At 41.6% G+C, this 542,730-nt stretch overlaps 2 protein-coding genes, 1 non-coding gene and 10 pseudogenes across 4 annotated transcripts; 1 reads left to right on the forward strand and 12 right to left on the reverse strand.

The window, feature by feature from the left end:
* Window positions 1–4,485: 4,485 nt before the first annotated feature.
* On the reverse strand, window positions 4,486–4,606 carry LOC114830203 (annotated as a pseudogene).
* A 105-nt stretch (window positions 4,607–4,711) lies between these two features.
* On the reverse strand, window positions 4,712–4,832 carry LOC114830204 (annotated as a pseudogene).
* A 105-nt stretch (window positions 4,833–4,937) lies between these two features.
* Window positions 4,938–5,058, reverse strand: LOC114830198 (annotated as a pseudogene).
* A 105-nt stretch (window positions 5,059–5,163) lies between these two features.
* On the reverse strand, window positions 5,164–5,284 carry LOC114830199 (annotated as a pseudogene).
* Window positions 5,285–6,057: 773 nt separating this feature from the next.
* On the reverse strand, window positions 6,058–6,178 carry LOC114830201 (annotated as a pseudogene).
* Window positions 6,179–6,498: 320 nt separating this feature from the next.
* On the reverse strand, window positions 6,499–6,617 carry LOC114830202 (annotated as a pseudogene).
* Window positions 6,618–6,720: 103 nt separating this feature from the next.
* Window positions 6,721–6,839, reverse strand: LOC114830194. The gene has a single exon (XR_003777919.1). It is a non-coding gene; the product is annotated as a 5S ribosomal RNA (ribosomal RNA).
* A 104-nt stretch (window positions 6,840–6,943) lies between these two features.
* Window positions 6,944–7,062, reverse strand: LOC114830206 (annotated as a pseudogene).
* Window positions 7,063–7,387: 325 nt separating this feature from the next.
* Window positions 7,388–7,506, reverse strand: LOC114830195 (annotated as a pseudogene).
* A 103-nt stretch (window positions 7,507–7,609) lies between these two features.
* Window positions 7,610–7,728, reverse strand: LOC114830200 (annotated as a pseudogene).
* A 315-nt stretch (window positions 7,729–8,043) lies between these two features.
* Window positions 8,044–8,162, reverse strand: LOC114830197 (annotated as a pseudogene).
* Window positions 8,163–34,628: 26,466 nt separating this feature from the next.
* On the forward strand, window positions 34,629–467,599 carry kcnd2 (potassium voltage-gated channel, Shal-related subfamily, member 2). 2 transcript variants are annotated; one of them, XM_034290161.1, is made up of 7 exons: window positions 34,629–34,994; window positions 35,939–37,139; window positions 454,921–455,083; window positions 456,286–456,375; window positions 457,514–457,609; window positions 465,730–465,971; window positions 466,539–467,599. In XM_034290161.1, the coding sequence occupies exons 2-7, from the start codon at window positions 36,028–36,030 to the stop codon at window positions 466,708–466,710; spliced, it is 1,875 nt and encodes a 624-aa protein (XP_034146052.1). In that variant the 5' UTR covers window positions 34,629–34,994; window positions 35,939–36,027; the 3' UTR covers window positions 466,711–467,599. The 2 variants fall into 2 exon arrangements, with proteins under 2 accessions (XP_034146052.1, XP_028973025.1); XM_029117192.2 differs by lacking the exon at window positions 456,286–456,375.
* On the reverse strand, window positions 261,077–262,710 carry LOC117592771. The gene is made up of 2 exons (XM_034290162.1): window positions 262,188–262,710; window positions 261,077–261,688 (listed from the first exon to the last, which is right to left on the reverse strand). Exons 1-2 carry the CDS (start codon window positions 262,364–262,366, stop codon window positions 261,139–261,141), a joined length of 729 nt encoding a protein of 242 aa, XP_034146053.1. The 5' UTR covers window positions 262,367–262,710; the 3' UTR covers window positions 261,077–261,138.
* Window positions 467,600–542,730: the final 75,131 nt, after the last annotated feature.

Raw genomic sequence — 542,730 nt, forward strand, 5'->3', positions numbered from 1 at the left:
TGAATGAATGATTGACTCCTTTTTTTCTAAATTGATTCAAGTTCAAGTTCATTTATTTATATAGCACATTTAAACAGCCGCTAGACAGACCAAAGTGCTTTACAGAACAAGCATATAAAAAATAAAAGCAGCAAAACAACCCATAAACATAAAGAGAACATCTAAACTAAGATTAACTTTAAAACAAAAGACACAAATGTAAAATAGTAAAAACAGCCCAAGAAAAATCATCAATATGCTAAAGAGAACAGGTATGTTTTAACCAAAGACTTAAAAGCAGAGAGGTTTGGAGCCGTTCTGATCTCTAGAGGGAGGGTGTTCCCCAGACGAGGCCCGGCCACCGCAAAAGCACGCTCCCCTCTACGCTTTAGTCTGACACGAGGGACTACCAGCAGCGCCTAGTCGTGGGATCTGAGACTTCTGGACGGAATGTACGGATGAATAAGTTCAGAGAGATAAACCGGAGCTATGTTGGGTAAAGATTTGTAGACAAAGAGGAGAATTTTAAAATCTATTCTCTGCCGAACTGGTAGCCAATGTAAAGATCTGAGGATAGGAGAGATATGATCATATTTGCGATAATTAAGGATAAGTCTGGCCGCAGCATTTTGGACTAACTAAAGACGGGAAATTTGAGAATCTGATATACCGCAATATAGTGAGTTGCAATAGTCCAGACGACACGTGATGAAAGCATGAACCGCCATTTCTAGAGTTATTGGAGTGAGAAAGCCTTTGATTTTAGATAGTAAACGAAGTTGGTAGAAACTGGAACTGATTGCAGATGAGATGTGTTTATCAAACTTTAAGGACTGGTCCACAAGAACACCTAAGTTCCGCACTCCGATTTAAAGAGAGATAGACTCCCCAAGTCTGGGCTTGTACACTGGGACCTCTCACTTGGGCTGAAAACAATGACCTCGGTCTTATCATCATTTAGAGAGAGGAAATTTTGAGCCAGCCATGCCTTCACCTCCTCTAAGCATAGCAGAAGAGAATTTAATGCTGCAAGATTATTTCTCTTAATTGGAATGTAAATTTGAGTGTCGTCCGCATAAAAGTGAAATGATACACAGTGTTTCCTAAAAATTGCGCCCAGCGGTAGCATGTAGAGAGAAAATAGAGAGGGAGCCAAAATTGAGCCCTGTGGAAGACCACAGCTCTGTCAGAAAGGTAAGACTGTAACCATGACAAAATTCATTTTGAACTGAATCAAAAAGGCTTAAAGCACACCTGGTATTCCCAGGCAGTCTCCCATCCAATGTTTGTAATTGTATAACACAACAAGGAATTTTATTATATCTGATCGTCAAACCAACGTATACTCACCCTGTAATGATTACAGCATCGGTATCAATTACAAGCCTGAACTGACAACAAAGCGGCCAGTGATCTCTCACTTATATTCTTCTATAAACATATAGTGGCTTTGAGGTGTCTCAGGGTTTTGTGATATATGGCCAATATACCAGAGCTAAATGCTGTATCCAGACACTCCATGATGCATCATGCTAAGAATAGCTCTTAGCTATTCTTGGTTAATGTTATATTTGGCCATTTACTACAACTCCTTGTGCATTTTTGCTTAAGTATCTACAGTATACCATTTGTCACTCACCTCAGCGTCCACCCTACTCTCACTCACATCCGTCTGATTCTCTGCCTCTTGCTGAAACTCGCTCTGCTGGATGAGACAAATAATACAGTCAGACAAACATATTTTGGTAAGAGCCCACGGGGGTAACTGTCCCCCCCTCTTTATTTCACATTTATTTCCCACAACATGTCACCAATTTTATCCCACAACACTTTCCCTGGCTGGCACTGATCATGCACAATTAAAATTGTCCTTTGTCTAATGATGATTTATGTAGATATTCCCACCAAATTATTTTGTGATAAATGTATGTAATTGTTTCATATTTTTAAAAAATTTCTATAAGTAGAGCTATATCTTTGTTTTGAATGCACAATTATGACAGCCTTAAATAATCCACTGGTCTAGAGATTATCCCAATACTTAAAAACAAAATCACATTTTCTAAAAATCTAAACATCTTTTTCCCTTCATAATTCTCATAAGAATGGCCATGACCCACATGTTCTTTTTCCTCTAAACTTTGCTTTTTTGTTTCAGCAATTAAACATGGTTCTTAGGGGCGGCTTGTTACCACATCTTACCCTATAACGTTACATTCACTCACAATGAATGTCAGTTAAGAGCTATTAATGTCAGTCTGGTGTCCTGTACCTTAGAACATTAAATTAATTTACTTCTCTGTTAAAAATGCCTAAAATCTCCAGAAACTTACTTTCTTTTTCTTTCCAAAGAAATTACGGATGTCAGCTGCTGCAGTCTTTCTCTTGTTCATTTTTGGTCACTACGGTGAAATATAACAGCAATGCAATTCCAAAGGGATGAAAATGGTGAAGTAAGAAAGAACAAATGGCAGGACTCTAAAATAACTTGCTAGATAATAACCCAATTCGGAGAACAGGAACGTGGCCCAAAACGCTAATGTTAGCTGTCAAAACTGGGTTTGGTACAGACGTACGGTACATTTGACAACAAGCCTGTCACTGACCGCTATCCCAGTTTGCTTTAAAGCCAGGCTACATGCTAGCGTGTATATACAGTAACGTTAGCTAGCTGTCGGCTAGCTTGTCAATAGTCCCTCCCATTCATACAAGCTGTATAGTATTACAGTCGAAATTCACAAATTCTACAATTCGAAATTCTAGTGAAATTCACCTAGTCGTTATCTAAGGGATTATGTCAGCCAAATATAGGATATTTACCATTCATAGATATGTGCCAAATGTCGCGCTCCTAACTCTTCTTCTGTTTGGTTTTTCCTAACTCACTGACAGTGCACGAGCTACTAAAGGTATAGGGAAAACATGACATGGATTTCAGGAGAAATAGGTTTTGTTAATGTATACGTGAACGAGTTTGCTCAGGCTAAGCTAATGCTATATGCTACTGGCCTCGCATTGCACATCAAGTTCATAGAGAGCTTTATTCAGTCCATTTTAAAATTTTATTTTGGCTGCCTCTCAAATCGGTCAAACCACATTTATTACCTAAGAAGTTCAAGTAAATGCGCTAGAAATCCGTGCTTATTCAGGTGTGCATTAGTTCATTGCATGGACGGAAAGCACTGACACCTCCAAGAATTTGCATCTGACGGTACATAAGCATAACGTTAGTCTGTTCAGTGAGAGCAACGGTACTGCAGAACAAGTGTAGCCTCTATATCTATAGACGTTTTACACGTTTTTAAATCTGGAATCACCACAGGAAAGCAACAAAATTGTAAGACATCCATGAGTGCATGTTCACAGAGGAAAACAACAGAAAAACAGCTCTGGTTGTTCTCTTGATACTCGACAACGACGGAATACAAAGGCGTGAGCGAAGGTATAATGCGTGTATTAAATTGTATGAAATAATCCAGAAAAAAAAGCAAGAACACGGCCGATGTGTCCAGTTCAGCAGCTGGAATTAGCTGAGGAAGAAACGTGACGGCTGGCTATGCTAACAGCTGACAAACAGCAAGTGAGAGCGAGTGAGAGACCAACAGCAGCGGCAATCCACCTGTCAGTCAACGGAGTATTAATCAACTAAACAGATGAGTTATAAAAAAATTCACCTGTATAGACCAAAACAACATACTGACACCAGGTTGTAAACACGTTTGACTAATGAACATTTAGGCCAGTGTCTCCGTCTAGCAACCACACCTTTTGTGCCACGGGTTCGGCAGCTGATGGGAGACAGACAGTGCCATTTCTCACATTAGACTGCTCTGTATTTTGCACCATGCATGTTACTTTTGTGATGTTTTGTTAAGAAAAATCCAGAAACTTAAATGAAGTGTTTTGCCACTTTTGCACTTGTAATGTATTTTGAGTGCAAAAAGCACCTTCTTTTTTTATAAAATGATTGTTAATTTGTTATACATGTTTATTAAAAACAAATTTTGTTCAACCCTAACCTTTGTCATTGATGAAAATTCAGATTTGGACCTTTGAATGTAGAATTTGAGAACCCCTGATGTATACTGTAAGGCAAGTCGAATGGATTTGGGAAATGGACCGGCCGGGAATTTATATTTTCGGAGCTGGAAGGAAAGACGAATTTGCAATCACATTGATATTGCCCGCATAATCATACAGTATGATCAAATATTGGGGGAGACAAATTGTCCTTCTTTGAATATTGGGGGGGACATGTCCCACTGTACCCCCATAGAATTACGCCTATGGTGTGGACATCTCATAAATAAATGATTGACTCCATTTTTCTAAAATGATTAATTGAACTGGGATCCGAGATCAGACGAAATCGGGCGTGCTGAGGGAGGTGTGGCCGAAAGCCTATTGGGCGGTTGAATTCGGGCCTTTTATAGAGTGTGTGGACATCTCCTAAATGAATGATTGACACCTTTATTTCTAAATTGATTCATTGAACTGAATCAAAAAGGCTTACTGCACACCTGGTATTCCCAGGCAGTCTCCGATCCAAGTACTAACCGGGCCCGACCCTGCTTAGCTTCCCAGATCAGACGAGTTTGGGGGTGCTGAGGGAGGTGTGGCCGCAAGCCTATTGGCTGGTTCAATTTGGGCCTTTTATAGAGTGTGTGGACATCTCCTGAATGAACGATTGACTCCTTTATTTCTACATTGATTCTTTGAACTGAATCAAAAAGGCTTACAGCACACATGGTATTCCCTGGCAGTCTCCCATCCAAGTACAAACCAGGCCCGACCCTGCTTAGCTTCCGAGATGAGGCAAGATCGGGCGTGCTGAAGGAGGTGTGGCCGTAAGCCTATTGGCCGGTTGAATTCGGGCCTTTTATAGAGTGTGTGGACATCTCCTGAATGAATGATTGACTCCTTTTCATCTGAAGTGAATCATTGAACTGAATCAAAAAAGCTTACAGCACACATGAGATTCCCATGCGGTCTCCCTTCCAAGTACTAACCAGGCCCGACCCTGCTTAGCTTCCGAGATCAGACCAGATCGGGCGTGCTGAGGGAGGTGTGGCTGTAAGCCTATTGGCCGGTTGAATTCGGGCCTTTTATAGAGTGTATGGACATCTCCTGAATGAATGATTGACTCCTTTTTATCTGAAATGATTCATTGAACTGAATCAAAAAGGCTTACAGCACACCTGGTATTCCCAGGCGGTCTCCCATCTAAGTACAAACCAGACCCGACCCTGCTTAGCTTCCGAGATCAGACGAGATAGGGCGTGCTGAGTGAGGTGTGGCCGTAAGCCTATTGTCCAGTTGAATTTGGGCCTTTTATAGAGTGTGTGGACATCTCCTGAATGAATGAGTGACTCCTTTTTTTAAAAATGTATTCAATGAACTGAATCATAATGGCTAACAGCACACCTGGTATTCCCAGGCAGTCTCATATCCAAGTACTTACCAGGCCCGACCCTGCGTAGCTTCCGAGATCAGACGAGTTTGGGCGTGCTAAGGGAGTTGTTGCCGTAAGCCTATTGGCCGGTTGAATTCGGGCCTTTTATAGAGTGTGTGGACATCTCCTGAATGAATGATTGACTCCTTTTTATCTGAATTGAATCATTGAACTGAATCAAAAAGGCTTACAGCACACCTGAGATTCCCAGGCGGTCTCCAATCCAAGTACTAACCAGGAGAGAACCTGCTTAGCTTCCGAGATCAGACGAGATCGAGCGTGCTGAGGGAGTTGTAGCCGTAAGCCTATTGTCCGGTTGAATTCGGGCCTTGTATTGAGTGTGTGGACATCTCCTGAATGAATGATTGACTCCTTCTTTTCTGAATTGATTAATTGAACTGAATCAAAAAGGCTTTCAGCACACCTGAGATTCCCAGGCGGTCTCCCATCCAAGTACTAACCAGGCCAGACCCTGCTTAGCTTCAAAGATCAGGCGTGCTGAGGGAGGTGTGGCCAAAAGCCAATTGTCCAGTGTAATTCGGGCCTTTTATAGAGTGTGTGGACATCTCCTGAATGAATGATTGACTCCTTTTTTTCTAAATTGATTCAATGAACCTAATCATAATGGCTTACAGCACACCTGGTATTCCCGGGCGGTCTCCCATCCAATTACTAACCAGGCCCGACCCTGCTTAGTGTCCGAGATCAGACGAGATCGGGCGTGCTGAGGGAGTTGTGGCCGTAAGCCTATTGGCCGGTTAAATCCGGGCCAATTATAGAGTGTGTGGACATCTCCTGAATGAATGATTGACTTCTTTAATTTGAAATTGATTCATTGAACTGAATCAAAAAGGCTTACAGCAAACCTGGAATTCCCAGGCGGTCTCCCATCCAAGTACTAACCGGGCCCAACCCGGCTTAGCTCCCGAGATCAGGCGTGCTGAGGGAGTTGTGGCCGTAAGCCTATTGGCCGTTTGAATTAGGGCCTTTTATAGAGTGTGTGGACATCTCCTAAAAGAATGCTTGACAGGACTTTTTTTCAAAATTTTATTGACCTCAATCAAAAAGGCTTACAGCACCTGGTATTCCCAGGCAGTCTCCCATCCAAGTACTAACCGGGCCCGACCCTGCTTAGCTTACGAGATCAGACAACATCAGTCGTGCTGAGGGAGGTGTGGCCGTAAGCCCTTTGGCAGGTTGAATTCGGGCCTTTTATAGAGTGTGTGGACATCTCCTAAAAGAATTATTGACCAGATTTTTTTTTTAAATTAATCGACCTCAGTCAAAAAGGCTTACGGCACCTGGTATTCCCAGGCGGTCTCCCATCCAAGTACTAACCAGGCCCGAGCCTGCTTAGCTTCCGAGATCAGACGAGATCGGGCGTGCTCAGGGACGTGTGGCCGTAAGCCTATTGACAGTTTGAATTTGGGCCTTTTATAGAGTGTGTGGACATCTCCTAAAAGAATGATTGACAGGATTTTTTTTCAAAATTTTATTGACCTCAATCAAAAAGGCTTACATCACCTGGTATTCCCAGGCGGTCTCCCATCCAAGTACTAACCGGGCCCAACCCGGCTTAGCGTCAAAGTTGAGATGAGATTGGTCATGCTGAGGGAGGAGTGGCCGTAAGCCTATTGGCCGGTTGAATTCGGGCCTATTATAGAGTGTGTGGACATCTCCTAAAAGAATGATTGACCAGATATTTTTCAAAAATTAATCGATCTCAGTCAAAAAGGCTTACAGAGCCTGGTATTCCCAGGCGGTCTCCCATGCAAGTACTAACCGGGCCCGACCCTGCTTAGCTTCCGAGATCAGACAAGATCAGGCGTGCCGAGGGATGTGTGGTCTTAACCCTATTTTCTGGTTGAATTCAGGCCTTTTATAGAGTGTGTGGACAACTCCTAAAAGAATGATTGACCGGATTTTTTTCAAAAATGTATTGACCTCAATCAAAAAGGGTTACAGCACCTGGTATTCCCAGGCGGTCTCCCATCCAAGTACTAACCTGGCTCCACCCTGCATAGCTTCCGAGATCAGACGAGATCGGGCGTGCTCAGGGAGGTGTGGCCGTAAGCCTATTCACAGTTTGAATTTGGGCCTTTTATAGAGTGTGTGGACATCTCCTAAAAGAATGATTGACCAGATTTTTTTCAAAAATTAATTGACCACAATCAAAAAGGGTTACAGCACCTGGTATTCCCAGGCAGTCTCCCATCCAAGTACTAAACAGGCCCGACCCGGCTTAGCTTCCGAGATCAGATGTGATCAGGGGTGCTGAGAGAGGTGTGGCCGTAAGCCTATTGGCTGGTTGAATTCGAGCCTTTCATAGAGTGTGTGGACATCTCCAAAAAGAATGATTGACAGGATTGTTTTCAAAATTTTATTGACCTCAGTCAAAAAGGCTTGCAGCACCAGGCGGTCTCCCATCCAAGTACTAACCGAGCCCGACCCTACTTAACTTCCGAGATCAGACGAGATCAGGCATGCTGAGGGAGGTGTGGCCGTAAGCCGACTGGCTCGTTGAATTCGGGCCTTTTATAGATTGTGTGGACATCTCCTAAAAGAATGATTGACAGAATTTTTTTCAACATTTTATTGACCTCAATCAAAAAGGCTTACAGAACCTGGTATTCCCAGGCGGTCTCCCATGCAAGTACTAACCGGGCCCGACCCTGCTTAGCTTCCGAGATCAGACAAGATCAGGCGTGCTGAGGGAGGTGTGGCCGTAAGCCTATTGGCCGGTTGAATTTGGGCCTTTTATAGAGTGTGTGGACATCTCCTAAAAGAATGATTGACAGAATTTTTTTCAAAAATTAATTGACGTCAATCAAGAAGGTTTACAGCACCTGGTATTCCCAGGCGGTCTCCCATCCAAGTATTAACCTGGCCCGACCCTGCTTAGCGTCAATGTTGGGACGAGATTGGGCATGCTGAGGGAGGAGTGGTCGTAAGCCTATTGGCCGGTTGAATTCGGGCCTTTTATAGTGTGTGGACATGATGGACAGGAATCTTTTCAAAATGTAATTGACCTCAATCAAAAAGGCTTGCAGCACCTGGTAATCCCAGGCGGTCTCACATCCAAGTACTAACCAGGCCTGACCCTGCTTAGCTTCCCAGATCAGATGAGATTGGGCATGCTGAGGGAGGTGTGGCCATGCTTTCCTGATTTACAAGCAAACAAACCAAGATTCTGCGTGACATCGCCACCTAGTGCTAAGAAGTGTAATAGCTTTCTTCACAACTAGGCCGCAAAAGGCTGCACAACTATAAATGCTGAGCACGTCTGCGTACACACTGCGTACACACATGACATTAATAACACAGACCAGCAGAAGCATAAATCAGGCTTCAGGCTGGGGTCTGAGAACTATGCAAGCAACCTACATTGCTGTATCCCTGGTATCACCCCTTGTTCTTGAACAACAACCCACATGCTGTGCAAACTCTCTTGACTATGAACTGAGCTGCAGAAGTTACAGCTGCACGCTGGAACAAATGGTCCACAGTCTTAGAGCCGCCTAATATCAGTATACAACGTGGTACACTTTCTAATCCTGCCACCTTGATGCTTCCACCTGATTCCACATTGCTTTAACACAACTGTTGTGAGTTGGTTTTGGACCAGCTCTGTGATGAATTCACAAAGTCCACCCCCTTGTGAATCCTGAACTTGTTTTATATACTGATTGTTCCAGCATTGTGGAGGGGGGAGAGAGAAAGCGGGATGGGCAGTTACTACATCAAGTGATGTAGTGGCATCTGGAGTTTTACCAGCAGGAACATCAGCACAAGCTCTCCTGTTACCTGTTCAAGTTGCAATCATTAAAAAAAAGCACATGGCAAGATTTTCACAGAAGAGAACAAAGGCAATGATCTGGCTGATAGAGCTGCACAGACTGCTGCCAATATCAACCAGACTCATTAGAAGATATACAATAGACACTCTGCAACACATTAAAGATATGCAGAACAATGCACCAAAAGATGCAAGAAGTTTGGGATTGGATGTCTGCAGGATGCAAACCTTAGGTGGGTAGCACCAAACGCACTCCTCCCATACCTGATAATACAGATTCACTCTTTGGGACATGTTGGCATTGACAAAATAATATCCCGTCACGTGGGAAAATGGTGGAACCCTAGTGTGCGGAAGGAAGCGGAAACTATCGTGGAAAACTGAAACATTTGTATGGGAAAAAATACAAAGGGAAAGGTGAAAGTGTAGACACGTCGGGCACCTGCCCTGCCAGGACCCTTCAGACACTTAAAGCTTGACTATGTCACTCTTCCTAAGAGTAAAGGATTTGAAGATGTGTTGGTAATTGTTGACCGTTTCTCACGATGGGTGGAGGCTTATCCTACCAAGAAAGGGACAGCACAACACACAGCGAAAGTACTCATTTGTGAAATAATTCCCAGATGGGGATTACCGGAACAAGAGGAACTCACTTTACTGGGAAAGTGTGTCAGGAGGTAGCTAGCCTCCTGGGCATAGACTGGCGACTACATTGCGCTTATCATCCCCAATCAAGTGGTCATGTGGAACGCCAAAACCAGGCTGTGAAGAGCAGAATAGCAAAAATGCTTCAAGAAGGGATAGCGTGGCCTGATGTGCTGCCTACCATCTTATGCAGTATAAGAGCTACACAGAACAGGACTACAGGGTTAAGTCCGTTTGAGGTTGTCACAGGCAGGCCTATGTCACTACCAGGCATGCTAGACCTGAAAAAAGCAGATATACACATCATGTGCGATACTGCTTAATTATTGTATGCAGCTCTCAGAAGCAGTTGGGAAATGACCCCCGAGGGGGGACATGATGTAGTGCCAGGACAATGGGTAATGATAAAGAAACACCTTACAGAGACATTAGAAGCAAAGTGGGAAGGCCCTTACCAAGTTTTACTTTCACTAGATCAGCAGTGAAGGCATAGAGTAAATCAACTTGATGAAGAGCAGAGCCTTGAGACTACAGAACCAGTCACAATAGGCAACCGGGGGCCTATTTCAGGGTGAAGATGCATAGAAAGGAATCAGAATTTATATGCAACCACTGCAATCGTCATTTAGCAAAATTGAGGTTGAGTATCTACCTTTAACATAGAAACCCCTATACTTTCACTTTCTTTCTTTGGTCTTGTTGCAGGTTATGCGGATTGTCTACCTGACTCTACAACAACACGAACTGTATCCTGGACTTTTTGATTCTACAAAGATAAAGTGACATACGGAATCAGCATCAAGACCAACCTAATTGACCAACGGACAGAAAGAAGAATTCTTCATTATTGTTATGTGGCAATTAGAACCATTGTGATTGTTATTTGTGTTGGACTTAATACCAATTAGGAAAAAGTTAGCCACTAGGATAATAGATACACTATTGAGACATATCGATCACTATGTTCATGGTAATTGTTATGATATTTAATGAGGAGACACAAGACCTTGTAGGTTTCCGCCATGTCATTTTTTATCTGCCTTCGACCACGCCCCGTGACCCCAACATTACATTTAGCAGGGTGGCAATAGGTGACTTGTTTATTACATATGACAGTAATTGTTTCTGTGTATTTTCTGGTGGTACAGTGTAGTGGTGTTCTAATCCCAAACATAGATGAACATATACACGAAGATGGTCATCATGGTATCAATACATTTTTGGCCCTCTCCCTATAATTTCCCAGGACGATGAACCTGTGCATCGTCCTAAGTTTGTTACCTACAGTGGATATAAAAAGTCTACACACCCCTGATAAAATGCCAGTTTCTTATGATGTAAAAGAATGAGACAAAGATAAATTATGTCACTTTTCCCACCTTTAATGTGACCTATACAAATCAATTGAAAAACGAACTGAAATCTTTGAGGGAGAAAAATGTAAAGTAAAAAACTCACAATAAACTAATATTAAACTAATATTTTGTTTAAGCACCTTTAGATTTTATTACAGCACTCAGTCTTTTTGGGTAGGAGTCAATTAGCATGGCACATCTAGATGTGGCAATATTTGCCCACTCTTCTTTGCAACAGCGCTCCAAATCTGTCAGATTGCGAGGACATCTCCTGTGCACAGCCCTCTTCAGATCACCCCACAGATGTTCAATTGGATTCAGGTCTGGGCTTTGGCTGGGCCATTCCAAAATGTTTATCTTCTGGTGAAGCCATTCTTTTGTGAATTTGGATGTGTGCTTTGGGTTTAAGGGTGTGCACACTTATGCAACCAGGTTATTATAAGATTTTTATTTAGAATTTTTCCCCCTCGAAGATTTCAGTTTGTTTTACAATTTAATTGATCACATTATAGGTCACATTATAGGTCACAACAGTGGAAAAAGCTCTGAGATGATTTATCTTTGTCTCATTCTTTTACATCACAAAAACCTGGCATTTTAACAAGGGTTTATAGACTTTTTATATCAACTGTAGATAGCTAGTTAGTTCTAGCAAATAAGATATTTCCATAGTCAGATATAATTATGTAATACATACATAAGATTAGTTCAAAAAGCATATTGCTGCTATTTGTAGTCATGTGCTAATCAGCTAAATTGCATAAACTTTAATAAAAATAAATGAACACTTATCATCAGCTAATAAGGCTTTCAACAAGGCTTGAGGGAGAATGAAGTACATTATATACTGTATTGACTAAACCAACTATCCCCTAAAATGTGTAGACAGAGCATGACTTATTATCATTTTAATATATCGTAGCATTGAATTTAAACCATCTAAGTTGGCAGTGTGGGTAAAATTTATTGTAGAAAAACATTAATATTTAACTAAAATAATCTCACCCCCAGATTTTAGTTTGTACCTATCCAACTAAGTTTTTGGCACAGAAACTGGACACTCATCTTTTCCCTTTTGATAACAATTGTCTGAGTTGCATTCTGATCATTGCATCTGTTAAGCATTTTACCTCTGTAATCATCCTTACACATATTTATTTTATTTATTTATAAACTACCTGAAGTGGTAAACTCCTAACTTATATGCAGTGTGAGCCATCTCCTACCAAAGGGGCACAAGGACCCAGGGGCGGCCGAGCAAAACAACACCCTGCCCTGGGTAAGAGGGGAAATGGGTGCCACTCGTCAGGGAAAGACTGAAAAGCAGAAGAGCAGACAACCAGTCAACAAAAGAAAAGGAGGCACGATGAATGTATGCCCGTCAAGGTGCAAGAAAGTGCATGTTTTTTCTGTTTAGCTAATAGGGTCCTTTTTTTGTTTGTTGTGTTCGGAAGTGAGCCGGAAAGCTATTATTTGGTTGATGAATCAGGCTACGGGCCCTTGTATCAAATAAAGCCGTTCCATTTGTACCAAATTACTTCAGCCCTGCAATGATTCACTCTCTAGCCCCTCCACTAAACTTGCCAACTCTTTTTTGCAGTTTAAAGATAAAATAACAACAATAAGCTCCTCACTATGTAACAAATCTACCACAGCCTGTCAATGACCTTCTCCTCTTTGCTGATGCCGGTTCCCTCAACATCCTGATTCTCCTTGACCTGAGTGATTCCTTTTATACCGTTAACCACCAGATTCTGCTCACCAGGCTGGAGGGGCTGGGTGTTGAGGGAACTGCCCTCTCTTGGCAGAACTACTATCTAACTAACCAAACCCATTTAATTTCACTCAAAGGCCTAAACTCTGACTTACCCATAGTCACTCAAGGTGTTCCCCAGGGCTCAGTACTTGGCCCCCTACTCTTCATCATCTACATCCTTCCCCTTGCTCAGATCCTCTGTCACTTCAACCTTAATTTCCACTGCTATGCTGATGATACACAAATATATCTAGCCACCAAATCTCTCACCAAACCATCTCTGACCCATTTTGAATCCTGCCTGACTGCAATAAAAGCATGGATGAAGGAAAACTTGGATGAAGATAACAGCAACAAAACAGAACTCCTACTCATTGGAACCAAATCCACTCTCACCAAAACTGGCATTTTCAATCTCAGCATCGATGACATTGTTGTTTCTCCATCACCCCACGCACATAACCATGGTGTCATTCTAGACTCTACACTCTCCTTTGATCAGCACATGAAACAGACTGTAAAATCTTCATTCTTCCATCTCCGCAACATTGCCAAACTCAGATCTTCCCACTCCCGTCCTGCTGCTGAAACCCTAATACTTGCATTCATAACCTCCTGTCTTGACTACTGCAAACTACTGCAAAACTGCAGCCAGACTTCTCACTCACACCAAGTCCCGGCAGCATATCACCCCTATCGTCTGTGAGTTACACTGGCTTCCTATCTCCCAACAAATTGACAACCAGATCCTTCTTCTTCCATATCAACCAACACACTCAGTCCGTTCCTAATCCCCAAGTCAAAGCTCAAAGGCTTTGGTGACAGGGCATTTTCAAGGGTTGCTCCTAGGCTCTGGAACTCTCTCCCCAAAAGCATCCGTGACTCTGAGACTATCCCCATCTTTCAGCAACACCTCAAGACTCATCTGTTCAAGATCGCCTACCCCTAGCCATGCCCAATTTCATTCTCTCAATCCTCTTTGTTTTCTCACGGAATGTTTTGTTTGAGTTTTTGGTTTGTTTGTTTCTGTTCCTGTTCATATTTTACAGCATCTTTGGGTCCCTGAAAAGCGCTATATAAATATAATGGATTATTATTGTCAGCGATTGCGGTGTTGCGGGAGTAACGAACCAGACAGACAGACAGGCAGAAGGTAGTCGGTGATGATCTCTTTAATTAAACAAACACATAGCACAACAAAACAATGAAAGAAAAGGGCTGACTTCAGCATCAAAAATGAATGTAAGCAACAGTATAAGGAACTTACAATTAACAGCAACACAACACGACATCAAGCACGACAACAACAATGATCCACGATGAGGGGGCAGAGGGGAAACATTTAAACATACTAATGAGCAGATAGGGACCTGGTGTGAACGATGATTAAAGACATGTGACACAAAACATGTCAGGGATGTGTTCATATGTGATGGGAACTGAGGGTGTATGGTGGCGCTGCTGCTTACCATACCATGACAATTATTATTATTAAGGGGGGATAAACAAGAGACTATAATGGAATCAGCAGTACTAAAGGAGCTGGCCGCGTGCACAATAGCGCAGAAGGAGAGCATTGACTTGCTAAGGGAAGAGATGACCCGAAGGAACCAAACACAGGGTGACCGCCACACAGGCGCAGGAAAACACATACCTCGGCTCACTGATGCAGATGACATCGAGGCATATCTCCTGGCATTCTAATGCACCGTGGCACGCAAACAGTGGCCCGTGGGTAGCTGGGTGGGTCTCTTATCACCCATGCTCACCGGTTGAGCGCAGGCAGCAAACTTTGACCTCGATCCAGGGGAAGCCGCTACTTACAAATGTCTAAAGACTGAGATATTGCTGAGAGGCAGGTTGAATAACAGAGAGAAGGCCAAGCAGTTCCACGCCTGGACCTTCCACCCAGACGTACGCGCTTATACACCTCACCAAGGGATGGCTGCAGCCGGAGGAGGGGGTAGCTCACCTGGAAGAGACGTTGGTCATGGATCGGTGCCTCAGAGCCTTTCCCAGAGAGATGCAGCAGGTGGTGGAACAGAACAACCTGAAGTCAGCCAACCAGATGGTGCAACTAATCGAGATTGTTCCAGGCCACCAAAGAGCTCGGGCGGTCCATTCGGGCAGAGAGAGCCGTGCCCTCTCCAGCTCACGGGGGCGGAACCTACAGGAAGTCCTTACTCCAAGACCAGAGTGGAGGGCACGACACACTCCCCAGGAGGCGGGAGGAGGACCCTGGACGAAGGACCAGTGAGTTGTTTCTGCTGCCGGGAAGTAGGGCATATCGCCCGTTACTGTCTTGCATCCATGGGGACACCCGTGCGTATCCCACAGTCTGCCTCACCATACTGGTGCTCATCGGTCGGGACTGTGTGCTGAGTGGGCTCCTAGGCGCAGATCCAAGAAGGCCTTGGATCGATGAGGACTTGCCAACCAGCCTACAGCAAAGCCAAGGAAAGGCCCGGATCACCTGGTCGAGCATAGAAGAAGAACGGGAGGGTTCAGACGGGAACACCCTGAGATGAGTCCTAGGGGAGACGACTGATGAGGACACCTTCCTAGGCTTCCCAACGGACAGCCAGGGCTCAAGTGAGATGCACCCTGGTCCCAGACCGGACACCTGAGACTTCCAGTTGCCGGCTGAGCTCATGGGGCAGTTTTGTAGAGCCCAAGTGACCTGAAGAAGACCTGGGAAGCCCAACCTTGCCCACACCGGTCTGTAATTGAACAGGTCACTCTAATGAGGGACCAGGTGGCAAGAATGTGTCCCTTTGTACATCACTGCCTAGAAAAGACCCATTTGGCACAACAGAGTTCTTATAACTGCACAGTGCAGCCCAGGGAGTTTGCTGTAGGCAAGAAAGTGCTTATTCTGATCCCCACAACTGGGCATAGATTCCTGGCACAGTGGGTGGGGCCTTATGAAGTGGTGAAACCCGACCCCGAAGGCTCACAATAGATCATGTCTGTTATACATGTTTGGCCCAAACCCAAATATTAATAAAGCCCTACACAAAACAGAAAACTTCAAGATACTGAAAACGAAATGTCTATTGCTGAATAACCGAATACGTCCTCCCACACACTTCTCCTTGAAGAGTACGGTAGAGAGGACAGTGAGGTATTAGGAGACCATATAGTCACTCTTTTCTCCTCAATTGTCAGTCAAGAGGAAATGTGAAAGCCAATGTTTCTGTCTCTCTCTCTCCCCTTACCCTCCCAGGGGCTGAAAAGCAACAGAATATATCAATGACCATGTATATCACCATGTATATAGTATGTTATGGCTTTTAATGCTGTTTATTTATGTGTTACAAACACAACATACTGTGCAAATTGCATGATCAATTATAACATTGTTTATGAAATCTCACAAGCAATTTGAGAACCAAAGAAGCTGATTCTCGCCTCGCCGCCATGAATACATGAAAATGGACTAAGCATTACTTTAGAATCACTGTAAAGACATTACTCTACAGAATTATTGTATTTTTCAATACAAGATATGAAAACCCTTTTAGGTTATCTAGTCAAATGGCGTACCCCCTAACCCTAACCTTCTCCATCTTATTCTTATACTTTTTTTAAACGTATAGAATACCTACATCAAATGCGTAGGTTACCAACCCTCTTGGTTGGGCCCATGGTGGTTCAGCAGTGGAATCCCAATGGCGTACAACCTAACTAATATATGTTGGCACTGTGGAATCTGAGTATTGATAATTCCCATATGAATGTACGTTTCATTGAAGGTGCATGTGTCTAGATGATGAGAACAACAGAAACCTCTCTGTTTAGATTATCTCTCTGTAACAGACACCTCTCTGTTCATCTCTCTGTAGGAATGTTTACGATGGCCATATGGCATGGGGGGTTGACTTCTAAAGACATGGTCTTAGTTAGAAATGCCCTTAATGTATAGGCTAGCTGGTAACCAACATTACAGTGAGAAGGTAATGGAACGTTCACCGAATGACATCTGTGCTGCAATTTTCCAATAAACGTGAACAAACTTCTCCCTCGATTTGATACGGGTTCTACATTATTTGACCACTATACGAAACCGCCAATTTCTAACAGCACAAAGGCATCAGTGTTGCTGAAATGTTCATGTAGAAATGTAGAAATAGCTACAAGATAAATGATAGATTTGCCCATTGATTGCTGTAAAGCATACAACTTAATGAAATGCTGAAGTTAAAGATCACCACTACATCAATGAGAATATAATTACTGCACTAATTAACCAATGTTTGTTTACCTACATTAAAGTCAACACAACTTCCACGTTTGGTTTGCGTTGAGTACACGTTATACTGCCAACCAAGCATTGCCAATATATTCAACGTATGTTGGAGAACGCTGCAACTTACACTTAGTCAGGCCAACTGGGGCAAAACCGCAACTACATACAATGCCAAAATACAGCCAATATTGGGCCAACAAACCATTGCCACAATAGAACTGATTAATGAAATGCTAACGTTAAAGATCACCATTAAAGCAATGAGAATAAAATGACTGTAAAAATGCAATACATTTTTGTTGATACTTTAAGTCAACACAACTTACTCGGTAGGCTTTTTATTTGGTACACATGAACTACAACGCGGCGAAATCCACTGTTTTACCAACAATGGCAAAAGAGTGGATTTACAACCGTGACTCTTACAATCAATGTCAACTTACAGCCAATGTTGGGCCAACACATCATTGCTACTTGGATATATGTTGAATGCACTTCCCTATCTGGAAAAGACAATAGCAGGCCGGCTGGGCAGCGTTTATCTGACAATGTCATTATGGGTCTGATGGAACCTTTCTTGGGGAAAGGAAGAAATGTAACCACAGACAATTTCTTCACCTCCCTGCCAATGGCAAGCAAACCTTTGTCAAACCAAACCACAATTGTTGGTACAATGAGTAAAAACAGATGGGGGATGCCACCCGGTACATGGGCACACTCTGAAAAATATTAAACAATAGTTCTGAAGGCTGGGAACGCAAAACCTATGATTTACCAAGCAAAAGCAACGAAAGATCTATGCATTTTGAGCACAATGCATCAGACAGTTTGTATCAACAGATGTATTTTACAACGTCTTAGACCTGAATGGCATCAATGCACATACTTTGTACAAACAGTGCATGAAAACAACTAGCAGCAGAAGGCGGTTCATTATTGTGTTGGCTAAGGAGCTGTGTATGGATCAAATAATGGGCAAGGCTGCTGGTCGAGCGACTTTTGACTCCTTCCCCATCAACGAAAAAGAGACGTTGTCAAGTTGGTGCGGGGAACAAAACTAATGATATCTGCCAAACATGTATGCAACTTGTTTGTGGTAAATGCACTCAAATGGCCATTACATTATGCATTGCATGTGGGCATTGATAATGAAACATGCAGACCACTTATGTCTTTCATTCATGTGATGCACACATGGGGCTTATTATATTGTGGTTATGCAAAAAGAGAAATGTAGCCTAATGAGAAATAAATTATTCTCATTGACATTGGTCCATAGAATTTTGGGGTTGAGACTGTTTACCAGTTTTACTTGAAACGCACCAAAAGTGGCATCGTAATCAGTAGGATGATGGGGGTTGGCAGTACAATCCGATTGTGTCCCTAATATGTGGCTCAATTGCCTCTTTACATTGTCTTTAATGACTATTAGTTTGCTTATATGAAACTTGAAGCATGCAATTTTTCCAGTATATCTGAGTTGTTGAAAAAGTGTTTGATTGTGTGGAATCTGTGTAATAATGTGAGATTCTAAACGTATTGTAAACGTATGTTTAAGTGAGAGTTAAAAGCACTTAGATAATGAGAATAATAGGAACATTTGTGTTTAGATTCTCTATTTCAGTTGGTCACGGTCTGATAGCCTCTGGAATGTGAAATGTTTACACGCACTTCAATGTATACATCGATCAGCCATAACATTATGACCACTGACAGGTGAAGTAAATAACACTGATAATCTCAATATCATGGCACCTGTCAGTGGGTGGGATATATTAGGCAGCAAGGGAACATTCTGTCCTCAAAGTTAGTGCAAAAATGCGCAAGCTTAAGGTTCTGAACAACTTTGATAAGGGCCAAATTGTGATGGTTAGACAACTGGGTCAGAACATCTCCAAAACTGCAGCCCTTGTGGGGTGTTTCCAGTCTGGAGTGGTCAGTACCTATCAAAAGTGGTCCAAGGAAGGAAAAGCAGTGAACTGGCGACAAGGTCATGGGTGGCTAAGGTTCAGTGATGTATGTGGGGAGTGAAGGCTGGCCTGTGCGATCCAACAGATGAGCTACTGTTAGTCAAATTGCTGAAAAAGTTAATTCTGGTATTGATAGAAAGGTGTCAGAACACACAGTACATCGCAGTTTGTTGTGTATGGGGCTGCATAACCGAAGACCAGTCAGGGTGCCCATGCTGACCCCTGTAAGTGCCTGCAATGGCCACATGAACATCAGAACTGGACCACAGAGCAATGAAAGAAGGTGGCCTGTTCTGATGAATCACGTTTTCTTTTAAATCACGTGGATGGCCAGGTGCGTGTGTCACTTACCTGGAGAACACATGGCACCAGGATGCACTATGGGAAGAAGGCAAGCCGGCGGAGGCTGTGTGGTGCTTTGGGCAATGTTCTGCTGGGAAATCTTGGGTCCTGCTACTTACTGGGAAATCTTGGGTCCTGCTGTTACTTTGACACGTACAACCAACCTGAGCATTGCTGCAGACCATGAAAAACATAGACTGACACCAAAAGTCTACATACCCTTATTTCTTAATACTGCGTATTGCCCACTTTAGCATCAATGACAGCGCACAGTCTTTTGTAACAGTTGATGAGGCCCCAAATTCTTGCAGGTGGTATAGCTGCCCATTTGTCTTGGCAAAATGCCTCCAGGTAATGCTAAGTCTTTGGTCGTCTTGCATGAACCGCAGGTTTAAGATCTCCCCAGAGTGGCTTGATGATTTTAAGGTCAGGAGACTGTGATGGCCACTCCAGAACCTTCACCTTTTTCTGCCATAACCACTGGAGGGTCAACTTGACCTAGTGTTTAGCGTCCTTGTCGTGCTGGAAAGTCCAAGAGCGTCCCAAGCTTTTGTGGAAATTAATGCAAATTGTCTGCCTGTATTTTCTGATTACATGCTGCATTCATCTTGCCATCAATCTTCACAAGATTCCCAGTGCCTTTAGAGCTCACACCCCCCCAAAACATCAGTGAGCCACCACCATGCTTCACAGTGGGGATGGAATTCTGTTCACTATAGGCCTTGTTGACCCCTCTCCAAACATAGCGCTTATGGTTGTGACCATGAAGTTCTGTTACTCCAAATTACATTGATGCTTGTCAAGGTGTTGTCAGGCATATTGTAACCAGGCTTTTTTGTGCATTGAAGCAGTAAAGGCTTCTTTCTGGCAACTTGACCATGCAGCTTATTTTTGTTCAAGTATTGTTGTATTGTGCTCTTTGAAACAACCACACCATCTTTTTCCAGAGCCGCCTGTATTTCTCCAGAGTTTACCTGTGGGTTTTTCTTTGTATCCCAAACAATTCTTCTGGCAGTTTTTGCTGAAATCTTTCGTGGTATACCTGACCTTGGCTTGGTATCAAGTAATCCCTGAATTTTCCACTTCTTAATAAGTGATTGAACAGTACTGACTGGCATTTGCAAGGCTTTGGATATCTTTCTATATCTTTTTCATCTTTATAAAGTTCCATTACCTTGTTACACAGGTCTTTTGACACTTATCTGCTCCCCATGGCTCATTATCTAGCCTGCTCAGTGCATCCACGTGAGAGCTAACAAATTCCCAGACACTAATTGCAATTTAAAAAGCCACAGGTGTGGGAAATTCACCTTTAATTGCCATTTTCCCCTGTGTGTGTCACCTTGTGTGTCTGTAACAAGGCCAAACATTCAAGGGCATGTAAACTTTTGATCAAGGCCATTTGGGTTATGTCTGTTATCATTATGATTTAAAAAGGAGCCAAACAACTATGTGATAATAAATGGCTTCATATGATCACTATCTTTAAATAAAAGATGAATAAAAAGTTTGTTTGCATGATCAGTCATATTTCCAAAATGTCACAATTTCTGCTAGGGTACGCAAACTTATGAGCACAACTGTATCTGGCAGAAATATGGTCAAAATAGCTTTAAATTAGCTTTTTCAGTGGTTATTTTAACATAACAAATACGCGTTGATAAAGCATGCATATTCCTAAGTTTATCAAGTGCTGGAAAAAAAAGTTTAAAGTACCTCTTAGGGTCAAATTGACCCCTTCCAGCGCTTCTACTGTTAGTAAGAAACAGTATTATTAGTCAAAATAATAATCCAAATAAAGTACAGTCATTCATTTCGATTAAAGTAATGTGTAAAACCATTGTTGGATTACTTTGTAACAGAATTAGATAATGGGAAAACAAATGGGAGATGGTTGATGCTCAGAATCAAGATTAGTCTGAAGTTACATATCAGAAAACACATTTTGTGTGATGGAATAGACACATCTTCAAAACCTATGGAGTAGCTCAGCAGATTCCTAGTATTGAACCTTACTAAAAATATTTCAGAGTGGCAATCTTGTCCCTGACATCCTTGGACAGCTCTTTGGTCTTGGCTATGGTGGAGAGTTTGGAATGCTTCTGTGGACTGGTGTTTTTTAAACAGGTAACAAGCTGAGATTAGGAGCACTCCTTTTAAGAGTGAACTCAGCACGTTACCTGTATAAAAGAGACCTGGGAGCCAGACATTTTTCTGATTGAGAGGGGATCAAATACTTATTTCACTCATTAAAATGCAAATCAATTTATAACATTTGTGACATGCATTTTTCTGGATTTTTTTTGTTGTTTTTCTGTCTCTCACTGTTCAAATAAGCATACCATTAAAATTATAAACTGATCATTTCTTTGTCAGTGGGCAAACATACAAAATCAGCCGGGTATCAAATACTTTTTCCTCTCACTGTATAAAAAAAAGTTGGCACTCATTCAAGAATTTGACAGGTGGAAAGACAGCAGGTTAAAGGCATGACTTGTCTATTCTTCATATTGACAGTGGTATATTTACCTAGGCTACAAGAAGGAGCTGTGGAGAATTGGAGGCATATTGGTGATTGTTGTCTACACTCATTTGAAGAACAACATATCTTCCAATGTAAAATAAAAATGTTGAGTTCTATTTTTAATGGTCAAGGGTACAAGAACATAGTGAGTGAGCCATATAAATAATTTTGGCATGCTCAAAATTTGGCACTCAACATTTGAAACTATGGCACCTATATCTCTCAGCTAATCTTAAGGAAAGGTTTTATTTGATTTTGGGTTTACATGGAAGTATTTTCTTCTACACATTGCACATTTCATAATCTTTATGGGATCATTTGACCATGAATGATTAATTAGAGTCATGTGGAAATACAAATTGCCAAGTCCTTGCATGAACACTGAGGCAAAGAACAAAAGTGATATTTATCAACGATGAAAGTGTGAATGGTCACGTGATGTTTACAAATTCTAACTTTTTCTATGCGCATGCCAATTCGTAAGGACAAATTTAGGTTAATTTCTATACAATGTTAATGAATGAAATCCCAGAACAAATAGTCTAACCGAAAACACTTAATTTGAATAATCTAATAATTATTCTGTTTCTATTTCAGTATTTCCTTTAGACACTAGAAACAAAACAAAAAAACGTTTTATGTGTTGTTTGAGCTATCATGTCATATAATAAGAAAAATGTATTGCCAAACGGTCCAGGTGCTAATGGATAATTCCTTATTCGATTAAAAAATTCATGTAGAAAGCGACCAAAACTGTTTGGTTTATAGCGGTTATGTCCCAAAATCCAATATCAAATAGTTTCTCGTTTATCCTGTCGAAACGAAACATTTATTGGCAGAAAACAAGTTTTTCTGGACATGTTTCATTGTATAAATTTCCGATTTTAACGGAGATGTCACCAAATTGATGCATTTCCATATTCTCGTTAGTCGTTTTATTCCAAAAACGGAATAAAGAGAAAACAAAACGATTTTCACTCATCTATATTTTCTAATACCATTAAGCGGTTTAATGGTTCCTTTCTGCAAAGAGGGTGGGGTTAAATGTGAAATGCCTGTCATTGGCCAATTTTAAAGCTAAAACTTAGGTCTACTTCCTTTCAAGATAAGAGTTGGATCTCATTTATAGTTTTAATCTACAATCTTGTAACTAATCAATACAAACATTGAATTATTAATAAATTAATAACAAATAGAAATGTCTTATCCAATACATTGATCTCTATATTATTTAATTTATGTTGGTGTAAATGTCTTATGTCAATTCTTTCTAAATAGGTGAAATGTAGCAATGCTGGTGTTGTCATTCTATTGTATGTGCTCAGGAAAGGAGGTTAGTATACTTTTTCTGTCAAGGACAGCATTCAACAACAGTGTTGAAATAAAGTATGTTGAGAGTTTTAATGAATAATACCAATATATTACTTTCTAGGCCTATTTTCACACACACTCAGACATTCAGACACACACAAACATGTTAAATGAACTATCTAAATGGGACACCTAAATAGATTTCCCCCAAAAAAGCCTACTTGTAGTAATCCTACTACTAACCCTAAACCTTACCACATTGGTTCCCTAACCTTTTCAGTCATATTAGACAATAAAAAAGAAATAAAACAATTGGCCTCATAATATAAACACCATATTAGTCATGATCACTTGGTGACCAATGATAGGAAACACCAACTCGAAGTGTCACAGAATGTAATGAGTGTCTCCCCTCAAAGTCTGGCTCCTTTATAGGTTTCTTCCTAGATTCCAACCATACTAGGGAGTTTTACTGTGCATTAACCATGTTGTTTGCTCTTGGGGTTTAGGCCGGGTATCGGTAACCAGGTTAAATCTGGGACAGTTAAAACAAGCCCAGTGTACAACAATAGATTTATCCCAAAAAAATCCTTCCATTTCAACAGTAATCTGACATGACTGATTTAAGAATTTCAAGAGAGGACTGCATGCAATATTAGTGATCCATGTGTGTCCATAGCAGACACCTTTTCAGAATCACCATGCACCAGGAGACTGCGAACTATAATTACAGTGCTCAGTATCTAATAAATCTCATTTTATGAAGATTCAAGAGACCTGTGGCAAGACATCACAGGAACAGAATATATTTGGCATGTTGACAGACAACAAATGAATGTCAATTTTGCTGTAGTTTTTTTGTTTTACTTTTCTTTCTCAGCTATGTAAGTTCCATCTTTATTGGGAATACAACCCTCATTTCTTTCAATTGCAAAAAAAATACACGAGCAATCAGTCAGAACTAAGCAGGTAAGGGTTGGGGTAATGGTATGTGAAGGTAATATCATTGCATGCTACAAAGCAACTGCAGTACAGAGCAGAAGCAAATCAAATTATCCCTTTTGCTCACAGATTCAATAGGGCTTAATAGGTAGAGTAGTCCTTTATAGGAAAATATGTTTAATTTGGTTTTACTGAGAGGGGAGGATACTACACACACCCCTGCAGTAAAGCATTAGGATATGACCTCAATTGGCAGCATGGATATTAAGTAACCAGTAGGATTTATTTGCATTGATATTGGTTGCTATTAAATCACTTTTATTCAAGTACAGCTGGTAAGACTAAGTAAAGAAAGAGACAATCATCAGAACTTAAATATGTTAAGGCATTACACTTCTACTATTAATTGTAACAGATGGTGTAGTGGTGGAGAGGAGGAACCAGGCGAAGGCAGAGTGGCAGTCGATGTTGGTTTTTAATGAGAAAACAAAAACACAGAGCACACAAACAAAAAATGAAACAATAACACTCACCACTGACAAGACGCACAGGGAAACAATTACCGACCAGTGAGGGGAGCAGAGGAGAAACATTTAAACACATACCAATGACTTAATCAGGACCTGGTGTGAGCGACAATTGGAGACAAGACAAATGAAGGAGTCCGGGGTGAGTTCATGTACATTTTTATGTCCCAGTTTTGATCAAGTCGTGATTTTGTCTACAGTGTTAAGGACAAAAGTTACAATTCAGTTTAGAGGAAGAAATACTGTTAAGTGAGCTGTCTTGATATGCTTGCATAGAAAGTGCACACTAAGATGCAAACCAAATTAGAGAAAGGTTACAAAATAAAGGAAACCCTTTGTAAATGAGTGGAGGAAACTAACAAATGCAGATGCTTACATAGATATATTTTCCTGGCATGGTTTGGGTCCATGTGTCACCTTAGAGCAAATCTTTAATGAAACATTAATATCCTCATGGGAGGGTTCCTCTTCCAGGATTACAATGCCCCCATTCACAGGGCACAAGGGTTATCTGAATGGTTTGATGAGTGATGAAAATGAAATGTAAAAATAGACATTTAGGAAAATGATGTGAAACACCCCCTCCATGAACTGCCACCTTAACGTGGTGGAGGGGTTTGAGTAACCGAGTGACCCTAGGAGCTATGTTGTCTGGGGCTATATGCCCCTGGTAGGGTCTCCCAAGGCAAACAGGTCTTAGGCGACGGGTCAGACTAAGAGCGGTTCAAAACCCCCTTAATGATGCGTAAGATTTTGAGTTCCGTGACATCGCCCGGTATGGCGCAGCCGGGGCCCCACCCTGGAGCCAGGCCCGGGGTTGGGGCTCGTATGCGAGCGCCCGGCCGGGCTCAGCCCGAACGAGCGACATGGGGCCGCCTTCCCGTGGGCTCACCACCCACAGGAGGGACCATAAGGGGCCGGTGCGAAGAGGATCGGGCGGCAGTCGAAGGCAAGGGCCTAGACAACCCGATCTCTGGACACGGAAACTGGCTCTAGAGACGTGGAATGTCACCTCGCTGGTGGGGAAGGAGCCTGAGATCGTGCGTGAGGTTGAGAGGTTCCGGTTAGAGGTAGTCGGGATCACCTCTACGCACGGCTTGGGCTCTGGAACCAACACTCCTTGAGAGGGGATGGACTCTTCACCACTCTGGAGTTGCCCATGGTGAGAGGCGGCAGGCTGGTGTGGGTTTGTTTATAGCTCCCCAGCTCTGCCGCCATGTGTTGGAGTTTACCCCGGTGAACGAGAGGGTTGTTTCCCCTGCGCCTACGGGTCGGGGATAGGTCTCTCACTGTTGTTTGTGCCTACAGGCCGAACGGCAGTGCAGAGTACCCGACCTTCTTGGAGTCTCTGGGAGGGGTGCTGGAAAGTGCTCCGACTAGGGACTCTATCGTTCTACTGGGAGACTTCAACGCCCACGTGGGCAACGACAGTGACACCTGGAGGGGCATGATTGGGAGGAACGGCCCCCCTGATCTGAACCCGAGTGGTGTTCAGTTATTGGACTTCTGTGCTAGTCACAGTTTGTCCATAACGAACACCATGTTCATGCATAAGGGTGTCCATCAGTGCACGTGGCACCAGGACACCCTAGGCCGCAGGTCGATGATCGACTTTGTTGTCGTCTCATCTGACCTGCGGCTGTATGTCTTGGACACTCGGGTGAAGAGAGGGGCAGAGCTGTCAACTGATCACCACCTGGTGGTGAGTTGAATCCAATGGCGGGGGAGGAAGCTGGACAGACTCGGCAGGCCCAAGCGTCCTGTAAGGGTCTGCTGGGAACGTCTGGCCGAGTCTCCTGTCAGAGAGATCTTTAACTCCCACCTCCAGCAGAGCTTCGACTGGATCCCGAGGGAGGCTGGAGATATTGAGTCCGAGTGGACCATGTTCTCCACCACCATTGTCGACGCGGCCGCTCGGAGCTGTGGCCGTAAGGTCTCCGGTGCCTGTCGAGGCGGCAATCCCCGAACCCGGTGGTGGACACCGGAAGTAAGGGATGCCGTCAAGCTGAAGAAGGAGTCCTATCAGGCCTGGTTGGCTTGTGGGACTCCTGAGGCAGCTGACGGGTACCGACAGGCCAAGCGGGCTGCAGCCCGGGTGGTTGTGGAGGCAAAAACTCGGGCCTGGGAGGAGTTCGGTGAGTCCATGGAGAAGGATTATCTTCTGGCCTCGAAGAGATTCTGGCAAACCATCCGGCGCCTCAGGAGAGGGAAACAGTGCCCTACCAACGCTGTTTACAGTAGAGGTGGGCAGCTGTTGACCTCAACTGAGGATGTCGTCGGGCGGTGGAAAGAGTACTTCGAGGATCTCCTCAATCCCGCTGTCACGTCTTCCATTGAGGAAGCAGAGGATGAGGGCTCAGAGGTGGACTCGTCCATCACCCGGGCTGAAGTCACAGAGGTGGTCAAGAAACTCCTCGGTGGCAAGGCACCGGGGGTGGATGAGATCCGCCCTGAGTACCTCAAGTCTCTGGATGTTGTGGGGCTGTCTTGGTTGACACGCCTGTGCAACATCGCGTGGCGGTCGGGGACAGTGCCTCTGGGATGGCAGACCGGGGTGGTGGTCCCTCTTTTTAAGAAGGGGGACCGGAGGGTGTGTTCCAGCTATAGGGGGATCACACTTCTCAGCCTCCCCGGGAAAGTATATGCCAGGGTTCTGGAGAGGAGAATACGGCCGATAGTAGAACCTCGGATTCAGGAGGAACAGTGTGGTTTTCGTCCGGGCCGTGGAACACTGGACCAGCTCTATACCCTCTACAGGGTGTTGGAGGGTTCATGGGAGTTTGCCCAACCAATCCACATGTGTTTTGTGGATTTGGAGAAGGCATTCGACTGTGTCCCTCGCGCCATCTTGTGGAGAGTGCTTCGGGAATATGGGGTCCTGGGTCCTTTGCTAAGGGCTGTCAGGTCCCTGTACAACCGAAGCAGGACCTTGGTCCGGATTGCCGGCAGTAAGTCAGACTTGTTCCCAGTGCATGTTGGACTCCGGCAGGGCTGCCCTTTGTCGCCGGTTCTGTTCGTAATTTTTATGGACAGAATTTCTAGGCGCAGCCAGGGGCCGGAGGGTGTCAGGTTTGGGGACCACACTATTTCGTCTCTGCTCTTTGCAGATGATGTCGTGTTGGCCCCTTCTAACCAGGACCTTCAGCATGCACTGGGACGGTTTGCAGTCGAGTGTGAAGCGGTGGGGATGAAGATCAGTACCTCCAAATCCGAGGCCATGGTCCTCAGTCGGAAAAGGGTGGCTTGCCCACTTCAGGTTGGTGGAGAGTGCCTGCCTCAAGTGGAGGAGTTTAAGTATCTAGGGGTCTTGTTCACGAGTGAGGGAAGGATGGAACGGGAGATTGACAGACGGATTGGTGCAGCTTCTGCAGTAATGCAGTCGATGTATCGGTCTGTCGTAGTGAAGAAAGAGCTGAGCCGTAAGGCGAAGCTCTTGATTTACCGGTCAATCTACGTTCCTACTCTCAACTATGGTCATGAGCTTTGGGTCATGACCGAAAGGACAAGATCCCGGATACAGGCGGCCGAAATGAGCTTTCTCCGCAGGGTGGCTGGGCGATCCCTTAGGGTGAGAAGCTCAGTCACCCGGGAGGAGCTCAGAGTACAGCCACTGCTCCTCCACATCGAGAGGGATCAGCTGAGGTGGCTTGGGCATCTGTTTCGGATGCCTCCGGAACGCCTTCCTGGGAAGGTGTTCCGGTCCCGTCCCACCGGGAGGAGACCCCGGGGAAGACCTAGGACACGCTGGAGGGACTATGTCTCCCGGCTGGCCTGGGAACGCCTCGGTGTCCCCCCGGAAGAGCTAGAGGAAGTGTCTGGGGAGAGGGAAGTCTGGGCATCCCTGCTTAGACTGCTGCCCCCGCGACCCGGCCCCGGATAAGTGGAAGATGATGGATGGATGGATGTGAAAAACAAGATCTCATCCCAAATGAACACCTATGGGAGATTTTAGATTAATGTATCCCACAGCATTCTCCACCAACATTTTCAAAACACCAACTGAGAGATGTTAGAAACTTGTAAAACCTATGCAAAGCGCATTGAAGATGTTCCGGTGGCTTGTGGTTGCCAACACCTGAGACACTTCGAGTTGGTGTTTCATTCATATATTATTGGTCACCTGCCTGTATAATAATATACTTGTCATGACTAATATGGTGTTTATATTATGAGGCCAAATGTTTTATTACTTTTTGATTGTCTAATATGACTGAAAAGGTTAGGGAACCAATGTGGTAAGGTTTAGGGTTAGTAGTAGGATTGTAGCCTTGTTTGGGGAAATGTATTTAGGTGTTAGTTAATTTAACATGTTTGTGTGTGTCTGTATGTCTGAGTGTGTCTGTGTGAAAGTAGGCCTAGAAAATAATATATTGGTCTTATTCATTTAAATCTCTCAACACACTTTATTTCAACACTGTTGTTAAATGCTGTCCTTGACAGAAAAAGTATACTATCCTCCTTTCTTGAGCACATACAATAGAATGACAACACCAGCATTGCTACATTTCACCTATTCAGAAATAATTGACATAAGACAAAAAATATAGGTTACACTGATAGGATTACATTTTAGTGCTAAACATTTACACCGACATAAATAATAATTATAAAGAGATCAATGTATTGGATAAGAGATTTCTATTTTTATTAATTTATTAATAATTCAATGTTTGTATTGATTAGTTACAAGATTGTAGATTAAAACTATAAATGAGATCCAACTCTCATCTTGAAAGGAAGTAGATCTAGGTTTTAGCTTTAAAATTGGCCAATGACAGGCATTTCATATCCAACCCCAGCCTCTTTGCAGAAAGGAAACATTAAACCGCTTAATGGTATTAGAAAAAAGTTGATATAATGAAAATCGATTTTTTTCTCGTTATTCTGTTTTTGGAATAAAATGCATCAGGTTGGAACAGCTCCGTTGAAATCGAAAATTTAAACAAGAAAAGATGTCCAGAAAAACTTGTTTTCTGCAAATTCGTTTCGACCGGATAAACAAGAAACAATTTGATATTTGATTTTGGTACATAACCGCTAGAAACCAAACAGTTTTGGTCTACATAAAAACATAAATCGAATAAACGAATTATCCATTAGCATGCGGGCAGGGGTTGGACCAGAAAGAATAATGGAAAACATAAGATTGAGTAATTTCATTATTCTGTTTCTGGTAATTCAATATTTTCTTTTGATAGTAGAAATACAAAACCAAACTCTGTGTAATTTGATTTCAAATCAAATGAATGACAAACATTCCTTATTTCATTGTTTAACTTCTCATCAAATAGTATAATTGGCAAAAAAATTACACAGTCTGTCCAGTTTGTTCGATATTGTAAATCAAATATCAAAGAAAAAAACTATTTTGTTATTCTGAACAACTCCAAGGTAAACTGGCTCATTATTATGTTATAATGAATGGTTACAATTGACTGGCCTGTCAGGCATTATATTTTCCAGGGCTAAATACAGAAGCAGTTTGAATTGAGCTTGAGTTCGTTTCACAACACACATGCCCTTTCGTTGCAGTGCCCTCTGATGTCTCTCTCTCCTGAAAACTGTCTCCATCTAGTGGAGTGGCTGTGCTCAGAAGCTAGACAAAAGCAGGCAACCACCACAATTACTAAAATAAAAGTTGACGTCACAGCGTACTATATTGCTTTTATGTAAAAGTATAAGTTCAGAATTGAGTCAAAGGGGTCATTGGATAACTATCAATGCATGCTGCCATCAGTGCTGACCGCCTGTAACGGTGTCAATACCACAACCTTTTCAGAAACATATTTGGTTAATGCTGACACCAGCGTGCATAACGGCCAGCGAGGTGCCAAGGAGAAGAGGTTCCATCATCTGTTGCTATCATCGTTAACCAATGTCTTTAGCACGTGACAAGCCCCAGACGAAAGCGCAAGAAATGACCAATAGGTTTTAGCGTTCTGTCAGCAGCAGGATGTTATGCTTGCAGCACTAACTCAGATTTATTTTTACAAAATAAAAGCCACCATTGATATGCATGGCAATGTAGATAATTCCTTATAAAGATTTAAGATAAAGCATTTAATAATGATTAGAAACACACATATAACACACACACACACACACACACATATATATATACAGAGATGGGTAAAGATACATCAAAGTGTATTTTAAAATAAAATACCAAATACTTAATTTTAAATGTATCAAAATAAAATGCAAAATACAGGAGACACACCATGTATCAAAATACATGTGGGACATCCCACAAATCTGAAGGCGGAGGGGACTGCAAATGTATTTCTGTATTTAAAAAATACAGAGAGCAAAAGGGAGCATGAAATCACTTCACAAATCTTCCATCTATCAGCCTGTTTGATCTATCCCTTCACTAGTACACTGACTCAGTTGATTAAGTAGAACATTTTTCATAGCAACATGCGATAAATCTGACATGCAACCGGTTAAAAGATCGAATATTCACACATCCCTGTGATCACCCAGATGGTTAGTTTTAAAGTAACCAAGAGTAAACGTTTTAACTAACAGTTTGCTAATGACTAAATTGTATCCTACTGGTACCGCCTCATGCTACCAGTAGTGACAAGGACACTAGAAAAACACCAAACTAGACAAGAATCAGCCAAGAAGGATAAGGGGAGAGCAGAGAACAGATTGATATCCCTGAGGTTTAATTTACTTGGTGTTATACTGTGATGATTATGTGTTCCCTTAATTTTTTTGAGCAATGTTTAATAATAAATTGTTTCAGGCAGTGATGCAATGGTATGCAAAATCATTATACTACTAAACAGCTACTTCAATTAGGCAGGGCCGGTGCCAGGATGACATGACTGAGGGTGCCTTTTGTATAAATTGAGGGGGCATGTCTAATCACTGTGGAACCCCCCCAAGATGAAAAATATAGAAATGTACACTGAACAAATTTATAAACGCAAAGCTTTTGTTTTTGCCCCCATTTATCATGAGCTGAACTCAAAGATCTAAAACTTTCTCTATGTACACAAAAGGCCTATTTCTCTCAAATATTGTTCAGAAATGTGTCTAAATCTGTGTTAGTGAGCACTTCCCCTTTGCCAAGATAATCCATCCACCTCACAGGTGTGGCATATTAAGATGATGATTAGACAGCATCATTATTGCACAGGTGTGCCTTAGGCTGGCCACAATAAAAGGCCACTCTAAAATGTGCAGTTCCATCACACAGCACAATGTCACGGATGTTGCAAGTTTTGAGGGAGTGTGCAATTGGCAAGCTGACTGCAGGAATGTCCACCAGAGCTGTTGCCTGTGAATTGAATGTTCATTTCTCTACTATATGCAAAGGCATTTCAGAGAATTTGGCAGTACATCCAACCATTTTATGATGTCATCATGTACACTATTCACAAAGTATTTTACGGTATTTTTAAAATACAAAATACAAAACACTTAAGTATTTTGATACAAAATACAATGCCATTTTCAGCAACCCTTTCAAATACAAATTACAAAATACTATTTTGTATTTGAAATACGTATTTGAAATACATGTATCATAAATACTGCCCATCCCTGTATATATACATATATGTACAGTGGGGAGAACAAGTATTTGATACACTGCCGATTTTGCAGGTTTTCCCACTTACCAAGCATGTTGAAGTCTGTCATTTTTATCATAGGTACTCTACAACTGTGAGTGACGGAACCTAAAACAAAAATCCAGAAAATCCCATTGTATGATTTAATTTCATTGCATGACAAGTATCTGATACATCAAAAAAGCAGAACTTAATATTTGGTACAGAAACCTTGGTTTGCAATTACAGAGATCATACCTTTCCTGTAGTTCTTCACCAGGTTTGCACACACTGCAGCAGGGATTTTGGCCCACTCCTCCATAAAGACCTTCTCCAGATAAAAAAAACCATCCATGCTGTTTTGAGTGAGATATGGATTTCTGAATGTCCTCTGTCTTCAGTCTCTGGGTGAGCTGTTAGAAAACTCCTCGGACTGTGACGTCACAGTCCGAAAAATGTGAAAAAAAATTGTCCCTGCTACAGTTGTCAAAAAATTGTCGGTTTGTGCTAACAACTTTGAGACCGGCTGTTTCTCCAACTTTGGTCAGTACAAGGCAGGATTAGCCAAGAAACTTTTGCTAAAAGAGTGTGCAATTCCAACTTTGTGTGGAATACCTGCAGACGAGGGAGATATACAATTAGCTGTCTTTATTTTGCAATTCTACACGAACTAACCAAGAAGTGTTTTGGCAGACTAACATTTTAGCTAGCTAGTGTTTTGCCACATAGTACAAGGTAACGCTAACCGCTAGCAAATTACGTTAGACCGTTACTACTACGCTCTCCCCACTACCATGGTAACAGTTAGAGTGGGCGTGGGCAAAGGAGCAGCAGCTAATGAATATGCAATGAGCAGCAGAAAACAAAACTTTGAAAGGGTCTGAAACAGAGGGTAATAGAGGAAGGTAAGAATCTTTTCCTACAAGCTATTTCCAGCAAACAACTTCAGAAACATGTTTTATGGAACTTATAGACCTATTTTAACTTGTTGAAAAGCAGTCATAATATGGGCGCTTTAAAGAAATACTAACAGGTCTGTGAGAGCCGTATTTCTTACTAGTTGGTAGGTGATCAAACACTCATATCATGCAATAAAATGCAAATTAATTATTTAAAAATCACACAATGGGATTTTCTGGATTTTTGTTTTAGATTCCGTCTCTCACAGTTGAGGTGTACCTATGATAAAAATTACAGACCTCTACATGCTTTGTAAGTAGGAAAACCTGCAAAATCGGCAGTGTATCAGATACTTGTTCTCCCCACTGTATATATATTTACATCCATTAAAATAATGTAACACAGTATTGGAACAGACAAACATACAATGTACACCCCGGATGGTTAACTATATTGCCTTATAACAAAAAAACTAGACGTTGTAAAGTGGAACACAGCATTTGAAAATTACTCACTAGGGTATAAAGAATCCATATAAAGCGTCATTTCATGGGGGAAAATAGAGGGTATAGCTAGTAGGACTTTCTTAGCCACCTACTCCATTGGCTCCAGTTCAACATTGTAAGCCAAATATGGCAATGCAAATTGCCTTATAACAAAAAACTAGCTGTTGTGAGGTGGAACATGGCTTTTGAGAATTATTCACAAGACTCTGAATACCTGAATACCCGAAATTGGCCTATGTAAATTGTCTTATAACAAAACGTCTAGTTTAAGAAAGTGTTGAAAGAAATGCTGCTGGCTATACCCTGTATTACATTTTTTTGGACACTCTATATACATTCTATAAATGAGTATTTAATGAATGCCATGTTCCACCTCATGTCTAGTTTTTTTGTAATAAGGCTTTTTGCGTAGGACAAATTTGGGTATAGAGTCTTGTACATTACTGTTTAAATTATTTAATTTGAAATCTATATCATTCTTCTATTATTTACTCTATTTTGAAACTTTACCATCTTTAGAACGAATTATAAGCTATGCAATATATTGACATTGGCGCTTTTATTCTGAAGGATTCCTTATTACAACGCGACTATGATGTACTCGTTAGTGCTGCTGGTAGAATACTAGTGATGAGGCGAGTCTTCAACTTCAACACTCATTTGTTGATTGAATTACAATATTCCGAAATTGAAATATCTTCGCTATTTTTCCATTGTTCATTACCATTTTCCAGTTTCATGCGCTGGTGACATCGACGCACAGCGGGATCTCGTGAACACTGGTGTATCTGTGTGTCACTGGTTTTCAGTCCACATGCACTTGAACTGCGAACACAGAGCACAGTTCTTGTGGTGGTCTGGTATCTCTAGAATTAGGTAGAGGTTCACAGTAGCGATTTTTTAGATGAGCTTGACATATAGAAGGAATTCGAAATCTAATCTCCTGAAGATTCGTTCGGTCAGAGCTTGAGCATGTACTATTAACACTTTTCCTGGATTTCAAGCACGGAATTAACCCCATTTGAACTTGTTGCTGAGTCGTTTCCATCCTATTGCCAACGGATAATTTTCTCCGGGTACTTCTATGGAGTGCCTGTGTTTAATTTGATATGATTGTTTTGTATGATACACATAACTGAAGGCTTTCTTTTCCTAACCGGTAGTTTTACTCAAAGGTGAGTAAGCTGCATTATTGGCTGTTTGTTGAATGTGCGTTAGATGTTAACTTTAAAACAGACTTGCAAATGTATGTATTGCTGCTCAGTGTTGGTTCCGTGGAGTCGGCAGAAAAATCGACTGAGGTTACTCTCTCATGCTTTACATTCACACTCGATGGGCACGGAAATGTGCAATGCATTAAGATGATGTGAATACATTTACATATAACCTTAATTAAGTTTCAGAAACCAACCGAATTTATACCATGGCCAATTTACTCATAACAGTATACCAGGCCTACTCTTAGATCCTCCATTTTTTCACATTCATTAGTTGAGTGGTTCTTGGAGGAATATTTTGTTGTTTAATGTGGCAACAAATTCCTAGAAAAACCTGGGACTGGTGCATGGTTTAAAGGGGGGCGTGGCTTTAAGATGTATATTTTTGTGCCACACATTAGGGTACATTTCTTTTCAAGATCATCTGTTCTCTTGTATTATCATAATATATGTACACAACACTATCTTTGTTGTAGTTTGAGGGAAACCAATTGTTTCAGTTTCAGTTCAGAGCTTATGCAGATCTTGAAGTTGTTGTAATTACCACAATATGTAAACAGCAATGTAAAATTTTAAGAAAAGGTAAAATCCAAAAATATCCAAAATATGATTTAATTTGTAGTGTATGAAATGAACACAATTAACAGTAATGGCAATTGCACAAATGGATGACCAAAATTAAATAACTAAAAGCATGCCTCCAATAAGCCACACCTTGATTTTAACAGATTTTCACTTTCAAATGAAACATTTCCTACCATAAAACAATGTTTTGAACGTTTACACAGGGTTTCCTTGAATAACCTTTTCAGAAGCGTTCCGCAAATAACCTTATTTGAAAGCTGCTATGCATCTTTATTGCCAAGTGAATAATGCATGGATTTTGTTACCTGTCTCTGTAGATGTCCTCTTGCCACGCTGCGGTTCTGTGATCACCAATCGGAGCGTTGAAAGCTCTTTAGCTGGACCAGGTCGCCTACAGTTGGTCACCATGGCAGCGGGTGTGGCAGCATGGTTACCCTTTGCAAGGGCAGCTGCTATAGGATGGATGCCGGTAGCCAGTGCACCCATGCCGACACTGCCAGCAGACAATCGGCAGAAGCAGGAAGGCCTCATTGCAATCAATGTCAGCGGTCATAAGTTCCAGACATGGCGGAATACTTTGGAGCGGTACCCAGACACTTTACTGGGTAGCACAGAGAGGGAATTCTTTTACCACGAAGAGACTAACGAATACTTTTTTGACCGCGACCCCGATATTTTCAGACATATTCTGAACTTCTATCGTACTGGAAAGCTTCACTACCCGCGCCAGGAGTGCATTTCGGCCTATGACGAGGAGCTAGCCTTCTTTGGAATCATACCAGAGATCATAGGGGATTGCTGCTATGAAGAGTATAAGGACCGAAGGCGGGAGAACCAGGAGAGGATCCAGGATGATGAGGACAGCGAGAACCAGAATGAAATGGTCCCCCCTGATATGACGTTCCGAGAGACCATGTGGCGGGCATTTGAGAACCCCCACACGAGTACTATGGCCCTGGTGTTCTATTACGTCACTGGCTTCTTCATTGCAGTTTCTGTGATGGCCAATGTAGTGGAGACAGTCCCATGTGGAACTTTGCCAAACCGGGTCAAAGAGGTGTCATGCGGGGAGCGTTATGCCCTTGCCTTTTTCTGTCTGGACACCGCCTGCGTCATGATCTTCACTGTGGAATACTTGCTGCGTCTTATGGCCGCCCCCAGCCGCTGGAACTTTATCAAGAGTGTAATGAGTGTAATCGACGTTGTCGCCATCATGCCTTATTACATCGGCTTAGTTATGACGGATAATGAGGACGTGAGCGGGGCATTTGTCACCCTGAGGGTGTTCCGCGTTTTCAGGATTTTCAAATTCTCCCGCCACTCTGCAGGGCTGCGCATCCTGGGCTACACGCTGAAGAGCTGTGCATCTGAGCTAGGCTTCCTCCTCTTCTCCCTTACCATGGCCATCATCATCTTTGCAACGGTCATGTTCTATGCTGAGAAGGGCTCCACAGCCAGCAAGTTCACCAGCATCCCAGCTGCCTTCTGGTACACCATCGTCACCATGACAACTCTTGGGTAAGTGAATATTCTGGTGACCTTGCAGTCCGGATGTGGAACGCATGCTTAGAAAGGTGTATTATAGGCCCTACACCCGCAGAATTGTTTTACTATTTCCCAGCTGCAATTCAATAGAAGGTTGGGTAAATAGGCCAAAAACCACCATTTATGTTAAGCATGCTCAAGTGAAAGGTTTGGGTAATCTAAAGCTGTCCAATTCAAAGGTCTCAGACACATTTACCAAATGTATTCATGATGTCTTTTCACAACCACTGCAGCACTTCCTAGTTTGACATTTAGATTTACACCTATTTCCAAGACAGTGGAATAAAGAGAGCTAAACATAGAACACATGGGATGAGCCGTTGGGGGAGATCAATGATGAGATTCAAAGCAGATAACACTGGATTAAATCTCTCTTCTCTCCCTCCTCTTTTTCTCATGGTTTCTGTCTCTTCCCCATCCCCTGTCAACCCCCCACACAAACCCTAACACACAGTGATCTTTTATTTTCTTGTTTCTCCTCAGTTATTTAGCTTTCTCTTTATTCAATTTAATCAGATGTTAAGCTTGAAATGTGGCCACAGCTGTGGAGCAGCAGTGTAAACAGTGCATGAGGCATCTTATGGCATTGTGTTGATGTGTTTTTATTAACATGAGCACTGGGGCTATTGTTTATTGATCCCTCTGAAAGTTTTTCCAACCTGGTGTAGTAGCAGCCTACAGTGTGTTCTCCATGGTTCTGAAACAGAGCCGCAAGTATTGTGGTGCGCTCTCTGTGGTCCTGAAACATAGCTCAAGGCAATGCGTTACAGAGCACTCTCCGTGGTGTGGAAACAAAGCATCACAGCTCTGTCTCAGTAATGCATGCTTTATTTGGAGTTGCCATTACCCAGCCAATTCATATGTTAATAATAAAATTGAGCACTAAACCCTCTGTATGATGTGTTCACCACAGTACCTTTCAAAGTCCACACTACTTATGAACCCAGATGTGGAGTTGGAGTGTCATAGTGACATGATGGATTTCATAAAGCTCAATGTTTCAATCATCATTATCAATAGTTATAAGCGATATATTTATAAATTTTTTATCCTAGCAGTTTGTGTACATCAATTTCTGCATTGAATTTGACCGGTATGCGTATTGGAAAAAAAGGCAAAAAGACATTGATCTCCAACTGCATTTGTACAGAGAAAGAGTGTGTGAGAGAAATGCTGAGCAAAAGATTGCCACAATTCATTGTGTGCAATTTGTGTAGGAGCCTATCTCTACTATCAGATTGGGTGATATCAATACGAAAATGCAATGCAATTACTGGCTCATATTCACAACTATGCTTATTGCTTGCACAGTTGGAGAGGACCCGATTCGAATACATGGTTACTGGGGTCAGCTGCTGTAACCACTGGACCACACTAGCCCCAACCATCCAGCCTTATGTAAACCATATTACCCATTGACATTGACCCCCTCCAGACACAAACAAAACTACAAAACTGTACATATCCAAAACAGTACTCCACTTTTGTTCTGTATGTTCATATTAAACAATGTAGTGAGCCTGAACTCATTGTTTTGTTAGTGTGTCAATCAGCGCATTACTGTGTGTTGCGTTTCTGGTTACAGTGCTATTGTGTTTCTGTCAGTGTGGTTGTGTTTTTGGGGAGGCAGTGTCAACCTATTTGTGTTGGCTGTGTCCTCGACTTGACAGGTGGTGACAGCACCATTGAGACCACAAACATTAAGGCACAAGTTACTGAATTCATAATATTACCTAGACAACAAATTGTTAACATCCTTATATAGTGACTGGCTGCATGTTTACACAGTTTGATATCTTAAATAGAAAACAAAGTGTAATGTTCAGTCTGACCATTACCAAAATATTCTGCTCTCATGTCGCATAGTATCCCTCCAATTCTCACGTGGGTTTGGGTGTGTGTTTGGGTGTGTGTGTGTGTGGGCGGGTGGGCGGGCTGGTGAGCGAGGATGGTTTTGCTAGATTGAGCAAGGCCATAACTCTTAAGCAGGTGTAGACTACCATTATTTAATGTCTCATTACCTTGTAAGGAGACCAGAATAACAAGTGCTAGAGATACAGTTAGGTCTGGAAATAATTGGTTACTGACAGAAGTTTTGTCATTTTGGCTGTTTACCAAAATATATTCAGGTTACAGTTAAATGATGAATAAGGGTTTAAAGTGCTCAATTTGAGGGATTTCACATCCAAATTGGAGGAAAGTTTTAGGAATTACAGCTTTTTACTATCTCTTTCGCAGGACCAAAAGTAATTGGACAGTTGACTCAAGGGCTATTTCATGGACAGGTATGGGTGTTATTTCTTCATCAATTAAGCAAGGTCTGGAGTTGATTCCAAGTGTGGCATTCGCATTTGGCAGCTGTTGCTGTGAACCCACAACATTTGGTCAGAAGAGCTCTCAATGCAAGTGAAACAGGCCATCCTTAGGCTGCAAAAAAAAAGAGATAGCAGGAACATTATGAGTGGCCAAATCAACAGAAAAAAAGAACACACTGGTGAGCTCTACAACACAAAAAGGCCTGGACATCCATGGAAGACAACAGTGGTAGATGATTGCAGGATCCTTTCCACAGTAAAGAAAAACCCTTTCAAAACATCCTGTCAAGTGAAGAACACTCTCAAAGAGGTAGGCATATCATTATCCAAGTCTACCATGAAGAGCAGACTTCATGAGAGCAAACACAGAGGATTCACTATAAGGTGCAGACCATTCATAAGCCTCAAGAATAGAAAGGCCAGATTAGATTTAGCCAAAAAACATATAGAAAGGCCCACACAGTTGTGGAACAGCATTATTTGGACAGATGAAACTAAGATCAACCTGTACCAGAATGATGGAAATAAAAAAGTATGAAGAAGGCTTATGAATCATCTTTAAAATCATAATCTGTAAAACACAGTGGAGATAGTGTGATGGAATGGGCATGCATGGCTTCCAATGACACTAGGTCACTTGTTTATTGTTGATTTGACAGAAGCAGCTGGATGAATTTTGAAGTGTATGGGGATATATTCTCTGCTCAGATTCAGACAAATTCAGCAAAGTTGATTGGACAGCGCTTTACTTTACAAATGGACAGTGACCAAAAACATACTGTGAATGCAACCCAGGAGTTTTTTTTTAAGGCAAAGAAGTGGAACCCGAGTTTGATATCAGGTGATTGATCGAGTTTGCACTTCACTTGCTGAAGACAAAAATTAAGGGAGAAAGACCCACGAAAAAACAACAACTGAAGACCGTTGCATTAAAGGCCTGGCAAAGCATCTCAGAGGAAACCCAGAGTTTGGTGATGTCCATGCATTCCAGACTTCAAGCAGTCATTGCATGCAAAGGACTCCCAACGAAGTATTAAAAATTTACATTTTATTTATGAGTGTGTTAATTTGTCCATTTACATTTGAGCCCCTGAAATAAGGCGACTGTGTATGAAAATTATTGCAATTCCTAAACGTTTCATATGATATTTTTGTTCAACCCCTTGAATTAAAGCTAAAAGGCTTCACTTCAATTGCATCTCTGTTGTTTAATTTCAAATCCATTGTGGTGGCGTACAGAGAGAAAATTATGTAAATTGTATCAGTGTCCAAATATTGATGCTGAGAAAGGGGAAAAGGGGAGACAGAACAAGAGAAGAACATTTTGAGAAAGATAAGAAGGCATAGCAGAGAGACATTTTCTATTCGTGTTGAGTCTGCAACACTTCACTTTGCTCAGTACACTCATGTAACTGGCTGTACCGAATTCATGAATATTTGTAATTTTTGTAGCCCCCTGTCCAATTCCCTGCTGCTCACCTGTATCACCATGCATTACTTCTGGATCCAGTAGTGCAGTGTTGAAGTGTTCATACTGAATTCGGCATACTGCACTGCTCAGATCCAGACACTGATCTGTTTAGCATGGTCAAGACCCTCCCAGAGGATTAGTTATCCCAAGAGTTACTAAAAGAGATGGGGTGTGTGTGTGTGTGTGTGTGTCAGTCAGACTCAAGGGGAGTCTGGTAAATCATTTGTATCAGTGTCAGAGATTAACCTCGTAGTATTGCATTTTCTTGCCTTGGAACCCATTGGTCCTGCTAATTGACTCATTGAAATCATTGGAGTTTAAATTGGCTTATTCACTGACAAACAGCATCAATTAATGAAACAGCTGTGAGTATTGGGAACACTGAGAATGGGTGAGTAGAGAATGGGTGAGTGAGGGGAGAGATGCCGATGGAGTGAACGAGAGATGACTACTAAATGATGGGCAATGACAGAGCGATGGGGACAGTCAATTAATTGAGACAGTCTTACTGTAAGCAGGGGCTCAGTGTTGAGATTCTGACCAGTGCATTCTCATGTTATGTTCATTTCATGACAAGCCAATAGGCCCTACACATGGATTTGTTTCTTTAATGACCAACCATATGTTGCATGCTGAGGGTGATCCAAACTTGGTATTCTGCAGGTTGGCTATGCCAGGTTGGCTATGCCAGGTTGCCGTTCAAAGCCATAGGCAAGGTTATAACTCCTTCTAATAGGCTCTCAATAGTCACATAATGTCAGGTTTCAGGCATTAACCATGACACTAGTTAGTATGCCTGGAGCCTAGTAGGCGACCCCTGCCTTAGGGAAAGATAACTGATCCGAGACCTCTATGTCCGAACCCGGGCTGCACATTCACTTTTTTGCACATAGTTCTGGTGATGGCACATTACAGGGGTTGATCGTTTTGTAGTACAGGCCACAAAATTGTAGCTCAAGTATAAAATGTCTGTAACCATCACTAAAAACAACCACAAGTAGTGCAGTTCATCACTTAAACTGGTATGTAACTGGCAAAGGGCATGAATGTTGCATGCAGGGCACATAAAATCCAAACCTTATGTAAGAAATAAGGTATTCAGCCGTTTGCATAGTGTTGAAATAATGATTGTGTTCCCTGCATGCAACAAGGATTGTCGTCATGGGAGAGAGTAATTCAAATATTTATTGCAGCATTCAATAGTCTCTTGTTTCTTGATGTTACTGACTCGATCTTACAAACTCCGGTCGTACCTCTACTTTATTGCAATCCAGAATACACAACACTACTCTTAGCCCATTGGCTAATTACTGTTGCGCTTTGACAGAACGTGACTTCCTGTGTACAGATAAATGGATGTTTTGTTGTGAACTAACAAGCATACATTCATACAATTCCAAACTTAAGGCGAAATGTTTTCAGACAAACATTTTCTTTATTTGCCCATAATAGTATATTGCAGGGACATAACAACTGCATACAAAAAGTCAAAACAATATGCTTAAAATTAATATCATTATACATACAATATTATTATTAAATTAAGAGAGTGTGTAAATCACTAATAAGAGGACAAAAACAAACAAACATGGGAAGCGGTGTGTGTGCGCGTGCGTGCGTACGCGTGCGTGTGCACGTGTGCGTGTGTGCGCGTGCGTGTGTGCACGCACGTCACAGATGTCTGCTTGTCACTTTTTCATATTTGGCCTCCTGTCCCTCTTAGCAAAGGACAACCATTTCACTGCTACCTGGCAAAGTTTGGCTTTGGGTCGCTACTATTGCTGGCTGACACATTATTAACAATTTGCACCTTTATATGCTACTGGTAGAAGGTATGGAATTTGGTGCAGACAGTTGGAGGCCAAAACATACAGATGGGGTCACATAGAAATGTACTTGTTTTCGAAAGCAACTCAAAATGTTTGTCCATTAAAATAAGATCAAAAAGATCAGTTAATGTTCTAAATTACTATTGTAGCTGGATTTTCTATGGAATATGTCCATATGCGTACAGAGGCCCATTATCAGCAACCATCAGTCATGTGTTCCAGTGGCATGTTGTGTTTGCTAATCCAAGGTAATGATTTTAAAAGGCTAATTGATGATTAGAAAACCCTTTTGCTATTATGTTAGTACAGCTGAAAACTGTTGTGCAGATTAAAGAAACAATAAAACAAGATGAATTAAGACTAGTTGAGTCTAAATCTGGAGAGTCAGCAGTTGTGTTCGATTACAGGCTGAGATTGGCCAGAAACAAATAACTTTTTTCTGAAACCTGTCAGTTTAGGCTATTCCATGCAAGAAACTGCAGATCTCATACAACGCTGTGTACCACCCCCTCACAGAAAAGCACAAACTGGTTCTAACCAGAATAGAAAGAGTGGGAGGCCCCAGTGCCTGAGCAACTGAGCAAGAGTACAAATACATTAGTGTCTAGTTTAAGAAACAGGTGCCTCACAGGTCCTCAAATGGCCGCTTCATTAAATAGTCAGAGGAAGATTGGAAAAATATTATGGATAGACAAATCTAAGTGTGAGGTGTTCAGTTTACAAAGAAGAGCATTCTTGAGACGCAGACCAAATGAAAGATGCTGGAGAGTTTGTGATGCCATCTGTCAAGCATGGTTGAGGCAATGTGATGGTTTGGGCGTGCTTTGGTGGTGGTTAGGTGGGAGATTTGTACAGGGTAAAAGAGATCTTGAAGAAGGAAGGCTCTCACTCTATTTTGCAATGCCGTGCCATACCCTGTGGATGGCACATGATTGGAGACAATTTCCTTTTGCAACACAACAATGACCCTACTGCATCCAAAGATCTAAATACAAAAGCTGAGGCATACATGTATAGTATATCACCATAATCTAGTAGGAATATAAATGTTTCTTGCACCATATTTCCAATGCTGACGTGACAGACATGATGTGACATATATAAAATGAACACATTTTAACCTTTAGCCTTTTCACCCCCTCACTAACATTCCAAGATATTTGTAAAAAGCAACACAGGTGCGCAACAGCTTATTCAAGAGAGGGAAGCGTAGCACTATGTACTATGTTGTCAGCATAAGAACGACCTAGACTTTTAAGGGTTTTAATGGACTCAGAATGCACTGATGTGAAAACCAAACTCAGAACAGAATGCACTGATGTGAAAACCAATTAATCCCTATTTTTATTTGAAAATAGTACAAAAAAAAACATATCAAATGTTGAAACTGAGAAAGTGTATTGTTTTTGGAAATTTTGAATTTAGAATTTTATGCCAGCAACAAATATCCTTATTAAAGGATTTCAGTTGCTCAACAGTTCGGGGTGTCCTTTGTTGTATTTGTTGTTGTTTTGTAATGCGGAAAATGTTTTGAATGGGTGACAGGCCAGTTTAGCACCTGTGAGTTTTAACTTGCATTTGTGGATAAAGCGACAAACTCTGTTTACAGAAGTGTTCCAGATTTACTTTCTGAAGGTCATCAGTCTATTCCTGTTCTGAGAAATGAAGGCTATTCCATGCAAGAAATTGCCAAGAAACTGAAGATCTTGTACAAACATATGTAGTACGCCCTTCCCAGAACAGTGCAGGCTGGTTCTAACCAGAATAGAAAGGGGAGTGGAAGGCCCCAGTGCACGACTGAGGAAGAGGACAAATAAGTGTCTAAGAAACAGGCGCCTCACAGGCAGGGTCTGAAATTAACACCCACCCAAGCGCCAAATGCAGCTAGATTTTACATGGCTATCCGCCATTCTTGTGGGTAAATGTTTGTACCCAATGTTTTCCTCTTATTGTAATCAGAGCAGTGGTTAGTGGCACTGCTAAGTTGAGATGCGCCACAACCGAAAAACAGAATTTCTTTATAACATATGATTTTTTTTACTAAGCTTTGCGCATTTTCCATCACGTGCACATTACTATCGTACAAGCATCAGAGCAGACAACGTCCTGCACCCAACATTTGGAGTATCAAGCTAGCAAATGAGGTCAGAGAAAAGTAACTTGCTGTGTGTGTGCATGCACACGCTTGTGTTATACTGTCAGTAAGTGGCTGTGACATTGATATAAAGAAGGTTGCCATTGTGAGCGACAACCCAAGGTAAAAAGCAAGCTATCTGACTGTCACAACTCAATAGCTACAATGGATTTGCGTCATGTAGGTAACATTAGAGATTTGGCAGCAACATTTTAGATTGATTCAACTTTATTGTCATTGAACAGTACATCTACAGTACAATGAAAAGCAGTTAGCATCTAACCAGAAGTGCAAGGCAAATGCAGTACAAATGGCAATACTACATGTGCAATTGTGGCAAATAGAGGAGGGCAGAATATGTACAAGTATTAAGTATAGTGTATGTTACATGTGGAGTAATAGTTGTATGGGTACAGGTGGCAATTCTAGATGTACAGTCGAGGCAAATTGAAGGAGTAAGGTAGCATGTGCAACCAGGATGCAGCAATGAGGTCCCCGAGGTTGCCATGCGTATATAACATCTGTAAAAATGCAAGCATGATGGCGGTACTAAATGTGCAAAGAGGCAAGTTGAATGTGCAAGGTACATGTGCAACTGAAATGCAGGGATAGCAGCAGTGAGGTTCCCGAGGTAGACACGTACCTATAACTACTGAAAACTTAAATGATCAAACTTTGCGAGGCAGTGTCAGAGTAGTACAAAGGGAGTAGTGCAACCAGGTCCCTGGGAGGTATGGTTAATGATGGGTCGTAGAGTTCTCGGGGTCACAGAGTTAAGTAGGGTTACAGTAGATGGGTAGAAACTGTACCTGATCCTGCTGGTGCGGGAACGAAGAGACCTGTTGCTGGGCCTTCCGGTCAGCTACGGAGCAACCACTAAACCACACTGTGGCGCAGTTTGTCAGAATGCTCTCGATTGTGTTCACAAGGATCTTTGAGGACAGGCAGGCTTTCATCAGCCTCCTCAAAAGGTACAGGCTCTGCTGCACCTTATTGACTGGGCTGAGTTGAGGGTCCTTGGGGACACGCTGAAATTTGAAGCTGGACACAAACTTCACCTCAGTGCCATTGATGAGAATGGGGGCGTGACTGCAGCCTTTGGACTTCCTGTAATCCACAATGAGCTCCTTGGTTTTCTTTGCGTTGAGGGCCAGTTTGTTGTCAGCGCACCATGCTGCCAGGCGCTTTACCTCCTCCCTGTAGGTGGGTTCACCCTGCTCTGTGCAGACAACACATCTGCGGTGGACAGTCTGAGGGGAGGGTCATCTGGAGGGAGTTCAGCTTTAATGGCTGACTCTTTGTTGTCCCTGTCGAAGCATGCGTGGAACCTGTTAAACCTGTTAGTGCAGGAGTCGTTGATGGCTGTGGAGGTAGGGTTCATTAGCCTGTAGTCTGTGATGGCTTGGATGCCTTGCCACTTGTGTTGGGGTTTGGAGTGCTTTTCAATCTGCAGTTTGTGATGATTTTTAGCCATCTTGATGCCCCTTTTTTAGGTTGGCCCTGGATGAGTTGTAGGCCCCCCACATTGTCGAATCTGAAAGCAGCGTTGTGTGCCTTTAGCAGTTGTCGGACAATAAAACCCAAGATGTATGTAATGAATAAAAACATTTGTATTATCACATAGAAAAAGGAAATTTTGTGAGAATTGGAGGTTTGGCGATAAAGGAGTTTCAAGAGATGCTGAGGCAGATTTCTCCCGGGGGTTCTAGTGGGGCTAACAAGTTGATTTCAGTGCCAGTATATAGGCCCAGACTCTTAGTTTAAGCACATATCTTGTTGTCTATAGGTGACATGAATAAGCTATCAAAAAACCAAGAGGAGATTTTAGAAGACTACATTGTCATTTTCGCATTGTATTATCATGTGTATTAATAACTTGATATCAATATAAAAAAATAATAAAATCACTGTTATCGTCAATACCGGTATATTGTGACACCCCTAGTGTAAATCCTGTATTTGGTTATGTCAAAATACATTTTTGTAAAATATAGTTTAGTTGTTGAAGCAGAAATTCAGTATCATATTTTGGGTTTTATAGCTTGTGCTTGGTTTTATAGTTTGACCAGGGGGTAAGGGAAAATCCTGGCTTATTTCGATAAGTCTGGCTAATTTAAGTTAGAGTTCCGTTCCATTATTGTGGCTTATAGGAGTCAGCATGCTCAGTAACCAAAGTAACTTATACCTCTGAACTAGCCTGCTCCCTCGCAGGCTGTCAGGCTTAATTTAGCTGTGTTTCAAAGAATGTCCAATGGGCGGAAACAGAATCCCAAAAGACATTTCCGTGTATTTTCTCGCTTGCATCACTTTTGTCCTGTCCGTGTTCAGAAACATAAGTTCATATTTTGTATGTCATTGTGACCAAGCATGAATTGACTTGTTTAATTTAGTTCCAAAGAACATATCAATAGAAATAAACAAGTTAAGAAAAGCATGTCTTACCACTTTCACTGTCTTCAAAAGCCAATAGTAAATTGACATAGGCCTAGACAATGTCTGAATCTCAAATCACATACTACGCACTACAAGTACAGTACGTACTTCGCGGATGATGGTGAAGTACGTACTGTTTATTATATAGTAAGCTAGTATGCCAGTATTAGGACTGATTGGGACCTACATTGTCATAATATTGTCTCAACATTACATTTTGTCACGCAACATTACATTTTGTCACGCAAAGTTTGAGTATTTTGCTCGACACCATTATGCAATGTGTTAAACTGACCAACATTTCTTATGAAGTTTACTTCCACCACAAATTGCATCTATGAACTGTATGGCTTTTGCCACTGGCCGTTTTAAAAGCTTATAAGCCAGTAATACTAGTACCTTAGTACTTGTAATAGTCATAAGAATTGAGCAATTGCTAACGAGACTAGCCTAACTTTGCACTGCCAAAGCTATTTCATTTCAGGGCACAAGAATGTTGGAAATTGATGCAATAACTATTAATATAGGTGACGATAACTGAATTTTTAATCAAGTGAAAAGACGAGAGAATCGTGGAAACCCCTCCTCTTTCACTGCACAAGTAGTTGTGGTCTATATTACCCCAAAAAGCGTGCATGGGTGCATACTTAAAAAATCCACCAGAAATAGTAGACCATCCGGGAACTTTTGGCATACTATTTTTAGCAGACAATTGTTTGAGACATACTAATCTTCTCAAATACTATTCTGGCATACTATATACTATGCAAGTATGCGATTTGAGACCAGCCAGTTACAATCAACTATGACATGTCCATTCCTCAACAACCCTCTGGATGAAGGTGCTCAGATTCTATACAGAGCATTTACACCACCAGTCCCTAGGGTCTTCAGAGACAGAAGTTCTCCACTGGGCTTCCCTGATGAGTGTCAATGGGAGAGGTACAGGTTCAGTAGGCCGAGCAAAGTTTACCCATGCAGTCTGCTGGAACCACACTTAAGGAAGCACACTCAACGTAGCCAAGCCTTGACCACTGTTCAATCTGTCTACATAGCTCTGCATTTATTTGCATGTGGGACATTCTTGTACAGTGTTGGTGATGCGGAAGGTCTTGCGAAGGCCACTGCATGCCGGGAAACAAGGGTATGTCATGCTCTAAAGCAATACCTGAATGTTTTCATCACTTTCCCTGGTCATCTTGTAACACAAAGAGTCAACACTTTGGATTTAAACCCTGTTACCCTTGTTCACAGAAATGTCAATTTCAATGTGTGCCTCACACAAAGTATTAACTGTACTGTACAGAGATAATGTTTCACTTTAACTTATTAGCACAGATCAATGATAAGAAATCTGGTATTTCCTTTCTTAACCAAGTATGTCATAGCACTAACATGTAGCTGCAGAAGGCATATGCAAAACCAGATTTGAAACCTCTCACAAGGTCAGACCCAAAGTAAAAAATATTATTCTGGAATGTGAACAATGTTGAGATGACGTTCTCTGTGTTAAAAGCAAATCAAAACATATAGTCATTATAGGACTGGAGAAAGACGATTGTCATCCTCAACTGAAATGTCAGTTGATTGTGAGTGACTTTTCAAACTCAAAGAAATTAAGATTTTACAATGCTGTTCATTGTGCACTGGAGAGGCAAAAGCAAGACAACCCCCAAAAAGGGAATGGTTTTGCATTTGTTGGCCACAGATGCGGCCACAGTTGCGCTCCCCTTATCCTACCTGACTGATTCTTCTCTAGTTTTGTGTTTTGCTAGTGTCCTTGTCATTACTGGTAGCATGAGGCGGTACCTGCAGCCATTCAGATTGCACGGGTAGTCCAGCTCCTCCAGGATGGCACATCCATACGTGCCGTCTCAAGAAGGTTTGCTGTCTCCCAGTGCAGTCTCAAGAGCATGGAGGAGATACTAGGAGATGGGCCATTACATGAGAAGAGCTGGACAGGGCCGTAGAAGGGCATCAACCCAGCAGCAGGGCCGGTATCTGAGCAGTCCTGCTGTTGGATTGATGCTCAGCAAGGAGGAACAGGAGGAGCACTGCCAGAGCCCTACAAAATTACCTCCAGTGGGATACTGGTTTGCATGTTTCTGACTAAAACCTTACGTTGGTGCAGTGGGCCCTTGGTTCCTCCGGTTGCAAGACAATGCCCAGCCTCGTGGTCAGAGTGTTTAGGGATTTCCTGGATGAAAAAGGCATTGATACCATTGATTGCCCTCACATTCCCCAGACCTGAATCCAATTGAGAATCTCTGGGACGTTATTTATGGGGACATCCAATGCCGCAAAGTTTTGTTTACTTAGATTTTTTGCTGTCCCTGTCCTTGTCCACCTGTTCATACTTCTGACCTAGTCTAAAATCATATAGACTCTAGATTTAGCCCAGAGAAATGTATTTATTATTCCAATTGGACTCTTAATATCTCACCCGGCACAGCCAGAAGAGGACTGGTCACCCCTCTGAGCCTGGGTCCTCTCTAGGTTTCTTCCTAAAATTCGACCTTCTTAGGGAGTTATTCCTAGCCACTGAAATTCAACACTACTGTTGTTTGCTCCTTGGGGTTTAAGGCCGGGTGTCTCTCTAAAGCACTTTGTGACAACTGAGGTTGTAAAAAGGGCTTTATAAATACATTTGATTGATTGATTGATATGTCTATGTTATACTAAATAGTGGTGGACAGCCGTTCAAGCAATTAAAAATGTTGGATGACTTAAGGTCTCCACCCTCACAACAATCTGTCTCAAAACCATACATGACAACATTAAGGCTATGGAGAGGAAAATATTTAGCTTTCACTTCATGTTTGTTTATCTCAAAACTGAATATGCTTGTGTAGGTAAAATTACCACAGATGAGACCAGACTGAACACTCAAATTTTAACCCTCAGTAATATGCTACCCTGATGTAATGGGAGAGGTTGTTTGGGGCCATCCTAGGGGTCTGCCCCCCTTCCTGAAGCTCTGAGTTCCACCCATTCATGGTAAGCCATTAAAAAGGCCAAATGTTCGTTTATGGTCCTCAGACTATCCTATCAATTTAGCCGACATCCTTTGTTAACTGAAGATTTTGATATAGTGTCCAACCCATCTAATATTTTTGCAGTTTGTATCATTATCTATACAACAACTCAACATTAGGGTGGAAATTAAGAAACTCTTAAGAATGGCAATCCAGACAGAAAAAAGATGTATGACATCACTAAAATTAAGGTACAATAAATAATCCAAAGGAAACTCAATGTAGGCCTTAAACACTGTTACATCAATACCCTATTTGTTCACTAGTCAATGTACCATTCCAGAATTTAAATTCCATGAACGAGTATCAGGCGTTGGTTTTAAAAACACAAGTATTATCCCAGTTATCGTTGGTAAATACATATAAGAGAAACTATATAATTTAACCAAACTCAATTTAGCATTTAAAATTGGACGTCTAGTTTAACGGGTTTATTTAAACGGGGAATAAACAGGTGTTGGCTATTTTGCCCTCTTCTGCAGGCTATGACTATATTGGCCGCAAATCCAATCTTCATGGAAAGCAGCGTGTTATCTTAATACTAAAGACTTTCGCTATGGTCTGCATCCCACTCCATACAAGGAGAGAGAAAACACAATTTTAACCCCTCATTACGAAACCACGAGACCAAATTTTACCAAATCAGAGAATCATCATTATACCAATATCCAAGCTATCCCTCTAATAAAATGTAGGACAATATTGTCTTAAACACCTAAGTTAGCAGGCTAACACTCCCACATGTGCCAGCCATCAGCACAACACTAGAAGGCAAATTCAATTTCGCAATTTCCGCACAAAGGCAAAAGCCGAAAGAGTAGGCCTCCCCAAAGAACCACAACAACGACGCAATGAATGCGTTCACCAAAATGTACACCAAACGAGACAAAACATTGCGATTTCAAAACTTTCAAGGTAACAACATGACCACAACCAGACATATTCACAATTCAACATCCAAAACCATTATATACAGCAGCACGCTATACTCCATCATGCAGTCCAACTGCTTATAATCCAGCACTAATCGCAACGCAATAGGTTAGCTGCACGGGAATGGGTGTCAGGACACGGAACAAAAACAACATATTTCTAACTACAGTCGCTATAACTAAAATACACCAAAAATAACTTCTAGTTATCATACTTTCTCAAATCCATCTATCAACTTCCACAAAACCATCAAATCTGACATTCAAAGCAAAAAAATCTACAACACAGATCAATATACTCCACACAACTTTCCCAAAGCTTCAATCACTCCACACTTTCTATATACCGTATCCTACGTCTTCCAAACAACTTCACATTACTCCGTCGGCAACTTCCATACGTTACCACGTCCATCTGCCCAGCAGGCCACGCATTTGTCACCGAATGAAAACGGCAGTCGCCGGAAAACCTAATAACACTCAAAGAAACATTTGTTCACATGTCCAAACACCATAAACGACAGACATAATCTTTGCCGGCCAGCGTAAACACGAGAGACCGGCAAAGATTTACTGTCGCACCTACCCATAATTAAACCCAGCAAACCCCAAGCATGGCGAAAACGCGAGATCCAGAGCGAACACAATGGTGAGGTTGTCAAACCTCCACCAGGCACCCTGGTACCTCGATCAACGTGCCTAGCATGCGTTGATAAGCTCGTCAGCCCTTTCGCGAGATATACCTTACACTAGTGTTTAACACAGTGGTCCAACCACCGTACTGTTAACAGTTTTTCCTTAAGCGCTGACTGTAATGTGCACGTACTTCCTGAGGACGAAATTTAAGGCCGGGTATACCTGTACTGATCAGGCATGAGTCACAGCTCCAGTCAGGCACTCTTTCTCAGCCCGTCAAAGGATAAGCCTCTTCTGGGGGATAGATTGTTCTCTGGGCGTGCACGGTTAACCTGTTTGGAAAAGGACTCGAACCGAGCAGGATTAGGATCCCAGACGAGCACCCCAAATTGGGACGGTAATTTTATCGATCAGAACTCTTTTTGAAGGAAGTACAGAGACGAAATTCTTTTGGCACAATTTAACAGTTTTATTAATTTATTTGCAAATAAGAGAGACGCGTCAAACGCTTACCAACATAAGCATCCGAGGAGTCTCTGACTCCAAACATGCACAATCCGTATTTATTACATAGAAAAAGGGGTGTGGTCAGATGCTGCCATCTGTTTACCCAAAGGGCGGGCTGTCCCCCCACCTTATCCTTCCTGCCATAATGTTTACTGTTGTGTTTACCTAAACTTCACACAAAGGACAGCTCTCCTTCCTCGCATAAGTTACTTCTTCAATTCTAAGAGTTCTTACAGCATCTGGACAGACAATAGATGCCCCCTATGCAAATTCCAGCTCCCCCTCTCTCACACTCCTCTACCTATCTAAACAATGGGACCTTTAATCAGTAAGAATGCGTCAGGCTTCAGAAACTTCCCCAACACGCTCCACTCATAGAGCTGGAGTTATGAAAGTAACTATTGTAATTTATCAACAAGGTAGTATTGTGCTTAAAAATAGAATTTCCCATGTTAAATTACACTTTTACTGCTATTTTATTTAGAACATGCAGTGTCTGATTTTGAAGAGCATACTATACTACTAGGCGGACTCCCACATTGTTTGTAGCCTAACGAACTCTGTTGTCAGAAACAAAGGTGTTCACAGTCGGCCATATAAAAACACAAGTCTTTGCCCTATTGTACATATGGGCCGTGTCAACTATGCATTTGAAAGATAAAACTCAGCTACTGAAATCTCTCCTCCCATTCATTTTCACATGACCGTGACCATGGGAATGTGTGGGATACCTGGGAGCACAAAGCTGACGTTAGAGGCACTCTATCATTTCCAAATCTAAGACATATTTTAATCGTCTACATTGGGTGACATAAAATCAGAAAAGGCGCTTCTGTTTCACCTGTACCGCTGTGAAAGGTTCCTACCATACAATCTTTTCTACAACATAAAGTAACCATTGTGGTGTCTGGATTTCCTGAGCTGTAAAATGTGCCCATGTTCAATTACAGTGACACAACCATAAAAAAAAGTGGTTTGGGTATAGGTGTTTGAGGCAATTGATGTGCCTGGCGGGTTTTATGAAGACAATCAATGCACATTTATCTACACAGACTGCTATCTAACAGAAACACTACACTTGCTACTACTATACTGTAGCTAATTTCTCCACGTATAAAACTATTTAAATTATTATTAATTTGGTTTCTTTTCATTAACAAAATTACATCTTCAATCAATCACTCAATCTGTCAAATGTATTTATAAAGCCCTTTTTACATCAGCAGTTGTCACAAAGTGCTTTTACAAAACTTGAACCCCAAGGAGCAAGCAACATCAGTGTTGATGCACAGTGGCTAGGAAAAACTCCCTAAAAGGGGCTGAAACCAAGAGAGGAACCAGACTGAGGGGTGGCCATTCCTCTTCTGACTGTGAACATTTTAAGAGTACAAATTGTAGTGATTAATAAATGCATGTGAGAAACATGACCAGATGGACAATGACAGGGACAATCTGGGAGGGAGGAAGGGTCAGCGGAGTGGCAGCTGGAATCATCAGGCATCAGGTATAATGCGGAGGACTTTGGGACAGTTACGAGTCTTTCCAGCCTGGTACTCCTGAGGTATGGTCCAAGATCTCATGTCCTCCTAAATTTACATTTTGAGAGCACATTCCTTATATTAACAAAGGTTTACAATGGAGAAGGAGAACTGACCCTACTCCTCCGGCACAATAATATAGCAGCGTAAAACCTTGGGGCTGAGACAGGGGGGTCCAGTGACACTGTGGTCCTATCCGAGGGTCCAACAGGCAGGAAATCAATCCACCCACACTTTCAAGCATCAACCAAAGGGACGCCAACCAACCGCAACCACCCTGAAAGAGGGAAGAGTATCACCCAGAGTTCACTCCTATTGCATTTGAAAAAAACAGAGAAACAACAGTAAGCCAGTGACTCTGCTCACAAATTACATTGGAAAGAGGACATCCCTGTGGTGATAGAGCCCGTCTGACTAGACTGCAAGGGTGGACAGTATCCAAGCCTTTGCATTCACCTTCAGACCCCTATGCCAGACTACAATTAATCATAGACCAAGCTAAAGAGATGAGTCTGTAGTAGACACTTGAAAGTTTGCACAAAGTCTACATCTCAAACCATAATCGGGAGATCATTGCACAATAGTGGAACTCTATGGAAAAAAGCCCTAACTCCGGCTGTTTGTTTAGAAATACTAGGTATAATTAGAAGGCCTGCATCTTGTGATCTTAGGTTATGTGTAGATATGTATGGCTGGACCAACTCAGTGAGGTAAGTAGGAGCAATTCTATGTAATGCTTTATAGGTTAATAATTAAACCTTAAAATCAGCCCTAGCCTTAACAGGCAGCCTGTGTAGAGAGGCAAATACTGGAGTACATTTTTTGTTCTAGTGCAGATGCTAGCAGCCGTGTTTAGCACTAATTGAATTTATTTATTAACTTATCAGGGTAACCAGAGAGAACAGCATTGCGGGTAATCTTATTTTGAAGTAACAAATGCATGGATTTGTTTTTCTGCGTCAGTTTTTGATAAAACATTTCGGATTAAAAAAATAAAACAGTTCTCCCGTCATTCACTTCCTAATATCTGAAACAAATGCTTCCAAAGTACCTCATTTAGGGTCTTCTCCATGTTTCATAGAAATATACAACTGTTTGTCATCAGCATAATATGAATAAAACAACAATTATTTTTGGAAGGGCCGAAAAGTGACCAGCGAACAGCAAAAAGCCAAAATGCTAATTGAACCATAACCTACTAATCTATGTACTTTATGTTGTCTATGGAGTGGCCTTAACTGGTAAGGTCAACATTAGCTGCAAAGCAAAGCTACAATTGCAAACTTGTGAGTAAATTGTTTATGTGCCATGTTTGAATTGAATTGCACTGTCTGGTAGAGTTGTTTGCTAAATGAGTTAGCTAACACAAACTGTAGCTTTCTAGCTCCAGTGACATATAAACTAATTACCATGCCAGTTAGCTAGCTAATGTTTCAGTAAGTATACGTTTAGGATTGGCTGTAAGTTTGTTAGCTAGTTAGCCAAATAGAACTTGTTCTTTCCTTTAAAAATCTGTTAATCTTGTGACAAATAGTCAAAGCACTATCTAATCCAACAACCTGGCATGGAAAATGTGATATGCAATTTTTTACTTTAAATGGACTACTGCTTGGCAGAGTCATGACCAACAATAACTACATATTTACAATCACTCAACTGACCACAGGAAACAAGAGGCTCACACACAAATAACATCTATCAACACTGACTTGAGGCTCAAAATACTTGGCCAGCGGGGACAAAGGGGGATTGTGGGTATTCCTCGCACCCATGGGAGAATAAACTAAGCTCCGCCACTGCGTACATCATCAAGTCAATGTTATCAACATAAATGAATCTTTCTAATGAGAAGTTATTTTAGCTTAATTGACAACGACTCAGTTCATGCTCATGCATGAACAGGTCAGTTCAGTTCTAGTATTGAAGGGGTAAACAATATTCATCCTTGAACCTAGGGGTACTCAACTATGAGGTCCGGAAACTGCTGGTTTTCTGTTGTACCTAATCATTAATTTTTCCCACCTGGGGGGTATTCCGTCAACACCGCTAATGAAATCTGCGCTTTATTGAAAAAGCCTGGCTTGAATCAACGGCAACTTAAGGCTCAAGCCCTTCCATTAACACAATCTAGCTGTGTCTTGTCAACGTTAACTCAAACCAGGCTTGAACAAGATTGCATTGTGCACGCGCACAGAGTTGATAAGGAGCCCAGAACAAGCAATAATCAAAATGAAGATAATATGAGGCAAAAACAAACCAAAAAAGAAGCAAAAACTAGAGCGGTGATCTTCTCAACCGCGGAATAAACCCTGCTGAATGGACTTCATGAAGAATTTAAAAGTCATCACCACAAAGGGCAATACTTCCGCAGTTGACAAGGCAAGCGAGATAGCCTTGCAAAAAAATTGCTGCAAAGATTAAATGCGTAAGTCATTTTAGCCTACTTATTGTTTAATTAAAAAAAAATGAAAATTCAGATCACTTGATAAGACTGGTTATATTATCAGGCTAGATGCTAGATTATATCAGATTTATGATCAATCAAAATTATTTAGGCTAATGTATGCGAACTGACATAACTACAATGCATTTACTGTTAATTAGCCTAATTCGGTGAGGTTTGAAGCCTTTCTGACGCAGTAACCTTTGGCCTATATTAATTGTAGGTGTTTACATCTCAACAGGGGCCAATTGAATAGCCAAAAAATTATTTGGCAACAACTTCGAAATTAGATATCAGGCAACTTCCATCATAGATCTTCTGACAGCATAGAGGGTGACCAATGATGTGGCACACATTGCTTGAAAGAGCATTCATTTTAAATTGCTCAGCATGACTAAGAAGAGTTGATGCTGTGGTGTCTTTCAAAAGGTAAATTACAGTCCCGAATTATCTCAACATTGCTCACATGCCAGAATAATATTTTTTACTTTTTGTCTGATATTGTGTGAGGTTTCAAAAATGGTATTGAATTGGCCTCCTGCAGCTACATGTTAGTCCTATGACATACTTGGTTAGGAAAGGAAATACCAGATTTTACCATTTATTTTAACTGTCACATACCTATAACTGAATAAAATGCCTCCTTGATTGTTTGTGTTACAAGATGACAGGGGAAATTGATGAAAATATTCAGGTACTGCTTTAGAGCATGACATACCCCTATTTCCTGTCATGCAGTTGCCTTCGCAAGATCTCTGCATCACCAACACTGGACAAGAACGTCCCACATGAAAAGAAACGCAGAGCTATGCAGACAGACTGAACAGAGGTCAAGGCTTGCCTATGTTGAGTGTGGTTCCAGCAGACTGCATAGGTAAACTTTGCTGGGCCTACTGAACATGTACCTCTCCCACAGATACTCATCAGGGGAGCCCAGGAGAGAACTTCTGTCTCTGAAAACTCTAGGGGCTGGTGGTGTAAACGCTTTGTGTACAATCTGAGCACCTTCATCCACAGGGTTGTTGAGGAACAGACATGCCATAATTTGGTTGCAACTCGCTGGTCTTATATAGGCACTGCTTGTATAGGCTGGATCTCAAATGCATGCTTACATACTATATAGTATGCCAGAATAGTATGCGATAAGATTAGTATGTCTCAAACCATTGTCTGCTGAAAAAAGTATGCCAAAAGTTCCTGGGTGGTCTACTATTTCTGGTGGATTTTCGAAGTATGCATGCTTTTTAGGGTAATATAGACCACAATTATTTACGCAGTGGAAGAGGAGGGGTTTCCATGATTCTCTCGTCTTTTCACTTGAGGAAAAAGTCAGGTATTGTCACTTATATTGATAGTTATTGCATCAATGTCCAAAATGTTTGTGCCCTAAAATGAAATAGCTTTGGCAGTGTGAAGTTCATCTTTAGTCTCGCAACCAATTGTTCATAGATGCTATTTGTGGTGGAAGTAAACTCAAGAAATGTTAGTAAGTGTAACACAATGATTAATGGTGTATAGTTAAATATTCTAACTTGGCATGATGTTAATGCGTGACAAAATGTTATGTTAAGACAATATTATTAGAAGGTAGGTCTCAATCAGTCCCAATGCTTGCATACCAGCCTACAGTGGGGAGAACATATATTTGATTCACTGCCGATTTTGCTGGTTTGTCTACTTACAAAGCATGTTGAGGTCTGTAATTTTTATCATAGAAAATTCACATTGTATGATTTTAAAATAATTAATTTGCATAATCAAGTATTCGACACGTATTCATATAGCCAAATCTTTCGGGTGCTGTCTCGTTAAGAATTGCAGCACTAAAATCTTCTGTTTGCCACGTTTCAGTGAGAAAATCTAGGTTGTAGGATATTATAATGTAATTTACCAAGAATGATTTCTTGGCAAAAGATCTGATATTAAGTAAAGCCAGCTTAATAGATATAGTAGGGGTTCTTTGACTAGTAGGTTGACGTGTTACAGTTAACAGATTAGACAAGTTTACTATATGGGTTGCATGCTCACGGTTCCTTCTATTTCTAATCAATACAGGAATAGAGATACTGGGTCCTAGCTTGTACTCAAAACAGTCGGCATTGCTATTTTCACAATATTCTGTGCTCTGTGGAAATAAAGGACAAGGTTTTTGACGATGTGGCAGTTGTCTAAACTTTATCTGTGATTCTATTCTAGACTTATTTTAACTTCCTTTCGTGACGTTTAGATTTTTACATGTAGTGCTTTCCTTTAGATTTACTTACTGTTTTTTAACACACAATGGAGGAGAATAAATGGATTTGGTGGTGGATTTACTGGCAAAGCCTTTTTCCAGAAAAGCTGGAAATTGTGAGGAACCAACCCCCCACCTAGCAGCCCTGTCCCAGTCAGGGGAAGGACTTGTGTTGCACTTTCAATCAATCAACTACGAAAAGTAAATCTGACTTACAGCATTGAAGGAACATTGTTTTGAGTACATTCTTGTGTCTTTGGTGCCCATAATATCATTGATTTGGCCTTTGTGATTTCTATTTGTGTTGCAGCGTCATGTCATACTGCATAATGGTACTGTATATCCTTGATAGTTTCATTCACCATGTGTTCATGTTTCTGTAATTAGTGTTTTGTAAACCTCATGTTAACCTTTTCACGCGTGAGTTTCAAATATTCCTTACCGACTCCCCAGTGTGAGTTTTTTTTGCACATGACTTCAGTACTCTCCAGCATTTGAACTCACGCCAGCATTTGAACAGTCACCTTGCTAGGTAAGGAACACTACATGCATTGCATTGCAAGCTTCTCTCGTTGACTCGAATTCTAAGAGCTGCAAAAGTTGGTTGATTTATAACTGAAGCTAGCTAGAAAACGTCAGCTAACCGCTAGCAAACGTCAGCTGCCCAGTGACCAGTTATTCAGTGCAGTGAAAATGAATAAACTATATAAAATCCATACAACGGGTAACGTAACTTCTAGAAAGTTTTTGCAATGGTTATGATCGGTAGTAGTCGCTAATATAATTCGTTTTTGTGTACTTGTGTTGGCTGTCTGTTGGTACGTAAGTAACACTTCCTGTCCCAATTTGAATGCTTTCTACCTGGTTAATATCATAGTGTGGTCTTGAAACAATAACAATCAGGAAATAAAGTTATAAACACTGTTTGAGCTAAATGTGAGTAAATAATAGCGCGGTTTTACCAGCCATTGTTACGTTACTTGTAGCTAGGCATGCTAATGGTGCGTTCTAAACATGACGTTCTAATCACACCAGTGTGATCGTACGCTTCAGGGACCACTCTAGCCTGATCACACTGGTGTGATCGTACGCGTCAAACGGTTAAATCACATTATTCCACTGTCACTGTGAATATGGGGTAGTTACGTGGAATGACAATATCCTATAGCCCAAATGTCATGGTGAGGTTATTTGAATTATATAGCAATTATTATGCCCTTATATAGCCCTAGGCAGCCATGCATGCTAAAATTATTAGCTTTCTGTCCATTGTGCTTAAGTTACTAATCATTATGGGTAAGTAGGATAAACGTGCCTGTCCAACACATTTGTTTTGGTTACAGGGCTGTGTCTACTCGACACGTAAACAGGTTAATAAGTACTGTAACCAGCTAATAGTTTGTTTTAACCAGCAAGGTAGTAGATCAATGTAGCAGCCTTTTAGATGTAAAAAAAAGTTGGTCAGGGTCTAATGAGGGTGAGAAGCTCAGCCATCCGTGAGGAACTCGGAGTAGAGCCGCTGCTCCTTTGCGTCGAAAGGAGCCAGTTGAGGTGGTTCGGGCATCTGGTAAGGATGCCCCCAGAACGTCTCCCTAGGGAGGTGTTCCAGGCACGTCCAGCTGGGAGGAGACCTCGAGGTAGGCCCAGGACTAGGTGGAGAGATTATATTTCAACACTGGCCTGGGAACGCCTCGGGATCCCCCAGTCAGAGCTGGCAAATGTGGCTCGGGAAAGGGAAGTTTGGGGTCCCCTGCTGGAGCTGCTGCCCCCGCAACCCGATACCGGATGAAGATGAGAGAGGGTCTAATGACTTTCAAGAGGGTATAATATTTTTGTCATTTAAATTAGGCTATATGGGCTTAGAAAATAGACTGACATGCCAAAATAGGATAGGGGGTGTACCAATTTCTGGTTCGATTTCGAACTGCGAAATTTAAAAGGAGTTCGTGATTCTGTGACTGCACGTCATTAATTGTGGCCAGCTGTTACCACCTCCACCATATCCGTGCAACTGATCGTGTACGATTCATGTTGGCAATAAATGAATTGCACTCACAAAACTGTTAAAACAACTATACCGCTCTATACTGGTAGGCATACTATTTATTTAACTTAGGTAGTAAGAATAAAACTCTACATTAGAGATTTATCAGCAACAATAAGACCTCCAGTTTTCATATTTTACCTTCAAAATAAGTCTGCAGTGAAACATTATATACATTTGTCAGCAACAATAAGACATCCAAATTTCAAATGTTGCCAAAATATCTGCGTCTGCGGTGTGTCTATAGTTTGTATTTTATAGGCTACACTTTCAAATGCATAACTATGTGGGGGAAATTGTAAATGAAACAAAATTACTATTTCAATAATGCATTACATAAGTTAAACAATATTATAAGGTGGAGCGCACTGAGAAATGGTTAGAGCTTAAGTTAATGTATGGAACATTATCTAAAAAATCTTATTTTGATGTTATTGTTGTTAATTTGCTTGTGCTCATTAGCTTTGGAGAGGGATTGTGCAATACACCCAACCACACTAGATTTTCCTTTCTCGCACTGTAATGTACAAGAAATAATTTTTGCCGAAAAACTATTGAGTACTGCTGTGATTGTATTGTATGAAATACTCAGGAGAGTTTGTAAAATTACAAATGTGAAATCATGGGGCACTGTGCTACATCTAGCAAAACTACATTTTCTAGTCCCTCTTAACCCCTAATGCAACACTCTATACTGTACATGGAATTCATAATTGCCTTATTAGTTAGTAGCTAGTGGCTTTTATTAGGAGTCTGGTAGGTGATTCATGAATAGTTTTAGATTAATTGAGAGTGAGCATCACAAAGAAATAGATATGTGGAAAGAACTCTCACTGAAGCTTTCCCGAGCCAGCTACATTTCATTGTTGTAAGTGTTCTATTTTTGCGAGTTTTTCAAGTTAATTCACATGGTGTATATTTTTGTTATTTTTACTTTGTATTTAAATAACTGTTTTAATAAAAAGCTGTTGTTGTTTTTTTACAAAACACATGGTCTTAACATTAGTGTAGTCAGCACTGAAAAAAGGTAGATAATCGAAAAAGGTAGATAATCGAAAGTCAATATATTTTTACAGTAAGAGTAGGGAGGGTATTTTCCAAATACATGAAAATCTGGAAAGTATTGGTTTTGTAGTTGCCGCCTGTAATAGTCTTTTGATAGTCAACATTTAAGAATTCTAAGATAAATAGTTTGCTCAATCATTGATGTTAATTCACATTCTTAAATAAACATGCCTTTGAAAATTATAATGATTCTGTTCTGACCCCATCATTATCTTTCAACAAGCAAAAGTTGAATTCATTAATATGCTCTACATTGGGAAAGACTAAACTTCCATTCCGTTATATTTACCATAAAATTAGGCTACAGTTATTACATTCTGAAAAATGTCCTAGTTACATTGTTTGGTGCACTGCTGGTGCATTGATGGATTCATTCAATAGAGCATTCATTCAATAGATTTTTCTGTTCACTGCAGGGTTTATGTTAGTTGGATAAATGCTGGCTTTTCACCAGTATCAGGTTTACGATATCCTCATTGTTATTCCCGTGTGTGTCGCATGGGAGGTGGCGTCACAGCAGTTTTCCATTGATGTCACTATGGGCGGGTACAAGGTACTATCTGCAGTAGAAAACAAACTGAGGCGAGGCGTGTAGAGCAGAGTCGAGCAGGTTCTAAGCATGGAAAAGCTCCCAAAGTGTGAGGTGAGAAGAGTTGAGCCGGTACCATGTAGTGGAAAAGTGCTGTAGATTAACTGATGCTCTGGCTGTTTGGTGATGCTGCAGAGGAGAATGTGTATGCTAATAGGGCTGATTCTTATGCTAATGATGAGAAACAGCGTTCAGATCTGGCTGATACTGTTGGTCTGAAAGGCCTGGCAGTTCTAGTGTTAATCACCCTTTTTTCTCCCCCTAAACACATTAAGTTCCAAGCAAAAAATACCTAGCACAAAAATAACTATATTGCAAACAATATTACCCTCAGTCTCCTCATCCTTTTGCAATTTATATGTACTGTACTGATAGTGTAAACGTGTACATCAACACCACTGATTCCAATTATGTTATTATGCCCACCACCCATTATATACAATGGTGCTCATCTTCCATGTCCTCATCAGAACGCTTATATTCAGAAAGATGGATTCAATAATTACCAGATCAAATCGTACTATACACTCAAATGTCACACACCAGTCGCATTGCAGTGGGCGGTGTGGAACAGAGAAAGAGAGCAGATCTTGGTTGAACAAGGCAAACAGCAGGTTAAGATGTTGCTGTTGTTCCCACTGAATTCTCTGACTGGCTGTGTTTGGAAGTCAGAGCCAGGCAATCAAAATACTAACAAACTGGCTATGTTGCATAGTGAGTCATGTGAGTCACGAGGGCTGTACTGTTTTGTCATTCAGTACAGAGTTTGGATTCCTATCCCCTAGGGAAATAGCTGATTCTCTTCAACATTCAGAATGCAATTATGTAGAGATGTACAATCCAACAAGGAAATTTCTGAGCTCCAAAGGAACGCGAATCGATCAGAGATAAGTGAGTGCTCCCTCTGATGCATATTTGAAATTGAGATGGCGGCTACAATTGTTGTTACAGACATTGCTTTCCTTTCATTGGAGCCATGCGGTTTGCAAATCATTCCCAGACAACAGTTTCAAGTCTTTTGAGTTTTCCTAAGCCTACTAACTTTCTTTCTGCATCTAGATGAGTTATTGTGTTAACAGAAACGGCACTTTGCCTTTTGGGATTCAGTCTTTTCCTCCCTTTTTCACTCTCAGTTTCCGGGTAGCCTACACATGCCATTCATGCTGCATGGGTTAGGAGCGAACACACAGATTCTGAGGCAACAAAAAACACACACAGGCTTACGCACTCTCTTGTGCAGCGTGGCTTAGTGATTTAAATCTTTAGTGAAGCCACCTAGAGATCCACAGAAGTGGAAAAGATGGCTTCTTATTTTGCCAGAGAAAGAAAGAACAGAAGAGAAGAGAATGAGAAAAACTTAATGAAGACAAAATGGTAATAATTGTGTCCAGAAATGTATATATATATAAATTTAGTTGGACATTGATAGTTTTTATTTTGTAGAGAAATTTATAGTATTTACGAAGTGTTTATTTGAAGTATATGCACCAAAGAGCTCTATTGTGGTAGATGAGCAGGGAATACACTCTTTTACTGAAGAATGCTGCCAATCTGCTGCACTCCCGGGTTGTACCTGTCCCTGTCCATCTGGTCATGCTTCTGACCTGGATTAGGTTTTATAGACTCTGGACACAGGCCACATGCATTTATTTAATATTACTGCATGTACTCTTAAAATGTTCACCCGCCACAGCCAGGAGAAGACTGGTTACCTCCCCGAGCCTGGTTCCTCTCTAGGTTTCTTCCAAAATGTTGGCCCCTTTTATGGAGTTTTCCTAGCCGCTGTGAGTAGTTAGTGTAGGGTATATTGTGTCAGAATGGTGATTTATGGCCCTGGGGGGCGGGACTTCCATATTGATGTGACAGGTGGGCGGGACATCCGGTTTGCAAGGGTGGGACTTCCGTTATGACGTATGTTAGGGTGGGACTTCCGGTGTGACGTATGTTAGGGTGGGACTTCCTGTATGACGTATGTTAGGGTGGGACTTCCGGTATGACGTATGTTAGGGTGGGACTTCAGGAGTGACGTATGCATGTCCGGTGACTTTGTGATTTATGATTACATTGATGTGTCAGTGTTTGATGTTTTACAACGCCTGATGAGCAAACCAGACTAGTGTTATAACAGGTGGGCTATGTTTGATGATTAACAAATGGGGTTTAGGGTTCCGGAATGTTAAATTCCCAGGCAGTAAATAAGTGTTGTGTCAGCGGTATGGTGCTTGGTGTTAGGGTCAGGGCCAGGGTTCCAATGCCTTGTGGTACAGATGTAAACTTCCATGTTTTTGCAATGTGGTTGTAACATGGTGTTTTTCCACAAACACAGAGTTACATGTGAGAGACGAGTTTTTCTGTAAGATATAAAGAAGGGGATGGGACGGGACTTAGTTCGGATAGTTTTCAGCCCAATATTCATTTTAACAAGAGATGGGCTTCAAGGTTATATCTGCCCAGTAGTAATGGTCCCTAAATAACCACTAAGACAAACTGTAGTATATGCAGGTTGGAAACCATACCGTATCTCACGGTTTGAAGTCCAACACAGAATTACAGCAAATTAACATCGCATGAGCAATGGTTTTATTTTGAAGGAGCATCCATGGCCCAGGGCCAACCACACATTTCGCAAAGGTAGATTGTGTCGTGGTTGGGGTTTTTTAAAATATTGTTATAAATAAAAACAAGTGTATGTATGAGCAATGTTGAGTTTTGTAATAAAAATTGTTAAGTCAGCATTAACTTCTAAGTTGCATTATATGGCAAAACGTTACAAAGTTACCAGCAAGGTCGCGTATAAATTTGCATGAACAACGGGGAATCGTTGACAGGTAAGGATAGGTTATTTCAGGTAATTAAAACATTCGTAAAGGCGTCTTTTGAAATTGTACAACAGAGATCAACGCAAGATTGTTTTCTACACATTGGTAGAAATGTTTAATAATAGGCAAACGTTTGGTTAAAAAAAATACTATAGTATTTGTGTTAGTATGGGGTTATGCTGTCACTTTCCGGGTGAAGATGTGCTGTATTCTCTTAATGAACAACTCGTGAAATCTGATTTTGTATTGCTGCATTATGGTCCTGTGTTTGTTAAATGTTGAACTGAATAATATCGATATGGTGACAATAGCAAGCGTTTATAAGTAAGCAGATGAGTTTATCGTTAATATTAATAATTATATGACGTGTGTCACGGCTGAGCCGCGAAAATTAACGAGAACGGCTGTTCTACCAGACGTGATATAGCTATATATTTGGTTGCCAAGTGGCAAGAACTAAATAGTTAAGTTTTATCCTGAATTTGTATCATTGCAGCATGTATAGTTCTAACACAATTTGAATCTAACGTGAAGAACGATGACATGTAACCAATGACAAAGTTAAGAGGCGTGACTTGCTGGAGGAGCCCCGGCTGCGATGTGAAGACAGTAATTTAACCCCGCAGCATCCGCAAAAGACAGCTGGTGTTTCAAGCGGGGTGTATATCGTTTCTGTTGTAAGTACAAGTTATTTTATTTGAAGTAATTTATTTGAATTGTGATGCAACTTTTTAAGAATTTGTAAATCAATTTTACGATTGCGCAATCCATTCATTTTAGCTGTCTTTCATATTGCCTGTTTAAATCTCCGGTTTAGGTTGAGTGGATTTGAACACCGACCGTGTTTGGTAAACACATTTTTGGACCTCCAAATCTTGGTAAGTAGACTTTTGACATTATTGTTAATCAGCTTTAATTACCTGTATACGCTTGTTAATCCTATTTGTATTTAGTTCAAGTGACCGGCATCTGCGCCAGTTGGACTGGGTGGTCAGACTGTGATCTTACACAACCTGAGCAGATACTTTGTGTAAGTTTAATTATTTACAGACATTTTTAGTCTTGTTCTAAAGTGTTATTAACAATTATGACTATGCATACTGACCCTTGGTACAACATTCTATATTCCAACAGATTGAGGACAGCCGGGTGATGATACAATTACATTACCACGATGGGGTCAGTTACGGACACCCTTCCATGTGGCTGCACAGCGTGAGGGGATTTTTGTTTTCTTTCAGGCTTGAAAGCTGAAGGTAATACAGCCAACTCTTCAAAACTGCGCTGTATGTAAATGTATGTTTGAGTTAGAATATTTAAATCTGAAAAGTGGATTGTTATTTACACGTTAAACCAGAGAAATGGCGAAAGATAATGCTAACGACAGTCCAGACACGGAACAGCCAACAACCTTTACAAATAATCAATCGACCATACCCCAAAATACAAATGAACCAACCGCTACTTTGTTACACAGCGATGCGCACAATAATCCTCAGATACAAGGCTTGTTAACCGAGCTTAGTAGCCCCCATTTTCACACGATCTAGTTGACACTCCTTCAAGCTCTCTGATGCAAACTCAGTGCAGTGATGGCGATGTTAGAGTTATACAGCGTAATGCGTTTGACAATGTTGAATTACGACAGTTTATAAATCTACAAAATACTGGTGAAGTGGTGATTTTGGTACATTCTACACAAGTATTATGGCAGGCTTGGATACTTTGATTGTTAGAGCCTCAGACTTTGTAACAAGGGCCCGGTGATCGTCTGCAGATTGAGTTGATTGGTGAATCTCTGATAGATCCGTACATGTGACCATGAGAGCGGATGAATATAATGAACGCACGTTTGGTAATTTACTTGAAAGTGTTATGCAGAGTAATACGGAGCTTATGATTGATGAATCACTAGAACTGGTGGTACAAATTGTCCAAAAACCGTGAGGGTGGTGCCCACGACGTTAAAGCTCAAACATTGTTGATAGATCAGATTATCAATAAAAAAAGAAGAACATTTATATGTGGCTGTGAATAATGATTCTACGTGTTTTTCTGTTTGTTTGATGGGTATGTTGAACCCGCAGTACACATATCCCGAGGCCCTGGTTAGTGGTCGTGAGCTACATAAGGGGGCTGGTTTAGCGTTAGATGAATGTGTGTCATTCACAGATATTGTTCGGTTTGAAGAAATGACAGGGTGTAAAATTGTTGTCTTTCACCGAACACGGGATGGTCACTTTACCAAGTTTCAAAACAGCAAGGAAACCCACCCTAGAACTGTCTTTATGTACTTACATGATAACCATTTCTACGGTATCATGAATCTGAAGGGTTTTCTGGGTGTGTCTTATGTTTGTGACTGGTGCTATACCGGTTTCAACACACGTGGTGATCATGGTTGTAAACATAGCTGTAGTGTCTGTCTTCATAAAGATTGTCATACCCAACTCCGTAACACAAAGCAGTGCCCTGACTGTAAAAGGATATGTTATTCAGATTTTTGTTATAGCCAGCATAAACGTTTGAAGCACCATAAAAGTGTGGATCGTTGGGTTAGCAGGTGTGACCAGAAGAAATACTGTGTCGATTGTGGTCGCTATTACAATGTCAGTATTACCAACTATAAAGCACACTGGTGCATTGCTAACATGTGCCCCAATTGTAATGTGGATCTGGCTTTTGAAATGAATCATCAGTGTTTTATAAAACCCTCCAAGCCCGAGGACCCCAGTGAGCGCTATATATTTTATGATTTTGAGACTATTGCCAATCCGGTGAATGGTGTACACACTGCAAATTTTGTGTGTGCAATAAGCTTTGATAACATGATGTGGTGTTCAGCCGGAGATGGTTGTGTCACTGCTTTTTTTCAAAAGTTTAGGCAACCGAAATATAATGATTACACATTTATAGCACACAACTCTAAAGGTTTCGATGGTTACATCTTGATGCAGTACCTTGCTAACAATGGTATTGGCACGACACTTATTGCTAATGGTAACAAGCTCATGATTTTTACAGACAGCACATTCAATCAGAGATACATTGATAGTCATTGCTTTCTACCTATGAAGCTGTCAGCCTTGCCACGTGCTATGGGTTTTAAGGATTCGAAAAAAGGCTACTTTCCTTACAAATTTAACATCAAGGAGAATGAGAACTATGTTGGCCCCCATCCGGAACCGCATTACTATGGCGTGAATACCATGATGGCTAAAGAAAAAGATGAGTTTTTGCAATGGTATGCACTTGTTTCCGCAGACCCCTTTGTCATGCAGGATGAAATAAAGGCTTACTGCGTGAATGATGTGGTCATCTTGAGAGAGGGTTGTATGCGCTACAGACTCGAGTTCCTGGAGTGTGGTGGTGTTGACCCATTCCGGTCAATTACGATTGCTTCGGCTTGCATGAAAGTCTTTTGCAACAGATTCCTCACCAAGGACACCATTGCATTGGTCCCCTCAGACAACTACAACCGTTGTCAGAAGACATTCTCAAACAGCTCAATACAGTGGCTTGAATATGTGGCCTCCGATAAGAATATATCAATACAGCACGCCCTGAATAGGGGTGAAGTGAAAATCGGTCCCTACTACGTTGATGGTTATGCTGAACGGGATGGTTTTAGCACGGTCTATGAATTTCTAGGTTGTTTCTGGCACGGTCACCCAAAGTGTCATTGTTCAAACAGCATCAATCCAATGACAAAGATTCAGTATGGGTTGATGCACCAGCAATGGTTGACAAAGCTAGAGGCTTTGAAAGAACAACACAACGTACATGTTCAATACATATGGGAGTGTGAGTGGAACCGGCTTAAAAACACATCCGCAGATGTCAAAGCTTTCTTGAAGACCTTTGGTTCTCCAGAGCGCCTTGACCCTCGGGATGCTCTTAATGGTGGTCGTACTAATGCGATTCATCTGAAGTTTACGGCTCGAGAAGGGGAGACTATTCAGTATAACGATGTCTGTAGTCTTTACCCATTCTGCAACAAGACAAAGACTTATCCGATTGGGCATCCAGACATAATCTTTCGAGATTTCAAACCCCTAGACACTTACTTTGGTATTGTTAAGGCTACAGTGTGTCCACCGAAAGGCCTTTATCACCCCGTTTTACCACACAGGGTTGGCGGTAAGCTGTTCTTTCCATTGTGTAGATTATGTGCAGAGTCTGAAAACCAGGTAACTGATTGTTCACATACTGATTCAGAAAGATCTTTAACCGGTACCTGGGTTTCTATTGAGCTGGTTAAAGCTGTTGAGAAAGGTTATCGCATTGTGGAAATATTTGAAATCTGGGATTTCACCAGGACATCAGATGATCTTTTTGCAGATTACATGAGAACATTCCTGAAGCACAAGCAGGAAGCTAGTGGCTTCCCACCATCTGTGGTTGACGATGAGGCTAAAGACCGGTATATCCGTGAATATCATGAAAAGGAGGGTGTGCAGCTTGACAAGGAAAACATTGTTGTAAACAGTGCTAGGCGATCTTTAGCTAAATTGGCAATGAATAGTCTTTGGGGTAAGATGGGTGAGCGGACTAACCTTATGAACACAATGTTAATTACAGATCCGGAGGAGTTTAGCCACTACCTTTTTTCCAGTGAAATAGATGTTGGTTATTTCTCGTTCATCTCAGACACTGTTGCGATGGTACAGTGGCGTTACACAAAACAGACACCAATCAAACCACGTAACGGCAACATATTTATTGCCGCGTTCACAACAGCTTATGCTAGACTCGAGTTGTATTCACTCTTGGAAAAGTTGGATAGACGTGTACTCTACACAGACACTGATTCCGTGATCTTTGTCACACGCCATGGGGATTGGGTCCCCCCACTGGGCCCGTTCTTGGGTGACTTGACCGATGAGTTACCGGATGGTGACCGCATAGCTCAATTTGTTAGTGGTGGGCCAAAGACATATGGTTACAAAACCGTTAAAGGTCTGACCTGTCTCAAAGCAAAAGGCATTACGCTCAACAGCTACAACACAACCATTGTTAATTTGGAGACGCTGACACGACTGGTTCATAACTTTGTACTGGGTGAGGGTGATGATGATCATATCCTTGCTAATGCAGACACAATTGCTAGAGATAAAAGAACATTCACGTTGAAAAACCGAGTAGTGTCTAAGTGTTTCAGAGTTGTGTACAACAAGCGTGTACTGCTCCCTGATTACAGCACAAGGCCTTATGGGTACTAAACCACAGTCTAGGATGGATAGCGGTTTTGACCCGCGACTACAACACCCGTTCAGCTGTGTCATTAGTGGCCCCAGTAACTCTGGTAAAACATATTTTGTGAAGATGTTGTTGGATAATGCAGAGGTTGTATTCTCCAAAGAAATTCAAAATATCGTCTGGGTTTATTCATGTTGGCAACCGCTGTATGACGAACTGTTGAAAGTAAGGGAGATACATTTCATAGAAGGTCTACCAACATCGCTGTGTGATGACAATCTGCTACCGATTCAGAAAAACAACCTTTTAATTATTGACGATTTAATGAAAAGTGCATCAGAGAGTTTGGAGATGGAGCGAGTTTTCACACAATATTCACACCACCGTAACCTGAGTGCAATTTACCTCGTCCAAAACATGTTTGTTAAATGCAAATCTAGTAGAACTATTAACTTGAACACAAACTACCTCATCTTGTTTAAAAACCCCCGCGACAATCAGCAGATTAGTATTTTAGGCAGACAGATATACCCCGGTCTTTCTCAATTCTTCATGGAGAGTTTTAAAGATGCAACACATCCGCCTTTTGGTTATTTACTTATTGACTTTAAAGCTACAACACCAGAAGACTACCGTCTGAGAACAGGGGATTTTTCAGGGGATTGGCCTGTCGTGTACGTTCCTAAGAAAGTTTGATCATGTCTAAACGCATTCGTAGAAATTTACCACTTTTGAAAATGATATTTAAGGCACCGGCAAGTCAACGAAAAGTTATTTTAGAATCAGCATCCACCGACCTCATTCTATCACTCTGTGAAATAGCGCTTAATCTAAGGCGCGGTAATATACCCTTAACCGAGTCGCAGCTCCGAAAAGTAAAGAGACAAAAAGCCAAAATTATATACATGTCTAGAAAGAACACTTCAGTTGCACGGAAAAGAAAAACCATCAACCAATCTGGAGGTTTTCTACTGCCGTTACTAAGCGTTGCAGTTCCATTCTTAACCAGTCTAATTGCATCGAGACAGGGTTAAACAACATGGAGCATGCTCAGAAAATTTTTCTGGTGCCACAACATCAGTTGGTAAAACTGCGAGAATCCAAAACGACTAGCACCGATGTAAGACAATCTGTTGAGAATGATTTGGACTCATCGATTCGCAATATACTGTTGAAGCCTGATATGGATTTACATGAGAAAGCTAAAAGATACTCTGCCATTTTACAAAGATTTTTGACTGTTGTGCGCCAGGGTGAGCTTGATACAAACACCCTGACTTTAAGTCTACCCGGGTCTGAGACCGGGTCTGCTGTAGTAAACGTGACTGAGAATAAGCAAACTGTTGACCGAAATGTTGACCTTGTTGATGAAATTTTGGATAATGTGCCTGTGAGGCGTAGAAAGAATGTTGAATATATTCTTAATAGAATGCAGGTCTAAAGATTTGACTTCATGGAATTCAAATGGTGAATTTGTTTTCAAAGGAGAGATAATCAAGGGCTCGCACCTATTGGATCTTGTTAAAAGCGTGACAGCTACCAATAAAATTGCTGACGATAGAAAACCGTTGGGGTGGGGTGTGTTTTTAGAGGCCATGGCATGTCTCAACATGCCTTTTACAACTATTCCAAATGCGCATGTAAGACGTAAAATCAATTTGTATAAACAAAAGTCTGGTGACACAATGGATGATTTAGCCACACCACCAGCAACTGGTTTTCAAACAACCAAAGCTTTCTTTGAACCTCATACCACGGACCCCGCAAAATGGCTTCCATTTTAATGTTTTTATTTGATTTGTGATACATTGTATGTTTGTTTTATCTTGAATAAATGTTGTATGAAAAATAATATGTAAACATTGATGTGGTTTTACAAATGTTTTTATTTTTTAATAATAAAGTTGACATACACGTGATTGGCTTTTCTATTTCTTCAACAACCATGGCACAAATTAAACGTTTCACAAGATTGAGCATGTTGTATGCAATTAAACATTTGCTTATCACGCTTACTCTGGTACATCTTAGCTACAAACTTTGAGACTAGGGCATCATTTTCTCGTAAATCATCAGCATAAAAAGACATAAAATCTTTATAACTCAGACCTTTTGTCATTAGAAAGAGAAAGAACAAAGAATGCTGTCCACACGTGGTTGAAACCAGGTCCTGTACTTGTTTTGAACTGTATTCCACATTCTCACAGGTTTTCAGAAAGGCCTTGATTGACTTGGGAAAATATGTAAAATCCGGGGGGTTTCCAAAACTGTCATAAAACCTTCTAATGCCATCATCCGTTATGTAAATAGCCAGCCAGTGCTCCCCAGGTTGATTACTTGGGTGTTTATTAACAATCATCATTGATGCAACATCTCGGACAGGCACCCTAGGTAGTTGGTCACTTGCCAGCACACCATAGAAATGGGTCCTAGATGAAAATTGGTTCACCACACTGGTCAACTCTGCAGTATTCATTTCCACACAGTTCTCCTAATAGTAGTCAACCATGACTTGTCGCCGGTTTGACACTTCGATAATGGAGTCAAAGATTGAATAAACAACTAAATTAATTGTGTGGGGTAGTGGTTGTCTAAACCTCATCTCAAGTCGTACATTCCCTGACTTGATCAAGGATATGTGCTGACCACATTCCTCGTCTGGCGCGCAGTTGAATGCATAAAGGGCATTGCCGTGTAAGAAGTCCGACCTGTCAATAGCCAAGGCTTGGTCCTTTAGGTGTTTTCCTGAAGCTAAGGCCAATTGGTAAAATTCACGCACTGCTGACCCTGTTGTGTAATTTGGTTGGAATGGTTTGCTAGGAAATTGCTGACCATCCACATACATAGCCATAAACTCCAAATTATAATGTTTGAAATTAAATGGATTCTTTGTGTAACTTCCGGTAAAACTGTCATTGTCCCCCAATCCGATTACAATACATTTTGGCAGAGGTCCTAAAAATAGGTTTTCCTGGTTACAAACACGACCCCCAGCCGGTAAACTAAATGTCTTCATACACACTCTTTCAATTGGGTACTTGGCATTGGTTGAGAGTAGCGCTTGAGCGTGTCCAAGTTTCACGGCTGGCGAAACAGACACTTTCTTGACAAATAGTGATGCTGATAGTATATGCAAACGATAACGCACATCCCCGACCCCCATAAGGCAGAACTCATCTTTACTGCGCACCATCCTAACCTTTATGTCAACGCCATTTAACATAAGTTTCTCTTGAAAGAAGATATCGCTATGAACAGGGCCGATCATTTCAAATGTTGTGCTATCCGCCGAATAGGCGGCCCTTTTCGTAAGTCCATCGTTCTCGCCTGCAGGGTCCGTAACATCCATGTGACCTGCGGCATCCTTGTAAAACAACCCAGCTGAAAACTGTGTCTTTAATGTATCACATCCATAATTCAGAATGCTCTCTATAACGGCTCTGTAGGGGTATGTGTTGCTACTCTGGCTAATTAAACGATCACCCAAGGAGACGTCCACTTGTGAAAATAGGGTGGCTATTGGATAGTTGATAACCCCAACACGTGCTCCGGCATCAATATTAGTTCCATCCGGTTTAGTGACTTTTACACGTAGGTACAGCAAAGTATTGTTTAGATCAACGTAGTCTTCGCCATTCCCGGCAATAAAGAACTCCAGAGGGGCTCCGTCTGATATTGCTGATAGGGTCGGTATTTCAATGTATGTATTTTTCTCAATAGATGTCTGTGTGAATGGAACTGTGAATAAATCCAACTCTGTCTTCATACATTCGCCAGACATACGGTGTAGGAGTGCCATCTTTCTAAAATATATTCTTAATCAGATTTGTCGTGTTCCCTTTGAGCGTCCTCCGGGGTGTATGTCCTCTTTTAACCTTGGCTCTTGTTTTTGTCTCATTCTTGCGTTTTTTACTCTTGGGTAGGCTCCGCCTACCAGGTGGTCTCTTTCTAACACCTCGAGACATAACCATTAATCCAGAACCATCCTGCTGTTTTGTCTGTCGTGACATAACACTGTTGACAACATCGCCGACTATATTCCTAGCCGCACTCTTCAGATGTGGTTTTGCTATGGAGAACCCGCGCTTCAACAAAGGTATTGCCATCCGGAAAAGCCCTCGGAAAAGGCCCCCTAGACCGGCCCCATACATTGCTGAGCTACCATGATACCCTGGTAAACCGTTACCGGCCTGTGTTGTGTAGTATTCAACATACCTTTGAGGATCATCATAGAGCTTCTGCTGCTGCATCTTAAACTCTAAATGATTGTTTGACGGGTCTGAAGTGTAATTTTGCAATCACCTTCCCCACTACAAATGAAACCAGCTGGTTTTGATCAGATTTTACTTCAATACAGATCTCATCAAATTCTCTCTTACTAAGAGGTACGTAGTGTGGCTTGTCGTACGTCACTGTGACAACTTCATTCTTTCTCCCTGTAATATGTACAGTTCGCAGCAGTGGGACATGACTGTCACCAACACATTGATAATCAATTATATCTGTGTAGATGTATAGGGTGTTAAACCCCGCCAGAATATCTGTGGGGTATGTTCCGTACCATGTGGCGGACCACCGCTCGCCTGGTTTTAACCCCAATATCTGTTCCAGTTTTGCACTAAATTTCAAACTAAACTGGGGCTCACCTTTTAGAAACACTCTATTTTTAAATTAATCGTACCCCACCGATAAACCATGTGTTTTTATATGACTGTTGAGCTCTATCACTAGTTTTAATATGCTGCTGTAATAACCGGTGTCGAGTGCATATTTCCAAGTTTTGTCGTTTTTCAAGTCATGTAGTTCAAATGCGTTTTCGCCCCGTGTAAAAGTATTCCACGTATGCGGGTATTGGAACTCTATCAAAGATACTTCCCAATCGCCTTTCAAATCTATACCTTTGGCAAATTTAGTGGTATAGCACGAACTTGTGTTGCTTGGATAGACATGTCTCGATGAGTTACTGGGCAGCGTTATGTAGAAGCCACCGTCACCCATGCTGATCGCAGTCAATGTAAATGACGTGATCCTGTAAACCCTGTAGTTTTATCCAGTTTCTAGGTCAACCACTTGTTCCGATGGTATCCAGCTGTTGAATTTCTCAGGCCAACCAAGCCACTTCACAAGACACATTTTCCTCCCTTTCTGTACTTTCTCATTCAAAACTGCTTCCACTTTAAAAGTTTTATCCTTGGCCACGATTATTTTCAGCAATTCCTGTTCATAAAAGGTCCCAACTATCACATCACCATCGTAATCTTTTATTCTATATACAGGAGGTACCCGAGGAATGCATTCTGTTATTGTAAAATATTCATCTGTGTACCCTTTTTCATAGCCTTTTGTAAACGCACCTCTCAGCTTTGAGAGTCTCACAGTATCCCCAACCTGGAACTTGTAGCTTTGATTACCATTTCTCGTTAATGTTGTGCCATACAGGTTCTTGAGAACTAATCTAACATTTTCTTCACAAACGTCAGCAGGCTTCATCTTAATAGACCGATGGTAGCTATGGTTGTACCCACGAACTAAATCTTGAATAACCTCAACATAGCTGTGAGTGTTGGCTGCTGTCAGATACCTCCACATTCGTGATTTAATTGTTTTATTAAATCTCTCAACGATACTCGCTTTGACATAATTTCCTGTAGCAAAATGTTTTATGTTGTACTTCTTCATCAACATTTCAAAATGTGAATTAAAAAACTCCTTCCCCTTGTCCGTTTGGACTTTTTGTGGTGTTCTTCCTTCTTTTAATATGTCTTCAAATGCTCGCTTTACCTCTATAGCGCTTTTATTTCTCAGCACGCGAATCCATGCGTATTTGCTTATGCATGTTAACATAAATTTCATGTTATCGTTTTCCACTCTGTAAGCACTCATGTCAACCAAATCCAGCTGAAATTGTGAATTTATATCATGAACAATAACTCTATTTCTTTTAAAATGTATAGCTACAGGCCTGTGTAGCGTGTATGTATCCTGGGCAAGCAGCCAGTCATCGGCCTCACCATTTTTGAGGTTCTCCCCGGTTTTTTCCAAGTATGCTCTTTTCAAACCCTCTCTACCCACATAAGCACCAGGGTTTGCCGGGTCATAGTAAATGCTTTTCATAACCTGTTCAGACATCGTAGAGTGTTCGAGCAATAATGAGAATTAATACATGTTTAACAATGTTTTATTTGAGTTTTCGAAATTACACAACCAATATATTCAGAAAAGTTACACAAACATTCAGATTTCTCATAGTCTTTCTTTATATACATGTGAACATGAGAACTGAAGCTACCCCGGCCTTAGACTACAGACTCTTTGCTTTCATCAAACCATGACCCCGCTGCGTCGCATACAACATCCTCATTAAATTTATCCATGTACTCATCCCTGTTCTCACTCAGTCTCTGTGTGATGTTCGGCTCCAACTTGAGCTCATGCAGAAAGTTCTCAGCGGCCTCGTGAACATCAGTCATCGGTGTGTGAAAACCTGATGCGTTCAAAGCCTTGACCAACACATGTTTCAGGCGCGGTGTTAAAACTGTCGCCACAATGTCATCATAATGGGCCTCAAAAAAATACTCAGGCGGTTCGAGACATGAATGTCTTGTCTGGCTCGGGTGGTCCACTTCGCATCCGATGCATGCTTTGTGTAGAATAGCCCCAACAACGTTTTCCAGAATCATACCCATTGTTGCTTTGATGATCTTTAAAATTTTTGGTGCAAGTTGTTTGTCCATTTTGTGATAACTCTTGTTAGCATTTGAAAGGTATGACAGGTTAAGAGGACCTAGTTGATCACCAACCCTGTCAATCCAATGGTAGTTTCTTGTTGGGTATGCCGGTGGAATCGAGCTGTCTGGGTCGGGTGTTCCGTAGAAGGCTTCAGCGTTGTCATCCCAGGCGTCACACAGCCAGTCCTCAGCCTTGGGTTCTTCAATCACCGCTTGGTTGTAATCTTGAGACATGTTTCGTAAATTCTTCCGACTGCTTGAATGTCACCGGCGGTCTGTCGGTTTTTATGCTGTGCTGATGAAGGTGTTGGCCTAAGGCGGGGCTTCGGGGTCTTAGGTCAGTCGATCAGTCCGCAGTCACAAACTAACGCCGATATTTTCCGGAAATAACTCCAATCTGACAGAGTCATACTCTTTCAGCCCCTCGACAACTTTAAACAGTACATCTACTGTATTATGTGGGCCTTGTTTTGGCCCCAAAATAAAACACTTTTCGAAAGGTGGCCCATAAACTGTCATTAAAAACCATTTGATCAGTCACACCAGCCTTAAACACTTGGCCTTCGGGTAATTCATAAAATGCAACCTCCGGTTGCTCTGGGTTGAAGATGTATCCCCCGATCCGACCATCGTCCAATTTCCACTCCTGTGCCACCATATCCGGGTGTAATTGATGGATTCGGGTTAAACTCTGCATCGGTTTCTTCGGGGCTGGCATGTTGATTGCATCTCTGCGGTCCATTTGCAATTTCTTGCCAAATCGCTGAGCTGCGTTTAAGCTGTTAGCTTTCACCGGTGTTTCACCCAAAACATTGATAGCAGCACAATCCTCCATGTCATGTAATGTGTAGGTAAGTTCGCTCAGGCAAGACTGAATGACCAACCCCGATGTCAGCGTGGTTTAAATACACATACCACGCCAGTCAACCCATAAAACATGAAAGGTTAACAAACACCGTTTGTATGCCAGCTGTTGCAACACTTGTCAGAAGATAAAACACCAGGGTTTTATATTTGTCGAACACCATTTGCTGTACACCAAACAACTTACCGCTGACACAACACTTATTTACTGCCTGGGAATTTAACATTCCGGAACCCTAAACCCCATTTGTTAATCATCAAACATAGCCCACCTGTTATAACACTAGTCTGGTTTGCTCATCAGGCGTTGTAAAACATCAAACACTGACACATCAATGTAATCATAAATCACAAAGTCAACGGACATGCATACGTCACTCCTGAAGTCCCACCCTAACATACGTCATACCGGAAGTCCCACCCTAACATACGTCATACAGGAAGTCCCACCCTAACATACGTCACACCGGAAGTCCCACCCTAACATACGTCATAACGGAAGTCCCACCCTACAAACCGGATGTCCCGCCCACCTGTCACATCAATATGGAAGTCCCGCCCCCTAGGGCCATAAATCACCATTCTGACACAATATACCCTACACTAACTACTGCTGTGCTTCAACAATTGTTGCTTACACTTTGGGGTTTCAAGCTGGGTGTTCTGTAAAAGCAACTGCTGATGTAAAAAGGGCTTTATACATACAGTATTTGATCAAATAAGTATTTGATACACTGCCGATTTTGCAGGTTTTCCTACTTACAAAGCATTTATAGGTCTGTCATTTTTATCATAGGTACACTTCAACTGTGAGAGACGGAATCCGGAATCCAGAAAATCACATTGTATGGTTTTTAAATAATTAATTAGCATTTTATTGCATGACATAAGTATTTGATCACCTACCAACCAGTAAGAATTCCGGCTCTCACAGACATGTTAGTTGTTCTTTAAGAAGCCCTGCTGTTCGCCACTCATTACCTGTATTAACTGCACCTGTTTGAACTCGTTACCTGTATAAAAGACACCTGTCCACACACTCAATCAAACAGACTCCAACCTCTCCACAATGGCCAAGACCAGAGAGCTGTGTAAGGACATCAGGGATAAAACTGTAGACCTGCACAAGACTGGGATGGGCTACAGGACAATAGGCAAGCAGCTTGGTGAGAAGGCAACAACTATTAGAAAATGGAAGAAGTTCAAGATGACGGTCAATCTCCCTCGGTCTGGGGCTCCATGCAAGATCTCACCTCATGGGGCATCAATGATCATGAGGAAGGTGAGGGATCAGCCCAGAACTACACGGCAGGACCTGGTCAATGACCTGAAGAGAGCTGGGACCACAGTCTCAAGGAAAACCATTAGTAACACACTACGCCTTCATGGATTAAAATACTTCAGTGCACACAATGTCCCCCTGCTCAAGCCAGCGCATGTCCAGGCCCGTCTGAAGTTTGCCAATGACCCTCTGGATGATCCAGAGGAGGAATTGGAGAAGGTCATGTGGTCTGATGAGACAAAAATAGAGCTTTTTGGTCTGAACTCGACTCGCCGTGTTTGATGGAAGAAGAAGGATGAGTTACAACTCCAAGAACACCATCCCAACCGTGAAGCATGGAGTTGGAAACCTCTTTGGGGAAACATTCTTTGGGGATGCTTTTCTGCAAAGGGGACAGGATGACTGCGCCGTATTGAGGGGAGGTTGGATGGGGCCATGTATCGCGAGATCTTGGCCAACAACCACCTTCCCTCAGTAAGAGCATTGAAAATGGGTCGTCCAGCAACGACCCGAAACACACAGCCAGGGCAACTAAGGAGTAAGAAGCATCTCAAGGTCCTGGAGTGGCCTAGCCAGTCTCCAGACTTGAACCCAATAGAAAATCTCTAAATGCAAACATGTTTCTGTACCAAATATTAAGTTCTGCTTTTCTGATGTATCAAATTCTTATGTCATGCAATAAAATGCAAATTAATTACTTAAAAATCATACAATGTGATTTTCTGGGTTTTTGTTTTAGATTCCGTCACTCACAGTTGAAGTGTACCTACATGCTTTGTAAGTGGGAATACCTGCAAAATCGGCAGTGTATCAAATACTTGTTCTCCCCACTGTATTTGCCATGAATTTACAAAGGAACATTTTTAATTCATGTTTATAATATTATAAATTATAATATAATTTCTGGTGATGAATTTCAAAGTAGTGAAATTTCCTGCAATGGAAGAAATATTGAGAAAACAGATTTAAAATTGCTTTTACACGTTTATTTTCCATATTCAAGTCATGGTGCAGCACAAACAAATCATTCAAACAATTGTCAACTTCAATAATAGTTCTCACACCATTAAAACACAAGCAGATTATTATTCACTAATGATCTAAAACATTGTTCTCAAAAACTACCCAGAATTAAGATCTGTCAGAAAATGTGTCACATGTAAATACTTGCAAGAATAATTCTGTTGCAAACTTCCCGTCCATTTTAATGTTTCCAAATTAACCTCCCTGTGTCCGCATAGGAGGACACTATGTTTTAGACTCCCTGCACTGTGTAATTCATTCTGCTTAACTTAAACCTATTGTCCTTATTAGTGGAAGGTTGTCTGCGCCATGCTTAGATATTATACTTATCAGGTCCTACTAATCCCAAATAGCTAGGAGAAATAAAGAATGCATACATTATCAAAGCTCAGGTCATAGGAGGTTAAGGAGCCTCAGGAGCCTCAGTGTCACCTACTGTAGGCCCTTATTCTATGATTCCCTTTAGATTTCTCACAGCCGTAACAGCTTCAGAGACTAAGAAAGTCAGGTTGCAGTCTCATTAATCACAATCAGTCATTCAGGATTGAATTTGAATATAAATGGCATTCAATTAAATGTTCCCCTACAGTGAAAGTTACAGAACATTTTCCATCCATGGTCGATGTCCGCGATATCGCGGACAGTGCTCATTTGCATAAATATTTCGAAAAATAGATTCGCCATAATCGTCCGATTCCAATGGTATATTATTTGTAGCCACTTTCCTGAAGCGTTCCGTGTATAATTGGGGTTTTCCGTGTATAATATGGGTTGTATAGTTGTATAGTTTGGGTTGCTATGAGAACCTTTCACCAGGCAACGACATTGCCTATGCATCTTAGAAAGGCTCATTTGTACACGACTATGAATATTACAAGCGTGTACATCACTATATATGATGTTTTGAACCATAATACATCGTTTGTATTATATATAAGTCCAAACGTAACTAGCAATCTAGTGCTGCCATCTGCTGGCCGTTTTGAGTCATTACATGCAAAAAATGGGTTTTTACATTCAATCTTATTTATTTCATAATGTTTTATTTCTAGGTAGAAGAACCAAATTTTTTGGGGGTGCCTATATTTTTTACCTTCTATTATATAATTATTTGTCCTAGGGGGACATCCTTGACCAGCATCCTTGAGCGGCACCAGTGGATTAGATGGTTACTCGTAAATCAGTAAATCTGTATAACCTTTAGTGTCTCTGTTGATTATCCAGACATTGTGTCTCCTCAGGAGTTGAGAAGGATAAGGTGGGGGGACAGCCCGCCCTTTGGGTAAATGTTACACAAGACAGATGGGCAACAACTTACCACACCCCTTTTTGTATGTGATACTGTTGAATGAGCTATATTGAGTTAGAGACTCGGATGATTATGTTTGTAAGTGTTTGACGCGTCTCTCATATTTGCAAATATTAATAAAACTGTTAGAATGTGCCAAGAGTATTTCGTCTCTGTACTTCCTTCTTAAAGAGTTCTGATCGATTCTGCATCAAGTTTTATTTCTAGAAAACCAAGTTACATTATCAAAATTGGGTATTCTAATTTAATTTCTGTCCTAGTAGGCAGTCATTGGAATGTTAATGGTTAACAGAGGTTTCTTTGAGGTGAATGATGGAAAAAAAAGGTTTGTTCACTATTGTCTGGCCTGGGTTGTTTCTCAAGATAACAACAATGTGTCCCTTATTGATAAGGTGACCATTCTTCAAGAACAGGGTCTGTTATCCTTAGGTTAGTAAACCACCCCCCACTCCAGGGAGATTTCAGAGTCTTTTATGTGCTAGAATTATAGGAAACTTGGAGACATTCACACTTTCATCTTGTAGAGAAATTAGGCTAAATAACCGTTATGTTAGCTGACCTTCAAGATGGTGTGGAATGTTTTGATTTGCAATAAGGTATTTGATCATTTATGTGAAACAATGGTGGATTTGATTGTAGTTCCGATACAACACAATCAGATGTAAATTATATAGGTGAACTGAGAATTGTTCATGGGCTACTCTTTGAGAGTGATACTTCAATGCAAGAAAACTATCTTAACTGATGAGTAATTGATACAGTAATGAGAAATTAGACAGGTACAGGACACTTGAAAGCGATTCGGCAATAGAGGACTTGTTGGATCCCAGAGTGAGACTTGGCTTTAAGGACAACTGTGAGATGGGTAAGACGGATCTCATACACACACACACACACACACACAGAATGTCCTACAGCTACAAGTGGAGTCTACTCAGAATCGTCAGGACTAGAATTAGTCCAGCTCACAGGAACCCAGCAGCACATCTACAGTGATGCTGGGTTCCTGTGAGCTAGACTAATTCTAGTCCTGACGATTCTGCCATGAGATAGAGAAGGCTACCTCCTACCGAGAGGATGGAGGCAAAGGAAAAACCAGCTGCACAACATCATGCCACGCTGATTGGGTCCATACCAGGTACATATCATCTGCTGTCCAGGTAGCTGAGAGAGGAGCCTGGGGTCGACGACACGCTACAGGAGGTGTTTAAAGGTAAGGCACAGTGAATTGAAGTCACTGAGGGAAAAGTTAATTTTCTGGTACTAGTAACCAGTCACTTTTTAACTGGCCTGCAGCTATAGAGCCTTTAGCTACTATTGGTCATCTTGGCATTCACAAAGAAGAACACACAGATTCTCCTGACCTGGCTGATAAAGCAGCTAGAATGAAGACAACAAGAGCTGTGTCTACATTTGAGAAAGAAGGACAACACCTTGGAATATACATCTGACTTTTACGTTCTGTTACACTGGCCTGCCAAGAAAGGGTTCGTAACTGACTGTCTGTCGTTTGGAGGAGCTGAACATTTGTGATGACTTTGGAAGTACATCTAATTTGCATGAGAGAACTTTGTAACAGTGACTAATTGAAGAATGTATTCAGTGATAGGTGGTAACACACTCACGTGTCGATGCTACATACCCAATACTGTCAATATATGTGTCACCTGAATTCATTTCCTTCAACCAATGATTTTAACATAAAAGGTTGTGCTGTACTATGTTGTAATTCTGTATAATTAAAGTGTGTGATCTTGGAGTTAATATGAAGGTAAAGGTCTAGAAGCATGTAAAGGAGGATCCAGACATTTCAGATTTGTTTTGTTCTCTAATCAGTAAGGGTAATGATATTGACTGGGTCATGTTGTTTAAGAGTACTGGTTTGTTGCATTCTACATCCTAATGAGTAAACTGTTTAAGGATTGATACCAAGGTTTGACATGGTATCAAGAGGATGGATTGTTGTGGAAATTTCGAAACCTGATGCATTCTTACTGTTTAAAGGACTGAGTCCCATTGTTTGGATGTGAGAATGAACGAGTTACTAGTTAAAGATGCCGAGAGGGATCTGGTATTTGTCCTAGGGGGACATCCTTGACCAGCATCCTTGAGCGGCACCAGTGGATTAGATGGTTACTTGTAAATCTGTATAACCCTTTAGTGTCTCTGTTGGTTATCCAGACATTGTGTCTCCTCAGTGGTTGAGAAGGATAAGGTGGGGGGACAGCCCGCCCTTTGGGTAAATGTTACACAAGACAGATGGGCAACAACTTACCACACCCCTTTTTGTATGTGATATATACTGTTGAATGAGCTATATTGAGTTAGAGACTTGGATGATTATGTTTGTAAGTGTTTGACGCGTCTCTCATATTTGCAAATATTAATAAAACTGTGCCAAGAGTATTTCGTCTCTGTACTTCCTTCTTAAAGAGTTCTGATCGATAAAATTACCATCACAATGGGCTCAGGAATACTTCCAGAAAACATTGTCGGTGAACACAATCCACCATGCCATTCGCCGTTGCCGGCTAAAACTCTATAGATCAAAAATGAAGCTGTATCTGAACAGGATCCAGAAGCGCAGGCGTTTTCTCTGGGCCAAGGATCATTTAAAATGGACTGTGGCAAAGTGGAAAAGTGTTCTGTGGTCAGACAAATCAAAATTTGAAGTTCATTTTGGAAAACTAGGACGCCATGTCATCCGGACTAAAGAGGACAAGGACAACCCAAGGTGTTATCAGCGCTCAGTTCAGAAGCCTCCATCTCTGATGGTATGGGGTTGCATGAGTGCGTGTGGCATGGGCAGCCTACACATCTGGAAAGGCACCATCAAAGCTGACAGTTATATCCAAGTTCTAGAACAACATATGCTCCCATCCAGACGTCGTCTCTTTCAGGGAAGACCTAGCATTTTCCAACATGACAATGCCAGACCACGTACTGCATCAATTACAATGTCATGGCTGCATAGAAGAAGGATCCGGGTACTGAAATGGCCAGCCTGCAGTCCAGATCTTTCACCCATAGAAAACATTTGGTGCATCATGAAGAGGAAGGTGCGACAAAGAAGACCTAAGACAGTTGAGCAACTAGAAGCCTGTATTAGACAAGAATGGGACAACATTCCTATTCATGAACTTGAGCAACTTGTCTCCTCAGTCCCCAGATGTTTGCAGTCTGTTATAAAAAGAAGAGGGGATGCCACACAGTGGTAAACATGGCCTTGTCCCAACTTCTTTGAGATGTGTTGATGCCATGAAATTTAAAATCAACTTATTTTTCCCTTAAAGTGATAAATGTTCTCAGTTTAAACATTTGATATGTCACCTATGTTATATTCTATATAAAATATTGAAATTTGAAACTTTTTATTGCATTCTGTTTTTATTCACAATTGCACAGTGTCCCAACCTTTTTGGGATCTGGGTTTTTAATCATATCCTAAGTTTGTATGAACTGTTACCACATAATTAAACTTAGTGCAGCTTTAGCATTTCAGTAAACTATGTGCGCTAAAGTTTGCAGTCTATTCCCTTGTTGAATGCACAGATTACTTTAGCAGAGCTACACTGGCCTCAAAAGATTTGGTTTTTGACCATTGCCCCTGCTTTCTGGGACAAATCACATATGCAAAAAAGAATACATTTGCTTTTGTTTTGTATGGTTAGATGACAAAGCAGAAGAGTTGTGCATTATGGTTCTGATGCAGACGAGGTACAGCTTTTTATTCCACCCGTCTATCCTCAATCCAAACTGCTTCAATCAACCCCTTACTTCACCTAGATTCTCCTCCAATTTATTTTCATCGGTATACTGATGAGCCAAAACATTGACCACTCAGAGGTGAAGCGAGTAACAAATAAGGGCACATGTCTGAGTAGATTAAATGGTAAGCAAACACTCAGTTCTCATTGTCAACATGTTGGATGCAAGAGAAATGGGCAGGAGTAAAGACCTGACAAGGGCCAAATTGTTATGGCCAGACGACCAGGTCACAGAATCTCTGAAACGACAAGGCTTGTGGGGTGCTCCTGGTCTGCAGTGGTGAGTTCCGGCAGTTGTCCAAGGAGGGACAAACCACAAACCAGCGAAAGGGGGTTGGTCACAAGGGCAATAAAGGCTATCCCATCTGGTCCAAATCAACAGTCACAGAAAATTGTAATGATTGATATTGGAGGAATGTGTCACAACATACAGTGCATTGCACCCTCCTGCATAGATGGAGTACCCATGCTAATCCCATGCCCACCGTTGAAAGTGCCTACAATGGGCATACAAGTGTCAGAACTGGACCTTGAAGCGGTTGTCTGGTCCGATGAGTTCCGGTTTCTTTTACGTCACCTGTGCGGCCGTGTATGTGTGCACCGTTTACCTGGGGACGTGATGGCACCAGGATGTACTGTGGAAAGAAGACAAGCTAGTATAGGGAGTGTGATGCTCTGGGGCAACATTCTGTTGGGAAACCCTGGGTCCGGGACTTCATATCAACTTTAATTTGACACATGCCATTTACCTAAACATCATTCTAGACCTGGTATGCTGTAATAGAAAATGTAGCTGCAAATGTGTACTCATTCAAATAAACCTTAGTATACTACTAAAAAGGAATCATTCTCTGTCCAACAACTCACACATTCAAATTCTAAACAGTCAACATGTTTAAGGAAATTACAAACAAGTATTCATTTACACCTGGATGTCAAATATAAACCACATAGTTTATGATAGGTCAAGGGTCCCCAAATCTGATCTTGGTAGAGCAACTTACTGTTCAGGTTCATTCTAGCAGTAACTCACTCAGCTAATAATTTTCTTGAATTCTGATTTGCTGATTTGTTGATTGATGGACAGGAACAAAGTCCTCCAGAATTACTCTTTAGGACTAGAGTTTGAGAACAGTGTTTGGCGTATGTGATAACTTACAAAATTGTACTTCAGTGTACAAGTGATGTGGAAAATCCATAGATAGACCTTAAACCTTTATAGGAGCATGATGTGAAGAGTAGAAACTCACTAAACTCATGCATGCATCTTTGCTCCACAAGCATGCATCTTTGCTCCACATCAATGCAAACATCTCTGGACAACCTGAGAAAGCACATTTATAACACTGTGTTAGGCATTTATCTAAAAAGTGAAAGTACGCATTACAAGTGAAAATTTACCCAAACCCGAAAAGCTGATGATATCCACACTAATCTTCCAAAAAATAAAAATAACTAGTGGTCCTGTGTAGCTGAACTAAATAGCATGACTCTTGCAACACTAGAGTTGTGCCCAAGGTTCCCTTCCCATGGGGTAACAGTACAATTTTCCTTTATATATACTTTATATATATACTACTGTAAATCAGTCATAATCAGAATATCTGCAGAATGACTAAACTGTTAAAAGTATGTTATCAGGTTATTTTATATGTAATTTCTTTTTGGAGAAGTATATGATAAAGATTTTTTTATTTGGCCATAACGTCCACTTACCTGAATGTTTAGTCGATCAAACCCTGGGAACCCAGTTGTACCCGCATCCTTTAGAAAGCCTTCGAAGTAGCAGAGAGCATTATTCTCACTGTCAACAATGAAGATTTAAAGAAAATTCTAAAACACTGTTTAACAGGGTTGTGGTGAATTGCTTCTTAAGTCAACTTCCTGAATGGAACTGGAAGTGAGCATAACCTTAATGTTAACAATGAAATACAAGCATGGTAAATGTTGAAGAAATATACAGTAGCTAACCACGGTTTGCTGCACCCATTTAGATGTTTCCAGATCTCCATTAGCTTGTTTGGATGGGGCAGTTTGGGATGGCCATATGGAAAGAGTAGCAGTTAACAAAGAATTTCTTCAGTAACCCAATACAACTTAAGATAATCAAGCAGCATTTTTCAGATAATATAAGATTTGTGCTTACCTAGGATGAGTTATTTTATAATCAAAATCAAGTCACAAAGACAGGTGGTGGACCTGATACTAGATCATTACTGAGACACTGTGGGCCCATAAGAGCATACTGTGTTAGCTGTGTTGTGGCCTCTGTAGGTATGCGTCTGTCAGGAAAGCACAGACCAGCTCTCAACCATATATTTTCCCTCATTGGCTGTGCGGTATAGCTGAGGAGGGTATTAAACTGGATCTGGAAATCAACAAAAGCACTAGTGAAACGTAATGTTACAGGTGTCCTGTGGCCAAGAAAATAATTTGTACAATTTTGATGGCATATTTTGCATAATGTCAGGGAAACTACTAAAGGTGAATAGATCACGCTAAATTAAACGTTAGCAAGTTACATTACTAATTACCTAAGGCTAACTTGAAAATTAATCATGTAGATTGTACATTACAGTTTGGTACACTTGGCTGTGAATCCCAATATGCTCATAACATGTCATCTTTAGCAATCAGTTAATTCACTTTTAGTTTTAAGCCTGGGTGTGTCACATTTTCTGTTGCAGATGCAAGTTGCAGATAACATTACCGCAATCTAAACAAGGTATTTTGTTGATCACTTCACCATAAACATGAAGCAATGTCATAAATCAAATTGTTTCAATAAATTATTTGTTATTATCTGCATATTTGGAAACCATATTTTACCAAACTAGCTACCTTTAGCTAACAAACAAAGCTAGCGCTACAAGCTAACATTAGTTAGTTAGCTAACTAGTGCTGTTAACGTAATGTCGTTGTACCATTTCAGTTGAAAAAAAAGCAAATTATGAAATGCTCAGTGTTAAGAATTTTACGTGTATCAGAATTTCTGAAGAAGGACGAGGCTCCGGTCCAAATGGAAATTTAGCACAAAGATTTATTAATATGAATTGATAAGTCAAAATACATGAAATACACTGCAGCGGTCAAATATTTGCTCAACCCTCGAGCTTCCACAAAATATTCGCCCCGAATCAAGATCGAACATTGGTTTTGATACTCCCGCCGCAGGGGCGGTTACTTTTCACTCTCGTGAGTAAAACCCATCCTTATTGGCTCTTCGTTGGCATGGTGACATGTTGGACGAATCTCTTTGTTTTCGCTGTCCAATGAAGAAGGGCATGCTCGGTCATAGATCAACAGGTTCTTTGCATACAGGTGTGAAATCTTAACCAGGTTACAGTAATTTACATTCTATTGTCCTAACATAGACTAGAACATCTGGGGGCTGGAGACAGAAGGTCTCTTTGTGCTGTATAGGGGCAGTTTCATTTGTATGTTAATTGTGGGGTTTCAATCCTGTCTCTCTATCTGAGCCAGGTGTAAAGTCTGAGTCTGTGTGGCTGAGTGTAATGTATGGAGTTCTAAACTTTTTATGGTTATTGTATTCAATCATATTTCCCTAACCTGGCTGCAGCATACAAGTTAATAAAACAAAAACATAAGAATACATGGTTATTAAATCAGCATTATTTAAACTTCATTTATCTCAACATCAGTCAAATGCTTTGGTCAGGTTTTTAAAAGATTCCACTTTAAAGGGTTTTAAAAGAGTCCATTAGACAAAGGGTTGCTGTACTGTAGTTTTCAAAAATGCTGCGCTTTTCTGTGTACCAGTCTTCCGAAATGATGGGGAGGACATAAACTTTCAACGGTAGCCAACTTCAGCACTTACGGGTACTTTAGAACAAGAAATCAGGCACGCCTAGTTCAGCCGGGCACGCAATAGAACGTGTTGATCATGGCTGCCCTCTCAAGAATAGAAACTGTGTTGCCCACGTGAATAGCAGTGTCGTTAACCACTACGCCACCGAACTGAAAACTTGTTGGGTATTAGTATAGCCTCTTGACTTTATATAATTTTCACTCATTAACCTCACACTAAATTTGAATATTTGGTTAGACACCATTAACTAGTGTTAAACTGAGTACAATGTCTTATTAAGTTTACCTCCACTAGTTGGCTTCTGGTTCGTGACCAAGATGGCTGCGTAACCTCAAAGCTCCCGACGATTTTCCTAAAAACAACCCTAAAACTTTTGAGATTTGACAATAAGTGAAATTTTACGAAATATGGAGGCTAGGGTTGCTACAAGGAGGAAAAAAACGAAGGGCACAGCACCTGTTACTGGGGATTTACAACAGGACAGCCGAATCTGCTCTCCGGCCCACAAGGCCGAGAGGCAAGAAATGGAGGAGGTTAGCTTGGAAAAGGTACTAGCCGAACTGAGAGATTTTAGATGCGACAACAAACAACAACTTTCGGAGATACAACAAGACTTGCACAAGACAAATGGTAGGCTGGATGAAGCTGATGATCGAAATGAGGAGGTGGAAACACCCATGCAGGCGGCTTCTTCGTTACTTACACAACTTTAACAACGCCAGGACAATTTGGAGGCTAAACTTATTGACCAAGAGGGTCGCGCACGCCGAGAAAACATAAGGATTTACGGTATTCCCGAGGGGGCTGAAGAAAATAATATCGAAGGTTTCATAGATAAACTGCTTCTGGATTGCCTGGATTTCCCACAGGACACGCAGATCAAGATTGAAAGAGCCCACAGAGCCCTTGGTCCTAAGCCTGCTAACGTGCGATCAAAGCCTCGCTCCATCATTGTCAAGTTTGCGAGTTACAAAGTCAGAGAAAAAGTTATACGTAGAGCCTGGCAGAAGGGACCAGTGCAATACAAAGATGACCGCTTTTATGTGGACCACGATTACCCACCAGCTATTATCAAGAAACGTGCGGAGTAAAATCAGGCAAAGAAGGTGTTGAAGGAGAGGAAAATTAAGTTCCAAACTCCCTACCCTGCAAGACGTCTTCAATGGAGATGAGACCTGCCTGTACCAGACAGCGGCGGAGGCTACGTCAGACATGGCATCACAGTGGCTCCCAGTCAAAGTTATCTGTCCCTCGGTCAGCTCGTACCAGCGGGACATAGGACGGCTTTCATCTTGGCAGATGGCTGGAGACCAGGATGCAGTTACACCAAGAGGCAAACGCTCCCAGGAGGATGATGAACCTCGGCAGCGGTTTAAAGAAAAGCTGCAGAAATTCAGACATCTACCCCCTACTACAGATAAGTGATTCCCAACAGAACGCATTTAGACTGCTGCTTGTTCGAATAAGTCGATAGAAGTTGTCCTTTTAGTTTTAGCTGTGCCTTGGTTCTACTCCTAACTAATTGTAAACTAAAATGTCGGGGCATACGAACATTTTGAAGACTGGCTAAAATCGTAATGCAGTCAATACAGTGGGCCACACGCTACGTGATGAGCGGGTTTTCCCCTGAAACGTGCTCTAACATCTCAAGCCCCTTAAAGGTTCAGTTCATTGGGACCTCTGATCTGGAAGCAAACCTTGTGCTAAGAAATGATAATTTTGATATTTCATCATATTTTAGTTTTGTTCATGTTTTACTTGTTCGTGTTACAGGTGTGCATTACTTTTATTTGTTTTTGTATGGATACGTCTTCAGTTAAAAACATAGGAAACCATGGCTGACAAACATACTCTAAAATTTGCATAATTTAATGTGAATGGGGTTCTTAACCCCATTAAGAGAAATAAAATATTGTCTAAAATGAGAAAGGAAAAAGTACAAATTGCTATGTTACAAGAAACGCATCTTAATTCACTGGAACACGAAAAATAAAAAATAATGGGTTTTTCAAAAATATTACTCATCCTATAAATCAGGTCATAGACGGGGTGTGGCTACTCTAATATCACAAAGAGTGCCATTTGAACATCTATCTGAAACTACAGACAAAGAAGGGAGATTCTCACTGATAACTTGTAGAATAGATGGAGTCCAAATAACACTGTTGAATGTATACGCTCCCCCAGACAGTGACATTTCAGTTTATAGAAAACTATTTGATTTAATGGCACAATCAACTGGTATACCTATTAGTGGTGGGGATTGGAATATTTGACTTAACTTTAGACTTGACTCCTCAAGACAGATTCCCCAAACGTCTTTGCAGAAGAAAATTAAGATCCTCATGTCAGAATATGGTATTGTGGACATTTGGAGGGATTTACACCCAACAAACCGAGATTATACCCATGCGCATACAGTATACTCTAGAATTGATTATTTTTTCATTTTTAAGAGGGATCGCCATAGGGTATGTAACTGCGAGATTGGAAACATTGACCTTTCTGACCATGCTCCTCTATTGCTAAACGTAGAAATAAATTATGATTTCAAAAACACAGTGGAGGTTGAATACAAGTGTACTGAACGATCTACAATTTTCCAAATTAATCAAATCTGACATAAAAACATTCCTAAAAGAAAACCTTAATGGTGAGGTGAGCCCAGAAATCGTCTGGGACACATTGAAAGCGGTTATGAGGGGCCAAATTATATAATTTTGTGTCCAGAAAAAAGAGCTAGGCAAGTTAGATTATCAGAGTTAAATAGGGAATTAAAAGAGCTAGAGGGAAAACATAAGAGAGAATTAAAACCGGAGCTTAATATTAAGATTAAAATATTGAGAAATAATATTAATGCACTATATTTACAAGAAATACGAAAGAAGATGATCTATACCAAACAAAAATACTATGAATCTGGTGCTAAGTTTGCTAAACTCTTAGCGAGCAAATTACAAAAGCAAACAGACAACACAATATGTAAAATAAGAGACCCAAATTCTAGAGATGCGTTTATAAACAAAATGAAATTAAACAGGCCTTTCAGAATTACTATAAACAATTATACACACAACCAAAGTTAAAAGATGGAAAACAAATCAAGGGTTTCCTTGAACAACTTAATTTACCTGTTTTGTCGGATAATCAAAATCAAAGGCTAGTGGCTAATATCACAGAAAGAGAACTATTCTATGCCATATCAAGGCTTAAAACAAACAAATCTCCGAGTCCAGATGGATTTACGTCCGAATGGTATAAAAAACTTAAAATGGAGCTATCCACCATTCCTCCTTCAAATATTTAATCAGGCTCTAAAAGAGGGTAAGATGCCACCATCATGGAAACAGGCCACTGTGTCTGTAATTCACAAAGAGGCAAAGGACCGGCTTAATTGTAGTTCTTACTGACCTATTTCTGTTCTTAATATTAATTACAAGCTTTTCACATCAATCCTTTCGAAGAGAATTGAAGAGATACTTCCACAACTCATTTCTACTGATCAGACAGGATTTATCCCGCAAAGACAAACTCATTATAATATAAGACGTACATTACACATACTAAACCATATTGAAAAACACCAAACACAAGCTGCAGTGATTAGCCTTGAAGCCGAAAAAGCTTTCGACTCCGTAAGCTGGGCTTTTCTGTTAAGAGTACTGGAGAGATTTGGTTTTCACTCAGATTTTGTTAAAGTGGTCAGGGCACTATACACGAAACCAACTGCACAGATAAAAATAAATGATAATTTATCAAATACAATTGAACTAGAACGCGGGACAAGACAAGGGTGCGGACTCTCCCCTTTACTCTTCGCCCTTTATATAGAACTGCTAGCTCAATTAATAAGGCAAACATTTCGGATGATGTGCACAAGCTGGCTCTATACGCCGATGATGTGTTATTGTACATAAGTGAACCAAACACATCACTTCCCAAAGTATTTCAGACTCTAAGTAGCTTTGGTGAGTACGCTGGTTATAAACACTACTGTTGTTTGCTCCTTGGGGTTTAAGGCCGGGTGTCTCTGTAAAGCACTTTGTGACAACTGCTGTTGTAAAAAGGGTTTATAAATAAATTTGATAGATTGATAAACTAAATGTAAACAACACAGATATTGACATTTAATTATGATCCTCCAAAAACAATAAGCGATGAATTCAATCTTAAATGGGATCGGACCGTATTAAAATACCTAGGTATCTTAATCCCCAAAGATATAACTGTTATAGCTGAGTGTAACTATGATGATCTTGTGAATAAAATAAAACTTGATATAAAGAGATGGACCATCACCCCCTTTATGAGTCTAATACAAAGAATCGAATCTGTAAAAATGGACCTATTACCGAGATTTCTAGACAAAATTATTTCTAGATTTATATGGTTAGGGAAAAAAACCGAGGATCAGATTTAAAACGCTGCAGCTCTCCAAAGAAAACGGGGGTATGGCTGTACCACATCTTAGAAATAATTTCTAATCTGCACAAATGAAACCCCTGATGAATCTATGTAATACAAACTACCGTGCTAGATGGAAAGACATTGAAGTACTTCTTATGTCAGAACCACCTTTAATGTCAATACTGGGGAATAAAGGCTTAGAAAGGACTCTAGATAAGATTAAAAACCCTTGTTTGAAATCACAATTAAAAATCTGGACTGCGGCTAAACATCAATATAAATTACACGGTAATCTGAAGATTTAAAAATGGTGTGCTTACGACCCTGATTTTAAACCCAATCAAACAGATGTTGGATTCCAGAACTGGATATCTCAGGGTATAACAACACATTTCTCATTAATAGATAAAGGTAAAGTGAAAGATTTCCAAACACTTAAAACTAGTTATAATCTGGAGAAACAGGACTTTTACAGATATCTACAAATACGCCATTATCTCAATCAAGAAGTTATTAGATCCCTGGATGTGCAGGAACCAGTGCTTCAGGAAATATTGATGGCATACCAGACAAAAGTTAAAAAAGGTATTGTTTCACGGCTGTTTAAGGGATTTATGAATAAACAAACAAATTCAACATTATATGTGAAAACAAAATGGGAAAGGGAAAGTATATGAAAATAACTGATAAGGAGTGGAATGGTTGCTACATATCACAGTGGAAATGTACAAACTCATATTCATGGAGGGAATTTGGTTGGAAATGCTTGATCAGGTTTTTCATTACTTCAAAACAGAACATTTCTGGTTCCGGAGAGGAGACTAGATGCTGGAGGCAGTGTGGAAGTGAAGATGCCAACCATTGGCATATATTCTGGGATTGTCCAGTAATAAAACTATTGGATAGAGATACACAAAGATATCAAATATTCTTAACATGAAAATACCCTTCAAGTTTAACACACTTTTTTTGGGTAACACAGACTTTTTACCTAGATTATGCAAAGTATCTGTTCAGAATTTTAATTATTGCCTGTAAGAAAACTGTTACCAGACACTGGCTCCTCCCTGATCCCCCTACTCTGGAAAGATGGATAGAATGTGTTAATGAAATCTACCAGATGGAAAGACTAAAATTTTCACTCCGTTTGCAGATGAATACATTTGTAGTTTTATGGTTACAATGGGTATCCTATGTTAATCAAACACTACATGCAGGAATGTTGTCTTGATTGTTACAGTGGTAATCAAGAGTTACTTCTATTGTACTGTTTTTTCATTATATTGTTTATTAACAATATAATTGTTTGTTGTATTTCACTTCTATACGTATTAGATATTTGTCATAGTAATGCACCCTTGGTTTTGTGTTCTAATGTGTTTGTTATATTTACAAAAATCAGCATGTTGGGAATGGAGAATTGTGGTCTTGATCACAGACTAGAACTGTGACCATGTGGTAAATGTAAATCTGGCTATTGTATTGCTCCCAATGTTTCAAAAATAAAGAATAAAAAAGTTGAAAACACTTGACAGAAAAATTTCAAGTGTTTATGGAACCATATTTTTTAGATGAATAAACTGATAAGCATTACATGGACTGTTTGGTAACATTGTTGACATGACTAACTTAGCTGATGGTACGTATATTAATAAGATTAATAAAGTGTTACACAGGCCCATATGTTTGTCTAGCAACTGCTGAAATGTGTAATGCCGTGGCGTAGTGGTTAAAGACGGTGCCTCTCATTTGGAACACCTAAGTTTAAATCTTTTGAAAGCAATGACATTTATTAATTATTTCTGGTAGATTCCACAATTCTCTTGATGAAAAAGTTAGTTATCGTCGCCTTTATTGATAGTTATTGTATAAATGTAATTAAAGAATGAAAGAAAAAAGTATGTTGTTTTGCCATGAAAGAAAAAAATACGGTCTTATGCCTGCATTGCCTGTATCCGAAAATACTTTTCCATTGATTTTCCGTCCATAACACCTTACTACAATATCGGCACCATGCTCCTCTGTAAGGGCAGGGGTAATGTTTTAGGCCTAGTCAGGCCTGAAGTTCCATTTCCTCATAGCCCTTGTTAACCACACTACCGTTTATCACAGAATCGTCACACATGTTGCCGTTCATAACTGGGGCCACCACAGCAATGTTACCTGCTGACATGGAGTTCTGATAGTAATCGATACACGCCCATCCAGCCCCTGCTCTGACTGACCATTCACAGTCTGGGTTTCCATATGGGCAGTTCAGGGGTCCTCCTTTAGCATTGCAGGGGTGTCCATACTTGTCCTTGTACTGTCCGGGGTGACCCTGTAGTGGAATCACGTCCAGGTCACTAGCAGCAGAGTCCATTGCCCTTAAAGGCATTTGAGATATAACAGTCTTGGTCAAAAACGCTCTAAGGAGAGGGATCACACAGCACGCCACCACTGCCAACACAGCAAATTCTATCCTTATCACGATCCCTACTTTAGTTAAGGTAGTGCGCCACTAACCTAATGACATTTCCAGCCACTCCCATGTGTGAGCATCTGAGCCTGCATTATCTTTCACTTCTTCCTCAACTGCTTGAGTTTGATCATAGCCTGACTAAAGGAACCATCTGGGGCAGTGTTGTTCGGAATGAAGGTGCAACACTGCTCCCCAAACATCACACAAACGCCACCTTTTCCTGCAAAGATCCAGTCTAACGCCTGCCTATTTTGCCATGTCATCTTACTTGTAGCTTGTAATTGTTCTCCCAGGGCTGTCAGGGCTGTATCCGTATAATTGATGAATCGCTGTTGATTATAGTATATGTAATTGATCCACTCTGCATTCTTAGCTGGTGCTAACCATAGGATTATAGACTCAAACCCTGCACTAATTTCACTCCTTGCTTTGAACTCAGTGGGAATCCCACTTGGTTGTCCGATTGCATCAATGGTGACCTGCGGATCTGGTACATAAGACCTTTTGCTTCGTGACCTCACCCGTTTCCCCTCAAGGTGCTGTATTGCATTCGTTTGTAACTGGACATGAGGTATTATGGTCAAATCCTGGGCCACCCTAACTCTAGCGCATGTGCCTGACCAACCACGTGGCAACACTGAGCGCAACAGCCTTCCTCCACACATCCTAAATATGTCTGCAATGGCCTGGTCTTGCTCCAAATAAATGCTTTGGGTTCCCTCCCTATTGGAGCTAAGTAAAGCCTTTACCTGTTTGAACTATGGATACCTCTCCCTTATCCAAAGCTATAGTCGTTCTGCATTTTGGAAAATGTCCAACATCAACAGTTCCTTGTACTTGAAAACATTAATGTCTACCCAGTATCCTCAAGCCTGGTGTTGGAAGGGTAACTTCTGCTTTTTCTAAACGTATCCTTACATTTAGTGCCTCACACTCCGCCGTTTTAGAGAAACTATATTTCCTCATTTCTGCTTGAATTCGCAAGCTTCCTAACCAGACCAGACAAGTTACAAAACATGGAGCATGGTAGCGATCATCATCAATTCCTTCACGCCATAGACTGAACTTTTCATCTAGACACTCTTCCCATCCATTCCTCCATGCCCTGCTCGTGAACACACTAAACAATTGTCTACCTCATGTTGATTGGCTGTATACTGAGTCCATTTGTACCAATCATATTTTTCAGCTGCTTCCACATGATCTCCTTTTACCTCTCCTGCTGATTCTATAGTTGTCTTCGTGTGAGGTGTCGTCATTTCCGTGACTGTGGTCAAGGCTTGTGCTACTGGTTCTAGACTCTCATCTTTCTTCATGGGTGTCAACAGAGGTGGCTGTGCTTTTGTAGGTATTTGGGTCATCATTCGCTGCTCTTTTTTCAGAGCCTGTGTTATCATGGTTGCTAGTTCTGTGCTTCCCGAGCCTGTATTACTGTGCCTCCAATCTATCCGTTGTAACTTACTTCCATTCTTATAGTCCGTAATGACTAGCTCAAGAAACAGTCCTTCTTCTCTACCGTCGTACTCAACCACTATTTTCCACGTTTCTCCTGTCTCTGTGACCCTGATCTGGCAGGTACCTCCTGACCAGATAGCTTGCCCATATTGAGCGTCATCTGTCCAACTGCACATGTTGTTTTCACTCTGAGACCGTACTCTGATGGACCTTTGTACCTCGTATCTAGTTTTCCTCAGAATTATCACATCTATTGCCTCAAGTGTATCTTTGGGGTTTGTAGATCTTTTTCTTCGCTTAGCCTTGCTCCCTTGGTCCCAGGGTATGTAAGTATCTAATTCTTTACTATCTATGTTTCTATCCCATAGTCGTCCCCATGTTTCTCCCTTGATTTCCACGGTACCCCTCTCTCTTACTGTTGTTGAGGGACCTTTTACCTAAAAAAAACTCTCTAGCTTGTGTTTTATTATAGGTCCTATTCCGATTCTACATTTCATTTGTCTACACAGCACCTGATATTCCCCATTTTGCACCAGTCTCCTTCCGGGTGGGCCGCACACTCCTGTCTCACTGCGAGCCTTTACCTCTAATCGACGTTTTCCTCCTTCTATAATTCCTAACCAGAATGTTTGGTTTCAATCCCCAAGATTGTCTGTGCTAATAAAAACAGTTACCCTATATCTCCTAGTGATTAAACAATATGGCATTATCCCTGCTAATAGTGCCGCTGTGCATTGTGATGGTAATTCCATGTATCGACACTCGGATTAAGGGACACAGAAACAAAGTTCTCTTTGTACATTATTTTATTAATTTTTATGCACAGAGACTATTATGAGAGACGCGTCAACCGCTTACACAAACATAATCGTCTGAGGAGCCTCTAACTAATATAGCTCATTCAACCGTATATATCACATAGGAAAAAGGGGTGTGGTAAGATGCTGCCATCTGTCTCATGTCAATCAAACACCTTTTCCTTTGTTCTATCACACAAGTCAAATGCTATCTTCCCCCACCTTATCCTTCCTGCCATAATGTTTACTGTAGTGTTTACCCAAAGGGGCCAACAGACCTTACTCCCCCTGTTGTATCTTCTCCTATCCTGTCCTAAAACCCATTGATCTGCATCTGGACAGACAATAGATGCCCCCTATGCAAATACCAGATCCCACACATTCCTCTACCTATCTTAACAGTGGGACTCAGTCCTTTACTCAGTGAGAATACATTGTATAAAGAAATTTCCACAACAATCCATCCTCTTGATACCATGTCAAACCTTGGTATCAAACCTTAAACAGTTCACTCATTAGGATGTAGACTGCAACAAAACAGTACTCTTTAACAACATGACCCAGTCAATATTATTACCCTTAGTGATTAGAGAACTTAGCAAATCTGAAATGTCTGGATCCTCCTTTACATTCTTCTAGATCATTACCTTCCGTATAAACACCAAGATCACACATTGTCATCATACAGAATCATAACATAGTACAGCAAAACTTTTTGTTAAAATCATCATAAACACCTATCACTGAATGCATCCTTCAATTCATCACTGTTACAAAGTTCTCTCATGCCAATTACTCGATTCACTGAAAAGTCCTCTCCATGGTTCCAATTAGATGTACTTCCAAAGTCATCACAAATGATCTGCTCCTTCAAACGTCAGACAGTCAGTTATGAACCATTTCTTTGACAGGCCGATGTAACAGAACGAAAAAGTCAGATGTGTATTCCAAGGTGTTGTCCTTCACAGCTCAAATGCAGACACAGCTCTTGTTGTCTCCATTCTAGCTGCTTTATCAGCCAGGCCAGGAGAATCTGTGTGTTCTCCCTTGTGAACTCCAAGATGACCAGTTTTAGCCAAAGGTTCTAGAGCTAAAGGCCATGTAGAAAGTGACTGGTTACGAGCACCCGAAAATTCACTTTTCCCTCAGTGACTTCAATTCACTGTGTCTAACCTTCAAACACTGCAATCCTCGTGTAGCGTGTCGTCGATCCCAGGTTCCTCTCTCAGCTACCTGGACAGCAGATGAGATGTACCTGGTATGGACCCAATCAGCGTGGCATGATGTTGTGCAGTAGATCTTTCCTACGCCTCCATCCTCTCGGTCGGAGGTTGCCTTCTCCATCACATTGCAGAATCATCAGGACTCGAGTCAGTCCAGCTCACAGGAACTCAGCATCCTGTAGACGTGGGCACCTAGACGTGCAGCTTTCCAGAGTAGTAGGACAGTCTGTCTGTGAGATCCATCTCATCTCAGCCACCTCACAGTTGTCCTTTTAAGCCAAGCTCAGTCTCTCTCAGGGCTCCAACAAGTCCTCTCTTGTTGAATCGCTTTCAAGTGTTCTGTATCTGAATGTGTGAATTATCCTTGAGAAGGTTATTTACAACTGCACAGTACATCATCACATCAGTCCATTACGTTAGATGGTTGCATCTCGCTGATACATTCAAACCACACACTATCAAACACTCAAACCCTATATTTCCAATATCTCTCTACTTCTTTTCTCCAAATAGAGTAGAACAGTTGAAATCAATAACAGTATCGTTAAAACATTAACATCTCTGGTGCTTCTGTTCTGCTAGTGTAGCAAAATAACAATTCCACTCTTTTCTATAGTTGGTGTAACAACCAACACAAAGAACAGAAGAACACAATTTCACATTTCTCATTACTGTTCAGAAACTCATCAGTTAATATAGTTTGCTTGCATTGAAGTACCACTCTCTAAGAGCAGTTCATGAACAATTCTCAGTTCACCTATATAATTTACATCTGATTGTGTTGTATCGGAACTACAATCAAATTCACCATTGTTTCACATAAAGGATCAAATACCTTATTTCAAATCAAACATTTCACACCATCTTGAAGGTCAGCTAACATAACTGTTATTTAGCCTAATTTCTCTACAAGATGAAACTCAGTGTGAATGTCTCCAAGTCTCTTCTTATTATCCTAGCACATCAAACACACTCTGAAATCCTGTCATAAATCATGACCCCCGCTTTTTACTCCTTTATCACCACAGGGCTCTCCCTGGAGTGGGGGGTGGTCTACTGACCTAAGAACAGACCCTGGTCTTGAAGAAGGGTCACCTTATCAATAAGGGACACTGTTGTTATCTTGAGAAACAACCCAGGCATTGACAATAGTAAAATAACCTTTTTTTCTCTTCATTCACCTCAAAGAAACCTCTGTTAACCTTTAACTTTCCAATGATTGCCTACTAGGACAGAACTTAAATTAGAATTAGAATACCCAATTTTGATAATGTCTGTTTCTCTTCTAAAGAGTCCAAACAAGTTAAAATCCATCTCAAACTGTTTTTTGTGTCAGTGAGTGGAGTGCTACAGTGGGTCTGTACCTCTCTTTATGCAATTTAGACTATGTAAGACCTCTCAACTTTTTCCCAGAAATATAACTTGATGCAGAATTATTTTCTCATTATCAATTAAAACATGGCAATATTTGGTAAACATATAAGAAATAACAACATGTGCTCCCTGCACGTTTTTACCCACTTATTCCATAGTGCATAAGATTAATATGATTACTTCTAATCAAATATTAAACTAACTGAAAAGTAACACACCCATCAAATTAGTTATTGCTTAGCTAAACCATTTCAAAATGGTAAGATGTATTCCACTCAACCATAACCATGTTAGATTTCACATAAAACATACATTTCAAAAACCCAATTTGACAAACTAGATTATTCACGTAACTTCTTTAAGTACCTATTTAATTTGCTTTGAACTCTAAGTTCAACTCTTTTTCCACTATAGATAATCATTTCATACAATCCCCCCTTGCTTTCACGACAGCCAACGGAAAATGACTCCAAGTGAAAGCAGAACCATTACAGGACAGACATGAAAAAAAATCAATAGTTGGGAGGAATCTAACATTCAGTCAGTAAAACGTCGCAAACTGAATATGCAACTAAGACAAACGTTAAAATAATAAAAACACCCACAAATAAAAAGAAATATCCATAAAGGAAATAAAAAACAACTGTACCACACAGTCGCTCGTGTGAAGTAAGCATATTGAAACAACTCCCAGACTAGCATATCAAAATCAGCATTTCCACAGGCAATGGCCAAACTAAGTTGAGACCAACAAACATCATGAATCAATTTACCTCCTAAAGTCTAGGGAATTCACTTAATTTTAGATGTAAGTCTATGTCATTCAAAACAGTGGCGGTCAGCCAAAATCGCTACTTTCACACATATCTCATGCAAAGAAATCGAATTTGTACTAGCAATTAACAATGTTGGATGACTCAAGGTCTCCACCCTTACTACAATTTGATTCGAAATCATAAATGTAAACATTAAAGCAACCAAAAGGAAAACTAATTCAGCTTTCACATAATGTTTTATCATCCCAAAACTGAACATGCTTGTGTTGGTAAAATTACCACGGGTGAGAACAGGCTGAACACTCAAATTTATTCCCTTAGTAATATGCTACCTTGATATAATGTTAAGGGTGGCGGAAGCCATCCCAGTAGACCTGCCCACCGTTCCTGAAGCTCTGAGCTCCACACATATATGGTGAGCCATTTAACAAGGCCAAAAGTTTGTTTATGGTCCCCAGACCATACTATCAATTTAGCCTACATCGTTCGTTAACTGAAGATTCAGATGCGGTGTCCAACCCATCCTATAGTTTCGCATTTCATTAAAAAATACATCTGCTTATCAATATCTACACAACAAGTCTACAGAAAACAGACATATGACTTCACTAAAATCAAGGAACAATCAGTGAGCGAACCCCAAGATACCCCAGGCTAGAACTCTAAACGCAGACACATCAATCAACCCCATGTATCAGTTTACCAGGCTAGAATTTATAAAGCCAGTAACGGGCATCAGGCATAGGCCCTAAAACACAAGAATTAACCCAGGTATCATTGGAAATACAAATAAGAGAAACCACATTATTTAACCAAACTCAATTTAGCATTTAAAAAATAGGTCATCTAATTTGTGGGGAGTAAACTTGCTTTGGCTGTGTAACCCTCTTCATAGGCCATGACTATATTGGATTCATATGCGGCCCTCATGGAGCACAGCGTGTCTCCTTAACGTTCAAGTCTATCACCAGGTGGATTCTTCATTCTACCACTTATACAATATATAAGGAGAGCGAAAACACAATACGATAACCTTTTGTAAGACAACCATGAGACTATTTTACCAGATTAGAAAATCACTGTACCAAATTCTAATTCATCACTAGGTTTCAGATTGCCCACTCGTGCTAGCGAACAGCTCAGCACACAACAGTCGGCTACCACATGGTGAGCCTTCCTTAAGGCCTACCTACATCGTCGTCAGACCCCCCTTGAGGCCTTACGGTTTTAAACATTATCATCAACGCAATAAATACGTTTGACTCAAAATTACATACGTACACTTGACAAAGCACAACTAAACAGATTATTTCTTGAATACCTATTAAAACATGGTCAAGCATGACAGAACAAACCAGGCTATTTCGAATGCCTATTAAAACATGCTATAATAACATTCAAGTGCTTCTCAAACTACATGTAATATTCAATTAAATAAGCTTGGCTATTACCGAGGAAGGTGATCAGGTTTCCTTGATAAGTTCCAGCTTCATTTAATGGTTAGGCACGATACATTTTAGGAAATAAGAAAATCAATGATTATGAAAGCACACCTCAGTTTCTAGTATCGTCCATGATTCCAGAGACCCCATCTTGAGACTACTGTCGTTCCCATAGTGTACCAAATTAGAGAAGCAGCATTATACCAATTACCAATCTATCCCATTTATTAAATTGAAGACAGTACTTTCGCATACACCCCAGTGGACACCAAACAAAGCAAAACCTTGCGATTTCAAAACTTCCAAGGTAACAACAACCTTGAACAAATACACATATCCCACCAAGGAACATACAATGCAGCCAATCGGAACCCCTGTGCACAGGGATTTCCAAAATGGACAAATGCATTTACTAGATGATGACCACAAACAGATAATGACAAATGCCTGTGACCGTGAACCACATACAGAACAAAGACAATTGGCGCGCGCATACACAACGTCAGTAGCATAACTACAGATCCAAACCATAAGCTGACCAACAATTGCGGCAATTTACAGGAGCAATCCCTACTCCCTTACAGGCATTGAAAATATGAGATCCAATCTCAATTGCATATTTAAGTCCAACCTAAATTGCAGATGTTCAAGCAGTCCAACCGCTTATAATCCAGCACTAATCGCAACGCAATAGGTTAGCTGCATAGGAATGGTTGTCAGGCCTAACTACAGTCGCTATTAACCAAAACACTACACTTCAACATCCAAAACCATTATATTCAGGAGCACTCTATACTCCATCACGCAGTCCAACTGCTGCACGGGAATGGGTGTCAGGACACTGAACAAAAACGACATGTTTCTAACTACAGCCGCCCTGACTGCAATACTCCAAAAAAAACTTCTAGTCACCATACTTTCTCAAATCCATCTATCAACTTCCACAAGACCATCAAATCTGACTTACAAAAACAACCACATTGTTTACTAAAGCATATGAAAACTGTATTAAGGAACAATCTCACCGGTTGATGCTCCCTCTGGTCCCCTGTCTGACCGTCCGCACCCCTCCCTCAGGCGGTCCAGCGTTCCTGCGTGTTCCCGTTGGATCGCTCATGGCGAGGCCAAAGAGAAACCGAAACTGTCTCAATTCTTGCGGGAACAATACATCTGTACAGCCGTTGTCTTGATTCGCACAGGCATTTTCCCAAATCCAATGTCCAGTCGAATGTCTAGCGGTAGCTTCATAAATTTAAACGTAGCGGTTAGCAAAGTTTCTTCCTCAACCCCAGGTCTGTAGTCTTCTTTGGTCTCAGCCGCAAACACCGGAGATTACGGGTGTGTACACCTGGTGTGTACAACTCCCCACTTATGGAACTTTTCTTGACTCAAACAACGAAAAGGGCCATAGAGCATAGCCTCCAGCGGGGTTGGCTACGATTGCAGGGAAACGTCGGGACTACGCAAACCTCCAAGGAGGCCTAGCGGGGGGGTGACGGGCGATCAGAGGGGACAGAGCCATCGAACCTGAGCAAAAAAAAAACTACAACACAGATCACTATACTCCACACAAACTTTCCCAAAGCTTTCCATCACTCCACACTGTCTACACAATGTAGCCATGCCTTCCAAACTACTTCACATACGTTACCACGTCCATCCACCTCCAAGCAGCCCGACAGGCCGCGCATCCATCACCGAACGAAAAAGCCAGTCGCGAAAAACCTAATAACACTCAAAGAACATTTGTTCACATGTCTAAACACCAGAAACAAAAACACCGTCGCCGAAAACTCACCACAACGCTTACCCAACATCAAAAGCAGCAAAAAACAAACGCAGCGAAACAAACACTATTCTATTAACAAATCCCATAACCATCCAAACCTAATGTGCCCTAACACAAATACCAGCGCCCTAACGCTGTCATCTCAATCAACGTGCCCTAACATCGTCGATAGACCCGTCGGCCCGTAAGTGAGATGTTCAAGGCCCTAACCTTGTCTGCAGAATTGAAATGTGCCCTAACACATACACTTGCGCCCTAACGCAAAAAGGAGCCCTAACCCCAAGTATACACGCGCCCTAACGCAAAAAGGAGCCCTAACCCCAAGTATACACGCGCCCTAACGCAAAAAGAAAGTGTCCTTACCTCCCGAGTTTGAAATTTAAGTCCGGGTACCTGTACTGCGGAATCCCAAAAAGTAGGAGACCACAGGATCAGTAACCGAGGACGAGCCCCCAAATTGTGATGGTAATTCCATGTATTGACACTCGGAGTAAGGGACACAGAAACAAAGTTCTCTTTGTACATTATTTTATTAATTTTTATGCACAGAGACTATTATGAGAGACATAATCGTCTGAGGAGCCTCTAACTAATATAGCTCATTCAACCGTATATATCACATAGGAAAAAGGGGTGTGGTAAGATGCTGCCATCTGTTTCATGTCAATCAAACACCTTTTCCTTTGTTCTATCACACAAGTCAAATGCTATCTTCCCCCACCTTATCCTTCCTGCCATAATGTTTACTGTAGTGTTTACCCAAAGGGGCCAACAGACCTTACTCCCCCTGTTGTATCTTCTCCTATCCTGTCCTAAAACCCATTGATCTGCATCTGGACAGACAATAGATGCCCCCTATTTCAAATACCAGATCCCACACATTCCTCTACCTATCTTAACAGTGGGACTCAGTCCTTTACTCAGTGAGAATACATTGTATAAAGAAATTTCCACAACAGCATACCTCATTCCTTCTGTCCAAGTCAACGTCTGAGTCATTTATCTTGGATAAAAGTTCAGTCACATTACTCCCAGTCCAAGTCTGCAAGGTTGATGGTTGCAAACTCTTGTTCAGGGATGGGGGCGTCTGATTCTCCTTGTGCACCTTCTGCAGGTGCCTCTCCTGTGTTTCGCGGGCCGCTGGGTTCCAAGGTGTCAGAAGCTGCTCCATCACCTTCTGCCACATCTCTCCTTGGGCTAATAGGATCGGCCATAGCACGCAACCGAGCAACAGCTGACAGACCACCATCATACCCCATGCCCACACCCGACGTGCCTTCTCCCGGGGACTCTGCTCCATCAGGCGGTGGTGTCCCCTCGGTGTCCCTGGTCTCCCTCAACCCCTGCTGGTTCAGGTTCACTTGAATCATTTGCATCATCTGCTTCTTCTTCCTCCTGTGGCCTTTGTCCTGCTCCTCGTGGAACTGTGGAATTGTTTTGTGCACATACTTCACATTCTGCCAGGGCCACGTCTACTGTCGCCTGCATATATGGTGACCAAAATCCTTGCTCCTTAATCTTCCTCATTACTTCACCTCGTGCACAATGGTCGAAACCATGTGCGTTCATGATCAGGATGCGTAATAGGGTAGCTGGTGCCACTAAATGTCCCGTGTGGGCCCTCCAGAGGCCTGCCTCATCTCTGGTTGCTCCCCGCTTAAGCCATACATTGCGCTCATAAACACTAGCTCTTTCCTGCATCCTGATAATATCATCCATCCCAGGGGCCGCCTCTACTAGTATGGCAGGTGCCATTATCGCACTGTGACACTTTGATGCTAATTTAGCTGCTTTGTCTGCTGCGTTATTTCCTTGAATGATATAATAATTTCCCTTCTTATGTGCCTGACACTTAACAATGGCTACTTTTAAAGGGAGTAGTAGAGACGTCATCAAATCCTGAATATGATTATGATGCAGGATGGGTGTTCCATCTGTTTTCCTGAAACCTCTTTGTTTCCATACAGCTCTGAACAGATGACAAACACCATGTGCATAAGCCGAGTTAGTGTAGATTTTAACTACTTAATCTCGTCCTTCCTTACAAGCGGCTGCCAGAGCTTTCAGCTCCGCTAGTTGAGCGGAGCATGGCTGTGGACATGCTTGACTAACTATGGTCCGAAACTGGCCCTTACTATCCTTACTGCGAATCCTGTATGATTTCCTTCATAATCCTGATAACATGATCCATCCACAAATAATTCTTCCTCAGCCCCTGGAATTGGGGTTGAGAGGAGCTCTGGCCTCAGCGAATGTCAAGGACGCGGCTACACAATCATGGGGCTCTCCCTCATAGCCCAGGGGGACTCTCTCTGCTGGGTTAACTGTCGTACATCACTTGATAACTATATCTGGATATGTCAACAGAGGTAAGTAGTCCAACAACCTCGAATTCGTCAAAATTAACATTCCCTGTTCTATAATTTTTTCCACCTTGTGATGGGTGTGGATAATTACTGGGTAATGGGTATTAGCAACATACAATAAAAACAGCTTGTTGTGGGCAGATGCAGACTGCATATCTTGTTTTATTGTTTCGAAAGCTGCTAATGCATCGCTGTTCCAATTCAATCGGGCGCTCAACTGTTGCTGTCCAGCATTTTTCATAATTTCTCGTAAGGGTGCCACCTTCATCACGTAATCCTCTATCCAGTCTGAGCTGAATCCTGTCATCCCTAAAAAGGTCATCATCTGCCCTACTGTCTGTGGCAGCGGGGCTTTGCTTACCCCCTTCTAGCTGGGCCGGGCTTATAGTTTTGGATTGATAAGCCACCGTCCTACCCAGGTATTCAACCTCAGTCTGGCAGTATTGTAACTTTTTTGTGTCCCCCGTCTGCTCATTTCTGCAGTATTTTTATGGAATCTATATGACACTGCTCCAACGAAGGAGCACATATTAACAGATCATCTACATACTGGATTAATGTTCCTTCTAAGACGAGCTCCTCCAAATCCGCCTTCAATACCTGGTTGACTTAGTGTGGGGTGTGTTTGAACCCCTGAGGTAGGCGCGTATATCTATACTGTTTCCCACCATATGTAAAATCAAACCGGTGTCTACACTCTTCTGCTAGAGGGAAACTGAAAAAGGTGCCACATAAATCTATTACTGTGAAGTATTTGGCATCAGTTGGGATATTTGTCAGCAGTGTGTGTGGGTTTCGTACCTCTGCTTGGCAGTCCTGCACAATCTCATTTATTGGCCGTAAATCGTGAAAGTCTCCACTTCTTCTTATCTGCTTTTAAGACTGGGAACAGGGAAGTGTTACAGTTGCTAGCTGTCTCTTCCAACACCTCGGCTTCCACCAGGCCCTCGATGGTTGGCTTAATGCCTGCTTCTGCTTCTGGCTTCATGTAATACTGTCTTTTCCACACAGGCTTAATGCCGGATTTTACCTGTATATATACAGGGTTTGCAGATTCTACCAGCCCAACATCTGTGTCATGTTGTGACCATACCTTCTCCGGAATCACCTGTTCCATTTCTTTTCTTAGCTTCCCCTCCTTATCAATAATTTCCCCTACTTGTATTTGTTGGCCTGTAGTGATTTCCACTTCCTGTGGCTCCCCAATCATTTCTGCAAAACAGAGAACCTTGATTAAATCCCTTTCGGGAGAGCAAAAGATTAGCGGGTTATCTGTCTTTTCCCACTGTTCCTGCTTAGCTCATTTCATCATGGGGCCCAGATCTTTAGCTTTGAAACCCTTATTTGTCAGCAAGGTGATGACCCAGGCACTTCAAACCATCTACAGATTAAATCTGATCCCTGTGAATCACATGCTTCCATTGCTGCCCCTTGTTTACCTATTACAAAATATTGAGATGTGATAGGAGCTGGTTTCCCATTTGCATGTATCAGCCATAAATGTTCTAGAAATATATCTTGATTTGGGTCATATCTCAATGTACAGTGGTAGTCCATTGAGGGTCTCCTGACTTCCAGCATTTGTGCTTCAATGTATTTCCCCATTTGGAAGCGACCTTGCTAACTTCTTCTATGTCCCCTATCCAGTAGACATTTGCTAATGTCTATCATTATTCCATCCGGCGAGCACTGTATCTGTAATCCTAATTGACACAACGCGTCTCTTCCCAGTAAATTTACAGGGGTATGTGCTGAGTCCAAAATGGGAAGTTTTTAGAGCGTCTGCTCGTAGTTAGGTGTACTGGAGCAGTCATGGGTATCAGCTGCATTTGTCCCGAGAATCCTACCGTCTTAGCATATTTTGGGGAGGTGTGAGGCATAATTTGGACTTACACTAGTGTAAGTGGCTCCAGTATCTACCATCATTGGTGTGCCTCTGTTATTTACTTGAACCTGCAGCATTGGTTCCTTATCAGTTTGTACTGTTATTGATGTAAACTGACCCTTCGCTTCAGGATTATCTGGGCACCCTCAGTTTCTTTGATGTGCCCTGCCTGGTTACATCCCCAACACACACCCACTGGACCCCTTGGTCCTCTAACTTGGTATCTCGGCCCACCACCACGTCCTCTACCCTGCCCTGGGGGCTGAGTAAACACATTTACTACTGGTGAGGTGGGTGACCGTGGGGCCTGCGGCTGTTGTGGTGGTTGTTGACCTCCCTGGAGGACAGGTGCCATGGTGCCCTCCTTGGTGCCCGTTGCAGTGGTCACCGGGGCTTGAGTCTTTTTCTTTTTTGTCTTTTTCTTATTTTATTTTATTTCTTTCTCCTGACTTCTCATCTTTGTTTATCATGCTCCTGGCTCTGGCTATACTGGCCAACTGACCCTTTCCTTCTTCTAGGAACAGTTTAATCACCTCCCTCTCCTTGCTTCGCTTTCGTTTCCGTTATTCTGTTACGTCAGTACTTTTATAATTGTTTACGATGGTGTCTATCTCTTCGCATAACGACACATCAAATGTCCCTTCTTTCGGCCACTTTGTCGCCATCTTTCTGGTCCTTTTCTCTAGGGCCTCAGAAATGGTTTTAATCTCTTCTCCACACAGGGCAAACCTCTTCATTAAAATCTCAACCGGTGTCCCCGCCATCTTGCTTTCTACCTCTGTGTTCTAGATTAAAATGCCAGATATCCCTTCCTTTTGCTATTTCTTGGGATGCCTGCCACTTAACTTGGCCTGTTCTCTCCTCTGGGACAACTGCCCAGTGCCTTCCTTATCTGTCTGATTGTTTTCAGTCCGGTCTAACAATTCTACTGCTCATCAACAACCGCAATAAGACAAACTGAAGCAATTATTGTTGACCGCAACTCCATTTATTTAACTTTATGCAACATCACAATACACAAATCCAATGTTACACTTTATTCATCTTCTTTTAAAACCATATGCACTCTCTTGGTCTTTGCATCTGCCTAAGGGGTTCATCCATGTCTGGATGACTGGACCACACACGCCTACCTCGGTAGCACTTCCCGATCCTGCAAATCTGCAGGATTTGCAGGATCACCTGGATCCTCATATTTTTGTACATACACCTCTTCCTTGTATACTTTAGTCATAAACAGGGTGATCAAAACATCCTCCCTCCATGTTTGGTACGTTCTCTGCACCCATCAGTCTTGAAGCCTCCTCCTTTCTAACAACTTTTTATATGACTATGGCCTAATCATGTATTTTCCCTAGAGTTAGCTAAAACCACACTTCTTCTAATGGCCTCTGCCGTTGTCTAATTTTGGGTATGTCTAGTTCAGGGTCACTAGACCAGATTCTTCCACCTGCTACTTCTATCCACGTTATCTGCTTGTCTATTGTGCGTGTGGACTGTAGCCTAATCAATACATTGCCAGTGTCTGGATCATGGCAGACAGCCTCCTCCTTCTTAAATATTGTCACAGAGATAGTAGTTGCGGTGATGTTGTCTCTCAGGGGGTATACATTTACCATAACTGGCAGACAAATTCTTTGTTTTTCTGGTAGCGTTTCAAACCGTATTCTTGTGCCCATGTGGATCGGCAAACCAAATTATCTTCAATGGCTGCTCCAGCTGTCTAGTTATATGGGCGTCCAAACTTGGATAGCTGGACCATATTCTGATTTCTCCTACCTCTATCCCATCTACATCTACTCTTGTCGTCCAGGCTGTCTTGTATCTTTGTAGTTGTTTTGCTGTAGATATACTCCTAACTACGTTCTCTCTTTCCCTTAGTATGGTTAGGGAGAATGTAGTGACTGTAATATTGCTATCACTTCTCCTATACTTCTGTGTAACTATATTCCTGTATAGCCGCAGGCCGCAGCCTGTCTTTTTTCTCAACAAGTGTTGTTTGTGAAATATTTCCCATCTACACAACTACTAATTCAATACTGCATCAGTTTTTCTCTTGTTCACATAAGGATCACTAAACCAAAATATTTCACAAGGTTGCTCTAACTGTCTGCCCATAGGCCCATTCAATTCTGGATGACTTGACCAGATCCTTATCTGACCAATCTCTGTCCAAGTTACTTTTTGTGTAAACGTCCACGCAGTCGGGTATTTTACTAGTTCTCTCCCGTCACTCATGTTTCGAATAATATTTTTTCTTTCTCTTAGTATGGTTACTTCAAACGTTACGACAGTGATGTTGCCTATATGGACCGCGTACCTTTTTGGGGCTAAATGTCCATATATCCTCAGTATATCTTTCTTGTCGTGCATTGTTATTTTTTCATGTTTCCTAACAACCAATCCACTCATTCCCCTCACATTCACTCAGCCATATCAATCAAATCAATCAAATGTATTTATAAAGCCCTTTTTACAACAGCAGAGACACCCGGCCTTAAACTCCAAGGAGCAAACAACAGTAGTGTTGAATTTCAGTGGCTAGGAAAAACTCCCTAAGAAGGTCGAATTTAGGAAGAAACCTAGAGAGGACCCAGGCTCAGAGGGGTGACCAGTCCTCTTCTGGCTGTGCCGGGTGAGATATTAAGAGTCCAATTGGAATAATAAATACATTTCTCTTGGCTAAATCCAGAGTCTATTTGATTTTAGACTAGGTCAGAAGTATGACCAGGTGAACAAGGACAGGGACAGCAATGGGCCCCCCAAACCAGGTAATCTGCAGGTGTGGACCAGGACCTCATCTCCTCCTAAAATTTAAAACTGGAGGAGACTGAAAAAAAAGTTAGTGCATTCCTCATATCCCCCAGCACAATAATATAGCAGCGTAACACCTTGGAACTGAGACGGGGGGGTCCGGTGACACTGTGGCCCTACCCGACAGGGCCCAACAGGCAGGAAATCAATCCACCCACATTGCCAGGCATCAACCAAAGGGACACCCACCAACCGCAACCCCCCTGAATGAGGGCCGAGTATTGCTATCAGCGCACAGCCCAATTGCACAAGTGCGCAACAGAGAGTCAACAACAAGCCAGTGACTCTTCCTCCGAAAAGCATTGGAGGGAGGGCATCCCAGTGGCGACGAGAGCCCACCTGGCAAGACAGCAAGGGTGGACTGTATCAAGCCTACTGGTCACCTTCACGCCCCCAGGCCAGGCTACACCTAATTATAAACCGTGCTGGAGAGATGAGTTTTTAGTAGACACTTGAAAGTTTGCACTGAGTTTGCATTTCTAACCTTAATTGGCACATCATTCCACAGGAGTGGCGCTCTATGAGAAAAGGCCCTGCCGCCAGCTGTTTCTTTAGAAATTCTAGGTACAATTAAAAGGCCTGCGTCTTGCGATCTAAGGTTACGTGTAGGTATGTATGGCTGGATCATTTCAGCAAGGTAAGTAGGAGCAAGTCCATGTATTTATTTATAGGTTAAGGTTTTTTGTTCTAGTTAGGATTCTAGCAGCCGTGTGCAGCACTAATTGAAGTTTATTTATTAATTTGTCTGGATAACCAGAGATAAGAGCATTGCAGTAATCTAATCTAGAAGTAACGAAAGCATGGATACATTTTTCTGCATCAGTTTTTGATAGAAAGTTTCTAATTTTTGCAATGTTTCGAAGATGAAAATAAGCAACTCTTGAGACATATTTTATATGTTCTTCAAAGGAGAGGTCAGGGTCAAGGGTAACGCCAAGGTTTTTTACAGTTTTTTGGGATACGACCATGCAGCCGTCGAGGTTCACAGTGAGATCTGCTAACAACGCTCTTTGTTTTTTGGGTCCTAAAAGGAGCATTTCTGTTTTATTTGAGTTTAAGAGCAAGAAATTCTCTGTCATCCACTTCCTAATATCTGAAACGCATGCTTCCAAAATAGCTAATTTAGGGGCTTCTCCATGCTTCATTGAAATATATAACTGTGTGTCATCAGCATAACAGTGAAAGTTAATATTGTGATTTCGGATTACATTGCCCAGAGGGAGCATGTATAGTGAGAAAAGTAATGGGCCCAGAACCGAGCCTTGAGGAACTCCAAAGCATACCTTTGACTTGTCAGAGGATATGCCATCCACACTAACGAACTGATATCTTTCAGATAAATAAGATTTAAACCAGGCTAGAACATGTCCACGTAGCCCAATATTGGTTTCCAGTCTCTCTAAGAGAAGGGAGTGATCAATAGTGTCAAAAGCAGCACTAAGATCAAGAAGCAACAGGACGGATGCGGAACCTTTGTCTGAGGCCATTAGAAGGTCATTTGTTACCTTCACGAGTGCAGTCTCAGTACTATGATGGGATCTAAAACCAGACTGGAATATTTCATAAATGTTTTTTGTCTTTAGGAAGGCATTCAGTTGTTGGGAAACACATTTTTCTAAGATTTTTGAGATGAACGGGAGGTTCGATATTGGCCTATAATTGTTTAATATGTCGGGATCTAGATTTCCGCAATTTTTAGTGAGTTTGGTACGCATCCGGAGGAAAGGGAGCAATTTATTATGTTCAGCATTGGCTGACCTAGCACAGGAAATAACTCCTTAAGTAATTTTGTAGGAATCGGGTCTAGCTGAGAGTTTGTGGGTTTAGAACTCATTACAAATTTTGTAAATGTGTCGAGCGATACGGTATCAAAAAACTCAAGTGTCCCCATTGACACCTGATCAGGGAGGCTCCGGAAATTTTCCGGACAACCGAGATTTTTAGGACCATACCTATTTAGGGATTCAGTTATTTGTTTTCTAATGGTGACGATCTTTTCATCAAAGTAGTTCATGTATTCATTACAACTAAAGTGAAGACCCACTTCACATGCTAAGCTTTGCTTTTTTGTTAACTTTGCAACTGTATCAAAGAGAAATTTTGGATTGTTTTTGTTCGCCTCAATCAGGTTGGAGAAATAAGCTGATCGAGCAGACGTGAGTGATTTTCGGTATTGTACTGTACTGTCTATCCAGGCTAGTCTAAATACTTCCAACTTGGTGGAGCGCCACTTTCGCTCCAATTTTCTGGAGGCTTGCTTAAGTGCTCTAGTATTGTCGGTGTACCAAGGAGCAAGTTTCTTGTTGCGTATTTCTTTAGTTTTTAGTGGTGCAACTATGTCTAATGTATTTCGCAGTATTGAGTTTAGATCCTCGATTTGATCGTTTACAGATTTATTTACTCTGTCATTTATGAGCGAACTAGTAAGAATATCAAGGAATTTATTTGTAATCCGAGAATTTATAGTACGGCTTTTGAAACTCTTGTTTGGGGGGCAAGTGAATTTCTTGTTTTAACGGTAAATGTAATAAGACAGTGATCCGATAATCCAGGATTTTGGGGGTAAATTATTAGATCTACAATATCTATTTCTCGTGACAGGACTAAATCTAAGGTATGATTGTGGCAATGTGTTGGACCTGAGACATGTTGGATGAAACCCATTGAGTCGATTATGGCTTGAAAGGCTTTTTGAAGAGGATCATAGGGGTTTTCCATATGGATATTGAAATCGCCAAAAATTAGAATACTATCTGCCATGACTACAAGGTTAGACAAGAATTCTGGAAACTCATTGAGGAACAATGTGTATGGCCCGGGGGGCCTATAAATAGTAGCTATGTAAAATGATTTATCGGCCTGGTTAACTTTCATGAGTAAAACTTCGAAAGAATGAAACTCTGTGATATGTTTGAGAGTAAGTTTATATTTACTGTCATAAATATTAGCGACACCCCCTCCTTTTCGGGATGCACGAGGGATATGATCACTAGTATAGCCAGGAGGAGAGGCCTCATTTAAGGCAGTGAATTCATTAGGCTTTAGCCACGTTTCACATAAACCAATAGCATCTAGTTTATGATCAGAGATTAATTCATTTACCGCAACTGCCTTTGGAGCAAGAGATCTAATATTTAGGAGTCCCATTTTGAGACACTTATTTTTATTTTTGACCGAGGTGGAGGAAGGCTTTATCTTAATAAGGTTGTTTTTGTTAGCACTACCTTGTTTAACTTTTCTCAGCCTGGAACGAGTCACAGTGGCAATAGGTAAAGCTGTACTAACTACTCTGGCTATGCTATTGACAGACTCCACTATGCTAGCAGGCTGGCTAACAGCCTGCAGCCTGACCTGCACCCTATCTCATGTTAAAGCTATAGGAGTGAGACTCCTGTCAATGTTCCTAGACAAAAGAAGAGCACCACTCCAGCTAGGATGGAGTCCGTCGCTCCTCAGCAGATCAGGCCTGGCCCTATTTCTGGGAGAGTCCCAAAAAGAAGGCCAGTTATCTACAAACTCTACCTCCTGCGACGGGCAGAACTCCGTTTTCAGCCAGCGATTGAGTTGCGCAAGTCTGCTGTAGAGCTCGTCACCACCCTAGCTGGGAGGGGGCCAGAGACAATTACTCGATGCCGACACATCTTTCTAGCTAATTTACACGCTGATGCTATGTTCTGCTTCGTAACCTCTGACTGTTTCATCCTAACATCGTTGGTGCCAACGTGGATAACAATATCTCTGTACTCTCTATACTTGCCAGTCTTAGACTTCGCTAGCACCAACCCCAGATTTGCGGCTACGTCGGTGGCTCTGCCCCCCGGTAAACAATGTACGATCGCCGGCTGATTCTTTAGTCTAATACTGCGTGTGATGGAATCGCCAATGACTAAAGTTTTCAGTTTTTCAAGTCCACCGGTAGAACATGCCTGCCGACCATTCCCCTCCGAAGACGGCTCGGGCCTTGACTCCGACTCCAGTGGGGAAAACCTGTTCAAAGTCTCAGTTGGTTTTAGCAACGATTCAGGTTTAACTGGTCGACGGCATTTCTTCCCAGTGACCAAGAGAAAGTTATTGCCCGGCTGCAGGAGCTGTGCCGGGGGGCTAAAAAAACTATTGTTTCTACCTGGTGGCACTGACGCAGATTTTTCTATTTCTACACTAGCATAATCCTTGCCTGGCATTTGCGTCAGAAGCCGAGCCTCTAACTCTGCTATCTTTAACTTAAGACGAACATTCTCCTCCGTGTTGTTGCTACAACAATTACAGTGAAAAGGCATTGTAATGATACTTAGCCTCGGGTGTTCAGGGGTGAGTAGTTCTGTTAATTATGTCCAAAAAGAGTCCCGGTATAGTATCATCAACTGAGGTACGAGCAGGTAGGAAAAGCTGACCATGCTGAAACCTGTTTTTCCTCCTCTGCAATACATCACTATGTGTTAAAACACTTGTGTTCCAGAATCTACTAAGATTGGTTAAAACATGAAAACCTGACGTACTCACCATGCACTCAGTTCATTGGTTAGAAAACGCTATGCCGTGCCGATCGGAGTCCCTATGGGTATATCCGCTTGTAACCTCTGAGAAACGTAAAAACCGCAGACTGTGATTTACAAATAAAATGTATTTTGTCACAGTTCCTGAGAAATATTAGTAACAAAACTCTGAGTGTCGGTATTTCACGTTGGCAAGTGTTATTAAAGAGTAGCAAGATTCCAAATATCAAGTTAGTTATACTATGCTTTTTTTTTATACAACTACAAAAGTAATTCCAAGATTGCAAATCTTTTTTACCTTCATATAAAAATGGATGTACACCCATTTTAGATGTGGCCTTATTTTATTTATTTCATAAGATAAATTAGTCATAACTTCCAATCAAATATTAAACAAACATTCTCAAAACATGTTTTTTCTTTCTACATGTTTATAAACAAACGTGTCACTTGCAGCGCCGCGTCCCCTGTTTGATGTTTCTCTTTGCTGCTTTTTCCAGGTTGTCCAACGAACAATGTTTCTCCCTTTGTGTCCAGTATCGGCCTGCATCTGAGAAGTCATGTGTGGTGTTTTAGCAATTATAATATGCTTTATAATCCTTAATTCAATGTTTGAGTTTGCAGTCAGGCTATTTCTTACCTTCAAAATCTGTCCAGCTCCATTCTTCATCAATACATTTTAGACAAATCTGATTTACAACTAATCCTAGCACACCAGTGTTGTGTCGACTGTTCTACCTTAGATATGAAAGACAAAACATTCCTTTTTCAGTACAGTATTGGAGCCATCTATCACAGATGATGTACATATTCAACCAATGCAATAAATGTGAATCATTTTGTCATGCCCCTTCTAAATATGTCTATAGATAAATGGTAATTAACACTCAAGTTTAACTCAACAACAAGGTGTTAACCAATTCATTGTAGTGTTATTCCCGCCAAATTGTTCCACCCACAATCCAGACAACCTAAGAATAATCTTGTTTAATATATTTGCATGATGAATGTTACATTTCACGCAGCCACCACACACTTATTGGTTTATTTCTTTTTACTATAATTGTTTTTTAGAAAGTAATATAAAGTCACATTCACCTTTCAGGCCTATACTTTTCATCCTCGCCAGCAGTATTGTGTAGGTCCCCCGACCGCACGCTATGAAAATGGGGTAAATCCTGGCAATTAGCAATTAAAAATTATAATAAAATTACAAACCGCACAAATCTAACATAGTAGTAGGTACAGTAGTTAAACATTCAACTTACAGATAATATATTTTGCTCGAGAAGACCAGGCCTCGGGCCTTCCGTGGAGCAAGCTGTTAGAAATACTGTCAATAGTCTGGTTGATTTGCTAGGTATGTATGTGTATAAATATTTCTATATAACATTTTACTAGGGTTACTCTAATTAAAATGTGCTTAATATTGCTTTCTGTATGTAACAACGGTACCCAGCAAGCTAGATCGCTGAAACACAAAACAACTTGTTACCGGGCCTACAGCTAGCTAATGCACAGGCAGTAAGCAAGCTCTTAGTCGAATCTTACCTTGATTTGTAGTAACATAATTATTTGGACTGCCTTGAACTGTAGTCGCATTTTCAGTAGAAACAAGTAGAGTAGAAATTGCTGGAATGCATTCTCGATGCTTTACTGAAATTTTTAACAACCGCCAGTAAAACACAATTGCGAAGTAACATTTTCTTGTGAGTTCAAAAAGGAAGCGGGTTGTAGTGTAGTGAACTCCAATCCTCTTAATTAAACTGGTCATTGAAAATTGTCACACCCTCACTCTTGCTTTTTTAATTGGGTTATTTAGTTTGCCATCACTACGCCCTACTATTTCCATTAATTTGATTGGCCATCGAAATATATAGTGCCTAGACCATCACCGTCCTGTTTTGAGCCATAGTCTGAAAACAATGTGTGAACTCCGCTCTTTTATTTAACACCTTCGTAATTTGCTACAACAGACTTTAGTCCAGTCAAATGACGGACTTGAGTCAAGTTGCTATAATGTCAAAGCGCAAGGCAGATGATCGCCAACATAGAAACTGGCCAATGCAGCAGTGTGCACAAAGTGCAAAGATATTGGTCGACACAAGCTAAGACAAAAGCAGAGAGGAGATCAATAGAGACTGAAAAGAGTGAGAATAACAAACTGACCAGTGTTTCATTTACAATTACTTCTGATATTATTTGCTTTTCCCGTAAAAAGCAGTTTGTCATGTCAAATGAAGATGGAGAGGATCTGCATAGGGTTTTCACATTATTATATCCATTGAGAAACCAAACTTTTGCACACCTTTAGACCAGTGAGTTGTAGACGACCAGTGATCGATTCAAGTAAACAAAAGAACTCCCGCACCCAGTCTGCGTAACTAGCAATAAGAATTTAATAACATTTCGGTACCAACTTTAGGTTGCCTGCTGAGTGTAAACAGTTGAAACCTTGGTGCCAAAACGTTATTAAATACTTATTGCAATGTTATGCAGGCTGGGTGCGGGAGTTATTTTGTTTAGATTATTATATCCAAACAAGGATCTTGCAATTGTTCAGCTGACATTGTTCCTTGAACTTTGCAATATAACATCAAACATCTTTTGAATCTGAATCCTCAACCAAACTTTTTATAAAAGCTTTTATTCAATGACTCCTTTGTTATTTCATTTTTCCTTTGTTGCCATGGTTAACAGCCACACACGTGTAAAAAATATAAATATTATTTTGGAACAATGTGTGTTAAAATGGATACAATTATTTGATTTAAATTATATACAAGTATACAACATTTTAAAATAACTGGCTTATTTCACTCAATTAACTATTTCTATACTACTTTTTTTCCAAAAGTACATCAACTTCAGGTTGTCTGCTGAGTGTAAACTGTTAAAATTAGAATGAGGACAAAAGACAAGTGTTAAGAACTAATTTGCATGTGCAAAGTTTGAGGAGTTTCCAGAAATGTCAAGAGCTGACTTCTTACGACTGGTTAAAATAATTTTATTTCACGACTTCTCTGTACTGGCCTTTTACCTGTCACCATTACAAAGATCTTTACTTGTATGAGGACAGTCCGAAAAAGGCCTTTTCATGAAGTGCTGTAATTTGAGCTTATTCACACTAAAATTGGAGAAAGGGTTTAGGAATTACAGCTGTTTAGTATGTATCCCCTTTTTTTTCAAAGGACCAAAGGTAATTGGACAATTAACTCAAAAGCTGTTTCATGGACAGGAGTGGGCTATTTCTTTGCTATTTCTTCATCAATTACACAGGTAAACGGACTGGAGTTCATTCCAGGTGAGGCATTTGTATTTGGATGCTGTTGCTGTGAACCCACAACATTCAGTCAAAGGAGATCTCAATGCAAGTGGTCATTCTTAAGGCCATCCTTAAGCTGAAAAAAATTAATTAAAATCCATCAGAGACATAGAAGGAACATAAGGAGTGGCCAAATCAACGGTTTGGTACATTCTGAGAAAAAAAGAACACACTGGTGAGCTCTGCAATACATAAAGGCCTGGCCCATTTATGGAAGACAACAGTGGTGGATGATCGTAGGATCCTTTCCATGGTAAAGAAAAACCCCTTCACAACATAAAGCCAAGTGAAGAACACTCTCCAGGAGGTAGGCATTTCCTTTTCCAAGTCTACCATGAAGAGAAGAATTCATGAGAGCAAATACATAGGGCTCACCACAAGGTACAAACCATTCATTAGCCTTAAGAATAAATAGGCTAGATTAGACTTTGCCAAAAAACATCTAAAAAAGCCAGCCCTGTTCTGGAACAGCATTCTTGGGACAGATGAAACTAAGATCAACCTGTACCAGAATGATGGGAAGAAATAGGTATGAAGAAGGCTTGGAACGGCTCATATGATGCATACCACATCATCTGTAAACACGGTGGAGGCAGTGTGATGGCATGGGCATCCATGGCATCCAATGGCACTGAGTCACTAGTATTTATTGATGATTTGACAGAAGTAGCCAGATGAATTCTGAAGTGTATAGGGATATATTGTCTGCTCAGATTCAGCCAAATTCAGCAAAGTTGATTGGACAGCGCTTCACTTTACAGATGGACAATGACCCAAAACATACTGCGATTGCAACCAAAATAGTGGAATATTCTGCAATGACCAAGTCAATCACCTGTATATCAGTATAATCATCCCTGGATCATGAATAATTAATACATCAATGTAAGGTACTCAAGTGTAAATGCATGGGTAAATCAAATATAATAATCAAGTAACACAAAGGGCCCTAATGGCTCTATTATTTTTATACAAATTTCTGAAGCCTGCGGCACCAATATTTAAAAGGGAATGGATTGAAGGTTGCGAAACAATGGTGGCGCCCAGGAATTAGCATAAGGGGATGGCCAGGAATGTTATGCAAGATATCACTGTATAAATATGTGTGTTCCGGGTTGGCAAGAGAGTTGTTCCTGCAGGTCAACTCTGGTTTTATGATTGCTCATTAAAAGTCTCATTTGAATCCACAAACTCCTGAGGTATTCCATCTTTTTGAGTTGTTGCATCCTTTTTGGCGAGAAGACACATTTTTCCATGACACTTTGCATCTGGGTTTGTGTCTGTGATTGCACCAAAAGTATTTTTTATGGTAGAGCTCTTATCAGAAATATTGATCCAGTATTAGTTGGCCTGGTATATGTTCATTTTGGCCTGTTATTAAATACAATAAATATCAGGAAATCATTAATATGGTATAATGATTTTCTCCTTTTGTAATCAGAGTGGTGCTCTGCTGCTGCTATATTGTGATGCGGCACCATAGAAAACCAGAATAAGTTTATGAAATGTGTTTTATTTGTACCATGCAATACACAGTTTAGCATTGAGCGTAGCAACAACGTCCTGCCCCCGATGGTCAGAGTATTAAGCTAGCGAGTGAGGTCAGAGGAACGTGACTGGCTGTGTCTTTGCATGCACAGGTTTATGATGAACTGTCAGTAAGTGGCTGTCACATTGATATAAAGAAGATAGCCATCGTCTGAGCGATAAACAAAGGTAAGACGCTACCTAGCTAGCTAATTTTACAACTCGATAGCTACAATTGCCTACAACAGATTGGTGTCATAGAGGCAACATTAGCGATTCTGCAGCAACAATAAGACCTCTGGTTTTTGTATTTTGTCTTCAAAATAAAAAGTCTGTGGTGAAAAGTTATACATTTGGCAGCAACAATAGCCCTGCATGCCCAGTGCAGCGTTTGTCTTCCTAATTTATACCAGCCACAACCAGGTATATGTATTTATTATTTGTGGGACTCAACTACAAAAAATTTATTACGTATCAACACGATGCTAAGTCAATGATTTGTCAATGTTCACATAGCAATTTACTTAGTTCAAGTTATGCATGTATAACTCACCCATGATCCCAATGATCTCTGAAACATTCTGGCATGCATCCATTTTTAGAATTATATCTCTGTATTAAGCCAGAGAAGCATCATAAATAATGAGGAAATCAGACACCGCAAGAATACGTTTCTCGTCCATTTTTTGAGCTAGTAAGCCAGTTTTAAGCTAGCGAGTAGAAAAGAGAAGGGACTTCAACATTTACCCTGCCGTTGGTAGTTGCCGAAATCTGTCTCTGCCCGCTTGCTGGAAATAAGCATAAAGTTGAACATGTCTCCTCTCTCAACTGTTGCTGCTGCTGTGAGATTTTATCTCTGAGAGTTAAAATCAATTTCTACTTATGTGTAGCTTTGCCCACTGTCACCGTGATTTGCTGGCTCTCGTTGGAAATTAAAGAGCAATGTGCAGGTTGGACACCCCTATACAGCATAGTGTATATTAATGATAAACAACTAGATTTTCAAAAGAATATATAACCGCCATAAACAATATTTTGAGATACATTTGTGATAAAATAACTTCCGCATCTATCTATCACTGACCGGAAGTGACGTAATGTGAGGGAAGTGACGTAACACGAGGGAGTCTGGTCAAGTTCATGCTCAAATTACAATGGATGTGGATAAACAAACCGAGCTCTCCAACTTCGGCGAGCTTGCCTATGATGGCCCACAGGCCTATAATTATGAGCCTCCTAGGCGAGATAGAGGTCTGGGGGAGATTAGGGGGGAGAGCTCGTTAATAAAATGCGGGGGAAACGGGGGTGTTTGGGCTAGCTAGCTGCCAACAGCTCATAGCTAGCTTAATAAAATGCGGGGGAAACGGGGGTGTTGGGTTAGCTGCCTGCCAACAGCTCATAGCTATAACATTGTGCAAACTGCATTGATGTCAAGGCAGACAATTGCGAAAACCTGTTCTAAAGCTCAGTCTCTCCCTCTCTCTCTTACTGAAGCCCTGATGCTAGGAACTTGCAGTCAGCGCATTTTTAATCCAGATGAGGAAATGGTTTCAGACCCAATTTTATCTACTCCTGTCATCAAATCAACAGCTACCAAATGTTTACTAATGCAGTAGCCAAGCTAACATGTAGCTATGTTACTAGTTAGATGGTGGATTGCCCAATACATACACGCTCAAATCAGTTCTTTATTCTGAAATTATTAGACTAAAACATTACGAAATCAGCCAAATTAAGAGTTAAAATAATTAAAAGTAAGACTTACTCTGCTAAGAGCTCTTTTTCGGTGCATGGAATTTCTGCAAGTGCTAGCACTTGGTCCTCCAGTCCTGCCCGCGCCAGTTTCAGGTGAAAGCTTTGATGGTGGTGGACTTGATTCCATCGAGTGCACCGAGGGAACAGCATCGGTAATCAGCCTCACATGGTCCTTACTCCGAAATCCCATCCGACACTCCAACAAATCTCCAGGTCTATAACTCGACCGTGTGTGTGGTGACAGACAGTGAAGTCTGCTCTCTTCACCTGCACAAAATGCACCCAAAAACGAAAGACCTTGCTTTTCCTAGAAGGAAAATTATGTACACGATTTCTAGACAAGCTGGAATTTGTGTAACTAGCACAAACACAATAATTTATCATTATGACTTGACTTTTCTAAAACTTTCTATATATTTGCCTCTGCCTACGTCATATGACACGTTGCTAGCTTAAAATGGGCACTCTTCCATCTGCCTCAGGGTTTGGATAACATAGCAATTTCTACTTATGGGTTTTTAAATGACCTCTTCAGCCTCATAGATATGGGTCAGAAGGGGCCTGCTAGCCTACTGGTAGGCTCAGAATGCTGTTATCATCCATTCGCATGGTTAATTTAGTATTTAGATAATTTAGTATTGACAAAATCATCACAGTTTAAAGGCTCTCATTTTAATGGTCTTACCTGTAGACTTACCCTAACCTTAACCCATTTTAATTCAGCGATCTGAATTTGTCTGGGATTGGATCTATTTAAGTTGTCCTTCTCGTGTTTTTATCCGTGAATAACCATGCGAATGGATGATAACAGTCTTCTGAGCCTACCGGTAGGCGTAGCAGACCCCTTCTGACCCATATCTATGAGGTTGATAACCACTGATAACGCCCATTCAATCCAATGATAACATTCAAACCGGGTGCCCGTTTTGGTGTGTGACTTTCTTGTATGCTTATGATGAATCACATGCACAACATTTGAACTAAACCAGTAATTGACTGCCCAAAGAATCCTTTATTCCTGACCTTACTCATGACATATTAGACAGACCAGAGCTCTGTCAGCTGTGTAGGCTGTATTTAGGCTCCATGGTCTGATGGTTTAGGCAAACTTATCTCCGCCTTTCCCATTTTGTCTCCTCCTTGTTTCCCATCCTTGAATTTTAGGCAAAATAAATATATATATTTTGGCTGCATCTGACTATAGTTTTTGCTTATGGAGGATGGAGAGGTCCATGTTTGTTTGTTTTTAAAGTGCTGAAAGATTATTATACAGTTACAGTGAGGGGATGGGACGCTAAGCAGGCCAGGATCTACTGTATGAGGGGCCAAGCCAGGCATTGCCCCCCCCCCCCCCCAGATAGAATCTGTTCCCCCCTGGTTTTGTCCCTATTGAAACACTACAAATGATATATGAATTAGATATGCCCCCCGTTAATAAAAAATTATCTCTGTCATTTCATTGTGGCCTGATGCTATGGTATTAAGACAGTTCTACCATGGAACACAATTCATTTATTCATCCTGTCCTGTGATGTTACTTACTGTTTCACTGCACTGCCCTATACACTACTGTCATAAAGTCCTTGATATGCTAGCGCAGTCATGCATCTCAGAGAGAGGGATTCATTTGAAAACAATCTTTTGTCAGAATGTCAGTTGGCTTTGAAGAATGCTTTGAGAATTTGAGGAACACATGATTAGAAATGTCTAAAACGATGTCAAAATGTCAGGGAGATTCCCTTCTGCCATACCATACCATACCATCTTCTTCCGCTTATCCGGGGCCGGGTCGCGGGGGCAGCAGTCTAAGCAGGGATGCCCAGACTTCCCTCTCCCCACACACTTCCTCTAGCTCTTCCGGGGGGACACCGAGGCGTTCCCAAGCCAGCCGGGAGACATAGTCCCTCCAGCGTGTCCTAGGTCTTCCCCGGGGTCTACTCCCGGTGGGACGGGACTGGAACACCTTCCCAGGAAGGCGTTCCGGAGGCATCCGAAAAAGATGCCCAAGCCACCTCAGCTGACCCCTCTCGATGTGGAGGAGCAGCGGCTCTACTCTGAGCTCCTCCCGGTGACCGAGCTTCTCACCCTATCTCTAAGGGATCGCCCGGCCACCCTGCGGAGAAAGCTTATTTCGGCCGCCTGTATCCGGGATCTTGTCCTTTCGGTCATGACCCAAAGCTCATGACCATAGGTGAGAGTAGGAACGTAGATTGACTGGTAAATCAAGAGCTTCGCCTTGCGGCTCAGCTCTTTCTTCACCACGACAGACCGATACATCGACTGCATTACTGCAGAAGCTGCACCGATCCGTCTGTCAATCTCCCGTTCCATCCTTCCCTCACTCGTGAACAAGACCCCTAGATACTTAAACTCCTCCACTTGAGGCAGGCACTCTCCACCAACCTGAAGTGGGCAAGCCACCCTTTTCCGACTGAGGACCATGGCCTCGGATTTGGAGGTACTGATTTTCATTCCCACCGCTTCACACTCGGCTGCAAACTGTCCCAGCGCATGCTGAAGGTCCTGGTTAGAAGGGGCCAACACGACAACATCATCTGCAAAGAGCAGAGACGAAATAGTGTGGTCCCCAAACCTGACACCCTCCGGCCCCTGGCTGCGCCTAGAAATTCTGTCCATAAAAATTACGAACAGAACCGGTGACAAAGGGCAGCCCTGCCGGAGTCCAACATGCACTGGGAACAAGTCTGACTTACTGCCGGCAATGCGGACCAAGTTCCTGCTTCGGTTGTACAGGGACCTGACAGCCCTTAGCAAAGGACCCAGGACCCCATATTCCCCAAGCACCCTCCACAAGATGCTGCGAGGGACACAGTCGAATGCCTTCTCCAAATCCACAAAACACATGTGGATTGGTTGGGCAAACTCCCATGAACCCTCCAACACCCCGTAGAGGGTATAGAGCTGGTCCAGTGTTCCACGGCCCGGACGAAAACCACACTGTTCCTCCTGAATCCGAGGTTCTACTATCGGCCGTATTCTCCTCTCCAGAACCCTGGCATAGACTTTCCCGGGGAGGCTGAGAAGTGTGATCCCCCTATAGTTGGAACACACCCTCCGGTCCCCCTTCTTAAAAAGAGGGACCACCACCCCGGTCTGCCATCCCAGAGGCACTGTCCTCGACCGCCACGCGATGTTGCACAGGCGTGTCAACCAAGACAGCCCCACAACATCCAGAGACTTGAGGTACTCAGGGCGGATCTCATCCACCCCCGGTGCCTTGCCACCGAGGAGTTTCTTGACCACCTCAGTGACTTCAGCCCGGGTGATGAACGAGTCCACCTCTGAGCCCTCATCCTCTGCTTCCTCAATGGAAGAAGTGACAGCGGGATTGAGGAGATCCTCGAAGTACTCCTTCCACCGCCCGACGACATCCTCAGTTCCCTTCTGCCCTGTTCAACTAATCCAATAAACGTAGAGGAGGAGGTAATTTGAAGTGGGCCTTGTCCAAATCATAAAACACATCACATGATCACTCATTTCGGCTTGGAGGGTGTTCTGACAGGCATGCACACCCACAGACTCTAACTTTTTGATGCTCTTGTTGAGAGGAAGCAGTGGGTTTTTCCTTAAGATAAGTTGTTCTGACAGGTTCTGCTGCTTTACTCTGCTGTTTAATCCCTGTTTGGCCCATGAGAGAATGGATATGCTGGCAAGATAATGTGCCTGTTGGTGGCATGTGTTTTGGTGTTGGGCAGATTCAGTTCAATCAATCAATCAAATGTATTTATAAGGCCCTTTTTACAACCGCAGTTGTCACAAAGTGCTTTACAGAGACACCCGGCCTTAAACCCCAAGGAGCAAACAACAGTAGTGTTGAATTTCAGTGGCTAGGAAAAACTCCCTCAGAAGGTCGAATTTTAGGAAGAAACCTAGAGAGGACCCAGGCTCAGAGGGGTGACCAGTCCTCTTCTGGCTGTGCCGGGTGAGATATTAAGAGTCAAATTGGAATAATTAATACATTTATCTGGGATAAATCCGGAGGCTATTTAAAATTACAGGGTCAGAAGTATGACTAGGTCAGAAGTATGACCAGATGGACAAGGACAGGTACAGCAACGGGCCCCCCAAACCAGGTAATCCACAGGTGTGGACCAGGACCTCATCTCCTCCTAAAATTTAAAACTGGAGAAGACTGAGAAAAGTTAGTAGTACATCCCTCATATCCCCCAGCACAATAATATAGCAGCATAACACCTTGGAACTGAGATGGGGGGGTCCGGTGACACTGTGGCCCTACCCGGGGGAGGCCCCGGACAGGGCCCAACAGGCAGGAAATCAATCCAACCACATTGCCAGGCATCAACCAAAGGGACACCCACCAACCGCAACCCCCCTGAATGAGGGCTTAGTATTGTATTCAGTTCTACCTGAATGTATGTGAATCACTTGTATAATTATTGATTTGTAGTGTTCACCATGACATCTTTATTTAATCAAAAAGCTTTATTTATCTGACATAACAGGTTTATAGTTACCAATTCCTTTTAGAAACAATTGTTTGTGTAGTAGAAAAACGAAATAAAAAAGCTATTAGTGCAGGTGCAAAAATTAGTGAACCCCTAGTTATATTAGTTAAATAGGGGATGAGATGGGTAAATAATTGGGTACCATATTAGCCAATCATTTTATGATTGTCTTCTGTGATTGTTTAATTTTGAGAGCTCTGGTTTACTGCCTGTCACACCATATTTCTCTCTTGCTCTCTCTCTTTTTCTCTCTTCCTGTCTCTGTTGTACTCTCTCATGTGACAAATTCAACTGTGATCAACTTCCTTTATTGCTGTGGTTTACCATGGTGCACTGCCCAGTTCCACTACGCAATTCTGTTGAGTTTGGCTTTTTCACTTTTTTTTTTGCACGTCTGATTTTAGGCAGATAATCAATACAATGCCGTTGTGCTACTGATTTAGTGATGATTACTGCGGAACACAAATGTCCACATGTAGCACACACAAACACACACACACGCATGTCCATCTGAGGCATTAGGCAAATGCACACACTACCAAGAAACACCCAAGCATGCACACAACAAGGTTCATAGAAGATAGACCAGCAGTGCTGTTAAGAAGAGTGTAAATTACAATAATTATATGATAAATGCCCTTATTCAGTGAATTATCTAATGAGCCATTATGATATTAGGGCCGGAATGCAAATTTTGCTAGAAGAGTTTGTTTGACTCCCTATCTTTCAGTAGGTTCCGCTCCCTGAGAACTCTGGTTCCTTGCTTATCAAACTCTGTGAGTTTTGATGAAAGTTGCTTGATGAAGCGCAATTGTATTCTTGAATTATAGTTGTGCTATTGCAGCAATACTGAATGCCACTTTCAATCCTCCTTTCTCCTGCTCTACCCCTTCTCTCTCTCTATCGTCTCCCTTACTCGCTGTATCATGTCTGCCTTTTTGTCTCCTCTGGGAAGTTTAGCCTTTCCCATTCCATCTCTCCCTCTCCTGCTCCACTCCTCCCCATGTTCACCTTTATGAAGACTCAGCCAAAACCGACTCAAAACAATTTAGCTGAATCCTCGCTACGCCTTTTAGATACAAGAAATGAAATAATAGCCAGGCTGCCAAGGATCATTGATCCGGAGCTTGCTGTGAATATCAATGACGTGCCATTACACTGAGATAAATAAGCTGCTCAACGACTACAGACTTAGCCCTCTACACACACACACACACACACACACACACACGTTATTCTACTAACAGAAATACACATTCCCTCTGTATCTGATTCTCTTTTTCTGGGCACACACATTTTCTCTACTCGACATACTCATTCTCCCACTCTCTCTCTCACTCACTCTCTCACTCTCAGCAAATATTTGATTATATCTTTTCATGTGACAACACTGAAGAATTTACACTTTGCTACAATGTAAAGTAGTGAGTGTACTGCTTGTATAACAGTGTAAATTTGCTGTCCCCTCAAAATAACACAACACGCAGCCATTAATGTCTAAACCGCTGGCAACAAAAGTGAGTACACCCCAGGAGTGGCACAAAGTCACCCAACAGCAATTTGACAGACTGGTGGAGATCATGCCAAGCATGAAGGTTGTGATAAAAATCAGGGTTATTCCACCAAATATTGATTTCTGAACTGTTCCTAAGTTACAACATTGGTATTTTGTTGTTGAAAAATGTATATGAATTTGTTTTCTTTGCATTATTTGAGGTTTGAAAACAATGCATCAGCTGTGCTTGGCTGGGGCTCCAAAGAAAATGTGTACTGTTGGGGGTACTTGAGGACCGTAATTGGGAACCACTGGACTAGGGAGGCATATCCTTGGAGGGTCGCACAGACCTCCAGGTGCTAGTCAATGGTACCCTCACTGCTGTTAGGTACGGGGATGAAATCCTGAGACCCATTGTCAGACCTTATGCTGGTGCAGTGGGCCCTGGGTTCCTCCTGTTGCAAGACAATGCCCGGCCTCATGTGGCCAGAGTGTGTAGGCAGTTCCTGGATGATGAAGGCATTGATGCCATTGACTGGCCCTCACATTCTCCAGCCCTGAATCCAATTGAGAACCTCTGGGGCATCATGTATCGGTGCATCTGACGCCAGCAAGTAGCACCACAGACTGTCCAGGAGCTCACTGATGACCTGATCCAGGTCCATCTGCCGTCTCATCAGGAGCATGCCCAGATATTGTCGAGAGTGCATACAGGCACGTGGGGGCCATACACTCTACTGAGTCACATTATGAATTGCCGTGATGAAATTCAGGCAAGTTGGAACAGCAATTTATTTCAATTGTTTACTTTGATTTTGGGTGTGTGTTTGAATTCAGCCCTCAATTGGTTAGTGATTTTGGTTTCAATTGCCCTGTGTTATGACATTTTGTTCTCAATGAACTACACAATGTACAGTAAAGATTTTGATCTTTATTGTATTTCCTTCATTGAGATCCGATGTGTGATTTAGATTTTTTTTTTTATTATATATATTTACACACACATGCATGCACATAGACACACTGTTTGATCAAAGAGCATTGGGCTGAAAAGCTTTCAAACAGATCTCTTTGAGGAGACAGGAGAATTGCTTTTTCTGGGCATTCTCAGTCTCTTCCCTTTCTCTTTGACTTCCTACTTTGTACTCATTGGGCCATAAAACAATGTGTCAGCAAAATAAAGTAAAATCAGAACAATTCGATTAGCATTTTGATGCAAGATCATACACCCTACTCACTTCATTCGCAGCAGAACTTCTTCGGCCAACCATAGATATGGCGGCACTGATCATTGATCAGATATGCATGACTCAGCCTTGTCAGCACAGTTCAAGATATACTCCGCCAATCTACTTCTTTCTAGTTCTACAGCCTGGTCAGAACCACGTCCCAGTTTGCTGGCGGTGTAGAAGCTGGTCGATAAACCTGTCTAGACGTGTGTGATATAGGGAGAGGAGAGCAGCTATTATGACTGTGTGAGCAGGCCCCTGCCGGGTGGGCAGTGGGTATTCGGTTCCCCAGTAAATCAAGGGCTGTAAATAATTGGTTCTGCCTGGAACCTTTTTTCGAATAGGGGAACATTAAGGTGATCAAAAGCCAAACACTGTGCCGTCAGGGACTTCCAAATGTTAGCTAACAGTCTGTTTTCCCGAAACCATAATCTTTCATCCACGTGAGAGGGTGTTTATCCACTATATTTTCTTGCCCTCATTCCCCCTTTGTCACTTTATCCCTTTTTCATTTCACACTGTCAATCTCCCCATCTGTCTTTATACATGAACCTCTCCCTTCTCCACATTTTACACCTCCATATTCTGGCTTTCTCCTTTTCCCTCTCTCTGTCTATCTCTTTTCTTTCTCTCTTGCTCTTGTTCTCCCTCTTGCTTTCTCATTTTATTGTTCTATCTCTCTTGTTCTCCCTTTAGTGACCAAGTGAATGGTAATCAAGTTCCTTTTTTGCTGTGGTTTACTATGGTAAATGTGCACTGCCCAGCTCCACTAATGATTGTTGTTATAAGTTTATTTTATTTTTTGCTTGCAAGTCTGATTTTAGGGAGATAATAAGTATGATGTCCTTAATTCTGATCTAGTGATTACTGAGGAACACTAATGCATTCATAGGTCTGTTTGCTAACACACACAAATAGTCTATCTGACCATATACCTGTGATGTTTAATGCATCACTTTCTTGTCCATTACCTAAACCTTGTATGCCAGTTCGCTACACACTTAATCACTTCATTGCTAGGCAATTTTCTGATGTCTTCATAGCTTCTCCATTTACTAGCCTTACAGTGACAACCTCCTCTCTGGTTACAGAAGAGCTAGTTCCTCGGTTTAATACCACCGTTACAGATATTCTTGGTTTTAAACTAATCGGTTAACCGGTTTCAAACAGCTAATGAGGCTTGGCGGTCGGTCAAGAACATTTTTAGTTTTTGCCATAATGGAAGGGGGCCAGACTATGTACAAATGAATGACGTTGACAAAACAAATGAAGCAATAAGCTACTGGTTATAAAACATGTACGTAGGATGCACATTTTACAATCAAAGGGAGTAAATTTGTATTGTCGCCAATGGTGACCTTGGCAGAAATTTCACTCGCAAATAAATATATTAGTCGCAGTTTGGAGCCCTGCTATGAGAAAAAGAAAAGCTGCAAGTGTCCTATGAAATACTGAGAGATTGCCTAGCATCCTACCAATGTCTTGTCAAAGCATCTAAAGAAAAGCATGTTTCTGATATTATAGCTAAAAATGCACACAGCCCAAATTCCTTGTTTAGTGCAATAAACACTGCACTAAAGAAGGTTAATGTACTCCCTGATGTTACTTTTGAAATTACGTTACCATTTTTTTGTTTCTTTATCAACAAGGTCGAAATTATTAGATCTCATATCTCACCTACTTATCATGACCCTTCTGATTTGGTCCTTTGCCCTGCTTCTCTCAATTGCTTTAAGCCTGTGGCCCTCTCAACATTGATGGATATAGTATCACACATGAACCCTACCTTTTCCCCTACAGATATAGTTCCCTCATGTCTTTTGAAAGAGGTGTTAGATACTGTTGGTCCAAGCCTTTTGTCTGTAATAAATAGCTCCCTTATAACTGGCACTATTCCATCCAGTTTTAAACATACTGTGGTGCAGCCTCTTATTAAAATACCCAATTTAGACCCTGCAGATTGTAACAATTTTAGGCCCATTTCTAAATTGTGATTCATGTCCAAAATACAGGAAAAGGTTGTTCTTTCTCAGCTCTTCTTTTTAAAGTGAAAATAATGTGTTTGACATATTTCATTCAGGTTTCAGAGTACACCATAGCACAGAAATAGCACTTCTTAAGGTACTGAATGATTTGTTGCAGTTCGGTGATTCTGGAAATTGCGCTATTTTACTCTTGCTTGACCTTAGTGTTGCTTTCGATACGGTTGATCATGTCATCCTCGTGGATCGCCTGCAGCAAGAGGTTAGTATCCAGAGTGTTACAGAATATAACCTTTTCTGTTAATATCTAAATATTTCCTCCTCTTCGGCAGTGAGCACATTTGGGGTACCTCCCAGGTTCGATCTTGGGGCCAGTTTTATTCTCTTTGTATATGCTCCCTTTGGGATCCATTCTCCGTAAACATAATAAATCATATCATACCAACTCCTTGAAGACCCTTTTTGTCTGCCTCAAAGATATTAAGTGCTGGATGACTCAAAAAACCTTCTCCAACTTAATGAGAATAAGATGGAAGCTATACTATTTGGCACCCCCAAATCAACTGAGGAACTATCTATACAAATGTTGGGCCCTTGTCCACAAATGTGCACCCACTTGCAAAAATATTTGGTGTTATCTTTGTTTCAGCCTTAAAATTTGACAAACAAATTAATTATGTTGTCAAAGGTAGCTTTTTTCAGCTGAGGACTATTGCAAAATTAAAATCCTCCCTCTCCTTTAAGGACTTGGAGATTGTTATACATATACAATTCTTTGTACATTGGAATTTGTCACATCATTATCACACTTGCAGCTTGTTCTGATTGCGGCTGCTAGATTGTTGACTGGTATCAGGAAGAGGGACCATATCTCCGCTATTGGCGTCTCTTCACTGGTTACCAGTCAAATAAAGAATCGATTTTAAATGATCCATTGTATATTTCAGATCTCCTTACGCTGTATCACTCATCCAGGCTCCTTAGATGATCAAATCAGTTCCTTTTAGCCCTTCCGCAGTCTCGGTTGAAAACAAATGGTGATCCTGCCCTTTTGGTTGTGGCCCCTAGACTGTGGAATGAACTGCCCATTATTATCAGGTTATCCCCCACCACAGAGGCACTTAAGTCTTGTCTTAAAACATTGTATTCCTTGGCGTTTGAGTCAGTTTAGGGATGTTTGTGCTTAACAATTTTTTTGTTTATTTATTGTTTTAGGTTTTGATATTATAATTTTTTTGAATACATAACTTGGTTTAGCACTTTGTTCAGCTTTGATTGTTTTTAAATGTGCTTTATAAATAAATTGACTTGACGTTGAATCGGATACTGTTTTGTGTGATCTTCCTTTTTGAATGCAAAATATAGCATGGAAGACACTAAGTTTACAGGTCAGAATCAAAGGCCTTGAACACCGTAATTGCAAGTTCAAGCACATTTAGAGTCAGGGTTCATTGTCCTATGCTTGTTGCTTTGTACCTTAGCTTCTTGGTTTGTACCTTAGCTTCCCTACTCTTTCTTTTGGCACACAGCCAATGCATCATACACTAAACACTGTAAACTGATCTGTATTTGGATGAACAGATCTAGTGGCCTGTTGTAGGAGCCAAGTAAATTTGTCTATGATAATTAACTTGGTTCCTACCACAGGCCACAATAACACTAATGTTAATTATGTATGTTTGCATAATTGTTTGAATTACAATTGGTTTGTCATTTTATGTTATAAATACACATTTACCAACTTTTTTACAGCAGAAATGGGGTTAATATCTCTGAGTGAGATAGCGCTGTCGTGCATATTAGTGTCTCATTTGGCTGGGTTTTTTGTTTTGGCTTCAGGTTATTTGTCAGCTGTGAGGGCATATGGTTTTCTTACCATGCTGTACAATTTTGTTTATTCATCAAATTATAAGAAAACTTATATAATTTTCTAAAACAAGGATATTAGCCTTTACATATAGTGGTCACTTTCGTTAATCCACAACTATTTATTAGAGAAACAATGCACATACTACTACTACTACTACTACTACTACTACTACTACTACTACTACTACTACTACTACATATACAATACTACTAATAACAACATTAACACTATAATATTATCATATAATATTACCTATGGCAAGGAATGCAGTAACAATCCCACCGCAGAAGGAAACAGAACCAGACCAAGTGGAGGCTGTGATGGAGGGTGGGTTTAGCAACCACATGCTAAAACAACCAGCAGAGCAGCAGGCAGAGTGGGGTACCCTGACCAACTTAAATTGACCTCCATATTAGATTAGAAAATCTTGAGACTTTGGTAGGAGCGATCCTGACGTCAGCTGTATACATCGCTGAGCGGTTGCCCACATCGTGCCTTGGCTGAACTAGCTGCACTCATTTATAATTGGGTATAGGGTTAAAATAAGTGTTAGGCGATCAAGAGCTAGGGCTTAGGGTTATGGTTCGGTTTGGTGGGTTGAAGGTTAGGGGGGAAAAGGATTTTAAATGGATGTTATGTTTAGTGTTTCTACAACTAATGTATAATGTGTTTGTGTGTGCATGTCGGTGGCCGATAATATAAATGCTCTGTAATGGGTTTAAGACTGCACAGGAGATCAGTGCAGAATGATTCATTTGATTATCAAGATCTCATCGCCTCATGCTATGGAAATCCACAAGAAAAAGAAGAATGAGAAGAGATGAAGGGAGGGAGGGAATGATGGAGGAAAGCGAGGAACGCTGGTGTTAAACTCTTTCTTTCTCCAGAATGATTAGATTAAAGTGTAGGATGGAATGGGGGATTTGAGCTCTCTCCGGGGGGATCAAATGAAATAGCTTTCTTCAATCATTATGGTGCAGTTGTGAAGCCATATTTTGACAGGAGGGAGAGGACTGGGTGAGGAGGTGGTTTTAAGGGCACTATCCCAAAGCGCGCACCCTTATCCATTGCATCACCCTGTTCTCCTACTGTATACCTCACTCATACCCTTCATTTCTCTATCCCTAGCTCTTTTCCTTCTTTCCATTTAATTTTCGTTTTGTTGTCTCTATCCCCCTTTACACTTTGACAAACCACATACTCCTTTGTTTGTCCTTTCTGTTCCCAATGCCTGTGTCTTATTGATAGCCTGCATGTGTTTTTATGTTTGTGTTTGTTGTGTGATTGCTCCTGAACACAGATTAAAGTATGTTATCAGACACCATTCCAGATATGTCTTTGCCTGGCTGCTAGCAGATTTGCTATCATTCTCACAAACTCACAAAGAATGACAAATTGGTTAAAAAATGCAGGGAGAGTAGGTCAAGGCCAGAATGGCTTTTCTATCATCTTTGCACAGTGCTTTTTGGTCTTGTCAGTGTGAGAAAGACTTAAATACTGCATGTTACAGTGTACCTTCAATGTGCATGAAATATTAAAGAATTATAGAGAATATATTGAGATTGTTTTTCAGGGGGAAATTTTAGGATACATATATACATACAGCTCTGGAAAAAATCATTTAACCCTTATGTTCCTCTGTCACGGTCGTGGGGTGGAAAGGACAGAGGCGCAGACTGAAGGTCAGAAGGGTAATCCATGTTTTAATCAAACAAAAGAAAGAAGGACTCCAACAAAACAAAAAGGCAGCAACCAGTGACGTGGGTATTCCTTACACAGGACAAACAAAACCAAAATGAACCACGCCTTGGGGCCTACAAACTAAACTTAAATAGGGTCCCCAATTGGAGGCAATGACTAACACCTGCCTCCAATTGGGGAAACCAAAAAAAGGAGTAGAGGTGGCTAAAGGCCACCTCCTGTCCTGTCCTGGCTATGCCCCGAGCCCAGCGCAGAGATGGCTAGGGGCACAGCCAGGACGTGACAGTACCCCCCCCCAAAGGTGCGGGCTCCCGACCGCAAGACCGGGACGACCACACCCGGACCGGCGGAGGCTCAGTGCCCGGAGCCGCCGGCACAGGCCGGGGAGGCGGAGCTGCAGGGACAGGCCAGGGAGGCAGAGGGTCAGGAGACGGGAGAGCCGGCGGAGGGACAGGAGCCGGCAGGAGAGCCGGCGGCGGGTCGACAGCCGGCGGAGGAGCAGGAGCCGGCAGAGGGTCGAGAGCCGGCGGAGGAGCAGGAGCCGGGGGAGGCGGCGGAGGGTCCGGAGCCGGCGGAAGAGCCGGCGGAGGAGCAGGAGATGGGGAAACCGGCGGAGGGTCAGGAGCCGGCGGAAGAGCCGGCGGAGGAGTAGGAGCCGGCGGAGCCGGCGGGGGAATAGGAGCCGGCGGAGGAGCAGGAGCCGGGGAAGCCGGCGGAAGAGCCGGCGGAGGAGTAGGAGTCGGGGGAGCCGGCGGAGGAATAGGAGACGGGGGAGCCGGCGGAGGGTCAGGAGCCTGCGGAAGAGCCGGCGGAGGAGTAGGTGCCGGCGGAGGAGCAGGAGCCGGTGGAGGAGCAAGAGCTGGGGGAGCCGGCGGAGGGTCCGGAGCCGGCGGAAGGGCCGGCGGTGGGTCCGGAGCCGGCGGAAGAGCCGGCGGAGGGTCCGGAGCCGGCGGAAGAGCCGGCGGAGGAGTAGGAGCCGGGGGAGCTGGCGGAGGAATAGGAGCAGGCAGAGGAATAGGAGACGGGGGAGCCGGCGGGGGAATAGGAGCCGGTGGAGGAGCAGGAGTCGGGGGAGCCGGCGGAGGGTCCGGAGCCGGCGGGAGAGCCGGCGGAGGAGTAGGAGCCGGGGGAGCCGGCGGAGGAATAGGAGACAGGGGAGCCGGTGGAGGAACAGGAGCCGGCAGAGGAATAGGAGACGGGGGAGCCGGCGGAGGAATAGGAGCCGGCGGCAGGTCGGCAGCCGGCAGAGGAGCAGGAGACGGGGGAGCCGGCGGAGGAATAGGAGCCGGCGGCAGGTCGGCAGCCGGCGGAGGAGCAGGAGCCGGGGGAGCCGGCGGAGGGTTGACGGCCGGCGGGGGAGCAGGAGCCGGCGGAGGAGCAGGAGACGGGGTAGCCGGCGGGGGAATAGGAGCCGGTGGAGGAGCAGGAGCCGGGGGAGCCGGCGGGGGAATAGGAGCCGGTGGAGGAGCAGGAGCCGGGGGAGCCGGCGGAGGGTCAGAACCCTGTGGGAGAGCCGGCGAAGGAGCCGGAGACGGGGAAGCCGGCGGAGGGTCAGGGAGAGCCGGCGGAGGGACAGGGAGAGCTGGGACAGGCGAGGGCGCCGCTGAGGCCGGGACAGGCGAGGGCGCCGCTGAGGCCGGGACAGGCGAGGGCGCCGCTGAGGCCGGGACAGGCGAGGGCGCCGTGGGACGATGCGGGGGCTCCTGGGCAGGTGAAGGCGCTGCGGGACAAGGCGGCCAGTCAACCGCGGGCTCGGGCGGCGGCGGCCAGTCATCCGCGGCCTCGGGCGGCCAGTCAACCGCTGGCTCGGGCGGCGGCAACCAGTCATCCACGGCCCCGGGCGGCGGCGGACAGTCATCCGCTGGCTCGGGCGGCGGCGGCCAGTCATCCGCGGGCCCGGGCGGCGGCCAGTCCACGGCGGGTCCTGGCGGCGACGAAAACAGGGCAGCGGGAGGATCTGGCGGCTGAGGCCACTGGGCAGCGGGAGGAGCTGGCGGCTGAGGCCACTGGGCAGTGGGTGGAGCTGGCGGCTGAGGCCACTGGGCAGCGGGTGGAGCTGGCGGCGGCTCCCAGGCAGCGGGGAGCGCTAGCTGCGGCTCCCAGGCAGCGGGGGACGCTGGCTGCGGCTCCCAAGCAGCGGGGGGCGCTGGCTGCGGCTCCCAAGCAGCGGGGGACGCTGGCTGCGGCTCCCAAGCAGCGGGGGGCGCTGGCTGCGTCTCCCAAGCAGCGGGCGGCGCTGGCTGCGGCTCCCAGGCAGCGGGGGGCGCTGGCGGCGCTAGCTGCGGCTCCCAGGCAGCGGGGAGCGCTAGCTGCGGCTCCCAGGCAGCGGGGGACGCTGGCTGCGGCTCCCAAGCAGCGGGGGGCGCTGGCTGCGGCTCCCAAGCAGCGGGGGGCACTGGCTGCGGCTCCCAAGCAGCAGGGGGCGCTGGCTGCGGCTCCCAGGCAGCGGGGAGCGCTGGCTGCGGCTCCCAGGCAGCGGGGAGCGCTAGCTGCGGCTCCCAGGCAGCGGGGGACGCTGGCTGCGGCTCCCAAGCAGCGGGGGGCGCTGGCTGCGGCTCCCAAGCAGCAGGGGGTGCTGGCGGCGCTGGCTGCGGCTCCCAGGCAGCGGGAGGCGCTGGCGGCGCCGCCAGCACCCCCTGCTGCTTGGGAGCCGCAGCCAGCGTCCCCCGCTGCCTGGGAGCCGCAGCTAGCGCAGGCAGCGGGGGGCGCTGGCGGCGCTGGCTGCGGCTCCAAGGCAGCGGGGGGCGCTGGCTGCAGCTCCCAGGCAGCAGGGGGCGCTGGCGGCGCTGGCTGCGGCTCCCAGGCAGCGGGGGACGCTGGCTGCGGCTCCCAAGCAGCGGGGGGCACTGGCTGCGGCTCCCAAGCAGCAGGGGGCGCTGGCTGCGGCTCCCAGGCAGCGGGGAGCGCTAGCTGCGGCTCCCAGGCAGCGGGGAGCGCTAGCTGCGGCTCCCAGGCAGCGGGGGACGCTGGCTGCGGCTCCCAAGCAGCGGGGGGCGCTGGCTGCGGCTCCCAAGCAGCAGGGGGTGCTGGCGGCGCTGGCTGCGGCTCCCAGGCAGCGGGAGGCGCTAGCGGCGCCGCCAGCACCCCCTGCTGCTTGGGAGCCGCAGCCAGCGCCCCCCGCTGCTTGGGAGCCGCAGCCAGCGTCCCCCGCTGCCTGGGAGCCGCAGCTAGCGCTCCCCGCTGCCTGGGAGCCGCAGCCAGCGCCCCCTGCTGCTTGGGAGCCGCAGCCAGTGCCCCCCGCTGCTTCCTCCTCTGGCCTCCCCTTCTACGGCCCGTCCTCTCCGTCCTCTGCATCTCCTGTAGGAGCTCCTTGACGACCCCCTCCTCCTGCCGGCTGAGGGGCTTGACATCACCCCACTGGTCCACGCCCCATAGCACCCCCCCAAAAAAGTCTTGGGGCGACCTCCGGGTTTGCGCCTCCGGGGGGTCTTCCTCCACTCTCCCATACACCACATCCTCGTCGTCCGGGGAGAGGGAGTCAGCCCCCCAATCGCCTCTCCAGGCATACTCCCCTCTCAACGGGTGTACCGGAGGGGCGTAGCCGGAATAAGCGCAGAGACGCCGAGCTTCCTCCTCCGGCGTCTCTGGCTTCTCCCCCAACCACAGGGAGTTGTCCCTGTGGCCATGGCGGGTCTTCCTCGTGCGTCTGCGGTTCCTTTTTTGGTGGTTCATTCTGTCACGGTCGTGGGGTGGAAAGGACAGAGGCGCAGACTGAAGGTCAGAAGGGTAATCCATGTTTTAATCAAACAAAAGAAAGAAGGACTCCAACAAAACAAAAAGGCAGCAACCAGTGACGTGGGTATTCCTTACACAGGACAAACAAAACCAAAATGAACCACGCCTTGGGGCCTACAAACTAAACTTAAATAGGGTCCCCAATTGGAGGCAATGACTAACACCTGCCTCCAATTGGGGAAACCAAAAAAAGGAGTAGAGGTGGCTAAAGGCCACCTCCTGTCCTGTCCTGGCTATGCCCCGAGCCCAGCGCAGAGATGGCTAGGGGCACAGCCAGGACGTGACATCCTCACTCAATACCTTCCTTTCTAACTTTTTTGGAAAGGAAAGAAAAAGGTGCAGTGGTCTCTTAATTTTTTCCAGAGCTGTATATATATATATATATATATATATATATATATATATATATATATATATATATATATATATATATATACACACTCACCTAAAGGATTATTAGGAACACCTGTTAAATTTCTCATTAATGCATTAACAATTCAACCAATCACATGGCAGTTGCTTCAATGCATTTAGGGGTGTGTTCCTGTTCAAGACAATCTCCTGATCTCCAAACTGAATGTCAGAATGGGAAAGAAAGGTGATTTAAGCAATTTTGAGCGTGGCATGGTTGTTGTTGCCAGATGGGCCGGTCTGAGTATTTCAATCTGCTCAGTTACTGGGATTTTCACGCACAACCATTTCTAGGGTTTACAAAGAATGGTGTGAAAAGGGAAAAACATCCAGTGTGCGGCAGTCGAATGGGCGAAAATGCCTTGTTGATGGTAGAGGTCAGAGGAGAATGGGCCGACTGATTCAAGCTGATAGAAGAGCAACTTTGACTGAAATAACCACTCGTTACAACCGAGGTATGCAGTGTGATGGCAATTTCTAAAATTCCAAAGTTCTATGAAAATGGTAGGTAAGACAGGAGAAATCAATTGCGCAATAAACGGTTTTAATCTTGCTTGCAAGGAGAAAGTATACAAGTTACAAAGTAACAGTGGATAGTCTCTAAATAAAAACATCATTTCGACAGTATTTATTACATAGGAAAAGGGGTTTGGTAAGATGCTGCCATCTGTTTCATGTCAATCAAACTCCTTTCCCTTTGTTCTATCACACAAGTCAAATGCTATCTTCCCCCACCTTATCCTTCCTGCCATAATGTTTACTGTAGTGTTTACCCAAAGGGGCAAACTGACCTTACTCCCCCTGTTGTATATCTTCTCCTATCTTGTCCTAAAACCCATTGATCTGCATCTGGACAGACAATAGATGCCCCCTATGCAAATACCAGATCCCACACATTCCTATACCTATCTTAACAGTGGGACTCAGTCCTTTATACAATGTATAAAGACATTTCCACAACAGCAGCAAAGCATTTGTGAAGCCACAACACGCACAACCATGAGGCCAATGGGCTACACCAGCAGAAGACCCCACCGGGTACCACTCATCTCCACTACAAATAGGAAAAAGAGGCTACAATTTGCATGAGCTCACCAAAATGGGACAGTTGAAGACTGGAAGAATGTTGCCTGGTCTGATGAGTCTCGATTTCTGTTGAGACATTCAGATGGTAGAGTCAGAATTTGGCGTAAACAGAATGAGAATATGGATCCATCATTCCTTGTTACCACTGTGCAGGCTGGTGTTGGTGGTGTAATGGTGTGGGGGATATTTTCTTGGCACAGAGGCACTGTCCCCGACCGCCACTCAATGCTGCAGAGGCGTGTCAACCAAGACAGCCCCACAACATCCAGAGAATTGAGGTACTCAGGGCGGATCTCATCCACCCCCGGTGCCTTGCCACTGAGGAGTTTCTTGACCACCTCTGTGACTTCATTCTGGGTGACGGACGAGTCCACCTCTGAGCCCTCAGCCTCTGCTTCCTCAAGGGGAGACGTGACGGCGGGATTGAGGAGATCCTTGAAGTACCCCTTCCACCGCCCGACAACATCCCCAGTTGAGGTCAACAACTGCCCACCTCCACTGTAAACAGCGTTGGTAGGGCACGGACAGTTTGCCAGAATCTCTTTGAGGCCAGCCGATAGTCCATCTCCATGGCCTCACCGAACTCCTCCCAGGCCCAACCACCCGGGCAGCAGTCCGCTTGGCCTGCCGGTACCCGTCGGCTGCCTCAGGAGTCCCACAAGCCAACCAGGCCTGATAGGACTCTTTCTTCAGCTTGATAGCATCCCTTACTTCCGGTGTCCACCACCGGGTTCGAGGATTGCCGCCTCGACAAGCACCGGAGACCTTTCGGCCACAGCTCCGAGCGGCCGCTTCGACAATGGAGGTGGAGAACATGGTCCACTCGGACTCAATATCTCAAGCCTCCCTCGGATCCAGTCGAAGCTCTGCTGGAGGTGGGAGTTAAAGATCTCTCTGACAGGAGACTCGGCCAGACGTTCCCAGCAGACCCTTACAGTATGCTTGGGTCTGCCGAGTCTGTCCAGCTTCCTCCCCCGCCATCGGATCCAACTCACCACCAGGTGATGATCAGCTCTTTACCCGAGTGTCCAAGACATACAGCCGCAGGTCAGATGAAACGACAACAAAGTCGATCATCGACCTACGGCCTAGGGTGTCCTGGTGCCACGTGCACTGATGGACACCCTTATGCTTGAACATGGTGTTCGTTATGGACAAACTGTGACTAGCACAGAAGTCCAATAACTGAACACCGCTCGGGTTCAGATCAGGGGGGCCGTTCCTCCCAATCACGCCCCTCCAGGTGTCACTGTCGTTGCCCACGTGGGCGTTGAAGTCCCCCAGTAGAACGATAGAGTCCCCAGTCGGAGCACTTTCCAGCACCCCTCCCAGAGACTCCAAGAAGGTTGGGTACTCTGCACTGCCGTTCGGCCCGTAGGCACAAACAACAGTGAGAGACCTATCCCCGACCCGTAGGCGCAGGGAAACGACCCTCTCATTCACCGGGGTAAACTCCAACACATGGCGGCAGAGCTGGGGACAAGTCACACATGGTCAAGTCCAAGCAAGTCTCAAGTCTTAACCATCAAGTCTCGAGTCAAGTCTCAAGTCACAGTTCAGATAAATCAAGCAAGTCAAGTCAAGGGTTCACCCTAAGCAAGTCAAGTCGAGTCCTTAAAAGTTTCAAGTCAAGTCACAGTACTAAAGAGATGAACACACACACACACTGTCCTCTGTTTCTGAAGTGCACTCGGTGCGAACCTCGATTTCAAAATCAAATATTTTTCTCTTCCGCGGTACAATTTTTTGGGGGGACGAAGCGGAGGGATCTTGAATCAGCCTGAAGGGGTTGTATTCGCTATAACAACCACCTCGCTATACCTTATCCCGCTTATTACATGGCTACCTACCAAATAAATCAATAATTTGACACAAAATATTAGAATCCTGCTGCGTCCATAGCAACGCGCTGTTTTTCATGGCAACGGTCTGTTATCAAGAAATAACACGCATTCTGCACTGGAATTCAGCCAATCCATGTTATAAGGGCTAATAATAACAACCTTATAAACTAATTATTGTGATTGAAAAACTGCCTAATATGTAATTACGCTGTAATTATTCTTGTCTGTATGAGTAAAAAAAAACAACTCTTCGAAATGTTTAGGTGCTAGTAATCACATCGGCGCCTCCATGTTAGCCTTTCATGCAGTAAAGTTAACTGTTATGGTGTAAGCACAATGCTTTTAAGTTTCCACACGCTGTCCACAAACACTTGAAAATGCGCACATTTAATACAGACATTATAGCCTACGTGTAATAATATACATGCCCGCTCATTTTAAGATGCCCATCAACATTAAAATTCAGGCTATGCCACTGTTATAGTCAAATTCCCTTACATCTATTTACCAGACGTATTCAGTAATGATAATGGTTGTCACATTTCTAACAAGAAAAAATAAAAAACATAAAATGCAACCAAGGCCAAATTCTGACAAACAAAAGATTAATTCATTACATTAGTAACTTAATCGTTATAGATCTTAGTGAAACTGAATATAAAGAGATTACTTTCTTACCTTTCCTTGTGGTTCTTAAAATGAGGAATGAAATTTGACGCTGTTGCATATTTTGCATCTGGCAAATCTTTTTTTATTCACACGGTCCAGTTTAAAGTCCTTGTATCCAAATGATACTATTTGTGGAGCTCGACTAACGTTACTTTCTGCCATGTTTGGCGCGGTTTGAATTGTGCAGCGTTAAAGGCACATACGCTGATTAGTAGTGCTGATGTCACAACATATATAATTATTTTATTGCTGTTTGTTTATTATAAGTTCAAGTCATTGTCGAGTCTTCCACTTCAAGTCAAGTCAAGTCTCAAGCAACTTGTTCTCAAGTCAAAGTCAAGTCAAGTCATTTTCATACTTTAATCAAGCAAGTCACAAGTCCTGAAAATTGTGACTCGAGTCAGACTCGAGTCAAGTCATGTGACTCGAGTCCCCCACCTCTGCTATAAGCAAACCCACACCAGCCCGCCGCCTCTCACCATGGGCAACTCCAGAGTGGTGAAGAGTCCATCCTCTCTCAAGGAGTGTGGTTTCAGAGCCCAAGCCGTGCGTAGAGGTGATCCCGACTATCTCTAGTCGGAACCTCTCAACCTCACGCACAATCTCAGGCTCCTTTCACGCCAGCGAGGTGACGTTCCACGTCCCTAGAACTAGTTTCCGTGTCCAGGGATCGGGTTGTCGAGGCCCCCGCCTTCGACTGCCGCCCGATCCTCTACGCACCGATCCCTTATGGTCCCTCCTGCAGGTGGTGAGCCCACGTCGCTCCTTCGGGCTGCGCCATACCCGGCGACGTCACGGTCCTCTAAATGTTTTCCATCATAAAGGGTTTTTGAACCGCTCTTAGTCTGACCCGTCACCCAGGACCTGTTTGCCTTGGGAGACCCTACCAGGGGCATATAGCCCCAGACAACATAGCTCCTAGGGTCACTCGGGTACTCAAACCTCTCCACCACGTTTAGGTGGCAGTTCATGGAGGAGTTGTATTAAAGTTGTATTAAAAACCAGCCTTTTCTCCACTGTTAACCATGAGAGCTGACAGTGCATACTTATAGTGTTTGTTCTAATGGGAAAATGTAATACTAACCTGGCAGCTCTGTTTTGGGTCATTTGTAATTTTCTTAATTGACCTTTATAATTCAAATGACATAATATTAAAGATTTAGCCACCCGCTCCACAGTGTGTGTAGGGACATAAGAAAGACATTTCCTCACCATAGAGATACCACTACCCAACTTCTTCACTATAATATCAATATGTTCTACCCATGACAGCTTACGTACCTGTTCTATAGGTACCCCAGACAAGTTCAAACTCATCTTTGGTATTAATTACAATTTATGACTCGATCCCAAGATAATTGATTTGGTTTTTGATACATTCAGCACCAACTTATTTTGTTTTATTCAATCAGAAACCATATTTAACTCAGCTGATAAAACATAATCCAGTTCACTCACAGTTTTTGCAGCATAATACAATGTGGAATCATCAGCATACATGTGTATAGTTGCTTTACACAAAACAGATGGTAAATCATTTGTGAAAATGGGGTATAAAAGTGGTCCCAGGCAGCTCTCTTGCGGGACCCCACAGTCCAAGACCTTATAGTGAGACCAACTGCCAGTGTAATAAACCCGTTGCGTCCTACATGTGAGGTAACTCTTAATAAATTTGATGGCAGTTGGACTAAATCCATAGCATTCTAGTTTACCTATGAGTAGATTGTGATCTATGACATCAAATGCTGCACTAAAATTGAGTAATACAGCACCAGTCGACTTTAAATTATCCATTTCCTTGAGCCAGTCATCTGTCATTACTGTAAGGGCAGAACAAGTTGAATGGTTATGTCTCTAAGCATGTTGGAAATCTGTATTCAAACCATTAGATTCAAAGTATTCCTTTACTTGTGAGTGAACTATTCTCTCCATCAGCTTACCAAGAACTGGGAGAATAGTAATAGGTCTACTGTTCTTCCCAGTAAGTGCTAGTCTACCATCTTTAGGTAATGGAATAATTTTACCTTCTTTCCAAATAGTGGGAAAACCCCCTTTCATTAAGCATACATTTAATATTTGGCATAATGGACCGCAAACATAGTCACCTGCCAGGCTAAGTACTTTACTATCCAGCAGGTCAGTCTCTGTCTCTCAGCAGGCCAGCTGTGGTCGGGCAGCTTTCTTACTTCCGGCTCCTCTACACTATTAAACTTGAAAATGCAACTCTTATGTAACGTCACATCATTTTTTATGAGCTTTAGGTAATTAGAATCTGTATTGTCCATATTCTGCCTTAGTGCATGGACCTTATTTATATAGAAATCATTAAAATAATTCGCTATATCAGATGGCTTGGTCAAAAACGGGCCTTCTGACTCCACAAAGGAAGCCCCTCCAGATGTCCACCTCCCCATTATTTCATTAAGGGTTTTCCAGAGCTCTTTACTATCTTGCTTTACAGCATTTATTCTCTTCATGTAATATTCTTTCTTCATTGATCTATTCCGTTTAATAACCTGATTTTTCAGTTGACGGTACATGAATCTGTCCTCCATCAATCCAGTCTTTACTAATATAGATTTGGCTTTGTCTCTTTCCTTCATGCGACTCTTTATACTCTCATTCAGCCATGGGGCTGTTCTCTCTTTTACAATACAGTTCCTCATAGGGGCATGCCTATCAACAATCTTCATAAATCTTTCCATAAAGATATTTAAGGCGGCCTCAGGCTCCTCAGCAGCATACACATCAGTCCAATCAATACAACCAACGTCTGCCAAAAAACTCTCCGGAATACATTTCTTAAACATCCTTTTATTTACATTTTAGAATTTTTGTTTTTCTGGTAATTGCTATGATATTATGGTCACTAAAACCCACAAATCGAGAAACTGGGTTAGTGCAGCATTCAGGAATATTTGTATAAATATGGTCTTTACAAGTGGCAGAAATATGTCCAGCACTGTTAGTAAAGACTCTGGTTGGTTGAGAGATCATCTGAGACAGATTACAAGCAGCGATCAATGAAACTCTCTTTTGTTTCATTGGACATTGATTCGCAAACCAGTCGATGTTCATATCCCCAAGTAAAAAAATATCACCATTCACATCTGTAACTCTGTCAATTAACACACACAAATCATTTAGGTATTGCACATCAGTCCCAGGAGGTCTATAGCAACAAACGATTAGCACCGGCTTTAAGTGAGGAAGATGCACTTTAACCCATAACGATTCTAAACCATCTGAGATAAACTCAGAGCACAATGTTGCCGGAAAGTTATCTCTGATATATAATGCTATGCCACCCCCATGTTTATTCCTGTCCCTTCTAAAAATATTATAGCCATCAATGGAAACCTCTGTATAAAGAACAGTAGCATCCAGATGAGTCTCCGATACTGCCAAGATATGAATGTAATGTATTTTCTGTAATCAGATATTTAAGTTCAAATACCTTATTTCTGATACTGCAGACATTCAAATGGGCCATAACAAGACCCTTTGAAACAGAAAGGAGATTCTTATCATCAATAGGGCTACTATCCATGATCATTTTTTTTTAATTTAAAATCAGTTCAGTCTATATGAGCTCAAGTTAAGGAAACCATAGAACTAATCTCTCGCTCCAGCTCTTGGCTCCAACTCCTGGCTGTTGGTGCCTTTCCTATCCTTATACTTTTGGGCTGGGGGATGGACAATAAGCTTGTCATATCGGATATAGGCTATGTCACCTCGTTCTCTGGCAGCTTTCATGGCTTTTACGCTTTTGCCTGACGGCTACAGTGTAGTCCTCATTCACATAGATGTTGATGCCTTTCAGATCCTTAGTCTTTCCCAGAACAGCCATTTTATCTTTGTATCTGAGGAATTTGATCATGATTGGCCTAGGTCTCTTTCCAGAATATTTCCGGATGGATTGCCAGTCCTATGTGCACGTTCAATCACCATCTGACTACTGTCCAGGTGAAGTTTCTCATTTATCACATACCTGACTTTGTCCTCGGTCTCCTTCCAGCTTTCATTCTGGGCCTCAGGAATGCCATCTACAACAAGGTTCTTGTTTGACCCTCCAAGTAATTTGCTTTCTCAGTCATGTCTGCCAATTGCCCCTGCATTATTTTGGTTTCAGCACAAGCAATTGTTCTTTCTGACTCAGTTTTATCATTTTCTTTATTAGATCATCAATGTCCTCCTGGGAGAATTGCAAGCTGCTTCTCAGCTCCTGTGTCTCCTTGATTAATTTGTCCATCCGAGTGTTCACATTGTTCACAATTAATTCCACAACAGTCTTAAAGTTACTTTCTTGCTGCTGTAGAAGTTGCATGAACAGATACCTTTGTTGACTCATTAGATCCTTTATCTGTGAAAGCGACACCAACTCCTCTCCATTACTTTGGTTGCTGCTTTGGTCCTTCTTGGGTGGCATGGTGTGCTGAGATTCTCTACCAGAAAATCCTCAGGCTTCAGCTGACCAAGTAGGCCAAGATAGTATCCAACAAAAATGTCAAAGTATGAATACCATCCACTATTTTTCATTAGGTATCTTATAAAATATAGAGTCTGTCTGAATCTGAGTAGATATAGAAAAATAAAAATATTCTTAAGTTAAAATAAAACACTTATGTATATATGAGTGCCACACCATCATCCAACCTGCGAGTCAATACAATCAATACAATCATTCTACATCCAGCTGACAACTCATACATGTCCTACATTTTGAAAATGGCATTTTGTGCCCCCCCCCCCTCTCTATTATAAGAGAGGCTCAAACTCTGTGCTTCAGAAAGGTGAGGAGGCAAGATGGTAAGCTATTGCCTAATTCGAAATTCATAATTCATACTGCATTTAAGACCACACGCAGAGTTGGGGAATAACAGATTACAAAATAACAGTAACTGTAATCTGTCATGTTACCAGGTAAAATATTGTAATTGGATTACTTCAATTGAAAAAAATAGGTGTGTGAAATAATTATGACACGTTGCATGTTTGATTTTTTAAATGTATTGTTTTAAAATCATTTGAGTTCTAACCTAAATAACAGTTGTGTGTGATCATCATGTGCGCAATATATACGATAATATTAGCCAACCCATATTTAACGTTATTATTTAGTAATCTGCTATTGACCCATCTTTCTTAGAACAATGATAGGGGATAGGCCAACCTGGTGTTTTATCTTTTTCAGATAGGAATTGTTTAGAAGATTAGGCAACTATTTCTTTGATGTAGCTGTAACACATCAGTGCCTCTATACAGGTGGGCCATGTTATTCTTCTTGCTGTAGATCTCAGAAAAATGTATTCATTGTTTATCATTGGGTGCTGATGACATTGACTTGAAGCTATGTTTTTTGAAACCAGCGAAAAAGTTAGGTGTGGTTAGGCTAATTTTATATATTAATGATAGTTGCTGCAAAAATATACAGTTTTCCTAATATTGGATGTGTATGCTACCACAATGGATTTGAAACAATCGATATGCAACTGAAGTGCAGACTTTCAGCTTTAATTCAAGGGGTTGAACAAAAATATTGTATGAAACATTTAGGAGTTGCAGACATTTTTAAACACAGTCCCCTTATTTCAGGGGCTCAAATGTAATTGGACAAATTAACAATCATAAATAAAATGTAAATTTGTAATACCTTGTTGAGATTCCTTTGCAGGCAATGACTGCTTGAATTCTGGAATGCATGAACCATAGGCGGAAATCCCGGGGTGGACACGACCCCTCCCATCCTGGGGAAAACTATGATTTGTCCCCCCCATTATATAGCTGTAAACATAACTATGTAATTTCATTAATATTAATAAGATGCAATGAAAGCAATAATAGTGCGTTTTTAAGTTAAATTAAATGGTGACACCCCACCCTTTTCCCCCACAATGGTTTGATCCACTGCCCCCCCCCAGCCCTCAGCAGTGGCACATGGTGCAGGTAGGTGGCACATATTGGTGGGAATATGGCAGTTTGTCATTGGTGGTTGATTTTCAATAAGTAGTTCAAACAAAGGATATGTTAGACATTTCTCTACCACTCAATACAATAAAACACATTTCTAACAATCACCAACCTTAATTTTCTCTGCGTTGAATTACAGGTCACTCTTTATGTTAGCTAGCGGTTAGCTGATGTTTGCTAGCAAGCTACAGTAACCTCAACCAGCTTTTGCAGCTGTTTGAATTTGAGTAAATGAGAGAAGCTTGCATTGCGGTGTATATAGTATTCCTTAGCTGGCAAGGTGAGTGTGTTCTTGTCTACCGTCTGAAAGGTACTCAATGCACATAGCTAACATGAGGGTAAACCATTAAGTTTGTTTTATCATGGTAGGGTTCACACACAATAGCTGAATTTGCAGAGCTACAGTAACAAGCAAACTGATTGTGAAAACTAAAGCAGTATTTACAGTTTTCTTGAATTTTGTTATTTAATCAGATTTTTGCCTCTGGCATGGGCATCAAATGCTGGATTTCCTCCTTTGTGATGCTTTGCCAGGCCTTTACTGCAGCTGTCTTCAGTTGTTTGTTCGTGGGTCTTTCTGCCTTACGTTTTGTCTTCAGCAAGTGAAATGCATGCTCGATCGGGTTGAGATCAAGTGATTGACTCGGCAATTGCAAAATATTACACTTCTTTGCCTCAAAAACCCCTGGGTTGCATTCACAGTATGTTTTGGGTCATTGCGCATCTGTGAAAGTGAAAGCACTTTCTATTACATTTTGCTAAATTTGTCTGAATCTAAGCAGACATATGCCTATACACTTCGGAATTCATCCGGCTGCATCTGTCTTCTGTCACATCATCAATAAATACTAGTGACCCAGTGCCATTGGAATCTGTGCATGTCCATGCCATCACACTGCCTCCACCATGTTTACCAGTTGATGTGGTATGCTTTAGATCATGAGCTGTTCCAAGCCTTCTACAAACTTTTTTCTTCCTGATTTTGGTTTCATCTGTCCAAAGAATGCTGTCCCAGAACTGGGCTGGCTTTTTTAGATGTTTTTTGGCATAATAAAGTCTAATCTGGCTTTACTATTCTTGAGGCTTATGAATGATTGGCACTTTATGGTGAACCCTCTGTATTTGCCCTTGTGAAGTCTTCTCTTTATGGTAGACTTGGATAATGATATGCCTACCTCCTGGAAAGTGTTCTTCACTAGGCTGGATGTTGTGAAGGGGTTTTTCTTTACCATGGAAAGGATCCTACGATCATCCACCACTGTTGTCTTCCTTGGACATCCAGGCCTTTTTGCGTTGCAGAACTCATCAGTGTCTCATTTTTTTCTCAGAATGTACCAAACTGTTGATTTGGCCACTCCTAATGTTCCTGCTATCTCTCTGATGGATATCTTTCTTTTTTGCAGCCTAAGGATGGCTTGTTTCACTTGCGTTGAGAGTTCCTTTTGGCTGCATGTTGTAGGTTCACAGCAACAGCTTCCAAATGCGAATACCACACCTGGAATCATCTCCAGTCTGTTTACCTGCATAATTGTTGAAGAAATAGCAAATAAATAGCCCACTCCTGTCCAAAAGTTATTATACAAAGTGATCACAAACCGCTTGAGAATATCTTCAAGAAGCCGTTTCACCAAGCACCGCTGAGACTGCAGAGTATGCTGCTCAGGCTTCAATGATACAGTCTTAAGGTCAGGTACAGTGGATATAAAAGGTCTACACACCCCTGTTAAAATGCCAGGTTCTTGTGATGTAAAAGAATGAGACAAAGATTAAATCATGTCAGAACTTTTTCCACCTTTAATGTGACCTATAAAGTGAACAATTCAATTGTAAAACATACTGAAGAAGGTTTTCACATGCTAGCATGACATCCACATGCTGGCCAAACATACCCTGAATGCTGTTAGGTATCGGGATGAAATCTCACTGATGCCCTGATCTCACTGATGCCCTGATCCAGGTCTGGGAGAACATCCCCCAAGACACCATCCACTGTCTCATCAGAAGCATGCCCAGAAATTGTGGTGAGTGCATACAGGCAGGTGGGGGCCATACACCCTACTAAGTCACATTATGAGTTGCTGTGATGAAATTCACACAAGTTGGAACAGCCTGTGTTTTCAATTGTTTACTTTGATTTTTAGTGTGAGTTTTTCAGCCCTCAGTCGGTTGATGATTTTGCTTTCCATTTACAGTTTTGTAAATTGTTCTCAATGAATTACACAATGTATTGTAAAGATATTAATCTTTAATATATTTTGTTCATCGTGACCTGATGTGTTCCCTTAATTTTTCTGAGCAGTATAGTTGATCTCTTGAAAAGTTAGCTACGTTATACTTCCCTACTGCATTAGACATTTCTGCCTAATGTGAATCTTAGAGACATTGCCATCAGGTTCTGAAGCCATCAATGTAGATAAAGCTGTTCATGTCATATTCTGTACTACATTTTAGCAGGATCAGATGAGATGGTGACCGTCACAAGGTCGTTATCACAGCAGTATCAGACAGCCAGAGAGATAAGGTCAACTGTGGCAGTAAGGTGATTTGTTGCTGCATAGTAGTAGTCTATATTTATTAGCCGAACCAGAAGGATGTTGAGTAAACCACTGTAGTCATGCCAGAGGGTTGGTGGAGCTTGGGAGGTGAGGCTGTGAAATTAAAGTACAGTACAGGCAAAATGTACATGTAGAACACCTATAAACCATGCGCACATTGAAATACAGAGGTCCGTGTAGTAGCTCTTCACTAACAGCACACATCACAGATAATATCTTAACTAAGTAATATTAAATGAAATGGCTGAATATAGTATTTCATGTTTATTTTAGAAGAATCAAAGAGATGTTGTGTCCACCAGTGCACATACACCATGTGGCCAAAAGTATGTGGACCCTCTACCATCACATCTATATGAGCTTGTTGGACATCTCATTCCAAAAAAATTGGCATTTGCAAAAAATATTTGTCCCCCTCACATTTGAAATCAAACCTACACCCTTGTTTTTGAGGTCCAGAACAAACAGAACCATATGGCCTACCTGTACGCAGTGAAGGTGTCAGCATCAAATGGAAATCATGACTAGTGCTTGTCAACACACCTTTCCTCCTCAAATAGTGTGATACATTCCATAAAATGATTTGCCTTGAAAGCAGTGCCATGTTACAGCTATTTGTAGGCAAATAGTAGCCTACTCCCCTAAGCAAGTCCTATCTGATATTGGAATAAGATACAATACTAGGTATAGGCTTTTCTAGTTTTGAGAAATATGCATCAGTAATAGATTACATCAGTAATGTTTACATAGGCATACTCTGTTTTTACCAGCCAAATCATGAGTGCTTCAGTCACTAATCTCATTTATCTGGTTTTCTGCGGCCACCTTTGCAAACATACTGATCAAGCACTACTATAACTTTTGGGTGTGAATAACAACGTTTTAAGACAATAAAATAACAAAATTAAACATTCAACAAGTCATAACTACACTCACCTAAAGGATTATTAGGAACATCATACTAATACTGTGTTTGACCCCCTTTCGCCTTCAGAACTGCCTTAATTCTACGTGGCATTGATTCAACAAGGTGCTGAAAGCATTCTTTAGAAATGTTAGCCCATGGTCTCCATCAAAAACCTTGATGGAGATTTTTGGGATGCACATCCAGGGCACGAAGCTCCCGTTCCACCACATCCCAAAGATGCTCTATTGGGTTGAGATCTGGTGACTGTGGGGGCCATTTCAGTACAGTGAACTCATTGTCATGTTCAAGAAACCAATTTGAAATTATTCGAGCTTTGTGACATGGTGCATTATCCTGCTGGAAGTAGCCATCAGAGGATGGGTACATGGTGGTCATAAAGGGATGGACATGGTCAGAAACAATGCTCAGCCTGCACAGTGGTAACAAGGCATGATGGATCCATGTTCTCATTCTGTTTACGCCAAATTCTGACTCTACCATCTGAATGTCTCAACAGAAATCGAGACTCATCAGACCAGGCAACATTTTTCCAGTCTTCAGCTGTCCAATTTTGGTGAGCTTGTGCAAATTGTAGCCTCTTTTTCCTATTTGTAGTGGAGATGAGTGGTACCCGGTGGGGTCTTCTGCTGTTGTAGCCCATCCGCCTCAAGGTTGTGCGAGTTGTGGCTTCACAAATGCTTTGCTGCATATCTCGGTTGTAACGAGTGGTTATTTCAGTCAAAGTTGCTCTTTTATCAGCTTGAATCAGTCGGCCCATTCTCCTCTGACCTCTAGCATCAAACAAGGCATTTTCGCACACAGGACTGCCGCATACTGGATGTTTTTCCCTTTTCACACCATTCTTTGTAAACCCTAGAAATTTGAAATTTGTGGTTGGTTGATGAGATAATTGCATTAATGAGAAATTGAACAGGTGTTCCTAATAATCCTTTAGGTGAGTGTATTTAGCACACATTCTTTTTTAAGAATATCAGCCGTTTACAGCCACAATTGTCATTTACAACATGAATAGTTACACTGTATTTCTGATCAATTTGATGTAATTTTAATGGACAAAAAATTGCTTTTCTTTCAAAAACAAGGACATTTCTAAGTGATCGCAAACCATTGAACAACAGGGTGTTTTAAGTTATGGCCTGGGACAGAGGAAGGAGAATTAATGCTACTGTTATAAACCAAGTGATTGCCCTGACGGTAAATCATACCCTTTGCAGAAATTACACAAATGATTACTTGTTGTTGTCGGTAATGAACCCAGCACTGAAGAGCTTTCAGATTGTATCCTACCCCGACAGGTGTTCAAGTGTATTAATCTAAGTGTTGGCCTTTTGTCTCATCTCATGGAATGGATGAGTGGCAGCAGAAAGCTCTAAGTGGAGAGAAAACAACAATCCACTATTTCATATCAATCAGTTAACTCCCAGACCACACACCAGATTTGTATTGCTCTTTTGTGTCTGTATTCCGAGGACAAACCCATTAGATCATATTGATCATAATTGGGTCCAATGGATTTCCTCTCCCATGTTTTCTGCTGGCTTGTGTGTTCTCCATCAGGACTTACTGACAAATGTGTAAAGCATGTGCATCCATGCTTCTGGCTGACTGGCTGCTGAAGGAGAGGGGCATGTGAAAGGGAAATGGTGCGACCCTGGCCTTTGATGACTGGAGTAATGTGCCACAAAAAATATAAAGTGTGGCTGCCAGCTTTATATGAGACTCAGCATTTTCTCCACCCTAAATTGTCTTTTTTTCTTTTCCATTTTTCTTTTTCTGCTTCTTGACTTTCCCCCATCAATGCATTTTGTGTGTGTGATAAATAACAAAAAGAGCTTGCCCTGGGTCCTCTTACTGTGGGTGGGTTTGTGGGCGTCATCTGATTGGAATGTGGAGGTGGCATTGAGGAACGGGTTTATCAATGGCGTCCCTCTGCAAATACCATCAAACATCACTTTGTTCATGTATGTAAGTCATGTTGAATAGGTTACCAGCAGTTCTCATCAGGGGGGCCTAGGACCCCAAGGGGGCCTCAGAGAGCTGCTGGGCCGCTGTTGGATATTCACATTTGTTCTTGTGAATCTCCAATGTTGCTTTGGCCTTCTGCTGGGGATCCCTTTTCTGCTGAAAGGTGAATTTCCTCCCACACTAAAGCTCTTTAGTGGACTAAATCAGGTTTGTTTGAAGAATTTTTCTACATCTCTTCTTTCTTCAATTTGAATGACCCTATTGATGAACAGTGTTGGGGTTAATGTGTTACAAAGTAATGTGTTGCAGTAGTCAGACTACTTTTTAAAACTAGGACTGCCAATTGATAATTGGAGTTTGAGTTTTTAATTAATATAAAACTGCCGTTTTGAAAGCTACACCCTCCTCCTTCCATGACTTTTATAGAAATAGGCATATGCGGAAAACAATTTCTGGTTTTACTATTCATAGGTATGTGTTTAAATAAATTAACTGTTTTGTTTTATTCTTTAGACTACTGACAACATTACGCACAAATTCCAAATAAAAATACAGCTTTCATGCATCTTGGCATGCTCTCCACCTGTCTGTCACATTGCTGTTGTGTGACTTTATGCCACTCCTGGCACAAAAATGTAAGTAGCTTTGCTTTGTTTGATGACTTGTGACCATCCTTCTTCCAGAGGTTTTCAATGTTGTTCAGGTCTGGAGATGGGGCTGGCCCATGACAGGGTCTTGATCTTGTGGTCCTCCATCCACACCTTGATTGACCTGGCTGTGTGGTATAGAGCATTGTCTTGCTGGAAAAAACAATTCTCATATTTGGGGAATGTTGTCAGAGCAGAAGGAAGCATGTGTTCTTCCAGGATAACCTTGTACTTGGCTTGATTCATGCATCCTTCACAAAGACAAATCTGCCCAATTCCAGCCTTGCTGAAGCATCGCCAGATCATCACCGATCCTTCACCAAATTTCACAGTGTGTGCGAGACACTGTGACTTGAAGGCCTCTCCAGATCTCTGTCTAACCATGAAACAACCAGGTGTTGGGCAAAGCAGAAAATTTTACGCGTCAGAGATGATGACCTTACTCCATTCCTCTACAGCTCAATCCTTATGGTCTTTTGGAAACTTCAGCCTGGCTCTTCTTTGCTTCTAATGCTTCTAATTGATGAAGGGCTTTTTTCTAGCTATGCACGACTTCAGCCCGCTGATTAGGTTCAGGTTATCACCTAATCAGTAACTCATTAAGTAAAATTAGGTGTGCCTGTGTTGGAATTGAATAGACACTAGAATGGAATGGTTGCCATAATGTGAATCCCTTATGGGATTCACATTCAACTGTAGGTCATAACAGAATGGCTCAATCATATAACAAAACATGGCAACAAAGAAAAACATGACCCCTTTTCAAAAGTCTGCATACCCTTTGTTCTTAATAATGTGTATTTCCCCCTTTAGCATCAATGACAGCATGCAGTCTTTTGTAATAGTTGTCTTTGAGGCCCCAAATTATTGCAGGTGTTATAGCTGCCCATTCAAAATGCCTCCAGGTCATGCAAGGTCTTTGGTCGTCCTGCATGAGATCTTCACGTTTGAGATCTTCCCAGAGTGGCTTGATGATATTAAGGTTAGGAGACTGTGATGGCCACTCCAGAACCTTTGCCTTTTTCTGCTGTAACCACTGGAGGGTCAACTTGGCCTTGTGCTTAGGCTTGTTGTCATTCTTAAAAGTCCAAGAGCGTTCCTTTTGCAGCTTTCATGCAGAATAATTCAATTTGTCTGCCATTATTTTCTGATAACATTCATCATGCATTCATCTTGCCATACATTTTCACAAGATTCCCCGTGCCTTTAGAGCCCACACACCCCCAAAACATCAGTGAGCCACCACTTTAATTCTTTGGGTTGTTTTCTTGTTGAAAGACTCCATTTAAGCCCAGCTTTAGATTATTGACTGATTGCCTGATGTTCTGCTTCTTTGAGGGTTTGTGCAGTGGACCTGATCCAGAGCAGATCTCATAGTTATGTCATGTTGTGACACAATGGCATGTGGTTAATATGTTGCTTATCCGACTCTCAAGTCAATACATTTAATTCTGTGTGCCGGACCTTTTTGTAGTTATCTTGACGCAACGTGGAATTTGTCCGTATACGGTGGGGAGAACAAGTATTTGATACACTGTCAATTTTGCAGGTTTTCCCACTTACAAAGCATGTAGAAGTCTGTAATTTTTATCATAGGTACTCTTCAACTGTGAGTGACGGAATCAAAAACAAAAATCCAGAAAATCACATTGTATGATTTGTTAGTAATTCATTTGCATTTTATTGCATGACATAAGTATTTGATATATCAGAAAAGCAGAACTTAATATTTGGTACAGAAACCTTTGTTTGCAATTACAGAGATCATACGTTTCCTGTAGTTCTTGACCAGGTTTTCACACACTTGGCCAGGTTTTCACATACAGACCATCTCCAGATCCTTCAGGTTTCAGAGCTGTCGCTGGGCAATATGGACTTTTAGCTCCCTCCAAAGATTTTCTATTGGGTTCAGGTCTGGAGACTGGCTAGGCCACTCCAGGACCTTGTGATGCTTCTTATGCTCCTTAGTTGCCCTGGCTGTGTGTTTCAGGTCGTTGTCATGCTGGAAGACCCAGCCACGACCCATCTTCAATGCTCTTACTGAGGGAAGGAGGTTGTTGGCCAAGATCTTGCGATACATGGCCCCATCCATCCTCCCCTCAATACAGTGCAGTCATCCTGTCCCCTTTGCAGAAAAGCATCCCCAAAGAATGATGTTTCCACCTCCATGCTTCACGTTGGGATGGTGTTCTTGGGGTTGTACTTCTTCTTCCTCCAAACATGGCGAGTGGAGTTTAGACCAAAAAGCTCTGTTTTTGTCTCATCAGACCACATTACCTTCTCCCATTCCTCCTCTGGATCATCCAGATGGTCACTGGCAAACTTCATATGGGCCTGGACATGCGCTGGCTTCAGCAAGGGGACCTTGCGTGCGCTGCAGGATTTTAATCCATGATGGCGTAGTGTGTTTCTAATGGTTTTCTTTGAGACTGTGGTCCCAGCTCTCTTCAGGTCTTTGACCAGGTCCTGTCGTGTAGTTCTGGGCTGATCCCTCACCTTCCTCATGATCACTGATGCCCCACGAGGTGAGATGTTGCATGGAGCCCCGGACCAAGGAAGATTGACCGTCATTTTGAACTTCTTCCATTTTCTAATAACTGCGCCAAAAGTTGTTGCCTTCTCACCAAGCTGCTTGCCTATTGTCCTGTAGCCCATCCCAGCTTTGTGCAGGTCTACAATTTTATCCCTGATGTCCTTACACAACTCTCTGGTCTTGGCCGATGTGGAGAGGTTGGAGTCTGTTTGAGTGTGTGGACAGGTGTCTTTTATGCAGGTAAGAGTTCAAACAGGTGCAGTTAATACAGGTAATGAGTGGAGAACAGGAGGGCTTCTTAAAGAAAAACTAACAGGTTTGTGAGAGCTGGAATTCTTACTGGTGATCAAATACTTATGTCATGCAATAAAATGCAAATTTAATATTTAAAAATCATACTATGTGATTTTCTGGATTTTTGTTTTAGATTGAGGTGTACCTATGATAAAAATTACAGACCTCTACATGCTTTGTAAGTAGAAAAACCTTCAAAATCGGCAGTGTATCAAATACCCACTGTATCTGATGCCCAATTCAGTACATTTAATTCAATTTGCCGGACCTTTTCGTAGTTATTCAGACTAAACTAGGAATTTGTCCACTTGATTATATAGGCTAACAACGTTGTGTAACACATTTATTTATTATTATTTATTCACATTTATTAAAAAGCACAATATTTCTTTGTCATTCTAGTTTGTTTGTCGTACTAGTGAGGATGAATGATTTAGAAAAGAGGTGTCATACCGGTTCCACGGACGGTCGAGTGTCTGCAGGTTTTCACTCTCACCTTGTACTTGATTGATTAACTAGGTCACTAACTGGTTAGCTTCTACCCTCACCTTGTTGTTTAGGTCCGAACTAAATACCAATTGTTTTGAAAAAAAATAAACCTGCATACACTCCGCCCTGTTAGAAATCAGCCGTTTCATATAGTGGTTGAAATAATGAGACCCGGTTGTCAAGGGAGAGAGTAATTCAATTATTTATTGCAGCATTAGATTGTCTTGTTCATGAGGTTACGGACCTGGTCTTCCTTACACAACCTCAATCGCATCTCACTCAATCTCTTTTCACTGTAATGTTGGTTACAAGCTGATATATACATTGAAGGGCATGTTTTTCTAGCAAAGATCATGTTTCCAAGACAGTAACCCCCATGCCAAATGGTCGATGTCAACCTTCCTGTGAAGAGAGGTTTCTGTTGTTCTCATTATCTAGGCATATTCACTTCCAATGAAACATACATTCATATTGTAATTATTAATGCTCAGATTCCACAGCCCTCTGTGGAACCGGTTTGACACCCTGATTTAGAACACGGTTGAGGTACGCTGCTATAGTAACCTTAATCATTTTTCAAACACGTGTCACGCAAACAAGAGGGTGAATTTGTTTTTGTCAGGGTCGAGTGAAAATGTGTAAAAAGGTGGGGTCAGTGGTCTCGCTCAGTGGTATCACTCCCCCTCCCGGTCCATGCTAGCGGCGTAAAAAATCGGTTGACTTATGTATTCACGTATTTCCGCAAAGATAGTATGCACTTGTGTGTATATGGGACGCAGTTCTTAAGAGATTGTGCTGGAAAATAGGATCAAGTCACAGTTTTGCAAGTCATAACCAAGTCTCAAGGCTTAACCTTCAAGTTTCGAGGCAAGTCTCAAGAAATAATGGTCACATCTCAAGGTCCTCAGCTCAGATAGAGTCAAGTCACTAGTCCCTAATATTTGGTTTTAAGTCTTCAAGTCAGTGCTTCCGAAAAGTTGTTTTACGATGGAGATCATTTTTATGTTGTCAATATTCTTTATATATTTAGGTAAAAAAAATAAACCGATCATCCATAACATTATGACATGGTGAAGTGAATTACACTGATAATCTCATTATCATGCCCCTGTCAGTGGACATTCTGTCCTCAAAGTTGATGTGTTAGAAGCAGGAAAAATGGGCAAGTGTAAGGATCTGAGCGACTTTGACAAGAGGCAAATTGTGATGGCTAGATGTCTGGGTCAGAGCATCTCCAAAACTGCAGCCCTTGTGGGGTGTTCCCGGTCTGCAGTGGTCAGTACCTATCAAAAGTGGTCCAAGGAAGGGAAAGCGGTGAACCGACGACAGGGTCATGGACAGCCAAGGCTCACTGGTGCACAATGAGGAGCGAAGGCTGGCCCATGTGGTCCGATCCCACAGTCGAGTTACTGTAGCTCAAATTGCTGAAAAAGTAAATGCTGGTACTGATAGAAAGATGTCAGAACACACAGTGAATCGCAGTTTGTTACATATGGGGCTGCGTAGCCACAGACAAGTTAAGCTGCTCATACTGACCCCTGTACTGCCGAAAGCGACTACAATGGGCATGTGAGCATCAGAACTGGATCACAAAGCAATGGAAGAAGGTGGCCTGGTCTGATGAATCACGTATTCTTTTACATCACGTGGATGGCTGTGTGCGTGTTTGTCGCTTACCTGGACAACACACGGCACCAGGATGCACTATGGGAAGAATGCAAACCTGCGGAGGCTGTGTGATGCTTTGGGCAATGTTCGGCTGGGAAACGTTGGTTCCTGCGATTCGTGTGGATGTTAATTTGACATGTCCCACCTACCTGAGCGTTGTCCCTATCATGGTGACGGTATTCCCTGATGGCATTGGCCTGTTTCAAGTTTCAAGTTCAAGGTGTTGACTTGGCCTCCAAATTCCCCAGATCTCAATCCAATCGAGCATCTGTGGGATGTGCTGAACAAGCATGTCCGATCCATGGAGGCCCCATCTCACAACTTACAGGACTTAAAGGATCTGTGCTAACATCTTGGTGTCAGATACCACAGCACACCTTCAGAGGTCTATTGGAGTCCATGCCTTGACAGGTCAGGGCTGTTTTAGTGGCAAAAGGGGGACCTACACAATATTAGGCAGATGGTCATAATGTTGTGGCTGATCAGTGTAATTTAATGTTTTAATAATAACTTTGTCACATCTCCCTCTGGAGCAGCTCCCCCCTTTGGCAGCTCTAGTGTTCGACATCACCAGTCTTACTAGCTGCCATTGCCCCCTTGTCATTATCCAACCCCAGACTGTTGTTGTCTTATCAATCAAACCTGTTCCCTATCCCATCGTTAGTAATTGTATATCTTTTCCCTCTGCTACCCTTGTCTTTGTGCATCATTATCTTATGTTGCATGTTTGTTGTATGCAAGAGTTCTGACCGGCAGTTTGCTGTTATGCCAGACTCTGCCTGTTTGCATTTTGTGTATAGTACTGCATTTTACAGTGACTGTTTATTGCTGTGGACATTTGGGAACAAGAGTAATAAAACTCAAGTCTTTGTTGAACTGCTGCGAATGGCTCCTTCTCCACTTACACGCGCTAAAAATGTGAAGCCTATATGATGATGCTAAAAAACTAAACAAAATTGCTGTCCACTTTGAAAAAAAAATTCTCGGGGAAGACATTGAAAGCTTGTAAATTTGAGAATTTCACCAGAAATATTTAGCTAAAGAAATCAGATGCCATGGAAATCTCATTGGTAATGTGAATGAATGAACATACAGTATAACCCTCCGTGAATCAGACTTGATAAATTTATCGGTTCGTCACCTCCACACCCAACCAATGGATAAATGGTAAGAACGTGGAAAACTAGTTCTCTGACCGTCGGGCAGCGTGAGCTGTGTGGATTCAGTGTTCTTCTTAATGTTTAAGCATGCACAGCAACCTGAGATGTAGCAAGGGAGGTCTGCTAATCTCCAGATTTTGTTTGTCTTCTCTGTATGGTGTATTTTGCATTGACTTGTATGGTTAACACCAAACTGACCTGATTTTATTTATAAGTCCTGTACAAATTCTTTCCTATAGATCTCTCCTATGATTGGTTAATTTGTTATCCAATTATTTACCCAGCAGTTTATACTTCGCTACTTTACTAAGCATTGTTAATTGCAGGTCACTTATTTTTGTATCTGCACTAATTTATTTTTATTTAGTTTTTGTGCTTGTGGTCGCTGTTAAGGCAAACAATGTAGTCCCTTGTCATTGATGACAAACCTGTCTTTCTTCACTAATGGATCCCTTACAGGTGTGTCGTTGTGACCAGTCGTGATATGTGAAATGTCTATGTGTACCTTTATTCTTGTGTGCCCTTGAGGGAGAGTGTGGGTGAATCGTTGCAGGTGTGTGCCAGGGACTGTGTGTGTATGTCTTTGGGGCTGTGTGTTCTGCAGTAGAACTGGCCGAGAGGTATTTAATTTGTTCTGAGCCAGTCCAGTTTTGATTAACTCTGACATTCTACCTATATTAGGCTGTGGCCTCAAATACAGACCTTGCCAGACCTAACCAGACACAGCCAGACTTGATCAGACTTGATTGCTGTTTGCTGGATGTGATTATTTTAAGGGGCTCAGTCCCAATACTTTGGCTTTATGGTATGGAGGACGATTTCTGAGTGATGTTAAAAAACAAAACATACAGATGCCATTATTTTGCAACTGAGTATGTTTACCTGAATCGCAGGTTCTGCATGTGCATCTTAATGTATTATACATCAGGTAGCCACCAGGGCGAGCACAGTATGTGTCAGGTGTATCCTCCCAGACTTTTGTTCCTGTCCACAGGGACAACAATCCCAGGCTACAGCTGCTGGTGTAGATGGATAGATGGATGGGGAGGGGGAGTGGTGATAGAGCTATCCCTGGAGATGTAGAATCAACCCTGGGGGAAGCTAAGCCACCTCTGAAGGCATACTGTGGTTCTCCCCCTGGGCTTTTTCTCTCTAGGATCTTCCTGATCAGCAATTATTAAAAACTACTCACCCCATCCCTCTGCTTCCCACTTCGCTCTTTTTTCTTGCCATTACTCATGCAACTAGGACATGCGCAGACATACACCAAAACTGATTTTATATCAGTGTGGGGATACCAACAATGGTTCCCAGAATCCTATTTTCCCTAACCTCAAAAAACTTTAAATTAATCCTAACAACAAGCTCCACTATCCCTAATCCAATCCCGAACACCAAAAGCACCTTTCATCCTAAGCATCTTTAAGAAAATATTTTTTTTCCGGATCTGCTGGCAATAAAATGTCACAAAATGTAAAAATGTCCTTGTATTACTAATTTCTTCAGGATCTTTGGGCTTCAAAAATAGTATGGACACATAAATACTGAAACTCTTACTGATTGTACATAGTTTCCGTGGCCATTTCTGTGACAGTGCGTCACAGTGAGCACAAAATGAGGAAGTCAAAAAAGAAATAAAACAAGAAACACAAATTACAGCAATAAACCTTTTGTTGAAGTTTAATCAATCAATCAAATGTATTTATAAAGCCCTTTTTACAACCGCAGTTGTCACAAAGTGCTTTACAGAGACTCCCGGCCTTAAACCCCAAGGAGCAAACAACAGTAGTGTTGAATTTCAGTGGCTAGGAAAAACTCCCTAAGAAGGTCGATTTTTAGGAAGAAACCTAGAGAGGACCCAGGCTCAGAGGGGTGACCAGTCCTCTTCTGGCTGTACCGGGTGAGATATTAAGAGTCCGATTGGAATAATAAATACATTTCTCTGGGCTAAATCCAGAGTCTATTTGATTTTAGACTAGGTCAGAAGTATGACCAGGTGGACAAGGACAGGGACAGCAATGGGCCCCCCAAACCAGGTAATCCGCAGGTGTGGACCAGGACCTCATCTCCTCCTAAAATTTAAAACTGAAGGGGGGTGAGAAAAGTTAGTAGTGCATTCCTCATATCCCCCAGCACAATAATATAGCAGCGTAATAGCACACTCGCACTAGGCATAACATATATAAACAAGAATCCACAAACAGAACAGGGTGAGGGTAACATAAATAGGGTGTGCAATTAGGTGAATGGACGTCTGGTGTGTGTGTGTGTGTGTTGATGCCATGGTTCTCTTGACAGCGGTTAGTACAACGACAAGTTCGAGTGCCGGGGAGGGAGGGGCTCTGCCTTTGCAGGCAGAGCAGGTGTTACAATTTCTTAATGCGTGTTTGTGCTCCTACACTCATGTTTCTAATCTCTCTTCTGTCGATGCTTATAAAGAGCCCTAGTAGTCAGTGAGAGATGTAATGGATCAAAACCTTGCTAAGTTCTTTAAGGTCCACTTGGGGAGAAATAATCCAATCTTTTTTTTATTTTTTATTTTTTTATACCATCTTTACATCCTCCATTCCAATTACCAAATCATCAGGACGTATCTGTTAATGTCCTACTCTCTCTCTTAACCACTCTTTTTGTTTGAAATGTACCCCACTAGTCCATCCAGTAGAGAGATATTGAAATGTTTTTGAGGAAATGTTTTTTCTTGTACCTCTTATGCCAATCTTTTCAGACGATTTTCTAAACCATATTCCCCTTGTTGGAATAATAGAGTATCTAAAACCTATACACTTCACTCTCTCTATTACTACTATACATACTGTATAATCAGATCCTATCATTGGTAGAATGATAGCGGGAGCTCAATTGCTACATCTCGTAAATTCACCCCATTTAAGCTGCAAAGTTGACGTCACATTACATTTATACATTACAACAGTTGTCTGTATCAGTCAGGTGTGTAATTGAACATTGGGGTGAATGATGGGAGTTTTAAAGGGCAAACCTAAGCATAAAGTTAACTCCTAAAAATTATCTTTCAGTGGTATTAAAGATTTCACTCCCACTGGGGGAATGATTTTCTAGTCTATTCAAATCTGTCTGTGAAAGGGAGAGGAGATGAGAGGTTTAACAATCAATGATGCAGTTTTTAATGTGGCCTTATACCTCTGCTTTTCTCTCTTCCTCTTTCTGTGTAAATGTATGTCTTCTCCTTTCTCCCTTTTTTACTCTCCCTCCCTCCATTCCTTAATTATTTCTCTCTTTAAGGTGATTATTAAAGGAGAGAGCTGCAGATCTGAGTCTTCGATTCAATATATGTGTGATAGAAAGCAGACAGGATGGAGAGTGACGTACAGACACACATGCTACTGTCCTCCCACTATTCTGCAGCAGAAAATATAGATGTTGTGTATGGGTCTCTGGAGGCAGAGCAACTCTTCCTGTTCTGTAATGAGGGGTCTGTACCAGGGCTGCGAAAGGGCATGCGTGCGTGTGCGCGCGCATGAATGCATTCATTGGTTGTTCATGCAGTTGGTATATTTGTAGACATATCCACTTAGGAATTTCAATGTTTTATCCCCTCAGGCTAAAATCTTGCCACACATTTAAGATCTATGATGCACTGAAATCATCATAATCATCATCATAACCATCATTATTATTGTGTACTGATAGTGCTCAGTCTCCTCAGTAGACAATCAAAAAGTTAATTCCTTGGCTAATTTGTTCTATAAAGTAGCCTTATTTGTAATATTAAGACACCATAGGCTAATCCCCTTTAAACAAAGATGTCTTTTAAAAATGCAGCGACAGAAATATGAGGTTCTTCTACTTTCAAAGTCACTTTATCTTTCTACAAATGTCAACAAGCCGTAAATGCGATCTCTTTGTCTCTTTTATCTAAGGGATAAAAAGAGATCTCTACTTATGTTAAAACAAGATCTGAAGCACAAGTCTGCAAGAAAGCTTTTGAGTGTATTCCCACGTGCACAAACGCATGCATGAACACTTACAAATTGTCTCCCTCCTTCATTCATTCCTTATTTACAAACTTGCATGTTCAGTCATACTCAAACACATACACACACACTCAACTCTGGCCATAATCACTGTTAATCTTTATCTTTTATCAGTGCATAATGCACATTGGGGCCTCAGGTCTTCAGTGTTGCCACAGCAACTCACGTTACCTGCTAATCTGGCCGTGTGATAAAAGAGACAAAGCCAGGGAGGGAGGGCAAGAGAGTGAGCCACAGTGTAAAGAGAGAGAAACAGTGATGATGAGAGAGAGAGAGAAAATAGAGGGAGACAAAGAAATAGAAAAAGAATAACCCTGACTCATTTCTTCAATGAGTTTGATAAAAAGTGTGGGATGAATAGATAGCTAGACAGAGCTTTGTTATGAGGAGATACCCTCTCTATTTCATTCTCTTCATTCATTGTTCTGTCAAAGGGACAGGGCCATTGAGATCGGAACTGTTTACAATAGGAAAGTGATACTTTGAAAGACTTGAGTCAGACTACATTTCATGTGTCATGACTATTTAATGAATGTTTGAATACACAGGGTATAATGGAAGAGAAAATAATACCCAGTTAGAATATGTACTGTTATTATTGTAGGTTTATCCAACAATATAGATTTTTTTCTAAAATGCTTAAATTGACCATATTTTCAAGCGCATACAAATTAAGTGGCGACAGAGGAATTGGTAAAAAGTTGTATTTGATGAAGTGTTGATAATGACGGATCAGCTGCATTAACTTTGTTTTGCAGGCCAGGATGGTCATAGTTCCATGAGTGAGTGCATGCCTACTCGTGAATATACTGTGCAGTAGTAACCAGTTCTTTTCTTTAATTCAGGTCCATTGACATTTAATTTAACATGACCTACTCATGTTTGCACCAGTACCAATCAGGTGTTTTTTCAGAACATAATCTATGCTCAACTTTACTACTTTGTGTGATATGGAGCTTAGAACTGCAGCAAACATCCATGACTACACGTATATGACTACATGTTGAAGTTCCTGCCTGTACACATGTAAGTGGTCTCTTAGCTTGCTCATTACACTCTGACCACCCTCAGGTGTGTACCAGATGTGCCTGGTGAAATGTATACCATTTACTTCTTGCTGTTCTGTATAGACCTAGTGGTTATTCTATAAGTAGTTTGTTTGCAGTTGTAATGTTGCTCACTGCCTGTTGCATGCTTTCCTTACCCTTGCTTTTCTTGTGAGGATTGGGGAGGAATACGTTTTCTTAAACCTAATCCTGTATGTGTTTTTGTCTGTGTAAGAATATGTACGCACATTCACAGAAACAATGCATTCTTATCCCTATTCATAAAATACAGTACATAGAGTGTAATATTTGTCATGGAGTGTATACAGGTATATGTTGTGAATATATTTAAACTTGAACCATATTCCTCTATGATACCTTGGATTATAGTGCTGTCTGTGGTATCTCTCCCATTGCTATTTTTTGTGCTATCGTTCTGCTCTGGTTGTGCTTGTTCTCAGTAAACTGTTAAAAGGCAGTATATCATTCTCATCCTGGGGACAGATTTATTCCAAATAAATGATGATATTAGTCTATTCAAGTGCTTAAATGTTGACTGTGGGCATGACCACCGGGATCATTTGATCAAAAAGATATAGATATTTGGGAAAAATAATCATCTTCACCATATTTATGCAGCCTGCATAAATAAGTGGCGGCCATTTCATGAAATCCTTTTTGTCACAGTTCCATCAATATGTCAATGTTATATTTGACCAGGTCTCTAGGTAAGTGAGTGACTTGGATTCCCAAGTATATAAATTTGGTGTTCTCCAGTTTAAAAGGAATGTGGGAATAGTCCAAGTTAGCAGCTACCTGGTTTAAAGGGAATAGCATGCTCTTGGAATGAATTTGTTGCCAGAGAACTTTCTAAATGTATCCAACACGCTCAACAGATTGGGGATGAATTCAGTCAGGCTGGAAATATACAATAACAAGTCATCTGCATACAAAGATGTCTTATGGGTTTTGTCACATCTATCGATGCCGCTGATATTCTCCTGAGCCCTAATTGCTATGTCGAGAGGTTCAATGGAGAAATCAAACAAGTAAGGAGAAAGATTGCAACCCTGCCTGCAACCTCTATGTAAATAGTATTATACTCCGTTGTTTGTGCGCATTGATGCTGTTGAGGAGGAAAACTGTATTTTAACCCCAGGCCATTCAACTCGATGCATTTTCTGCATCTAAATATATAATTACCTCCGGCGTGTCTTTAGAGTGTGACAAGTAAAGCACATTGAGTAGGCGGCGCATATTGTAAAATGAATGCCTGCCTGGTATGAAGCCAGTTTGATCGGTATTCACAACTGTTCGAATGACTGATTGAAGATGAGTAGTCAGGATTTTGGTAAGGATTTATAATCACAATTTAATAAGCTTATTGGTCTGTAGGAACTACGTTGTTGGGGATACTTGCCCTTTTTATGCAGAACTGAAATTGTTGCCTGGTTCATAGTTTGAGGCAATTTTTGATGAGTAAGGATACCCTGGTATACTAAACTGAGTATCAGTGCCAGTTTAGAAGAGAATTCTTTATATAATTATATTGGGATGCCATCTGGTCCCAGTGCCTTATTACTTTGCATTGATCAAATTGCTTGTGTCACTTGAGCTGTAGAAATTGCCCTGTCCAACTTAGATTTGTCCACATGCAAGATTTTTGGAATAGTTATTTAATCTAGAAAAATATGCATGTATGAGGAATCCATTGGAGAGTCTGAGCTATATAAATTAATATAACATTTTTAAACTGCAAATTAAATGCCTGTGGATTGATGGTTGTCACACCAGGTGTTGCACAAATCTCAGGGATGACGCAGTGTGATGGCAATTCCATCGATCAGAACTCTTAAAAGAACAGAGACAAAATTCTCTTGGCACAATTTAACCATTTATGAATTATTTGCAAATAAGAGAGACGCGTCAAACGCTTACAAACATAATTGTCCGAGAAGTCTATGAAGTAGATACATGAATAGTCCGTATTTATTTCAGTTAAAAGGGGTGTGGTAAGACGCTGCCCAGCTGTCCTATGTCAATAAAACACATTCCCTTTGTTCTGTTACTACCTAGTCTTCACACAAGGGGCAAGCTGTCCTCCTCCCACATGGGTAACCTATTGAACTCTATAGAGCTCTTACAGCATCTGGACAGACGATAGATGCCCTGATGAGTTATACAGATGCGCAGATAAAGAGTAACCATTTCATCTGCCGATACCAGTCAATGATGCCCCCTAGGCAAATATCAGATCCCCCCACATTCCTTTTCTAATTTGAACAAGGGTACTCAGTCCTTTATCAGTGAGAATACATTGGTTAGAGAAATTTCCACAACACGCAGCTAGCAGGAGACTTTCTTATCTGGTGTAATAAAAGCTTGCCACTTTTCCCCATGTTCGTAGAATGTTTGTCTTGATATAAATAATAAATGTTCTGTGTGTCCAATGGAAAGATTGTCAAATTGTGTTTGTACTAAAAGCCTTTCCTTGTACAGGTAAGATGATGGGGATCTAGCATATGTTCGGTCTCTGTCTGCCAGCTGTTGAGAGAGTTCTGTGAAATGTTTCCCGCTTTACAGCAGATCTGGAAGGGCTGCTGTAAAGCGTGAAAAGATATGGGGATCATCCCAATTTGGTCCATATATATTAGCCAGTGCCAAACGCGTGCCCAGCATACTGCCTGTCACTATCTCATACCTTCCATTAGTATCCGAGCAAGTTGATGTTGGGATAAATGGAAAAACCTTTATAATGAGAATGGCTGTCCCCCTGGATCTGTCTTCATATATGGAACAGAATATTTGGTCAGTCCAAGCTTTTTTGAGCTTTGCTCGGTCATTGGTCCGAAGGTGGGCCTCCTGAAGAAAAATTATATCGGAAGACCAAGGATTTTAGATGTGCAAAGATCCGGTTGTGTTTGACTGGTTTATGCATTTCCTTAATATTCCAGCTCATAACCCTAATGTGGCCCAAATTACTCTTCTCAGCCATATTCACCAGTTGTCAGAAGGTACAACCAAGTTGGTCCCTGTAACACATAAAAATAACAACAAGATTTTAATTGGGAGGGGATAAACAAGACTCCAGAACCTCTGCTGATCTACCAATATAATGGAGATCGCTTTTATCCCCTCTACTGTAGTTCTACACAGCTTTTCAACATGTAACCTTCCAGAAAGCCCCAACCAGGGCAAGCAGTATAACTATATATATACACTCCCCCCAAAAAAAGTATCCATATGTTTGTGTGTGTATATGTGTGTGTATATATATACACTCACCTAAAGGATTATTAGGAACACCTGTTCAGTTTCTCATTAATGCAATTATCTAATCAACCAATCACATGGCAGTTGCTTCAATGCATTTAGGGGTGTGGTCCTGGTCAAGACAATCTCCTGAACTCCAAACTGAATGTCAGAATGGGAAAGAAAGGTGATTTAAGCAATTTTGAGCGTGGCATGATTGTTGGTGCCAGATGGGCCGGTCTGAGTATTTCACAATCTGCTCAGTTACTGGGATTTTCACACACAACCATTTCTAGGGTTTACAAAGAATGGTGTGAATAGGGAAAAACATCCAGTATGCGGCAGTCCTGTGGGCGAAAATGCCTTGTTTGATGCTAGAGGTCAGAGGAGAATGGGCCGACTGATTCAAGCTGATAGAAGAGCAACTTTGACTGAAATAACCACTTGTTACAACCGAGGTATGCAGCAAAGCATTTGTGAAGCCACAACAAGCACAACCTTGAGGCGGATGGGCTACAACAGCAGAAGACCCCACCGGGTACCACTCATCTCCACTACAAATAGGAAAAAGAGGCTACAATTTGCACAAGCTCACCAAAATTGGACAGTTGAAGACTGGAAGAATGTTGCCTGGTCTGATGAGTCTCGATTTCGGTTGAGACATTCAGATGGTAGAGTCAGAATTTGGTGTGAACAGAATGAGAACATGGATCCATCATGCCTTGTTACCACTGTGCAGGCTGGTGGTGGTGGTGTAATGGTGTGGGGGATGTTTTCTTGGCACACTTTAGGCCCCTTAGTGCCAATTGGGCATTGTTTAAATGCCACGGCCTACATGAGCATTGTTTCTGACCATATCCATCCCTTTTTGACCACCATGTACCCATCCTCTGATGGTTACTTCCAGCAGGATAATGCACCATGTCACAAAGCTCGAATCATTTCAAACTGGTTTCTTGAACATGACAATGAGTTCACTGTACTGAAATGGCCCCCACAGTCACCAGATCTCAACCCAATAGAGCATCTTTGGGATGTGGTGGAACGGGAGCTTCGTGCCCTGGATGTGCATCCCACAAATCTCCATCAACTGCAAGATGCTATCCTATCAATATGGGCAAACATTTCTAAAGAATGCTTTCAGCACCTTAGCCCCTTAGTGCCAATTGGGCATCGTTTAAATGCCACGGCCTACCTGAGCATTGTTTCTGACCATATCCATCCCTTTTTGACCACCATGTACCCATCCTCTGATGGCTACTTCCAGCAGGATAATGCACCATGTCACAAAGCTCGAATCATTTCAAACTGGTTTCTTGAACATGACAATGAGTTCACTGTACTGAAATGGCCCCCACAGTCACCAGATCTCAACCCAATAGAGCATCTTTGGGATGTGGTGGAACGGGAGCTTCGTGCCCTGGATGTGCATCCCACAAATCTCCATCAACTGCAAGATGCTATCCTATCAATATGGGCAAACATTTCTAAAGAATGCTTTCAGCACCTTGTTGAATCAATGCCACGTAGAATTTAGGCAGTTCTAAACACAGTATTAGTATGGTGTTCCTAATAATCCTTTAGGTGAGTGTACATCACATGTCTGCTATGGACCGTATTAGCCAATGTGCCTTTCTCATCTGCAAAAATGTATCCTAGCCCAGTGGTCAAAGAGGCTGCGAGAGCATCTAACAAGTCTAGCCCTACTGAACTTCCTTTGTGTGACAACATTGCTTGGAATGCTAGCTTCAGTAATTAGACTCTGTAACCCAGGTAGCCCACCTATAATCGAAAAGGCCTGGCAGTATACTGACAGTCTAAGTATTATCCCCTCTGTACCTGGTCCTCTGACAAGGTGACAGCTATATTTTAGATAGCTCATTTACAAGAAAGTGATCACACAGGTCCACATAAAAATCACCACACATGACTGGTATTGAAGCATTCATTTTTGAACCAGAGTAGGCTACTACTCTAAACCAAATTGAAATACAGTGGTCGCTGTATATACTACTGTATATATATTTTCCTGACCGGTGATACACGTTTAACTACAAATTGAAGAATGTATTTACTAATCGCATTTGGACCACAACAGTTTAAGACCAAAGTGGCAAATAAGTTCTTTATATTGCTTTTTGCTAAACTAACAGTGGCTCTGGGAATGTACTGCTTATTTTGGGTAAATTAAAACGCAACATTTGAGATCTGTGCCTGGAATTCTGTTAAAAGTATAAAACTACTCCTTTCACATATGGCTAACTAGGTACTATTGTTAAAACTGCAATTGATATGAGTCATGCTTTTTGAAAACAATGCCTGTCGGAATTACATTTTGAGATTTTTGATTTAATGTATAAACAAGTTAACGTCCATCATTTTGATTTAATGTATTAACAAGTTAACGTCCATCACAAAACAACCAGATTTAGAGGAAAGTTGAGAAAGCATAAATTCTTAGCTATTTCTACTGATACAGCAACTGCGTGTTTGTTTGTGATTTTGCTAACTGTAGCAAAATATCTCCTCTTCCTCTCCAGCGCTCCACCTTACCGGTGTACTAACCACCAGCAGGAGAGTGACGGCAGCAGCGCACTCTAGTTTCCAATCACTGTTTAGTTGTGTTTATATTCTGTTGCTCACCCACCGCACCTCACGGAATATACCCCACGGATTACACCTCACGGATTACCCACCGCACCACACAGATAAATGTCTTAAAGGAATGTTAAAAATGTTGTCTCCACAATTCCACAGCAACTGTGGCCTTAGTAATCTAAACTGGCCAGAAATGTAAAAGAAATTACAAAAAATCTAACCATGGCTATTATCACAGCTTCCATGATACTTTGCATATACGGGGCACCATCTAAACTATGGCGGTGCAACTTAATACCCAGAGTAAACAAAACAGTAGCAGGAAACACAAGTGAAATTCTAAACAAATTCAGAATACACTTAACAATCCTAGGTCTGTAACATTATTACATAAAATGATACTGATGTAAAACATTAGCTAGCAGATCCAAAATACTTGCTGTCTGTTGTCACCTGCTGTCTTGATGTTGGATCACACTTGATCACAGTCATACAACACAAGTCACAATAGTTTGCTGGCAGTCAGTTAATGTTTGCGTTAGCATAGCAAAGAGATTATGTACATGCAAGCATCCAAAGCTTTTTGTTTTTGCTAGTTAAAGGAAGGGTTTCCACAATTTTTTTTATGATTCCACTTTTCTGTCAAATTATTACAGTTTTAAGTTGGTTAGATTTTTTAAAGGAAGCCTCTCTCCAGGCTATAATGGAAGTGAAACGGGGCAACCAATATAGCGTTCGGAAATATATGATACATTCATGTTTCCAAAATGGGAAGGCCAGGTTATATTGATATAGTTCTTCTGATATATGTTCTCCTGAAAAAACTGTTCCAAAACTAGCACCACAATTCTCAATAGTCCTGGATTATGCTAGATAATCAGAAAAAAGGCCCCAGGTTCAAAAATAACAAACTTCCTTTAACTTGTGCATCTGCATCATTATGAATAATACTGGCAGTTATTTGGGGACACATTATTAAACTGTCATCATGAACCTAAATCACAACCATGAGTCTGTCTGCAAGCTGGGACTATGGATCTATAAAATGGGGCACAATAATGTGCTGAATAAACTGTTCATTAGTGTCTTTTTCCTATGGAATATTAATATCAGTACTCCATGCACTTGTGTCACAAAATTAGTGATTGTATATTGAGAGCCATGGTCGCAAGTCTGATGCTCAAATCTGTAATTGTTTTGCTAGCTTGTACATTTGGGTATGTGCTTGCAAGCTTGTCTTCGCAAGTTTGTATATTTATTTTGTGCTTGCAAGCAATATTTGACAAGCTTTTACAATGAAGTTTGAACACAATTTACAAACTCGCAATTCTGTAACCAAACATTTGTATACATTCAACTCGAACATCAAGCATATTTTTTTTCGGATTTATACAAAACATTGCCAAGAAATGAAAGATTTCGTACAACGCTGTGTACTACTCCCTTCACAGAACAGTGCAAACTGGTTCTAACCAGAATAGAAAGAGGTGTGGGAGGCCCCGGTGCACAACTGAGCAAGAGGACAAATGCTTTAGAGAGTCTAGTTTGAAAAACAGATGCCTCACAGGTCCACAACCGGCAGCTTTATTAAACAGTGTCCACAAAACACCAGTTTCAATTTCAACAGTGAAGAGACGACTTTGGGATGCTGGCCTTCTAGGCAGAGTTCTTCCTTTGTCAGGTGCCTGTTTTCTCAGCCCATCTTAATCTTTTTATTGGCCAGTCTGAGATATAGCTTTTTCTTTGCAACTCTGCCTAGAAGGCCCACATCACTTAATTATTCTACTACTCATGCTTGAACCCTTATGCGGTTGATAAACTGGTTTTGAATAGCTTGCAGAAACTTTCAGAATCCGTTTGACAGTTATTAAATATTGAAAGTGTGTGCTGTTGTAGAGTTAATCTACTAGCCTATGTCCAGTCCTCATTGCTGTCAAAATGGCTACACCTTTGGGGGCGCTAGAGAGTGGGAACATGTAGAGACTTTTTTATGTATAAAAGATTTATTTAAAAATACCCCTACTCAATTTGTTTACTCGCAAAAGATCCTAAAACTATTAAATTATAATATAACCGTGATATAACCTATTTCGCAAGTTATTAAGGTGAAATGGGTAAGACAAACAAACAAACAAGCGAAGGACGAGATCTCTGCCTCCTCGGTCCCAACAGAAATTCCTGGCGAAGACATCACAGCCTTAGCCAGTCTGATGGCTGGTATATGGAGCAGTGAAAACTCAATCTTGACACAAATTGAGAAAAAACACTGCCGACTTAAACGCCAAAATGTACTCCTTGAGAGAGGATCTAGTGAAACAGGTGACTCGCTTAACCGCCTTAGAGGACAGCCTGAATAAGTATTCAGATAAAACAACAATGGTGGAAAGTGAGGTCAGTTTCCTGAAGTCAGAAGTGGCAAAGCTTACCGCGAAGATAGATGACTTAGAAGGTCAACAGCAGTGGTGTAATGCTCATATCATTGGTATAGAGGAAGGCTATGCGAGCCAAGGGGCCCAGTGGCCTGTTGAAGCGGTTGAACCTGGTGAAGGAGCTATTGGGCCTGGACGTGGCATCAACTCTCGACCGAGCACACCACGGCTTACGGCCAGTGTCGAAGAAGGGAGAGCCCTCCAGAGTCATTGTGTGTGCTAATGTGATGTTCCACTACTTTCAAAAGAGAGAAGAGGTCCTCCGAAGAGTGACACGCGTGGCACAATTGACCCTGAACGACCAGAGAGTCCATATTTTCCCAGATTATACGGTGCCGATGGCGAAGCTTAGAGACCAAGTGACTCCTGCGGGGTCGTGAAGAAATAAAGTTTGCCACCCTGTATCCTGCAGTGCTTCTGATCATGTCCCCAAATGGTCAGGAGAAAAGGTTTGAAGATCCAAGCGGTAAACTTTATTTAAAAAAACCTGTCATGACGGTGAAACAGATGCTGGTTGCTAACCAGTCAACTCATACGTACCCATATCATGTGCATTTGTAGCACCTATACATATTATGTTTGTTCTTTATGTTGGGTTACCCACTACACACAATATTGTTTATTAAAGGGCATTTACTATTTAGGGGTTTCTAGATATTTTTTTACTACTTGATATAACTTGTGTGTGTATGTATGCCTTCCGGACGACATATATCAATCTAACATTGTTTTAAAATGTAATCAATCGATTGTATCGATACTAGGAAATAACCCATTGGATTTAAGCACGTCAGACTTTATAGGAATGTTTTTTCTCAGCACTTTTAATGATAAAGGCGATAAACGTTACCAGATTCAGTCTGCCTATCCGTGACGTCATCGCCCCGGGCCAGCAGCAGCGCAAAGACAACAAAACATAGCATGGCAGATGGCAGAGGAGAAGCCGACGAGCGAGAAATTATCAAGCCACCATTAAGGTCCAGTGTGTGGAAAGTGTTGGTTGCACTTCATTTTTGATATTAATACTGTATTTGTATTATTTCTATGTTGAAAAACAACAGCAAAAGTAGAAGGTAAACCTACTGTTAATTCAACCTGAAGATATGTTGGTTGCACTTTATTTTTGATAGTAATATAGTAGTATTTTTATGTTGAAAAACAAAAGCACAAGTAGCAGGTAAACCTACTGTTGAAATGTTGGTTGCACTTACTGTACTTTTATTGAAAATGTATTGAATATTGAAAATGAAAGCAGAACATTTTAACTTCCTGTTAATTCAACCTAAAGTGTTGGTTGGACTTTATTCAAATAAAATGTGAATGCATTTGCCATTAATTGTTGTTTACTTGTTTGTTTATATGCATAATTAATTGATACCTGATTCCCTTACAAGAAACAACAGGAATCTAGGAAACTTCACCTACACTGTCCAGTATCCAGGTATTTATTTCAGTCAAACGGGTTGAATTTTTGGCTGAAAAGATACTGAATCGATTTCAAGTCACTGAATTGTTTCGGATCGTATCGTTCTAAATGAAACATTATCGGTCTTGAATCGTATCGACAACCATGAATCATGATACAAATCGAATCGTGGTTAAAATAAATCGTTATACCCCTAATATATATATATATATATACACAGTATATACACTCACCAAAAGGATAATTAGGAACACCTTACTAATACTGTGTTTGCTACCATGCTACCATGTTTATGCTGTCTGTCGTATTCGGTGCATAGCTGCTATAGTATTTATTATTCTTCAGTGGTGTGCTACTCAGAGATGAGTGTGGTGTATGCATTTTGGCTATGCTGTAGTGTACAATACAACTACTTTTATGTTGTCTTTGGGTGTTTGTGTTCATGTATGCTGTATATTTCATTTTGCCACATTATTTGTGTGTTTGCTGTATGGAACCTCTACGGCTGGTTCGTATTGATTCGTGTTAATGTGTTGTGTAGTTCAGTAATATGTTGTGTTGTTGTGTTGAAGGGACAATTCCCCTCAAGGGCTCCTCACCCTTTCCTTTCAAATTCCACCTATTCTCCCATTGCTTCTCTTTCTCCTTTTCCCTTCACTCCTACCCAGCCACCCCACCCATTCCCAAGTATGCTTACTGCAAGTGTATTAATGTTTGTCTATGTCCGTTTGTTTCTCTGTGTGTGTGTGTGTGTGTGCGTGTTTTTGTGTGCATGCATTTGTGTGAACCAGATAAGTAAGATAATTCAAGTGAGCCCCCTGACATCCCTGCATATGAAAAGTGCTTACACTGATGCAATCCTCACTGCAGGTGCAGATGAATACAATCGCAAAGACAATGCTGTTTCCCTCTTTCTATCCATTTCTCATGCTATCTTTCTCTTGCTCTACCCCTCTCTATAATACTCACTTGTGTCTCCATACAAAGCTGTTTTGTCTCTCTTTCAGTATGTTCTCCCCTCCTACCTCTTTCTCTCGCTTTCTCTTAATTTCTCCCCACCGTTATTTGGGGAGCTTCTGAAAAATATAGCATTTTACAAAAATCTGAGGCTTTGCAGCTCCCAACTGAGTTGGTTTCAATCCCATTCAGAGACAGATAAACACTCACACACAGACACACAAACACATGGTTTCACTCACCGCTGGCGGGGTGTAACAATCAGTCCCTGCACATGTGTGCAAGCTTCCACTGCCAAAAGACATACAATATACTGTATACTAACAAAACACACACACACTTGCCAATTTCAGATTTAAACACACCTATTGGAGCTAAGCCTCCAGGACACCAACACATTGATGAGAATGTGAATGTAAATGTGTACTGAATACTGTATATACATAATGTCTATAATGCACCTAATAAGTTCATTTGTGTGTTTGCATGTATTAAAAAGCCCAGAATTCAATTGCCATCTTGTCTTTGATGCATTACATACACTCACCTAAAGGATTATTAGGAACACCTGTTCAATTTCTCATTAATGCAATTATCTAATCAACCAATCACATGGCAGTTGCTTCAGTGCATTTAGGGGTGTGGTCCTGGTCAAGACAATCTCCTGAACTCCAAACTGAATGTCAGAATGGGAAAGAAAGGTGATTTAAGCAATTTTGAGCGTGGCATGGTTGTTGGGGCCAGACGGGCCGGTCTGAGTATTTCACAATCTGCTCAGTTACTGGGATTTTCACGCACAACCATTTCTAGGGTTTACAAAGAATGGTGTGAAAAGGGAAAAACATCCAGTATGCGGCAGTCCTGTGTGCGAAAATGCCTTGTTGATGCTAGAGGTCAGAGGAGAATGGGCCGACTGATTCAAGCTGATAGAAGAGCAACTTTGACTGAAATAACCACTTGTTACAACCGAGGTATGCAGCAAAGCATTTGTGAAGCCACAACAAGCACAACCTTGAGGCGGATGGGCTACAACAGCAGAAGACCCCACCGGGTACCACTCATCTCCACTACAAATAGGACAAAAGAGGCTACAATTTGCCCGAGCTCACCAAAATTGGACAGTTGAAGACTGGAAGAATGTTGCCTGGTCTGATGAGTCTCGATTTCGGTTGAGACATTCAGATGGTAGAGTCAGAATTTGGCGTGAACAGAATGAGAACATGGATCCATCATGCCTTGTTACCACTGTGCAGGCTGGTGGTGATGGTGGTGTAACGGTGTGGGGGATGTTTTCTTGGCACACTTTAGGCCCCTTAGTGCCAATTGGGCATCGTTTAAATGCCACGGCCTACCTGAGCATTGTTTCTGACCGTGTCCATCCCTTTATGACCACCATGTACCCATCCTCTGATGGCTACTTCCAGCAGGATAATGCACCATGTCACAAAGCTCGAATCATTTCACATTGGTTTCTTGAACATGACAATGAGTTCACTGTACTGAAATGGCCCCCACAGTCACCAGATCTTAACCCAATAGAGCATCTTTGGGATGTGGTGGAACGGGAGCTTCGTGCCCTGGATGTGCATCCCACAAATCTCCATCAACTGCAAGATGCTATCCTATCAATATGGGCAAACATTTCTAAAGAATGCTTTCAGCACCTTGTTGAATCAATGCCACGTAGAATTAAGGCAGTTCTGAAGGCGAAAGGGGGTCAAACACAGTATTAGTATGGTGTTCCTAATAATCCTTTAGGTGAGTGTAGTTATAGCTTATGTGGAACCATCAGACTGTAAAATTAGTGTAAAACTGTTTATTTATGGTGAAAGGTAAACCTATGGTGTCTGAACAGTTGAGCCTCTGTGCTGTTAACCATTTTTCGTTTTGTAGATATTTGTGTTTTTTTTTTTGTTTTAATCTTAATTATGACTTGTTTGATCATGGGTTTGTCCTGTGTGTTTGATGATGGTGCATAGTCTAGGGTTGAGGTTGTCATCTCGCTATTTGGATTGTTTTGATCTATTTCTTGGTTGCTTCGAGGAGCTCCAGACACAGTGATGATTACATCACATAATTACCTCAACGCCTCAGCAGGCTGTTTCCCGTCAGAGTGTTCCAATGGCTGGGGCCATGTGATGCTTGTTTCCTGTCATGACTCATTTCCATTATATCGCCTGGACAACCTAGGGGGGGGGGGGTAAAGTTCTGGAGCGTGCCATGTAGTCTGCCAGGGGGAAAAAACTAGAGATAACGCACCGATAAAAATCAACATAACCTTACCTTTTTCTCTTGCTTAACCCCCATGTATAGAGCCAAATGGCATATTCAGTGAATTGTCCACACCAGGGAACTGTTTTTCAGCGACTTTGAGTCAACAGTGAGATTAAGTGATGCAATCATGAGTGAATGTCCGAAATGGTTGTTTCCTCTCATATCCTCTGAGTCTGCCTTTGCCTGTTTCTCTAAGTTAACCTTGTGCTAGAGACACTATCAGCACTGATGGGATCCAAGCTGTATGCTGAACGACACACATTCATTGGGTGCCGGAGTGTGCTATATTTGGAATAGGGTGTCATTGAGGACAAGGGGTACCTCTACTTTCCTGTCCTTTAGTGTTAATTAGGATGTCAGGATCAGTAAAGGCATGCGCTGCTGGCCAGACATAGCCTGTCCTCAGCATATCCTCAGCATATCCTTTATTTGATTACATACCACAACAAGAGAGGAGGAGCATGTGGAGCAGGAGGAGAGAGAGGTGGGAGGGATTGTTAAGTGGGAATGAGAGAAGTTATTTTCTGATGGATTGAAAAACAGTGAAGGCACAGGTAAGGGAAAGGGGATATTTGTCAGTTTGCACACACACACACACACACACACAATGTCCAGAAGAGATTTGGTTTCTACATTAAACCCGACCCAACTGAATTGTAGAGATGCAGTCAGCTGCCACAATGAGCGCCCAGGGGGCAATTGTGGTTAATTGCATTGCTTGTGGACAGATTTCTTCAACTTTCTGGCTCAGGAACTTGATCCAGCAACCTTACTGGTTACTGGTCAGACATTCTAACTGCTAGTCCACCTAGCTGTGGAAAGAAGGTTGTTAAGAAAAAAGGTACAAGAGAATTATATTAGCGGATAGTAGGAGGTAAAAGCCTTAGCCTTAGTTTAGTTAGGAAACTAAAGGAGAATGGAAGGATGGAGGGATTATGTGCACCGATCAGCCATAACATTCTGACCACCTGCCTAATATTGTGTAAGTCCTCCCTTTCCCGCTAAAGCAACCCTGACCTGTCGAGGCATGGACTCTACTATGTGTGCTGTGGTATCTGGCCCCAAGACGTTAGCAACAGATCTTTAAAATGCTTTAAGTTGTGAGGTTGGGCCTGCATGGATCGGACTTGTTTTCCAGCACATCCCACAGATTACTCGATTGGATTGAGATCTTTGGAATTTGGAGGCAACACCTTGAACTCGTTGTTGTGTTCCTCATACCATTCCTGAACCATTTTTGCTTTGTGGCGGGGCGCATTATCCTGCTGAAAGAGGCCAAAGCCATCAGGGAATACAGTGGCCATTAAATCAATCAAATACAATTTATAAAGCCCTTTTTATATCAGCATTTGTCACAAAGTGCTTTTACAAAACACCCAGCCTAAAATCCCAAGGAGCAAGCAACAATATGTTGAAGCACAGTGGCTAGGAAACATTTTGGAAGAAACCTAGAGAGGAAACAGGGTCAGTGGGTGGGGGGGTGGGGGGGGGGTTGTTATCAGACTGGCAGCTGGAATTGTCAGGTCGTCTTGATCTACAACACAGCCAGGAAGACTTTGGACAGTGGCAGCAATGAGTCTTTAGAGCCTGGTACTCGGGAGGTGTGGGACAAGACCTCATGTCCTCCTAAGTTTGAGAGTGCATTCCTTAGGTTTACAAGATTTTACAATGGAGAAGGAGAGCTGACCCTATTCCCCCCGGCACAATTATATAGCAGCATAAAACCTTGGGCCTGAGACAGGGGGTCCAGTGACACTGTGGCCCTATCCAGGGAGGCCCCAGACAGGGCCCAACAGGCAGGAAATCAATCCACCCACATTGCCAGGCATCAACCAAAAGGACACTCACCAACTGCAACCATCCTGATTGAGGGCCGAGTATTGCCAGCGGAGTACAGCCCAATTGCACAAGTGCGCAACAGAGAGACAACAAAAAGCCAGTGACTCTTCCCCTGAAAGGCATTTGAGGGAGGGCATCCCTGTGGCGACGAGAGCCCACCTGGCAAGACAGCAAGGGTGGACAGTATCAAGCCTACTGGTCACCTTCACGGCCCCAGGCCAGGCTACACCTAATTATATACCGTGCTGTAGAGATGAGTTTTTAGTAGACACTTGAAAGAGTTTGCATTTCTAACCTTAATTGGCAGATCATTCCACAGTAGTGGAGCTCTATGAGAAAAGGCCCTGCCTCCGGCTGTTTGTTTAGAAATTCTAGGTACAATTAAAAGGCCTGCATCTTGCGATCGTGGGTTACATGTAGGTATGTATGGCTGGATCATTTCAGCAAGGTAAGTAGGAGCAAGTCCATGTATTGATTTATAAGTTAACAGTAAAACCTTGAAATCAGCCCTAACCCTAACAGGCAGCCAGTGTAAGGACGCTGGGACTGGAGTAATGTGTTAAATTTTTTTTGTTCTAGTAAGATTCTAGCAGCCGTGTGCAGCACTAATTGAAGTTTATTTATTGATTTGTCAGGGTAGCCGGAAAGAAGAGCATTGCAGTAATCTAGTCTAGAAGTAACGAAAGCATGGATACATTTTTCTGCATCAGTTTTTGATAGACAGTTTCGGATTTTTGCAATGTTTCGAAGATGAAAATAAGCAGCTCTTGAGACATATTTTATATGTTCTGCAAAGGAGAGGTCAGGGTCAAGGGTAAACGCCAAGGTTTTTTACAGTTTTTTGGGATACGACCATGTAGCCGTCGAGGTTCACAGTGAGATCTGCTAATAACGCTCTTTGTTTCTTGGGTCCTAAAACGAGCATTTCTGTTTTTCTTGAGTTTAAGAGCAAGAAGTTCTCTGTCATCCACTTCCTAATATCTGAAACGCATGCTTCCAAAGTAGCTAATTTTGGGGCTTCTCCATGCTTCATTGAAATATATAACTGTGTGTCATCAGCGTAACAGTGAATGTTTACATTGTGATTTCGGATTACATCGCCCAGAGGGAGCATATATAGTGAGAACAATAATGGGCCCAGAACCGAGCCTTGAGGAACACCAAAGCATACCTTTGACTTGTCAGAGGATATGCCATCCACACTAACAAACTGATATCTTTCAGATAAATATGATTTAAACCAGGCTAGAACATGTCCACGTAGCCCAATATGGGTTTCCAGTCTCTCTAAGAGAAGGGAGTGATCAATAGTGTCAAAAGCAGCACTAAGATCAAGAAGCAGCAGGACGGATGCGGAACCTTTGTCTGAGGCCATTAGAAGGTCATTTGTTACCTTCAAGAGTGCAGTATCAGTACTGTAATGGGATCTGAAACTGGACTGGAGCATTTCATAAATGTTATTTGTCTTCAGGAAGGCATTCAGTTGTTGGGAAACGATTCTTCTCAAAGATTTTTGAGATGAACGGGAGGTTCGATATTGGCCTATAATTGTTTAATATGTCGGGATCCAGATTAGATTTTTTTTAGAAGAGGCTTAATTTCCACAGTTTTTAGTGAGTTTGGTACACATTCGGAGGAAAGGGAGCAATTTATTATGTTCAGCATTGGCTGACTTGGCACAGGAAATAGCTCCTTAAGTAACTTTGTTGGAATCGGGTCTAGCTGACAGTTTGTGGGTTTAGAACTCATTACAAATTTAGTGAATGTGTAAAGCGATACGGTATCAAAAAATTCAAGTGTCCCCATTGACACCTGGTAAAGGAGGTTCAGGAAATTTTTAGGACAACTAAGATTTTGAGGACCATAACTATTTAAGGAGGAATCAGTTATTTTTTTTCTAATGATGATGATCTTTTCATCAAAGTAGTTCATGTATTCATTACAAGACCCACTTCACTTGTTGAGCTATGCTTTTTTGTTAACTTTGCAACGGTATCAAAGAGACATTTTGGATTGTTTTTGTTCACCTCAATCAGGTTGGAGAAATAAGCTGATCGAGCAGATGTGAGTGATTTTCAGTATTGTAGTGTACTGTCTATCCAGGCTAGTTTGAATACTTCCAACTTGGTGGAGCGCCACTATCGCTCCAATTTTCTGGAGGCTTGCTTAAGTGCTCTAGTATTGTCTGTGTACCAGGGAGCAAGTTTCTTGTTGCGTATTTCTTTAGTTTTTTGTGGTGCAACTGTGTCTAATGTATTTCGCAGTGTTGAGTTTAGATCCTCGATTTGATCGTTTACAGATTTATTTACTCTGTCGTTAATGAACGAACTTGTAAGAATATCTAGGAATCTATTTGTAGTCCGTGAATTTATAGTACGGCTTTTCTTGTTTTAACGGTAAAGTGGATTTCTTGTTTTAACGGTAAATGTAATAAGACAGTGATCCGATAATCCAGGACTAAATCTAAGGTGTGATTGTGGCAATGTGTTGGACCTGAGACATGTCGGATAAAACCCATTGAGTCAATTATGGCTTCAAAGGATTTTTGAAGAGGATCATTGGACTTTTCCATATGAATATTGAAATCCCCAAAAATTAGAATACTATCTGCCATGACTACAAGGTTAGACAATAATTCTGGAAACTCATTGAGGAACATTGTGTATGGCCCGGGGGGCCTATAAATAGTAGCTATGTAAAACGATTTATCGGCCTGGTTAACTATCATGAGTAAAACTTCAAAAGAATGAATATCAGTGATATATGTTGGAGAGTAAATTTATATATACTGTCATAAGTATTAGCAACACCCCCTCCTTTTCGGGATGCACGAGTGATATGATCACTAGTATAGCCAGGAGGAGAGGGCTCATTTAAGGCAATGATTTCATCAGGCTTTAGCCACGTTTCACATAAACCAATAACATCTAGTTTATGATCAGAGATTAATTAATTTACTGCAACTGCCTTTGGAGCAAGGGATCTAACATTTAAGGAGTCCCATTTTGAGATGCGAGGTGATACAGTCATTTTTGTTTTTATTTGTGAATGAGGTGGAGGAAGGCTTTATCTTAATAAGGTTATTTTTGTTTGCACTACCTTGGTTAACATTTTTCTCCACCTGGAACGAGTCACAGTGGCAATAGGTAAAGCTGTACTACTAACTAACTAACTCTGGCTATGCTGTCGACAGACTCTACTATGCTAGCAGGCTGGCTAACAGCCTGCGGCCTGACCTGCACCCTATGTCATGTTGAGGCTATAGGAGTGAGACTCCTGTCAATGTTCCTAGATAAAAGAAGAGCACCACTCCAGCTAGGATGGAGTCTGTCGCTCCTCAGTAGATCAGGCCGGGCCCTATTTCTGAGAGAGTCCCAAAAAGAAAGCCAGTTATCTACAAACTCTACCTCCTGCGACGGGCAGAACTCAGTTTTCAGCCAGCGATTGAGTTGCGCAAGTCTGCTGTAGAACTCATCACTACCCCTAGCTGGGAGGGGGCCATAGACAATCACTCGATGCCAACACATCTTTCTAGCTAGTTTACACACTGATGCTATGTTCTGCTTCGTAACCTCTGACTGTTTCATCCTAAGGGAGTTGGTGCCAACGTGAATATCAATATCTCTGTACTCTCTATACTTGCCAGTTTTAGACTTCGCTAGCACCAGCCCCCAATTTGCGGCTATGTCGGTGGCTCTGCCCCCCGGTAAACAGTGTACGATCGCCGGCTGATTCTTTAGTCTAATACTGCGGGTAATGGAATCGCCGTTTTTAGTTTTTCAATGCCACTGGTAGAACATGCCTGCCGATCATTCCCCTCCGAAGACGGCTCGGGCATTGACTGCGACTCCAGTGAGGAAAACCAGTTGAAAGTCTCAGTTGGATTTAGCAACGATTCAGGTTTAACTGGTCGACGGCATTTCTTCCCAGTGACCAAGAGAAAGTTCTTGCCCGGCTGCAGGAGCTGTGCCGGGGGGCTAACAAGACTATTGTTTCTTCCTGGTGGCACTGATGCAGTTTTTTCTATTTCTACACTAACATAATCCTTGCCTGACATTTGTGTCAGAAGCCAAGCCTCTAACACTTCTATCTTTAACTGAAGACGATAGTTGTTCACCGTGTTGTTGCTACAACAATTACAGTGTTAAGCATTTTAATGATACTTAGCGTTGGGTGTTCAGGGGTAAGTAGTTCCGTTAATTATGTCCAAAAAGAGTCCCGGTGTAGTAAAGTTGGGTAAGAGGTCAACAGATAAAAAATATTGTGTTGGTAAAACTTTTAAAATAGAATTTTGACCAATTAGTTTATATAGAGTAAATTCGAAAAAGATTGGCAGGTAGCCAGGTAGGTACAGCATATCAACAATCCCACAATGCAATGCAACAATGATCAAGTGACCAGTTTTACTGTGAAATACTTATGTCATGCAATAAAATGCTAATTAATTATTTAAAAATCATACAAGGTGATTTTCTGGATTTTTGTGTGAGATTCCGTCTCTCACAGTTGAGGTGTACCTATGATAAAAATTACAGACCTCTACTACTCTTCACCACTCTGGAGTTGCCCATGGTGAGAGGCGGCGGGCTGGTGTGGGTTTGCTTATAGCTCCCCAGCTCTGCCGCCATGTGTTGGAGTTTACCCTGGTGAACGAGAGGGTCGTTTCCCTGTGCCTACGGGTCGGGGATAGGTCTCTCACTGTTGTTTGTGCCTACGGGCCGAACGGCAGTGCAGAGTACCCAACCTTCTTGGAGTCTCTGGGAGGGGTGCTGCAAAGTTCTCCGACTGGGGACTCTATCGTTCTACTGGGGGACTTCAACGCCCACGTGGGCAACGACAGTGACACCTGGAGGGGTGATTGGGAGGAACGGCCCCCCTGATCTGAACCTGAGCGGTGTTCAGTTATTGGACTTCTGTGCTAATCACAGTTTGTCCATAACGAACACCATGTTCAAGCATAAGGGTGTCCATCAGTGCATGTGGCACCAGGACACCCTAGGCCGCAGGTCGATGATCGTCTTTGTTGTCGTTTCATCTGACCTGCGGCCGTATGTCTTGGACACTCGGGTGAAGAGAGGGGCGGAGCTGTCAACTGATCACCACCTGGTGGTGAGTTGGATCCGATGACGGGGGAGGAAGCTGGACAGACTCGGCAGGCCCAAGCGTACTGTAAGGGTCTGCTGGGAACGTCTGGCCAAGTCTCCTGTCAGAGAGATTTTTAACTCCCACCTCTGGCAGACCTTCGACTGGATCCCGAGGGAGGCTGGAGATATTGAGTCCGAGTGGACCATGTTCTCCACCGCCATTGTCGAAGCGGCCACTCGGAGCTGTGGCCGTAAGGTCTCCGGTGCCTGTCGAGGCGGCAATCCCCGAACCCGGTGGTGGACACTGGAAGTAAGGGATGCTGTCAAGCTGAAGAAGGAGTCCTATCAGGCCTGGTTGGCTTGTGGGACTCCAGAGGTGGTCAAGAAACTCCTCGGTGGCAAGGCACCGGGGGTGGATGAGTTCCGCCCTGAGTACCTCAAGTCTCTGGATGTTGTGGGGCTGTCTTGGCTGACACGCTTGTGCAACATCGCGTGGCAGTCGGGGACAGTGCCTCTGGGATGGCAGACCGGGGTGGTGGTCCCTCTTTTTAAGAAGGGGGACCGGAGGGTGTGTTCCAACTACAGGGGGACCACACTTCTCAGCCTCCTCGGGAAAGTCTATGCCAGGGTTCTGGAGAGGAGAATACGGCCGATAGTAGAACCTCGGATTCAGGAGGAACAGTGTGGTTTTCGTCCAGGCCGTGGAACACTGGACCAGCTCTATACCCTCTACAGGGTGATGGAGGGTTCATGGGAGTTTGCCCAACCAGTCCACATGTGTTTTGTGGATTTGGAGAAGGCATTCGACTGTGTCCCTCGCAGCATCCAGTGGAGGGTGCTTCGGGAATATGGGGTCCTTGGGCCTTTGCTAAGGGCTGTCAGGTCCCTGTACGACTGAAGCAGGAGCTTGGTCCGCATTGCCGGCAGTAAGTCAGACTTGTTCCCTTTGCATGTTGGACTCCGGCAGGGCTGCCCTTTGTCGCCGGTTCTGTTCGTAATTTTTATGGACAGAATTTCTAGGCGCAGCCAGGGGCCGGAGGGTGTCAGGTTTGGGGACCACACGATTTCGTCTCTGCTCTTTGCGGATGATGTTGTCGTGTTGGCCCCTTCAAGCCAGGACCTTCAGCATGCACTGGGACGGTTTGCAGCCGAGTGTGAAGTGGTGGGGATGAAAATCAGTTCCTCCAAATCCGAGGCCATGGTCCTCAGTCGGAAAAGGGTGGCTTGCCCACTTCAAGTTGGTGGAGAGTGCCTGCCTCAAGTGGAGGAGTTTAAGTATCTAGGGGTCCTGTTCACGAGTGAGGGGAGGATGGAACGGGAGATTGACAGACAGATCGGTGCAGCTTCTGCAGTAATGCAGTCGATGTATCGGTCTGTCGTGGTGAAGAAAGAGCTGAACCGCAAGGCGAAGCGCTCGATTTACCGGTCAATCTACATTCCTACTCTCACCTATGGTCATGAGCTTTGGGTCATGACCGAATGGACAAGATCCCGGATACAGGCGGCCGAAATGAGCTTTCTCCGCAGGGTGACTGGGCGATCCCTTAGAGATAGGGTGAGAAGCTCGGTCACCCGGGAGGAGCTCAGAGTAGAGCCACTGCTCCTCCACATCGAGAGGGGTCAGCTGAGGTGGCTTGGGCATCTGTTTCGGATGCCTCCGGAACGCCTTCCTGGGAAGGTGTTCCGGTCCCGTCCCACCGGGAGGAGACCCCGGGGAAGACCTAGGACACGCTGGAGGGACTATGTCTCCCGGCTGGCCTGGGAACGCCTCTGTGTCCCCCCGGAAGAGCTGGAGGAAGTGTCTGGGGAGAGGGAAGTCTGGGCATCCCTGCTTAGACTGCTGCTTATCAATATAAGTCAAGTGAAAAGTCGAGAGAATTGTGGAAACCCCTACTCTTTATTTGCGCAATGGGTTGTGATGTACTGTATATTACCCCAAAAAGCATGCAAGGATGCGTACTTCGAAAAACCACCAGAATCAACATTAATTAAAATTTTAGAATGTGTTCAAATGTTGCCCTTTAAAATCAGTGCATTATGTTAAAGAATGATGCCTAATTTCCACTGATGCCAAACACTGGTGTTTTACTCTAAAGTCCAGAAATGTTTCTGTTTCCATTGACACAGGCCAGTGCCAGTCAGCCATTAGGCCATAGCCAAGTGGCCCAGCTCTCACTTGGTGCCAAGCCCCGGACTTAGGGTGGGGTTTGCAGGTTGACACCGCTGCATGTTGTGCTCTTCGAATAGCGATGTATAGCCTATCATGTGCTGACTCTTTAGGCTTCTCATAATGGTTTTCATCCAATTTAACAAAACAGATCCCTGATAAAATAAAGAAAATAAAGCGACAGTACAGGGAAGTGAACACAACGGAAAGAGTTTCAATGACCGAAGATGGTATGATGCCAGTGATTAAAAAGAAAAATGGAGCCTCGGGACCGAGATGTAGCCTGCAGAACCTATAACAACACAAAATTACCTAAAAACTATGGAGTTATATGTGTCTCAATATTCATTAATATATATAGAAAATCTGTGCGTACATTCATCACAACTCACAAATAAAAATCAGATTTGTAAATGTGAAAAAATATTTTGTAAATAAAAACATTATCTGTAAATATGTAAACATGTTTCACAAATATAATTAACATTTGTGAAAATGTATAAAACATATTTTTGCAAATAAAACAAATCTGTAAGATATTTACAACTGTTGCTTAACATTTACAAGTGTTGACTTACATTTACAAATCTTAATTTTATTGACGGATCAGAATTTTATATTTACATTTCCTTCTGTTGTGCGTGATTCAGAGGGCTTGCTTGGTAGAACTTCGGACTGGATCCTGGTAGATTGAAGTCTATAGGTAGCTAGGACAGGTTTTTCCTGAAATGTGAATATAATGTTTATTTGTATAACAATATTTTCAGCAAATGACTGCATCACCAATGGGTAATACAACACTGAGTGTGTTTTCGACTTCAGGCAACTAACTTAAGCACAGTTCGTTATGTCAGCCTACATCTAGCCAGCTAGTAGGCGACTGCTGACCCACCGCGCAACTGACAGGATAACAGTATGTTGTTGACTTGCACAGGTGCATTCTTTTAATTTAGTAAGAGTCTTGCACATTGTGCTAACTTTAGTTGTTATAAAAGGAAAATTGCATGTGTTAGTCCTCAGAATGTGTGTAAGTACAGAGTGATTGTACACCAACATCATGCTTCACCTACATCTTTTATTGGTTAGAAGTGTATGTACTTTTTATTTGGCAAGTATTGGTCACCACTTGTCAACCTTTCATCACACATCCAATCAGAGAATTATATCTACTGCACAACACTCAGTGCACTTCTGTCTTTCACAGGTTATTTGAGAAGGGTTCCCAAGATGCTTTAAGTTTAAAACAAACTGGGATATTGGATATTTTTATCAGGAGTAAACCTTAATATAACGTGTTTGTATTTCTGTTTGTTTCCCTCCTACTGTAAAGTGTCAATATCACCTCACAATGTCCTTCAATGTCCCACACACTAAACTTCAAGGAAATAGGTGAACACTCTTCAGTTCCTTTGCAGTATTTTTAGAATGACATTCCCTAATATTCAACGTGTTACATTTACTAAATGCATGAACTATACTGTAGCGATCTTTGCCAACTTCTACACTACCTGAATCTTAGTGTTCTTACCATTGATTTGATATGGTTACTTAATTGCACAAAAAATATCCACCAATCATGTGACATTACCCTGCTTCTCTGTCCTTCTTTTTTCAGCAACATTTTTTAACAACCATCCTCTTTGCCACCACTACCAAATGACGGCCCGTCATTGAACTCCTAAAATAATCTGTCTCCAAGTCATCAGGAACTAAATATTATAATTATATTTTTTTGTTATGAACCATGTCTTTGTTTGACACCACGTTGTCAGTATGATTGTACAAAATATTATGTATTTATTAAATCCCCATGAATTCAAATTAGTAATTACATACTGGAGTATCCTTGTATTAGAAAATAAAATTGTGCTTTGAGAATGCCTGAGCAATTACGGTCAATGAGCAATTACAGTTCAAAAGGTTTATTTTTCATTTGCAATAACAAGTAACGGCAATGAAATGCTTGGTTTTCCTTCTCCCGACAGTGCAGTTAAAAGTTAAAAAGCAACAGTAATTATAATTTAGAAAAATAAGATAACACAATCAATCAGTTTGCATACCCTTGGAGAATTGGTAATATATGTACCATTTGTAAAGAAAACATGAGTGAGCAGGCAAAACAAGTCTTTTATTTCTTATGGGATTCATATTCAACTGTAGGTTATAACTGAATGGCACAATCATAAAACAAAACATGTCAATAAAGAAAAAAATGAAATGACCCCTGTTCAAAAGTCTGCATACCCTTAGTTCTTAATACTGTGTATTGCCCCATTTAGCATCAATGATAGCATGCAGTCATTTGTAATAGTTGTCTATGAGGCCCCAAATTCTTACAGGCGGTATAGCTGCACATTCGTCTGGGTAAAATGCTACCATGTCATGCAAAGTTTTTAGTCGTCTTGCATGAACTGCACGTTTGAGATCTCCCCAGAGTGGCTCGATGATATTGAGGTCACGAGACTTTAAAAAGCCATAGGTGTGGGAAATTACCCTTTAATTGTCATTTAAACCTGTGTGTGTCACGTTTTATGTCTGTAACAAGGCCAAACATTCAAGGGTATGTCTTCTGATCAGGGCCATTTGGGTGATTTCTGTTATCATTATGATTTAAAAAGGAGCCAAACAACTATGTGATAATAAATGGCTTCATATTATCACTATCCTTAAATAAAAATCAGTTGTGGAATTTTGGCATTGATTTAGAACATGCATTTTCTGTCAGGATATGCAAACTTATGAGCACAATTGTATATCTACACTAAAAATAGCTAGATGTACAAGACTCATATTGAATGAACCAAATGCAGCTGTGCAAGTGAACTACATATCACGTTGTGGGATTAGATTAGGGTGCCATCTTCAATGTGGAATAATAAGGGACACCTTGCCAGTGGCCCAAAACCCGGGGGACACAAATGAAGCAGGTTCTGGGGGTCCTCCCCAATGAGAGTGTCAGATGGTTCATCCCTTCATTCTGGTGAATTTCTATGCACCAATTTGAATGCATAGAAAGTCCTCTGCTACTGCTAACAGAGTAAAGAAGAGTAAAGAACAGTTGCATCAATTAAATTAGGGATTAAAACATCAGATCATAGACATGGACAAGATGTTTGGTCTTTCAAAATAAACTATTTGGAGGATTTGGAAGAAGCAAGAACCCACCCTCCATGAAGGATGATGTAACCTAGTTGTGTCTGTTGCTGCTCCCATGGTCTGGAATTGTTTCCCATCCCATATTAAGTCCCGTTTCACCATTGACTATTTTAAATCAAATTTAAATACACATTTTTTTCTCTTGGTTTTAGTTCAGTTTGACATAGTCCCTTGGTTTTAGTCGAGTCCACTCTTTACTTATTTTTAACATCCTTTTACTGTGTTTTTATCTGTTGTTGGTTTTATTCAATTTATCTTAACTTCTTATTGATTTGATTTTACATAATTTTAGTTGTCTTAAGTGTTTTCCATTTTAGTCTTGCCCTGTATGTATTATATGTACTATTGTATTCTATTGTATGGTTGCCTTTTATGTATTATTCCCTTTATCATGTATACAGACCCGGTGACACAGGGGCATTGCCTCCCTGCAAGAATTCTTTGCCCCCAAAAATAGTTTGGGTAATGCTTCCCAATACTGTACTTCACTAATAACTGTTGGGAATGTAGGCTAGCTCTCTTGCCTTCATCTGCTGTTGGGAATGTAGGCTAGCTCTTTTGCCTTCATCTGCAAATGCGATTGGATCAAAGAATGTGTAATTACTGCAGTTACTAAAGCTTTCAAATTTGATTGACAGCTCTGTATATTGCTAGTATATAGCCTCAGCAAGCCATGCATGCAAAGACTATTTGCTTTCCGTCTGTCGTGCTTTAGATACTATTCTATGTTGATAAGTAGGACAAATGTGCACGTCCATGGCAATCAAAAGCCCGTCCAAAATGTTTCTCCTAGCGCCTGCACGTATACCAGTTTTGAGGCAGATGTGTATCCATCTGCCTCGACTGTAAAGGACTTTGTGTCAACTACTGCTGTTTATAAATGTGCTATATAAATAAAAGTTACTTTACTTTCCACCAAGTGGGATATTGGTAAAAATTTTCTCACACAGCTCGTATGCGCAGAGGGTTGTATTTTCTGCTTACAGAACTGTAAACTTATCTGGTACGTCTTGAGTCTCCGTAACCAAGGCAACTATGAAGTTCATTGACAGACAATTCGCTTGTCATTTTGATTAAATACTTCAGATTTTTCAATACGGGATGATCCCGTATTATACGGGATGAGTGGCAACCCTAGGTTAGATACCTCCATTTCTTTAGTAGCCTTCTAGCTGGCTAGCTAGCCAACCAGATTTAGGGTGACTTAACTGTGCTTAAGTTAGTTGCCTGAATGTCAAAAACACGATCAGCGTTGTATTACCCATTGGTGATGCAGTCAAATATTGTTACACAAATAAATGTTATACTCACATTTCAGGAAAGACATGTCCTAGCTACTTATAGACTCCAATCTACTAGGCTCCAGTCCGGATATTCTATTACTCCCACCAAGCGAGCCCTCCGAATGAAACCACGCACACAAGATCTTGTCGACCGAACAAAAATGTGTCTCAAAAATGTATAAATATAAAATTCAGATACGTAAATAAAATAAAGATTTGTAAATGTAAGTCAACACTTGTAAATGTTAAGCAACAGTTGTCAATATTTTACAGATTAGTGTTTTATTTTTGAAATATGTTTTTACGTATTCACAAATGTTATTTATATTTACATATTTGCAGATAATGTTTTTACAAAATATTTTTTCACATTTACAAATCCTATTTTTATTTGTGAGTTGTGATGAATATACGCACAGATTTTCTATATATATTTACAAATATTGAGACATCTCCATACTAAACCATTCAATGATTTATGAACTAAAAGCACCACTTTAAAATCTATTCTGTAACTGACTGAAAGCCAGTGCAAAGATTTAAGAACTGGAGTGTGCTGTTCTCTTGGTGTCATGGTGTGGTGAGCAGCAGCGCCACCGTGCCATATATTCTCAAGTTCCCATATCACACGAACACATCCCGGACTGTCATATGTCTCCAATCTTGCACACCAGGTCCCAATTGACATCAATTGTATGTGTTTAAATGTTTCCCCTCTGCTCCCCACATTGTGGGTCATTGTTGCTGTTATGCCTGTTCGTGTGTCGAGTGTTGTTGATGTACTGTTTGAATGTTAGCTGTTAAGACGCGTTGTCGTGCACTTTATTTTCATTCAGTAGATTAGTTATCGTTTTCCGTTCGTGTTTGGTTTGTTTGTTGTTTATTAAAACTCACGAACGCGATATCTGCGCCTGGTTCCTTGCAAACACTACACCACAAGAACATCGTTACACTTGGTCCTGGTTAACATTCTAGCAGCAGCATTTGGAATGAGCTGCAGCTGTTTTACAGTTTTTTTGGGAGTCCAGAGACCATTACAGTAGTCAACCCTACTTGAGATAAAAGCATGGATGAGCTTCTCTTTTTGGGACACCAAGCCCTTGATGCTGGCTGTATTTTTAAGATGATAGAATGCTATTTTGGTAACCACTTTGATATGACTGTTAATTGTGAGGTCTGATCACCAAGTTAACATACTTGGTCCCTGGTTTTTAGGGCCTGAGAATCCATATCTTTACTAATACTAGTTATTTTATTTGTTGCCAAACAAAATAATCTCTCATCTTGGTTTAATTGTAGATTAAAATCAAGGTATTTATGTGCTCTATGCAGTGACACAGTGAGTCTATTGAGCTGTTGTCATACAGTTCGAGAGCCATATACAGCTCCGTAAAATATTAAGAGACCAGAAAAGTTGAAAAGGAAAGTTTTGAGTGAGGAACAGAAGCATTCAATTTGCAGTGGTCTCTGAATTTTAAACCTTCTGTTCCTCTACTCAAAAACTTCCTTTTCAACTTTTTTGGAAAGGAAAGAAAAAAGTTCAATGGTCTCTTAATCTTTTCCGGAGATGTATATTTGAGTATCATCTGCATAGCTATGGTGGTTAATGTTGTTGTTCTGTAGAATTTGGCCCCGAGGTAGCATATAGTAATTGAACAGAAGCGGTCCGAGAACTGATCCCTGGGGAACTCTGCATGTCATAGCCACACTATCAGATTCATGAATACCAATGGTGACAAAGTAACTCCGGCCATCTAGATAAGATCTGAACCAATTAAGGACTGTCCCGGAGACTCCTACCCAATTTTCCAGCCTATCTAGAAGTGTTCTATGATCTACAGTGTCAAATGCTGGACAGATCTAATTGAACCAGAACTGCTATTTTATCCTAATCAGTATTCAGCCATATATAATTAAAAAAATTTATCAGGGCAGTTTCAGTACTGTGGTGAGGTCAGAAGCCTGACTGAAATTTGTCTAAGAGACCGCTTGAGTTTCTGAGTTAGTTGTTCCATATAGATGCATTTTAATAGAGGCTTAATTGCAGCTGTTTTTAGAGACATTGGGAAAATGCCTGATTGCAGAGAGCTATTAACTATTTGCTGTAGATTAACTGTTAACTTTTAAAAATAAAAAGTCTGATGGCAGTGTGTCGAGACAACATGTGGAAGCTTTAAGATGTCGAACTGTTTGTTCTAGGGATTTTTGATCAATAGTGTTAAATTGCGACAATAATAATGTCTTGATGGTCGTAGTGACGGTACAGTGTCATTGTTAGACTGTGTAGTTCTGATGGTGCGTTTAATACTTAAATATTTTTCATTAACGAAACGCGCAAATTCGTTACATTTCACCGTGGGCATGAGTTCTGATGATATATGTTTTAGGGGGTTTGTAAGCTTGTCGACCATGGAAAATAGAGTGTGGGTATACTCAAGTTCAAACAAACTGAGCATGGCGTTATTGTTTATTTTATTTTCCTACCAGAAAAATACTGCCTTTTATTCTTCGTAACCGGAAAACCCAAACACGTTGATTGTTTATTCCTCCCTCCCCACCTGAGCCCCTCCTTAAGTCCTTGGTACCAGATGTATAGTCAAAACCGGAAGGTCTTTAGCCAACCTTAGCATAAATCACCGGTGTAGCCCTGGTACTGGGGTAAAGCACCAGTGGAAATATTGTGTTGTATTGTAAACTATGGACATTGCTTGACTTGGAATTAAATAATTACAAGTTGTCACAGTCCTTACATATCAGTCCATAACTTACCACAGTAACTGGCAGCTTTTATATGTAGCACATATACATCTAAATAGAAGATTGCTGGTCCCATACAGTTGTTTTACCATCTTATATTGTTCTCTTGATTAAGGTACAAGTACAACACCTTCAGGTGGGGGACTGTAACCATTAGCTTTCCTGATGGATGGTTAGCCACAACCAAATATTTTGTCTCTATTAAATGATTCCCAAATTCAAACATATTCATAAAATAGGCTACTTGAATAGGAATTGGTATAAAGTAATCAAGGTTGCTAGGGATGTTTCTCTACAAACATTAATCAGGGGAGATCTGTAATTTATGTAAGTATGCAAGTTGTTTGTTACTTCCACCATTAGAATATGCTTCGGTGGAAACGCGACTGGCAACCACATTAGGCTAATGCTTAGCTTAGATAAGTAAAAACACAATGATAACTTACCAATTTACAAGAAAAGTGTTAGCAGGTGGATTCACGCAACACAACATAGGACAGTTGGTGAAGGGGGTCCGACTTAAGGGAGACATGGCTGGCCTTTTTGTCAGAGGGGTTTTTGGAGGAAGATTGAGTTGCGGGATGCAAGGAGAGATATTTCCAAGCATCCATTGAACTAACAGATGTTTAGCTTACTAACACGTTGTTAATCATTCATAAACTAGAGCCAGGTTAACACTAGAGTTGAGCATTCACGACACAAATTTCTAATCTCCAATGATATATAAAAAATAAATATTTTAAATTTTGCAATGCAAAATGTATGTAGAATGTATGCTGAATATATGTCGCATAAATTTTACTTAATTCTGAATACATTTCAGGTATGAAAATGTATTTCACCTTTTATTCTGAAATGTATTTAAAAATGTATAAATACATATAACTATATTTAATATACATTTCAGCTATTATTCCGAAATGTATTTGAAAATGTATAAATACATTTCAGTTTTGTCCAAATGTATTTCACCGTAAACAATTGTAATGTATTATAGAAAAGACAACATTTATTTTGAAGCCCATATTAAAATGCATTTTCAAGGTCCTGTGAAAGTAAAATGATGAAATGTAATTACCGACGTATTGATTATATCACATTTAGGTGTTGAAACACATTTTATAGATGTGTACATTACCAAAATAATTTTCATCTTAGTCACAAATATAGTCTAACATACTTGTAAACTTGTTAATACCACTACTTGCCTCCCTTATCAACTTAATCCTGTTTGGTGTAGTGGTTAGTGCTCCTGCCTGTGGAACATAAGATTGCAGGTTTGAAAAACCACCTTGCTGATTATCTAATATATTTTTTAAATGCATTTATACAAATATATTTAAGCGGCCAATTTCAAACATTTTTACATATATTTACCAAATGTTTTCAGGAATATATTTTCCAAATGTGTTCGGAAATATATTTTCCAAATGTATTAAAAAATATATTTCAAATACATTTATTTTCCGTAAGCACAAGTAAGTACAACATTACTAAAACAGTAAGTACAAGGAAGTTGCCCACTGCAATCCTGACAGCTAATGTCTGGTGAAGTCAAGCATTAACTATGAATGGCTCTGAGGCTCATAAATGTAAAATGCATTAATGGCGATAACATTCTTTTACAGACGTTAGTCTCAGTATTTTAAATGAATTGCAAGCGTTAACGCTTTAACTCTGACAGCCATAATGTAAAGTTAAATGATACATTACATTAAATTTGGTCACATCTTGCTTCAATGCCTTTTCCGCTTTTGCTTTTCTCATTTTTCTCCATCTCTTAACATATTACTAGTCACGTTATCAGTCACGTCAGTCAGTCACATCAGTCAGTCTGTCTCTGCGATGTAAACTTGTAATTACGTCAGATCTAACCCTAACCCTGTCTGATGGACAAATCTGGGTGTGGCAGATTCCACGAGAATGCAGCCTACCGGAATGCATATTGCCTAGTGGAAAGTTTGGTGAAGGAGGGATAATTGTCTGGGGCTGTGTTTCAAGGTTTGTGCCTTAGTTCTATTGAAGAGTAATCTTAATGCTATGTACAGTAGGACAGAAAGACATTATAGACCAGGGGTGTCCAAACCATTCCACGGAGGGCCATGTGTCTGCAGGTTTTTGGTTTTTCCTATAAATTGGTTCCCAGTTCACACCTAAACAACCAGGTGAGGGTAGAAACTAACCAATTAGTAACCTAATTAGTCAATCAAGTACAAGGAGAGAGCGAAAACCTGCAGACACATGGCCCTCCGTGGAATAGTTTGGACACCCCTGTTATAGACAATTGGTTGCATGCAACTTTGTGGCATCAGTTTGGGGAAGACCTTTTCCTGTTCCAGCAAGTGGGGTCCAAAAATACATGATTCGATGTGGTTGGTGTGGAGGAACCTGAGTGGCCTGCACAGAGCTTTGATATTAACCACACTGAGCATCTTCATGAATTGGAATGACGATTGCAAGCCAGGCCTTCTCGACTAACATCAGTGCCTGACCTCACAATGCTCATTTGGCTAAATTGGCACAAATTCCAACATAGACACTCCAAAATCTTGTGGAAAGCATTCTCAGAAGAGTGGTGGCTGTAATAGCTGTAAAAAGGGGGGCGAACTACAATTTAATTTCCATAGTTTTGGAATGGGATGTCCAACATGCTCATATAGGTGTGATGGTCATGTGTTCACATACATTTGGCCATATATTGTATGGTGTTGTACCCTGAAGCAAGACACTTTACCCTAAGTTATTCTATAAGTCTCTATGTAAATTAGTATCTGCTATTTGACAAAAATGAAAAAAAATGCTATTAATTTATTTAAGTTGGTCACAAAATATATACATAACCAGTCTGTATTTTAAATGTTTCACCTCTTTGCTTCAGAAAAAATGTATTTCAGTTGGAACAATCCACCCTGTCTAACTATTCAGAATGTAAGAATCACCAGAGAGGAAGAGGTGAAGGAAATTTGTGCATGTTGGAATCAGTGCTCAGCAGACAAGTTGAAAAGGAGATACAAACATTTGGGGTTTTCTGTTGCAGTGTTCAACCATTTCAAGTCAATAACAATGACATAGCATTCCAACATCACTTTACAGGCATCATCGCAGCTCAAATGATGGAGGACCACACGGTCTATTATTATTTTAGTATTTTTATTTTAGTATAATTAAAGACAACTTCCTTCATAGATCTCATAGCTAATCGATTAGACATCATGAAACATCTGTCTGTATGTCTCTATTTCTCTCTCTATCCTGATTAGCCCTTTTCTCTCAAATTAAGAGGTCAAGTCTAATATGGCTGTGGTGGTCTGGTGCACATGTTCCGCTGCAGCATCGTTTTTAAATCTGTGCGACAGCTCTTTCATCAAAGACTCCCACCTCTGTCTTTCCCCTTTGTCTCTGGATGAGTGAATGGTGCCACAGTGAAATGATACACTTTAAAAAGTTATAACAGCAGCAAAAGCAGCAGTAAGAATAGTAGATATAAAAACAACAGTAAGAATAATCCATATTACAATAACAATAATAATGGTAGATGTAAGAACAGTTTATATAATTAAAAAAATATATAGACAATGTACCATATATACAAAATACAATACGTATCTCTATTAAGCCTCTTCCCCACTCTTTCTCTCTTTCTCTCTCTCTCTCTCTCTCTCTCTCTCTCTCTCTCTCTCACTTTCATAAGCGGTTGTAAGTATTTTATTATCTATGTTTAGACCCTGGCTTTGGCTGTTGGCCAGGTATCTATTTCTTTATCCAAAGTTAGCTCCAGTGGCCCCTGAGAAAGAGACTGTGGACATTTTTGTGCTTCTGTCCCAACTGCCTGAGGGGAAAAGGGTCAGATCTGTGACTCAGCACTTTTATCTGCTTATCAGTGAACTCAGCTGCAGACATAACAGCCGCACACTACTCATCATTGTCCGGAGGCTGCCATTTTCCCCTGGTTCTATTTATTGAAGATTGTTAAAGATGAACTCTTCAGACAAGGTCTCATTTTTATTTCAGCCCTGTAGTCGTAGAGGCACAGCTCTTTATGTGAAAACGGTGGGTCTCTGCGTGTGTTTGTGTGCGTATGCTTGCATGTGTGTGTACTGATGTTGAGGGATTGTGAGTGGAATTGAGAGTTTTCACTGTGGCTGACTTGGCAAGATGCCTGCGCTCTTGCCTTTTTTGAGTTTTTGACGTTGTCTGCTTCTTTGGGAGGGATGGTCCTTGTAGAGGAGTGGAATTTAAAATGCTTGCCACTCTGCTCACATAGGGCCATGTCAACAAAAATTTAATTGTCACAAAAGGGATGGCTGGAAGAATTGAGGAACTGTCTCTATTTCCATGAGTACTAACTCTTGGCATTTACCTCTGTTTATATTAGTTTACAATGCCTCTTTTTCTGTCTGCACATTACATTTGTGTAAACTCTCAACCCCACTCTCTCTCTCTCTCTCTCTTGCTGTCTGTCTTATTTTGCACCTCTTCTCTAAACAAAATGTTCAACAGGCAAATACATTAAGTAGGCAGTCCCATGCCCTTTCATCTATCACAGTCAGTGGTTACATTAAAATTGCATTAACCACTGTGATGAGAGATCTACTGCCTGTGTTTTTAATAGCTAGGGAGGTACACTCACCTAAAGGATTATTAGGATCACCTGTTCAATTTCTCATTAATGCAATTAACTAATCAACCAATCACATCGCAGTTGCTTCAATGCATTTAGGGGTGTGGTCCTGGTCAAGACCATCTCCGGAACTCCCAACTGAATGTCAGAATGGGAAAGAAAGGTGATTTAAGCAATTTTGAGCGTGGCATGGTTGTTGGTGCCAGACGGGCCGGTCTGAGTATTTCACAATCTGCTCAGTTACTGGGATTTTCACGCACAACCATTCAGTTTGGAGTTCAGGAGATTGTCTTGACCAGGACCACACCCCTAAATGCATTGAAGCAACTGCCATGTGATTGCTTGATTAGTTAATTGCATTAATGAGAAATTGAACAGGTGTTCCTAATAATCCTTTAGGTGAGTGTATAGGCTCCACAATTCACAGCCTCCTTGGCACTATGCAGATGTTCACGCAAAGCTATCTCCTGAAGCAGGATGTCGTGTGTCTCGTGAGAACCATTCCGATAGCTCCAATGTTGCCAATTTAGCTAAGTTCTTAGCACGCCGCGACTTTCTTACACCTGGGCTCACCAACTTCGGTGAAAAGCCAGAGAGCTACTGGGCTTGGAAGTCAAAGTTCTCCAATGCTGTGGAAGGGCTTGACCTAAAGTCCAGTGAGGAGCTAGACCTTTTAATCAAGTGGCTTGGGCCAGAATCTGCCGAACATGCAATAGGAATGAGGTCTGTCCATGTTAATCACCTCACTACAGCTCTCAGTATTGTATGGGAATGACTAGAAGAGTGCTATGGGCCTGCGTAAGCTATGGAGACAGCACTCTTTACCAAGCTTGAACACATCCCGAGGATCTCCAACAAAGACCCTTAATGTCTGAGAGAACTAAGTGACCTCCTCCTCGAGTTAGAGGCTGCCAAAGCTGAAGGTTACGTACCTAGATTTTCCTATTTGGACATTGCAATTGGCAATTCTCGAAAAACTTCCCCTTCAGTCTACAAGAAAAGTGGATGTCACGGGGTACACAATACAAACACAATAATGACGTCAGCTTCCCACCCTTCAAATTTTTCTCATGTTTAATACAACCCGAAGTAAAGATGTGAAACAACCTGAGCTTCATTGTTTCAATTTCCAACGCAGTATCACCCAAGAGGAAAGCTGGAGACAAATTCTCAACAAGAATGACGAGAGCTCCTACAGCAGTGTACAAAACTGAAGTGGACAGTGTCATCCAGAGGGATGAATAAAAAAATATGGATGATCCTAAAAAACAAACAATTTCCCATCCACAAAAAAGCACACCCCTTTGAAGGTGTTGAGGCTTCAGGGAGACATCATTAGAAGAGAGGAAAACCATCCTTAGAGAGAACTCAATATGCCTTTGGTGTGTCTCCTCAACAGCACACCAGGCGAAGAACTGTAAAAATGTAATTTGGTGTTCTGAGTGCAAAAGCGAAAAGCATATCTCAGCTCTACATGCTGGTCCCGCTCCCTGGTCTCAGAAAAACACTAAGCTCCCTCACACAGCACGGTGGGGAGGGGAATGATTCACCTCTGACTCCAGTTGACACTTCCAGAGGTTTGTGGAGACAGCTTTCCTGGATTTGTCTGGTGAACATGAGTAGTTAGTGTAGGGTATATTGTGTCAGAATGGTGATTTATGGCCCTAGGGGGCAGGACTTCCATATTGATGTGACAGGTGGGCGGGACATCCGGTTTGTAGGGTGGGACTTCCGGTATGACGTATGTTAGGGTGGGACTTCCTGTATGACGTATGTTAGGGGGGGACTTCCGGTATGACGTATGTTAGGGTGGGACTTCAGGAGTGACGTATGCATGTCCGGTGACTTTGTGATTTATGATTACATTGATGTGTCAGTGTTTGATGTTTTACAACGCCTGATGAGCAAACCAGACTAGTGTTATAACAGGTGGGCTATGTTTGATGATTAACAAATGGGGCTTAGGGTTCCGGAATGTTAAATTCCCAGGCAGTAAAATAAGTGTTGTGTCAGCGGTATGGTGTTTGGTGTTAAACAAAAGGGGGCCAGGGTTCCAATGCCTTGTGGTACAGATGTAAACTTCCATGTTTTGCAATGTGGTGTTTTTCCACAAACACAGAGTTACACGTGAGGGACATGTTTTTCTGTAAGATATAAAGAAGGGGATGGGGCGGGACTTACGAGTTCAGATAGTTTTCAGCCCAATATTCATTTTAACAAGAGATGGGCTTCAAGGTTATATCTGCCCAGTAGTAATGGTCCCAAAATAACCACTAATACAAACCGTAGTATATGCAGGTTAGAAATCATCCCGTGTCTCACCGTTTGTAATCCAACACAGCATTACAGCATGTTAACATCGCATGAGCAATGCTTTTATTTTGAAGGAGCATCCATGGCCCTCGGCCAACCACACATTTCGCAAAGGTAGATTGTGTAGCGGTTGTTTTTTTTTTTTAAATATTGTTATAAATAAAAACAAGTGTATGTATGAGCAATGTTGAGTTTTGTAATAAAAATGGTTAAGTCAGCATTAACTTCTAAGTTGCATTATATGGCAAAACGTTACAAAGTTACCAGCAAGGTCGCGTATAAATTTGCATGAACAACGGGGGATCGTTGACAGGTTAGGATAGGTAATTAAAACATTCGTAGAGGCGTCTTTTGAAATTGTACAACAGAGATCAACGCAAGATTGTTTTCTACACATTGGTAGAAATGTTTAATAATAGGCAAACGTTGGTTAAAAAAAAAATACTATAGTATTTGTGTTAGTATGGGGTTATGCTGTCACTTCCGGGTGAAGATGTGCTGCATTCTCTTAATGAACAACTCGTGAAATCTGATTTTGTATTGCTGCATTATGGTCCTGTGTTTGTTAAATGTTGAACTGAATAATATCGATATGGTGACAATAGCAAGCGTTTATATGTAAGCAGATGAGTTTATCGTTAATATATACAATTATATGACGTGTGTCACGGCTGAGCCGCGAAAATTAACGAGAACGGCTGTTCTACCAGACGTTATATAGCAATATATTTGGTTGCCAAGTGGCTACAAAAATCAGAACTAAATAGTTAAGTTTTATCCTGAATTTGTATCATTGCAGCATGTATAGTTCTAACACAATTTGAATCTAACGTGAAGAACGATGACATGTAACCAATGACAAATTTAAGAGGCGTGACTTGCTGGAGGAGCCCCGGCTGCGATGTGAAGACAGTAATTAAACCCCGCAGCATCCGCAAAAGACAGCAGGGGTTTCAAGCGTGGAGTATATCGTTTCTGTTGTAAGTACAAGTTATTTTATTTGAAGTAATTTATTTGAATTGTGATGCAACTTTTTAAGAATTTGTAAATCAATTTTACGATTGCGCAATCCATTCATTTTAGCTGTCTTTCATATTGCCTGTTTAAATCTCCGGTTTAGGTTGAGCGGATTTGAACACTGACCGTGTTTGGTAAACACATTTTTGGACCTCCAAATCTTGGTAAGTAGACTTTTGACATTATTGTTAATCAGCTTTAATTACCTGTATACGCTTGTTAATCCTATTTGTATTTAGTTCAAGTGACCGGCATCAGTTGGACTGGGTGGTCAGACTGTGATCTTACACAACCTGAGCAGATACTTTGTGTAAGTTTAATTATTTACAGACATTTTTAGTCTTGTTCTAAAGTGTTATTAACAATTATGACTATGCATACTGAACCTTGGTACAACATATTCCAACAGATTGAGGACAGCCGGGTGATGATACAAAGTACATTACCACAATGGGGTCAGTTACGGACACCCTTCCTTGTGGCTGCACAGCGTGAGGGGATTTTTGTTTTCTTTCAGGCTTGAAAGCTGAAGGTAATACAGTCAACTCTTCAAAACTGCGCTGTATGTAAATGTATGTTTGAGTTAGAATATTTAAATCTGAAAAGTGGATTGTTATTTACACGTTAAACCAGAGAAATGGCGAAAGATAATGCTAACGACAGTCCAGACACGGAACAGCCAACAACCTTTACAAATAATTAATCGACCATACCCCAAAATACAAATGAACCAACTGCTACTTTGTTACACAGCGATGCGCACAATAATCCTCAGATACAAGGCTTGTTAACTGAGCTTAGTAGCCCCCATTTTTCACACGATCTAGTTGACACTCCTTCAAGCTCTCTGATGCAAACTCAGTGCAGTGATGGCGATGTTAGAGTTATACAGCGTAATGCGTTTGACAATGTTGAATTACGACAGTTTATAAATTTACAAAATACTGGTGAAGTTGGTGATTTTGGCACATTCTACACAAGTATTATGGCAGGCTTGGATACTTTGATTGTTAGAGCCTCAGACTTTGTACAAGGGCCCGGTGATCGTCTGCAGATTGAGTTGATTGGTGAATCTCTGATAGATCCCGTACATGTGACCATGAGAGCGGATGAATATAATGAACGCACGTTTGGTAATTTACTTGAAAGTGTTATGCAGAGTAATACGGAGCTTATGATTGATGAATCACTAGAACTGGTGGTACAAATTGTCAAAAACCGTGAGGGTGGTGCCCCACGACGTAAAGCTCAAACATTGTTGATAGATCAGATTATCAATAAAAAAAGAAGACATTTATATGTGGCTGTGAATAATGATTCTACGTGTTTTTCTGTTTGTTTGATGGGTATGTTGAACCCGCAGTACACATATCCCGAGGCCCTGGTTAGTGGTCGTGAGCTACATAAGGGGGCTGGTTTAGCGTTAGATGAATGTGTGTCATTCACAGATATTGTTCGGTTTGAAGAAATGACAGGGTGTAAAATTGTTGTCTTTCACCGAACACGGGATGGTCACTTTACCAAGTTTCAAAACAGCAAGGAAACCCACCCTAGAACTGTCTTTATGTACTTACACGATAACCATTTCTACGGTATCATGAATCTGAAGGGTTTTCTGGGTGTGTCTTATGTTTGTGACTGGTGCTATACCGGTTTCAACACACGTGGTGATCATGGTTGTAAACATAGCTGTAGTGTCTGTCTTCATGAAGATTGTCATACCCAACCCCGTAACACAAAGCAGTGCCCTGACTGTAAAAGGATATGTTATTCAGATTTTTGTTATAGCCAGCATAAACGTTTGAAGCACCACAAAAGTGTGGATCGTTGGGTTAGCAGGTGTGACCAGAAGAAATACTGTGTCGATTGTGGTCGCTATTACAATGTCAGTATTACCAACTATAAAGCACACCGGTGCATTGCTAACATGTGCCCCAATTGTAATGTGGATCTGGCTTTTGAAATGAATCATCAGTGTTTTATAAAACCCTCCAAGCCCGAGGACCCCAGTGAGCGCTACATATTTTATGATTTTGAGACTATTGCCAATCCGGTGAATGGTGTACACACTGCAAATTTTGTGTGTGCAATAAGCTTTGATAACAAGACGTGGTGTTCAGCCGGAGATGGTTGTGTCACTGCTTTTTTTCAAAAGTTTAGGCAGCCGAAATATAATGACTACACATTTATAGCACACAACTCTAAAGGTTTCGATGGTTACATCTTGATGCAGTACCTTGCTAACAATGGTATTGGCACGACACTTATTGCTAATGGTAGCAAGCTCATGATTTTTACAGACAGCACATTCAATCAGAGATACATTGATAGTCATTGCTTTCTACCTATGAAGCTGTCAGCCTTGCCACGTGCTATGGGTTTTAAGGATTCGAAAAAAGGCTACTTTCCTTACAAATTTAACATCAAGGAGAATGAGAACTATGTTGGCCCCCATCCGGAACCGCATTACTATGGCGTGAATACCATGATGGCTAAAGAAAAAGATGAGTTTTTGCAATGGTATGCACTTGTTTCCGCAGACCCCTTTGTCATGCAGGATGAAAAAAGGCTTACTGCGTGAATGATGTGGTCATCTTGAGAGAGGGTTGTATGCGCTACAGACTAGAGTTCCTGGAGTGTGGTGGTGTTGACCCATTCCGGTCAATTACGATTGCTTCGGCTTGCATGAAAGTCTTTTGCAACAGATTCCTCACCAAGGACACCATTGCATTGGTCCCCTCAGACAACTACAACCGTTGTCAGAAGACATTCTCAAACAGCTCAATACAGTGGCTTGAATATGTGGCCTCCGATAAGAATATATCAATACAGCACGCCCTGAACAGGGGTGAAGTGAAAATCGGTCCCTACTACGTTGATGGTTATGCTGAACGTGATGGTTTTAGCACGGTCTATGAATTTCTAGGTTGTTTCTGGCACGGTCACCCAAAGTGTCATTGTTCAACCAGCATCAATCCAATGACAAAGATTCAGTATGGGTTGATGCACCAGCAATGGTTGACAAAGCTAGAGGCTTTGAAAGAACAACACAACGTACATGTTCAATACATATGGGAGTGTGAGTGGAACCGGCTTAAAAACACATCCGCAGATGTCAAAGCTTTCTTGAAGACCTTTGGTTCTCCAGAGCGCCTTGACCCTCGGGATGCTCTTTTTGGTGGTCGTACTAATGCGATTCATCTGAAGTTTACGGCTCGAGAAGGGGAGACTATTCAGTATAACGATGTCTGTAGTCTTTACCCATTCTGCAACAAGACAAAGACTTATCCGATTGGGCATCCAGACATAATCTTTCGAGATTTCAAACCCCTAGACACTTACTTTGGTATTGTTAAGGCTACAGTGTGTCCACCGAAAGGCCTTTATCACCCCGTTTTACCACACAGGGTTGGCGGTAAGCTGTTCTTTCCATTGTGTAGATTATGTGCAGAGTCTGAAAACCAGGTAACTGATTGTTCACATACTGATTCAGAAAGATCTTTAACCGGTACCTGGGTTTCTATTGAGCTGGTTAAAGCTGTTGAGAAAGGTTATCGCATTGTGGAAATATTTGAAATCTGGGATTTCACCAGGACATCAGATGATCTTTTTGCAGATTACATGAGAACATTCCTGAAGCACAAGCAGGAAGCTAGTGGCTTCCCACCATCTGTGGTTGACGATGAGGCTAAAGACCGGTATATCCGTGAATATCATGAAAAGGAGGGTGTGCAGCTTGACAAGGAAAACATTGTTGTAAACAGTGCTAGGCGATCTTTAGCTAAATTGGCAATGAATAGTCTTTGGGGTAAGATGGGTGAGCGGACTAACCTTATGAACACAATGTTAATTACAGATCCGGAGGAGTTTAGCCACTACCTTTTTTCCAGTGAAATAGATGTTGGTTATTTCTCGTTCATCTCAGACACTGTTGCGATGGTACAGTGGCGTTACACAAAACAGACACCAATCAAACCACGTAACGGCAACATATTTATTGCCGCGTTCACAACAGCTTATGCTAGACTCGAGTTGTATTCACTCTTGGAAAAGTTGGATAGACGTGTACTCTACACAGACACTGATTCCGTGATCTTTGTCACACGCCATGGGGATTGGGTCCCCCCACTGGGCCCGTTCTTGGGTGACTTGACCGATGAGTTACCGGATGGTGACCGCATAGCTCAATTTGTTAGTGGTGGGCCAAAGACATATGGTTACAAAACCGTTAAAGGTCTGACCTGTCTCAAAGCAAAAGGCATTACGCTCAACAGCTACAACACAACCATTGTTAATTTGGAGACGCTGACACGACTGGTTGACAACTTTGTACGGGGTGAGGGCGGTGATGATGATCATGTCCTTGCTAATGCAGACACAATTGCTAGAGATAAAAGAACATTCACGTTGAAAAACCGAGTAGTGTCTAAGCGTTTCAGAGTTGTGTACAACAAGCGTGTACTGCTCCCTGATTACAGCACAAGGCCTTATGGGTACTAAACCACAGTCTAGGATGGATAGCGGTTTTGACCCGCGACTACAACACCCGTTCAGCTGTGTCATTAGTGGCCCCAGTAACTCTGGTAAAACATATTTTGTGAAGATGTTGTTGGATAATGCAGAGGTTGTATTCTCCAAAGAAATTCAAAATATCGTCTGGGTTCATTCATGTTGGCAACCGCTGTATGACGAACTGTTGAAAGTAAGGGAGATTACTTTTATAGAAGGTCTACCAACATCGCTGTGTGATGACAATCTGCTACCGATTCAGAAAAACAACCTTTTAATTATTGACGATTTAATGAAAAGTGCATCAGAGAGTTTGGAGATGGAGCGAGTTTTCACACAATATTCACACCACCGTAACCTGAGTGCAATTTACCTCGTCCAAAACATGTTTGTTAAAGGCAAATCTAGTAGAACTATTAACTTGAACACAAACTACCTCATCTTGTTTAAAAACCCCCGCGACAATCAGCAGATTAGTATTTTAGGCAGACAGATATACCCCGGTCTTTCTCAATTCTTCATGGAGAGTTTTAAAGATGCAACACATCCGCCTTTTGGTTATTTACTTATTGACTTTAAAGCTACAACACCAGAAGACTACCGTCTGAGAACAGGGTTATTTTCAGGGGATTGGCCTGTCGTGTACGTTCCTAAGAAAGTTTGATCATGTCTAAACGCATTCGTAGAAATTTACCACTTTTGAAAATGATATTTAAGGCACCGGCAAGTCAACGAAAAGTTATTTTAGAATCAGCATCCACCGACCTCATTCTATCACTCTGTGAAATAGCGCTTAATCTAAGGCGCGGTAATATACCCTTAACCGAGTCGCAGCTCCGAAAAGTAAAGAGACAAAAAGCCAAAATTATATACATGTCTAGAAAGAACACTTCAGTTGCACGGAAAAGAAAAACCATCAACCAATCTGGAGGTTTTCTACTGCCGTTACTAAGCGTTGCAGTTCCATTCTTAACCAGTCTAATTGCATCGAGACAGGGTTAAACAACATGGAGCATGCTCAGAAAATGTTTCTGGTGCCACAACATCAGTTGGTAAAACTGCGAGAATCCAAAACGACTAGCACCGATGTAAGACAATCTGTTGAGAATGATTTGGACTCATCGATTCGCAATATACTGTTGAAGCCTGATATGGATTTACATGAGAAAGCTAAAAGATACTCTGCCATTTTACAAAGATTTTTGACTGTTGTGCGCCAGGGTGAGCTTGATACAAACACCCTGACTTTAAGTCTACCCGGGTCTGAGACCGGGTCTGCTGTAGTAAACGTGACTGAGAATAAGCAAACTGTTGACCGAAATGTTGACCTTGTTGATGAAATTTTGGATAATGTGCCTGTGAGGCGTAGAAAGAATGTTGAATATATTCTTAATAGAATGCACAGGTCTAAAGATTTGACTTCATGGAATTCAAATGGTGAATTTGTTTTCAAAGGAGAGATAATCAAGGGCTCGCACCTATTGGATCTTGTTAAAAGCGTGACAGCTACCAATAAAATTGCTGACGATAGAAAACCGTTGGGGTGGGGTGTGTTTTTAGAGGCCATGGCATGTCTCAACATGCCTTTTACAACTATTCCAAATGCGCATGTAAGACGTAAAATCAATTTGTATAAACAAAAGTCTGGTGACACAATGGATGATTTAGCCACACCACCAGCAACTGGTTTTCAAACAACCAAAGCTTTCTTTGAACCTCATACCACGGACCCCGCAAAATGGCTTCCATTTTAATGTTTTTATTTTATTTGTGATACATTGTATGTTTGTTTTATCTTGAATAAATGTTGTATGAAAAATAATATGTAAACATTGATGTGGTTTTACAAATGTTTTTATTTTTTAATAATAAAGTTGACATACACGTGATTGGCTTTTCTATTTCTTCAACAACCATGGCACAAATTAAACGTTTCACAAGATTGAGCATGTTGTATGCAATTAAACATTTGCTTATCACGCTTACTCTGGTACATCTTAGCTACAAACTTTGAGACTAGGGCATCATTTTCTCGTAAATCATCAGCATAAAAAGACATAAAATCTTTATAACTCAGACCTTTTGTCATTAGAAAGAGAAAGAACAAACAATGCTGTCCACACATGGTTGAAACCAGGTCCTGTACTTGTTTTGAACTGTATTCCACATTCTCACAGGTTTTCAGAAAGGCCTTGATTGACTTGGGAAAATATGTAAAATCCGGGGGGTTTCCAAAACTGTCATAAAACCTTCCAATGCCATCATCCGTTATGTAAATAGCCAGCCAATGCTCCCCAGGTTGATTGCTTGGGTGTGTATTAACAATCATCATTGATGCAACATCTCGGACAGGCACCCTAGGTAGTTGGTCACTTGCCAGCACACCATAGAAATGGGTCCTAGATGAAAATTGGTTCACCACACTGGTCAACTCTGCGGTATTCATTTCCACACCGTTCTCCTAATAGTGGTCAACCATGACTTGTCGCCGGTTTGACACTTCGATAATGGAGTCAAAGATTGAATAAACAACTAAATTAATTGTGTGGGGTAGTGGTTGTCTAAACCTCATCTCAAGTCGTACATTCCCTGACTTGATCAAGGATATGTGCTGACCACATTCCTCGTCTGGCGCGCAGTTGAATGCATAAAGGGCATAGCCGTGTAAGAAGTCCGACCTGTCAATAGCCAAGGCTTGGTCCTTTAGGTGTTTTCCTGAAGCTAAGGCCAATTGGTAAAATTCACGCACAGCTGACCCTGTTGTGTAATTTGGTTGGAATGGTTTGCTAGGAAATTGCTGACCATCTACATACATAGTCATAAACTCCAAATTATAATGTTTGAAATTAAATGGATTCTTTGTGTAACTTCCGGTAAAACTGTCATTGTCCACCAATCCGATTACAATACATTTTGGCAGAGGTCCTAAAAATAGGTTTTCCTGATTACAAACACGACCCCCAGCCGGTAAACTAAATGTCTTCATACACACTCTTTCAATTGGGTACTTGGCATTGGTTGAGAGTAGCGCTTGAGCGTGTCCAAGTTTCACGGATGGCGAAACAGACACTTTCTTGACAAATAGTGATGCTGATAGTATATGCAAACGATAACGCACATCCCCGACCCCCATAAGGCAGAACTCATCTTTACTGCGCACCATCCTAACCTTTATGTCAACGCCATTTAACATAAGTTTCTCTTGAAAGAAGATATCGCTATGAACAGGGCCGATCATTTCAAATGTTGTGCTATCCGCCGAATAGGCGGCCCTTTTCGTAAGTCCATCGTTCTCGCCTGCAGGGTCCGTAACATCCATGTGACCTGCGGCATCCTTGTAAAACAACCCAGCTGAAAACTGTGTCTTTAATGTATCACATCCATAATTCAGAATGCTCTCTATAACGGCTCTGTAGGGGTATGTGTTGCTACTCTGGCTAATTAAACGATCACCCAAGGAGACGTCCACTTGTGAAAATAGGGTGGCTATTGGATAGTTGATAACCCCAACACGTGCTCCGGCATCAATATTAGTTCCATCCGGTTTAGTGACTTTTACACGTAGGTACAGCAAAGTATTGTTTAGATCAACGTAGTCTTCGCCATTCCCGGCAATAAAGAACTCCAGAGGGGCTGCGTCTGATATTGCTGATAGGGTCGGTATTTCAATGTATGTATTTTTCTCAATAGATGTCTGTGTGAATGGAACTGTGAATAAATCCAACTCTGTCTTCATACATTCGCCAGACATACGGTGTAGGAGTGCCATCTTTCTAAAATATATTCTTAATCAGATTTGTCGTGTTCCCTTTGAGCGTCCTCCGGGGTGTATGTCCTCTTTTAACCTTGGCTCTTGTTTTTGTCTCCTTCTTGCGTTTTTTACTCTTGGGTAGGCTCCGCCTACCAGGTGGTCTCTTTCTAACACCTCGAGACATAACCATTAATCCAGAACCATCCTGCTGTTTTGTTTGTCGTGACATAACACTGTTGACAACATCGCCGACTATATTCCTAGCCGCACTCTTCAGATGTGGTTTTGCTATGGAGAACCCGCGCTTCAACAAAGGTATTGCCATCCGGAAAAGCCCTCGGAAAAGGCCCCCTAGACCGGCCCCATACATTGCTGAGCTACCATGATACCCTGGTAAACCGTTACCGGCCTGTGTTGTGTAGTATTCAACATACCTTTGAGGATCATCATAGAGCTTCTGCGGCTGCATCTTAAACTCTAAAAGATTGTTTGATGGGTCTGAAGTGTAATTTTGCAATCACCTTCCCCACTACAAATGAAACCAGCTGGTTTTGATCAGATTTGACTTCAATACAGATCTCATCAAATTGTCTCTTACTAAGAGGTACGTAGTGTGGCTTGTCGTACGTCACTGTGACAACTTCGTTCTTTCTCCCTGTAATATGTACAGTTCGCAGCAGTGGGACATGACTGTCACCAACGCATTGATAATCAATTATATCTATGTAGATGTATAGGGTGTTAAACCCCGCCAGAATATCTGTGGGTTATGTTCCGTACCATGTGGCGGGCCACCGTTCGCCTGGTTTTAACCCCAATATCTGTTCCAGTTTTGCGCTAAATTTCAAACTAAACTGTGGTTCACCTTTTAGAAACACTCTATTTTTAAATTCATCGTACCCCACCGATAAACCATGTGTTTTTATATGACTGTTGAGCTCTATCACTAGTTTTAATATGCTGCTGTAATAACCGGTGTCGAGTGCATATTTCCAAGTTTTGTCGTTTTTCAAGTCATGTAGTTCAAATGCGTTTTCGCCCCGTGTAAAAGTATTCCACGTATGCGGGTATTGGAACTCTATCAAAGATACTTCCCAATCGCCTTTCAAATCTATACCTTTGGCAAATTTAGTGGTATAGCACGAACTTGTGTTGCTTGGATAGACATGTCTCGATGAGTTACTGGGCAGCGTTATGTAGAAGCCACCGTCACCCATGCTGATCGCAGTCAATGTAAATGACGTGATCCTGTAAATCCTGGAGTTTTATCCAGTTTCTAGGTCAACCACTTGTTCCGATGGTATCCAGCTGTTGAATTTCTCAGGCCAACCTAGCCACTTCACAAGACACATTTTCCTCCCTTTCTGTACTTTCTCATTCAAAACTGCTTCCACTTTAAAAGTTTTATCCTTGGCCACGATTATTTTCAGCAATTCCTGTTCATAAAAAGTCCCAACTATCACATCACCATCGTAATCTTTTATTCTATATACAGGAGGTACCCGAGGAATGCATTCTGTTATTGTAAAATATTCATCTGTGTACCCTTTTTCATAGCCTTTTGTAAACGCACCTCTCAGCTTTGAGAGTCTCACTGTATCCCCAACCTGGAACTTGTAGCTTTGATTACCATTTCTCGTTAATGTTGTGCCATACAGGTTCTTGAGAACTAATCTAACATTTTCTTCACAAACGTCAGCAGGCTTCATCTTAATAGACCGATGGTAGCTATGGTTGTACCCACGAACTAAATCTTAAATAACCTCAACATAGCTGTGGGTGTTGGCTGCTGTCAGATACCTCCACATTCGTGATTTAATTGTTTTATTAAACCTCTCAACGATACTCGCTTTGACATCATTTCCTGTAGCAAAATGTTTTATGTTGTACTTCTTCATCAACATTTCAAAATGTGAATTAAAAAACTCCTTCCCCTTGTCCGTTTGGACTTTTTGTGGTGTTCTTCCTTCTTTTAATATGTCTTCAAATGCTCGCTTTACCTCTATAGCGCTTTTATTTCTCAGCACGCGAATCCATGCGTATTTGCTTAATACATCTATGCATGTTAACATAAATTTCATGTTATTGTTTTCCACGCTGTAAGCACTCATGTCAACCAAATCCAGCTGAAATTGTGAATTTATATCATGAACAATAACTCTATTTCTTTTAAAATGTATAGCTACAGGCCTGTGTAGCGTGTATGCATCCTGGGCGAGCAGCCAGTCATCGGCCTCACCATTTTTGAGGATCTCCCCGGTTTTTTCCAAGTATGCTCTTTTCAAACCCTCTCTACCCACATAAGCACCAGGGTTTGCCGGGTCATAGTAAATACTTTTCATAACCTGTTCAGACATCGTAGAGTGTTCGAGCAATAATGAGAATTAATACATGTTTAACAATGTTTTATTTGAGTTTTCGAAATTACACAATCAATATATTCAGAAAAGTTACACAAACATTCAGATTTCTCATAGTCTTTGTTTATATACATGTTAACATGAGAACTGAAGCAACCCTGGGCTTAGACAACAGACTCTTTGCTTTCATCACACCATGACCCCGCTGCGTCGCAGACAACATCCTCATTAAATTTATCCATGTACTCATCCCTGTTCTCACTCAGTCTCTGTGTGATGTTCGGCTCCAACTTGAGCTCGTGCAGAAAGTTCTCAGCGGCCTCGTGAACATCAGTCATCGGTGTGTGAAAACCAGATGCGTTCAAAGCCTTGACTAACACATGTTTCAGACGCGGTGTTAAAACTGTCGCCACAATGTCATCATAATGGGCCTCAAAAAAATACTCAGGCGGTTCGAGACATGAATGTCTTGTCTGGCTCGGGTGGTCCACTTCGCATCCGATGCATGCTTTGTGTAGAATAGCCCCAACAACGTTTTCCAGAATCATACCCATTGTTGCTTTGATGATCTTTAAAATTTTTGGTGCAAGTTGTTTGTCCATTTTGTGATAACTCTTGTTAGCATTTGAAAGGTATGACAGGTTAAGAGGACCTAGTTGATCACCAACCCTGTCAATCCAATGGTAGTTTCTTGTTGGGTATGCCGGTGGAATCGAGCTGTCTGGGTCAGGGGTTCCGTAGAAGGCTTCAGCGTTGTCATCCCAGGCGTCACACAGCCAGTCCTCAGCCTTGGGTTCTTCAATCACCGCTTGGTTGTAATCTTGAGACATGTTTCGTAAAATCTTCCGACTGCTTGAATGTCACCGGCGGTCTGTCGGTTTTTATGCTGTGCTGATGAAGGTGTTGGCTTAAGGCGGGGCTTCGGGGGTCTTAGGTCGATCGATCAGTCCGCAGTCACAAACTAACCCGCTGATATTTTACGGAAATAACTCCAATCTGACAGAGTCATACTCTTTCAGCCCCTCGACAACTTTAAACAGTACATCTACTGTATTATGTGGGCCTTGTTTTGGCCCCAAATAAAACACTTTTCGAAAGGTGGCCCATAAACTGGCATTAAAAACCATTTGATCAGTCACACCAGCCTTAAACACTTGGCCTTCGGGTAATTCATAAAATGCAACCTCCGGTTGCTCTGGGTTGAAGATGTATCCCCCGATCCGACCATCGTCCAATTTCCACTCCTGTGCCACCATATCCGGGTGTAATTGATGGATTCGGGTTAAACTCTGCATCGGTTTCTTCGGGGCTGGCATGTTGATTGCATCTCTGCGGTCCATTAGCAATTTCTTACCAAATCGCTGAGCTGCGTTTAAGCTGTTAGCTTTCACCGGTGTTTCACCCAAAACATTGATAGCAGCACAATCCTCCATGTTTTGTAATGTGTAGGTAAGTTCGCTCAGGCAAGACTGAATGACCAACCCCGATGTCAGCGTGGTTTAAATACACATACCACGCCAGTCAACCCATATAACATGAAAGGTTAGCAAACACCATTTGTATGCCAGCTGTTGCAACACTTGTCAGAAGATAAAACACCAGGGTTTTATATTTGACGAACACCATTTGCTGTACACCAAACACCTCACCGCTGACACAACACTTATTTACTGCCTGGGAATTTAACATTCCGGAACCCTAAGCCCCATTTGTTAATCATCAAACATAGCCCACCTGTTATAACACTAGTCTGGTTTGCTCATCAGACGTTGTAAAACATCAAACACTGACACATCAATGTAATCATAAATCACAAAGTCACCGGACATGCATACGTCACTCCTGAAGTCCCACCCTAACATACGTCATACCGGAAGTCCCACCCTAACATACGTCATACAGGAAGTCCCACCCTAACATACGTCATACCGGAAGTCCCACCCTAACATACGTCATAACGGAAGTCCCACCCATGCAAACCGGATGTCCCGCCCACCTGTCACATCAATATGGAAGTCCCGCCCCCTAGGGCCATAAATCACCATTCTGACACAATATACCCTACACTAACTACTAACATGTTCCAAGATCTGTCTGGTGAACATCTACCCAGAAGGCCACCCAGAGCTGAAGAGGAAAACCTATGCCATTTTGGACAACCAGAGTAACAGGTCTTTGGCCAGACCTGTCTTCTTTAAGATGTTCAATTTAGATACGATGTCTCACCCTACACCCTGAAGACAGGTGTGCAAGTACCTCAGAAGCTGTTGGTCGGAGAGTGAGAGAAGACCTGTCTACCTCTCCCTATGCTAAATGTTATGAGCTTCCCGACAACAGATCAGAAATCCCTACACCAGAAGCAGAAAGGTACCATGCCCATCTAAAGTTTTTAGCCACCAAGATACCCCCTCTGGACCCTCAAGCCGAGATCCTGCTGCTTCTTGGGAGGGGATGATGATAAACCAGCTCCCTCAATGGATGATCTTGCCTTCCTGATGGAGAGAGAGTTCCATCAAGATACATCTAACAGCTGGGTAGCCCCTCTCCATAGCCCACGGAGACTCCTGCCCAACAACCACAACTAGGCCAGGAATCGACTTATCTCACTCACACGCACATTCAACAAACAACCAGAGATGAAGGAACATCTCATCAGGTTCATGTGCAAGATTTTTGAGAATGAGCACGCTGAAACTGCTCCACCCCTACAAGCAAAGGAAGAGTGTTGGTATCTTCCAATCTTTGGAGTATATCATCCTCAAAAGCCAAGGCAAATAAGGGTTGTATTCGACTCCAGCGCTCAGCAGCATGGCGTCTCTCTAAACGATGTCCTGATTACTGGTCCCAACAGCCAGTGGCTGTGACAGCAGACATACAGCAGATGTTCCATTGCTTCATGGTCCGCAAGGACCATCAGAACTACTTGCGATTCCTATGGTACCACAACAACGACTTGAATGAAGTGGTGGAGTATAGGATGCAGGTCCACGTCTTCGGCAATAGCCCATCCCCAGCTGTAGCAATGTATGCACTCAAAAGAGCCACCTTAGAGGGCAAGAAAGAATATGGAGCAGAGGCACGGCACTTCGTTGAGAGAAACTTTTATGTTGATGATTGCCTCGTATCCATCCACACAGAAAAGGAAGCCATTATTCTTCTCCAGAGCACTCAAGAGATGTTGTCTCTTTCCAATTTATGTCTGCACAAGATTGCCTCTAACAAATCAGAGGTAATGCATGCTAATTCCCCTAGATGACCTGGCTAAAGGACTGAAGGACCAAGATTTGAATGTCAACTTTCCTCCTGTGCAGAGAAGACTCGGAATGAGCTGGGACATCGCAGAATTCCTTCACATTCCAGGTTTCTTCAGTAGAGAAACCATACAGAATACATCTCCACATCTCTTAGTCAAGCACACACAAAAAAGATGTGCGTCTTCTGTGAGGCATCCACAGGCGCCATAGCAGCAGTAGCTTACCTGAAGACAACAGATACCAGTGGGTATCTTCAGTAAGGCCAAGCTCGCTCCATGTCCTGAAATCACATATCCAAGACTTGAAGTAAGACTTGAAGCTGTGGAAGTAGCAGAAGTAATCATTGATGAAATTGACACTCAACTAGATGCGGTCACATTCTACTCTGATAGTAAAGAGGTCCTTAGCTACATTCATAACTCCAAACGATTCTGTGTATGTAAACAACAGGGTGCAACGTATGAGAATGTCCCTACTGACCAGAAACCTGCTGATCTTGCATCAAGATCAGTCCCAGCAGGAAAATTGACTCACTGCACATGGTTAACTGGACCACCTTTCCTGATCAGGTCAGCAGAGCTAGAAACATCTGACACTGTCTTTCAACTGGTTGACAATGGATCTGACATTGATCTGCTCTGAAGTTGCTTGCCACGCCAGTGACATCTCCAACCGTGAGTTAGACCCTAAGAGCTTTGAGAGGTTCTCATCCTGGAAAGTACTGACAAATACAACAGCAAGGCTTGTGCATGTTACGCAATCCTTCAAGCAAGGCAACATCTGTAAGGGGTGGCACATCTGCAACAAACCCTGCTCCATCGAAGACCTAGATCAGGCAAAAACCATGATTATTCGTAGTCTGCAATACAATGACTTTCAAGAGTAATTGGACTGCATCAGAGTAAATAAAGCCATTCCCAAGCAGTCAACTTTTCAATCTTTGGCCCTACATTTATGATGCAGGCCTACTGAGAGTTGGAAGACGCCTGTCCCAAGCAAACTTAAGTATGCGTCACCACCATGAGCAAGTCCACCATCAGGGCCAACACTTTACTGAGGGTGATTTAACATTAGAACCGCCAAATGTTTATGCCAATTGGCATTTGAGTTTGTAATTAAAATAAAACTGCCATTTTGAAAGGTATACCCTCCTCCTTCAATTACTTTTCCTAAATAGGTGTAAATTACATTGTTCGGTTGTCGGAATTCTAAAATGTTGAATAGAAAACTGTTGAGAGACTATTTACCTGTTTTTTTTAACCCTGTTTTCTGACTTAATCCGCCAACAGCCACCGCCACTTTGCGTTTGTACCCAGGCGCTAATCACCCCTCATTGAATGCATGACATCAGTGGATAAATGCGCGATACTCCCAGATGAACTCAATTAGGCTATTATTGAAACATATTACAAACGATGTAGGCTACATATCACACGGGTTACTGTTTTTCAATAGGATATTCAGTTTATTGTGTAGGCTAATTCATCAAATGTAAATCGAAAATGTAAATCTACATTATTTACGTAGGGAAAGAGAAACTAAATCGCACACACCTATTCATTTCAGACCTCGTCTTTTTCTAATATGTATGTCACCTATAGAACAATCTTATATGCCAATAATCTAGGAGTCTAGAGCTATGCATTGGCATTGAAATGAACTCGATAGCCCCACTACAATTTCCTGGAGAGACTTGCAAATACGCGCTGTTCACAGCCAATTCATTTTGGACCTCGTCCTTTTTTATGTATTCTTTTTTGACTTTTTTTTTTCATATGATGAGACCTTCAATACAGAAACATTCTTGTATTTTTGGAATTAATTAACCATTTAAAACAAACAAATTCTGTAATTCATTTTTTTTTTACCTCTATATAGAATAGGTTGATAATGACCAAGTGGATGAACTGATGCTCTGGCTGGATGTTGATGGTGCAGAGGAGAATGGCTATGCTAATAAGGACAATTCGTATGCTAATGACGCCAAATGGCGTTCGGCTCTGGCAGTTATAGGGGGTAAAAAAGGAATGGCGGTTGTAGTTTTAAGAGCAGCTGGTCTATGGATCATTGGTGGAAAATGACGAGTCAGCATCATAGTCAGTCAATGCATCAACTGCCGAAGACTTTGTGGAAGGATTCAAACCCAAAATATGTCCGACTTCGCTGCAAATCGCCTGAGCACTGACCCTCCCTTTTCCTTCGTTGGCTTGGATGCGTTTGGGCAGTGGATGATTAAAAAATGCAGCACCAGAGTTGGGCTAGCAAGCAGTAAGTGCTGGGCTGCTCTTTTCACACAAGGGCTATTCACATTGAAGTCATCAAGTCGATGGATTCCATAAACGCCCTGTGACAGTTCTTCTCTATCTTGATGGAACAAAGAAGCCTTTCAGAGTGTCAGGAAGGTTCAAGAGTACCTCAGCGACAAGGAATGTACTTGGGTCTTTAATCCTCCACATTCATCTCACATGGGCGGCAGCTTGGAGAGGATGATCGGAGTCACAATTCACACATTCTGGATTCTATGTTGCTGTTAACCCACAAAATCCTGAGCACATTCATGCCAGAGGTTTCAGCCGTCGCAAATGCCCGTCCAGTGGTTGCCGTGCCCACAGATCCAGATGCTCCACTGATTTTGACACCAGCGACACTTTTTACCCAAGACTCCTGCTCTTCCAAAGGGAGTTCAATGAGAAAGATCTCATCAGATGGCAGTGGAAGCTGGTTCAAAGCCTCGCTGACAACTTTTGGCACCACTGGAGGAAAGAGTATCTTCCATCTCTACAGAGCTGTGGGAGTAAGAGGTAGCACTGTTCTTAAGAGGAGGGTCCCGTAAGACCTTTCTGCGGCCTGTCTCGGAAATTGTCCTCCACTCTCCAAAGACTGATAAGTAATATTTAGTTCATACCTGCATTGTGTTAATGGTGGCATCCTTACTGATACCAGACGGAGAGTGTTCTGAACCCAGGAGTTATGTCATAGTTACTAGTAAATGCCATGTCTGACCACTAGATGGCAGTGTCAGACCTCTTCGTAACATTTTATAATAGAAGAACATCATTTCTTGCTATTGGGGTAGTGTCGAGACACACTGGGATGCAGTAAAAACACCTAAATTCATCTTCATTGTTTTCATTTGTAGAAGCATTGTCTGTAAGTAAATCAAAAAATTACAAACATACTTTTCAATTAATTTGATTATTTGTGAAGACTATTGATAGATAAATCCATGTATTTGGTGTTAACATGCTAGCAGTTAGAGTATCTGTTTTATGTACTTGCCTTCTTTGGGGTACTAATTTCCAGTGGTAGTAGTGGTAGTTTAGTATCTGGTTTAATTAGTATTATGTATGTGGATACACTGTTTAGATTCAATGAGAACTATGTCTGTTATTCGGCAAACTTATGTCTGTTTATTTATTCATTTCAGTTTTACTCAATTTCTAACTGCAGTACACACGAAGTGGTGATAATAAATCATTCTCTAATACTACAGTCATTGGAAGGAGTTTATCTATCTGCTGAGCCAAGAAGGAGACTCTTTTGCGAGGGCAGAATAAATAGTATGTCATCAACCACAGCTATGGAAGAGCAGGTTATCCTATTCACCTCTCTTCCTTGACATACTATCACATACTGAAAAGAGACAGAAAAGAAGGCACATGCTCACATTAAATATTCCACATTGGATGCTGGCCTTTGGTCATCAGTTAATGGTGCAAGAGGAAGGGATCCCTCTGCTATCTCCCTGGTCTGTGTGTGGCCTATCTCCTCTTCTCTGAAAAATGATTTGCTATCAAACGGTGTCATGTGCTACTCAGGGGGCCTGTGTTGGCCTGTGAAGGGCTCAGTCAGATCCTAGTCTTGCTCTGATTGTGGTAATTAAATCATATATGTTGTATATAGTTCCCTGAAAACACACATGCATGAATAAATTAACACAAATACCCACATTTAACAAGTTATTTATAAATCAGTGTGTATATGTATGTTTGTGTTAAGGGACATATGTAGGTCCCTAAACACACACATACACCCATACATGAATGGACACACAACACACAGGGGTGACAGATAAGTGATTTATTATACAGTGGGGAGAACACGTATTTGATACACTGCTGATTTTGCAGGTTTTCCTACTTACAAAGCATGTAGAGGTCTGTATATTTCTATCATAGGTACAATTCAATTGTGAGAGACGGAATCTAAAACAAAAATCCAGAAAATCTTTTTTTTTTTTTTTTACTATTAATTTGCATTTTATTGCATGACACAAGTATTTGATCACCTACCAACCAGTGAGAATTCCAGCTCTCACAGGCCTGTTCGTTTTTCTTTAAGAAGCCCTCCTGTTCTCCACTCATTAACTGCACCTGTTTGCTAGAAATCGGCGGTTTCGTATAGTGGTCAAACCTGTATCAAATCGAGGGAGAAGTTCGCTCAAGTTTATTGGAAAATTACAGCACAGATGTCATTCGGTGAACATTCCATTATCTTCTCACTGTAATGTTGGTTACCAGCTAGCCTATACATTAAGGGCGTTTCTAACTAAGTCCATGTTTTTAGAAGTCAACCCTCATGCCATATGGCCATCGTAAACATTCCTGTCATTTGAGCACAACCTACAGAGAGATAATCTAAACAGAAAGGTTTATGTTGTTCTCATTATCTAGGCACATTCACTTCCAATGAAGAATACATTCATATTGTAATTGTTAATTCTCAGATTCCACACCTGTATAAAAGACACCTGTCCACACACTCAATCAAACAGACTCCAACCTCTCCACAATGGCCAAGACCAGAGAGCTGTGTAAGGACATCAGGGATAAAATTTTAGACCTGCACAAGGCTGGGGTGGGCTACAGGACAATAGGCAAGCAGCTTGGTGAGTAGGCAACAACTGTTGGCGCAATTATTAGAAAATGGAAAAAGTTCAAGATGACGGTCAATCTCCCTCGGTCCGGGGATCCATGCAACATCTCACCTCGTGGGGCATCAATGATCATGAGGAAGGTGAGGGATCAGCCCAGAACTACATGGTAGGACCTGGTCAATGACCTGAAGAGAGCTAGGACCACAGTCTCAAAGAAAACCATTAGAAACACACTATGCCGTCATGGATTAAAGTCCTTCAGTGCACGCAAGGTCCCCTTGCTCAAGCCAGCGCATGTCCAGGCCCATATGAAGTTTGCCAATGACCATCTGGATGATCCAGAGGAGGAATGGGAGAAGGTCATGTGGTCTGATGAGACAAAAATAGAGCTTTTTGGTCTAAACTCCACTTGCCGTGTTTGGAGGAAGAAGAAGGATGAGTACAACCCCAAGACAGGACGACTGCGCCGTATTGAGGAAAGGATGGATGGGGCCATGTATCGCAAGATCTTGGCCAACAACCTCCTTCCCTCAGTAAGAGCATTGAAGATGGGTCGTGGCTGGGTCTTCCAGCATGACAACGACCCGAAACACACAGCCAGGGCAACTAAGGAGTGGCTCCGTAAGAAGCATCTCAAGGTCCTGGAGTGGAAAATCTTTGCAGGGAGCTAAAAGTCTGTATTGCCCAGCGACAGCCCCGAAACCTGAAGGATCTGGAGAAGGTCTGTATGGAGGAGTGGGCCAAAATCCCTGCTGCAGTGTGTGCAAACCTGGTCAAGAACTCCTGGAAACATACTTCGGTCATACTTCTGACCTAGTCTAAAATCAAATAGACTCTGGATTTAGCCCAGAGAAATGTATTTATTATTCCAATTGGACTCTTAATATCTCACCCGGCACAGCCAGAAGAGGACTGGTCACCCCTCTGAGCCTGGGTCCTCTCTAGGATTCTTCCTAAAATTCGACCTTCTTAGGGAGTTTATCCTAGCCAATGAAATTAAACACTACTGTTGTTTGCTCCTTGGGGTTTAAGGCCGGGTGTCTCTGTAAAGCACTTTGTGACAACTGCTGTTGTAAAAAGGGCTTTATAAATAAATTTGATTGATTGATTGATATGATCTCTGTAATTGCAAACAAAGGTTTCTGTACCAAATATTAAGTTCTGCTTTTCTGATGTATCAAATACTTATGTCATGCAGTAAAAAGCAAATTAATTACTTAGCCATAATGCAAGCCTCTGCTGTGCTGCTCTCTGAAAAATAGGGACAGCACAGAATGGGAGGGGTGAGGAAAGAGAGAGTCAGAAGGTGTGAGGGGAGAGAGTGGGTGAGAGAATGGAGGAAAGGAGAAAGGGGTAACAATCAGAGAATGAAAGCTAGTGAGAAGTAGGTTTCCACTAGATTCTGTAACCCCAAAATAAGATTTCACAGCCACAAACATTGAAAAACATTGCTTTTCGGTTAATGTTTAAGGTTTAGGTTAGGGATTTTAGGCATGAAGTTATATCTGTGGTTAGGATTAAAGCCTGGGTTAGGTGTAAAATAATGATTGTAGAAATGAATGTAGAAATAACTGGGAATTATTATAACTGTTTCATGCTGATGCTGCTTCTGCAGAAGAGTTAGCCTAGTTATGCGCCTGTGGATTTCTCACCCACCATTCACACTCTGGATTTGTGGGTATTTCGGTTTGGGTTTCTCACTGCAGTAATGAATGGGGTTGTGTGTGTGGAGGACTCAATTGGAGCACATAAATAGAGACAGAAATAGCTTCACATTATTCAAATGTAGGTGTCCCGCGTGCAAAAGGTCCATCTACTTCAGTGTCACCAAGTAATGACAAATGAGATCACAGCTCTCCAGGTCTCCTTCAGCCTAGGAGACCCCACAATTCTAGATTTGTATCACCATTTCCTTTAATGTACTAGTGCCAATGACAATCTATGATTTAATAATCTCCCTCACACCAGGTTGGCAGGTTTTGTCACAATTGAGTGTCTGACCTTATCAACAATGATGCAACATATTTCTGGGAATTTTCTTTATTTTGATTACTTTTCATCCCTGGCATTGATGCTGCACTATACGAGACAAGTCTGAGTTACTAAAGAGAGAATCAGAACCAATAACACTGCGCCAAGTCAGGTTAATGACTTGGAGTAAGGTAATGGCATTGTCTTATTTTTGTTAAAGAGTAATGTGCATTATCAAAATATAACTGTAGATTTGGGAGGATATTTTGTTAATGTAATGGTTATTATGAGGTTTCTGTTTGATGTACAGCCATGTTTGGCTAAAGGAGGTCAACTAAATTTTTTCATTATAGATCTCTGGAGGATTCCCCTGACCACCCAAACATGAATGTGTGCATTTTTGTATTTAACTTTTAATAAAAGTCTCTGCTAGAATTCATACTGAATATGCTGATTATTTTAAATATGACTAACTCACTGCAGTCAGAGCCAGTATTATATTCTTCCCAGGTGTCTGATAAAAGCCCAGAAAGAGTTTGTTATATTTCCTGACAGGACCTGTTGCCATAGTGATGGGAAAGTAGCATTTGGAAGTAGGAAGTGGCAGTGATCAAAGAATGTGAGCTGTTCACCTAATCATATCTCTCTCTAACTTTCTCTCTGTCTTTTTCTCACTCTCTCTAATTTTTTTCTCTTTCAATCCCCCCGCTCTCTCTTTCTTTGCTATGATAGCCCCTAAACCTATCTGGTTATATACTGCTCAAAAAAATTAAGACATCGGGTCTTGATGAACGAAGTATATTAAAGATCATAATCTTTACTCTGCATTGTGTAATTCGTTAAAAAAGCAAATTACGCAACAACGGTCAATGAAAACCAAAATCACCAACCGATTGAAGGCTGGTTTCAAACTCACACTGAAAATCTAAGTAAACAATTGAAATCACAGGCTGTTCCAACTTGCGTTAATTTCATCACGGCAATTCATAATGTGACTCTGTAGTGTGTATGGCCCCCAGGTGCCTGTATGTACCCCTGACAAGATCTGGGCATGCTCCTGATGAGACGGCGGATGGTTTTCTTGGGGGATCTCCTCCCACACCTGGGGCATCATTTATCAAGCCTGCGTAGTGTGATGGCAATTTCATCGATCAGAACTCTTAAAGGAGGAAGTACAGTGACAAAATTCTCTTGGCATAATTAAGTTTATTTGCAAATAGAGAGACGCGTCAAATGCTTACAGAATAATCGTCCGAGGAGTCTAACTTAATACATGAACAGTCATCAGTACTTATAGTGGAAAAAGGGGTGTGGTAAGATGCTGCCCATCTGTCTAATGTCAATAAAACAAATTCCCCTTGTTCCATCACATATCCTAGGTTTCACCCAAGGGGCAAGCTATTCTCCCCCACATGAGTAACCTTCTCAACTCTTGAGGAGGACTCACAGTGTCTGGACAAACAACAGATAGACACTGATGGGTTATACAGATTTACCAATTTACGAGTAACCCTCTAATTCACTGGTGCCGGTCAAGGATGTCCCCCTAAACAAGTACCAGATCCCTCTTTACCACATTCCTTTTCTGATACAAACATGGGGACTATATACATGTATAGGACCAAGTATACATCAGTTCAAGAATTTCCACAACAATCCATCCTCTTGATACCAAATCAACCCTTGGTATCAATCCTTAAACAGTTCACTCATTAGAACTTAGACTGCAACAAAAGAGTACTCTGTAACAACATGACCCTGTTGATATCATTACCCTTATATTCAGAGAACGGAACCAATCTGAATTGTCTGGATCCTCATTTACATGCTTCTAGACCATTACCTTTGTATTAACTCCAAGACCACACATTTTCATTATACAGAATTATAACATAGCACAGCAAAACCTTTTTATGTTAAAATCATTGGTCAAAGGAAGTAATTTCGGGTGACACATGTATGGGGGACTGTATGGGGTATGTAGCATCGACACGTGGGTGTGTAAACACCTATCACTGAATACATCCTTCAATTTGTTACTGGTACAAAGTCCTCTCATGGTTCCAATTAGATGTACTTCCAAAGTCATCACAAATGTTCTGCTCCTCCGACAGTCAGTTATGAACCATTTCTTGGCAGGCCATTGTAACAGAACGTGAAATTCAGATGTATATTCCAAGGGGTTGTCCTTCATAGCTCAAATGCAGGTTATCGTGACACAGCTCTAGTTGTCTCCATTCTAGCTGCTTCATACAGTCACATCAATCTACCCCATTTGTCAGTTTACCAGGTTAGAATTTAAATGCCAGTAACGAGCATCAGGCGTAGGTCTGAAAACACCAGCATTATCCCAGTTATCATTGTAAATACCAACAAAGTGAAACTACATTATTTAACCAAACCCAATTCAACATTATAAAATAGTATGTCTAATTTAACAGGCTTTGGCTATTCGGAAATAAACAGGCTTTGGCTAATGTTACCTTTTGTTGCAGGTTATGACTATATTGGATGCGTATCCAGTCTACATGGGAAACAGCGTGTGTACTTAACGTTAAAGACTATCGCCATGTGGTTCTTCATTCTACTCCATACAAGGAGAGAGAAACAATATTTTAACCCATTATAATGAAAACACAAGATAATTTTTTACCAAATTAGAGAAGCATCATTGTACCAATTTCCAATCTATCTCTCTAATTAAATTTAGGACATTATTCTTACTCCTAAGTTATCAGGCGAATACCTCCACGTGTGCCAGCCACCAGCACAACACTAGAAGGCAAATTTAAATTTCGCGGATTCGGCACTAAGGTAAAGGCCGAAAGAGTGGGCCCCGCCAAAGAATCACAAAAACGATGCAACGAATGCGTTCACCCAAGTGTACACCCAACAAAGCAAAACCCGACGAAGGCAAAACTTCCAGGTTAACAACAATTTCAATCAAATATACAAATATTACACAAATATACACAATGCAGCCAATCAGATCCCTTGTGCACTGGGAATACCAAAATGGACAAATGCATTTACTAGGTGTCGACCACAACTAGATATTGACAAATGCCCGGGACTCGGGCCACAGTCTCATACAGAAAAAGCACAATCGGCACCTGCGCGCGCATGTACAACTTCATTAACTCCACTATTCGCCAACCACAAGCTGACCAAAAACATTGGTTTTACAGGAGCAATCCTTACTCCATCCCACATTATCGTAAATTGGTGGACATAGAGCTTGACAAAATCTGCGAGGTCCTCCGAGCACAGCATTTGGTTATACCCCACCACATACAGTGGGGAGAACAAGTACAAACCTGATTCCAAAACATTTGGGACACTGTACAATTGTGAATAAAAACAGAATGCAAAGTTTCAAATTTCAATATTTTATTCAGAATACAACATAGATGAAATATCAAATGTTTAAACTAAGAAAATGTATCACTTCAAGGGAAAAATAAGTTGATTTAAAATGTCATGGCATCAACACATCTCAAAGGCCATGTTTACCACTGTATGCCATCCCCTTTTTATTACAGACTGCAAACGTCTGGGGACTGAGGAGACAAGTTGCTCAAGTTTATGAATAGGAATTTTGTCCCATTCTTGTCTAATACAGGCTTCTAGTTGCTCAACTGTCTTAGGTCTTCTTTGTCGCACCTTCCTCTTTTTGATGCGCCAAATGTTTTCTATGGGTGAAAGATCTGGACTGCAGGCTGGCCATTTCTGTACCCGGATCCTTCTTCTATGCAGCCATGACATTGTAATTGATGCAGTATGTGGTCTGGCATTGTCATGTTGGAAAATGCAAGGTCTTCCTTGAAAGAGACGACGTCTGGATGGATATGTTGTTCTAGAACTTGGATATAACTGTCAGCATTGATGGTGCCTTTCCAGATGTGTAGGCTGCCCAGGCTACGCACTCATGCAACCCCATACCATCAGAGATGCAGGCTTCTGAACTGAGCGCTGATAACACCTTGGGTTGTCCTTGTCCTCTTTAGTCCGGATGACATGGCGTCCCAGTTTTCCAAAATGAACTTCAAATTCTGATTTGTCTGACCACAGAACACTTTTCCACTTTGTCACAGTCCATTTTAAATGATCCTTGGCCCAGAGATCCTGTTTAGATACGGCTTATTTTTTGACCTATAGAGTTTTAGCCAGCAAAGGCGAATGGCACGGTGGATTGTGTTCACCAACAATGTTTTCTGAAAGTATTCATGAGCCCATGTTGTGATTTCCATTGCAGTATCATTCCTGTATGTGATGCAGTGCCGTCTGAGGGCCCGAAGATCACGGGCATCCAGTATGGCTTTCCGGCCTTGACCCTTACGCACAGAGATTGTTCCAGATTCTCTGAATTTTTGGATGATATTATGCACTGCAGATGATGATAACTTCAAACTCTTTGCAATTTTTCTCTGAGAAACTCCTTTCTGATATTGCTCCACTATTTTTCGCCGCAGCATTGGGGGAATTGGTGATCCTCTGCCCATCTTGACTTCTGAGAGACATTGCCACACTGAGAGGCTCTTTTTATACCCAATCATGTTGCCAATTGACATAATAAGTTGCAAATTGGTCCTCCAGCTGGTCCTTATCTGTACATTAAACTTTTCCGGCCTCTTATTGCTACCTGTCCCAACTTTTTTGGAATGTGTAGCTCTCATGAAATCCAAAATGAGCCAATATTTGGCATGACATTACAAGATGTCTCACTTTCAACATTCAATATGTTATCTATAATCTATTGTCAATTAAATATAAGTTTATGAGTTTTGTAAATTATTCCATTCCTTTTTTACTCCCGAGGGAGGCTGGAGATATTGAGTCCGAGTGGACCATGTTCTCCACCGCCATTGTCGAAGCGGCTGCTCAGAGCTGTGGCCGTAAGGTCTCCGGTGCCTGTCGCGGCGGCAATCCCCGAACCCGTTGGTGGACACCGGAAGTAAGGGATGCCGTCAAGCCGAAGAAGGAGTCCTATCAGGCCTGGCTTGTGGGACTTCGGAGGCAGCTCACGGGTACCGGCAGGCCAAGCGGACTGCAGCCCGGGTGGTTGTGGAGGCAAAAACTCGGGCCTGGGAGGAGTTCGGTGAGGCCATGGAAAAGGACTATTGGCTGGCCTTGAAGAGATTCTGGCAAACCGTCCGACGCCTCAGGAGAGGGAAACAGTGCCCTACCAACACTGTTTACAGTAGAGGTGGCCAGCTGTTGACCTCAACTGGGGATGTCGTCGGGCGGTGGAAGGAGTACTTCAAGGATCTCCTCAATCCCGCCATCATGTCTTCCATTGAGGAAGCAGAGGATGAGGGCTCAGAGGTGGACTCGTCCATCACCCGGGCTGAAGTCACAGAGGTAGTCAAGAAACTCCTCGGTGGCAAGGCACCAGGGGTGGATGAGATCCGGCCTGTGTACCTCAAGTCTCTGGATGTTGTGGGGCTGTCTTGGTTGACACGCCTGTGCAACATCGCGTGGCGGTCGGGGACAGTGCCTCTGGGATGGCAGACCGGGGTGGTGGTCCCTCTTTTTAAGGAGGGTGTGTTCCAACTACAGGGGGATCACACTTCTCAGCCTCCCCGGGAAAGTCTATGCCAGGGTACTGGAGAGGAGAATACGGTCGATAGTAGAACTTCGAATTCAGGAGGAACAGTGTGGTTTTCGTCCGGGCCGTGGAACACTGGACCAGCTCTATACCCTCTACGGGGTGCTGGAGGGTTCATGGGAGTTTGCTCAACCAATCCACATGTGTTTTGTGGATTTGGAGAAGGCATTCGACTGTGTCCCTCACGGCTTCCTGTGGAGGGTGCTTCTGGAATATGGGGTCCTGGGGCCTTTACTAAGGGCTGTCAGGTCCCTGTATGACCGAAGCAGGAGCTTGGTCCGCATTGCCAGTAGTAAGTCAGACTTGTTCCCAGTGCATGTTGGACTCCGGCAGGGCTGCCCTTTGTCGCTGGTTCTGTTCGTAATTTTTATGGACAGAATTTCTAGGCACAGCCAGGGGCCGGATGCTGTCAGGTTTGGGGACCACACAATTTCGTCTCTGCTCTTTGCGGATGATGTTATCGGGTTGGCCCCTTCAAACCAGGACCTTCAGCATGCACTGGGACAGTTTGCAGCAGAGTGTGAAGCGGTGGGAATGAAAATCAGTACCTTCAAATCCGAGGCCATGGTCCTCAGTCGGAAAAGGGTGGCTTGCCCACTTCAGGTTGGTGGAGAGTGCCTGCCTCAAGTGGAGGAGTTTAAGTATCTAAGGGTCTTGTTCACGAGTGAGGGAAGGATGGAACGGGAGATTGACAGACGGATCGGTGCAGCTTCTGCAGTAATGCAGTCGATGTATCGGTCTATCGTGGTGAAGAAAGAACTGAGCTGCAAGACAAAGCTCTTGATTTACCGGTCAATCTACGTTCCTACTCTCACCTATGGTCATGAGCTTTGGGTCATGACCGAAAGGACAAGATCCCGGATAAAGGCGGCCGAAATGAGCTTTCTCCGCAGGGTGGCTGGGCAATCCCTTACAGATAGGGTGAAAAGCTCAGTCACCCGGGAGGAGCTCAGAGTAGAGCCGCTGCTCCTCCACATCGAGAGGGGTCAGCTGAGGTGGCTTGGGCATCTGTTCTGGATGCCTCCTGAACGCCTTCCCGGGAAGGTGTTCCGAGCCCGTCCCACTGGGAGGGGACCCTGGGGAAGACCTAGGACACGCTGGAGGGACTATGTCTCCCGGCTGGCCTGGGAACGCCTCGGTCCCCCCCCGGGAGAGCTGGAGGAAGTGTCTAGGGAGAGGGAAGTCTGGGCATCTCTGCTTAGACTGCTGCCCCCGCGACCCGGCTCCGGATAAGTGGAAGAAGATGGATGGATGGAAAATTATGATGTACACCGAGACAGGGGTTGTGTTGTTCCAATTGAAAAAACGCAACTGTCGATTTATTGATGTATCTGATGATTTATCTGATGATCCTCGAAGGTATGTTGAATACTACACAACACAGGCCGGTAACGGTTTACCAGGGTATCATGGTACCTTAGCAATGTATGGGTCTGGTCTAGGGGGCCTTTTCCGAGGGCTTTTCCGGATGGCAATACCTTTGTTGAAGCGTGGGTTCTCCATAGCAAAACCACATCTGAAGAGCATTCACACAGTAAGCCTTTATTTCATCCTGCATGACAAAGGGGTCTGCGGAAACAGTTGCGTACCATTGCAAAAACTCATCTTTTTCTTTAGCCATCATGGTATATACACCATAGTAATGCGGTTCCGGATGGGGTCCAACATAGTTCTCATTCTCCTTGATGTTAAACTTGTATGGAAAGTAGCCTTTTTTCGAATCCTTAAAACCCATAGCACGTGGCAAGGCTGACAGCTTCATAGGTAGAAAGCAATGACTATCAATGTATCTCTGATTGAATGTGCTGTCTGTAAAAATCATGAGCTTGCTACCATTAGCAATAAGTGTCGTGCCAATACCATTGTTAGTAAGGTACTGCATCAAGATGTAACCATCAAAACCTTTAGAGTTGTGTGCTATAAATGTGTAGTCATTATATTTCGGTTGCCTAAACTTTTGAAAAAAAGCAGTGACACAACCATCTCTGGCTGAACACCACGTCTTGTTTTCAAAGCTTATTGCACACACAAAATTTGCAGTGTGTACACCATTCACCGAATTGGCAATAGTCTCAAAATCATAAAATATGTAGCGCTCACTGGGGTCCTCGGGCTTGGAGGGTTTTATAAAACACTGATGATTCATTTCAACCGCCAGATCCACATTACAATTGTGACATATGTTAGCCATGCACCTGTGCACTTTATAGTTGGTAATACTAACATTGTAATAACGGCCGCAATCGACACAGTATTTCTTCTGGTCACACCTGCTAACCCAACGATCCACACTTTTGTGGTGCTTCAAACATTTATGCTGGCTATAACAAAAATCTGAATAACATATCCGTTTACAGTCAGGGCACTGCTTTGTGTTACGGGTGTGGGTATGACAATCTTCATGAAGACAGACACTACAGCTATGTTTACAACCATGATCACCACGGGTGTTGCAACCGGTATAGCACCAGTCACATACATAAGACACAACCAGAAAACCCTTCAGATTCATGATGCCATAGAAATGGTTATCGTGTAAGTACATAAAGACAGTTCTAGGGTGGGTTTCCTCGTTGTTTTGAAACTTGGTAAAGTGACCATCCGTGTTCGGTGAAAGACAACAATTTTACACCCTGTCATTTCTTCAAACCGAACAATATCTGTGAATGCCACACAATCAGCTAATGCTAAACCAGCGCCCTTATGTAACTCACGACCACTAACCAGGGCCTCAGGATATGTGTACTGCGGGTTCAACATACCCATCAAACAAACAGAAAAACACATAGAATCATTATTCACGGCCACATATAAATGTCTTCTTTTTTTATTGATAATCTGATCTATCAACAATGTTTGAGCTTTACGTCGCGGGGCACCACCCTCACTGTTTTTGACAATTTGTACCACCAGTTCTAGTGATTCATCAATCATAATCTCGGCATTACTCTGCATAACACTTTCAAGTAAATTACCAAACGTGCGTTCATTATATTCATCCGCTCTCATGGTCACATGTACGGGGTCTATCAGAGATTCACCAATCAACTCAATCTGCAGACGATCACCAGGCCTGTGTACAAAGTCTGAAGCTCTAACAAGTATCCAAGCCTGCCATAATACTTGCGTAGAATGTGCCAAAATCACCAACTTCACCAGTATTTTGTAAATTTATCAACTGTCGTAATTCAACATTGTCAAACGCATTACGTTGTATAACTCTAACATCGCCATCACTGCACTGAGTTTACATCAGAGAGCTCGAAGGAGAGTCAACTACATCGTGTGAAAAATGGGGGCTACTAAGCTCGGTTAACAAGCCTTGTATCTGAGGATTTTTGTGCGCATCGCTGTGTAACAAAGTAATGGTTGGTTCATTTGTATTTTGGGGTGTGGTCGATTGATTATGTGTAGAGGTTGTTGGCTGTTCCGTGTCTGGTCTGTTGTTAGCATTATCTTTCGCCATTTCTCTGGTTTAACATGTAAATAACAATCCACTTTTCAGATTTAAATATTCTAAATCAAACATACATTTACATACAGCGCAGTTTTGAAGAGTTGGCTGTATTACCTTCAGCTTTCAAGCCTGAAAGAAAACAAAACAAAAATCCCCTCACGCTGTGCAGCCACAAGGAAGGGTGTCCGTAACTGACCCCATTGTGGTAATGTACTTTGTATCATCACCCGGCTGTCCTCAATCTGTTGGAATATAGAATGTTGTACCAAGGGTCAGTATGCATATTCATAATTGTTAATAACACTTTAGAACAAGACTAAAAATGTCTGTAAATAATTAAACTTACACAAAGTATCTGCTCAGGTTGTGTAAGATCACAGTCTGACCGCCCAGTCCAACTGACACAGATGCTGTTCACTTGGTCTAAATGCAAATAGGATTAACAAGCGTACACAGGTAATTATACTGATTAAACAATAATGTCAAAAGTCTACTTACCAAGATTTGAAGGCCCAAAAATGTGTTTACCAAACACGGCGGGTGTTTAATTCCGCTCAACCTAAACCGGAGATTTAAACAGGCAATATGAAAGACAGCTAACAATGCATGGATTGCGCAATCGTAAAATTGATTTACACATTCTAAAAAAGTTCAAATGTCTCGTTTGTTAGCATCTGTAATTGCAGCACAATTCAAATAAATTACTTCAAATAAAATAACTTGTACAACAGAAACGATATACTCCGCGCTTGAAACAACAGCTGACTTCTGTGGATGCTGCGGGTTTAATTACTGTCTTTACATCGCAGCCAGGGCACCTCCAGCAAGTCACGCCTCTTAACTTTGTCATTGGTTACATGTCATTGTTCTTCACGTTAGATTCAAATTGTGTTAGAACTATACATGCTGCAATGATAAAAATTCTGGATTAAACTTAACTATTTAGTTCTGATTATTGTAGCCGTTTGGCAGCCAAATATATTGATACATCCTGTCTGGTAGAACCGCAGTTCTCGTTAATTTTCGCGGCTCAGCCGTGACATCACGTCATGTATTTGTATATATTAACGATAAACTCATCTGCTTACATATAAACGCTTGCTATTGTCAACATATCGCCATTAATCAGTTCAACATTTAACAAACACAGGACCATAATACAGCAATAAAAAATCAGATTTCACGAGTTGGTCATTAAGAGAATGCAGCACATCTTCACCCGGAAGTGACAGCATAAGCCCATACTACCACAAATACTACAGTATTTTTTTTTAACCAACGTTGCCAATTATTAAACATTTCTACCAATGTGTGGAAAACAATCTTGTGTTGATCTCTGTTGTACAATTTCAAAAGACACCTTTACGAATGTTTTAATTACCTGAAATAACATATCCTTACCCGTCAACGATTCGCCGTTGTTCATGCAAATTTATACGCTACCTTGCTGGTAACTTTGTAACGTTTTGCCCTATAATGCAACTTAGAAGTTAATGCTGACTTAAACAACCATTTTTATTACAAAACTCACCATTGCTCATACATACACTTGTTTTTATTTATAACAATATTTTAAAACCCAAACCGCGACACAAACCACCATTGCGTAATGTGTGGTTAGCCCGGGCCATGGATACTCCTTCAAAATAATAGCATTGCTCATGCGATGTTAGTTTGCTGTAATGCTGTGTTGGACTACAAACTGTGAGACACGGGATGGTTTCTAACCTGCATATACTACAGTTTGTATTAGTGGTTATTTAGGGACCATTACTACAGGGCAGATATCACCTTGAAGCCCATCTCGTGTTAAAATGAAAGTTGGGCTGAAACTATCCAAAATCATAAGTCCCTACCCACCCCTTTCTTTATATCTTACAGAAAAACATGTCTCTCACGTGTAACTTACAGAAAAACACCATGTTACAACCACATTGTAAAACATGGAAGTTTACATCTGTACCACATGGCATTGGAACCCTGGCACCCTTTTGTTTAACACCAAACAACTTACCGCTGACACAACACTGGGAATTTAACATTCCGGAACTCTAGGCCTCATTTGTTAATCATCAAACATAACCCACCTGTTATAACACTAGTCTGGTTTGCTCATCAGGCGTTGTAAAACATCAAACACTGACACATCAATGTAATCATAAATCACCGGACATGCATACGTCACTCCTGAAGTTCTGCCCTAACACACGTCATACAGGAAGCCAATTCTGGCAAATGCCAATTGAGCTGCACAGTGCTGGGCTGTGAGCACAGGTCCCACTAGAGGCCGTCGGGCCCTCATGCCACCCTCATGGAATCTGTTTCTTACAGTTTGGTCAGAAATATGCATACCAGTAGCACGCTGGAGGTCATTTTGTAGGGTTTTGGCAGTACTCCTTGCACAAAGAAGCTGCTGCTGCTGCTGGGTTGATGCCCTTCTACAGCCCTGCCCAGCTCTCCTCGTGTAACAGCCCATCTCCTGGCATCTCCTCCATGCTCTTGAGACTGTACTGGGAGACACAGCAAACGGCACATTCATATGTGACGGCACATATGAATGTGCCATCCTGGAGGAGCTGGACTACCTGTGCAAGCTGAATGGGCTGCAGGTACCTCCTCATGCTACCAGTAGTGACAAGGACACTAGCAATACATAAAACTGGAGAAAAATCAGTCATGAGGCTATACTGACTGACACCCATCAAATATAGAGGTCTGTGGTGTAGTGGTTCGTGACATAGCCTTTCACGTGGGTCACCTGGGTTCTAATCTTGGGGATACTTTCTATTGCGGTCTAGCTAAACTAGGCTAAACTAGGCAGTGTATTATAGAAATCGAAATGTATACACTACTCTCTATTTCCACCACTTCTCTCATCAAGATGCGAATGGTAAAATCATTGGGCATAAGTTGAGAATAAGCAGGCAGTAGCATCATTAGCACCATACAGTAATCCCTTCGAACAAGCCATAAAACAAAATTTCAAATAAGCCTCTTGACCAATCAGCATTTGAATATGACTATCTTGACTTTTATGTGTATATTATTTTTTACACGTAGGGATTACATTATCATTTGTAATGCATATGTCACATTGATTCATTGGTACATGTAATGCTGGACAGGCAGCCTTGCCTTGTGGCTAGAAGGAAGGGTTTAAACTCCCATTCACTTTCTCAAGGTAGCTAGGACTGATGGCCAGAATTATTTTGTTAAAAAGCTGGCTGATGGCTGCATACAAGGTTCTCTCCTAACAGACTTATAGCTAATGATTCAAAATCAAGTTTTAAACAGGGAAAGCTGGCCAGAAAAAATGTGGCTGATGATGGATGGAAACAAGTTTTTCTTTAAACCCGAAGTGACTTCCTATAATCAATAGGTATGGTGGTCAAACTCTTATTAGCCAGGCAGCATGAAATAGACCGCAAACGCAGACTGAGAGGGGACCTATTTCTCACCAACTGATAATCTCCTCTCCGGTAGACATTCAGGCACTTGAGAAGTTGAAGAGCACAAAATGTAATACACTGTTATTAAAACATGTATTTGATAGTATGGCATATGTTCCTACACTAATGAGGATTGGAGGTCACTGCCCTCTTGACCCCAAAGCTTAGATTTTCTGAGGAAATGGATCTGTGGATGTAAGATAAGTAAAACATATCCATACCCATCTCTATTACTCATTAATTTGTTTGCTCTTTTATTCAGTCTCTGACTTTTCTCTTCCTATCTCGGTCTTTCAGATGTTTTTATTTTTTGCTTTTTCATTCTCTGCCATGTGTAAATTAAACCTCTTCCCACCATTAAGAACATTTTACATGGTCTGCATGCTTTGAAATTGTATTCTTGTGACACGGCTGTCAAGCCAAAAACCTTCCCTCTTTCTACTTCACTCCGATGTGAATTTCTGTGTGCTTGTTTTTCTTCGCTTGAATACTGTGTGCCATCATGCCACTCAGACACACACCACTTGCATTTACCGCATGAGAAGGCAACCTTAGTGGTCAAACACAAGTCCAAGAATCTGTGCACACGTCCCACACATCTTTTGATAAGAGACCACTCGTGTGCGTGGAGATGCATAAACATAGTCAACTCAGGAACTATTGGCACCCTTCATGATACTGAGCAAAATTGAATTGAAAAACGTGTACTAATACAACTTATATTCTGGGCACAAACATGAGGGGGAGCCATATTCTTTTATTTCAAAACGATTTCTTAAAATAAATATTGTACTGAATAGTACAGTTTTCTTCTGCAAAACATACACTGTTCATGAGCTTGGGGTCACATAGAAATGTGTATATTTTCCATAAAAGCATACACTTACCGTTCAAACATTTGGGGTCACTTTGAAATGTCCTCACAGTGAGGGGAAAAAAGTATTTGATCCCCTGCTGATTTTGTACGTTTGACAAAAGAAAATGATCAACACTGACAAAGAAATTATCAATCTATAATTTTAATGGTAGGTTTATTTGAACAGTGCGAGGCAGAATTACAACAAAGAAATCCCTTAGTACTTTGTGGCAAAACCCTTGTTGGCAATCAAAGAGGTCAGACGTTTCTTGTAGTTGGCCAGTTAATTTGCAATAAAATGCTAATTAATTATAAAGAAAATTGAAGTGTACCTATGATAAAAATGACAGACCTCTACATGCTTTGTAAGTAGGAAAACCTGCTAAATCGGCAGTGTATCAAATACTTGTTCTCCCCACTGTATATATACAGCTCTGGACAAAATAGAGACCACTGCACCTTTTTCTTACTTTTCCAAAAAAGTCAAGAGGGAAGGTTTTGAGTGAGGAACAGAAGGGTTAAAATTAAGAGACCACTGCAAATTGAACGCTTCTGTTCCTCACTTAAAACTTTCCTTTTCAACTATTTTGAAATGGCTTTTCCAAAAAGGTGCAGTGGTCTCTTAATTGTTTCCAGAGCTGTATATATATATACTTACATATTTCATTTTTGGGCCATATTTCATGTGTTCATGCCACTACTCTAGTTCAGCCTCACTGATGTAGAAGGAAAGGCTGGTAAAAAAAGACAAATCCTCCTATTTCTAATGACACCAGTATCCTCTGTGGCTGTCTTATTAGACAAAGACTTGAAAACTGGGTGATATTTGTGGCCGTGCATAGATTTTATGTTTTACCTTTGACTGCAGTATTTCCACATGAGGATTGTGTGTTTTTATTACCTTGGTGCAGGTCAATTTCTTTATCCGTTCATTTGTAGTGCTTGACCCTTTTCATATACTATCATCCCCAGGAAGAAGATTTCACCTTTCATAGAATTTGATGTATTCTTATTATTCCTGTTACAAAGGGACAGATCTAAATGAATGATTCACCTTTCGTGGGTGGAATATGAAATAGATAATCCTTCTACAGTTTATTATGCACAATCTTTGCATTACCTAAACCAGTTCACAGTTCCTTTGCAGTAGTCTTCCCAGCAATAACTCAATTTGCTGTAAAGAATAATAGTAAATTGTTATGTTTTTCCTAAAGAGTTTTCCTAAACTATAAAAAAAATATTGTGATGATATTCCAATTGATTATCCATTGGAGTGGTACTTATATTGGTAATCAATGGAGGGTACGTAGGATCTATACAATTAATTAAGCTACAAGTGGGACAAGTGTTCTCACATGGTCAAGTGATGGAACACTCGTACCTAAGAACCAATCAGCCATCTCCGTCCTGTTTGCCACCAGTTAATTACTTAGTCAGCAGACCAAGCACGGCTGGTGGATCGCAGATTAGTCAATAATTGTTGATTTCTTACTCCAGTTTCCAAACACACTCTCTCTCTTTCTTTTTGAACCTCTTGTCTCTGTAAATAAAAGTAATATATCCTTTATTGGGAAAAAAGAAACTTCTCATTTCCCCATTGTGTCTTTCTGACTGCTGAATGCGTTTTATTATGGGTCCAACATGTATCAAACTTTGGGCAAGTAGCCCACTTCTTGCAGTCTGTGCTTGTCTTCTCGTCTACTCTTGGCATCAGTGTTATTTATCTGATCGTGGCCCATCTAATCACATTCCTAGACACTTCTTCCCAGAGGCGCGAAGAGGCTGGTGGACCAAGGTGTCAAACTTGGCCTAAGAAAGAAAATCGACAGTAGAAACTCTTGGCACAAAGCATAATGGGCTTGATTTAACAAGCAGTCATCTCGCTCAGCTTTCGTCTAACCCTCCCCCTTATGTGTCTTCCATATGGGTACTGCCTCCATTTAGAGACTCACAGACGTGTATTCCTGGCAACCAGATTCAGGTTTCTTTGGCTCTGGCCAAATGGTACACCATACCCGTGGTTGTAAGTTTCTTCTCTGTAATGATGATAGATCTGAGTACCTTCCTTACAATTTTTTAATGCAAACGCAGAACCAAAACCGATTTATTTTCAGGCCTAAGCCAGAAAATGCTTTGAGAAAAGTTGTGTTTCTAAATGTGTCATTTGCTGTGACTAATTGGAGGTGGCAGATATATGCAGTGGTTAGAGAATAGTTCATATCCCTGAGCCAACAAGCTGAAGGATCTGTTGTTGTTGTTGTAGCCATAATTGCTCCTTTAAGTTACTCTGCATAGGAGTTTCTGCTAAATTACTTACATGTAAATGTTAGAGTAATTGTTGATGATTTAACATCCCTTCTGACTGCACCACAATCAACTAATGATCTAAGATCGAAGAACAGTATGTAGCAATCATAAAGCAGGGGTAGAATTTCTAGATGTCAGGCAACAGTCAAGTGATCATCTTTTTATCTAATGACATAGACTTAACAAAGTCACATAGACTTTGTTAAGTCTATGTGGTTGGTGGGTGTCCCTTTGGTTGATGCCTGGCAATGTGGGTGGATTGATTTCCTGCCTGTTAGGTCCTGTCCGGGGCCTCCCCCGGGTAGGGCCACAGTGTCACCGGACTCCCCCGTCTCAGTTCCAAGGTGTTTGGCTGCTATACTATTGTGCTGGGGGATATGAGGAATGCACTTTCTAACTTTTCTCAGTCTCCTCCAGTTTTAAACTTTTGGAGGACATGAGGTCCTGGTCCACACCTGCGGAGTACCTGGTTTGGGGGGCCCATTGCTGTCCCTGTCCTTGTCCACCTGGTCATACTTTTGACCAAGTCTAAAATCAAATAGACACTGGATTTTGCCCAGAGAAATGTATTAATAATTCCAATTGGACTCTTAATATCTCACCCAGCACAGCCAGAAGAGGACTGGTCACCCCTCTGAGCCTGGGTCCTTTCTAGGTTTCTTCCTAAAATCTTAGGGAGTTTTTCCTAGCCACTGAAATTCAACACTACTGTTGTTTGCTCCTTGGGGTTTAAGGCCGGGTGTCTCTGTAAAGCACTTTTGACAACTGCTGTTGTAAAAAGGGCTTTATAAATAAATTTGATTGACTTTACAAAGTCCCATGGAACTGTTATATTGTCACACTTAGAATTTTTGATATCCTTAGTTAATATGTACTGTGTGCAATAGCCTGGGGATTAGGTTATTGCTCATCTACTGTGGTCTGATATCATCTAGTCTAGTTTAGGCTGGTTGTAATTCTTTTGGGATTTGCCCTAATAGATTTTCCCAGACTATCTATCCATCTCTTCTCTATGGTAACGGTAAGTAGTTAGTGTTTACCCTGAGAAGAATACAGTTCATGAGCCTTTAATCTGGCTCATTAATTTGTTGATTCTATCAGAGATCTGTGTTTTCCTCTCACAATGGACATTGGCTTGGTGGGATGGGAATGGGCCATTCTCTCCCAGCCTCTGTATCAGTCAAATAGTACCAGCTGACGAGCTAGCTCCACAACACCTGCACTGCGTCATTTAAAACAGGCACCAAGAAACCAGAGTCCAACAGACAGGCTCATACACACACTGCTGTCGGTGATGTTAAACTATGTTTTTCATCTGTGGCAGTGCAGTCTGTTTACTCACTGTCTCAGGGAATGTGCTCAGGGTGTTGTTTCTGGCTTTTGGTGTTTATCTTCCTGTGTATAAGGCTTTGGTGTAAAAACACAGAAGTAGAAACTGAGGCAGAGTTAGAGCTAGGTGGATCCTTGTAGACTCACTACTGTGATTGAAAATGTTGGGAGGGTGAATGAAGGTGGGTTGTTCTCTATATCTGCCTCTCTCTCTGTTTCTCATGGCTGAACTCTTTGTTCAAGAGCCTGAAAATGTTGCTTAAATATTAATACAGCCCTCGACAGAAGGGCTTTTGTTTGGCAATGTCATCGCACTCTGCAATTGTTTGAAAGCAAAAGTGGGGGGTGGGAGGAAGGGAAAGCGACTTAGTTTCTGTTTCCTTCATTATGTTTACCTTCCTGTGTCAGTATGTCAGTCACAGAGCAGCCTTGAGGCATCACTGACAGAAACCCACAGGTGCCCTCCATGCAAGAATAAACACTTTTTCCAAAGGACATCACTGACAGAAACCACAGGTGCCAAATATAGATACTTCTTTCAACGGTTTGGGGAAAGGAGACTCTCCAGTGGATAAAGAATTTTCTCTAAATTTCTACTTTCTGCTTAGTACCTCCACTGTGGAATTAGGAGACATTGAGACACGACCTTGTAACTGGAATTCTGAACTCTCTTCCCTTGCCTGCTGGGGCTATGCCAGCTAAGCTCCGTTTTCTTCTGTCTCTACCTAGTGCCCAGTCAAACCCGGTACCCAGTGTCTCTCACACACAGGCATGCTGGTGCTGTGGACCTAAATATGTGTAAAGCAGAGGTTGTTATAATGTGTTTTGGCACTCAAATGTGAAAACAAGACATCCGGTAACTGTTTTAGACACACATACAAACACACATACCCTGCTCAGGATAGTGCAATGGCCCTAAATCAGAAAGATGTGGAATATATTTCTTACACAGACATTTTACATAATTTATTCGTAAATTCACAAATATATTATAATTTAAAAAGGATCCAAATATCTTAAAGCTCCCTGTATGGCTGCTCAACGATACAATCTGCACCTCCTTTTTCAAACATCTAGGCTGCCTACAACAGCTGAAACAGACCAGTATGGTTGAGTTATTTGAGAAACGTAAAGGAATCTAGGGACTCTGCTGGACTAGATTCAAGAAGCTAGTTCCACCATTGAGGCACCAGAAACCAAAAAAACATTGACTGGGCTGAGCGGCCCCTCTGTAGTGGTGGGATAGCCAAGACACAATGTGGCAAAGCGAAGAGCTTTGGTAGTAAAGAGCTCTGTAGACAAGCACCATGATTATGTACTAGATACAAATTTGTTATATTAGAAGCCAGTGGAGTGTGTGGAGGAGTGGGTTGATATGGGAAGACTTGGTAAGGTTGAAATACAAGTGGGCTGTGAGGTTAATTTGCATGGGAATTGATGGCACTAACAGGGAGCCATACCAACAGTTTGTGGCAGTAGTCCAGTTGTGACTACTGCCACAAAGTTTCTGAATTATGTTTCTGGATTATGTTGTGTCATATTTGAAGTAAGATTGTACTCTACAAATATTGTACAACACAAATATGTAGGAGAGAGTCACCTCCTTGGTGTTTGTGAGGAACACCATGTTGTTGTCTTGTTCTTGGCACTCTGGGAGGGGGACTTCATGGAGTTGTCAACCTTGATCAAGAGGTTTTGGAGCGTACTCACCTTCTGCTGGAGGCAGATCACCTCCGTCGTTTTCTGCCAGAGATGTCGGCCAGGCAGGCAGAAACGCCGGTTGCCATCCTGGAAGGGCATAACGAGGAGAGTAGATGAGTTTCATTCACATTGCAAAATGCAACCCTGTTTCCAAAAAAGTTGTGACGCTGTGTAAAATGCAAATAAAAACAGAATGCAATGATGTGCAAATCATTTATCCCTACATTTAATTGAAAATACATGCCGATTGTGAATTCGATGCTAACAAAAAGTTGGGACAGGGGCATATTTACCACTGCGTTGCATCATTTGGGAACTGAGGAACTGAGGCCTTCCCTGATAAAAGACATTGTCTGGATAGGAGCACATGTATATATTAATGGTGCCTTCACAAATGTGCAAGTCACCCATGCCATGTGCACTAATGCATCCCCATACCATAATGCTGGCGTTTGAACTGGCGTTTGAAGCCAAAGATAATTTCAAATTTTGATTCGTCACACCACAGGACAGTTTTCCACTGAACCTCAGTCCATCTTAAATGAGCTCAGGCCCAGAGAAGGTGGCAATTCTGGATCTTGTTGATATATATGACAGAATTTGGGGGTCCTATCGCAAAATTTTGCTGGACTGCAGAGCCGACCAAGTAGAGTGAATGTTTCTTACTGAGTGAGTGAGTGACTGATTGACTGACTGACTGACTCACTACCCCTTGTTAAATAGTGCAGTGGTTAGAGTTGTGGACTTCCATGTAGGGGGACCAGTGTTTATGCATTATGATTTGTTCAGGATAGACAAAAACTTTGCTAGCTGCTACATTCGGATTTGTTCAGAATAGACAAAAACGTTGCTGGCTATACCTTCAGTAGCTACGTTATAGTAAGCCTAAAATAAAACTGTTTACAGTTATACGGTGATTATTTAACACAATGCTTAATGGTGTCTAGCTAAGTATTATTATGCTAAATATTAATTAATATTATTCATATTATTATGCATCAGATTATGCATCTACATTATAGTAAGCCTAAAATAAAACTGTTTACAGCTATATTGCGTCTATTACTGGCGGATTTTCAAAGTATGCATCAGTGCAGGATTTTTGGGTTAGTCCACAAAAACCCCTTTGTGCAGTAAAAGACCAGAAAGCCCTGTGGGCTTGTGGGAATATCCCTGACCTTCAAAATTTTGACCCATGTTCGATTCCCCTCTCAGATGTTCTAGTTTTTGTATCTCAAAATATTTATCCACTCTGTACTTTTTAGCCGTTGCACAACAGTATATACCGATCAGCCATAACATTATGACAACTGACAGGTGAAGTGAATAACATTGATAATCTCGTTATCATGACACCTGTCAGTGAGTGGGATATATTAGGCAGCAATGAACATTCTGTCCTCAAAGTTGATGTGTTAGAAGCAGGAAAAAAGGGCAAGCGTAAGGATCTGAACGACTTTAACAAGGGCCAAATTGTGATGGTTAGATGACTGGGTCAGTGCATCTCCAAAACTGCAGCCCTTGAGGGGTGTTCCCAGTCTGCAGTAGTCAGTACCTATCAAAAGTGGTCCAAGGAAAGAAAAATTATGAACCGGTGACAGAGTCATGGGTGGCCAAGGTTCATTGATGCACGTGGGGAGGGAAGCCTGGCCCGTGTGGTCCGATCCAACAGATGAGCAACTGCTGCTCAAATTGTTGAAAAGGTCTGTCAGGGTGCCCATGCTGACCCCTGTGACCACTTCCAAAAGTGCCTACAATGGGCACGTGAACATCAGAAATGGACCACGGAGCAATGAAAGAAGGTGGCCTGGTCTGATCAATCACATTTTCTCACGTTGCTTACCTGGAGAACACAAGGCACCAGGATGCACTATGGGAAGAAGGCAAGCCGACGGAGGCAATGTTCTGCTGGGAAACCTTGGGTCCTGCCATTCATGTGGACGTTACTTTGACACGTACCACCTACCTGAGCATTTTTGCAGACCATGTGCACACTTTCATGGCAACAGTATTCCCTGACAGGCTTGGCCTCTTTCAGCAGGATAATGCACCCTGCCATAAAGCAAAAATGGTTCAGGAATGGTTTGAAGAACACAACAACGAGTTCAAGGTGTTTAACTTAGCCTCCTAAATTTACTTAGATCTCAATCCAATCGAGCATCTGTGGGATGTGCTGTACAAACAGGTCCGATCCATGGAAAACCCACTTCACAACTTACAGGATTTAAAGGATCTGCTGCTAACGTCTTGGTGCCAGATACCACAGCACACCTTCAGAGGTCTAGTGGAGTTCATTCCTTGATGTGTCAGGGCTGTTTGACGACGAAATATTAGGCAGGTGATCATAATGTTATGGCTGGTTGGTATATATCCACTCAGTAATACCATGAATCTCATATATTTAATTGTATTACGGGACCCTTTTTTATTGTTATTGTTTTCTAAAGAAACTAACCAGCCATGGAGTGACTGGAGTCATTGTTTTCGTTATAGGTAGGCTGTATTGCTATTAGTTAGCAAGAATACACTTTAGTTCCATAAATAAACGTTCTGCTGTCCATGTTATTTCAGCAAAAATTTAATGACTGAGGTAAATGTTGCAATCTGTCATGGTAATTCCATTGATAAGAACCTTTTAATGGAAGTACAGAAACAACATTCTCTTGGCACAATTAGCAGTTTATTTGCAAATAGAGAGAAACGTCAAAGATTACAGAATATACCGTGAGGCTTCTCTGAAGTAACACAGAACAAGAATCAGTACTTATACAGTGAAAAGGGTGGTGGTAAGATACTGCACAGCTGTCTTATGTCAACAACACAAGAATTTTACCCAAAGGGCAGGCTGTCCCCCTAACTTATCTCAGGGAACTAAGAACTGTGATGGTAATTCCATGTATCGACACTCGGAGTAAGGGACACAGAAACAAAGTTCTCTTTGTACATTATTTTATTAATTATTATGCACAGAGACTACACTCAAAAAAAAAATTCATTGGATGAACATGATTTAATCATGCCACCTATATTCCATCTAAACAAACCAAGTTAAGTCAACTAACCTTCATCATGTTATTTGAACACAGCATACATGTGTTGGTTAAACATAATAGTAGTATTTGCATTCAACTAATTTGCATCTTGTTGAATTTATATGTTTGTTTTTAGTTTATTTAGTTAAATCAATTTGAGTTTATTCTACATTTGTCAAATATTTCAGTAGAACAAAATCCCACCTTGACAAATATAGTAATGTCAGTGTTGTTGAATGAACTAATGTCAATCTTGTTGGTTTAATTAGTGTGGTTTTTATTACTAGGACAATAATGTATCGTATGCATACAAAATGACAACATGCAAATCCATTTTACATTTTTATTAATGCAACATTTGGCTTTATAAAACATTTTGCCTGCATTGCACACAGCAAGAGGGCCACACTTATCAAAACTTTTAGTGACAGGGTGAGAAACACACACAGAATTAACAAGTTCTTCGACAACTGCCTGACCAATTTTGAGGTTGTCTTTTACAAATGTCAGCAATTGCACACTTTGTGACAGGTACACTAGCTGAACTTAAAAAAATTTAACTCCTCCAATAACTAATCTAATCCTTTTGCTGGAATCTGAAATATATGTTCTAATTTTAACAATATTGCTGCTATTTTCCGCTCAATTACTTCTCACAGATTTTCAACAGGTTCACTATCACTTTCTGTCAATGTCTCAGCCTCAACTTCATCAAATGATACATCAGTAGTACAGCCAGCCCCCACACTATCAGAGGCTTCTGATACTTGGACGCGGTTCACAACGTTAACTACACTGGTTTTAAAATCTTTTAGTGTGTGTGGATGATGCAGCCTCTTTTTGTGTGTGTAAAATGTACTGTAAATATTTGTCTGTAAAGAACATCCAAGAAATACACAACCAACTGTCTCACAACTATGTAGATGTGTCCCACTATGAACAAAAAAAAATCTCTTTCAGTAGAGAGGTCACTACATTCACATACCTCACATTTAAATGTTACTGAATTAAAAGCAGTCTGTGTTGTTGCGATACCATACCATACCATACCATCTTCTTCCGCTTATCCGGGGCCGGGTCGCGGGGGCAGTAGTCTAAGCAGGGATGCCCAGACTTCCCTCTCCCCAGACACTTCCTCCAGCTCTTCCGGGGGGACACCGAGGCGTTCCCAGGCCAGCCGGGAGACATAGTCCCTCCAGCGTGTCCTAGGTCTTCCCCGGGGTCTCCTCCCGGTGGGACGGGACCGGAACACCTTCCCAGGAAGGCGTTCCGGAGGCATCCGAAACAGATGCCCAAGCCACCTCAGCTGACCCCTCTTGATGTGGAGGAGCAGTGGCTCTACTCTGAGCTCCTCCCGGGTGACCGAGCTTCTCACCCTATCTCTAAGGGATCGCCCAGTCACCCTGCGGAGAAAGCTCATTTCGGCCGCCTGTATCCGGGATCTTGTCCTTTCGGTCATGACCCAAAGCTCATGACCATAGGTGAGAGTAGGAACGTAGATTGACCGGTAAATCGAGAGCTTCGCCTTGCGGCTCAGCTCTTTCTTCACCACGACAAACCGATACATCAACCGCATTACTGCAGAAGCTGCACAGATCCGTCTGTCAATCTCCCGTTCCTTCCTTCCCTCACTCGTGAACAGGACCCCTAGATACTTAAACTCCTCCACTTGAGGCAGGCACTCTCCACCAACCTGAAGTGGGCAAGCCACCCTTTTCCGACTGAGGGACCATGGCCTCGGATTTGGAGGTACTGATTTTCATCCCCACCGCTTCACACTCGGCTGCAAACCGTCCCAAGTGCATGCTGAAGGTCCTGGCTTGAAGGGGCCAACACGACAACATCATCCGCAAAGAGCAGAGACGAAATCGTGTGGTCCCAAACCTGACACCCTCCGGCCCCTGGCTGTGCCTAGAAATTCTGTCCATAAAAATTACGAACAGAACCGGTGACAAAGGGCAGCCCTGCCGGAGTCCAACATGCACAGGGAACAAGTCTGACTTACTGCCGGCAATGCGGACCAAGCTCCTGCTTCGGTCGTACAGGGACCTGACAGCCCTTAGCAAGGGACCCAGGACCCCATATTCCCGAAGCACTCTCCACAGGATGCCGCGAGGGACACAGTCGAATGCCTTCTCCAAATCCACAAAACACATGTGGATTGGTTGGGCAAACTCCCATGAACCCTCCGTCACCCTGTAGAGGGTATAGAGCTGGTCTAGTGTTCCACGGCCTGGACGAAAACCACACTGTTCCTCCTGAATCCGAGGTTCTACTATCGGCCGTATTCTCCTCTCCAGAACCCTGGCATAGACTTTCCCGGGGAGGCTGAGAAGTGTGATCCCCCTATAGTTGGAACACACCTCCGGTCCCCCTTCTTAAAAAGAGGGACCACCACCCTGGTCTGCCATCCCAGAGGCACTGTCCCCGACCGCCACGCGATGTTGCACAGGCGTGTCAGCCAAGACAGACCCACAACATCCAGAGACTTCTCATCCACCCCCGGTGCCTTGCCACCGAGGAGTTTCTTAACCACCTCTGTGACTTCAGCCCGGGTGATGGACGAGTCCACCTCTGAGCCCTCCTCCTCTGCTTCCTCAATGGAAGACGTGACGGCGGGATTGAGGAGATCCTCGAAGTACTCCTTCCACCGCCCGACGACATACCCAGTTGAGGTCAACAGCTGCCCACCTCTACTGTAAACAGCGTTGGTAGGGCACTGTTTCCCTCTCCTGAGGCGCCGGATGGTTTGCCAGAATCTCTTCGAGGCCAGCCGATAGTCCTTCTCCATGGCCTCACCGAACTCCTCCCAGGCCCGAGTTTTTGCCTCCACAACCACCCGGGCTGCAGTCCGCTTGGCCTGTCAGTACCCGTCAGCTGCCTCAGGAGTCCCACAAGCCAACCAGGCCTGATAGGACTCCTTCTTCAGCTTGACGGCATCCCTTACTTCCGGTGTCCACCACCGGGTTCGGGGATTGCCGCCTCGACAGGCACCGGAGACCTTACGGCCACAGCTCAGAGCGGCCGCTTCGACAATGGCGGTGGAGAACATGGTCCACTCGGACTCAATATCTCCAGCCTCCCTCGGGATCCAGTCGAAGCTCTGCCGGAGGTGGGAGTTAAAGATCTCTCTGACAGGAGACTCTGCCAGACGTTCCCAGCAGACCCTTACAGTACGCTTGGGCCTGCCGAGTCTGTCCAGCCTCCTCCCCCGCCATCGGATCCAACTCACAACCAGGTGGTGATCAGTTGACAGCTCCGCCCCTCTCTTCACCCGAGTGTCCAAGACATACGGCCGCAGGTCAGATGAAACGACAACAAAGTCGATCATCGACCTGCGGCCAAGGGTGTCCTGGTGCCACGTGCACTGATGGACACCCTTATGCTTGAACATGGAGTTCGTTATGGACAAACTGTGACTAGCACAGAAGTCCAAGAACTGAACACCGCTCAGGTTCAGATCAGGGGGGCCGTTCCTCCCAATCACGCCCCTCCAGGTGTCACTGTCGTTGCCCACGTGGGCGTTGAAGTCCCCCAGTAGAACGATAGAGTCCCCAGTCGGAGCACTTTCCAGCACCCCTCCCAGAGACTCCAAGAAGGTCGGGTACTCTGCACTGCCGTTCGGCCCGTAGGCACAAACAACAGTGAGAGACCTATCCCCAACCCGTAGGCGCAGGGAAACGACCCTCTCGTTCACCGGGGTAAACTCCAACACATGGCGGCAGAGCTGGGGAGCTATAAGCAAACCCACACCAGCCCGCCGCCTCTCACCATGGGCAACTCCAGAGTGGTGAAGAGTCCATCCGCTCTCAAGGAGTGTGGTTCCGGAGCCCAAGCCGTGCGTAGAGGTGATCCCGACTACCTCTAGTCGGAACCTCTCAACCTCACGCACGATCTCAGGCTCCTTCCCTGCCAGCAAGGTGAAGTTCCACGTCCCTAGAGCTAGTTTCCGTGTCCAGGGATCGGGTTGTCTAGGCCCCCGCCTTCGACTGCCGCCCGATCCTCTCTGCACCGGCCTCTTATGGTCCATCCTGTGGGTGGTGAGCCCACGGGAGGGCGGCCCCATGTCGCTCGTTCGGGCTGGGCCCGGCCGGGCCCCATGGGGAAAGGCCCGGCCACCAGGCGCTCGCAAACTAGCCCCAACCCCGGGCCTGGCTCCAGGGTGGGCCCCAGCCCCGTCACTGAAAGAAAAAGAACAAAAGATTAGCAAATGATTTTTTGAAGTGCTATATTTCTCCAAATACAAAATAGCCAACTACAGTTCAGCACTTGACTGTAACACATCTTCCAAGTTATAATCAGGAGTAGTATTTTTTTCCATTGAAATGGCAAAGGACTTAATTTTAAACTGATGATGATGAGTTGGTATTAACAGCAAAACGCGAACGTCGAACAGACAAAACTGGAGGAAATCGGCTAACAAGGAGGCTATATATAAGACCAAATATCTTATAAAGACTCACGCCCAATAGAATGAAAGTGATTTCAGTTTGCATAAATAATTTAAACACCGCACTTCAGCTAAATCACTAATCCTCTAAAGTTGATGTGTGTATATATGGCACCAGATAAACAAACTATTTGATAAAACAATATAAACATTTTAACTTACCATGTATTTTATGAGGTACACGTCTCAGAGCATGGGGAAACAACATAATTGAAAAATAAATACATTTCAGATTAATTTTTGGTGGAGAGTGCCTGCCTCAAGTGGAGGAGTTTAAGTATCTAGGGGTCTTGTTCACGAGTGAGGGAAGGATGGAACGGGAGATTGACAGACGGATCGGTGCAGCTTCTGCAGTAATGCAGTCGATGTATCGGTCTGTCGTGGTGAAGAAAGAGCTGAGCCGCAAGGCGAAGCTCTCGATTTACCAGTCAATCTACGTTCCTACTCTCACCTATGGTCATGAGCTTTGGGTCATGACCGAAAGGACAAGATCCCGGATACAGGCGGCCGAAATGAGCTTTCTCCGCAGGGTGGCCGGGCGATCCCTTAGAGATAGGGTGAGAAGCTCGGTCACCCGGGAGGAGCTCAGAGTAGAGCCGCTGCTCCTCCACATCGAGAGGGGTCAGCTGAGGTGGCTTGGGCATCTTTTTCGGATGCCTCCGGAACGCCTTCCTGGGAAGGTGTTCCGGTCCCGTCCCACCGGGAGGAGACCCCGGGGAAGACCTAGGACACGCTGGAGGGACTATGTCTCCCGGCTGGCCTGGGAACGCCTCGGTGTCCCCCCGGAAGAGCTAGAGGAAGTGTCTGGGGAGAGGGAAGTCTGGGCATCCCTGCTTAGACTGCTGCCCCCGCGACCCGGCCCCGGATAAGCGGAAGAAGATGGTATGGTATGGTATTAATTTTTGGTGACAAAATGATAAACACTTAAAATGTTAAAAACGTAAGCAATATTTAAGTTGCAAATAGGCATTTCAGTATCTGTAGTTACACATAACAGACGTTACACATAACAGACGCTACTCAACTAAATGCAGAGCATATATCAACCCAAATAGAGATAATGAAATTAATCATTTTATGAATAGCCACATTAATTGCACGACTGACCAGTGAAAATGTAATACCAAGGAAACAATCATACTTATGATCTAGTCTTCGGTTAAAGGCAGAAAAACCACAGATAATTAATTTTGAGGCTACAGATTTATCTTTAACTTTCTTCTTATTACCTTGCCAGAGATGCTGCGACAGACCTGTTTACACTCCAGTTTTAATCTACAAACTTGGTTGTACGTTTTATTTATTTATCGCCATTTCTTTTTACATTCAGCAAAAAAAAGCTATTACAAGAAATAATGTACCCGGAGTGTAAATTATTGAAACCTAGCAAGGCGCAGTTGAGCTAACGTCGACGTTAGCTAACTGAGAAATGACAAAAACACAAATGATATTGTAACGTTAGCTAAGCGAAGAGAAAGAAATTGCACTGAGAAACTTTTCACAAGGGCCAATGCCTATTATCACTCACCAAGTTAAATTAAATAAATTCATGTTTAAATATGTGTCTTACTTACACTTGAATGGAGGATGGGGAAACTATGCAGCTGTTGTCATCCTTGTCCGCTAATGTCCTGACTCCTTAACGTCGGCGTCATGTCCCCGCTTCCCATTCATTTCTATGGGAGCAGCCGTGCAATGCATTCTGGTAGCATCACGAGAAGCGGGAAGTCCAGTCGCCCGCTCATTCTCATGTAGTTGAATCAGATGAATCCAACAAATATTGCGCAAATGAGTTGCGGTCGGCTCGGCGCCTCTCAAAATCTGACGAAAATCTTTCAAACTGACCTTTGTCGATCTCAAATGAAGACAGATTCAGCAACTGTATGGCCTATTTCTCGCTTAAAATTTTTTCAGGAACACGATTCAGTGAACTATTTTCGTAAAATACGATATCGTATACTCCGAACGAGCCGCCATTATGATTTTGAAATTCGGGAGAGTAGCAGGACCCACGTGACGCGTTCATCCAATCAGCTGCCGGTCAAGGGCGTAGGACACGCGTTCGTTGTTTGGATTAATCCAGTTCTTATTGCATTGATCTGTATGATAATAATCCATCAGAATTTTCTTTAAATCAAGTTTTACTGACAAGAATGAATCATTTAATGAAGGTAAACACTGTTGATTCATGTAATTTAAGCAAGATATTAATTTGCTAATCAAACACATGCCCAAGTTGATTTTTTGAGTGTATTATGAGAGACGCGTCAACCGCTTACACAAACATAATCGTCTGAGGAGCCTCTAACTAATGTAGCTCATTTAACCGTATATATCACATAGGAAAAAGGGGTGTGGTAAGATGCTGCCATCTGTCTAAACACCTTTCCCTTTGTTCTATCACACAAGTCAAATGCTATCTTCCCCCACCTTATCCTTCCTGCCATAATGTTTACTGTAGTGTTTACCCAAAGGGCCAACTGACCTTACTGCCCCCTGTTGTATCTTCTCCTATCTTGTCCTAAAACCCATTGATCTGCATCTGGACAGACAATAGATGCCCCCTATGCAAATACCAGATCCCACACATTCCTGTACCTATCTTAACAGTGGGACTCAGTCCTTTACTCAGTTAGAATACATTGTATATAGAACTTTCCACAACAGAACGCACACCATCTGGACAAAGAACAGATACACTGATGGTTTAAACAGATTGACGGAGGACCCAATGATCTACTGATACCATTTAATGACGATCACAAACAGAAACCAGATCCTTCTCTCCCACATTGTTTTTCTTATCTAAACATGTGGACTCTTACTATTACAAGTGACTCCTTTATACATTTAAAGAATTAAGAACACATCAGTTCATGATATTCCATAACAATTCCCACTGTTTAAATAGTGTAAGGGTCCTTTTCTGGTTTACATTTTATAAAGGTCCAGATTCAGAGCTTTGTATTGGTATATAATACAATAATGTTGGATAATGTTATGGGAAAGAAATGGTGCTTTAAAAGTTGACATTCTTCTCTACCTATTTCTGAGAAGAAAGGCTTCAAAAATATTCACACTTGCCAGAGAACTGGTCTTTGTTTACACCCATTCAACTTAGTCCTTAACCTCACCCAGTCATGTAATAATTCAAATGGGGACACTCTGGCCTTGTGCTAAACTGGTCTGGTTGGTCCCAAATAAACACATTCTATATCAAACCAGATAAAATAAAATGACAGTTTTTTTCACATGCACTAGATGACTTACTCACTTCAGCAAATCATCAGGCAAAGCTAGCTACCCAACAAACAAGCTAGAAAGCAGGAAATGTTAGCTAGCTGGTAAGTTAACGTTGTTATCTAACTAGTTAACATTAACAATAACGTCAGTAGCTATAGCTAGATAACTAGGAATACAAACGACTTTGACAACTTTCTGAAAAGGAATTATCTGCAGCTAGTTAGCATACGTTACACTTACCTGTATACATGTAGGTATGTTTTGCGGCATACAGAATATCCTCTGATTAAATACAAAGTCCTTGGTCATTTGCGTTTGGTCTGTTGACTTTGTTTACCATGCTGTGTGTTTTCGCTACAGTTCACATTCAAGGTGTTCAATAATCCAAGAATCTGTCCGAGGCCTCCGCCGGATAGGGCCACAGTTTGGACCCCCTGTCTCAGGCCCAAGGGCTCATGGCTGCGGTTGCATTTGAGTTGATCATGGTGGATGACCTTGACCTTAGCTCTGGGGCCCTTTTGGATCCGGTAGACAAGATTGTCTAAATGTCCCATAACAAAGTAGGGTCCTTCGTAGGAGAGGAGGAACTTTTTGACTTTGTTTTTGACATGACGGGTTCCTTTGATGAGATACCACACCGCATCGCCGACTTTGTACTGTGTGTGGCAAGCATTTTTGTCATATTGTCTTTTTGCATGCGTGACTGACTCACCGAGGGCCTCTCGGGTGATGTTGTGAGCCAGTTCCAACCGCTCACGCATTTGTTGCACATACTCGGGGACGGAAGGTGCATGGTCTGAGTCCGGGGGCAAACCAGCCACAAGGTCCACTGGCTCACTTATTTCACGGCCGAACATCATGAAGTTGGGGGTGAAACCAGTAGCGCTGTGCTTGGTTGCTCTGTAGGCCATCACTGCATATGGGATCATCAGGTCCCAATCCCAGTGACAGTGTTCTGCAGTAGAGGCCAGGATCTTTTGGAGTGTGGCATTGAAACGTTCAACTTGGCCGTCGGACTGCGGTCTGAATGGTGTAGTGTGGGTTTTGTCGATGCCAAACAACCGGCACATTTCTTGGAATATCTCTGATTGAAAGTTGCGTCCTTGGTCCCTGTGCAGAGAGTGAGGCATTCCAAAGCGACATACCCATTCAGTTGCTACAACGTTTGCTACTGTCACAGCCTTTTTGTCAGGGATTGCGTATGCTTCAGTCCATTTTGTGAAATACTCCTGTATTACGAGTATATAACTGTTTTTACTGTCTGGATTAATAAAAGGACAGGGCATGGGAAGCGTACTCCATTAGCAATTGCGTTAGTGCAACTTTCATCACACAGGAATGGGTTATAATGTTCGCATTTTCTCTCAGCCTTGCATTCATAAGCTGTCACAGTACCATGACTGTTGTCCTCAACATTGGTTAGCGACATGAATGGGTTTGAGTAATTGGTTTCGCATCCGTAAACATCGGAGGGATAGCGAGCAGCCGCCATGTTGTATTAGCTTAGACACACCGCTATTACAGTTGTATTACAGTCACTCGGCTTTGTTTATTTATTGTGGGTGGATTGATTTCCTGCCTGTTGGGCCCTGTCCGGGGCCTCCCCCGGGTAGGGCTACAGTGTCACCGGACCCCCCCGTCTCAGTTCCAAGGTGTTACGCTGCTATATTATTGTGCTGGGGGATATGAGGGATGTACTACTAACTTTTCTCAGTCTCCTCCAGTTTTAAATTTTAGGAGGAGATGAGGTCCTGGTCCACACCTGCGGATTACCTGGTTTGGGGGGCCCGTTGTTGTCCCTGTCCTTGTCCACCTGGTCATACTTCTGACCTAGTCTAAAATCAAATAGACTCTGGATTTAGCTCAAAGAAATGTATTTATTATTCCAATTGGACTCTTAATATCTCACCCGGCACAGCCAGAAGAGGAATGGTCACCCCTCTGAGCCAGGTTCCTCTCTAGGTTTCTTCCTATATTTCGGCCTTCTTAGGGAGTTTGTCCTAGCCACTGAAATTCAACACTATTGTTGCTTGCTCCTTGGGTTTACAGGCAGGGTGTTTTGTAAAAGTACTTAGTAACAACTGATGTAAAAAGGGCTTTATAAATACATTTGTTTGATTGATTGATTCAAGAAGGCATTTCTGCAAAAAAAGGAAATGTTCCAGAACGTGTTTTTATTCTTACAAACATCTCTCCTGCAAAGTAGTGACATGCGACATCACCCCCATTCCTGAATTCTGTCACATATGGTTTCTTCTTTGCCTGGTAGAGTTTTAACTAGCATTTGTTGACAAATTGTGTTTACAGGTTTTTGGAAGTGTTCCTGAGCCCATGCAGTGATTTCCACTACAGAATCATGTCTGTTTTTAATGCAGTGCCGCCTGAGAGCCTGACGATCACAGCCATTATTGGTTTTCAGCCTTATCCATTGTATAGTCTGCAGAGATTTATCCAGATTCTCTGAATCTTTTAATGATATTATGGCAGCACTTTATTTGGCAGGATGGAGGTAACGAGATAATAACTACGTTATTTCCAGGAAACAGAAACAGATAGTAAACAAGTGGGTAACAACATGGTAACTACACATCCTGTGAACATTTTTAGAGCTTTAATAGGAAGTTGAATATGGCGGAAATACAAGATATTGGAGCTTGATGTTCCAAGAGGCAATTTTGTTTAGCATACTGCCAGTCACATTGTGAGAGGGGTTTGGTGACTTCAGCTCCAAGAATCACAAAGATATTGCTATTTGAAAAGCTCAAGTTTGACGCCCCCCCAATGACAAATCTTGCCCAAACTTTTACTGGTGGTTGGGGGCCTATGAGACTTTTTATTCATCAAGTTTAACTGATAGCTTGAATTTGATTGCCCCCTGGCGGTCACATGGTTTGGAATGCCGACTCCCTATTTGTTGCAGTACAAGAACCTATGCACTCATGCAACTCACCAAGTTTGGTTGAAATATCTGTTTGCGTTTAGGAGTAATGAGGCTTTTTGGTATAGTGCCCCCATATGGCCGATTAGTGCCGAACAAGGCAGGTCCCCTCTGGTTCTCCTTCTTAACATTCGTAGCAAGTTTGGTGCCAATTGGACAAACGGAGGCTGAGATGAAACCTCACGTATAGAATGGCGGCTTTGCCACCATTTCTGATTGGCTGCAATGGGCAAACAATTTTAAAAAATAAAAAAATAATAAAAAATAAAAAATCCACCAAGTATCTTTTGTTACGCTACGCCTGTTGATCATCTCTGCCAAGTTTCGGGAAGATTGGACAAACTTTGCGACCTGTGATTTTTTTTTTAGGTTTTTCACAAAATAACAGCTTTGCTGCTTGGACCCGTAATAATAAAAAAAATACAAAATTACAATAGGGTTCCCACAGCTTCGCTGCTTGGATCCTTAATAATAATAAAAAATTATAATAATTACAATAGCGTTCCCGCAGCTTCTCTGCTTGGACCCTTAACAACAACTAGAAAAGGTGTGGGCCTATCCTATAAGCATAACTAACCACCAAGTTGGAGAGAAACAACTTTTATAGATAAAAGATGAAGTCAACAAGAGGAAACTTCTATAATAAGCGACAAAAGGATTACCGTACCAATATTTGAGCTTGGCATTATATCGCAACTCGTCATTTAGATCGCTATGGGAAATAGTATTTAGTGTTGAAATCCAAAATACTTCACGTCTTCTTAAAAGAAGATCTAAATCCCCACCTCTCTTTGGCAAGGTAACTTGCTCAATTCCATAAAAACAAAGGGTCATGTTTTACGTCATTGAAATTAATCGCAACAGGATAGTTGCAATAATTTCTACGAATCGTACTCTTGTGTTCGCAAATACGCAGTTTCAGATTCCTAGATGTTTATCCAATATATACCAAACCACATGGGCAACTTATCATATATATAACATGTATATATAGAGACACAAATAACGAAACTAGTAATAGGATACTTTATTCCGGAATGCGGATGATTGAAATGTGTCAATTTAAAAGTGTTACAATGTGCACAATTGCCATAACAATTCCTTTTTCAGTACAGTATTGGAGCCATCTATTTTAGATGATGTACATATTCAACCAATGTAGTAAAGCAATAAATGTGAAAATCTTTTTTTGCCATAGCCCTTCTACACTTAACAAATAAATATGTCTATATAGATAAATGGCAATTAACAAGTTAGAAACCAAGTTAAACTCAATACCAAGTGTTAACCAATTTATATAACTAGGTACACTGTATATTGTATAGTGTTATTCCCGCCAAATTATTCATTACTCTAAAGTCCACAATCGAGACAACCCGAGACTAATCTTGTTTAATATATTTGCATGATAAATGTTCTATTTCCCGCAGCCATGTATTATTGTTTTTTAAGTAATATAAATTCACATTCACCTTTCATGCTGCCTATACTTTTCATCCTCGGCATCAGTATTGTGTAGGTCCTCGACAGCACGCTATGAAAATGGGGTAAATCTTGGCAATTTGCAAATGATAAATATTCTAATAAAATTACAATCCACACAAATCTGATATTGTTACTGTAGTTAAACGTTCCAACTTACAGATAATATATTTGCTCGACGAAGACCAGGCCCCCGGGCATACCGTCGAGCAAGCTAGAATAAATACAGTCAATTGTCTGGTTATGTTGCCATCACTACGCCCTCCTACTTCCATTAATTTGATTGGCCATCGAAACATATTGTCTTGGATGAGAACATCCATATTCAGCGTAGAAAACGTTCTGTCGGAAAACAGTTTGTCATCTCCTCTATTTTATTAATTGAATGCCTTAAACGTAATTTGCTCTAACGGACTTCAGTCAAGTCAAATGACAGACTTGAGTCAAGTCAAGTAGCTAAAATGTCAAAGCGCAAGGCAGATAATCGCCAACACAGGACTTGGCCAATGCAGCAGTGTGCACAAAGTGCAAGGAAGTTTGTGGACACAAGCTAAGACAAAAGCAGAGAGGAAATCAATAGAGACTGAAAAGAGTGAGAATAACCAACTGACCAGTGTTTCATTTGCAGTTACTTCTGATAATATTTGCCTTCGCCCTAAAAAGTTGTTTGTCATATCAAATAAAGATGAAGATGAAGAGGATCTGTATAGGTTTTCACATTATTATATCCAAAAAAGGATCTTTCCATTGTTCAGCCGACACTGTTTCTTGAACTTTGCAATATAACATCACACTTCCTGTAAATCTGAATCCTCAACCAGCCTTTTTTATAAAGCCTTTATTCAATGACTCCTTTATTTTTCCTTTGTTGTCATTGTATTGCCTAATTTTTATGGTTTACAAGTGTGTGGCTGTTTACCATTCACTTTAAATAAAAGTTGAATTAAATTTTGATTTGATATTGGATCTTTATATTGGATATATATGATAGTCAATATATGAATGTAGTGTACTAAATATATTGCAGTGTGTTAAAATGGATGCAATTATTGGATTTAAAACATTCTAAAATAACTGTCCATTTTCACTCAATTAACTATTTCTATACTATTTTGTGTCTGAAAGAACAACACTTTAGTTATACTGCTTTTTAACTTTAGGTTGCCTGCTGAGTGTAAACTGTTGAAATTAGAAAGAGATCAAAAGACAAGTGTTAAGAGCTAATTTGAATGTGCAAAGATCGTGGAGTTTCCAGAAATGTCTTACAACTGGTTAAAATCTGTTTTATAACGTGACTTCTCATTATAAAATATTTTTACTTGTATTGACACTGAAACAGGCCTTTTCATGCAGTGATGATCTTTTATCTGGAGGTATCGCCCATTAGGAGTGATTAGCGCCTGCCTGGCCAGCACGTTTGGTCTACTTTGAGATGTGTTTAAGATATGTGTGCTTCTTCCATAATTAAAAACCAATGGAAAATACAGTTGCCAGATTTTTATATTGTTCTGTTAGCAATTTGTTTAGTTTAATTAACCTGTTATCTTAGGTGCAAATAAAGTCAATTTCCGCCTAAAATGATGTACCCAAATCTAAATGCTTGTAGCTCATGACCTGAGTATAGTAGAAACATTTATTTGGTACCATTTGAAAGGAGACACTCTGTAGTTTGCAGGAATTATAAATTAATGCAGGAAAGTATAACACAATAGATTTGGCAGAAGATAAAACAAACCAAAAACATACGTTTTTTGTTTTTTTAATTTTTATCATCATGTTTGAAATGCAGTGGGAAGGCCATGCATTGAGATAGGAGGCTGGAGACACTTCAAGTAGTGTCCCTTAGAAGGCAGGAGACTGTAGGTAAAGTTTTAGGCAGCTACATTGAATGACCATAGAGCTGCAGAATATTCTGTAAGAGGACTCCCAAGTGTCCTTCCCGAGTGTCCCCAAATCTACCCAAGTGGCCAAATTGGATAAATGATTAAATTCCAAGCATATGACAACAGAGATTATTCAAAAATACAAGTGTAATAACAAATAAGGTTTACACACTCCCAGAAATGTCATACATGGTGGATCATTGGTTTCTCTTCATAAAGGTACTGACAGGAGGCCCAACGAGAACGCTGATCCAATGCCCCCCAAAATAAGTGAACGATTTACAATAAGGGCTAAGTTAGAAGCCAACACTGATCTAATGTCAAAAGTGCAAACAGCAAACCACAGCAAACAAAAAGTGAAAAAAAAACTTTGTACACATTGAGGGTCCAGATCACCCAAGTCAACCCTCTACATAATGTTATGCTGCTGATGCCAAGTACCATAAAAGTATCTTTCTGTTGTAAAGCACAGGGTGACACCACAAGTTGTGCAGGTAATAGGTGACTTTTTATGGCACAGGGTACAACGGCGCCTTCCAACTGTACCCTTTTGGCATTGAGGCACATTCAGGTCTGCAACCAGATACTTTGGTATGTGCGCACCACTGGAGGCAGGTCCTGGGGCAGGAGTGCTAGAGGAGGCAGGAATGCTAGAGGAGCACAATCCCCATGTAAATGACCAGTGATATGTAGGAGTACATGTCATTGATGGAAATGGTCTTCCATGCCTCTTTTTTTCCAGCTTGCTTTTTAGTCCCATACTTGTTGGTGTTCGACACCAGCGTCGCAAGAACAAAGGTAGTAATAAACAGCTGGAACAGATGGAGGGGGCTGTATGTCCCAGTCATGTCCAGCTGAGGTCCAGGCTGCCTTTTAGGCCTGAATGTGGGTGGACGTGGCTCCACATCCTCCTCCAGTACTGTGTGCCAACGGTCCTCTCCCTCAGTGGGGGTGTCAGCTGGTGCACTGGCCCGTCTTTGTCTCTGGGCTGGTCTCTTCACACCTCTGGATGGCCGGACGGGGGTAGGTGTGGATGACATCGGACCTGGAGTGATTTTGGAGACAAAAGGTGTGCTTGTTGTAGACCCAGAAACAATGGCAGATGTAGATGCTCCTGAAGTAGTGAGGGCAGGACTGCTTGATTGTGGTTGTCTCTTTGCAGCCGGCTCCCAGAAATCATCCGAGTCTGAGTCGCTTCCACTGTTAAAAAAAATAAAATTTAGATTTGACTAGAATTACATATGGGGACAAATACTACAATTATATATTGGGACAACAACATGTTATAGCCATATAACAAATGTGTGTGTGTGTGTATATATATATATATATATATATATATATATATTCTAATTTAAACTTTATTTCAACAAGGCATGCAGACTGAGACTAAGATCTCTTTTACAACTGGGCCCAAAACAGGACGGAAAAAACCCCAGACAAAACAAGACGCTCACATATAGCACAGGACAAAGAACAGTTCTTTCAATCTGTATTTATATAACTTTTTATATGAAAGTTTAGCTGAAATATATATTTGTGTATGTGTTTATTTGTACTGTAATTGTATATTTGTAATATATACATATTACTACACTTACTACCCAAATAAAAATATTTTTCAGGTGTACACAAGCATATACACGTACACACATACATATGAACATACATATAAAGAACAATAATTTATTTTACTCACCAATCTAAAACGGGATCCTTTCCTTCCAAGAACAATTCTTCCTCGCCAGAATCAAAACTTTGTTCACTAAGAGAGTCCTTGTCTAGCTCTCGGTCACTCTCTCGCTGAATCTCCTCAAAAATCTCCTCCAAGTATGTGTACTTGGTCTTGGATTTTGCTTTCCCACTTTTAGGAGCCATGTTCAAATTCGAAATGTTTAAAATTATCGAAATAACAAGAAGAAGTAACTACTAAGTACTAGCAACAATGTGCGTAACGAAAATACTAGCGCGCTCTGATGCTCTCTCAATTCGAAATGATGCAGGGGTGTCTGGTTGAGCACACCTCTAGATTCCAGCCCATTCTTCCCACAGTGCACATTCCCACATCACAAGAAAGGCCAGCTCATTGGCTATCTAGCTAGCTATGTTTCAAATTAATTGGTCGTCATTGGAGGAAGATATTGTCCTTCAAGTTTGTCTTGGTCCATCTTATTGGTGCGTAACGTGAGGCGCGCTACTAGGGTTTACTGAGGTATTGCGCAGCCAATAAGAAAACTCAATCGGTTTATGAAGCAATACATGTTTTGATTATTCTTTTGAACAAGTTTTATTTAACAGAAATTACAGACTGGACAAATAGGTTATCCAGTAAAAATCACTTAATTTTGTCCCTTGGTTGACAACTGTTCTAAATTCTGTTTAACATTATTTAAAGAAATTACTTAAACATGCACAACCATTTCTAGGGTTTATGGTGTGAAAAGGGAAAAACATCCAGTATGCGGCAGTCCTGTGGGCGAAAATGCCTTGTTGATGCTAGAGGTCAGAGGAGAATGGGCCGACTGATTCAAGCTGATAGAAGAGCAACTTTGACTGAAATAATCACTCGTTACAACCTAAGTATGCAGCAAAGCATTTGTGAAGCCACAACACACACAACCTTGAGGCGGATGGGCTACAACAGCAGAAGAACCCACCGGGTACCACTCATCTCCACTACAAATAGGAAAAAGAGGCTACAATTTGCATGAGCTCACCAAAATTGGACAGTTGAAGACTGGAAGAATGTTGCCTGGTCTCAAATTCTGTTGAGACATTCAGATGGTAGAGTCAGAATTTGGCGTAAACAGAATGAAAACATGGATCCATCATGCCTTGTTACCACTGTGCAGGCTGGTGGTGGTGGTGTAATGGTGTGGGGGATGTTTTCTTGGCACACTTTAGGCCCCTTAGTGCCAATTGGGCATTGTTTCTGACCATGTCCATCCTTTTATGACCACCATGTACCCATCTTCTGATGGCTACTTCCAGCAGGATAATGCACCATGTCACAAAGCTCGAATCATTTCACATTGGTTTCTTGAACATGACAATGAGTTCACTGTACTGAAATGGCCCCCACAGTCACCAGATCTCAACCCAATAGAGCATCTTTGGGATGTGGTGGAAACGGGAGCTTCGTGCCCTGGATGTGCATCCCACAAATCTCCATCAACTGCAAGATGCTATCCTATCAATATGGGCCAACATTTCTAAAGAATGCTTTCAGCACCTTGTTGAATCAATGCCACGTAGAATTAAGGCAGTTCTGAAGGCGAAAGGGGGTCAAACACAGTATTAGTATGGTGTTCCTAATAATCCTTTAGGTGAGTGTATATGAGCTGCACTAAAAGCAGCACAATTGAGGGAGAGAAAAGCATTGAAATGCCATTAATAGATTTATGGGAATGAACTTTGTAAAATACATATAAGCGTTAAAGATAACATTTTCTGAATTTTCTAATTCTGACAATCTTTAGGCCAGCGGATAAGGCCTTGCTGGCCCTAACGGCCCACCACTGCTCAAATGGTTTAAGGAAACCGATTGCCTTGAACCATTTGAGTATGCTACGTCCTTAGTTTATGAGTATAGGCAACTGGCTCTATTATAATTACCTTTATTTAAATAAATTAAGTTAAAATATGTACAGTAGATAAGTGGAGCTGACTCAACCATATTGATGCAAAATACTTGAATCAATGTGTAAATGTCACTCATATGTAATGTGTTTAAATACTCAAACCCTTTCTGGAAATAACTTATTCTTAAGTTAAATGTTAGTAATAATTTTTGTTGTACCAACTCAATACCAAAAAACTGCAAGTCAAATGGTTTAAAGAAACCGATTGCCTTGATACGCTGAAGTTGCAGTAACACAAGATTAACATAAGAAAACTCAATCGGTTTATGAAGCAATACATGTTTTGATTATTCTTTTGAACAAGTTTTATTTAACAGAAATTACAGACTGGACAAATAGGTTATCCAGTAAAAATCACTTAATTTTGTCCCTTGGTTGACAACTGTTCTAAATTCTGTTTAACATTATTTAAAGAAATTACTTAAACATTGTTCTAACAATCTTTTAGTGTGCTAAAAAAAAATGTATCACTAATCACAACATCTGTGAAAAGGATATACTGTAAAATCTTAATTCGTAAACAGTGGAGATTCTACATTAATGTGCTAATGCAGCTCCGGAAAAAATTAAGAGACCTCTGCAAAATTATCAGTTCCTCTAGTTTTACTATTCATAGGTATGTGTTTCAGTAAAATTAACAGTTTTATTCTATAAACTACTGACAACATTACTCCCAAATTCCCCCCAAAAATATTGTCATTTAGAGTATTTATTTGTAAAAACTGGCCAAAATAACCAAAAAAGAAGAAAACACATTTTCAACTACAAAATACTAATGTTTTAACTTACGAAGAGTTCAGAAATAAATATTTGGTGTAATAACCCAGATTTTTATTCACAGCTTTCATCTTTCTTGGCATGCTCTCCACCAGTCTGTCACATTGCCGTTGGGCGACTATATGCCACTCCTGGCACAAAAATTCAAGTAGCTCGGCTTTGTTTGATGGCTTGTGACCATCCATCTTCCTCTTGATCAAATTCCAGAGGTTTTCAATGGGGTTCAGGTCTGGAGATTGGGCTGGCCATGACAGGGTCTTGATCTGGTGGTCCTCCATCCACACCTTGCCTGACCTGGCTGTGTGGCATGGAGCATTGTCTTGCTGGATTTATTTATTTTCAGAGTTGGGGAACATTGTCAGAGCAGAAGTGAGAAGGCTTTCTTCCAGGATAACCTTGTACTTGGCTTGATTCATGGATCCTTCACAAAGACAAATCTGCTCCATTCCAGCCTTGCTGAAGCATCCCAAGATCATCACCGATCCTCCACCAAATTTCACAGTGGGTGCGAGACACTGGCTTGTAGGCCTCTCCAGGTCTTCGTCAAACAATTAGACAACCAGGTGTTGGGCAAAGCTGACTTCAGCGCTGCCCCTAGGAGCCTGTTTCAAACCGTCCTCGCCGTGCACTTCACCATAGCTGCTGTTTGCCATTCCTTTTTGTTGGTCACTTGATGTCATCCTATGGTTGTTGAGTAAAATTTGAATGAGTTGGCGGTCATCTCGCTCAGTGAACATTCGTTTTAGCCCTCTGCCAGTCTGTAGCTTTGTTGTACGCGATGTCTGTTGCTTGACCTTGTACTTATGAATCGCCATCTTTGAAATTTTCAGGATGGAAGCAACCTGACGCTCTCTGTAACCCTCTGCCAGTAAATCCAGAATTGAACCCTTCTTTTCCTCACTCAAAGCTTTTCTTTTCAACTCTTTTGTCATGCTGAATAGTTATATTTTTGTTCAAATTACGTAGCTCCTTTAATATAGCCCCTTTAAAATGTCCAAATAAACAGTCAAAAAATAAGAATGTCAGTTTGGTTGAGAATTTTGGTTTGAGCTTCTTTCCATCATCAAGGTTTAGCAGCACCACCTGAATTAAACAAGGAAGTTTCTCAACTTCTTGGGGTAGCTAAAATGGAGGGCATACACTAGTCCAAACAGCACTACCAGAGGATCCAACAGACATAAAAACATGTTCCTTGAGGATGATCGATACGTAAAGTGGTTTGAAGGGCACCACTACAGACAGGTCATCTTCATCAACCACTGCTACCAGTGCCACGGGACTCTCTTAAAAATTGTGGAGCTCATCCTAATATAAACAAAATAAAGCCATTTGTAATGTGCTAAGAGAATTTTCCAATGTAGTCAAAGACGCAAACGTACAAAGATGCATTGTCCTGTTTGACATCCTTCTCCATTTTTTCAGTTTTGTCCTGTAGTTGCCTGTTTTGAATGCCAGGCAGTTGAATGCTAGAAAGTTTGTTTTCCCATGTAAATTGCTTACTGACAAATGTAAATTGTCAGTAAGCAGAAAGGAATGTTCTACTTAATCTAAAACCTACCAAATTATGACCAATTAAAAAAAGCTCACTGTAACAAAACCTGAAAGACACAGAATCGATCACATCAGTTCCATTATTACCCCTTTCTGGGAGAACAGTGCAGGCCATCTGTCCCTGAAGTCCTTAATGCTGGGTTCTTGGTTTACCACCTCCTGTCATCTGTAGGCAAACGTGTGAGCCATTTTGTCTGTGATGTCAGTAGTTAATGTAGGGTATAATGTGTAAGAATGGTGATTTATGATAGCAGGTTGATGTAACAGGTTGATGTAACAGGTGGGCGGGACATCCTGTTTGTAGGGTGGGACTTCTGGTATGATGTATGTTAGGGTGGGACTTCCTGTATGAAGTGTGTACGGGCGGGAATTCAGGAGTGACTTATGCATGTCCGGTGACTTTGTGATTACATTAATGTGTCAGTGTTTGATGTTTTACAACGCCTGAACAAACTAGTGTTATAACAGGAGGGTTATGTTTGATGATTAACAAATGGGGCTTAGGGTTCCGGAATGTTAAATTCACAGGCAATAAACAAGTGTTGTGTCAGCGGTAAGCTGTTTGATGTTCAACAAATGGTGTTCGTCAGATCTAAAACCCCCAGTGTTTAAACTTCAGACAAGTGGTGCAACAGATGGCCTACAACTGGTGGTTGTTAACCTTTCATGATATTTAAATCACGCAGACATCGGTGATGGTCATTCAGTCTTGCCTGAGCAAACTTACCTACACAATACAAAACATGGAGGATTGTGCGGCGATCAATGTTTTGGGTGAAACAACGGTGAAAGCTAACATCTTAAACATAGCTCAGCGATTTGGTAAGAAATTACAGATGGACCGCAGAGACACAATCAACATGCCAGCCCCGAAGGAACCGATGCAGAGTTTAACCTGAATCCATCAACTACACCAGGATATGTTGGCACAGGAATGATTATATGATGGTTGGATCGGTGGATACATTTACAACCCAGAGCATTTTATGAATTACCAGAAGGCCATGTGTTTAAGGCTGGTGTGACCGATCAAATGGTTTTTAATGCCGGGTTATGGGCCACCTTTCGAAAAGTGTTTTATTTGGGGCCAAAACAAGGCCCACATAATACAGTAGATGTACTGTTTAAAGTTATCGAGGGGTTAAAAAATATGACTCTGTTAGATTGGAGCTATTTCCGGAAAATGTCAGCGGGGTAGATTGTGACTGCGGGCGGATCGACTGATGTAAGACCCTGAAGCCCCGCCTTAAGCTAACAAAGACCTCAACACAGCATAAAAACAGACAGACTGCCTGAGACTATCAAGCAGTCGGGAAGAATTTACGAAACATGTCTCAAGAATACAACCATGCGGTGATTGAAGAACCCAAGGCCGAGGACTGGCTGTGTGACACCTGGGATGACAACGCTGAAGCCTTCTACCGAACCCCTGACCCAGACAGCTCAATTCCACCAGCATACCCTGCAAGAAACTACCACTGGATTGATCGGATTGGTGATCAGCTAGGTCCTCTTAATCTGCCATACATTTCAAATGCTAACAAGAGTTATCACAAAATGGACAAACACCTTGTACCAAAAGTTTTAAAGATCATCAAAGCAACAATGGGTATGATTCTGGAAAACGGTGTTGGGTCTATTCTACACAAAGCATGCATCGAATGTGAAGTGGAACAACCGAGCCAGACATGACATTCATGTCTCGAACCAACTGAGTATTTTTTTGAGGCCCATTATGATGACATTGTGGCGACAGTTTTAACACTGCGACTGAAACATGTGTTGGTCAAGGCTTTGCATCGGGTTTTTGCGCACCTATGACTGGTGTTCACAAGGCCGCTGAGAACTTTCTGCAGGAGCTCAAGTTGGAGCCGAACATCACACAGAGACTGAGTGAGAACAGGGATGAATACATGTTGTATGCGACGCAGCGGCGTCATGGTGTGATGAAAGCATAGAGTCGGTTATCTAAGGCCAGGGTAGCTTCAGTTCTCATGTTAACATGTATATAAACAAAGACTATGAGAAATCTGAATGTTTGTGTAACTTTTCTGAATATCTTGGTTGTGTAATTCCGAAAACACAAATAAAATTATGTTAAACATGTATTAATTCTCATTATTGCTCGAACACTCTACGATGTCTGAACAGGTTATGAAAAGTATTTACTACGACCTGGCAAACCCTGGTACTTATGTGGGTAGAGAGGGTTTGAAAAGAGTATACTTGGAAAAAACCGGGGAGATCCTAAAGAATGGTGAGGCCGATGACTAGCTGCTCGCCCAGGATGCATACACGCTACACAGGCCTGTAGCTATACATTTTAAAAGAAATAGAGTTATTGTTCATGATATAAATTCACAATTTCAGCTGGATTTGGTTGACATGAGTGCTTACAGTGTGGAAAACGATAACATGAAATTTATGTTAACATGCATAGATGTATTAAACAAATACGCATGGATTCGCGTGCTGAGAAATAAAAGTGCTATCGAGGTAAAGCGAGCATTTGAAGGCATTAAAAGAAGGAAGAACACAGCAAAAAGTTCAAACGGACAAGGGGAAGGAGTTTTTTAATTCACATTTTGAAATGTTAATGAAGAAGTACAACATAAAACATTTTGCTACAGGAAATGATGTCAAAGCGAGTATCGTTGAGAGATTTAATAAAACACAGCTGCCAACACTCATCGCAATGTTGAAGTTATTCCGGATTTAGTTCACGGATACAACCCTAGCTACCATCGGTCTATTAAGATGAAGCCTGCTGACGTTTGTGAAGAAAATGTTAGATTAGTTCTCAAGAACCTGTGTGGTACAACATTAACGATAAATGGTAATCAAAACTACAAGTTCCAGGTTGGGGATACTGTGAGACTCTCATAGCTGAGAGGTGCGTTTACAAAAGGCTATGAAAAAGGGTACACAAATGAATATTTTACAATAACACAATGTATTCCTCAATGTATATAGAATAAAATATTATGATGGTGATGTGATAGTTGGGACCTTTTATGAACAGGAATTGCTGAAAATAATCGTGGCTAAGGATAAAACTTTTAAAGTGGAAGCAGTTTTGAACGAGAAAGTACAGAAAGGGAAGAAAATATGTCTTATGAAATGGCTTGGTTGGCTTGAGAAATTCAACAGCTGGATACCATCGGAACAAGTGGTTGACCTTGAAACTGGATAAAACTCCAGGATTTTCAGGATCACGTCATTTACATTGACTGCGATCAGCATGGGTGACGGTCGTTTCTACATAACGCTGCCCAGTAACTCATCGAGACATGTCTATCCAAGCAAGTTTGTGCTATACCACAAAATGTGCCAAAGGTATAGATTTGTAAGGTGACTGGGAAGTATCTTTGATAGAATTCCAATACCCGCATACGTGGAAGACTTTTACATGGGGTGAAAACGCATTTGAACTACATGACTTGAATAACGACAAAACTTGGAAATATGAACTTAACACCGGTTATTACAGCAGCATAGTAAAACTAGTGACCAACAGATCAACAGTTATATAAAATCACATGGTGTATGGGCGGGGTACAATGAATTTAAAAATAGAATGTTTCTAAAAGGTGAGCCCCAGTTTAGTTTGAAATTTAGTGCAAAACTGGAACAGATATTGGGCTTAAAACCAAGCGTGCAGTGGTATGCCCCATGGTACGGGACTTTCCCCACAGATATTCTGTCTGGGTTTAACACCCTATACATCTACACAGATATAATTGATTATCAACGTGTTGGTGACAGTCATGTCCCACTGCTGCAAACTGTACATATCCCTGGGAACTTGATAAGTTGTCACAGTGACTTACGACAAGCCACACTACGTACCTCTTAGTAAGAGCCAGTTTGATGAGATCTGTATTGAAGCAAAATCTGATCAAAACCAGCTGGTTTCATTTGTAGTGGGTAAGGTGATTGCAAAATTACACTTCAGACCCATCAAACTTTCCTTTAGAATTTTAGATGCAGCCTCAGAAACTCTACGATGATCCTCAAAGGTATGTTGAATACTATTCAACACAGGCCGGTAACGGTTTACCGGGGTATCATGGTAGCGCTGCAATGTATGGGGCTGGTGTAGGGGGCCTTTTCCGGATGGCAATACCTTTGTTGAAACGAGGGTTCTCAAAAGCAAAACCACATCTGAAGAATGCGGCTAGGAATATAGTTGGCGATGTTGTCAACAGTGTTATGTCACGACAAACAAAACAGCAGGATGGTTCTGGATTGATGGTTATGACTCTGGGTTTTAGAAAGAGACCACCAGGTAGGAGGAGCCTAACCAAGAGTAAAAAACGCAAGAATGAGACAAAAACAAGAGCCGCGGTTAAAAGAGGACATACACCCCGGAGGACACTCAAAGGGAACACGGCAAAGCTGCTTAAGAATATATTTTAGAAAGATGGCACTCCTACACCGTATGTCTGGTGAATGTAAGAAAACAGAGTTGGATTTATTCACAGTTCCATTCACACAGACATCTATCCAGAAAAATACTTACGTTGAAATACCGACCCTATCAGCAATATCAGACGCAGCCTCTCTGGAGTTCTTTATTGCCGGGAATGACGAAGACTACGTTGATCTAAACAATACTTTGTTGTACCTACGTGTAAAAGTCACTTAACGTGTAAAAGTCACTTAACCGGATGGAACTAACATTGATGCCAGAGCACGTGTTGGGGTTATCAACTACCCTATTTTCACAAGTGGATGTCTCCTTGGGTGATCGTTTAATTAGTCAGAGTAGCAACACATACCCCTACAGAGCCGTTATAGACAGCATTCTGAATTATGGATGTGATACATTAAAGACACAGTTTTCAGCTGGTTTGTCTTACAAGGATGCCGCAGGTCACATGGATGTTACGGACCCTGCAGGCGAGAACGATGGACTTACAAAAAGGGCTGCCTATTCAGCGGATAGTACAACATTTGAAATGATTGGCCCTGTTCATAGCGATATCTTCTTTCAAGAGAAACTTATGTTAAACGGCATTGACATAAAGGTTAGGATGGTGTGCGGTAAAGATGAGTTCTGCCTTATGGGGGTCGAGGATGTGCGTTATCGTTTGAATATATTATCAGTGTCACTATTTGTCAAGAAAGTGTCTGTTTCGCCAGCCGTGAAAATTAGACACGCTCAAGCCTTACTCTCAACCAATGCCAAGTACCCAATTGAAAGAGTGTGTATATAGACAGTTAGTTTACCGGCTGGGGGTCGCGTTTGCAACCAGGAAAACCTATTTTTAGGACCTCTACCAAAATGTATTGTAATCGGATTGGTGGACAATGACAGTTTTACAGGAAGTTACACTTTTTTTTCCCTCATTTAATTTCAAACATTATAATTTGGAGTTTATGGCTATGTATGTAGATGGTCAGCAATTTCCTAGCAAACCATTCCAACCAAATTATACAACAGGGTCAGCAGTGCGTGAATTTTACCAATTGGCCTTAGGTCAAAGAAAGCTTTGGTTGGTTGAAAACCAGTTGGTGGGTGTATGGCTAAATCATCCATTGTGTCACCAGAAGTTGCGTCTTACAAGCGCATTTGGAATAGTTGTAAAAGGCATGTTGAGACATGCCATGGCCTCTAAAAACACCCCCCACCCCAACGGTCTTCTATCATCAGCAATTTTATTGGTTGCTGTCACACTTTTAACAAGATCCAACATGGTGGTCAGCAATTTCCTAGCAAACCATTCCCACCAAATTATACAACAGGGTCAGCAGTGCGTGAATTTTACCAATTGGCCTTAGCTTCAGGAAAACACCTAAAGGACCAAGCCTTGGCTATTGACAGGTCGGACTTCTTACACGTCTATGCCCTTTATGCATTCAACTGCGCACCCGATGAGGAGTGTGGTCAGCACCTATCCTTGATCAAGTCAGGGAATGTATGACTTGAGATGAGGTTCAGACAACCACTATCCCACACAATTAATTTAGATGTTTATTCATTCTTTGACTCCATTATCGAAGTGTCAAACCGGCGACAAGTCATGGTTGACTACTATTAGGAAAACAGTGTGGAAATGAATACCGCAGAGTTGACTAGTGTGGTGAACCAATTTTCATCTAGGACCCATTTCTATGGGTTGTTGGCAAGCGACCAACTACCTAGAGGGCCAGTCCGAGATGTTGCATCGATGATGATTGTTAATACACACCCAAGCAATCAACCCGGGGAGCACTGGCTGGCTATTTACATAACAGACGATGGTATTGGAAGGTTTTATGACAGTTTTGGAAACCCCCCGGATTTTACATATTTTCCCAATTTTCCCAAGCCTTTCTAAAAAAATATGAGAATGTGGAATACAGTTCAAAACAAGTATAGGACATGGTTTCAACCCTGTGTGAGCAACATTGTGTGTTCTTTCTCTATCTAATGACAAAAGGTCTGAGTTATAAAGATGGTATGTCTTTTTATGTTGATGATTTATGAGAAAATGATGTCCTAGTCACAAAGTTTGTAGCTAAAACGTACCAGAGTAAGCTTGATAAGCAAATGTTTAATTGCATACAACATGATCAATTTTGTGAAATGTATAATTTGTGCCATGGTTGTTGAAGAAATAGAAATGCAAATCACGTGTTTGTCAACTTTGTTATTCAAAAATAAAACCATTTGTAAAACCACATCAATGTTTACATAGTATTTTTCATACAACATTTATTCAAGGTAAAACATATACTTTGACAATGGATCACAAATGATAAAAAAGCATGAAATAAAAACACATTAAAAAGGATGCCATTTTGTGGGGTCCTGGGTAGGGGGTTCAAAGAAAGCTTTGGTTGGTTGAAAACCAGTTGGTGGGTGTATGGCTAAATCATCCATTGTGTCACCAGAAGTTTGTTTATACAAATAAATGTTACGTCTTACAAGCGCATTTGGAATAGTTGTAAAAGGCATGTTGAGACATGCCATGGCCTCTAAAAACACCCCCCACCCCAACGGTCTTCTATCATCAGCAATTTTATTGGTTGTTGTCACACTTTTAACAAGATCCAACATGTGGGAACCCCTGATTATCTCTCCTTTGAAAACAAATTCATCATTTGAATTCCATGAAGTCAAATCTTTGGACCGGTGCATTCTATTAAGAATATATTCAACATTCTTTCTACGCCTCGCAGGCACATTATCCAAAATTTCATCAACAAGGTCAACATTTCGGTCAACAGTTTGCTTAGTCTCAGCCACATTTAATACATCAGACCCAGTCTCAGACCCAGGTAGACTTAAAGTCAGTGAGTTTGTATCAAGCTCCCCCTGTCGCACAACAGTCAAAAATCTTTGTAAAATGGCAGAGTATCTTTTAGCTTTCTCATGTAAATCCATATCAGGCTTCAACAGTATATTGCGAATCGATGAGTCCAAATCATTTTCAACAGATTGTCTTACATCGGTGCAAGTCGTTTTGGATTCCCGCAGTTTTTCTAACTGATGTTGTGGCACCAGAAACATTTTCTGCGCATGATCCATGTTGTTTAACTGTGTCTCGATGCAATTAGACCGGTTAGGAAGGGAACGGCAACGCTTAGTAACGGCAGTAGAAAACCTCCAGATTGGTTGATGGTTTTTCTTTTCCTTGCGACTGATGTGTTCTTTCTAGATATGTATATAATTTTGTTCTTTTGTCTTTTTACTTTTCGGAGCTGCGATTCTGTTGAGGGTATATTTCCAGGCCTTAGATTAAGCGCTATTTCACAGAGTGATAGAATGAGGTCGGTGGATGCTGATTCTAAAATAACTTTTCGTTGACTTGCCGGTGCCTTAAATATCATCTTCAAAAGTGGTAGATTTCTACGAATGCGTTTAGACATGATCAAACTTTCTTAGGAACATATCCCCTGAAAACAGCCCTGTTCTCAGACGGTAGTCTTCTGGTGTTGTAGCTTTAAAGTCAATAAGTAAATAACCAAAAGGCGGATGTGCTGCATCTTTAAAACTCTCCATGAAGAATCGAGAAAGACCGGGGTATATCTGTCTGCCTAAAATGCTAATCTGCTGATTGTCGCGGTGGTTTTTAAACAAGATGAGGTAGTGTGTGTTCAAGTTAATAGTTCTACTAGATTTGCCTTTAACAAACAAGTTTTGGACAAGGTAAATTGCACTCAGGTTACGGTGGTGTGAATATTGTGTGAAAACTCTCTCCATCTCCAAACTCTCTGATGCACTTTTCATTAAATCGTCAATAATTAAAAGGTAGTTTTTCTGAATCGGTAGCAGATTGTCATCACACAGTGATGTTGGTAGACCTTCTATAAAATGTATCTCCCTTACTTTCAACAGTTTGTCATACAGCGGTATTTTGAATTTCTTTGGAGAATACAACCTCTGCATTATCCAACAACATCTTCACAAAATATGTTTTACCAGAGTTACTGGGGCCACTAATGACACAGCTGAACGGGTGTTGTAGTCGCGGGTCAAAACCGCTATCCATCCTAGACTGTGGTTTAGTACCCATAAGGCCTTGTGCTGTAATCAGGGAGCAGTACCCGCTTGTTGTACACAACTCTGAAACGCTTAGACACTACTCGGTTTTTCAACGTGAATGTTCTTTTATCTCTAGCAATTGTGTCTGCATTAGCAAGGACATGATCATCATAACTGCCCTCACCTCGTTCAAAGTTATCAACCAGTTGTGTCAGCGTCTCCAAATTAACAAGGGTTGTGTTGTAGCTGTTGAGCGTAATGCCTTTTGCTTTGAGACAGGTCAGAACTTTTATGGTTTTGTAACCGTATGTCTTTGGCCCACCACTAACAAATTAAGCTATGCTGTCACCATCCGGTAACTCATCGGTCAAGTCACCCAAGAATGACCCAATCCCCAAGGCGTGTGACAAAGATCACAGAATCAGTGTCTGTGTAGAGTACACGTCTATCCAACTTTTCCAAGAGTGAATACAACTCGAGTCTAGCATAAGCGGTTGTGAACGCGGCAATACAAATTTTGCCGTTACGTGGTTTGATTGGTGTCTGTTTTGTGTAATGCCACTGTACCATCGCAACAGTGTCCGAGATGAACGAGAAATAACCAACATATATTTCACTGGAAAAAAGGTAGTGGCTAATCTCCTCCGGATCTGTAATAAACATTGTGTTCATAAGGTTAGTCCGCTCACCCATCTTACCCCAAAGACTATTCATTGCCAATTTAGCTAAAGATCACCTAGCACTGTTTACAACAATGTTTTCCTTGTCAAGCTGCACACCCTCCTTTTCATGATATGATCATCAACCACAGATGGCGGGAAGCCACTAGCTTCCTGCTTGTGCTTCAGGAATGTTCTCATGTAATCTGCAAAAAGATCATCTGATTTCCTAGTGAAATCCCAGACTTCAAATATTTCCACAATGCGATATCCTTTCTCAACAGCCTTAACCAGCTCAATAGAAACCCAGGTACCGGTTAAATATCTTTCTGAATCAGTGTGTGAACAATCAGTTACCTGGTTTTCAGACTCTGCACATAATCTACACAAGGGAAAGAACAGTTTACCGCCGACCTTGTTCGGTGGACACACCGTAGCATTAACAATACCAAAGTAGGTGTCTAGTGGTTTGAAATCTCGACAGACTATGTCTGGATGCCCAATTGGATAAGTCTTTGTCTTGTTGCAGAATGTGTAAAGACTACAGTCATCGTTATACTGAATAGTCTCCCCTTCTCGAGCCGTAAACTTCAGATGAATCGCATTAGTACGACTGCCAAACAGAGCATCCTGAGGGTCAGGGCGCTCTGGAGCATCAAAGGTCTTCAAGAAAGCTTTGACATCTGCGGATGTGTTTTTAAGCTGATTCCACTCACACTCCCATATGTATTGAACATGTACGTTGTGTTGTTCTTTCAATGCCTCTAGCTTTGTTAACCATTGCTGGTGCATCAACCCGTACTGAATCTTTGTCACTGGATTGATGCTTGTTGAACAATGACACTTTGGGTGACCGTGCCAGAAACAACATAGAAATTCATAGACCGTGCTGAACCCATCGCGTTCTGCATATCCATCAACGCAGTAGGCACCGATTTTCACTTCACCCTTCTCATCGGAGGCCACATATTCAAGCCACTGGATTGAGCTGTTTGAGAATGTCTTCTGACAACGGTTGTAGTTGTCTGAGGGGACCAATGCAATGGTGTCCTTGGTGAGGAATCGGTTGCAAAAGACTTTCATGCAAGCCGAAGCAATCGTAATTGACCGGAATGGGTCGACACCACCACACTCCAGGAACTCGAGTCTGTAGCGCATACAACCCTTTCTCAAGATGACCACATCATTCACGCAGTAAGCCTTTATTTCATCCTGCATGACAAAGGGGTCTGCGGAAACAGTTGCATACCATTGCAAAAACACATCTTTTTCTTAGGCATCATGGTATTCACACCATAGTAATGCGGTTCCGGATGGGGACCAGCATAGTTCTCATTCTCCTTGATGTTAAACTTGTAAGGACAGTAGCCTTTTTTCGAATCCTTAAAACCCATAGCACGTGGCAAGGCCGACAGCTTCATAGGTAGGAAGCAATGACTATCAATGTATCTCTGATTGAATGTGCTGTCTGTAAAAATCATGAGCTTGCTACCATTAGCAATAAGTGTTGTGCCAATACCATTGTTAGCAAGGTATTGCATCAAGATGTAACCATCGAAACCTTTAGAGTTGTGTGCTATAAATGTGTAGTCATTATATTTCGGTTGCCTAAACTTTTGGAAAAAAGCAGCGACAACCATCTCCGGCTGAACACCACATCTCGTTATCAAAGCTTATCGCGCACACAAAATTTGCAGTGTGTACACCATTCACCGGATTGGCAATTGTCTCGAAATCATAAAATATGTAGCGCTCACTGGGGTCCTCGGGCTTGGAGGGTTTTATAAAACACTGATGATTCATTTCAAACGTCAGATCTACGTTACAATTGGGGCACATGTTAACCATGCACCTGTGTGCTTTATAGTTGGTAATACCAACATTGTAATAATGGCCGCAATCGACACAATATTTATTCTGGTCACACCTGCTAACCCAACGATCCACACTTTTGTGGTGCGTCAAGCGTTTATGCTGGCTATAACAAAAATCTGAATAACATATCCGTTTACAGTCAGGGCACTGCTTTGTGTTACGGAGTTGTGTATGACAATCTTCATGAAGACATACACTACAGCTATGTTTACAACCATGATCATCATGGGTGTTGAAACCGGTATAGCACCAGTCACAGACATAAGACACACCCAGAAAACCCTTCAGATTCATAATGCCATAGAAGTGGTTATCGTGTAAGTACATAAAGACGGTTCTAGGGTGGGTGTCCTCGCTGTTTTGAAACTTGGTAAAGTGACCATCCCGGGTTCAGTGAAAGACAACAATTTTACACCCTGTCATTTCTTCAAACCGAACAATATCTGTGAATGCCACACAATCATCTAAAGCTAAACCAGCGCCCGTATGTAACTCACGACCACTAACCAGGGCCTCAGGATATGTGTACTGCGGGTTCAACATACCCATCAAACAAACAGAAAAACATGTGGAATCATTATTCACAGCCACATATAAATGCCTTCTTTTTTTATTGATAATTTGCTCAATCAACAGTGTTTGAGCTTTACGTCGCGGGGCACCACCCCTCACGGTTTTGACAATTTGTACCACCAGTTCTAGTGATTCATCAATCATAATCTCGGCATACTCTGCATAATACTTTCAAATAAATTACCAAACGTGTGTTCATTATATTCATCCACTCTCATGGTCACATGGTATGGGGTCTATCAGAGATTCACCAATCATTTCAATCTGCAGACAATCACCAGGCCTGTGTACAAAGTCTGAAGCTCTAACAATCAAAGTATCCAAGCCTGCCATAATATTTGCGTAGAATGTGCCAAAATCACCAAATTCACCAGTATTTTGTACATTTATCAACTGTCGTAATTCAACATTGTCAAACGCATTACGTTGTATAACTCTAACATCGGCATCTATGCATTGAGTTTGCATCAGAGATCTCAAAGGAGAGTCACCTAGATCGTGTGAAAAATGGGGGCTACTAAGCTCGGTAAACAAGCCTTGTATTTGAGGATTATTGTGTGCATTGCTGTGTAATAAAGTAATGTTGGGTTCATTTGTATTTTGGGGTGTGATCGATTGATTATGTGTAGAGGTTGTTGGCTGTTCTGTATCTTTCACCATTTCTCTAGCTTAACGTGTAAACAACGATACACTATTCAGGTTAAAATATTCTAACTCAAACACACATTTACATACAGCGCAGTTTTTGATGGGTTGACGGTATTACCTTCAGCTTTCAAGCATGAAACAAAACAATGAAACAAAAATCCCCTCATGCTGTGCAGCCACAAGGTAGGTTGTCCGTACACTGTATCATCACCAGGCTGTCTTCAATCTGTTGGAATAAAGAAGGTTGTACCAAGGTTCAGCTGAATGCATAGTCAATTGTTAATAACACTTTCGAACAACCCTAAACATTTCTGTAAATATCACACAAATACACAAAAAGTATCTGCTCAGGTTTTGTATGATCACAACCGCCCAGTCCAACTGACACAGATGCTGTTCACTTGGTCTAAATACAAATAGGATTAACAAGCGTATACAGGTAATTATACTGATTAAACAATAATGTCAAAAGTCTACTTACCAAGATTTGAAGGCCCACAAATGTGTTTACCAAACACGGCGGGTGTTTAATTCGCTCAAACCTAAACTGGAGATTTAAAACAGGCAATCGTAAAATTGATTTACACATTTAAAAAAAGTTCAAATGTCAGCGTTTGTAATTGCAGCACAATTCAAATAAATTACTTCAAATAAAATAACTTGTACAACAGTAACGATATACTCCGCGCTTGAAACAACAGCTGACTTCTGTGGATGCTGCGGGTTTAATTACGGTCTTTACATCGCAGCCAGGGCACCTCCAGCAAGTCACGCCTCTTAACTTTGTCATTGGTTACATGTCATCGTTCTTCACGTTAGATTCAAATTGTGTTAGAACTATACAGGCTGCAATGATAAAAATTCTGAAATAAACCTAACTATTTAGTTCTGATTATTGTTGCCGTTTGACAACCAAATATATTGATACATCCTGTCTGGTAGAACCGCCATTCTCGTTAGTTTTCGTGGCTCAGCCGTGACATCACGTCATATAATTGTATATATTAACGATAAACTAATCTGCTTATATATAAACGCTGGCGACTGTCACCATATCGCCATTAATCTGTTCAACATTTAACAAACACAAGACCGTAAAACAGCAATCAAAAATCTGATTTCAAGAGTTGGTCATTAGGAGAATGCAGATACTACAGTATTTGTTTTTGTAACCAACGTTGCCTATTATTAAACATTTCTAAAATTTTTATTACACACATACACATGTGCCTAAATCCATGTTTTTATTAATAACAATATTTTAAAACCCAAACCGCGACACAATCCACCTTTGCATAATGTCTGGTTGGCCCTGGCCATGACTCTTCCTTCAAAATAATAGCATTGCTCATGCGATGTTAGTTTGTTGTAGTGCTGTGTTGGACTACAAACCGTGAAATACGGGATGATTTCCAACCTGCATATACTACAGTTTGTAATAGTGGTTATTAAGGGATCATTACTACAGGGCAGATATCATCTTAAGGCCCATCTCTTGTTTAAATGAAAAATGGGCTGAAACTATCCAAAATCATAAGTCCCTACTCCCCTTCTTTATATCTTACACAAAAAGCGTGTCTCTCACGTGTAACTCTGTGCTTGTGGAAAAATACCATGTTACACCCACATTGTAAAACATGGAAGTTTACATCAGGGGACCATGGCACCCTTTTGTTGAAACACCAAACAACTTACCGCTGACACAACACTTATTTATTGCCTGGGAATTTAACATTCCGGAACCCTAAGCCCCATTTGTTAATCATCAAACATAACCCTCCTGTTATAACACTAGTCTGTTTTACTCATCATGCGTTGTAAAACATCAAACACTGACACATCAATGGAATCATAAATTACAAATTCACCGGACATGCGTACGTCACTCCTGAAGTCCCGCCCGTACACACATCATACAGGAAGTCCCACCCTTACATGCATCATACAGGAAGTCCCACCCTACAAACCGGATGTCCCGCCCACCTGTCACATCAATATGGAAGCTCCACCCTCCAGGGCCATAAATTACCATTCTGACACATTATACCCTACATTAACTACTTATGTCCCTTAAGTTTGCTCAGAATCAACTTTTTGTGGCTCACATGGTACTCAGAATTCCCCTTTTCTAGCTGCAGCTCTGTGTCATATGAAAATCTAGGAATTGGAATGTTCTCTGGTCACTGTTGTGTTCAAGATGACACAGACTCAGGAGATAATCGGATTATATTGTCATTTGATGCCAATTACACACAGTCCTCAGATTCAGGTGAAAGAAAATTAGATTATGGTGTTTTAGTGGCACTGATCAAAAGCGGATTTGTTTGCTGGTGGATCACCTTGATTGTCCCCAAATCCTGAAGTTCAATGGTAGAATTTAGATTGAAGTCATTGCCAAAATCTTGGTCCATGTATTGCACTCTGAGGTTGCCCTTTAACCCAAAGGTAGTCTTGATCTTGCTGAAAAGGTAATCTAGTGACTCTGTTATGCCATTTGGAAGAGTCAGCTTTTCAATGTTGCTCTCCCCCAAAATCACCTTTAGTCTTGTAGGTGTTGAAGTAGCCAAGTAGTCTGAGAAAATATGTATGGTCCCAATTGCAGAGCGTGCAATGGTAGATTTATTATACAAATCCAGAGGCAGGCAAAATACTTGGTCAGGCAAACAGGCAGTGGTAGGTACACAGGTAATCCAGAACAGCACAAGGCAACAGTACAAAAGGAGCGAGCTAAAGGCAGATTGTTCAACTGGTCCATACATGGAAAAACATAGGCAAAAGCACCGTAGGACTAGGCAAACTCAAATACACCAAAAGGCAGGCTAGGATCAGATGGGAAGAATACATTCTCAGTATTAAAACAGGCTTGGTATGATGTATGCCACAAACAATACCTCACACAGAAAGGAGGATCAATTGGAGCCAGGTGTACGCAATACCTTCCCTTGATAAATGCCGCGGCTGAAAACGATCGTCATTAGAATAACACGCCCCTATATATTCAAGTCTCCGCTTCCCCCACGCCCTCATTTTGCGCCATGGACACACGGAAGATGGCAAAAAAGAGAAACTTCTCTGACGTGGAGATTGAGACGATCACCAGGGAGGTAGAAAGAAAGAAAATTGTTTCATTTGGCAGTTTAAAAAGCGGAATAAAAGATGATGATGTGATGTGGAGTACCATTCATTCACATTAATAATTGCATGACAATTTGTAATATTCGTCTTATTATTTAATGATATTTATTATTAATGACGTTTATTGTTATTTAGAAGAAGAATGTTGTTATTATTATTATTTCTATTGTTTAAAAGATGAGGAATGTCATTTTTATTATTTTGTCAGTCTGAATTATATTTTGGTAATTTAAAGCCTTTTATTACTGAACCCAGTCCATGCGCAACTGCCGGGCCTAACGCTGAAACGTCATGTAAAGCGCACAGGCTCGCATCTGAAGGAATACATATAAGTCAAATGCTTTGGTAAAGTCACACAAATGAAACCTTGAAGTCCATGTTGCACAAAAATAAACACTGAAGTTTGTAATTATGTTGTTGTTTTTTTTACAGTAGGTCATAATATATCATATCTTTTAGTTTGTCAGTGCGTTAGGATTTTTTTTTCTCTGCATTTCCGCACTAACTCAAAACATGCGTACACCACCTCCTGAGCTGGCGTAGGATTTGAGAGTGCCGTACGCCAACATCCATATTGATAAATCTCAAAGTCACCGTGGTTTTGGGTGTACGCCAGGTGTGAGCTGGAAATTTGGTGTACGCACTTTTGATAAATGAGGGCCAATAGCTGGGCAATTTGTTTTCCTCAAGGGTTGCTAAATGATCTGCAGAGTGTTTTTGGTTCTCAAAGTAAAGACTCCACTTCTTTAGTCTGTAACTCTGATCCTTCTGCAGTGCAAAATCTACAAATCTATGACCCTGAGAAATGTTCAGACCCTGAGAAATTCCCACTCTGTTCCAAAATTACAAGATCCTTAATTATAGGTTCTAAAACTTTCTCATAGCCATAGCACTTCAGATAATTTATTTTGATTAAAGCAGCCAAATACATGGAGGACTAAGCAGAGTTACAGTCTGGTGGCAAATTACCCAGAATCAAATACAAACCACAAATGTTAGGAAAGGCAAAATCATCAATGTATAATATCAATGAAATACTTTTCTGCTGAGACAATGGTCCATTTTCATTGAAGGCCGCACCATCAAAGAAAGAATGGTATGTGTGCACACAGGTTTTCTGTGGCTGTTTATCTACAGTATTCAGATTACCAGCCTGATCCAAGAATTTGCAGCAAATACTTTAAAATTGAAATATATATTGGAATTACTATTACTTGTAGTCTACACTTTGTAGGAAATCTTTCTCTTTTTTTTGCAATTTCAAGCATTAGATAGCCTTCATTTGTAAAAACAATGATTGACTGATGAGTTTCTAGAGAAAGGCATCTATGTTTTTCCATTTCTTACCTAATATCGACATTAAGACATGCCAATCTATGCTGTGGCAACTCAAAAACAAAATCAAAGACATTGTTAAGCTTAATTTAACAAACCAAATAGCTTTCAGCTGTATTTGATAAAATGGTAAGTGATATTCGAGTACTAAATAAAAAAGTAAGCATATTTACTTAGGATAAGGTGTTGGAGTGATGGCTGCTGGAAATGGGGCCTGTCAAGATTTTTCAAATAGTGATGTCGCTCTTTTTTGCATCAGTAATGTCCTGAACTTACTTTGTGATTAGTTGAATGCCACTTATGTGAATAAAAGTGCCAATTTCCTTTCAAAACAGCAAAATCTGTACATTATTCCAAACATTTGGCTACCAATGTATATAAAACTATTTAACAGGGTAGCAAAAAAATATGTTTCCTATATTAAATCAAATCAAATAAATGTTAGGACATCTCACTTAAAACAGTATTGTGACTAAAGATCACAGTGCAAATAATCAAGTTCTAAGTGAAAATTTGCCCGCACGGCAAAGTAACAAGAGAAAATAAATAGTAAAATGTGAATAAAACCTTTACGCAATACTAACCTAACAGCGATGCACCAATAGAAAGGCTAAAAACAAATAAAACATTTTAAGTAATGGACAACGCAATAACTACACCCTAATAAAGATATTATAAATTAAAGACTATATAAAGTAAAGTGGACAGTCTGGTAGCAGCAATTGAGACTTGAGTATATATACACTCACCTAAAGGATTATTAGGAACACCATACTAATACTGTGTTTGACCCACTTTCGCCTTCAGAACTGCCGTAATTGTACGTGGCATTGATTCAACAAGGTGCTGAAAGCATTCTTTAGAAATGTTGGCCCATATTGATAGGATAGCATCTTGCAGTTGATGGAGATTTGTGGGATGCACATCCAGGGCACGAAGCTCCCGTTCCATCACATCCCAAAGATGCTCTATTAGGTTGAGATCTGGTGACTGTGGGGGCCATTGTCAATGTGAACTCATTGTCATGTTCAAGAAACCAATTTGAAATGATTTCGAGCTTTGTGACATGGTGCATTATCCTGCTGGAAGTAGCCATCAGAGGATGGGTACATGGTGGTCATAAAGGGATGGACATGGTCAGAAACAATGCTCAGGTAGGCCGTGGCATTTAAACGATGCCCAATTGGCACTAAGGGGCCTAAAGTGTGCCAAGAAAACATCCCCCCACACCATTACACCACCAGCCTGCACAGTGGTAACAAGGCATGATGGATCCATGTTCTCATTCTGTTTACGCCAAATTCTGACTCTACCATCTGAATGTCTCAACAGAAATCAAGACTCATCAGACCAGGCAACATTCTTCCAGTCTTCAACTGTCCAATTTTGGTGAGCTTGTGCAAATTGTAGCCCCTTTTTCCTATTTGTAGTGGAGATGAGTGGTACCCGGTGAGTTCTTCTGCTGTTGTAGCCCATCCGCCTCAAGGTTGTACGTGTTGTGGCTTCACAAATGCTTTCCTGCATACCTCGGTTGTAACGAGCAACTTTCAGTCAAAGTTGCTCTTTTATCCGCTTGAATCAGTCGGCCCATTCTCCTCTGACCTCTAGCATCAAAAAGCCATTTTCGCCCACAGGACTGCCGCATACTGGATGTTTTTCCCTTTTCACACCATAAACCCTAGAAATGGTTGTGAGTGAAAATCCCAGTAACTGAGCAGATTGTGAAATACTCAGACCGGCCCGTCTGGCACCAACAACCATGCCATGCTCAAAATTGCTTAGATCACCTTTCTTTCCCATTCTGACATTCAGTTTGGAGTTCAGGAGATTGTCTTGACCAGGACCACACGCCTAAATGCATTGAAGCAACTGCCATGTGATTGGTTGATTAGATAATTGCATTATTGAACAGGAATTGAACAGGTGTTCCTAATAATCCTTTAGGTGAGTGTGTGTGTGTGTGTGTGTACCTCTGCAGAATGTGAACAAATGAAAATAAATAAATCACAGTTCTAGTGAAATTGTAGTGACATAACTGTCTGTATTTTACGTTGGTAAGTGTTATTAATGAGTAGCATGATTTCAAATATCAAGTTGGTTTGAAGTATGCACATTTATTATTATATAAATATTTTTGCAAAAGTTTGCAACATTTTTACAAATAAATAACTTGTGTTGCTGTTTTACCTTCATATGAAAAGGATACACACATTTTAGATGTTGCCTTATTTATTTTGTTAGAAAATTTGTCATCACTTCCAATCAAATATAAAACAAAGGTTCTCAAAACAAGTTTATTTATTTCTACACATTTATAAACAAACCTGTCACTGGTGGCACCGTCTCCGCTGTTTGATGTCCCTCTTTGCTGCTCTGTCCAGATTGTCCAACAAACAATGTTTCTCACTTGGTGTCCAGTATCAGTTGCAGCTGCATCTGAAAAGTAATGTGTGGTGTTTTAGTAATTATAATACAGCTCCGGAAAAAATTAAGAAACCACTGCACCTTTTTCTTTCCTTTCCAAAAAAGAAAGTTTTGAGTGAGGAACACTAGAGTTCACTTAGCAGTGGTCTCTTAATTTTAACCGTTCTGTTCCTCACTCAAACCTTCCTTTTCTACTTTTTTGGAAAGAGAAGAAAAAGTTGCAGTGGTCTCCGGAGCTGTATATTTCAGTGTGTTAAAATGTATGCAATTATTGGTTTCAAAATTATATTATATACAGCACATAGTATACAATATTTTAAAATAACTGGGAACATTTTCACTCATTGAACTATTTCTATATTACTTTTTTGTCCAAAAGTAAAACACTTTAAGTTCAACAGTTGCCTACTGAGGCTGAGATAATAATGATAGTTTGGAGCAGGAAAATTGCTGATAGCTGATTAATCGGCCGATACCCCCCCCCCCCCACAATATCAGAAATTATCTTTGACTTTATAAGAAACAGGATAACTGTTGAACTGAACATCTAAGTAAAAGTAAATACCTAAATATGCAAATAAATCTGGAACTGAACATCAAACTGACTGATTCTACTATGCAAAATAACACTGGGTGGTAGCTATATCAGATTTTAAGTTAGCATTTTTGTTCACTGCCAATACGGCTGTTAAAATTCCAGAAATCCGGCCCTATAGGACAGTTACCGGTGTTATGGTAATTTTGTACTACGGTACATTTGAGAAATGTCTGTCTTTCCATTTGGCTGATATGTAGATCTTTACTTTGATTGTGACACACATGTCTTTATAATATCAGAGGATTAACAGGTATTTGGGACATGTCCTCCTGCCTAGAGGAAGGGTGTCAGTCTTTTGTTCCTCAGGAATGTGGTCCTTAGGGGGAGTAAGGTCAGTTGGCCCCTTTGGGTAAACACTACAGTAAACATTTTGGCAGGAAGGATAAGATGGGAGAAGATAGCATTTGACTTGTGTGATAGAACAAAGGGAATGTGTTTGATTGACATGGGACAGATGGCAGCATCTTACCACACCCCTTTTTCCTATGTGATATATACGGTTGAATTAGCTATATTGAGTTAGAGACTCCTCAGACAATTATGTGTGTGTAACCGGTTGACGCGTCTCTCATAATAGTCTCTGTGCATAATAATTAATAAAACGGTTATAATGTACAAAGAGAACTTTGTCTCTGTGTCCCTTACTCCGAGTGTCGATACATGGAATTACCATCACAATTTGGGGGCTCGTCCTCGTTACAGATCCTGTGGTCTCCTACTTTTTGGGATTCCTCAGTACAGGTACCCGGACTTAAATTTCGAACTCGGGAAGTAAGGGCTCCTTTTTGCGTTATGGCGCGTGTATACTTGGGGTAGGGCTCCTTTTTGCGTTAAGGCGCGAGTATACTTGGGGTTAGGGCTCCTTTTTGCGTTAGGGCGCGTGTATACTAGGGGTTAGGGCTCCTTTTTGCATTAGGGCGCAAGTATGTGTTAGGACACATTTTAAATCTGAAGTTGAGGTTGGACCTTATCGATTAAAATCTGCAGTGAGAGGTTGGACCTTTCAAAATCTGTAGCAAAAGCTGGGCTTTTTGTGAGATTGGATCTCTTTCGATCTACAGTAGGGTTGGACCCTTTTAAATTAGAAACGTGGGCCGTGACAGGACCAACTACAACGATAAATAAATAAATGAATTAATTAGTTACCTGAGGTTTGTGGTGTTTGGAATATGTGAACAATGTTTTTTTGGAGTGTTATTAGGTTTTCCGGCGACTGGCGTTTTCGTTCCGTGATGGATGCGCAGCCTGTCGGGCTTCTTGGAGGTAGTTGGATGTGGTAACGTATGGAAGTTGCAGGAGTCGTGATGTGAAGTTGTTTGGAAGGCGTATGCCATGGTATGTAGGACGTGGTGACTGATGGAAGCTTTGGGAAAGTTGTGTGGTGTGTATTGGTCTGTGTTGTAGCCCTTTTCGTTCAGGTTGTCCCCTCTGATCGCCCGCCACCCCCCCGCTAGGCCTCCTTGGAGGTTTGCGTAGTCCCAACGTTTCCCTGCAATCGTAGCCAACCCCGCTGGAGGCTAAGCTCTATGGCCCTTTTCGTTGTTCGGGTCAAGAAAAGTTCCATAAGTGGGGAGTTGTACACACCAGGTGTACACATCCGTAATCTCCGGTGTTTACGGCGACTGAGACCAAAGAAGATTACAGACCCGGGGTTGAGAGACGGGTGCACGGGAACACGCAGGAACGCTGAACCGCCTAGGGGAGGGGTGCGGACGGACCAGAGGAGCATCAACCGGTGAGATTGTTCCTTAATACAGTTTTCATATGCTTTAGTAAACAATGTGGTTGTTTTTTGTAAGTCAGATTTGATGGTTTTGTGGAAGTTGATAGATGGATTTGAGAAAGTATGGTGGATAGGAGTTATATTTTGGAGTATTGCAGTCATGGCGGCTGTAGTTAGTGTACTGTCGTTTTGTTCCATGTCCTGACTACCATTCCCCATCCAGCTAACTTCTTGCGGGGTGATTCGTGCAGGATTTTACATAGCTCTCTTTTGGAGGAATTGGTTTCTTTGCAACTGTCTGTGTGGACTGCGAGAAGGGTGTCTCGTTTGTTTTTCAACTACAGGGGAATTGTAGTTGTGCTTTCATAATCATTGATTTTCTTAAATGTTTATTTCCTAAAATGTAAATTAAATTAAATGAAGCTGGAACTTATCAAGGAAACCTGATCACCTTCCTCGGTAATAGCCAAGCTTATTTAATTGAATATTACATGTAGTTTGAGAAGCACTTGAATATTATATAGCATGTTTTAATTGGCATTCGAAATAGCCTGGTTTGTTCTGTCATGCTTGACCATGTTTTAATAGGTATTCAAGAAATAACCTGTTTTGTTGTGCTTTGTCATGTGTACGTTTGTAATTTTGAGTCAAACGTATTTATTGCGTTGATGATAATGTTTAAAACCGTAAGGCCTCAAGGGGGGTCTCATGACGATGTAGGTAGGCCTTAAGGAAGGCCCACCACGTGGTAGCCGACTGTTGTGTGCTGAGCTGTTTGCTAGCACAAGTGGGTAGTCTGAAACCTAGTGATGAATTAGAATTTGGTACAGTGATTTTCTAATCTCGTAAAATAGTCTCATGGTTGTCTTACAAAAGGTTAACGTATTGTGTTTTCGCTCTCCTTATATATTGTATAAGTGGTAGAATGAAGAATCCAAGAACGTTACGGAGACACGCTGTGCTCCATGAGGGCCGCATATGAATCCAATATAGTCATGGCCTATGAAGAGGGTTACACAGCCAAAGCAAGTTTACTCCCCACAAATTAGATGACCTATTTTTTAAATGCTAAATTGAGTTTGGTTAAATAATGTGGTTTCTCTTATTTGTATTTCCAATGATACCTGGGTTAATTCTTGTGTTTTCGGGCCTATGACTGATGCCCGTCTTCAGTTAACGAACAATGTAGGCTAAATTGATAGTATAGTCTGAAGACCATAAACAAACATTTGGCCTTGTTAAATGGCTCACCATATATGGGTGGAGCTCAGAGTAGCAACCTTTCCCATTACATCAAGGTAGCATATTACTAAGCGTTGAATTCAAGTGTTCAGCCTGTTCTCACCCATGGTAATTTTACCAACACAAGCATATTCAGTTTTGGGTTAATCAGACATTAAGTGAAAGCTAAATAAGTTTTCCTCTCACTGGCTTTAATGTTTACATTTATGATTTCAAATCAAATTGTAGTAAGACTTGGAGACCTTAAGTCATCCAACATTGTTAATTGCTAGAACAAATTCGATGTCTTTGCATGAGATGTTCGTGGAAGTAGCGATTTTGGCTGACTGGCACTATTTTGAGTGACTTAGACATCTAAAATTGAGTAAATTCCATAGACTTTAGGAGGTAAATTGAGTCATGATGTTTGTTGGTCTCAACTTAGTTTGGCCATTGCCTGTGGAAATGCTAATTTTGATATGCTAATTTGGGAGATGTTTCAATATGCTTCCTTCACACGAGCGACCTTGTGTGTGGTACAGTTTTTTATTTCCTTTGAGGATGTTTTTCTTATTTTCGGTTGTTTTGGTTGGATATTCAGTTTGCGATGTTTACTGGATGTATGTTAGATTCCTCCTAACTATCGATTTTCTTTTTAATTTCGGTTCTGTAATGGTTCTGCTTTCACTTTGAGTCATTTTCCGTTGACTGTCGTGAAAGCAGGGGGGGATTGTATGAAATGATTATCTATGGTGCAAAAGAGTTGAACTTAGAATTCAAATGAAAAAGAGTTGAACTTAGAGTTCAAAGCAATTAAATAGGTACTTAAAGAAGTTACGTGAATAATCTAGTTTGTCTAATTGGGTTTTTGAAAAGTACGTTTTATGCAAAATCTAACATGGTTATGGTTGAGTAGAATACATCTTAGCATTTTGAAATGGTTTAGCTAAGAAAATAACTAATTTGATGGGAGTGTAACTGTTTAGTTTGGTTAATATTTGATTAGAAGTAATCATATTAATCTCATGCATTATGGAATAAGTGGGTAAAAACATGCAGGGAGCACATTTTGTTATTCCTTACATGTTTACTAAATTTTGCCATGTTTTAATTGATATTGAGAAAATTTATATTTCTGGAAAACCAAGTTGAGAAGTCTTACATAGTCTAAAATTGCATAAAGAGAGGTACAGACCCACTGTACCACTCCACTCACTGACAGAAAAAAACAGTTTGAGATACGTTTTAACTTGTTTGGACTCCTTAGAAGAGAAACAGACATTATCAAAATTGGGTATTCTAATTTAATTTCTGTCCTAGTAAGCAATCATTGGAAAGTTAATGGTTAACAGAGGTTTCTTTGAGGTGAATGAAGAGAAAAAAGGTTGTTTTACTATTGTCAATGCCTGGGTTGTTTCTCAAGATAACAACAGTGTCCCTTATTGATAAGGTGACCCTTCTTCAAGACCAGGGTCTGTTCTTAGGTCAGTAGACCACCCCCCACTCCAGGGAGAGCCCTGAGGTGATAAAGGCGTAAAAGGGTCATGATTTATGACAGGATTTCAGAGTGTCTTTGATGTGCTAGGATAATAAGAAGAGACTTGGAGACATTCACACTGAGTTTCATCTTGTAGAGAAATTAGGCTAAATAACAGTTATGTTAGCTGACCTTCAAGATGGTGTGAAATGTTTGATTTGAAATAAGGTATTTGATCCTTTATGTGAAACAATGGTGAATTTGATTGTAGTTCTGATACAACACAATCAGATGTAAATTATATAGGTGAACTGAGATTTCATGAACTACTATAAGAGAATGGTACTTCAATGTAAGTAAACTGATGAGTTTTTGGAACAGTAATGAGATATGTGAAATTGTGTTCTTCTGTTCTTTGTGTTGGTTGTTACACCAACTATAGAAAAGAGTGGAACTGTTATTTTGCTACACTAACAGAACAGAAGCACCAGAGATGCTAATGTTTTAACGATACTGTTATTGATTTCAACTGTTCGAGAGGATGGAGGCGTAGGAAAGATCTACTGCACAACGTCATGCTACGCTGATTGGGTCCATACCAGGTACATCTCATCTGCTGTCCAGGTAGCTGAGAGAGGAACCTGTGGTCGACGACACGCTACAGGAGGATTTCAGTGTTTAAAAGGTTAGACACAGTGAATTGAAGTCACTGAGGGAAAAGTTAATTTTCTGGTGCTAGTAACCAGTCACTTTCTACCTGGCCTTTAGCTCTAGAACCTTTAGCTAAAACTGGTCATCTTGGAGTTCACAAGGGAGAACACACAGATTCTCCTGGCCTGGCTGATAAAGAAGCTGTGAAGGACAACACCTTGGAATATACATCTGACTTTTACGTTCTGTTACACTGACCTGTCAAAGAAATGGTTCATAACTGACTGTCTGACGTTTGGAGGAGCAGAACATTTGTGATGACTTTGGAAGTACATCTAATTGGAACCATGGAGAGGACTTTTCAGTGAATCGAGTGATTGGCATGAGAGAACTTTGTAACAGTGATAAATTGAAGGATGCATTCAGTGATCGGTGTTTATGATGATTTTAACATAAAAGTTTTGCTGTACTATGTTATGGATTTGTATGATGACAATGTGTGATCTTGGATTTTGTACGGAAGGTAATGATCTAGAAGAATGTAAATGGGGATTCTGACATTTCAGATTTGTTCCGTTCTCTAATCATCAAGAGTAATGATATTGACTGGGTCATGTTGTTAAAGAGTACTGTTTTGTTGCAGTCTACATCCTAATGAGTGAACTGTTTGAGGTTTGATACCAAGGTTTGACATGGTATCAAGAGGATGGAGTGTTATGGTAATTTTGTACTACGGTACATTTGAGAAATGTCTGTCTTTCCATTTGGCTGATATGTAGATCTTTACTTTGATTGTGACACACGTCTTTATAATATCAGAGGATTAACAGGTATTTGGGCCATGTCCTCCTGCCTAGAAGAAGGGTGTCAGTCTTTTGTTCCTCAGGAATGTGGTCCTTGGGGGGAGTAAGGTCAGTTGGCCCCTTTGGGTAAACACTACAGTAAACATTATGGCAGGAAGTATAAGGTGGGGGAAGATAGCATTTGACTTGTGTGATAGAACAAAGGGAATGTGTTTGATTGACATGGGAAAGATGGCAGCATCTTACCACACCACTTTTTCCTATGTGATATATACGGTTGAATTAGCTATATTGAGTTAGAGACTCCTCAGACGATTATGTGTGTGTAAGCGGTTGACGCATCTCTCATAATAGTCTCTGTGCATAATAATTAATAAAACGGTTATAATGTACAAAGAGAACTTTGTCTCTGTGTCCCTTACTCCGAGTGTCGATACATGGAATAACCATCACACCGGACACGTTTTAAATAGCCATATAATAGCTTACATTTAAACAGCAATAAAACACAAAAGCTATGATCCAACAAATATTTTTTCAGCAGAAAGAACTCTTCACAATTTTTGTGAAATGTTCATATATGCTACAACTAGGTCTGTCGCAAATATTACATAATTGCCTGATTGCAATAATTTGAGCCAGATCACAATTATTTAATAGACAACTATTTTTTTGCACAATATATGGATTACATAATCCTGTTTCCAATTTGAATAAGGGATTTTGAAGCTAATGTTAGAAATGTCTCAACAAATACCATGCGAATTACGTCAGTTTCCATAGGATGTCTAGGCCATGGGTGCAGAAGAGCATTTGACAGATCTGCGTAAAGTTATAGGCACAGATTATTTACTGAAACTAATTTGCTTATACATTTCAAAGTTAAAAACCTAGTTTAGAATTATTTTGCAATGTAGGCTAATTTCTCAAAATTATTATTTAATAGGAAACTAATTTTAGTCGCTTGTTTGTCAGATCAGCTCTGATCGACAAAAGAAAAAAACAATCAAGCGTGTGTAAAATATTTTGATTAATATTGTTGAATTTTGTCATTTCCAACCAAATTTCCTAATTAGATACTTTACATTAAAATGTATGGATATAAATACATGTTGTCCCATTGCATATTAAACATGTATGCTGGAGTTGCTCCTGGAGTGTGCAGCTTTCGATTCTCGTGCCACGCTTAGTCACATGACAAAACACTCTTACTCTGTCTTACTGAAACAGCTGAAATTCACTGTTTTCTTGGCATCAGATTGTATAGGTCACATAACATTCGGTTATTTAGTATGCTATTAATCAATATATTTGGCATATTTCCCACCAAACATTTGGCCATTGATATTTTCATCTGCCGGACAACTATATGAAGTGATACCGGCAAAAAGCCATTTGCTGGCTAACGTAAACTCTGAGCTATGCACTGTCAAAACTATCGGGGTGCCACCCTAAAACATTTCTTGCCACCCCACTCGCCACCCCATTTGTCAGGAGTGTCTGCTATAATATATTCATATTTAATTGTATTGTAATAACATTTTTTACTACTTTATTTGTTAATCTCTATGGTAATCCATTCCAATATCTTTGATTCCCCCTTTCCCGTAAAATGGTTGAGTCCCAGAGTCCGCCTGCTCCTGTCACTGAGCTGCTTCCCCTCCCTTCCTGTGAAAACACTGGGCGTCGGTCCATTATACTCTTAGTAAGCAACGGAGCTTGCTGGCATCAAATTTAAAGTAGGCACATATTTTTCAAAAAATAGTAAAGTTTCTCAGTTGCAACATTTGATATGTCGTCTTTGTACTATTTTCTATTGAATGTAGGGTTTGAATGATTAGTACATCATTGCATTCTGTTTTCATTTACATTTTTACACAGCGTCAAAATGTTTTTGAAACAATCAACTCCAAAGGTATTTGGAAAGTGGCAAATGTCCTGTTTCTCCGTCTCCGTATTCCAGCGCTTTGTATTAGCAGTTATAGAATGACCCTAAAATGTAATTATGTACAAAACATGCAGTTGTTTTTATGCTGTTGAGCTGATATGGATAACAATATCCTCAAATTATAATTGACAGTCTGCTTTTTATTCCTCCATTGTTTTTAAAAGAATGTAACCGGTGTCAAGTGCTGAAACACAGATACAAAACATTGTTATCCAAATACTCTTGGAGTACCTCTTCTTTCACAGTTCTGTACTATGTCCTGATGACCTGGGTATACCACCTGACGCTTGGCCTTCGTGGAACCTCCTCTAGGCACCTTTCTCCTGTCATGGCCGTTTTCACCTCCTGGTCCAATGAAACCATTGTACACATAGCAAAAACAGTTTTGGTGGAGTAAAGAGTAAAATGGCAATGGTCGTGAGTGACCCTAATTGAAGTTGATATGATAGTTTATCCACACTATTGGTTTTACATACAGGGTATTTTGTCAATGGAAGAGAGAAGCTGTATCCGTTCTCCCTCTTGTCATTCACAAAATTCAATATTTTGGCTAAGCGTAATCTTTCTCTTTTTTAACTTTGAGAAAACTCAATTTCTCTCTACAAATGTTAAAAAAGGTTGTCAGTGCTACATAAGGTAAGCCCATTTAAAACAAATAAAAAAGTATGATTGCATTATGGGACACCTTAAAAGTATTTAGAAAATCTGATCCAGTTGTAAAACCTCTGATTCAGGAAACTGCTTCATGTTCTGACCAACCCATTTATTGTGATTAATCTAGGATCAATGAAAGTTAACCCTAACTACATTTCTTGTCTTTATAAAAAAGCTTGCGGCACCACATGATCTCAAAACAGGCAAAGACACAATGACCCGTGAGGTGATGGTGAAAATGAGGAACCTATAAATACATCATGATATCTAAATCAAAACAGGTGTGAGGGTGATATGGTGCTCTCCTGCCATCTGCTCCAGCCGGCGGTTAGTACACCGACGAGGTGGAGCGCCGGAGAGGGAGATAGCACACAACTCCACGTGGAACAGCCGTCTCCTGACGACGCCTCCTGCCGACGACCCGGTTGACCCCGAGGGCTGATCCGGATGGCCTCACAAACCGGGGACCTAGCTTGCAACAACCATGTTTTGTCCCCCGGACAGAACTCAGGATTGGCGCTCCGCCGCTGAACTGCCTGCTCTTTCTGCCTAGGTCACCAACCGGCTCCGCTCTCTCTGGGGCTCCGCTCTCTCTAGGTCTTGTCCGGGGGGGAATGTTGGCGGTGCGGGGACCCGTCTCTCCGCCTGTTGAATGTCTGTGTCCATGTCCCAGGAAACAGGACCCACAATGCAGGAGGAGGGCAGGATGTGCATGTCCCTAAGCAGTTATGCTCCCTGGTCAGGTAGGGGAGAGCGTGCACCCGCCCTGACGCTCTTCATACCCGGTTGATACATCAGGGTGAACAGGAAGCGCTCAAAGAACAGGGTCCATATGTCCTGGCGGGAGTTGAGGCGCTGCACAGCCGTGACGTGTTCTAGGTTCCGGTGGTCCGTTAGGACTATGAACGGCTCCCGTGCCCCACCCCGAGAGGACCGTGAAGGGCTTGAGCGGGTCCGCATGGTGCAGCAGGGGTGGTGAATCTACCCTTTAGGTCATGGAAGGCCTTCTCTGCCTCCAGGGTCCAGTGGAGGTGCTATGGTTGGCCTTTCAGCAATGGCGTGAATGGTGCGTCGATGGTGCTGATGCTGAATCCCCAGATGAACGGGCGGTAGAACTTGGCAAACCCGATGAAGTTCTGCAGTTCCTTCACGGTCTTCGGGACTGGCCATGACCTCACTATCTCCACCTTCAGCTCCTCCATGCGGTATCCCAGGAAGGAGACGGTGGATTGGTGAAAGGAGCACCACTCGCCCTTGACGTATAGCTGGTGGTCGAGTAGATGTTGTAGAACAGCACGGGCATGGGCAACATGCTCTTGGTATGTTGGGGAGTACACCAGGATGTCATCGCCCACAAATCTCCCACACATATCCTGGAACACCTCGTTGAGGAAGGACTGGAACTCCTCTGGTGCGTTGGCCAGCCTGTATGGCTTGACCAGGTATTCGTAGTGGCCCTACACCGTGCTGAAGGCTGTCTTCCACTCTTTTCCCTCCCGGATCTGAACCAGGTTGTAGGCACTCCGGAATTTGGTGAAGAAGCGTGCCCCCCTCAGCTGCTCGCTGGCTGATGGAACAAGAGGCATTGGGTACCTGTATTTGATGGTGATGTTGTTGAGCCCCCGGTAATCAATACAGGGCCGAAGCCCCCCATCCTTCTTCTTAACATTACATGCTTTCATGTGCAACATAATCTCGCCGAACGCTGTTACCAATCTGACGATCTGTTTCTCCAGGTGCTGGTGAAAACGAGGAACCTAAAAAGACATCATGATAACTAATTAAAAACAGGTGTGAGGGTGTGATGGTGTGACGAGGACTTGTGAGGGGACTCGCGAGGGAGACTCTCTTCCGGCGTGGTGTGCGTCGTCACCGGCCTCCTAGTCACGCCGCCCCTCCTTCAACGGCACTGTCATGTCTTGTTATTGCACACACCTGGTGTCCATTCCCTCGTTAGGTAACCAATATTAATTCGTAACAACTGACAACTTTCACTCTCGTGAGAGTAATGACAATAAATGAATAAATGTCTAAAGATGATAACTATGGATAACACTGCTCTCTAACTATGCGATCGGCTGGTACATCTAAATCATCTGGGATATCATTTGAATCTGGTCCTGTGTCATCCTCCGTAACTTCATCAATATCACTTCCTTCACTTGAGTCAGCCATGACAGATCGCTAGCATGGTGTTTAAAAATGTCGACCAAAACCATAAACTTTCCGTATGTGTAGGCTTATTTCTACCAATTACAAAGCATTTTACTAGTCACAAGTTCAAAGAAAATCCCTAAGCATCTCACTCCAACAAATTTTCAGCCAATCACAGTGCATATAATTGGCCATGTGCCTTGAAAAAGACGATACTGCTCAAAATGACACAGACGCATTTGCCGGGCTTAATGGTGACTACGCACAGATGCATGATCCGGTCTTAAAGGTAAAAACACATAGATGTGCCCAACATGCATTATCATAACACTGCCAGTGGCAGTTGTTATCGCCAATACCCATCTCTTCTAAAACACTCGTAACTGAATTACACAGGGCTTCTCCGGTGGTCTCAGTATAGACTATGTGTGAGGTAACAGAAGACACCAATAGAGGCTCAAAACTTGGTTTAGAAAAAATTAAGGTGGGAAGAAATTGTCATTGTAAGAAGAAGCGAATGTAGAAAAAATTTGTTTGAACGAAGAAATGTTAAGATCCGACGCAAAAATCAATTTAATGATTTTAGCATACACTTTTTCCACGCTTGAATTTTTTTTTCATACGATTGAATTTAGTTTTTTCATACTGTGAAGTATTTCAGTTACGTTTTTCTTTTATTAGAGTCAATACATTTGAGCTCAATTTGGCTCCATAGTACTCGGGAGGTATGTGTCAAGACCCGATGTCCTCCTACAGGCAGGAAGTCAATCCACCCACATTGCCAAGCATCAACCAAAGAGACATCAACCAACCGCAACCACCCTAAAATGAGGGCTGAATTTTGCCAGCAGAGTTCACCCTAATTGCACAATGGGCGCAACGGCCAGTGACTCCTCCTCCGGAGTTTTAAAAGAATAGGTGTGCGAAATAATTATAACATGTTGTATGTTTGAGTTTATTATTTAATGTTATCAAAACATAGTTATTTGAATCAAAATATGAATTGCCCGCCTCAGTTGTGTGTGTGATCATCATGTGCGCAAAGTTTTTCAAGTTTGAAGGTTTATTTGTCAAATGCACTGAAAAACACAGCCAGGATGAGTTGCACCGAATAACTTTTACAGGAATTGTTTAATAGATTAGGCAACTATTTGTTACATAACTGTATCATGGCGCTGCCTTCAAAATAAAACATTATATGGAATTTACCAAGACATTTGAGTTGTGTTGGGAAGCAATCTGCCAAAAGATGATCAATCAATCAAATGTATTTATAAAGCCCTTTTTACAACAGCAGTTGTCACAAAATGCTTTTACAGAAACACCCGGCCTTAAACCCCAAGGAGCAAACAACAGTAGTGTTGAATTTCAGTGGCTAGGAAAAACTCCCTAAGAAGGCCGAATTTTAGGAAGAAACCTAGAGAGGACCCAGGCTCAGAGGGGTGACCAGTCCTCTTCTGGCTGTGCCGGGTGAGATATTAAGAGTCCAATTGGAATAATAAATAAATTTATCTGGGATAAATCCAGAGTCTATTTAAAATTAGACTAAGTCAGAAGTATGTCCAGATGGACAAGGACAGGGACAGCAACGGGCCCCCCAAACCAGGTACTCTGCAGGTGTGGACCAGGACCTCATGTCCTCCTAAAGTTTAAAAAGGGAGGAGAATTCAGAAAATGCATTCCACATATCAACAACGATTTATAGTGGAGAAGGTAAACTTAGTGGGGAAGGAGAACTGACCCAATCCCAGCACAATAGTATAGCAGTGTAAGACCTTGGAACTGAGACGGGGGGGTCCGGCGACACTCGGGGGAGGCAGGAAAATCAATCCACCCACATTGCCAGGCATCAACCAAAGGGACACCCACCCACCGCAACCACCCTGAATGAGGGCCGAGTATTCCCAGCAGAGTACAGCTCAATTGCACAAGTGTGCAACAGAGAGACAACAACAAGCCAGTGTCTCTTCCCCCAAAAGGCATTGGAGGGAGGGCATCCCAGTGGCGACTAGAGCCCACCTGGCAAGACAGCAAGGGTGGACAGTATCAAGCCTACTGGTCACCTTCACGCCCTTGGGCCAGGCTACACCTAATTATAAACCGTGCTGTAGAGATGAGTTTTTAGTAGACACTTGAAAGTTTGTGCTGAGTTTGCATTTCTAACCTTAATTGGCAGATCATTCCACAGTAGTGGAGCTCTATGAGAAAAGGCCCTGCCTCTGGCTGTTTGTTTAGAAATTCTAGGTACAATTAAAAGGCCTGCATCTTGCGATCGTAGGTTACGTGTAGGTATGTATGGCTGGATCATTTCAGCAAGGTAAATAGGAGCAAGTCCATGTATTGATTTATAGGTTAACAATAAAACCTTAAAATCAGCCCTAACCCTAACAGTGTAAGGACGTTCAATTTTTTTTGTTCTAGTTAGGATTCTAGCAGCTGTGTGCAGCACTAATTGAAGTTTATTTATTGATTTGTCAGGGTAACCGGAGAGAAGAGCATTGCAGTAATCTAGTCTAGAAGTAACGAAAGCATGGATAAATTTTTCTGCATTAGTTTTTGATTGACATGTTTCAAAGATGAAAATAAGCAACCCTTGAGACACATTTTATATGTTCTTCAAAGGAGAGGTCAGGGTCGAGGGTACGCCAAGGTTCTGTGGGGAAATCTAAAATATACATTGATAGAATAATATAATTGTTATAATATAATTGTGAGTTAAAAGCTAGACCCCCCCCCCCCATGTAATAGTTTTTGGTAATTTCAGTTATTTCATTAATAATGGTCATTGAATTATTCAGTACATGCATGTACATTTGTAGTATACAGCTATGTGATGGGTGTCCAGTTGGTGGCAGTAAGCCAGAGGAAAACCCCCCGGAGAATAACCTATAGAGGAAATAAGAGTTAGTTCAGTTTTTCTTGAGTTTAAATGCAAGAAGTTCTCCATCATCCACTTTTTAATATGAGAAACTAATGCTTCCAAAGTATCTAATTTTGGGGCTTCTCCATGTTTCATCGAAATATACAACTGTGTGTCATCAGCATAACAATGAAAATGTACTTTGTGTTTCCGGGTGGCATCACCCAGAGGCAGCGTATATAGAGAAAACAATAATGGGCCCAACACTGAGCCTTGAGGAACCCTAAAACATGCCTTTGATTTATCAGAGGACATGCCATCCACACATACGAACTGATATCTTTCAGGTAAATAAGATTTAAACCAGGCTAGAACCTGTCCACGTAATTATTCCAGTCTCTCTGAAGGGAGTGATCAATAGTGTGAAAGGCAGCATTAAGATCAAGAAGCAACAGAACAGATGTGGAACCTTTGTCTGAAGCCATTAGAAGGTCATTTGTGCATGAGTGCAGTGTCAGTGCTATGATGGGGTCTAAAACCGGACAGGAGCATTTAATAAATGTTATTTGTCTTCAGGAAGGCATTCAGTTGGGAAATCTATTTTTCTAAGATTTTTGAGTGGAACCGGTTGTTCGATATTGGCCTATAACTATTTTATATATCTGGATCCAGATTAGATTTTTTTCAGAAGAGGCGCTATTTCCCCTTTTGTTTTTGAATTTGGTACACATCTGGAGGATAGGGTGCAATTAATTGCGTTCAACAGTGGCTGACCTGTTAGGAAGTAGCTCCTTAAGTAGTGTCCGCATTGACACCAGGTCAGAGATGTTCAGTGCATTCTCAGGACAACTGAGATTTTGATGACTATATATATTTAAGGAGTCAGTTATTTGTTTTCTAATGGTGATTATCCTTTCATCAAGAAAAGTTAATGTATTCATTACTGCTGAAGACCCAATTCACTTGTTGAGCATTGCTTTTTTGTTAACTTTGCAACTGTATTAAAGAGAAATTCTGGTTGTTTTTGTTCCCCTCAATCAGGTTGGAGAAATAAGCTGATCGAGCAGATGTGAGTGATTTTCGGTATTGTACTGTACTGTCTATCCAGTCTGGTCTAAATACTTCCAACTTGGTGTAGCACCACTGCTAAAATCATCGAGAGCCATGCTGACACCTTCATTAACTTTGTGTGTCACATTTGGTGCCTCAGGTGAAGCAACACCATCAATGGTTGTACGTTGACTGTTCAACTCACCAAAAACACCTAGCTCTTTGTATGCTCCCTCAGTGACATTAGAATTACAGTTGAAGTCAGATGTTTACATACACTTCAGTTGAAGTCATTAAAACACATTTTTCAACCACATCCACAGATTTCATGTTAACAAACTATAGTTTTGGCAAGTTGGTTAGGATCTACTCTGTGCACGACACAAGTAATTTTTACAACAATTATTTACAGACAGATTAGTTCACTTTCTATTCACTATATCACAATTCCAGTGGGTCGGAAGTTAACTGTTGACTAAGTTGACTGTGCCATTAAACAGCTTGGAAAATTCCAGAAAATATCATGGCTTTAGAAGCTTATGATAGGCTAATTTACATAATTTGAGTCAATTGGAGGTATACCTGTGGATGTATTTCAGGGCCTTCCTTCAAACTCAGTGCCTCTTTGCTTGAAATCATCGGAAAATCAAAAGAAACCAGCCAAGACTTCAATAGTACGCAAGTATAAACACCCATGGGACCAAGCAGCCATCATACCACCCAGGAAGGAGATACATTCTGTTTCTTAGAGATACGTACTTTGCTGTGAAAAGTGGTAATCAATCCCAGAACCACAGCAAAGGACTTTGTGAAGATGCTAGAGGAAACGGGTACAACTGCATATGGGGACAAAGATTATACTTTTTGGAGAAATGTCCTCTGGTCTGATGACACGTAAATTGAACTGTTTGGCCAAAATGACCATTGTTATGTTTGGAGGAAAACGTAGTCAGCTTGCAAGCCAAAGAACACCATCCCAACTGTGAAGCACGAGGTGCTTTGTTGTAGGAAGGACCGGTGCATTCACAAAATAGATGGCATCATGAGGAAGGAGGATACATTGAAGCAACATCGGAAGAGATCAGTCAGGAAGTTAAAACTTGGTTGCAAATGGGTCTTACAAATGACATTAACCCCAAGCATACTTCCAAATTTGTGCCAAAATGGCTTAAGTCAAGGTATTGGAGTGGCCATCACAAAGCCCTGTCCTTTTGTGGGCAGAACTAAAAAAGCATGTGCGAGCATGGAGGTCTACAAACTTGATTCAGTTACAGCAGTTCTGTCATGATGAATGGGTCACAATTCACCCAACTTATTGTGGGAAGCTTGTGGAAGGCTACCTGAAATGTTTGACCCAAGTTAAACAATTAAAAGTCAATGCTACCAAATGCTTATTGTGTGTATGTCAACATCTGACATACTGTGAATGTGATGACAGTTGAATGACAGTTGCTCTGCATGCTGGCTAACAATGTTAGAGCCAGTTAGTGAAAAGTCTCTGGTAACTATTTAATGTTTAGGTAAGTGGCACAGATTTAAAGAACTGCTCTCAAATGTCCTACCCTCACCTGACATTTTGCTTGCTAAGTGAACATCACAGTACAGAATCAGCCAGTTTTCATTATTCTTACCAATCAACAGCGACATAACTTTATGTCAAGTGATAAACAAGCAAATAAATAAAAAAAATCATACCATACCATACCATCTTCTTCCGCTTATCCGGGGGCCGGGTCGCGGGGGCAGCAGTCTAAGCAGGGATGCCCAGACTTCCCTCTCCCCAGACACTTCCTCCAGCTCTTCCGGGGGGACACCGAGGCGTTCCCAGGCCAGCCGGGAGACATAGTCCCTCCAGCGTGTCCTAGGTCTTCCCCGGGGTCTCCTCCCGGTGGGACGGGACCGGAACACCTTCCCAGGAAGGCGTTCCGGAGGCATCCGAAACAGATGCCCAAGCCACCTCAGCTGACCCCTCTCGATGTGGAGGAGCAGCGGCTCTACTCTGAGCTCCTCCTGGGTGACCGAGCTTCTCACCCTAAGGGATCGCCCAGCCACCCTGCGGAGAAAGCTCATTTCAGCCGCCTGTATCCGGGATCTTGTCCTTTCGGTCATGACCCAAAGCTCATGACCATAGGTGAGAGTAGGAACGTAGATTGACCGGTAAATCGAGAGCTTCGCCTTGCGGCTCAGCTCTTTCTTCACCACGACAGACCAATACATCAACCGCATTACTGCAGAAGCTGCACCGATCCGTCTGTCAATCTCCCGTTCCTTCCTTCCCTCACTCGTGAACAAGACCCCTAGATACTTAAACTCCTCCACTTGAGGCAGGCACTCTCCACCAACCTGAAGTGGGCAAGCCACCCTTTTTCCGACTGAGGACCATGGCCTCGGATTTGGAGGTACTGATTTTCATCCCCACCGCTTCACACTCGGCTGCAAACCGTCCAAGTGCATGCTGAAGGTCCTGGCTTGAAGGGGCCAACCCGACAACATCATCCGCAAAGAGCAGAGACGAAATCGTGTGGTCCCCAAACCTGACACCCTCCGGCCCCTGGCTGTGCCTAGAAATTCTGTCCATAAAAATTACGAACAGAACCGGTGACAAAGGGCAGCCCTGCCGGAGTCCAACATGCACAGGGAACAAGTCTGACTTACTGCCGGCAATGCGGACCAAGCTCCTGCTTCGGTCGTACAGGGACATGACAGCCCTTAGCAAGGGACCCAGGACCCCATATTCCCGAAGCACCCTCCACAGGATGCCGTGAGGGACACAGTCGAATGCCTTCTCCAAATCCACAAAACACATGTGGATTGGTTGGGCAAACTCCCATGAACCCTCCATCACCCTGTAGAGGGTATAGAGCTGGTCCAGTGTTCCACGGCCTGGACGAAAACCACACTGTTCCTCCTGAATCCGAGGTTCTACTATCGGCCGTATTCTCCTCTCCAGAACCCTGGCATAGACTTTCCCGGGGAGGCTGAGAAGTGTGATCCCCCTATAGTTGGAACACACCCTCCGGTCCCCCTTCTTAAAAAGAGGGACCACCACCCCGGTCTGCCATCCCAGAGGCACTGTCCCCAACTGCCACGCGATGTTGCACAGGCGTGTCAGCCAAGACAGCCCACAACATCCAGAGACTTGAGGTACTCAGGGCGGATCTCATCCACCCCCGGTGCCTTGCCACCGAGGAATTTCTTAACCACCTCTGTGACTTCAGCCCGGGTGATGGACGAGTCCACCTCTGAGCCCTCAACCTCTGCTTCCTCAATGGAAGTACTCATTCCACCGCCCGACGACATCCCCAGTTGAGGTCAACAGCTGCCCACCTCTACTGTAAACAGCATTGGTAGGGCACTGTTTCCCTCTCCTGAGGCGCCGGATGGTTTGCCAGAATCTCTTCGAGGCCAGCCGATAGTCCTTCTCCATGGCCTCACCGAACTCCTCCCAGGCCCGAGTTTTTGCCTCCACAACCACCTGGGCTGCAGTCCGCTTGGCCTGTCGGTACCCGTCAGCTGCCTCAGGAGTCCCACAAGCCAACCAGGCCTGATAGGACTCCTTCTTCAGCTTGACGGCATCCCTTACTTCCGGTGTCCACCACCGGGTTCGGGGATTGCCGCCTCGACAGGCACTGGAGACCTTACGGCCACAGCTCCGAGCGGCCGCTTCGACAATGGCGGTGGAGAACATGGTCCACTCGGACTCAATATCTCCAGCCTCCCTCGGGATCCAGTCGAAGCTCTGCCGGAGGTGGGAGTTAAAGATCTCTCTGACAGGAGACTTTGCCAGACGTTCCCAGCAGACCCTTACAGTACGCTTGGGCCTGCCGAGTCTGTCCAGCTTCCTCCCCCGCCATCGGATCCAACTCACAACCAGGTGGTGATCAGTTGACAGCTCCGCCCCTCTCTTCACCCGAGTGTCCAAGACATACGGCCGCAGGTCAGATGAAACGACAACAAAGTCGATCATCGACCTGCGGCCTAGGGTGTCCTGGTGCCACGTGCACTGATGGACACCCTTATGCTTGAACATGGTGTTCGTTATGGACAAACTGTGACTAGCACAGAAGTCCAAGAACTGAACACCGCTCGGGTTCAGATCAGGGGGGCCGTTCCTCCCAATCACGCCCCTCCAGGTGTCACTGTCGTTGCCCACGTGGGCTTTGAAGTCCCCCAGTAGAACAATAGAGTCCCCAGTTGGAGCACTTTCCAGCACCCCTCCCAGAGACTCCAAGAAGGTCGGGTACTCTGTAATGCCGTTCGGCCCGTAGGCACAAACAACAGTGAGAGACCTATCCCCAACCCGTAGGCGCAGGGAAACGACCCTCTCGTTCACCGGGGAAAAACTCCAACACATGGCGGCAGAGCTGGGGAGCTATAAGCAAACCCACACCAGCCCGCCGCCTCTCACCATGGGCAACTCCAGAGTGGTGAAGAGTCCATCCTCTCTCAAGGAGTGTGGTTCCGGAGCCCAAGCCGTGCGTAGAGGTGATCCCGACTACCTCTAGTCGGAATCTCTCAACCTCACGCACGATCTCAGGCTCCTTCCCCGCCAGCGAGGTGACGTTCCACGTCCCTAGAGCTAGTTTCTGTGTCCAGGGATCGGGTGGTCTAGGCCCCCGCCTTCGACTGCTGCCCGATCCTCTCTGCACCGGCCCCTTATGGTCCCTCCTGTGGGTGGTGAGCCCACGGGAGGGCGGCCCCATGTCACTCGTTCGGGCTGGGCCCCATGGGGCCCGGCCACCAGGCGCTCGCGAACGAGCCCCAACCCCGGGCCTGGCTCCAGGGTGGGGCCCCGGCTGCGCCATGCCGGGCGACGTCACAGGACACAAATAATTTTTCATCATTAAGGGGTTTTTGAACCGCTCTTAGTCTGACCCGTCGCCTAGGACCTGTTTGCCTTGGGAGACCCTACCAGGGGCATATAGCCCCAGACAACATAGCTCCTAGGGTCACTCGGGTACTCAAACCCCTCCACCACGTTAAGGTGGCAGTTCAAGGAGGGGAATAAATAAATAAAAAAAATCATTGAATATTATATGTAAATGTATATTTATTTCCCAATGAGTGGCCCCCTTGAGCTTCTGGGTCACTGGGCTTCAGGCCAAGAAAGCCTATGCATTAAAGCGCCAGTGACTGCAGTAATAGGAAGCTGATCACTACCATGCTGAGTTAATTCTTAAATGTATCTGACCTTGCTTAGAAGTAAATATGGTTAAAAATATTGATAATATGACTATGAATGTTGCAAATTACAATGTAGTACCGCTTGTTAAGACTGTCTGGTCAATTTAATAAGCAATCTGCTCTTTCCAAAAGTACTTTGTCACTCTTGGTGGGCCAAGAAACCAGCTAACCCTTCTCCTATTCCTGTAACCAGCCTGGCGCGTTGGCGCCATGTGCCCTGGTAAAAAGAGTTTGTGACAAAGAATGCTAATCTAATATGTAGTTTTACAATTACCTCTTATTCTTAAATGTTATTCAACTCTTTTGAATGTGGTATATCAGTGCAGGGGTGTACATTACCAATAATAACGTAGAATTGTGTTATTTTTATTTTTACACAAAACATGTGTCCTTGTAATAGAGAGCATAAGTTCATATATAATATATTTTCCCAGTTTATATTGCCAGACATTTTTCAGGACATTCAGACATACTGAACAAATAGCAAAAATAACCAGGCATGCAGTTAATTGGTAATTTTGTTAAGCAGCATGACATTTCAACATAAAACAAACATAGCATTTAAACGAACACAAACATGAACCATAAATGTAATATTGGTCAGCTGATTCTATTTTCACTGGTTTTGTACTAAATGTTTTTTATTCCTATGATTCTGTGACCAAACCATACAGTTGTGTTTGTTATTCTTCTCTCTTTTTTAATTTTTAATTTTAATCATGAACAGGTTTTAGGTTTCAAACCTTTCCTCCAATGGATTGATTGTAAGAAGAACATCAATGTCACCCTTTAGTTCTCCTATGAGTGTGAGCTCAATGAACCACACTGTTGTGATCCCTGTGGGCAGGTAACCTTGGAGTTCTCGGGAATGATCAGTGAATGGAGTTAGCCATCCCATCCTTGTCGCCAATAATTGTAGGGGAAATTCTAATGAAAAAAGGTAGAAAGACTGGTATTTCTTAAAACAATTAAAGCTTTATTAAAGATTTGCAAACCTGGAGTTTTACAACACTCTCTGTAGAGTCAGGTCAAGAGCTCCCCATTCAAGGTTTAGCTCAGGGTTTAGTACAGCCCCTCCCATGCATGGTTAGACTACATGTCTCATCAGCAGTTCTGCGAAGATCGGCACAACAAGATGTCTACAGCCCTTGAGAAGTTAGTCAGATGTACTTATCTGCTCTAGGCACATCCTGTTCAATGAGAATACCAGATACACACACACACACACACACACATACACATACACATGTTAGTTTGGAACGTTAGTGTACATATACTGTATATATTTATTTGTTTTTGAACACCACTCAATTTGCAGGTGTTGGACTCCCCTCCACACACCTTGATGAAAATACTCTAAACCATTTGCCTCTTAAAAACTCTAGGGCCTAAACAATTTAGATATCCTTATGCAGTACAATGCCTTCATACTACCCAACTTAAAAAAGTACCTTATTTTCTACTGTGCAGCCAAACAGAAAGACAAACATTTCAGTCTGTGAAAGGGCGTTATGTAAGCCTTTTAATGCACTATGAATATGTAGACAGTCAGTGAATAGAGTTAAATGCACGCGCGCACTCACACACAGGGAGCTCTTGTGGGCTATCTGAATAGCAAAGAGGGGAGATGAATGGGGCTGTGTATCAGCTAGCCACAGACTGTGGAGCTGTATGGAGCATCAAGGAAAGGAAAGATTGAGGGAGTGAAGGATAGTGTCAAAGGAGAGGGAGAGGTTGGAGAAGGTTGTGGATGTCAAAGCCTGTGTAGTCATCTGGACCATGGAGGAGAAGTGGGGGGGTTGGAACAAGGCCCAGATTCGGGGCTTGGTTCCTGGCTGTTGCGTACTGCTTGGGGTGCAAGGATGAGGGTGGGTGTGAGATGCTTCAGGGTGGCAAAGACAGCCATATTGCATATTGCTCATTATCCATCTGTCTGGTGGGTGAGTGGGTGGGTAAACAGCTCTAGCTTCAGACCACAGAGACAGTTCAGATCTGTAGCCTACCGTTCTCTTAGACCAGTAGTCATACTGTACACAGGCCTCAGTGAGAATCTGACACAGGGCCAGATCTGTTGAGTATTTGTAATCATATTGGTATCTCTGTGTGTGTCTGTATGTGAGTGTCTCTCTCCAGGGTAATCTCATAATTTACACAGCTGTATCAGAAGTTCATGAAGGACCTCAAAAGTCAAGTGACCTAAAGAATCATAGGGGATTGGATCTGGCAAGATACAGAGCAAGTGGTAGCGTTCTACTCAACTCAGCTACAGTTGCTGACGAATAAAGAGCATGGTGGTAATGTTTGTTCAGCAGTGTTTGTTTGTAAAAGCACTTTATGACAACTGTTCATGTAAGAAGGGCTTTATAAAATCAATTACTTTGTTGTAAAACTATCCAAAACCATAATCTTACAGATGCATTGTGGTACAAATTGTGTACTACGTCATGTACAGAATGTGTTGATCCTGTGCAACATGTAATCTAAATACCTTGCTTTCAAATTGAGTTAGTAGAATCACTTTTATAGGGATTCTACTTACAGATTATGCAAATATGAACAACATCTTACACAACAAACCCAAAACTTAAAGGGATAGTTTGCCCAAAATGCATACTATCCTTCTGAAAGGATATTCCAGAAAATACATAGTCATTTTTTCAAACAATGCATTATTCAGCTATGTCCAAGTTTGTAATTAGAGTTATTAGCATTGTCCAAATTCATGAATGGAAACTGTTGATACCTTTATCGCAAAGCTGCATTGCAAGCAGAAAAGTACTCCAAAACAATTCTAACTACATTCAGTAATCTGTCTCGGTAGCATCGATTTTTTAAACTGTACACTGACGAAAAAGCTGGTGGAATTTACTGAATTAAATCTGGCCCTAGCAAACTATTTCCTATAGCTACCATGTACAGCTTCTATTCTTCGGCAGTGCAAGCAATGTGAATATAGGTTGCTTTGCCTAAGCTGGCCCATTTTCATCGGTGGACATCAGAATAATATTTGTAATTGTAGAAAATGCTGTGGTCATAAGAAAGGTACAATGGATGCGGAAGAGGAGACTTGAGGTTTCACTCATTGCTATATCTGTAAGGTCTGTTCACAGTTCCATCTCTCAACCCAGATCGACAGTTTTAGGGACAAGAGAGTGGACCAAGTGTGACCGAAGTGATTAGGTGTGTTATTTTATTTATTTATCTTTTCGGTTTCATTGAGATCAAATCTATTGTTGCTGCAGAATAAAATATTTTAAGAGTTGATTTGGTGTGGAGCTTGAAAAAATTGCTTGTCTGATCGTTTTGGCAACTCTGTGCAAATAATATAGTAATTGTTAACCTAAATATTGGTATGAGCTTTAAATAATTTTAGTTTGGATGTTCTAATTGCTGAGTTCCTTATATTTCTAACGTAATTAAAACACTAACAAAATCTTGTCAAATGTGGTAAATGGGTAAGGTACACAGCAGATATAAGCCAATCAGCATAGCCAAAAGTTTATAATACTTCATATACTGTCTAACACTCTTTGCTTTGCCCACAAGTCTCTTATGAATCTCCTAAATCTTTTAATTACTGCACTTCCATGACCACACTTGATTAACCTAGACCCATGGGCCCATTGTATTGAGTGCAGAGGGAAAGCTTTAAAGTTGAGGATTTGGTGAGATGTTGGGAGGGAGATTTTGTGATTTCTATTTGCATTGTAGAAGAGCCATCCTATTAGTTGTGTAGAGAATATGTGGAATATACCCATCTCTTCAGCCTGGTTAACTGTCTGTATTATAGCAAACTTAACCCAGCATTGAACACAAATCAACATTGTCTCTCTTATGGTAACAGTTGAAGGACAGAAAATATTGTCAGTTCACACAACAAGGTCTCACCAAGATTTGGCTTACGCATTATGTGCAAAGGGCTTGCATAACAAGTGAAGAGGAGCAAATTGGTTCACCTGCCTTCTCCAGGAACAGCAGATTCTTTATTTTGTTATGGCTTTGGAATACAATCAATCAATCAAATGTATTTTATACACCTTTTTACATCGGCAGGGTTGATGCACATTGAGGCTTGAGGGGTGGTCAGTCCCCTTCTGGCTGTGCTGGTTGAACATTTTAATAGTAGAAATTGTGATACTTAATAAATGCATGTGGGCTGTGTCCAGAGTCTATAAAACATAATCCAAATCAGAAGCATGACCAGATGGACAAGGACAATTGGTGGGGGGGAGGGGTCTACAACAACACAGACAATCCCTCAAGCTCACTAGGGCTATAACCCATGCAGTCCTCACTTGCCCAGCCCAAATTAGCCAGAAAATGCAATTACCATGTATGACATGATGTGAGGAGTTAGGGATAGAAAGGGGAGGAAAGGAGTGCGGAAATGCTATCAAATGAAATTAGGATGCTTTTGTTGCTAATGTGCATCCAGGGCATATCTATCCTGGGTAGAATTGAGTAGTTTTTGAGGTCATTGATGTACCTGAAGACTGCAGAGCTAAACAATACTTGAGCTGAAGGGATCATGCCTCTCAGTGACAACACATATTTTCCACATGCTTGAGGTGCATGCAAAAGTTGTTAGCTAGCCAATATACACATTTCTTATTTAGCGGCCATTGTTACTAAATCCACATTAGTCATATTTGAATGTGAGCGATGGTGTATAGATTTATAATAATAGCCAACCACTAATCATACAGAAACTCATTACCTTGCCAAGGAAGTTACATTGACTGCACAGCATAGGACTGAGGTGACAGGGCAAAGAAAGAGGGATGGGGACTCAAAGAGAGAACTGGAGGTAAGAGGCAAGGAGAAAAATAAAATTGGGATAGAGAAGCGGTGGAAGGATGAGAAAGGGAAATGAATGGATGGAACGAGAGAGGTCCTTCATGACTCCAAGGGAATGAAACATGCAGTATAGATCATTGCTGATCTACCCTCCCATCCTGGTCCCCCACTGTTCCAAAAAAGATCCTCCTACAGGCTAAGGGCAGGTGTACAATACGCGTCAATCACGACTACTATCTTAAAAGTTTTTCCCCATGCTATGGCCCCAAGCAACTTGAGAGCTGTCCCACAGAGACTAATAAGAATATCCTAGCCACTTCAAGCTACCCCAAACCTTATACTGTAGCTGTACTAAAAACTCTTATTTCTCCAAATATACCCAATTGATACTCTTAATGTGCACATATATGTTTACAACACTAACATTATTGGCCTTATTCACCGCGCCTCCATCTTGAAATCCAAAACGAGGCTAGGGGGTACACTCTAAACCGGAAGTTAATTGACAGAGCGCAGCAGCGGGCGTCTGTCATCATGGCGATACCTGTGTGGACATCAAATCTTTCATGTCTTCCTGAAATAACAATGGACTATGTTGAAAAAATGGGCCAATAAGGACTGCATGATTCCCCGGGCTGTTTTTCTGAATGGATACAGCAACTGGATTGAGGGATATTTGCACGACGTGGAAGGTAATCCACCGACGATCACTGATTTTTTTCTGAAATCAACATTAGTTAACGTTACTTTTAAAGTTAGCTTGTTAGCTAAATAAAACAACAGGACGTGACAACATTACAAGCTGATGATAAGCATTGTTAAGATATATTAACCACACCAGACTGACTGTTATTTTGAGTGTTAACAATAAATTATTTTACCGACAGTCAAGAGGAGCGAGACAGTCAGTTTGAGAGCTAAGTCTTTTCGCTCAATGCGAAAAAACGAGGCACCTTACAACATTCAGGTATCATGACTGTGGATAAACTGCTCAGTTTGAGGAGTGGTGCCACTGCTAGAACAAATACGCTTGCTAAACGTTCAAATGTTCATCTTGATCGTTCATATCAACAGTTCATCTTGATCGTTCATATCAACAGTTCATTTTTCCCTGCTAGACTAAAAATAACATGTTATGTGCAGTTGATGTGATCTTTAGCTAAAAGTGTATTGGAACCATCAGTCAAAATAGCTTGTTTCCAATGTATCACTACAAAGCAAGGCAGGGTGCTACTGTTGGTTATTAAAATGATTAAATATTAAGTATAAGTTAATTTGTTTACAGGCATGGGTTGCTCAGTTCACATAGCGATGTTACGTAGGGTTGGGGAAGGTACTATTCAGGTCTCACAGGTAACACAGATGCTAAAAACGAATCAGTAACGTTGTCTACTGGGATGCACAAACCCAGTAAAATGGATGTTACTGTTTATACGTAGTTGTGTGCTTAACATGGTCTAGATTAGCAATGGTTATTATCATAAACAGGCACAGATCACGTCTTGTTTTGCTGTAAGACACGGCTACCCACGGCAGGACGTTAGCTGACCAGGCTGGTAAAAAGAGCAACTTGCTTAACGTTACCCCCGAATCAGCCCTTCGCATGTTATAACTTAAAAAGGACCGGTGCGTGGCTAATCAAGTCATGTCTATTTAGCCGGAAGGTTTAGCTAGCTATCTCTATGACAGTTAACGTAAATATGGCTAACGTTAGCATCGTAAACTAATGTTAATATCCTTGAAAAGGCGACCGGGATCTCTTCATATTTTATGAATCCATTCACGGCAAAGTACAGGATCTTTGGGGAAAAGATGGAAGGTTTGACCTGTATAGGATTTCTTTCTCTTTGAAGACGTACATTTGGGAACACAACAATGCGGCGGCATTGTAGGTAACGTTATGACAGAAGTCTACAGATGGGCGGGCCAACGTTACTTCCGTACCCCACAGCCTCGTTTTGGTTTAAAGGAAGTGCCGTAGGGGAATAAGGCGAATATCCCATTATATTTTTTGCTTTCCACCTGTTGTATGAAATTGTATATCAACTAGATTTTGTACAGTCTTTCCATGTTGTCTACCACTAGCAGTGCCAAAACACCTTATAGAATTCTGTGTAAATGGACATAGAAAATAAAGATTACTTGATTCTGAAGAGAGACAGGCGAGAGGGAATATGAGAGAAGGAAAGCTAAGGAGAGAACTATAGAGGAAAGGAAAGGAAAAAGAAGCTGAGGACAGGAAACAATAGGGGAACAGTTCCCAGGGGAAGAGGGTAAAAAAAACTCTGCTCCTTTGTAATGTGGACACTGACCTTTCACACGTCAGCGGAAATGTCAGCACATTTTAACGGACTGCCCCACAAACCAATAACTGCACATGTGTGTTAACACACACACACATTCTAAAACACTGGTTATTCATGAGTATTGACTCAGAACACACACACATTCTCCATCCCCTATCAAAGCTGTCTGATTTATTCCCAGTGTCAATGGTACAGCAGAAAATAATTAATGCTCACTGTTAAATAATGTATGATGGGTTATTGTTTCACGGCTCTGACAATACGGATCCATGCCGTGATCCATCCTGCATGTTCACACAAATACACACACACACACACACACAAGTTTGTACAGCTAATTGGCTAATTTGGGCTGGAAAATAGAAATTGCATGCTCCCTTGCACTAATCCTAAACCTAACCCTTACCCTAACCCTAACCTTAACCTAGCCCTAAACCTAACCTCAACCAACAACGTCTGGATTAAAGAAACCCCAATTCAAACGTTTAAATAAATTGTAAGTTTGACTCTAGACCTAAACCCTGAGCCACAAAAGGTCCCCATGAGTCAACATTTTTCTGGTTTTACTATACTCATTGGGACATTTGATCCCCATGAATTTAGTTAGACCTAAAAAACACACACACACACATGCACACAATCTCACTCATTCTCCTTCTCATACACACACATGGTTTGTTTGTTTGCTTGACTCCTATGAGAGAACCACAGCCTGTCCTTCAGGTGCATAATTCAGAAGGTCAGTGGTACATATACTGTACAAGCAAAAGACTAACAACTAGTCAGGAGGAAGAGCGCAATAAACTGAATCATATCCTACGGCTTCAAGTTGTTTGTCAATGTTTGAAGTCAAGCCTGTGGGATGTCTGTTTTCATGACCCTTCAAATAGTCCATTGTGATTTTGAGGAGTCATTATGGACTAACAATAGCACACTATTGCTGACCCACTTTAATCTAGTGGAATCATAATTGGGCCAAACATGAAGCTATGCAATTGGAAAATACATTCTCTATTTAGAGTTATGATTGTAAGTTGCTACTACAAAATGGTTGAAACGTTGTTTCCGTTACTTCTACCTGCCTTTCACATCTTGTAATGTATAGAAGACACCTAGAGATGGAATGCAGAAAGGGATAAAGAGTGACAAAGAAAGAATGACAGAGACAGGGAAGGAGAGCGAGAGAGGGAAATAGTGATGGAGAGTGGTAGAATGAGAGAGCGGGAGTGAGGAAGAATGAGGATGTGAGAGAGGGGACAGGAGAGGGTAGTCGTCTGTGAAAGTCTCTGATCTTTGATTTGTGTGTTCATGTGCTCATGCATACATGTGTGTAACAGGTGTTGTCGAGGTGCGTGTGTTGGAATAAGGGAGCCAAATGCAGGGAGGTAGTTTCAATGCTGTTTCTTTTCTCATTATTTGAAACAATGGCATGCGTAAAACAAGAGCGCACAGGCGCAAAATAAATGTGGAAACAGCTTACAATCAGTAACACCAAACATAGAACAATACCACACAAAGACGCCCAGAAACAAGGGAACTAATATAGGCAACCTAATGAGGGAATGGACACCAGGTGCGTGCAATTACAATACATGACAGTGCCGGGGGGGAGGGTGGGCGTCTTCCACGCGCGTGGGGGGATGATGAGGATGAGAACCAGGTGCGCTAAACAAGACACAGGTGAAATGCATAATGAGATGGACGGTGGTATCAGAAGGCCGGTGACGTCGAACGCTGGAGCCCGTCTGCTGCAGGGGGAGGTGAAGCAGCAGAGGGCGCAGTTGTCACAACTAGGGAATCATTTCCTATAAAGTTCCAGATTTAATTTGTTTATACAATCAGTTTAAATTATCAAATTATTTTACAATTTTACATGAAATATGTTTCCCCAACTCCTTTCCTTCCTCATCTCGTTCAGTTTAACCCTAGACTGCCTAAACTATGAGTGACAGAATTAAACAAACACTAAATTGAAAAGTGAAAGGTATCAAATAAACTTAAAAAGAGTAACTATATTACTGTGGGTGAATCAGAAAAAGCTGACTAATGGAGACATTATTCCAACACCTAAGACAAATGTTTTGGCATTTAGGGCAACATTTACAATTGGGGTCAGGGTTACATTAGGATTAGGTTATTTAATAATGTGTGCTGTTGGGAGCAGGGCTATCGCTGACACAGAAAAGGTGGATGTGATGTAAGGATTGTCGGGGTCCCATTGCAGTGTGGGTTTCTGTATGTCAGTAGTAATTGTCATTTGAATAAATATTTTAAACCAAAATAATTGAGTTGCTCATGAATCTAAAATTCACTCTCTCTAAATATAATATTTACAGAAAGTAAATATTTTCCTCCACCCCTTTCTAATAAATGGTCTGCTCCAACTTCACGTTCCCACCAAGTCTTTTCACCATCAAATACAAGGATTTGCAACGTGATCTCAGGGGACTACGTAGACTATTTTACATTAATCCATGGCACCCGTATGATATGTTACGTTAGGTTACATTACAATGCGCTACCAAAACGTATAATACATTATGAATTGGCTAAAACGTAACATATCTTATGAACACTTTTACAACGTATAATATGTTTTACGAACGCTATTAAAACGTATAATATGACACGAACGCCAGACAAACGATTCATATTTTATGAATGTATCCTTCATTACGGATTTGCACCAAACAAACAAGCTGTGTTTTGAACCGGCAACATTTAGGTTTGAAGGCAGGTACCCTACCCACTGCTACAAACAGGATTCATGGATATCAGAGGATGAGTAATGGCCTTGCTACAATATGTAATAAATGCACAGTTAGGTTAACGTTAGGTATCACAGCCCTGGGGTAATGTTCAGGGTTAAGGTTAGATGGGGTAAGGTTATACAACGAAAAGGGTTATGTTAAGGTTTGGTTAGATATCACAGCACTGGGGTTTTGGATTAGGGTTAGATAGATCACTTATAACACATTGATATTGTAACACCACTACGCACCCCCTTTTACAGCTACTTCCTGCTTGGAGCAGTGGGTAGAGCAGGAGTGGAAGGACCCAGGTTCGAAACCCAGCCTACTACTTTTTTTTTTTCTGGATAATTACTCTAACATTACTTTACCTAACGTAATATATCTTACGAATTTGGCTGTCAAATATTTACGTAATATAGTCTGCCTAGTCCCATGAGACTAGGTTGGGATCTGAGAGTTGAGCAGCAACAGTACAGCAGCTATCATTATGTAGTGGCAGGTACGCATGTTAGCCTGTGCTACTAATGTTTGCTGTAACTCATAGTTAGTTTCATGACATTGCCCGTGCTGAATACCAACAACAAATCATAAGATGATACATCCATTATAACATGTTCTATTAAGCTCAGTTGGTTGTTATGTAGTTATTTGAAACATTGATTTATGAAATTACGAAACAGGGGGCCTACGCTTTATATATTGTCTATGTATTTTTCTTCATAATTTTCATTTGACTGATTTCCATACTGTATATGAACTGAAAATCTTTGAAATTTTTGTGGATGAAAAAGCTTGGTACATGTTTTAAATAACAGAGAGAGCTCTGAAACATACTAGCAAGCAAAAATCATAACACAGATCATGGCAGACAATAAAATGCACCGTTCTGATCTTGTTCTAGTATGAATGTAGTCTATACATGGAGGACGGGGCACAGGCATATATTTTATCACAGGGCCCAGGATTCTTGGCAACGGCCTTGGTTGGAGGTACTCAAGGAAAGGAGTTGGGAACCACTGCTCTAGACAATCTCTCTCAGTCTATCAAATAATTTAAACCTTCTTTCTGAGAGGGACACAGCTCTATTAATTATTTATTTGTGTGTGTGTGTGTGTGTGTAAGTGTAGTGGTGTGAGTTATCATATTGGTTTGGATTAACGTGTCAGTGGAAGGTTAATTGCTTGGTTATGTAGATGAGGCAGTAATAAGCCTTTGGTAATGACGACCATTGGAACACACAGATAGGAACAGTGTTTGATTATCACCAACATTATCTGTAAATCAAGACGTTGCCATAAACAGTGTTCTGTTATCAGCTAAAATTTTGCGTACAGCTGTGAGAACAGAATAATCACAATACATAGCCCAAAGCGTGAGTATACATGAGTTTACAATGACTGCACCGTTCTATCCAAACAGCCGTTATCATCTGATTCTTAACAAATACAAGTATTTGTGTACACTACATATGGTAAGTATAAATACACAATCTGGTCGCCTTTCTATACAGTTATTACACAAAACAGCAGGTTTCGTTTGATGATACAGTTCACATGAAAACAAATATCGAGCATGGCTTTGATATGCTGAAGCTTTGATGTTGTATTATGAACAATCAATAACGCTAGTCATTCTCAAGTTGGTTCAGTCTTTGTAGTGGGTAAATTCCAATGACAAGGGCATGTGTATGTGTCAGTGTGTGTATGTGCCCCTGTGTTTGTGTGTGTGCATTTGCATCTGTGTGAGTGCATGTGTGTGTGCAAACAGGTTCCATATGTGAAGGTAATAGAAGGTGATTTGTCCTCTGATCAGTTCATCCCATAGGGAGAGGCTAACGTGCATACATTAATTAAACTAACAAGTCTATCAGCAGATGGACAGAGAGCATAAGGAAGGTGCATAAAGAGAGAGTGTGTGAGACTGTAAAAGAGAAAGTGTCAAAGCAGGAGAAGGGTATTGATTTAGGAGAGGAGAAAAAGAGAGAATATTAAAGTGGTAGGGTGGACTGAATGTACAAATGGTATTATTAAATACAGAAATCTAATGTACGTCAAACACATGGCATTCTCAGATCTTTAAATTGACATAAGTTACTAATCCATACTCCAGTGTCTGCTTTTAAAGGCTTACAGTAAGTAACTATCATTAGTTAATACTTCACTGGACAATGAGTTGAATCGACATTGTAGATTATTTCAACCATCATTTCAACAAAAAAATAGTAAATGGCATGACTTGTATTCAATGTTGAAAACTGATGGGATTTCTGAAGAGTCATCAGGGAAATCAAAACTAGGCGTTGATATGATGTCAGTGGCCCAGGGCTTCCTGTCATAAGGTGATATAAGACCTGTAGCAAACTTTCCGTTGCCTTGTACAGGTCTGTGACTCGGTATTTAGAAATCATACCGAGGAAACAACTTTTAACCTTTTTTAATGTATTCCAACAAATACACCTAGACACAGACTACACTATTTTCAGAAGTACATACATACATCTTCTTCCGCTTCATCCAGGGCCGGGTCGCGGGGGCAGCAGTCTAAGCAGAGATGCCCAGACTTCCCTCTCCCCAGACACTTCCTCCAGCTCTTCCGGGGGGAGACCGAGGCGTTCCCAGGCCAGCCGGGAGACATAGTCCCTCCAGCGTGTCCTAGGTCTTCCCCGGGGTCTCCTCCCGGTGGGACGGGACCGGAACACCTTCCCAGGAAGGCGTTCCGGAGGCATCCGAAACAGATGCCCAAGCCACCTCAGCTGACCCCTCTCGATGTGGAGGAGCAGCGGCTCTACTCTGAGCTCCTCCCGGGTGACCAAGCTTCTCATCCTATATCTAAAGGATCGCCCAGCCACCCTGCGGAGAAAGCTCATTTCGGCCGCCTGTATCCGGGATCCTGTCCTTTCGATCATGACCCAAAGCTCATGACCATAGGTGAGAGTAGGAACATAGATTGACCGGTAAATCGAGAGCTTCGCCTTGCGGTTCAGCTCTTTCTTCACCACGACAGACCAATACATCGACCGCATTACTGCAGAAGCTGCACCGATCCGTCTGTCAATCTCCCGTTCCATCCTTCCCTCACTCGTGAACAAGACCCCTAGATACTTAAACTCCTCCACTTGAGGCAGGCACTCTCCACCATTTTCAGAAGTAGTCCTCTAATATTAAAGTGATTCATCCACATACACACAAACACAGGTGTGTTTCTGTGAGTGAACAACACTCAATAATGCAACATGTTCTTTCTCACATTGCACCCAGTGAGATCATCTACTGAATGACTCACACCCTCCCTCACTTATCCTAATGTGAGAAAGACCAACAGAGGCAAAGGAAAGCAGTTCACTTCTATCAAAATCTGTCCACAAGGGGACACCACAATAAGCTGTGCATTCCCGTCTTAAATTAGAGACAAAACTGTTGTGTCATTATAGAGTATCTCTGGAATCATGCTTATTTAGCGCTTGGGCGTCTAAAGCCTGCCAACCATCAACAGTCCTGCTAATCAAGCTAATAAAATTGACAGGTATCGTAGCAGGTCAGGTTATCTAGGCAGGAAGTTACCTTGTTATTCCCAAGGTGTCAGTTAAAGTCAGCCTGATGTGTTCTCTCTTAAATTGTCGATTATGTGTTTCAAAGCTAATGGTTTATAATGATCAGCATCAAGCATATGCGGGATGCTTCCTCTGTCACACTCTCTGTCGTCTCAGATATGCTGTATATAGGCAGTCATTGTGAATAGCTTACTCTCTGTCATATGATAGCAGAGCACAGCTGTGACTGTGCAATGGAAATGAGATTGAAAAGTAGATTGTGTTTCTGTGTATGTGTGTTTCTGTATTGTTAAAACAATGACAGACCAGGTTTCGTTCCAGTTCCTCTCTTTCCCTCTCCTCTGTCCCTCTCTTTCCCTATTCTTTCTGGTCCTCTTTCCCTCTTCCTCTCTGTCTATCCATCCTTCTTTCTCTAAGCCCTTCTTACTGTGTGTCAAACAACAACCTTGCCCCCCGTTCTCATGTTTGAAGAAAGTCTAAAAATGTTTGCTCTCGCCTCATCCTACTTCAGTTACCAGGGCAACCAACACACTTCCTCACCTGATGCAGTGTTCCAGCTCGCAATAAGCTTAAAGGACTATAACACCCTTTTTTGTTTCCTAGAACATACTCAGCCAATTCCTCAGTCTCCTTTAACGAGACGAATAGCTAGACTGAATAGTAGCTAAGAAGGGGTATTTGTATCCCCGTTTGAAGCTTTGAGCACTGAAACATGTAAAACCTTGTTAGGCCCGACGCATCTCTAACGGTGCTGTCAGCTAACCGAACGAGCGAGGCCTTTCATCTGGAATGTAAAACATAATTCCTTTACTTCTATCCACCCCCAGCTCTCTCGATTGAAAAGCTGTTTGATGCTTCTACGTCAATTATACATCAGATGGAGCTATACAATATAAAAAACGGATGGAAAAAACACTGGGCTGGGATGCCAGTTCTTAAAGACTGCATCATGCTCCAAACGCGTAGAGTAGAAACGTCCACAAAAAAACTGACCATTAAAACGTGTGCAAATCGCATACAGTACAAGGCACAAGGTGCACACACACACACAGCAGATATATTCTTCCTCCTTTCTAGGACTTGTGACTTTGATGCCAGTCAGTTCTGTATTTCATGAATAGGAATGAGCTTTCAGTTCTGATGTGTGCACAATGTCCTGAGGCTCCTTCCCCTGGAGATAACAAGAGAGTGTGAAGCGACATTGTCTTTGTGAAGCTCTGGGCTTTGGTGACTGGAGTTTTGTGGTGTGTATGTGCTGATGTGTGTTTGTGTGAGACCTAGGGCAGTTCCTACATTTTCTGAGGTGCTAAGGCCCTGTGGTGAGCTCTGCTCCCTGATGACATCCCCTCTGATACAATGAAGTACAAAATCACAATGTCAAATACAGACAAGCATACAGGCAGATGGGCCAAACTTAATTAAGTAGACAGGTCAAGAGACAGACTTTCAAATACACCAAAGTAGATAGGCAAGCAAACTGTCCTCAATTACAGATAAATTGATACATGCTGTACTAGGTATAGGGAGACAGACATGGGAAAAATGAAAATACACAAACTGAAAGACAAGACAGATATGCAGTGTCTACAGTACGTACCGTAAGCTGTTTCATTCCCTTAGCAGTGAGTTACAAATCAAATCTGTATTTACTTGTATTTCCTTGTTTCCTAATTTAGAAGTGTGAACAAATGCAATGTTTTTCCCCCCTTGACTGGGCACGTGCCCTGGAGGCTACACTGTAGTCATTTTACTAAAGAGATTCCCTGTAAACTTGCTGTGGTGCGACTGAGAATTTTGCCCCCACACAACAGCACACAGGTGGGTAGGAGTGTACGCAAGGCTGTTAAACAGCTACTGGAAAGTGGATTGAAGGAGTAAAGTGTCGGTAGAGGGGTTTTTCCAGACCCAACACAGTCTCTCACTTGTCCTGAGCCTACTGAGCACACGTGGGCAGTCAAAACCTCTCTCTATAACACACGCTCATCCAATGCAAGCTCATAAAAAGTAGATGTTCAGTATATTCCTCCATCTTTTCATTTCCCAGAATACTGCAATTATCATTGATAGACTGCTCATAACCCACTCAGTATCATCATATTTACAGGAATCATCTCTCTCCTTTCAGATATGGTTTGTTAAGCACTAGCTACTCATTAGTGAGTCTAAAACAGCACATTACTCACATATTTCACTCAGTTGTCATTGTGAGACCACTCATGAACACTGAGTTATTAAATACATGCACACAGACAAATACATTTGCGTTACTATTTTTCTGGCATGAAAATATTCAAATTCAAACCAAATCGCAGTCTTAACCCTTACTCTAATGCTAACCCTAACACCTATTATGACTTAAACCGTAAAATAGCTAAGTCTTATCCGTAAAATAGCATGGGGACCCAAAACAGTTTCTCTCCCAGAGTTTTAGTATTTTCCTCTCAGTTGCATGCAGCTCATTTAGCTTTTTCAGCAAGGGACAGTGCATTCACTGTCACATCTCAGGAGCACTGTGTAGCGATGGGAGCTGCAATCATTAACTGTGTCTTTGGTTGATGCTCAGAGAGGCTGAAGTGTATCAGTCTCTGGAGGAGCTGAAATGTATAGCCTGCAGTTAGAGGAGATTTTGAGGGTTGGTCGGAGACACATACACACACTCAATGTATGACATCCTAGCATTGTGACAAACGTAATGGCAGCCTCATTTACCATGACAACTGTGCCAAAATCCAATGTTTAAAACTAATTTACAACTTTGATCTCCAACTCATGGACTAGCCCAAGGTTCATGCGGAGGGCACCAATTGGCCAGCATCACCTGGGTTTAAGGGGATTGTCTTACCTTGTCACACTCCAGCAAATCTTTCCAGCTGGCTTGGGTGCCTTTGAGCTCAATCAAGGTAGAGGACTGTATAATTCTATCCCTCCAGCATGCAAAGACTCAAACTAGACTTTGTGGATTAGAAAACAGTGTGATAGGAACTAGAACGGCATTGGATGTGCTTTGGAGGATTGTCCCAAGTCCACTAGCATTTGGAGGGATGAGGTAGGGACTTAATCACAAATCGGAAATCAAGAAACTGGGGAGAAAAACAGGGTCAACGAAAAAACAAGATGCCAGAACTTTGATCTACAACTTTTAATATGATGGTATTAGTTTATCTTTTGCCATTGCATCAAAATAAATATGCCATCATCCACAAATGTATACAAATCCATATGTTACAAAAAAAACTCTTCACGCAAGCTTGCTTCAGCTGTCACGTTCAGCAATGTTTATATTATTATTATTAATTGCGATGTCATTACTGTTCTAGCTGGGTCCCTCTGGTTACGTTAGTGTAATGAACGAGCTCTGTGCATTGCTGCTGGATTACGGGGGCTGTGTACCCATGCGTAGATGTGGTTCGAGGATGGGGGTTTTGGGGTTTCTCCTGCTGTGATTTTCTGTAAAGGAAGCCCGTCTGGGCTCCCTGACTCATTTGTAGTAGTGGAGGAGAAGAGGAGGCGCGAGGCAGCTTGATCACCCCCTGAAGTGAGATGAGCAGCAGGCCCATTTTTATTGCAGATTGTTTGGCTGGGCTTATGGCTACTTCCTTAATGAAACACTGTTATTGCTCTTTTCCATCTACATAAACTATTTTTCTTCATTTCTTTTTCTCTTTAACATGTAGTAGCTCTTTTTATGTAGTAGCTCTTTTTCCACTCCAAGTCAACATGGTCTCTCTCCCTCCTTCCATTCCTGCTCCTATTACTCACATACACAGTTTCTCTGTTATTCTATGCTCGCATGCGTGTGAAATCAGGTTCCATGGGAATGCAAGGAGAGCCAGGAGTGGTGCTTATGAGGGTATAAATACGATGATTCAAAGTTGACCCCTGGGTGAGTAAAGCTCAGTTAGATGACTGGCCGCACCTAACTGTACTTCAGCACAGCCATACAATGGTAGACTTGTTTCTGGTTCCTTTTCTATAAATCACAGAAATATAGGCCATTTCACCATCAAGTGGAGCATGCTATCTCACAGAATAGCTGTATCTGCTACACCATTGGTCATTGGAGTGGTCAAGTAATATGATCAGTATTGTTATTGTGGAAATGCAAAGCTTTGCATATACACTCACCTAAAGGATTATTAGGAACACCTGTTCAATTTCTCATTAATGCAATTATCTAATCAACCAATCACATGGCAGTTGCTTCAATGCATTTAGGGGTGTGGTCCTGGTCCAGACAATCTTCTGAACTCCAAACTGAATGTCAGAATGGGAAAGAAAGGTGATTTAAGCAATTTTGAGCGTGGCATGATTGTTGGTGCCAGATGGGCCGGTCTGAGTATTTCACAATCTGCTCAGCAAAGCATTTGTGAAGCCACAACAAGCACAACCTTGAGGGGGATGGGCTACAACAGCAAAAGACCCCACCGGGTACCACTCATCTCCACAACAAATAGGAAAAGAGGCTACAATTTGCACAAGCTCACCAAAATTGGACAGTTGAAGACTGGAAGAATGTTGCCTGGTCTGATGAGTCTCGATTTCCGTTGAGACATTCAGATGGTAGAGTCAGAATTTGGCGTAAACAGAATGAGAACATGGATCCATCATGCCTTGTTACCACTGTGCAGGCTGGTGGTGGTGGTGTAATGGTGTGGGGGATGTTTGCTTGGCACAATTTAGGCCACTTAGTGCCAATTGGGCATCGTCTAAATGCCACGGCCTACCTGAGCATTGTTTCTGACAATGTCCATCCCTTTATGACCACCATGTACCCATCCTCTGATGGCTACTTCCAGCAGGATAACGCACCATGTCACAAAGCTCGAATAATTTCAAATTGGTTTCTTGAACATGACAATGAGTTCACTGTACTGAAATGGCCCCCACAGTCACCAGATCTCAACCCAATAGAGCATCTTTGGGATGTGGCGGAACGGGAGCTTCGTGCCCTGGATGTGCATCCCACAAATCTCCGTCAACTGCAAGATGCTATCCTATCAATATGGGCCAACATTTCTAAAGAATGCTTTCAGCACCTTGTTGAATCAATGCCATGTACAATTAAGGCAGTTCTGAAGGCGAAAGGGGGTCAAACACAGTATTAGTATGGTGTTCCTAATAATCCTTTAGGTGAGTGTATATGCATGGACTGGGGAATATGAACTGTGTGAAATGCTCCTTTCGATGCTCATGCATGTACAATTTTTCCCTGTCATCTTAAGTCATAGATAAAGATTATAAAAGAGCAAGAAACGGCGCTGAACAATTCGTACAATACATCCTGCACATAAGCTTTTATAGAGGGACTGGTTTGCGAAACTGCACATTTCTTTCACAACAGATGTGTACTGTATGCCTTGTTTAGTCCACGATTGACTGCACAAGTCGAGAGTTGACTGCAAGTTTGGAGTCATCCTGTACATGTCTGACTAAATGAGACCAATCAGTGAATTACATATTTCCCAAACAATTGTAACTTGTTTTTAATTATTAGATTTTTTTTATCTAAAAACCTAAAACTGCCTTTAACATTGTGTATTCACAAACGTGTGTGCAGTGAACAGCAAAGCATTTTGACAGAGACATTTTATGTTGTTTTGGCTCCCTATTCCCTATTCCAATGATACAATGAATATTTGTTTGTGCAGACTGAGATTTCATTTTTAGGGTTTACAAATTGTTTAGGGGACTTTCTTGGTCTACCTTGTCGATTGCCAATTGCTAAGCTCACCAGTGTTTTCTGTATCTTTCTTTTCGTCGTAATATACCAAACAGTTGTCTCTGGCACATATAATGCTTTAGTTATGCCTCTGGTTGATTTATTTATGTGCAGCATTTCTTACAACTCGCTTCTTTGGTTGTCATATTTCATAAAGAAATAGCAACAGACTCCTAATGCTAATGCAATGCCTAGAATCAAGACTATGCTGTCACAGTTCTCTTGTGCATGCACTTACAAAGCAAACAAACACAGCTGTGATGTTAACTATTCAAGTTGGTATGCCCTAAAATGGTGGGACTATGTACAAAACATGCTATGTACAAAATGATTAATCTAATATGCATGCACATACCCTGCAGGAACGCTTTAAAGCTGACAGATTGACCGCCATGCAGAAATACAGTGCCAAAAAAACAACAATTATTGTATGACTGTCCAAATACCTTGGGAGTTCATTTTGTTAAATCAAAATGTTTATTTTATATGTATCTTGAAGGAATCTTTATGCTTCATTTGATGAAGTGGATGATAAAGGGAAGATTTTGCTGAACTATTTGGTGGGCGGAATCAAACCGATGCTGCAGCTGTCTACTGTGTGTGTACCAGCGGCAGCCGCCCAGACTGCTGGACTCAGCCGCCCAGACCCCTAGATCTTATACTTGACTCTGTTTATCTACAATATATATCTCTCCCATCTGCAGCCTTCCACTCAGTTTCTCCTCCCTCACCCTCTGAAGCTTCAGATATCGACATGTGAACAGACAAATAGGTAATCCAAGGCCATAAACGGGAGATGCTCTGATACCCATGCTTCAGAAAGATGAAAAAACCTTACAGCACATCAAAGATAATCTCCCCAGCCCGCTAATAGTGGAAAGTTTGATTGGATGATCTGTCAAGAGTGCCGATAAGCCTGGTGAATCGGGTCGGGACGTTACAGGGAGCAAGAGATGAGTAGAAGAGTTCCACTAAGCAGACAGATGTTAATCCGGTGCCGTTGAAAGCATTGTCATCTTTAAATCCTTCGCTTTTCCTATCTCTCCATCCCTCTTTTCTGCTCACCGAGGGCTAATTCCTACAAAATGGTGACTGGGTCAAGGTATGAGGATTTGTGAGAGTGTGTTAGTGAATAATTGAGAGTAGACTTGACAGTGGTTTTAGTGTGTTTTCTGATGTAGCAAATATGCCTGATATTTCTTTTGGGGGGATCAGAGCTGATTGTTCAAGTGGGCTACCGATTTCTCCACTATGTGGACCTTTGCCGATGAAATCGTTCACTACAAGCTCCTTTTATCACCCCAAACAGCCTTGTAGTTCCGGTGTTTAGGAGTCTCAATCAGACTCACAAGAGGACAGTGTGTGGCCTCCAGAGTCCAGGCCTCTTTAAAACCAAGGCAAAGCAAGTAGTGAGGTACAGCTCTGTGTCAGTGTCCTGGGCAGTCTGGCGGTATGAATGAATGATGCATTTTGTGTACAAATAACTCTCTACATATTCAGATCCTTTTTATTGTGTTAATCTTTTTAAATGTACTGTGATAAAAAAAAAAAAGATGTGGCCGTTGGTTAAGTGTTTGTATCATTGCTGTCTGATGTAAACCTGTTGTCTCCAAAATTTTTGTCTCCAAAAATTAAATATTTTGAATGTATTTTCTTAGACTTCTCTACATGTAGCAATAATGATTTGTGAAATCAAAATGGGTATTAAGTCAGGTTTAACTTTTGAGTTTAAGGTTGAGTTTAAATATGCAGCAAACTCGCTGAAAGCTGTTGTGGAAATTTCTTATACAATGTATTCTGACTGTATAAAGGAGTGAGTCCCACTGTTAAGATAGGTACAGGAATGTGTGGGACCTGGTATTTGCATTGGGGGCATCTATTGTCTGTCCAGATGGAGATCAATGGGTTTTAGGACAGGATAGGAGAAGATACAACAGGGGGCAGTAAGGTCAGTTGGCCCCTTTGGGTAAACATTATGGCAGGAAGGATAAGGTGGGGGAAGATAGCATTTGACGTTTGTGATAGAACAAAGGGAAAGCTGTTTGATCGACATGAAACAGATGGCAGCATCTTACCACACCCCTTTTTCCTATGTAATAAATACTGTCGAAATGATGTTTTTATTTAGAAACTATCCACCGTTACTTTGTAACCTGTATACTTTCTCCTTGCAAGCAAGATTAAAACCGTTTATTGCGTAATTGATTTCTCTTGTCTTACCTACCATTTTCATAGAACTTTGGATTTTAGAAATTGCCATCACAAAGCTTAAGATACATTATTTCAGGTGAACAACATGTTTGTGTGTATTTTCAAACTGTACAGCGAGCATTAACGTGATATTGTTTTGTACACATTGAACTGCAATAATGTTTGTTAGTTCTACACATTGAACTGTAATGTTTGTTAATTTCTGTTTAGCTATTTTTTATTTATTCAAGTCAAACAGAGCGATAATTTGACTATCATTGGTGTTAAAAAAATTATTAAATTATTACATGAAAACCTTAACCACAATGTATAGAAAAATGTATTGGTTTATTATGAAAAATAATGCTATTAAACATTTGCATTCAAAGTATAACTTTTTAATGTATACTGTATAAATAGTGCATATAAATGAAACAATTCAAAACAAATACAATCTTAACATATTATTACAATATTGCACCAAATCAAAGAAAAATAAATAACAATTTGCAAAACTGCAGCATCCCACTTAAAATATTTAACCTTTTCTCTTTCTTCTTTATTGCTATGTTATAACCAGCAGCACCCAGCAAGGCTGACCATATTTTGGTTTTATGAGAGATTTGCGTTCTGAAATGTAAGCTGCGGTGCACACTTAATCATTTAAGATTTTTCTTCAACAGCTCCTGCAGAAATCTATTAAATGTATAAATTTTGGACCTAGTAACCGTTCAAACTCCACTGTAAACACACACTAAGTGACTTTACTATGTTGTGAGTGGATGAATGCCTCTCAAACCAGTGGGGATTTCTTTGAGACTGCAAGGGAAGCTCGGCTTCCCCTATAATGTCAAAAAAAATAATGGTCAAATATGTACTATTGTGTAAACATTTTATTGACTAAAAATCGGTTAAAACACGTTCATCTCTAAAACTAGTTAGTTCAGAATCAGCTACAGGTCGGCTGACACGATTTTCTTCTCATACAATCCCGCAGCGTCACAGTGCATTTCCCTGTTGAAGCCGAGCGTCCATTGACTTCAATGGGGCTGCTTAGAACAGTTTTTTTCAGTGCTCCGAAAGTAGACGGTGATTGGATAAATGCTGCGATTATGTCCCGCCCACAGACGCTCAGCGTCTCTGGGGGTGAATGAGGATTGGGCTGGCCCGGACTCCGGGCTTCTGAGTGATGATTGGAGGATCTAAAGATCTGTCAAACTGCATCTCCTTTTAACTGACAGCGGTCTGTACTATAAGAAGTCACTGAAGCTATTTCGCGCTCAGTCCCATCAGGGATTTCTGAAGTCTATTCGAAAGACAAACTGCTGCAATATTTCTTGATATTTGTTTGGCGAAATTGCTAGCAGATTTGCATCATACATTTCACACAATTATAGGCTACACCACAATCCTTCAGTTTTACAAAGTAATTTTTTATTTTTTTTAGATAGTTCGTTCGTTCATTCATTCATTCATATACAGTAGTAGGCTAGGGTAGCGTCGTACACTACACACAATGGCAGGCAGTGCTAATATTATCGACCTGATTTTAGCGAAGCCATTAATAAACAGAGTAAAATTATATTTGTAAAAAAAAAATATATATTGTTCTGTTACAAAATTAAATGTTATTGTCTGGGGTCCAAAAGACCCCAAAGACCCCGAGTGTCACTACAAATGAAGACCATCAGAGGGTTATAATGTAGGCCGAAAATGAGCTTCCCCTCTTTGAAAGACCACCAGCCGCCACTGTCCCAAACCGGCCAAATGACAAAGTGGGAAAATCACAACACGGGGTGATTTGAACTCCTCGGCTAGCGTTAGTGCAGAAACGGGTGCTACTGCTAACAACATGGACGCGCTGGCAAATAGAGTTACTGCTGTGCAAGCCTCTATCAACTCGTTTCGGGAGGACAACTGGGCGTCTATTGCCTCTCTACATTCGATCATGAGTGTGTATGGCCAACTAATTACTGATGTGGAGGATGGGCTGAAAGAGTTTGACAAGAGACTGAGCAGCCCTATGGCCCGTTGCAGGTGTACGTGGGCGTCTGACCAGACCTTCTCGCTCATCTGGAACCAGCGTGTTACTGCAGGAACGTCACTGTTGGTGGTATGCCACGGGAACAGTGGAGTTTGTTAACCTAGCACACACTGAAATGGTGTAAGACCTGTCGAGGAGTCCATTAGTGAATTCTGCGTGTACCCAGGGCAGAAACTGGCACCACCGGTGCAGTTGATCACTACAGTAGCTGCGCAGGAAACTCCCCAACTCTTGATTCATCTGTTCAACTTGTCCGTTGGATTGCGGGTGATAACCTGAGGTAAGGCTTACCGTCACTCATAACCTTTCCATGAAGGCTCTCCAGAATTGCGAAATGAATTGCAGTCCCCGGTCACTCACCACGTCCTCCGGTATGCCGTTGTGTCGGAACACGTTCCCGAACATTGCCTCTGCTGTCTGCTGGGCCGTTGGCAAGCCTGGCATGGGTATAAACCGACAAGCTTTGGAAAACCTATCCACCACAACCATCACAGTGGTATTACCTTCAGACTTCGGGAGGTCAGTGACAAATTCCACGGTGACGTGGGACCAGGGACGTTGTGGGACAGGTAGCAGTTCCAGGGTGCCAGCAGGCAGGTCTCGAGGAATCTTGGGCTGTGCACAAACAGAACATGCCAGGACGAAATATTCTGTACCGAGTCCGTCTAAATCTGTGCAAACAATCCAGTCGTTCATAGATATACATAAACTTATAGACCCATGGAGATTTAAACATCCCACCAAGAGGGCATATTCGTATTACTCTAAAGTCATTTTCCAGGATAGATTTTTTTTTGGTTGACCCCTATTTGCTTAATGTTATTACAGATTGTACATATAATCCAATCATTATTTCTGATCACGCCCCGGTTAGTACTAAGGTAACTCCTCCGACTCCGACTTGACACACTCCTGCTGGCTGATTCAGACTTTGTGAAGTTTATTACAGAACAAATAGATTTCTTTCTGCTGGTAAATACGACTGATGGTGTCTCAGCCTCAACCCTCTGGGAGACACTTAAAGCGTATCTCAGGGGACAGATTATTTCTCACTCTGCTTATATTAGGAAAATGAAGAATAAGAATATTGAGGAGCTATCTTCAGAAATTAAGGCTCTGGAGGACTCATTTAAATGGAGGGCTGCTACTCCTCCATCGCACCACCACTGGATTAGGGACATTATGCCGAATGTTAAACTGGAAAAAATCTGATAAAAGAACCTTGACGGTTCCATCAACAGATTCTACAAAACCTGGGACCCTCTGATAACTTATGCGCACAATTTACCTGGTCTGGTTTTCAACTTCGTCAAGTGCAGCGGTTTCTGATAGCACGTGATTATATTCCATTCTGTGGAACTTTCTATCCATTGATGAACATAGGGTGTCCATCAACGCTTTCTTTTTTCGTTCTTTTAATTAGGTAATTCTATTAATAAAATGTTTGATTATTCATACTTAAATTGTTTATATTTTTTCAGCTAACTAGTATAGCTTTATACGTATTACAATTTTAATCATTGTAACCGGTATAGTTCTAACATGATAGGCGGTGACGTGTAACCAATGACAAGTTAAGAGGCATAAACCTTTGGATGCATAACGGTTGTGTTGTCCTTATTAAATCCATGGCTGCCACAGTAGATATCTGCTGTTCAGTGTTACCAACGCAGCTTCAAAAACATGCCCAAAAAAACATGCCCTTAGTGCTCCTGTCCCCTCGTTTTCCATCTCTCCATAACACACTACAACAGTATAACAGTTATTTTGGCTCATCATTGACTCATCATCACTGCTGTACTACAATATTAAGTGTCTACAATATTCAATACTTCTACCTTACTGTTCATACTCCCTATCCTACTTTAAAAAAAATTGCATTTACATTATGTATATTATTGCCATACTTGCCATAGGCCTATCTATAATTTCAATACCACCACCAATATTGCAACTAGTTTACAGTACTCTTTCTAAACTGCTGCTAGTGTAGTGTTATTTATATTATTGCTTTCTCTTCTTGCTATATTTTTGCTGTGTATGTATTTTTCTTCTTAATTTTCACTACATAGTCACCATTCATTAGCTTATTACACGCATACGTATTTATAATATTCAATAATTTGACTTAAAAAAAAGCCCAAAGTCGGATATTATAAGCAGACAACACTGATGCTGTTTCCAGTGCGGAGTTGGTCATTTGCATAGTAAATACAAGTTATTTTATTTGAAAGAATTGCTTTGAATTGTGTTGCAATTACAAATGCAAAAAAATGACACATTTGAACTTTTTAAGATTGTTTAAAACAATTACTGTGTGATTGTGATTTTACACAACATCCTGAACAGATTTTTGTGTAAGTCTAAACATTTACAGACATTTTCAGCATAGTGATAAAATCTTATTAAAATTACAACAATCCGCATACAGCTGAATCTTAGTTCTCTATATATCAACCAACAGTGTGGACCCAGAGATGTTGGAGACTACTACAACACCACAATGGCTTCAGTTACAGAAATCCCAGCTTGTGGCTGTATAGCATCAGTTTTTATTTCCATTGTTGCCCCATTACACAATACTTGAAAACTGAAGGTAATACATGTTTTACAGTCAACTGTTCAAAATGGTGATGTGTGTAAATGTATGTTTGAGTTAATATTTATTTTTTTAACTTGTAAGTGGATAGTTATTTACACGTTAAGAGGGAGAAATGGCGGGAGATAGTGCTAACATACCAGACACTGAACAACCATGAACATCTACATATATCCAACAGAACACAACTTAAGGCTCAAACACTATTGCTAAATCAGATTATCACAAAAAAAATGAATTTAAAGTGGTGGTGAATAATGATTCTACATGTTTTCCAGTTTGTTTGATGGGTATGTAAAACCCACAGTAAACATATGATAATAATAATACATTTTATTTTGGGGACGCCTTTCAAACCACTCTTACATAAGGACATCTTACAAAAAAATTTGCCTATTTAAGTGTGTTAGCCAACAGTGCAAGTTAAAAGTTAAAAAGTCTAAAATCGGGACAAATAAAACAAACACACAGGGTAAAGATAGGAAAGGCTAAAGGTTGTAGGCAGTATGGAATAGATGTGTTTTGAGGAGTGCTGTGAATGAGGTGACTGTGTCGGCCTGTCGTAATTTGATGTTGTGCATTCCAGAGTCTGGGTGGAGAGCAGCTAAAAGCACGGCCTCCCATGGTCAAGAGGCGGAATGGGGGTGTGACAAGGAGACCAGAAGAGGAGGGGCATAGGGAGCGGGAGGGACATAGCGTGTTAGGAGGTCAGAGAGGTCGTAGGTGCCAGGTTGTGGAGGGTTTTGAATGTGATCTGATATTGCACAGGGAGCCAATGAAGTTGCATAAGAGTTGGTGTGATATGTTTGAATTATCTTGTGTAGGTGAGGATTCTTGCTGCAGAGTTCTGGACCAATTGTAGTGTGTTGATGAGTTTGGTGGGGAGACCGGTAAGAAGTGTGTTGCAGTAATCAAAACGGGAAGAGACAAAAGCATGAATGAGAGCTTCGGTGCTGGAATGTGAGAGTGAGGGGTGGAGTCTTGAGATATTGTGAAGGTGAAAAAAAGCTGTCTGGGTGATGGTTTTTAGGTGGGATTCGAAGGAGAGGGTGTTGCCCAGGGTAACATCAAGGCTTTTTACTTTCAAAGTCTGGGGGACTGGAGAGCCGTTGATGGTAATGCTCAGTTTTTCTATTTGGAGAGTTGGATTTGGAGCTGATAAGAATGACCTCTGTCTTGTTGCTGATGAGTTTAAGGAGGTTTGTGTTCATCCACCTCAGGATATCTTGAAGGCAGTTGATGAGCGAGATGGGAGGGAGGAGGCGGGTTTGATGGAGAGGTAGAGCTGGGTGTCATCAGCATAGCAGTGAAAGTTAATGTTGTGGTGTCACATGATCTTCCCCAGGGGTAGTTGTTATATAATGAAGAGGAGTGGTCTGAGCACTGACCCCTGGGGGACACCTTGAGTGACAGCTGCACACTGTGATCTATGATTGTTGATATGGACATACTGATGACGGTCAGGGATGTAGGAGGACAACCAGGAGAGAACAACACCCGTGACATCAACACCTGCCAGACTTTCCAGAATGAGTGAATGGGAAATGGTCTCAATCGCTGCACTCAGGTCAAGGAGGACAAGGATGGATAATACGCTAGAGTCAGCTGCGCAGCGGAGGTCGTTGGTGATTTTGACAAGGGCTGTTTCAATGCTGTGTTTAAAGCAGAAACCAAATTGAAATGGTTCATGGAGGTCATTGGAATTTAGATGGTTTTGTAGTTGAGTTGGCCACCACCGTCTCCAAGGTTTTGGAAAGAAAGGGCAGGTTGGAGATGAGTCGGTAGTTGTTCTTTTTTCAAGATCAGCAGCAATCTTCAGAGAGTACGGTACAATACCAGTGGTGAGAGAGGAGTTGATTAGGTGAGTGAGTAGGGATGAGAATGAAGGGAGGCATGCTTTAACAAGAGTGGTGGGCATAGCATCAAGTTGGCAGGTGGATGATTTTGAATTGCAGACAAGTTCTATAATGGAGTTTTCACTGGCTGGTATGAAGTCAGAGAGGCAGGTGGTATAGACCGGTCCTTCTGAGATTTACATCCTAGACAGGTTGTCTGAGGGGATTCTGGTTGTAAGTAGATGTTGATGGATGCTGAGGATTTTAGTGTTGAAGAATGTGAGGAACTTGTTGGATTGTTTGGGGGAGGGGTCAGCAGGGAGGTTGACAGGGGGCTGAAGGAGACAGTTGACTGTGGAGAAGAGGACTTGGTCTGGATTTTTTTCCAGAGTTGATGAGTAGAAGGCTGTTTTAGCAGCTGAGAGGAGATTTTTTTATTTGATAAGGAGATCTCTGTATGCTTGGGAGTGGATTTCAATACGAGTTATTTTTTACAGGCGTTCGAGTTGCCGTCCAGTGGCTTTTAACTGATGTAGCTCAGGGGTGTACCAGGGAGCAGTGTGAGTGAAGGACACTGAGCAGTTTTTGAAGGGAGGTAACAAGGGTGGTGGTCAGGCAGACATTGTAATGGGTGGTGTGTTCAGAGGGGTACTTGGAGACATGACTAGGGTATGTTTCAATCATGGTTTGGAGATCGGTAGGGTTTATGTTCTTTACATTTCTAAATGTGAAGTAATGGATTACACATTGCATGGAATGGGGAATGAAGATGTCGAACAGAACATGTTTGTGGTCAGAAATTGGGAGATGGCCATTGGAGGGACAGACACCAGTGGACCAAAGTAAATCTAATATGTGACCTTTGTTATGAGTGGGGAAAGTGACATTCTGTGTTCGAGAACGACAAGTAGGGACATAAAATCTGCAGCAAGATTACAGCTGGCTATTTTGTCAAGATGAATATTAAAGTTGCCTACAAGTCATACAATGGGGATAACAAGTATTTGATACACTGCTGATTTTGCAGGTTTTCCCACTTACAAAGCATCTAGAAGTCTATATTTTTTTTATCATAGGTACTCTTCAACTGTGAGTGACGGAATCTAAAACAAAAATCCAGAAAATCACATTGTATGATTTTTAAGTAATTAATTAGCATTTTTTTGAATGACATAAGTATTTGATACATCAGAAAAGCAGAACAAATATATTTGCTCCAGATCCTTCAGGTTTCAGGGCTGTCGCTGGGCAATACGGACTTTCAGCTCCCTCCAAAGATTTTCTGTTGGATTCAGGTCTGGAGACTGGCTAGGCCACTCCAGGACTTTGAAATGCTTCTTAAGGAGCCACTCCTTAGTTGCCCTGGCAGTAAGAGCCATCTTCAATGCTCTTACTGAGGGAAGGAAGTTGTTGGCCAAGATCTCGCGATACATGGCCCCATCCATCCTCCCCTCAATACGGTGCAGTCGTCCTGTCCCCTTTGCAGAAAAGCATCCCCAAAGAATTATGTTTCCACCTCCATGCTTCACGATTAGGATGGTGTTTTTGGGGTTGTACTCACCCTTCTTCTTCCTCCAAACATGACGAGTGGAGTTTAGACCAAAAAGCTCTATTTTTGTCTCATCAGACAACATGACCTTCTCCCATTCCTCCTCTGGATGATCCAGATGGTCATTGGCAAACTTCAGATGGGCCTGGACATGCGCTGTCTTGAGCAGGAGGAACTTGCGTGTCCTGCAGGATTTTAATCCATGATGGCGTAGTGTGTTACTAATGTTTTTCTTTGAGACTGTGGTCCCAGTTCTCTTCAGGTCATTGACCAGGTCCTGCCGTGTAGTTCTGGGCTGATCCCTCACCTTCCTCATGATCATTGATGGCCCACAAGATCTTGCATGGAGCCCCAGACTGAGAGAGATTGACCGTCATCTTGAACTTTTTCCATTTTCTAATAATTGCGCCAACAGTTGTTGCCTTCTGACCAAGCTGCTTGCCTATTGTCCTGTAGCCCATCCCAGCCTTGTGCAGGTCTACAATGTTATCCCTGATGTCCTTACACAGCTCTCTGGTCTTGGCCATTGTGGAGAGGTTGGAGTCTGTTTGATTGAGTGTGTGCACACAGCAACGGTGACATTAAACAATGACTGACAAGAAACACTAGGGCAGGTGGAACTTAAATAGGGGTTACAATGGGTTAACGAGATATGTGAAACCAATCACAATGACAAGAATACAGTAAAACTAGAACTAAAACATACAGAACATAGAACTGCAACGACTGGCATGACACAATCTGTGATCGGTGCGGCTCAAGCCGCAAGACAGGAATGTGGGGGAGAGTGGGACACCAAGGCAGAGGTTGTGTTTTAGATGAGCGCAACTTCAAAAACTCTGCATTATTCAAGACAGTTGCATTATACCATCATCAGCATTACGTAAGTAAAACTTAAGGTGAGCAATGTCTTCTGCAACATTCAACATAGGTACTTTGTGCGAATGTTATGGTTTACAAGTAGCTATTGTTACACTGGAGAAAGAAAATGAGATGTTTAGGTAAAAAATACACTGGAGTAAACCCTGATTTGAAATGTGGCCTTTGTCATTCCTGTAGCTCGCTTTCTCTGGTCTTTCTATCTGATACAGGCCATATTGTTAATAGGCAGTTCAATGTCGGCTCTGGCTATTAACCTGGGATCCAAATAAATGAGATTTTTCTTCATTTTCATTTTAACTATGCTTTCTCTTCTAATCATGGTCCTAGCTAAGCCCTTTTATGGAGTACATTGCACAAAGATACATGTACACACAAGCATCATTCAATAGCTTGCTCAAGAAAAAGCACAGTTTTGATAATGAGACTAACTGCAACCTATAACTGTATGTCGATTTGGAAAAAAGCAACTGTTCAAACATTAAAGCAAGTTATACTCTTCACATTTAAGGAAGCCACAGAGGGTTGATCTGACAGATCAAGGTTTAGGATAAATTCAAATGTATATAAAAAAGGACATTCACCAATTTCTATGTGAGATTATTTTTCAAGAAAACTGTAACAACCATCACCATTTCAATGTAAATCAAAGGTTCCTAGAGGAATATAAAATAATGTTTTTATTTCAAAACATTTATAAACAAACCTTGCTCTGCCTGCCATCTATGCATTTTGATGTCCCACTGTTGATCTGTCCAGGTTGTCCAAAATACAATGTTTCTCCCTTTCTGTGTAGCTTCATCTAAAAAGGCAGTGTGGTGTTGTAGCAACTATTATATGCTATATAATTCTTAATTAAATGTTACTTCTGAAAGATAAAACATCACGTTTTAAAGTAGTGTTGCAGAATCACAGATGATGTTCAACAAATATGGTAAAGCAATAGATGTTAACACAGTTAACAAGTATTAACCAATTTGTTAAAATCAGCAACAAGGTGTTAAACAATCGATATTACTAGATACCGTGCTTATAGTAGTGTTACCAATTTAATCCTACCCCAATGTGCACAAAAAACACCTATTTGTTTTTCCTATTGGAAAATTTATTTTTAAGTAAAAAATATTCACCCCTTACCTTTCATGCAGCTTATACTTTTACAGTAAGCCAGCATATTATTACATAGGTCCCCGACCGCGCACTATGTAAACAGGGTAAACGGCAATTATGAAATTATCAAAATTCTATTCAAATTACAAACCAAACAAATGTAAAATAAGTACTGGTCTGTAGATACATGTTTGGATTTATAGATAGTGTATTTATTTCACAGAGATTTGTTTTCTGTGCGTTGTGAACCAGCTGGTATTTTCTGCGGATTCAGCAGCAGTGAATGTTGCATCATGAAGACACATGACCTCGGGAGATGCTTGGTACACCCCTCAAAGAGACTCCTGCCGGTAGGCAAGCGGTTCCTACAAGCTCATTTTGTAAGACATATAATAGAAAGTATGGTCAACAGTCTCGTAAATTTGCAAGCTGTTTATATATGTTTTACTAGGATTATTTATCTAGCTACATTGCGCATAATATTTTGGCTGGGTTATTAACTAGGCTACATGATATAGCTGGCTAGCTAGTTAGCTGCTACATGAGATGGCTCGCTAGCTAACGTACCGGTTTCTAATAATGAATCTTAGTCCTAACTCAATTTGGAATGGTGGAATTGCTTGAACTGCTTTGAATAGTTTCTGCATTTTCTGTAAAAATGTCCATGGCTTGAAATAGTTGGCTTGTGTCGATTGACGATGCCATACTGAAAGGTTATATTTTGTTAAAATGAACGTAGCTAAAACAAATATATAGCTTAATAAATTGGTGAATTTTGGTCTTGAGTTTAAAAAGATGCGGGTGGGTGCACATAATGGCGGTCACAGCAGTATTGTTAGTTTACCAATGTACAAGATTTTTCTGCACATTATTCACCATTTAACTTGAAAAGACGTTCCTAGTTTAGTTTGCTAAAAAAGATTTAGCCAAACTGCTGTCACACCCAGTCATTTAGACTATAAAGAAGTTCTAAACTATAACATTTTCCTAGCCACTGAAATTCAACACTACTGTTGTTTGCTCCTTGGGGTTTAAGGCCGGATGTTTCTGTATAAGCACTTTGTGACAGCTGCTGTTGTAAAAAGGGCTTTATAAATAAATTTGATTGATTGATTAATTCAGGGAGAAAATCTGAGTTTTCCTTTAGCTGTCTGCGGGGACCGCATCATGTGAACCCCCCGCGAAAAATTCACCAAGTTATTAGGCTATGTATTTGTTTTACCTGTGTTCATTTTAACAAAATATAACCTTTCAGTACGACATCATCAATCTGCTCATGCTAGCCTACATCATGAACGTGTTAACAACTGGATTTAAAAGAGAAGATGTTAAAATGAAGTTATGACAATCATGAAGGTTAAAAATGTAAGTAAGATGGCTGAATTGGAGCAAAAGGCGAACGAGGTCAAGAGATACTAGAAAATGGAACCTGAGGCTTCTTGGAGTTCCGGAACAGGTGCGTGAAGACAGCAAATGCAAAATGATTGAGATCTGTAAGGCTGTTATTCCCAAAGCCCACAGAAAATGTTATTAAGACGTAGATGTCGTTCATCATTTGGGAAAGCTTAAAGATGGTCGAGGACAACAATTTTCCTGTTCACCAACTGATTTACGTAAGACCTCTGGAGGCGAGCTAAAGACATTGACTACCTCATTAACCTCTTCATCACTAGGCGCCTGGCTAAAGTGCCTGCCACAAAAATGCATGCCCAAATTGAGTAGAGTATATCTCAAAAATGACAAGGGCTATAAACATAACCTTGGTATTAAATGAAAGGTAACAAATGTGAGATGTATCTTCAAGTGTAATCATTAATGTGGGTATTACTGTGTCAGAGTAGATGAAGCTAGAATACAGGATAAATTGGGAGGTTTTGATTCCGCCTGAAAGTAACTTCAGGTTGTATACGGAATGCTTTATTGCCCCTAAACAGTATGGGACCATAGCCCAATAGCTGGTGAGTACATATGTGAAGTTTGATGCCAATAAAGTAAAGTAAACCAAAGTTGTAGGGGCTTTAGTTGAAGTATGTTTTTGGCGGATTACCAAATGGAGACATTTGGGTAAATTCTGGCATCATCAGTGCCATTTGACTTTTATTTGGTACCAGACAGCAAAAGTAATTTAATGTCAGTAACATATCACTATGTGTACATTCCATCAAAATACAGCTGTTTTGACATTGCTTCAAATGTTGTCCCACACATCTATACATGTTCCCATTCAAATAAACCATACAATGGGAAAGTTTGACTCCAAACTGAGCAGATTTATTATGAACTCTAAACAACAAATTTAAAAACAAAGGTTCCACACATCCCCAAACTATAAACAATTTTGTGGTTCCTTTGGTGGGTTGTCACACAAAAAATAGACCCGTTTCACCCTAAAACCTGCTGTCGTGCCAATCCTTGAAACAGATATGCTTTGAAGTAAGTCACAAAGGGACTTGGCACTTCCTGCAGTATACAGAGGTTTTAACCAACATCTAGACATCTACAGTTCTTCCTGTCTTTTCTGGCATCATCGCCATAGTATTCTGGCATGCAGGATATTGGTGGTGGTCGTGGTGGAGAATGAGAATGTTTAGCAAAGCTCATCATTTCTGTGAGTAGATTTTCCCAGAACTTGTTCTGTGTGTACGGCTTAGTGGGGTTGTTTTTATGGAGTTATTTGTGAAGAAGGAAACTATTTACAACGGCAATAAATAAATAAAAAAAGTCTTATACAATTTTATTGTCTTGTGGTGAACACTGTAGTATCCAATCAATGCGTCGGATAAATCCACTCCACCATGCTCCTTTTGTAGTCAGCTACTGCATCAGGGATGGGCACAGTCTTTGTCTACCATGCACCACCCTCTTTTACCTTCCTTTTGACAGTTTGTCCACTAAATGCTTCATGTACAGTAGAGCACATGGTTACCTCACGTGTATCCATCCATTTTTGGTTACGTTCAAATATATGTTCTAAAACAATTTGGGTTGAAAACAGAGAGCTATCTTGCATAAACGGAACTAAAACAATGTTGGTAATTGCCATTATTGACCAGTGACCAGTGGTGTTGTTTTCATCACAATGGGAACTGACCCCTATGCCTTCCCATCATTCCTACATTGTAGAGGTCATGTTTCCATGTGTAATGACATAGTAGAAGCGCAATTTGTGATTGGGCATCAAGGAATCGACCACTAAAAAAGGAAGACTTGGATTCTCCGGCGCATAATGGTGACCGGTTTTGGTGCAAATCCCCCTTTTTTCTCACGCAGGCTGTGATAGCCATAGGAACAAAAACTGTGTACCAATCTCTTGGTTAGAATGACTAGATATTAGCTAAAGTCAGCCGTACAATTCTAGTGATTACTTTTCTAGATATTTATAGAAATGTTGCCTACACTATGCGCTCCGGTTGGTGACCATTTTTAGTGGAGTCTACTTTTGGCTGTGGTACCAATCGCTTCATTATAATATTTTTAGCTCATTTTTGTTCAAGTATTGTCGTATTGTGCTCATTGAAACAACCACACTGTCTTTTTCCAGAGCAGCCTGTATTTTGCCTGAATTTACCTGTGGATTTTTCTTTGTATCCCGCACAATTCTTGTGGCAGTTTTGGCTGAAATCATTCTTTGTGTACCTGACCATGGCTTGGTATCAATAGAGCCCTGAATTTTCCACTTCTTAATAAGTGATTAAACAGTACTAACTGGCATTTGCAAGGCTTTGGATACATTTGTATATCCTTTTCCTTCTCCTTTATAAAGTTCCATTACCTTGTTACACAGGTCTTTTGACACTCCTTTTTTGCTCCCCATTTCTGCGTCCACGTGAGAACTAACAAATTAATTGATTATTTATACACAGACACTAATTGCAATTTAAAAAGCCACATGTGTGAGAAATTCACCTTCAATTGCCATTTCCCCCTGTGTATATCACCTTGTGTGTCTGTAACAAGGCCAAACATTCAAGGGTGTGTAAACTTTTGACCAAGGCCATTTGGGTGATTTCTGTTATCATTATGATTTAAAAAGGAGCCAAACAACTATGTGATAATAAATGGCTTCATATGATCCCTATCCTTAAATAAAATACACTTTTTTTACATGATCTTTCACATTTTCAATAACAATGTCAAAATTTCACAAATTCTGCCAGTGTATGCAAACTTATGAGCACAACTATAAAAGGAATCAATGTCAAGGTTTGACTTTTCATCATGCTAGAATACATTAGAACACAGTTCTTGGACAAGTGAATTGGAATAAGGTTGTGCTGGTTTCTAGTAAATATTGTGTAACTAATAAGATCAAAGAAGATAAAACAGAAGTAAAGAGATTTAAACTTGCAATTGATAACAACTGTATTTTTTGTGGATATAACCCAGAAACAACTGAACATTTGGTTTGGGAATGTTCTCATTTCAGAAAATGTTGGAGTGATCTTGAAAACTTTATCTTAAGGGAAACAAATATAAATATTTGTTTAAAATAATCTGAAGTTATGCTCTATTTTAATTCACATAATATAAACCCAACTTACATTTTATTGTAAACCTGTTTATCTTTCATACATTAAATTAAATGATTAGAGAAAAAGAAAATCTTAAATTTATTTCAAATGGAAATGAAATACTACGTTGAATCAGTAATTGTGAGAATAAGAAAGCAGTAAAACTTTTAAAAAGACGCTGAATAGTAGATCCAATCCTATTCATTTCATTGGTCATTGACAATCGTCATGCCCTCACTCCAGGTTTTCTTTATCGGATAGGGTTATAGCTCCCCAGCTCTGTCGCCATGTGTTGGAGTTTACCCCGGTGAACGAGAGGGTCGTTTCCCTGCGCCTACGGGTCGGGGATAGGTCTCTCACTGTTGTTTGTGCCTACGGGCCGAACGGCAGTGCAGAGTATCCGACCTTCTTGGAGTCTCTGGGAGGGGTGCTGGAAAGTGCTCCGACTGGGGCTCTATCGTTCTACTGGGGGACTTCAACGCCCACGTGGGCAATGACAGTGACACCTGGAGGGGCGTGATTGGGAGGAACGGCCCCCCAGATCTGAACCCGAGCGGTGTTCAGTTATTGGACTTCTGTGCTAGTCACTGTTTGTCCATAACGAACACCATGTTCAAGCATAAGGGTGTCCATCAGTGCACGTGGCACCAGGACACCCTAGGCCACAGGTCGATGATCGACTTTGTTGTCGTTTCATCTGACCTGCGGCCGTATGTCTTGGACACTCGGGTGAAGAGAGGGGCGGAGCTGTCAACTGGTCACCACCTGGTGGTGAGTTGGATCCGATGGCGGGGGAGGAAGCTGGACAGACTTGGCAGACCCAAGTGTACTGTAAGGGTCTGCTGGGAATGTCTGGCCGAGACTCCTGTCAAAGAGATCTTTAACTCCCACCTCCGGCAGAGCTTCGACTGGATCCCGAGGGAGGCTGGAGATATTGAGTCCGAGTGGACCATGTTCTCCACCGCCATTGTCGAAGGGGCCGCTCGGAGCTGTGGCCGTAAGGTCTCCGGTGCCTGTCGAGGTGGCAATCCCTGAACCCGGTGGTGGACACTGAAAGTAAGGGATGCCGTCAAGCTGAAGAAGGAGTCCTATCAGGCCTGGTTGGCTTGTGGGACTCCTGAGGCAGCTGACCGGCAGGCCAAGCGGGCTGCAGCCCGGGTGGTTGTGGGAGGAGTTCGGTGAGGCCATGGAGAAGGACTATCGGCTGGCCTCGAAGAGATTCTGGCAAACCGTCCGGCGCCTCAGGAGAGGGAAACAGTGCCCTACCAACGCTGTTTACAGTAGAGGTGGGTAGCTGTTGACCTCAACTGGGGATGTTGTCGGGCGGTGGAAGGAGTACTTTGAGGATCTCCTCAATCCCGCCGTCACGTCTTCCATTGAGGAAGCAGAGGATGAGGGCTCAGAGGTGGACTCGTCCATCACCCGGGCTGAAGTCACTGAGGTGGTCAAGAAACTCCTCGGTGGCAAGGCACCGGGGGTGGATGAGATCCGCCCTGAGTACCTCAAGTCTCTGGATGTTGTGGGGCTGTCTTGGTTGACACGCCTGTGCAACATTGCGTGGCGGTCTGGGACAGTGCCTCTGGGATGGCAGACCGGGGTGGTGGTCCCTCTTTTTAAGAGGTGTTCCTACTACAGGGGGATCACACTTCTCAGCCTCCCCGGGAAAGTCTATGCCAGGGTACTGGAAAGGAGAATACGGCCGATAGTAGAAACTCGGATTCAGGAGGAACAGTGTGGTTTTCCTCCGGGCCGTGGAACAGCAGGGCTACCCTTTGTCGCCGGTTTTGTTCGTAATTTTTATGGACAGAATTTCTAGGCACAGCCAGGGGCCGGAGGGTGTCAGGTTTGGGGACCACACAATTTTGTCTCTGCTCTTTGCGGATGATGTTGTCGTGTTGGCCCCTTCAAACCAGGTTCCTTCAGCATGCACTGGGACGGTTTGCTGCCGAGTGTGAAGCGGTGGGGATGAGAATTAGTACCTCAAAATCCGAGGCCATGGTCCTCAGTCAGAAAAGGGTGGCTTGCCCACTTCAGGTTGGTGGAGAGTGCCTGCCTCAAGTGGAGGAGTTTTAGTATCTAGGGGTCTTGTTCACGAGTGAGGGAAGGATGGAACGGGAGATTGACAGACGGATCGGTGCAGCTTCTGCAGTAATGCGGTCGATGTATCGGTCTGTCGTGGTGAAGAAAGAGCTGAGCCGCAAGGCGAAGCTCTCGATTTACCGGTCAATCTACGTTCCTACTCTCACCTATGGTCATGAGCTTTGGGTCATGACCGAAAGGACAAGATCCTGGATACAGGCGGCCGAAATGAGCTTTCTCCGCAGGGTGGCTGGGCAATCCCTTAGAGATAGGGTGAGAAGCTCGGTCACCCGGGAGGAGCTCAGAGTGGAGCCGTTGCTCCTCCACATCGAGAGGGGTCAGCTGAGGTGGCTTGGGCATCTGTTTCAGATGCCTCCGGAACGCCTTCCCGGGAAGGTGTTCTGGTCCCGTCCCACTGAGAGGAGACCCCGGGGAAGACCTAGGACACGCTGGAAGGACTATGTCTCCCGGCTGGCCTGGGAACGCCTCGGTGTCCCCCCGGAAGAGCTGGAGGAAGTGTCTGGGGAGAGGGAAGTCTGGGCATCTCTGCTTAGACTGCTGCCCCCGCGACCCGGCCCCGGATGAAGCGGAAGAAGATTTATGTATGTATGTATGGATAGGGTTATGCTCATGATTAGACTATTTAAATTGATATAGTCCTCCAAAAACAAACAACAACAATAATAGTCTTAACTTTATAATCTATGATTCTTTCTTTTTACTTTCTTTTTTTAAAGGAACTCAAAGAAAAATATGCCTACAAAAATATTGTTTGCCCAAGTAAAAAAACTAGTATGCTTAAGGTGTATTCTTTTAGAACCATATTTGTTTTACTTTAAATACTATTTTAAAACATTGTGGTTATCTAAATATAGTTAGGTCCTGAAATAATTGGACACTGACAAGTTTTGTTATTTTGGCTGTTTACCTAAATGTATTCAAGTTACAGTTAAAAAATATAAATTGATTTTATCGAGTTTCTCAGCTTTAATGTGAGGGTATTCACATCCAAATTGGAGGAAATGTTTTGGAATTACAGCTCTTTAATATTTAGCCCCCTCTTTTTCAAAGGGAACAAAGTAATTGGACAATTGACTCAAAAGCTGTTTCATGGACAGGTGTGGGCTATTCCTTTGTTATTTCTTCATCAATTAAGGTCTGGAGTTGACTCCAGGTGTAGCATTGTGTGCAAGCTGTTGCTATGAACCCACAACATGCGATCAAAGGAGCTCTCGATGCAAATGAAACAGGCCATCCTTTGGCTGCCAAACAAAAATCCATCAAAGAGATAGCAGGAACATCAGGAGTTGCCAAATCAACAGTTTGGTACATTCTGCGAAAAAAATAATGCACTGGTGAGCTCTGCAACACGAAAATGCCAGGATGCCCATGGAAGTCAACAGTGGTGGATGATCTTAGGATCCTATCTATGCTAAACAAAAAACCCTTCACAACATCCAGCCAAGTGAAGAACACTCTCCAGGAGGTAGGCATATCATTATGCAAGTTTACCATAAAGAGAAGACTTCAAAAGAGCAAATACAGAGGGTACACCACAAGGTGCAAACCATTCATATGCCTCAAGAATAGTAAGGCCAGATTTTGCCAAAAAAAAGTCTAAAAAAGCCAGCCCAGTTCTGGAACAGTACTCTTTGGTCAGATGAAACTAAGTTCAACTTAGTTGAATGATGGAAACAGAATGATGGGAAGAAAAAAGTATGGAGAAGGCTTAGAATGGCTCATGATCCAAAGCATACCAAATTATCTGTAAAACACGGTAGAGGCAGTGTGATGGCATTGGCATACATGGCTTCCAATGGAACTGGGTCGCTAGTGTTTACTGATGATGTGACAGAAGACAGAAGCAGCCGGATGAATTCTGATGTGTATAGGGATATATTATCTGCTCAGATTCAGCCAAATTCAGCAAAATTGATTGGACGGCGCTTCACTGGTGGACAATGACCCAATCATACTGCGAAAGCAACCCAGGCGTTTTGTAAGGCAAAGAACTGGAAAATTCTGCAATGACCGAGTTAATCACCTGATCTCAACCCGGTCGAGCATGCATTTCACTTGCTGAAGACAAAACATAAGGCAGAAAGACCCACGAACAAACAACAACTGAAGCCCGCTGCAGCAAAGGCCCAGCAATGCATCACAATGGAGGAAACACAGCGTTTGGTGGTCCATGCATTCCAGACTTCAAGCAGTCATTGCCTGCAAAGGATTCTCGACAAAGTATTAAAAATTTACATTTTATTTATGATAGTGTCCAATTAGTGTCAAATATTTGTCCAATTACATTTGAGTCCCTGAAATAAGGGGACTGTGTATAAAAATGGTTGCAATTCCTTAATGTTATATACAATATTTTTGTTCAACCCCTTGAATTAAAGTTGAAAGTCTGCACTTCAATTCGATCTCGGTCTGCACTTCATTTCAAATCCATTGTTGTGACATACAGAGCCAAAATTATTTAAATTGCATCAGTGTCTAAATATTTCCTGACTTAACTGTATGTATCTGTGTTAAAGTGGAAACACGTATTTCATAATTAAGTATGAAACATGATTGAAAATTTGATTTTAGTTCGGCTAAACTTGCCTGCGAAGTGTAACTGTTGAAATTGAAGTGTTAAGAAGTCAATATCCAGGAATTTCCAGAAAATCCAGATGATTGGTTAACACTAGAACCGCCAGGCCTTTCAGACCCCCAGTATCAGCCAGAGATTATGTCGTTTCTTGTCATTAGCATATGAATCGGCCCCTATTAGCATACACATTCTCTGCCAGAGCATCAGTTCAAGTACTGGGTCATTGTCAAACTGTATAGAATAGCATAAAAAATTATGAATTACAGAATTGGTTAATGAATTTGAAAAAATTAATGTTTGTAATGAAGGCTGTATCATATGAAAATAACGACTAAAAAAATAATACATAGAACTATTATTTCTAAGAACACAGGCTATATTAAGCCCTACAAATGTACAACATTAAAATTACACAACACTTAAATTATTTAAAATAAATCCATTACAATTTAGTTTAAATTTTGATGATGTACAAGGTAAAATAAGAGACATTATTGACCAGTTTGTGACAATCAAAGGATATTCATAGCCGAACATAGGCCTAAAGCACTTTTTGTTGGATGAATACGATACATTTGATAAATAAATAAATAAAGGAAAGGATGATTTACAGTTGCCTACTGTCATGGTGGCTCACGTGATCACGTCAGCCTCCAGCTGCTAGCACCGCATTCACGGAACACCCTGGACCCTCCACTATTACACACACCTGTTCCTCATCACATCACCCTGGACTTCCCATCATTACGCACACCAGATCCTCATTACCACAGCCTATAACTGCCCTTCACAGCCTTCTCTTCAAGTAAAAACATTGCAGTGTATTATTCAATTAATTTTATTTGTATATTTGATTCGCAGAGTAAAAGGATGATCAAAGACTGATTCACGGTAACCTACATGAATAACGCATCTCGCTCAAACTTCTAACCCACAGTCAGCACACAGCTACAGCTGTTTATGTGAGCAAGACCGTCAAACAACATGGTTGCACTGCACACAGTCCTCTTTGGTCTTGTTCCGTGTGCAATTGCCGACTCGACACCATGTCTTCTTGTCGGGTGTGAAATGTTTAGGCTTGGGAAAAGGATGAGTGGGACGTGCTGCCTCCTTGGCGGCTTGCTTCTTGGCTTTCTTGGCTTTCATGTAGTTTTCACAAAGCTCACATGCCAGATCCATTATGAAATGTCTTCTGTAGATTGTTTTGTTGAGACCTTGCTTGTACAGCAAGTTTGCGTTGATAGCAGCCATGTCTAAAATGTTGTAGAACACAACAGGCCAGCAACGAGTACCTCCTTTCAAGGGTATCGATGCCAACCTATTGCACAAAAAAAAGATTACGATTAAATAGAAAAATTAGACCAATAATAAAATAACAGGATATAATTTAGTGCAAGATACATATAGACTAAAGCTATTTGGCAGACGCCTTTGAGTGATTGTCATTTTTTTCTTGGGTCTGCTGCTGATGGCTACGGTTGGATGCATGGTGAAGAGAAGGTAAACACTCTTGTTCTTCCTACATCTGTACACTATAAGCGTAGCATTCCCATTCTCCATCAGTTGTGGAGTAGAGCTCCGCTTGTGTGTTGTTTTGCGTGCAGGGTGGCAGCTCCTGTCTCTGTTTGTTCATGGATCCCAGAAGGCTGGTTTTCTTCGCCATCAATTTCTCTGGCAGGGAAAGTGATGTAAAAAAGTTGCTCACTTAAAAAAAAAAAACACTTGCTCCATGTGGTTTGAATGATGACTTTTCTTTGCATGTCATGCTTTAGGATAAATTCTGTAATTTTTCCTGTGATGGTTTAACTTACAATGCATTTAACTATATGATGATAAACATAGTCACTGATGAAGTTATGAAACTCTGATTTGTTGCTTTATGGATTCATTGAGTCATTAATAGATTGTATACATATTAACTCATTAATATTACTATTGCAATTATACAATTATGATGTCATGATTGAGTAAGATTGTTGCCATGTGCTGTTATTTCTGAATATATTTATTTGCCCTAAGTTTTCATACTTGCAAGCAGAGACAATCAATCAATCCATCAAATGTATTTATAAAGCCCTTTTTACAACAGCAGTTGTCACAAAGTGCTTTACAGAGACACCCGGCCTTAAACCCCAAGGAGCAAACAACAGTAGTGTTGGATTTCAGTGTCTAGGAAAAACTCCCTAAGAAGGACGAATTTTAGGAAGAAACCTAGAGAGGACCCAGGCTCAGAGGGGTGACCAGTCCTCTTCTGGCTGTGTCAGATATTAAGAGTCCAATTAGAATAATAAATACATTTCTCTGGGCTAAATCCAGAGTCTATTTGATTCTAGACTAGGTCAAAAGTATGACCAGGTGGACAGGGACAGCAACGGGCCCCCCAAACCAGGTACTCCGCAGGTGTGGACCAGGACCTCATCTCCTCCTAAAATTTAAAACTGGAGGAGGCTGAGAAAAGTTAGAAAGGGCATTCCTCATATCCCCCAGCACCATAATATAACAGCGTAACACCTTGTAACTGAGACGGGGGTGTCCGGCGACACCCGGGGGAGGCTCCGGACAGGGCCCAACAGGCAGGAAATCAATCCACCCACATTGCCAGGCATCAACCAAAGGGACACCCACCAACGTCAACCCCCCTGAAAGAGGGCAGAGTATTGCCAGCAGTGTACAGCCCAATTGCACAAGTGCGCAACAGAGAGGCAACAACAAGCCAGTGACTCTTCCCCCGAAAGGCATTGTGTGAGAGTATCTTTTTTACACTTGTGGTCACATTTCTGCCTTTGCCTGTGAACGGCTCTATCAAAACCACAGTCTCTGAAAGTCACTCACCCTCTGGCCTGGTTTAATCCTTCTCAAGATATGGATAGCCATTGAGCATGTACTTCAATTGCTATAGTCAAAGAGAGATAATAGAATGTGTATTTTGTTTCTCTCTCCTAATAATAACAGTAACGTTTAAACGTGTACGTTTTTTGAATTGGTAATCTGCAATTGGTAAAAATGTCAGTTTTTTGATGAATTAGCCAACACAAGAAGCTGAATCTTCAATTGAAAAATGGTAATATATGATACATACACTCACCTAAAGGATTATTAGGAACACCTGTTCAATTTCTCATTAATGCAATTATCTAATCAACCAATCACATGGCAGTTGCTTCAATGCATTTAGGGGTGTGGTCCTGGTCAAGACAATCTCCTGAACTCCAAACTGAATGTCAGAATGGGAAAGAAAAGTGATTTAAGCAATTTTGAGCGTGGCATGGTTGTTGGTGCCAGACGGGCCTGTCTGAGTATTTCACAATCTGCTCAGTTACTGGAATTTTCACGCACAAACATTTCTAGGGTTTACAAAGAATGGTGTGAAAAGGGAAAAACATCCAGTATGCGGCAGTCCTGTGGGCGAAATTGCCTTGTTGATGCTAGAGGTCAGAGGAGAATGGGCCGACTGATTCAAGCTGATAGAAGAGCAACTTTGACTGAAATAACCACTCGTTACAACCGAGGTATGCAGCAAAGCATTTGTGAAGCCACAACATGCACAACCTTGAGGCGGATGGGCTACAACAGCAGAAGACCCCACCGGGTACCACTCATCTCCACTACAAATAGGAAAAAGAGGCTACAATTTGCACAAGCTCACCAGAATTGGACAGTTGAAGACTGGAAGAATGTTGCCTGGTCTGATGAGTCTCGATTTCTGTTGAGACATTCAGATGGTAGAGTCAGAATTTGGCGTAAACAGAATGAGAACATGGATCCATCATGCCTTGTTACCACTGTGCAGGCTGGTGGTGGTGGTGTAATGGTGTGGGGGATGTTTTCTTGGCACACTTTAGGCCCATTAGTGCCAATTGGGCATCGTTTAAATGCCACGGCCTACCTGAGCATTGTTTCTGACCATGTCCATCCCTTTATGACCACCATGTACCCATCCTCTGATGGCTACTTCCAGCAGGATAACGCACCATGTCACAAAGCTCGAATCATTTCAAATTGGTTTCTTGAACATGACAATGAGTTCACTGTACTGAAATGGCCCCCACAGTCACCAGATCTCAACCCAATAGAGCATCTTCAGGATGTGGTGGAACGGGAGCTTCGTGCCCTGGATGTGCATCCTACAAATCTCCATCAACTGCAAGATGCTATCCTATCAATATGGGCCAACATTTATAAAGAATGCTTTCAGCACCTTGTTGAATCAATGCCACGTACAATTAAGGCAGTTCTGAAGCCGAAAGGGTTCAAACACAGTATTAGTATGGTGTTCCTAAAAATCCTCTAGGTGAGTGTATCTGTCTGAAAAAAGGTTATTTACTCTGATATATGGGTCATTGGATACAAAGTTTATTATTATTATTTTAAACACTGTTCGTTGCTGCACTTAGTTGACATGCAGACTCTGCTTGCATGTGACTAAATGATGAGCGAGGAACAGCCAAAAAAGACTGAAATGGAGAATTTGGTTGCAAAAAGAAATGCATCATCAATTACATGGAAATATTTCAGTTACAGACAGGATTATGTTGACCAAAAACAGGTATTTTGTCGAGAGTGCCTTGCAATTTTTACCACAACCCGACCAATTTGTTTGATCATTTAAGGCGGCATCACAAATCTTCATATGATGAGTGCAAAGCATCGCAATGCCATCTAAAGCTAAAATCTATTTAGGATGCATTTGCCATTATTACATCATATGAGAAAGGTTCCAAACAGCAGAGAGAAATCACAGATTCAATAACATTTCACTTCGCCAAAGACATGGTACCAATTAACACTGTTACCAAATAGGGTTATAAAAACATTATCCGGTCGCTTGACAAGCGGTATGTAATGCCATCACGCAACAATTTTTCTCATGTTACAATCCCAGAGCTGTACAAGAAATGCAAGGCACAAGTTTAAAAAGAGCTGTCACAAGTGGAATATTATACAGCAACAATGGACTTGTGGTCCAGTCGGACAATGGAGCCCTACATAAGTCTGACCGTACACTTTATTAATGAGGACTTCCAGCTGAAAAGTCTGAAAAGACAATTTTCATGAGTTTCATACATTTTAATTGTTGAGGTTGGGGCTGGGGAAGAATGAAGGATACATCCTGTCAGGTTGAAAGCCAAAGCTCTTTCTGAAAACATCCTGTATTTTTTCATATTGCAATATATATTGCAGAACAACTAAACATTGCAAGGTCAGTTATTTCCCATATTGTGCAACCCTACTGGTCACCCTATTTAGTAATTTCTTTTAAAAAGTTGTAAGTTCCGCAATGGTGCAGGCTTAGGGTTGTTGACTCCCAATATTACTTGTTATGGTGCGAGATCGAATCCAGATTATGTTTAATGTTTGAGTGCAAACAATGCTGTTTATTGTATTGTATAATAATTAGTTTTATTTTGTGTATCTTATGACACTCTTGCCTTTATAATACAAAACATTAGAACGGATGCAGAGTTGGAAAATGCTCGCTGGAAATGCAAGAAGGACACGGGATACGAACTGGGCATTACAATTTCCCTATGGAAAGAGCATGCCTAACCACAGCGCTACAAAGTCATGTTGGATGATGTGTAAAATATGTCTATATGATCATTCAACATTGGATATTCATTCTTGACCAACAGGTGACACCACTGTGCAGTGAGTTTCAAAATCGTGAGAAATAAAACCGATTTTCGAACCATTTTGATGAAAGCCTCAAACACTTCAGAAAGCCTCAGTTGCCCATCACTAGGTAAAGGTACAGACGGGGCGAGGGCTAAAGACACAGTCGGTGAGATGTCCAAGGCAAGGGTCATAGTCAAGTCCAAAAGTAGCTGTAACGGTAGTTAATGGCACAAACAGACAATCTGTCACGAGGTCTGGTGGAGAAATGCTGGCTTAAGTACTGTGGCTGGAATGAGAGAACTAGTGATAATCAGTATATTTCTCGGGGGAAGGAGATCTGCTAGAGTGGGTGCCTGTGTGAGTGTCTTGTGCTGGGGAGAGAGGTGATCACCTGAGGGACACATGGATCTTACACATTCATCTATCATGCATTCAGTGAATGATGATTAGCGCCTGAGTGACATTAGCAGCTGCCTGGGTACCAACGCTATGTGCCATTGGCTTATTGACCAATTAAGTCGGAAAATGGGACAAAAACAGGTAAATAGTCTCTTAATAGTTTTCTGTTTGTCAGTTTAGAATTCAGACAACGGAACAATGTAATATACGCCTATTTTGGAAAATTCATGGAATGATGAGCGTGGAGCTTTCAAAATGGCTATTTTATTTTTAATTACCAACTCGAACACCAATTTCCGTAGGCATTTGGTGGTCCTAGTGTTAAAATATTTTTATATTGCGACTTCTCTGTACTGACCTTTCACTTCTCATCATTACACAGATTTTTACTTGTATGAACACACACTGAAATAGGCCTTTTCATGCTGTGAATGAGACTGCGATAATCACAGTTTTGGCTCCATTTAGACTCCATTTAGCAGATAGTGATGGTGACGGGGCACAGTCATAAAGAAAGAGACAAAGGAAGTGAGTAAGGAAGCCACATCACTCCATCCATCCTATTTTCTGTGTTTCTTCCTGTTACAACAGATACGTGAAACAGGATGAATAGGAGCTTACTAAACTATTATAGAGCTGTTACACACACACACAATGAACCATCTCCTCCACTCTTGTGCAGTAGATAGCGTAGCCAGACATCGTTAATGGGTGGGCCAGCGGAAATGTGGCTGGGCCAAAGTTAAAGCACTCAAATCATCATAGAACTATAATTAAAAGCATTCTCTGTGACTACCCTAACATAAAATATGTCCACTTAATCATGCCTAACCTTGCACAGCAAAACCATTTAACATCTGATTTTGCATTATTCACCAAACTGGCTTGACATTCCAATCTGCCCAACTACTTTCTGGAAACCTTTCTAGGACGTAACAAAATATTTTAATAATGATTATCTATGGGGTCTCCCAAGTCACACGGCAGTCTAACTCACAGCCTCACAGCGACAGAAGCATGCAGGAGTTGACTTATTGCAGTGGTATTCAAATATGGGCCTAGAAGCCAGTTCCTCTAAATTTGTATCACAATCCCCCAATCAGGGACATATTAGACCTGGGACACCAGGTGGGTGCAATTCATGATGAGGTAGAACAGAAGGCTAAGGCCCTGATTAGAGGGTTGCAATGGAAAAATGGAATGGAACTTGCTTTGAGCGACAGTTTTGAATGCCAGTGTTTTTAGTATGAGACTGAATGCAAACCAAATAAATGTGATCAATTATAAATGATATAGTCTATAACACAAAAATGGGTCTGAATACTTTCTGAAGGCACTATTTTTAGGTAGAAGCACAATAAAATAGCTTGTAGTAAACATTTATTATTCAAAAAATATTCTCTGTTTTTGTCATATTTACAAGATCATGTGGCTTTGTTCAAATTAAAACAGCAATTTCTCCATTGTTCACACCTTGTTTCAACTTGGTGTACTTTTGGTGAACCATATACAGTAGAACGTAGGGTGCCATCTGGAAAACTCCCAGCTACAGCTCCGGAAAAAATTAAGAGACCACACCACCTTATTCTTTCCTTTCCCAAAAAGTCAAAAAGGAAGGTTTTGAGTGAAGAACAGAAGGGTTAAAATTGAGAGACAACTGCAAATTGAACGCTTCTGTTCCTCACTCAAACTGTTATTTGCAACCAATGGGTGTGGACTTCAGCCAATCAAAATCATATCTCCAGATGTCGATCACATGACATCCAATGATCAATTCCTCCGGTAGCTATATAGAATATAAGTCAGAGAGCAATCAACACATGATTGGTTAACTGGGAATATAAAGCATAGTGAGAAAAATTGTTTGGAATACAAATGCAACGCAAGAGAAAACGTGCATTCTGGTACGTTCTTTAATGTTCTTCTTGACGAGGTAGAGGCCCCAGCACTCATCCATCAAATAATATTAGCAGTACGATGCGAGGTTTCAGACACTTTTTGTTAATTAGCCTACTTCTTGTTTTACGTACGTTTTTCTTTGTCCTCAGTTGACCAATTGCATTCAGTTACATTTACATCCAGGCACGCACTTATCCAATTTGTCTAAATACATGTGTCTAATTCAAAACTGTTTTGATAAATGTTATTCGTTCTATTGTCTTGATATTAACTGTTTGCGACCACTCCTCTCATGTTGAGGGAGGCACTATTTCACAAAAACAGTGAAGTGCCTGTTAAGATCGTTTAAGATGGACTAACGAGTAGACCAGAGCACTTGTTAATTATTGAGCGGTGTTATGTGCCACTTAAGTAACGATGCTACAGGAAATGCACTGATAAAATAACAAGGCTCTTGCGTGCATCTTACGATCATCTTTGTGCTTTGGAAAACTGGGCCCAGAAATTCGGGGCCTAAACCATTCAGTGATTTAAAAATGAAAAGCACCACTTTAAAATATATTCTGTAACTGAATGGAAGCCAGTGCAAAGATTTAAGAACCCGAGCTCTGTTCTCTTGGTCCTGGTTAACAGTGCAGCAGGAGCATTCTGAATGAGCTGCAGCTGTTTTACAGTCTTTTTGGGGAGTCCAGTTAAGAGGCCATTACAGTAGTCAAACCTACTAGAGATAAAAGCATGTATGAGCTTCTCTTGGACTTTTTGGGACACCAAGCCCTTGATTCTGGCTATATTTTTAAGATGTTAGAATGCTGTTTTGGTGACCGCTTTGATATGACTGTTAAATATGAGGTCTGAGTAAATCAGAACACCAAGATTACGCACTTGGTCCCTGGTTTTAAGGGCCAGAGAATCCAGCTCTTTCCTAATACTAGTTATTTTATTTTTGTTGCCAAACACAATAATCTCTGTTTAATCTTGGTTTAATTGTAGACAATTTTGGTTCATTCAGGTATTTAAGTGCTTTATACAGTGAATGAGTCTGTTGAGCTGTTGTCATACGGTTTGAGAGCCATATATATTTGATTATCATTGGCATATCTATGGTAGTTAATGTTTTTGTTCTGTAGAATTTGGTCCAGATGTATCATATAGAGATTGAACAGAAGCGGTCCGAGAATACGTTTTCTGTAGAATACTTTTTTTTTAAAGTATTCTTCATTAAATTCTCACTTCAAATGTACATGGCACTGTAGATGTTAGCAGTACAGTTCTGGATTCTTGCTATGTATCGTCAACGTTTATGAAAATACAGTTAATCACAATTAAAAAGATGTATGCAATAAAATTAGGAAGTGTAAGACTTAACTTATTAATTCTGGCAGCCCTAATTATGACACAATTACTTTTTTCCGAATTCTGGGACTATTCTCACACTTTAGCTTTCATTAACAACTTAATAATATGAAGACACATCTGTCTATGTGTGTACATGCGCATGTGCGTATGTGTTTGAGCAGGTTTTACCAGCAGCCTGAATCTCTTGTGTTTAATTAACTGCCTAACCTCCCTTAGGATCTTTTCATCCTTAGACAGAGCTCCCTATTTCACTGCAGTCAACACACAAAAGTACACTCACACGCACCTATACACACACTCAAACTCTATCATTAACCTGTGATATTTGCTGAAGGGGTATTTAGAAATGTTTCTCTCTAACTGTTCATTAGATCTTGATTAGACAATATTCCGTAGCCAGAAGGAAAATGTAGGCAGTTTAGGTATCGAAATTGGAAGGAATATGGGAGAGAAAGGGAGATGAACATGTCTTTGGAAAGTAAAAGTGTCCTAATTTTTTTTAAATGAATGACATGGCAATCAAGTTGAATGAAGATAGGGGTGCAGGTGGTGAAAATGGATGAAAAGGTGTGAATCTCTTTCATCCTATACTCGATATATAGCTCTGGAAAAAATTGGTCCTGGTTAACAGTGCAAAGAAACATTTCTTTCCTTTCATAAAAAGTTGAAAAGGAAGGTTTTGAGGAACAGAAGGGTTAAAATCAAGACACCACTGCAAATTGAACTCTTGTTCCTCACTCAAAACTTTCCTTTTCACATTTTTTGGAAAGGAAAGAAAAAGGTGCAGTGGTCTCTTAATTTATTCTGGGGCTGTATGTAAGTAGAAATTAACTCTTTGAGAAAGGGGGCATTACACAAACACACACATTTCATGATATTAAACTCACTCAACCTTCACACACCCCATTATAACCAACCCCCACATCACATAATTATATTGGAACTCTCTGCCCTGACACAAATACACACACTGTGATGGCAACACATACAACCCACTCACATACAAGCACACATTTTAACTCTTCACGTTTTCCGTCAGTGCACTCCATATTTCTATAGTCCAGTGATTTGGTTAATTACAACCAATTAGAATGTCCAGGAACAAGTGGAGTATACCATTTTTACTGTGGGTGAGTTACTAATAACCCCTGCATTACAAGAGCGATACATTATAAGAGCAGTATATTGGGAACTTTGCAGTTCCCCCTCCCATGTCAAGGCCAAAGGGTCCGATACTGTTTCCCAATAAACTATGTTTGGAGGTTAAAGAAAAAAAAGAAAAAAAAAGAAAAGGAAAATAAAATGGAACATGCTTCTTTTTTACTTCTAGAAGAAACGCACCGGACCCATTCCTCCTGTTCCTCTATAAAAGATAAATGAAACAGAGAAGCAAAGTTGTGGTTAAGATTTTACGAACACACTAGATTTACATGCTCGCGCACACACACACATTTCTATAATTTTTAAACCTGAACCATAATTCTTTGAGACGTTATAACCTTTTCCCCCTTTCCTCTCTGGGCTGATAGCATTTTGATGAGGCTAATACAAATTAATGAGCATGTTGAATGGTTTTATATCAGATGATCACCCTATCTGAGAGGAATTTAGACCTTTTCTCTCTTTCTTTAGACCTTTTCTCTCTTTTCAGCAAACACACAGACACACACACCCTGATGTTCCTTAAAGCATGGTTTTCAATCTGTTTAATAAAAGAAAATCTAAAAAAGCATATTCATTTTGGGATGAAACTGAGTTGAATATGTGTGTGTATATGTGTGTTTTTGATACGCCGCTCCTAGGTTCATTATGCTCTGATGTAATCCTGGCTTATATTTAGTTGTATGCCCGTGTGGGGGAGGGTGAATAGAAATGAAGGCATCTTCAATCTCTTGGTGAATAGGACAAGGTCTCCCACTCTAATTACATGGTTCACCAGAGAGACCGAGAGAAGTAGAAAGAGAGAGAAAAGAGAGGGAAATGGAGAGAGAGAAAAAAAACATTCAATGAATGTACATGGTGTTAGCATTATCAAACCTTCAGTGCGCTATGAAATGAGTACATACATAAATGAGGCATGTGGTGAAATAGAGTACAAAAGAGAGATGAATAACAAAGGGATAGAGAAAGGGTTAAGAGTCTGAGTGAGCAGATAGTGGAGAGAAAGAGGTGAGGCATCACCTAAAGAAAGAGCATTGAGTGAGAGAGAAGGAGGGGAGAGAGTGTGAATGAGAGATTGAGAGATAGACAGAGAGCGGGTGAGGAAGAGTGAGAGAGTGACTGACTGGAAGACAGAGAGCATGAGTAAGTCAGGGAGAGTGAGCGCAAATTTGTGAGTGAGTGATTGAAAGATAGATAGAGACTCTGGGACACATAAGCCACTATTTCAGAGGGGAGCAATAGACACACAAGGCAACCTGTCATTGAACAATGCTGCCGCCTCGCTCCTCTCCTCCTCTCACACGCTCTTCTCTCTTTATTCCCTTCTTGTTTTTCTTTTCATCCTCTGATATCCTATGAACTGTGGTTCCACTGAGCTACCATAATCCCAGAGAAACAGATTGGATGGCCAGGACTCAGATTACATCAAATCAATCCCCCTTCTCAAACTGATTTGTTATCAGGTATGAATTAGCAACCCAAAGGGAAGGAACAGCTCAGACTGGAACGGAGATAAATTGCTTCAGAGTTGTTTTAATTGTCTTGTCTTATTAGTTGGAGGTAGATAATTGAAGAGTGCTTGTATGTTGTCTTACCATGAGGTTTGTTTTTATTAATATTGACACTGACCTCTGTGACCTTTTGATCCTTGACATCAGATAGAGCATTTTTGCTTATTGGACATGTGGAATACCTGCCCATGGTAAAAAAAGAAATATATTATCAACTTATGTTCATAGATTTATATCCATTATAATTTGATACTTTTTGATCAGCAAGGAACAATAAATATACTTCCAAGGAAAACCAGAGAAACTGCAGTCTAGAAATAATTTTTAAGCTGTGAAAGAAACCCATTTTTGATGATGCGTGACACGGTGTATTGTCCTGCTGGAAGTATCCATTTGAAAATGGGTAGATTGTGGCCATTAAATGTCAATGACAATGCTTAAGTATCCTGTGGCATTCAAATAATGCATTTTGGTATTATGCGGCCTAATGTGTGCAAAGAAAAACTCTTTCCCCATATTATTAAACCAACACAAGATTATACCATTGACACAAGAAAGGATAGACTCATACGCTTTGCAACAAATTCTCCACCAAAATCTACAAAAGCCATTATCAGTGCAATACCAATATATTTAAATGTAAATATTGAAAATATGTACAAAATATGCTTAACTAGCTATACAGATGAATACAAATACTGTAGGTAATTTGTTACCAAAAACTCCATTGACTATGTTGTTGGATCCACAGGTGATGAATCTGTTAAATAGTATATTCCTTGTTCATAATATATGATCTGAAAATATAATAAAATGTTTACACATGCTGCACAGTGGAGGCAGGGGAAGAACACACAGATCATCCAGGTATGCCTTAGGGTATTTTGACAAGTCATAGGGATGCATACACACTAACTCATCCCTGTGGCTGTTTTAAACCTGAACCATTATGATTTCAGACGTTACATCCCTGCAGCAAATCAGAATGTACAGTTTGTAATATATGCCACTGTTGCTGAAAATGTCGTTGATGTTCAATTGATGTGGTATAACAAACTATAAAAATGCCCTTAGTCAACAAAATGCCCTTATGTTTTAGTCTCTTTTTAGTCCAATCACAGTTATTGCCTCATTAACTTACAGTAGCCTAAATATATCACCATATCAAGTAAGGTTAATGGGACATATCATTATGTTTCGCTTACATTGTTGATATAGCCTACAGTTAGGCCTGTTGTTTAAAATTGTATGCGCAGCGCTGTGCATATAATGGAAGCATGAAATGTACGAAATGTAAAAACCCAGTGGAAAAGGTGTATTGCACATGTATTAATGTTTGTGCAGTTTAATCCACATGTATGGAAATATCAGTTTGAAATGTATGAACAAGGGGAGAACAGAAGATTCAAAAATGTTTCGATAGTTAACAAATTGGGGTATACCCACATTTCCAGGCACCACACCACGGTCTTTGCCTGCGCGTATATATTGGGATGATGCGCTTTCAGAGGTCTTTTGATCACATCTGTGCATCTTGAAAAGAAACATTGAGAACCTCTCATTCCAAAAACCTCCTTTACAACTATGGGAGTTAAGAGCAAGAAATGATCTGTCATCCACTTCCTAATATCTGAAACGCATGCTTCCAAAATAGCTAGTTTAGGGGCTTCTCCATGCTTCATTGAAATATATAACTGTGTGTCATCAGCACAACAGTGAAAGTTAATATTGTGATTTCGGATTACATCGCCCAGAGGGAGCATATATAGTGAGAACAATAATGGGCCCAGAACCGAGCCTTGAGGAACTCCAATTCATACCTTTGACTTGTCAGAGGATATGCCATCCACACTAACAAACTGATATCTTTCAGATAAATACAATTTAAACCAGGCTAGAACATGTCCACGTAGCCCAATATGGGTTTCCAGTCTCTCTAAGAGAAGGGAGTGATCAATAGTGTCAAAAGCAGCACTAAGATCAAGAAGCAACAGGACGGATGCGGAACCTTTGTCTGAGGCCATTAGAAGGTCATTTGTTACCTTCACGAGTGCAGTCTCAGTACTATGATGGGATCTAAAACCGGACTGGAGTATTTCATAAATGTTTTTTGTCTTTAGGAAGGCATTCAGTTGTTGGGAAACAAATTTTTCTAAGATTTTTGAGAGGAACGGGAGATTCGATATTGGCCTATTATTGTTTAATATGTCGGGATCTAGATTAGATTTTTTAGAAGAGGCTTAATTTCCGCAATTTTTTGTGAGTTTGGTACGCATCCGGAGGAAAGGGAGCAATTTATTATGTTCAGCATTGGCTGACCTAGCACAGGAAATAGCTCCTTAAGTAATTTTGTTGGAATCGGGTCTAGCTGAGAGTTTGTGGGTTTAGAACTCATTGCAAATTTTGTAAATGTGTCGAGCGATACGGTATCAAAAAATTCAAGTGTCCCCATTGACACCTGGTCAGGGAGGTTCAGGACATTTTTTGGACAACTGAGATTTTGAGGACCTTAACTTTTTAAGGAGTCAGTTATTTGTTTTCTAATGGTGACGATCTTTTCATCAAAGTAGTTCATGTATTCATTACAACTTAAGTGAAGACCCACTTCACTTGCTAAGCTTTGCTTTTTTAACTTTGCAACTGTATCAAAGAGAAATTTTGGATTGTTTTTGTTCGCCTCAATCAGGTTGGAGAAATAAGCTGATCGAGCAGACGTGAGTGATTTTCGGTATTGTAGTGTACTGTCTATCCAGGCTAGTCTAAATACTTCCAACTTGGTGGAGCGCCACTTTCGCTCCAATTTTCTGGAGGCTTGCTTAAGTGCTCTAGTATTGTCTGTGTACCAGGGAGCAAGTTTCTTGTTGCGTATTTCTTTAGTTTTTAGTGGTGCAACTGTGTCTAATGTATTTCGCAGTATTGAGTTTAGTTCCTCGATTTGATCGTTTACAGATTTATTTACTCTGTCGTTAATGAGCGAACTTGTAAGAATATCAAGGAATTTATTTGTAGTCCGAGAATTTATAGGACGGCTTTTGAAACTCATTGTTTGGGGGGCAAGTGGATTTCTTGTTTTAACGGTAAATGTAATAAGCCAGTGATCCGATAATCCAGGATTTTGGGGGTAAATTATTAGATCTACAATATCTATTTCTCGCGACAGGACTAAATCTAAGGTATGATTGTGGCAATGTGTTGGACCTGAGACATGTTGGATGAAACCCATTGAGTCAATTATGGCTTCAAAGGCTTTTTGAAGAGGATCATTGGAGTTTTCCTCAGAATATTGAAATCGCCAAAAATTAGAATACTATCTGCTTGTTTTTGTTAGCACTACCTTGTTTAACTTTTCTCAGCCTGGAACGAGTCACAGTGGCAATAGGTAAAGCTGTACTAACTACTCTGGCTATGCTATTGACAGACTCCACTATGCTAGCAGGCTGGCTAACAGCCTGCAGCCTGACCTGCACCCTATCTCATGTTAAAGCTATAGGAGTGAGACTCCTGTCAATGTTCCTAGATAAAAGAAGAGCACCACTCCAGCTAGGATGGAGTCCGTCGCTCCTCAGCAGATCAGGCCTAGCCCTATTTCTGGGAGAGTCCCAAAAAGGCCAGTTATCTACAAACTCCACCTCCTGCGACGGGCAGAACTCCATTTTCAGCCAGCGATTGAGTTACGCAAGTCTGCTGTAGAGCTCGTCACCACCCCTAGCTGGGAGGGGGCCAAAGACAATTACTCGATGACGACACATCTTTCTAGCTAGTTTACACGCTGATGCTATGTTCTGATTCTTTAGTCTAATACTGCGTGTAATGGTAATCGCCGATGACTAAGGTTTTTAGTTTTTCAAGGCCACCGGTGGAACATGCCTGAAGATCATTCCCCTCCGAAGACGGCTCGGGCCTTGACTCCGACTCCAGTGGGGAAAACCTGTTCAAAGTCTCAGTTGGATTTAGCAACGATTCAGGTTTAAACAGCATTTCTTCCCAGTGACCAAGAGAAAGTTATTGCCCAGCTGCAGGAGCTGTGCCACTGAAAGCAGTGGTGAAACCATTGGAAAGGAATTTTACACCAGTTTGTCAAACAAAATGTGGGCCTATGTGACTGTGAATGAGTCCTCCCCTGAATTCCTAGTTTATTCAGTTTGAAATCCTATTGCTTTTGCAGTAGGTCTATATTAAACAATCTGAAACATCTAAAAAAAATCAAAAAATCAGTGCATTATGACTATTTTACTTCTAGTATCGTTTTTATTTTTTACAGATCTCCAATCTAGGCAACCCCTTTGTGAACAGGAACCTGACACCATTCGGCCTTCCTGCAGTAGGCATGTCTCTTTACGTGCCCCTAGGTCCCGTCCAACTGCACGTGTCATCTCCGATGCGGTCTTGGATAACCAGGAGCGGATTGCACAAAGACTCTGTAAAATTGCTCCTACTCTGGCCACAATATCAGAAACACTCAAAGACATAAACACACATTGAAAAATATGAAGAATGCACACTGAAACCTGTGTCATTTCATGTGTTTAATTTGTGGTATTTATAGGACAAAACAAATAAAAAAAGTATTCCACACAATGGGTCAGGACACACATCCTGGTGTGGTGGCTGAAGTGGAAGTGGAACACCACGTTTCATAGTGATTTTGTGTAACACACAACAGGCCATGATTATTCTGCAAATCTAAAAACAGTGTAAAGATGATCAAATGCTAGAAAAAATTTATAAAAATGAATTGTTAGAATTAGATTATTCTACAACATATCTCCATTTTTAAAACCTGAATAAAACAAGTAGTCTTACTCACCATCTCTGGCTTGTAAAGCAGCTTACCACCTGCTGTGTCCAAACACATCCAGCGTCCCTTCAGAATACCGATGGTTCACTCAATGGTGGAGCAGGTGCGTGCGTGCATCTGGTTATAAGAGGCCTCTATGTGCGTCTGAGGGTTTGTTAGTGGCGTCATTAGTCATGGCGCAAGGGTATAACCCTGATCTCCATTAATTAAGTAATTAATGAAAAAACCCACTTTTTGGAATTTGAAATTACTCAACGATGCTTACCAATGAGCCATGCATCTCCAGCATTTCCTTGTTCCAAGCGCATTACCACAGAACTGTTCTGCAAAATATAAGAGTCATGTGCACTTCCTGGGAAGCGGGAGACCACATTCAAGAAATGGTTGCCGGAGTCGCAGATGACTTGTACATTGATTGAGTGATATTGCTTGCGGTTGAGGTATGGGAATGGGTCTGGTGAGGGTGCCTTAAAGTGCAGTCTATTGCCCCGATTACGTTGTGCAGGCCCACAATAGAGTAGAACCCTCTCTTGACTGGCAGCTGTTGTTGCACTGTGAAAATATATTGTGTGGCCAGTTGATTTATTCCATCCACAACTTGTGGGAGAGCGCGACTGATGGATAGTTGTGTTATGCCCACCCGGTCTGCTAACTCCTGCCGAAATTTCCCAGTGGCTAAAAATCCCAAGGTGGATTGTATCTGCACGAGGTGGTACGGGATTGGACTGTTGGGTATGGCGTCGCAACGGTGGTTCCAAAGTATCACACACCTCAATTAAAATGTGTCTTGGAAGCCTAAACTGTCCGATGAAGTACTTGTCAGTCTCTGCTAATAAATCAACGTGATCCTCAAAGATGTGATCCCTTCTCAGAGCATGCTCGGCAATGTCGTCAAGCAGCAATAGATGTGCCATTTTGATAGCATGCCTGATGTGCAAAACAGGTGCATTTTGGCCCTATAAATAGCATGATCAATCACCACATAATGTAGGATTTAATCAGCTTAATTGCAGTGTTAGTATTTCTTTGCATACTATGATTTTTTTTTCTACAAATGATCAGAAATACATTACAGTAAAGTACTATCATTGTAAACAACTGTAGATTGTAAATAAAATGCATTAATCAGCATACTGTCATCACTCAAATGTGCATAAGAGTGCTCTTGAGTGAGTGCGTAGATTCTGTTCTTAGCTAAGAACAAATCCAAGATAAGAAAACATTAGTGAATTTCAGAATCTTTGTGAACTGTGCGTAAGTGGGGTTTAAGAACACATTACTTTGTAAGAACGGTTGGTGAATGAGGCCCACTGAGAGCATTAGAGAAATTGACATGTACATTCTTTGTTTATCACATCCTACTCTTCTGGCCCATCCTAAATCTTCCTCTTGTTGTCTTTCTCCTCCTCTTTGGTTCCATAGTTAGTGGTTTCTTTTGAGATTGCGTTATACTGCCATTTCCCCCCTTCTGCATCTGGCTACAGTATAACTAAGAGTTTGGATTAAGTACCAGACGGTGGCTTAATGAAAAAATACAAACTCTGACATTTGAACGCTGTGGCTCTCTCCTCTAAGCAGTGCTACTGTCTCTGTCAGATTCACTGATCCCTCAAGATCACCAGCTGATCCCTAGTAACCTCCAGATGAACTCCTAGAATTTATGGTGACCCTGGATTTCCTCAAGATGAATTTGTGATAATCTTTTCTGCTGTTTTATAATCATGCCTGGAAAACATTGAGAAAATGTGTGTTAAAGGGGTGATTTTTTTTTTTTAAACAATACTGCATTGTATTGCTGGTTTATTACTTGTGTTGCGCACCAATACGCAGATTTTGTCAGACCAGCAGTTCTAGAGCTTCAGGAAATGAGGCAAATACTGCCTTTCCACACATTGGCAGTTGTTGATGACAGAACCTTAACTGAATAATTAATTGCAAACTTTTTCTGTTAATGTTGATATAATTGCTGATTAAAAACCATGTATGTGATAAACCATACACTTTGTCAAGAACAAACATAGCCTTATGCAAGGTAAATCATCATTAGTGTGATTGGACTTCACACTTGCTTCATAAGATATACAGTTACAGGAGCTGTAAAACTGAGTTACAGGTTTTCTAAAACAGTATGCTCCAGTCACTATGAAATAAATAAATGACGTAGAAAGGGAAACTACACTTAAGGAGTCTTCTTGAAATGTAGCATCCAATGGAAATCATATCACTGGCAGCCAGAGCTCCACTTAAACATTTATTTAAAAAAATAGACCTCCAATGAAGGGTGATGGGCATTGAAGGTGTAACATATCAACACTACAATATGGCTAACAGTTCTTTGAATTCCTCAAGAGCCAATGTAAAGTGGGGAGAACAAGTATTTGATACACTGCCAATTTTGCAGGTTTTCCCACTTACAAAGCATGTAGAAGTCTGTACTTTTTATCATAGGTACCAGAGCATGTGAGCAGAGTTGAGCGGGAGCGAGCGGGGAGCGGGAGCAGGCGGATTTTGGACAGAGCGCAGAGCGGCATTTTTAAAAGGACGGAGCAAGCGTCTTATTTCCCGCTCCGCACAAACGCGAGTCTAAGCATGCTCAGTCGGGCCTGACCCAGAATCCATCTGTCTTGCAAAGTCATCAACACACAGTACAACAGACAGTAGACATAATGGAGTTCAAAAAGTACTTTAAAAAAGAAAAGTCATACAGGAGTAGTATTAAAATAAAACGAACTAACAATGATAATGTGGTACAAGAAAACAAACAAATGTGGAAAACAAATGTGGAAGATTCATTTTGGAATCTGAAAAGACAAATCTCTCGAAAACACGAAAGTGTGCTACGTGAACACGCTGGGAAGACAGCAAAAGGTTAGCAAATTGAATACTTAACTTGTAAATATAGTGTAATATTCAAACAAATTTGTTTTGTCATTCAAGTAGGCCTAATGATTCGTTTTATTTAATTTGTGTCATCGGTGAATTTGTATTTAATAGAGTGAGAGGAGGAGTAGCAGAAACAAAAGAAAACGGTTGAGGAATTCAAAAGTTTCTTCACTGTGCGCAAAGGCCCAACAATAACAAAGGAGAGAAAAAAAAGAGAGCTGGATGTAGCATTTTTACAAAAGGTTGTGGTCTGAGCTAAAAGTGAAATGTACATGTAGATTTTTTTCCTTTTTTGGTGCGAGCGGGGGGGCGATTTGAGTGGAGCGCGAAGCAAATGCATTGAGCGCTGAGCAATAATGAGCGGAGTGGCCTGATCTGGCTTTGAGCGGGGGAGCGGAGGGGTGAACAGTTCCATGAGCGATGAGCTGAGATTCTCCAGACCTTCTCCAGATCCTTTAGGTTTCGGGGCTGTCGCTGGGCAATACAGACTTTCAGCTCCCTCCAAAGACTTTCTATTGGGTTCAGGTCTGGAGACTGGCTAGGCCACTCCAGGACCTTGAGATGCTTCTTACGGAGCCACTCCTTAGTTGCCCTGGCTGTGTGTTTCGGGTCGTTGTCATGCTGGAAGACACAGCCACGACCAATCTTCAATGCTCTTACTGAGGGAAGGAGGTTGTTGGCCATGATCTCGCGATACATGGCCCCATCCATCCTCCCCTCAACACGGTGCAGTCGTCCAGTCTCCTTTACAAAAAAGCATCCCCAAAGAATTATGTTTCCACCTCCATGCTTCACGGTTGGTTTGGTGTTCTTGGGGTTATATTCATCCTTCTTACATACACACATACATACATCTTCTTCCGCTTCATCCGGGGGCTGGGTCGCGGGGGCAGCAGTCTAAGCAGACATGCCCAGACTTCCCTCTCCCCAGACACTTCCTCCAGCTCTTCCGGGGGGACACCGAGGCGTTCCCAGGCCCGTCGTGAGACATAGTCCCTCCAGCGTATCCTAGGTGTTCTCCGGGGTCTCCTCCCGGTGGGACGGGAGGCGTTCCGGAGGCATCCGAAACAGATGCCCAAGCCACCTCAGGCTGACCCCTCTCGATGTGGAGGAGGCAGCGGCTCTACTCTGAGTTACTCCCGGGGTGACCGAGCTTCTCACCCTATCACTAAGGGATCGCCCAGCCAACCCTGCGGAGAAAAGCTCCATTTCGGTCGCCTGTATCCGGGATCTTGTCCTTTCGGTCATGACCATAGGTGAGAGTAGGAACGTAGATTGACCGGTAAAACGAGAGCTTTGCCTTGCGGCTCAACTCTTTCTTCCACCCACGACAGACCGATTACATCTGACTGCATTACTGCAGAAACTGCACTGATCCGTCTTGTCAATCTCCCGTTCCATCCTTCCCTCCCTTGTGAACAAGACCCCTAGACACTTAAACTCCTCCACTTGAGGCAGGGCACTCTCCACCAACCTGAAGTGGGCAAGCCACCCTTTTCCGACTGAGGCTCGTATTTGGAGGTACTGATTCTCATCCCCACCTCTTACACACTCTGCTGCAAACCGTCCCAGTGCATGCTGGGGCCAACAAGACAACATCATCCGCAAAGAGCACAGAAACGAAATTGTGGTGGTCCCCCAAACCTGACACCCTCCGGCCCCTTGCTGCACCTAGAAATTCTGTCCATAAAAAATTACTAAGGGCAAGCCCTGCCGGAGTCCAACATGCACTGGGAACAAGTCTGACTTACTGCCGGCAAAGCTCCTGCTTCGGTCGTACAGGGACCTGACAGCCCTTAGCAAAGGACCGAGGACCCCATATTCCCGAAGCACCCTCCACAGGATGCCGCGAGGGACACAGTCGAATGCCTTCTCCAAATCCACAAAACACATGTGGACTGGTTGGGCAAACTCCCATGAACCCTCTAGCACCCCGTAGAGGGTATAGAGCTGGTCCAGTGTTCCACAGCCTGGACGAAAACCACACTGTTCCTCCTGAATCCGAGGTTCTACTATCGGCCGTATTCTCCTCTCCAGAACCCTGGCATAGACTTTCCCGGGGAGGCTGAGAAGTGTGATCCCCCTGTAGTTGGAACACACCCTCCGGTCCCCCTTCTTAAAAAGAGGGACCACCACCCCGGTCTGCCATCCCAGAGGCACTGTCCCAGATGTTGCACAGGCGTGTCAACCAAGACAGCCCCACAACATCCAGAGACTTGAGGTACTCCGGGCGGATCTCATCCACCCCTGGTGTCTTGCCACCGAGGAGTTTCTTGACTACCTCTGTGACTTCAGCCCAGGTGATGGACGAGTCCACCTCTGAGCTCTCATCCTCTGCTTCCTCAATGGAAGACGTGACGGCGGGATTGAGGAGATCCTCAAAGTACTCCTTCCACCGCCCTACGACATCCCCAGTTGAGGTCAACAGCTGCCCACCTCTACTGTAAACAGTGTTGGTAGGGCACTGTTTCCCTCTCCTGAGGCGCCGGACGGTTTGCCAGGATCTCTTTGAGGCCAGCCGATAGTCCTTCTCCATGGCCTCACCGAACTCCTCCCAGGCCCGAGTTTTTGCCTCCACAACCACCCGGGCTGCAGTCCGCTTGGCCTGCTGGTACCTGTCAGCTGCCTCAGGAGTCCCACAAGACAACCAGGCCTGATAGGACTCCTTCTTCAGCTTGACGGCATCCCTTACTTCCGGTGTCCACCACCGGGTTCGGGGATTGCCGCCTCGACAGGCACCGGAGACCTTACGGCCACAGCTCCGAGCGGCCGCTTCGACAATGGCGGTGGAGAACATCTCCAGCCTCAATATCTCCAGTCTCCCTCGGGATCCAGTCGAAGCTCTGCCGGAGGTGGGAGTTAAAGATCTCTCTGACAGGAGACTCGGCCAGACGTTCCCAGCAGACCCTTACAGTACACTTGGGTCTGCCGAGTCTGTCCAGCTTCCTCCCCCGCCATCGGATCCAACTCACCACCAGGTGGTGATCAGTTGACAACTCCGCCCCTCTCTTCACCCGAGTGTCCAAGACATACGGCCGCAGGTCAGATGAAACGACAACAAAGTCGATCATCGACCTACGGCCTAGGGTGTCCTGGTGCCACGTGCCCTTATGCTTGAACATGGTGTTCGTTATGGACAAACTGTGACTAGCATAGAAGACCAATAACTGAACACAGCTCGGGTTCAGATCAGGGGGGCCGTTCCTCCCATTCACGCCCCTCCAGGTGTCACTGTCCCCCAGTAGAACGATAGAGTCCCCAGTCTGAGCACTTTCCAGCACCCCTCCCAGAGACTCCAAGAAGGTCGGGTACTCTGCACTGCAGTTCATCCTTCTTCTTCCTCCAAACACGGCATGTGGAGTTTAGACCAAAAAGCTCTATTTTTGTCAAAGGTCCTGCTGTGTAGTTCTGGGCTGATCCCTCACCTTCCTCATGATCATTGATGCCCCACCAGGTGAGATCTTGCATGGAGCCCCAGACCGAGGGAGATTGACCGTCATCTTGAACGTTGTTGCCTTCTGACCAAGCTGCTTGCCTATTGTCCAGTAGCCCATCCCAGCCTTGTGCAGGTCTACAATTTTATCCCTGATGTCCTTACACAGCTCTCTGGTCTTGGCCATTGTGGAGAGGTTGGAGACTTTTTGATTGTGTGGACAGGTGTCTTTTATACAGGTAACGAGTTCAAACAGGTGCAGTTAATACAGGTAATGAGTGGAGAACAGGAAGGCATCTTAAAGAAAAACTAACAGGTCTGTGAGAGCCGCAATTCTTACTGGTTGGTAGGTGATCAAATACTTATGAAATGCAAATTAATTATTTAAAAATCATACAATGTGTTTTTGATTCCGTCTCTCACAGTTGAAGTGTACCTATGATAAACATTACAGTCCTCTACATGCATTGTAAGTAGGAAAACCTTCAAAATTATTAGTGTATCAAATACTTGTTCTCCCCACTGTATATAGCTCTGGAAATAATTGAGACCACTGCAAAATTATAAGTTTCTCTGGTTTTACTATTAATATGTATGTGTTTCAATAAAATTCAAAATAACAAAAAAAAAGATGCATTGTTTTCATACCTCAAATAATGCAAAGAAAACAATATTCATTTTTCAAAACAAAATTCAAACAATATTCATTTTTCTAAAACAAAATACTCATGTTTTAACTTAGGAAGAGTTCAAAAATCAATATTTGGTGGAATAACCCAGATTTTTTACATTGCTGTTGGGTGACTTTATGTCACTCCTAGCACCCAAATTCAAGTAGCTCAGCTTTGTTTGATGGCTTGTGACTATCAATCTTCCTCTTGATCAAATTCCAGAGGTTTTCAATGGGGTTCAGGTATGGAGTTTAGGCTGGCCATGACAGGGTCTTGATCTGGTGGTCCACCTTGATTGACCTGGCTATGAGGCTATCCTTCACAAAGACAAATCTGCCCGATTCCAGCCTTGCTGCAGTATCCCCAGATCATCACCCATCCTCCACCAAATTTCACAGTGGGTGCAAGACACTGTTGCTTGTAGGCCTCTCCAGGTCTCTGTCTAACCATCAGATTCTACGTGGCATTGATTCAACAAGGTGCTGAAAGCATTCTTTATAAATGTTGGCCCATATTGATAGGATAGCATCTTGCAGTTGATGGAGATTTGTGGGATGCACATCCAGGGCACGAAGCTCCCGTTCCACCACATCCCAAAAGGTTGAGATCTGGTGACTGTGGGGGGCCATTTTCAGTACAGTGAACTCATTGTCATGTTCAAGAAACCAATTTGAAATGATTCAAGCTTTGTGACATGGTGCAATTATCCTGCTGGAAGTAGCCATCAGAGGATGGTTACATGGTGGTCATAAAGGGTATGGACATGGTCAGAAACAATGCTCAGGTAGGCCGTGGCATTTAAACAATGCCCAATTGGCACTAAGGGGCCTAAAGTGTGCCAAGAAAACATCCCCACACCATTACACCACCACCACCAGCCTGCACAGTGGTAACAAGGCATGATGGATCCATGTTCTCATTCTGTTTATGCCAAATTCTGACTCTACCATCTGAATGTCTCAACAGAAATCGAGACTCATCAGACCAGGCAACATTCTTCCAGTCTTCAACTGTCCAATTTTGGTGAGCTTGTGCAAATTGTAGCCTCTTTTTCCTATTTGTAGTGGAGATGAGTGGTACCTGGTGGGGTCTTCTGCTGTTGTAGCCCATCCGCCTCAAGGATGTGCATGTTGTGGCTTCACAAATGCTTTGCTGCATACCTCGGTTGTAACGAGTAATTATTTAAGTCAGAGTTGCTCTTCTATCAGTTTGAATCAGTCGGCCTATTCTCCAATGACCTCTAGCATCAACAAGGCATTTTCGCCCACAGGACTGCCGCATACTGGATGTTTTTCCCTTTTCACACCATTCTTTGTAAACCCTAGAAATGTTTGTGCGTGAAAATCCCAGTAAGTGGGCAGATTGTGAAATACTCAGACCAGCCCGTCTTGCCACCAACAACCATGCCACGCTCAAAATTGCTTAAATCACCTTTCTTTCCCATTCTGACATTCAGTTTGGAGTCAGAAGATTGTCTTGACCAGGACCACACCCCTAAATGCATTGAAGCAACTGCCATGTGATTGGTTGATTAGATAATTGCATTAACCCATGGTAGCCTATGGGGCTTTCGGACGGATTTCACTACTGGGACATTTTGGGTCCTAGATTCATTTCTGTAACAGATACAACCTATTATGATGTATCCTTGTAATAGCAACCCCTCTGGCTACAATAAAAACTACACTAAAAACAGACTTCTGGGTCACTATTTATAAAAACTCATCTGTTTGAAAGGCAAAAAAATTATTTTCGGAAAACATTTCTGCCATTCAGCATCAAGATTATTTTTTTAAAGCATTATGAGATTTTGTGTCAATGGTATTTCCTCATACTTTCATGCCTTTACTATCAAATTACACTGTAATTGGGTTGAAAATAATGAAATAATTATATAATAGAAGGTAAAAAATATAGGCACCCCCCAAAAATTTGGTTTCTTCAACCTAGAAATGAAACACTATAAAATGAAAGATCCAAAACCTATCTAACGGTTTTTTAGGTGTAATGGAACACAAAACGGCCAGATGGCAGCACTAGATCGCTAGTTACGTTTGGACTTATATATTTTATAAACTTAGAAAATTACCAACTTCTTCCCAAAAACTCAAGAACATTCCCCATACTATTTTGACTAAATATTTTTTTTTTTTATCTTATATATAATACAAACGATGTATTATGGTTCAAAAACATTCATATATAGTGATGTACACGCTTGTAATATTTATTCTGATGTACAAATGAGCCTTTCTAAGATGAATAGGCAATGTCGTTGCCTGGTGAAAAGTCTCTCATAGCAACCCAAACTATACAACTATACAACCCATATTATACACGGAAAACCCCAATTATACACGGAACGCTTCAGGAAAGTGGCTACAAATAATATACCATTGGAATCGGACGATTATGGCGAATCTATTTATCGAAATATTTATGCAAATGAGCACTGTCCGCGGTATCGCGGATGTCGACTATGGTGAACAGGTGTTCCTAATAATCCTTTAGATGAGTGTATATATATATTATTTATATATATATATATATATTATATACAGTATACACCCCTCACATTTTTGCATATATTTGATTATATCTTTTCATGTGACAACACTGAAGAATTCACAGTTTGCTACAATGTAAAGTAGTGAGTGTACAGCTTTTGTAACAGTGTACATTTGCTGTCCCCTCAAAATAACTCAAAACACAGCCATTAATGTTGAAACCGCTGGCAACAAAAGTGAGTACACACCTAAGTGAAAATGTCCAAATTGGGCCCAATTAGCCATTTTCCCTCCCCGGTGTCATGTGACTCGTGTTACAAGGTCTCAGGTGTGAATGGGGAGCAGGTGTGTTAAATTTTGGTGTTATCGCTCTCACACTCCCTCATACTGGTCACTGGAAGTTCATCATTGGCACCTCATGGCAAAGAACTCTCTGAGGATCTGAAAAAAGAATTGTTTCTCTACATAAAGATGGCCTAGGGTATAAGAAGATTGCCAAGACCCTGAAACTGAATGCCAACATACCAACAAAAAACTTCAATAAAATAGGAAGGTTCTTTTAATCAAATTGGAAAGGTTGGAGACACAAAGTTTTTTTTAATCTGCAAACGATTAGTAGTGACAATCAAAAAGTTACAGCTTACCTTATTATTCGTTCGCTTGCTAGACATTTGCTTCGCTTGCTAGACATTTGATTTCGAATAAATATTATAGCATGTTAATTTATCTTTGCTTATGTGGCAAATAAATGAACATGATAGGAAACGTTTTCATGAACCTCATATGCCATTTGCTTAAAACATTTACAACATTAAAGAATAAAATCCATCCATCATCTTCTAGCAGTCTAAGCAGGGATTCCCAGACTTCCCTCTCCCCAGACACTTCCTCCAGCCCTTCCGGGGGGACACCGAGGTGTTCCCAGGCCAGCTGGGAGACATAGTCCCTCCAGCGTGTCCTAGGTCTTCTCCGGGGTCTCCTCCCGGTGGGACGGGACCGGAACACCTTCCCAGGAAGGCGTTCCGGAGGCATCCGAAAAATGATGCCCAAGCCACCTCAGCTGACCCCTCTCGATGTGGAGGAGCAGCGGCTCTACTCTGAGCTCCTTCCCGGGTGACCGAGCTTCTCACTATCTCTAAGGGATCGCCCAGCCACCCTGCGGAGAGAGCTCATTTCGGCCGCCTGTATCCGGGATCTTGTCCTTTCGGTAAAGAATAAAATAGGAATGTTATTTCTATTGGTCACAACTAGTGAGCAATGCTTTCTCTTTTTATAATTGAAGAAGTTCAACTTAAGCACTTAAACAGGATTACCTGATTATAAGATTTATTTTTGCAACTTTTATTTGTTGTAATGTTGCCTGGATTTAGTATTTATGGCACAATCCTGTTTTGTATTACATACAATGTTTTACTATTTGAGCAAAATATCATGGCACACTTGATGCGTCCTCACCTTATGCCAACGTGCTACTATTCAGCCAATTGCTCACAGTTCTGACTTAATGCTTTGGTGTTCAAAGGTTGCCTGCTTTATGGTTTCAAAAAACAATTAATGAACAATTATAGGCCCATCAATGGACGGAATCAAAGAACGATGTCTGTAGCAACCATTACATGACTTTGGCCTGATTAGATATTCTAATGATTATCTCGTTTGAATGACTTAGTATCTCATTTTGAATGACAAAAAAATGATGTAGTACTATGTCTTTCAAATAAGATACTAAGAAAAGAAAAAATGTGTAAAAAATTACGTAATAATATTGTTAATCAAATATATATTTTTATCTATATATATTTTTTCTCTCCACTAACTCTATGCTATTTCTGCTCTGGTCTACACCTTATGCTGCTGCAACACTCATTCTGTCTCACTTCTCCAGACCATCTCTGGAAATGATCTCTCATTCCTATTTCCCTCATCCTAATTTTATGCGTGGCTAGCTGGAAATCTACTCTTGGATGCCGGCCCACCACCTCAAGTTGAACCTTGACAAGACTGAGCTAATCTTCTGCCGGAAGGCCTGTCCTGTCCACTTTAGGACATGTCCATCATGGTTGACAACTACACAATGTCCCCCACTGGCAGGTTTCCAAGTAATTTCCGAATGTACTTGGAGAGACATCTCTCCCAGGGATATCTGCAATTGTCTAGCGCCGGTTCTGTAATTCGGGAGGTTGTTGCAGGTCTGTACTCTGTATAGCGTTGATGGCTGGCTGCTGTAGGCAGAGGGCTGTCAACGGGAGAGACAAGGAGAATCACCATTATATATGGAAGCATGTTCTCTCTTCAACATTCCTGCCTGGGAAACAGCAGGCGGTGACGGGGGGAAAGGATATGGGGAAGAAGTGTTGCTAGAAGGATGAGGTGTTGGCAGAGGATGCATGCATTGGTGCAACTGACAACTGGTATCACTAAAGCTACAGTTTCAGCCGATACAGATAACAAACAAAAGCTTTTCTAAACATATTTTGGGGATGCATTTTAGAGAGAATATGAATTTTAATGCAGTACAAAAAAGGTTTTATGTACTGAAAATGGGTAAATGTATTTAGAACACATGCACCTTTGGAAATACAAGATTTGTAAATTGTTTGAGTGAGAACTTACTGTGCGAGTCTGCATGTAAGTACTTGCGTGTGAATACATGTTTGTGTGTGTCTGGGTTCATGCCTGTGTTTTTGTGTGTATGAATGTGTGTGTGTAGGTGTATGTTTGCATGCAGTGTTAAATGTAGTAAATGTGCTTTATGTTAATTGGATTAAAGCTTATTAATGGTCTTAACACTCTTGGGAGATGATTTGGCCCGGTATGTGTACAGAGATACATTTTAATATGCCTGAGAGTATCGGAAGGTGCACTGGTTAGTCAACTGCTCCACTGCGAGCACGCACAAGATGTGTTGTTTGAATTGATGCAGGGTAATGCAAAGAATGAAGGACCTCTCTTATCTGGCCCTTTTCACTGTCAATCTTACTGTCTTCAATGCTGTCATAAACACACACACACACACACACACACAGAAAATAGACCACTGGAAGAATCATAATGGTAGCTGTCCATACTGACAGATGAAGTGGATGTGGGAAATAGAGGAAGGACAGGGAGAGAGAAGGTGGAATATGAATATATTTAAAATGAAATAAAGAGGGAGTAAGAATGATTGTAATTTAATTGTGTTGTGTAGTTTCAGAATTCTCAGATTGTCCTGCTCTTTTGTTGCCAACATAGCTCTGTTTGAATTCAATTTAATTGATTTGATTGATTAGTAGTCAGAGTGAGTGAAGAAAAAGAGAGTGACACAGAGAGAGAGAGAGAGAGAGAAAGAGAGAATGTCGTGTCCTGGCTATTAAATGTTGTATCTCCCTCACTTGGAGCACAGACACCTGTTTGTCTTTATTACCTTTGGTCGTCATCACTGTCCTTTTTTAAGTTCCTCCTTCCCTAGTTTTTGTTGTCGGTCATTGTTTGGTTTTCATACCGCTGTGACGTTGTCTGTTTTTGTCTAGTTTTTTGTTATTGTTACCTTTTAGTTATTTCTTTCAAGTACTCAGTTCTGCCTGCGCTTGTGCCCTGCCTCCTATTTCAACACTCCAGAGATCCACACGCTGTTATGCTACAGTTGCTGTCTGATGACTTATGTCAGTGAGTGTTCGCTCTTTTTGTAAACAGCAGGCTGCAGATAAAATAGTGTTACAGTCAATCAGCATAACACCACCCACTCATTATTGAATAAGTCAGCCATAAACATAGGCCCACAGGTGAAGCATACACACTTGTCTCCTTGATAGCATAGACTTAAAACTAGAGAGACAAAAACACATACACACAGATCAGTGGTGTCCCCATCTCCTGGTTAAGCCAGAGGAGCGGAGCCAGAGCATGTTTTCAATTACAGCTCCTTCCATCTTTCCACTCTGTATGCTGAGACTCAATTAAGACTGTGACATGTCTGGCAATGCCCTGTAACGTCAAGTCAGATTATGAGAGAGAAATCCCCCTTTACTGCAGCCACACGACTATTCTCCACTCATCTGCTCTACTCAAAATTGAATGTGTGTGGGGAAAGGCACATAACAGTCATGCTTACAAGTCAAAGTAGGAGAAAAGCGAGGAACATGGTGATCGCCAAACTACCCAGCAGGGGTTCAACTAACAGTACTACTAAGTGTGCATGCATGTCCTTGGGTGTGTTTGTTTTCAGAAAATGTGTTAGTTTTCCAAAATACTAATGTTAGCTTCACATGGTTAGTGTTAAATCAGGCATCCTGCCTCCATCCGTCAGCCAGACAATGAGAAGAGTAGCTATAAATAGCTTATTGAATGAGAAGTCAGACTCAAGGATTAACCTCTTTTTAACTACATATCCATTAACCCAGATATTCAGTTACAGACGTATTGCTGCTGATCTCTGCTCCTGACATTCTGATAATTTTCCTTGCTACACCTTTTTGTTAGCTCCCCCTCAAGTAGTTGAGGTGATACTGAAAGAGATGGTGAGAGCAAGGAGTGGAGACAGAGAGAGAATAAGAAGCAAAGAGAGAGACAAAGAGGAAACAGGGTAGAGAGGGGGAGAGAGAAGAGGACTGGAGTTGAATTGGTCTTGGACCTCCTGGTACAAGGTCAATCAGTATTTGCAGAGGGAATCTGTTCCACTTCAAAGCAAGCAGCTCAATGCTGCATAACCCCACACTCAGTGTCCCCTGGCCCATATACTCACACATTTGGACTCACATTTATATTTGATGCCAGGGCTCTCGATGTCAGGCTGGGGAGCAGATGAACTTTCCAGATCAGTGCGCCATTAGCCCATGGCCAGGGAAGAGGCATTGTATCTACCCATAATGTGGCATCAGAATGCCTTGGAGACAAACACACACACACCCTCTATCCTATGCATCATTGATTCTTAGTTGGGCTCTTCACACTACACAGTTCATTGATGCTAACCACACACATCTGCTATGCACCAGCTCCAATATGAACTGATCCAGAAGCAGGTGTGACCTCGTCGTCATTGCCAGGCAACATGTGAAGCATAAAAATACAACTGATCCAGGGACAGTGTGTTTTAGTCAGCATCTGTGATCTTTCCCCTTAGTCAACTATTTGCATTGTGTTGAAATGCTATTACAATACAGAGCATTATCACTTGTAGGGTGCTTGTGTGCTAGTAACGAAGTGTATTTCATATTTGTTTGCAATGTTTGTGTATTTAAGCTTACTAAGTGAAGTTCTGTTGTGTTATTACCACAGACTCACAAATAGAGCAACATTCAGAATATAGCAATTTATTCTTTTTACAAAGAATTGTGTTTGCAAGTGGATCCTTTATGCAATCGAGAATCACGTGTGTTTGTGTGTGAATGTTGGCACTTGTACTGTTATAGTTGTTCAGTGGAGATCAGCTTTGGCACCCGTTCAAAAGATTAGGAAGCTAAAAGGCCTTTGGTGGCAAGCCAATCATCCACAGCATTCTAGCCAACTAAACATAGGATAATCCTAACACAGATACACCAACACACAAATAGGTATGCTTGTACAGCATGTGTTTTCAGATCTTTTCAGTAAGAAGAGACCATTTTGTAATCTGAACCCTTTCCTTATCCCTGCTCCCTTGATGTGTGTTCTAGGGGAAAACTGGCAATTGATATAATGACACTTTCTCTGATTTGAAGCCCAGAGTGCTTGACTGACTCCAGGACTGGACTTCCCAAAGTTCCAAAACAAATATATCAAGAATCCTATTACATTCATGAAATCCTAACCGCATATTTTTAATGGAGAGATGTGTCAGTTTGACACTTTTGAACTATGCGCCATACTCCATTCCATCCTCATCCTACAACTCAATCTGGACCATTTGGAAAAAAGCATAATGATATCACGGATTGTAGAAAGAGAAGGATTGAAACGATATGGTCATCATTGTTCATTTAATTACGCCCTCAACTATTTGCAACCAGGCTCTCAAATATGGAAAGCCAATACCCAAGTGAGAACTTAAAAGTAATTTCAGGTACTTTGAATGGGATAAAAACATAGGAAGCTATGCTCAGTCATAGGCACGTGAAAAGAGAATTGTTTTTAACCTGGATTTAATACGTAAAAGCAAGGTTCCTCGCTGACCTGATTAAACCTTGAAGGTGTTCAGTGTTGTGTTTGTTTGTCTTTGCTTCTGTGTGTGTGTGTGTGTGTGTGTGTGTGTGTGAGTGTGTGAGTGTGCAGATTTGTATGTGAATACAATGCAGACCAGCTTCTGAGGATTGCTCCTCTTAAGTCTTTTTTGTTACATAGGGGAACCATTTTTGCCACCATGTAGCTTGTGCCTAGACAGGAAGATATTAGCTTGCCAGATACACATACTACATTTCAATCCTAACAAAAAAAGACATTGGCACTCCTTTCTTGTCTGCTTCCCCTTTCTTCTTATTTAATCACTGTTTTCTGCTTCTCAGCAGTCTAGTAGTTCTTGCAGTTTCAGACCATATTTCAGACCAGTATTGTTTGACCAAATACTTAGCAAATACCACTTTGTACACCCTTTAAAGTTACAGTTTAGTACTTCATCAGAGGCTTCTACTAAGAATTAATTGGATGCTCTCCAGGGGAACTCACAAGAGCCACAGTGCCCTCCATAGGTATTGGGACAGTAAAGTCTAATTTATTTTTTGCTGTACACTTAAATAAAAATATAAACATATAAATAAATATGAATATGAAACAAAACTACAGAATATCACGTTTCATTTATAGTAATTTCAACACATACACTGATCAGCCATAACATTATGACCCCTGACAGGTGAAGTGAATAACACGGACAATCTCGTTATCATGACAACCTGTCAGTGGGGTGGGATATATTAGGTAGCAATGTGAACATTCTGTCCCTCAAAGTTGATGTGTTAGAAGCAGAAAAAATGGGCAAGCGTAAGGATCTGAGCAAATTTGACAAGGGCCAAATTGTGATGGCTAGACGACTGGGGGGGTGTTCCTGGTCTGCAGTGGTCAGTACCTATCAAAAGTGGTCCAAGGAAGGAAAAGCAGTGTACTGGCGACAGGGTCATGGGTGGCCAAGGCTCAGTAGATGCATGTGGGGAGCGAAGGCTGGCCCGTGTGGTCCGATCCCACAGACGAGCTACTATAGCTCATATTGCTGAAAATGTTAATGCTGGTATTAATAGAAAGGTGTCAGAACACAGAGTGCATTGCAGTTTGTTGCGTATGAGGCTGCATAGCTGCAGACCAGTCAGGGTTCCCATGCTGACCCCTGTCCACTGCTGAAAGCATCTGAACTGGACTATGGAGCAATGGAAGAAGGTGGCCTGGTCTGAAGAAAAATGTTTCCTTTTAAATCACGTGGATGGCCAATTGCATGTGCGTCGCTTACCTGGAGAACACATGGCACCAGGATGCACTATGGGAAGAAGACAAGCCAGCGGAAGCAGCGTGATGCTTTGGGCTGCTGGGAAAACGTGGGTCCTGCCATTCATGTGGATGTTACTTTGGCACGTACCACCTACATTGTTGCATTGTTGCAGACCATATGCACCCTTTCATTGTATTCCCTTTCAACAATAATTCCTGATGGCATTGGCCTCTTTCAGTAGGATAATGCGCCCTGCCACAAAGCAAAAATGGTTCAGGAATGTTTTGAGGAACACAACAAGGAGTTCAAGGTGTTGACTTGGCATCCCAATTCCCCAGATCTCAATCCAATCGAGCATCTGTGGGATGTGCTGGACAAACAAGTCCAATACATCGAGGCCCCACCTCGCAACTTACAGGACTTAGAGGATCTGCTGCTAACGTCTTGGTGCCAGATACCACAGCACACCTTCAGAGGTCTAGTGGAGACCATGCCTCAATGGATCAGAGCTGTTTTGCCGGCAAAAGGGGGAGCAGCACAATATTAGGCAGGTGGTCATAATGTTATGACTGATCGGTGTTTTACCAACAAAGAATAATATTGAGTTACATCCTCTCATTTCGTACAAGCATAAGAGTTGGAACAGTTCAACCTAAAGCTAATGTAAAAGTAGAAACTCTTGCATACAAATCCCTTGCATACAATAACAGCCAGTGAGTCTGCGACCCATTGACCAAACTCTTGGTATTGCCACGCATTTACTGTAGCCATTTTTAGCAGTTCTAGTTTTTAGGAGTTTCTAATACATTTTCAGTCAGATTTAAATTAGGAGATTTAGCCAGCCTACTTTCCCCCCTGATAAACACCCTGGTTGAGATGATAGTGTGTTTTGGGGTATTTTCCTGTTCATCATCATATGCTGTGGATCATCTGCAAGTTCCCTTTTTTCTCCATACTTTTGCCTTCTGAAGGATTTTTTGTTTCTTTATTGTATTTATTACATATTCTTTAAACCTTCATTTGTAGTACATCCAGTCACAAATCTTTCTCCTATGTATCTTATATGTGCCTTATATAAATACCATTTGTTGCTGCTCTGTTCTATTTACACGCATTACTTTCTGTTTCTATTGTCCTAGTCCAAATGTAATGCATAGTTGTTTAGGGCTTGGTAAATGCTGTAAACAGACATTACCCAGGAAGGCATAGATTAGAATGTGTCCCACTGATAACATAGTGGTTGTAAAACATACCCCAAATCCACATGTTGGGTTATAACAGCTGATAGTTACTCTCTTCTGAATTTCTCTCTCTGCATGCACCTTTAGCTGTTGCAACCTCAAAATGTTGTCTTTGATACTTGTAGTGCAACTGTACACTCTCTTTACCTGCACTACCGGCCAAAAGTTTTAGAACACCTTAATCTTTCATGTTTTTATTGAAATTCCCAGTTTAACCCCTGACCGACTAGGCAACTGTATCCAGCAAAAGAGCCCCAAAACCATCATTCTTCCTCCACCATGTTTGACAGTTGATGTCACAAACTGAGGAATCATCATTTTGCATACTCAGTAGTGAGCAAAAACCCTGCGGGATGAACCTAAGGTTTTGATTCATCTGTCCAAATGACCTTCCAGTCCTCAGTATTCCACTGGCAGTGCTTCATGGCCCAGAGAAGCCTCTTTTTCTTATTTTGCCATCATAGCAATCTCTTTCTTACTGCCACTCGACCTGTCAAATCTGCTGCTTGAAGTCTGCTCTTTGCAGTTGAAATTGAGACTTGCTTACTTCAACCAGTGTGAGGCCATGCTTAAAGCTGTTGCCCTGTGAGCCACAGCTTCTTCCGATTCAGTTGTGGCTTTGGGTCTGCCAGAGTCAGAATTTCCTCCAGTTTCCAAGGCCTTTTGATGGTGTAGGCATTCTTTGAAATTTCTCTGGAGGTAAGACATACACTTTTAAGGATTATAATGGTCAGTCTTCCATTGTTAATCATCAATTGTTGCTTTAATATACTACTTCCTGCAGAACAATACTGTCCCAATAATGCTTAAAAGGGTGTAGAAACACAGTCTGTTCTAACATTGCTTTTATACAGTCAAAGGGTTTGTAAGTAATCAACAGACGTTAGGACACCTGTAGGAATTGTTAACATTACTGTTCAAGGCTTTATTTCCTTCCAATGCCACAGAACAGCTGTAAGTTGTAAACCCATTTTTTGTTTATAACTCTGAAATGTACATGATTTTTCAGTTTTTGGCAACCTCATTTAAATGTTTTTACCTTTGGCCATTTACCATAACCTTTGTATCATTTCAGATTATTCACCGGGCTTGAACTAATAAAATTTGAAGAAACTGGAAACATGGGGGTGTTTTAAAACATTTGACCACAAGTGTAGTAAATTAATCTGTCACCCTAATTCGTTGAGTCTTTGGAAATATACTTAAAGTTGAGTTATGCCACTTCTCACCAATTTGATTGGTGAACCAAGGTTCACTTTCATATTATCTGTCCACAATACTCTGTTCTTAAACTGGATCAGCTGATGTTTTTGGTTTGTATCTTGCAATGTAGCGTTTGTAATTTTGCTGCTGAAGTCTTCTGCGAACAGTAGATTGTGACACTTTCACCTCAGCAATGTGGAGGTTGATGGTGATTTCACTGACAGTTTTTTTAATTGTTTTCTCAGATCGGGTTATTTTTCTGTCATCAACCTTCTGTTATTTTCCTTGGCCAACCTGGTCGTTGCTGATTGCTGAAGACATCAGTGGTGTCTTTCTTTTCCAGGAAATTGCAAATATTTGTTTGGACTATGCCTAACTTTTGTGCTATGGTTCCAACCGATTTCCCCTTTTTCTTTTTGCATTCAAATCTGATGTTTTTTTTTTTAATAAAACGTTGGATAATGCCCACTGACATCAACAGGATAGAAATGAGACTACACATTCATTGCTGTTTTATGTGTGAACAATCAATGCAACAGGAAATATCTGATCAATTAGAACCACAAAAACACTCAACATAAAATGGGGGGATGGAACTCTGACAGTGCTGTTATTCTTAGTATGTGAAACATCTATGTGTTGAAATGGACAGAAATAAAAGGTGACTTTTGCCTCATATTAATCTTTTCATCACTTTACTGTCCCAATACTTATGGAGGGCACGGTATCAGGTGCCTTGATCAAGAGTACAACGGACTTGTTGGCGAAGTGTAAGACTAGCAACCATTAATTTACTTGCCCAATGCTCTGACCACAATACTTGCCATCCTTATTCTTTGTTTTTGACCATAGGTGAGGGTAGGAATGAAAATTGACCGGTATATCGAGAGCTTTGCATTCCGGCTCAGCTCTCTTTTCATCACAATGGTGCGGTAAAGCGAATGCAATACCGCCCCCGCTGCTCAGATTCTCCGGCCAATCTCCCGCTCCATTGTCCCCTCACTTGCGAACAAGACCCAGAGAAACTTGGGGTAACGCCTCATTCCCTACCCGGAGGAGGCACTCCGTCGGTTTCCTGCTGAGAACCATGGCCTCAGATTTAGAGGTGCTAATCCTCATCCCAAACGCTTCGCACTCGGCTGCGAACCGGTCCAGTGAGTGCTGAAGGCTACAGACCAATGATGCCATCAGCGATGAGATCCCCAGCCCACCGAACTGCAACCCCTCCCCACCCCGACTACGCCTCGATATCCTGTCCATAAAAGTTACAAACAGGATTGGTGACAAAGCGCAGCCCCTGGCGGAGGCCAACCCCCACCTGGAACGAGTCCGACTTACTACCGAGAACCCGAACACAGCTCTCACTTTGGACATACAGGGATTGGATAGCCCTCAGAAGGGACCTCCTCACCCCATACTCCCGCAGCACCTCCCACAGTACCTCCCGGGGGACCCGGTCATACGCCTTCTCCAGATCCACAAAACACATGTAGACTGGATGGGCATATTCCCAGGCCCCCTCAAGGATCCTTGCAAGAGTAAAGAGCTGGTCGGTTGTTCCGCGACCAGGACGGAATCCGCATTGTTCCTCTTCAATCTGAAGTTTGACTATCTGCCGAACCCTCCTTTCCAGTACCTTTGAGTAGACTTTCCCAAGGAGGCTGAGAAGTGGGATACCCCTGAAATTGACACACACCCTCTGGTCCCCCTTTTTGAACAGGGGAACCACCACTCCGGTCCGCCACTCCTTAGGCACTTTCCCAGACTCCCACGCAATGTTGAAGAGGTGTGTCATCCAAGACATCCCCTCCACACCCAAAGCTTTCAACATTTCTGGACGGATCTCGTCAATCCCCGGAGCTTTGCCACTGTGGAGTTGTTTGACTACCTCAGTGACTTCTGCCATGGAGATTGACGATGCTTCCCCATCAGCCTGCTGCTCTGCCTCCAATATAGAGGGCGTGTTAGTGGGATTTAGGAGTTCCTAAAAGTGTTCTTTCCATCGCCCAATTACCTCCTCAGTTGAGGTCAACAGTGTCCCATCCTTACTGTACAGAGCTTGGATAGTTCCGCCTCTTTCACAGCAGAGGTCGCAGCCCTTCGGGTCTGTCGGTACACTGCAACCGTCTCTGGAGTCCTCCGGGATTACATATCCCGGAAGGCCTCCTTCTTCAGTCGGATGGATTCCCTGACCACCGGTGTCCACCAAGGTGTTCGAGGGTAACCGCCCCTTGATGCACCTAAGACCTTTAGACCACAGCTCCCCGCTGCAGCTTTGGCAATGGAGGCTTTGAACATCGACCACTCAGGTTCAATGCTCCCAACCTCCACAGGGATGCCAGAAAAGCTCTGCCGGAGGTGTGAGTTGAAGATATTTCGGACGGGGGCCTCCTCCAGACGTTCCCAGTTTACCTGCACTACCCGTTTGGGTTTTCCCGGTCTGTCCAGAGTCTTCCCCCACCCCCTGATCCAACTCACCACCAGATGGTGATCGGTTGACAGCTCCGCCCCTCTCTTTACCTGAGTGCCCCAAACATGCGGTCTCAGATCCGATGACACGATCACAAAATCAATCATAGACCTTCGGCCTAGGGTGCTCTGGTACCACGTACACTTATGAGCATCCTTATGTTGGAACATGGTGTTCATTATAGATAATCCATGACTAGCACAGAACTCTAACAACAAACGACCACACAATTTCAGATCAGGGAGGCTGTTCCTCCCTATCACACCTCTCCAGGTGCCTCCATCATTGCCCACTTGTGCGTTGAAGTCCCCCAGCAGAATTATGGAGTCCCCTACTGGAGCAACAGTCAGAGATCCCCCCCCACAACCCATAGGCGTAGGGAGGCGACCCTCTCATTCATTGGGGTAAACTCCAACATAGCGGCACTCAGCCGGGGGCTTGTGAGTGTCCCTACCCCCGCTCAGTGCCTCACACCCTGGGCAACTCCAGAGAAGAATAAAGTCCATCCCCTATCCAGGAGTATGGTTCCAGAACCAAGACTGTGTGTGGATGTAAGCCCCACCAGATCTAACTGATAGCGCTTCACCTCCCTCACAAGTTCCGGCTCCTTCCCCCACAGAGAGGTGACGTTCCACGTCCCCAGAGCCAGCCCCTGCCACCCGGGTCTGGTCCGTCAAGGCCCCTGGCCTTCACTGCCACCCATATGGCAGCGCACCTGACCCCAGCGGTTCCTCCCATGAGTGGTGGGCCCATAGGATGGAGAGGGGGGTTGATTTAATTTGTTAAGAAAGACTGCTTTTTATAGGCCCATAGGCCTATTTATAGGCTAAGTGAGTAGGTGTGTATGCCTAGGCCTATTTAGAGTGCTGAGATGTTACAATGTTGTAGGACCTATTTTATTTCTTTGTTCCAACTTCCAAGTGGCCTATAGCCTAGGTTAGTCATGAATAAATTATGTTAAAAATGTATGAATGACTCATTCTTGGCAAAAGAGCACATTTTAATGTCAGGATGTAAACGGGTTCAGGCTTTTAAAAATCTGTCAATCAAAATGTACTTTTCTGATTCTGAGTCTCATTATGAGTTGTTTACTTAGATTTTTGGTGTGAGTTTGAATCCAGCCCTCAATCGGTTGTAGAATTTGGTTTGCATTAACTGTTGTTACATAATTTTGTTCTCAACAAATTGCACAATGTACAGTAAAGATTTTGATCTCTAATATATTTCCTTCATCAAGATGTGTGATTTAAGTGTTCCCTTAATTGTATTGAGCAGTGTATTTCAATAACACAATTTTTGTGAGATTATGATCAAAGTTGCTGAATTACCAATTAATAATATTAAAATAATATTTTAAAGTAATCATTTAACTGATGGTCATCCCTTAAAGTCAGGCCTCTATCTAGGTTCCTTCCTAGGTTTTACCCTACAAGGGAATTTACTCTACCCTAGAGGTTCATCAACTCTTGTTGTTCTTTGGTCTACGGGGTTTCTGGGATTGATATCTGTAGTAGCCCTTTGTGACAACAGCTGATGCAAAAGGGGCTTTATGAAATACATTTGATTGATTCATTGACTTGAAATCTTTGTGTACCTATTATTGCGAACCATAATTCATATGTTTTTGAAATGTCTATGCTACTAAGTCATGGGCACATTTTTTTCTTGAAACCATTCGCAAAACCAGGGAGCATGCTCTGTTATTCCTTTTGTGTGAAAGCCCCCAAACGAGCCTAGTTAACAGCACTAGTTTAGATTAAAACTTGCAATCTGTGTTAGAATTGTTAGAATTTGGGGTTGCTTTTAAGGTTAGGCATAAAAGTTAGATTAGTGAGATTAAGGGTAGGATTACGTTATGGTAAGGTTTTGGATTAGGGTTAGGTTCTGGGTCAGGGGACAAAGAATATGGATTTCTGGATTTCAGTAAAACAAACATGTGTGTGTGTGTTTATGTGTGTTCATGCATTTATTTGGGCATGCTTGCATGCTAAATGGGTCTACTGTGAGTCTCCTGTGTATATACGCTCTCAGCATGTGTATATTGAGAGTCTGTCAGACTGTCTTTAAAGGAGTCAGATAATGCCAACAGACACCCTGGGCACTAAGTAATGTGCCACCCTGGGGACAGAACCCAATTCACACACCTACTTTGGCCTACTTAAACAATGTTATCCATTAGCAGTGAATACTGTGTAATACACTTTCCATAATACCCAAACTTTCAACCCTAACCTTATAACTAAGCAGGAAATGTGATATTTGTGGCCAGAAGTACTTACCTCCCAAAATGTTCTTCATTTAAAATTGTAACATCTAAACAAGTCCCTACTTCACAGATGTTAACCAGCAGAAGAAAATAATATCATACATATACCCACACATTCCAGAAAAACACACTGCCATCTAGTGATGATAATGGTGTTGCAGGGGAGAGTTTGGGGATGAGTTTGGTGATGCATATAACTCCCTAAGGAGGGTATACATGGGCCGGAAGTGTTTTGGACATTACTACGTTTTTCCTCCTCTCCTTATGGTCTCACTGGGGCCTCATGTGCACACTACTGCTCGCTTTGGTCAATATCATCAATTGATCTGCACACACACACACTCATGCATGCCAGCTGGCATCCCTCTTCTGGGCATTCGGCAGGCCAGAGGGAAGCCAGGACAGACACAATATAGCTAACAGTAACTGACCTGACGGAAAATAATTAGCTGAGGAAAGTCAGCCAACCTTAGGACCCTTTGCCACAGACAGGCTTAGAGCGCTTGCACCAAATACTCCATATTTCACTGTTCAGGCACTATCCCAAACTAGTCATGTACTTCAATTAGTGATTTCAATGGTGGGATCATACGCCAATAACATGTTGTTCCTGCATCCATATACATTATCTTCAGCCATCTGCCATCAGCTGCCCCATTGATCAAGGACATCGGACCTAGCTAAAAAACCTACTGTTGATTGATGTCATTCTATATATTGATAGATGGCTTCTGTGGTTCAAATTGAATTCAGAATTCCTTGAGGTGACCCAGTGTGAGCTACCTGATGAAGAAGATGGCAGACGTCAGAGCAGACAAATGACAACTGTGAAACAATGACAATAGGTTGATCCGCAGAGGTCAGTTAAGGACGTAGTGGAGCTGTAGTGTCAACACGTTGATTTACTGGGAGGACATTATTAGGATAGCCCTTTTTTGGGGTGTCAGGGTGTTGGGAGAGATAAAACTATGAAACGAAAACACTGAGATGCCATGTAAGTCTAGGGGGAATAGATAAGAATGTGTGGAGCAGCAGTGTAGCACCATTGTTCTACAGCAAGACATTATTAGGAATGTGTTTTGGGGTGTCGTTGTGTTGGGAGAGGGTCTTCACTGGCAGCTTGTTCTTTGTTTTACTTCCTATACCTAACAAGCGCTGTGTCTTTATCTTGTATTTCTCTCTGTCTGTCACTCTTTGTAAGGGGGCAGGTGGACTAGCGATTAAGATATCTGATGAGGAGCCCCTGAATGATGCAGTGATAAGGTTAGCTATGTCATTGCGACACCAGGGTTAAAATTATAATTGCTAAGGGGTCCTGCCAAGCATGATAGATTTAGCCAGCACCAACCGAGTTTGGGTAGTTTGTAATCAAAAATGGTTGCTTTGACAAGTTGTGCTCTAGCTACAGGCCGGAGAGTGAAGGCCGGAGAGTATGTTCATTCCAGTGTGTAAGGTTTCCGGTATAGACTAAACACTGGGTTTCCGGTATAGACTGGAATAATAATATTATAAGAAAATAATAATACTAATCTGATTTTTTGAACATGGCAGTGAACCCTAAATGTTCAATGAAGCAGCTTTAAAAAAAAGGGTTTGCTTAACACAGAAGCCATATCTCTGGTTGGACCTTGTATGCAAACTGACAAATATCCCTTTTTCTAGGGATCTTGTTCTGTTTTGTTTCTCTTTTTCTCTCCCTCATTTCCAATAAGCTTTCCAATAAGAGCCCTTAGGTTAGCAGGTTGTTCACACAGGCAGTGCATCAGTAACATCCAGCAGACTTTCCTTTATCCCTATTGACACAGAGCTGTTCCTGATGATAAAGTAATAGCCCATGTCCACATAAGATTCAACTAACACACTACCGCTCCTGGCAGAGATACTGCGCGGTGGCCATTTTGGTTCAGGTTTCACAGTTTCTCGACCTGGGTAGAGTTGTCAGTGGGTTTTCCATTGATTGAATGAAAGATGAAGTGGTCAGCGCTGGCAGTACTCATGACTCTGTAAATTGGCACTGATGGTTAGAAAAGCACAGAGCTTTAGACAAAGAGAGATGGATAGGTGAGTTAGCCACTGTCAATACATCCATGTGGCCAACCCAACGCAAGTTCGTCGGCATTGTTAAAGATGGATCGGATCAAAGTAATGGTGCAGTTATCTTGTAATGAAATGGATCTTGGTCTGTAAATAAAACAGACCAAGTTATTACATGTAAGTATCAGTCAGCTAATTACTCTGTAAGTGAATAGATTTTTTAGTCCATTTATGAATGGGTCTGTAAATTGGGTCTGTGAGTGTTTTACCAGACGCTCTTATCTAGAGGAACTTAAAGTGCATACATTTTAGTTTAGTAGTAAGTGCACACTAATCAATGAATTATTTATCCTCAATGCTGGAAAGAAGACCATACATAATAAAAATAAAACTTAAAAAGTTGAGGTGCCAGGTGTGTCGGTTGCTCCGTGTGGCGCTGAGTGCTCTGCGGCACTCCACCTTGCCGGTGTACTAACTGCCAACTGGAGACAGTGGCAAACGCACCCCTCACACACGCCTGTTTCTTGCTAGTCATTATGTTGTCTATTTGAGTTCCTTGTTTTCACACGCACCTGACGGGCTATTATGTCTGTTTTGTTTGAGACTGTGTGGTGCGTTGTCTGAATTAAAAGACAAGCTAATCTGTCACTTCCCCATGTTGGTGGTTTTAGTTTTTTGCCTCTCCTTTTAAGCACTCACTACCCTCGCTCCTCATACCAGGAAAGAGAAGTGCTTTGACTACATGGACTGAGAACTGCCCCGAAGTGGGGCTGATCAAAAAGCCTGGGTAGGCATGTAGGGTCTGAGCATTGCCTGAATTTAGGGAGAAGTTCCACTTGTTGCTCCATAGGCAAGAACCATAGCCTTGAAGTGAATTTGACATAGGAAAACTGGGGAAGGTTGAACACAAGACGGGCCACTGCATTCTGAATGTGTTGCAGTTATTTGTTTGCACACACTGGAACTTCAGACGGCCCTAGACATGCGTTGGCTTGAGCAGGGGGACCTTGCGTGCGCTGCAGGATTTTAATCCATTTTGGCGTAGTGTGTTACTAATGGCTATCTTTGAGACTGTGGTCCCAGTTCTCTTCAAGTCATTGACCAGGTCCTGCCATGTAGTTCTGGGCTGATCCCTCACCTTCCAAATGATCATTGATGCTCCACAAGGTGAGATCTTGCATGGAGCCCCAGACCGAGGGAGATTGACCGTCATCTTGAACTTCTTCCATTTTCTAATAATTGCGCCAACAGTTGTTAGTAGTTAGTGTAGGGTATATTATGTCAGAATGGTGATTTATGGCCCTGGGGGGGCGGGACTTCCATATTGATGTGACAGGTGGGCGGGACATCCGGTTTGTAGGGTGGGACTTCCGTTATGACGTATGTTAGGGTGGGACTTCCGGTATGATGTATGTTAGGGTGGGACTTCCGGTATGACGTATGTTAGGGTGGGACTTCAGGAGTGACGTATGCATGTCCAGTGACTTTGTGATTTATGATTACATTCATGTGTCAGTGTTTGATGTTTTACAACGCCTGATGAGCAAACCAGACTAGTGTTATAACAGGTGGGTTATGTTTGATGATTAACAAATGGGGTTTAGGGTTCCGGAATGTTAAATTCCCAGGCAGTAAATAAGTGTTGTGTCAGCGGTAAGGTGTTTGGTGTACAGCAAATGGTGTTCGACAAATATAAAACCCTGGTGTTTTATCTTCTGACAAGTGGTGCAACAGCTGGCATACAAACGGTGGTTGTTGACCTTTCATGTTTTATGGGTTGACTGGCGTGGTATGTGTATTTAAACCACGCTGACATCGGTGATGGTCAGTCAGTCTTGCCTGAGCGAACTTACCTACACATTACAAAACATGGAGGATTGTGTAGCTATCAATGTTTTGGGTGAAACACCAGTGAAAGCTAACATCTTAAACGCAGCTCAGCGATTTGGTAAGAAATTGCAAATGGACCGCAGAGATGCAATCAACATGCCAGCCCCGAAGAAACCGATGCAGAGTTTAACCCGAATCCATCAATTACACCCGGATATGGTGGCACAGGAGTGGAAATTGGACGATGGTCGGATCGGGGGATACATCTTCAACCCAGAACAACCGGAGGTTGCATTTTATGAATTACCCAAAGGCCAAGTGTTTAAGGCTGGTGTGACTGATCAAATGGTTTTTAATGCCAGTTTATGGGTCACCTTTCGAAAAGTGTTTTATTTGGGGCCAAAACAAGGCCCACATAATACAGTAGATGTACTGTTTAAAGTTGTCGAGGGGCTGAAAGAGTATGACTCTGTCAGATTGGAGTTATTTCCGGAAAATATCAGCGGGTTAGTTTGTGACTGCGGGCTGATCGACTGACCTAAGACACCGAAGCCCCGTCTTAAGCCAACACCTTCATCAGTACAGCATAAAAACCGACAGACCGCCGGTGACATTCAAGCAGTCGGAAGAATTTACGAAACATGTCTCAAGATTACAACCAAGCGGTGATTGAAGAACCCAAGGCTGAGGACTGGCTGTGTGACGCCTGGGATGACAACGCTGAAGCCTTCTACGGAACCCCTGACCCAGACAGCTCGATTCCACCGGCATACCCTGCAAGAAACTACCACTGGATTGACAGGGTTGGTGATCAACTAGGTCCTCTAAACCTGTCATACCTTTCAAATGCTAACAAGAGTTATCACAAAATGGACAAACAACTTGCACCAAAAATTTTAAAGATCATCAAAGCAACAATGGGTATGATTCTGGAAAACGTTGTTGGGGCTATTCTACACAAAGCATGCATCGGATGCGAAGTGGACCACCCGAGCCAGACAGGACATTCATGTCTCGAACTGCCTGAGTATTTTTTTGAGGCCCATTATGATGACATTGTGGCGACAGTTTTAACACCGCAACTGAAACATGTGTTGGTCAAGGCTTTGAACGCATCTGGTTTTCACACACCGATGACTGATGTTCATGAGGCCGCTGAGAACTTTCTGCACAAGCTCAAGTTGGAGCCGAACATCACACAGAGACTGAGTGAGAACAGGGATGAGTACATGGACAAATTTAATGAGGATGTTGTATGCGACGCAGCGGGGTCATGGTGTGATGAAAGCAAAGAGTCTGTTGTCTAAGGCCAGGGTAGCTTCAGTTCTCATGTTAACATGTATATAAACAAAGACTATGAGAAATCTGAATGTTTGTGTAACTTTTCTGAATATATTGGTTGTGTAATTTCGAAAACTCAAATAAAACATTGTTAAACATGTATTAATTCTCATTATTGCTCGAACACTCTACAATGTCTGAACAGGTTATGAAAAGTATTTACTATGACCCGGAAAACCCTGGTGCTTATGTGGGTAGAGAGGGTTTGAAAAGAGCATACTTGGAAAAAACCGGGGAGATCCTCAAAAATGGTGAGGCCGATGACTGGCTGCTCGCCCAGGATACATACACGCTACACAGGCCTGTAGCTATACATTTTAAAAGAAATAGAGTTATTGTTCATGATATAAATTCACAATTTCAGCTGGATTTGGTTGACATGAGTGCTTACAGTGTGGAAAACGATAACATGAAATTTATGTTAACATGCATAGATGTATTAAGCAAATACGCATGGATTCGCGTGCTGAGAAATAAAAGCGCTATAGAGGTAAAGCGAGCATTTGAAGACATATTAAAAGAAGGAAGAACACCACATTTTGAAATGTTGATGAAGAAGTACAACATAAAACATTTTGCTACAGGAAATGATGTCAAAGCGAGTATCGTTGAGAGGTTTAATAAAACAATTAAATCACGAATGTGGAGGTATCTGACAGCAGCCAACACTCACCGCTATGTTGAGGTTATTCAAGATTTAGTTTGTGGGTACAACCATAGCTACCATCAGTCTATTAAGATGAAGCCTGCTGACGTTTGTGAAGAAAAATGTTAGATTAGTTCTCAAGAACCTGTATGGCACAACATTAATGAGAAATGGTAATCAAAGCTGCAAGTTCCAGGTTGGGGATACTGTGAGACTCTCAAAGCTGAGAGGTGCGTTTACAAAAGGCTATGAAAAAGGGTACACAGATGAATATTTTACAATAACAGACTGCATTCCTCGGGTACCTCCTGTATATAGAATACAAGATTACGATGGTGATGTGATAGTTGGGACCTTTTATGAACAGGAATTGCTGAAAATAATCGTGGCTAAGGATAAAACTTTTAAAGTGGAAGCAGTTTTGAATGAGAAAGTACAGAAAGGGAGGAAAATGTGTCTTGTGAAGTGGCTTGGTTGGCCTGAGAAATTCAACAGCTGGATACCATCGGAACAAGTGGTTTACCTAGAAACTGGATAAAACTCCAGGATTTACAGGATCACGTCATTTACACTGACTGCGATCAGCATGGGTGACGGTGGCTTCTACATAACGCTGCCCAGTAACTCATCGAGACATGTCTATCCAAGCAACACGAGTTCGTGCTATACCACTAAATTTGCCAAAGGTATAGATTTGAAAGGCGATTGGGAAGTATCTTTGATAGAGTTCCAATACCCGCATACGTGGAAAACTTTTACACGGGGCGAAAACGCATTTGAACTACTTGACTTGAAAAACGACAAAACTTGGAAATATGAACTCGACACCAGTTATTACACCAGCATATTAAAACTAGTGATAGAGCTCAACAGTCATATAAAAACACATGGTTTATCAGTGGGGTACGATGAATTTAAAAATAGAGTGTTTCTAAAAGGTGAGCCCCAGTTTAGTTTGAAATGTAGCGCAAAACTGGAACAGATATTGGGGTTAAAACCAGGCGAGCGGTGGTCCGCCACATGGTACGGAACATACCCCACAGATATTCTGGCGGGGTTTAACCCCCTATACATCTACACAGATATAATTGATTATCAATGTGTTGGTGACAGTCATGTACCACTGCTGCGAACTGTACATATTACAGGGAGAAAGAACGAAGTTGTCACAGTGACGTACGACAAGCCACACTACGTACCTCTTAGTAAGAGACAATTTGATGAGATCTGTATTGAAGTAAAATCTGATCAAAACCAGCTGGTTTCATTTGTAGTGGGTAAGGTAATTGCAAAATTACACTTTAGACCCGTCAAACAATCTTTTAGAGTTTAAGATGCAGCCGCAGAAGCTCTATGATGATCCTCGAAGGTATGTTGAATACTACACAACACAGGCCGGTAACGGTTTACCAGGGTATCATGGTAGCTCAGCAATGTATGGGGCCGGTCTAGGGGGCCTTTTCCGAGGGCTTTTCCGGATGGCAATACCTTTGTTGAAGCGCGGGTTCTCCATAGCAAAACCACATCTGAAGAGTGCGGCTAGGAATATAGTCGGCGATGCTGTCAACAGTGTTATGTCACGACAAACAAAACAGCAGGATGGTTCTGGATTGATGGTTATGTCTCGAGGTGTTAGAAAGAGACCACCTGGTAGGCGGAGCCTACCCAAGAGTAAAAAACGCAAGAATGAGACAAAAACAAGAGCCAAGGTTAAAAGAGGACACTCAAAGGGAACACGACAAATCTGATTAAGAATATATTTTAGAGAGATGGCACTCCTACACCGTATGTCTGGTGAATGTATGAAGACAGAGTTGGATTTATTCACAGTTCCATTTACACAGACATCTATTGAGAAAAATACATACATTGAAATACCGACCCTATCAGCAATATCAGACGCAGCCCCTCTGGAGTTCTTTATTGCCGGGAATGGCGAAGACTACGTTGATCTAAACAATACTTTGCTGTACCTACGTGTAAAAATCACTAAACCGGACGGAACTAATATTGATGCCGGAGCACGTGTTGGGGTTATCAACTATCCGATAGCCACCCTATTTTCACAAGTGGATGTCTCCTTGGGTGATCGTTTAATTAGCCAGAGTAGCAACACATACCCCTACAGAGCCGTTATAGAGAGCATTCTGAATTATGGATGTGATACATTAAAGACACAGTTTTCAGCTGGGTTGTTTTACAAGGATGCCGCAGGTCACATGGATGTTACGGACCCTGCAGGCGAGAACGATGGACTTACGAAAAGGGCAGCCTATTCGGCGGATAGCACAACATTTGAAATGATCGGCCCTGTTCATAGCGATATCTTCTTTCAAGAGAAACTTATGTTAAACGGCGTTGACATAAAGGTTAGGATGGTGTGCGGTAAAGATGAGTTCTGCCTTATGGGGGTCGGGGATGTGCGTTATCGTTTGCATATACTATCAGCATCACTATTTGTCAAGAAAGTGTCTGTATCGCCATCCGTGAAACTTGGACACGCTCAAACGCTACTCTCAACCAATGCCAAGTACCCAATTGAAAGAGTGTGTATGAAGACATTTAGTTTACCGGCTGGGGGTCGTGTTTGTAACCAGGAAAACCTATTTTTAGGACCTCTGCCAAAATGTATTGTAATCGGATTGGTGGACAATGACAGTTTTACCAGAAGTTACACAAATAATCCATTTAATTTCAAACATTATAATTTGGAGTTTATGGCTATGTATGTAGATGGTCAGCAATTTCCTAGCAAACCATTCCAACCAAATTACACAACAGGGTCAGCAGTGCGTGAATTTTACCAATTGGCCTTAGCTTCAGGAAAACACCTAAAGGACCAAGCCTTGGCTATTGACAGGTCGGACTTCTTACACGGCTATGCCCTTTATGCATTCAACTGCGCACCCGATGAGGAGTGTGGTCAGTACCTATCCTTGATCAAGTTAGGGAATGTACGACTTGAGATGAGGTTCAGACAACCACTACCCCACACAATTAATTTAGTTGTTTATTCAATCTTTGACTCCATTATCGAAGTGTCAAACCGGCGACAAGTCATGGTTGACTACTATTAGGAGAACTGTGTGGAAATGAATACCGCAGAGTTGACCAGTGTGGTGAACCAATTTTCATCTAGGACCCATTTCTATGGTGTGCTGGCAAGTGACCAACTACCTAGGGTGCCTGTCCGAGATGTTGCATCAATGATGATTGTTAATACACACCCAAGCAATCAACCTGGGGAGCATTGGCTGGCTATTTACATAACGGATGATGGCATTGGAAGGTTTTATGACAGTTTTGGAAACCCCCCAGATTTGACATATTTTCCCAAGTCAATCAAGGCCTTTCTGAAAACCTGTGAGAATGTGGAATACAGTTCAAAACAAGTACTGGACCTGGTTTCAACCACGTGTGGACAGCATTGTTTGTTCTTTCTCTTTCTAATGACAAAAGGTCTGAGTTATAAAGATTCTATGTCTTTTTATGCTGATGATTTACGAGAAAAGTATGCCCTAGTCTCAAAGTTTGTAGCTAAGATGTCCCAGAGTAAGTGTGATAAGCAAATGTTTAATTGCATACAACATGCTCAATCTTGTGAAACGTTTAATTTGTGCCATGGTTGTTGAAGAAATAGTAAAGCCAATCACGTGTATGTCAACTTTATTATTCAAAAATAAAAACATTTGTAAAACCACATCAATGTTTACATATTATTTTTCATACAACATTTATACAAGATAAAACAAACATACAATTTATCACAAATAAAATAAAAACACATTAAAATGGAAGCCATTTTGCGGGGTCCGTGGTATGAGTTTCAAAGAAAGCTTTGGTTGTTTGAAAACCAGTTGCTGGTGGTGTGGCTAAATCATCCATTGTGTCACCAGACTTTTGTTTATACAAATTGATTTTACGTCTTACATGCGCATTTGGAATAGTTGTAAAAGGCATGTTGAGACATACCATGGCCTCTAAAAACACACCCCACCCCAACGGTCTTCTATCGTCAGCAATTTTATTGGTAGCTGTCACACTTTTAACAAGATCCAATAGGTGCGAGCCCTTCATTATCTCTCCTTTGAAAACGAATTCACCATTTGAATTCCATGAAGTCAAATCTTTAGACCTGTGCATTCTATTAAGAATATATTCAACATTCTTTCTATGCCTCGCAGGCACATTATCCAAAATGTCATCAACAAGGTCAACATTTTGGTCAACAGTTTGCTTATTCTCAGTCACGTTTACTACATCAGACCCTGTCTCAGACCCGGGTAGACTTAAAGTCAGTGTGTTTGTATCAAGCTCACCCTGGCGCACAACAGTCAAAAATCTTTGTAAAATGGCAGAGTATCTTTTAGCTTTCTCATGTAAATCCATGTCAGGCTTCAACAGTATATTGCGAATCGATGAGTCCAAATCATTTTCAACAGACTGTCTTACATCGGTGCTAGTCGTTTTGGATTCCCGCAGTTTTTCTAACTGATGTTGTGGCACCAGAAACATTTTCTGAGCATGCTCCATGTTGTTTAACCCTGTCTCGATGCAATTAGACTGGTTAAGAATGGAACTGCAACGCTTAGTAACGGCAGTAGAAAACCTCCAGATTGGTTGATGGTGTTCTTTCTAGACATGTATATAATTTTGGCTTTTTGTCTCTTTACTTTTCGGAGCTGCGACTCGGTTAAGGGTATATTACCGCGCCTTAGATTAAGCACTATTTCTCAGAGTGATAGAATTAGGTCGGTGGATGCTGATTCTAAAATAACTTTTCGTTGACTTGCTGGTGCCTTAAATATCATCTTCAAAAGTGGTAAATTTCTACGAATGCGTTTAGACATGATCAAACTTTCTTAGGAACGTACACGACAGGCCAATCCCCTGAAAATAACCCTGTTCTCAGACGGTAGTCTTCTGGTGTTGTAGCTTTAAAGTCAATAAGTAAATAACCAAAAGGCGGATGTGTTGCATCTTTAAAACTCTCCATGAAGAATCGAGAAAGACCGGGGTATATCTGTCTGCCTAAAATACTAATCTGCTGATTGTCGCGGAGGTTTTTAAACAAGATGAGGTAGTTTGTGTTCAAGTTAATAGTTCTACTATATTTGCCTTTAACAAACATGTTTTGGATGAGGTAAATTGCACTCAGGTTACGGTGGTGTGAATATTGTGTGAAAACTCTCTCCATCTCCAAACTCTCTGATGCACTTTTCATTAAATCGTCAATAATTAAAAGGTCGTTTTTCTGAATCGGTAGCAGATTGTCATCACACAGTGATGTTGGTAGACCTTCTATAAAATGTATCTCCCTTACTTTCAACAGTTTGTCATACAGCGGTTGCCAACATGAATAAACCCAGACGATATTTTGAATTTCTTTGGAGAATACAACCTCTGCATTATCCAACAACATCTTCACAAAATATGTTTTACCAGAGTTACTGGGGCCACTAATGACACAGCTGAACGGGTGTTGTAGTCGCGGGTCAAAACCGCTATCCATCCTAGACTGGTTTAGTACCCATAAGGCCTTGTGCTGTAATCAGGGAGCAGTACCCGCTTGTTGTACACAACTCTGAAACGCTTAGACACTACTCGGTTTTTCAACGTGAATGTTCTTTTATCTCTAGCAATTGTGTCTGCATTAGCAAGGACATGATCATCATCACCGCCCTCACCCCGTACAAAGTTGTCAACCAGTCGTGTCAGCGTCTCCAAATTAACAATGGTTGTGTTGTAGCTGTTGAGCGTAATGCTTTTGCTTTGAGACAGGTCAGACCTTTAACGGTTTTGTAACCATATGTCTTTGGCCCACCACTAACAAATTGAGCTATGCTGTCACCATCCGGTAACTCATCGGTCAAGTCACCCAAGAACGGGCCCAGTGGGGGGACCCAATCCCCATGGCGTGTGACAAAGATCACAGAATCAGTGTCTGTGTAGAGTACACGTCTATCCAACTTCTCCAAGAGTGAATACAACTCGAGTCTAGCATAAGCGGTTGTGAACGCGGCAATAAAAATGTTGCCGTTACGTGGTTTGATTGGTGTCTGTTTTGTGTAACGCCACTGTACCATCGCAACAGTGTCTGAGATGAACGAGAAATAACCAACATCTATTTCACTGGAAAAAAGGTAGTGGCTAAACTCCTCCGGATCTGTAATTAACATTGTGTTCATAAGGTTAGTCCGCTCACCCATCTTACCCCAAAGACTATTCATTGCCAATTTAGCTAAAGATCGCCTAGCACTGTTTACAACAATGTTCTCCTTGTCAAGCTGCACACCCTCCTTTTCATGATATGATCATCAACCACAGATGGCGGGAAGCCACTAGCTTCCTGCTTGTGCTTCAGGAATGTTCTCATGTAATCTGCAAAAAGATCATCTGATGTCCTGGTGAAATCCCAGACTTCAAATATTTCCACAATGCGATAACCTTTCTCAACAGCCTTAACCAGTTTAATAGAAACCCAGGTACCGGTTAAATATCTTTCTGAATCAGTATGTGAACAATTAGTTACCTGGTTTTCAGACTCTGCACATAATCTACACAATGGAAAGAACAGCTTACCGCCAACCCTGTGTGGTAAAACGGGGTGATAAAGGCCTTTCGGTGGACACACTGTAGCCTTAACAATACCAAAATAGTTGTCTAGTGGTTTGAAATCTCAAAAGATTATGTCTGGATGCCCAATCGGATAAGTCTTTGTCTTGTTGCAGAATGTGTAAAGACTACAGACATCGTTATACTGAATAGTCTCCCCTTCTCGAGCTGCAAACTTCAGATGAATCGCATTAGTACGACCACCAAAAAGAGCATCCCGAGGGTCAAGGCGCTCTGGAGCACCAAAGGTCTTCAAGAAAGCTTTGATATCTGCGGATGTGTTTTTAAGCCGGTTCCACTCACACTCCCATATGTATTGAACATGTATGTTGTGTTGTTCTTTCAAAGCCTCTAGCTTTGTCAACCATTGCTGGTGCATCAACCCATACTGAATCTTTGTCATTGGATTGATGCTTGTTGAACAATGACACTTTGGGTGACCGTGCCAGAAACAACATAGAAATTCATAGGCCGTGCTAAAACCATCGCGTTCAACATATCCATCAACGTAGTAGTCACCGATTTTCACTTCACCCCTGTTCAGGGCGTGCTGTATTGATATATTCTCATCGGAGGCCACATATTCAAGCCACTGGATTGAGCTGTTTGAGAATGTCTTCTGACAACGGTTGTAGTTGTCTGAGGGGACCAATGCAATGGTGTCCTTGGTGAGGAATCTTTTGCAAAAGACTTTCATGCAAGCCGAAGCAATCGTAATTGACCGGAATGGGTCAACACCACCACACTCCAGGAAACTCGAGTCTGTAGCGCATACAACCCTCTCTCAAGATGACCACATCATTCACGCAGTAAGCCTTTATTTCATCCTGCATGACAAAGGGGTCTGCGGAAACAGTTGCATACCATTGCAAAAACTAATCTTTTTCTTTAGCCATCATGGTATTCACACCATAGTAATGCGGTTCCGGATGGGGGCCAAAATAGTTCTCATTCTCCTTGATGTTAAATTTGTAAGGAAAGTAGCCTTTTTTCGAATTCTTAAAACCCATAGCACGTGGCAAGGCTGACAGCTTCATAGGTAGAAAGCAATGACTATCAATGTATCTCTGATTGAATGTGCTGTCTGTAAAAATCATGAGCTTGCTACCATTAGCAATAAGTGTTGTGCCAATACCATTGTTAGCAAGGTACTGCATCAAGATGTTACCATCGAAACCTTTAGAGTTGTGTGCTATAAATGTGTAGTCATTATATTTCGGATGCCTAAACTGAAAAAAAGCAGTGACACAACCATCTCCGGCTGAACACCACGTCTTGTTATCAAAGCTTATTGCACACACAAAATTTGCAGTGTGTACACCATTCACCGGATTGGCAATAGTCTCAAAATCATAAAATATGTAGCGCTCACTGGGATCCTCGGGCTTGGCTGGTTTTATAAAACACTGATGATTCATTTCAACCGGCAGATCCACGTTACAATTGGGGCACATGTTAGCAATGCACCTGTGTGCTTTATAGTTGGCAATACTGACATTGTAATAGCGACCACAGTCGACACAGTATTTGTTCTGGTCACACCTGCTAACCCAACAACCAGCACTTTTGTAGTGCTTCAAGCGTTTATGCTGGCTATAACAAAAATCAGAATAACATACCCGTTTACAGTCAGGGCACTGCTTTGTGTTACGGGGTTGGGTATGACAATCTTCATGAAGACAGACACTACAGCTATGTTTACAACCATGATCACCACGTGTGTTGAAACCGGTATAGCACCAGTCACAAACATAAGACACACCCAGAAAACCCTTCAGATTCATGATACCGTAGAAATGGTTATCGTGTAAGTACATAAAGACAGTTCTAGGGTGGGTTTCCTCGCTGTTTTGAAACTTGGTAAAGTGACCATCCCGTGTTCGGTGAAAGACAACAATTTTACACCCTGTCATTTCTTCAAACCGAACAATATCTGTGAATGACACACATTCATCTAACGCTAAACCAGCCCCCTTATGTAGCTCACGACCACTAACCAGGGCCTCAGAATATGTGCACTGCGGGTTCAACATACCCATCAAACAAACAGAAAAACACGTAGAATCATTATTCACAGCCACATATAAATGTCTTCTTTTTTTATTGATAATCTGATCTATCAACAATGTTTGAGCTTTACGTCGCGGGGCACCACCCTCACGGTTTTTGACAATTTGTACCACCAGTTCTAGTGATTCATCAATCATAATCTTGGCATTACTCTGCATAACACTTTCAAGTAAATTATGAAACGTGCGTTCATTATATTCATCCGCTCTCATGGTCACATGTACGGGGTCTATCAGAGATTCACCAATCAACTCAATCTGCAGACGATCACCAGGCCCGTGTACAAAGTCTGAGGCTCTAAAAATCAAAGTATCCAAGCCTGCCATAATACTTGCGTAGAATGTGCCAAAATCACCAACTTCACCAGTATTTTGTAAATTTATCAACTGTCATAATTCAACATTGTCAAATGCATTACGCTGTATAACTCTAACATCGCCATCACTGCACTGAGTTTGCATCAGAGAGCTCGAAGGAGTGTCAACTAGATCGTGTGAAAAATGGGGGCTACTAAGCTCGGTTAACAAGCCTTGTATCTGAGGATTATTGTGCGCATCGCTGTGTAACAAAGTAGCGGTTGGTTTATTTGTATTTTGGGGTGTGGTCGATTGATTATGTGTAGAGGTTGTTGGCTGTTCCGTGTCTGGTCTGTTGTTAGCATTATCTTTCGCCATTTCTCTGGTTTAACGTGTAAATAACAATCCACTTTTCAGATTTAAATATTCTAACTCAAACATACATTCACATACAGCGCAGTTTTGAAGAGTTGGCTGTATTACCTTCAGCTTTCAAGCATGAAAGAAAACAAAAATCCCCTCACGCTGTGCTGCCACAAGGAAGGGTGTCCGTAACTGACCCCATTGTGGTAATGTACTTTGTATCATCACCCCGGCTGTCCTCAATCTGTTGGAATATAGAATGTTGTACCAAGGGTCAGTATGCATAGTCATAATTGTTAATAACACTTTAGAACAAGACTAAAAATGTCTGTAAATAATTAAACTTACACAAAGTATCTGCTCAGGTTGTGTAAGATCACAGTCTGACCGCCCAGTCCAACTGACGCAGATGCCGGTCACTTGAACTAAATACAAATAGGATTAACAAGTGTATACAGGTTATTAAAGCTGATTAACAATAATGTCAAAAGTCTACTTACCAAGATTTGGAGGTCCAAAAATGTGTTTACCAAACACGGTCAGTGTTTCCACTCAACCTAAACCGGAGATTTAAACAGGCAATATAAAAGACAGCTAAAAATGAATGGGTTGCGCAATCGTAAAATTGATTTACAAATTCTTAAAAAGTTGCATCACAATTCAAATAAATTACTTCAAATAAAAGAACTTGTACTTACAACAGAAACGATATAAACAACAGCTGACTTTTGTGGATGCTGCGGGGTTTAATTTTGGTCTTCACATCGCAGCCGTGGCGCCTCCACCAAGTCACGCCTCTTAACTTTGTCATTGGTTACATGTCATCGTTCTTCACGTTAGATTCAAATTGTGTTAGAACTATACATGCTGCAATGATACAAATTCAGGATAAAACTTAACTATTTAGTTCTGATTTTTGTAGCCATTTGGCAACCAATTATATTGCTATATCCTGTCTGGTAGAACAGCCGTTCTCGTTAATTTTTGCGGCTCAGCCGTGACATCACGTCATAGAATTGTATATATTTACGATAAACTCATCTGCTTACATATAAACGCTTGCTATTGTCACCATATCGCCATTAATCAGTTCAACATTTAACAAACACAGGACCATAATACAGCAATACAAAATCAGATTTCACGAGTTGGTCATTAAGAGAATGCAGCATCTTCACCCCGGAAGTGACAGCATAAGCCCATACTAACACAAATACTATAGTATTTTTTTAACCAACGTTGCCTATTATTAAACATTTCTACCAATGTGTGGAAAACAATCTTGCGTTGATCTCTGTTGTACAATTTCAAAAGACGGCTTTACGAATGTTTTAATTACCTGAAATAACCTATCCATACCTGTCAACGATTCGCCGTTGTTCATGCAAATTTATACGCGACCTTGCTGGTAACTTTGTAACGTTTTGCCATATAATGCAACTTAGAAGTTAATGCTGACTTAACCATTTTTATTACAAAACTCAACATTGCTCATACATACACTTTTTTTTATTTATAACAATATTTTAAAAACCGCAACCGCTACACAATCCACCTTTGCGAAATGTGTGGTTGGCCCTGGGCCATGGATGCTCCTTCAAAATAATAGCATTGCTCATGCGATGTTAGCTTGCTGTAATGCTGTGTTGGACTACAAACCGTGAGACAAGGGATGGTTTCTAACCTGCATATACTACAGTTTGTATTAGTGGTTATTTAGGGACCATTACTACTGGGCAGATATAACCTTGAAGCCCATCTCTTTTTAAAATGAATGTTGGGCTGAAAACTATCCAAAATCGTAAGTCCCTCCCCAATCCCCTTCTTAATATCTTACAGAAAAACATGTCTCTCACGTGTAACTCTGTGCTTGTGGAAAAACACCATGTTACAACCACATTGTAAAACATGGAAGTTTACATCTGTACCACAAGGCATTGGAACCCTGGCCCCCTTTTATTTAACACCAAACACCTTACCGCTGACACAACACTTATTTACTGCCTGGGAATTTAACATTCCGGAACCCTAAGCCCCATTTGTTAATCATCAAACATAACCCACCTGTTATAACACTAGTTTGGTTTGCTCATCAGGCGTTGTAAAACATCAAACACTGACACATCAATGTAATCATAAATCACAAAGTCACCGGAGATGCATACGTCACTCCTGAAGTCCCACCCTAACATACGTCTTACCGGAAGTCCCACCCTAACATACGTCAGTCCGGAAGTCCCACCCTAACATACGTCATAACGGAAGTCCCACCCTACAAACCGGATGTCCCGCCCACCTGTCACATCAATATGGAAGTCCCGCCCCCCCAGGGCCATAAATCACCATTCTGACACAATATACCCTACACTAACTACTGTTGTTGCCTTCTCACCAAGCTGCTTGCCTATTGTCCTGTAGCCCATCCCAGCCTTGTGCAGGTCTACAATTTTATCCCTGATGTCCTTACACAGCTCTCTGGTCTTGGCCATTGTGGAAAGGTTGGAGTCGGTTTGATTGAGTGTGTGGACAGGTGTCTTTTATACAGGTAACGAGTTCAAACAGGCACAGTTAATAAAGGTAATGAGTGGAGAACAGAAGGGCTTCTTAAAGAAAAACTAACAGGTCTTACTGGTTGGTAGGTGATCAAATACTTATGTCATGCAATAAAATGCAAATTAATTATTTAAAAATCATACAATGTGATTTTCTGATTTTTTTTTTTAGATTCTGTCTCTCACAGTTGAAGTGTGCCTATTATAAAAATTATTTATAGACCTCTACATGCTTTGTAAGTAAGAAAACCTGCAAAATCAGCAGTGTATCAAATACTTGTTCTCCCCACTGTATATAAAGCAAGGTAATGCCCCAAAAACAAATCTGCACTTCCAAAAAACGATGTACATGTTTTCACCATTGTATGCCAAACCCAAGTACACCCACTGAAAAGGGTTTGTTTCATACAGAAAACTGTCTGTTCTCTGCAAATGAGGGGAAAGGAGGATGAAAGGAAAGGAAGATGAGAGGGAGAAAGGTTGAGAGGAAAGGAGGATGAAGGGTCCCATGCCGATTAAAAAGGGGAGGGAAAGAGAGAAGAGAGGAAAGAGGATGCCTTTAGGGGATATAACCTGATTCCTTTTTTGCCTGAAGTAGTTCTATCTCTTAGATAGCAGGCAGGTTCTCTCTAGGTTTCCTCTCAGTTTGATGTATGTTTCCTGGTGGTTTCAACTCTATCCCTCTAAAGTTGAAGGTCTTTTCAAAGACTCATCTGCTTTACATAAGCAGGTGAGACTTTCAGTCTCTACAGCCTGTCCTGATTTGAAGAATGTGTGTGTGTGTGTGTGTGTGTGTGTGTGTTTACAGTATGACTGTCTGTACTTGTAGGCCTGTCAACCCCAACTCCACTCTGTGAGTAACTACATGTATAGAATGAGGTTTTGCTTGATAAAAAAACTTCCGACTTTAGGAACTAGGAAGGAACATGACAAATTGACATGTATGGCACTTTTAATTTAAAAGGTATTCAATTATCTTTTCCATACTGGACTAAACTTTCATGACATACACCATTACAAAATGTAAATAGTAGAAAGGAAATGCATAGATTTTCATTCTTTATCAGGGTTGATAGCTTAGTCCTCTGTCAGGCGGTACTGTCATTGTCAGAGATTAATCTTTTTAGATCAACCCCCCTACACACACACCGATTTGTGCACATTATTTTTCATTCTCTCTCCCTCCATCCAAGTAGATGAGGCTGTTAAGAGCTGTGCTGGTTCTTTTAATTCAAGTGTGGGTTGGTAATTAAGCTATGGTAAGATGGAGGGCTAGTATTATATAGAAGATACGGAATACGAGGTGAATGGTGAGCTTTACACTTATTCTGAGGAGGGAGGCAGGGAAGGAGGGAGAGTTCTTATTCGTGGCCACAAGGTTGTTCTTCAGAAGCAAGGGAGTAGTTCAGCAAATGAGACAAGAAAAAGAGTAAGAGGAGGTGTAGTGAGTGCAGCTCTATCCATCTGATAAGAGTGGCAGTTCGTGGTACACATGTATCCAGCCATCCTATAAATAATGTCCCCAGTGTCAGATCTCTTACCACTGATCCCAGATCAGTTCAATTCCAGACAGACTGGGAGGGAGAATACAGTTGTGCTCATAAGTTTGCATACCCTGGCAGAAATTGTGAAATTCTGGCAGTGGTTTTGAAAATGTGACTGATCATGCAAAAAAATGTATTTTATTTAAAGGTAGTGATCATATGAAGCCATTTATTACTACATTGTTGTTTGGCTCCTATTTAAAACCTAATGATAACAGAAATCACCCAAATGGCCCTGATCAAAAGATTACATACCCTTGAATGTTTGGCCTTGTTAAAGACACACAAGGTGACACACATAAGTGAAAATGGCAATTAAGGGTGAATTTCCCACACCTGTGGCTTTTTAAATTGCAATTAGTGTCCGTGTATAAATAGTAAATGAGTTTGTTAGCTCTCACGTGGATGCACTGACCAGGTTAGATACTGAGCCATGGGGAGCAGAAAAGATGCGTATGAAGGTAATGGAACTTTATAAAGATGGAAAAGGATAGAAAAAGATATTCAAGGCCTTGCAAATGCCAGTCAGTAATGTTCAATCACAAGAAGTGGAAAATTCAGGGATCTCTTGATACCAAGCCATGGTCAGGTAGACCAAGAAAGATTTCAGCCAAAACTGCCAGAAGAATTGTTTGGGATACAAAGAAAAACCCACAGGTAAACTCAGGAGAAATACAGGCTGTACACAGTATTATATTATATACCATTACAAAACTCTGAACCTTTACAAAAAAAAAGCTGAACAAAAATGTTGCGAAAATACCCTTTTCAGGAATTCTGTCACAAATGAGCTGCATGGTTGAGTTGCCAGAAAGAAGCCTTTACTGCGCCAATTCTACAAAAAAGCCAGGTTACAATATGCCCAACAACATCTTGAAACGCCTCAGTCTGGCACACTCTAATTTGGAGTGGCGAGACCAAAATATAGCTTTATGCTCCCAACCATAAGCACTGTGTTTGGAGAGGAGTCAACAAGGCCTATAGTGAACAGAATACCATCCCCACTGTTATGTTTTCGGTGTGTGTGAGCTCTAAAGGCATAGAGAATCTTGTGAAAATGAATGGCAAGATGAATGCAGCATGTTATCAGAAAATACTGGCAGACAATTTGCATTCTTCTGCACGAAAGCTGCGCATGGGATGCTCTTGGACTTTCCAACATGACAATGGCCCTAAGCACAAGGCCAAGTTGACCCTCCACTGGTTACAGCAGAAAAATGATAAGGTTCTGGAGTGGCCATCACAGTCTCCTGACTTTATCATTGAGCCACTCTTGGGAGATCTCAAACGTGCGGTTCATGCAAGACGACCAAAGACATTTTGCCTAGACGAATGGGCATCTATATCACCTGCAAGAATTCAGGGCCTCATAGGCAAATATTACCAAAGACTGCACGCTGTCATTGATGCTAAAGGGGGCAATACACAATATTAAGAACTAAGGGTATGCAGACTTTTGAACAGGGGTCAGTTCATTTTTTTCTCTGTTCTTTGTTTATTTTATGATTGTGCCATTCTGTTATGACCTACAATTGATTGTGAATCCCATAAGAAATAAGACGTGTTTTTCCTGCTCACTGATGTTTTCTTTACAAATGGTTCACATATTACCAATTCTCCAAGGGTATGCACACTTTTGAGCACAACTGTACAAAGATAGAGCGCACATATTGCCTCTTACTATTTTGCGCTCTTAGTTGTAGTTCATTTGGTTTTCATGGGTACGTGTTATTTGCTAGTCTAGCACCTTGTTTAATATGTCACACGAGACAGATTGATCTCTCTGGCCTCCCACTTTAGTATAAATTGTTGTGGAGTGTTTTCCCCCTGAACACCATCTCCGCCATGCATTACTATGGCACCAAAGCTCCATGTTTACAAACCATGTTTTTTTCAAATTTGACAAAAGATATCATGTTATTATCTCAATCTCTTCTCACACCCTTTCTTTCTCCCTGCATCTCTCCCATCTCTCTAACACTTTCATCCATCTGCCCCACATCTCCCCTTCCTCCTTTTCTACAGATTTTGTTCAGATTTAATGTAAATGCCTGTGGTAAACTTAAAATTCGCAGCTCGAAGCGCCTCAATGTCTAAATGAATGGAAGTGTATTAGTTAAAAAGTCAGACTGCTGCTTTGCTATTATCATTTAATGGGAGCCTTCAGTGGCTTTCATTAGGCCCGGGCCACAGATTTGGAGTGGCAAGCTTTTCAATCAGCATCGCCATTATCACACATTAGATCAGGATATCAAAGGGGAAAACTGAACTGAAGCCCTGCCAATTATTAACTGACTGAGAGACATGACGAGGAATACAGAACAGCACAAACGGAACATGAAAACGATGATATTTAGAGGAATGAGAGTAGACTGATTCTGGATGTGCGGTGGAGTAGACGCTGCTGATATTGGACAGGGGTTATTGGGTTTGTGTGTGTGGCGTGTTTTTGGATTTACCTTTCAGAGTGAAAGTAGGCCATATTGTTCAGTGTGTGTGTTTCTCTGTCTATCTCATTCCCTCGTTCCTTCCCTCCCTCTCTCCCTACTGTTCCTGGGGGAGAAGCTGGTAAAAGTGGAGCCTAGAAAGAGTCTGGCTCACAGACAGCCTCTGGACACAGATGGAAATGAGAAGAATTGATGAAAAGGGAAAAGGGAGTGGTGGGCAAAAGCAGGACACTCTTCCGACCCGTATTTTAGAATATATGATTCTGGCCTGGAGTCTCTGTCACTCCCTCTCTCTCTCTCTCTCTCTCTCACACACACACATACACACACATTCACAAATGGGTTGAATCACCTGAGGTCCCAGCAGTAGACAGACCATAAAGATGCCTGCTGTTCCAATGCTGCTCCACAGGTTTACCACCTGATCCGTTAAGTATTACAAACAAACACAAGGCAGGTACCCACACTCACCTACATTTAGTCATTCAGAGAAATGGACAGTAAGTTGATTACAGCAGACACCAGCCAGTGTTAATTAGACAGTAATTCAGCAATTGGTTCTCAGTGCAGGATGGAATGATGAGAGACAAAGACAGAGAGAGAGCAGGGACATCAATAGAAAATCATAGATTGGGGGGCTAAGCCTCGTTTTGGGGGGTCTGGGTATACTCCCCAAAAAAACATTTTCATCATGTATTTTTAGAGAACAGGTTAGTTTTGGTCACGGTTGGCTAAAGTATACCGGTCTCATAGTTTGTGTTAGACACCGATCTAATATGACTTACATTCTATCAAAATAATGAAATTAAAGTCCACTCTGTCTTCATCTATCCAACACCAAAAAAAGTGACAAAAACGGCTGTACTATGTAGCCAAAATCAACTATTCTGTTAGAACATGTATATTCTGTTTCTAAGCAAAATTTCTCTGAATCATTTCAAAAACAGATTTATTCTTTAGCCCATTCATCTCGGAATTAAGTTATAAAAATTTTTATCATCATTAAAAAATAAACATTTAACAAACGGATCTCCCTTCCTCTGAACAGAATATGTTGCAATACGTTATGTTGCAACTTCAAACCCAAACAAACGAGTCTGTTAAACACCCACAGTTTTACAACTGGGTTTGTGGTGTTTATTAGTGACATACAAATGTTAGCTTGCATATCATTAATGGGAAATTAATATTTTCACTGGTTCGTTAGTGTTGTCGCCCAAAAAAAATACAACCCCCTATTTTCGGCCACCGTCCACAATTATTGGCCACCTTACTATTTTGTTGAATTACATTATAATACATTTTATTTGTATTACAAATGACAGACCTTAGTCTTCTCTGAAGTGTCCACTAAAAAGTTGTAGCTAGCTTTCTAAAAAGTTGTAGCTAGCTTTCTTGCCTTCCAGTAAAGAAAAAAAGACTGACCACTTTGATAGTACATGACATGTAGTCTGTCACGCAAGTCGAATTTCACGAACTGCAACTTGTCTACACAATTTCCATTTTTACGATCTCAATTTTTAGTTTTTACCTCCATACATTTCAATGGCAGTGGGCTAGCTGAAAGGTTATATTGATTATCAAAACCATTGCTTTCATCACATTTAGGTGTTGAAACACATTTTATAGATGTGTACATTACCAAAATACATTTCATCTTAGTCACAAATATAGTCTAACATACTAAAGTAAACTTGTTAATATCACTACTTGCCTCAGTTATCGACTTAATCCTGTTTGGTGTAGTGGTTAGTGCTCCTGCCTGTGGAACATAAGGTTGCAGGTTTGAAAAACCGCCATGCTGATTATAATTTCTTTTTTTTAAATGCATTTTTTACAACTATATTTAAGCCGCCAATTTCAAACATTTTGACATATATTTACCAAAAGTATTCAGGAATATATTTTCCAAATGTGTTCGGAAATATATTTTCCAAATGTATACAAAAATATATTTAAAATACTTTTATTTTCCGTATGGGGCTTTGGTTCTTTTTTTAAATTTACCGTCTGTTTCTATCTGTCCCTCCCTCTCTCTCCTCTCTCTTAGTTTTATTATTTCACGCATCGAATTGGTTTGTGTGTTGCTCAGCTTCTTGTTTGGTAGTCCCAACTGAAATCTGCTAGCAGTTCAGAACCAATGAAACCTGAAGGCTCCACAGGTCTATATTCACAGCGTGTGCGTGCGCAAGCACATTCGCAGGTGTGTGTTTGTGAATGCGTGAGCCATTCACAATTGTATGTGCGTGAGTTTATACGCTTCATACTGTGTGTGCTCATTGTAAATTGGCTATGCGTCTTATTTAAATTTCCATCTGTGCTGCCACACCTTTGAGATGATGGGGGAATGGATTGTCAGCAGGATCAGGGGCAAATTATGGGGAGAACAGAGAGAGCGGGAAATAGAAAGAGACAGGGAGACCGCTGTGGCGTTGAGACGTACTATATGAAGCATTTATAATATGCTAATGAGGATCTGGTTTGTCCCTTTCCATATGGTCAGTATGGGGGAGGGTTCCTGGTTAAAATACTGACACTCAAAATGTATCCTTGTATGCTGACATTGGTTTTATGTTGAAAAATATTTGTAAGGAAAAATAATAAAATAGGTTGCTTGAATAAGGAGGTTGAATTATATGCAACCCCCACGTATTAATGTTTGGTAAAACCAACTGTAAAAACAGCTTTAATTTTTTTGGTAAATATGTATTATTGCCAGAATAATTTTGCCTCATTCTCCTTGGCAGATTTGCTCCGGGTTGTTCAAGTAAGTTAGCAGTTGATGCTAGTGGACTACCATTTCGTTAGTTTATATGACTTCTTGCTTGGGATAATCGTTTTGCTCAAAGGTGAATTTCTTCCCAAGCAAGATCCCTTGCAGTATTTCCCTGTATTTTTCTCCATAAAATTATTTGTTAAATTTCAACAAGATGACCAGTTCCTCATTAATGGACTGATCACCACAGCATATCCCCACTGCCACCACCATAATTTGCTCTAGGGATGGTTTGTCTTGAGGCACGGGCAGTGTTAGGTTTGCAGCACACTTTGAGTTTTGGTCAAAAGACTCTCTTTGACCAAAAAGCCAGGTTTGTGCAGAGCTCCTGATATAATTGAACCGTGCTCCATTACTCCATTGCCAGCCACTGAAGACTGATGCTTCTTCAAAGAGATTTTTGACCTCTCTCAGGCTTCTTCCTCAAGTCCCTTTCTCATCATCATCATTATCATCATCAAATGTATTTATAAATCCTTTTACAACAGCAGTTGTCACAAAGTTATTTTACAAAACACCCAGCCTGAAACCCCAAGGAGCAAACAACAACAGTGTTGAATTTCAGTGGCTAGGAAAAACTCCCTAAGAACGCCAAAATATAGGAAGAAACCTAGTGAAGAACCAGGGTCAGAGGGGTGACCAGTCCTCTTCTGGCTGTGAGACCTTGGGGCTGAGACAGGGCGGTCCAGTGACACTGGCCCTATCCAGGGAAGACAGTCAAAGCACCCACATTGCCAAGCATCAACCAAAGGGACACAGACCAACCCCAACCACCCTGAAATGAGGGCCGTGTATTGCCAGCATAGTTCAACCCAATTGCACGATGGCCCAGGCTACACCTAATCATAGACCATGAGAGATGAGCCTTTAGTAGACATTTCAAAGTTTGCACTGAGTTTGCATTTCTAACCTTAATTGGCAGATCATTCCACAATAGTGGAGCTCTATGAGAAAAGGCCTTGCCTCTGGCTGTTTGTTTAGAGATTCTAGGTACAATAAAAAGGCCTGCATCTTGTGATCGTGTAGGTATATATGGCTGGATCATTTCAGTGAGTTAAGTAGGAGCAAGTCCATGTATTGCTTTATAAGTTACCAATAAAACCTTAATATCAGCCCTAACCCTAACAGGCAGCCAGTGTAAAGAGGCTATTACTGGAGTAATGTGTTCAAATTTTATAGTTCTAGTTTGGATTGTAGCAGCCGTGTTCTGCACTAATTGAAGTTTATTTATTGATTTATCAGGGTAACCAGACAGAAGAGCATTACACTAATCTAGAAGTGACAAAAGCATGGATACATATAAAAACTTGCCAAGTTCCGAAGATGGACAAAGCAGCTCTTGAAATATGTTTTATATGTTCAGCAAAGGAGAGATCAGCGTGAAAGGTAACGCCGAGGTTTTGTTTTTTGGGATATGACCACACAACCATCAAGGTTCACTGTAAGGTCTGCCAACAAAACTCTTTGTTTCTAAAACAAGCATTTCTGTTTTTTTGTTGTTCAGAAGCATCCACTTCTTAATATCTGAAATTCATGCTTCCAAAGTAGCAAATTTTGGGGCTTCTCCATGCTTCATCGAAATATACAACTGTGTGTCATCAGCATTACAGTGAAAATTGACATTGTGATTCCGGATGACATCACATATAGTGAGAACAATAATGGACCCAAAACCGAGCCTTGAGGAACACCAGAACATACCTTTGATTTGTCAGAGGACATGCCATCCACACATACGAACTGATATCTTTCAAATAAGATTTAAAGGCTAAAATGTCGACGTAGCCCAATGTGGGTTTCCAGTCTCTCTAAGAGAAGGGAGTGATCAATAGTCTCAAAGGCAGCACTAAGATCAAGAAGCAACAGGACGGAGGTGGAACCTTTGTCTGAGGCCATCAGACTCCTTCACGAGTGCAGTCTCAGTGCTATGAAGGAGTCTGAAACCGGACTGGAGCATTTCATAAGTCTTCAGGAAGGCATTCAGTTGTTGGGAAATGCATTTTTCTAAGATGTTTTTGAGTAACAGGAGGTTCGATATTGGCCCTATAATTGTTTAATACATTGGGGAGAACCAGTATTTGACACACTGCCAATTTTGCAGGTTTTCCTACTTACAAAGCATGTAGAGGTCTGTAATTTCTATCACAAATACACTTCAACTGTGAGAGACGGAATCTAAAACAAAAAATCCAAAAATCACATTGTATGATTTTTAAATAATTAATTTGCATTTTATTGCATGACATAAGTATTTGATCACCTACCAACCAGTAGGAATTCCGGCTCTCACAGACCTTTTAGTTTTTCATTAAGAAGCCCTCCTGTTCTCCACTCATTACCTGTATTAACTGCACCTGTTTGAACTCGTTACCTGTATAAAAGACAACTGTCCACACACTCAATCAAACAGACTCCAACCTTTCCACAATGGCCAAGACCAGAGAGCTCTGTAAGGACATCAGGGATAAAATTGTAGACCTGCACAAGGCTGGGATGGGCTACAGGACAATGGGCAAGCAGCTTGGTGAGAAGGCAACAACTGTTGGCGCAATTATTAGGAAATGGAAGAAGTTCAAGATGACGGTCAATTTCCCTCTGTCTGGGACTCCAAGCAAGATCTCACCTCGTGGGCCATCAATAATCATGAGGAAGGTGAGGGATCAGCCCAGAACTACATGGCAGGACCTGGTCAATGACCTGAAGAGAACTGGGACCACAGTCTCAAAGAAAGCCATTAGTAACACACTACGCCAACATGGATTAAAATCCTGCAGCGCACTGTATGTTTAAAGTGTTCAAACCTGAGGGAGGAGTCCAGGATGACGCCTAGGTTGCGTGCATGGGGAGAAGGAGAGACAACGTTGTCGTCGACGGTGAGAGTGAAGGTGCCAGTTTTGGTGAGTGTGGATTTAGTCTCTATGAGTAGTAGTTTCAATTTATCACTGTTGAGCTTGAGGAAGTTTTGCTGCAACCATGTTTTTATTGTTGACAGGATTCAATGAGGCCCAAAGGTGGGTTGGTGCGAGATTTGGTGCTAAGGTATATTTCAATCTCGTCAGCATAGCAGTGAAAGTCAAGTTTGAAGTGACGGAGGATCTCACCAATGGAGAGAATGTAGATGATAAAAAGCAAGGGCCCAATAAAAGAGTCCTGGGAACACCCTGTGGGACTGTAGCGGAATCAGAAGTATGGCCATTGAGGGAGATGTACTGGGTACAGTTGGTGAGGTATGAGTGTAACCATGTGAGTGAAGTTCCCTCAACACCCAGAGCCTCGAGCATGGTGAGGGGGATGTGATGACAAACTGTCAAACTCAGCCTCCGGTCAAAGAGGATTAGGATGTTGATGGCGCCAGCAACCATCAACTGTTATTTAGGCGGTGACATTGCAGTTGGGAGACAACAGTCCTTTCGAGGAAGGTGAGGTTCGAGATTTGAATTCATGAAAATTGGTGGGGTCCAGACCAGGTTTCTCTTATATACAGCAATTTTGTAATTTGAGGGGACACTGTATGGTATTTGACAGATGGCAGGAAGGCAAGCCTTGATGAGAGTCACAGGACGGGGATCCAGGGAGCAGGTAGTTGTTTTTTTGTTTGGTGGGGATCCATGTAGTTGAGGGAGACTGAATAGTGTTGAACTGGATCTTCAGGCATATCGGAGGCATGGTTCAGGGGAAGGACAGAGCAGATAAGATAGTTTCATGGTATCGACAGCTTTTATATTGTGAAAAGAAATTAGTTGTTTCTTAGTATTGTTGAATATGTTCGAGGAAAAGGAGAAATTCAGGATCTTGTGGTCAGACAGCGAAAACAGTTAAGGGGAGATGTGGGTGATGTTGAGGCCAACAGAGCAGACAAGGTCAAGAATGTGGCCCTTGATGTGGGTGGGGAAATTAACATGTTGGGTGATATTAAAGCAGTACAGGACAGATAAAGAAACTGATTTAGGTTTGGAGTTCGGAGAGTCAATGTGGATATTCATGTCACTAAGCAGCAGAAGGAGGGGGGAAAGACAAACTGCAATGGTGAGTAGTTCAGCTAGCTCAGAGAGAAATTATTCATTAGTTTTAGAAGTTAAGAAGTAACAGTAATTATAATATATAAGAAGATAACACAAACTATCAATAATAACAATATACAAAAAATATGCATCAACAATAATAACTGTACAACTGTACAACCGTAGTGCAATGTAAAACTGACAGGTGTGCATGATATGATTGGTAGATGAGCATGATATAAAGTGACAGGTGTGCATGGGACTATGGATGGAAGGGAGGAGGGGCTCCTGAATTGAGCATCCTTACGGCCTGAGGAAAGAAGCTGTCCCGTAGCCTGTTAGTTTTGGACAGAATCCTTCTGCCTCACGGCAGCTTGGTTAACAGTCCATGATCCATTTGCTCTACCTCCTACACCTCTCTGTGTAGAGATCCTACAGGGATGGCAGGTCAGACCTTGTGATGCGCTATGCTGTTTTAATCACCCTCTGAAGTGCTTTACAATCAAGAGCGGTGCAGCTGCCATACCAGGCCGTAACACAGGATAGTCTCGATAGTGCATCTGTAGAAGTTAGTGAGTATCTTAGAATCCATACCAAATCTACTTAATCGGCGCAGGAATAAGAGTTTCCTGGCCTCCTTTACCAAGATGTTAGAGTGATGAGGCCAGGTCAAGTAATCGCTGATGTTGACACCAAGGAACCGGATGTTGTGAACTCAGACCCATTGATGTGGGCGTGGTCTCCCCGCTGCTGCTTCCTGTGTTAAACAATCATCTCCTTCGTTTTGCTGATACTGAGCTGGAGGTTGTTTTCCTGACACCTCAAAGTCAGTGACCTTACTTCGTCTGTATAGGCTGATTCGTCATTGTCAGAGATCAGGCCTATGATGGTGGTATCGTCTGCAAACTTAACAATGGTGTTGGAGACGTGGGTTGCCAGGCATTCGTGGGTGAAGAGAGAGTACAGGAGCGGGCTTAGCACACAGCCCTGGGGGGAACCTGTTCTGAGAGTCAGTGAGGAGGAGGTGGTGTTGCCCATCCGCACCATCTGAGGTCTGCCCGTCAGGAAGTTCAGGATCCATCTGCACATAGAGGGGTCAAGACCCAGATCCCTAAGCTTCACCGCTAGCTGGTGGGGCACAGTGGTGTTGAAGGCTGAGCTGTAGTCAATGAACAGCATTCTCACATATGTTCTCACATGTGTTCCTCTTGTCCAGATTAGAGAGTGTGGAGTGGAGGGTCAGAGCAATGGCATCCTCTGAAGATATGTCATGTCTATAGGCAAACTGCAGCGGGTCAAATGTTACAGGCATGGAGTCTGTGATGTGATGTTTAACTAGACGCTCAAAGCACTTCATGGTGATTGGTGTGAGTGCTAGGGCAGTAGTCATTCATGCAGAGGACTTTTAGCTTTTTTATCACAGGAACAATTATGGACTTTTTGAAGCTGGTGGGGACCACTGACTGACGTAGCGATAGGTTGAAGATATCAGTAAAGACATCAGCCAGTTGGTCTGCACAGACCTTAAGAACATGGCCTGAGATGTTGTCTGGTCCAGGAGCCTTGCTAGTTAATCCTTTTTATGGCTTTGCAACGTCTGCCCTGGTCATTTGTAAAGGGCAGCCGTCCTGTTCCATTTGAGTGTCCATGCCAGGGATGATGTTCTCAAAGTGAGAATAGAAAGAGTTCAGTTCCTCTGGGAGAGAAGCCGGCATTTCCCCCACACAATAGTCTTTATAGCCAGTGATGGTCCTCAGACCACTCCACATGTTCCTGGTATTGGAGCCCTGGTAGAGAGATTCTACTTTGACTCTGTATTGGCTTGTTGCTGTTTTTATTGCCTTCCTGAGGTCTTACTGGGATTTCTTATAATCGTCCTTGCTGGCAGAGTTGAATGCTGCAGTCCGAGCCTTTAGCATGGCACGTATACCACTGTTGAACCACGGTTTTTGATTGGGAAATTATTTTGTAGTTGTACGTGGTACAACGTCGTCAATACATTTGATAATAAAACCGGTCACGGTCTCTGTGTATTCATTGATATTGCCTCCAGATGCCTCTCGGAATATTTCCCAGTTGGTAGTGAGGAAACAGTCACGTAAGTCTGTGTCCGATTCGTCCGTCCATCTTTGAATGGACCTCGTCACTGGCTTCTCTTGTTTTAGCCTCTGCCTGTAAGCAGGGAGCAACAGTGGTCTGATTTGCCGAAAGCAGGACGGGGGAGGGCCTTATATCCATAATGAAATGGAGAGTAGACATTGTCAAGAGTGTTTTTCCAGAGTGTCGGGAAGTTGATGTGTTTTTTTAACTTTTTTAACTTTTTTAAAATATTTTTCTCATCAAATATCAGTGCTATTGGTCATACTTCCACCGTCTGTCTGTGGGTTTTACAAGTATTTAACCAATGAAAAGTATTAAAAAGTGTCATGGTCTCTCTTCAGGAAGTAGGAGTCGGATGCAGGGAGTCGCTTGCTTGTATTTATTTCGCAGATAAGCAAGCGTAAGGAACTGCCAAGTAGGCAATACATAAACAAGAAAACGTGCTGTAGAGCATGGTTTAACCATATTCCACAATGACGTGTAAACAAATAGAGAAATTCTGACATAAATTAAGACGGAACAGTGCCAACAAACAATAACCCACAACCCCTACCTAACCAACAGACATATGTATACCTGAACTAATGATCTTAACACAGAACTGGTGCGCCTGGTGATTACTGAAGGAGGCTTCAGAAAGCCGGTGACGCCGTCTGCCGGAGCCTAGGTGCACCAGCAGGGGGAGCCACAGGAGAGGGAGTCGTGACAGGACCCCCCCGACGGCGTAGACCCCCCGACAGCGTAGACCAGTCCATCGTCGGTCTCCAATGGCGGAGGGGGCATCTCCCGCACCCTGGGTTCATGGAGAGGGCCTTCCACCACCAGCCTGAGGAGAGACACATGGAAAGAAGGGTGAATACGCATGTTAGATGGTAGTTGCAATATGTAAGTCACCTCGTTTACTCTCCTCAGGACTTTATATGGCCCCACAAACCACGGACCCAGCTTCCGGCAGGGCAGGCAGAGGAGCAGATTCTGGGTTGAGAGGCACCTACCTGTGTCAGCTGTCAGCCTGGCACTTGTGGCAGCTTGTGGGCTGCTTTCCACATCTCTGCATCCCGTAACCACTGATCCACCGCTGGGGCCTCGGTCTTGCTTAGGCGCCGTGGTGCCAGGGTTGACTGGTACCCCAACACATATTGAAATGGGGTTTAGGATCATGGAGAAGTGGCACATTAAATTCTGGGCATATTCTGCCCAGGGCGAAAACATGCCCACTCCCCTGGCCAGCCCTCAGAAGGAACAGAAGGAACGCAGGAACCTTCCCACATCCTGATTTACTTGCTCCACCTGCCCATTGGCCTCAGGATGGCAGCCGGAGGTGGGACTCACCATGACCCACAGCCCCTTTATAAATGCTTTCCAGATGCGAGATGCCACAGTACCGGAAGACATGAGTAAAGAGGGCCTCCGCGGTCTGCAGGGCCGTAGGAATACCGGGGGGAGGTAGGAAGTGGCAAGCCTTTGAGAATCGGTCGACAACGACAAAGATTGCAGTATTGTCCCCAGAGGGAGGGGACAGGAGGAGACATAAACCTTCACGTCTTTGGCTAAGGTTGGCCACCAGAACCTGCCCTCCAGGCAGCTGATCATGTGGCTATTACCAGGATGACAAGAGGAGGGGGTGGTGTGAGCCCAGCACGGAAGTCTGTCCCGGACGGAGACTGGTATGTACTGGCGATCAGCAGGACACAGCGCAGGTGCAGGCTGCACTGAAAGTGGTCGATGAGCGCGCGCTCGTTCCATCCAGACGCAGAGGCCAGGGTGTGGAACTCCAACGCAAACTCCCTCAGCGTCCAGGTTCCCTGCCAAAGGTGGAACAGGCGTTCACCCGCGTTCCTGCCCTCCGGTGGGAGAACCGGTGTGTGAACGCCTCATAGTCCTCAACAATGGAGCTGCTGTCTCTCCTGACGGAGTTAGCCCGTTCCAGAGCCCAACCGGAGAGGCAGGAAATTAGGGCTGACACTTTCTTGGTAGACTTTCTTGGAGTGACGAACAGCCCTATGTGGTCCTCCGGGGGGGTAGGTCAGACAGCGAGGTGGTAGTGCTTGGGGCTGGCTCTTCGCTGTGCTGGGTCTGGTCGAGGCAGCTGACGACATGTAAGACCCGGTCCATCGAATTTCCGAGTCTCTTCAGCATTTCCCAGTGTTCCTTGATGTGTTTGATTATGCCGGAGAGCTCGGGTCTACCTGCTGATTCCATTCTTAAGCTGTGTTATTCTGTCACATTCTTCAGGCTTTGGGTTTTGTTTTATTTCGTATGTTCTTTAGGGGTTGGTTATTTTTCCATAGTTTCTGACATTCTAAGTTTTGTATTCTATGCTAGTTTTGGTTGAATTTGATCCAGCTGTTCCTCGTTTAGAGCAGCTGTTTATTCAGTGGCCGTTCCCTGTGAGGTATTGGTTTACATTCACCAACGTACTGAGCCTTCGTTAGAGGTTTCCTACAAAAGCACCATGGTACCTAGATTTTCCCATGTTAAATACTTTAGCCTGTTTGTTCTTGACGTTGCCTTTCCTGAATTTTTTACTATGTCTCCTGCCTAGCCCTTGCTGCAACGTTGTATTTGTTTTCTAAATAAATCTGTCAATGCTCCGCATTTGGAACCTTCTCCCCGACTCATCATAATAATATGGTGAAACATGTAATCAAACAAGTGTACACTACTATACCTGTGAGTAGGCTATTGCGTTTGAAGGCTAAATAAAGAACTGGTTGTTTGAATAAGTAGGCATGCAGCATTTTCTTCACTCAAGAAACACTAAGCCTTAAAGGCAAATGTTTTATCCAGATCTGTGATGTAGGAGCAAAGAGTGCAGCCAAACCACGGAAAGTTGGAGCAGGGTGGACATGTCCACTTATTAAAATTATTTAAGACTCTTATTCTTTTATTTATTCTTTTTTCAGAAAGTCGCTTGGAAACGTTGTTTGTTGCACCTTGTATTTTATTAGATGTTTTTGTTGTTACCAAAATACACATGCTTGTTTGGGCTTGTGTATTGTTTTGACCATGAGGCACACGAAAACAGAGACCTTTTAATTAAATTAAAGCTGTAACGTCCCCATCTACTTTCTAGCCCTGTTGTCTGAGCTACTACTGGCTACTAATAGCTGTGATTGTTTCCCTTCCCCAAATTAGTTCAGTGGCTTGAAGTGCGTTCAATTAACTTTTGGTTGCAAACAACAGCAAATACATCCATTAGCTTTGTATTCGCCATCAATGTGTTCACAAACATAATGGAAATAGTGCCTAAAGTGAAAGGTGGGATATAAATGTAATTCCACCTTTCAGAGAAATATTTTTGTATGTTTGCAAAATCTGAAGATTTTGAACGTAACTTCAACATTATTCAAGCAGCCGGCTCTCTCAAACTTAACCTTAGCCTACAAAGGCGTTGTTTTTTGTAAAACAAAATGTATTGGGCTTTGTCTGCAGCTCCAAGTTTCTTATTTAGGCTTATTTTGACAGTACCGGCTGCTTGTTTCTCTTGTGACTTCTGGCAACAGTTTAGTGCAGTTCAGTCTAGCATTTGTTGTCTAGTCATAGAAAATACTGTCTTCAATAGCGTTTTCATAGCACTTAATCTTATATAACAAGAGATTTTGGCGAAATGTATGCAATTACAGGAAAACTGAAAACACCCATTGCTACAACCCAAAAAACTGACTTTTTTTTTAATAGCGCACGTCGCAGTCGGGCCGCCGGTGGGCCGCCGGTGGGCCGCTTTCATGAAGATGCTTTCTAACAATACCCTGATCAGTGGCTCACCAGCGGCCCGACGGCGGCTAGCCACTTTTATGCACTAAACCCAGCAGGATGCCTCACGCCCCAATATTAGGTTTTATTTATAATAATCCTTTATAATAATTTTGGTCATGTTACAAATGACAATGAATGGAATTAAATCTAAACAATTCATTTCAAATTGTGCAAGATGCATACAAAAAAACATGCATTATACAGCAAGCATACAAAATAAACATGTGCAAATGAATTGAAATAAAACATTTACAAAATCAAATAGTGCAAGAAAACGTGTCCAGCAAAATTACAGAATTTTTATGTGACATTACAAAATAAACATAATACAATACAAAATAAAAAAGGGCTAGAATGGCAGTAATATAAGTATGACCTGCAGCAATCGATAGTTATTGAATATCATAGATACATCAGTGCAATAAGCTTATGAATGGTGGCATAACACTACAACTACAGTCAGAATTAAGAACATTCACACAGAGCTATAAATATATTAAGAGGATAATGCAATCATATATATAACACTGTACATAGCAGCAGTTAACCTGGTTGACCTGGTTCTGGACAGCCTCGTCAGTGGCATCCCGGTTGGAAAGATCCTTCCTTTTGGCTCCTGTAATACAGTAATCAGTTATTGTACTTAAATGATCTAACATGATTAAGAGAATTCCATGACATTCAAGACAAATGAAATGTTTCATGAAGACAACATGCTAGCGCAATTATAGTCGTTTTTACCTGATTTTAGAGCCAGCTGTGCCCTCAGCTCGACCTTCTCTTCAGTCAGCCGCTTGATCTTCTCCAAATGTTCTGAAAGTAAAGACAGTTAATTATTCAGTCCTAAATATCTGGTTATTTTACAAGCAGAACTCAAATCGCAGTGTCCGCCAAAATGTTCATTCTTACCTTCATGTGCAGAGCTAAAACTTCCCCCTACCTCTGCCCACTTGCAAATAAATTGACAAATAAAATTGAAAGCAACATGCTTTAATAGCAAGTTAAGCAATGTAGCAATCGTCTACATGGTGGCATGGAGTACCTCTCTGGTGCCTTGGAGTACTGTGCTTGCTGCATCCTAAAAGAAAACATAAAGGTTGGTGAATAGGTAAATATGGTGAAACCAAGTAAACATTACAGCAATTATGAGATCAAACTGTAATTCACATACCTCCAGGGCTGCAATCCACAGGGTGTTGTGGTGTGGATGTGCGTTCTTGGGGTGATAGGGGCCCTGTCTTCAGGTGGTGAACAAGTTCTGGCAAACTTGTCGTGGCTGAAGGTGTGGTGGCCAGTAGCAAAGTCTTCCTTTGAGCCACAAGCATGGAACTACTGCCACACAGTCATCCTCCTCCGGGAACATCACTACAGAAAACGTCATCACCTGAAAGCAATGTTTAGAAAAGAGGTTTAAAAAAAACGGCAGCATAAGACACACACAAGCTAGCTAAGAACAATGTGGATACACAAAGACACCTCAGTAATGATGTGGATTATGATGTGGATAACGTTACACAAAGAAACACAATTTAAGTAAGCACATATTATAACATTCTAAACATGATATAGACAAGTTAGCTAACTATGTTACCATACCTGTTCAACTGTTGATATGCGAAGAAGTACAAAACATCCGAACTTGAGGATAAACGAAGAAACAAAAAATAGTTTACTGTAGGTATTTAATCTCAGGTCATCGCTGTTTTTTTCAAGCTCAGTTTCTATAACTTGTTTTCCTGCCAAGGGTTTAGAACTTGCATTCAGCTACCAGTAACTTGACTAAAGAATTTGAATGTTAATAGAATATTGCAAACAGTCCTTGTTTAATACAAGCCAGTCATTACGTTCTTACTCAGTAACCTAACAACACTTAACACTGGTAATTTGTTATAGAACAGAACTCACCATAGCTATGTAGGTGACTCAGCGTTCAACAATTTTTAGTCTGTTGTCCAAAAAATCCATGATCTTCGTTTGTTTCGGGAGTTCATCAAATTGTAGTAAAACAATGTCATAATCCACATGTTGTATTGTCCAATTCAGAGCATATAGCTTATACCTAACACACTTTGAACAAGAGTTGCCAAAATAACCAAGTCACTAAAATGAATGATCCCACTAGTTTTCACGGTACTACAGCGTGGGATTCCAAATCGCCATTATCTTGCCTTACACATGTGCAATTCACATTTGCTATAGCGCCATCTACAGACATGGCGGTGTTTAAACACAGTAAAGAACTGTCCCCCATGAAGCATTATAGTCGAGTCTATAGGTGAGTAGTTGAGCCGGTACCATGCAGTAGAAAATGGCCATCAGTTCGGGAAAATATTATGGTAAGCAATGGCGAGAGACAGCTGTTTCTATTTGTTTGCTGTACATGTCTACACAAAGGTCCTTGACACAAGCAATAGTGAAAGTCTATTTTATTTATAAACTACCAATGTTGACCAAAATTCTGTACACTAAGATTTAACAATATAAAAATAAATTGAAAAATCAGTACAAGAATAAAAGGGGTACAATAGCATCTCTGCTGGAAGAAAATGGCAACACAAGCAAATACAGCAGACCACAGCTAGTGGAAAGCTGCCTGAGATGCAAATTAGCGTATGCAAATTGTAACACCATATGAGCTTGATTTTGGTAAAATATTTTATAATACAATGACACATGACAAGTATCTGACCATATATAAAGACACAATACCAACTTTGGATGTGCTGTGTTCAATTATTTAAAAAATATATATTCTTTCCATTTCCTGAAAAGTGCAATTTTAAATATACAAAGTTTACGTTCTTACTCAGTAACCTAACAACACTTAACACTGGTAATTTGTTATAGAACAGAACTCACCATAGCTATGTAGGTGACTCAGCGTTCAACAATTTTTAGTCTGTTGTCCAAAAAATCCATGATCTTCGTTTGTTTCGGGAGTTCATCAAATTGTAGTAAAACAATGTCATAATCCACATGTTGTATTGTCCAATTCAGAGCATATAGCTTATACCTAACACACTTTGAACAAGAGTTGCCAAAATAACCAAGTCACTAAAATGAATGATCCCACTAGTTTTCACGGTACTACAGCGTGGGATTCCAAATCGCCATTATCTTGCCTTACACATGTGCAATTCACATTTGCTATAGCGCCATCTACAGACATGGCGGTGTTTAAACACAGTAAAGAACTGTCCCCCATGAAGCATTATAGTCGAGTCTATAGGTGAGTAGTTGAGCCGGTACCATGCAGTAGAAAATGGCCATCAGTTCGGGAAAATATTATGGTAAGCAATGGCGAGAGACAGCTGTTTCTATTTGTTTGCTGTACATGTCTACACAAAGGTCCTTGACACAAGCAATAGTGAAAGTCTATTTTATTTATAAACTACCAATGTTGACCAAAATTCTGTACACTAAGATTTAACAATATAAAAATAAATTGAAAAATCAGTACAAGAATAAAAGGGGTACAATAGCATCTCTGCTGGAAGAAAATGGCAACACAAGCAAATACAGCAGACCACAGCTAGTGGAAAGCTGCCTGAGATGCAAATTAGCGTATGCAAATTGTAACACCATATGAGCTTGATTTTGGTAAAATATTTTATAATACAATGACACATGACAAGTATCTGACCATATATAAAGACACAATACCAACTTTGGATGTGCTGTGTTCAATTATTTAAAAAATATATATTCTTTCCATTTCCTGAAAAGTGCAATTTTAAATATACAAAGTTTCCGCCCGACAGCGGATATGTATTTAATATATGTATTTGCATTAAAAAGAAAACATGAAAATTAGGCGTGAGGTTGCTACGGAGCTCCCCTGGGGTCAGCTGAGAAAACAAAACTAAACCGTGGGCACAGAATAAAAATCCATTCCCTCGGTTTTATAATCTGTTCGCACAGATTCATAATCCGTGCCCTCAATTTTAGAAACTGTTCGCACGGTTTTCCAATCAATGCGCACAGTTTTGTAATCTGTGCACAAGAATTTGTAAACATGCCCACGTAATCCATGCCCTCAGTTTTCTAATCTTTGCGCACGGTTTTGCAATCTGCTCAACTAATTGGATACTCAAAGTTGCCTTTACCATGTTGGAATCTTCATAACTGGGCAAGTGCATTCTCATGAACATGTTTGTATATATGGTAGGAAAATAGGAGACCAGACTAAAGAGCCCTATAAGAATCAGCAGCAGTTGAAAATATGTTATTGTTAGGCGGCTACACAGCTCCGTGATATGTTGCTGTATCGGCGGGAGTTGGTAGTTCAGTTTATCCGATATAGGGTTACTTTAAACTGGGTACAGGGCCCCGCAAGCTGCTGGTCATTTCGGTGGACATTATAGTTATGTTAAGGCAACAAAACCCCCATCAACCCAGACCTCTTCCCTAGCTGTAACAACAGCCATTACTTTGGTGCTCACAGAACGCCAGCCTAGCTAACTGTAAGGTTTTGGAGTGAATGAAAAGCTCAATAAATGCAACGTAGGTTAAGAAAGCAATAAAATGAACAATGCAATACACAATATAGCATTACATCTAGCCTTAAATCTATATAAATATGACTTACTTGTCGGATGCAGAGACTGCTGAAAGTAGGCTACCCCATGCCGTCTTCTTCTCTGGAATGTTACGCATTTACCTGGGCACGTTTACAAACCGAGGGCACGGATTACGTGGGCACGTTTACAAATTTGTGCGCACAGGTTGGAACGTTTTGAATGAGTAACGGAACAGGCACAGGAATCTAAGCATGAGGAAGCCAGACAACCTGGACAGGCGGTTCGAATGTTATCATTGGATTGAATGGCCGTTATCAGTGGTTATCAGCCTCATAGATATGGGTCAGAAGGGGCCTGCTAGCCTACTGGTAGGCTCAGCGAATGGATGATAACAGCCTTCTGAGCCTACCAGTAGGTGTAGCAGGCCCCTTCTGACCCATATCTATGAGGTTGATAACCACTGATAACGCCCATTCAATCAAATGATAACATTCGAACCGGGTGACCTGGACCGACAACTGTCTTCAAAATATATGAGAAGAGCAGGGAGAACGGGTTTAGGTTGAAACTCAGACAAATCTACAACTGTGATGAGTCTGGGTTTTGCAATGACCAGAAAAGGCTGGTTCCCTGGAGCACAAAACGTGTACTAGCAGGCCCTGGGGACCAGGGAACACATAACTGTACTGGCCCGTCTGAACGCAGCTGGGGAGGATGTCCCCACCGTTCATCCCTGGTGGGCACTACACACTGTATTCCGCTACCTGTACCAGTGGTGCAAGCAGAACCGCTGGAAAATGTGTGGCGAGCTGGCATTTGCCCCAGTACTTTTCAAAGTGGTGTGGCACACTGTTTTACCTGCAGAAAACTAGTTACTTTTTATAAAAAGGACTTTTCGTTCAAAAGTACTACTGTTTTATACACTAATGGTTAAAACATTTTTTAATCTATGTTATGTAAACTACAGTTGCTGCAGTGTTTTTTCAAATATATTTAGAAATGTATTTTTGTAAAAAAAAACAAAAGGATTTTCAAATAAAGATGTTGCTGACTTTTGCGGCCAGTACACTAAGCAAGATCCACCTGTAAGATCCCCACACAAGCAGATACTTGAGGTGACATGGGTGTGCTGTGATGTCTGTGGAAAGTGGACTTACATGAGGTTAACTCTCAGACAACGGCATTGGAGACACATTTTTTTTATCAATTCTTTATTTAAGAGAGGTCACATTGAGATTTTTCTTATTCTTATTTTCAAACAAACCATGGCAAAGAATGCAACCAAATGTAATTTCAGATGAGAAGTGGGAAAGCTCTCGTTTCTCAGTCTGTTTAGCACATAAAAGCAGTTTGGAACTTTCTTTTTTTTTGTGTGGTCTAGTGTGTGTTTCAAACCCTGTAATGGACGTGTGTCTATTGTGGGCCTTGCTGGATACTGGCCAGGGGGCAGAGTGTGTGTGTGTGTTTGCAGAAAGATGGATGGGTCGCCTGGCAGGACCAATCTGTTTCTTGACAAGTTTAAAAATAGACAGATGAATGAAAGTCTCATCTCAGGTGGCCTTTATCAGTTTTTTATCATTTTCTTTTTGCTATTCTTTTTACTGCCAAGCAGTCAATCACCTCCCAGGGTTGTTTTCATTCAGTATCGACATGGTAGAAAAGGCCAGTCCTTGCTGAGAAAGAATTGAACAAGCTATACTGAAGCTAGCCATGGTGTTGAAAATGAACAGCTTCCATGATCTGACCATGAACAGCTTCCAAGTCATCAGGTGTGTTGGAGCGGCTTTATTTTGGTTGGTGTAAACGGACTCCATAAGAACTCCATAGACTGAATGTGACATGGACGTCTGTGAACCAACTGTGTCTCTTTCATCACTTTGTCAGCATGAACCATAAAGGATTTATATTTACTCTTTCACTCTCAATCTTTCTCTCCTCTCTAAATCTGTTTCTACCCTATCAAGTGACAGCAGATGGTACTTTTTTTTCTTTACAAAGGTGAAAAATACAATTTAATACTGTCTAATGTCTGTCTCTGTATTAATTTGGCCTGGAGTGATTCTCCGCATACTCATTTAACAGGTTCAGTCAGAGGAGTTCAATGGACTTGACCAAAACAAAGGCCATGGAAACATGTGAGAAAGATTACAAATCTCCTACATTGCCACCCATCCAACAAAATATAGGCTAGTGTCTTTTTGTATGGCTGTCAACTCCAAAATACAGTATCTTATGTTATTGTCACCAATAAATTACATTACAGAAACAAAATATTTGTGACTACCACCATCAGTATGTGTATGCTACCAGCTTATGCGAAAAAGTGGTTGCTTTTAGCGATCTCCTCTTCTAAAACCTGAAAGGGCACATTCAATATGTTATGCAGTAAAAATATAAATTTGTCAAAATTGGACATGTGGGCATGTGATAATAAATGAATTACAATATAGTGGGGTAAAAATTACTTTGTTAAATCAGTGTTTTTGACTGTACCAATGACACCGTCCCTTTTCTATTCTCCATGGCCTGGTTTCCAATTACCTCTTTACTGCAGACAAAATGGAAGGAGGGATGCGTTACTTTCCCCCTGGTACTACAGTGTAACCCTGTATAAACTGTTGTGCAGGAAACTTGGACTGACATTGGTACAGAGAGAATGAGAGTGAGATGGAGGAATGGATTAATGCGTGGATGAATAGGTGCATTTTGTTTGTTCCATTCATCCATCCATGCGCCCCTTGGGCCTAACCATGCAGTCCCACTTGATTTCATAACAGATGGAAGACCACTGTTAGCTTGCAGTCTGTTGTGCAGTTATATGTGGTCTTGTCCCACCCATTCTGTTCAGTGTTGTTGCCTCTGTAAACCCCATTAAAGGGACTGCCTCTCACTGAGAACTGTCACCATATGCCTCTCATTATGTACACAGCCCTGTAAAATCCTCCCTAACTCATTACTGTCGTAAAGTCTTGGAACAGTCATTATCACGTCTCGCTAGTGAAACACTCTTCCGTCCTTTCACATTGACTTACACCCACACATGTGTACACATACTTGACGCACAAGCATGGACTGTGCACACACATTAGCATGCTTGCTTACACATTCTGACAGACACACACACATGCTTATTCAAACACCCAGACACAACATGCATATACACTCACCTAAAGGATTATTAGGAACACCATACTAATACTGTGTTTGACCCCCTTTCGCCTTCAGAACTGCCTTAATTCTACGTGGCATTGATTCAACAAGGTGCTGAAAAAATTCTTTAGAAATGTTGGCCCATATTGATAGGATAGCACCTTGCAGTTGATGGAGATTTGTGGGATGCACATCCAGGGCATGAAGCTCCCGTTCCACCACATCCCAAAGATGCTCTATTGAGTTGAGATCTGGTGACTGTGGGGGCCATTTCAGTACAGTGAACTCATTGTCATGTTCAAGAAACCAATTTGAAATGATTCGAGCTTTGTGACATGGTGCATTATCCTGATGGAAGTAGCCATTAGAGGATGGACATGGTCAGAAACAATGCTCAGGTAAGCCGTGGCATTTAAACGATGCCCAATTGGCACTAAGGGGCCTAAAGTATGCCAAGAAAACTTCCCCCACACCATTACACCACCACCACCAGCCTGCACAGTGGTAACAAGGCATGATGGATCCATGTTCTCATTCTGTTTACGCCAAATTCTGACTCTACCATCTGAATGTCTCAACAGAAATCGAGACTCATCAGACCAGGCAACATTCTTCCAGTCTTCAACTGTCCAATTTTGGTGAGCTCGTGCAAATTGTAGCCTCTTTTCCTATTTGTTGTGGAGATGAGTGGTACCCGGTGGGGTCTTCTGCTGTTGTAGCCCATCCGCCTCAAGGTTGTGCATGTTGTGGCTTCACAAATGCTTTGCTGCATACCTCGGTTGTAACAAGTGGTTATTTCAGTCAAAGTTGCTCTTCTATCAGCTTGAATCAGTCTGCCCATTCTCCTCTGACCTCTAGCATCAACAAGGTATTTTCGCCCACAGGACTGCCGCATTCTAGATGTTTTTCCCTTTTCACACCATTCTTTGTAAATCCTAGAAATGGTTGTGCGTGAAAATCCCAGTAACTGAGCAGATTGTGAAATATTCAGACCGGCCCGTCTGGCACCAACAACCATGCCACGCTCAAAATTGCTTAAATCACCTTTCTTTCCCATTCTGACATTCAGTTTGGAGTTCAGGAGATTGTCTTGACCAGGACCACACCCCTAAATGCATTGAAGCAACTGCCATGTGATTGGTTGATTAGATAATTGCATTCATGAGAAATTGAACAGGTGTTCCTAATAATCCTTTAGGTGAGTGTATATGCATGCTCTCACATTTTATGCACTGGTTAAAATCATTCATAATGAATGTTAATTTTCTCATTAAAAGGAAGTATGTTATATATGTTCATAGTAATGACTGGTGTTCGTATGGATCTCTGGAGGGGAGAGGGAGTGCTGGGTTTTCCCAATGGCTCTGAATGAGGGAGGCATGGAAAGAGAGAGAGCAATAGAGGAAAAGAGCTGCAGGAGAGAGTGCGGGAAGTAGAATAAGAGGGAGAGAGCTGGGAGCGAGAGGGTAGAAAGAGGGGAGCCAAATCAAGTGATAATATGCGTAACATGGGCTCCAATAATGGAACGTTAAACATGGCACAATGGTGTGTATTAGCGTCCTAAGGGTTTCACCCACATACACGTGCAAGTACAAGAGCGCATACACAGATATACACTTTGACGCACATTGACATTTGAAAAGCTTTGTTTATCCACAAATCAAATTTACATTCAAATAGGATTCAAACCTTACAAAGGTTGTTTATGTGCATTGACACTCACACACAAACACACATACCTGTCACAGGTGTTTAGATGCTTTAATGTCCTCCTTGCTATGCTTTGACCCTGGCAGGTTGCTCAGTGTGCAGATGGGTGATATGGTGATGGCCTGAATATGAATCTGGGGATTTCATTGACATGCTCTGATTACCTGAGACTCAGGAGATCAGATACGGGAGAGCAGACGGCGATGTGTGTGTATGTGTGTGTGTTTGAATTTATACACATCCTACTGCCAGCTTGTTCAGCTAAGCAGGGTTGGTTCTAGTTGGTCCCTGGATGAAAGACCAGATGCTGCTGGAAATGTTGGTGGATGGTCAGTAGTAACTTTTCCCTTTTTGCCAGACCGCGTTGACAGACAGATATAGACAGAATGGCTGGCTGACCCTTGTTAAATAGCGTAGTGGATAGAGACTTGGACCTGCAACCAATAGGTTCTGTGTTTGAATCTCGTCACATTCAAAGCAAAGGATTGGCATCAGGATTTGTTCCAGATAGACAAAAACTTTGCTGGTTACAACCTTCAGTAACTGCATTATTGTAAGCCTAAAATAAAACTGTTCACAGTTATGTTGCAACTATTTCTGGTGGATTTTCGAGGTACACATCAGTGCATGCTTTTTGGGGGTAATATAGGCTAGATAAAAACCCCTTGGGCAGTAAAAGGTTAGGGGTTTCCATGATTTCTCTTTTCACTTGACAAAAAAGTCAGTTATCGTCACCTATATTGATAGTTATTGTATCAATGTCATTCAGGAATGAAAGGAAAACTAATGTTTTTGTGCCATGAAATAGCTCTGGCTATGATAATTCAAGTAGTAAGCCTATTACTGTCTAATAAGGTGTTAAAACTGTCAGTGGCAAAAGCCATACATTTCATTGATTCTATTTGTGGTTGAGGTAAACTTAATAAGAAATGCTAGTCAGTTTAACACAATGCTTAATGGTGTCTAGCGAATAATTCAAACTGGGCGTGATGTTAATGCGTGACAAAATATTTAATGTTGAGATGCTATACCGACACTGGGCAGATGTATAGCACTGTGATATCGTGGTTAAAGACACAGCCACTCACGTGGGAGATCTGGGTTTGAATCCAGTGAGGGCAACAACGTTTATCACTTTTAATTGCGGGCTGATTTCCTTTTCTGATTTCCAAGTCACTAGAGCAGTGAATGGGACATTGCCCTTTACCTGTGGTAACGTAATTTGGATGGGGCAATAAACAGGTGTCCTGACTCTCTGTGGTCACTAAATATCCCATGGCACATATCATCATCATGGCCACCAAATTTAATAATGCATGTAAATTGCTTTTTTATTACCAAAATGTAAATTTCATGTAAATGTGTGTGCGTGCGTGTGTAAACTCACATTTCTAGTTCATGTCAAACTTATGGCCAGGGAGGACCATAATCCTATAATGCAGTCATAATCATAGTAATGTAAGCCTAATGATGATTATCAGGCCTATGTGGAGTTCTCAACAGTACACAAACCCATAAAGAGAAACATATTAAGCAAAATAAAACCACTTTGGGCCATGCTGCACAAACTGAAAGAAGCAGCTAGTAATGGTGATAATGATTATTATTGTTGTAATATTATAGGTCTCTGAACACGGGACTGAAAAATACAGAGCCGATGCATAACAGTTACCTCTCAGATGACGCCCTATTCCCATCTATGGGACTCATTTAGGATCCTTTGTCGGTCTGCTATGCAAATTCAATTATAATGGAAAAACAGAAAAGCAGATTGCCTATGTGTTTGTATTATTATCTGCGGTAAAAATTGTCTGCCTGTATGTATGTATGCATGCACCTGTCTACACATGAGCAGATACATTCAACATTACAGAAACCTTACTTATAACTTATTCAGTCCCTGAATGACACACCTTGCACAATCCCAAACACTCACTGCTGTTGTTTTAAAAAAATTAAATGTCAATCATCAGTCATTTTATTCCAAATTAACTTACAGCCATTCAAATTAACTTTCAGTGCATTCATTTCACACATGGTCAGAACCGGGAATCAAACTTACTATCCAAGCATTTTGTCTTGGATAGCCATGCAAGTCTTTCTTGATAGTGGTGTCTGAAAGGCGCTGTCCACAGTGCTTATGCTGTGCTGTTCATCTATATGGTGCTGAAACAGTATTCATTATTACAGCAGCTGTTACTACCGGTGTCATATAACAGCCATGCTAGTGCGAAACAGAAAGTAGAGGTGTCTGCTAAATTCCATCTATGGTAGTGACACGACCCAGTGCTGTCCGTGAAGCTGAAACCGCATTGATTACTTCAGCAAAAGCTATTACTAACTGTCCCTACTTTCACAGCATAATACCCCCTTGCCAGAGTAGAATACAAAATACTACAAAGTGTCCGCTCTCAAGCATCCGTGGAACCAGCACCTTCGATATTAATTCCAAATAACAACATAACGAGATACACATGGACATTCTCAATCTGATTGCTTTTTGTGGGATAATACACAGCGATTTACAGTTTTTACAGCATTGTCGACTGACTAGGTAATGTCTCTGTATTATGACTCCCTCTGGCTTGGCGAACACTGACTAGGCCTAATGTCATCTCCGTATATTATGGCGACATTGCTCGATTAGTCCTGAATATAAAGACACTGCACTACTAGAAATACTATGTCTCATTTAGCAGCAAATGAAGGGGAATTTAAATTTGTGGTGTATGTACATTTTTGCACCTCCTTGGCAGGGTATGTTCAAGCATTTGACTGTGAGAGATGAGGCATATTCTGGCTAACTGAGAAGATACTAAGAGTTATTGTAGGACTTCAGAGATCTCAATCCAACATCTATTCTTGCTCTTGTCTGTTCATGTAAAGGAACTTTCCATCATCTATGATTAATGTGGAGAGTGGACAGTTAATGCATTATAAATTATTAATTTCTAGCCCTGTCTTGGGTTCAGGGGTGAAAGTACTTTAAGATGGGTTTTTGATTGTTTTCAATTGAGGTTTGGCTTCCACATTCAACATTAACTGCATTTGTCATGGACAGAAAGACAGATTGTATACCTTGTTTGTTCAGGGACTACATCCAGCATACTTTGGTCAGATGCTCTAACCACTAGGCCACCTGGCTTTCCATGGGTGCGTGTATTCTCTTTGAGAGAGCAAGTAGTATAATACAGTAGTGAAAGTGATCCTGACACAGATTCAGGTCGTTACCTACACCACATTACCAATGCACCTGTCTCCTAGCTTCCTTCTCCTTGTCTTGTCAGTGGCCTCATTTTTCTTTTTACTCATCAATATGTTATCAGATAGATCATTTAGGATCATGCTTTAATAATGTTTCATGTCATTTTGGCCAGCTACTAGGATAACCACTGACTGAGATACATTGTGAAATAAATCTTTCTTAATAGATTGAGTATCTTTGTTTTATGCTAACTGCCTGTCAAAATGACCCTCTCCTTTGTATTTCAGTAAGTTTATCAACCACTTTTTGTAAAATTTCAAGATAAAGCAAAAGGAGAATGGCTGACAGAGAGAGAAAAACAAAACAGTGTATCTAAGTGTAATTACTTAGTTGCAAGGGTCACTTTTCCAGGCTTGAACTCTTACTGAGTGATCCGGCTTTTAATAGGGTGCACATCATTACAGCTATCATCGTTAGTGAGCTATCATCATTAAAGCCATTCAATGTCCCCCCCCCCCAATATAGTTTCATCATACACTTCAACACCACTCACATTAACTGGCTGTAAAATCTTTACAGTATGACAATCAGTGTAAAAAGATGGAGCTAAAAAGTATGGGTTAGCCAAGGTCCTGCACTGGTGAAATTCATTGTAATAACAGTAGCTCTGCATAAAACAGTGGATTATTTTTCTCTTTCACACAAAACATAAGAGAATAACATGCATTCACTGTTGCATTCACTGTTCACTGTTTATGGGTATATGGGTAACTTCAGTTATTTCAAATGACTACAATAAAATAAAAATCTAATTTAAAATATTAAAATATACATTTATATTTTACATGTATTTAATGACAAATTGTTTATTTATATAGCCATGTTTAATCCAAGTAGATTTTATAATTTTGAAATTACATTTTAAAATGTCCTTAATTTTATTGTGTTCTTCAAAGATATAATCAATTTAATTAGAGGGAACATTGTATCTTCTAACTCTGGCTCATACCAAAAATTGTAAGCCCACTCTGGCTCATACCCAAGTAATATCTGCTCCATTTTCTTAGTGACTTTATATGAAACTGTTTTTCTTTAAGAAGACCTCCTTCCGGGCTACAGGACAATAGGCAAGCAGCTTGGTGAGAAGGCAACAACTGTTGGCTAATTATTAGAAAATGGAAGAAGTTTAAGATGACGGTCAATCTCCCTCGGTCTGGGGCTCCATGCAAGATCTCACCTCGTGGGGCATCAAGAATCATGAGGAAGGTGAGGGATTAGCTCAGAACTACACGGCAGGATCTGGTCAATGACCTGAAGAGAGCTGGGACCACAGTCTCAAAGAAAAACATTAGTAACACACTACACCTTCATGGATTAAAATCCTTCAGCGCACGCAAGGTCCCCCTGCTCAAGCCAGCGCATGTCCAGGCCCATCTGAAGTTTGCCAATGACCATCTGGATGATCCATAAGAGGAATGGGAGAAGGTCATGTGGTCTGATGAGACAAAAATAGAGCTTTTTGGTCTAAACAAACAGCTTTTTTTCCTCCAAACACCACTCGCAGTGTTTGGAGGAAGAAGAATGAGGAGTACAACCCCAAGAACACCATCCCAACGTGAAGCATGGAGATGGAAACATCATTCTTTGGGGATGCTTTTCTGCAAAGGGGACAGGACGACTGCACCGTATTGAGGGGAGGATGGATGGGGCCATATATCGCAAGATCTTGGCCAACAACCTCCTTCCCTCATGAAGAGCATTGAAGATGGGTCGTGGCTAGGTCTTCCAGCATGAAAACAACCTGAAACACACAGCCAGGGCAACTAAGGAGTGGCTCCGTAAGAAGCATCTCAAAGTCCTGGAGTGGCCTAGCCAGTTTTCAGACCTGAACCCAATAGAAAATCTTTGGAGGGAGCTGAAAGTCTGTATTGCCCAGCGACAGCCCTGAAACCTGAAGGATCTGGAGAAGGTCTGTATGGAGGAGTGGGCCAAAATCCCTGCTGCAGTGTGGGCAAACCTGGTCAAGAACTACAGGAAACGTATGATCTCTGTAATTGCAAACAAAGGTTTCTGTAGCAAATATTAAGTTCTGCTTTTCTGATATATCAAATACTTTTGTCATGCAATAAAATGCAAATTAATTATTTAAAAATCATACATACGTATTTTCTGGGTTTTTGTTTTAGATTCCGTCACTCACAGTTGAAGAGTACCTATGATAACAATGACAGACTTCTACATGCTTTGTAAGTGGAAAAACCTGAAAAATCAACACTGTATCAAATACTTGTTCTCCCCACTGTATCTTTCCAAAAACAGAATTTCTCAGTTTCAACATTTGATATGTTATATTTGTACTATTTTCAGTTAAATATAGGGATAAATGATTTGCATATCTTTGCATTCTGAATGAATCAATTAGACAAAAGAATTGGGATAATTCAACTGCTTACCTTAATGTAGACAAAAACAAAATAATGAACTTTCTCCAGGAGGTAGGCCTAGATGAGTCATTTATGTCATGCACACTCCTTATCTCTTTCTCAAAACCCATCGGATTCAAAAGCCAGAAGTTCCTCCTCTTTGACCTTGTCTTCCAATGAGATTTCAGAAGGTTTGGAGAGAAGATGTAAGCAGTACACAAAAACAGAAAATGCCACCATGAAAGACAGAAGGTGAGAGATGTCAAGGGAACGTGTCTCGATATAACAGCTCAAAGCATAGTGAGAAGATGTCCAGGGCAGGTCCACTAGGAGAATAGTTAGTCTGCATATTCTATATTGCCTTAGGGGACAGTTGGTGTGTCCAGACACATACTTACGGTAGGCTGCTTTAGGCTGCCATGTTCTGTCCAGCTTTGGTGTGATTGTATTGCCATATGTGTACCAATGTTATTGCCCTGAAGGTGCTATAACACTGTTCTCTGAAGGAGGGAACAAGGTAAAACTCAAGGAGTACCTCATTCCCTGAAGTTGTCATGAAAGGGCAGTTATGAATGTGGGCATTCAGAGGGAATGGGGCACCATGGGAGCTGTGGCTTCCAGGTTAACACAAACCCTTAATGCCATTGTACAGTGGGATTTAAGTTGTAATGAGGTTTGTGTCAAACTGGGGGCAGCACTCTCCAACAAACATTTAGCAAAAAGGAATATGTTTACTCATGACATTTACTGTTTGTGCGGTTTCATGTGTGCGTCTGTGTGTGCAGGTGCTCATTAGTCCCTCTTCAAATGTCATTCACTGTAAACCGCCTTTCACACACTCACACACTTTACCTTCATACGCTCTGAGTCATATGCATTGTGGCAGTGCACTTCACTCGAGTGTGTGTGTGGGCTTGCATTCACCTCTCTGTGTTTTCTTGTGTATTTACCTCATTAAAACGCCACCACGCCACTTATCTACCTCTTGTCACTTTTCTCTCCCCTCCTTCAAGCCTCCATTTGCTGTCCTTTCTCAGTCAGCAAACAGCTTCTATTGGTAGAAAACAGAAAAGGGCCTGACCTCTCTGGCGCGATGAGTGGATCCGAGACTGATCTGTCAATCCTGTGCTGCGCTGGTGGAACTGTCTGTTTGTTTGACCACCCTGTCCATCACAGGGATGTCGTTAAAACCTCTCACGGGTCGCCAGGTTAACTGTCAACATCATAGTTAATTTCTGTGGATAGTGCAGAGATGCGGAACGGAGAGAGGGAAGATTAAAACCAACACACCATTGGTGTAGTGTGGTGATACTGGGCCGTCGTACAATCCTGTCGTACAATAACCTACCAGTTGATGTCTGACTGTGATAACAGCATAAAAAAATAAAAAAAAGTATTACCACCTGCACCCCCGTCAGTTACGACAGTGTAACACACAGAACCCCATACAAACACTTTCAGACTCATTCTCTCCCTCACACAACAATACACAAAATCATATTCCCATATGCAGAATGTGTGGATGTGGACCTGATTCCTTTTTTGAGCTTAGAGCAAAGAAGCATAGAAGCAGGGAGCGGGGCCACATTGTAAGCAGGTAATTAAGCATTAGTCATTTATTATGTACAATCTGGGTTATCACGGTGTGGACAGTAGCCTTTGTCTGGCTGCAACAATGACTGCTCCTGAAGTGTTCTGGAGTGCTTGAGATCTTCATAAAGAAAATGTTCTATTGGTCTTTGATAAAGAACACATTATTTGGTAAGGATAAGGATGAATCCTAAAGTGCATGGTCAGATACCAGAAAACAGGGATGCTAACCTGCAGACACATGAGGAAAAAAGAGATGAACGGGTGACAGAAGGAGGAGGAGTCATACTGCAGTCATTTTTCTTTGTTGAAGGAAACATTGACACTTTGAAATGTGGTAACATTCTGGGGGAAAATGCATTGCGGGTCTCGTTTCCTAACATTTCAATGCTTGCCACTTCCTGTCATTGCCAATGTCAACATTTAATATTCAGCTGGATATACAGCTTTTAATATGCAGCAGCAAATGCAGTTGCGATTTGGTAGTAGGGAATAACAAATATTTTCTCTTGACAACATGTGGAGCCTTGAAAATATTGTGGAGTCTTGGTTTTGGGACAGAAGATTGAGAACTTGAGCCACTGCCTGTGAAAAGATCCCCATGCATTTCTATTTCTTTGGTAATTTAATTCACCTCTTCACCAAATTTCAGACATGGAACCGATATAAACTATAGACACGAGTACACCCAAACAATCGCTTCAACTGTATGAGCTCCGTTTCAGCAATTCTGTCTCTATCTCTCTCGCCCTAAACTTTCCTCTCTCCTATTTCTCAGTCTTTTTCTTTCCTTTTTTTCCTCTCTCTCACAATCATCTCCCCCTGTTCATGGTTAATTACAGCAGTATAATGTGAGAAATTGACTCCTGTATGTGTGTGTGTAATTACAGTAGAGTCTTTCATGTGTCATGTAGTCCTGTAGCTCATCTTAGTAATTCAATTAGAGCCCCAAGGAGATACCCTCCCCCACTTGTATTACAATTTACAAGTTTTAAAAGGGGAACCTAACCCAATTTCAGCCTTTAACCAATCCATTAATATTTAATGAATGCAGAGAAGTTGAGGTAAAAGGAATATGTCTACATTTGTGGGGTGGGAAAAAAGTGTTTAAAGTGTTACAGTTATATGCCCCATTTTTATGTGGCTCAAATGCCTTTTTATAAAAAATATATGTTGACTTAGGTTATAGGAATTGCTTAAGATTTGCCCCATGCAGTGGAGGATACATACTATATCACTTTCAAAGAGAGCAAAACATTTATTTCGAGATGGAGGCTTGCCACAACATTTCCTCATTTAAAATGTTATCTCTTAATGATCTGTCACTCAGGCTTAGCTCAAGGCATAACAACAAAAAAGGGCTTAGGCAATTAAATAGCCCATGGACACACCAAGTACTTTTCTTAACAATGCCTAATAGACAGACAAAAAACAATGGATGAAGTGACCATAAAAAATAACCTTAACACCTCCTACTTACTATTCAAATTTACGTTTGGACTGGAATTGTTTTTCCTGCAATGAGTGAGTGATTGATTCTGAGCCAAGCATGTCTGTCTGTCTTGGGAATTAAGAAGGAAGAGAGAGGTGCTAGTCCTAATCTAACCGTGGCTGGATGTTTAACCAATATCCCACCCTTTCTGTATGTAAAGGTTAAAAAAAAAATCTCTTCACACTGTGTGGATGAGTGAGAGATACATGCTGGCAACTGAGTTTAGGCTTTTCAAAAAAAAATCTCAAAAACTGATAATTACTAAAATGTGTCTACTAACATTCATGTCCTTCCAGGTTGTTTGTTTTGAGGAAAATATTTAAATTAGAAAATTCTAAAAACGACATTGAAACATACAATACTGTAAGTAATTTAGCCAGACTAAGTAACTTGCTTGTCTCTATAATTTCCATTCCCACAGCCAAAATTGCTGTCACCTGTTTGTAGAGTGAGCCTTTAGGTGGTACCGCCAGACATATTGTTACGGTTTAGCCTTTACAGCCTTATGCTGTGCTGGTATTTTCATGTTTCCCGGTTCACATGAAGACATCCCGGATTTGTTAATTGTGTCTTTGTCATTTATTACTCATACCTGATTCCCCTTGTTCCATTATGTGTCTGTATAAATGTGTCCTCTGTTTGTCCTGTGTTGTCGTTCGTTGTTGAATGTCCTGGTGAGTCATGTTTCTTTCGCTGTTATATGTCAGCATGTTACTTTGTATCAGTTTCTATATTGGATTCTGTGTTGATCTCATTAAAATTCGAACGCAAGTAAGCCTGCGCCTGGTTCATCCCCTCAACCTCACTGTGACACATACCTAGAAGGAATTTAGAGAAGATTGCAGCACCTTCGAAATGTGCCTCTATGTTATAAATATCAAAGGTAGATTTGAAATTTTAGCAAATAGAAAAAGGAACCAGGCAAGTTTGGCCGACCTGCGATCAGAAGGAATTAATGTTGTTGCCCTCACTGTATTCTAACCGGGTTCTCCTATGTGACAGACTGTGTCTTTAACCACTACACCACAAAAATATACGTGTGTAGAGTGTTCTGCATTGTTAAACCAATTAGTCGAAACTCCACAGTTCTCAAAAAGAGTTCCCTACATTAGCTAACATCCAAACCAATAACAGGTATAACAGGTATGATACACTACATTTAATCGGCCCCTACAAATTACTGTAGGGACCGATTGGGACATACTACCTTGTCATAAAAATGCGTCTCAACATTAGATAATTTTGTCACGCATTTAACATCTTGCTAAGTTTGAATATTTAGCAAGACACCATTAACCATTGGGTTAAACTGTTTCTTATTAAGTTTACTTCCACCACAAATAGCATCCATGACTTCTATGGCTTTTGCCACTGGCCGTTTTAACAGCTTATTAGCCAGTAATAGGCCTACGTGTATCTACATGAATTAAGCAATTGTTAGCAAGACTGAAGATGAACTTTGCACTACCAAAGCTATTTAATTTTATGGCACAACAAAGTTAGTTTTTCTTTCATTTGTGAATGTCATTGATACAACAACTATCCATATAGGTGACAATAACTGAGTATTTCATCAAGTGAAAAGGCGAGAGAATACTGGATTCCCACAAAAAAAAATCTGCGAAAAGAGTTGTGATCTATGTTACCCTAGAAAGCATACAGAGATGCCTGTATGCTTTCGAATATCCACCGAAAATTGTTGCAATATAACCGTAAACAGTTTTATTTTTGGCTTACTATAACAAAGCTGCTTAAGGTTGTAGCCAGTGAAGTTTTTGTCTGTTCTTAACATATCCTAATGCATAATTATTTTTGTTTGTGGCGAGGTTCGAATACCAGTCGGCTGCATTGCAGTCTGTGTCTCTAACCAATACGCTATTTAACAAGGGGTAGTCAATCAGTCACTTACTCACTCACTCACTCACTCAGACATTCGCTCTTCTTGGATGGCTCCGCTTACGCAGTCCAGCAAAAACAATGTGTGTATAGAGTGGAGAATGTGTGTATGTTATGTGTAGAGATACGGGACATAGTGTTTGTGGGGGATAAGTGTGGTTTCTGGGATGAAAATAGGAGAATGTGTGTAATATTATGTGGAGATATAAGAGAGTGTGACATTGCATTAATAACCTTGCGTTAGCCACATAGGGGGGTAATTCTCTGAGACGGGTGCCATTTGGGTCATTTTGTTTATACCTCAAATAATTGTATCACTACATCTGATAGTGGACTAGTTAAACCTTAAAATATATTTTCCCACCTCAGTCATGAAATCCCTTTCATTAATAGGCATTTCTTTCTCACTAAAAGTCGCTTTGAGTTCAACCCTGTCACAGACAACTTGGACCCTGAGTGAATATGATTTGAACAAATATTATAAATTCTTGTAGATCCTTAATAATAAGATGTCCCTTGTTTAAAATCAGTTATTCTAAGTATGATTTTTATTTTAAATTACTCACCATTTGACTGCCAAAGCAGGTCATGAGAACTTTATCTGACATCGGCCTTCATATTTTATCAGAAATATGCATTAACATAAGGATTTGATTAGGCTTTCATATTTATTTCTGATCATCCTGTAAATTGTACACACACTTCAACATACATTAACCTCATATTTCTTCTTATCATAAAAATATTTATAAAAACAGATCAAATAACAGGGTTGAACTCAGCATGACAGGGTTGAAAATTATAATAGGGTTGCGTTGACAATCCATTTTTCAATATGGTATGATTTATTTACCTGTGAAATTAATGATATAACATGCAATAAAATGTTAATAGAATTTTGTTAACAGTTGACAGAGGGCAAAAATCAGATTTTTCAACTGTCATATGGAAAAACATGAAACAATCAAAACGTACTTAACATTAAATTAAAAACATCAAGCATAAATTAATCAGAAATATCAAAGGAATGGATCTGTCCATATGGTCGGCAGTTAAAAAATACCTTATAAAATGCTACTTTGAAGAAAACTAACTTGCTGGAATCTCATTTGAATTAAAACTAGTATTCAGCAGGCTACATAACATTTAACTAAAAAAACGTGACACAATAAAATGCTAATTAATTACTTAAAAATCATACAATGTGATTTTCTGGATTTTTGTTTTAGATTCCGTCACTCACAGTTGAAGAGTACCTATGATAAAAATTACAGACTTCTACATGCTTTGTAAGTGGGAAAACCTGCAAAATCGGCAGTGTATCAAATACTTGTTCTCCCCACTGTAGCTGCTGGGCTTTTTTGCTTTGATGGATATATTGTGCTGAAGCAGGTTGGTTCTTGGCTACCACCTACATAAACAACCCCTGTATGAAGTGTTTCCAATATCCAAAGTGCACTGCTTGGATCTCAGAACTCTACTTGCAGGTAAAGTGTTCTGAACAATCTATGTATATTAAGCACTCATCAGTGGCCATGCTCTTCCTCAGCTAACGGTAGTAGGCATACTGCTGCCTAATATTAAAGAAATCTTCTTGAACTTGCTGAGGATTGTGTGGAAGTTTTCTCTCCTTTTTGAGTTCATGTTTGAGTTTTGTTATTTCTTTGTACAGTTTGTGTCTTTCTCTTTGGGATTATTTCTTGCCCTCCAAATGTTGCCTAAAACAAAACCAGGCAATAAATAACCACCAAAACTGCAAACAATTTATAAGAATCTCACATGGACAAACACCTATACACCTACATATACAGTATGCTGTATGTACACTTAATCACACCCTAATAAAATGGCTTGTTATACTTCCAAATTTATCTGAAGTAACTTCTAACAAGCGACTTTTAGGAGCCAGATCTGGGTTGTTCTGCATATTGATAATCAAGACTTTGTGGAGGGGTGTTGATATTCCTCAAAGCATCCCTTAACTTCTGTCTTTTTTTAGCATTTCTCCAACTCTTGCGCTTATTACATTTTGCTCTATCACTCAGATCCCTGATGTTTTTCTTTTTCCCTGCCTCAGTGTCCCTATTTTTCCCTCCACTCTGGGTCTGTATTCCTTCTTGCCCTGTACTCTCTTTGCCTCTCTGCTGCTGTTTTTGCCATTGTGATGTCTGGAAATGTTTTAACATGAAATAGCATTAAGTATTATTTCAGACAGTTCAAATCAAAGTCTACAATTAATTAATTTACTAAGAGGTGTCAAATATTCAACCCTGTCACAATGATTCAACCCTGTTGCAATAAAAAATGTGACAGGGTTGACGTTTTTGGCAAAATGTAGCCATAGCTCCTAATTTAGCAGCAAAAATGTTGTATTAATAGCAATTTTTATTTGTTTAATATTCAATGAAAATGTAATGATAGTATCTGAGGACATGCAAATGTGTATGTTTCTACTAATTAGACAACACATTTTTTTTAAATAGAATAAAAAATATTGTATTTTATTTTGCATTATAAAACAAAGACACCTGGTTTTATTAATTGATGACTTTAAAATGCATTTCGTGGTTTCCTTTAATGAAAATCTTAGAACTAAGTCTGGGGGACTTAAAGGGCACCCGATTCAGAGAACCACCCAGGGTAATGGCGCATTCCATTTGTACTCACAGAGGTCAGACTAGCCCTGCTAGCCCCACTAGCCCTGCTAGCCCCACTAGCCCTGACTTTGTAATCCAAGATGGCAGCACCCTATGCCATTTAGCAGACTAGTGTTAAATTATATAGGAAAATTATGTTTATAGTTACTTTACAATATTCTTCCGTCCAGCTTACAGATTAGGTTACCGGTTGCGGAATTGCTATTTGAAAAGTGGTCAAAGCAATTTTCTACAGAGTGAAAAACATTGTATATGTTTTTCCGAAAGGGCAAGCACAACAAAGGCTTTAATGGGGGCGTCCATTTTGTTTTCCAACTTGGACACTGAAACACGATCAACTTGGGTTAACTCGGGTGTGATGTCATTCCCAGTTAAATCGATTAAAACAATTGCAAGCAATGAGTGTCTCAGTTACCTAATTTAGTGATGAACATCTCCCAAAAATGTTATGTCTCTGACTTATTTGCCAGATGTTTGGTGAATTTTTTAGAATCAGTGAGGTTTATAGCATCACCATGAGAGCTAGTTGTTCGTACTTTTCAGGGTTAAGGCCTGTCGGAGTTTATCTATAAAGCAAGTAGCATCTTTCTTGGATAATGCTTTTAGGATTTATAACCTTATAAATATTGTTCCACTTCTATGTCAAATTCAACTGCAGATTGCGGCCAACATTTGAGTTATCAACTGTCTTTATAGACTTTTAAAGATAATGCTCCACAGATCCTTCACATCAAACAGCATGCCAATCCGTTCAACGGTCTTGGAGATACCATTTAAGATGTCAAAAGAACACAAAACATTGGTGAGGTTTATATCACCACCATAAGGTTATTCTGTACCTGACTTTTGCTGTCCAATCGTGGCAGATATGTTAATGCGCATGATTCGTTTCGTAGCTATTCAGATATTCCAGTAGTTCCCAAACCTCTCCTGGTTTGGGAACAGGAAAGGATTTGTTAATTAGTTAATAAGTTGATTCAGGTGTGCTAGCTCTGGGATACATCTAATAGATGGAATGGCTGGGGGCGCCCCAGGAGAGGTTTGGGAACTTCTGAGATATTCCCATGGGGATTTATGGCCTTATATAGTCATAGAGCCGCCTACCTCAATTTCAGGTTTAACCACGAAGTCACAGAGCTGACCATTTGCTTGGTGTCAGTATAGCATATTGATATTAAATAATGTTGTCATGCATTAACATTATTAACCATTGTGTTAAACTGAGTAACATTTCTTATTAAGTTCACCTCCACCACAAATAGTATCTATGAACTGTATGGCTTTTGCCACTGGATGTTTTAAAAGCTTATTAGCCAGTAATATGTCGTTAGACGCCATTACGCATTGTGTCAAACTTAGTAATGTTTCCTAATAATTTTACCTCCACCACAAATAGCATCTATTAACTGTTCTCAACAGGCGTACCGCAGCCGAGACACCAAAGCACTTTATGCCACAAACTGTGTGAAGTGTTGAACTTTTCTTTTTTAGTTATAGGCATATTATGTATGTGCAGAAAGCATAGAATCTCATTATTCTAACTTCAGTATACAATTTATACAATTTAACGTAGCTATTACGGTGACTAACTCCTATGCAAGTGTTTGAGTATAGTCAACATCCACACCAGGCACCAGGGTCCCTGGTTTCGGATCTGATGGTCTCTCATCTCTCATCTTCATCTGCTTATCCGTATCGGGTCGTGGGGGCAGCAGCTCCAACAGGGGACCCCAAACTTCCCCTTCCCGAGCCACATTTGCCAGCTCTGACAGGAGGATCCCGAGGCGTTCCCAGGCCGGTGTCGAAATATAATCTCTCCACCTGTTCCTGGGCCTCCCTAGGGAGACGTCCTGGGGGCATCCTTACCAGATGCCCGAACCACATCAACTGGCTCCTTTCGACGCAAAGGAGCAGCGGCTCTACTCCGAGTTCTCTACCCTTCTGAGAAAACCCATTTCAGCCGCTTGTACTCGCGATCTTGTTCTTTCGGTCATGACCCAGCCTTCATGACCATAGGTGAGGGTAGGAAGGAAAATTGACCGGTATGTCGAGAGCTTTGCCTTCCGGCTCAGCTCTCTTTTCGTCACAACGGTGCAGTAAAGCAAATGCAATACTGCCCCTGCTGTTCCGATTCTCCGGCCAATCTCCCGCTCCATTGTCCCCTCACTCGCGAACAAGACCCCGAGATACTTGAACTAGTAACACCTCATTCCCTACCCGGAGAAGGCACTCCATCGGTTTCCCGCTGAGACCTCAGATTTAGAGGTGCTAATCCTCATCCCAACCTCTTCGCACTCGGCTGCGAACCGGTCCAGTGAGTGCTGAAGGTCACAGACAGTTGATGCCATCAGGACCACATCATCCGCAAAAAGCAGCGGTGAGATCCCCAGGACACCGAACTGCAACCCCTCCCCACCCTGACTACACCTCGATATCCTGTCCATAAAAGTTACAAACAGGATTGGTGACAAAGCGCAGCCCTGGCGGAGGCCAACCCCCACCTGGAACGAGTCTGACTTACTACAGAGAACCCGAACACAGCTCTCACTTTGGACGTACAGGGATTGGATAGCCCTCAAAAGGGACCTCCTGACCCCATACTCCCGCAGCACCTCCCACAGTATCTCCCGGGGGACCCGGTCATAAGCCTTCTCCAGATCCACAAAACACATGTAGACAGGATGGGCATATTCCCAGGCCCCCTCCAGGATCCTTGCAAGAGTAAAGAGCTGGTCTGAATCCGCATTGTTCCTCTTCAATCTGAGGTTCGACTATCTGCTGAACCCTCCTTTCCAGTACCTTTGAGTAGACTTTCCCAGGGAGGCTGAGAAGTGTGATACCCCTGTAATTGGCACACACCCTCTGGTCCCCCTTTTTGAACAGGGGAACCACCACCCCGGTCCGCCACTCCTTAGGCACTTTCCCCGACTTCCACGCAATGTTGAAGAGGCGTGTCATCCAAGACATCCCCTCCACACCCAAAGCTTTCAACATTTCGGGAAGGATCTCATCAATCCCCGGAGCTTTGCCACTGTGGAGTTGTTTGACTACCTCAGTGACTTCTGCCATGGAGATTGACGATGCTTCCTCATCAGCCTCCAGCTCTGCCTCCACTAAAGAGGGTGTGTTAGTGGGATTTAGGAGTTCCTTGAAGTGTTCCTTCCATCGCCCAATTACCTTTCTGGTTTTCCAGAAACACCTTGGTGCTGACCGAAAGTCCTTCTCCATGGCTTCCCCAAACTCCTCCCACACCTGCTGTTTTGCCTTTTTCACAGCAGAGGTCGCAGCCCTTCGGGTCTGTTGGTACACTGCAACCATCTCCTGAGTACTCCGGGATAACTTATCCCGGAAGGCCTCCTTCTTCAGTCGGCCGGCTTCCCTGACCACCGGTGTCCACCAGGGTGTTCGAGGGTTACCGCCCCTTGATGCACCTTAGACATTTAGACCACAAGTTCCACAGAGAGGTGGGGGAAGGAGCCGGATGAACTTGAAAATTCATAATGTGTGCAATTTGGCACAAAGTGGCCAATCTGGAAAGGACAATTTGGCCTTGCTTTAAAAATGACTAAGTAGATCACTGAATTTATATCAAATGGCCATGAAACTTTACCCAGATCCTGCTGACATCTATTGAATCAAGTGGAAAGTTCCTCCAGGTTCATAATCCATGTTTGGGCTTCCCCACTGCAATTCAAACATGAGCAGAAGTTTTTTTTTTTACAAAAAATGCATGTTTTTTGTTTGTTTTATCCTCTACCAAATCTGTTGTGTTGTACTTTCCTGCATTAATTTATAATTCCTACTACAGAGTGTTTCCTTTCAAATGTTTCTACTATATTCAGGTCATGAGCTACAAACATTTAGATTTGGGTACACCCTTTTAGGCGGAAATTGATTTTTTTTGCCTTATCCATGAGAGGTTAACTGTATGGCTTTTGGCCACTTGCCGTTTTAACAGGTTATTAGCCATTCGTGAATGACATTGATACAATAACTACTGTATCAATATACTGTAGGTGACGATAACAGACTTTTACGTCAAGTGAAAAGACGAGAGCATCGTGTAGCCAGCGAAGTGTTTGACTATCCTGAAGAATTCCTAAGACCACCACAAATAGTCGCAATATAACAGTAAACTAGTGATGGTCGTTCTTCTAGCAGCAGGATATTATACTAGCAGCGCAAACTCAGATTTTCTTTCATTGAACTATATAAAGCGATATAGTTAACAATCTACTCTGTCAATCTAGTCTGTTTTTTTATGTTTAATGTCCATTCCACTGTTGTTCTTTCCTATTCTTTTTTTACATGCTAGATTGTTAACTATATGGCCTTTTTAAATGTCAATGATGGCTTTTATTGTGATAATGAAAATCTGAGTGCTGCCAGCATGATATCCTACTGCTAAAATAATGCTAATGAAGCCTTGTTTGGCAATCACTACTGTAAACAGTTTCATTTTAGGCTTCCCGTAGCTACAGATGGTTGTAGCCAGCAAAGTTTTTGTCTATTCAGAACAAATCCGGTTCAAAACCCCTTAATGATGAGAAAAATGTTGAGGTCTGTGACGTTGCCCGGTATGGCTCAGCCGGGGCCCCACCCTTGAGCCAGGCCCTGGGTTGGGGCTCGTACGTGAGCGCCTGGTGGCCGGGCCTTTCCCCATAGGGCCCGGCCGGACTCAGCCCAAAGGAGCGACGTGGGGCCATAAGGGGCCGGTGCGGAGAAGATCGGGCGGCAGTCGAAGGCGGGGGCCTAGACAACCCGACCCCTGGACACGGAAACTAGCTCTAGGGACGTGGAACGTCACCTCGCTGGGGGAAGGAACCTGAGATCGTGCGTGAGGTTGAGAGGTTCCGACTAGAGGTAGTCAACTCTACGCACGGCTTGGGCTCTGGAACCACACTCCTTGAGAGAGGATGGACTCTTCACCACTCTGGAGTTGCCCATGGTGAAAGGTGGCGGGCTGGTGTGGGTTTGCTTATAGCCCCCCAGCTCTGCCGCCATGTGTTGGAGTTTACCCCGGTGAACGAGACCTTCTTGGTGTCTCTGGGAGGGGTGCTGGAAAGTGCTCCGACTGGGGACTCTATCGTTCTACTGGGGGACTTCAACGCCCACGTGGGCAACGACAGTGACACCTGGAGGGTTGTGATTGGGAGGAACGGCCCCCCTGCCTGAACCCAAGCGGTGGTGATCCCGGGGAAGACCTAGGACACGCTGGAGGGACTATGTCTCCCGGCTGGCCTGGGAACGCCTCGGTGTCCCCCCCAGAAGAGCTGGAGGAAGTGTCTAGGGAGAGGGAAGTCTGGGCATCTCTGCTTAGACTGCTGCCCCCGCGACCTCTGCCCCGGATAAGCGGAAGATGATGATGATGATAATGAGAACAAATCCTCTTTTACCATTGGCCATCCTCTTTTACAACAACTAATTAGCCATTTGTGAATGACATTGAGTATCTATCAATATCGGTGACGATAACTGACTTTTTTGTCAAGACGAGATAATCGTGTAGTGTTTGTTTATCCTGAACAAATCCTAATATCCACAAGATATAAAATCCACAAGATATAAAAGTTTTATTTTAGGCTTTCTATTACGTAGCTACATAAGGTTACAGCTAGCAAAGTTTTTGTCTGCCCTGAACCTCAAGCATAATGTGTTATGGCTGTTAATTGAGTCAAACATGGGACCTGCGGTTCCGTAGCCTGCGTCTCTACCCACTACGCTATTTAACAAGGGTCAGTCGGTCAGTCAACTAAGTACAGTAAGTAAAGTAAGTAAATTAAGTAAGTAAGAGACGTTCACTCTTCTAGGCCGGTCTGGCAAAAAGATTTCTTCAATCACTTCAAGCCAAAAACAGTGGGGAGAACAAGTATTTGATACACTGCCAATTTTGCAGGTTTTCTTACTTACTAATCTGTAATTTTTATCATAGGTACACTTCAACTGTGAGAGAAAAAAATCTAAAAAATCACATTGTATGATTTTTAAATAATTAATTTGCATTTTATTGCATGACTTAAGTATTTGATCACCTACCAACCAGTAAGTTTTTTTTTAAGAAGCCGTCATGTTCTTCACTCATTACCTGTATTAACTGCACCTGTTTGAACTCGTTACCTGTATAAAAGACAACTGTCCACACACTCAATCAAACTGACTCCAACCTCTCCACAATGGCCAAGACCAGAGTGCTGTGTAAGGACATCAGGGATATAGTTGTAGACCTGCACAAATCTAGGATGGGCTAACGGACAATAGGCAAACAGCTTGATGAGAAGGCAACAACTGTTGGCGCAATTATGAGAAAAGTTCAAGAAGACGGTCAATCTCCCTCGGTCTGGGGCTCCATGCAAGATCTCACCTCGTGGGGCATCAATGATCATGAGGAAGGTGAGGGATCAGCCCAGAACTACACGGCAGGACCTGGTCAATGACCTGAAGAGAGCTGGGACCACAGTCTCAAAGAAAACCATCAGTAACACACTATGCCGTCATGGATTAAAATCCTGCAGCGCACGCAAGGTCCCCCCTGCTCAAGCCAGTGCATGTCCAGGCCCGTCTATAGTTGCCAATGACCATCTGGATGATCCAGAGGAGGAATGGGAGAAGGTCATCTGGTCTGATTTGACAAAAATAGAGCTTTTTGGTCTAAACTCCACTCGCCGTGTTTGGAGGAAGAAGAAGGATGAATACAACCCCAAGAACACCATCCCAACCATGAAGCATGTAGGTGGAAACATCATTCTTTGGGGATGCTTTTCTGCAAATGGGAAAATCTTTGGAGGGAGCTGAAAGTCTGTATTACCCAGCGACAGCCCCGAAAGCTGAATGATCTGGAGAAGGTCTGTATGGAGGAGTGGGCCAAAATCCCTGCAGCAGTGTGTGCAAACCTGGTCAAAAACTACAGGAAACGTATGATCTCTGTAATTGCAAACAAAGGTTTCTGTAGCAAATATTAAGTTCTGCTTTTCTGATATATCAAATACTTATGTCATGCAATAAAATGTAAATCATACAATGTGATTTTCTGGATTCTTGTTTTAGATTCCGTCACTCACAGTTGAAGTGTACCTATGATAAGAATTACAGACTTCTACATGCTTTGTAAGTGGGAAAACCTGCAAAATCAGCAGTTTATCAAATACTTGTTCTCCCCACTGTATGTGTAAAACCACACACACTTGAAGATTGATTGGTCCATGTTTTTATTTGTACTTTGCATTGATAAATTACCTTGATCTATAGAAAACAAATGTCTTGTCATGTAAAGATTGGACATAAGGTTCTATAGGAGTAGCTTTTGAAGAATTTTCACATATTGAAATTGGCAGAAAATCATTCAAGGCAGAGCTAATGAGTTCCAATGTCAAATATGTTCCTTGTGAGGAAATGGACCCATCCAGAATTGTTTTGATCAACGGTGTCTCATTAATATGCTGATAAGTACAAAACCACAGCCACTTGAAGGTTTGTTGGTCAGTAGTGGCCAAATTTTTTGACATGATAGTGTGGCTTTTGCATCTATATCTTAGTATGTGAAGATCGGACATTTGGTGCTAGCCACCATTGTTGTGTCTCTGTATCAAATGGAGTGATTGGCGTGAGCTTGTGAACTTGTTTGGTTCAACATCGCCCCCTTCTGGTCAATTGGAAAATGCTTGCACAACGTATATCCTGTCAAGAGTCTGAACATGTTTACTTAAATTATAATACAATTAACCATATTCTGGTAATACGCTTCAATTTACAAAACCATGCCCACTTGAAGGTTTATTAATTAATAGCGACCACCTTTTTTCACATCTTTTACAGACCTTGGTGGGTGTGGTGGGGTTTCGAAGTTGGCCACTTTAGAGGTTTATTACAGCACCACCATGAGTTCGATTTGCATACAATTGCATCAGAAGTTGTGGCTCTTGGGCCTGTATTAGCATGCAAAGATGGGCCTTTTTGGGTCATTTTATCTCACAGGAATTTGCAAAAGGGATGTAAAATGCCGGAAGAATAATAATAATAATTCAAGCTGCAAGCAGCATTGTGTGTGTTTCTGCATTCAGCTACTATTGGCCTTATTTCACCCCTTTTTGAGAGATACATGTGCGCTATCTATTCATAGATTATCGAAATAAAGCATGAATTATGTTTCTTGTCCAATGGTGCCCCCATTTGGCCAATTTGAGCCATTGTTCATACATTAGCTTGTTCATCACCCTTATTATGTGTGCCAAATGTAAATCACACTAAGTTATACAGATAAAGAATCTGGCTATTATGGCGCCGCCTTGTGGTCAAACTGAATTGACTTTCATATGTTACATCATGTTGTGGACATATTTATCAAATGATACATCAAGTGATTGTATCATATCATCAACTGTGTCTGATTTAGAGCTCCAGAATTTTTTTTGCAACTTTTTCTGTCCTTTCCAAAAAAGTTGAAGGTTTTGAGTGAGGAACAGAAGTGTTAACATTAACAGACCAATGCAAATTGAATGCTTCTGTTCCTCACTCAAAACCTTCCTTTCTGACTTTTTTGGAAAGGAAAGAAAAAGGTGCAGTGTTTTTCACATATTCAAGATGGCCGAAAATCTATCAAGGCAGAGATAATGGGTCCCAATAGCAAATATGTTCCTTGTGAGGAAATGGACTTATCCACCATTTTATTTGTCTCTATGTCAAACGTGTGAGTTTGCGAATTTGTTTGGTTCAACACCATCAAAATGAGCCTATTTTGACTCAATTTGGAGCATGTTGGGGGGCTGAGTGATGTCATCACCAATAATACAATGTCTAATATATAAAATACTGAAGCAGCACAAACACATTTTTTAACGGCACAAACTGGCACAAACGAAACACAAACGAGACAATTTTGATAGATTTTTGGATGATGTTGGGGGCTGAGTGACCTCAGCATGATCTACAGTATTTCATTTAATATATATGAAATGATAGCAGCACAAACAAACATTTTAATGGCACAAAATAGAGCACAAACATTTGAGCCTATTTTGCTGATGTTTTGTGTTGGATGGGCGGCCATCTTCAAGCAGGTCCTATATGAGGGTGGTATCTGGATGCACAATGAATATGAAGTGCATAGGTTATTGTTCCAATAAAGAATTGCACACATGCACATTTTGCATACATATATTGTAGAGTAATCAGCCATTTTGTCTGCCATTTTGGAATCAGCCATTTTGTCCACCATCTCTTATTCCTGAAAGGATTTTAGGGAGGCATGTATAAGATACCTGTATGCCAAAGGACAAGTCAATTGGATTTACGGTTCATGAGAACAACATTTTTGTAGTTTTGGACAAATTGTACAGAAAAATACATCATGGGTTCTTGAGGCTTTTTGTTCATCATGAGAAATGAGGCAGATACAAAAAACATCTGCACTGTAGGTCAAACGATGTGGAAGTTACATCATTTTAAAATTAGCTAATTGAATCTTGTACTATAGCGCTCCTGGTGGAGCATTCAGGTCTAATTATAAAACAAATTATTATAACAGAGTTCCAGCAACTTTGTTGCTTGGCCCCCTAATTAAAAATCATTATTTCTAACCTTGTCAATGACTACATTTCCTATTAATTTTTGCTATATTTCCTATTTAAACTCATTTAATGTATATTTTCAGGGATAACAATAACATTTCTAAGTGACCCAAAACTTTAGAACGTGTATAGGTGTTTGTGTCAGTATGATTGTGTCAGTGTGTTTGCAAATGTTAGCTGGCATGTTTGAGTGAAGGCCAAGGTGTAGGAGAAAAAACCCCTAGGCAGACATCTAGGGGGTGAAGAGGAGGCAAAAGGAGAGAGATAAAGAAACAATTGAGCTCTAAATTTGCCAGACTTCAGATGCTTTAGAGACTGTTTGTTTGGGACTTGTGTTACACTGTCATTAAGCTTGCTGCAAAGAACATTCCAGCCCATCCGATAGAAAAACTCTGGCACTTTGTGTGTTCACTGTGGAGTCCCAGTGGCTATCAATGGGAATTTTTAGAATAGGAGTTGGGTTACTGTATGAATAGGGGTGAAAGCGGAAAGAGTAGGTGGGAATGAACATGGAGGTGACCAATAATAAGACATTTGATAAGAGGGGGTTGGAGGGAGGAGGGGAATCAGAGAATGGTGTTGGAGAATAGAAACTAGGCCAAGTGACCATTATCAAGAGACATGGCCTAAAGTGCCTCTGAGTTTGTGTGTGGTTCTGGAGTCTGGAATTAACTGGTTTCTTCCTTTGCAGATGTTTTTTGCTTTGAACTCTCATAAATGTATTAACTGTGTGTAATGAATTTTAACCCAGCACTACAGCAAATATAAAAATGTGATAAAGAAGTCAATCATAACATTGAAGAGCGATCTTCCATCATTAATAATGTACAGACCAGAGGGATGCATCTATGGCTCTCCAGTGCCATCAAGTGGTTATAAATGGAATCTGTCTTTACTCATCTACTGTATGCCTTCTAAAGATGGCTTTGACAAGACAATAATGGTCTACTACAGGTGTCGGTAATAGGCGGAATAGAATGTTTGCTCAACTGTTTTGCTGCTGCCTTCTGCTGTATACGTTCTATTCTTTCCTATGAATTAAATAACTCTATCTTTCAAGCTCCTGTCATCACTTTGGATATGCATTATTTGAAGTCTTAATCGCTCTTTCATTATCTCTTTTTCTGTACAGATATGGAGATATGGTTCCTAAGACCATTGTAGGAAAGATTGTTGGTTCGGTCTGTTCTCTGAGTGGTGTCTTGGTCATCGCGCTGCCGGTGCCCGTCATAGTTTCCAACTTCAGCCGCATCTATCACCAGAGCCAGCGAGCTGAGAAAAGACGCGCCCAAAAGGTACCCAACAATGTCCCACCTTCACCGACCCCATGAAAACCTTGGCCATGGGGGCATTATTGCTATTAACCCTGACCTGTGAGAGTCCAACAGATCTATGTGGTTACATAGATCCCTCTATAAGCAGTTTTAAGGGGAGGTCTGAAAACTCAGTTTTGTACATTAGTCATTTAAGTGTCTGTTTGTGTTATTTTACCATATAAGGATGTCCAGGATCACCCCTGACACCCACATTAATATTTAGAGAAGAGCTGTTTCTATGATTAGGGAAGTTACACCACATACCCCACATTTGCACTCACATCATGTAACATAATAATTCATAGTTTTATTCCCTACTCTTAGATGAGAATGCTGAATCAATATATATAAAACTTCCAATTAGAGAAAAACAGAGAGAGAGCAAGCTAGGGTAAAAGAAAAAGAGAGAAAAAGACATAGGGAGAGAGGGCAGAACGAGGGACAGGGACAGTGGGAAAAAGAAAGAGAGACTGAGTGAGATTGGAAAGATAGAGCGAAATAGTTATTTTGAGAATGAGAGAGAAGAGGGAAATATAAAGACAATGTGCAAGAATGAGAATGAGAAAAAGATAGAGATGATGTTCAGGGAGTACGAGCAGGAAGATAACTCTATCCCCTGTTGAGCAGCGAGTAGCTCCCTCCCAACAGCAGCCTGTTTTACTATTTGAGGGGAATAACTGAATGAACTGTTGTGGCCCTTAGGGAGGTCTGACTGGATATGTGGATGTTAGAATGAGAAATGAGAGATATACAGCCTGTGTGTGCGTGCTCACACGAGCATCAGAGTTCGTACGTATTCTTGGGACATACAGTAAGTGTGCTACTGTCGCTGTGCTGTTGCAATCATGTGCCTGTGTATGCATTTTTCTTTAGATAGTGGATACCATGTTGTTCTATTTACATTCACCATATGAAGACTCTACAAACCCAGAGTGGACTATTCAATGGTTTATATCTAGCCACTATTAAATAGGGTCTAGTTATTATAATTGGAGACTTTCTGGCTTTTATGGGGTGAGTCTATATTCATTGAAGAGCAATGGGTCTCTGCTATTTGTTGACGCAATAGTAGTCATATCACTCTATGATTATTACGCTCACCACACACATACATAGACACACGCATATACAAACACATTCAGTGACAGGCTAAATGCATGTGTGGTTTTGTTCACAAACAGAAAACCAAACTTGGTAGAATTGCCGCACGGAAGAGCAGAGGGACTAGCGCTTATTTGCAGTACAAACGCAATCAACTGCTGAGTGAGGAGGTAACCGTGGAGACAAGACCGTCGCTGGGTGTTCCTTTGATTTGATTTGTTCCTTTTTTTTGGCTATGAGATGACAGGGTTGGTGCATGCCAATACCCCACCGGCGAGATTGGGACAAGGGGATGCCCACCCTTCCCACTCTCATTCAGAGCTGTGGCTTCTTTCATTGTGTCTCGCCTATCTATAAATTCTCACCGCTCCATGGCTGTGGCATCAACTCATCCGACTCACCATCAACTCATCACCTCCGCTCTCATTCTTATTCTCTCTGATCCCCCTCTCTACTCCCCAAGACTGCACTGAGGATCTAGTGCTACCTTCTGGAACTAGGGACAACCTAGCTGACTGGAGAAATAGGTCTTTCTTTGACCACCCTTCTCCATCTGTACTTCTTTTTCCTCCTCTTCCTTCTGATTTTCTCTTGTCATCCTATTTTTTCTACTTGTTCTTCATGTGTTTGTGTTTTGGCACAGATATTACATATTACATCAGAATGCATCACAGATCACCATCACATGGAGGAATGCGATGCATGTCATCAATTAGTGCCCAACGCTACATGCAGGGGCGGAGTCAAAGTGACGTAGTGAAGCTCATTCCCACTTCCTGTGTCCCACTCATGTTTTTAATTGCACATTTCCAGAAAAAATACATTTATAGAAAGTCCCCGTGGTCCATTCCCCTGCGTCACTTTGAATCCGGCCTGGTGTGGAAAGGCTCTGGTGGCTTTCGTTGGTCAAATAAGGCTTGACTCAACACATACCAACAGGACAACAGAAATGCAGGCATAAGCAAAATATAAAGACACTTAGACCTACCAATATACACATCAACTTCAGACTTCTTTTGTTGAAATGGTTTTTTTTTGTTGTTGAAGGGCTGAGTTTGAACCATTGACTGATTCGTCACAAACCAAAGGAGTTTGCTGAGCATATAAGGGCAGGTCAATGGAGAGGGACAGGTGTTAATGTTCGAATTACGCTCTTGTGCCATAGCAGAGGGTTGCAGAAAGGCTCGAGAGCATTAGCCCCTTCCCTCGATGTCTGCTGCTCTGGCCTTTATTACTTGGTCTCATGTCTGCTCTTATGCTTGAAGTCTGTGTTAAACTTGCCAACTTTCTTCATCTTGTGCCCAAAAGGCGTCAAAGGCGGCAGGCCAAGCGCTGGTGTGCAAGGCCAATCCCATGTTTGATACACACCACAATCATCTGCTGCATTGTCTGGAGAAGACCACGGTAAGAAAAATGCTTTAACAATTACTTTAAAAGGGAATTGGGGACATTCATGACTGTCATCCATATTTGTTGTTGAAGGAAAGAAATGCTTTAATGTAGCATGATATCCATATAAACAATTTATTTGATTTCTAGCCATACTCCTGTTATGGATCCCACTTCACATTTACATTTTGGGCATTTAGCAGACGCTCTTATCCCAATCAGCTTGAAGCTAGTGAATTCATCTTAAAATAGAAATAGTAAGTATAGTTTACACAGTGAAGTAGCTATCAGAAATTAATACTGGAAAGCACTTTTTATTTATATATCTTTCTGTATGTAATGTATATACTGCATATATTTATATATATATATATATATACACACAGCTCCGGAAAAAATTAAGAGAAAAGGAAGGTCAAAAAGGAAGGTTTTGAGTGAGGAACAGAACAGGGTTAAAATTAAGAACGCTTAAATTGAACGCTTCTGTTCCTCACTCAGGAACAGAAAAGGTGCAGTGGTCTGTATGTACCATTTGTAAAGAAAACATGAGTGAGCAGGTGAAACACGTCTTTTATTTCTTGTGGGATTCACATTCAACTGTAAGGTCATAACAAAATAAAAAAAACAAAAATCATTAAACAAAACATGGAAACAAAGAAAGAAATGAACTGACCCTTATTCAAAAGTCTGCATACCCTTAGTTCTTAATGTGTATTGCCCCCTTTAGCAACAATGACAGCTTGCAGTCTTTTGTAATAGTTTCTATGACGTCCCGAATTCTTGCAGGTGATATAGCTGCCCCTTTGTCTTGGCAAAAAAGCTCCAGGTCATGCAAAGTCTTTGGTCATCTGGCATGAACTGCACATTTGAGATCTCCCCAGAATTGCTCGATAATATTAAGGTCAGGAGACTGTGACTGTCCACCCTTGCTGTCTTGCCAGGTGGGCTCTCATCGCTCCTGGGATGCCCTCCCTCCAATGTCATTCAGGGGCAGAATCATAGGCTGCGCACAGTTTGCACTGAGTTTGCATTTCAAACCTTAATTGGCAAATAATTCCACAGTAGTGGAGCTCTATGAGAAAAGGCCCTGTCTCCGGCTGTATGTTTAGAGATTGTAGGTACAATTAAAAGGCCTGCATCTTGCGATCGTGGTTACGTGCAGGTATGTATGGCTGGATCATTTCAGCGAGGTAAGTAGGAGCAAGTACATGTATTGATTTATAGGTTAACAAGAAAACCTTAAAATTGCATTGGTGGGTGTCCCTTTGGTTGATGCTTGGCATTGTGGGTGGATTGATTTCCTGCCAGTGGGGCCCTGTCCGGGGCCTGCTTGTAGGGTCAGTTCTCCTTCTCCACTATAAATCCTTCTAGATCTAAGGAATGCATTTTCTAAATTTTCTGCCCAGTTTTAAACTTAGGAGAACATGAGGTCTTGGCCCACACCTCCGGAGTACCAGGCTTGAAAGACTCATTGCTATCCCTGTCCAAAGTCCTCATGGTTGTGTTGCAGATCAAGACGATACCTGATGATTTCAGATGCCACTCTGCTGACCCCCCCCACCCCCCCCCCCCCCCCCCCCCCCTCAGCCCACATGCATTTATTAATTATTACAACTTGTGCTCTTGATATGTTCACCCGGCACAGCCAGAAGAGGTCTGGTCCACTGAAATTCAACACTATTGATGATGAAAGATTAGCTACATTTTCTAAGAACATCCAGCATAACATAGTAATTTATACTCTTAATGTTCATCCAGAAGAGGACTGGTCACCCCTCTGAGCCTGGTTCCTCTCTAGGTTTCTTCCTAGATGTCTGCCTTCTTAGTTTTTTTTTTCCTAGCCACTGAAATTCAACACTGTTGATATAAAAAGAGCTTTATAAATACATTTGATTGACTAATGGTAATTGTTGATTGAGCATGTTTACAAACAGTATGGTGTCAGATTATTAGATATTAAATTATGACGTAGGTCATAGATTCTCATTTGCACTAATTGTCTTACCTGTCCACTCAGTAGCATTTGAAGGGGTTTACCTTCATCCCTTATACTACACATCTACAGCTGTGCTCATAAATTTGCATAACCTTGCAGAAATTGTGAAATTTTGGCATTGATTTTGAAAATATGACTGATCATGAAAAAAAATTATAATAATTTAAGGATAGTGATCATACTAAGCCATTTATTATAATATAGTTGTTTGGCTCCTTCTTAAATCATAATGATAACAGAAATAATCCAAATGGCCCCAATCAAAAGTTTACATGAATGTACGGCCTTGTTACAGACACACAAGGTGACACATACAGGTGAAAATGGCAATTAAATCAGTGTCTGTGTATAAATAATCAATGAGTTTGTTACTGTAGCCAGGGGGAGCAGAAAAGGACTGTCAAAAGACCTGAGTAACAAGGTAATGGAACTTTATAAAGATGAAAAAGGATATAAGAAGATATCCAAACCTTGCAAATGACAATCAGTACTGTTCAATCACTTATTAAGATGTGGAAAATTCGTGGGGATCTTTTTATACCAAGCCAAGGTCAGGTAGACCAATAAAGATTTCAGCCAAAACTGCCAGAATAATGGTTGGGATACAAAGAAAAACCCACAGGAGAAATACAGGCTGCTCATGTTTCAAGTAGCACAATTTGACGATACTTGAACCAAAATGCGCAACAAAAAAGCTAATAAACTAAATGCTTGACAACACCTTGACACGCCTCAAAGCTTCTAGCACAATGTAATTTGGATTGACGAGACCAAAGTAGAGCTTTATGGTCACAACCATAAGCTCTATGTTTGGAGAGGGGTCAACAAGGCCTATAGTGAACAGAATACCATCCCCACTATGAAGCATGGTGGTGGCTCACTGATGTTTTGGGGGAGTGTGAGCTCTAAAGGCACAGGGAATCTTGTGAAAATTGATGGCAAGATGAATGCAGCATATTATCAGAAAGTACTGGCAGACAATTTGCATTCTTCTACATGAAAGCTGCGCATGGGACGCTCTTGGACTTTTCAGCACAACAATGACCCCTAAGCACAAGGGCAAGTTGACCCTCCAGTTGTCACAGCAAAAAAGGTGAAGGTTCTGGAGTGGCTATTCTGGTCACCTTCACACCCCTGGACTACACTTAATCATAGACCATGCTAAAGAGATGAGTCTGTAGTAGAAACTTGAAAGTTCGCACTGAGTCTGCATTTCTAACTTTAATTGGCAAATCATTCCACAGTAGTGGAGCTCTATGAGAGAAGGTGCTGCCTCTGGCTGTTTGTTTAGAAATTCTAGGTACAATTAGAAGGCATGCATCTTGCGATCTAAGGTTACGTGTCCATGTATTGAGTTATAGGTTAACAATAAAACCTTCAAATCAGCCCTAACCCTAACAGGCAGACAGTGTAAAGAGACTTTTTTTGATAGAAAGTTTCTGATCTTTGCAATAATCTGAAGACGAAAATAAGCCACTCTTAAGATATATTTTAAGTTTCTCAAAGGAGAGATCAGGGTTGAGGGAACGCAGAGGTTTTTTAGGATACGACCATGTAGCCACCGAAGTTCACAGTGAGATCTGCGAACAAAGCTCTTTGTTTATTTGATCCTAAAATGAGGATTTCGTTCTTTAATAAGATTTAAACCAGGCTAGAACATGTCCACGTAGCCCAATATGGGTTTCCAGTCTCTCTTAGAGAAGGGAGTGATCAATAAAGTCAAAGGCAGCACTAAGATCAAGAAGCAACAGGACATATGCGGAACCTTTGTTTGAGGCCATTAGAAGGTCATTTGTTTGTAAACTCAGTGCTATGATGGGGTCTGAAACCGGACTGGAGCATTTCATAAATGTTATTTGTCTTCAGGAAGGCATTCAGTTGTTGGGAAAGACATTTTTCTAAGATTTTTTGAGAGGAACAGGAGGTTCAATATTGGCCAATAATTGTTTAATATGTCTGGATTCAGATTAGATTTTTTTAAAGGCTTAATTTCCGCTATATTTAGTGAGTTTGGTACACATCCGGAGGATAGGGAGCAATTTATTATGTTCAACATTGGCTGACCTAGCACCGGAAATAGCTCCTTAAGTAATTTTGTTGGAATTGGGTCTAGTTGACAGTTTGTGGGTTTAGAAATCATTACTACTTTAATGAACGTATCTAGCGATACAGGATCAAAAAATTCAAGTGTGCCCATTGACACCAGTTCAGGGAAGTTCAGTACATTCTCAGGACAACTGAGATTTTGGGGACTATAACTATTTAAGGAGGAGTAAGTTATTTGTTTTCTAATGGTGATCTTTTAATCAAAGAAGTTAATGTATTCATTATAGCTAAAGTGAAGACCCACTTCAGTGGGATATGGTTGCAAATGTATCAAATATCAAAGATATATTTTTGATTGTTTTTCTTCACCTCAATCTGTTTGGATAAATAAGCTGTTCGAGCTAACTGTCTATCCAGGCTACTCTGAATACTTCCAGCTTGGTGGAGTGCCACTTTTGCTCCAATTTTCTGGAGGCTTGCTTGAGTGCTCTAGTATTATCTGTCTACCAGGGAGTACGTTTCTTGTTGTGTATTTTTTTTGTTTTTAATGGTGCAACCGTATCTAAAGTATTTCGCAGTGTTGAGTTTAGATCCTCGATTAGATCGTTTGCAGATTTATTTACTCTGTCACCGATGAGTGAGCTTGGAAGAATAACAAGAAATCTATTTGTAGTCCGACAATTTATTGTACGGCTTTTGAAAGTCATTGTCTGTGGAGCAAGTTGCTATCTTGTTTTAACGGTAAATGTAATAAGACAGTGATCCGATATTCCAGGATTATGGGGAAAAGTATTAGATCTACAATATCTATTTCTCGTGACAGGACTAAATCTAAGGTATGATTGTGGCAGTGCGTTGGACCCGAGACATTTTGGACAAAACCCATTCAATATTGGCTTCATGGCTTTTTGAAGAGGATCATTGGACTTTTCCATAGGATTATTGAAATCACCAAAAATGTGTATACTATCTGCCATGACTACAAGGTTAGACAATAATTCTGGAAACTCATTGAGGAACATTGTGTATGGACCGGGGGGCCTGTAAATAGTAGCTATGATTTATCAGCCTGGTCAACTTTTATTAATAAAACTTCAGAAGAATGAAAACCAAGGATGTGTTTAAGATTAAATGTATATTTACTGTCATAAATATTAGCAACACTCCCTCCTTTTTGGGATGTATTGGGGATATGATCACTAGTACAGCGAGGGAAAAAATTATTTTATCCCTTGCTGATATACGTTTGCCCACTGACAAAGAACTGACTAGTCTATAATTTTAATGGTAGGTTTATTTGAACAGTGAGAGACAGAATAACAACAAGAAAATCCAGAAAAACACATTTTATGAATTGATTTGCATTTTAATGAGTGAAATAAGTATTCGCCCCCGCTGCAAAACATGACTTTAGTACTTGGTGGCAAAACCCTTGTTGGCAATCACAGAGGTCAGACATTTCTTGTAGTTGGCCACCAGGTTTGCACATATCTCAGGAGGGATTTTTTCCCACTCTTCTTTGGAGATCTTCTCCAAGTCATTAAGTTTTTGAGGCTAACAGTTGGCAACTCGAACCTTCAGCTCCCTCCACACATTTTCTATGGGATTAAGCTATGGAGACGGGCTAGGCCACTGCAGGACCTTAATGTGTTTCTTCTTGAGCCACTCCTTTGTTGCCTTGGCCGTGTGTTTTGGGTCCTTGTCATGCTCAAATACCAATCCACGACCCATTTTCAATTTTCAATGGTATCATCTGACAACAACCATTTCACCCAGTTCTCCTCTGAATCATTCAGATGTTCATTGGCAAACTTCAGACAGGCCTGTACATGTGCTTTCTTGAGCAGGGGGACCTTGCGGGTTTCAGTCCTTCACGGCATAGTGTGTTACCAATTGTTTTCTTTGTGACTACGGTCCCAGCTGCCTTGAGATCATTGACAAGATCCTCCCGTGTAGTTCTGGGCTGATTCCTCACCGTTCTCATGATCATTCCAACTCCATGAGGTGAGATCTTGCATGGAGCCCCAGACCGAGAGAAATTGACAGTTCTTTTGTTATCTTCCATTTGCGAATAATCACACCAACTGTTGTCACCTTCTCACCACGCTGCTTGGCTGGTCCCATTCCAGCCTTGTGTAGGTCTACAATCTTGTCCCTGACATCCTTGGACAGCTCTTTAGTTTTGGCCATGGTGGAGAGTTTGGAATCTGATTGATTGCTTCTGTGGACAGGTGTCTTTTATACTGGTAACAAGCTGAGATTAGCACTTCCTTTAAGAGTGTGCTCCTAATCTCAACTCGTTACCTGTATAAAAGACAGCTGGGAGCCAGACATCTTTCTGATTGAGGGGGGATCAAATACTTATTTCACTCATTAAAATGCAAATCAATGTATAACGTTTTTGACAAGCATTGTTCTGGATTTTGTTGTTATTCTGTCTCTCACTGTTCAAATAAACCTACCATTAAAATTATAGACCGATCATTTCTTTGTCAGTGGGCAAAATCAGCAGGGGATCAAATAATATTTTCCTGCACTGTATAGCCAGGAGGAGTGGCCTCATTTAGGGCAGTCAAATCATCAGTCTTTAGCCATTTTTCACACAAGCAAATAACATCTAGTTTATGATCAGTCACTAATTTATTTACTGCACCTGCCTTTTTGAGCAAGGGATCTAACATTTAGGAGTCCCATTTTGAGTTGTGAGGTAATACAATAATTTTTATTTGTGACCGAGGTGGAGGAAGGCTAATGTTAGCACAACCTTGTTTAACTTTTCTCAGCCTGGAATGAGTCACAGTCACAATAGGCCAAACTATACTAACTACTCTTACTATGCTATCGACAGACTCCACTATGCTAGCAGGCTGGCTAACAGCCGGCGGCCTGTCCTTCACCCGATCTCATGGTGAGGCTATAGGAGTGGGACTCCTGTCAATGTTCCTAGATAACAGAAGAGCACTACTCCAGCTAGGATGGAGTCCGTCACTCCTCAGCAGATCAGGCGTGGCCCTATTTCTGGGAGAGTCCCAAAAAGAGAGCCAGTTATCTACAAACTCTACCTCCTGCGACGAGTTGCGCAAGTCTGCTGTAGAGCTCGTCACTACCCCTAACTGGGAGGAGGCCAGAGACAATTACTCAATACCAATACATCTTTCTAGCTAATTTACACGCTAAAGCTATATTCTGCTTCGTAACCTCTGACTGTTTCATCCTAAGGTCGTTGGTGCCAACGTGAATAACAATATCTCTGTACTCTCGATACTTGCCAGTTTTAGACTTCGCTAGCACCATCCCAGATTTGTGGCTACATTGGTGGCCCCCTGGTAAACAGTGTACGATCACTGATTCTTTTGTCTATACTGCGGGTAATGGAATCGCAGATGACTAAAGTTTTCAGTTTTTTAAGGCCACCGATAGAAAATGCCATGATGGCTTGGGCCTTGACTCCGACTCTGGTTGGGAAAACCTGTGGAAAATCTCTGTTGGCTCTAGCAGCGACACAGGTTTAACTGGTTGAAGGCATTTCTTCCCAGTGACCAAGAGAAAGTTCTTGCCTGGCTGCAGGAGCAGTGCCAGGGGGCTAACAACACTATGGTTTCTTCCTGGTGGCACAAAAGTTTTTTCCATTTCTACACAAACATAATCCTGGCCTGACATTTGCGTCTCAAGCCGTGCCTCAAACTCTGCTATTTTTACCTGAAGACGATAGTTCTCCTCCATGTTGAAATAACAACAACTACAATGATATGGCATAATAATGTTACTTAATTTCTTCAGTGTTGTCACATGAAAAGTATATGAAAAAAAATATGTTTATGATTTCTATTTCATTCAAGATTTTTGCTTTTCTTAACATCCAACACTCAACAAATTAGAAAATTTGTGGCCAGACAAGCCCTGCTACCAAATGTAAGTTCAAGCTGATAAACAGTAATTACATTTTACTCATAGCCTTTTTTGCTCTACTGAGAGGTCCAATAATTCTGGAGGGAATTTTACACTGTATATAGAAAATAAATACCCATGTCCTCAAAAGTAAAATGGGTGGCCTGTCCACCTCCCTGTCCCTATCTCTCTTTGTCTCTCTAAGAACCATGAGTTTGTGGATGAGCAGGCATTTGAGACCAGCTTGCTGGAGGTTTCCATGGTGAAGCAGGCATCCTGCTCATCCTCCATGTCCTCTAGCTCCTCCAACCAAGGCCTGTCGTGCTGCTCGCGACGCAACAAGAGGAAGAACTTCAATGTGCCCAATTGCAACATGACTGGAGGGCACAGGAACAGCATTCAGGAGCTAAGCACCATCCACATCAGAGAGAGGCACATTGCTAACAGGTACCTACAATATACAAAAACACACTTCGCAATCAGAAAGTGATCCACAACATGTGCACGCATATATATAATCAGAAGGGGCCGATCAACAACAGGTACATTGTACACACACACACACACACACACATACAAAACCTACTTTATACATTTTCTTAGACCACATATAAACACAAATCTCCATTCATAGTTGTTGCCATGGCAGCAGGGCTGAAACGACACACACGCACACAGCAAACAATGTACTGTACATGTGCCAGTCTCTTCCCATCATGAGTCAGTGTGTTGGTATGCAGGCTGTCCAGCTGTGGCTTGGTGTTCGTTTGTGTGTGGTCCAACTGGCCTGGGAACCCTGGCATTGGAATGTGTTAATAAATACTCTTTAACACACATTAACTTCTCTCTGTCCTATTCCTCCACTGCACCATCTTTTTGTCTGACTTATTTTCTTACTTCCTGTATTTTGTACTTTTCACACTTTCTCTTCATTTTCTTCTTTCACTCTCTAGTATCCACTTTTCTCCAACATCCATTCTGTAACTACCTCTGTTATTCTCTGTCTGCCACCAGTCGCTCCAACCTGAATGCTAAATTCGAGGAGACAGTGCCTCTAAACTGCGAGCATCCCTACATCACAGCAGCAGTCATCACACTGCCCACGCCACCAGTGACCACACCTGAGGAGGATGCCTCCTTCCTGGACTACTCACAGGCCAACATCGTCAGGGTGTCCGCCCTCTAGAGCCCTCTGCTATGCCACCCCCACAGCACGGGCACCAGCATCGTCACCATGGAAAACAAAGGACAGAAGAGATACAGAGATGGGAGGCCCTTTATTACTTTAATCAGAGACAGGGTTTGCTGGGGGTTTAGGAGGAGGGTAGGTGTGGTAGTGGGCAGTTTAGAGGGTAGCTGGACCCTTTTTGTTTTTCCTATAAGTAGCTACTACACATTTACACTTGTGGAATAACTTTGCACTGTGTAGCTGCGCCTCAAAGTTCCCCCTCTACTTTTTAAGTGGGGAAAGACTGTGTTGCTGTGGTGTTTAGTGTCAGGCAATGAATGCAAAAATTCTAAACTTTCATCATTACACTTTTTTATATTGTGTGTTTTAAAAATCGCTGTCTATTAAGTGAAATAGGGTGGAATGGAATTTGTTTGTATTGTTTGTTAAGACGTTTGACGAGAATATATTTTGTATCTACCATGTTCTGCAATGTGATGAGCAGGAAAGAAAAGAAAAATACATTTTTAATGTATTTTTCATCAAGAAATAGTGTAGGTGGGTGTGTGACCTCAAAGCTCTCAACTGTTTGTGTATCTGTGAGGTTGACATGAGCAATAAGGGTCCTTAGCTGCATTGTGTGTGCTATATCAATTTTCTGGCATATCTCACCTACCCTTTCTCCCAGAGCTGAAAAATAGGACTATTTATCTCCTGTAAGAAATCACACACTCATGCTGTCATCTATAACCGAATGGCCATTGTGAATAGTGAACACCTTTGCTGCCATTGGAAAACCCTCCTCCTCTCTACCAGAGTTGACTACTTGATTTGTTCTGGTTTAACATACACTGAACAAAATAATAAACGCAACACTTTTGTTTTTCCCCCATTTATCATGAGCTGCACTCAAATATCTAAGACTTTCTCTATGTACACAAAAGGCCTATTTTAGAGTGGCCTTTTATTGTGGCCAGCCTAAGGCATACCTGTGCAATAATCATGCTGTCTAATCAGCATCTTGATATGCCACACCTGTGAGGTGGTGGATTATCTTGACAAAAGAGACGTACTCACTAACACAGATTTAGACAGAATTGTGAACAATATTTGAGAGAAATAGGCCTTTTGTGTACATAGAGAAAATCTTAGATCTTTGTGTTCAGCCCATGATAAATGGGGGCAAAAGCAAAAGTGTTACGTTTATAATTTTGTTCAGTGTAGGTAGCAGCACCCATATGATGCCTGATCTTGAAATGGTTTATTGTTAGTTTCATAGTGTTTAATGAGATTTCTGTTGATACATCAGTGAGTTTGTATGAACTGATGTTGTGTTTAGTCTAGTTTATTTTGCAGCATTGCAATTCTAAAGCAGATTGAAAGAGGGGAATTGAGGAGGTCTTACAGTGAGGGAAGAAAGTATATGATCAGTCTATAATTTTATTTGAACAGTGAGAGACAGAATGTTCTGTCTCTCACTGTTCAATTAAACCTTCCATTAAAATTATAGACAGATAATTTCTATGTTAGTGGGAAAACATACAAAATCAGCAGGGGATCAAATACTTTTTCCCCTCACTGTATATGAACACACATATATTTGAGTCTATTCCATTTTTATACAAAATAGATTTTCTTCTGAATATGGGGATAAACTGTGATTCTACTTTTATTTTGAAGGTCGTTGTTAATTTAAGTGCATGTTGGTTTGCTACAGTGTGAAGAGTTTTTTTCCTGATTTGTACCACACAATACTCTAAACTACCAAATTTGGGATTGGTATGTAACATTTTATGTACAAAGACAGCTCTTTGTATCAGTCAACTTGACATGATAAACTGATGGTGTGTATTTAGCTCATGTGGTTTGCTGTACTATGATGCTATTTCGTCTTGAAGGATAGTGCTCATCTATCTTATCATCCATTCCAAATCAGCACAACAACATCAATGAAAATGCATTCAAAACACTTTTATATCCAGCGAGCAGAATTAAAGATATTCAATCTTTCAGCTGTGAGCTCTGGGACATTTTGTGTTGTTTTTCTGATGACAATTGATTTACTTTCAATGTTGATGTTTTCCAAGATGTCTGATGACGGTGGACTGAATGTGACTTGCTGCAGAAACATTTGTTCCAACCCCTACTCCACCCCTGCCTCTTTCCAACTGCCCCGGCTTTAAATCTGTCCACATCCCCATTACTGCTTGACTATGATGTGACATAATCAACATATGCAAGTTTTTTTTTTAAAGATATGTATCCAAGGGAGAGAGTGTGGGGAAGGGGGTCAATACATAAATACATATTTTTTGAAATATCAAACAATTTTGGTAATTATGCTAAAATACTTTTTTTGGTTAATGTAAAAAGAAAAAAAAAACATTTCTACTGTTGCTAGTGCTCATGTGCAGTAAATTGTTCTTTGGTGTAGTCAAAATTATCCTGGTTTAGTTGATTTTAAAACAAATTTTCTCCAAAAGTACTTGTGTCTTATTTTCGTTAGCCTTCTGATCTACTGCATTTTAGGATGCAGCTTTAATAACAAGCTTAAAAACCTTGATAAAAATGCATGCATTTTGCCGGAGAACATTGGGTTTAGTGTTTCACAAGGACAGGAATTGTTTTTGTATGTGGGTCCTAAATGTATGGTATTCCCAAAATAATGTAGTGCTCTATTTTTCAACTGCACCCGTGGGGCTCTGTTCAAAAGTAGAGGAGTAAAGAGTGGGCTGGCATTTGGCAAACATCCTCCATTTTTCAGTTTTTATCTGGCTGTAAAAGTGAAAATCTTTTCTGAGTGAAAGGGAGATTCTACTTAGGTTTTGTACATGAGATTATGTAAAGTGAAGAAATTGAAAGGACGATTATATGACAAGTACTTTTCATTTGTTACAGCCTGAGTTCTTGTCAAAAATACTGTCTATGAATTATTAAAAATATATTTAAAAGAAATGCAATTCAGTTGTTGATCCGGTGCAATGTCTATGAGTAAACAGAATAAATCATTGTCCTTTTAAAGTCCTGACACAAAAATGGTTCTCTTCTTTTGTAAATAGATGTTTTCAAGTTCAATGTACAGTCTGTTTGTAAACTGCATTGCTGCTTATACACAATATTTTGTATTAACAACACATTTTAGCGCTATTTATGTTATGAATGAAGACATTGTCATTGTCATCCAATCTCAGCCCTTCAAAATAAATATTCAGCAGGTAATTTCTATCCTAATGGGATTGAAACAGTAAATTCTCCATGACTTCTCTGTACTTCAAAACTATATTGAGACACTCTAGTACCCTAAAACTGATTTTGGGACCTCAACGCCAGTTCCAATCTGTTTTTAAGACCTGGTACAACAAATGTAAATTATTGTTGAAAAAGGTAGAAGAGAAATTTAAATTATTAAAAAGGTAGAAGAGAAAACCAGCAGGCCCTGGACTTCATGGGTTGAGTTGAATAACTATACAGTGTTGTCTTTCCAGTACTGAACATCTGCAAGCCGGATATCATCTAGACATAGAGGGAGCAGGACCTAAGTCTGGTGTGTCTATATTATGTGCTAGACATAAAGAATGAAGAGGCTTATCATACTGTACACCACACTTTCATTCTATCTCTTTTCTCTCTCCCCTCTCTCTCACATCTTCCGCAAGAATGAATAAGTGAATAGACATAGGAGGCGGAGAGAAGGCAAGAGACAGCGACCAGCTAGAAAACAATATGTCTTTGGTAACCCGCTGTGACAGCAAGGCTACCCGCCTTCCCCTATTTCATAAATCCTATCCTTCATATTGTCAAGCAGTGAACAAAGCGGGGAAAGCGTGGAGGAGAAAGAGGGAGGGGGAGAAGACAGCAGGGATTTAAGACTGTCGACTCTACCATCCATCCTCGTCTTCTAAACCGACTTGCTCTTATCCCGTCATTCTTTTTTTAAGTATTTTTTTGGGGTATTTTATTATCTGTTCTGACAGGATAGTTGGAAGGAGAGGCTAGACAGATAGGTATGCAAAGAGAGACAGAGAGGAAGGGCACAGACAGTCGGCTGAGCCAGGTGGCATTTTGGTCAATATATTTTAACTCAACATCAGAAAGTTTAAGTAACCAATATCGGTTCAGACTTCTATACTGCTATGCTGGTCACTGATGCCTTCACAAAAGGTGTATTTCCAAACCATTCATATACATTTACAAATGTACATATGTTGCATTCATTTACAAATTCAAAACCCTTTTGTACAGAGCGTCCCCAAAATCAAAGTGTTTTTTGGTATGGGTTCTTAGTGTCCCGGAAGGAATTAGAACATGTCAGAACATGTACATTGTGCAAAATTAGAATGCAGCATGAAAAGTATGACCCATTGTATTAATTAAATACCGGCCCTGCCTATAATTATGACTTACTATTAGTATATGCCATCGCTTCCGAGTCCCGGACACCGAACGTCTGAGCGGGATGCACACACGCGCCGCTGGGGGGGAGGACCAATGTTAGTATCTGTTTCTCTCGCTTCGTACACATTCCGCGGGGGCCCTAGGGTGGGTCGTGCACGCTGCCAATTTGCTCCTGTCTGTGACACCAGAAGGCGAGGGCAACGGTGGTGTCTGAGAGACCCTAAGGCAGACCCTAAGTTCCCCTCTGCCCTCTCCCGAAGGCAGAGGTGAACGCCAGCGGGGACGACCCTCCTCTTGTGTCAGAGCGACCCAAAGGCAATGCAAGCGGCGATCCTCCTCTCATGTCTGAGAGACCCGAAGGCAGAGGGGAACACCAGCGGGACCCTCCTCTCGTGTCTGAGAGACCCGGAGGCAATGCGAGCGGGGACCCTCCTCTCGTGTAGGAGAGAACGTAAGGCAGAGGTGAACACCAGCGGGGACCCTCCTGTCGTGTCTGAGAGACCCGAAGGCAGAGGTGAACGCCAGTGGGGACCCTCCTCTCGTGTCTGAGAAACCCGAAGGCAATGCGAGCGGCGATCCTCCTCTCGTGTCTGAGAGATCCTCAGGCAGAGGGCAACCCTCCTCTCGTGTCAGAGAGACCCTAAGGCAGAGGGGAACACCAGCGGGGACCCTCCTCTCGTGTCTGAGAGACCCTAAGGCAGAGGGCAACCCTCCTCTCCTGTCAGAGAGACCTTAAGGCAGAGGTGAACACCAGTGGGGACCCTCCTCTTGTGTCTGAGAGACCCGAAGGCAGAGGTGAACGCCAGTGGGGACCCTCCTCTCGTGTCTGAGAGACCCTAAGGCAGAGGGCAACCCTCCTCTTGTGTCAGAGAGACCCTAAGGCAGAGGGGAACACCAGCGGGGACCCTCCTCTCGTGTCTGAGAGACCCGAAGGCAATGCGAGCGGTGATCCTCTTCTTGTGTCAGAGAGACCCTAAGGCAGAGGTGAACACCAGTGGGGACCCTCCTCTCATGTCAGAGAGACCCTAAGGCAGAGGTGAACACCAGTGGAGACCCTCCTCTCGTGTCTGAGAGACCCGAAGGCAGAGGTGAACGCCAGCGGGGACCCTCCTCTCGTGTCTGAGAGACCCAAAGGCAATGCGAGCGGCGATCCTCCTCTCGTGTCTGAGAGACCCAAAGGCAATGCGAGCGGCGATCCTCCTCTCGTGTCTGAGAGACCCTAAGGCAGAGGGGAACCCCAGCGGGGACCCTCCTCTCATGTCTGGGAGACCCTAAGGCAGAGGGGAACCCTCCTCTCGTGTCAGAGAGACCCAGAGGCAATGCGAGCGGCAATCCTCCTCTCGTGTCTGAGAGACCCTAAGGCAGAGGGGAACGCCAGCGGGGACGACCCTCCTCTCGTGTCAGAGAAACCAGAAGGCAACGCGAGCGGCGTTCCTCTTCTTGTGTCTGAGAGACCCGAAGGCAGAGGGGAACACCAGCGGGGACCCTCCTCTCGTGTCAGAGAGACCCCGGGGCGAGGGGAGCGCGCGCAGGCTACCGGTGGGTCGCTACGTACCCAAGGGCCCGAGCAGGTGGAAGTTCGACGGCAGGTCTTTCTGACCCCCGGGGCTACACTAGGGCCCGGGCAGTCTGTCCGCGGGTCGGGCGGACCCTGGGGCGACACAAGGGTTAAAAATATATTCAACATTCTTTCTACGCCTCGCAGGCACATTATCCAAAATTTCATCAACAAGGTCAACATTTCGGTCAACAGTTTGCTTAGTCTCAGTCACGTTTAATACATCAGACCCAGTCTCAGACCTGGGTAGACTTAAAGTCAGTGTGTTTGTATCAAGCTCCCACTGTCGCACAACAGTCAAAAATCTTTGTAAAATGGCAGAGTATCTTTTGGCTTTCTCATGTAAATCCATATCAGGCTTCAACAGTATATTGCGAATCGATGAGTCCAAATCATTTTCAACAGATTGTCTTACATCAGTGCTAGTTGTTTTGGATTCTCGCAGTTTTTCTAACTGATGTTGTGGCACCAGAAACATTTTCTGAACATGCTCCATGTTGTTTAAACCTGTCTTGATGCAATTAGACTGGTTAAGAAGGGAACTGCAACGTTTAGTAACGGCAGAAAACCTCCAGATTGGTTGATGGTTTTTCTTTTCCTTGCGACTGAAGTGTTCTTTCTAGTGTATTTAATTTTGTATATAATTTTGTCTTTTTGTCTCTTTACTTTTCGAGCTGCGATCCTGTTAAGGCTATATTTCCGCGCCTTAGATTAAGCGTTATTTCACAAAGTGATAGAATGAGGTCGGTGGATGCTGATTCTAAAATAACTTTTCATTGACTTGCCGGTGCCTTAAATATCATCTTCAAAAGTGGTACATTTCTACTAATGTGTTAGACATGATCAAACATTCTTAGGAACGTACACGACAGGCCAATCCCCTGAAAATAACCCTGTTCTCAGACAGTAGTCTTCTGGTGTTGTAGCTTTAAAGTTAATAAGTAAATAACCAAAAGGCGGATGTGTTGCATCTTTAAAACTCTCCATGAAGAATCGAGAAAGACCGGGGTATATCTGTCTGCTTAAAATGCTAATCTGCTGATTGTCGCGGGGGTTTTTAAACAAAATGAGGTAGTTTGTGTTCAAGTTAATAGTTCTACTAGATTTGCATTTAACAAACATGTTTTGGACAAGGTAAATTGCACTCAGGTTACGGTGGTGTGAATATTGTGTGAAAACTCTCTCCATCTCCAAACTCTCTGATGCACTTTTCATTAAATCGTCAATATTAAAACGTTGTTTTTCTGAATTGGTAGCAGATTGTCATCACACAGCGATGTTGGTAGACCTTCTATAAAAGTAATCTCCCTTACCTTCAGCATTTCGTCATACAGCGTTTGCCAACATGAATGAACCCAGACGATATTTAGAATTTCTTTGGAGAAAACAACATCAGCATTATCCAGCAACATCTTCACAAAATATGTTTTACCAGAGTTACTGGGGCCACTAATGACACAGCTGAACGGGTGTTGTAGTCGTGGGTCAAAACCGCTATCTATCCTAGACTGTGGTTTAGTACCTGTAAGGCCTTGTGCTGTAATCAGGGAAGTCTTTGTTTTGTTGTAGAATGGGTAAAGACTACAGACATCGTTATACTGAATAGTCTCCCCTTCTCGAGCCGTAAACTTCAGATGAATCGCATTAGTACGACCGCCAAAAAGAGCATCCCGAGGGTCAAGGCGCTCTGGAGCATCAAAGGTTTTCAAGAAAGCTTTGACATCTGCATATGTGTTTTTAAGCTGATTCCACTTGCACTCCCATATGTATTGAACATGTATGTTGTGTTGTTCTTTCAAAGCCTCTAGCTTTGACAACCAATGCTGGTGCCTCAACCCGTACCGAATCTTTGTCACTGGATTGATGCTTGTTGAACAATGACACTTTGGGAGGGTGACTGTGCCAGAAACAACATAGAAATTCATAGACCGTGCTCAACCCATCGTGTTCTGCATATCCATCCACGCAGTAGGCACTGATTTTCACTTCACCCTTGTTCAGGGCGTGCTGTATTGATATATTCTCATCGGAGGCCACATATTCAAACCACTGGATTGAGCTGTTTGAGAATGTCTTCTGACAACGGTTGTAGTTGTCTGAGGGGACCAATGCAATGGTGTCCTTGGTGAGGAATCTTTTGCAAAAGACTTTCATGCAAGCCAAAGCAATCGTAATTGACCGGAATGGGTCAACACCACCACACTCCAGGAACTCGAGTCTGTAGCGCATACAACCCTCTCTCAAGATGACCACATCATTCACGCAGTAAGCCTTTATTTCATCCTGCATGACAAAGGGGTCTGTGGAAACAGTTGCATACCATTGCAAAAACTAATATTTTTCTTTAGCCATCATAGTATTCACACCATAGTAATGCGGTTCCGGATGGGGGCCAACATAGTTCTTATTCTCCTTGATGTTAAACTTGTAAGGAAAGTAGCCTTTTTCGAATCCTTAAAACCCATAGCACGTGGCAAGGCCGACAGCTTCATAGGTAGGAAGCAATGACTATCAATGTATCTCTGATTGAATGTGCTGTCTGTAAAAATCATGAGCTTGCTACCATTAGCAATAAGTGTCTTGCCAATACCATTGTTAGCAAGGTACTGCATCAAGATGTAACCATCAAAACCTTTAGAGTTGTGTGCTATAAATGTGTAGTCATTATATTTTGGTTGCCTAAACTTTTGGAAAAAAGCAGCAACACAACCATCTCCGGCTGAACACCACGTCTCGTTATCAAAGCTTATTGCGCACACAAAATTTGCAGTGTGTACACCATACACCGGATTGGCAATTGTCTCGAAATCATAAAATATGTAGCGCTCACTGGGGTCCTCGGGCTTGGAGGGTTTTATAAAACACTGATGATTCATTTCAACCGTCAGATCCACATTACAATTGGGGCACATGTTAGCTATAGCACCAGTCATAGACATAAGACACACCCAGAAAACCCTACAGATTCATGATGCCATAGAAGTGGTTATCGTGTAAGTATATAAGGACGGTTCTAGGGTGGGTGTCCTTGCTGTTTTGAAACTTGGTAAAGTGACCATTGTGAGGGAATTTTCTATAAACTGCATATATAATCACACGTTTTATGAATATATCAATATGCCTGCATAATCACACGTTTTAGGGAATATATTAACGAGTGATCCAAAAACACTATGAGTTCTTAGATGATGCAGCCCACGCACAAACACACAGACAGAAAGGCCTCAGAAAACATATGGCCTTGAGATTGGGGCAGTTGGTCTTGATGCTCCATAGGGGTTTACCAGTAACAGTGCAACTCAGCAGAACAGCATCCTGTGTCCAGATATTCATGGCCCTGAAATGTATGGCTTTTTGAGTTCAATGAAAGTGTGACCCCAACATGAACCATGAGATCTTCAAGTTAAGTTAAGGACACTCAGGAAGTGATGAGGGGCAAGAGGTAAACTCCACCCTAAGGGGAACTTCCAAAGAAGGATGGTCAGATGGCGTGATGGTTGGTCAGATGGTGTGATATTTGAAGATTTGGTATAAAGATACAGGGGCAAGAGATAAACCCCGCCTTAAAGGGGACTTCCAAAGGTGATGATCATATGGCGTGATGTTTGAAGATTTTGTATAAAAGCCATGGTCCTGTACTTAGAATTTGGGTGTATCTGCTGTTGAAGTCTAACACTTCCCCGAGTTGGTTTGTTGGAAAGGAGAATAAAACACCAGGAGTCAGGTCAATTACTGTATCGTATATACATTTATTACAGAAGCTTCTGGAGACAAGTGTCGCCGCACATTGTCTAAGGATCAACAGTCAAAACATCATTTTTATACTTCTACTACGCCCAAAAAGATAGAGGCGTTAACTTACAAAGCAAGTGTGTCCTTGGCCCAATCCCAGTTCTATTCCTTATAGGATAACTGCAAGTACCCCCCTTGCCCCCCTTGTGGTGTCTCTGTTGTCTGTCTGACTATGTGTGTGCGCCTCTAACCTGTGTCCTGTTTCTCAAAAGACAGACATACTAAATCTTTCTGAAGTTTTTTTTGTTTTAGTCATTGTGGACTTGGTTTTCCACGACACCATCCCGTGTTCAGTGAAACACAACAATTTTACACCCTGTCATTTCTTCAAACCGAACAATATCTGTGAATGCCATACAATTATCTAAAGCAGAGGTCTCAAACCGGTTCCACGGAGGGTCATGTGTCTGCAGGTTTTTGGGTTTTCCTTTAAATTGGTTCCCAGTTAAGACCTAAACAACCAGGTGGGGGTAGAAACGAACCATTTAGTGACCAAATTAGTCAATTAAGTACAAGGTGAGAGCGAAAACCTCAACAGTGTTGGAGCTTTACGTCGCAGGGCACCACCCTCACGGTTTTTGACAATTTGTACCACCAGTTCTAGTGATTCATCAATCATAATCTCGGCATTACTCTGCATAACACTTTCAAGTAAATTACCAAACGTGTGTTCATTATATTCATCCGCTCTCATGGTCACATGTACGGGGTCTATCAGAGATTCACCACTCAACTCAATCTGCAGACGATCACCAGGCCCGTGTACAAAGTCTGAAGCTCTAACAGTCAAAGTATCCAAGCCTGCCATAATACTTGCGTATAATGTGCCAAAATCACCAACTTCACCAGTATTTTGTAAATGTATCAACTGTCGTAATTCAACATTGTCAAATGCATTACGTTGTATAAATTTAACATCGCCATCACTGCATTGAGTTTGCATCAGAGAGCTCGAAGGAGGGTCAACTAGATCGTGTGAAAAATTGGGGCTACTAAGCTTGGGTTAACAAGCCTTGTATTTGAGGATTATTGTGTGCATCGCTGTTTAACAAAGTAATGTTTGGTTCATTTGTATTTTGGGGTGTGATCGATTGATTATGTGTAGAGGGTGTTGGCTGTTCCATGTCTGGTCTGTTGTTAGCATTATCTTTCGCCATTTCTCTAGCTGAACTTGTCAACAACGATACACTATTCAGGTTAAAATATTCTAACTCAAACACATACAGCGCAGTGTTTGATGGGTTGACGGTATTACTTTCAGCTTTCAAGCATGAAAGAAAACAATGAAACAAAAATCCCCTCATGCTGTGCAGCCACATGGTAGGGTGTCCGTACTCTGTATCATTACCGGCTGTCCTCAATCTGTTGGAGTAAAGAATGTTGTACCAAGGTTCAGCTGTATGCATAGTCAGAATTGTTAATAACACTTTAGAACAAGCCTAAACATTTCTGTAAATATTACACAAATACAAAAAAATATCTGTTTAGGTTGTGTAAGATCACAACCGCCCAGTCCAACTGAAACAGATGCCGTTCACTTGGTCAAAATACAAATAGGATTAACAAGCTTATACAGGTAATTAAAGCTGATTAACAATAATGTCAAAAGTCTACTTACCAAGATTTGAAGGCCCAAAAATTTGTTTACTAAACACGGCTGGTGTTTAACCTTTTCACGCGTGAGTTTCAAATATTCCTTACCGACCCCCCAGCGTGAGTTTTTTTGCACGTGACTTCGGTACTCTGCAGCATTTGAACTCACGCCAGCCTTTGAACAGTCACCTTGCTAGGTAAGGAACACTACATGCATTGCATTGCAAGCTTCTCTCGTTGACTCGAATTCTAAGAGCTACAAAAGTTGGTTGATTTATTACTGTAGCTAGCTAGAAAACGTCAGCTAACCGCTAGCAAACGTCAGCTGCCCGCTAGCTAACAAATCGTGACCAGTTATTCAATGCAGTGAAAATGAATAAACTATATAAAATGCATACAACGGGGAACGTAACTTCTAGAAAGTTTTTGCAATGGTTTTGATCGGTAGTAGTCGCTAATATAATTCGTTTTTGTGCATTAGTGTTGGCTGTCTGTTGGTACGTAACTAACACTTCTTGTCCCGATTTGAATGCTTTCTACCTGGTTAATATCATAGTATGGTCTTGAAACAATTACAATCAGGAAATAAAGTTATAAACACTGTTTGAGCTAAATGTGCGTAAATAATAGCGCGGTTTTACCAGCCATTGTTACGTTACTTGTAGCTAGGTATGCTAATGGTGCGTTCTAAACATGACGTTCTAATCACACCGGTGTGATCGTACGCTCCAGGGACCACTCTAGATTGATCACACTGGTGTGATCGTACGCGCCAAAGGGTTAATTCCGCTCAACCTAAACTGGAGATTTAAACAGGCAATATGAAAGACAGCTAAATATGCATGGATTACGCAATCGTAAAATTGATTTACACATTCTTAAAATGTTCAAATGTCTCGTTTGTTAGCGTTTGTAATTGCAGCACAATTCAAATAAATTACTTCAAATAAAATAACTTGTACTTACAACAGAAACGATATACTCTGCGCTAGAAACAACAGCTGACTTCTGTGGATGCTGCAGGTTTAATTACTGTCTTTATATCACAGCCGGCGCCTCCAGCAAGTCACGCCTCTTAACTTTGTCATTGGTTACATGTCATTGTTCTTCACGTTAGATAAAAACTGTGTTAGAACTATACAGGCTGCAATGATTAAAATTCAGGATAAAATGTAACTATTTAGTTCTGTTGATTGTTGACAACCAAATGTCAGCCTTGACATCGCGTCATATAATTTTATATATGAACGATAAACTAATCTGCTTATATATAAACGCTGGCGATTGTCACCATATCGGCATTCATCTGTTCAACATTTAACAAAGACCGTAATACAGCAATCAAAAATCAGATTTCAATAGTTGGTCATTGCGAGAATGCAGATACTACAGTATATATATATTTTTAACCAACGTTGCCTATTATTAAACATTTCTACCAATGTGTGGAAAACAATCTCGCGTTGATCCCCGTTGTACAATTTCAAAAGACGCCTTTACGAATGTTTTAATTACCTGAAATAACATATCCTGACCTGTCAACGATTTGCCATTGTTCATGCATATTTATACGCTACCTGGTGGGTAACTTTGTAACGTTTTGACGTATAATGCAACTTAAAAGTTAATGCTTACTTAAAACAACAATTTTTATTACAAAACTCAGCATTGCTCATACATACACATGTGCCTAAATCCATGTTTTTATTTATTACAATATTTTAAAACCCAAACTGCGACACAATCCACCTGTGTAATGTGTGGTTTGCCCTAAATAATAGCATTGCTTATGTGATGTTAGTTAGCTGTGGTGCTGTGTTGGACTACAAACTGTGAAACATGGGATGATTTTCAACCTGCATATAATACAGTTTGTAATAGTGGTTATTAAGGGACCATTACTACAGGGCAGATATTTCTTAAGGCCCATCTCTTGTTAAAATGAAAAGTGGGCTGAAACTCTCCAAATCGTAAGTCCCTTCTTTATATCTTACACAAAAAGAATGTCTCTCATGTGTAACTCTGTGCTTGTGGAAAAACACCATGTTACATGCACATTGTAAAACATGAAGTTAACATCTATTGTACCACATGGCAGTGGAACCCTGGCACCCTTTTGTTGAACACCAAACAACTTACCACTGACACAACACTTATTTATTGCCCGGGATTTAAGGCCCATTTGTTAATTAACATTCTGGAACCTTAAGGCCCATTTGTTAATTATCAAACATAACCCTCCTGTTATAACACTAGTCTGTTTTGCTCATCAGACGTTGTAAAACATCAAACACGGACACATCAATGAAATCATAAATCACAAAGTCACCGGACATGCATACGTCACTCCAGAAGTCATGCATACCTCACTCCCGGACATGCATACGTCACTCCGTACACACGTCATACAGGAAGTCCCACCCTAACATACGTCATACAGGAAGTCCCACCCTACAAACCGGATGTCCCGCCCATTCTGACACATTATACCCTACATTAACTACTGATAATTGTTAATGATTTAATATATGATCAAGAAAAGTTTAAATCGACTGATACTAGTATTGATACTAGTATAGTATTGATAGGAAGTCCAGAGTCCAGTTGCAGAGAGAGGGGCTGATCTCTAGGTCATGGAGTTTGTTGACCAGCCTAGAGGGGATGACCGTGTTGAATGCTGAGCTAATGTCTATGAACAGCATTCTCCCATAGGTGTTGGTTTTGACTTAAGGTGGGCCAGAACAGGTGCGACAGGTCGAAGGTCATTCAGGCTAGACGCAGGTGACTGCTGTGGAATCTGAGCATTAACAATTACAATATGAATGTACATTTCAGTGGAAGTGAATGTGCCTAGATAATGAGAACAACAGAAACCTTTCTGTTTAGATTATCTCTCTGTAGGTTGTGCTCTAATGACAGGAATGTTTACAATGGCCATATGGCAGGGGGGGTTGACTTCTAAAAACATGGTCTTTGCTACTCAGAAACACCTTCAATGTATATATCAGCTTGTAACCAACATTACAGTGAGAAGATAATGGAACGTTCACCGTATGACATCTGTGCTGCAATTTTCCAATAAACGTGAGCAAACTTCTCCCTCGATTTGATACGGGTTCTACATTATTTGACCACTATACGAAACTGCTTATTTCTAACACTTTGGTGCTGTGAGCCGTATGGTTGGAGATTTAGATTCTACAAAAAAACAGAGAGATAATTTTGTTGTCCTGAGACAACAAAAAACAGTTTTTTTGTTGTCCCTTGCGCACCCACAAGGGAGTCTGTCTTTGTTCTTGTTTCTTGCGAACTGCTGAATGGTTGGTGAGTGTTCAGTCTGGTCTCATCTGTGGTAATTTTACCTACACAAGCATATTCAGTTTTGAGATAAACAAACATGAAGTGAAAGCTAAATATTTTCCTCTCATTAGCTTTAATGTTGAAATTTATGATTTTGAAACCAACTGAAGTGAGGGTAGAGACCTAAAGTCATCCCCCATTGTTGATGATAAAAGTTGTGATTTAGGGTTTGGCTGACCGCCACTATTTGGAATAAATATGAATCTAAGTTTGTGAATTCCCTAAAATGTAGGAGGTTAATCAAGACACTGTGTTTTTCATGAGGTAGTTTGGCCGTTGCCTGTAAAAATGCTATATTTGTATGCTGTAGCTATGCTAATACAATTGCCCTGGTAAACCACTGTATATGGGCTGGGGTTTTTCACTCCTACAATTCAATTGCGCAGCTTATCCCCTGGGGGCCAAACAATTTAGTTAGGCATGTGCCAAGAAACTACAGGATATTCTAAATGCATGATAGCCAATTTCAAAGACCTGTTTGATGGTATTGTGGTAAAGTCAAATTTGAGAGCTGTTTAACTATGTTGTAAAATTTGTTAATGGGTTATATGGTTTATAATTCCTTCGCACAAGCGACCGTGTTGCACATTGATGTCTTTGATGGTGTTAGTGAATGTTAATGTTTTTTTTTAACTTGTTCACTTTGTTTTGATGAATATACAGGATGCAACTCCTTATCGAATGGATTATAGATCCATCCCTACTACCAATTCTCTATTTTTAATGTCTGTCCTGAAAAGATGGCCAGTGTGGGTTCAGGATGGCGCCTCCTGTAGCCGTATTTGTCCTTGTTCTGCATTCACTCATCACACTTTCCGTTGATTTAATAAAGTGAAGGCAGGGGGGATGTATGATATGATAATTGATTGTGATTGGAAAGAGTTGAGCTTAGGGCTCAAGGCAAATCAAATTGGTATTTATAAGGAGTTATGTAAAAAATTTAGTTTTTCCTGTTTGCATAGTTATAACGGAGCATTGGCATCTGTTATGTTTTTTTTTTCCATTTACAGGATGTTTTTAATTGGTTTATTTGGAGATTGTTTTGTTTGATGTAAGGTCTAACATTTTAATGGTTGAATAGAATAGATCTAACCATTTCTGATTTGGCTAAGCAAAGTCAAGTCTGACAATCTTATTCCACTGCTGGTTGCTATTGGGCAATAATATAGCACAAGGAACCAAACATCAACCAAGCCAGTTCTGGATGGAAAAGGAACTTTGACATAGCCAGGGGCCGGAGGGTGTCAGGTTTGGGGACCACACGATTTCGTCTCTGCTCTTTGCGGATGATGTTGTCGTGTTGGCCCCTAAAAACCAGGACCTTCAGCATGCACTGGGACAGTTTGCAGCAGAGTGTGAAGCGGTTGGGATGAAAATCAGTACCTCCAAATCCGAGGCCATGGTCCTCAGTCGGAAAAGGGTGGCTTGCCCTCTTCAGGTTGGTGGAGAGTTCCTGCCTCAAGTGGAGGAGTTTAAGTATCTAGGGGTCTTGTTCACGAGTGAGGGAAGGATGGAACAAGAGATTGACAGACGGATCGGTGCAGATTCTGCAGTAATGCGGTCGATGTATTGGTCTGTCTTGGTGAAGAAAGAGCTGAGCCGCAAGGCGAAGCTCTCGATTTACCGGTCAATCTACGTCCTTACTTTCACCTATGGTCATGAGCTTTGGTCATGACCGAAAGGACAAGATCCCGGATACAGGCGGCTGAAATGAGCTTTCTCCGCAGGGTGGCTGGGCGATCCCTTAGAGAGGTTAAGAAGCTTGGTCACCCGGGAGGAGCTCAGAGTAGAGCCGCTGCTCTTCCACATCGAGAGGGGTCAGCTGAGGTGGCTTGGGCATCTGTTCCGGATGCCTCCTGGACGCCTTCCCGGGAAGGTGTTCCGGGCCCGTCCCACCGGGAGGAGACCCCGGGGAAGACCTAGGACATGCTGGAGGGACTATGTCTCTCGGCTGGCCTGGGAACGCCTCGGTGTCCCCCCGGAAGGGCTAGAGGAAGTGTCTAGGGAGAGGGAAGTCTGGGCATCTCTGCTTAGACTGCTGCCCCTGCGACCCGGCCCTGGATAAGCGGAAGAAGATGGATGGATGGATGGACATTTTATGAAAACTTGTCTGAATAGGGTGTATGCTTCACTCCTATGATGGAACTTCTGAGATCCACAAGTTTTCAGGACTGATCTATTGTCTTCATTGTTGGTTGTTGACGGAACAATACCCCGTGGATGAAAGTCCGATAGACTGTTGAACCACACTAATCGTTGTTTTGTAGTTAAACTTTCAACAGATCAGGACATCACAACCCCTTTTCTGATGATACATCACATCACTGACTGGACACAGACAACTGAGTGTGCGAGTACCAGCAACATGTTCAAGAAGGACTTCTACAACCACATTGGTTGAATCTGTTTCGAATCTTCCTGATCACTCACATGGCAGAACAATGCCAGGGTCAGATCACTTGGCTTCGCACTCCATTTCTAGATGAATCGTCGACAGCGAGATGAGGAAAATCCAGAAGGACTCCACATACTACAGGTCAGAGTACCACGGGCTAGTTGACTGGAAAGGTCACATGGTCCCAACACAGTGGAAGACACTGTTGTGGTGTTTATTTTGAATTAGTGAAGTGTTGGAAACTCACTGTTCCATTACACACCTACACTGACTTGTTAGAACAATCAGGCAATTTGCTGGGTCAACATCACACTGACTGCAATAACTGATTTTGGAACTTTCATCACTGATACAAGACAAAGAAAACTGAAGACAAGAACTAAAGGACACTTAATTGGAAACTAACTTCTTTCCTTACAATCTAAGATTTTCCCAAATGAACTGATATGGTGATTTCATATATATGAAGGTTTTTTTCTCAGGTGGGAAACTCTGTACAATGACAATCCCAATATTAGACTTTGGCGTATTTTGTTATGATGCTTAATGATCTACATTATGATGGCTATCATGGTATGTTTGGACAGTGAATTGTTCCCTATTATAGGTTGTCCCTGTCAAAGGTAGATGTTTTCCCTATTTTAAAGGTAGAATCTTTCACAGGTACAACAGGATATGCATAAGTCTTTTGTATGATATTGTCGCATGGATCATGATACGGACAAGGGGGGTTTTGATTGTTCAATGGACTTTGGGGGAAATGTTTTAATCATGGTTTCATGTTTTTCGTCTGATTTTCTGCTGAACACTGTTAACACTGACAGTAGCCTATTGTTGTCAATATGTTTCTCGACCCTTATAATCTGAAGTGGGGGCGGGATTGATGACTGTCATACATTGAGTTATGTGTCAGAGTCTGGTGTGTCAATTGTTCTTGTTTATATTCATTTTCATTTGATGAACAATAGAACCTGATTGGTCAGATACTTCTATTGTTGTTTCATCTTAGTCATTTGTAACATAAGTGTATGGGCCTTTTCTTTTCATTAGGAATTTAATTGTACTTGTAATATTTTATCAAACATGTAATGTTTTTCTTTAAATGTTTGATAGGGGGAGTGTGGAATCTAAGCATTAACAATTACAATGTGAATGTACGTTTCATTGTACGTGAATGTGCCTATATAATGAGAACAACCTCTCTGTTTAGATCATCTCTCTGTAGGTTGGGATCTACTAACCACAGGAATGTTTTACATTAGCCATTTGGCATGGGGGTTACCCATTTGGCATGGGGGTTACTGTCTTGGAAACCTGATCTGCTAGGTAAACACATCCTTCAATGTATATATCAGATTTAACCAACATTACAGTGAGAAGAGAGTGACTGAGATGAGATTGAGGTTGTGTAAGGAAGACCAGGTCCGTAACCTCATGAACAAGACTTTCTAATGCTGCAATAAATAATATACTTTCTCTCTCCCTTGACAAACGTGTTTGCGATAATTATTACAACCACTATACGAAACGGCTAATTTCTAACACCTGTTTTGGGCCCAAATAAAAGACCATTTGATCAGTCACACCAGCCTTAAACACTTGGCCTTCGGACAATTCATAAAATGCAACATCCGGTATCTCAGGGTTGAAAATGTGTCCACCGATCCACCCGTCTTCCAACTTCCACTTCTGTGCTAACATTTCCTGATGTAGTTGATGAATTCGGGGTAAACTCTGCATCGGTTTCTTCGGGGCTGCCATGTTGGTCGAGTCTTTGCCGTCCATTTGTAATCTCTTGCCGACTTGCTGAGCAGCATTAAGTTTGGTAGCTTTCAACGGTGTTTCACTCAAAACGTTGATCGCTGCAAAATCCGCCATGGTTTGTAATGTGCACCTGACCAGTGGATGGGCTGTTGGGTGACAGCATCCAATGGAAGGCTGTTGCTATGCAGAATAGTTTATTTTACCCAATCAGGGGAAGGTATCTGATATTTATTTGATCAAATCATAAGGTTGCTGGGTGGGACATAAGTTTTGTTTTCTTCATTTGCTCAATCTGACTGTAGAAGAGGTTGTAGCAGTATGTCAGCTTAGCTAGCATGCTAACTTAGCATTAGCAAACGTTTTAGCATTGTGTCCTTGCATAACGCTAACTTGTCAAAAAGACAAAGAAAGGATATGTGTTTTCAACAGTTTTAGAAGTATTATTATTAGTATAAAATGGCAAAACGAAAAAATACATTTACTAAATGTAGTCATAGTCTGTTACGGTTATCAAACGCTGGATAGCTGAGTGTTGGGCAAAAATAAGACCATACAATTAAAATGTCAATATATTATAGCAGACATTCCTGATAAGTGAGGTAAAAATAATTTTTTTTAGGGTGGCACTTGCCACCCTTTGCCACCCTGCTGGTTTCGCCAGTGGGTATATGCGTTTCATACATGTCAATAAAAGGTTTTTACTATGCATTGAAATGCATATTGGGGATGTTTTTGTAAGTTATTGGATCCTAAGATCCAAAGGAGAATGAATTTGTTTGTTTTAACAAAAGAAAATAATTGAATATTAATCTAATTCGAATTTGTATCTGCAATTACAATAGCATGTTCTGTGGTTGTAGATTAACTAATATATATTCACATCTATTAGAAGACAAAATTAGTGTCCTGATGTTTCTTATGTATGCTAACATTACAGATCCATTTATTCTTATTGTATATTGATTACTGAAATTATTAGATTAACCGTTTTTGGGCAATGCTGAACATTTTACTCGTCAGAGAAGATGACCTTACTCCATTCCTCTACAGTCCAATCCTTATGTTCTTTTGCAAACTTCAGCCTGGCTCATCTTTGCTTCTCATTGACGAAGGGCTTTTTTCTAGCTTTGCACGACTTTAGCCCTGCACCTAGGAGCCTGTTTCGAACCTTCCTCGCCATGCACTTCACCCCAGCTGCTGTAGGTCACTTGATGTCATCCTTGTTGACGGTCATCCCGGTCAGCCCTCATGTCTCACTGATCTCCTCTCCCCGTACCAACCCTCACGGCCCCTCAGATCCACCTCAGCTGGTCTCCTCTCCATCCAAAAATCCAACCTCCAATCCAAATCCAAGCTCCCAGGCTCTGGAACTCCCTCCCCCAATAAATCTGCACCTCTGAGTCCCTCACCATCTTCCAGTCACACCTCAAGACCCATCTCTTCACTTCTGCCTATCCATAGCCCCACGCCCCCCTCCCTTCTCATCTGTGTCTGAATCTTGTCTTGTTTTTGTTTTGTTTTGTTCTGTTTTATAATCTACCTGCCCTGTAAAGCGACTTTGAGTCCAAAAAAAGCGCTATATAAATACAATTTATTATTATTATGTGGCAGCCAATAACTTTCTGCATGAGCTCAAGTTGGAGCCGAAACATCACACAGAGACTGAGTGAGAATAGGGATGAATACATAGATACATTTAATGAGGAAGCTGTATGCGACGCAGTGGTGTCTTGGTGCGACGAAAGCAAAGAGACTGCTGTCTAAGGATGGGTAACTTCAGTTGTCGTGTTTACATGAATCTAAACAAATCCTATGTAGCTTTAGGGATTATACGGTTGATTCACAAAGCTATCAAAAGTGGAATTGATGGTTGTCAGTATTAAATGTTTTAATAATCTGAACAAGCATATGGAAACTGTCAGGAACACATATGATGATTGGCTGCAATTGTTGTCAAACGGTGTTGTCAAAACAACTTCATGTATGAACTTCTAACATTTTCAAATGCTGATAACAAAGCCTTTAGAATTGAGCACCTGTTATGTGTGTTCATGTAAAAAAAATGTGAGTAATGATGCTGTGGATCTATATTGTATTTCTGAAATGTTTTACAGATTTTTTAATCAGCAGAACCTGAATGTGTAACTTTTCAGAAATTCTTGGATGACGTGTAAATCTGAAGACTCAAATAAAACGCTGTTAAACATGCATTACTTCTCATTATTGATCCAATGCTCTACGATGTCTGAACATGTTATGAAAAGTATTTACTGCGACCCGGCAAACCCTGGTGCTTATGTGGCTAGAGAGGGTTTGAAAAGAGCGTGCTTTAAGAAAATTGGAGGGATCTTCAAAAATGGTGAGGCAAATGACTGGCTACTCACCCAGAATCCTTCCACGCTGCACAGGCCTGTAGCTATATATATTCAAAGAAGTAGAGTTATTGTTCATGATGTAAATTCAAAATTTCAGCTGGATTTGGTTGACATGAGTGGTTATAGTGTGGAAAACCATAACATGAAATTTATGTTAACATGCATAGATGTATTAAGCAAATACACATGGATTTGGGTGCTGAGAAGTAAAGGTAAAGCGAGCATTTTAAGACATTAAAAGAAGGAATAGTTTTTTTAATTCACCTTTTGAAATGTTAATGAAGAAGTACAAATAAAACATTTTGCTACAGGAAATGATGTCGAAGCGAGTAACGTTGAGAGATTTAATAAAACAAATAACAAATGTGGAGGTATCTCACAGCTGCCAACACTCATCACTATATTGAGGTTATTCAAGATTTAGTTCATGGTTACAACCATAGCTACCATCGGTCTATTAAGATTAAGCCTGCTGACGTTTATGAAGAAAATGTTAGACTAGTTCTCAAGAACCTGTATGGTACAACAATGATGAGAAATGGTAATCAATGTTTAGGGGGCGTTTACCAAAGGCTATGAAAAAGGGTACACAGATGAATATTTTAGAATAACAGAATGCATTCCGCGGGTGCCTCCTGTATATAAAATAAAAAATTATGATGGCGATGTGATAGTTGGGACCATTTAAGAACAGGAATTACTAAAAATAATCATGCCTAAAGATAAAACTTTTAGTTCTGGATGAGAGTCTGGTGAAATGGCTTTTTTGGCTTGAGAAATTCAACAGTTGGATAGCATTGGAACAAGTCCTTGTCCTACAAACAGGATAAAAACACTAGTATTTCCAGGCCCACGTCATTTATAGCGACTGCATGGGTGACGGCAGTTTCTACATAATGCTGTTTTTTGTAACTCCTTGAGATATTTCTATCCAAACAATTTAAGTTCGACCTATACCATAACATTTGTGAAAGGTATAGGTTTGAAAGGGGATTGGGAAGTGTCTTTGATAGAATTCCAATTCCAATACATGGAAGACTTGTACATGGGGTGAAAACGCATTTGAACTACATGACTCAAAACACGACAGAACTTGGAAATATGAACTCACCACCGGTTATTACAATGACATAGGAAAACTAGTGGCAGAGATCATAGTGTATATAAAACCACATGGTGTATGGGTGGGTGGGGTATGATGAATTAAAAAATATAATGTTTCTAAAAGGCGAGCCCCATTTCATGTCCCGTTGTTGAGAACTGTACATATTGCAGGGAAAAAGAACAAGGTTGTCACATTGACATACAATAAGCCACACAAGCCGTATCTCTTAGTAAGAGTCAGTTTTATGAGAACTGTATTTAAATCAAATCTGATCAGAATCAGCTGGTTTCATTCTTAGTGGGAAAGGTGATTGCAAAATTACAATTCAGACCCGTCAAACAATCTTTTAGAATATAAGATGCAGCCTCAAAAACTCTATGACGATCCTCAAAGATATGTTGAACACTACACAACACAGGCCGGTAACGGTTTACCGAAGTATCATGGTAGCGCTGCAATTTATGGGGCTGGTCTAGGGGGCCTTTTCCGAGGGCTTTTCCAGATGGCAATACCTATTTTACTCTCAAAAGCAAAACCACATCTGAAGAATGCGGCTAAGAATATAGTTGGCGATGTTGTCAACAGTGTTATGTCACGACAAACAAAACAGCAGGATGGATCTGGATGGATGGTTATAACTCGAGGTGTTAGAAAGAGACCACCTAGTAGGAGGAGCCTACCAAAGAGTAAAAACGCAATACCCTTTAATTTCCCCCATGAATTGACAGGGGATTCTTTATATCATAGTGAGTAATTCTCAAATGCTACGTACCAGTTCACACGGTCTAGTTTTTTTGTTATAAAGCAATTTGCATAGGCATACAGTGGAGAGAACAAGTATTTGATACACTGTCGATTTTGCAGGTTTTCCCACTTACAAAGCATGTAGAAGTCTGTAATTTCTATCATAGGTACTCAACTGTGAGTGACAGAATCTAAAACAAAAACCCAGAAAATCCCATTGTATGATTTTTAAGTAATTAATTAGCATTTTATTGCATGCCATAAGTATTTGATTCATCAGAAGAGCAGAACTTAATATTCGCTACATAAACCTTGGTTTGCAATTACAGAGATCATACATTTCCTGTAGTTCTTGACCAGGTTTGCACACACTGCAGCAGGGATTTTGGCCCACTCCTCCATAAAGACCTTCACCAGATCCTTCAGGTTTCGGGGCTGTCGCTGGGCAATACAGACTTTCAGCTCCCTCCAAAGTTTTAATGGGTATTGGATTCAGGTCTGGAGACTGGCTAGGCCACTCCAGGACTTTGAGATGCTTCTTACGGAGCCACTCCTTAGTTGCCCTGACTGTGTGTTTCAGGTTGTTGTCATGCTGGAAGACCTAGCCACGACCCATCTTCAATGCTCTTCATGAGGGAAGGAGGTTGTTGGCCAAGATCTCGTGATACATGGCCCCATCCATCCTCCCCTCAATACGGTGCAGTCGTCCTGCCCCATTTGCAGAAAAGCATCCCCAAAGAATGATGTTTCCACCTTCATGCTTCACGGTTGGGATGGTGTTCTTGGGGTTGTACTCATCCTTCTTCTTCCTCCAAACACGGCGAGTGGAGTTTAGACCAAAAAGCTCTATTTTTGACTCATCAGACCACTTGACCTTCTCCCATTCCTCCTCTGGATCATCCAGATGGTCATTGGCAAACTTCAGACGGACCTGGACATGCGCTCGCTTGAGCAGGGGGACCTTGCGTGCGCTGCAGGAATTTAATCCATGACGGCATAGTGTGTTATGTTGTGGAAATTTCTTTATACAATGTATTCTTACTGATTAAAGGACTTGAGTCCCATTGTTTAGATAGGTAGAGGAATGTGGGGGATCTGGTATTTGCATAGGGGGCATCATTGACTGGTATCAGCTGATGAAATGGTTACTCTTTATCTCCTTTTCTGTATAACTCATCAGGGCATCTATTGTCTGTCCAGATACTGTAAGAACTCTTAGAATTGAAGAAGTTATTTATGGCGGGAAGGAGAGCTGTCCTTTGTGTGAAGTTTGGGTAAACACAACAGTAAACATTATGGCAGGAAGGATAAGGTGGGGGAAGACAGCATTTGACTTGTGTGATAGAACAAAGGGAATATGTTTGATTGACATGAGACAGATGGCAGCATCTTACCACACCCCTTTTTCTATGTAATAAATACTGTCGAAATGATGTTTTATTTAGAGACTATTCACTGTTACTTTGTAACCTGCGTATTCTCTCCTTGCAAGTTTATTAAAACCGTTTATTGGGCAATTGATTTCTCCTGTCTTACCTACCTTTTTCATAGAACTGTTTTGCACTTTAGAAATTGCCATCACAGTTACTAATGGTTTTCTTTGAGACTGTGGTCCCAGCTCTCTTCAGGTCATTGACCAGGTATTGCCTTGTTGTTCTGGTCTGATCCCTCACCTTCCTCTTCCATTTTCTAATAATTGCGCCAACAGTTGTTGCCTTCTTACCAAGCTGCTTGCCTATTGTCCTGTAGCCCATCCCAGCCTTCTGCAGGTCTACAATTTTATCCCTGATGTCTTTACACAGCTCTCTGGTCTTGGCCATTGTGGAGAGGTTGGAGTCTGTTTGATTGAGTCTGTGGACAGGTGTTTTTATACAGGTAACAAGTTTAAACAGGTACAGTTAATACAGGTAATGAGTGGAGAACAGGAGGGCTTCTTAAAGAAAAACTAACAGGTCTGTGAGAGCCGGAATTCTTACTGGTTGGTAGGTGATCAAATACTTATGTCATGCAATAAAATTCAAATTAATTATTTAAAAATCATACAATGTGATTTTCTGGATTTTTGTTTTAGATTCCGTCTCGCACAGTTGAAGTGTACCTATGATAAAAAATTACAGACCTCTACACACTTTGTAAGTAGGAAAACCTGCAAAATCGGCAGTGTATCAAATACTTGTTCTCCCCACTGTATTTGGCTTACAGTGTATTTGACTGCAGCCAATGGAGAGGGAGACTAAGAAAGTATTGCTGGCAATAACCTTTATTTTCCCCAGTTAATTGACACTTTATATGGATTATTTATACCCTAGTGAGTAAATATTGAATGCCATGTTCCACCACACAATGTCTATTTTTTTTGTTATAAGGCAATTTGCATAGGCCAAATTCTGGTATATAATTTTGCAATGGTGCCAATGCAGTGGGACGCTAAGAAAGTGTGGCTGGTGTAATATACTGCAGAAAACATCTGAGATGCTTTTCGAACTGGCAACATACAGCTTAGCAGGTAGGCACACTACCAACTGCTCCACACAGGGATTATGTACTTACAGGAATGAGTAACGGCCTTACCAAGGGCACTACAATATGTAATAAATGCATTTTAACGTTACAGTTAGTTTCATGTCATGCATCACAGCACTTGGGTAAATGTTAGGGTTATGGTTATGTATCACAGCACTGGGGATAAGGTTATAGTTAAGGTTTGGGTTAGAAAGAAAATCACTTGTAACATATTGACCTTGTAAGACCACTAATCACTGCCTCTAATAGAACGTTCATGTTTGGGGCAGCACACATTTCGGCCGAGCAGAAAAACACAGGTTTAAAATGTGGCCATTATGTTTTTTTTTTCTGGATTATTACTCTAACGTTACTTCAGCTAACGTAATATATCTTACAATTTTGGCTGACAAATATTACCATAAAATAATCTACGTAGTTCACTGAGATCAGTGTGGGCAGGGGAAATTCATATCTGTATGTGTATGGTCACACAAAAATAACTCTAAGGCCATAGACAAAAACAATGGCAATGGCCAACAGAGTGGTAATATAACATCTACCTTCTATTGTCCAATGTACTTACATTAACAACCTTTTAACTGATGTCATTGCCCTACCATCTTGCAATTTCTCTCTTATTCCTTACATCCCCATAGGGAGGCAATATATGAGACATCTGTACATGGACAGTCAGATCAATCAGACTACCGGTTCACCACAAATAGTGTCTATGAATGGGGTTTGCCGCTTTACTTATCTAGGTATTGTTATGGAAATTTTGAACTAAGGTGCATTTGAGAAATGTCTGTCTTTCTGTTGGCTGGTATGTAAATCTGTACTTTGATTGTGACACACATGTCTGTATAATATCAGAGGATTATTAGGTATTTGGGCCATGTCCTCCTGCCTAGAAGAAGGATGTATTCTTTGTCATCCTATACATGTATGAATGAGTTACTAGTTAAAGATGCCGAGATGGGTCTGGTGTTTGAATAGGAGACATCCTTGACCGGCACGGGTGGATTAGAGGGGTACTCGTAAATCTGTATAACCCTTTAGTGTCTCTGTTGATTATCCAGACATTGTGTCTCCTCAGGAGTTGAGAAGGATAAAGTGGGGGGACAGCCCGCCCTTTGGGTAAATGTTACACAAGACAGATGGCAACAACTTACCACACCCCTTCTAACATTTGAAATAAATACGGATTGTTCATGTATGGAGTTAGAGACTCCTCAGATGATGATGTTGGTAAGCGGTTGACGCGTCTCTCATATTTGCATAATAGTTAATAAAACTGTTAAATTGTGCCAAGAGAACTTTGTCTCTGTTTCTTACTCCTTTAAGAGTGTTGATACATGGAATTTCCATCACAATTTGGGGGCTCGTCCTCGGTTACTGATCCTGGGGTCTCCTACTCGAATCATGGCGGGTTGGCAGGGCGCCCAGCTTACATGATTTTTGGGATTCCTCAGTACAGGTACCCGGGCTTAAATTTCGAACACGGGAGGTAAGGGCACTTTAGTTTACGTTTTTTAGGGCGGATTTATACGGGGGTTAGGGCTCCTTTTTGCGTTAGGGCGCGAGTATACTAGGGGTTAGGGCTCCTTTTTGCATTCGCGCAAGTATATGTGTAAGGGCACATTTAAATTCTGCAGACAGGGCTAGGGCCTTGAACATCTCACTTACGAGCCGACGGGTTAATCGACGATGTTAGGGCTCGTTGATTGAGATGAAAGTGTTAGGGCACTTGCGTTAGGGCACTGGGAAGGGCACATTAAGTTTAAATGGTTCTGGTTGTGAGCGACGCGCTCACATGTCGTGTGATTTCTTAATAAAATAGGGTTTGTTTCGCCGTGTTTGTTTTTTGCTGCGTTTGATGTTTGGTTACTCGTTGTGGTGAGTTTTTCGGCGACGTTGTTTATGTTTCTGGTGTTAGGACGTGCACTTTTGTTTCTTTGAGTGTTATTAGGTTTTTCTGGTGACTGCCATTTTCGTTCGGTGACAGATGTGCTGCCTGCCGGACTGATTGGAGGTAGATGGACGTGGTACTGTATGGCAGTTGCGAAGGCCTAATGTGAGGTTGTTTGGAAGGCATAGGCTACGGTATGTAGAAAGTGTTGGCGGATGGAAGCTTTGGGAAAGTTGTGTGGGATGTATTGATCTTGTAGCCCTTTTTGTCCTCTCTGACCGCCCCCACCCCCCTGCTAGGACTTCTTGGAAGTTTGCGTGGTCCCAACATTTCCCTGCAATCGACGTAGCCAACCCCCGCCAGAGGCCGAACTGGCCCCCGTTCGGTTTCAATCTATGGACCTTTTCGTTGTATATGGTGGTGTTCGCTCCGCTTTGGAAGTGTTGAGCGTGTCTCCACGGGTCAAGAAAATGTCCAGAAGTGGGGAGTCTCCAGTGTTAGCAGCGAGTGAAGATCAAAGAAGACTACAGACCCGGGGTTGAGGAAGAGACTTTGCTAACAGCTACGTTTGAATTAATGAAGCTACAACTAGACATTCGACTGGACATTGGATTTGGGAAGATACCAGTGTGAATCAAGACAACGGCTGTTTAGACGTATTGTTCCCGCAAGAATAGAGACAGTTTCGGCTTCTCTTTGGCCTTGCCGTGAGCGATCCGAAGGGAGCATGCAGGGACGCTGAACCGCCTGAGGGAGGGGTGCGGACGGTCAGACAAGAGACGGACCAAAAGGGAGCATCGACCGGTGAGATCATTCCTTAATACAGCTTTCATATGCTTTAGTAAACTATGTGGTTGGTTTTTGTATGTTGGAAGTTATTTTTGAGGTGTTTTGGTTATAGCGCCTGTAGTTAGGAAAATGTCGTTGTGTTCCATGTCCTGACAACCATTCCCATGCAGCTAACCTATTGCTGGGTGATTCGTGCAGGACTTTAAACAGCTCTCTGTTGGTGGAATTGGTTTCTGTGCGCGGAATGCAAGAAGGGTTTCTCGTTTGTTTTTTGACTATAGGGGAATTGTGCCCCTATGTCTCCCCGTGCAACCTTTGTTATGGGTAGGGGAGAATGGGTCCTATGGGCTAGCGGTGAGCAGGCCTCTGGTTGGTTTCCAACCACGTAGCTAGGGCACTGATGGCTTAGGGGCTATATCTGTTGCACGTCTATGGCTACTGCTGTGCTCGGGGGACCTCGCAGATTTTGTCCAGGCTCTATGTCAACCAATTTCAGATTGTAGGAAGGAGTAGGGATTGCTCCTGTAAATTGCCAACGTTGTTGGTCAGCTTATGGTTTAAATCAGTAGTTGTACTAATTAATTTGTATGTGTGCACACGCCAATTGTCTTTGTTCTGTATGTGATTATGGCCCGAGTCCCGGGCATTTGTCAATATCTGTTTGTGGTTGACATCTAGTACATGCATTTGTCCATTTTGGTAATCCCTGTGCACGGGGGTTCTGATTGGCTGCATTGTATGTTCCTTGGTGGGATATGTGTATTTGTTCAAGGTTGTTGTTACCTTGGAAGGTTTGTTTGGTGTCCACTGGGGTGTATGCGACAATAATGTCCTAAATGTAATACATGGGATAGATTGGAAATTGGTATAATGCTGCTTCTCTAATTTGGTAAACTATGGTCTCGTAATGGGGGTTCAAATAGTGTTCTCTCTCCTTGTATGGAGTTGGATACAGACCTAGCTGAACGACAGTAGTCTCAAGATGGGGTCTCTCTTATGGGATCCTGGAATCTTGGACGATACTAGAAACTGACGTGTGCTTTCATAATCATTGATTCAGAGTTCTTAAATGTTTATTTCCTAAAATGTATCGTGCCTAACCATTAAATGAAGCTGGAACTTATCAAGGAAACCTGATCACCTTCCTCGGTAATAGCCAAGCTTATTTAATTGAATATTACGTGTAGTATGAAAAGCACTTGAATGTTATATTGCATGTTTTGATAGGCATTCGACAGCCTGTTTTGTTCTGTCATGCTTGACCATGTTTTAATAGGTATTCAAGAAATAACCTGTTTTGTTGTGCTTTTGTCATGTGTACGTATGTAATTTTGAGTCAAACATATTTATTGCGTTGATGATGATGTTAACACCGTAAGGCTTAAGGGGGATCTCACGACAATGTAGGTGGGCCTTACACAAGGCCCACCACGTGGTACCCGGCTGTTCGCTAGCACAAGTGGGTAGGTCTGAAACCTAGTGATGAATTAGAATTTGGTACAATGATTTTCTAATCTGGTAAAATAGTCTCATGGTTGTCTTACACAAGGTTAACATAGTGTTTTCGCTCTCCTTATTTATTTTATAAGTGGTAGAATGAAGAATCCACATGGTGATAGACTTGAACGTTAAGGAGACACGCTGTGTTCCATGAGGGCCGCATTTGATTCCAATATAGTCATGGCCTATGAAGAGGGTTACACAGCCAAAGCGAGTTTACTCCCCACAAAATTAGATGACCTATTTTTTAAATGCTAAATTGAGTTTGGTTAAATAATATAGTTTCTCTTATTTGTATTTATCAACGACAACTGGGATAATACTTGTGTTTTTAAAACAACGCCTAATGCTTGTTAATGGAGTTTAAATTCTAAAATGGTACATTGACTAATGAACAAATAGGGTATTGATGTAACAGTGTTTAAGGCCTACATTGAGTTTCTTTTGGATTACTGATTGTTCCTTGATTTTAGTGACTTCATGCATCTGTTTTCTGTTAACTTGCTTTTATTTTGGGGGTTTTTCCCCCAAAAAATGTTGATTGGATAAGCGATTCTTTTTACAGCAACGACTTTAGATGGGTAGAGCATTGACTCTGGACTTTTGGTTAACGAATGAGATCAGCTAAGTTGTAGGCATGACATCTTTTGCTCCAGGCAGTCTGAAGACCATGTCACGTTTTTGTGTGGGGACTTTCATTCGCTCCAGGAAGGGGGGCACACCCCCTGGGGTGGCCTTTGCACTACTGGTTCCGTTCGAGTTTTCTGCCTGTCCTCACCCGTGGTAATTTCCCCTACATTAGAATGATTCGTTTTGGGACGAAACATTAAGTGAAAGCTAAATACATTTTCCTCTCAATGGTTTTAATGTTTAACTTTATGATTTTGAAACCTACTTGTAGTAAGGGTGGAGACCTTAAGTCATCCAACATTGTTAATTGCTAGAATGAATTTGATGTCTTTGCATGACTTATACATGAAAGTAGCGATTTTTGACTGATCACCACTATTTTGAATAACATAGACATACATCTGAAGTTGAGAAAATTCCCTAGACTTTAGGAGGTAAATTGTGTCATGATGTTTGTGTGGTTTCACCTTGGTTTGGCCGTTGCCTGTGGAAAGGCTAATTTTGATACAGTAGCTTGGGAGTTGTTTCATTATGCTTACTTCACACGAGTGACCGTGTGGTACAGTGGTTTTTTATTTCCTTTATGAATGTTTTTTTTTATTTTCTTTGTGGATGTTTTTATCATTTTCACATTTTAATTTGTTAGATGTTCGCTTTGCGCCTTTTATTGACTGGCTGTTAGATTCCTCCCAACTGTCGATTTTTTTTTCATGTCCGTCCTGTAATGGTTCTGCTTTCACTTGGAGTAATTTTCCATTGACTCTGTCGTGAAAGCAGGGGGGGATTGTATGAAATGATTATCTATGATGATAAAGAGTTGAACTTAGAGTTCAAAGCGAATTAAATAGATATTTAGAGAGTTACGTTATCTATAATGATAAAGAGTTGAACTTAGAGTTCAAAGCGAATTAATAGATATTTAGAGAGTTATGTGAAGAATTTAGTTTTTCTGTTTCCAAAAGTTATAGCAGAAAATTGGCATCTGTTAAAATCAACATCCCTTCACAGTGTTTGTCTAATTGGGTTTTTTGAGAAGTTTTATACAAAATCTAACATGGTTATGGTTGAGTGGAATACATCTTACCATTTTGAAATGGTTGTATGAAATGTGTTGTTGACTTGTTTTAACTCTTTTAGAAGAGAAACAGACTTACTGGGGACATTAAAAAAAAAAGGGTATTCTAATTCAATTTCTGTCCTAGTAGACAATCATTGGAATGTTAATGGTTAACAGATGTTTCTGTGAGGTGAATGATGAGACAACATTTTTTGTTTACTATTGTCTGGCCTCAAGATAACACTACTCTGTCTTATGAGATTGGACTTATCCTTAGGTTAGTAGACCACCCCCAACTCCAGGGAGAGCTCTGGAGAGATGGGGGGGGTCATGATTTATGACAGGATTACAGAAGTGTCTTTTATGTGCTAGGATTATAGGAGACTTGGAGACATTCACACTGAGTTTCATCTTGTAGGGAAATTAGGCTAAATAACAGTTATGTTAGCTGACCTTCAAGATGGTGTGAAATGTTTTGATTTGCAATAAGGTATTTGATCCTTTATGTGAAACAATGGTGAATTTGATTGTAGTTCCGATACAACACAATCAGATGTAAATTATGTAGGTGAACTGAGAATTGTCCATGAACTACTCTTTGAGAGTGATACTTCAATGTAAGCAAACTATCTTAACTGATGAGTTATTGGAACAGTAATGAGAAATGGGAAATTGTGTTCTTCTGTTCTTTGTGTTGGTTGTTAAACCAACTATAGAAAAGAGTGGAATTGTTATTTTGCTATACTAGCAGAACAAAAGCACCAGAAATGTTTTAACGATACTGTTACTGATTACAACTGTTCTAATCTATTTGGACAAAAGAAGTAGAGAGACATAGGAAATTTTGGGTTTGAGTGTTTGATAGTGTGTGGTTCGAATGCATCAGCGAGATGCAACAAGTAAATGTAATGGACATATTTGTGATGGTGTACTGTGCAGTTGCAACTAATCTTCTCAAGGTTAATTCACACTTCAGGTACAGGACACTTGAAAGCGTTTCGGCAATAGAGAACTTGTTGGAGCCCAGAGAGAGACTGAGTTTGACTTAAAGGACAACTGTGAGGTGGGCTGAGATAAGATGGATCTCATACACACGCACACACACACAAGACTGTCCTGTCCTACAGCTACGGGTGGAGTCTACTCTGGGGCGCCGCACGTCTACAGTGATGCCGGGTTCCTGTGAGCTGGACTAATTCTGGTCCTGATGATTCTGCCATGTGATGGAGAAGGCAACCTCCTACCGAGAGGATGGAGGTGAAGGAAAGCTCCGGTTATGGACAACATTTACGGGTGTGTGGAAAGACCAACTGCACAACATCATGCCACGCTGATTGGGTCCATACCAGGTACAGCTCATCTGCTGTCCAGGTAGCTGAAAGAGGAGCCTGGGGTCGACGACACACGCTACAGGAGGGCTTCGGTGTTTAAAGGTTAGGCACAGTGAATTGAAGTCACTGAGGGAAAAGTGAATTTTCTGGTGCTAGTAACCAGTCACTTCTTACCTGGCCTTTAGCTATAGAGCCTTTAGATGAAAACTGGTCATCTTGGCGTTCACAAGGGAGAACACACAGATTCTCCTGGCCTGGCTGATAAAGCAGCTAGAAAGAAGGACAACACCTTGGAATATACATCTGACTTTTACGTTCTGTTGCACTGGCCTGCCGAAGAAATGGTTCATAACTGACTGTCTGACATTTGGAGAAGCAGACCATTTGTGATGACTTTGGAAGTACATCTAATTAGAACCATGGAGAAGACTTTTCAGTGAATCGAGTAATTGGCATGAGAGGACTTTGTAACAGTGACGGATTGAAGAATGTGTTCAGTGATAGGTGGTAACACACTCACATGTCGATGATGCATATCCCATATTGTCAATATATGTGTCACCTAAATTCATTTCCTTTGACCTATGATTTTAACATAGAAGGTTTTGTTGTACCATGTTATGATTCTGTATAATGAAAATGTGTGATCTTGGAGTTTATAGGAAGGTAATGATCTAGAAGAATGTAAATGAGTATCCAGACATTTCAGATTTGTTCCGTTCTCTAATCATTAAGGGTAATGATTTTGACTGGGTCATGTTGTTAAAGAGTACTGTTTTGTTGCATTCTCCTAATGAGTGAACTGTTTAAGGACACACATGTCTGTATAATATCAGAGGATTATTAGGTATTTGGGCCATGTCCTCCTGCCTAGAAGAAGGATGTATTCTTTGTCGTCCTATACATGTATGAATGAGTTACTAGTTAAAGATGCCGAGAGGGGTCTGGTGTTTGAATAGGAGACATCCTTGACCGGCACGGGTGGATTAGAGGGGTACTCGTAAATCTGTATAACCCTTTAGTGTCTCTGTTGATTATCCAGACATTGTGTCTCCTCAGGAGTTGAGAAGGATAAAGTGGGGGGACAGCCCGCCCTTTGGGTAAATGTTACACAAGACAGATGGCAACAACTTACCACACCCCTTCTAACATTTGAAATAAATACGGATTGTTCATGTATGGAGTTAGAGACTCCTCAGACGATTATGTTGGTAAGCGGTTGACGCGTCTCTCATATTTGCATAATAGTTAATAAAACTGTTAAATTGTGCCAAGAGAACTTTGTCTCTGTTTCTTACTCCTATAAGAGTGTTGATACATGGAATTTACATCACAGTATCTACTAACTTACTGGAACAGAATTGAGCAATTGCTAGCGAGGCTGCCAAAGCCAGTGGTGTAGTCTACGTGATACGCAGGTATACGCCGTATACCCACTAGGAAAAGTCAAGGATTTCCGTATACCCACTTACAAAAGCGCGATGATACGTAACAACATCGTTGTGACAGAACGTTCTCATTTTCATTCATAAATTCACCCCGTCTGTGTTGTGAAGCACTGACACTTGGACCTTTGAGGCTTCCGTGGAGGTGCCCTGGTTACCTATGGTTTCCTTATATACTGTATATATGTCAATGAACGTTACTAAGCAACAACAAGTTGTTTCTCGCAACTAGCTAGCTAGGTAGAGCAGAGCCAATGAAACGTAAACAGACCCAAAAAACACTATTTCAGTGTTTTAAAAAGTCCGTCCCTGAAGCTACTGCCGCGTCGGGTGACACAGCTGCCACAGATCATGACGACCGGATTACCGTTACAGAAAACCAGCCCGACAATCCAACCGCAACGTTACTGTTACCTGGTAAGTGACAGTATCATAGATATATTCTATATCTATGGACAGTATCTTATATGATGTTGTGTGTGTGTGTGTGTTTTAAAAGCATTGAAAAGGTCTTAAATTTGATAATCTCAGGCCTTAAAAGCCTTGAATTTGGTATATAAAGTCTTGGATTTTGTTACAAATGTCTTATATTGTTTGCCTTCCCTAGGATTAATTTCATACCATAACTAAATGAACTGTTACTAATGTAGGCTAATTAAAAACTGACCGGAGCGAGGACTGAGACACAAAGTAAACACGCCTCTCTGACCGGTACCGGGAGGGGGGGTTAGCTCGGTTAAACTGATCGGCGGATGTGCGGAATGTGTCGGGTGTGTCGGAGCCTGGCTGGCCACTCGGCGCCTTCAGACAAAGCTCAAGGTAACAGGCAAACGGCTTATTAGCTAGCCAAACACCGAGCGGCTCCATTAATCTGCTCTTATAACAAACCGAGCATCTGTGATCCGTGCAGGACTTCACTGTGAGCGGACTGTTTAGAGATCATGTTACCGGCAGGTAACGTTAAAGGTTCGCTGCTACTGTAGCGGAGCTGCAGGTAAACCACCAGGGCTCTCAAGTGTCACACATTGAGCGTGACAGTCAACGTAAAAAGCAAACGGGGCTCTGTGTCTGTCACACGGTCTGAGATTTACCCTATCAGCAGAGCAATCACGTAATGCACAGCAGACTATGGTGCAGGTAGATTATTTTTATAGTTTTCTTTAGGTACTTTATTTCTCTCAAAATATCACGACTCCTCCAAATCTCAGAGAACACGGATATATTTTGAATGTGCACAAAGTTTTGAACATGAGCAGAAATCTTGCTCAAAACACATCTGAAATATTACAGTCCAGGGGTGTATTAATTCATTAAAATGAATGAATTTATCATTGAGGTGAATAATTGTCATATGCACATTAAAGGAGGTTACTTCCTCAAAAAAGGTGTCACTCTTGTCCTTAAAACTTAAGAGCCCTGAGTAAATGCTGACCTGAGCTATATGTTTTCAGTGTTAAACACAGCTGCAGGTATTCATGCACAACTGTTGTTGGTGATTTACAGAGGTGGAAGATCGTGTATTGCAGTAAAAGTAAAAAAAACAGTGTTGTAGAGTTACAAATGACTTGTCAGTTACAAGTCCTGCATTCAACATTGTCCTTAAGTAATAGTACAAAAGTATTATCAAAATATACTGTAGGCTACTTAAAGTACCAAAAGTAAAAGTGCTCATTATCAGTTTAATATATCTTATTTTATTGGATTATATTATAATCCAATAAATTGTATTAAATGACTGATACTTTAAATATAACTGTTATATTAACTCGCCTTAAACTTGAGACATTAGTTAATGAGTGGCCTGTTGATACCTTGAACCTGTTATGGATGGATAATCTCTAAGGGAAGAGCATGGCTGGTTTTCTTAGTGTGTGATGTCCTGTGGTGTTCAGGTTCAGTTGCATTTTTCAAAAAGTTAAATATGTCTCATCTGTTCTCAACTTTAAGTGTTTTTCCAGGGCTTTCAATAAACGCCATCAATACTGAAGCAGTTGTCCGTGTATACTAGTTTGTATATGGAAACGTCACAGTGCTTAGTGTATGGGGTGTTGCTCTGGGACAGGCGAGTATGAGGCTGGGAGGGGAAATCACAGTATACTCACTACAAAAATATAGACTACACCACTGGCCAAAGCTATTTCATTTCATGGCATAAGAACGTATTTTGTTCTTTCATGGCAAAACAACATACTTTTTTGTTTCATTCATGAATGAAATTTATACAATTACTATCAATAAAGGCGACAATAACTTTTTCATCAAGTGAAAAGAAGAGAATTGTGGAATCTACCAGAAATAATTAATAAATGTCATTGCTTTCAATAGAATCAAACTTAGGTTTCACATGAGAGGCACTGTCTTCAACCACTAAGCCATGGCATTACACTTTTCAGCAGTCGCTAGACTCCTTTGAGGATTGGGTAAAACGGACTAACATTTCTTATTAAGTTTACCTCCACGATAGCGTCTATGAACTGTATTGCTTTTGCCACTGGCTGTTTTAACAGCTTATTAGCCAGTAATAGGCTTACTAGTATCTACTAACATCCTAGGAATAATCCTAAGAATTGGGCAATTGCTAGCAAGACTGAAGATTAACTTTTCCATGCCAGAAACAGTCGCCCGCACACAGTTTCAGTTAAGGCTTACTATAACGTTACTACTGCTGTTAAGCCAGCAAATATGTTTGTCTACCCTGACCCAAAATGCATGCACGGATGTGTACTTTGAAAATCCATCAGAAACAGTTGCAATATAGCAGTAAACGGTTTTATTTTATTTCATAATGGTTACTTCGTTTCACCTGCTGAGATACGAACTCGAGACCTATAAGTCAGCTTCTCTAAACATTAAGAAACTAAGTTATAATGAGTTATTGTGTGTAATTGAGATACAAAGTAATTATTATGTATCTCATATTATTATATTATCCCGCACCGGGAGCTAGAATACTGAAAATTATATTGGTTTTCTAAAATCGTTTTCGAAACGATAGTACACACATTGTTAACAATGTTTTCCTAACATAAGTTGAATTCAAAAGCGAAATGTTTCTAGTTACGACTTCATCAATGCTATATTTATAAAATGTTTTATAAAGAAATACACCAAGCCCACAAATAAATAAAGACTATTTGTTTAAACACTTGATTTATCATAAGAAATAATAAAATACAAAGCAGAGCTATTCATTAAGATCATAGTTTTCAAGTTTGGTATGGTAGAAAAACGCTTTTTATGACAGTTGGCGAATTTACTTGAAAACCGGCGATAGGCTGTATACTGTTGAAGTCTAACACTTCCCCGAGTTGGTTTGATGGAAAAGAGAATAACACACCAGGAGTCAGGTCAATTCCAATACTGTATATTCCGTTTATTACAGAAGCTTCTGGAGACAGAGTGCCGCCCCACAATGTCCAAAGATCAGCAGTCACACAGGTATTATTTATACTACCAATACGCCTAAAAAGCAGTGGGGGTGGAGGTAGCCAAGCATGTGTGCCATTGGTCCAGTTTATGTTCTTTACTTTGTATGTGTACATGCAGCCCAACCATCATCTTGCCCTTTGTGGTTTCTGTCTTGTCTATTCTTAATTCACCCCTGCCCAGACTGTGTGTGTGTTGTTAATCTGTCCCCCTCTATTTCCTGTTAGTCTACTCTTCCACCCCAGCAACAGCCTAAATAAGATTTCCTGTTTTCTACTTGCAACTTTCAGTTTCAGCTTATGCTACATACATTCAATCTCTTGCTAATGGTCACAACAGTTTGACCGCTTATACATTCAGTGTATCCACAATATTCTACTTTCTTTACAATTGACAGAACGTTTTACAAATACAGTACCTTATTCCCAGATAATTAAACTACTACCTTTCAAGTATTTGTTTATTTTCATCTCGTTTTGATGATGTAAATGGTAAAATAGGTGAAATTATAAAACAAAATGTAGAAACGCAATTTTTCGATTGTGTTGGACACTGTGGGTTATTATTACCCACACATTTACTCATATTAAATCTATAGCCTTCTGGCCTACAATCATCACGTAGCTTCAGTAAAGCCCAGTAAAGAAAACGCTTGCAGTGCACACAGTTTTCCTCGGTCTTCAGTGTGCACTTGCCGTTTCATTGATTTCCATTTAATAAATTAGGCTACATGAAAAGCTGAATCTTCGGTAAAACAATCAGAGAAAATAGATGGACGGATGGTAGGCTATGTTGGATATTTTTTCTTTTTCTATTTTTCTCTTAGAAAAAACAGTAATTTTCGAATTAGATTTTTTTACTAAGGCTAGTAATACTTTTTAGGAAGTAATTTAATATTTCTTTCAAAAGATTAAGAATTGTTGAGATAAATGAAGTTTAAATAACGCTGATTTAATAACCATGTATTTTTATGTTTTTGTTTTATTAAATTGTATAACAAGTATAACTTCCAAGGTTTAAAACACCATCATACTGTTGAAATTCTCACACCTTATCTCTGGGAAGAATAGGTAAAGACTGTCTTTTGTCTTACACTCAGCCACACTCACTCAGAATTTACACCTGGCTCAGTTAGAGAGACAGGATTAAAACCCAACCATTAACATACAAACGAAACCGCCGCCCATACAGCAGGAAGAAACCTGCTGTCTCCAACCCCCTGATGTTCTAGTCTAGGTTAGGACAATAGAATGTAAATTACTGTAACCTTTTTAAGATTTCACATCTGTATGCAAGAACCTGTTGATCTGTGACCAAAAATAACCCCAAAGGGGAAGAATTTAGAGCATGCCCTTCTTTCATTGGACAGCGAAAACAAAGAGATTCGTCCAACATGTCACCATGCCAACGAAGAGCAAATAAGGATGGGTTTTACTCACGAGAGTGAAAAGTAACCGCCCTGTAGCGGGAGAAACAAAACCAATGGTTAATCTTCATTCGGGGCGAATATTTGTGGAAGCTCGAGGGTTAAAACAAGTATTTGACCACTGCAGTGTATTTAATGTATTTTGACTTTTCATTTCCTATTAATAAATCTTTGTGTTAAATTTTAATTCGGACCGAAGCCTCATCCTTCTTCAGAGATTCTGATACATGTAAATTATTAACAGTATCAATCAATCAATCAAATTTATTTATAAAGCCCTTTTTACAACAGCAGTTGTCACAAAGTGCTTTACAGAGACACCCGGCCTTAAACCCCAAGGAGCAAACAACAGTAGTGTTGAATTTCAGTGGCTAGGAAAAACTCCCTAAGGTCGAATTTTAGGAAGAAACCTAGAGAGGACCCAGGCTCAGAGGGGTGACCAGTCCTCTTCTGGCTGTGCCGGGTGAGATATTACAGTTTTTTACAATCGCTATGACAGTTTTTTCAATACATTTAACAAGTTTGCTAAACTCTCCTCCATGAACTGCCACCTTAACGTGGTGGAGGGGTTTGAGTACCTGAGTGACCCTAGGAGCTATGTTGTCTGGGGCTATATGCCCCTGGTAGGGTCTCCCAAGGCAAACAGGTCCTAGGCGACGGGTCAGACTAAGAGCGGTTCAAAATACCCCTTAATGATGAATAATTATTTGAGTTCCGTGACGTCGCCCGGTATGGCGCAGCCGGGGCCCCACCCTGGAGCCAGGCCCGGGGTTGGGGCTCGCACGCGAGCGCCTGGTGGCCGGGCCTTTCCCCATGGGGCCCGGCCGGGCATAGCCCGAAGGAGCGACGTGGGGCCGCCTTCCCGTGGGCTCACCACCCACAGGAGGGACCATAAGGGGTCGGTGCGTAGAGGATCGGGCGGCAGTCGAAGGCAGGGGCCTAGGCAACCCGATCCCTGGACACGGAAACTAGCTCTAGGGACGTGGAACGTCTCCTCGCTGGCGGGGAAAGGAGCCCTGAGGTTGAGAGGTTCCGACTGGAGGTAGTCGGAATCACCTCTACGCACGGCTTGGGCTCTGGAACCACACTCCTTGAGAGAGGATGGACTCTTCACCACTCTGGAGTTGCCCATGGTGAGAGGCGGCGGGCTGGTGTGGGTTTGCTTATAGCTCCCCAGCTCTGCCGCCATGTGTTGGAGTTTACCCCGGTGAACGAGAGGGTCGTTTCCCTGCGCCTTCGGGTCGGGGATAGGTCTCTCACTGTTGTTTGTGCCTATGGGCCGAACGGCAGTGCAGAGTACCCAACCTTCTTGGAGTCTCTGGGAGGGGTGCTGGAAAGTGCTCCAACTGGGGACTCTATCGTTCTACTGGGGGACTTCAACGCCCACGTGGGCAACGACAGTGACACCTGGAGGGGTGTGATTGGGAGGAACGGCCCCCCTGATCTGAACCCGAGTGGTGTTCAGTTATTGGACTTCTGTGCTAGTCACAGTTTGTCCATAACGAACACCATGTTCAAGCATAAGGGTGTCCATCAGTGCACATGGCACCAGGACACCCTAGGCCGCAGGTCGATGATCGACTTTGTTGTCGTTTCATCTGACCTGCGGCCGTATGTCTTGGACACTCGGGTGAAGAGAGGGGCGGAGCTGTCAACTGATCACCACCTGGTGGTGAGCTGGATCCGATGGCGGGGGAGGAAGCTGGACAGACTCGGCAGGCCCAAGCGTACTGTAAGGGTCTGCTGGGAACGTCTGGCCGAGTCTCCTGTCAGAGAGATCTTTAACTCCCACCTCCGACAGAGCTTCGACTGGATCCCGAGGGAGGCTGGAGATATTGAGTCCGAGTGGACCATGTTCTCCACCGCCATTGTCGAAGCGGCCGTTCGGAGCTGTGGACGTAAGGTCTCCGGTGCCTGTCGAGGCGGCAATCCCCGAACCCGGTGGTGGACACCGGAAGTAAGGGATGCCGTCAAGCTGAAGAAGGAGTCCTATCAGGCCTGGTTGGCTTGTGGGACTCCTGAGGCAGCTGACGGGTACCGACAGGCCAAGCGGACTGCAGCCCAGGTGGTTGTGGAGGCAAAAACTCGGGCCTGGGAGGAGTTCGGTGAGGCCATGGAGAAGGACTATCGGCTGGCCTCGAAGAGATTCTGGCAAACCGTCCGGCGCCTCAGGAGAGGGAAACAGTGCCCTACCAACGCTGTTTACAGTAGAGGTGGCCAGCTGTTGACCTCAACTGGGGATGTCGTCGGGCGGTGGAAGGAGTACTTCGAGGATCTCCTCAATCCCGCCGTCACATCTTCCATTGAGGAAGCAGAGGATGAGGGCTCAGAGGTGGACTCGTCCATCACCCGGGCTGAAGTCACTGAGGTGGTCAAGAAACTCCTCGGTGGCAAGGCACCGGGGGTGGATGAGATCCGCCCTGAGTACCTCAAGTCTCTGGATGTTGTGGGGCTGTCTTGGTTGACACGCCTGTGCAACATCGCGTGGCGGTCGGGGACAGTGCCTTTGGGATGGCAGACCGGGGTGGTGGTCCCTCTTTTTAAGAAGGGGGACCGGAGGGTGTGTTCCAACTACAGGGGGATCACACTTCTCAGCCTCCCCGGGAAAGTCTATGCCAGGGTTCTGGAGAGGAGAATACGGCCGATAGTAGAACCTCGGATTCAGGAGGAACAGTGTGGTTTTCGTCCGGGCCGTGGAACACTGGACCAGCTCTATACCCTCTACGGGGTGTTGGAGGGTTCATGGGAGTTTGCCCAACCAATCCACATGTGTTTTGTGGATTTGGAGAAGGCATTCGACTGTGTCCCTCGCGGCATCCTGTGGAGAGTGCTTCGGGAATATGGGGTCCTGGGTCCTTTGCTAAGGGCTGTCAGGTCCCTGTACGACCGAAGCAGGAGCTTGGTCCGCATTGCCGGCAGTAAGTCAGACTTGTTCCCAGTGCATGTTGGACTCCGGCAGGGCTGCCCTTTGTCACCGGTTCTGTTCATAATTTTTATGGACAGAATTTCTAGACGCAGCCAGGGGCCGGAGGGTGTCAGGTTTGGGGACCACACGATTTCGTCTCTGCTCTTTGCGGATGATGTTGTCGTGTTGGCCTCTTCAAACCAGGACCTTCAGCATGCGCTGGGACGGTTTGCAGCCGAGTGTGAAGCGGTGGGGATGAGAATCAGTACCTCCAAATCTGAGGCCATGGTCCTCAGTCGGAAAAGGGTGGCTTGCTCACTTCAGGTTGGTGGAGAGTGCCTGCCTCAAGTGGAGGAGTTTAAGTATCTAGGGGTCTTGTTCACGAGTGAGGGAAGGATGGAACGGGAGATTGACAGACGGATCGGTGCAGCTTCTGCAGTAATGCGGTCGATGTATCGGTCTGTCGTGGTGAAGAAAGAGCTGAGCCGCAAGGCGAAGCTCTCGATTTACCGGTCAATCTACGTTCCTACTCTCACCTATGGTCATGAGCTTTGGGTCATGACCGAAAGGACAAGATCCCGGATACAGGCGGCCGAAATGAGCTTTCTCCGCAGGGTGGCTGGGCGTTCCCTTAGAGATAGGGTGAGAAGCTCGGTCACCCGGGAGGAGCTCGGAGTAGAGCCGCTGCTCCTCCACATCGAGAGGGGTCAGCTGAGGTGGCTTGGGCATCTGTTTCGGATGCCTCCGGAACGCCTTCCAGGGAAGGTGTTCCGGTCCCGTCCCACCGGGAGGAGACCCCGGGGAAGACCTAGGACACGCTGGAGGGACTATGTCTCCCGGCTGGCCTGGGAACGCCTCGGTGTCCCCCCGGAAGAGCTGGAGGAAGTGTCTGGGGAGAGGGAAGTCTGGGCATCCCTGCTTAGACTGCTGCCCCCGCGACCCGGCCCCGGATGAAGCGGAAGAAGATGATGATGATGATGAAGTTTGCTAAACTCTTAGCGCACCAACACACCTAAAACACACAATTGGCAAAACGGTTAATTTCACGCTAAAAATCACACATTGTAAACTAAACTCCAAAACTAATTTACAAAATACAATAATACACTAACACAATACACTATGTCTAACAAAACACTGCAAACATGTTTCAAAATCAAATAATTATTCAAAACACTAACACATGTTCTCTTCCAACAGGAACATTTAGTCAATCATAACACAATGACAAAAAAAACACTGTCATCAGCTGAAATTACAGAAACTGCATTATTTTATGCATCAGGTCTGCCCTTATACAATAGACAGTATATTGTATTGATCATAGATTGTGTTTTGCACTGCAGTTTCTTTTGATGCCTCTCTACATTTTTGTTTTGTTGGGTTTAGTAAATGCATGCATTTTGTTTCTTTTGCTGCAGAAATTCAATACAAAAAATGAATGACCATCTTAGAGTAGCTTTATAGAATGTACAGTTTATGAAAAAAAAAAAGACAGAGACATAATTGCTGCAGTAAAGACTTTATTTGTAAAAGGACATTGCTGCAAGATATACAAACAGAAAAAGCACTGGAAAAATAATAACAAAAACAAAGTAATCTGCCCGGTCTTCTGCATTTGGCCACATGTTCTCATCCTCTACCTTGCCCCACTCCTCTCCCTTGTCCTTGCCCCAATCCTCTCCCTTGTCCTTGCCCCACTCCTCTCCCTTGTCCTTGCCCCACTCCTCTCCCTTGTCCTTGCCCCACTCCTCTCCCTTGTCCTTGCCCCACTCCTCTCCCTTGTCCTTGCCCCACTCCTCTCCCTTGTCCTTGTCCCACTCCTCTCCCTTGTCCTTGTCATTGTCCCACTCCTCTCCCTTGTCCTTGTCCCACTCCTCTCCCTTGTCCTTGTCCTTGTCCCACTCCTCTCCCTTGTCCTTGTCCCACTCCTCTCCCTTGTCCTTGTCCCACTCCTCTCCCTTGTCCTTGTCCTTGTCCCACTCCTCTCCCTTGTCCTTGTCCTTGTCCCAGTCCTCTCCCTTGTCCTGGTACTTGTCTTCCTCTCCGTCGTGCAGGCATTTTTTTCTTTCTTTCTTTCTTTCTTTCTTTCTTTCTTTCTTTGTGTTGCTCCATATTGTTCCTTTTCCACACAATATCAGCCCAAAGAGTACTCTTTTAGAACATATGATCATGCGATTGAAAGAACCTCAACACCTGAGTGTGCTTCCTAGATGGGAATCAGCTGTGATTTATATATTTGCATAACTTCAATAAGCTGTTTCTCATTAGCAATGGAATAAGATACAGGGAATATATTTGTGTTTCAATTCACAATATAAACAGCTGTTTACCTTGACTTTAGCCTGTAAGGTTAGGTTTAGAACATGGTGTTATCTGTTCTGACATACAGTGTGAAAGCATTTGTAAATTTGACTGTAAAATTACATTGTTTTGGTCTTGGTTGAGCTTGTGTGTAAAAGAAGTTCAAGCATTTTAAATTTGTGTTAACTGTATGCATTTTGTGTCAAAGCAACAAGAAATGTGTTAATTGTATAGCCTACAAAGATGGATGTTGTGCTAGCCGTGTTAAGAGTTTAGGAAACTTGTTAAATGTATTGAAAAAACTGTCATAGCGATTGTAAAAAACTGTAAGAGTCCAATTGGAATAATAAATACATTTCTCTGGGCTAAATCCAGAGTCTATTTGAATTTAGACTAGGTCAGAAGTATGACCAGGTGGACAAGGACAGGGACAGCAACGGGCCCCCCAAACCAGGTAATCCGCAGGTGTGGACCAGGACCTCATCTCCTTCTAAAATGTTAAACTGGAGGAAACTGAGAAAAGTTAGTAGTACATCCCTCATATCCCCCAGCACAATAATATAGCAGCGTAACACCTTGGAACTGAGATGGGGGGGTCCGGTGACACTGTGGCCCTACCCGGGGGAGGCCCCGGACAGGGCCCAACAGGCAGGAAATCAATCCAACCACATTGCCAGGCATCAACAAAAGGGACACCCATCAACCGCAACCCCCCTGAATGAGGGTATGTAGATTTTTCAAATCAATTGCATTGATAAATAAATAAGTCACACTACGACCAGGTACATTAGGCCGTTTTTGTACATTTATGGTCGCTACTTTCCCTAAATGCGTTGATTGACACTATCTGCTCGCCCTCACAATAATATAAGTGCCATAGTGTAGTTCGCTCTACCACAAATCCCCATGTGGATCTTTCCTGGATCACCTCCCTCCCATTGGCGAAAAATCTATTTAGAACTCCAAGCGATGTTACAAGTTTCAACGTTTATTTGTCAAATGCACCGAGCAACACAGCGTGATCCTGAACAATTACATTTGTGTGACATGTCACCCAACAACTATGTAGTGAGAGTTAAGAAAAATATATAAGCAAAAATATGGCCAGACCAAAAAATAAAGCAACACTCACGAGAGTAGGCAATACTGTTTACAATCCTACATTTTAGTTGCTCCTCCCTCCAACTCCATGATCACAGGAAAGACAAATTGCTCAAGGGCAACTGTGGTTTCATCAGTAAAAATCATTGAATTTTTCATGACCTTCCATCCATGCCTGTGCCTGCAGCACACAAAGTTCTTTGTGTGTTTTACAAATCAATGGATCCAAACTGCAGTCAGAACAGAGAACACAAATGGTTCTGTACATTTGGTTCAAATATTCTATACATTTTTGTAATAAATACTATAGTTATATTTAATATTACATCAGTAGTTAGTACCCAGTAACATTTAAGCCTGAACAAAAAAATTCTTACCAAGCTTTCCCATAACTCTTCTCAAGTTCCTTCGATTTTCTTCTTATTGTGATAACAGCAATGTTGATGTTATACCATGATGAAAGCAGATCCTTAATCTCCTATGTGGATCGCTCATCATTTTCACTCATTAGGAAATCAATGGCTTGAATGGTCTTGCTGGAAATAGAATACAAAAGTTACAGTTGTGCTCAAAATGTGAATCTTTTATGTCATAACAGAATGAGACAATCATAAAACAAAGAAAAAAATTAAATGACCCCTGTTCAAAAGTCTGCATACCCTTAGTTCTTAATGTTGTGTATTGCCCCCTTTAGCATCAGTGATAGTGTGCCTGTATTTCTCCTGAGGTTACCTGTGGGTTTTTCTATCCTGAACAATTCTTCTGGCAGTTTGGGCTGAAATCTTTCTTGGTCTACCTGACCTTGGCTTGGTATTGATAGATATTGAGGATGAAAAGTAATTGAGTTAAGCTACACAATGAATGAGAGTACTAATTATCTCTGTACGAAGGACACTAGGTAGGAAATGTGACACCCCATTATTGATGGGTCCCAACCACCCTGTCCATACCACCTGCTAGGCCCCTTAGTGCCAATTGGGCATCGTTTAAATGCCACGGCCTACCTGAGCATTGTTTCTGACCATGTCCATCCCTTTATGACCACCATGTACCCATCCTCTGATGGCTACTTCCAGCAGGATAATGCACCATGTCACAAAGCTTGAATCCTTTCAAATTGGTTTCTTGAACATGACAATGAGTTCACTGTACTGAAATGGCCCCCACAGTCACCAGATCTCAACCCAATAGAGCATCTTTGGGATGTGGTGGAATGGGAGCTTCATGCCCTGGATGTGCATCCCACAAATCTCCATCAACTGCAAGATGCTATCCTATCAATATGGGCCAACATTGCTAAAGAATGCTTTCAGCACCTTGTTGAATCAATGCCATGCAGAATTAAGGCAGTTCTGAAGGCGAAAGGGGGTCAAACACAGTATTAGTATGGTGTTCCTAATAATCCTTTAGGTGAGTGTATGTTATAATTTGGTTTTAGTCAAAAGATTGGGATTATATTTTAATGTGAAATTATGATAAATAGAGGTGAAAACAGCCAAAAGCGAGTTTATCCCCTACATTTATTTTATAGGCTAAACTGGTTTTAGTTAACTATGAAAAATTTTATATGTATTTTTTTGTGTGTGTTTCTCTAGTTACTGAGATGAGCTATGTGTTTTAAAGAATAAGTTAGAGATGTGTCTCAGTTCTAAAAAGGTTGACTGACAAAAATAGTCTCACCCTTGGTTCAGAGAGCAGCCAAGGGGGGAGGAGTGTTTGAGCCAATCCCCCCACACACTGCCCTGGGGTAGAAGAAGACAGACTTAATTGGGTGGTCATATCTGTTTTTGGTTTAGTCATGATCTTTATGAATGTTTTGGAATTTCCACAATAACATTAAGTTAGTGTGTAGGTCTGGGAGCACTCTTTACAACTTCAAAAGCATTGGTGCTAGGGCTCAGAATTTAAATCTTTGGTTAACATATAATATTAATTAAGTTGAAGAAAAATAACGTCTTACAACAGACATGGTCAAAATGTGCATTCAAGTTATAATTAAGTGTTTGGCTGACCGACACTATTTAAGAATAAAATTGCTAAATAAAACAGAGTTGGACAATTTTCCTACAATTTAGGAGGTTAATCAAGATATGTTTGTGTTTCTCATAAGGTAGTTGGGCCATAACCTTTAAAAATGCTAAATTTAAGTTCTGATAATACAGGTGGCTGCACTAGATGACACATTACAACCTGTGCTGGAGTTTTTCTCCAATAGTAGGTAACAGATTCCCCTAGAGGGCAATTTGTTTATTTAGTTGGGTATGTGCCACCAAACTACAGGAGTTTATAAAAACATGATAGCCAATTTCATTGACCTAATTCCGAAGTGTGTTAAAAATTGAGAGCTGTTTAGCATTAAAACAAATATGTCGATAGGTTATATGGTTTATAAATCCTACACACCATGCTACACATTTGATGTCTTTGATTGTGTTTGTTTTCAGCATGTTGATTTTGAAGATTTTTTTTAATGAATTTACAGTATGCAACACCTTCTTGAATGGATTCCAGGTCCATCCCTATTACCAATTCTCGATTTTTCCATGTTTGTGCTGTAATGATGGCCAGTGTGGGTTCAGAAGGTGCCTCCTGTGGCCATATTTGTCATTTTTCTGCTTTCACTCATGGTGTCACTTTCAATTGACTTAATGTAGTGAAAGAATGGGGGTTGTATTACGTGATAATTGATTATGATTGGAAAGAGTTGAGCTTATTGGTAGCTTATTGGTACTTATAAAGAGTTACATGGAAAAAAATAATTCTGTTTGCATAGTTATAACAGAGCATTGTTATGTTTTACATCTTCCATTCTTAGGATTTGTTATAAAAAAAATTGTTTTGTTTGATGTAAGGTCTAACATTTTAATGGTTGAATAGCATAGATGTAACCATTTTTGATTTGGCTAAGCAAAGTCAAGTCTGACAACGGAATCTAATTCTACTATCAGGTGCTATCGGACATAAAAATAGCACATTTAATGAAACATCAGCCAAGCCAGTTCTGGATGGAAAATTAACTTTGACATAGACTTTTATGGAAACTTGTATGAATGGGGTGTATGCTTCACTCTAATGATGGAACTTCTGAGAGCCACAAGTTTTCAGGACTGATCTATTGTCTTCATTGTTGGGAGTTGACAGAACAATACCCAGTGGATGAAAATCCAATGGACTGTTGAACTACACTAATCATTGTTTTGCAGTTATACATTCAACAGATTGGGACATCACAACCCCTTTTTCTGATGATACAGATTACTGACTGGATACAGAAAACTGAGTGTGTGAGTAACAACATGTTTAAAAATTGACTGGTGTTTTGATATTATGTTTGTTCATTCCTCACAAGGCGTGTAGAGGACTACATTTGATCACTACCCCAACATTGGTAATTGATACTTGTCTTTTTGTGAAGTTGCGTAAATACAACAACTATCCTGATATGTTTAATAGTGCCATATTCCTTTTTTTTTTTTTTAATACTTTCTTTTTTTTTATTTGACAAAAAAAAAAAATAATAATAATAAAAAGGGGAGCAGACAGACAGACCAAGGGACATCAGGCAAAATCATCATGATTAACAAAATTGTCCAACATCATGTGAAAACAAGAAAAGAAAAAACAATAAATAAAGAAGGGCTTATACGTCTCAATTTGTATTAAGATAAGATATCCATTTTTCCCAATACATTTCACATTTCTTTTGGGCATGTCTTAGAGCAAAAGTCAAATGTTCCATAAGATACATTTCTCTAACTATTTCTATCCATTCAGCATTTCTTAGCCATTTCTTAGTTATTGCTTTCTTGCTACCTGCTAAAAGTATTTGTAACAAATATCTATCTACCTTTCTCAGCTCTGTAGGTAGATTTCCTAAATATATAACACTGAAATTAAACTCGAGCTCTGAGCCGACTATTGACTTTATTGCCCTTACCACCTCTATCCAATACAAAGAAATAATAGGGCATTCCCAAAAGATATGAAAGTGACCAGCAGACGTATTACCACACATTCTCCAACACTGACCATGTTCAGAGTTGTTACTCTTATATTAGGGGTTATAAAGAATCTTAAAGTATTTTTCCAGGTGAATTCCCTCCACAGACCTGAGCTGGAAGTGGTAGATTGTGTCCTACATATATTCAACCAGTCATCTTCGCTTATCTTTATGTTAGCTTCTTTCTCCCACCTCCTTTTTACATACATTGTTGAAAGTCCCCTGTCGAACTGTAGGCATGAATATAACCTGGAAATCAGTTTTCTGTTAGTATTACCCTTATATGCATCAACGAATACTCTAATCAGGTAATTTCCCTTCTCTCCAGTAGTTTTTATGTGTTTATCAAAGTGGTGTCTCAGTTGAAGGTATCTGAAAAAATCTTCCTTCCCTAAATTGTAAGTATCTATGAGTTTTTTGAAAGTATGCAAACCGTCAGTGGAGGATATTATACAGTATGAAGTGATACCTGAATTGGTCCAATGTTTGAATCTACCGTCCAGTCCAGCTGGTGCAAATTCTGTATCATATTTAATCCAGCATAATATTCGTGCATTTCTTTCAAATTCCTTATTTTTAAGTAGTTTGTGCCAGATTTTAAGAGGGACTGCTATCCAGTTATTAAAATTTTTCAGAAGTTTTTTCAGGAGAGTTTTTTCACCCAGTATAGACTGGAGAGGTATGCTTATTTGATTTTTCTCTAGGTCCTTCCATTTTGCATCACACAAGGGGTCACACCAACAGACCAGAGAACGTAACTGCGCTGCTCTATAATAATCTTCCAAGCATGGTAGAGCCATACCACCTTTGTCCTTGGGGAGTTGTAATGTTTGAAATTTAATTCTTGGTTTTTGTTTTCCCCAAATAAAAGATGAGATAGTTCTATTCCAATCATTGAATTGCTTGAGGGGCACTTCAACGGGCAATGATTGAAAAAGAAAAAGCAGCCTGGGTAGTATATTCATCTTTATAGCGTCTATTCTGTTGTACATATTCATTGGTAATAATGACCAATGGTTTAAATCTGCTCTAATATCAGCTGTTATAGGAATGTAATTGTGGTCATAAATGGCCGAGACCTCTTTCGGTATTTGTACCCCTAAATATTTAATTGAATTACTTTTCCATTTAAATTGACAGATTTTATAAATATTTTCTTGTGGTTCGTAATTGAAAGTAAGTGTTTGAGTTTTATGTAGGTTTAGTTTATAGCCGGAATACGAACCAAATTCTATAAGAAGAGATAGTAATTTAGGCAAACTTGCATTAGGACTGGTAAGTGTCACAAGTATGTCATCTGCATATGCGCATATCTTATGTTGTGTGTCTCCTATTACTACCCCTGTTATATCATTGTCTTCTCTAATTGCCTGTGTCAGAGGCTCTATGAAGAGGGCGAATAGAGTGGGACTAAGGGGGCAACCCTGTCGACATCCCCTTTCAAGAACTATTGTTTTAGATAAGTCCCCATTTATTTTTATTCTAGCCGTAGGAGAAGAGTATAGGGATTTCAAACATCCAATTACCTGTTAATTAAACCCGAATCTGCTAAGGACCAAATATAAATATTCCCATCTGACGGAGTCAAAAGCCTTTTCGGCATCGAGACTTATAACTACGGATTCCATATCATTGTTTCTCATATGGTCAATGAGGTGGAGAGCCCGTCTCACATTATCCTGGGTTTGCCTGTTTTTTACAAAACCTGTCTGATCTGTGTCTATTAAATCCGGGATTATGTTTTCCAATTGTTTTGCAAGTATTGACGCATATAATCTATGTTTAAAACTGATATAGGTCTATAAGAGCCGCATTCTGTTTTGTTTTTACCCGTTTTAGGAATCACTGAGATTACGGCTTGTCTCCAGGACAATGGGGTATCACCACCTCCCAGAACATAATTAAAACATTCCTTTAGCATTGGTGTTATTGTTTCCCGGAGGGTTTTATACCATTCTGATGGGTACCCGTCTGCACCTGGCATTTTATTTGTTTTTAATCTTGATATTGCCTTGTTTATCTCATCATCTGTTATCTCCTGAGTTATTAATTTGTTTTGCTCTGTCCCTATAGATGGTAAGTCTAAAGAACTTAGAAAGGATGATATGACGGCTGACTCAGTTGTTCGAGGTTGAGAATATAATTTTGTGTAGTACGTTTCAAAGGCATTCTGTATGTTTTCCAAATTATGATACATCTCATTGGTCCTGGGGTCCCTTACTTTATGTATAAATCTCTCAGCCTGCTGTTTACGTATTCTCCATGCTAGCAATTTTTTAGATTTAGGGCCATTTTCATAAAAATTTTGTTTAATTAGTTTAGCTCTCTTCTCTACTTGATTTTCATATATGTTGTTTAAGGTATGTTTAGTGTCCATTATGTCATTTAGAACACTAGGGTCATCATACTCCATATGTTTATTTTCTAGTGATTTTAATTTCCCAATCAGGTCTTTAATTTGTTTCTCTTTTTCCTTTTTCTTCTGGGCCGACCACATCTTGAGTCTACCTCTAATAACAGCTTTTGCCGCATCCCATAATGTGCTTGGAGACACTGCTCCATTGTCATTATGGGTCATATAATCTTTAAACTCTATCTTTAGATACTTTTGACACTGAGGGTCATTCAGAAGACTAGTATTTAGTCTCCACAAAGTCTCTTTGGGCTTGTTGTCTAAATGTAAAGTTAAGTATACCCCTGCGTGGTCGGAGACGTCTTTTATCCCTATATCACAATTTATAATCCTATGTCTATCTAAATTTAGCATAAAAAAATAATCAATTCTTGAATATGCAGAGTGGGGATGAGAAAAAAAGGTAAATTGTTTATTATATGGATGCAGTTCTCTCCATATATCTATCATTCCAATTTCTTTAAGCAATTTTTTAACATAAAGCACTTCAGGTCTTATATTTTTTGTTATATTTGAGGAGTCCAAGGATGGCTGTAGCTGGATGTTCCAGTCCCCCCCACAAATCAATACACCTGATGTTTCCGTAGAGATCACATTAAAAACTTTCTTGATCAGCTGTTTATCATGTCCGGGTGGTCTATAGACATTCATTATTGTAACTTCTTTATGGTCAATAAAACCTTTGACCAATAAGTATCGCCCTTCTTGGTCAGAAATTTGTGAGGAGAACTGGAAATTTACCTTATTTGAAATTAGTATAGCGACCCCCCTTGCACTTCCTCTTTCAAAGGAGGAGTAATATGAATTTTTGAAACCCAATTTCCGCAACTTTTCATGTTCAATATTCGAAAGATGTGTTTCTTGCCAAAATATGATATCTTGTTTTTCTCTTTTCATTTTGGCTATTACTTTACTTCTTTTAATAGGATTATGTAATCCGTTTACATTAAGTGTGATTATTCTATATTTTTGATGATGCATTTCAGTCATTATGAAAGTCAAAATGTTTACCTAGATGTTTAAGCATCCCTAGAAGGCCTGAACTAATGAACTTCTGTCTGTAAAACAAAATGAAACTTAACACATAAACACAAACGCTTAATATTAATGACTTCCATCTCTGAAGTATGGGTTCTACTTCCAAAACTAGAGGGGAATCCCTACATCTAGGAGGGGCCCCTCTACACGCGGACCAAAATCTCTGACTAAATAAAATCAGAGCCGTCCACATAGAGAAAGAAAAAAGACAACAAAATAAATAACTTCCCAGATGTGGTCAGTTTCAATTTCTCGAACTTACATGAATAGGAAAGTTCGCCTGGTCTCATATTACCTCCTGGAAATACGGATCCATAAGACAGGATACGCTAACGTTATACTCTTACCGAGCAGTCTTTTCAAGAGTTACTCAGTCATTAATGCCACCTTTGTTGCGTCGAAATCCCTTTAGTTTCTCCTGGATATGTTTCATGCGTGCATCCCGGTGACGACGCGATGTATCACCTGCCGTTTCCCAGGAAGGTTGCTTCCGTCTCGTCGCGGGTGTAGTACGGTCTTCAGCCGGGGTCCCGGTCCCGCTGCTCGGCATCAATCCCCTTTTTTTCAGATCATCCATCGCCTCTGATGCGCTGTTGTAGATAACTGCACCGGTATCAAGATGTTATTTTTTTTCCAAGCGTTGCGGAGGACCAGCTCTTTGGTTTTATACTCCAGGAAATAGACCACTATAGACCTTGGGTTAGCACCTTGTGGTGGTTTGGCTCCAAGGGATCGGTGACAGCGTTGTATAGTGAGGGTGACATCGGGGAGGGACAGCTCCGTTTTAAAGAATGTCTCTAAGAACTCCTGTATCTTGTCACCCTCTGTCCCCTCTGGGATCCCATGGATGCGTATGTTGTTTCTGCGCGAACGCGACTCCCAAGTCTGTCAGCCGAGCTTGTAATTTGTCTTGGAGCTCTAAAGTGTGGGAGAGCAACTCACTGTTTTCAGCACCCTGCTCCTCCATGTCAGCAACTCTCTGCTCTGTCTCCGCGACTCTGTCGGTTATTTCTTTTAAATCCGTGACAATAGTACTTAGTTTCTGGCTAACTTCTTCCCTAAAGTCCACCAGTTCCTTCTTTAGTGGCCCCAATGTATCGATAAATTCTTTTTTCAGGTCCAAACGGATCGCTTTTATCTCGGCAATGATGTTAGCCTGGATAGCGTCCATAACGTTAACATTACCCTTGTGGTCAGCTTGCTTGCTAGCGCCGTCGACTGTGTCTGCACTTTCATTCGAGGATTTATCGTCCATCTTCGTATTCTGTTGCGATCTTCCTTTTTTCATTCTCTTGTTTCCCCCTCTCATGCTATAAAAGCCAACGTTTCCTGTCTGGATTACCAGTATTTATTTCGGGGGAGTAAGACCGTCTGGGAGCTCAAAACTTATGCTGCCGACCGCGTCCGCGCCATACCGGAAGTCGCCATATTCCTTTTCAAAGGTATAAACTGTCTGTTCTGCCCTTTATCTCAAACACCTTGCTTGAGTATGCAGTCAGATAAGACAACAGACACAGGGATTGTTTCCAAGTTTTACTGTTGTCCTAGGAATAACGTAAAACTGTAAAAATACAAAATACAGAATCTTAAATGTACAGAGTCAATTACATCTTCGCATAAGCACAACAAAGGCTTTTCTTTTACATTGCATATAATTAGCATCAACTATATCAGAAACAGACTGTGCATTCACGCAAAGAAAACTAAAGCTACATCTGAAATATAAGATATAACAATCAAATATGCATAGAAATTATAATGTAGCAACATCTACATACCGAAAGTGCCTTCAAAACAACTCAAATGAAGGAGCAATAGTAGCCATGAACATAGACATCATATATAAAGGCTAGACGTCTCATGGCGGAGTCACTTCCGGCATCACCGGTGGCCATCTTGTCACAGGCAGGCTTCCTGGCGTGCTCTGTGGTACCTGATGTAAGGTGAGTGATCAGCACTAACACAAATACTCTTATCTCGCTGAAACCTTGACGGATTTACAAATGGTTTGGTTTCTTACAAACGTTATTAACGTGGCTATAATTCTGAATGCTTGAAAATGTTGAAATTGCAGCTTTACTTTTCTAAAAACGTCTAAATCGTGCAGCATAGTTGGATCATGGCTACTTGCGCAAGTTATCAAGGCAGATATCACAAACGAGCTGTTTGATTATAGAGGTTTTACTGACACCTATAACGATTTTATGACAACTAATCTTTTGTCTAAATTACAATATTTGTGGATGTGGTTGTAGTTATTTGCTGGCTAATAACAATAAGCTTTGAGTGGGACCTATGGCAGCTAACGTTACAGTTTAGCTGCTAACCAGCAAAGTTGCACATGCTTTTCAATCCGGTTGGTTCCTGTGCTGCTTGAAGGACAGCAATATGTCCTGACCTACAGGTTCAGCCAGGACCACTTAGATCTTCTCTTAAACTCCATCAGAGCATCTGGTAGGGTTCATAATTTATATTTACCAGCTGCAACACTAAGTGACACAGTGTCAGCAAATGCTTGTATTGTTTTCAGTTTGTCGGTCCATGTTTTTTTTACTTTTGGTAACATGTTTTCTGAAGCCATACACCCTAAGACATACACAATACCTGGAAGTGTCACAAACCATTTTGAGTATTTAGAAAAATGCCTGTATTTGACTATTTGTTTGCAGAACTTATCATCACTGATACAGTCTGAATTGTATGATAATGTCATTCAACCTATTTTATGTGGAAAGATCATTCAGGGGTGGCTAGTTCTAATTAGTCTTTTTGTAAAAATGTTTTAAGCATAAAACATTTTAAAGCATGTATTGAATATCTGTGTACTATACTTGTATCTTTTTTTATTTATTAGGGGTTCAAGCACGAAGTGCTGAAACCCTATTGTTATTGTACAGATTTTTATTATTATTCTTCTGCCGTAAAACGCATCGTGCAGCCCAAACCGTAAGAGCTGGAGCTTTGAAACTTTGGCATATGGTAGTACAAAAATCGAGGAGAGGTTATCAAAATATGAGCCCGATTGGCCCATAGGTGGCGCTATAGCGACCTAAAGTGCAAAAGTGGTCATAACTCCTAGACCGTATGTCATAGACTCAAGTGTCTTATATCCCTGTAATCCTTGGCTCAAGACGATTTCATTTCCGCCATGATAGATTTTCCGCCATTTTGAATTTTGTCAAAAACCTACTTTTGCGAACTACTCCCTGGATTTTCGCCCGATCGGAACCAAACCAGTGTAGAAATGTTCTATGGAGTCTGAAAATCAATAATTATCAAAAAAAAGTTTAAATTTCGATTCATGGTCGCTAGGGGGCGCAAAATTAAAGTTGTGGGAGGCGCCTATTTTACTAAAAAGGCTATAACTCAAGAAGTAGTTAAGTAAACTTCACCAACCTTGGTATACATGTGTTAGAAGTCAGTCTGAGGTCACAGTAAAAAAACTGCGTCTATTGGCCACATGGTGGCGCTATAATACGAAACATAATACGAAAAACGTATAGACACCTGACCGTTTGTCCAAATTACTTGAAATTTGGTATGCAGTGTCTTTGCCCAAGGGGCCATGTATGCCTAAGAGGATATTGGTGTATCTCAAAAAACATGGCCGCCATTGGCCAATGAGATTTGAGCACCTATTAAACCAGGTTGACATAATCTGATCAGAACGAAACTTGGTGGGCATGTTTGGCACAAGGTCCTAGAGGTCTGTAAGAATTTTGAAAGAAATCGGCCACTAGTTGGCGCTAACGAGTTTTAAGGCTCTCTAATCACGTGTTGTTACAAATTTCGTCAAAAAATGCATATCACTTGATAGATCTCCTCATGCTGAAAAACTTTGCCTCAAGAACCACTACTGTCAATCAAACTGTTCATTTAATATTCGCGAATATGTTAAAAACCTACTTTCGCGAACTAGTACCTGGACTTTCGGCCTTTCAGAACCAATTCGGTCTACGATGATTCTCTGGACTCTCTAGATCAATAATTATCAAAAAAAATAATTTTCGATTTTTTTCCATTTGCCTGGCTGTAACAGGATAATTTATTCAAGTGGCAGGACAAAATACACTCAAAAGCCAATAAATCCCATAGAAAAACCCCAAACTTCACAAAAATAGATGAGCATATGTGTCATAACATAGTGAAGAAGCATGCAGAGTTTTGTGGAGATCAGACAATAGGTGCAACTATAACTGTCAAAAAGCTTTGAAAAACATACATTTCCAATGCTACAATGCCTGTATTGGCTGTGAATGGACTTTTCCATTTATTATTTCAGTGGTTAAATGCTTGCTAAATAAAACGTCATGTCTTTTGATGTTTGGGTGCTTAAAGGCCTTAACAGCTTGAACCCCGATAAATGCTGCTTGCAGCTTTAATTATTATTATTATTTTTTAAACGATGGCTGGAATAACAACCCTAATGCCAGCCAGTTCAAGTACATCTTTAGGATGTAAAGCTGATGGCCCAGTGTGGGGTTGTTAAACCATGCAGAGGCAATGTGATGGCACAGGGTGACACAGAGTCCCTACCAGCTGTCATCAACACCTCTACAAGCCTGTCAGCTGAAGATGTGTCCTCTGCAGCAGTAGGAGAAGATCTTCCATCCCCGTTTGCTGACATTCCTGCCCTAGTACATGATCACAGCTACCTTCCCGTCCACTTTGATGGTCTTGTGGACAACGGTCTCATGTACATTTCAGGTGAAGGCTAACTGAAAGTTGATTTTTCCCTATAACCAAAAGTGCCAATAGTCACAATCTGGGGAAAAACAATCTCACGATTGTCCAAAAAGAGAAGTGTTCCCTTAATTTCCCCATGCTTATTAATGATTATTGCTATAAGTTATGATATTACTAACTCAAATTTCAGGATTTGTTGTGTGACAGGCTCTGAAGAAGCTGTCGTGTGATGTCTGCCGTGCCAGCCTGGTGACAGATGCCGCATCTGCCATTAAGGACCAGAGCTACCACCTGCTGACTTTAAAAAACAATGGAGGTCTGGTGATTCCATCAGAGGGAACCGTGAGGGTCGTCAGGGCAGCACAGTGGGTCGTTCGGCAGTCATCAGGCAGTACCAGACGATCACAGCCCATCAAACTGCTTGAGGTTGTTTACATTGTCTGAAAAAGGATCGGTTCAGAGGATGTTTGTGTTGGGATAGACAGCCACCACTATAGGCTGTTAAAAATAATTATGTCCCTGTTTTTGAAGTTAAGGCTGCACCACATCGCCAGAATTACAATCCTCAGCTTACAGAGCAACAACATGCAACAAAAACCTAATAAAACTGTCCTTTTCAAAGGGCATTAGCCCAAGGTATGTGTTTTCAAGGTACTGTCCTCTTTTACTTCAACAGTAGTGTAGTTCTCTCTACAGCATTTCTTTTTTGGATATTTGTAAAGGGGAATCATGTACCTATTTTTTTTGTTGTGTGCAAATAAATGTCACTTTTGTAATAGTTTACAACTAGAGACCATATTTTTTGTAGTCATTCTATATCAGAACCCCTGGCATACAATCCAAATGGTCTACAAGTAACATCAGTGTTACCTTTCATTTGATTTCATTTCATTATGCTTCTACACAAAGAGGTTGCCACACAGTATGCATTTTATTGTCAGCATTTTGTCTGACAAAGTTCTATGCGGAGTTCCTATAGGCATGACCATACCTTGGCAAATAATGGTCTAAAGTACTCAATTTCATTCTATATTGATCTGCTTTTGCACACAGCTTCACAAGACCTGGTGCTAGGGCTCAGTTGTGTTTCTAAAGTCATATCAAGTGACCCAGAGGGCTGAAATGTGGTCAGTTCAGAGATGCTTGTTATCCGGCAGAAAGAAAAAACGTAGTAATTAAAATTATTTTATAATAATTTTATTATAATAGTACAAAAGTGTATATGTCTTGTTGCCATTCTGTAGCCTATTTATTGATTTAACATAAATACCTTGTGTTTGTATATTCATTACACCTATCTGGTTCTGTTCAAGGATATTTTCATATGGAAGTCCATGTTTTTAATGGTTAATATGTATGCATAACTTCATCTCTGACGTTTATAAAAAACCAAACCGTTTGAAAATCGGTAGAAAAATGTGAAAGTTATGTTTATTTAAAAAGTACATGCACCATAAAACACAATGTTACGAGTGAGCGAGCGGCCTGTGGCAAGATGGCCGCCATGTGCGGACGTCGACCTCCATTGGCCAAAAGCGCGGACAAAGTATCTAGCCTTTATATATGATGTCTATGGCCATGACTGCATGCTCTTCTTTGTTGCTGGGCTCACATTTGTGATGTCATCATATATGGACCCTAACAACATTATATGCAATACCCAACTTTGAACAGAAGGGGTCGCTTTACTAACTTTTGTATCAAATAAATGCAGAATGTTTATATAGAACAACACACTCCCCGTCTGGTATTCAGGGAATACCAAACCTTCCAACTTGAGTTTAAACCTGAACGGTCTATTTCGAATCTTCATGAAGGGGGAGTACTATCTCATTAATATGTCTCAAACAGTTTGGGTCCATCTTTCCCAATGATTTTTAATGACTTTTCGAACTTGCCCATCTTGGCCGGTGTAAGTTTCCGTTATGATGCCCAGGGGCCAATCGTTCCGTTTTGACTGAGAGTCCTTGAGCAGAACTATGCATCCTTTGGAAATGTTGGGCTGTTGGTGTTGCCCTTTTCGTCGATGCTGTAGGGTTGAAAGGTACTGTTTACGCCATCTGTCCCAGAAAGTGTTTGCGAGGCTTTGCACTGTACGCCACTGTTGTTTGTACAGGTCAGGCTTTCCAGTCCCCAGGTGGAACTGAGCTAGAACCAGTCTTTTGGGTAAGTAATGTGGCAGGTGTTAGGATGAAAGGATCAGTTGGATCAGTAGACACGGGTATCAGGGGTCTGTTGTTTATAATGGCAGTAACTTCAGCCATGAAGGTGGAGAGTACCTTGTGTGTGAGTTTGGAGGATGCCATCTGAAGAAGCATGGTGTCCAAGATCCTACGGGCAATCCCAATCATCCTTTCCCATGCACCGCCCATGTGCGACGAGTGCGGAGGGTAGAAATTCCATATGCATCCTTGATCTGACAGGAATTGTTTCACCGCCTTTTCATCAACATTGGAAGGAATTTGAAGGTCTTTACAAGCTCCAATAAAATTGGTCCCTCTATCAGAACGAATCCCTTTCACTGGACCCCGGATTGCCAGAAACCTCCTTAAAGCATTTATGAAACTAGAGGTATCTAGGGACTCGATCACTTCTATGTGAATGGCTCTGACACTCAGACATGTGAACAGCACCGCCCATCTCTTGCTTTCTGCATAGCCACCTCTTGTCCTACGAGCAGATACTGACCAGGGGCCAAACACGTCTAATCCCACATGTGTGAAGGGAGGCTCTATGCTGAGTCTGTCGGCGGGCAGATCTGCCATCTTTTGAGTCTCACAGCCCCTCCTGAGTCTGCGGCAAACAACACAGAAATGGATAAGACTGTTCACACGTCCTTTGCCTCCTATTATCCAGTCGCAGGCAGATCTTATCGCTCCCTCTGTGAAGTGACGACCCTGATGATGCGTTTGCTCATGAAAGTGTCATGTTAGGAGTAATGCTACATGATTCCTACCCAGTATGATGAGGGGTCTCTTTTCTTCAGAGCCTAGATCTGCTTTGGCCAGGCGACCTCCGACCCTCAACAGTCCGCTTTGATCAATGAAGGGATCTAGTTTTTCAAGTGTGCTTGTTTTGGGAAGTGGTTTGTTTTGTTTGAGGCTCTGCAACTCTTCAGCAAAAGTTTCCTGTTGTACTGTTCGTAGGACAACTTCTGCGCCCTGATGTATTATGTCAGCACTAAGAGGAAGTTTGCAACTGTGCCATCCTTTGCATGCCTGAGGGGTGTCGTTTTGACCCTGCTTATAAGAGCGTGCAATATGAATCAGCCTTCCAACAGCTCGGATCAGACTGCTCCAGTCCGAAAAGTGTTCGAAGCGATTTGAGACCGTGGTATGCAACACTTACTTGTGGACGAACTTCTGAATCTTGATCAGGATCAACAAGTGCGAAGGGTTCTCTAGGGAAAATCTCTGTTTTTGGACGATGCAAGAATGCTGGACCGCTGAACCAGATAGTGTCCTGCAATTTGTTTGTAAATATTGGTCGTGTTGCAACGTCAGCAGGATTATGCTCTGAGCTCACATAGTGCCATTGTTCTGGATTAGTGCTTGTCCGGATTCTCTGTACACGATTGCTTACATAGACATGAAATCTACGTTTTTCGTTGTAGATACAGCCGAGGACCACTCTACTATCTGTGTAAAATGTGATCTCATCGAATTTGACAGCAATCTCTACAATTACGGTTTCCATCATGTTTACAGCTAAGACAGCCGCACAGAGTTCCAGACGAGGTATAGTGTGCTCTGGTTGTGGCACTAGCCTTGCTTTGCCTGTGATGAACCCCATATGACAGCTATCATTTGAATCAACTGTTTTGAGGTAAGCAACTGCTGCGATTACTCGCTCAGAAGCGTCTGAAAAAACACATAGCTCCTTGAACTTGGCACTTGACGATGATGTGGGCCCATAACTTCTTGGGACTTGTACATGTTGCAGTTCTTGCAGAGAATCTCTCCACTCCTCCCACACCTTTTGTTTGTTCTCGGGTAAGGGCGCATCCCAGTCAGCAGCATTCTCAGTTAGCTCTCTCAACAGTACTTTGCCATGAACCGTGATGGGGGCCACAAATCCTAGTGGGTCATACAAACTGTTTATAACCAACAGCACTCCACACCTAGTGAAAGGCCTTCTATCCTTTTGGACGTGGAAGTTGAAGCAGTCTGTGTCTAGATTCCAAAGCAAGCCAAGACTGTGTTGTGTAGGAAGTGAGCTAACACCTGAATCCAGTTCTTTCATTGAATTGGCATAATCCTTCGATGGGAACGCTCCCATAACTCCCTTGCTGTTTGAAGCCAGTTTATGCAACTTCAAGTTAGATCCAGCCATCATGGCCTGTGTTCTTTTTAATAGGTCGATTGCCATCTCTGCAGAGGGTAAGGACTTCAGTCCATCATCCATATAAAAGTCTTGCTCCACGAACTGTAGGGCGTCTTGACCGAATTCCTCTTGACCTTATTGAGCTGCACAACTAAGACAGTAAATGGCCACTGCTGGAGAGGGACTGTTCCTAAATACGTGTACCTTCATACGGTATTCCGTGACCTTGTTCTCTGGGTTATTTTCATGAAACCAGAGGAACCTGAGGTGGTTCCTGTCGGCAGATCGAACCTTAAAGCAGTGGAACATTTGTTGTATGTCTACCATGAAGGCAACAGGCTCTTTGCGAAATTGCATGAGGACACCAAGGAGACAGTTGTTGAGGTCAGGACCCGTCAAGAGAACCTTGTTTAGTGATGCACCTTTGCATTGAGCGCTCAAGTCAAAGACCACTCGGATCTGGGATGGCTTTTTTGGATGGTACACAGGAAAAGAAGGTAGGTACCAACACTGTTCATTGGGACCAACTGAAGGAGCTATTTCTGCATGATCATTTTGGAATAGCCTCTCCATAAAGGCTACAAAGTCCTTTTCCATCTCAGGCTCCTTCCTGAATGACTGTAGAAGTGAATTGAAGCGTTCTACAGCTTGTGGACAATTGTTTGGAAGGTATTGTCTTGGCTGCTTGAATGGGAGTGGTGCAACCCATGAATTTCTTTCGTCTTTATAGACTTCTCTGTCCATGATCTGCAGAAAGAGTCTGTCCTCCATAGACGGAGCTGTTCTCTTGTCATCTTTTGTTCTCTGAAATACATCCCATTTTACTAGTCTTTGAGTCCGCTTATTGATAAGGGACTTGGTGAGTGACTCACTTTGGTATCTATCCTTTACAGTGTAGTTGGACATGGGTGACATGGGTGAAAATATGTAGACTGACCGTTCTCCATAATGTTGGTGTGGTAAGTTTAGATGTAAGTAGGTTTATGAACTTTCCCGAGGCACACGTTTTTGATGGCCCATTCACTTGCCTGTGGGATTTGTGGACTCTGATCATGTCTCTGCCTAACAGGAGAAGAATGGGAACATGATGATCAGGCTCTGGAATGTATCTTGCAAGATACATTCTACTTCTGGAGTGGGGATTTGAGAGCGATTGTCTGGAATTTCATTACACTCAAGTAGCACTGGTAAAGGTAAGACTAAGCTTCCATCAAAGGATTCCACTTGAAAGCCTCGTGCTAGCCTGCCTTCTGTTTCGACTGTTCCTGCGCATGTTTTGAGTGTGTAGGCTGCATTACACTCTGTAATGCCAAACAGATCGAAGAGCTCTGATCTTGCTGGTGATCTGTAGCTTTGATCATCTAGTATCACATACGTTTTGACTGCCTTTTCTGGTTGGGTTTCAGGAAATACTTTCGCGAGACATACCTTGCGTGGAAGTTGACTGTCTCCGCATACCTCTGTACAAGCGGAGGAAACCTCAGATTCCACAGGTACATCCTCACTCACTTTGTGATCCTCTGCTGTCGGGAATTGTGGTTCTTTAGTCCATGGTGCTGGGCCTAGATGGAGTGCAGCCCTGTGGGTAACGCTGCCACATTCTGAACACTTAACATCCTGATCACAGTTCTTTGCCATGTGGGATATGGAGCTGCAACATTTAAAGCATATGCCTTGTTGTTTGAGCAATGATTTCCTCTCTTCTATAGGTTTCGTCCTGAATCCTCTACATCTGGACAGAGGCTGAAGCTTATTGTGTAGAAAGCACTGTTTTGCTGGATTTACCTTATTTTTTAGTTTGCTGGCAGCTGATGATTTCTCAGAGGAGACCTGTGTCTTGTGTGTGATGACAGATCTGGGAAAAACAGGTTTGTTTAACTGTCTGTTTGGTTTGCGAGTTTCTTCTTGTACAGCTGTGAGAAGGAAACTTGGATCATTGCGCATTTTAGCTTGCTGACACACAAAGTATACTAAGAACTTAAAGGGTGGAAAGGAAACTCTGCAGTCCTCTTTGTACTTTGATCCCACCATGAGCAACTTCTCTTGTAAGCTGAATGGCAATTTCTGAATTATCGGGTTTACTCCCCGTGGTGTGTCTAGATAGGAAAGACCCATTAGATCACCATCCTGCTTAGCTGCTTGGATCTCCATGAGCAAATCTCCCAGCTTGCGCAGTCTGTGACTGTCTCTGTTTGCTATTTTCGGGAAGCTCTCCAGTTTAGCGAATAGAGCATTTTCTACCATTTCTGTCCCAAATCAGTCTGAGCCCTTGTAAAGGATGCACAGCTCTGATCCGTTTTGCATGCTCAGCTGACTCACACCCCAGCCATTTTACTAAGAAGTCCATCTCCTCGCTAAGTGAGAGGTTAAGGTCTTTAGTGGCATTTATGAAGGATACTCTCCATGCTCTGAAAGTCTCTAGATGATCATTAAAATGCATAAGGCCGGTAGACACTAATTCACGTCTTGCAATAAACTTGACAACATCAGACATTTGATTATTTGCATACGGATTACCTCAATACTGTCCAGCTGGTAAAGGTGTAGCTGACTGAGTCTGATAATAGTTGAGTGGCACCCTTCTGTTTCCGCCTTTTTTTTCACTGTCTGGAAATGGTGCAGGTAGTGGGTGGTGCACATCTCGAGGTGACCTGAAGCACACCTCGTGCTGAGCCGTGCTTGTAAACCGTTCATCCTTGGATTGCGAAATGGTAGAGAACTGCACACTCTCTGCATTGACGGGCTGAGACTGTGGTGGTATGGCATAAAACACACGCTGGCCCTCCTGCTGCAAGTAGGATTCACTAGTCTGTGGTTGTTGCACTTCTTAAGCGTTTATGCATCCGTTATCATAAAACAGCCCAGCCAGCACTGGCATTTGTGAATCTACAGCGCTATCCGCTTGTTTCGATAAGTAAGCCTGTGTGCGTTCTGTTGTATCTTCTAGAAGTAGGTCTATTACACTCATATTCCCTCTGCTTTCTTGCTCTGCAGCTGTTTCTAAAGCCTCTGCCTTCGCTTGTATGGCTGCAGCTCTTTTTTCCAGCCTTAAAGTCTCTAGTGGTGCCTCGAGCTGTGAATTTTTAAGTTCACTTTTTTCTTAGCAAATGCTATTTCTGCTTTAGCCGCTTCAGCATCTGCTCTAGCATTGCAGCAGCTGTGGTTACAGCCGATGAGCCTTGTGAACGGCATGATGAACTAGATGCTTGCCTCCGTGATCCAGACTTGGAGCTTGACTTAGACATCGTAGAAGGAAGATCACCTTGGCTAGCTTGCTCCCCGCCGTGGAGTTAGATACTAGAAGTTGGTCACTGAAGATTTTTGTTTTACTGTTCTGCCATTTATCTCAAATGCCTTGCTTGAGTATGCAGTCAGATAACGCCTCCCAAAGACAACAGACACAGGGATTGTTTCCAAGGTTTACTGTTGTCCTAGGAATAACGTAAAACTGTAAAAATACAAAATACAGAATCTTAAATGTATCTTCACATAAGCACAACAAAGGCTTTTCCTTTACATTGCATATAATTAGCATCAACTATATCAGAAACAGACTGTGCATTCACACAGCAAAGAAAACTAAAGTTACATCTGAAATATAAGATATAACAATCATATATTCATAGAAATTATAATGTAGCAACCGAAAGTGCCTTCAAAACAACTCAAATAAAGGAGCAATAGTAGCCATGACCGCATGCTCTTCTTTGTTGCTGGGCTCACATTTGTGATGTCATCATATAAGGACCCTAACAACATTATATGCAATACCCAACTTTCAACAGAAGGGGTCGCTTTACTAACTTTTGTATCAAATAAATGCAGAATGATCATATAGAACAGCACACTGGCCCTCATTTATCAAATGTGCGTACACCATATTTCCAGCGTACACCTGGCGTACACCCAAAACCACGGTGACTTTGAGATTTATCAATATGGACGTTGGCGTACGGCACTCTCAAATCCTACGCCAGCTCAGGTGGTGGTGTACGCATGTTTTGAGTTAGTGAGGAAATGCGCAGGAAAAAAAATCCTAACGCACTGACAAACTAAAAGATATGATGTATTATGACCCACTGTAAATAAAAAACAACATAATTACAAACTTCAGTGTTTATTTTTGTGCAACATGGACTTCAATGTTTAATTTGTGTGACTTTACTAAAGCATTTGATTTATATGTATTCCTTCAGATGCGAGCCTGTGCGCTTTACATGACGTTTCAGGGTTAGGCCCGGCAGTTGCGCGCGGACTGGGTTCAGTAATAAAAGGCATTTAATGACCAAAATTCAGACTGACAAAATAATAAAAATGACATTCTTCTTTTAAATAATAATAATAGAAATTATAATAATAATAATGACATTCTTCTTCTAAATAACAATAAACATTATTAATAAATATCATAAAATAATAAGACTAATATTACAAATTGTTATGCAATTATTAATGTGAATGAATGGTACTCCACATCACATCATCATCTTTTATTCCGCTTTTTAAACTGCCAAATAAAACAATTTTCTTTCTTTCTACCTCCCTGGTGATCGTCTCAATCTCCACGTCAGAGAAGTTTCTCTTTTTTGCCGTCTTCCGTGTGTCCATGGCGTAAAATGAGGGCGTGGGGGAAGCGGAGACTTGAATATATAGGGGCGTGTTATTCTAATGACGATCGTTTTCAGCCGCGGCATTTATCAAGGGCAGGTATTGCGTACACCTGGATTTTAAAGGTACGCACAGCTTCATAAATCAGGCGGTGAGAGGAGTGTAAGCAAAATCTTACGCCAACATATACGCCCGTTTCTACGCAAGAATGATAAATGAGGGACACTGTCACTAGTACATTCATTGGAGTTGAGTGCTGTGTTACGTTCAGGATGTGTTGGGTCATTAGTATGATGTTGATGCATGACTCATGATATGGACAAGGGGGGACTTTGATTCTTTAGAGGGTTTATTGGGAATAAACTATGCCTATGTGTCCTGGCATAAAAGACTGTTAACTTAGTAATAATTGGAGAACAGTGATGGCGATGTTAGAGTTATACCATGTACTGCGTTTGACAATGTTGAGTTATGACAGTTGATACATTTACAAAATACTGGTGAAGTTGGTGATTATGGCACATTCTATGCAAGTATTATGGCAGGCTTGGATACTTTGATTGTTAGAGCTTCAGACTTTGTACACGGGCCTGGTGATCGTCTGCAGATTGAGTTGATTGGTGAATCTCTGATAGCCCCCGTACATGTGACCATGAGAGCGGATTAATATAATGAACACACTTTTGGTAATTTACTTGAAAGTGTTATGCAGAGTAATGCTGAGATTATGATTGATGAATCACTAAAGCTGGTGGTACAAATTGTCAAACGCATTACGTTGTATAACTCTAACATCGCCATCACTGCACTGAGTTTGCATCAGAGAGCTTGAAGGAGAGTCAACTACATCATGTGAAAAATGGGGGCTACTAAGCTCGGTTAACAAACCTTGCATCTGAGGATTATTGTGTACATCGGTGTGTAACAAAGTAATGGTTGGTTCATTTGTATTTTGGGGTGTGGTCGGTTGATTGTGTATAGAGGTTGTTGGCTGTTCCGTGTCTGGTTTGTTGTTAGCATCATCTTTCACCATTTCTCTAGCTTATCGTGTAAATAATGAGCCACTTAAAGGTTAAAATATTCTAACTCAAACATACATTTACATACATCACAGTTTTGATGAGTTGACGGTTAAATGTGTATTACCTCAAGCTTTCAAGCATGAAAGAAAACAATGAAACAAAAATCCCCTCATGCTGTGCAGCCACAAGGTAGGGTGTCCGTAACTGAATCCATTATGGTAATGTACTCTGTATTATCACCGAGTTGTCCTCAATCTGTTGGTTGGTAGGTAAATAGAGTACAAAGACAAAAAATTTCTGTAAATAATTAAACTTATACAATAAGTATCTGCTCAGGTTGTGTAAGATCACAACCGCCCAGTCCAACTGACACAGATGCTGATCACTTGGTCTAAATACAAAGAGAATTAACAAGTGTATGCAGGTAATTAAAGCTGATTAACAATAATGTCAAAAGTCTACTTACCAAGATTTGATTGCCCAAAAATGTGTTTATCAAAAACAGCTGGTGTTTAATTCCGCGCAACCTAAACCGGAGATTTAAACAGGCCATATGAAAGACAACTAAAAATGCATGGATTGCGCAAACATAAAACTGATTTACACATTGTTAAAAAGTTCAAATGTGTCGTTTGTTAGCGTTTGTAATTGCAACACAATTCACATGAATTACTTAAAAATAAAATAACTTGTACTTACAATGTAAACGACATACTCCGCGCTCGAAACAACAGCTAAATTCTGTGGATGCAGCGGGGTTTAATACTGTTTTTACATCGCAGCCTGGGCGCCTCCAGCAGGTCACGCCTCTTAACTTTGTCATTGGTTACAGGTCATCGTTCTTCACGTTAGATTAAAATATACAGGCTACAATAAATAAAATGCTGGATAAAACTTAACTATTTAGTTCTGATGATTGTTGACGTTTGACAACCAAATATATTGACACTTCCTGTCCGGTAGAAACGCTGTTCTGGTTAGTTATCACGGCTCAGCAGTAACATCACATCATATAATTGTATATATTAACAACAAACTCATGCGGTTACATATAAACGCTGGCTATTGTCACCAAATCGCCATTAATCTGTTCTACATTTAACTGTCAAGGTTCCTGTGCGGACCCAGAAGCAGACAATCCGGCAGGGGATGGAAGCCAAGTCCTCTCCTAAATGCTGTGATAGATTGCAGATCAGGAACCGGTGCGAGAGTGGATAATGAATGTCGGGTGGGGAACACCCCTCCCCCGCCTCGTTGCCCGGACAACCAGAACACAACACAAGGACAGACATGGAACAGACACACTGTCACGGTCGTGGGGTGAGAAGGACACAGGCGCAGAGTAGAGTTGGTGAAGATAATCCATGTTTAATGCAAAATAAAGAAGGACTCCAACAAAACAAAAGGCAGCAACCAGTGACGTGGGTATTCCTTACACAGGATAAACAAAACCAAAATGAACCACGCCTTGGGGCCTACAAACTAAACTTAAATAGGGTCCCCAATTGGAGGCAATAACTAACACCTGCCTCCAATTGGGGAAACCAAAAAAAGGAGTAGAGGTGGCTAAAGGCCACCTCCTGTCCTGTCCTGGCTATGCCCCGAGTCCAGCGCAGAGATGGCTAGGGGCACAGCCAGGACGTGACACACACATACCAACAAACAACGACGGAAACAACATGTACATCGAACAAACAAGAGTCACAGGGAAGGGGTCGTGACATTAACAAACACAAGACCATAATACAACAATCAAAAATCTGATTTTACGACATGGTCATTACGAGAATGCAGCCCATTGTTAGAAATCGGCCGTTTCGTATAGTGGTTGTAATAATTAGCATACCCGTTTGTCAAGGGAGAGAGAAAGTATATTATTTATTGCAGCATTAGAAAGTCTTGTTCATGAGGTTACGGACCTGGTCTTCCTTACACAACCTCAATCTCATCTCAGTCAATCTCTTCTCCCTGTAATGTTGATTACCAGCTAGCCTATACATTAAGGGCATTTCTAACTTTTTAGAAGTCAACCCCCATGCCATATGGCCATCGTAAACATTCCTGTCATTAGAGCGCTACCTACTGAGAGATAATCTAAACAGAGAGGTTTCTGTTGTTCTCATTATCTAGGCACATTCACTTCCAATGAAACGTACATTCATATTGTAATTGTTAATGCTCAGATTCTACAGTCCCCCCTATCAAACATTTAAAGAAAAACATTACATGTTTGATAAAACATTACAATTCAATTCCTAATGAAAAGAAAAGGCCCATACGCATATGTTACAAATGACTAAAATGAAAGAACAAAATGAGTATCTGACCAATCAGGTCCTATTGTTCCTCAAATGAAAATGAATGTAAACAAGACAATTGACACACCACACTCCGACACATAACTCAATGTATGACAGTCATCAATCCTGTCCCCACCTCAGATTATAAAGGTCAAGAAACATTGACATCAACAGGTTATTATCAGTGTTAACGGTGTTCAGCAGAAAACCAGACTCAACATGACATCATGATTAAAACATTTCCCCCAAAGTCCATTGAACAATCAAAACCCCACTTGTCCGTATCATGATCCATGCGACAAAATCATACAAAAGACTTATGCATATCCTGTTGTACCTGTGACAGATTTCAACCTTTAAAATAGGGAAAACATCTACCTTTGTCAGGGACCATCTATAATAGGGAACAATTCACTGTCCAAACAAACCCTGATAGCCATCTTAATGTAGATAATTAAGCATCATCACAAATACGCCGAAGTCCAATATTGGGATTGTCATCGTATAGAGTTTCCCACCTGTCTTGCGAGAAACAAACCTTCATACATATGAAATCACCATATCAGTTTATTTAGGAAAATCTTAGGTTGTAAGGAAAGAAGTTAGTTTCCAATCAAGTGTCCTTCAGTTCTTGTCTTCAGTTTTCTTTGTCTTGCATCAGTGATGAAAGTTCCAAAATCAGTTATTGCAGTCAGTGCGATGTGGAACCAGCAATTTGCCTGGTTGTCCTAACAAGTCAGTGTAGGTGTATAATGGATAAGTGAGTTTCCAACACTTCACTTAATCAAGATTAACACCACAACAGTGTCTTCCACTGTGTTGGGACCCTGTGACCTTTCCAGTCAACTGGCCCGTGGTACTCTGACCTGTAGTATTTGGAGTCCTTCAGGACTCAGGTGGATTCTCCTCATCTCGCGGTCAACGATACATCTATAAATGGAGTGTGAAGCCAAGTGATCTGACCCTGGCATCGTTCTGCCATGTGAGTGGTCAGGAAAATTCGAAACAGATTCAACCAATGTGGTTGTAGAGGTCCTTTTTGAACATGTTGCTGGTACTCACACTCAGTTGTCTGTGTCCAGTCAGTGACGTGATGTATCATCAGAAAAGGGGTTGTGATGTCCTGATCTGTTGAAAGTATAACTGCAAAACAACGATTATTGTGGTTCAACAGTCCATCGGACTTTCATCCACTGGGTATGGTTCCGTCAACTCCCAACAATGAAGACAATAGATCAGTCCTGAAACTTGTGGATCTCAGAAGTTCCATCTTCAAAGTGAAGCATACACCCTATTCAGACAAGTTTCCATAAGTCTATGTCAAAGTTCCTTTTCCATCCAGAACTGGTTTGACTTCTTGTGCTATATTAATGCCTGATAGCAGCTAGCAGTGGAATAAAATTGTCAGACTTGACTTTGCTTAGCCAAATCCGAAATGGTTAGATATATACTATTCAACCATTAAAATGTTAGACCTTACATCAAACAAAACAGTTTCCAAATAAACCAATTAAAAACATCCTGTAAATGGAAAATGTAAAACATAACAGATGCCAATGCTCCGTTATAACTATGCAAACAGGAAAAACTAATTTTTTCACAAAACTCCTTATAAATACCAATTTGATTTGCCTTGAGCCCTAAGCTCAACTCTTTCCAATCATAATCAATTATCATATCATTCATCCCCCCTGCCTTCACTTCATTAAGTCAATGGAAAATGACACCATGAGTGAATGCAGAACAATGACAAATAAGGCTACAGGAGGCGCCATCCTGAACCCACACTGGCCATCTTTTCAGGACAGACATGAAAAATAGAGAATTGGTAGTAGGGATGGATCTATAATCCATTCGATAAGGAGTTGCATCCTGTATATTCATCAAAACAAAGTGAACAAGTTAAAAACACGAACATTCACAAATACAAAGACATCAATATGCAACACGGTCGCTTGTGCGAAGGAATTATAAACCATATAACCCATTAACAAATTTTACCACATAGCTAAACAGCTCTCAAATTTGTCTTTGCCACAGTACCATCACACAGGTCTGTGAAATTGGCTATCATGCATTTAGAATATCCTGTAGTTTCTTGGCACATGCCTAACTAAATTGTTTGGCCCCCAGGGGATAAACTGTGCAACTAAATTGTAGGAGTCAAAAACTCCAGCCCATGTGCAGTGGTTTACCTGTTGCAACCACCAGGGCAATTATATTAGCATAGCTAAAGCAAACAACTTTAGAATTTTTACAGGCAACGGCCAAACTACCTCATGAAAAACAGTGTCTTGATTAACCTCCTAAATTTTAGGGAATTTGCAAAGTTAGATTAATTTTTATTCCAAATAGTGGCGGTCAGCCAAACCCTAAATCACAACTTTAATGCTGTATCTTTGTTCTATCATCAACAATGGGGGATGACTTTAGGTCTCTACCCTCACTTCAGTTGGTTTCAAAATCATACATTTCAACATTAAAGCTAATGAGAGGAAAATATATTTAGCTTTCACTTAATGTTTGTTTATCCCAAAACTGTATATGCTTTTGTTGATAAAATTACCATAGATGAGACCAGACTGAACACTCAAATTTAACCCTTAGTAATAGGCTACTCTGATGTAATGGGAGAGGTTGTTCGGGGCCATCCTAGGGGTCTGCCCCCTTCCTGAAGCTCTGAGCTCCACCCATTTATGGCGAGCCATTAAAGGACAAATGTTTGTTTATGGTCCTCAGACTATCCTATCAATTTAGCCGACATCCTTTGTTAACTGGAGATTTTGATTTAGTGTCCAACCCATCGAATATTTTCGCAGTTTGTAGAAATGTGCTCATCATTATCTATACAACAACTCAACATTAGGGTGGAAATTAAGAAACTCTTAAGAATGGCAATCCAGACAGAAAACAGATGTATGATGTCACTAAAATCAAGGTACAATAAGTAATCCAAAGGAAACTCAATGTAGGCCCTAAACACTGTTACATCAATTACCTATTTGTTCATTAGTCAATTTATCATTTTAGAATTTAAACTCCATTAACGAGTATCAGGTGTTGGTTTTGAAAACAAGCATTATCCCAGTTATCGTTGGTAAATACAAATAAGAGAAACTATATTATTTAACCAAACTCAATTCAGCATTTAAAATACATCTAATAGTTATGTTGGGGAATAAACTCGCTTCAGCTGTATTACCCTTTTTTTTTTAAGGCTATGACTATATTGGATTCAAATTCAGTCCTCATGGGACACTGCGTGTCTCCTTAACGTACAAGTCTATCACCATGTGGATTCTTCATCCTACCACTTATACAATATAAAAGGAGAGCGAAAACACAATACGTTAACCTTTTTGTAAGACAACCTTGAGACTATTTTACCAGATTAGAAAATCATTGTACCAAATTCTAATTCATCATAGGTTTCAGATGTACCCACTTGTGCTAGCGAAACAGCTCAGCAAGCAACAGACAAGTACCACGTGGTGGGCCTTGATTAAGGCCTACCTACATTGTGAGACCCCCCTTGAGGCCTTACGGTTTTAAACATTATCATCAACGCAATAAATACGTTTGACTCAAAATTACATAAGTACACATGACAAAGCACAACAAAACAGGTTTTTTCTTGAATACCTATTAAAACATGTTCAAGCATGACAGAACAAAACAGGCTATTTCGAATGCCTATTAAAACATGCTATATAACATTCAATTGCTTCTCAAACTACATGTAATATTTAATTAAATAAGCTTGGCTATTACCGAGGAAGGTGATCAGGTTTCCTTGATAAGTTCCAGCTTCATTTAATGATTAAGTACGATACATTTTTAGGAAATAAACATTTAAGAACTCTGAATCAATGATTATGAAAGCTCACGTCAGTTCCTAGTATTGTCCATGATTCCAGGATCCCATAAGAGAGACTCCATCTTGAGACTACTGTCGGTCAGCCAGGTGGTCAAACAGAATGAATCTTCGTCCATTTCGATTGTCTCCTTTTGCGCCTTTCGACTGTTGTCCTTTCTCGGCCATCTTAACTTTCCTCTGTCTTCTCTCTTCGTCTGTACCACACTCTCCATCTGTCCATATACAACTTCCTCGGAATCCATCTTGTTTAGCCGGAAAACGTTCTTTTTCTTTCTGTCCATTTCGAGTCCAGGCATCGTTGTTAATGATCCTTTTCGTTCTTGATGGTATCCTATTCGCGCCTTGCTTTTTAAACATGAACGCATCATGCGCGTCAGAGGCTGCAGTCCTCTTGTTGTATTTGTACAACTGGACGGCATTATATTTTTACTTGTACAAGTCACTGTATAATTGCCGAAAAATACAATATCACACACTAATCCCGAAAAGGAAAATGGAGTGTCATCATACTATGGCGACATGGAATACAGTTCAGCACCGAAGCACACCGGTCAACGCCCCAACAAATTGAGACGGACTGTCCGCACCCGCAGACAGATTCCACGCAATAAAAATCACGGCCTAGTCGGGTCGTCATAGGGCTTGTTTGACAAACTAACGCTTTTTGCAATCTTGACAGTTCGTTCTATGGCGTAGTTTTATGACTCACTGTTCAGTTGTTTTCAGCAACCAGTAACCGGGAAAAACAACTTCTTCCTCGCGATTGCAAATCGAGCCCCTAAGCTCTCCAGCTGAAGTTCAGCAGAATCGATAAAACATATCCATCGGGTCGCGGCAGCATCGTGTTAGAAATCGGCCGTTTCGTATAGTGGTTGTAATAATTAGCATACCCGTTTGTCAAGGGAGAGAGAAAGTATATTATTTATTGCAGCATTAGAAAGTCTTGTTCATGAGGTTACGGACCTGGTCTTCCTTACACAATCTCATCTCAGTCAATCTCTTCTCCCTGTAATGTTGATTACCAGCTAGCCTATACATTAAGGGCGTTTCTAACTTTTTAGAAGTCAACCCCCATGCCATATGGCCATCGTAAACATTCCTGTCATTAGAGCGCTACCTACTGAGAGATAATCTAAACAGAGAGGTTTCTGTTGTTCTCATTATCTAGGCACATTCACTTCCAATGAAACGTACATTCATATTGTAATTGTTAATGCTCAGATTCTACACCATCTTACCCGGAAGTCACAGTATCCGCCCATACTAACACAAACCGGTATTCGCAAATACTACAGTTTTTTAACCAACATTGCCTGTTAAACATTTCTACCAATGTGAGGAAAACAATCTCGCGTTGATCCCCGTTGTACAATTTCAAAAGACGCCTTTACGAATGTTTTGATTACCTGAAACAACATATTCACCGTTGTTCATGCAAATTTATACGCTACCTTCCGGGTAACTTTGTAATGTTTTCCCATATAATGCAACTTAAAAGTTAATGCCGACTTAAAAGAACAATTTTTATTACAAAGTTCTCCATTGCACATACTGTACCAAAATCCTTGTTTTTATTTTTAACAATATTTTAAACCCCAACCACGACACAATCAACCTATGCATATTGTCTGGTCGGCCGAGGCCATGACAGTTCCTTCAAAAATAATTGCCTTGCTCATGCAATGTTTGTTTGTTGTAGTGTTGTGTTGGACTACAGACCGTGAAACACAGAATGATTTTCCACCTGCATTTACTACAGTTTGTAATAATGGTTATTAGGGGATCATTACTACAGGGCAGATCTGATCTTAAGGCCCATCTCTTGTTAAAATGAAAAATGGGCTGAAATGTTCCAAATCACAAGTCCTGCCCCCCACATAATTCTGTGCTTGTGGAAAAATACCATGATATACGCACATTGTAAAACCCACCAGTTGTCAGAAGATAAAATCCCAGGGGGTTTATAGAATTTCTGGACCCTGTTGTTGTTGCCTGGGGATTTAACATTCCGGGAACCCTAAGGCCCATTTGTTAATCATCAAACATAACCCACCTGTTATAACACTAGTCGGGTTTGCTCATCAGGCATTGTAAAACATCAAACACGGACCCATCAATGTAATCATAAATTACAAAGTCACCGGACATGCATACGTCACTCCAGAAGTCCCACCTACATGTCATACAGGAAGTCCATACGTCACAATGGAAGTCCCATTCTGACACATTATACCCTACATTTACTACTGACGTCACGTGAAAACGATCAATAAAATAATGAGCGAAATTTAATTAATTAAGAAAGATTATATGTTTGTTATTTTGTCTCTCTCCTAATAAAAAAGTTATTTCACGAATAAGA

The sequence above is a fragment of the Esox lucius genome, chromosome 23, assembly GCF_011004845.1.
Source record: "Esox lucius isolate fEsoLuc1 chromosome 23, fEsoLuc1.pri, whole genome shotgun sequence".
NCBI lineage: Eukaryota > Metazoa > Chordata > Actinopteri > Esociformes > Esocidae > Esox > Esox lucius.

What these genes read in the sequence shown, in the direction of transcription:
- kcnd2 (XM_034290161.1), top strand. Translation starts at nt 36,028, where the DNA reads ATGGCAGCGGGTGTGGCAGCATGGTTACCCTTTGCAAGGGCAGCTGCT. An exon ending in GTCACCATGACAACTCTTGG is followed by an intron (nt 37,140 to 454,920) that starts GTAAGTGAATAT and finishes TTTTCTGTACAG; the next exon opens with ATATGGAGATATGGTTCCTA. An exon ending in GAGAGGCACATTGCTAACAG is followed by an intron (nt 465,972 to 466,538) that starts GTACCTACAATA and finishes GTCTGCCACCAG; the next exon opens with TCGCTCCAACCTGAATGCTA.
- LOC117592771 (XM_034290162.1), bottom strand. Translation starts at nt 262,366, where the DNA reads ATGGCTCCTAAAAGTGGGAAAGCAAAATCCAAGACCAAGTACACATAC. An exon ending in AAGGATCCCGTTTTAGATTG is followed by an intron (nt 261,689 to 262,187) that starts GTGAGTAAAATA and finishes TTTTTTTAACAG; the next exon opens with TGGAAGCGACTCAGACTCGG.